Source organism: Balaenoptera physalus, assembly GCF_965194825.1.
Source record: "Balaenoptera physalus genome assembly, chromosome: 3".
Lineage (NCBI taxonomy): Eukaryota > Metazoa > Chordata > Mammalia > Artiodactyla > Balaenopteridae > Balaenoptera > Balaenoptera physalus.
In genome coordinates, this window is record NC_138890.1 from 60,441,156 (window position 1) to 61,016,352 (window position 575,197).

At 47.9% G+C, this 575,197-nt stretch overlaps 10 protein-coding genes and 3 long non-coding RNA genes across 46 annotated transcripts in view; 8 read left to right on the forward strand and 5 right to left on the reverse strand.

Moving 5' to 3' along the window:
- Positions 1 to 7,169: 7,169 nt before the first annotated feature.
- Positions 7,170 to 15,989, reverse strand: PURA (purine rich element binding protein A). Of its 6 annotated transcripts, none has more exons than XM_082454273.1 (2): positions 15,778 to 15,989; positions 7,170 to 9,130 (listed from the first exon to the last, which is right to left on the reverse strand). In XM_082454273.1, the coding sequence occupies exon 2, from the start codon at positions 8,984 to 8,986 to the stop codon at positions 8,015 to 8,017; it is 972 nt and encodes a 323-aa protein (XP_082310399.1). In that variant the 5' UTR covers positions 8,987 to 9,130; positions 15,778 to 15,989; the 3' UTR covers positions 7,170 to 8,014. The 6 variants fall into 6 exon arrangements, with proteins under 6 accessions (XP_082310399.1, XP_082310398.1, XP_082310397.1 ...); XM_082454272.1 differs by lacking the exon at positions 15,778 to 15,989 and adding an exon at positions 14,976 to 15,286; XM_082454271.1 differs by lacking the exon at positions 15,778 to 15,989 and adding an exon at positions 14,842 to 15,286.
- LOC309657212 lies at positions 10,360 to 31,211 on the forward strand. Its single transcript, XR_014261708.1, has 2 exons — positions 10,360 to 14,586; positions 17,412 to 31,211. It is a non-coding gene; the product is annotated as an uncharacterized lncRNA (long non-coding RNA).
- Positions 31,212 to 68,511: 37,300 nt separating this feature from the next.
- Positions 68,512 to 248,571, forward strand: NRG2 (neuregulin 2). Of its 7 annotated transcripts, none has more exons than XM_082454116.1 (12): positions 68,512 to 69,553; positions 207,836 to 208,007; positions 214,972 to 215,090; positions 223,567 to 223,687; positions 229,621 to 229,701; positions 230,058 to 230,116; positions 235,876 to 235,899; positions 239,730 to 239,832; positions 242,001 to 242,124; positions 242,487 to 242,614; positions 243,477 to 243,704; positions 246,607 to 248,571. In XM_082454116.1, exons 1-12 carry the CDS (start codon positions 68,860 to 68,862, stop codon positions 247,373 to 247,375), a joined length of 2,622 nt encoding a protein of 873 aa, XP_082310242.1. In that variant the 5' UTR covers positions 68,512 to 68,859; the 3' UTR covers positions 247,376 to 248,571. The 7 variants fall into 7 exon arrangements, 6 of the variants coding, with proteins under 6 accessions (XP_082310242.1, XP_082310237.1, XP_082310239.1 ...); XR_014261656.1 differs by lacking the exon at positions 229,621 to 229,701 and having other exon boundaries at positions 68,513 to 69,553; positions 246,607 to 247,502; positions 248,247 to 248,571; XM_082454111.1 differs by lacking the exon at positions 229,621 to 229,701 and having other exon boundaries at positions 68,513 to 69,553.
- Positions 248,572 to 252,164: 3,593 nt separating this feature from the next.
- PSD2 (pleckstrin and Sec7 domain containing 2) lies at positions 252,165 to 321,238 on the reverse strand. Of its 3 annotated transcripts, none has more exons than XM_082454108.1 (16): positions 316,271 to 321,238; positions 300,019 to 300,157; positions 285,667 to 286,091; positions 282,059 to 282,499; positions 281,483 to 281,677; positions 278,590 to 278,670; positions 275,076 to 275,188; positions 274,290 to 274,348; positions 261,679 to 261,768; positions 260,512 to 260,555; positions 259,242 to 259,432; positions 259,001 to 259,071; positions 258,414 to 258,571; positions 257,363 to 257,507; positions 255,984 to 256,127; positions 252,165 to 253,298 (listed from the first exon to the last, which is right to left on the reverse strand). In XM_082454108.1, exons 1-16 carry the CDS (start codon positions 316,324 to 316,326, stop codon positions 253,089 to 253,091), a joined length of 2,562 nt encoding a protein of 853 aa, XP_082310234.1. In that variant the 5' UTR covers positions 316,327 to 321,238; the 3' UTR covers positions 252,165 to 253,088. The 3 variants fall into 3 exon arrangements, with proteins under 3 accessions (XP_082310234.1, XP_082310235.1, XP_082310236.1); XM_082454109.1 differs by lacking the exon at positions 316,271 to 321,238 and adding an exon at positions 300,335 to 300,550 and having other exon boundaries at positions 261,679 to 261,767; positions 274,286 to 274,348; XM_082454110.1 differs by lacking the exon at positions 316,271 to 321,238 and having other exon boundaries at positions 261,679 to 261,767; positions 274,286 to 274,348; positions 300,019 to 300,230.
- Positions 321,239 to 362,437: 41,199 nt separating this feature from the next.
- LOC309657209 lies at positions 362,438 to 363,467 on the forward strand. 3 transcript variants are annotated; one of them, XR_014261702.1, is made up of 2 exons: positions 362,438 to 362,785; positions 362,912 to 363,467. It is a non-coding gene; the product is annotated as an uncharacterized lncRNA (long non-coding RNA). The 3 variants fall into 3 exon arrangements; XR_014261703.1 differs by having other exon boundaries at positions 362,438 to 362,640; XR_014261704.1 differs by having other exon boundaries at positions 362,438 to 362,618.
- A 23,008-nt stretch (positions 363,468 to 386,475) lies between these two features.
- CXXC5 (CXXC finger protein 5) lies at positions 386,476 to 420,396 on the reverse strand. 3 transcript variants are annotated; one of them, XM_082454282.1, is made up of 3 exons: positions 420,166 to 420,396; positions 388,979 to 390,057; positions 386,476 to 387,524 (listed from the first exon to the last, which is right to left on the reverse strand). In XM_082454282.1, exons 2-3 carry the CDS (start codon positions 389,894 to 389,896, stop codon positions 387,480 to 387,482), a joined length of 963 nt encoding a protein of 320 aa, XP_082310408.1. In that variant the 5' UTR covers positions 389,897 to 390,057; positions 420,166 to 420,396; the 3' UTR covers positions 386,476 to 387,479. The 3 variants fall into 3 exon arrangements, with proteins under 3 accessions (XP_082310408.1, XP_082310406.1, XP_082310407.1); XM_082454280.1 differs by having other exon boundaries at positions 419,900 to 420,396; XM_082454281.1 differs by lacking the exon at positions 420,166 to 420,396 and adding an exon at positions 419,732 to 419,853.
- On the forward strand, positions 417,654 to 437,894 carry LOC309657206. Its single transcript, XR_014261697.1, has 3 exons — positions 417,654 to 418,933; positions 419,560 to 419,827; positions 437,686 to 437,894. It is a non-coding gene; the product is annotated as an uncharacterized lncRNA (long non-coding RNA).
- A 2,436-nt stretch (positions 437,895 to 440,330) lies between these two features.
- Positions 440,331 to 504,127, reverse strand: UBE2D2 (ubiquitin conjugating enzyme E2 D2). 2 transcript variants are annotated; one of them, XM_082454326.1, is made up of 8 exons: positions 503,695 to 504,127; positions 457,561 to 457,624; positions 451,352 to 451,383; positions 451,195 to 451,272; positions 451,005 to 451,110; positions 443,425 to 443,518; positions 443,133 to 443,196; positions 440,331 to 442,002 (listed from the first exon to the last, which is right to left on the reverse strand). In XM_082454326.1, the coding sequence occupies exons 1-7, from the start codon at positions 503,716 to 503,718 to the stop codon at positions 443,133 to 443,135; spliced, it is 462 nt and encodes a 153-aa protein (XP_082310452.1). In that variant the 5' UTR covers positions 503,719 to 504,127; the 3' UTR covers positions 440,331 to 442,002. The 2 variants fall into 2 exon arrangements, with proteins under 2 accessions (XP_082310452.1, XP_082310453.1); XM_082454327.1 differs by lacking the exon at positions 443,133 to 443,196 and having other exon boundaries at positions 503,695 to 504,118.
- Positions 495,251 to 506,858, forward strand: LOC309657183 (uncharacterized protein; the record flags this gene model as incomplete). 7 transcript variants are annotated; one of them, XR_014261685.1, is made up of 3 exons in its annotated part: positions 503,831 to 504,359; positions 504,468 to 505,448; positions 506,021 to 506,858. XR_014261685.1 is itself a non-coding variant. In XM_082454324.1 (2 exons), the coding sequence occupies 2 exons, from the start codon at positions 503,831 to 503,833 to the stop codon at positions 505,194 to 505,196; spliced, it is 552 nt and encodes a 183-aa protein (XP_082310450.1). In that variant the 3' UTR covers positions 505,197 to 506,858. The 7 variants fall into 7 exon arrangements, 1 of the variants encoding a protein (XP_082310450.1); XR_014261686.1 differs by having other exon boundaries at positions 504,468 to 505,327; XR_014261687.1 differs by having other exon boundaries at positions 504,468 to 504,780; positions 505,174 to 506,858.
- Positions 506,859 to 524,814: 17,956 nt separating this feature from the next.
- STING1 (stimulator of interferon response cGAMP interactor 1) lies at positions 524,815 to 536,356 on the forward strand. 6 transcript variants are annotated; one of them, XM_082454633.1, is made up of 8 exons: positions 529,076 to 531,354; positions 531,695 to 531,795; positions 532,325 to 532,551; positions 532,682 to 532,865; positions 533,112 to 533,220; positions 534,102 to 534,340; positions 535,075 to 535,261; positions 535,854 to 536,356. In XM_082454633.1, the coding sequence occupies exons 3-8, from the start codon at positions 532,325 to 532,327 to the stop codon at positions 536,042 to 536,044; spliced, it is 1,137 nt and encodes a 378-aa protein (XP_082310759.1). In that variant the 5' UTR covers positions 529,076 to 531,354; positions 531,695 to 531,795; the 3' UTR covers positions 536,045 to 536,356. The 6 variants fall into 6 exon arrangements, with proteins under 6 accessions (XP_082310761.1, XP_082310758.1, XP_082310760.1 ...); XM_082454634.1 differs by having other exon boundaries at positions 529,075 to 531,856; XM_082454631.1 differs by having other exon boundaries at positions 529,076 to 531,795.
- A 125-nt stretch (positions 536,357 to 536,481) lies between these two features.
- SMIM33 (small integral membrane protein 33) lies at positions 536,482 to 542,637 on the reverse strand. The gene is made up of 2 exons (XM_082454673.1): positions 541,028 to 542,637; positions 536,482 to 539,609 (listed from the first exon to the last, which is right to left on the reverse strand). The coding sequence occupies exons 1-2, from the start codon at positions 541,034 to 541,036 to the stop codon at positions 539,220 to 539,222; spliced, it is 399 nt and encodes a 132-aa protein (XP_082310799.1). The 5' UTR covers positions 541,037 to 542,637; the 3' UTR covers positions 536,482 to 539,219.
- A 34-nt stretch (positions 542,638 to 542,671) lies between these two features.
- On the forward strand, positions 542,672 to 550,418 carry ECSCR (endothelial cell surface expressed chemotaxis and apoptosis regulator). Of its 5 annotated transcripts, XM_082454689.1 has the most exons (10): positions 542,673 to 542,824; positions 546,111 to 546,146; positions 546,387 to 546,437; positions 546,599 to 546,658; positions 547,640 to 547,687; positions 548,317 to 548,430; positions 548,822 to 548,920; positions 549,130 to 549,166; positions 549,806 to 549,902; positions 550,073 to 550,418. In XM_082454689.1, the coding sequence occupies exons 1-10, from the start codon at positions 542,764 to 542,766 to the stop codon at positions 550,079 to 550,081; spliced, it is 612 nt and encodes a 203-aa protein (XP_082310815.1). In that variant the 5' UTR covers positions 542,673 to 542,763; the 3' UTR covers positions 550,082 to 550,418. The 5 variants fall into 5 exon arrangements, with proteins under 5 accessions (XP_082310817.1, XP_082310815.1, XP_082310818.1 ...); XM_082454691.1 differs by lacking the exon at positions 547,640 to 547,687 and having other exon boundaries at positions 542,672 to 542,824; XM_082454690.1 differs by lacking the exon at positions 546,111 to 546,146 and having other exon boundaries at positions 542,690 to 542,824.
- A 125-nt stretch (positions 550,419 to 550,543) lies between these two features.
- DNAJC18 (DnaJ heat shock protein family (Hsp40) member C18) overlaps positions 550,544 to 575,197 on the forward strand; it is a 27,722-nt gene continuing 3,068 nt past the window's right edge. The window contains exons 1-8 of the mRNA XM_082454662.1: positions 550,544 to 555,279; positions 556,958 to 557,144; positions 562,622 to 562,767; positions 565,504 to 565,689; positions 566,552 to 566,661; positions 567,677 to 567,786; positions 570,282 to 570,454; positions 574,909 to 575,197. The exon at positions 574,909 to 575,197 is cut by the window's right edge and continues 3,068 nt beyond it. Of these exons, the coding sequence (XP_082310788.1) occupies positions 555,240 to 555,279; positions 556,958 to 557,144; positions 562,622 to 562,767; positions 565,504 to 565,689; positions 566,552 to 566,661; positions 567,677 to 567,786; positions 570,282 to 570,454; positions 574,909 to 575,033 (1,077 nt within the window). The 5' untranslated portion in view covers positions 550,544 to 555,239 and the 3' untranslated portion in view covers positions 575,034 to 575,197. The remainder of the gene's footprint in view (positions 555,280 to 556,957; positions 557,145 to 562,621; positions 562,768 to 565,503; positions 565,690 to 566,551; positions 566,662 to 567,676; positions 567,787 to 570,281; positions 570,455 to 574,908) is intronic.

The following is a 575,197-nucleotide window of genomic DNA, read 5'->3' on the forward strand; positions in this document are numbered from 1 at the left end:
AAACCCCACTACATTCCAAATACAAAATCAGAATCTCTTTTTTTTAGTTATCTTTAAAGAGGTTTTATCACTAACGTATACAGATTTGGGTAAAATGAAACTTGAAAGTAATCTGTCAAAATCACTGAGAATAAGTCCATACTAAACTAGAAAACAGAGTTAATCCAAATATACTTGAATTATATAACTTTAAAAACAAGTATGATAGCAACTCTTTATCTTAAATAATTTAAAATGCTCCTGGGATACTGGGAACAGAAATCTAAACAGAATCACTTCACCCTACAAAGGACGCAAGAACTTCCAAGATGTACTAAACTATATTATTAACATTTGCCACCAACGAACTCTTGAGAATTCTACAATTTTAAAGTAACATAGAAAGTGGGAGAACAAACAGAAACTTGAGTTCGGGGGTGGGAGGGGTGTATGTTGTTCTAATTTCAGAAATATAGTATTATTGAGGATCTCATAAGGTCTACAATGTTAAATGGTTGCTAGGATTGTAAATATAAAAGAAATAGAAAGGATACCTAAAATTGCAATTCAGTGTTTTTACCCGGTTTATTGTCCTCTTCTAGAAATTCATGTGGAACAAAGGCTCAAGGTTCTATAAATGCAAGGCATAATATGGATCTTTGTGGACTATAAAATCAAATAATTTGCTCTAAAGAACATTTTGAAAAGCAAAGGTAAACTACATTGTAACATGAGCCCAGGAGAATGTAAGATACATATTTCTGATAGTTTAAAAATGGTAAAGGTGAAAAAGTTTGGAACTTTCTTATTTCTTCCCCTCAAAATAAGTCTCCAGCAGCAACTTGCCTTGACCAGAAAAGTTGCCATTCCACAATTGTGCTATTTAATTTGTCCAGAAAAGCAAACATCCTATACCTGAAAACAGATTTGTATATTGCATCGCCACTATAACATCTAGTTACAGACCAATAGCTTTCCCATAACCAACAAGGGACCCATTTTCTGATTTTACTGAAACTTCCTTAGTGAATATCAACTTCATTGTCCTTAGCAAACAAACTCTCATTTAAGACTCCATCTCAGTGTCTTTTCCTACCTCCAGTAAAAATTTCTCCCACTTTACCTTGAAACCATTCCCTTGTATACCTCTCACACTCCACTCATAAACACATTAAACAGCTCTCCCCTTTCTGCTCTCCAATTTCCAAACCAGTAAGTCTCAGCTTCCAGGAACTTACCCAAAATACACATACTTCTTACTTTCTTAAATTCACAAATTTCTTAACAATTTCGATGCTCTTCAAACTGCCAACTTAAGACTATGGGGAAAACAGCAGTCAGAAAAAACTGCCCAATTACCTCATAATACAGAAATCTTTCTGGGATCAGTTAGCTATGTTCTTTTCTAAGGCAGGAGTCAGCAATTTCTTTACTTCCTTCCTAAGGAGGTAAACTGGAGTGCCACTGGTAGGCCTATGGCAAGGAGAAGGATAAAGGAGACAAAAACAAGGGAAAAGGAGGATGGGAAAAAGAAAATTCCAGTGTTTATGGTAGGGAGGTAGGTCAAGTGTCACCAACAACTACCTGCACTGGAAACTGCCCACCCACTCTAGCTCAAAGGGAGTTTGACCCATTCCCCAACATATGTCTATTAATTCATCAGTGGATGGCCATCACTGAGCTGGTCAATGTGAATACATAAGTCACCTGTCCCATAAATTTGACTGCCACTTCATAATAAGAACATCTTAAGTCCTCCTAGGATCCTTCTGCGTTAATCCAGTTTAGAGCAAAACACATGCTAACAAGAGTATTTCCACGTTTCTCAAAATTCTAGAATATAAAGGTTTGGTCCTTGAACTTGGAGGCTTCTAGACTTATTAAAGTGCATCCTAAATCAAGAAAATTAGACTCTTTAGCTTAAATTTTTTCCAGGAAATACTACAAAAATTTAATTAATAAGCAAATTACTAATAATCACCAAAACAAAGTATGTATTCATGAAAATGCAAAAATCTTATAATTCCAAAATGAGTAAAATATTTCTGGTCCATAAGAAGTAACCTTATTTTACACAGAGGCTCACCACCATGTTTATACCTATCAAACAAGACAATTTTCCACAAAAGCAAAGCACATCAGGAAAAAAAAAAAGAAAGGGAGGAAGGAAGGGAGGGAGGGAGGGAGGGAAGGAGGAAGGTAGGGAGGAAGGAAATGCCAAACACAATATGGGGACAAAATAAAAATAAATGAATAGCTATGAAATTCTTTTCAAGAAAAATGTTTCTAGCAAGTGACGTTTGCCATACTCAACTTTCCTAAAGGCATATATGAATGAATAGCTATGAAATTCTTTTCAAGAAAAATGTTTCTAACAAGTGACGTTTGCCATACTCAACTTTGCTAAAGGCGTATGTTGCCTAGGACCATTCAACATCAAAACTTGGTAGTCAGTTTAGCAGCTGAAAGATGACAAACTGTTGGCTTGAAACCAATCATGTATTTCACTTTTCACCTGGTTGTCTTGCATTATGAAATTCTATCTGACTCATGCTAATGCTAGTTTAGATGATCTTCATTTAGCCCATAATAATGAAATTTCTGCTCAAAAAGAGTCTATCAAATGGCCTAGGCCTTAAATTCAGGTTTTGTTTTAGGATCAAATAACTCTTCAAATATTAAAATCAGCTTTTCTTAAAAATTTATTGCAAATTCTTCATAGTAAGTAATGTTGCTGAGTGAAAACAGTAATTTTAATAGAAGTGAACGCTTAAGCTTTACATAATTTCACTATGAATGGCCTAAATTTGGTTAATTTTCAATGAAAATAAACAGAAATATGATTTAAAAGTGGATAAACTTCAACAGACAACTTTGCACAAATAACTTTAGTGAATTTATTCACTTAAGGAATTCTAATAAATTCTCTTTCCTATTCATTCCACTCTCATGGGGAAGTGTGTATATATATATATATCATTAAGATATTCAGATTTAGGGATCATCAACTCTAAATGTTATACTCAGAGTTATTACCAATTTTTCCAAACCTAAGTTGCTAAAGATTCTCGTTTTAGCATCCTTTTACATAGAAAGCTGGATCTCATTCTGATACTGAAAATGAAAAAAGTCATCAGATTTGGTATCTCATTTTTTATGGGGGAAAAAAATCTTAAAAGTATGTTCACATGTATAACAAAACAAATCGTGGAGCTATGAAAGCCACCAGAACAACAATTTCAGAAATCCCCGTTCTGAAATCATATGGAAATGTGTGTATGTGTAACATGAAAAAAATGAATGGGAATATTGAAGAGAGGGTGAACCATGTGTGGGAGATAAAAATAATCATGCCCATGGTGGGGTCAACCATGGCTGGCAGATAATCCAAAATATCATAAAAGAAAAATGTGTTAGTTTAGAAAGTTTCAACATTGCCAAATGCAAAATGTTAAAGCACAGAAAGAATGAATGAGACAACCCCCACAAACATCATTTCATAAGGAAAAAAAGTAGAAAAAAGTGACCTATACATCTTTTTCAATATACCAAATCTTAACTGACTTAAAGATTATATAAAGTACTTGGGCCATGGTACCCACCCAGATTCTCATTATCAACAGACTTATCTTTTCCCCTCCCTTCCACCCAAATTTAGTTGTTTTCCTGCAGAAAAAGCACAGCATTCCTATATTAATAAGTATAAGAAATGAAAACAGTGAGTACAACTGATATAGATCCATTGACTTTTATTACAAATGTACTTGATCACTTGGCTTCAAAAAGTTTTTAAAATCAATACCCTATTTTCTGTATGCCAGTACAAAGCAAACTGTTTTACAAATTAAATACCTAAAAATTTGACAAAAATATTAAAATTTGATGAAAAACAATTATAAAAATCCTTAATCTCTCTCTTCAAAAAAGGAGGCAGTCTTCCCAGTCCTATTGTACAATATTAATAATATTCACCATTTTTAGAATAGGTAGCTAAATTATATTCTTCTGTTAGCATACAAAACTCTTAGACTAATAGATTTTATTTGTATATGCTCCAGTTAAGTTTGTGAATGCCATCTGATTGCAATATAATCAACTATCTTTGAGTCCTAATTTACACTTATTTAATAATTTGCATAGTTTAAAAGGGATAAAGGTTATTCTATAACTAATTATCATAGGCTATTACAGTGCTATTTTTCAAGGCAACAAGTATTTGCTCCCAAATGAAATTATCTTCTTTAGGCAGGGGTTAAAATTACTAGCAGCTTTCTCCATTACCTGAAAAATCAAACTGGAATAGTTATCCATCTCTAGATGTGAAGACCTAAAAAACACATTGATACATTTTTCACTTTGAGTCAAATTTCAACCCCTGAATGGGACAACTAGAAAGTGAGACTTTCAAGGTTTTTTATTTCCCTGTTGGTTTTGGTTTCTACTCTCCATGGCTTTTGAGAAGCTGGAAAAGTTTGTCTTTCCTGACTCACATTGTCTTTTTTTCCATTTGGCAAATATTCATCTACCTCCAATCCGTATCTAGTGGAGGAAAAGCCAACATGGCTTTTCTTATGAACTTCCTTTGTTGTCAAAGCCATGTATAATGATTTCTACAGTTCTGGTTAGTTAACTTTAGCTCCCTCTGTGGCTGGATGACTGCTGTTTCCAACATCAGCATGATAAATAGGAGGCACAAATAAAAAGTAGCTTAAAAAAAGATCTGGTGACTTAAAAGAAAAAACAAAAAAACCCCAAAAAACGAACAACACTAAGCACACACACTTACATGGGCATTTCAAATCTGGTGGCTGATCTCTGGATTAAATTACTTGACAATGTCTCTCATTTTAAAGAACGCAATGCATTTCAAGTGTTCTTTTATACTTAGGCAAATAATATAGTTTAACCAAGCTCTTGGACCTTAATTGTAAGACAAAGCAGATCATTAAAAATAAGGCATACTTGTCATGAATTAAGTTTTGTTTACTTGTTTTTGGCACATTTGATCATACTGTCTTCTATGAATAAAACATATGGTCAAATATACCATTTCCTTTTTTGTTTCAGCACAAACAGGGTTTACCAACTAGTAAAATAAAAACAAGGAAAAACTCCAACATAAAACACTGAGATATAGAACCTTGGTAAAGTACCGAGCACCTGGGGGGAAGGGTGGGAAAAGGATGAAACAGGCGAGGGGAGAAGGAAAGGTTGGGGGGGGACTTGGGGAGGTAAAGTGAGATGCAAAAAAAGAGCATCTTTACAGTCATTTGTCTTTTCTATGATCACGTCTTAAGAAGTCTTAAAAGATCTGCATGTGGATTTCTTTTTAAAACCACTGACCATAATTCAGACACTGGTTTCAAAATCTGAGTAAGATTGTGTTTAACTGTTAAGTGTAAAGACAATTGCACAATACATGTGCTTCTTGATCCGGTAGGATTCCAAGCAGAATCTGAAGTCTATAGCTAAGAAAGGCTTCACTTTAGGTAACTCGGACCCTAAAGAAAACCTCATGAAAGAACTCGCATCTCAAAGAAAGGACACTTTGCCTAAGTTTGCTGTGTTTTTTGTTGACTTGCACTACTTATTGCTGGCTACTATGAAACACTGATCTAGGAGTACTCCAACAACCTGTAGTACAAGGCTTAACTTTAAGAAGCTATAGTAAACAAGAGACAAAATCAAAGCAATTCTCTTTCCTAACTAGTAACAGCACAGAGAATGCAGTCTTTTCCATATCACAGTTAAAGTACAGTGAACAAAACAGCTCAACAAACCTTAAGACAAAAAAGTGCAGGTTATTAATGTTTACATGCAGTTGATAAGCATTCCAAATGTCACATTATGCACTGTAAAAGCTCAACTTTACTATATGGAAATAAGAAAAATGCACCTTGGGGGAAGGGGAAAAGCAATTTAATCATTTCCAGTGATTTTGTAAGTAAAGAAACTCCTAACTATTGTACGGTCACCTCATATTAAACATTGTATGAATATTAAAAGCAAACAATTTAATGGGAAAATGCACAGTACAATGGAAATAGCTTGTTATTCAACACATACAGTAGATCTCAAAGACAACACACTCAACCAGGGAGCTTAAAAATACCAAATCAAAACCCAAAGAACCAGCAGAAAAAAAAATCCTTCAAAGACAACTGTTTCACCTTCCTAGGCCAATGCTTTACAATGTGAGAAGCACTGATACCTTCCAGCTCCTACAGGTGGTGTCTTCTACATACAGCAGTTAGATCTATATGGCTGGATTTGCCAAGAAAACAATTCCATCCCCAGAACTCTTTATGTCAGACAAGATCCATTTTTTTTTAAACCAAAATACTTTCTACAGAATTCCAAACCAAAATGTACTGTTTAAGGCATCTTTTTTTTATAACATTTTCTCTTCACTCAAAGATGATAGTCATGCAGCAGTTTAATGATAAAAATATATTAATATTTTACTATACAGCAGCAAGAAGTTAGTTGTCAATTAAAAGCACACGAACATCTTTAAATGAAAACCTGTAAAAGACTATCGTTACAAACAATTTCAGTTGGGAGGACACCAGCTTAGTAAAGTGCTCTCCTAAGCTTTGCATTTTCATACCCTACACCTTGAATATATGAGTTATAGAACATACTTTTGATAGAAGGCTTGTACACTTGGGGAACACAAATACACTTAGCATATAATGTAGCCAGTAATAACTAGCACCACAGCTACATGGAAATCCTTTACATACACCAACTTGGCTTTCACTTTTAAAATGAAGCTCAGAATCCATGGCTCAGTAGGATAACTATAATTGTGTTGCTCTGCTTTTTAACGGGTCTACATAAGTTAATAGCACTGGCAAAAATCAAAGGATAGCTTCAGACCTCTTATAAGTTTAGGAGACAGTGCTAGTGACCACAAATAGACTCACTACCTGATGTCCAAGTACAGGTTCACTGGAAATTGCTGCACGTTAGTTAAGTTTTTAAAATCTTTCTACACATAATAAAAAAAATATATTATGAACGATACAAGTACATCTCATATACACAATAATGACAAAACGCCTACTCCGTCAAAGCAAACAGATGCAGAAAAATATTATGGGAGATTTCCTTTTCTTTCTTTCTCTTTTTTCTTTTACTACTTGAATAACTTTGGTTCCAACCGTAAAAATCACAACTTAGCAAAATTCATTTAAATGCCTTTTTTAATAATTTCTTCATGTTCACAGAAGTTTCACTGACCATTTTTAAATGTTTAAGGTCCAGATGCAATGCATATTGTATAAAAGAGAGCACTTATTGTTTACCTTGCATGAATTAACCTACGTACCTTTAACTCTACAAACTTCTGCATAACATTTAGACAAAGCTCAGACACACAGCATGCCTAGCCCTCATATATATACACATCTCTAATCACAGGTATATAGGGTGTCAAATATACTATAATAACCTCCATGTAAGGTTTGAAATTTGGTAACAAAATGAGAAAAAACTAAAAATATTATTTTACGTGTTCTAAAATATCTCTTTTTTGTGCTAAAGTCAAATGTTAGCTCAACATGAAAAGGACTTTTATAGAATTCAGCAATATTATAATCTTGACCATTTTGCAAACACTTTTAATAATAATAGCTTAAACGTGTACAAAAGTTCTTGGTTAATTAGGGAAATAAACACTCAGTTCTTTATATTTTTTAATCAAGTAGGAAACACAGTTCATATAATGTTATTACTTTTTGTATTTTTTTTTTGTTTTTTGTTTTTAGCAGCTGCTTACTGTTTTATATGGTGGATAAAGTGGACAACATCCAGCGATGGGTGGCAAGTCAAGAAGAGAAACTGTCAGTTGGTGGAGGTTCTGTGGGTGGTGCTCCCTTGGAGTTAAGTTCTTTTTTTTTTTTTTTTTAACTTTTTAACTTTTTATTTTCTCTCTTTCTTTACAGTATATTTTCTCTGTGTGTGGCTGTGTGTGTGTGTGTGTGTGTGTGTGTGTATGTATGCATGTGGGGGGGGGTTCCATTCAGTTTGATCAATCTTCTTCCCCTTCTTCCTCACCCTGCAGTAGCAGGGTGGCAGCGGCGGTCTCCTCCTGCTGCTGCTGCTGCTGCTGGTGGAGCTGCTCACAGGCAGCTCGCTTCTCCCTCTGCTTCTCTTGAATCTTCTTCATCTCCTCCGAGTACTTGCAGAAGGTGTGTCCGAACTTGGCCCACACCTTGTAGGGCACGGTGATGGAGTTGCGGTAGGTGGGCTTCACCTCGCTCACTCGCATAAACACGCCGTACTTGTTGGAGCCCACATCGAAGAAGAAGCGCTTGTTGTCCACAGTCAAGGAGGTGCCCTCGGGCAGCTCGGCCGGCTCCTCCTCCACTCCGTAGTCGTCGATGAGCTTGGCCAGAGCGTCGCGGAACTCGATGAGCCCCTGTGCGGGCAGTGCAATCGTCTGGCCCTGCGTGGAGCCCAGGCCGGGCCCCCGGTTGACCGTCTGGCGGATGCGCAGGAAGCGGCCGCGCTGGTTCTCCTTGAGATCCATGTAGTACTTGCGGTTCTCGCGCACCAGGAACTCGCTCTTGAGCGCCCGGCGCGGCTCGTCCTGCGCCTGGGCCAGGTCGGGCGGCTGGCTGGGGCCCAGCTGCGCGTAGTGCTCGATGAAGTCGCCCAGGTAGTCGCGGAACTCCACGGCCACTGACATGGAGAGAGTGAGGCGGCTCTTGTTGCCGCCCGCGCCCACCTCAGCGATCTTCAGGAAGCGGCCCTTGGCGTTCTGCTTCACGTCCAGGTAGAAGCGCTTGTTCTGGATGTCCACCCGCTTGGAGGCCAGCTCCTGCGTCTCGTGCTGCAGCCCCCCCGGGGCCCCGCCGCCGCCGCCGCCACTGCCGCCGCCGCCGCCCCCGCCGCCACCACCGCCCCCGCCGGAGCCCGAGCCCGAGCCCGGGTGCCCCAGGGAGCCGCCCGAGCCCAGCGCCGCACCACCCTGCTCGCTGCCGCTGTCTCGGTCCGCCATGATGCTGCGCTCCGCCGCCGCGCTGCCGCCGCCTGCCGCTCCGCCCGCCGCCGCCTCAGTCGCCTCAGCCGCCGCTGCTTTCCCTCCCCGGCTCCGCCTGCTGCCGCCGCAACCCCCACAGCCAGTCAGCCACTCTCGCGAGATCTGCGGGAGAGACGAGACAGACGAGACCCGGTAACAGGGCACTGACTCCCCAGTACAGTAGCCGGGCGCCCTACTGTACGCGCCCACCCGACCGCCAGCACGTGACCCGCACCCCCTCCCCGTTGCCAGTCCCCCATCCGCCCGCCCGCCAGGCGGCGCCCACCCACCGGCCCTCACCCCACACTCCTGGTTGGGGTGGGGGGGGACCAGAACGCGCCGCGTCGCAGCTGCTGCCGCCACTGCCGCCACCACTGTGGCTGTCGCTGTTGGCCAGACCCTGAGTGGCCTCGGCCCGGGGAGTTGGGGGACTGGCGTGAGAAGGGGACTGCCATACTAAGCACAGGGAGTGGGCCTGAGCTCTGCTTTCCAGTGACCCCAAAGAAGATGTGGGGGGAGGGGCCCGCGCAGCGCAGTTGAGCCCGCTGCAGAGAGGGGACACCGAGTCACGGCCACCCCCTCCCCAGCGGGCCCCATCCAGACCCAGATCCAAACCCAGACAGGCCCACCCGTCACTTGACTGGACTGTCTCCTACCGCAGAGCCCTGGCCGCAGAGGCGGGCGAGGAAGAGGAGAGGTGGTGCGGCGGTAAACCTTAGCTGCAGAAGGGGCTGCCAGGGATGAGGACGGGGCGCCGGCAGCAGTGGCGCGGAGCACCAGACACCTAGCCCTTCCCTCCCCTCGCTCCCGCCGCTCCCCCTCCCCGCGCACGGCAGCGGCTCTGGCCTCAGATGATCCCGCTCCCCCCTCCCCCCAACCGCAGCCCCGCACAGTCGGGCGGGCGGGCGGGCGCACTCACCGGCAGGGGGGAGCCGAGCAGAGGACGGCAGCCGCACCAGGGCCGGGGTGCCCGCAGTGCCTTTTCCCGTTGGCTCTGCCCTTCTCCCCAAGCAACAATCAAAAAGAAACCCCACACTCACCCCAAAACCTTCAACCAGCCCCCTGTGGGACAACGACTGCCCGCCTGCCTCCCCCTCCTCCTTCTGAGATTTGGGGAAGGGGGGCACCCTGTTCAGGGCTGAGCCCAGCCTGGGTTGCCGGCCAGCTCTGCGGATAAACCAGGCCCTGCCGAGCCTTCAGCCCCTAGCCCACTCTTCCTCTCTGGAAGGACCCAGATGGAAGAGAAAACCAAGCAGGCTTTAGGAAATTCACGAGCTAAAAATGTCAGGAATTTCCTGGGAAACGCAGTTCCTTACGGGATTCATTAACGCAGGTTCGCTCGCCCCTTTTACTCCTCCTCCTAGAAACTCCTAAGTGTCAAGGAGAGCCCCCATCTCTCAAAAAGTAAAGCATTAAATGATCGCTGGTTTTTAGGCAGACAGCTAGGTTACCGACCGTTACCAATGACAGCTAAACCAGTGACAGCTAAAGAGGGTCTTCTCTGGTCTCAGGAAGGGGCTCAGAAATAATAGATTTCTCTCTTCCTAGATCTGAGGCATAAACTAGGGCCTATTTTCCTTCTTCCAGATAGACAGCAAATGCTCACACTCCCTCACTGCAGTCTGAAGTCCTAGCAGCTGTGGGAAAGCTAAGGCCTGTCTCCAGGGCACCTCCTGCCTATGCCCCTACATGCTCCCCATCACCTTATGCAAGGGGCTTAGGGGATACAGACCTCACAGCCCTATTCCTGGCTTTCTCAAGCATGGATTGTTGCCTCCACCCTAAGAAGCATATACCTATCTCATCTGTAGGCTCCATTCCCATTTAACACTCCCCAACCCCTGCCCCCAAAAGTAAGGAGACTTGCCTCCCTCACTCTTAGCTCCCAAGACATCTGAGTACCTGGCTGCCCAAGCTTCCTGGAAATGAGAGGGGTAAAGAGAGAACTAATGATAAAGAAACCCAGACCAGCCCAGGGCGTAAGCTTTGTCAGTGCTTGAGACCTTAAAGCCCCCGGATATATCCCTTCATCTCCTGGGCAAACCTGCCTGCTAAGTATTCACAGCTACCTTTTTCTCTTAGCAAGGGCCCCATTCAACCCAGCATTAGCTACTTCAGCTCTGGGCTGACGTTCGCTACCTCCCGCTAAAGAGGAAGAAACAGGGCAGAGCACCCTGGCTCCCAAGAAGAAAACTGGGATAGTCCTGTGAACCAGCCTCAGAACCACCCACCTGTCCAGCTGTCCCTGAAATGGCTCCCTGAAGAGGAGGCCCACTGTGAGAGATAGAAATCCAGATTTTGGGCCCCATAAAGAACTTCCCCTTAGTTTAGGGTCATCCTCTAGCACCGCGTATTACCCTTTCAGTGCTGATTTTTCTGCACTCCCTCCCCTGTCCCCAAGTCTGTCGGGAAGGAGACGTAGGAACTGTTGGTGCACTTCCCACCACACAGAAATACATGTGTAAGAAGCGGCGGCTCCTCTAGGTTTGCACGGTAGCGATCAGGACCCTGGATAGACCCCGGCCCCAAACAGGGTCTCAAAGGCTGAGTGGCAGGGTCTCCGCACAGAACTGGGCGGGGCATTACGCTTCCACCTGTAAGCTGAGACTACTAAGACCTGGTTAAGACCGCTCTAGAAGAGCCGCTATTCTTCCTCAAGGGTTTACTTCGCGCTGAACCAAGCCCTTGACCCCTCAGGAGAACTCAAAGCAGCAAGGCCAGTGGGGCTGCGATAAGGGGGCACGCGCCTGCCGGTCCCTGTCACTCTTCCATGCTAATGATCGCTTCCCCCAGGACAAAAAAGTAGGGCTCGAAACTGCCCGCCTTCTTGAACCAACTTTGGAGTCTAAATTTCTTGCCCTCTGTCCCAAACGTTTATGTCCAGGGGCTCTGAATTGGTTTGAGTTTGGGAATGCCCTGATTTTCTGAAAAAGTGACTGTCACCAGGAACTGAGTTCTTAGTTCCTCAGCGCAGAGGCAATTGATGAAGTTTCTAGACAAAACACAAGTTAAATATCATTTGCACGCATAAACTGGGAATTTTAAGCTCAAATCAGTAAACAACTGAGACCTGGATCTCTCCACATAAATATGTTCTTACTTATTTCATGCTTTTTATTATATATGTATAAAATTTTGCCTTTATCTATTAGCTTCTTGCCTACTTTATAAATGTATCTAAAAGCAAACAAGGTTAATAATGCCTTTCCCAAAATAATACAATGATAAATAGGATATTTAACACATTTTCACTACTCAAACAAGAGAGTTTATTTCAGGATAAGCCTGTAAGTGTGGGCTTTTGGTCAGAATGGAGGGGGTGGTGAAAGGCGGCTTTCCGTAGGCTACAGAATATAGTACCCTTAAAAGGCAGTCTGAGAGAAAAGTCTTAAAACAAAGAGTTTAACCTTAAACAGAACTTCAAAGTTAAATTTGCATCCTAACATTGAAAATCCATTAGCAAAGTTGTGGATTTAAAAACATACCTAGCTATTTGTTAATTACCAAAACAATATGCTAACTTGGTAAATGAAAAGCCAGTTCTAGTGTCTAGATATTTGCATTGTCATTTTAAACCAAATAGTTGTAAAATTAAAATTATAATTTCAATACAATGTAGGAAAGACAAAGGGAAAACGAAATATATTAATATGCACAGAATATCTGTGTTAATGAAAGAACTATCAAAAAATATTTCCTTCCTCCTCAAAGTTTGCTTATATTTTTAAAACCTAATAAACGTCTCTAGATTTAGTGTGCTCTCTTATTAACACTACACACACATTTCAAGGAAAATAGAGATTGCTTTATTTTTAATCCCTCTATCTCTACATCTTTAACAAACTCTTACCAACAAAAAACTGTTCACAAGAGAAACAGATACTAGGCTGAACAAGAAGGAAAAAACCTCATTTTCCTCAGCCTGAAATACGGTTGAGTCTGAAATAATCTAATTCTAAAAGTAAAAATTAACACACACATTTACCAAATAAACTTGGAGAGAGGAGATCTACCTCTGGGTAATAAACCCTTTTGATTACGGAGTTCCCAACAGAAACAATACGCTCATTAATATTTCACAGAATCACAGATTTCCCAAATAAAAGAGAAGCAAAAACATTAGAACTTGTGTTTTCAAGTGCTACTTAGGTTAAATGCCTGTCTTAAACCAGACAATTATCTTCAATACCCAAATCATTAAAACTAACTGGAATGTTGTACTGTAACTGTTCAAAGTGGAGGAATTACCCATTTCTCCTCATGGCTAGCTACCAGGAAAATTAAGGGAAACTCTCAAGTAAATCTTAACATTTAACAACAACGACTAATAGTATTTCACCGACCATTTTTTAAAAGTCTATTCCCTTTCTATAGCTCATCTAATCTTTAAAATTATGCCTCTCCAATGCTATTTCAATGTTTAGGGTTAAAGATATGAATTAAACATTTAAAATCTGAAGAGAACAATCCATGTGACAGAATCCTCACATTTCCCCAAATGTTATTTTCAGCATTTGCAGAAGAATTAAATAAATGTAGCACACATTCTAAATTCGATAAAAGATTCAGAGAACCCGACATTTTATGTACCCAAAAGGTCCAAACAGAACCGATGCAAATGTCAACAGCTCTCTCTCTTTCGGCTGATTCTTAAATGGTTTTACTAGTACCCAAAGGAATGAAATCAGCAACTCTCTCCACACTCTAGTCAACACTCCAATTTTCAAAGCCGCAATTCGAAAACGTCAGTTTGGGCGGGGAACAGTGAGGGTCTTGAAGTAATCAAAAAATTCCTTTTCTCCTCTGACAATCTACCAAAAGATGTCAAACCAAATTCAGCCTATTATAAAGCACTGGGGCTTCCTTCCAAGGACACGGGACACCAGCAGAGACACCGCTGCAAAAAGCTGTCCAAAAGCGCCTGGCCCGACAGAAACGTAAAGGGGCCCAGATAAGAACGAATTAGAAGCCTCAAGAGGGTCCCGCAGAGACAACGTAAATTAAAGTAGCATTTATTCAGGGGTAGACAGCAACGAACCAAAGAAAGTTTTCCCAGCCGGACTCTTGGGCCTTTCTCTATCCAAGTTCAGGCTCAAGACAGATATATTTGTTGGGGCCCCTTCCCCTATAGACATAGCCGCTGCCGGGGCCTACCGTCGCTCAAAGGGAAGACCCTCTAACTTCACATCCGTCCGTTTTGCCCTCGGACAAAGCCAGAGGAGACTATGGAGCTGACTTAGCTCTGTGGGGCAGCAAAAATGCCTTGTTCGGGCCACCCATCTTTGGGCCTGGCTTCGCCTGCGCTGTCAGCACCAGTGTATTCTTTTTTATTTTTACAACGCATACTGGGAGGGTGTATGCATTGCGGGGGTGGGGCGGGGGTTGAACAGAGGAAAGGAGGGGTTGGTAGTGGAGCCTAGAAGCCTCCTTCCTCTCCCCTCCTGCCAGGGTTGCTGTGCAGGGAGTGTCGGCCAGGTTTGGCGAACTGTCCCAGGCCCCAGGCAAAGGTGGTCAGGGGGAATGGGGCTCAAGCATTGCTAAGCAAACGGCACCACTGGTGGTCTCCAGCGCCTGAGGAGGTAGGATTGCTTTTTTTTTTAAAGGGGCGTGTGATTTTCTTCTTTTTTGGAGGTGGGAAGGAGTTCGTTCGTTCGTGCGCTCCGGAGGGAGGGGGGCGCGTTGCTGCACTACCAGGGTCCCCGGAGGAAGGGTGCGGGGATGTCTACAATGCTACAGTAATTATTCCTGGGGCATAAGAGGGCAATTAGAAGGGACAAGGTGGGCGGCACCTCAAGCTGTGGCAGTGGCAGCAGAGAAGGTCGCGAGGGGCTTACCCGGGCGGGCGGGCGGGCGCTGTCCTGCCGCAGGTGAGGGAGGGCGCGGGCTGGAGGGAGGGAGGGCGCGCGCGAGGCAGGCGCTAGGCGGGCGCGAGGAAAGGGGGAGGGGAGGAGGGCGCGCGCGCGCACACCTGTCCTGGACAGCGGCGCGAGCCGAGCTGCGCCTCACTCGGGCTATGCCGGCTGAGGAGGGAGAAGGGCGGGCTGGCAGGCGGGGGCGGGACGCCGAGGGGAGGAGGAGGAGGCGGCTCGGATGGCTGGCTCGGCTCTCACTCGTTCTCCCTCCCGCTGGCAAGTCCGGCTCACACCCTGCTTCTCCCGCTCACTCACAGCCCCCTTGGCTCTCCCTCCTCCTCCTTCCCCTGCGGGATCCGCTCGCTGCCGCCGCCGCCGCAGACGGCAAGTCGTGGCAGCCAGACGTCGGCGCGTAACCCGGCGCTCCGTGCGTGACTCCGGGCGACGTCAGCGCGCGCTCCCCGCTACCCACCATCTCCCCCCCACACTCCTCCCGTGGCTCGCGCCCTCCGCCCTCGCGTTCCTCCGTTTCAGTTGCCGCGGCGGCGGCCGCCGAGCGCGCTCCCTCCGCCCCCCATCTCGCGCGTGCGCGCGCCCTCCCCGCCGTTGGCGCGTCAACAGCCCACGGCCCAGGCCTTGAGGCGCGTCTGAGGAGGGGGCTGCCTGCGGCCTCTTTGCCCGCCCTTCCTCCGCCCACCGCCGGTAGCGCCCCCGGGAGGACTTCTCCCTTGTTGGGCTCTGAGGGCGGAAGCCAGGCTCAGGCGGGGAGGGAACCCTGTAGGGCCTGCGTCAGCTCCAACTTAGGGCCCTCAGCGTCGTTGTCAGTGTCGCTACCACCCTGTCACCCTGCCCCGCGCCCCCGTTCCGCCCACATCTCTTAGGAGGCGATAGGCCTTTCATCTCCCGGGAGGGTCTCACCTTGGCCTTCAGACGCCCGCCGAGAGGGGCTAGAAGGGCAAAATTAGCATAAAGAAGAAACGGGCTAGACCACGTTCAGGCTGTAGCCCCAGGAATCCTTGACAGGAAGCGTGGGGTTGCTGCCCAGCCTCCCACGCAGTGTAGGTGAAACTGGGCCCCTTTGAGGGACTGTGACTAAGGACAAAACCCTGATAAATATTATTTATGCGTCCTTGGGCCGAGAGGGAGAGAGTAAAAGGGACGAGTTAATTTTCATAAATTGCTATGCTAGGGCGAAATGCAGAACTATAAAATGTCCTTTAGGAGTTTTCTTGAAATCTTTGACCAGGTTTGACAAGATTTTTGGTACACGTTAACTTTTTCCCTCATTTTGTATGCTGTCACATCTCCATCCTGCAACACTGCATACATAGAAGATGGATCAGTTAAAAATATCGGCTGCAAAATAAGCAAAAAACAGCCTTACCATCTTTATCATTATTTAAATAGCTCTCAGAGAAGTCAATCTGTGATTTAAGGAAACTTAGTCAATGTTTTAACTTATTTAACTGAGTGTATTTTATTTTGAGGTAACTTTGCAATACACTGTGAGATACTCTTTTATTAGGCAATAGTAGACTTCTTTTTTTTTATGTTTTATTTTTAATAGTAGACTTTTCAACTCACTTATTATAGGACCTTTTCCAAGAAGCTTACCTAGCTAAGCCTTAGAGGCAAGTAGGAGAGAGGTGAAATTAACCCCATTTTATAGACGAGAAAATTGAGTTACAAAAGTATGTCAGTTGAGAGTTGCAAGCAGTCTGTCACCGATAGAGGGAAACACCATAGGTCTATTATTACCTGCTTTATCCACTAAACCAGAGATTCCTCAATAGTTTACTTCCGGGTATCTTTTGATTCCCCCCTCCCCCAACCCCACACTTGTGTACTGTAGGCAGTGCCTAATGTCTGAGAGAAACAAATCTGGGGAGTTTCCTGGAGACCCCAAATCACAGATTACTCTAAAAAGTTTGAATTTGAAAATTTCTGCCATAGAAAATTACAGCTCAGCAATAATTTACTGTGAAACAAACTTCCATATTAACAAAACAGCAAAATGTTTATTAATCCCTAGTTAGAAATGAGAAAATTTTGAGACAGCCTTAAGAATGATGGGTCATTTCCTTTGAATTGCTTCTTTATTCGCCTCATCTTTAGGTGGCAGCACTACTATATAAGTATCTTTAAAACTACAGTCTTCTGCAACTTGATATCCTAAAGAGTGTTTTGTCCTAAATGCTTCCAACTATATTGTGGAGATTAGAAGCTAGTGAAAATATGAAATCATAGCTGAGAATTAGAATACTTAGGAGGTTCTAAAGGAGGAAAAACAGGCTTTCAGAGGAATGAATAAAATACATGGAGCTACTGAGGGAAAAGATTAGAAAGGGTTTTTTTTAAGCTTTTTAATTTATCTTTATTTTTTAGCTATATGAGGAGCAAGTAGCATCTTTAAAGATCTCTTATTGAAAAAGCACAAGATAACCTTCCCAAGCAAACCATAGTTTCTCAGTACTGCATGTTTTTCAAGTGTTTACAAATTTAAAGTTGTTAGTTGTATAGTTGCAAGTATTCACTACAATTTTTAAATTCAGGTGCAGTTTTCGTCATTAAACTGCATCAAACTTATGAAGATTCCAAATAGGACCTTATTGTTGACCCTTGTGGAAGAGAAGAACTCATCTTGGCTCCTTTCCTGGCTTCCTACATTTTTCATGTAAAAAATAAAACACCATTACTCAAACTCAGAGATGTGAGAAGATGAACTAAAACAAATGTAAAGTGATAAAAATTTACAGATATTCTATATCTTAATTTCTGCCCCATTTTTCAAGGGTAATGAATTGGGATATATGGGGGTTATTTGGATCAAGTGTTTTCTAAGCAGAACTTTGTTGTAATTAATCTTGTATATTTACAGTCATTCTTCCTGTACTTCTATATCCAAGCAACCAAGCAAAACTGAATTTACATGCATTTCAAAATAGACTGCTTTAGATTTACAATATAAATACAACCACCAAGGAATATAGAGGTATGACCATCAGGAGTGGGGAATTAAATCACTTCTGAGTAGATGATGAAGTGTTAGTAAAGTCTTTCTTGATGGCAGCTTCCATTTTTCTTAAGTCAAACTTGGGGAAGGAGTCTTAAGCAAATTGGTAGAACTCAAACTCAGCAGTATTATGTTAAGATTTTTAAGCTCTCTTGCGCCAGCAAATCATGCAGCCTGTGGGCCTTAGCTCCAAACTTCTGCCAGCTCCGTTTTGGCAGTAAAGTGTTCTGTTGAACAAAGTTTGCACGTGTTTGGGGTGTGAAGTGGCTCCTCAGGCATTTATTGGTTTTATTCCAGTTTAGGGACTTGAAGACAAGGGTCAGAAGCATGAAGCTTGTATAGGTCATATGTGCCCTGAAACAGACTATGCTAGTGATCTTGAATTTTCACTTAAACAAGGGTAACTTTTTCTTTGTTGGTGTCTGAGTTATTGAAGTGGACCCTTTAGTTTACTCCTTAAGTACTCACATGATATTCAACCAGTTCTCAGAAGCAGGTAAGCAGGATCCTCTCTGTTGAGGGAATAGAGCTGTGGAAAAATCACTCCTCATCCTCTTACCCACAATACCAGCAAAATGTGTTTATCCAGATGAAACCCACTAAGTAATAATATGCAACTTGAGAGCAAAGGGACCAGTAATTACTTAAACTCAATCTCATTGTCAAATTATATATAACTATGAGCTTCTGATCTTCTTTTGTATCAATTGTCTGACTTCAACTATTTTACCTACCTCTTCCCATCCTGGAGTCATTGGTTAACAATACCTGGTCCAGATATATGTGCTAATTTGTCTTATTTCAGAGGTCCCTTGTCCTGTTGGAAATATATATAAACAGTCTGTTTCCATTATTTTTTTCAAGCAATTCTAATAGAAAATCCTTGCATAATCCGGGGTAACACAATTTGAAAGCCATTAGAGTGCTGTTGGAACATTTTTTTTTTCCCTTCCTGATTTAAGAGTAATGGGGGGGAAAAGACAAAAGTAAAAGTAACATGTTGAAATGAAACTGTCTTACCTTTAACCATGATCAATGGAATGTCAATTTGTAGACTACAAGTATGGTCATTTGAAAAAGGTAGTTACTCTGGATACTTTTGCCAAGGGACTGTGGCCTAACTCCTTATTTTCACCTTTCCCTTCTCTTTCCTTCTCTTTAAAAGTAATTCCCAAGTCAGAACTAACATATGAATGTTAGAGATGGAGAGGAAAGCTGGGCTTTTCCAAAGAGTGGATCTATCTGGACTGGAAAGTGCCATTGAACTTTGTTGCACATTTTATGGTGACCCCAGAACCCTTTGCTTGCATACTATAGGATATCAATGTGTTGCCATTTTATTACCTGGAGCAAGACTAAATACATTCATGAGTAGGTATGTACATGCAACCAGATACCACTGCCCTCTGAGGCTAATTTAGGCCATTTTTACAACCCAGTGCAGTAGCACTTGGCAATTAGATGAAGAAGGTCAGTTGCGTTTCTTCCTGTTGTGAGTAAAATGTGTGAAGGGAAGAATCAAAATATACCATGGGAAAAATACAAAGGGAGTTCTTTAATATTTTGTGCTATAGAATTTTTGTCTTTCAAGTATAATTTTTCTTCTTGTCTACTTAAATACTCAAAATTAATTATTAAATGTAAATATAATGTAATGATTAGTTTTTACTTTCTAGATAGTAAATCAATATTTACTTGATAAGTATGTGTATAAAGAAGAAATGTTTTTTAATTACTATTTTGGAATCCCACAATATACATATTTCATAAACATATTACAACTGATGCTTACTCTAGATGGCTTTTTTTTTCTCTTATTTTCCCCCTTGAACTTCCTTTTGGAAAGTAAATATTACCTGCTATTTTAGAACTGGTCCTTGGAACCCACCACTGTTTATCAATCAGCCTTATTTTCTTGAGTCATTTATTGAACAGTATCTATCTGTTCTAACAGTATCTATCTGACAATGCCAGACATTGTCTTAGGTGCTTGAACAAAACAAAGTCCTTGCTCTCACAGAGTTTCCAGTCTAGTAAGACAGATAATATAATAAACACATATATAATATAGTGCTGTATAGTGACAAGTGTTAAAAAGAAAAAAATAGCAGGTAAGGGGAGAAAGTTTTCTGTGTGATTGTGTGTGAATGTGTATATGCATGTCTCCCACCTGATATTTTAAATAGAGTGATCAAAGAAGCCTCTCTGAAGAGGTAGCATTTGATCAGAGACCTGAAATAGTCATGGGAAGATCTGGGGAGATGTTCCAGGTGTTTATATATGCCACATAAAATCAGTCACTCAAGTACAATCCAGGTAACATCCCATGTATAATCTAGATATACATCACACTATGTATACATTTTTTTTTCTTAAGAGAAAAAAGAAATTCATTAGGTTTTCAGAAAAGTTTTTCATTTAATATCAGCATTGCTCTATATTTCCCATGATTATTATTCCATTATTTAATACAATAAGATTTATGGCTCTACAGACAAAGCTTCACAGTCCCTTATCTGCAATTCCAAAATCCAAAAACTTTTAAAATTCATTTTGTGGCAAAAATGGATCTGAACTGACATGACTCTGTTTAAAGTCTTCATTTGGTCCATTTGGTGTGACTATTGATGCATTTCATTGTGGAAATATGTGTTTGATTAAGGTATGCTGCCCCAGGCAACACAAGTTAAGTAAAACATAGGTAGCATAATATCTTACATTCCTAAAATATGAAACGAATATTAATTCAGAAACACATCTGACCCTAAGGATTTGGGATAAAAGATTGCAGACCTGTATCAGATTACTTCTTGGTTCTCTGATTAAATATCATCACTGATGTTAATCTTTAGATATCTTTTATTCAAAAGTATAATGTTTATATAATGCTCGTATTATGTACCTGGCACTGTGTAAATACTCTTTATTTATTACCTCATAAAATCCTTACAGCAACCTTATGAGTAAGTTCTATTATACTCGTTTTACAGATGAGAAAAATGAGCCACAGAGAGATTAAGAAAGCTGCTAAAAATCACACAGTTACTAAGTGACAAAGGCAAGAATTAAACCTAGACAATTTTCCTTCATAGTTTGCACCCTTTGCCACTAAACTAACTCTCCCTCTCCCCATCCCTCTCACCCTCCCTTCTTCTTTGGAGAAGTTTTGAATATAAGCCCTTTCCAAGAGCATAGTTTTTTTCCTTCTACTCTGAAGTATCAGACATCAAAACTTTACATTTTATTTACAAACAAATATCTGTCCATTTTTTTCATTTTATTGGCTCCTGCTATGATTTCAGCCATTTCTATTTCAAACTGACATTAGAGATTTACTTATTCTCATTCTCAGTCTAACAAGTTTCCAGTTTAACTTCATCTTTCACCATCCTTTTCATTTGAATATCTTTGGATAATTATGAGACACCTCCCTTATTATTGTGGTCTTGTCAAATGTCAGATCATATTAAAAGTTTAGATCTAGTTTATTGAGCAGTAGCATCTGCCAAATAAACCTCTGTCACTGCTTTGTAAGTTTCTCTCAATGAATTACATAGCTTACTTCAGATCACTTTATTCTAGGCATATTAAATTTGTGTTATTGAGTTGGAATTGATTATGTTTTCATTAGTTTGTCCTCAGGTAAGAGTTCTTCCATAAGTAATTACAAACTGAGATAATTTCTGCTTTTATTTATTTACTTGTTATTTATTGGCTACCTAAAATCAAGATTGATTGAGTATATGTCATGAGGTTGTGCAAAGACTTTATTATGACCGTATAACATAGGTAGGGTCAATTTGAGTAAGTGTATTACGTTGAACTTTCCAAGAATCTATTCTTGATTGTCCCAGAGATCCATTGTGAGACATTAAACAAATCACTTTATTTGTTCTCTGTGAAAATTAATGTGCTGTCCTTGAATACAAACATGAAGGTTCTGACACATACTCAGTAAAGCATTTTCTTTTGTGTAACGTTGATAGACTTGTTCTGAGCCAAACAGTTTCTCTGGGGTCACTCGACAGCTCATGTATGCTAAGTTTAGGGGTGCAGTTCATGGCCACTAGAGCTGAAAAGGAATTAAACCCATCAATTTTACCTCATTAGCATAGTGCTGAAGCAAATGAGCCAACAAGTCAGTTATTAAATTGCTGAGAAAGCAAAGAGAGACTGAATAAATATGTATGTGGGTTGAGATTGGCTATAAAGTACATCAGTTTATTACATGAGAAATTGAGGTCTTTGCCAAGGCTTACCTTGAGTAACTTTCTGTCTCCTGAGGGATCCAAAAGATGAGATTCTTCTCCTAAGACCATGCCCTGGAGACACAGCTTTTCTCCACTAGTTCTGCAATATTCCATGTTCCTAGAGCCCAGTACAAAAGTTTTGAGGCAAACGTAAAATAGATAGCTAGTGGGAAGCAGCCGCATAGCACAGGGAGATCAGCTTGGTGCTTTGTGACCACCTAGAGGGGTGGGATAGGGAGGGTGGGAGGGAGGGAGATGCAAGAGGGAAGAGATATAGGGATATATGTACATGTATAACTGATTCACTTTGTTATAAAGCAGACACTAACACACCATTGTAAAGCAATTATACTCCAATAAAGATGTTAAAAATAAATAAATAAATATAGATGGCTTCACTCACCTGGAAAAAAAAAATGTTTTGAGGCACACCATTAATATTTACCAAGATGTAATAAGGTCTTGGGGTAAAAATCTTAATATTTACAGTTTACCTCAACTGTATATAAACATTAATGAATTCATATGATGAAATACTTTTTTGGTCTTCTGTTTTCCCTAATTTTTATATAGGCAAAACATCGTCTCTTCAGTGTGGTGGTCAAGAACGTGGGCTGGGTAATCAGATCTCCTAGGTTCAAAACTCTGCTTTCAAATTCCTAACTTTGTGACTTTGGCAAATTATTCAACATCTATAGGCCCCAGTTTCCTCATTTATCAAATGAGGGTAATAATACCAAGTGCCTCATAGGTATGCTATAAGGGTTAAATTAGTTAATTCATAAAAAGCATTTAGAAGAGGATCTGGCACACACAGTAAGTATTCCATAAATGTGAACTCCCACCCACTGTGGCACCAACTTTTCCTGCCCTTCACTCAAGGCCCAAGCCAAGTTCTCTTTCTTTTTTTTTTCCTTCCGATTTCAGGCTCACCGGCGTTGGCCTGAGATTAAAACTGTCCTCTTCCTCACTACTAGATTCGCCACCTGCATTGTTCTTGAAAACCTCCAAGTATTCTTCCCTTTTCTAGGTTTTGGGCCATTTTACTCCATCTGAAAAACTGTTTATGGGTTCTGTAGAGAAGTATATCTTCCATTTACACATTGAAAGGTTTTTCTCTGATTACTAGAATATGAGTTCCTTGAGAGCTGGGACTGTGTCTTAATTATCTCTATTACCTCTGTCCCTTCCCCGTCCCTGCTGCACAGTCTAAGTTAAAGAAAAGTGAAAAAAAGAATTAATCCATTTAGCCTTTGTATTTTTTGCTCATTTTATCCTGGGTATTCTGTTCCGAACCTCCCGTTTCCCTGAAATTTTTCTTGCTCCTTTTATCTCTGGAAGTTTTTACTTCACCTAGTGATGCTGAGATTCCCATCTTGGATCATCACTATTTCCTGGCAGGTAAGAGGTTCAGTTTATCACACAATCCATTCACATGTTAGAAAAAAAATTCCCATTTAATTCACTTGGATTTTATTTCACTTGTATTTTCTTGGCTCCAGCTAGACAGACCATTCTCTTTTAAAAAATCTATCAGTAGCTTTGAGAGGGTTTCTATTTTGCAGAACTCTTTGTCTTATTCCTTATTTGAAGATAGGGTCATACCACCCTAAATTTCTTTCTTTTTCTTTTTCTTTTTTTGAAGAAATTTGACATGTAACATTGTGTAAGTTTAAGATGTGCAGTGTGTTACTTTGATACATTTATATATTGTAATATGATTGCCAATGTAGCAGTATTTATCTCATTACATAATTGTAATACAATAGTACTGTCTATATTCATTATACTATGCATTAGACTCTATGGCTTATTTACTACTCATTCAAGTTTGTACCCTTAAACACCATCACCCTTATCCCCCCACCCCCACCCCTGATAACCACTATTTTAACTCTCTCTCTGTTTTTTTTTTTTTTTTTTTTTTACAGGTTTAACGTTTTTAGATTCTACGTGTAAGTGATATCATTACCCTCGGTTTCTTTACATGCAGAATAAGAATCAGCTCTCACTTGGAGAAGATGAGGATAAATTATATCAATCTCTTAATTTTTTTTCTTTTTAATACATGCAAAAGATATATGGAACACATATATTGGTTATAAAACTTAATCATGTAATGAACTACCCAACCCAAGAACTAGAATATTTACCAGTAAATTACATCTACAATCGTGTTGCTCCTCTGTCTCTTCCTCCTGCCCTCGGAGGTAACAGTATCCCAAATTTTGTGCTGTTTTTTTTTGAATTTAGTTTTATCACAAATGTATATGTGCTAAAATAATATATTGTTTAATTTGTTTGTTTCTGAGCTTTATAAAAAATGCTTTCACTCAATATATAGTTTTCTGGGATTTGCTCTTTTAACTCAGTATTATGTTTCCAAGATTCATTCATGTTGTTGTATATAATGATTGTTGATTTTCAGTACCATATAACATTCTATTGTGTGAATATATCACAATTTATTCTTCTGTTGATACATAATTGGCTTGTTTCTAGCCTTTTAAATAATTATAATCATTGTTGCTATAAAATTTTTATGCATGCCTCCTGGACACACATGCAAGGGTTTCTCTTGGTCATATACGTAGGAGTAGAGTTGTTGGTTGTAGAGTATGCAAATATTCATCTTTGTGAGATAATTAATGCCAAACAGTTTTCTACTATTCCCACAGTGTATAAGAATTCCACTTACTCTTCAATATTTGGTATTGTTACACTTAAATTTTTGCTGGTCTAGAGGGGATAAAGTGGTATATATATACTTTTTATAGGATGGAAGAAAGTCATCTTTACCTAAAGCTTTTTCAACTTCCTCTTCCTTTCTATATTAAGAGTTTACAGCCTCATTTGACATTACTGTGCCTGGGAGTTCCTTTGAGGGAAAGTCATCTATTTGTGTGTTAGTTTCTAAGGGTATAAAAACTGAGATAGGGTGGAGGCTGCTAACTGGGTAGTGTGAATATTGCTTTTAAGTTGATTTTGCATAAATACCAAATTATACACAAACTAAAATTTCTTGTTAATGCTCTGCAGAAATGGAAATATGCAAAATTGTATTCTTTACTATTGACCCATCATAAATCAATCGAGTCTTGAGTTAAACCTATCTGTAAAACTATTTTAAGTAAAAAGCTCCTACAGTCTGTTGATCTGAAATATTTTCACTGAATCAAGTTTAGTAAAGATATCTTTGTATATTTCCTTGTATTTTAATTGACCAGAGATTCAACTTGCCCTCTTTTGACATGGTTACGTGATTCAATGTAAATTAATCTCTCAAAGAAATTTCAAAACTCCAGATGTTCATCTTACTACTGTTACCCACTGAATTGACCCACACACAATAACCAGGAAAATAAGCCCAAACAGATGGTACCCTAAAATGTGTTTGTGTGTTTTTTAACTGAAAAAAAATTCATCTTGTATATAAACAGTTTTCATCAATAACTAAAAACACATGGAGACGGAAAAAGAATTTACAAGTGGCAATATATGTATATTTTTAAGCAGAACATTTAAAACTCCTTGTGTTTATTGTCTTTAAAAACAAATATCAAATAAAACATAACAATAAAAATAAACAAATATCAGTTTGTCATTTGTCTTTTTTTTTTTTGCCTTTGAATGAAAGATTTTTGAAGGCAGGGACCGTGTATTTGGTTTATGTTTCTTTATTATATTATTAAATACAGTGTCATATCCCAAAGGGAAACTCAGAGAATATTAATTGAGTGCAAAAGTCCCCTCTGTATCATTAATACTTGTTGACTGACAAAATGACTGAGTGAATATTCATGACCAAACCATAAGAAAGCTGCAGTTACTTTCTTCTTTATTGTACTACAGCTATTTTTGGAGATAATCATTCATCACGGTGAATACATTTATGCCAGGTGAGTGTTTTTCAACTTTATTTATATAGCTAATACTGTGTTTAGTCAAGTTGCTATCAGCCATTGGTTTCTTCAACGTTCTCTTTTAAAATCAAGTGTTATGCCTCCTTTCCTCATTCCCATAATACCAGATATTCACTTCTATACTAATCAAGGGACATCAGGTCCTGCTGAAGTAAGACTGACTCCTGCCAAAGCTCCCTCTAAGTGGGGGCTTTTCCTTTATACCATGCAGTGTAAGTGAGCTTTTTGTTTGTTTGCTTTTGTGATCTTGTAAGTGGTGATCTATAAGATGAGGCAAAGCTAGAGGTTTAAGCCTTTACTTCTAACATGCATTGCAACATGACAACATCCTCACTGTAGTAGGCAGCCTTCAAGAAGGCCCTGATTCCTGCCTTCTGGTATTCACACCCTTGTGTTGTCCTCTCCCCCACTGTATGAGAATTGGTTTGTCTGACCAACAGAATATGGCAGAAGTAGTGGTATGTCGCTTGCAAGATTAGGTTATAAAAGACTTTAAGGACCCAAGGACCATGGACCAAACTAGAACCTCAGTTCTAAAGGGAACTGTTTCTGAGGTTGGGAAGTGTTAACCCAGATCCTGAGCCAAGAAGGCCCAGGTCTTTCTTGTACCTAAAAAAGTGAGAGAGAGAAAAACCTGGATATGTAAATATAAATAAGTAGGAATTTCACTGAAAGATAGTGAAAAAAGAGAGCACATAATAAAAAGAAATGAAATACTGATATATGCTACAACATGGTTCAACCTTAGTGAAAGAAGCCAGTCACAAGATTCCACATATTGTATGATTCCATTTATACGTAATGTCCAGAATCAGCAAATCTATAGAGACAGAAAGTAGATTGATAGTTGCCTAGGCTGGAAGGTTGGGGTGGGGGAATTTGGGGTGCAATAGCTTAGTTCAGGGTTTCTTTTGGCAGTACTGAAAATGCTTTAACTGATTGTGGTGATGGTTGCGAAACTCTGTAAATGTACAAGCCATTGAATTGTACACTTTGAATGTGTGAATTGTATGGTATATGAATTACAGTTGACCCTCGAACAATGCAGGGGGTTAGGGGTCCTGACCCCCGCCACTTCCCACACCCCTGCCCCCACCCCACACAGTCAAAAACCTGTGTGTAACTTTATGTATATCTCAATAAAGTTGTTGTTTTAAAAAAACCCCGTAGCTTCTATCTTGGGCTTTCTCTCTCTTCTATCACTTGTTCTAGAGGAAGCCTGTTGCTATGTCTTGAAGACACTCAGACAATCTACCTATGGAAAGGCTTATGAGGTTTCCAGCCAACAGCCAGTGAGAAACTGAGGCCTGCCAATAACTTTGCAAATAATCTTTGCTAATCCTATAGATGGAAAGGGGTATCTTGTTGAAGTTTTAATTTGCAGTTTTCTATGAGTGATATTAGGCATATTTAATATGTTTAAAGGCATTTGTAGGAGGAGAACAAGAAATAAAAACATGAACTCCATATTCAATGACATTAAGAAACATCTTTAACCCCAAGGCACAGTATGTGAAGGCTAAAAGTGGGTGGACAAAAGAAATATGGCTTAAGTCAGAGAAAGGTAAAACTTAGGTACTGCAGATGAAGCAGACACCAGCAATAGGCACACAGACTTGTCCCAAGGATCCTCAGAAAGCCACAGGAATTGGAGGGGCAAAGAATATGTGCAAGGAGGGAAGGGGCTAGAAGGGGGTGGATTATTTACAAGTCTGTGTAGGGATCATGTAGAACCTCGATCCTCATTCCCTACACCTACCCCAAGTAGCCAGATGTGTTTCTCTCCTTCCATGCAGGAGACAGAAGGTGTCATCCTCTGGAGAAACTGAACTAGAGAGGCTCTGGATTTGGACATACCAGGCTCTGAGGAATGGGTATGAAAACATGAAAGTCTGCATTCTAAACAGGACACTCTGCTCTTTTCCCTACCCAGCTCTAGAAAGCTAGCAGCCAGACTATTACTATCACCAGGCAGGAGATAGGGGGAGATCTTTCTCTGGAAAACTGAACTGATAGAAAATATTTACATGTATTGAGGATTGCTAATTAAAAAAAAAAAAAAAGCCAGCTTCATAGTGTAATATAATTCCTAACATATCCAGAATGTAACCACCTCTCCCCACTTTCACATACTACCATCCTGGTGCTCACCTTCCATGAGTTTAAAAAATATCAACACACTTTTAAAAATTGTGCCTAAGATGAAAGTCAATAGGCCTTGAGCCTGAGGGAATCCCTTATGACAGAATGAAAGACATTAAAAACTTGTGACATCGCTTTTGCCTGTTCAGAATTTTTTCCTTTACGTTTATTATTCCTTTTATAGATTATCTACTGCAGTATTAGATAAGTAGAAAGACAGTATACAGTTGCCTAGGTTCAAATCTTGGCTAGCTTTGGGCTTTGGGGCAAGAATCGTAACTCTTCTGAGCCTCAGCAAAATGGGGATAATAATGATATTTACCTCATAGGGCTGTTGTAAGGCATAAATAGTTTAATACATGTAAAACATTTAGAATGGTGCCTAGAACATAGTAAGTACTCAATTTTAACTTTTATTATTATTTCTATATTCCTAGAGTACCTTTCCCTGATGTTCTTCAAGTGTCTGATGAACATAGATGAAGATGGTTAAGGCCATATTTAAATCTTCTTGTATTTTAAGTTCAGTATTATCATTTTTCTATCTTTGAAGTAGGAAAATTGAATCATAAAGAAGGAAACATGATTTACTCAATCATACAGAACTGTTAAGGAATCATGAATAGGACCCTACTCTCTTAGTTTTCCCTTTTGAACTTTTTTTTTAACAAATCAGTTATTGATATAATTATTGATGTACATTGAAAACATGGATTTCATATTCAGGGGAGTGGTTTTAGATGCATTCTTTGTATGGCACTATATTTCTGCTACATTTCATTGGCTGTTAAGGTATAGACAACATTATCACTACCATATTCATTGAAAACCCATATTATTTTGAACATATTAAGATGGATCATACTTTAAGAAATTCACTTGCTCAAAGCCTAATTGACCTCTGTGTCTAACTTGAACTAAGTAAAAGATAGGATTACACATTTGAAAAGTACTAAGTTCTAGCTACAACAGAATGACATAGAGGGCAAGCAGTTTAGGTCCACAGTCTAGGAAGTCTGAGATGTAATCTCATTTCTACTCCTGTATGCGCATCTCAAAATAAATTACTCTTGGTGGTAATTTGCTTCCTTGATAATGAAAAAAATGATGTTCATTCTGTCCCACATCTGCTTTAAAAACTATTTTTTTTCCAGTGGCCCCCTCATAGGGTCAAGTCTTAATTTCTAACCTTGTCCCATAGGATCATTAATAACTGGCCAACAGACCCAAATAATTTAGAATTCTTTTGTTATGTATGACAGAAAATCTAACTTAAAATGGCTTAAGTAAATATGGAAATCTACTGGCTAGCATAGGACTTCCCTGGTGGCGCAGTGGTTAAGAATCTGCTTCCCAATGCAGGGGACACGGGTTCTATCCCTGGTCCAGGAAGATCCCACATGCCACAGAGCAACTAAGCCCGTGCGCCCCAACTACTAAGCCTGCACTCTAGAGCCCGCAAGCCACAACTACTGAGCCTGTGTGCCACAACTACTGAAGCCCACACACCTAGAGCCCGTGCACCGCAACAAAGAGTAGCCTCCGCTCACTGCAACTAGAGAAAGCCTGTGCACAGCAACGAAGACCGAAAGCAGCCAAAAATAAATTAAAAATAAAATAAATTTATTAAAATTATATATATATATATATCGGCTAACATAGCTGCAAAGTCTAGGGGTTACTGGTTTCAGTCATGCTTTGATCCAGGAGCTGGATGGTATCACTGGGACTTACTCCCTCTCTTCATCTCTCAGTTCTTTCTTCTGCTATATTGAATCATTTCCTGGCACAAAGTGCTCACCTGCCAGCAGCTCCAAGCTCACAGCATTGTTACTATTAGCAATTTCAGAAGATAAGACCATGTGGCTCTCTTAGTAAAAGTCTCATTGCGTCTTATTGCCCATTCCTGAATCATCTCTACAAATTGAGGACTATGACATTGATTCACCAGGTCTGAGTCACATATTCACTCCTGGACTGTGGTTAGAGTCAATTCTACCCAAAGTTCATCTAGTCAGAAAAGAGGGAGAGGGTGATTTGCAAGACGAAATTAGGGTCATATTACCAGAAGAAGGTTAAAGGGATGCAGAGCAGCAAAAACAATTGTCTACTATAAGACTTCCTAACTTATTTGTTGCTATACTTCCCTCTGTAAACCGCTGCTCATGTAGGTCAGTCTATTTATTTCTCCTGATACATCATGCACATTCTCATCTTTCCCACATAGAGGGTTGTGACCTTCTCCAATTTATCTCTAAGTCCTACCCATTTTTTGAATTCCTCATGGAGTTTCTTGTGGATACATCGATCTTTCCCCCTTGAGAATTCATTAGTTAGACCACTCAAGTAAGTATACTAGGATGCAAATAAATGAGAATGATGTTATCATAAGAATAACTTTCAATTCTGTGTGTGTGTGTGTGCGTGTGTGTGAAATAAAGTGCAAACTCTGATAATGGTTACGTTATGGAACTTAATTATGGACACACATTACTGTGACATGCTGCACAATTTATAGTAACATATCGCTGTACTGAGGCATCATGGTTGAGAACTGCTAATTTATACTGCTCACCTAGTTCTTCCTCTTAGGTCAGAGCTATTCACTCATACTATATTATTTTTTTCTAACGTATTAATTTTATATGATTTTTAAACATATCACAAAATTGGAAAATGTTGGGTCTTCCCTGATGGTCCAGTGGTTAAGAATCCGCCTTCCAGGTTTCCCTGGTGGCGTAGTGGTTGTGAATCTGCCTGCTAATGCAGGGGACACGGGTTCGCGCCCTGGTCTGGGAAGATCCTACATGCCGCGGAGCAACTAGGCCCGTGAGCCACAACTACTGAGCCTGCGCGTCTGGAGCCTGTGCTCCGCAACAAGAGAGGCCACGATAGTGAGAGGCCCGCGCACTGCGATGAAGAGTGGCCCCCGCTTGCCGCAACTAGAGAAAGCCCTAGCGCAGAAACGAAGACCAAACATAGCAATCAATCAATAAATCATTAAAAAAAAAAAAAAAAAAAGAATCCGCCTTCCAATGCAGGGGATGTGGGTTTGATACCTGGTCAGGGAATTAAGATCCCATATGCCGCGGGGCAACTAAACCCGTGCGCTGCAACTAGAGAGAAGCTTGAGCACCGCACCTAGTGATCCTGTGCGCTCTGGAACACTGGGCGCCACAACTAGAGAGCCCCCGCACTGCAACTAGAGAAGCCCGCACACTGCAACTAGAGAGAGGCCCTCAATGAAGAGCCCACATGCTGCAACAAAGACCCAGTGCAGCCAAACAAAAAAAAAAAAAAGTTACTGAAAACTTCACAGCTATATTACTTTTTAGCTTTTCATATATCATACTTCAATCCCAACCAGATTAGAAATTTCTTTGTGCTTTTGTCTGCATTGAGTAGCCAATTAATAAATATTTGTAAATGAATGAATTAAAAGATAAACTGGTGATGGGAAATACTACAAAAAATAGTTCTAGGTAATTATAGTGGCAATTTAACAGATCTATTAAGGAAAAAGGAAATATTCCTATTATTAAACTTGCTGCACTTTGGTGTTTCCACAATGTTTTATTCACACTTTCATTATTGCACTTACAATGTTAGATTATAATTTATCTTTTTAAATAACTGTCTCCTCTTCTAAACTCTGTGCAATTAGAGCACAGCATTTGCATCTTCTTCCTTCTTGTAACCCTGAGATGTAGTAGGTGTCCAGTTAATGCTTATGGAAAGAATAAATGACAGATAATTTTGAGCTCAAAATACTATTTTTACATGCTGTTAAAAAGGATATATCTCCTTATTCCTTCAGTCTTGAATATATTTTAACTCAATTTTCCTTCAGATCCATTTATAGTAGAAACAATGGGTAAGGCTGGCTGGTTATTTTAGGCTAAGAGGTACAGTTGACTGTACTTTGGTGAGGTAACTATGCTCTGAAGTCTAGTCACCAATTAATATTTAGACAGTAGCAACCTGACCCACTCTTGAGTAAGGAAATAACATGGTAGTAGTAAAGAGATATTACTCTGTCACTGATAAGCAGGGTAATTAGAAGGCTATTGTATTAATCTGAGTATGAGGGCATAAAAACATGATGAAAGGTAATAGAAGTAATAGAGAAGAAAAGAAGAGACACATTCTACATATACATATTTATTTGATTTTGTTTTCTGATCTCAAAGTAATACTTTGATTTTAAACAAGGGTTCCAAGACTATTCGATGGGGGAAAAAATAATCTTTTTAGCAAATTGTGCTGGAACAACTGGATATCCACATGCAAAGGAATTAAGTTGGATCCTGACCTCACACCATATACAAAAATTAATTTAAAATGGATCAAAGATAGGGATCATTATATTTAATAAGAGTTAAAACTATAAAACCTTTTGAAAAAAACTTAGTGTCAAATCTTCATGACTTTAGATTTGGCAGTTGTTTCTTAATTATGACATCAAAAGCACAAGCAATAAAAGAAAAAAAAATAGACAATTAGACTTCATAAAAATTAAAACCTTTTGTGCATCAAAGAACATTATCAACAGAGTGAAAAGACAACCCACAGAATGGGAGAAAATATTTGTAAATCATATATCTGATAAGGATTAGTATCCAGAATATATAAAGAACTCTTACAACTCAACAATAAAAAGACAACTCAATTTAAAAATGGACAAAGGAGACTTCCCCAGTGGTCCAGTGGTAAAGAATTGGCCTTACAATGCAGGGGACGCAGGTTCAACCCCTGGTCAAGGAACTAAGATCCCACATGCCACAGGGCAACTAAGCCCACGTGCCACAACTACTGAGCTTGCGTGCCTCAACAAGAGAGACCGTGTGCTGCAAAACTACAGAGTCCACGCACTCTGGAGCCGGAGCGCTTGCGCCACAACTGGAGAGAGAAAACCTGCATGCCTGCAACTAGAGAGAAGCCCATGTGCCTCAACAAAGAGCCCGCGCACCACAACAAAAAAGATCCTGCATGCCTCAACAAAGATCCCGCATGCCACAACTAAGGCCTGATGCAGCCAAAAAAATAATAATAATTAAAAAAAATGGACAAAGAATTTGAATAGACATTTCTCCAAAGAATATACACAAATGGCCAACAAGAACATGACAAGATGCTCAACATCATTAGTCTTTAGGGAAATGCAAATCAAAACCAAAATGAGATACCACTTCTTACCCACTAGGATGGTCATTTTAAAAAACAACAAAAACAACAGAAAATAACAAGTGTTGACAAGGATGTGGAGAAATTCGAACGCTATACATTGCTGATGGGAATGTAAAAGGGTGCAGCCCACTGTGGAAAACAGTTTGGCAGTTCCTCAAGAAGTTAAATATAGAATTGTCACATGATCTGGTAATTCTACTCCTGGGTATACAGATGACCCTTGAACAATACGGGTTTAAATTGCCAGGAATCACTTATACGTGGATTTTTTTCAATAAATATGTATCACAGTACTACAAGATCTGAGATTGGTTGAATCTGAGGGTGCGTAACCAAGGATATGGAGGGACTGTAAAGTTATATGTGGATTTTCGGCTGCCCGGAGTGTCAGCACCCCTAACCCCTGTGTTATTCAAGGGTCAATTGTATATTCAAAAGAATTAAAAACAGATATTCAAACAAAAACTTGCACACAAATGTTCAGAGCAGCCAAAAAGTAGAAACAACCCAAATACCCACAGATGACTGGATAAACAAAATGTGGTATATCTATAGAAAGGAATATTATTCAGTCATATAAAGGAATGAAGTACTAATACATGCTACAACATAGATAAAGCTTAAGAACATTATGCTAAGTGAAAGAAGCCAAGCACAAAGGACCAAATGTTGTAGGTTTCTATTTATATGAAATATCCAGAATAGGCAAATCTAGATACTGAGGCAAATCAGTCTCTATGGCCCAATAGAGATAGAAAGCAGATTAGTGGTTGTCAGGGGCTAGGGGAAGGAGAGGCTAGGAAATTACCGCTAAAGGGGTATGAGATTTTTGTTTGGGATAATGAAAAAGTTCTGAAACTAGTCGGTCGTGATGTTTGCACAACATTGTAAATGTACTTGATGCCATTAAATTGTACACTTTATATGGTTAAAATTGTAAATTGAATGTTATATGCATTTTACCACAATAAAAAATTTATGCCTTACCCTTTGGCCCAGAAATTTCAACTTTAGGAATCTACCCAGAGGAAATAATGGGATGGATGTGAAGATATAGTCAAAAGAATGTTCATTGATGGGTTATTTAGAATGTTAAAAAAAAATTGGGACAGTCCAGAAGTAGAGTTGGCTTAGTAAATTATAATATCTCCTATTATGGAATATTATGCAGTTATAAAAATCATATTGGAGAATACTTTATGGACATGGAGAAATATTCTGGATAATATGTCAAACAAACAAAAACATAGATCACAGAGCAGATATGATCATATTTTTAATAAGAAAAACACTACAAAAGGACCAGAAGGATATTAACCAAGAGGTTAACAATGGTTATCTTTGGATGTTGAAGTTATAGGTGAATTTTGATAGTGTTCCTTTAAATTTTTACGTATTTTCTAAGTTTTCTACTCTGAAAACGAATAATTTTTATAACTTGGAAAGAATAAACAGGGAGTTCTCTGGTGGTCCAGTGGTTAAGATTCCATGCTCCCACTGGAGGGGACCCGGGTTTGATCCCTGATCAGGGAACTAAGATCCCGCATACCGAAACTGAGCCCTTACACCACAATTACTGAGCCCTCGCGCTCTAGAGCCCTCACGCTGCAACTAGAGAAGTCTGTGCACTGCAGTGAAGAGCCCTCACGCTGCAACTAGAGAAGTCTGCGCACTGCAGTGAAGAGCCCACACACTGCAACGAAGACCCAGCACAACCTAAATAAATAAATAAATAATTTTTTTTAAAAAAGGAGGAAAGGATAAACAATGAGTGCTATTTGCAGCAGAGAAAACTGTACCAGGATCCTTATAAAAATCTAGAAAAATAATTTTAAAGGAGAAAATAAAAATCATCTAGTATCCCACTACTTAATGAGAAATTCTGTAATTGTTTGACATGTTTTCTCTTGCATGTGTTAGTGCTTACTTTTACACTCACTTTGTGTGTGTGTATGTAATAGATTTGAATTAATAAATCCACATAGAATATATGCATTGCTTCAGTTACTACATTATCAATCACTATAAATTAATGTTTAATATAAAATAACTACATGACCATTGTAAAAATTTAAATGGTTATAGAAGTATTTTATAAAAATCTACTGTTCCCAAAGAAGCAAGAAGAACTACAATCCTGCAGCCTGTGGAATGAAAACCACATTCTCAAAAAGATAGACAAAATGAAAAGGCAGAAGACTATGTACCAGATGAAGAAACAAGATAAAACCCCAGAAAAACAACTAAATGAAGTGGAGATAGACAACCTTCCAGAAAAAGAATTCAGAATAATGATAGTGAAGATGATCCAGGACCTCAGAAAAAGAATGGAGGCAAAGATCGAGAAGATGCAAGAAATGTTTAACAAAGACTTAGAAGAATTAAAGAACAAACAGAGATGAACTATACAATAACTGAAATGAAAAATACACTAGAAGAAATCGATAGCAGAATAACTGAGGCTGAAGAACGGATAAGTGACCTGGAAGACAAAATGGTGGAATTCACCATTCCCATGCAGGGAAGTCCTGCATATGACATTTTGAAGGCAGAAATGATAAGACTTGTTGACAGGTTGGTCAGAAGCTTGATTTTATCAGTTCAACCAGGAGTTGAATTAGGCATCAATTAAACCAAATGTATAAAACTCTGAATTAGGGGCTTCCCTGGTGGTGCAGTGGTTTGAATCCACCTGCCAATGCAGGGGACACGGGTTCGAGCCCTGGTCCGGGAAGATCCCACATGCCTGCCGCGGAGCAACTAAGCCCGTGAGCCACAACTACTGAGCCTGTGCTCTAGAGCCGGCAAGCCACAACTACTGAGCCCACGTGCCACAACTACTGAAGCCCGTGTGCCTAGAGCCCATGCTCCACAACAAGAGAAGCCTGTGCACCACAATGAAGAGTAGCCCCCACTCGTCGCAACTAGAGAAAGCCCGCACACAGCAACAAAGACCCAATGCAGCCAAAAATAAATAAATAAATAAAAATTTAAAAACACAAAAAAACAAACAAACAAAAACTCTGAATTATAAACCAGGATGTCACTTCGGTAGTTATAGTAAGAGGTGTATCTGTTTGAAAAGAGAAATCCATTCTCTAGAGCACCCCTTTTCTTGGTTACAAATCATCCGATAACCAGAAAGTTGCTTCAAGAACTGGGTATTATAAGATAAGGAGGTTAAATGCACTAAGGGGATTTTTCTCAAGCTGTGAAGGTTTGAGACATCCTTATTTACTGAACTATCTACCTGTCACACAGATTGTAAGGATCCCACACTCTGGCTAGGTACTTTTTCTCTTAGTGCTGGAAGCACGTTGACATATTCTTACTTAACAGTTCTACTTTTAAAAAAAACTCTAATATGAACTTGCCCTTGTTATTTATTGTATCAGTTTTCATCATTTTGGGTTCCCTCCCATTTTGAGACCAGTAGTCCACTGTTCACTTTGTTTCTTTAGATGAAATTCTGTGCAGTGTTCATACCAGACTACTCTTTTCCTTCCCGTAGTTCTTTTAGCTTCCAAAGGGCTGAGGGAGAATGAGGGGCATCACTCCTTCTTCCTTTTCTCCTTTTTAGTTGGTTCTTCATGCATTTCATCTCAAATGAAGAAATCAATTAACTGGAACCATCAGGCTTCCCACCCTTTAAGTGGTGACCAGGGGGAGGAAAAGAGGGCAGTTTCAGCTTTTAGGGGCCCTTGGCTCAAATTTCTACAAGAATGGTAGAGGAAGGGGGTAGCCATTTCAGTCACGAATGATTACGTTCTTCTAGGCTAAACCTATAAACACCAATTCTGTGGTGGTAAATGCCACCAAATTGGATTGCTTTTAAAACTACACATAACCATGGCAAATATAATTTCAGCTCTTTTCTTACACTGCGGTATCCTTTTACTTGCACCATACTTTGACAGAGAAAGAATGGAACAAGCTTCATTTTGATTCATGAATGTTGTTTTTATTCTAAATGCCCCATGTGAGGAGAATGCAAATGGACACAAGATATATGCAAATTCACTTGCATACCCAGAGAAGGCAAATGAGGCTTAGTTCTTAGATTCCTTGATCAGGCTCCCTGGGTGAGAAGGCTAAGGAAAGAGGTGTCTGTAAGTGAATTACAGAGAATGTCATGTTTGAGAAGGGAGAGGAGAGACGTTGGCTGCCATACAGCTCCCAGCATTCCAGAACCTGCATATAAAAGTGAGTGCAGCTGCCAAAGCAAGAGAAGGAGCTCAATGAAAGAACAGCCTTCATTGGCATGAGGGCGCCCAGGGCACAGAATGCACACAGCAGGATAAAATGGAATCTCCAACTTTTCTGCTTTAGGTCTTGACCCCAAATCCCTGCATAAGTCTTTAAACCACTGACTATCTCTTTCTGCCTTCTCCCTCTCTCTTTTACAACCCAGGTCAGGACTAGTGTGCAGTGAATAAGGCAAAACATTTAAGGGGAGCCTCAGAAATCAGCAATCAAGATAAATAATGTTTTAGTGTAGTATTTTTTAAATTCAAAATTAGAGCAAAAAAATCTATGTTGAACAAAAACCAAATTTGAAATGAAGACAGAATGCTATTGTGCACTTTTATGACCCTGCATCAATCGCCCTGAGCCTGACCTTGGTTCCAATAAACTTTATTTGCAAAGCAGGTGTCTGGCTGTAGCTTGCCAATTTGATTTTTTAAACTATTGCAGTAAAATATTATTTATCTTGATGATTGAGTTTTTGGTTCCTCTTAAATTTGGTACCCAAGGGGAGTGTGTCACTCACCCTACCCTAGTTCTAGCCCTTTTTCAATTCCTCCTTTTTTTCTTTTTTAACCTTATGACAGTTCTGTTTGTGAATAAGCTCCCTCCTGGACTTGGCTCAATATAATGAGACCTGGGAATATGCAGGATGTACTGGATTTTGCAGAGAGCTTTTTCTCTTTCCACCTTCCTTCTTTGCCTTCTTTCTCTGAAATCAGTTCTCTGGCAGAGCATTCTTAATTGTCCTTTCCTGTCCTCCTATTTGCTTGACTTTTCTTTTTCTAAGCAGCATCTCCTAAATTTCTTGATCCCGGTTACCCAAGTTCTGTCATCTGTCATCTCAAAAAGCCCCTCGGGCTTCCCTGGTAGCGCAGTGGTTAAGAATCCGCCTGCCAGTGCAGGGGACACGGGTTCGAACCCTGGTCCGGGAAGATCCCACATGTCTGCCGCCGAGCAACTAAGCCCGTGAGCCACAACTACTGAACCCGGGAGCCACAACTACTGAAGTCTGCGCTCCTAGAGCCCGTGCTCCGCAACAAGAGAAGCCACTGCAATGAGAAGCCCGCGCACCGCAAGGAAGAGTAGCCCCCGCTCGCCGCAACTAGAGAAAGCCCGCACGCAGCAACAAAGACCCAACACAGACAAAAATAAATAAATAAAATAAATTAATAAAATAAATTAATAAAATAAATAAATAAACTACATTGTTGGTGTGAACAGTTTAAAAAAAAAAAAGTCCCTCAATTCTATTTTTGTTTTTTGTATCATCTTTAATTTCTTTCATCAGTGTCTTATAGTTTTCTGCATACAGGTCTTTTGTCTCCATAGGTAGGTTTATTCCTAGATATTTTATTCTTTTTGTTGCAATGGTAAATGGAAGTGTTTCTTTAATTTCTCTTTCAGATTTTTCACCATTAGTGTATAGGAATGCAAGAGATTTCTGTGCATTAATTTTGTATCCTGCAACTTTACCAAAGTCATTGATTAGCTCTAGTAGTTTTCTGGTGGCATCTTTAGGATTCTCTATGTATAGTATCATGTCATCTGCAAACAGTGACAGTTTTACTTCTTCTTTTGCAATTTGTATTCCTTTTATTTCTTTTTCTTCTCTGATTGCCATGGCTAGGACTTCCTTGTACTGATTTTAGACAACTAGGAGGGAAGAGAAATTTGCTCTGCTTGTGACAGAGGCTCTTATGCTTGAATCATGTCCGTGCACAGGGTAGGCTAGGATGGTTTGCTTAGGAGAATGGACAATGTGTATATGCCATGACAGACACATGTCAGACTAATCCCTGAGGTACTTATTCCTGTGCTGTGTTTATAAAAGAAAAATTATTACTTTTCTTTACTTTGGTGCCCTCACATTTATATTCCATTCTAGGTTCGTATGACAATGGAGTAACATCATAAGTATTTTAAAATTATGTACATTCAAATATACACAACAAGAGAGGGAAGAAAGGAGAGAAAGAGAGAAGGAGAGAAAGAGAGAAGGAGAGAGAATTCACATTTTGAAGGTACAGCTCAGCCATTACCCTAAATTTGGATATATCCCAGGGTGAGCATGAGAAGGGAGATGTGAATCTGTTGTTTCCTTACAAAGCTATGTCTATGGAACAGTAGTTTATGAGCAATTTAAAGAAATTTTAGAGTAATTTGTCTATGTTCAGTTTTTTTCCTTACATGATGATTTGGGAACCAACCCCCCATTAGAGGCTATTCTACTAGATAGCAATGAATGATTGATACTATTGTGTTTTGTAAGAGTGTTTTCCAGTTGTTTAATGCATTTGAATTCTCTTCACCCAACTAAATTTACTGTCTTTGGAAGAAAATGTAAGGTCATCGCTACCACACAATGTTGCACTTAAACTTTTCTCCTCAGGGTCTGCAGTAGGTATAGGTCAAGACTGTGGGCTCCATATGTTGACTTCCCAGGTTCAAATTTTAGCTCCGCCCCTTATTACCTGAGTGACTTTGAATAAGTTACTGAGTCTCAGTTTTTTTCTCATCTGTAAGGTGAAGATAATGCTACTACTGACCTCATAGGGTTATTGGAAGGATAAAATGAAATAATGCATGTAATGTGTTTTGCCCAGCACCTGGTGTTTAGTAGGCATTCAGTAAATCTTAGCTGTGATTGTAACAGGTCAGGGTTGCATGGCTGCATGGTGAGTCTGCAATTTGAGGAGTTGCCACTAAAAATAGTGACTTCTCACTATGGTGGTAAGATCCAGTCAGGCTTCCTTCTAACAGACATCTGGTCAGCATGTTATTCCCATTAGTTATGAGTTTTTTCCATAATAATACGTTTAGTAAGTTTACAGATCTGAACAATTACTAAGTTCTAAGGACCACAAAGAAAATGTGATACACTTAGAGCAAAATGGTATGAAATAGACTTAAGTAAAGTTTGGGTCCCTTTTTAGTTTCCACTAACAGTTATCAACTACTTTTTAGTTCCTTGTCCTATTTCCAGGTGTTAATGGAAGATAATCTTCCTCCTATTATTAACAAACTTGCTTTGCATGTTTAAAACACCAGCTTTGGCACTGGTGCTCAAAGGTCTTAGCAGCTTGGTGAAAAGACCATAAGAACAGTTTTCTCCTATTTTCAGTTTTCTCATTCTCTTGCCTCGTGGGTTCTCAGTCCTCATTCTAGCATTTCTTAAGGGGAAAAAATTCTCATCACCCTTCCAATTATTTTATTTCTCTTCTCTGGGCAAAAAACTTACAGGGAAAGTTAAAAAAAGAACTGTGACCATATTGTGCACATACCCTTTTCTAATCAGGAGTTTCCTTGGTAGTTGGCTTTGCAGCCTTTAGCTGGGAAATCCCCCATCTCCTATTACTCCTTTCTAATCATTACTTAATATCATTAAAATTGGTTTCTCTAGAGCAGAGGCTGGCAAACTATGGCCCACAGGCTTGCTGCTTGTGTTTGTAAATAAAGCTTTATTGGAACACAGCCATGCCCATTTGTTTACCTATTGTGTGTGGCTGCTCTCCTGCTGCGACAGCAGAGTTGGGTAGTTGCCACAGAGACCATATGGTCCAAAAGCCTAAAATATTGACTGTCTGGCCCTTCTAGAGAAAGTTTACAGACCCACTGCTCTAGAGCATCTATAGCTTTCAGCTTTGTATTAGTTATCTATTGCTGAGTAACAAATTACCCCAAAATTTAGCAGCTTAAGGCAAGACATATTGTTTCCCAGTTTCTGTGGGTCAAGAATTCAGGAGTGGTTTAAATGGGTGGTTCTGATTCAGGGTTTCTTATGAAGCTGCAGTCAAGACATCAGCCAGGACTCCAGCTGTCTGAAGCCTTACCTGGAGCTGAAGCCTCCCCTTCCAAGATGGTTCCCTCACATGGCTGTTAGTAGAAGGCCTGGTTCCTTGCTAGCTGTTGGCAGGAGGTCTCAGTTCCTTGACACATGGACCTCTCCACAGGGCTACTTGAGTGTCCTCACAACATAGCAATCGGCTTTCCTCCAGCAAGTGATCTGAGGGCAAGGAGAAGTCTGTAACATCTTTTATGATCTAGTGTCAGAAGTCACACACTCTTATTTGCACATTACTCTATTTTATTTTACTTTTGGGCCGCGCTGTGCGGCATGAGGGATCCTAGTTCCCCGACCAGGGATCGAACCTGTGCCCCCTGCAGTGGAAGCATGGAGTCTTAACCACTGGACCGCCAGGGAAGTCCCTGAACATTACTCTATTTATTAGAAGGAAGTTACTGAGTTCAGTCCACACTCACAGAGAGGAGAATTAAGCTTCATCTTTTATTTTTAATTATTTATTTATTATTTATTGAGGTATTTTATGATAAAAGCTGGTACTCATATACATCAATGAAAAAGAACTTAAAATTCATCATACATATACTTCATTTTCTAGCTTGAACTTCTAGTAAATCTTTAGCTTCATTGATTTTTGACTGTTATCTAAGGAGATCCTGCCTTGTCTGGGTGATTTAAATGCATAATACGTCCATGAGCATCTCTGTTGGCTGTAGGGCTTACTCCTAGTATTTTTTTTTTAAATTATTAATTAATTAATTAATTAATTTATGGCTGTGTTGGGTCCTCGTTTCTGTGCGAGGGCTTTCTCTAGTTGCGGCAAGTGGGGGCCGCTCTTCATCGCGGTGCGCGGGCCTCTCACTATCGCGGCCTCTCTTGTTGCGGAGCACAGGCTCCAGACGCGCAGGCTCAGCAATTGTGGCTCATGTGGCCCTAGTCGCTCCGCGGCATGTGGGATCTTCCCAGACCAGGGCTCGAACCCGTGTCCCCTGCATTGGCAGGCAGATTCTCAACCACTGCACCACTAGGGAAGCCCCCTACTCCTAGTATTAATGCTGCTTCCCATTTTGTCATTTTGGGTTCACACTCACCTCTGTAATAGCCACTGGTGAGGGCAGATTTTGATAGACTGTGAAACATGTTTTACTTGAGGCTCCATATGCTTCATGGCTTGCAAAACATAACAGCCTGCACATCCTGCAGCAGCAGTGGTCTGTCCAACGACTACCAGTGTATTGGCCGTAGTTCTGGCTCAGCTCCTCTGCCTCCAGGGAGAGCACAGTTGATTCCAGCCCAGAAGCCACAGGCACCGACTTCATTCCTCCATCAGAAAGCAACGTGGCTGCCACCAGCAAGCACAAACCGCCCAGACACGGGGGCCCCAGCACTTCAGCTTCATCTTTTAAAGGAAAGTGTATCAAAGAATTTATGGACATATTTTAAAACCACCATCCTTAACTCCAAAGCTTTTGTTAAAAAATAAATTTATTTATTTGTTTTTGTTTTTGGCTGCGTTGGGTTTTTGTTGCTGCACGCGGGCTTTCTCTAGTTGCGGCAAGCGGGGGCTACTCTTCGTTGTGGTGCACGGGCTTCTCATTGCGGTGGCTTTTCTTGTTGCGGAGCACAGGCTCTAGGCACGCGGGCTTCAGTAGATGCGGTATGTGGGCTCAGTAGTTGCGGCACATGGGCTCTAGAGCGCAGGCTCAGCAGTTGTGGCGCACGGGCTTAGTTGCTCCGTGGCATGTGGGATCTTCCCGGACCAGGGCTCAAACCCGTGTCCCATGCATTGGCAGGCGGATTTTTAACCACTGCACCACCAGGGAAGTCCCCAAACCATTTTTAAAGGTTTTTTTTTTTTTTAATCTTTTTAAAGGCTTACAAGAGAAGTTAAACTTTTTCCATAAAGGACCAGTTAGTAAATATTTTTGGCTTTGTGGGCCATATGATCTCTGTTGCAACTACTCAACTCTGTATCAGGAAAGTAGCTTAGACAATAGGTAAATGAATGGGCATGGCTGTGTTCCAATTAAATTTTATTTACAAAAAATAGGCAAGGAGTTGGATTTGGCCCATGGGCTGTAGTTTGCCATCCTCTAGTCCAGAAGATTCTTCTTCAAGAACACAAACCAGGGACTTCCCTGGTGGTCCAGTGGCTAAGACTCCGTGCTCCCAATGCAGGGGGCCCGGTTTTGATCTCTGGTCAGGGACTAGATCCCACATGCTGCAACTAAGAGGTCTCATGCCGCAACTAAAGATCTCACACACGGCAACGAAGATCCTGCTGCCGCAGCTAAGACCCAGCGCAGCCTAAATAAATAAATAAATAAACATTTAAAAGAACACAAACCAAAAAGTTGACTCACATAGAAGACATAAAATTTAAAGCCAGGGATCTGTGCATCTTTGACCCTTCTCAACCAAGTCATAAGCTCCTCCAGGATAAGAACCATGGCTTATAGTTCTTTTTATTCTCCTTCAGCATTTAATAAGGTTCTGAGCATGTAGTTGCTATTTAATTAATAATTGTTTATTATTTAATGGGTTCATAGTATTCTGTTGTATGACTATTCTATAATACTTAAGCAATTGTTTCTAGTCTTTGTTGGTACAAATAAGCTGCAATAAATACGGTTCTACATACATATTTGTACACAAGTATGAGTGTATTCTAGGAGAGATTCCTAGAAGTATAATTATTGAGTCAAATATCATGCGTACTCTTGGGACTTCCCAGGCAGTCCAGTGGTTAAGACTCTGTGCTTCCACTGCAGGGGGCACGGCCAAAAAAAAAAAAAAAGATCATGTGTACTCTTAATCTGACAAAAAGAATTTCAAATTAATGTTAATGTGTAATTTATTTCATATAATAAATGTACAATATTTCAGGACAAAATAAAGATATAAAAGGTGCCTTGAACTTTATTTATAGACTTGTATTTCCTGTGTGATCTTCATAGAACACTGTAAGCCCTTTATATGCAAAGTAGTACAATTGAATGCTGATGACCAATGTACCTATTGTCAAGGTGGTGTATGTAGGTCACAGAGCAGGCAGAAATGAAATAAGTCTCTTGTTACCATGTTTTCAGAAACTTCTTGAGATGCCTCATAGAACTTTTAGATTTCCCAGAACATAATACACAAATCACCACTAGCACTGCCCTTGCCACATCAAAAACTCCTATCCTGAGAGTCCTTGTTAAAACACAAATATGTTCAGGAGGCAGTATATCCCCTTATCTCACTATTATGTCAGTGTATACTATGGAAAGTACCAAAGGATTGGCCTTGCATCAGTGGACCAAGAAAGGGCGACATTTTAAAAAGTCATTTTTGGGACTTCCCTGGTGGTCCAGTGGTTAAGAATCCGCCTTCTAATTCAGGGGACGTGGGTTCGATCCCTGGTCGGGGAATTAGGATCCCATATGCCGTGGGGCTACTGAGCCTGCATGCCACAACTAGAGAAGTCCGTGTGCCACAACAAATATCCCCGTGTGCCACAACTAAGACCCGAAGCAGCCAAGTAAATAAATAAATGAATAAAAAGTTATTCTCGATTAAAAGAATTTGCTGGAGAGGGGAGGAAAGGACCAAATTGTATTGAGTACTTACTAAGTATCAGATTCTTTACTCATGTTTCCGGTTAAAGTAGATATTATTTATCTTTCTTTCGCAGATGAGGAAACATGCTCAGAGGATTTATTGACTTTATTTACCTGTCAGTCAAGTTTGATTTGAATTGGGGTCTAACTCCTAAGCTGTTTCTACTATATTATGCTTCCTCCCAATATGCTCAGAATGTACTGATATTCTCATGCTAGAGACATACAAGACCTCAGAGCACTGATTCCCCTAGCCTGGCCTTATGACACTAATGAACTTCAGGAAAATTTCAGCCTTTGCTCTGTCCAAGAACAAAGCAGGAGCTGTCCATCTGAAAGCAGACTTTTCAGCAGGTAAAGGGAAGCCAGCAGAAGAGATAGGGTAACCAGAAGTAATTACCTTGACCTAGAGTTGAGAGAAATGGAATGATTTAATTTAGTCATATTGTCTGGTCATTATGCTTATTAGAGGAAATAAAAAAGAAAGGGAAGGCAAATGGAAAGGAAAAGAGTGGTGGTTAGGGGAATACCTGAGAGAAATAAACTGTTTGCTATTTATGGTCCCAATGAGGCAAAATCAAAACTGAAACTTCTTTGCTCTGCCTCTTTATGATTTTACTTTAGGGGGAAAATCTATTTCACTGTATTTCAGTTTCTCTACCTAATAAATATTGGAAACAAACTTTGCTATTTTAATAACTACTTCTGTCCCTGTGCTTGGAGATTGTTCCTGGATTGTATTTCTTCCAAATATATAATATATATGAACATATATATTATAATGAAAAAGCTAGAGTAAAATTTCACTCATTTGGACTCTAGTAATTCAGAATTTAAAAAATCAGTTGTGGGTTGTGCTGAAATTTATGCTATTGGGGGTATAGATTTTTTAAAAAAGACAACGAAGTCATTGAAAAAACAAATGGTGATATTCAAGTCATTTAAGGGAATTAATAACCTGTAAATAATTTAACACCTATTTCATATTTATTGCTTCTGTCTGAATTCAGACCCAAAAAAATGTTGAATTTATTCAGTAAAGAAACTCTTGTTTACATGGCATTCAACAACTGAATTAATCCCTAAGGGGCTATTATACACCTTAGATCTGCATTTTGGGAACGCTGAAAGTAAGAGGTTAAAAAATAATTTTTGGAAGGAAGGGTTATGCTAAAAGGAAGTAGAGAATTAGGGTCTAGAAACTATTATTGGAATCGACACGTAAGAGGTTTTTTGGTGACATCCAGAGGTTAGTTTTGGTAGTGTGGTGTGAATGGAAGCAAATTTTCAGGGATTTCAGGAATGACTAAGTAGTAAGGAACATTCATTCCAAATATTTGTCAGGGAAATGAAGGAGAAAAAGGACAGTGACAATGGGGGGTGGGAAATAACTGCAAGTGAAGATTTTTGCAAAAAATGGGAGACTTCTGCATGATGGGAGGCAGAAAAAGAAGATTATTCTAGAAAGAAATGGAAAGCAATGGGATTAAAACATTGGGTAGAAATGAGGAAATTAATAAATTAGACCTTACAAAATAGAAAAAAATTCTGGTCTTTGAAAGGCAGTCTAAGAAAATGAGAAGACAAGGCACACACTGGGAAGAAACATTTGCAAAACACATATCTGATAAAGTATTGGTAACCTGAATATGTAAAAGACTCACTAAACTCAATAATAAGAAAACAATCAAAGAAAGAAAAAGAAAAAATGGGCAAAATATTTGAACAAACATTTTACAGAAGAAGATATATGGATGGCAAATAAGTACATGAAAAGATGCTTGACACTATTAGTCATTAGGAAAATGCAAATTAAAATGACAATGAGGCATCACTACATACCTAGTAGAATGACTTAAAAATAAATAAATAAAACAAAACCAACAACTGATAATGTCAAATGCTGCTGAGGATGCAGAAAAACTGGAACTCTCATACATTGGTGGTGGGAATGCAAAATGGTACAGCCACATTGGAGAACAGTTTGGTAATTTCCTATAAAGTTAAACATGCATTTATTCTATGACCTAACAAACCCACTCCTAGGTATTTACTCAAGAGAAATGAAGACTTATACCTACGCAAAAACCTCTATGGGAATCTGAAAAAATATATATATATAGTTTATATATATATACATATATATATATATATGTATATATATATAACTGGATCACTTTGCTGTACACCTGAAACTAACACAATATTGTAAATCAACTGTACTTCAATAAAAAAATCAAAAATTAAAAAAAAACCTCTATGGGGATATTTATAGCAGCTTTGTCCATATTTTTAAAAAACCAGAAACATGCCAAATGTCCATCAACATGAAACAGACTGTGGTACACCTGTACAATGGAATTCTGTTCAGCAGTAAAAAGGAACAAACTACTAATACATGCAACACCATAAATGACTCTCAAAAGCATTACGCTCAGCGAAAGAAGCCAGATTCGAAAGTCTACATGCTGTATGGTTCCATTTATACATTTGGAAAAAGGAAAACTATAGGGACAGAAATCCAATCAGCAGTTGTGAGGGGGCTGAGGGTAGGGGAGGTACAAAGAGGTGTGACAGAACTTTTTAGGGTGATAGAAATACTACATACCTTGATTGTTGTAATTGTTACATGACAGCGTAAGTTTGTCAAAATTCACAGAAACTTACACCATAAAAGGATGAATTTTACTATATGTAAATTATACCTCAATCAACTTGAAAAACAATTTTATTTTTTTAAATAATAGTTCTCATATTTATTTATTTATTTTTGGCTGTGTTGGGTCTTACTAGAGGCACACAGGCTTTCTAGTTGAGGCGCACAATCTCAGTATTGTGGCTCGCAGGCTTAGTCGTGTCCCCCGTCATGTGGGATCTTAGTTCCCGGACCAGGGATTGAACCCGTGTCCCCTGCATTGTAAGGCAGATTCTTTACCACTGGACCACCAGGGAAGTCCAAAAAAACAATTTTAAACAGCTGGGTAGAGAATAGTTTCTGGGAAAAAGTATTGGTAGGAACATTTGAGCACGCACGTTTTTTCTTGCTTTAAAGCTTTTGCATACATGTGTCCTTCACTTAAGGAGTCTCTCCTTTTCCTTTTTTCCTGAATAACTCCTTATTCTCCTTTGCGTTTCAGTAAAGCATTACTCCCCCCCCCCCAAGAAACACTTCCCTGACCGATAGACTAGGTTAACTTTTCCTGTTGTGTGTTCCTAATAGCATGCTTATCTAATCCCTATGGCAGAGTGTATCATACTCTATTCCAACTGCTTATTCGTTTCTCCTCTTTTGTGCTGTAAGCTCCCTGAGAGCAGGAATGGCATCCATCTTAGTTAATTATTGTATCCTTGTATTTAGCACAGAGCCAGGAAGAACATTTGTTGACTATATAAAGCAGAAGGTTTGGAACAGCTAAATGAGAAATAGAATATTAAATTGGTAAGGGTTGAAAAATATGTAAGTTATTCCCAAAACTACATCTCCAGTTCTGACCTCATACCTATGTTCTACATACCATAATTCAGATTGTCTATGTGATATCTTCACATAAATGTCCCACTGTTACTTAAGGCTTAATACTTCTAAGCAGAAGTAATTTTCTCCCTCCTCAATTTCATTCAAATTGAATTATTTTCCCAATTATTCTATTTCTGTCAAGTGGTATCTCTATCCTTATAGTCTTCCAAAAGAGAAACTTAATTACATTTAACTTTTCCTTCTACTTGCCCTCTCATCTAATTTGATATAAAAAATTTTAAGCCCTTCTTTTAAAATGTTTCTCATTCACATTTGCTTTCTTTTTACTCCCACTGCTGTTCTTATAGAGCCAAATATGGTCAGAGAGGCAGACACCAAGCAAGGAATCACATATTCAAATATGTAATTATGACTTGCAATCAGTACATAGAGTAAATAAACAGAGGGCTGTTATATGGGATGGGGAGGACATAATCTATATAGAGTGGCAAAAGAACACTTTGAGAAGGTTACATTTAAGCTGAGAAGAATGAGAGAGAGCCAGCAATAAGGGAGAATAGAAAGAAGACCATACTGAACTGAAGGAAAAGAACGTGCATAGTACTTGAGGTGGGGAAAAAAATTGGTGTTCAGTTATAGCATGTTCCAGAAACTAAAAAAAGATGATTATAGCTGGAGGGCAGTGAGCAATGGGGAAGAGTGATAGAGAGGAGGCTGGGGAAACAGGCAGGGACCAGGTCATGCGAAGTGTTGTATATTATGGCAAAGGGTTTGGATATTATTGTTTCTAATGTGAAGCTACTGAAGAATTTTAATCAAGGGAATAACATAATGCAAGAAGTGGTAAGCAAGAAAATTGCTAAACATGTGAACATATCTAAATAAGCATTTATTGTAAACAACATTAACAATGATTTTAAAGTCTAGATTGAGAAGATATTAAAACTAAAATATTAGATAATGACAGTGAGCGAGATGGGAGGGAAAGTGATTGGAGATAAAGTTTTACAAAGCCCTTGATTATTCGGGAAGAGAATAGGTAAACTAACTTTAGACTTTCTAATGTGCATGTTAAGAAGGTGAGAATAATTATCAAAAGGATAGAAACATAAAGGCTCTAAATCAATAAAGGTAAAGAAAGAGGAATAAATAAAACCAGAACCATCCAATAAAAGGCATGCAAGGAGGAAAAAAAGAGTTTAAAAAATGCATTATAAATTGAAAAAAAACCCACATCATGGAATTGTAGAAATAAGTCGAAATATGTCAATAATTTAAATATATAAATATATTAACCTTGTCAGTTAAAATCAGAACTGCTTATATTAGATAACAAGGAAAAAATCTAGCTATATGTGTTTGCCATAGACATAGCTAAAACATAAAGGCATAGAAATTTGAAAGCAAATGAATGGAAAAAATATATGATGGGCAAATATTACCCAAAAAGAATGCTAATGTAGTGATATTAATACCAGACAAAATAGACTTTAAGGTGGAAAGCACTGTTAGGAAAAAATTTATTTTTAAGATAAATAATAAAGGAATAATTTACCAAGGAGATATAGCAATTCTGAATCTATATGTAACTTACAATATATCTTCAACAGACATAAAGTAAAAACATCATTGACAGAATTGCAAGAAATAAACACATTTTAAATTACAGTGGGAGAGGTTTTTTTTTTAACCACATTTCCTACAGAAACAGAAAAAGCAGACAAAATATTAATAAGGATATAGAAGATATGAACAACACAGTTAGCAAGATTGATTTCATGGATATAGCCAGAATCCTTCACCTAACAGAGATTACATGTTCTTCTTAAGTACACACGGAAAACTTACAACATCTTACTGCAAAGCCATTCTCAAGAAATAGCAAAAGAATTGATATCATATGGACTACATCTTTTTTTTACAAGAGTATAACAAAACTAGAAATCAAAAACAAAAAGCCCCACACCCCCCAATAGAGTGACTTTTAGTTTCTGCCTTAAACACATAGGTGGATGGTAATAGTGCCATTTACTGAGATAGGAAAGTCTGAAAGAGGAAAGGGTTTCTAAGCTGGATGGAAATGGGGTCAGAGGAAAGATGAATCAGTTCAGAGACGTCTGGGCAACCTAACACCTAGTGAGGTATTGGGACAGATGTACCTCAGCTTAGTCACCAGCCGTAGATTTAATATGTCTGCTGTGACCACACTTCTTTTCAAAGAACCCTCTTTCTATTTTGGGATTTTGTAAATTTGAGTTTGAAATTTACCTAAATTAATATTGTCAATTAATTGGTTATACCGCCACCTAGTGGTGTACTTTAAGATAGCAGGAGATGTGTTTTTGTTTATTAGATGAATTCCTATATACTTTTTTAAAAAATTAAAGAAAGCAAGGATTATAAAACCATTGGTTTCATTGTTCAAAATATTGCCATTATTATATCTATATTATGAACTTTTTTCCATATCTCAAACTATCAGTATTGCTTTTATTTTAAACTATTAATATTGCAAAAGGTTAGATCTCCCCAAATGAAAAAAGCTGAATGCACAAAAAATTACACAAATAGCTAATATTTGTTGAATGCTGACTACGTGCTAGGCACCACTGTAAGTTCTTTACATGAGCACCTCGTTTAATGTTCACAACATTTCTATAAACACTATATATTATGTCTGACTTGAGTAAATTGAGGCATAGAGAGATAAGTAATTTAATCAAAGCTACAGGGCTAGTAAACCACAGAGCTGAGATTTGAATATAGGTAGTATGGTCCTATAGCTCTTTTTTTTTAATAGCTCTTAAGCTTAACCATTGTGAACATTGTTTAAATCAGGAAAAAATGAATATAGTCTAAATGTTTAACAATAAAGAAAATGGCCCAGTAAACTCTAGAGTGTCAGTTTGTTAGAATGCTATGCAGACATTTAAAATGATAGATTCAAAGATTATGTAATAACATGGGAAACTATTTATAATGTGAAAAATCTAGCCAATGTTATGCATACAGTATTAGTTATACATCTGTATGTGACAGTCTAATATGTTTTTTTATTTTTTGTTTTTAAAAACTTATTTGGAAATAATTTCAAACTTATAAGAAGTTGCAAAAATAAAAATAGTACAAAGAACAGTCATATACCTTTTACAAAGATTCACCTATTGTTATTTTATCACCTTTGCTTTGTCATTTATTCTCTCTCTCCATACACACACATAATAGATGCCAATTTTTTCCTGAACCACTTGAGATAAGTTACATACATGATAGTTCTTACCCCTAAATACTACAGCATATATTTCTGAAGAAAAGGGCTTTGCCCTATAGCTATTAACTTCATAAATTTACATTGGTAGAATACTTTTATCTAATTCACTGTCTATATTCCAAATTTTTAAGTTGACCTAATAATGTCCCTTATAGGCTTTTCTCTTTCCAGGACAGGTTCAATTTTAGGGTCAGGTACAGTATTTAGTTGCCATGTCTCTTCAGCTGCCTTAAATCTTGAACATTTCCCAGCTTTTCTTTGCCTTTTTTTGACATAGACATTTTTGAAGAATGTAACTCTGCCCCACCTCCACCTTTTTAAAAAAATAGAACATTTTTCATTTTCTGTTTGTCTGATGTTTCCTCGTGATTATATCATCATACACTTTTAGTAGGGATACTGCATAGATGATGTCGTAACCTTCTCAGGATATTACATCTGAAGGCACATGATGTCTATCTGTCCCTCACAGGTAATACAGTATTAATTTTCATCATGCAGTCAAGGTGGTATCCACTTCCTCCACTGTATAATCATCTTATAATTTTTTTCCTTGCAACTAATAAGAAGTGGGGGGGATAATTTAAGACCATTCATATATTCTATTCTTCCCCCGAAATTTCTCTTACATTTAGCATCTATTGGATGACTCTTGATCCTATCTTTACCATGAATGTTGCCAAATGATGATTTTCCATCTAGCACCCTGTCCATATTTACCACTAGTCCCTCACAGGGCTGCATTATGACTTTCATGAGCCCTATGATATTTTGCCTTCCTGGGCCCTTTACTCCATAAAAATTTTTTTAAATTATATTTATGACTACGTTGGTATAAAGATTAATATGATCCAAGCTAGATTTATTGTTATTACATTTATTTTTCTTTTGGTTTCTTTTAAAAGAAATAAAAATTAAAACATTTTCATTGGCCTTTAAAAGTATCATGGGATTTTGGGACTTCCCTGGTGGCTCAGTGGTTAAAAATCCGCCTGCCAATGCAGGGGACACGGGTTTGAGCCCTGGTCCAGGAAGATCCCACATGCCATGGAGCAACTAAGCCTGTGCGCCACAACTACTGAGCCTGCGCTCTAGAGCCCTCAAGCCACAACTACTGAAGCCTGTGCGCCTAGAGCCCGTGCTCTACAACAAGAGAAGCCACCGCAATGAGAAGCCTGTGCACCACAACAAAGAGTAGCCCCTGCTTGCTGCAACTAGAGAAAGCCCGCGTGCAGCAACGAAAACCCAATGCAGCCAAAAATAAATAAATAAATTTAATTAATTACTTAATTAATTATTTAAAAAGTATCATGGTATTTAGACACTGTGCCTAATGGGTAAGTTGACTCTAGGCCCTCAGTATTCTGCACTAAGCAGGAGGCCTCCCTTCTCCCCCATTTATCTATCTATCTGACTATCTATCTACCTGTCTGTCTATCTATCTATCTAAGATTACAGACTCATGGATTGCTATTTTTCTCAATGGTGTATAATTCATTATTGTTTTTACTTAGTTTGGTGCTCAGATTGTCCCAGATTTGGCCAGTGGGAGCCTCTTCAAGCTGGCCCCCATGTAATATGCTCCTGTTATCTCCTAGCACTTACTATCTGGCATAACAAGATGTTCCAGGCTCCAATTGTACCTACATTGCCCCAGCCCTGGTATCAGCCATTTCTCAAAGGAGCCCAGGTTCCTTTTAGTGGGGCATGGTATTAGAAACCAAGATCTGGACACCAGATATGCTCATTGCTATTGGGTTATATTTGCTACTTTGGCTATTCTTTCCTTTGAATAGCCAGAGCTAGGAAATATAGGCATATATGTACATATACATGGGCACAGACATAAACATGTATATACACACATATTCATATTTTAGAAATCATGAGTTCACACCAGTTTCTCTAATTCCAACCTATCTCTACAGGATTCTTTCTTGTCCTCCCTATTCTATACCTACGTATCCCTTCTTCCACAGTGAGAAACTTGGTTCCCAGCAATTTCCTCAATCTTAGATTACATATAAAATTGTTTCAGAATTGCTTTGCCCATACCATTATAATTAACAATCATGCTAAAAAGAGTTTAGGATTTGTTCGCACTTTTCTCTCTCTACACTCTCCAAAACTTAGGATATAATGTGTCCATAAATTCCTTGGATTAGTTCCCTCTTTAGATTTTATTCCCATTTAGTGTGGTCATGGTATTCATTTGAAATAAAGTGTGTTCATTGGTTTGATTGGATTTTGGTTTTAGTTTTTCCTCCCTTCTTATTATTTTTCAGTATGTAAGATATTAACATGCTTTCAAAAGTCAAAACTATATAAAAATTTACATTCAGAGAAGGGTCACTCCCTTCTGTTTACTCCTTCCACCCCTTCTCCTTGTAGGAAACACATTTTGTTGTTTTCTGGTTTATCCTTCATGTTTCTTTCTGTAATGATAATGCATGTTTTCTTGTTTTTCCCTTTTTTCTTACACAAAAGGTAGCATATTATATATGCTCTTTTGCACTTTGCTTTTTTCATTTAATATCTCCTGGAAATCATTTCATATCAGTTCATTGAGATCTTCCTCATTCTTCTTTACAGCTGCATAGTACTCCATTGTATGAGTGCATTATTCAAACAACCTCCTTCAGTTAGATATTTAGGGGGGTTCCAATATCTTGAAATTACAAATAATGCTACAATGTATAATCTTGTTCATGTGTATTTTTATGTTATTAAAGGTATAACTTCAGGATAAATTTCTGCAAATGGGATTACTGTGCTGAAGGGTAAATTTGTATGTAGTTTTGCCATATTCCCTCCAGCAATGTATGAGAGTATCTGTTTTCTTATATCCTTATCAACAAAGTGTACTGTCAAGTTTTTGATTATTTTGTGAATCTAATGAGTGAAAAATGATATCTCAATATGCTTTAATAATGTCCATTGTTCTTATTATGAATGAAGTCGATATGTTTTTATATATTTAAAAACTATCTTTATATATCTCTTTGTGAATCGTCTGTTCATGCCTTTTGCCTATTTTTCTACAGGAAATCTTCTGCATTTTTACTGTTTGATACAGTAGCCTCTTGTCATATATGGTACTTGAGCACTTGAAATGTGGCAAGTACAAATGAAGGACAGAATTTTAAATTTATTTAGTTTTAATTGCTTACAATTAAAATGTAAATAGCCACATGTGGGTAGTGGCTACCCTATTGGACAGCACAGCCTTATGTCTCACTCGTAGCTCGCAGAAACCCGCTTAACTCCTTTTCTTTAGAATCTGAAAAAACTGAGCTGTAATATCATGATTCACTAACGATCCTATCATTGCCCTATCATACAGTGTTTATTTGTAGTAATTTGATTAGTGTCTGTATACCTCATTGGATCACAAGCTCCTCAGGTAAGGGCTGTGTTTTTTTTCCTCAGTTTTATATTGTGCTCAGCACCTAATCCAGTATCTAGAACATAACAGGTGCTCAATAAATATGTGAGCACATGAATGAATTTAAAAGTATATGAACACCGGGGCGCCGCGCTGCGCGCCAGTGGTCCCGCCACCCCACCCCGCCGCGGCCGTCGGGAGGGGGCTACCCGGCGGCCGTCGTGTGGGCTGGGGCCGTGTGTGCGCCCGCGCGCGCGCCCCGCGTCCCTGGGGGAGGTGGGAACCCGCTGGGGGAAAAAAAAAGTATATGAATATACCTTTGCTATAAATGTGGACTCCACTATCTACTGCGTGTGTGTGTGTGTGTGCGCGCGCACGCGCGCGCACGCTTGGGGGGGGGAGCGGTTTCCAGACAAATCTAAAGATGTGGAGATGATACCAAGACCAAGAGATTCAAGAGAAATGGAGTTGGTTGCAGAATACTTTGGAATCAGGAAATCGGCTTTATTAATAATAAGATTCTTAAGCACTCACTATATGCCAGACAGTATCCTAAGTACTTTATGTGAAGTGTCTTACATTATCCTCATAAAATGACCCTGTGGAATAAGTATTATTATTATCCCCATTTTACAGATGGCATGGAGGAAAAGAGGAGTAACTTGCCCAAGGTCATACAGCTAGTAAGTAGTAGAGCAAGCGTTTAAATCTAAGCAATCTGACTTCAGAGCCTACCTTCTTAACCACAATGCAGCATTACTTTCTATTTGATTGTGTCCATATGGTGACAGAAGCTTAGTAACCTCAAATGTCTGCATCAAGCTTTTGTCTAAATTTAAGCTTCAGTAAGCCACTGTCTCCTGGAGGTTTAGACCTCTTTCCAGTGGTGCAGGTGGAGGGAGACTGGGATAAGAGGATATGAAAATCTACAGAGGATCCCTTTTCTCCAAAAGTCAAACAAATATTTTTGCCTCTAGGATTTTCTGCCTTGTACATAATAAAGGGAAAATAAAGCCTTTTCTTTGATAAAACAAGACACAAAATAATCAATCCCCCCTTCTCCAAACAGCTGGTCTAGTAAGAAAACTTAAAGAAAGCTACGAGTTACGATAGTCTTATGAATTAGCTAGTTTTATTCAGCTTTCCCTCTTTCCTCCCTTCATCTCTGTCACATATTTAGTGCTCCATACATAGTCCTATTTAGTTGATATTCCTAATATTGGTAGTTCTTTCATTAGTTGTTTCTTTAAATGTTTCATGTAAGGATATCTTATCTTCCTGTGCTAATTATACTCTGCTTGCCCCCGACCCATCCCCATTCCTAGATTCACTCTCCATCCTTCCCTATCCTGCTTTGAACCATGGAGCACTGACCTCTATGTGTTACATCACCTGGGTTCCCCTGCCCTCTGGCTTCCAATGGGTTGAGCAGAAGCTTGGCACAGGGGTGGAAAGAAGAGCAGGAAGAAAGAGAGATCAGGGTATTTCTTTTCCCCTCTTTCTCCCTACTTTGCTACCATGTTCTCAAAGTAGCTGCCTGACAGCCCCTCCTGCAGGGCTCCAGCATTCACTGGGCTCCCATAGCACTTTCTTCACCTTGCCCCTGCAGGTCTGGGGAAGGGAAGGTTTTAGCAAACTCTTGCTCATTGCTGGGTGACTCTACATACCTGCTATTTCCTGAACTGCACACATCTTTGTAAACAGGCCCTTTAATAAATTATTCTCTGTGAAATTTTTTGAGTAGAATATTATTTCCTGCTTGGGACCCTGCCCAGTACATTTCCCCTTTAGAAGTCTTTCAAAATTCTTAAAAGCATGGAGGAGGCCTAGACTTTCAACTAGGGATAAGATTAAATAGGTCTCAGGTAGATTGTCCCACAAATTGGATCAGGAGATTTTATCACTCTATTTCAAAGATTATTCTGGGGAGAGAGACTCTGAATGTGACAAACGTGTGTACCCTGTTATATGCATCAGAGATAGTTCCGCAGGCTCTTTTTACAGCTTGAATGAAATGACCTCAAGATTATTCATTCCCTTTGTCCTGGGACTCTGATCATCAAGAAACCTTGTGAGGGCTTCCCTGGTGGTGCAGTGGTTAAGAATCCGCCTGCCTAGAGAACAAACATATGGACACCAAGGGGGGAAAGCGGCGGGGTAGGGGTTGTGGTGTGATGAATTGGGAGATTGGGATTGACATATATACACTAATATGTATAAAATGGATAACTAATAAGAACCTGCTGTATAAAAGAATAAATAAAATAAAATTCAAAAATTCAAAAAAAAAACACTAAAAAAAAAAAAAAAAAAGAATCCTCCTGCCAATGCAGGGGACACGGGTTCAAGCCCTGGTCCAGGAAGATCCCACATGCCACGGAGCAACTAAGCCCATGCGCCACAACTACTGAGCCCACGTGCCACAACTACTGAAGCCCGTGCGCCTAGAGCCCGTGCTCCACAACAAGAGAAGCCACTGCAGTGAGAAGCCCGTGCACCGCATCAATCAAAGAGTAGCCCCTGCTCGCTGCAACTAGAGAAAGCCCGCATGCAGCAACGAAGACCTAATGCAGCCAAAATAAATGAATTAATTAATTAACTAAAAAAAAAAAAACCCTTGTGATTACTAAACTGGTTCCCAGGTAACTTGATCCAGAGAAAGGGGTACCCTGGAGGGTAGTAGACACCAATAATCCAGACCCTGAAAAAAGTATAGTCTTCACTTAACATTAACCATGAAAAGAAAAAGAATGCAATTCCCCATCTTTCCCCTTCCACAAGCACACTATGTTTTGCGTGGTTTTTTTTTTTTTTTGCTATGGCTTCAGCCCTGTAGTAAAATGAAGATTACTGTTACCCAGATCTATAAACAAGTCTGTATCTCTACTTGGATATGGTATCCATATTCTATCATCCTTCCTATTATAATAGAAGAATCATTTTTTCTGTCCAAGAGCAGCCCCTCTCCTTGTGCTATTGTGCTCATCCTCTTTTGTCTTCTGAAGGGCTTCCCTCTTCAATTATCCCCTTTTTTCCCCACAACTATTTCTTCCTTCTTATTGGAACATTCTCATTAGCTTACAAGCATGCTCTAGCATCTCCTGGTTTGGTAAAAACCCTCCCTCAACTCTACATCCTCTTCCAACTAGTGCTTCATTTCTCTGCTTGTCTGAACAGCAGAACTTTTTGAAAAAGTTGTTTATACTGGCTGTCACCACTTCCTTACCTTTCATTGACTCCATTCTGGCTTCCTTCCAGGAAACCCATCACTCCATTGAAACAGCTTCAGTCAAGGTCATCAGTGACCTCCATGTTGTTGAATTCTATTGCTCTTTCTCATCTTACTCAGCCTCTTATAAACATTGGACACAGTTAATCAGTCTCTTTTAAAAAATACTTTCTTCTCTTGACTTCCATGGCACCATTCTCTCAGTCTCCTTTCCTGACTACTCCTCCTCCTCTGTTCAACCTCTAAATGTTGAGGTGTCCCAGGGCTAAGTTCTAAACTTGCACTATGCACACGTGGCTATTGAGTACTTGAAATGTGGCTAGTGTGAAATGAGACATGCTGTAGGCATAAAATACTCTCTAAGTTTAAAAGAATTGGCATGGGGACTTCTGTGGTGGCACAGTGGTTAAGAATCCGCCTGCCAATGCAGGGGACATGGGTTTGAGCCCTGGTCCGGGAAGATCCCACATGCCGTGAAGCAACTAAGCCCGTGTGCCACAACTACTGAGCCTGTGCACTAGAGCCCGCGAGGCACAACTACTGAGCCCACGTGCCACAACTGCTGAAGCCGGCATGCCTAGAGCCCATGCTCTGCAACAAGAGAAGCCACCGCAATGAGAAGCCCGCGCACCGCAACGAAGAGTAGCCCCCACTCGCCGCAGCTAGAGAAAGCCCGCGTGCAGCAATGAAGACCCAGCACAGCCAAAAATAAGTTAATTAATTAATTAATTAATTAATTTAAAAAGGACTTGGCATGAAAATATATGTAAAGTATCTCATTAATAGTTTTTATATGAATACATATTGAAATAATATTTTAGATATACTGGACTATTAAAATTAATTTCAGTGGGGCTTCCCTGGTGGCACAGTGGTTGAGAATCTGCCTGCTAATGCAGGGGACACGGGTTCGAGCCCTGGTCTGCGAAGATCCCACATGCTGCGGAGCAACTGGGCCCGTGAGCCACAATTACTGAGCCTGCACATCTGGAGCCCATGCTCCGCAACAAGAGAGGCCGCGATAGTGAGAGGCCTGCGCACCGCGATGAAGAGTGGCCCGCACTTGCCGCAACTGGAGAAAGCCCTTGCACAGAAACGAAGACCCAACACAGCCAAAAATAAATAAATAAATAAATAAAATAAATGTATTAAAAAAAATTAATTTCATCTGTTTCTTTTTACTTTTTTACTGTGGCTACTAGAAAACTCAAAATTACATATGTGGCTCACATATATCTTATTGGGCTGTGCTCTTCTATATCATCTTCCCTATCAACTTTCTCTTTTCATCATCTCATCTAGTGCCATAGCTTTAAATGCCATCTATATGTTGACTCCCAAATTTAAACTTCTAACTCTGACCTCTCATTTGAAGTCCAGACTTACATATCAGCTGGTAATTGAATTTCCATTTGAATGTCTAAAGGTATCTCGGTATCCATATGTCAAAAATGGAATTTTCTCTTTTCTCCAGCCCTATTATGTCCCCTGCTAGTTTCCCATCTCAATCAATGGTGCCATTATCTGTCCAGTTGTTCAAACCAAAATTGAGTCATCTTTGATCACTCTATTTTCCTTACCCATTTCATCCAATCTTCCAACAAGTCTTGTTGGTTCCACCTTCAAATATATTTTGAATTCCATCCATTTTTCTTCATCTCCACTGCTACTACCCCAGTGTAAGCCACTGTCACCTCCCAGACCACTGTAACAGCTTCCTAACTGCTCTCTTTGCTTCCACTCTTTTCCCAATACAGTCTCTGCTCTATATCTCAGAATGATCTCTTTTAAATATAAACCAGATCATGACAGACCTCTACTTAAGCTGTTCATGACTTCTCATTGTACTTAGAATAAAATCCATACCTACCATAGCTTGCAAGGCCCAGCATAAGTCTGATCCCTACTTATCTTCCTAACCTCATTCGATGCCACCCTTTCCCCTTCTTATAATGATCTCCAACTTCATTGGCCTTCCTTCCATACTTTGAATCATGTCAAGTTTGCTATTGCCTCAGGCCCTTCCTATGGTATTCTTCTCTCTGCCTCAAATGCTCTGCTCCCAGAGTTTTGCAGGGCTGATACCTCTCCATCCTTCAGATCTCAGCTCAAATGTAGCCTACTTAGAAAGGCCATCCTTGCAAGTGGTATTCTGTCCTAGTCGCTTTCAATCTAATCATATCACACACTCTCTCTTTCTTCCTTCTCCTTTTCTTTCTCTTACAGAAATGTTTTATGTATTTGTTTCCTTTTTAGTGTCTGTCTCCCTTGAAGAGTATAAGTTCTTCAAGAGCAGGGACCTCGTGTGTCTTATTTGCGCCTGCATTCTCAGCATCTGGTATGAAGCTTGGTCCAGAGTAGACACTAAAAATAGTTTTGAGTGATACATTGCAAAATTAATATTAATCAAATGGATTTTTGAAAAGAATGAATAAAGCTATTTGGGAAATAAATAAATTCACTTTGGGATGAATAATATAAAATGTCTTAGAAACTAAGGCGTAACTTAAGGAGATATGCATTGGGCCTTAGTAGATATTAATCCCTTAGTGTGATTGAGTTTGTCATGTTCAGCAAATATTTAGGACCTAGCATTTGCAGAGCATACTCTCTCTGCCCTCAGAATTGGGAGAGCTGAGAGAACAGTGGGACACTGAGCCTGAGAGGCACAGGGGAGGGATGACATTAAAGAAGAAAAGTGGGGAGGTGGGGTAGGGGAGAGGCCCAGGGCAGGTGCTAGCTCAACAGATAATAGATCCTGACTCTAATATTGCCTAGATTTTAGCTCTAGCAGCAACCATGGCTATTATTTCTTTGCATCTAGGTCAGTATGCATAGTAGGTGTTCCATAAATGCTTTTTGGTAGAATAAATAAATTTGTGAATTTTAAAGAAAACTCAGGAAAAGTGAAGTCTTCAAATTTCTGACCTTGGATGATATTGGAAGTGTCTAGGAAGTAAATGAAAAAAAATGCACATGAACTGGAAATTATGAGGTAGAAACAAGGGTTGAATTGGACACTCAAAGGTACACTAGCCTGAGGATTTGGGAGTAAGGGACTAATTTCTTCTCCTCATCCTGCTTCACGCCCCCAGAGTTGAATCAACCTCAGAGTTCCTGTTGACCTCAGGAGAGGATTCCAAATACACAAATCAGGAAAACAGAGAGAGGAAAATCTTTGAATGTTAAACAGCAAAAACATTCAGCTTGAAAGACATCTAATTTTTTCTCAGTCCAAATTAGACAGGCTATGATGCTTAAAAGAAAACGAATGCTGGTGCGAAGCACGAATGTATTATCTGATCGAAATAACACAGGACAGATACATCTGTGTCCAGATTGTACTTCTGCTGTGGTCTATTTTAGGGAGCTTCTGGATTTGAATCTAAAACTGATAATCTGGAAAAGAGATAATAATTTGTGCTCACATAGCACTTTTCATTCAAAGGTCTCAAAGCACTTTACAAAGAAATAAGTATTATTATCCCAGATGGAACAATTCAGACAGAGAGGCTGCTGCCCTCTTCAGCAAATTGGTGAGTGTAAGCCCTTGGACTCTTGATGCAGCCCTAGGCTATAAATTATTGAATCATGTCCTCTATTGATTGGGAGCTGGGACTACCAATGATGTGACTTTTAAAAATATACATATAAAGTAGAACATCAGGCTCTATGCTTAAGAATTTTAGCATGTGTTCAAAAAATATGAAAATGGGTGGTTTTAAAACTGCTGAATTTGGGGTAAAGTATGTCTACTTAAAGTAAGAAAATGGTTATTCTAGTCAGACTAATACTAGTTAACATGTGCTAAGCATTATTCTAAGTGTGCTATATATATTCTTTTATTTAATACTCACAACAATTTTTTAATTGAAGTATAATCGACACGTGATGTTATATTAGTTTCAGGTGTATAATATTATAATTCGGTATTTGTATACATTGGGAAATGATCACCACAATAAGTCTAGTTACCATCTGTCACCATACAAAGCTACAAAAAATTTTTTCTTGTGATGAGGACTGTTCAGATTTACTTTCTTAGCAACGTTCAAATTTGCAATATAATATTTTTGACTATAAGACTCACGGCAATTTTAATGAGGTTAAGAACTATTATCACTTTACACATTTACCATTGAGGAAACTGAGACCCAGAGAAGTTAAGTAACTAGGCCAAATGTCAGCTAAGTAATTGGCAGAGCTGGGACTTGGATGTAGGCAGCCTGAGTCCATTACCCATGCTCTTAGCCAGTTACTCCGTGCCAGGTACTGTGAAGCATTTTGCATGCGTTATGTCACTGAATCCTCACAAAACTTCTAGAGGTAGGTATATTATTATCCCGATTTTATTTGGGAAGGACAGTAAGGATTAGAAAGGTGAAGTGACTTGCCCAAGCTCCCATTCCAGTATGTGGGGAGCCAGGATTTTGCAACATAAACAAAAGAACACTAGGCAGGAAGTCAGGGTTTTAGTGCTGTTTCTGCCACTAACTAGGCTGTGTGACCTTGAGCAAATCCAACAGTCTCCATGGTCTCTACATCTTCCTCTGTGACAGGAGGCCATCGGGCTACATTGACGCTGATTCCTTCCCAATGCTAATATCCTCAGAGTCTCAATGTCTGTTTTCTATCTGGTCCCTTGTTTAAAAATCCTTGGAGGAAAAGAAATTAACCACACAGAACCTGAGAGTGACTCTGGAAGCCAAATTTAGAAAACAGATCTCAAAAGGAGAAAAAAAAGAAGTTTACAAAATATCTTTATTTAGAAAATGAGACTGTCCTGCAAAGTGTTTGGCTTGATTTGTGAGACCCAGTGACCACATAAAGGCCATACACATCACCTTGATGGACCAGTTCTCCTGGATGTAATAAGCCATGTAACCTGGTTCTGTGGCCATTTCTGGCCACTGAATCGGCTAAAGCTGGAAGAAGTCCATCCTCGTGTGGGAGGGATCTGGGAGAAGAAGCCAAGCTTTTCATGTGGGTGTTCTATCTTGAATTCAGTATGTCTATACCATTCTGTCTACTTCTGTTTTTGTTCTCAGTGATTATTATGTAGTGACACAGCCCACTGCTACCGTGAACAAGTTTTATCACAAGCATGTGGGGAGACTGTATAGTGAATAGGTCTGCCTTCCATTTCTCTGTCTGGTTCTGTTCAAAAGTATTAGCTTGATCCACAGGAAACAAAATCATTATCTTGAAGAGATATCTGTACTCCCATGTTCATTGCAGCATTATTCATAGTAGCCAAGTTACAGAAACAACAAGATCAATGGATGAATGGATAAATGTGGTATATATATATAATGGAATATTAGTCAGCCTGAAAAAAGAAGGAAATCCTGCCATTTGTGACAACATGGATGAACACGGAGGGTATTAAGCTAAGTGAAATAAGCCAGCCAGAGAAAGACAGATACTGCATAGTATCATTTATGTGTGAAATCAAAAAAAAAAAAGAAAAACCAAAGTCATAGAAACAGAGAATAAAATGGTGGGTGCTGGGGACTGGGGAGTTGGGGAAGGGGGAGAGGTTGGTGAAGGGGTATAAGTTTTCAGTTATAAAATGAATATGCTCTTAGGATATAATGTATAGCATGGTGACTGTAGTTGATAACTATTGTATAGTTGAAATTTGCTAAGAGAGTAGAACTTAAGTGTTCTCATAAAAAAAGGGGGGGCAGAATATAGAAGGTAGTAGATAATGTTAATGAGTTAATCGTAGGAATCCTTTCACAATGTATACATGTATCCGATTATCATCCTGTACACTTTGAATATATGACAATTTCATCAATTATACATCAATAAAATGAAAATAAATAAAAGACAGAAAAAAAAAAAAGAAAACCAAAAAACCCCCCAAAATGTGAGCTTGAGTTTGTGAGAAACCTTGGTCCTATCAGTAGCTCTGTGATCTTGCGAAAGTCAAATTCTCTCAGAGTCTCAGTTTTCCTCACCTTCTTGTAAAATGATGCTTATACCATTTGCTTGCCAGTGTTGTACATTTCAAATAGTCTGACATTGGTGGAAGTATTTTGGAGAGATTGGAGACCTCTCAGACGACAGTGAAAGTGAGGTTGCAAGACGCCTTCCCTCAGAGAGACACGGTGCTGTGCATAAAGCAAGCCTGAATGGAAATCCCAACGCTGCCTGCCACTTGGGCAAGTTACTAAACCTCTATAAGTCTCTTCGGTTTGTAAAATGCAAAGTTGTTGAGGCATGGAAATATAAACATGAAGCTCCTGACACACAAGAGGCCATTTAAATACGGTAGCTATTATTATTTTGACTATCAATTATTGAACTACACTGAAGAGTTAGCAGGTTCAGAATATCAAGCTTTATTTTCTGAGACTGTGTACCAATTCACTTTGATCCCTAAGGAAAAGCCAGAAGAGAATTGGGCTGTCTTCTCTACTAAATGGCTGATGTTAATTCTGTAAAGCTTATCTTCATACACACCACACCTTGGGGAAATCTGGACAAGGACCTCTCTTCCTTTTAGACATCTCTGCTTAAGTTTCCACCCTCTGTGGCCGCACGAATTCTAGTGGACAATTGGGATCTCAAAACTTATCTTTGCATTCTAAAGAAGATAAAGTTATAGTGCAATAATTCCCAACCCTTTTTTTAGCACCAGAATCTCATTTTAAAGTTAAAAAAATTTTCAAGGAATCCCATATAATAATAGTTCTACTTTAGGTCGCTTCTGATTGAGAAAATACATGGTAAAAAAAATCAGCATCAGTAAAAAAATTAAAGGATCCTCTCTCAAACATTGTTGGGAATAGGTAGTATATGAACTTGATAAAAAAATCCACAAGGTACAAAAGGGAACAGCATGAAAAGCATTCTTCTTGCACATTCCTCCGCCAACCAGTGCCCTTCCCCAGAGCCTACTATTGTTTCCATGTCTGCTGTGTCCTTTCAAAGGTAATATACGATCTATGAATATTTATGTATTTATCCTTTAAAAAAAGACAAAATGGTAGCATACCTTGCCACTCTTCTTCACCTTGTTGCACTCTTCTGCATACTTAACAATGTCTTGTTATACTTTAAAATGGATATGTGAAAAAAAGAGATGGAATATGTATTTTTATTCACCACACTGGCATCTAGTATTGAAAAATTGCATTGCATTTTTTTTTTTTTACATTTTTAAAAACTTTTTATTTTATATTGGAGTATAGCCGATTAACCATGTTGCGAGTTTCAGGTGCACAGCAAAGCAACTCAGCCATGCATATACACGTATCCATTCTCCCCCAAACTCCCCTCCCATCCAGTCTGCCATATAACATTGAGCAGAGTTCCCTGTGCTATACAGTAGGTCCTTGTTGGTTATCCATTTTAAATATGGCAGTGTGTACATGTCGATCCCCAACTCCCTGAATGCATTGCATTTTTAATATACAGAAAATCCTAGTGTGCAATAACTACATACCACATAGAGAGTCTCAGCTCTTAGATTAGGAACCACTGGTATAAGTAAAATATCAATAACATTCAACATTAATTTTGGCCCTTACTCTACACCAGGCATTGTTCTAAGCACTTTACACTTGTTATCTCACATAATCCACATCCTTCAAATCCTTCTAATCCCACTTTAAATGTTATCTCCTCAGAGAAACCCTCCCTTATCCAAGTAGACCTACCTTCTCCCCTTTCCATTATTTCCTATCATTTCATCCTGTTTATTTCCTTCAGGACAGTTACCTATTCGTCCTATTTTACCTATTTGTTTACTGTTGTCTCCCGAATGGAGTAAGAGCTTTGGGAGCGGGGACAGTGTCAGTTTGGTTCACTGCAGTATATCCAGTGACCAGTCCCATGCCTCGGTGCTGGGCACAGAGGAGCCATTCCATCAGATGTTTATTGAATTAAGTACACAATGAGCAAAAAACAATTTTATGAGGTAGACCCTAGTATAATCTCCATTATACGAATGAGAAAGCTAAGCCATAGAGAGGGAAATAGAGTCAAGTCAAAATTAGTAACTTACAAAATTGGTTTGAAACCCAGTACTGCTTGACCCTAGAGCACAAGCTCTTCGCCACTACCCTGGTCTCAGAAACAGAAGACTGAGTACAATCTTGGCTGTGTATGATCTTGAGTAATTCGCTTTTCCTCCCTGGGATTGTTTCTTCCATTGAAAAATGCGAGAGTGGAGTTAGTAATCTTCCTTATAGCTATGATCGATGAAAATGGAACAGGAGACACTGAAGGGGCCAACAAGATTGGCTGGATGCCTTTAAGAGAGCTGATTTCCATTCTTTAATTCCTACCCTCTTTCCTTCTCTAAGGATTTGCTGATCCTTATTTTATGCCAGGCACTGTGTTGGTTGTTCCTTTGGATAGGTATCTAAAGACTAATAGGACATAGTCCCTGCCATTAAGGTGCTTAGTCTGATGGGTCTAATGCAGACCCATTAATAGCTGCTTGAAGTACAGTATAGGTCTTTGCCATAACAGTGATATGTATGAGGCACAAGGTAACACAGAAGAGGAAGGAATTAATTCCATCTTGTATGCGTATGGTGGTGAGGATGGTGGTGCATACGTAGGGAGGGAGAGATGAGGTTTACTGCTGAGCTAGGCCTTGGGGATAGAATAGTTTTCCAGGTGGACAAGGCGGAGGTGAGGCTTCCTGGACACAAGAGACATCACGTGCAGAAGCACACCAAGAAACAGTATGATGTGCTGAGGACTGCTAGGGTAGGGGCTTGGCTCCCAGACGATGGAGTTGGCTAAGTAGAGGGGGCCCGTGAAGAGCCATGCTGAAGAGTTTGGACTTTACTCCTGAGAGCAGTGGCATGGCCAAATCATATTTATATTTTATTTTTAGAAAGATCACTCTGGCAGTGGTAGGACTGGAGGAGGGTGATGAGGTGAAAGGTGTGGAGACTAGTGAGAAGGCTTTGTGGTGGTCCAGGTGAGAGGTGAGGAGCACTTGGACCTCAGGTATTCACACAGAGTTGGAGAGGAGCTAGATAAATCGGGGATTTTTTTAAAAAAAGAAGTGGCAAAGGACTTGGTGGTTGGTTGGATGAGGGAGAATAAAATGAGACTGAGGGACTTGCTCGAACGGGTTGGGTGGCCAAGTATAAAACGGTTCCATTAATGATTATATGGAATTTGGAGTTGGGTGGGAGAAATAATGCTGTTGGCTTTGAATATGTTACGTTTGGGGGGTCTCTTAGCCAGGAGGAAAGCTCTAGCTCCCTCCTTCCTTTCCAGAATAGCATTCCTAGCCAAAGTCAGACATCCTCGGGCCAGTTTCCTGCAGTCCCCAGTCAGGGATAAGATTCTCCAAGACCTTACTGGAATTCCTGAGCTCCATATCTTTCAGGGATATAAGCTGGGTCTTAAAAACTCCCTGTATCCTTATTGATAGAAGGAGAATGGATCCCTAACTCGCTTTTTAAAAATCAGATGCTGGCTGCAGTGGAGCAAACTCTCCTGCCTCTTTGCAAGCAGCACACTTTTAAAAAGAAACCATTTCCTGTGGGGCAGCTCTGGCCCTGACCGGCTCTGGCTCTCAGGTTGGCTCCCAAGAAGCCCCCATCTCCTTCAGGAAGAGGCTTTTTAAAAAGAAGATGAGGTTGTATACCGTGTAACCTGGTCCCGCCTGGCTGCTGGAGAAAGCCCAGAGACCTGGGGACTGGACCCTCTCTCAACCACCACCCGGGGTTAGGTGTCCTCATCGCCGAGGCAAGACTCCATGTAGCCCCAACTCTCCCCCAAAAGACGGGGCTGGGATCCTCCCCCACCTTAACTCGAATCTCCAGCGCTCACCTGGCGGTGGCAGGGCCAAACACGTGGGCCCGATTAGGGGCTGGCCTCTAGGGTCCTCCCAGGGAAGGGGATATACAACCCCAGGAGGCAGGAGGCTGGCCAGTCACCCGGGCCGTGACAATCTCCTTGGCTCCTACAGCCGATGTCCAAAGGCAGGGCACAGCCTGTGTCCCACTCCCCCCTTCATAGGACGGTGCCAGAATCTGTTATCTCTACTCCGCCCTCTGCTCACGCACTACCCCACTGTCGTGCCCATAAATCCCAAGAGCAAAGGGTAGCACGATTCCTCCCGCCTCCCTGCGGGCCCTGAAGCCGGGCACTAAAGCAGCGCAGTCCCAAGCTTCCCCTGCAGAAGCCGCGCTCCCCACTCGGTTCGGGGATAGAGGGGGCGCGAGAGAGCAAGTGGGCGGACGTCCCATCCTCCGCATCCACCTCCAGGTCCTGGCGCGCAGGGTGGGAGCGCTGCGCGCCTCCGCGCTGCGCATCGCGGCCCGCTTGCCGCCTGCCCCCTGCCCTAGCTGGGCCGCCTCCCCGGGCTGCCGGTGGAGGGCTACAAGGCGCTAACGTTACGCTGTTTCCGGTTTTCCAGAGGGCTCTGGTTTCCCCTCCCAAGGCGGCGGCGGCGGCGGAGCGGCGGAGCCCCCCAAATGGCCTGGCCAGATGCGGCAGGTTTGCTGCTCAGCGCTGCCGCCGCCGCCACTGGAGAAGGCTCGGTGCAGCAGCTACAGCGACAGCAGCAGCAGCGAGAGGAGCAGCAGCGGCAGCAGCGGCGGCGAGAGCAGCAGCAGCAGGAGCAGCAGCAGCGACAGCAACAGCGGCATCTCTCGTCCCGCTGCGCCCCCAGAGCCGCGGCCGTCGCAACAGCCGCAGCCCCGCAGCCCCGCAGCCCGGAGAGCCGCCGCCCGCTCGCGAGCCGCAGCCGCCGGCGGCATGAGGCGCGACCCGGCCCCCGGCTTCTCTATGCTGCTCTTCGGTGTGTCGCTCGCCTGCTACTCGCCTAGCCTCAAGTCGGTGCAGGACCAGGCGTACAAGGCACCCGTGGTGGTGGAGGGCAAGGTACAGGGGCTGGCCCCGGCCGGCGGCTCCAGCTCCAACAGCACCCGTGAGCCACCCGCCTCGGGTCGGGTGGCACTGGTGAAGGTGCTGGACAAGTGGCCGCTCCGGAGCGGGGGACTGCAGCGCGAGCAGGTGATCAGCGTGGGCTCCTGTGCGCCGCTCGAAAGGAACCAGCGCTACATCTTTTTCCTGGAGCCCACGGAGCAGCCCTTAGTCTTTAAGACAGCCTTTGCCCCTCTTGACACCAACGGCAAAAACCTCAAGAAAGAGGTGGGCAAGATCCTGTGCACTGACTGCGGTGAGTCGCCCCCTCCCTCTGCTAGAGAAAGGGGGGAGGGGCGAAGCGGTGGAGAATGGGGGTGGGGCGGGAGGTGCTGCAGGTGCCCAGGCCTGGCAGCGCCCCGGCCGGCCGCTGGGGGGTGGGGCCGCCCCTGTGCAGGGCGTTTGGCATGGTGGGTGAGGGTGTTGGGCTGGGGAGAAGGAGGATCAGGCTCAAAGTGTGCCAGGGGTGGGGGCGGGGGGACGCGCTGGCCTGTGCCAGCAGGGATCTGCGGCTGATGTATGGCATGTGGGGCTGGAAAGCTGCCATCATAGCCCAGTAGCGGCAGGAAAAACGGAGAGGTCCTGGTGTTGCTGGCCTGAGGCTCAGTGAGTCAGGAGTGACCCTCGGAGGCCTTGCCCGCTCTGCTCCCACGGGCCTGCCTTGCCCAGGCTGGCAGGGTCTGCAGGAGCAGCTGGGCAGATTCCCAGGCTGTGAAGGCCTCCGCTTACAAGTTCTCCTAGGGAATCATGGCCCCCGCCCCCTCCTTCCTCTCCTGGGCTCCCGGCTCAGCTCATCCACACCGCTGGCGGAGGCAGAGTTGGGACTTTTTCTGCTACTGTTTTCTGTCCCCCATGTGGCTCAGGGTTTTTTTCTGCATCGTGATTGCCTGTCTTTGCTAAGCTGGTAGCACAGTCCTCTCTTAACCTCCACGACTAGTGAGCAGACACCTCTTTTGGCTGTTTCTGGGAGATCTTCCTAGGTCTGTTTATTGTTATGACGGTGAAATAGAGTAACTTCTGCTGAATGCTGTAAGTTCAGCTCTGACATCTCACCAGCAGGATGTGTTGACTGCACATCTCATCTTCATGATGTTGGGTGCTGAACAGGAATGCAGGTGATTAGAAACAAAACACTGAAATCTGTAGATCTGTGCAGCTGGGAATGGAGGTCTCCAATATCAAAAGTCAAAGAAATGTCAGTTTAAGATCTTTTTTTTCTTGTCCCTGAATCCAGTACTTACTTCTCAGTAAGATATTTCGAACCAAATTGTCCCCAGACTGGAGTGTTTGGTGTTAGCTTGTCTTGTGCTTATTCATATTGGGGTTTCATTTTATCCCCAAAGGCTGGATTTGGTGTTTGCAGTGTGACTCTGAGCTGTGTAATCACTGAATTGTGACAGATGTCCTGGTCTGTCATAGAAGTTGGTGTGTTTACTAGTTTACCAACAGATTCTGGGTAGTATAAATAGGCTTTGAGTAGCAAAGAATGTGTACAGCCTGTAGGAAGTTTTGCTGCCCTCATCTTTCTAGATCAATGCCTTTGACTTTTGGAAGCTTCCCTTCTACCCCACGTCCCCCGCCCCCTCCCCACCCCTGTCCTTCAGGAGACGAATTTTAGTTTAGTGGTGGGAGTATATCTAGGTATTATGTTAAACTGTGATCACTTTAATCAGAAGACTCTTGCAGTGTCTTAATAAGAAGAAAGAAACTTTGGTGATAACAGCAGTTTATCTCTCTGACATTGTTCTGAGGAATATTGTTGACTACTCTTTAATGTTGGTTTTATGCTCTGAAATGTTTGATGATGACAAATTGAGACCAGTTAAGAATTTCTAATTTTTTATTGTGTTAAGCATTTTGTCTGAGATCCCTTGGGGAGCTGTGGAACTGTATTGTGCACTGGGAAATAGATAGTAAAAACATTTATTGAACCTTATCCAAGGACAGCTTCTGTTTTGGTTTTCAGTGAGTTGTTCCTGAATGTGCATCGTGCACATTGCCACATAATCCCTAGTCTGGTCCACTGAGCCCCAATGGTCATCGTCCCCTGTCTTCCTCCTCCTTTCCTCCTTCCTCCATCAATTCTACCTTGTTTGTTTTAGTGAGTGTTTAATAGCTTAATAGCTGAATGTGGAGATCATGAAAGATCTGGGGTTCAGAAATATAGTCTGCTTTTAGGTTGTGGTCATCTCATATTATGAACATGGCATGTGCAATATAGTTCTCAAAAAGATAAATTTAGGACTGCAATCACTGCTAACGAGAAGGCCCTCATACATCACAAATTATCAGGGGGCAGGAAAGTATATGGGAGTAAACATTTTAGAGTGCAAAAATTTTTGCTTTGAATTGATAGTATATAGATACAGGTCAGTTTGGGGGCTTTATCTAAGGGGATTAGAAATTAAAGGACATTTTTGTGAGAGGAAACTTGTGGAACTGGTGATAATATGACAGAAGAGCATAAACTGCATTTTCTTATTTTCTACAATGTGGTTGAAGAAAACATGCACTAGTAATGGTATATTAAATAAGGAAACAAATCTTCCTAACTAACCACGACACCTTCCTTGTGCTCAGCAGGAAATAACTAACAAATTTATTTTCTGTTTTCTATCTCTAAAAAGAGCCCTCTGGGCCACAGGGTCATTGGGAACATTTTCTCCTTGGAGCAGATCTGCCCATTGCAAAATAGGGAAACTGGCACCTGGAAACTGTCATCATGGCCTTTATATTGAGCAACTGTGGTTAAATTGTTACTTTATTTAGCCATTTTCAGCTCTGAGCCTGTCTGGGTTCTGAGAGGTATGGTTCCTAGGGAGATTGTCCAGAAAGCTGTGTTTTGGTGGGCCAGGACTTTGGGATAAGGTACCATACAGAGAGATAAAGGTCTTCATAAATGGCTAATTTTACCACAACTATGAAATGTTGACTTGTAGCCTGTTAAGTCCTTCTGGAATAGCAATATCTGCCAGAGGGGCATTTTTATAGATCTAATGTGTATCATTCATGCCAAATTACTACCTCTGGTGGTAAAGAGTGGAGTAAAATCTTTGCATTTCTCAGAAGATTACATACTTGGAGGTGTTTTCTGTGCCTTCTGAGGAAAGAACAGGAAAAAGATTTGAAAAGGACTCTCAGGGACTAGCAACTCTGTACAATGCTATAAAAGCATCCTGTTCTGCAAATAGTCCTACATTTTTAATGATGGTTGCATATATTTTGGTTTAATCACACTCTATCATTTGCTTTCCTATATGTGTATGGTTTTTAAATTGTTTCCTTATTGAATAGACACAATATATATCTTTTTTTTTTTAAAGAAAGATCATTCTTCCTTTGGGACTTTATGATTTGCCTTTTTCTTCCAGCGTATAGTGTACTTTGTTGTTAAAGCTAGAAAAGGTGTATTCCTGGGGGACTTTATGTTCTTTAGGATAGTTTTAAATTAATGTGGCACCCAGATTCACATATTAGAGCAAGGTGGTTCACAAAATTCAGTATAGCAAAAGCCACTGCATATTTTTAAAGTGCTGTTTATTTAAAGAATCTTTTCTTCCCCAGCCAGCTGGAAACCCAGCTGTGCTGCAGCTTGAAGATGGGAAAGTGAAACTAGATTAGAAACTGACCAGTCCTAGTGGTGAGGACAGGCTTGATTATAGATTTAGGGGTAGAATTACCATCACAATGTCATTATTTCTTTCAGTGGCTGCTTTCCTCAGCAGACTGGGATTCTTGGGGGCAGGAACCATATCTTATCTTTGAGGTCTTTCTCCTAGCTCTCCTGCCCTTCAATGTTTGGTACTGCCCGTGGCTTACAGAGGGATTCTCATAAGTGTCTTTTGAATGTATGAAGTCAAGTGAAGTTCAAAAAGCAAGCCTCCAGATTAATACTAAAACAATCTTAACTCTCCTATCTGTGACACCAAGTCCTGTGCTGAAAAGCTGAGTTCGATGATAGCCCTTACCTGTCGCTATGGGAACCTTTTTTTCTGAAGGAGTTGTAATCAACTAGAGTACTTAACCACAATGTGCTTAATCATTGTGCTGATTAGTGTTAATGGGATTTGAGCAGTGGAGAATCTAGGTCTTGTTGGAGAAGACCCTCTTTTTTTTTTTGGAAGGCAGGTTATCACACCCCCCCCCCCATGTTTAAACAAAATAAGATAACTATCAACTTGAATTAACAAAAGGTTTGGGAGCTAGAGAGGGTGTTATATTAACTAGCTAGGTGACTAACTTCTTCTTGGTCCCAAGGCTCTTAACCATCTTCTATTATCTAGGACTTTTTGTTTGTTTGTTTGTTTGGCTACGTTGGGTCTCTGTTGCTGCGCGGGCTTTCTCTAGTTGCGGCGAGCGAGGGCTACTCTACGTTGTGGTGCTCGGGCTTCTCGTTGCGGTGGCTTCTCTTGTTGTGGAGCATGGATTCCACGCGCGCGGGCTTCGGTAGTTGTGGCTCGTGGGCTCTAGAGCGCAGGCTCAGTAGTTGCGGCGCATGGGCTTAGTTCCTCCGCGGCATGTGGGATCTTTCCCGCACCAGGGCTCGAACCCGTGTCCCCTGCATTGGTAGGCGGATTCTTAACCACTGCGCCACCAGGGAAGTCCCTATCTAGGACATTTTAATTTCATTTCCTAATAGCAAATATGTCATTAATTTTTTCCTTTATAAAGTTGTATTTATATTTTTGAATACGTAACACTTTCATATGGTTCAAAACTTAGAAAGTACATGAGAATAAACGGTGGAAAGTCTTCTTCTTACCCCTGTCCTCAGCTACCCAGCTCTTAGGCAATTATAACATATTCTTGAAATGTGTATTTCTCTAAAAGCAAAATGTTTTTCAAAGTAGTCATTTTTTTTTTCTTAACAGATGGAGAACGTTAATTTTGCCATTAAGCCAATATTATGGTAAATTCTTCCCGAGTAGTGTGTGTGTGTATATATATATATATATATATATATTTAAACCTAATCCAAGATCTTAACCAGTATCCTACCTTACAAATATAACCCTAGAGTGAGGAATAAAAATACCAACTTATTTTTCAGATACTTTGCCATTAAGAAGTTTTCTGACAGTGAATTTTGTGAGTCTTAATTGGGATGCTCAAAGGAGAGACCGAAGGTTTGTCACTGAGCTTTAGGGCTGCAGTTCTGCCCATACAGCAGTTCCCACTGCTTACACTCTTGGTAGGTAATCTCACAATAGCATCCATGTGGGAAATCACATGATCCCATATATGGGAAGAGAAAACTCCACAGTGCATGATTGCTTTGATTCTCATTTAGAAACCAAAGACCCCAGTTGCTGATGAAGAGGTTGATTTTGATCATATTCACGTATAGCTGGTATGACTCCAGGGGGAATTAACCACTTGAATACTATTTTGAAGTACGTTTAAGGTAACTGATTTGAACATAGTGTTAAAATTTCAGAGGGTCAAGGAATTGCCATTTGGACAAGTAGGGGAAAGCAAATACACAAATCTAAACAGTGGGACGTCTTAACCCTCTAAAGCCTGTTGGTTTAGCGGCATATGGCAATTTTGAACATTGATTTGGAAAAGGAATGATCTCACTATCAATGAAGTTTCCCCTGTGCAGTCTTTGACACTCGTTCTTGGGTCTTTCTTTTCAGGGTCTGAAGTGTTGTTAGTATAATTTACATCAAAGGTAAAAGAAATTTCCCTCCAAATTTTGAGTTTGGATGGATGTGTGTGAAATGGGGATTTTTGTCTTACTTGTTTCCCGTGAGTTAACCCTCCCCACTTACTTATTGGAATTTGTACATAGAGATAAACCCAGTTTGTGAATTTCAAGAGATGATATATCTTTAGAAAACTGAGAAAAGTAGATGAATTGAGCAGTGGATGTGCTAAATTATGACGTTTGAAAAAATGACTGTCTTATGTGAAATTCAAGTAGATTCCTTTAAAAACAACAGTACACACAAATGAATCTTGGTGAGTGATGTTTCAAGCAAGCCTGTAGGAACTGAAGCAAACCTGGAGGATGATTAAAAGGCTTTAGGATGACATGAAAGAGGACATGCTGTACCCAGGCAAAGAGCTGGGAAGCTTTTGCCAATCTGGGGTCAAAAGACAGAGATTCCACCCTTGACTGAGATCATTTGCTGCTAATCAGCTGTGATGTTTTTGATAATTATGAAATGAGGTTGAGTTAAGGAGCCTTCTTGCTCTGGCTAGTTGCTGCTGGCAGAGTGTGGCATGCAAGCTCCATTCTACAGTAACATTCCCTTCCTGCTTTGTACATGCAGTGAGATCCAAATAGCCTCTCCAGGGACCTTCTCTGGGACAGAGCCTGTAGCTCTTCTCTGTGCCTCAGCTCAGAACCTGATTGTGCTGCTTGCCTCCTGGGGTGGGGCTGGAGGTAGTTAACATTCCATTTGCCCTTGCAGATGTTTCCAGAGTAGCAGAGGCACAGGTATCCTAGAGAGTTTCCTTATTCTACTAGCAACACAGACCCCCAAGATGTGATGTTCAGGTTACTTTTTATTCTCTCTTAGGAAGCAGAATCTTTAATGGTTCTTTTTTTCCTTCAGTGATTTCCTGCTTTGTGCTTAGGACATTGGCTTCCCTCTCCTCCTTCCCTCCCTCGTCTGTTTATACAGACTGAGGATCTGTCTTTGTCCTTTAGGCTGGGATGTTTTACTTGGTCTTGATCTTGATATTGGTCCAACTAACAGAAGCCAAGCTGAACTAACATTCCTCAGAATTAAATAAAAGGAAGGTTACCACATGGCTAAATACCTGGTCCGACCATGGGAAAGTCAGGACATCATTAATTTGATTGGGACAGTGATGCAATTTGGTATCCCAGAGGTTGTATTACTAAAAGAGCTTTCTTTCATTTCCATCTTTCAAATGTTTGCTTCAACAAATGTGCTCTGTGTAAAGAACTAGGTACTTTAGGAGAATTGCATCAGACAGTCCCTGTCACCAAGGAGCTTACAATCTAGAAGTACAAAGATATAACAGAATTCAATCTAGAGTATGACAAATGCCATAAGATATACCAACATAGTGCTTTTGGGAGGAGGGGAAGAGTCATAAAAGAAAGAAAGATCTAGTTAGAGGATTAAAGAAAGTTTCTTGGAGAAGCAGTTTGAGATGGGATTCTAATAGTCAGAGATAGACGAGGTAAAGGTGGTTTAGGGATAGAGATGAACTGATTGATTAAATCAATTCCATGCAGACAGAGCAGCATTCTCAGTAGCCGAGGAACATGTTTGTAGTATACAAAATAACCAGGATGAAAGGAGCAAATGGGCAAAGGTCCTAGAGGGGTAAATTAGGATGATATTCCCACCCATCTTGAGTGCTAGACTGATGAGTTTATTTGTAATTATGTAAGTAGTATTTGAAGGCTTCAGTTAAAAGCAGCTCAATAACGTGTTGTAGTTTTCAGTGAATGGGTCACATATTTTGTTAAATTTATTCCTTAGTACTTCTTGTTTTCTGGATGCTTTTGTAAATGGTATTTTTATTTAATTTTGTTTTCCACTTATTCATTGCTAGTATATAGAAAGATAATTGTTAAAATATTGGCTTTGTATCCTGTATTTGTTATTCACTTATTCATTTCAGTAACATTTTTGGGGTAGATTTCTTAAGGATTTTTTTTCTATGTACATGACTGTATTGTCAGTGAAAAAAAAGACAGTTTTACTTTTTCCTTTCTAATCTGTTTGCCTTTATTGCCTTTATTTTTTTCTTGCCTTATTCCACTGGCTGGAACTGCCCAGTACAATGTTGAATAAGAGTAGTGAAAATGAGCATCCTTGGGGGAAAGAATTTAGACTTTCACTATTAAGTATGATGTTAGCTGAAGGTTTTTCATAGATGCTCTTCCTTTAAAAAAAAAAAAAAAGTCTGCTAAATATAGTATAATGACTAAGAGTTTGTGCTCTACAGCCAGATGAACCTGGGTTTGGAAACCATGTTCTAACTGGGTGATGTTGGGCAAATTACTTTCTGTATCTTCGTTTCCTACAAATGGGGATAGTTATAGCACTTAATAGGATTGCTATGAGTATTAAATGAGATAATGCATGTAAAATAATTAATACAGCACCTGCTCAATAAGTGTTATTAACAAAATCTTATTAACTTAGACCAATGTGAGCAGGAAGACTAGTAAGTGAAAATATTAAGTTCTGGAGGACTGGAGGCAGACAAGGGGAGAAATTTTTACTGAAAACTGTATTATGTGTGTGGTATAATTGTAGGGAAGCCCATGTGAGTCCAGGGTATGAATGCTGGTCCTATGGAGGTCCCAAGTAGGCTACAAATCTTGATGTGTCCATGAGTCTGTGTTAGTCAATTTTTTGAGAAGCCCACAGATAGAAACTGCTTTTTTCTGTTTCACAAATGGGAGGACTAAGGCTCAAACTTCAAAATGACCATTTCAAAATTTCATCATGCTTGTGGGGTCAACCAAGGGTCCACATTCTGGAGTCCTGCCAGGTCTGCTTTTTTACTTCGGCAGGTCTTATCTTACATTGTATTGTTGTTAGGAGGAGTTGCTGAAAGTCACTGGAAAATGGCTGAAAGCATCCTTTCTTCTTTCAAAGAAAGAAGGTCCCTGACTCATCCTGCTTTGATTTGGGGGTTTCCAGAGTTGGGGGTGGATTCACACTGAATTATTCATACTCTTTCCTTGTTTGTGCACTGGGTTAGGATGGGTCTGGTGGCTGCCCAGGGTCAGAGGGGTACAGGTATGGGCATGTAACAGGTGGCATTTTGGGAATTTGTGGGGTTTAATTTTAATTAATTAATTGATGTGTGGTACCCATTGGAAGTATGAAACTTTGCTCCTTAAATGTTTATAGGACAAAGACTCTGCTTTGAGTCCTTCCTCTAAATATTTGTTGGGTATTATTACGCCTCAGATCCTGGACTGGTCACACATCCCTGACCTTAGGAAGTATTGTTTTTTCTTATTCTTAGACTTTTAGTATTTATGGCCTGTATCACTTATATGACACATCATTTAATGCCATGCACTGTTAATTGTCTTTTGATGGGTCAGTGTCTTAGCTCCTTCACCTGATTGTAAGATCTTTGGGGCCTGAAACTTAAAATATGTTTCAGTAAATATTTGACTACTGGCTATTGCCAAGTAAGGGAAAAGTGAGACCTTTGCTTTCTCTAAAGACCATTTTGTCCTAGACAAATTTCGAGATTCCTCAAATGACAGCTCAGGCTTAAGGACTAGACCAACCATGGAAAATGTCTTCAGACATTTAGATAAAGGGCAGAATTTTGCTTCTCAGTTATGTTTCAGGTTTTTTTTTTTTTTTCTTGATAGTCCATAGTTTCTTCATTTTCTTGCAAGTAATTTTCTGTTCTTGAGTTTTAGAATTATCTCTAGGTGGTTTTCCTCATACATGTCAATATTTTGGCTTGTGTTTCATTCCTGTCTTTTAGTTAGTTCGCATTCTGCAAAATTCTCCATTTTCACTTGCCATACAAGCTTTTTGGTTATTCCCCATTCTGGTTTCTCACTGGAATGGTCAGTTGGACTCTCTTACTCTGGCCTGTTCATGCTTCAGGCTGAATACCTTAAAGAGGTAAGAGGTATGACCAGGCATCTTCTGTAGTAAGCTGAGATCACAGATAAGGAGTGGTTGTACCTTTTTGCCTATAGGCAGCTTGGGGGCTTCTGGAAGCCAGTACTGGTTCTTAGATCATTCTTTTCTTCTGAAAGGGTAGGGAGTAGAAACCTAATATTTCTTCACATCTCTCTTTTAGTATGTTCATTCTTTTGTCATTGCCTTGAAATGAGGCATTTTTCTGCTATGTCTCCGTGGCTGAATTATTGGGTGGGGATGGGAGGGGCCTCTCCAGAGGAAGTTCTCTTCTAGCCCAGGGCTCCTAAGGGCCCCTAGTCATAACCTTGCAGAAGGTTGTGGCCCTCAGCTTCAGCGAGTCAGGGTTCCTTTCACTGGTGCCTGTGGCCATACATGAAATCTCAGTACAGCACTTCACCATGTTGCTTAGGCCAGTAATGAATTTCACAAGCACAACCCAATTGATGGCTCTCCTCTGGAGTAAATTTATATGACTTTAGAGAAGAGAGTTTATTTACCAGTCAGGACGGAACAGGTAGATTAAGTAGGTGATCTGTTGTGTCTGAATTCCTGTCTCTGAGTGAGAAATAAAATAACAGCAGGGCTGCATATAGTGCAACTTTCCCGACATTGTCATTGGTTGATTGAATTTCAGAGAAGAAGAATAACAGAAAGAAGAAGAATGTTTTTAAAAGGAAGAAAGAAGACTCAGACCACGACATGACTTATTTGTCACAGAATGAAGCCAAGGCCCACAAGTGAAGATTTTTTTTTCAAAGGACACTGGGGTTTCCAAAGGCAGCCTGTCTGACTGCTCACTCTTAGATGGTTTCCTTTTCACAGTCTGTTCAGGTGGGTTTCTCTTCTGAGACCCTCTTACCTGGGGCTCCACCCCTCCCACCTTATCCCATCTAGCTCCTACCTTTCTACTTAGGCCTGCTGTCATACTTGCTTACATCATAAATGTAACAGCCATCCCTCAGCCCCTGTTCCCAAGAACCAGAGAAGTTTCCAGAAATTTCTAGTACAAAGTTCCCAATCCTTCCTTGGACTTTAGGTCTGATGGACCTAGTGGGAAAATAGGAACAAGGCAAGAGATAGGTACCTACGTGGGTGGGACTATAGCCAACAAATTGGGCTAAATTTTTCTCAGGTCTGGTTCTTTTAGACAAAATATGGGGTTTTCCCAAGAACACTTCTCCTATATTTCTAGGTTTCATTTTCAAGAGGAAATGCTTTCTCCAAAAAGGCTAGTAACATTCACTGGCCTTTTAGTAACACGTACATTAAATTGTCTTGGCCAAGTACTGACAGTAATCCCTTTCAGATGGCACCTCTGGGGCTCGGCCCAAGTGATTCTGGCCAATACTGGGCCAGGCTCCACTGGATGTGGAGCCAGGTAGTATACTCTGGGCAGAACAAGACATCACCACCTCTGAGAGAAACTCCTTGCTGCTGGGAAAGAATCTAATTTGTAGGTTGAAGGGAGGCACATGGGTGGCCCCCAGTTTGGGACTTGGCTGTCTTTGTTTCTCAGTATGTAAATCATCTGAGTAAGTTTCCACTGTGCGTGGTATGCACTCAGCTAACTGAGAGGGCAAATGGGAGCTGGAGCTGAGACTGGTTCCCTTGGGAATACTGTTGTCACCTCTGCCGATTTTACCCCAGCTTCTACCTTTGCCCACACATAATGTGAGCTTTGTGCTTCTTCTGTGTGGTGTCACAGCCTCAGGGCCTCTGGTGAAGGGTCTGCACTAGGCCCAGAGCTTGTTGTACAGAAGTACGAATTAAAGGCATTGGTTTAAGATTAGTTCTGTGAAGGGATCACTTGAAACTTTAGTGCTGTATCTGAAAGAAAACATCAAATTGATAAAGGGTCCCAGTGGGTTTGATGGTCTTCATTGGGCCAAGGTCACGAACCATATATATATTTTTAAAATTTATTTATTTTTGGCTGTGTTGGGTCTTCGTTGCTGCTCCACGGGCTTTCTCTAGTTGTGGGGAGCAGGGGCTACTCTTCGTTGCGGTGCACGGGCCTCTCATTGTGGTGGCTTCTCTTGTTGCAGAGCACAGGCTCTAGGTGCACGGGCTTCAGTAGGTGTGGCACTCAGGCTCAGTAATTGTGGCTCATGGGCTCTAGAGCACAGGCTCAGTAGTTGTGGTGCACAGGCTTCGTTGCTCCACGGCATGTGGGATCTTCCCGGATAGGGCTCGAACCCGTGTCCCCTGAATCGGCAGGAGGATTCTTAACCACTGCGCCACCAGGGAAGTCCCACGAACCATATATATATATTTTTTTAAAATAAATTTATTTATTTATTTTTGGCTGTATTGGGTCTTTGTTTCTGTGCGAGGGCTTTCTCTAGTTGTGGCGTGCAGGGGCCACTCCTCATCGCGGTGCGCGGGCCTCTCACTGTCGCGGCCTCTCTTGCTGCGGAGCACAAGCTCCAGACGCACAGGCTCAGTAGTTGTGGCTCACGGGCCTAGTTGCTCCGCGGCATGTGGGATCCTCCCAGACCAGGGCTCGAACCCGTGTCCCCTGCATTAGCAGGCAGATTCTCAACCACTGTGCCACCAGGGAAGCCCAACCATATTTTTTAAAGGAAGTATAAGAGTTTAGTTTTCTCATCTCTGAAGTTAAGTAGCAGCTTCATAATTCCAGAGTAGGGGTGAGCGTTGCACTTGAAAGAGGAAGAGTAGAAAAGGCCAGTAGTGCTGCTCTGTCTACGTGAGTCGGGGGTAATCCAGTGGATGTTACTCTCCATTCTATGGTTCAAAGATTCCTTTCTTTGAAAGAGTTTGTTACTGACAACTGTGAGTTTGGGGCAGAGGTCATGGTTGGCTTGCAGTTGACCTGTTCAACCTTAAAGACTGAAGCTGGTTCGTGGATCCTGCCATGAGTTCCTCCAGTATGTTGTAGTGTTTGGTTCTTTCCCCTCCCGCTTCCTTCTCAGGTCCTTCCATCACTGGCTCTTCTTTTCAGCCTCTTGTAAAGGGTACAATTTTTAATGGATTGTCCTTGGTTCTCTTCTCAACTTACATAATCTGTTTTGAATTTTCAACTCTACATAGCATAGTGGTTAAGGCTGCATGCTCTGGAGCCAACTTTGAAGAGTGAATCTTGGTTCTATGGCTTATTAGCTGTATAACCTTGGGCAGATTGACCATTTTGTGTCTCAGGTTCCTCAACTGTAAAATGGGGCTAATTATAATACCTACCTCATAGCATTGTGATAAGGATTCAGTGAGTTACTCCTTGTAAAGTGCTTAGAACAGTGCCTGCTTGTAGAAAACATTCAATGAAGACTAGCTGCAATTACTATTATTGTCACGTCTATTGTTAGTTGAAAGAGAATGGCTTTGGATTCAGACTGATATTAAAATCCTGACTCTTCCTTACTAGCTATGTGAACTTGGGAAAAGTCCCTTAATTTTTCCAAGTCCCGGTTTCCAACTGCCCATGGCACATTGTTTCAGTTATCCATTGCAGCATAACAAACCACCCCAAAATATAGTGGCTTCAAATAGCAATCATTGTATGTTATTATCGCTCACAGTTTGGAGATTGACTGGGCTCAGCTAGGAGGTTTAGTATCTCTCATGTAGTTTTTGGCCAGATGGTAGCTGAGCAGTCAAACAGTAGATGAGACTGGGTTATTTCTAAGTTTCCTCTCTGACGTGTCTGGCATTTGATGCTGGCTGGTTCTCATCTGGGAGCTTAGCTGGGACTGAGGGCCAGAGACCAACCTTGCCTGGGTTTCCTCACAACATGGTGGCAAGGTCCATGTGTGAGCATAAGAGAGCTCCAGGCAAAAGCTGTATTGTCTTTTATGATCTAACCTCAGAAGTCACTAGCATCACTTCCACCGCGTTCTGTTTCTCAGAAGAGAGTTACTAAGGCTTGACTGGATGCAAATGGAGCAGAATTAGACCCTACCTCTCAATGGACAGATTGTCAAAGAATTTGTAGACATGTTTTGAAACAATTACAGTCTGCCCTCTGGTCACAAATTATTTATATTCCTTGCACATGAAAAATACACTCATCCTGGTCATTGCATTCAAATTCCAATGTATACTTACTTATTAAAAAAAAAAAATATACTCATCCTCACCCAAGACCCTCCTCCCTCCAAAAAGTCTCATCTATATGGCCTCAGGCTCAGGCTCAAGAGCCAGGGATTCATCATCTAAATTAGGTCTGGGTACAGATGAGGCTCCTCTCATGCGGTTCCTTGGGGACAGCAACTCAAATGCTGTTCCTCTTGACCTGAAGGCTGTCAACGAAAGAGACAAGTCATCTACCCTCCACCTCCCCCACCCCCCAACCCCCATACAATGCTGGAATAGACATAGGATAACTGCTACAGATGCCCCCTTTTAAAAACTGGTAATGCTTGAACATTGTAAAATGACTTTATTATTTTTTACTTAAAATTTTGAAATTTAAAATAAGTTGATCTATAAGAAAGTCGCAAAAATAGTACAAAGAATCCTCTTTCCCCAGCTTCCCCAAATTATACAACTATGTAAAAGTATCAAAACCAGGAAATTAATAGTATTGATACAATAGTATTAACTGATCTATAGACCTTATTCAAAATTTGCCAATTGTCTTATTAATGGCCTTTTCCTGGTCCAGGATCCAGTCTAGGATCCCACATCACATTGGTTTGTTTTTTTTTTTTCTTTTTTTGGCCGCACTGAGCGGCTTATGGGATCTTAGTTCGCCAACCAGGGATTGAACCTGGGCCCACGGCAGTGAAAGCACCAAGTCCTAACCACTGGACCGCCAGGAAATACCCCCACATCACATTTAGTTTTTACGTCTTCTTAGTCTTCTATCTGGGGTAGATGTTCCGATTTAGAAAGAGGGGAACCAGCAGTCCTAGTGCATAGCAGTTCTGAAATCTGGCCTGGCATATGAGTAGGGCTCAGTCCTATTGCCTGGGAATGATTCTCCACTGCTCTTGGTTTTACCCTATGGGCTCATGGTTTTGCCTTCTAATTATCCTTCCTTTTCCAAAACATGTAGCCTGTGTTTGCAGCTAGGTAGTGTTCTCAGTTCTGTATTCTTTTAGGTGATGTCTAGTCAAGTGTGGCCACAAGAGAAGGAGATACAGGAGAGGCACACAAAAAAATGAGCTAACTATATTCATTGGTCCTAGAGATGGGGGGTCACTGCCTGCCACACAGGAACACAGGGGAAGTACCAGGTTTTGGTCAGGTGGCAGAAGACTGGAAAGAGGGGAAACATAAGGTGGAAACCTTTATTGGGGTGTCCTTGGGGAGGGGAAGGCAGGGCAGGGTGAACAGTTTAGGGTTGGCTAGTTTGAATAATTTTGATGGGCTCTAAGTTATAGGGGTGGTTCCTGGTTGCCTGGTACCTGGCCCTGGGATGATTAAAGGGCAGACAGAGGAGACATGGCTCTGGATTGGTTAGTTTGCACATCAAAGGCCTTCTCCTGGCTGAATCCTTTGCTGTTTCTAAGAATTGAGTAGCCCTGGGAGAGGCAGTCCCTCCCCAGCCAGAAATGGTTTTTTAAGATGTCAAAACATCATAGTATATAAAAAGTAAAAATTTTGTACAGTACACTCAGCCTGATTCCTACTTGTAGATGTTTGGGGGCCCAAAAGCTTCTTTTCATTTTGCACTGTTTGGTCCCTCTTAGTCCAAACTGATGGTGTTCCTGCTACTATATTTCTTTTTAAAAATCTGTGGTTTGCCTATGAATCTTATCAAGGTTCCCTACATTAGACAAAAGCCATACCTACAAATCTTATCAAGATAAGCTGTTCTCTACGTGAGCTCCCTGTAGGGCTGCTGTGGACACTATTTTTCAGGCTAAAGGAGTCACTATTCTTTAATGGAAAGGGCCTGGAGGCAAGTCAAAGGCATTGCCTTTGATCTTTCTGAGGTCTTAACAAAGGATACAATTCACAATGTCTCAAATTAAGCTCATTATAGTCTCCTTACCATATCCTGTTCTGTCTAGGACACTCCCATCCTAGATAACAACAATCCAGCTACTCTTCCAAGCCATTAGAAACCGCAAAACCATCTTTGGTTCCTTTCTCACCTACGTCCCCTGTATATAGTACATTGTGAAGTGATGACAATTTTGACTATTGCAAGTACCTTCAATCTAACTCTTTTCATGCGTGAGGCGCTAGTTGGGTACTTATATCTCACTTAGGCTGCCACCGTGGCTGCTAAATGGAATCCCCAGTTTTCAGAGTCTCTGCTCTCTTCCATCTGTTGTCTATTGATGGCATCAGCTTTCTAAAAGTAATTCTCTCTGCCCAACCCAGAAATCTTCAATAGGTTTTTATTATCTATAGAATAGAGTGAAAACTCCTTCACATAACATGCGAGGCCTTCCACAACCGACACCCACCTGCCGTTAAGCCTTTAGCCTGCTTTTCCACACTTACTGTTTGCTATAGCCAAAATGTAGTGTTTTGAACATTTCAAACATGTTTTACATTTTTCTTCCATAGCACTTTTGCACATTCTGTTTTCTGGTGTGTTTTCATTTCCTTCTCTGTCAGTTGCTAACCTCCTGATCCTTCAAGGCTCAACTCAGATCTCACTTCTCCTCAGTGCTTTTTCTGATCCCCTCAGTCCAAATGGACCATGGCATGTTTCTGTAGCAGTTCATAGCTCTTCTGTAATCATAATGGCCTATCCTACCACTTAGCGTAATTGGTTGGGGAAGCAGGGTATGTGTGTATGGTCCTACAGACGGAGAGCTTCTTGAGTGCAAGATGGAACTGTAGCAAAGGATGTATCTCACTTATTTTTTGGTGCCTTATGTAAGTTAATGACTAATAGCTGCTTGGTGACTTGAGAGAATGGATTTTACCTTGGGATTAGAACTGGAAATTGGGAGTAAACATCTGGTGCATGAAAGGAGATTGGCCTAGGTATGCAATATGCTGGTAGAGGTATGAAAGTGGTAAATTGAGGCTGCCACTTTAGATGAAAATGGGAAGCCTGGTTTAGTTACAAAGTGCTACATTGGACTCTTTTTTTTTTTAATAGATCTTTATCGGAGTATAATTGCTTCACAATACTGTGTTAGTTTCTGTTGTACACCAAAGTGAATCAGCCATATGCATACACATGTCCCCGTATCCCCTCCCTCTTGAGCCTCCCTCCCACCCTCCCTATTCCACCCCTCTAGGTGGTCACAAAGCATCGAGCTGATCTCCCTGTGCTATGCTGCTGCTTCCCACTAGCTAACTATTTTACATCCAGTAGTGTATATATGTCCATGCTACTCTCACTTCGCCCCAGCTTCCCCCTCTCACCCTGTGTCCTCAAGTCCATTCTCTATGTCTACATCTTTATTCCTGCCCTGCAACTAGGTTCATCAGTACCATTTTTTGTCTTTTTTTAGATTCCATATATATGCGTTAGCATACGGTATTTGTTTTTCTCTTTCTGAGTTACTTCACTCTGTATGACAGACTCTAGGTCCATCCACCTCACTACAAATAACTCAGTTTCATTTCTTTTTATGGCTGAGTAATATTCCATTGTATATATGTGCCACAACTTCTTTATCCATTCATCTGTCGATGGACATTTAGGTTGGTTCAATGTCCTGGCTATTGTAAATAGTGCTGCATACATTGGACTCTTTTTTTTTTTAATAAGTTCATTTATTTATTTACTTATGGCTGCGTTGGGTCTTCGTTGCTGCATGCGGGCTTTTCTCTAGTTGTGGCAAGTGGGGTCTACTTTTTGTTGCGGTGCACGGGCTTCTCATCGCGGTGGCTTCTCTTGTTGCAGAGCACGAGCTCTAGGCACATGGGCTTCAGTAGTTGTGGCTCATGGGCTTAGTTGCTCCGCAGCATGTGGGATCTTCCCAGACCAGGGCTTGAACCCGTGTTCCCCCTGCATTGGCAGGTGGCTTCTCAACCACTGCGCCACCAGGGAAGCCCTGGACTCTTACACTGTCATTGTTGCTGCTATTTATAGCAAAAAAATACCAAATCTCCGATATGTGGATTGGAGTCTGTGTTTTATTAGCCTCTATGGGAAGTATCTTAGAAAGATTATTCAGGGATAGGAGAATTTGGCTGTTTTGTGTACCACTGTATCCCTATCACCTTCATGGTTCTTGGCATGTTATAGGAGCTCAATAAATATTAATTGAGGGGGAAATGAGTGAAGAAATGATTTTTTCTCCTGTGTGATTCTAGGTACCTACATGTGCCATACCCAAGGAGCATGGCCAGGAGAGCTGGTTCAAAATCAGCTCAAGTTAAGAGAAGGCTTATTCATCACAAGTGATTTATCCAGGGTCCTCTTGGTACCCAGAGCTTTCTGCTTTAACACAGACAAGTAGGAGATATTAGGGCCTTAAGATGTAGACAGGGTGATTGGGGGCAAGTGGATGGCAGAATTGCAATCTGAATCAAGCAGTCAGAAGTGACAGGAGCTTCTTTTAGGTGGCCGGGAGGGGAGTCTGAGCAGTGTCCTTAGTTAAGGAAGAGGAGACTGTGCAGGCTTTGTGAGCTTTTTTGTTGTTTTGTTTTCAAATGATGAGAGCCCTTCCTGGAAATCAGCCTCCCTGGTCCAGTCTCAGCCCACAGCTTTCTGTATGACCTTGTGCAGGCTGTCCTTATACCCTGGGCTTTGTTTTGAGCTGACAAGGGGCTTTCTTCAGCTGTGAGAAGTGGGGTGGAGAGAGTTTCAAGCCAATTGGGTAAGTGGCATGCCATCAAAGTAGAGCCTGCATGGGTTTATAGTTGTACTTTGAAAATTTTAGCAAAATCCTGGGCTGAGGGACAGTCTGGATGCCTAGAATGCTGAATTTCTTTCTGGAAGCTAGACTTCCCCTGTATTCCATTTTGAGTATCAAATGTGAACAGCCTCCCCAAGTCTGTGATTGTGATAATTAGATGGGAGGGCTTGGGGCAATTTAGGAAGATGATGGGGGCCTGACCTCTTCCTGCCTTTGAAATTCACAAAGGAGAGAGAATGGGGAAAATGATGAATAATTGATCAAAAAATGGGGAGTGTCCCTCCTAATTTAGAACAGCTGGCTCAGGGATGAAATTGTCTTACTCTGTTAATGGCCCTCAGGACCAGATGCTATGAAAACAGAAATTCAACTACGACTTTGGGCAGCTCTCTCCACACAGTGAGAGCAGGGCCACCTCTTCTCTCTGCCCTTGCCCACCTGTGGATTCCTCTAGGGGAGTCTCAAGAGTCTTGAGGGAGGGGGCTTGTTGGGCCCATGGTAAGGATTCCAGGCAAGGGGTAGGTGGAGTTGACAGGAACCTCAGGGTATGTGGGTTTTGCATCCCCTTGGGTGTTGGCTTGTCCTGGACACTCTGTGCCTTCCTGTTTGTCGTGGGGCTAGCTCAAGGCGATCTCCCTCGATTCCATATATCGGAGGGTTGGCCTGCTTGGTCTCTTTATATCCCCAAGGAACCGATTTTACAACAGGGCTGGGTGAACCATATGGCAGCCTAGATTACAGTGATTGTTGGCGTTTGTCAACAGAGAGAACAGGCTTTTTGGCTGTAGCAAATCCCCCAGGTAGGGCTACCCACACCATCTGTGAACACAGCATATAGGGTCAGCTAGGTGAGTAAGCAGTCCCATTCTTATCCACTCCCTGCCTCCCAAAGAAACTGAGAGGCAAGCTCATCATCAAGTGTTGGCTAATAGATGTATATTTTTAGCTCCTTTATTGTTCTTTTCTTTGAAGGATACTGGGGACGTCTAGTAGTCATGTATCTTGTTCTGGAGAGGTTTACAGTCTAGTTGGGGATATCAGATTAACATGAATCAATAACAAGTGACGTAAAGCAAAAAGTTTATAATAATTGCAAAAGAGAGAATAGATTGTAGAATTCAGAGATGGGGAAGATCAATTAGGGTGGAAATTTTCTAGGACAGAGTTAGGGCTAAAGGTTAGTTTTGAAGAATGAATAGGTTTTGGGGATTTAGGAGGATAAGGGAAAGGTTTCTAGGCCAAAAGAACAGTATGAACAGAGGCAGAGACAAGGAAGATGTCTTTCCAGAACCATGAGGAGATTAGTGTGCTTGGGGTAGAGATATAGGGGAGATAAGATTAGGAAAGGAGGGCAGGACTGGATTAAGGAGGGTCTCCAGAGACAGGCAGAGGAGTTTGGACTTGGTTCTGGAGGTGATATGGCGCCATTGTAAGTACTGGTGCAGAGATAGGATATGAAGAGAGGAATGTTTGCAAATACTTGTATACACAATTCAGAGTGGACTGGATTTGGGGAGAGATAGATGTTTGAGAGATCAAGGAGGGAATCATAAAGTCTCTGAAGCCATGGAAACTGGGAGAAGAGGCAGGTAAACTTTCCTGTTTCTTCCCAGAATCTGTGAGACGTGGTGATGAACTGGGAAGCAGGCATAAAAGGGGTCAAAGTTTAATCTTGGAAAGCTGGGGAAAATAATAGTGCCATTAGCAAAAATGGAGAAGTTGTGAGGAAAAGTAATTTTAAGGAGGAAAATGAAGAGTTTGGCAGTGATTTTATTTACTTAACAAACACTTATTTGACACTTATGTACTTGGCACAGTGCTAACCACTTTATAAGTGTTAACTCATTTAGTTCTCATAATAACTGTATGAAATAAATACTGTTATTTTCCTCTTTATTACAAAGGGGAAAACTCAAACATAGAGAGAGGTGAGCTAACTTGCTCAAGGTCATGAAGCTATAAATAAATGGCAGAGCCAGGATTCTGAACCCAGACCATTTATTCTAGGCTTCCTCTGGTTGATGGGAGACCCAGCTAGAAAATACAATAGACAATAGAAAACCAGATATTTGTTGGGTGCATCTTTTGTGCAGAACTCTGCAGGAAATTTAAAATGAGTATGACATGGACATACCATCAAGGAGCTTGTAAGGTTCTAGTGAGGGAATGGCAGATGGTCAAATCGTTGTTAAGGGTAATATATTTTGTGCTACAAGAGAGGGCAGCACATAACTAAGAAAGGAGGGAGGATAAATACATGTATAATAAATACATATTTATTAGAGACATGTCTAGTTAGAGACATCAGAAAAGACTCAAAGGAGAAGGAGCTTGGAAGATGGGTCAAGTTGGACTTTGGTTGCTGGTGGTAGGGGAAGGAAGGTTATTCCTGGTAGAGGTAAAAGGTAAAATCATGGAAGAAAGAAAATTCAAAACATATTTTGGGATCAGCACACGGCATAGTACCTAGCTCAGTAAATGTTTGACCTGAACTAGGATGGGAAGTGGTTCGTTAAGCTGCAACCTAAAGCGTGGGTTGGAGAAGCAGTAGGAGAGAAGGCTGAGATTCCCTTGATAGAGGGCTGGAGCCTAAGTGAGTGGATCGGACTGGAGAGGTCAAATCCCTGGTCCATGGCTGAGGAATGATAGCTGATGCTGGAAGAGCAGAGGACTCTTGGAGGGAAGACTATAGGAAGGGAAGAGTAGAGAGCTGAGGATGGAGCCTTTTTGTTTTATGCATGCAAATATCTAGGCTACTCTTACTTTGGGATGAGCCTGAATGTTTCCTAAAATAAGGCCTGTTGGCTTGTGGGATATGGTTGTTCCTCTTCTAGATGGGGAGACCATTCTGGCTCTCTGCCTTTGCTCCTCAATCATCTCCCAGCCTTCCATTCCAGCCCCAGCCCCTGTACCAACCCCCACCCAGGGGTAAATAAAGTTCTTATTGTCTTTGTTCCCTAAGTAGATGTAGACAGGAGTCCTAGGACCCTTCTGCCTGGACTGAAGGAGAAATTAAAGAGACATGAGACCATGCTCATGTTATGGATGCAGAGGTGATATTTCAGGGAATCCCTGTGTGGTGCAACACTTGAGTGGTTGAGATTGCTCTCTTAGGTCATGGGTGGTGACCTCCAGAGAAGCAAAGCATGGTCCATTCTAGTATTCCATACCCACTTAGGCTTTTAAGGATCATTCTTAGGGCAAGTGTTGAGTAGAGACGGAACTTAAAAATACAGAGATCCGACATTACTCTTGAACTTCTTCAGTGGACATGCTGGAATGGTCCTAACCTCAGACTCCGTCTCATAAAACAAAGAACACAGTCTTAGGAGAGAGATGTCACTTTAAACTCCAACTTGCCACTTACTAGCTCTGTGATCTTAGGACAACTGACATTTGGGAGCCTGTTTTATCTGTTTGTTTTGTTTTTTAACTGAAAAAGAAGGTTAGTGATATTTGCTTTTCTTACCTAGCAGGGATATTGTGAGGATTAGAGGAAATAATGTCTGTGAAAGTGCTCTGAGATTGCAAAGTGCTGTATCAGAGTGTGCTGTTATTATTACAACAACTAACCAGGTTGCTTACTCTTAAAGATTAATGCTTGGAGAGTGCCTTTTGCACAACCTCTTCACGGTCCCTCTGCCAAGGACTTACAGGGCAAGGCTACAGAGTGGGAGTTTGATTTGCAGCATAGAATATTTCCTCGGGCAGGTATATCCTATTTCATTGGCTCTCCGATGCCCCTCCCCCCACTCTGTACATTAACATCTCTGAAATTTGGCTGGGCCTTACAATGGATGGCGTAGTAGATGCAACGAAGCCAGCTAGTTCTTTTTTTGGAGCTAGGTGGGCCACATACACAAACTTTCTTTTTTTCTACATGAAAAACTATTTTCTCTCAACCTTTACTAGAAAAGATCTTGCTAAAATGCATGGGGGCATTTTGCTGCCTCAGTACTTGTAGAATTCAGTCTGTCCTTGAGTATCTTGTCATGTGTCATCGTCATCTTTTCTCATTGCACAGATCTCTGCAAACAGAAGTTTGATTTGACTATGTATGTCCTGATCTTGGGACATATCCTGCCTGTTGATTAAAGAAAAAATCGCTAGTGACAATTTTGTCATCATTTCCTGCTTCTACCTAAAAGTGGAAGGCGAGATGCATTTTGGTTCATGCATAGTTTATTTTACCCTGGATTTGACTGTCTTGGGCCCTGGGGTGTTAGAAGGTGGGGGCTAGGTCTCCTATCCCTGTCCTATAAACCCCTAATTTAAACTCTCCAAGGACAATCAATACACTGTCTGTGAGGCTTCTCTTTAGAATGAATCCTGTTCTTGTTTTCTTTTACCTTTTGAAAGCTCTTCAGATTCAACTGCAAATTCTGAGCTTCTTTCTTAGTACCAATTCTTGAGTCTTCAGTCTTTTTTTGAGTATATGGGTGTGTTCTTTCCACCTTTGTTTTTGGCTGCACCGCCTGGCATACAGGATCTTAGATCCCCAACCAGGGATCGAAACTGCACCCCCTGCAGTGGAAGCTTGGAGTCGTAATCACTGGACCGCCAGGGAAGTCCCTGGACTTTCCATCTTTTAAGTTGAATGGCAGGGAGCCTACTGAGCCACTCCCCCCCCCCACCCCCCACCCCGCCACCCGCCTTGTCCTCTCCTGTAGGTTCAGGGAATGTAGACTAAGAACTTGTAGTTATGAATGTAAATCCTCAGGTAAAGAGGGGTAAGGAAGAGGCACTAACATTTCCCAAGCAGGTACTTTTTACAGACATTACTTCATTTGATTCTCAGAACAACCTACGAAGGTGGGCCTTCCCTTCCCTACGTTACATCTAGGAACGAAACAATGAGGTGAGTTCCAAGCTGGCCACACTGGTTATAAGTGATGGAGCTCATCTGAACCCATGCTTTCTAGGCAGAGCCAGTCTGAAAACAAAGAGAAGCGATAAGGGGATTACTTGCTCTTACTGATTATGCAGGCATTCTTTCCTGGCTAATGCAGGGACTCGAAATGACTGGATGGGGTTCTTTGAAGAGTTCTGTGGGTTTTTTTCCTGCCCAACCTTGGAAGTAGGCCGGTGACCAAGGCCCCTGGCTGGAGCTGTGCTGTATTTCTCGGCCTCTGATTGGTCCTCTGGCCCCTGCTTCCAGAGGCTCCTGATTCAGGGCAGATGCTGCTTTGTGCCCTAGAAATAACCGGGTTTCTAGCCCAGCATGACTCCCTGGATCCCCTGGGCCTGCTTGGGGCTGTGCTTGCAGCACCTCTCCCCAAAGCTGTGTTTATTTCTATGATGTCATTTGCTTATTATAGACAGTGCTAAGTGTCAGTTATCACCTCCCTGTGATTCCCTGCCTTTTCTTCTCCTTCTGTCTTTCCCAGTGCTTTGGAGACTCTGGGTGACAGGGACTCAGGAGGCTGCCTTCTTAAATAAGTTCCTTCTACAGTTCTTCATGTGGAATAAAGCGTTTCTGCTGATTTTCCCTCAGGGATGAGCTTTTGTTAGAAGCACTGGCACCATAAACAAGTGTCCTCTCTATGGTGCAAGGAAGGAGTGCCCAAAGGGTTGAAAAGACAGCAAACTGGGGGAGCAGGGCCAGGATTGTGGGGGGTGGGAGGTGTTGGTTTGGATCTGTAGGGGTCAAGTGCTCACCCGGGATTTGGCAGGCTCTGTGTTTTGGTTTTCTCCCTCCCATGACCTTGGCAAGCACTTGTCCTCTTAAATCTTTGTGTCCTAATGCTGTTTCCGCGCTTTGGACTAAAAGATGCTGATTGAATTCTGGTCCTAGAGTTACAGTCATGGTAATGATACAGTGAGCTGGAGAAATTGCTCCAGATTCCAGGTTTGGGGAGCTGTAGGTTAGGTGCCTGGGCAATGACATGGGAGGCATCTCACTAAGGACTATAGTGTGTAAAATAAGAGCTTAGTCTGTTAGGCAGCTAGGCAGCCTCTTCCCCCTTCCAGAGTTACTGCATGAAGGAGTGGGGCTGTTTTTCCCTCAACACACCCATCTGATTCCTTGTCGACATGCTGGCACTTTGTGACGTCTCTTCTCCTTCATTGCTGTTTTCAGTCATGTCCCCAGATTTGACCTGCTTACACCTGGGCCTTCTTGCAGAGATCCTATCACATCACCTGTGGACAGCAGGGCTAGAAGCAGCTCCCATTTGGCCTTGTTCTGACTCAAGAGAAGGGCAGAGGAGGCAATGTGATTTGTACTAGGTGTCAAGATGGGGCCCACATGGGCTGTTTTCTTCCTGGGATCCACACCTCTCACCGAGAGTACACGGGCCTGTAGACTTTGAGGTTTTCTTTGGAAAACATTAGCAGAGCTGACTTTATGACTGTGTGTTTGCAGGGGTGAATATACACTGACCTTCATACTCACTCGTCCTCTCCCCCTCCCTTCTTCTTCTTTTCTTTTTTTAATTGAATGAAAGATTATTTAAATTCTATAGTGCTTTACAATTTTCAAAAGTTTCACACACATGATTTCATATAATCCCATAATAACCCTTTCCCCCCTACCCTTCTACTGCCCCTCCCCCCTTCCCTCTCCCCACTGGAAACCACTAGTTTGTTCTCTATATCTGTGAGTCTGCTTCTTTTTTGTTTTATTTTTTAGATTCCACATCTAAGTGATATCATGGAGTATTTGTCTTTCTCTGTCTGACTTATTTCACTTAGCATAATGCCCTCCAAGTCCATCCATGTTGCTGCAAATGGCAAAATTTCATTCTTTTTTATGGCTGAGTAGTATTCCATTTATATATATATATACATATATATATGTATATATATATATATATATATATATATGGATACCACATCTTCTTTATCTGTTCATCTGTTGATGGACACTTAGGTTGCTTCATACCTTGGCTATTGTAAGTAATGCTGCTATGAACATTATCCCCCTCCCTTCTGATGCACAGAGGAGCTGTCTTGTCGTCTGAGACCAGTTCTCCAGCTCTGCCCTGTAGTCCAGCCCTTCCCACCTTCTCAGGATCCTGATACTGTCCACTTTTCTTTTTCTCCACTGTGCCTCCTCTGTCTTTATCTCTGCTGAATCCTTTCTATCCATTTCTCAACATTCTCAAGTCTCTTCCATCTTGAATCACTGCCTACCTATCCCTCCTCTTTCACAGCCGTAAGAACAGTCTATACACCCTGTCTCTATTTCACGACCTCTCCTCTCACACCCCTTTGGCTTCTTCCCCAATTCACCCTCCATCAAAACTGCTCTAAGCAAGCGCCAAGCCCCTAACCCTAATGCACATCTTTCATTCCCCATCTTATTTCATCTCTCAGCACTTTAATACAATTAACTAATCCTGGCTTCTTGAAATATGTTGTTCCCTTGGCTACCATGATGTCAAACCCTTGGTTTTCCTCCTATCTCTGACTATTCCTTTACATTCTCTCTTTTTTAGTTCTTTCCTCTCTACTCAATTTTTAAATGTGGGATTTCCTCAAGTCTCCATCCTCGGTTCTCTTTATTTCTCTTATATTCTCTCCATATGCACTTTTCACGGCTTCACTTATTGTGTCTATGGGGACTCTCAAATTCATACCTTCAATTCTTTAGTTGGAGACCTTTGAGCTCCAGATTTATACATTCACCTTCTTTCTCATCTTCTCTACTTGGTATCTCACAGCATGTCCCAAATTGAACTAATAATATCACCCCCTTTCCAAACTTGGTCCTCTGATAGTGTTTCCTAATTTACCACTTAGGTTGCATTTTGGTACTTTCTTCTTTATTACCTGCCCCTTGCAACTCTCCCTCATCTTATCACTTTTACCTCCTAAATCTCTCTTGAATTTATCTGTTTTTCCACTGATATCACCCATATCAAATACTGATCATTTTTCACCTGTTTCGCTGTAGTTGCTTCATTACTGGCCTTTTCATATTGACTTGTGTCCCTTAGAGTTCATTCTCCACATAGTGAGCTTTTAAAAACACATGTCCAATCACGCCACCCCTACTCTGCTCTGATCTCTTTCACTGTCTTTAACGTATATTAAGACCACATCCCTCTTGTAAGGCTCTGTGTGGGCTCACCTGTGCCTGTGTGGCCTTACCTCTCTGCCCACCTGGTCTTCACTCTGCACTTGGGCCACACTGGCCTTGACAAGATATGACTCCTGCCTCAGGGCATCTGTATGTGCTCTTTTCTGTCTCTCAAATGCCCTTTCTTCTCCCCTAGTTCATTCCTATCTGTCCTTCTGAGCTCAGCTCAGATGTTATTTCCTTCAGGAAGACTTTCTGAAACCCCAGACTAGGCCATGACTATGCTCCATCCACTTGCACCAGCACTGCCATGATCACTTCCACTCTCAAATTGATTCGTGGTAGTGGCTGAAACATCGTTGGACATCAGATGTCTGTCTCCCTGCTAGACCATAGGCTCTGGAGGGCAGAGACTGTGCCTGCCATATTCACAGCTGTACGCCCAGACCTGGCACAATGCCTGGCACATAGTTGGCACCAGGATTGTTTACTTTTATGAATAAATGACAGCTGAACCAGGGACGAGGGGGTTAAGATGAATTTGCTGGGAGCTATTTGCAGACAATGCGGTCCTCTCAAACTGTCAAGTTAGAGTAGTTAATAATAGTTTAATTTTTCTTTTTTTACTTTATTTATTTAGTTTTGTCTGTGTTGGGTCTTCGTTGCGCGCGGGCTTTCTCTAGTTGTGGCGAGCGGGGGCTACTCTTCGTTGCGGTGCGCAGGCTCCTCAGCGCGGTGGCTTCTCTTGTTGCAGAGCACGGGCTCTAGGCTCGTGGACTTAAGTAGTTGTGGCTCGCAGGCTCTAGAGCGCAGGCTCAGTAGTTGTGGCGCACGGGCTTAGTTGCTCCATGGCATGTGGGATCTTCCCGGACCAGGGATCGAACCCGTGTTCCCTGCATTGGCAGGCGGATTCTTAACCACTGTGCCACCAGGGAAGCCCCGAGTTTAATTTTTATAACAAGCACATAGTTAAATTATCCGGTTCAAAATTTTAGTTTTAAATATGAGAATTCCCAGAGAGTGAATTCACTTGCCCAAGGTCATAGAATGAGATAGTAGCAGAATTCTCACTCCTCCTGCCTGACTTCCAGGTTGGCACCAGCTCTCCTTCGGTACCTCCCCCTTCCTGGCTCTCTTGCCTCTACGTTCTCCAGAGCAAGCAGGGCTCTGGAGTCAGGAAGGCTTATTGTTTTCTCCTTGACGTGAGGGTGTAGCAGGTAGGAGCAGCCAACCCCACGAAGCATATAAGGAGCCATTTCACCCCCTTCCTCCCCGTGTTAGAAATGAATGATGGGCTGCAAAGGTATCTGAGCCAATGCCAGCCTTACCCATTGAGATGTGAGCCCTGAAAGGAGGAACACAAGGCACGTGTGTGTTGAAGTAACTTGATTTTCCAGTTTCAGAATTTGGAGTGTGGAAGCCTGACATTGGATCTAAAGCCTACGGGAGCCTGGTTTGCATCTATTACTTATGGACTCACGGTGCGCCCACCTGCAAACCCTACCTGTGCGGTCTGATGGTGCTGCCTTAGTTAAGGGCTGCAGGGAAGCCCTTCTTCAGTAAAGTGGCCCTTCCTCCATCACATTTACCTGACCTCATCATTCTAGTCATTGAGAATTACATCCTGAAAGATCCAGAAATGGAAAGTTCCAAGCTGGGAGTGGCCATGGAAGAAACAGGATACTTAGCATATGAACCTTAGCATGCTGGCACCTCACATTTCCAGTCTCACCTCACTCATGTTCAGGTTTTTTTAGTTTAACCTACATTTATTGAATCTCCATTACTGTCCTGGTTACTGAGGAAACAAAGATGAATAAGTTACATCTCTGCCCATGGAAGGCTTACAGCTTGGTGACAGATGGACCATTCATTTATTCATTCATTCATTTATTAAATATTTGGTAGGCATCTATTATGCACTAGGTATTGTGCTGGGCTTATTCATTCATTCCTTCAACAATATTGGAGTTCCTCCTGTATATCAAGACTTCTTCTAGGTGCTTAGAATATTGTACAAACAAAGATCTCTGCCCTTGTGGAATTTGCTTTCTAGTGGGTGAGACTAATAATATGGAATGTACATAATAAGTAAATTAAATAGTGTTTAGAAGTGTTAAATACTATGAAAAGTAAAAAAACAATGGGAAGGGGTGAAGGGGGTGCAGGAGGGGTGGTTTGCAATTTATATAGGGTGGTTATGAAGGACCTAATTTACAAAGTGTTGTAAGAGCAGAGACTTGAAGGAGGTGAGGAAGTTAGACATATGGATAGCCTGGAGAGAGGAATTTCACACAGAGGGAATTCACCTAAGGTGGAGGCATGTCTGGCATGTTTGGGGAACAGCAAAAAGGCCCATATGTCTGGCGTGGAATGAGCTGAGGTTAGAGAAGCAATGGGTGCCAGATCATGTAGGGCCTTGTAGGCCATTGTGAAGATTTGGCTTTTTCTTTTTGTGAAAAAAAAGGATCCACTGGAGGGTTTTGAGTAGAGGAGTGTTATGATCTGACTTATATTTGAAAGGGATCACAAAGTCTGCTGTGATGAGAATAGACTTTCAGGAGCAAGGGTGAAAACAGAGAAACAGGCCACTGCAGACTAGGTGAGAGATGGTGGTGGTTTGAAGTATTGCGGTGGCAGAGGAGGGGTTGGGAAGAGGTTGGATTCTGGATAATTTACAAAGGTAGAGCCCAAAGGATTTCCTGAAGGATAACATATAGGGTGGGAAAGAAAAAGAGGAGTAGAAAATGATTCCAAGCTTTTTAACCAGAGTGACTGGAAATGTGATATTGCCATTGAGATGGAGAAGACTGTGGATGAATCAACTTTTAGGGGGAGATAAGGAGTTTGGTTTTAGATCGTTTGGATGTGTTAAGTGGAGAGTTAGATCGGGGCTGAAGATATAAATACGGGAATCATCTAAGTATATAGGTGATATTACTTACATGACCATAACTGAGATCACAGAGGAGCGAATATGGGTAGAGCAGAAAGGCAGAGCGAGGACCTGAGTGAGCGCTGGACACTGCAACGGTAAGAGGTTGGGGGGAGGGAGGAGTCAGCAAAGAAGAAGTGACCGGTGAGGCAGGAAGAAAACCAAATGAGTGTGGTGATCCTGAAGCCAAGCGAGGGAAGTGCACCAAGTAGGTGGGGAGAGACCGGTTGGTTCCAATACTGCTGAAGAATCAAGAAAGATGAGGAGTGAGAATTCATCACTGGATTTGGCAATGTGGATGTCAGTGGGGATCTTGACAAGAGCAGTTTCAGTGTAGTAATGGAGGTTAAAACTTTATTTGAGTGGATTTAACAGAAAATGAAAGAAGGAATTTATTGCAAGTTCGCTGCAGAGGGAAATAGTAATGGGGTGGTAGCTGGTAAGGGAAGTGGAATCAGGAGGAGGGTTTTTATCTTTTATTTTTTATTGTACTAAAACCTACATAAAATTTACCATTTTAACCATTTTTAAGAGTACAGTTTAGTGGCGTTAAGTATATTCACATGCAACTATCACCACCATCCATCTCCAGAACTTCTTCATCTTCCCAAACGGAAACTCTATTGTTATTTATTTATTTATTTTTAATATGAGAGAAGTAACAGCATGTTTATTTGCTGGTGGGAACAATCTGGGTGAGGGGGGAAATTAATGATGTAGGAGGGTGAGGGGAGATTGTTGGAATGATTTTCTAGAGTAGGGGAGGGGTGAGGTCTGGTTCACAAGCAGAGGGATTGGCTCCGGGACCATGGATAATTCATCTTTAGTAACAGGAGGAAAGGCAAAGTTATGTGGATGGATGCTGGTAGGTGCATAAATGTGGTGGGAGTCTGTGGAAATCCTCTTCTGATTGTTTGTCTTCTCAGTGAAGTAAAAAACAAAGTCATCAGCTGAGAGTATGGGGGTGGAGTGTGAGAGGTTTAAGAAGAAAGAAGGTGTGAAATAGTCATCAAGGAGAGTAGGTGAGTGAATAGAATAAACTAGGGAGATGCAGTATTATCAGGCATCTTTAAGGGCCCATCTTTGGTTCGTGGTCATGAATTAAAGTGAGACCAGTCTATGTGGCTGTGTGCTTTTCTCCAGCTGCATTCAGTTGCACAGGTGCAAGTACCAGGTTGTATTTAAACTAAAAGTTAAGATAGGACTAGTATACATATGTAAATGAATGACAGACATGTGCCCTTCCCTCAAAGAGCTTGCAGTCCAGTCCAGGAGATAAGCAAGTCAAAGGCACTGACAGCACAAAGTGATAAATGCTCTAAGTAGAAAAGTACAGGGAAAGGGGTTGGCACAAATGGAAGACACCTAAACCCAGCCTTGGGAGTTGAGCTTCTTCCTGGAGGAAAGAGATTTGAGTTGGGACTTTGAAGAACAAATGGAAGTGAACTAGGTAAAGAGAGAGGGAAGAAGTATTCCAGAAAGTGGGAACAGTATGTGTAAAGGGATAAAGGTGAGACTGGGACAAGTTGGAGCAGTTGAAAGAAGATCAGTAACCCCAGGTGCCATGTGCAGTGATGAAAGATGAGTTTGGGAAGGTGGGTTGAGTTGAATCATCATGTAGGGCCTTGAGGGCTATGTTAAGAAGTTTGGATCGATCCCATGAGCAATGGGAGAGGTGGAGACGGACTGGGCGATAGAAGAGGGTGTTGGGGAATGCTTAACGGATGAGTGACATTTGAGTTGGGTCCTTGTATAAGCTACCTATGGCTGCATAACAAATTACTCCAAAACTTAGTGACTTAAAACAACAAACTTCTATTTTCTCACAACAAACTTTCTATTTTTGTGGGTTAGGAATCCAGGTGGGACTTGATGGAGTCCTTAGGCCTAGGGACTTTCACAAGGTTACAACTAAGTGTCAGCCAGGGCTGCAGTCATCTCAAGACTCAGTAGGGGGTTTTCGAGCTCACTCACATGGTCACTGGTAGGCTTCAGGTCCTCACTGGCTGTTGGCCAGAGACATCCATTCCTTGCCACTTGGATATCACCATAGGGTGGTTCATGATATGGCAGCTGACTCACCCTCAAGCAAGCAAGGGAGAGAGTGAGAGAGAGCAGGCAAGATTGAAGACACAGTCTTTTTTATAACTCAACCACAGAAGTGACATCTCATCTCTTTTGCTATATTATATTTATCAGAAGTGGGTCTCTAGTTCCAGCCCACACTCAAGGGGAAGATATTGCTTAGGAGCAGGGATTTTAGGAGGCAGGATCATTGGGGGCCAACTCAGATGCTGCTTCCCGCAGTCCTAAAGGAGGCTAAGGAGTTTGCCAGAGAAAAATGAGGAACAACTAGGAGAAGATGGCACAGAAGAACTTTAAGGAAGAGAGAATAACATGGGCAATGATGGGGAGGCATGCAATGCACTATGTGTCCAAAGTGGTAGAAGATACTGCTGCTAAGATAGACTGTGGCCCATTGGAAAGGGTCTTGTGTGCTATGCTGAGAAGTTTGGTCTTTGCTCTTTGTCCCAAGAGAAAATCCCTTGAAGTCTTTTGTATAGGAAAGTGACCTGATTAGTTTTTGGTCTCTTTCTTTTTAAGATTTTTTTTTTTTTTTGATGTGGACCATTTTTAAAGTCTTTTTTTTTCTTAATTAATTTATTATTTATTTATTTATTTTTGGCTGTGTTGGGTCTTCATTGCTGCACGCGGGCTTTCTCTAATTGTGGTGCATGGGCTTCTCATTGCTGTGGCTTCTCTTGTTGTGGAACACGGGCTCTAGAGTGCAGGCTCAGTAGTTGTGGCCCACAGGCTTAGTTGCTTTGCAGCATGTGGGATCTTTCCGGACCTGGGCTTGAACCCGTGTCCCCTGCATTGGCAGGCGGATTCTTAATCACTGCGCCACCAGGGAAGTGCCCAGAGCATCTTTTAAGTGCCTCCTGTGCATAGAATCCCATTCAGAGTGTTATGGGGAATACAGAGGACAAAACCCTACTCTTTTTTTTTTTTTAATTTATTTATTTTATTTATTTATTTATGGCTGCATTGAGTCTTCGTTGCTGAGCGTGGGCTTTCTCTAGTTGCAGCGAGCAGGGGCTACACTTCGTTGCAGTGCGCGGGCTTCTCATTAGAGTGGCTTCTCTTGTTACGGAGCAGGGGCTCTAGGCTCACGGGCTTCAGTAGTTGTGGCACACAGGCTCAGTAGTTGTGGCTCGTGGGCTCTAGAGTGCAGGCTCAGTAGTTGTGGCGCACGGGCTTAGTTGCTCTGCGGCATGTGGGATCTTCCTGGGCCAGGGATCGAACCTGTGTCCCCTGCATTGGCAGGCAGATTCTTAACCATTGCGCCACCAGGGAAGTCCCCAAAACCCTACTCTTGAAGAGCCTTCAGCCTAGTTCTAGGAAAGAAGAGATCTGATTTAGATTTGGGACACTTGCTCTCTGAGGCAGGGCAGGCAAGAGACTCCATGTGCCCCAATTCTGCAGTAGCAGCAACACTCTAAGATGCTGCTGATTTTTCCATGTGTCTTTGACTAGTGGTGGATCCTCACAGTGTGGTTGGGCCACTGAGCTTCCACTTGTGTTGGTGAGGCAAGGGCTTTCGTCCTCCCCTTACCACATTCCAGACTGGCCTCCCAGGATTTCTGAGTCAGTCAGTTTCACCCCAAGATGGTTCTGGGCTCTAACCTGCCATTTGGCTCGTGCAGGTTGCTTGTGCCTGAGAGGGCAGAGAGACATGGTGGCATTAATCCATAGGGCAGTGAACCATGAAGCCCAGGGAGGTTTGTGGTGCCATCTTGGTAGTATCTTCTGGAGGGTGAGTGCTAATTTGCTCCTAAGTGCCAGAAATAATGGCTCCTGAATAGGTACCAGTGTTATGTAATCGTTTGGCATACGTTATCTCATTTAGTCCTCACAACAAGCCTAGGAAGGTGGTACTATTGCTGTTATCACATTTTCATATGGGGAAGTAAGACTCAGAGAGGTTAAGTAACATGCTCAAGGCCACACAGTTAGTTAGAAGTAGAGGCAGGCCTGTCTGACTTTAGAGCCCATATTCTAACCATGTTACCACCCGTCCCCTGTCTTTATGCTTTTATTTATTTGAGCCCATCACTCTTGTCTCTAATCATATTCATTTATCAGAAGATTATTTTCCCTCCACTGCTGGGGTAAATAGGCTATTTTTCCTTCTAGATTTTAAGTTGGCATTTAAGTGCTGACCCACATGGGATTCATTGCGGTATATACATATTTCATTTGGTTAGTTGTGCTCTTTTGGTCACAAGCCAAAGTTAGATTCTCCTAAGCTAGCTCAGGTAAAGATGTACGTACTCTGGGGAAACTTGGAGTGGTGAGAAGTTTGGGATCTCAAAGCAATCCATGAATAGGGCCTAACCAGGGCTGGACCTTAGAGAGACTAGATCAGACTCAAATGGCTTGGTTTCCAGCATATAATAGGTGCTCAATAAATATTTGTTGAATAGATGAAGCCAACAGTTGTGTAGTAAATTATCAAGTGAAGGGGGCCAGCGGCAACCCCAGTGGGAACAGAGCCCTTTTGTTTTGGCTAAAATCAAGCTACTTGAAGGGTTTGGCAGTAGCAACACTGAAGATTCACACCTGTTATGGGACCGCTCTGATTTTCCCACACGTCTTCTGCACAGATACTGCACTTGCCCTCAGTGGCTGCAGCCAAGTGGGATACACAGATGACAGTCTACCCGCTGTGTACACATTCCTGTGTGAGAACAGGGGGCACACCTGTTCTCATGTGAAATGCCAGTAGAGAGTGATGCTTCCTCTGACAGGGCTGGTGTCTGTGGTCCTACAGCACTGGACTCCCTGGTGGCTGAGATGCTGTGAAGGAAGAGAGAGAATGGAAGGTCTGGGATCAGGGGTTGACTCTGTTATAGCTGTGTGGCTTGGGCTTGATCCTTAGATCCTCTGGGGCTTGGTTGCCTGATCTGTAAAGGGAGGGGGAGTTGGCCAACGTTTTTTCCAGCTCTTTTTTTTTTTTGTTAATTTTTATTGGGAGTATAGTTGATTTACAATGTTGTGTTAGTTTCAGGTGTACAGCAAAGTGAATCAGTTGTACAGATACATATATCCACTCTTTTTTTAGACTCTTTCCCATATAGGCCTTTACAGAGTATTGAGTGGAGTTCCCTGTGCTATACAGTAGGTCCTTGTTAGTTATCTATTTTATGTATAGTAGTGTGTATATGTCAATCCCAATCTCCCAATTTATCCCTCCCCCCCTTTACCCCCTGGTAACCATAAGTTTGTTTTCTGCATCTGTGATCTTTCCAGCTCTTGAGTCCTGGGAGTTGTAAGTTGGGCCCAAGGGCACAGGAAATGCTGGCATGACATCTTTGTCCCCTTGAAACTCGTGGAGAAGTCCAAGCAGGTGGGCCCTTTGATAGAGGAGAGAGTTTCCTGAGAGTGGAAAGAATCTGTCTCAGGGTTTGGTTGGGGCTCTTTCCTTTTCTCCTAAAGATACTTAGAAGGCAGCTAAGTCTGGCATGGTTCCCCAGGACTCTTGAGGTGCCAGAAGTGAAAATGCAGTGGAAAGACATGAAAACAGGCCTCCTGCCCCTCATTCTGGCCGTCAGGATACCACTCCCTCTCCCCGCATTGGCCCATCTCCCATATTTGAACTCTTGATCTTAAGCTGTGGTCTGTGTGTGTCTGTTATGGCTCTTGTGTGAAATGAACAATTTATTTTTCTCCAGTTGGAAGAGGAAGGTTGCTTAATAGGAGTAATAAAGTCCTTGGTGCTTACACCCCGGGGCCCGTTAACTGCCAAGTCAGATCCTATTTGAAACAGAAGGCACTACAGCTCGCACAGGATGTGAAGCAGGTTGGAGGTTCCCAATGTACTTTTGAGCCACCTGAGCTCTTTCAAAGTCCAGTGTGGGGGAATACATTTGTGGCTCCCTTCTCCTAGAGCAGGGCTTCTAACAGTAGCCCTCTCGGCATTTTGAGCAAAGCAATGCTTTGTTGCAGGGGTGCTGTCCTGTGCAATGTAAGATGTTTAGCAGCAGTAACACCCCTTCCCCCAGTTACAACAGACGAAAATGTCTCTAGACATGCCAGCTGTCCCCTAGGGGGCAAAATCGTCCCAGTTAAGAACACTGTCCTCGAACTACCACTGCACACATGCTGGCAGCTTGTGAGATGAGCGAGGCTGTTGAGAACCAGGGTCTTTGTTTTTGGTTTCAGTTCTGACTCACTGAAGAACCCAGGGCAAGTTAATGAGGCTCTCTATAACTCTGTTTATTCACCTGCAAGATGGGGCGAGGGGAGTGTATTTTCCTTATTAAAATAGTAATATATGTTTGTTGGAGAAAATTTAGAAGCAACAGAAAAGTATAAAGAAGAAAATTTAAAGCTTTGTCAGCATCTCAACCACCCAGAGATAACTACTATAAGGCATATTTTTTTCCCCTGCATTTTAAATTTGCATATCTCTCCTCTCCCACACTAAATCAGGATCATATATATAGCAAACTGTTCTTGAAATATGTGATGTTAATGGACACATAGAAGGCCATCTTATGAATGTCCTATATTTTATTTGATCAACTTTGGGTTGTATAATGTTTATGGCAGCCAATTTCTTACTACTAGAGTTTATACTGGGATGGCAAACCTTGGGCATTCATCTTTGGGTGCAACTTTGATTTCCTTAAGATAATTCCTAGAAGTAGAATTGCTGGGTCAAAGGGTGGGAACATTTTTAAGGCTTTTGATACATATTGCCAAGTTACCTTCCAGAATGGTTGTGCCATTTCATAACAGCAGTGTATGACACAGGCAAATTGGGGCAGTGTCGGCCCTGCCGTGCTACTGGGGTGACTGCGTCTGCGGGAACACCAGCTTCTATTCCCTGACCACCTTTCTCTGGACAGTGGAATTTAGGGTGGAGGTCTCTGGTGAGCTGCTAACTGGTGCTTGTTAATGGCAATTTCAGATCTGTCATCAGTCCTTTGATGTTCACAGGAGGAATTCTTATACATGGAAAGAGAGGTATTTAAAACTTTGGGGGGGACTTCCCTGGTGGTCCAGTGGCTAAGACTCCGCGCTCCCAATGCAGGGGGCCTGGGTTCGATCCCTGGTCAGGGAACTAGATCCCACATGCTGCAACTAAGAGTTCGCATGCCGCAACTAAGACCCGGCACAGCCAAATAAATACATAAATAAAAATATTTAAAACTTTGGGGATCTTTCCTTTCAAATCCTCGTGTTTGACCCTAGGGAGCTCAAGGTCTAATAGATATTTTTTGGGGAGACCCACGCAATGGTACATTTCCTAGAGGATAGCAGGTTCATCTTACTTTACAGGTAGAATTGAGGGAAAGATGCCTGGAGTTGTGGGGTAATGTTTAATCTAGAGACATAATCTTTCTTTTTAAATTTTGAACTAATTTTAGACTCAGAAAATTTGCAAAAATAGGACAGAGTTTCTGCACCCCCCTCACCCAACTTCCTCTAATATTAACATCTTACATAACCATAGTAAGATTATCAAAACTGGGAAATTAACATTGGCGCAATACGATTAACTAAACTATAGACTTTATAGGAATTTCAGCAGTTTTCCACTCATGTCCCTTTTCTGATCCACCAGCTTACCTAGGATCCCACATTGCAGTTAGTTGTTATTCCTCTTTCATTCCCTCTATAATCTGTAACAGTTTTTTAGTCTTTCCTTGTCTTTCATGATTTTGACACTTTTGAAGAGTGTTGCTCAGTTGTTTTGAAAAATGAACCTCAGTTTGGATTTGTCTAATGTTTTCTCATTATTGAAGTGAGGTTATGCCTTTTTGACAAAATTGCCACAGTAACGAGGTTGTCTCCTTCTCAGTGCGTCTTACTGATGATAACCTCGATCACTTGGGTAGGTGGTGTCTGTCGAATTGCTCCATTGTAAAGTTACTATCCCTCCCTTTATAATTAACAAATATCTTGGAAGACATACTTTGAAACTGTGTAAATCATTTTTCTCTTCTGAATTTTGACCACTAGTTCTAGCATCCATCGGTGGATTCTGTTTGCAACAATTGTTTGCAGTGTTTGCCTGATGATGTCTATTTCTTCTGTGCCTTCTGTATTTACTAATTGTAGAATACTATATTGTGTCTACTGTAAGGTAGAGCTAGAGACATAATCTTGATAAAATATATTATTCCTTAATCAAGTCTTTATTTGAGAGCAGTAGCTCTTTCCAAATATGATATATTTATCTCCTTAGACCTCTATTAGTTTCCTATTTGTGCTCACAGAAAACTTGCAAATATAGTACAGGTTTCCATACACCCCCCCACCCAACTTCCCCTAATATTAACATGTTATATGTTATTAACATTAATATGTTATCAAAAGTAGGAAATTACCTAGCTTATTTGAAGGCTATTAAAACAATTAGGTGGACTTCCCTGGTGGTGCAGTGGTTAAGAATGTTCCTGCCAATGCAGGGCACATGGGTTCGAGCCCTGGTCCAGGAAGATCCCACATGCCGCAGAGCAACTAAGCCCGTGTGCCGCAACTACCGAGCCTGTGCTCTAGAGCCCACGAGCCACAACTACTGAGCCTGTGTGCCACAACTACTGAAGCCCGTGCACCTAGAGCCCGTGCTCTGCAACAAGAGAAGCCACCGCAGTGAGAAGCCTGCGCACCACAGCGAAGAGTAGCCCCCACTCGCCGCAACTAGAGATAGGTCTTCCTGGCTGCGCGCGGGCTAACACAGCCATAAATAAATAAATAAATTAAATAAATTTATTAAAAGAAAACTAGGCAAGAGATAATGGTGGCTTGGGTCACCTGGATAATTGGGGAAGTGATGAGAAGTGGTTGGGTTCTGGATATATTTTGAAGGTAGCATGTACAGAATTTGTGAAAGGATTGGATGTGGAGTGAGAGAGGAGAGGAGGACTGTAGGATGGCTCCAAGATTTTTGACCCAAACAACGGGCCTTGCCATTTTTTGAGTTGAGGATAATTACAAGAGATATCCAGGCAGTTTTGTCCATTAACTGACAAACTCCTCTTTTCTCATCACCTTCCCAATTATCCACTTGATCCAAGCCACCACTATCTCTTGCCTAGTTGTTTTAATAACCTTCAAATTGGTCTCTCTGCTTCCACTCTTACCCCTCTTCAGTCTATTCTGAACACAGCAGTCAGATTAACCAAAAAATGAAAAATAAGTCAGCTCATGTGGTTCTTCTGCACAAAGCCTCATGTGGCTTTCTTCCTCACCCAGAATAACATGACTAAAGGCCCACTTGTATGTTCTGCTCTGTTACCTCTCTGACTTCAGCTCCTACCTTCCCCCCTCATTTCTCCCATTTTACCCTACATGGCCCTCCTTGCCATTTTCTGAACCTGCCAGATGTGTTCCTGCCTCCGGTCCTTTGTACGTGTTGTTTGTTCTCTTTGGAATATGCTTCACCTGGAACTCTGCATGGCTTGTTCGCTTGCTGCCTTTACCTCTTCAAATGTTCCCTCCTCAACGTGACATCAGTGAGGACTTCCCGGGCCAGCCTATCTAAAATCGCAACTCCCATTACTTCTTACCCCTCTTGCTGTTTTATTTTTCACCTTAGCTCTTACTATTATCTAACAATACTATATATTTGACTGATTTATCTTCTCTAAAATTGATTAATTAATTAATTAATTAATTTTGGCTGCTCCGGGTCTTCAGTTGCAGCACGTGGGCTCTCAGTTGCAGCATGCAAACTCTTAGTTGCAGCATGCGTGCGGGATCTAGTTCCCCGACCAGGGATTAAACCCTGGCCCCCTGCATTGGGAGTGCAGAGCCCTACCCACTGGACCACCAGGGAAGTCCCTGACTGATTTATCTTATACATGTTGTCTGTCTTCTTCCACTAGAATTATGGACTCCAAGAGGACAAGGATTTTTGTCTTTTTTTGTTCTGTCACATCTCTTGTATTTAAGATAGTGCCTGGCAAATAGCAGGTGCTCAATAAATATTTGTGAAATGAATGAATATGTGCTTTTATAATTGGGTTGTATATTTATCAATTGCTTGATGAGGTATACAAGGCCTGCTTAGGCCTGTATCTTCAAGTTGCTTATAATTTGGTTGGGATAACAAGATACCCATGTGAGAAGATAACTAATGGTATCATCACCATAAACTGCAAGTGTATATTAAATTCTGTAAAGTAGAGAAAATTCTGCACAGTGGCAGGTATTAGGGACAAATGAATATGAAATCACAGTTTCTTCTTTCAAGCTCTTCTAGGCTAATTGTGATGATGCAAAGGAAAACAAGCTCGACCCGACTGGATGAGCAAGTGCCATATGATTGGTATGGATGCTGACAGGAAATCAGGAGGGAGTGGTTCATCAGAGGAGCTGGGAGCAGCAGGGTTCATGTAAAAGGTCTCACCTTAACACCTGGGGCCTGGAAAATCCAGGGAACTCTGAGAGGTCTGATGGGGCTAGAACATGGGATGTGAGGGTAGGCAAGAGACAAAAGATGAGGCTAGCAAAGTAGGTCACAGAGAGCTGGTGAAGGGCCTTGGGTCCTATGTTGAAGAGTTTGGACTTCATTCTGTAGGTGGTGAGGAGCCCCCGAAAAGCTTTTGAAGAGAGGATTGAAGTGATCACATGTGATGTTGGATCAGATCCAATGATAGATTAGAAGGGATTGAAGTTACAGAGAGCAGTTCAGAAGTTCCTACAGCAATTGAGGAGAAAGAGGACAAAGGCCTGAAGTACAACAGGAGCTGTGAAAAGGAACGAAGGTGATGGACTGGAGAGAGCGTGAAGGGAGAGTGAGTACATGGAGTGAATTATTCCTCTGGGGGTAGGAGAGAAGGATTTAGTGAAGATAATGCGGAGGTTTGGGCTGGTTCATAGCATGTGGAAAGAAGCGTGAGGCTGGAAGTAGGGGTGGCAGGAGTGGGGAGGGTGGAGGTGATGGTAGAGATAGGCGGTCTGTGCTATCACCCTGGTAGATGTGCCTTCGACCTCACTGAGTTCCCTGAGGTCTGGCTATAGAATATGAATGGGCGCTGGGCCAGGAAGGACTGAGCCTGTCCCCAGGGCTGACTCCTGGAGCTCCAGGTCAGAGCTGCTCTTCTGCCCACAACCTCCAGCGTCGGGAGCAGTGCAGACCAAGCCAATCCTGGCAGCAGGGAGGAGGAGATGTGGTGCCTGGGGAGCATCTCCGAGGGCCCGGAAGGAGGCTTGCAGTGCCTGGGAGCCGAGTTCAGCTCAGCTCTATTTTGGGTGACAACATTTACAATGTTCCTTCACCCAGAATCATTCCGCCTGCCTGCCCGCCTTCGGTGTTTCCAGCTGATGGGTTCTCACGCCTACTTAACAACTGGCTTGGTTCAGGGGCTCCCTAGCTCACTGACTGGTGCCTTTCAGTCCCCTCACTGTTTGGCAGGGTGGCCAGGAGGCTAGGCTATCTGCCCCTAAGGCTCTTCAGCAGGGGACGCTGAAAGGGTGGCGCAGAAGCTGGAAGCAAAGAGTGGTGGTGACGGGAAATGTCAGAGTTCAGGCACAGAGGTGTGTAGGCAATTGACTTGTATTTCTGTGCTTCACTTCCTCTGAAAGACCAAGTTACTGAGGGAGAAAACGCTTGCTAATGATAATATTTTGTGTTTCCACTTCGTGTCTAAGAACCTCCCGACACAAGACCTGCCATTGTCCCAGCTAAATCTGTGGGCATTTATAGGTCATGTTCAGGGCTCTGCAGATATCATGTGGAAGGAACAAGTGTCACTCTTTTATAATTAAAAACTTAAGAGTATTATACATTCATTGTAGAAAATACACAAGAGTATAATGAAAAGAATAAAAATGACCCATAATCCCATTACTCAGAGGGAACTCTGGCTAACACTTTGATATTGCTTTTTTCCTACATTTGTGTACGTGTGTATTTTCCTGGGTGTGTGTAGGCTTGTGTGTGGCGCACACGCATGTCATCTTTGCCCAGGCTCCCTCCCTCCAGGTGGGTTTAGAGCAGCGCTACACACACCCTCCGCTCCCAAGTGTTCTCGCTCAGTGTATTTCCCATGTAGTCTGGGTGGTTTCCCTCCTACGACTCTCCTCATTTTTAAAACATGAAATCGTGCTCCTTTAAAAGACTGTTGGTTCTTTCAGGATGGGGTGATGTTTGCAGGAGCTCAGCATGGGACGGTGTACAGTGGGGACGATGAAATTGCGGTGGTATAATAATTTTGCCCAGAGAGCCACAGAGCACCAGGAGAGAACTTTCAGTCCCTTCCCTCTTTCCATGAGCCTTGCTGGATGGGGCAGTGACAAGCTAGATTTGCCCTCGAGCTGAGTAACCAGCCCTGGTGGGTGCACAGAGAGCCATGAGCGTTACCAAGGAAGCTTTTCAGAGTAACGTGGCATCTCTTGAAAAAGGATGCCAAGGTGCCATCGACCTCTCTAACCAGCTTGTAGACTCCAGATTCTCTACTGATGTTTTTGGTTTGGGTTCACTTGAAAACGGAACCTGATATGAGGACGCGGGGACGGTGTATTTGAGAGGAAATCCCAGGAAGTGGGAATGAGGGAGCAGCACGAGTGGGAATGAGGCAGGGAGGAGGGGAAGCCAATATGAGGGGGTGGCATTAAGGTTCCCACTGTGGGCAATGGGGACTCACTTCTACCAGGACTTCCTGAGAATCGCACAGAGTGCTCTGTGGAGGTGTCTGCTGGCAGGTTGCGAGCCTGGAGCATTTATCCACCAGCTCCCATTTCCCACTGGCTGAGCGTGTCAGAAAAAGCCCCATGGGGTTGTGTGCTTGAGGTGGGACCCTGTCGGCAGGAGATGGGTCTGAGCTCATACAGAACAGCTGTGTGGAAATGGAAGGTGGGCCAGGGGGATGTGGTGTGGAGCCTCAGAGGTCCTGCCAGGACCCTTCTTGGTGTTGCTGACCGGAGCCAGTTCCTTCCCCTGCCTTAACTCCTTTTCCTATCTTCCCCCATTCCTACAATTCTCTGCTCTTATCCCATATTTCAAGTGACAGTATGTTTCTTTGACTTCTGGTAGATGGTGCTTGTTTGTTTGTTTTCAGCCAACTCCCCAATTCCGAAATCCTTAGCTCATAATTCTGATTTCAGCCTTGTCAGGAGCAAGCATCGGGCCTCTGAGACTTGAGCTTGTCCACCGCAGGTGACTTTGAGTCCTGCACTCCTTGCTGCATCACCAGTAGAGACAGACCTGGAGATGACGGCATGAGAAGAGGAGAAAGGAGAGGCAGGTTGTCTTGAGCTGCAGCCCCCTGGCTGGGCAGGGCTCCGATTCTGATGTGGAGCCGATCCAGTGTGGCTCTGGTGTGGGGCTGGTCTGCCGGGAGGCCCCAGCACAGGCTCACCTGCGCATGCCTGAGATGGAGCTGTAGCCAGCCCGCCAGGGCTTTCTTGGCTTCTGGTTTGGTGTAAATATATAGGTACCGACCACAATAAAGCCATTTTTGCAGCTCTCTGAGGTTTTTTCAGAACCATATTCTGACCTGTAAGCTCTTTTGTGGGCAGCATTAGGATCGGTCTCTCATTTTTCTAGTGTAGAAACTAGAGGCCCAAAGAGGTTAAGTGATTTATCCAAAGCTGTGTCATTTGTCACTGGTGGCAGAGGGTGCTGAACCCCGGCCTCTGGACTTCTGACCTGAAGTTCCTGACTTTCCACTCCCCATCCCCCCACCCCCACCCCAGCTGCCAACACAGAAACAGTATTTTTTTTTTTCCCTTGTTCTATCTCTAACTTCAGACCTCTAGCCAGATTATAGCTCTATACAGAGAGGGCCCAGGCTTTTTTTCCCCACATACCTCACCACTCTTAGCCCAGGTCTAGGCAGAGCAGGTGTTTAACAAAAGCGTCCTGGTTTCCCTGGAGGGACAATGCTCAGAGCAGCAGAGTGCCCGGAAGGATTAACTTCGGCCCCTCCCCAGGTAGGACCCTGGCCCATTTAGAGGGAGCCCATGTCCCTGTGCGACAGACCTTGGCCTGTGGGCGGCAGGCTTGGAAGTTTTGCCTTCTTGATAAGCAGAATTTACCTGCTCACTTTTCCTGGAAATTTGCTCCATTCTAGGGTCTGTTTCGGGCTGAGGGAGGGTATCCTTCTTTAGGACTACTGAGCCCTTGCTCTGGGGGCTGCTTTCATCTATTTCTGCTCTTTGGCAGATGACGCCTCATATGGCAGAGTAGTTCTGCTGTTTCTGTCCTTCACGAGGGATTAGGCAGTGGTATCTTCCCTTAACCTTTAGGGCGGGTCTGTTTTGTTGACCTTTGCTCTAACCCCTCCTTCACTAAGGAGCATGGGAAGTACACTTTGGAGACAGAGGCAACTCACTGCGTAACCCTTTAGAGCAGTGTTGCCAGACCATGTGTCCGATGGTCTTTATAAGATCATTCCATCTATTTCTATTCTTTGAGCTGTCAGAGATTTGAATGTTTAGGGCCAAGAAAGTGAGGCAGGTCAAAAGCGGGGGACTGCGCTCTAGCAGTGCCTTTGGAGGGGCAAAGGAAGGGGGGGCTTTTTTTTTTTTTTTTAGTTCTTTCTTCCCAGTGACTACTCATAAGCCCTAATTAAAATTTGAGGGTTTTCCTACAGATTCCCCTCAGGCTTTTAAATGAAATAATTTAACAAATATTTATTGGGTGCTAATCACATGTGCCATTATTTCAAGACTTCAGAGAAGTACTCGGTGTGATCTCTGTCTTCAAGCAGCTTCTGGTATAATTGGAAAGACAAGGGACACGTGGCAAAGGCCAGGCCAGGCAGGTTTTAAGTGCCAGAGGAAGGGCACGCCTGCTAAGCAGCAGATCAGAGTTCTGGGGAGGGAGAGAAACACTTTGGATAGATCTGGTCAAGAGAAGCCTTCCTGGAAGAAATGAGATTTGAGTCAGGTCCCTGAAGGACATGAGCTTTTCTTACAGTAGGTGTTACAGCAGTCTCCCGTTGGAAAAGGTCTGTATTGCACATTTTTAACACATTCACCACCAACAATGTTAGGATCCTGGGGATGAGGTTATTTAGTTCCTAGATGTTCATCAGAGCATTGTTTATAATACCAAGGATTGGGAACAACCTAAATATCCAATGATGAGACATTGGTTGACTAGCCTATGACCTCCCATATTCCCCATATTATGGAATAACCATGCAACCATCACACATCATTTTTGCAGAAATTCACTAATTGACATAAAAAATATTATCTATCACAATAGATTGGTCCGTGAAAAAAAGTCAGGTTCCAAAATAGTATGTCCAATAGGAGTTGATTCGTATTTGTTAACATAGTAACATGCTAGAACGTGACGGTTTTATTAATTTTTTGGCTTATCCATTTTCTGATTTTTTGCTACATGTCCATTAAGTACTCAGTAAGATAACTTCTGATGTTTTCCCTCTTTTTTCAATAAAAGAACTGGAATGTCCCATAACAATTGTGGGTGGACTGGTCCAGTGGAGTCATCTGTCCCTTATTCTGTGGTGATGATTGCCCTTGGTTCACACTGGTGTTCGGTTCCTGAAAAGACCAAGTTATCTGGCAGGGACGGGAGGTACTGGGGAGCCTGCTCATTTCTGGTCCAGAGAGCAATGCCTGAGAGGAAGCCTCCAAGTGCTCCTTGTAGTTGTGGGAACCTGCGTATTTCCTAGGCATGCGGCAGCTGGAGCTGAATTGCTCCTGTTGGCATATGTGGGAGCTCTATTTTTTAAATCCAGCCTTCTTCATACTTTGCATTCTAGTCAGGGAATCACTGCTGCCCACTGTCTAGCTAATTACAGTGCTGGGAAGAAAAAGGTGTTTGAGATTCCAAGCCGCTGAGAAGAGCTTACAAGACAAGAGTGATAGAATGCATCTTTTGACAGTAGTGGTGGGGGACAGCGTCTCTGTTCCCCGAAAAGCTCATTCTGATGACCTATTTGGTCTGGATGCTGTCTGTCTCAACAATAGCTGTCATCTGAATGTCACTTTAGGAGGTTCGGGTGCTTGCTTTTTCTTCCCTTCTAGCAGGTTTGAGATTAATGTGTACAGTATTCTAATTTGAATGCTAATTAGTATTTTTAAAATACCCCTTTTATCACATCATTTCCCAAATCTAAAACCTTCCGTCTCTCATTGCCTCTAGGCTCAAGTCCAGACTCCTCAGCCTGGCCTTCCACGTTCTAACCGAACCCCCCTTCACACCCTTATTCCCACTACTGGCCTTCTGTAACCCTTTGCAGTTCGTCGGAGCCCATCCATTTATTCGCTGGCCCCAAATATATTTGCATACTGGCTCCCATATGCCCCCACTCTGAATTGCCCTCCCTTGTGTTCCAAGTCAGTTCTACTCTTCTTTCCCAGGCTGGCTCAAGTCTTTCCTCCTGAAGTCTTCCCAGACCCCTTGAGTGCACAGTGATCCCTCCTGTGCTAAAAGCTATTAGCACTATGGTCTGTACCAGCCTGTACCATTCTATTTGGCATTTTTAAAAATTGTGGTAAAAAACACATAACATAAAATTTCCCATCTTAACCATTTTTAAGTGTGCAGCTCAGGAGTGTTAAGTCTACTCACATTGTTGTGTCACAGATCTCTAGAACTTTTCATCTTGCAAAACTGAAACTCTACACCCCACTTCGCTTTTTTTGGCATTTTATCAAGGATCAAGGATCCTGTTGTGATATCATAAATGCTGAACTGTTTATTTCAAGCAGCATTCAGTGAGTTCCAGTGTTCCAGGAAGTCCTCGGTAGGTTCTAGGGGAATACGGAGCTAGACGAGACGCAGCCACCAGACACAAAGTGTTCGCAGTTGTTATTGAACAAGAGTTTGCCGTGTCATTTGTGTATGTCTCATCTCCCTAAATAGGTGCTATGGGAGGGATCTTGCTATGAGCCACAACAATTCCTGTTTTGGAACAAGGGAGAATGCTAAATAAATGGAGATTTAGTCCCTGGATCCCCTATGACACCCAGAATAGGGCTAGGCATCCACTTACTTGTGCTGTTTGGTAATTGCATGTGCTGATGTAAATGTGTTCTTGAGCTATTTGAGGGGTCTCTATGTGCTCCTAACTAGACTGTGAATTTTTTTAAAAGAAAGAATCTTGCCTGTTCTTTCATCATAACAAGGTTACTCTTATTATTTTGTTTTATAATAAACACAATATGTACTTGTCAAAGAAGTAAAAAAGCAGAAAATACAGACAAGCAAAAGAACATAAATATCAGTAATCGATGTAGTCTCACTCATCCAGAGGTAACTGCTGTTAACTCTGTGCTCTGTCCTTCCAGATATTTGACTCTTCAGATTCGGACACACATACAGATGCATTTTTTAAAATTAATTAATTAATTAATTAATTAATTAAATTTATTTATGGCTGCGTTGGGTCTTTGTTGCTGTGCGCAGGCTTTCTCTAGTTGCAGCGAGCAAAGATTACTCTTTGCTGTGGTGCACAGGCTTCTCATTGCGGTGCTTTCTCTAGTTGCGGAGCACAGGCTCTAGGCGCGTGGGCTTCAGTAGTTGTGGTGCGGAGGCTCAGTAGTTGTGGCTCACGAGCTCTAGAGAGCAGGCTCAGTAGTTGTGGCGCATGGGCTTAGTTGCTCTGCGGCATGTGGGATCTTCCCAGACTAGGGCTCGAACCCATGTCGCCTGCATTGGCAGGCAGATTCCTAAGCACTGTGCCACCAGGGAAGTCCCTGGATGCATTTTTAAACAAAAATAAAATTCTATCATGGATACATACTCCTTTTATCAGTTTAGTATATCTTTACCTGTCATTAGACAAATTTCTATAATATAATTTTGATACAATAAATGTTTATTAAAGACCTACACTGTGCCAGGCACCAATTTAAATGTTAGGAATAAAACAATGAACAAAACTTGCTTAAAGTTTACATTAAGGGTTGGGATGAGGGGAGATGATAATAAATTAAATGAACAGAACAATTCCAGATTCTGATAAGGGTTATTAAAAACAGGTGATGTGAGGGTGTCTGGGGAACTACTTTAGATCAGATGGTCCAGGAAAGTCTCTTTGAAGAAGGAAATGGTGAATTAAGACCTTAATGATGCTGGAAAGTTACCATGTAGAGATCAGGGAGAAAAACATCCCAGAAAGAAAGAGCAGCTAATTAAGGACCAAAGCTTGAGAATAAGCATGGCATGTTTGAGGAACTATAAGAAAGCCACTGTGCCTAAAAGAGAGTGAGGAAGAGGGAAACTGTGTATTAAGTCAGAGGGAGGTGTAGATGGGACTTTTTGTAGGGCCCTATTGGGCCTTGTAAGCCCTGGTCAAGACTTTGGATTTTATCCTAAGGTCAGTGAGAAGCTGTTGGAGGAAAGTGGGATGATTGGATTTGTTTTTGGAAGATTGCTCTCCGTAAATGTAATTCACCTCATTAACAGATTAAAAGAGACAAAATCCCCACTTCATTATCTCATTAGATTCAAAGAAAACTCTGATGAAAATCAACATCCAAAAGAGGAAAACACCGTACAACAAGTGAGCTGGTGTCCTCACCAAATAGATTACAAGAGGGGGGAAAAAAGAGATTCGAACGACATATTTAAAAATTAGGTAAATGCTTATTACTAAGTGAAAGAAGCCAATCTGAAAAGACTACATATTGCATGAATCCACCTATGTGACATTCTGGAAAAAGCAAAACAATGGAGACAGTAGAAAGATCATTGGTTGCCAGGGGTTGGAGCAGGGGGAAGAATGAATAGGCAGAGCACGGAGGATTTTTAGGGCAATAAAAATACTCCGTATGATACCACAGCGATGGATACTGTCATTATACATTTGTCCAAACCCATAGAATGTACAATACCAAGAGTGAACTATAATGTAAACTGTGGACTTTGGGTGGTTATGATGTGTCAATATAGGTCCATCAGTTGTAACAAATGTACTACTCTTGTGGGGGATGATGATAATGGGGGATGCTTTACATGTGTGTGGGCAGAGTATATGGGAAATCTCTGTGCCTTCCCCTCAGTTTTGCTGTGAACCTAAAAACTGCTCTTAAAAAAGGAGTCTTTTCTTTTTTAATACTTCTATTAAACTTTTTAAAAAACTTTTATTTTATATTGGAGTATAGTTGATTAACAACACTGTGTTAGTTTCAGGTGTACAGCAAAGTGATTCAGTTATGCATATACATGTATCTATTGTTTCAAATTCTTTTCCCATTTAGGTTGTTACATAATATTGAACAGAGTTCTTTCCCTGTGCTATACAGTAGGTCTCTGCTGGTTATCCATTTTAAATACAGCAGTGTGTACATGTCAATCCCAAACTCCCTAACTATCCCTCCTCCCCACCCTTCCCCTGCCCCGCCACTGGGCAACCACAAGTTCATTCTCTAAGTCCATGAGTCTGTTTCTGATTTGTAAATAAGTTCATTTGTATCATTTTAAAAAAAGGAGTCTTAATAAAAAATAAAAGGTAAATTAGGCAAAACTAAACCATAGTGTTTAGGGATTCATTTTGGGGTGATAAAACTACCCAAACAAGTAAGGAGGTGATTACCGAAAAGTCAAGAGAACAGTTACTCTTCGGTAGGAGGAGGGAGGGGCTTATATGGGAAGGGACACAAGTGGGGCTTCTGGGGTGGCTGGTTTTATCTTCATTCATGGATGGTAGTTACAAAGGTGTTAGTGTCTTTCTCTCTCCCTCCGTCTCTCTCTCTCTCTCTCTCTCTGTTTCAGGACCAAGGAAAGACTTACCTGAAGTGTTAGTCTTATAATAATTAAGCTGTACATTTCTTTTCTGCTGTTTTCTACCTTTGTGTTAGTTTAGCTGTAAAAAAAAGTTTTTAAAAATCAGCAACCATTCGTGATAAAATGGAATGAAAGGGAACTTCCTCACCAGATAAGAGTGACTATAAAAATACTACAGCAAACAAATTCTTAAATGGGGAAATGTCGGAAGTATTCACTTTAAAATCAGGAATGAAACAAAAGTGCCCATTATCACCAGTGCAAAAAAACAAGAAAAAGAAATGAGAGGCATACAAATTAGAAAGGAGGAAATAAAATAGTCACTATTTGCATTATGTGTCATTATTTGTATAGAAAACCCCAAACAATATACAAATTACTAGAAATAATAGGATTTAACCAGTTAGCTTGATATAAGATTAATATGTAAAAGCAATTTTATTCTATACACCAACAGCAAGCTAGAAAACATAAAGAGAAGAATTAAAAACATGATCAGACAAAATGAAATACTTAAGAATAAATCTAACAAAAGGTGTACAAGTCTTCTACAGAAAAAAGTGTGCAATTTCATTGAGGTATTAAAAGGAGAACTAAATAACTTCAGGGAGATACCACACTCATAGATAGGAAATTTTTATATCATAAAGATGTCAGTTCTCCAGTTCTTCCCTATTTGTCCTACAGGTTTCAATTAAAACCCCAACAGCGTTTTTCATATTACTTGATAGGGTTTCTGAAATTCTGAAAAAGAAAAGTATGAGGGAAGACTTGTCCTACCAGATATCAGGATTTATTATGAAACTAAGATACTTAAGACAGTGTGTGGTATTGGCACAAGGATAAATAAATTGACCAATAGAGAGTTCAGAAACAGACTCACATAAATATGGAACTTTGGTATGTGGCAGAAGTAGAGTGCTAAATCAGTAGGGAAATAAAGAATTGTATAATAACTGTAACTTGAAAAAAAATCATATGTAAAAAGATGAAATTGCATCCCTCCCTCACACCGTATACAAAATATCAACTCCAGATGGTTTAAGAATTGAAATGTAAAAAAACCCCACAACTCTAAAACTCTTAGTAGAAAATATAGGTGATTCTCTTTTAGAATTTGAGTAGGGAAAGATTTTAAAATAAGTCACAAAAATGTTGACTACAAAAGAAAAATAGATACATTTGACCATATTAAGAATTTTTATATATCAAAAGACACCTTAAAGAAAGTGAAAAGACAGTTTACAGACTGGGAATAGGTCTTTGCAACACACACAACCAGGGAAGGATTAGTGTTAGAAATACATAAAAATAACTCCCACAAATTAAGAAAAGTACTAACAACCCAATTGGAAAAAAAAAAAAAGGGTGAATGGCGTAAGAAGCATTTCACAGAACAGGAAACACTTAAGATCAATAGATATATGAAGAGATGTTCAACGTTGTCAGTGATCAGGGAAGTGCAAATTAAGACTGAAATTAAATAACTTTTAGCACCCATTTGATTGGTAAAAATTTTTAAGTTTTGTAATATTAAGTGTCGGAAAGGAGGTAGATCCCCAGGCTCTTCAATATTGCTGATGGGAGTGTAAATTAATGAACAATTTGGAAAACAGTTAAACATTCACATACCCTAAAATGCAGACATTCTGCTCCTAGGTACATATCCAAGAGAAACTCTTGCATATATATAATAAGTGGACCAAAGATAGTGCATGTCACATGTTTTTTTCATTAAATTAAAAATAACTTTAATAAAATATGCATATTTAGGAATTTTTATAGATGCAATAACACTATATAAAAAATTTAAAAAGGGAATGAGGATTCAGGATGACAGCTGCCTGGCATGGGAGAAGGTAAGGAGATAGGATGGGTGGGAGCCAAATGGTTAGATGCAAGTGATTGTCAAGATCCTAGCTTTTACATTAGGTGGTGGGTTTACAAGTGCTTATTACGTTGAAACAAAAACAGTTACCTAGGTAGCCAATCAGCAAGCTCGCCAGCCCTGGCTGCTATGTGGACAATGTGTTGAAGGGGGTAAAAGTAGAAGCAGGGTGACGAGTTAGGAGGCTAAAGAGTAGTGCAGGGGAAAGGTGGTGCTTTGTACTCAGATGGTGGCAGGTGTGTTGGAGAGTAGTAGAATCAGAATACATTTGGGAGGCAAGGGAGGACTTGCTCTGATGGCTTAGATGTGGGAGGTAAGGCATATTCTATTCCACAAAGCTACCATAATTTATTTAACAATCTGCTCATGTAGTCCAGATTGTTTACAATATCTTTTTGCTTCATAAAAAGTCTAAAATGAACATCCTTGTAGCTTAATCTTCATACATCTTGAATTAATTTGTCTTTTTATCTTGAATTAATTTCTTAAATTCAACTTCCAGAAGTGAAACTGTTATACCAAAGGATATGTGCATTTAATAAGGCTTTTGATACCTGTTACCAAGTTACCTTCCTGAAAGGCTGTACTGTTTCAGCTCCCACTAGCTGTATGAGGCATGACCCACCAGGGAGGCTTGTTCCATCCTTCTATTCTCCATCAAGAGCTCTGAGTTCAGAACGGTCTCACTGCAGCTGAAGGAATGTGTATCTTCCTAGTAATTTCCCCAGGAATGATTTTTTGTGTTTGCTTAGTCTCCCTCTGGCCAGGATCCTTACCATTCAGAGAATATTCCCTGCTTCCTGCAGTGGGCATCCTTAGAGCTTTGGACTCCTGCATGGGGTCCTTCTCTGGAGCATGCAGTCCAGGATGTGAGATGGAATAATCTCCCTCTCCTTGGGAAAGACTCATAATACATGTATCAAAGAGATCCCTTCCCTTCTTTTCTGCACGAGTCTTCCACTCAGAGTCTGCCCAGCCCCAGCCCTTAAAGACCCTTGGGAATTTCTAACAAGTCTGGGAGTTTTTCTGAATCACTTGGGTAAAGGTTAAGCAGGCATATATAAAAGAATTAATCAATTAATTAGTAAAATTCATGTCCTCACAGAGCCTCTAGAGCTGCACTGTCCAATACAGTAGCCACTAGAGGCGATTTAAATTGGAATTTAAAGTAATTAAAAATAAATAAAACTTTAAAATTCAGAGTCTCAGTTACACTAATTACATTTCAAGTGCTCAATAGCCACATGTGTCTGTGGTCACCATATTGGACAAGACAAACATGGAACATTTCCCTCGCCACAGTAAGTTATATTGGACAGCACTGCTGAAGTTGGGTTGCTCAGGAAATATTCCCAGCAGTCCTTTTAGGTGTCGGGTTGGGATGGTCAGTGAGGGTGGGTGAAAGTTATTGGTATCAACCAATATGACTTGCTAGATTTCTCCTTGTTGATCCAGAAATCAGTTCTCATCAAATCTAGGTTCTTTTTACCTTTTCTTCACTGGCCCTGAGCAGGGGACTCCAGTTCTGTCACAGTTATGTCTTAAGAACTGTGTGTAGTGTGTTTTATAAGAGAAATCTGATGGCTAGTTCATGACATTGACCAAACTAGGCCAAAGCCCTTTTCCTCCAGTGCATGGTCCTGGAAGGGAAATTCCGGGGGCCACACCTGATGTGCAAACAGCCCGAGGTTTTGCCAGGGTTTGCAGTGGTCCTAAGGAAGAATGCTAGACTGGAGCCAGAAATTCCTTCCTTCCTGTTACCTCAGTTTCTTCTTGTGCAGGATGAGGATGGAGCTGCATCCTAAGACACAAGAAAAGAGTGCTTAGGGGTGATGATGCCCCAGGTTCTGTCTTTCTGCTACCCTAGAGCTGTGCTCAGCATCTGCCCATGTCCAGACCCTACGTATGTCCAGACCCTGCTGTGAGAAGCAGCTCTTCCCAGTGGCCTAAATATAGCCCTGGGAGCCCCAAATGCCACATTCGAGTCTTGGCTTGTGCACTGACTCACGGTATGACTATGTAAGTCTCTTCACCTCTCCTCTCCTCCTAATGGGTCATCAGGTGTGGAGGAAGGGTACTGGCCCTGAGTCACCTCCCAGAGAGGAGCTAATTAGGGCTCATTGAGGCAGAGAGGTGGCAGGCTGAAAGGACAACGGAGCATCTCTAGATAGGGCTGAGGAGGGGCCTGGCTTTCACGCTGCCCGGGCAAGCTGTCTGCTGAGACCTGGAAGCCTGGGATCCGTTAGCTTCAGAAGGTCTGTAAATGAGAATTATGAATGAGAGTATGTGGGTACAAGCCTGCGTGCATTTTTCTGCGGAGGGTCCATATCTTTCATCAGGTTCTTAGAGAGTTAAGTAACCATCAAGACATCAAGAGGTTCTGAATCATTACCTTTGGAGGTCTGACTGCCTGGCCCTGTGGGTGCTGAGGAGAGGAGCTGCCATTCCTGCTTAGAGAGGGGCAGTGAAGACCAGGCTTCCCCGGGAGATCAGAGGGCAGCTGTTTTGAGTGAAGCTCTTAGAACCACCCCTGCAGAAGGGCCCAGCCAGCAAGTATTTAATGAGCCCTTACCAAGGCCCAGCACTGTCAGGCCCCTGGGGTGGAACTGAAATGCTCTTTGGCTCATTTTTGTCTCCCATCCGCTACCCCTGAAGTCTGATGTTTGGTCCCAAGTGAGGTTTTTTATCTTTGTGGGCACAACCTAGAATACAAGGCTGGAGTGCATGTACCTGTGAAAATAGTCATGTGAGGAGGCCATCTGGGGAAGCAGAAGGGATCTTAGGCTGGGTCTGAGGGCACCTGGGTCCTGATTCTGATATCGACCTTAAATCAATCACTTTGTGACATTGGTTGTCACTTAGCTTCTCTGTGCTTATTATGCCATCTGTAAAATGGACTAACTTCCCCTGTCCTAATACTGACGGTGGCTGTTTTGAAAAATAAAAAGGAATTTGACAGAAATTAGCATTTTTTATGTCTTCTTATTTTAAAGTTAATAAATGCTCATTGTAGGAAAAATGGAAGACCCAGAAACATATCACGAAAAAAGAAAAATCATTCACAATTTCACCATGCCGAAATACATCCTCTTATGAAGTCTTGGTAATTTTCCTTCCAAGTCATTTTTCCATGTATACATTTTTTCTTCCTTACTAGATCTTAATGTTCATATAATTTTATATACTGCTTTTCTCCTCCATTATTATAAAGTATTATAAATTACCCAAGCCATTAATTGTTCTTCAGAAACCTGATTTTTAATGGCTGATGTTCCATCATTTGAAAGAACCAAACTTTTTATTTAACAAATCCCCAAGTGTAGGCTGCTTATAAATTATTAAATATTTCATTATTGTAAAGAATGCTATGTTGAACAACCTTGTATTTAAACCTCTGTACTCATCTCTCTTTCCTTACAGTAAATTCTTAGAAATGGACCAAGCATAAAGCTGATACAATCATAAATCTTCATAAAAGCAATAGATAGAAGTCATAAATATTAGTTAACATGGTTGAAATAAAGACATATGCACAGATATCCAAGAAAAGTATAGGTAACCCTTCCCTGTGAGATCATAAAATTAATGTACATCCAAGTTTACTAAATAATTATCCCATGTTATGTTAACCATAAAAATCACAGTTCTCAGATCATTATATCATAAGAACAAGAAACTTTCTGACTTCTTGTCATCTGAAGTTTCAATGAGGATCATACGATGGATTGTGAAAGCCTTTATTTAGACTATATGTGAACTTAACATGTGAATTAATAAAACTGAATGGTTTTTAATGTGTTAAACTTGATGTATAATAAATGAAATGTTAGCCTGCCACCAAAAAAAGAGAGCTGATACTATATATATAATATGTGATACAACTGCACAGCATTGATGAGAATGATGATGAATACCAGTTTATTCATCATGAATTTATATCCTTATACACCCATTGCAATAGGCATTTCTGTGTATGTGAGGTGAATGTCTCCATGATCCTGGTGGGGAGGTAGGAGTAAGGGTAGGGGTAGAATTTTGCAATAGAATTTGTGCCTATTTCTCTTTTTTAGAATTGCCTTATGCCAGGAAAACAAATCATTTATGGTAAGAAAGTTTTCAGTATGACAGGGCAGGGAGTTTAGGCAAAGCATCATTAAAAAAGAACAAACAAGTTCTCGCCTAAGTGTTTGAAACTCTGGGTTCCAGCCCACACCTTACATAAATTGTTAATAACGCGAGCAAGTCACATTATCTCCTGGGCTTGCAGAGACGACATGAAGGAATGTTGTTGTGAAGATGACATGAAATTGTGTGTGTGTGAACTCACTAAAAATGTAACAGTGCAGGAAAGGTTGTTCTTTTGCCTTCTCTCGTAATGAGATTGCGGGCTGGTGGGAGGAGGAGGAACAAGAGAGAAACAGAGGAAATGAAGGCCAGCGTCTGAGAGACTGAGGGAGAAGTGAGGCTGGGAAACCTCACGAGGAGCGTGATCGAGGCCTGGCATAGAATCGCCCTGAGGAGGAGCAGCCCCAGGGTGGGCCAGGCCACCCTTTAGACTGGGTCTTGCCTTGGGTCAGCTCTGTCCCGGGGACCACTCCCAGCCTAAAGCCCTGATGCATCCCAAGAAACAGAGACCTTTCTCATTTGTTCCTGGGTGCCTTGGGATTCCGCCCTCTGGAAGGCAGTTTTAGTGGCTTGTCTGGTCAAACTCACAGCCACCTTCTCTTTCAAGTCTTAAGATAGGCTGCGTCCTGGACTGTGGGAACAGGGCAGGGAGGCCACTCTGATCTGTCTGCTTACCTCCCGCTCAGCAACTGGGAAACTCCTCACGGAATATCTTGTATGACATGGTTCTTGCCTGTCCATAGGAATGTGCAGCACTCTCCACCCGCGGTGGCCAGATACCGAGAGTCATAAACAGAGGTCGTGGTACTGAGCAGTTGGGCCAGTTAATCCCCCAGACGTCAGGGCTCGGCCTGGCAGAGATGGGAGTGGGGCTGATAAAGCCTGATGAAGGGGAGCCGCGGGAGGACACAAATGCAGAGGGGGTGGTATGTACCCCTGTTAAGGCAGCTCATAAAAGTTACCCTTTGCATCTCAGCCAGCTGAGAGTCTGTAGACAGAAAGGCTGGTCTTCAAAGCCTGTCCTGGGGAAAAGCAGGCACCTTGCAGGGGGATGGGAGGAGGATAGAACCTAAAAACTGAAAAGAATTACTGGGGTTCACTGAGCCCATCCTGAGCCAGGAGAGACACAAAGAACATGGTCCCGACCCTCAAAGAACTTAAACCTGGCTGTACAGTCCTGACAGGCACTCTGCTGGTCGTCGTGCCGCTCCTCTGTTCTGGTTGACTACGACTTCAAGAAAAGCATCTAATGAGCAACAGGAGATGCTATAAACGGGCTCGGTCATGTGGTGCAGGCTAGGAGTGCTGTAGGAGTTCAGAAAAGGCAGAGATCCATGTGGGCTGAGGGATCAGAAGAGGCTTCAGAGAGAACAGGGCCAGGGCCCAGTGCTTGAAGGTTCGGATCTGTTGTAAAGAGGGAGGAAGAAGGGAGCGGTGTTAGTGAAGATGGGCATCTGCCCGGACAGTGATGAGGCTGGTCCACCCGGTACCCAGGATTGTGTGGGGATGCTGGGGGGTGGGGGAGCAGTGGGAGGGCGGGGAGGCAGCCAGACTGTAGATTGCTTTGAATTCTAGGCAGAGGAGTTTAGTCTTGACTCTATAGCAAATACAGCGTAGAAGGTATCCCTGGTGTGAGGAAGTGTAGAAAGCCATGCCTTGCTGATAACTCCCACGGAATTAATTCCTTTTGCCCTCAGTGAGGCTTCGCAACCCCCTGAGCCATAGAAGCATCTTCTGAGAGCCAAGCTGTACTGTGGCTGGCACAGCCTTGGGGATGGCCGCAAGCCCCTCCTTCTCCAGCAGGACCTCTACATATGGCTTCATCTCCATTCTCCCCTGCACTCCTGTCTCGAGGTTGGCAGGCTAGGGCTTGTCAGCATCAGGGGCGGAAGGGAGGGCAGATATATTCGGGGCTTGCTCGGAGCTCGGCTCTGTGCTAGAACACAGACATGAACAGGACCCAGCCTCTGTCTTTGGGGCTTACAGCCTGGTAGCACCAGATTCAGTACCACATGCTGAGCTTGACAGGTGGCTCCCTTTAGGCTTCCTAGAGCCTGCAATGCTGAATGGGGTCTTCCTCACAGCACCCTGGAACCAGGGCGCCCTAGATGACGTTCTGGGACCTGCCCCTTTGCTACTTCCTTATTCTTGAGGGACCTGGGTTAGAAGGAGAACTTCAGCTGGGTTCTGCCAGCCCCCTGGACTCTCTCTGGCTTAGCACGCCTGTGTTCAGAGAACGGGGAAGGCCGCAGAGGCATGGCTGACGCTGGCCAGCATGGTGGGTAACGGCCCTGTAAGAGTGCCACACGAGGGAGAGCCAGAGCAGGGAGGGAAGTGGCTGCTAGAGAGGCTGGCCCCCTCCCCCATGGCTGCGTAGTGTGGATAGGCTACATTTTCCTGCCTTGAACTCCAGCCCTCCGTGTGGGAAGAATGATTCAGACCGCCTCTGGGAAAAGGGGCTATCGGAAGAACACGAGGATAGCCAGGGGGCAGGACCCAGGCCGAGATAAGCAGCCCTCTCAGGCTGGGGCTAGGTGCGAGCAGTGGCCTGCGCTCAGAGGCAGCGCTGTCTACCCGGCCACAGAGCCTGTACAGGGAACGCCACCTGAATCCTGCCAGCTCTATTCTGGACCCTTGTTTCTAGATCAGTCACACCCCGGGAAGCCCTTCTGTGCCCCACAGAGGGGAACCACTGTTGATGCTTTGGCCAGCTCTTCGGAGCCACAGCTGCACCCCAGGAGCTGTGACTTAGTCTCCGTGCCTCTCCTGCCCCCACGGAGAAGCCTCTACAGAAACCTCTTCTCTGCACAACCAGGCTCCTTGTAGGGGGTAATCAAGTCGAGAGATGCACAGATTTCAGCCATTTGGGAAAGGAAAGTAGGAGGGAGATTCCCCAGGGAAAAAAGAGCTGCCTGGCGAGCTCAGAAAAGTTTGGGGTTGGGGGAGGATTTGTAGTGCTAGGAGGGAGGGACAGGGAAAGTGACTGGGGGTGGATTTTGTATTGGAGCCAAATGATTGTGGAGAGTGGGGTTGGTGTCAGGTGGAGTCCGTCATGTCTGAACAGATGGCTCGCTCTCTAGAGATGCCCCATCCTTCCGAGGCCGTTCTTTCCCCAGAGCTCAGTGGAGTTGGGGTGCTAAAGAGCCCCTGGAGGACTTGGTCTCTTCTTGGAAGGCAGATGATCTTCCTCTTCCTCACCCTTCAAGGACATCTGCCTGGGAAGAGTGGGCATGGGAATAGTGTGTCTGTCCTGGAGGAGACACCCTGGGACCAGATTTGCACTGGGAGCAGAGCTCATCTGCCTGGACATTCCCGTGTGTCTAAGGATTGAGCTGTTTTTTCCAGAGTGTCTCTTTATCCTGAGGACAGCCTCAAAGGGAGCAAAACAAGGTAGAAGGAAAATAGAATTTTGTTTTTTTGGTGATGCAGTGAACATCCTATGAATTAGAGAGAGAAATCTACCTGCCCCCCCCACCCCCACCCCAAAGAGCTGGGGCTGAATAACTTTGGGAAAACTGTTTGGCTTGATCTGAGGCAGGGCCCCTGCCTCGAGTCAGGGGAGCGTTGGGCTGCCTCACCTGAGCGTTCCTGGCTCCCAGAATGGCTGAGTCCTCCCCATTCTGTGGGGAAAGAATCTCATGGGCTGTCATCACCAAATTCATCTGCCTCCAGATGTTCAGGGAGGGAGGGGAAGGAAGAGGCGGTGATCAGCAGAAATGCCGCGGAGGTGAAAATGTGGAGGGAACTTCCATGGAATCTGATGGACCTTAGGGTTTTGTTTTGTCTTGTTTCCGGCTTTACCAAATTTCTTAGTTTCCAACAAAATATCTTCACAGATAGTCCTTCTATTAGTTATCTATTACTCCATTAAAAAATGACCTCAAAACTTAGTGGCTTAAAACAACAAACATTTGTTATCTCATAGTTTCTGTGTATTGAGAATCCAGGTGTGACTTAGCTGGGTGCTTCTGGCTCAAGGCGTCTCCTGAGATTGCAGTGCAGCTGTCATCCAGGACTGCTTTCATCTCAGGGTCCAACTGGGGCTGAAGGATCTGCTTCTCAACTCATTCATGTGTTATTGGCAGGCTTCAGAAGATCTGCTTCCTAACTCCCTCACAGGAACCTCTTCACAGGGCTCCCTTACAACATGGCAGCTCGCTTTCCCCAGGACAAGCAATCCAAGAGGGAAGCCACAGTGTTTTTATACCCTAATCTCAGATACAACATCCTGCAATTTACCAATGTCTGTTTGTTAGAAGCAAGTCAGTAAGTTCAGCCCACACCCAAGGGGAGAATATTACACAAGGGCATGAATACCAGGAGGCAGGGATTATCGGGGGCCATCTTAGGGGCTGGCTGCCCCAACTCTCATTTCAGCCTTACAACAACTCCATGCTGTAGACAAGGAGAAATAGTCCACCAGTAAAGAGGAAAAGGAGCTCTAGCGAGGGGAGGGTATCTGCCCAGGATCACAGAGAACCAAGTGGTAGATTAGAATTTGAACCTCTATGTCTGTCTGACTTCAGATCTAGTGGTCTTTCTCATCAAGATGCCTTGACGCCTGTCAAATCCACTGCCCCCGGTTAGGAGTTGGAGCAGATTTGAGTTGACTGAGCATTAGGGACTTTGATACTGGCTGATTTGCTGCTTGATTCTTTCTGGCTGTTTCCAGATTCTCAGGGACATAGCTCATAATCATTCTCTTCTATAACAATCACAACTTCTACTATACTCCTTTTTATTTTTTTTAAATAAACCTTTAATTTAGAAGGTTTATTTAAAACCTTCTAAAGAGGTTTTAGAAGGCCAGAGAGTTCCCATATATCCTAACCCAGTTTTCCCTATTATTAAGATCTCACATTAGTATGGTACATTTGTTACAATTAATGAACCAATGTTGACACATTATCATTAACTAAAGCCTATCTTTTATTCAGATTTCCTTATTACTCCTGTGTAATTGAGCCAGGCACTGGGCTATACTTTATTTTATAAATCTCGGACCAATCCTATGATGTTGGCACTATTAATATCTCTTTTTTACAGAAGAGGAAAGTGAGGCACGGAGATTAAGTAATCTGTCAAGATCACAGAGCTGTGCAGAAGCCAAGTGAGCATTTGAACTGTGGTCTCCCTCACCCCCATGTAGTGCCCTCAACTATTTATGCATCTCTTCCTCTCTCCCATCCCCTGACTCCTGCTTCTAGGAAGGGAATTATACACGTAAGCACGAACATCTGGCCCTGCTCGTAAGGCTTAAGTTTATGTGAAAGATAAGAGGATGCCAGGAGACTGTGTTTCAGTTGCTCCTCCTTTAGCCTCAGCTTTCTCATCTGTGGGCTGATAGGATCAGACTAATGACCCTGGGTCTCCTCTGCATCTGACTTTCTGCAACCCTGTGGGTCTATCCCAGAGCCCTGTCCAAAGGATCTGGGGGCTGCTGGTGGGAAAGTTGGGAAGGAGGTGGGTTCTGCTTCCCAAGCACAGAGTGTCACTGGCATCTGGGAAATGAGCCTGCAGATGGGTGTGATAGATCTGTCATTGTATAAGACTGAACCACCTGGCTGTCCATGAAGTCAAGACCCCAAGGCTGTCGGCTCTGTATTTGAGCTTATTGCCCTTAACTAGTCCAGGAGCCTTCGGGAATAAGGCCTCTAGGGAAGCCACTCTGAACAATATTTTTCCTGAAACATAAAAGAAACCCACTCTTTGAGGAGGACAAGCACTGCGCAAAGAATTTGTTCCTATAAAGGGTGACTTGTCAGGATCCCAGAGGTAGTGTCTCCAAGTGGGGAAGAACATGGGCTTGATAGTCATATAGACCTGGCCTGCCTCTTGCAAATTGGTGACCTTGGACAAGTCTCAATCTCTCTGTGTCTCCATTTCCACATTTGTAATATAGGGAAAATATAAGGATAGCAACCTCATGGAGCTGTTCTTAGGATTAAATGTAATAATTTATGTAAACATTAAACCCAAAATAAATACTTAACAAACGGTAGTTATTTTTAGGATTTGTTTGAATAGTAGACTGATTTTAATTCCAGCTCTAAAAATGATTCTTTTTTTGACTCTGAGGTCTGTTGCCCTATTGGAGTGCCAAGTAGTCAGAAAGTACCAGTTGCTGAGAAGCAGTGCAGCTCTAGGAGACAGGGGGCTTTGCTCTCACATACTGAGGTGGAGGGGGGAGTGTGTTGAGCTTCTCCATTTAGCTCTTTCTCTACCAGCTGCAAAGGAAGCCTGTAGCTTTGGCAGGACAGACCCAGCCCAGCCCTGACTACCCCAGCCAGCCTGCCTTGGTGCTGTCTGATATTCCCCAGATGGCCCTTGGGCTCTTGAGGGCCACCTCCCCTGTGTAGTGAGGAGGACCATCCAGGGGGTTCCCCTGCAGGGCACCTCCCAGACCTGGCAAGTGGCTCTGTGTTGGCCTCTTTGGCTCTCCACAGAGAGGCTTGAGTGCTGTGTACCAGCCTGGAGTCCTGGATACTAGGCTCAGTGGGGGTGGTGAGAGCAGGCCCTCCATGACAGCAGGACCGGGGCCGAAGGCGAGGCCTGGCTGCGCCACACAGATGGGTCAACTCCTCTAGCAGGAGGCTCCCATCTGTGCCTCTGAGGCCCCAGGCACTAGCAGAATAGAGACAAAGGGAGCTCACTGTGAGCTCTTGCAGTGTTGGGAAAGGTGTTTAGACCAGGTCCTTTTTTTTGTTTTTTCACTGGAAGGCACAGCACCAGAGAGGCTGGACTTGATTTTGATTCCAAGTCCTCTGTTGCCTGGGGTTAGAATTGGCCGAGTGATTCCAAGAGATTTAAGAATGGGGAGGTTCAGGGACATTAGTATATATTAGTATATACTGAGGGTGGCCTGGACATCCATACCTAGGTGGTGCACGTGATAAATAGACATTTGTAACACACCCATGAGACGCTTGTGTATCTGTGTTCAAGAAACCTCTTTTCCAGAGGGAGGTTGGCTGCCAGCCCACTTAGGAGGCTCTTAGCTCACATACAGACCAGGAAATGGGTTTTCCGCATCCAAGGGACACTAACCGCGCCTAAGGAGTCATTCCGTGGGCCTGTCCCCCTCTGGATTTAGGAAGGAAGAGGCCTAGACCTGTGGCCTGGCAGCCAAGGCCCCCTAAGGGGAGGAGCCCCCAGTGAGGGCCCATTTAGAGAGCCGCTGTCCCAGGCCTTGGTGCTGAGAACGGTTGGTCCTGAGGATTAGGCCATTTCTGAGGCTGGTGTGGAGAAGAGAAGTTGAGGGTGGTGACAGCTGGGGAAGAAGAGGAGGCTGGATTGTGAAATGTTTAATTTAGTCTCTGACTGACAGGAAAAAGCTATTGGTAAATTATTCTATTAAAAAATATATAATTATGACCCTAGCTGACCGTGCGTTTGCCTTGCTTCTGCCCCCAGCCCTTCAGGGAGCCCCGATCTCTGCTACCTCCCCCATTGCTGTTTTACTGTCGAGGTGGCAGCTCATGACACTCAGATTCATGTGCTGCCGACCCAACCCAGATCCCTTCTTTGCTGGCCCAGGGTCTTCTCCCCTTCCCCTGGCTCAGAGCGACCCATGTGGTTCATGCCTTTTGGAGTACCGTGTTGCCTGTGGTGTGTCCTCACTTTGGGAATGGAGGGAGGGGAAGAGGAAAGGGGGGAAGGCTGAGTCCTTGCCACGTTATAGACTTTGTGGCAGTTCTTCTGATGAGGAGGAGGAACCCAAGTGAAGAACTGGAATGAAGCGATTCGGGATGGGAGGTATATATTTCTGAGCCATGGGATCATTTCTCCTTAATGAAGCCTTTTTATCTCCCAGATCAAACAGGGCCAGAGAGCGCTGGATATCTAGGAATTGCTGGGGGCTCCTAATTTTTCTTTTTTTAAAATTTAAAAATTACACAAGAAGAGTTTAGTATAGGAAAGTCAGAAAATACGGATGACCAAAAAGAAGAAAATAATAACAAACACTTAAAATCTTACCAACATCAACAAAACTAAACATTTTGGAGTAAATTTCTCCAGGCCTTCTGCTATGTATAAAAAATTGTTTAAACAATTTTTTTAAAAAACGGGACCATACAGTACCTATTGTTTCATAATTTGCCCCTTTTTTCATTTAGAAGTATATTAGAAACATCTTTCTATGGCAATAGTTGTATTTTCGTGCCATCATTTTAAAAGGTCACATGATATTTCATTTTATAAATACAACTATAATTTATTTTATCAATTATTTATAATTGGAAATTAAGTTTGTTTTCAATTTTTTGTTATGCCAGTTGTGCTTCTAGATAAAGTTTTCCTTAGGATGAATTCCCAGATGGAACAGTAGGGACTAAAGTTATGTACATTTTAAGGCTTTTGATACCTCTTGCTAAATTATCATTCAGAAAGATTATACCAATTTACCTCCACCGCCAGTATTTGAGTGCCCATTTCTGCATGCCCTTGCCAATGTGCTTTTTCCACCTTTACAAATCTGATATGTAGAATGTTATTTTATTTTAATTTACTTTGCTTACTATGTAGGCTGAACATTTTAATATGTTTATTAACATTTTGTATTTCATTTATGTCTTTACCCAGTCTTTTATTGAGGTATTTACCTTCTCATTGTTTTACAAGGTTCTTTTTATCTCAAGAGTATTAACCTTTATTTTGTTTGATATATAGTTTTCCACTTTATTATTTGCCTTTAGTTTTGTGACATTCTTTGACACAGAAGATTTACATTTTTTAATGTAGTAAGCATCAGTAAGCATCAATATTTATCTTTGGACTGCCTTTTGATGAAGCTTAGAAAGTCTTTTCTATGCCTATGTTACATAAACATCCACATAAATGTTCTAGTGTTTTATTTAACATTTAAATCTTTTAACCATCCACAAGTTATTTTTGTGTATAATAAGTATGGTATTTAAAAAATTTAGTTAACTTGTTATCCCAGCAGTGTTATTGGACAATATGAAATGTCACTTTCATCCTGTGTGTATTTATAATATTACATTTTATATAAGCACTGGCACCCTTAATGAAGCCTCTGTTAGACATTGCAGTTGTTTCTTGCCATTATAATATGTTCTATCGATCAGTCTATTCTGAAGCCTGACCCACACTTTTAAATTATTGTAGCTTTATAGTACATTTTGACATCTGACAGTGCAAGTTCCCTTTTTTTTGTTGTTTTTTTGTATTGATGTTTTTCTTGGCTATGCTCATATATTTATTCTTTCAGATGAATTTGAGAATCATTATGCTCTTGGGATTTTGATTGGAATGGTGTTAAATTTAGAGATTAACTTGGGAAGATTTACATTGTGAAGTACTGCATTTTTCTATCAATTCATATCTTTCAGTTTGTTTGTTTCCTTTAGTAGAACTAGAGCATAGTTTTCTATTGGTAGATCTTGTACGTTTTTACTAACTTTATTCCTATCATTTTATGTTTTTATTGACATTGTTAATGGGATTTTTTTTCATCGTATTTTCTAATTGTATATTGTCATATACAGGAAAGCACTTGATTTTTATACATTGGTTTTGTAACTGGAAGGGAAACATGCTGTCTTCCAGTTTTTCCTTTGGTGCCAAAGGTGTGTTTGACCTAATTTGAGGCGATTTAATTTCCTTCTGGATCGGGGCCATAGCTCCTCCCTGCCGTCCCCTGTGGCCGTAGCATAGAGTTTGGGGAAAGAATGGCAGGCACAGTCTGCTCCCTGTCAGCTGCCTCCTAAGGACGGACGTGTTGTGAAACAGATGCCCACCTAGTTCTTTTCCTACTCCAATCCCAGCGATTTGGATGCTGAGAAACAGAGACTTACCAGCCAGTGAAAAATAGGTGCCACATCAAAGCTGAGGCAGGTGGAGAGATCACGAGGGATGTAGCGTGTTTAGATTAAATTTGGTGCCACCCCTGGGAGCTCTTAGGAAACTGTATAAGTGCCATAACGCTTGGCGTCCGGGGTGGCTGAAGGCGTGTGAGGTTATCCTCACTGTGGCCCAAAGGCAGGGCTGGATCAACTTCCTTTCTCCCCATGTTAGAGAAACCAGGGTCAGGAAAACTCCAGGATGGTGGTATTGCAGCCATGTGCTCCTTCTAAGAAGGATGGAGATACATTAACCTTCAAAACTTCGGGGCCAAAAAAGAAAAACTGGTTATGGAGACTGTCTTCATTGTTAAGTCTGAAGCAAACACGTTTGGAAAGATGTTGTGGAGAGTGCAGACTAAGGAGTCCCCATCAGGTTTTACACAGTCTACTTTGGTTGAATGAACAGATTCGCTCCGCCGTTTCTCTCTGCGTTTTAGCACTTGGGGTTGCCTCCCGGGGATGCACACCCTCTCAACCCTCCCACCGCTCCCTGCCATGGCCACCCCCACTCTTCCTTGCTCCCGGCAGGGGTTGAAAGCTGGAGGAGAAGATGGCCCCAGAGGTACCGCAGAGAGGATCAGACCAGCAGAGGGACACAGGGCTGGAATAGTTAGGGAGAGACATGGAGGCATAGGCGGAAGCAGGGGGCCCATGGACGTGGACATGAACATGGAGGGTTGGAGTGGGGCATGGAGCTTAGAACTCTGTGGTGGCTCTTATTCAGGGCAGGACCCAAATAAGCCTTGCCTGCATTTTCTGGTGCCTCTCTCTGAGTGTCCTTCCAGTCAAGGTAGGGACATTGCTCTAGTCCTGGTGGTCCTATGAAGGCCACCTCCTTATTCTGTAGACTTTTATCAACCAAGTCTTAAAGGTCTGGCCATGTGCCCAGACCTTATCCAAACCAGGTCATCCCCTCTATTCCCTTCCTCTTACCACTAGAACCAAATGGAAATCCATGTCCTTTTACGTCTTCCAAAGAAGGAGACAGCACAGCCTTGGTTGGTATTTTATTCCAGCGTTTTGGACCATCTTGTTCCCAGAATGTTCTATTTTATGGCTAGGCCAATCTTATAATATCAAACCATTATCCCATGGCATGACTTAGAGAATGTGGAGAACATGCAGACACCCTTTTTTGGTAGAGCCCTTTAGGACCTTGAAGGATTATTAAGTTTGCCTTTGAACTTTTGCCAGCACAACCAAGTAAAAATCATACTTGTTAGGTGTGGTGTACACTGCCTTTTACACAGTAAAATGATGTTAGTTGTTTTTATGTTATTATTTATATTGCCATTCTTAGGTCATGATAGCATAACTGGTTTTCAGTATTAAGTTCAAATATTAACTGGAGGTATAGAACTGTTCCAATAAAGATAGAAAGGGCACATATGGCCCTCTCCCTTCCTGTTTGAGAGGTCAATGCGGTAAGCCAAAGGTCATCATATGTCATTTGGGATTGGTCTAAAGGCTCACTACCCCCACTGAACTCTAAAATCTTTGAAGGCCCGTGTTGTGTCTTAGTCACCTCTGAAATCTCTGTTTTCTAGCATAAGGTTGACTCAATGCATGTTTGTAAAGAAAGGGAGGAAGCAAGGGAGAAGCCTGTGTGGCATCTCAGCATTGGAAGGGACACTAAGATCCTTGTATAGAAACTGCCCTTCTAGCACCTCCACCAACTAGTGATCGTGCCTTGCCTGCTTCCCCTGAACTTCCACCCCCTGGTCTTAATGTCTTTCCTTTTGAAGATAGCTCTCATTCCTTACTTCCTTCTGCCAGATCTAGAACTCACTTCAGAACATCTGTAGGAGACTATTCAGAGTCATCACGGGTCATTAAAAGTCAAGCATGTTGGCCCTAATCTTGGAGGGTTAAATCAGAATGGTCCTTTCCCAGCACTGCCTCAGGGCCAGAGTCTGCTTCCTGGGTCTGAAGCCTGACACAGCCTCTGAGCCTCTGTTCCAGCAGGTTCTCCTCATTCTCCCCCAGATCAGTCCAGGGGCACATGCTAATCATTTGCCATTACCTCGGGGCCGTAGAGTATAATGGTCAAGGGTGCAGGCTCTGGAGCCAGAATGCCTGGGCTGGTTTGCATCTTGGCCCTGTCCGTTAGTTATTTAACCTTTCTTTCTTTCAGTTTCCTCATTTGCAAAGTAGGATTAACACTGCCTCTCTCCCACCTGCAGGGGCTTAAATGAGTTACTTCATATAAAGCACTGACCACAGTGCCTTGCACATAGTAATCACTAAATAAATGGTAGCTATTATTATCCTTATTAAAGTTGTAACTGTTCTTGCTCATGCTGTAGAGAGAATTTTGTATAAAATTCTGCCTTAACCCTGCCCAATATCCTGTGTATATTTCTTGGTGTCTTTGTTTGTCACTCACTAGACTGTGAGCACCCCTTGGGGAAGGGTCATTTCTCAGTCATTTTTGTTGCCACAGTGCCTGGCATACATCAGGCACTGGAGGAATGTTTGTTTAATAAATGAAAAACCCTGGGTTTCTATTTAGGCTCTGCCACCTACCAGCTGTGAAACTTTGGACAAATCATTTAACTCCTTGGAGCTTGAGTGTTTTCATGTGTAAGATGGGAATAAAAATATGTATCTCTCTGGGTTTTACAAAGATTAAGGGAGATGATATATGTGAAAGTCTTTGGGAAAAAAGTCCTAGGGGGGAAAAAAGCCTTGTTTGGATAAGGATAATAGAGCTTAAGCTCCCTGAGGGCTGGGATCAAGCCTTGTAATTTATTCCCCTGCATAATCTCCACAGCACCTTACATCCAGTAAGAGATTCTGAAGTATTTGACTCCTTAGATAGACGAATGGGTGGTTGGATGGGTGAATGAGCTGAACTGAATGATTGAGCATGTATAATTGTATTGTCTAATCTTTCATGTAAATGAGCTCTGTCTCTTCCCAAATGACGTAAGGACCGGGGTCACGCCCCAGAAGGCTGCACCCTTCCTACTGTAGCCTGGGACAGCAGGCTGCCTCGGGGCTGAGTGATTCCGGGTGGTCGGCCGCTGGGGCTGATTTCGGGAGCTCCGGAACCCTCCGCCCCAGCTTTCCACCAGGTGGCAGGGCACTACCTGGCTGAGCACCGTCTCCAGCATCTTCCTCTTTTCTCCACCAGGTGGCGGGGCAGGCTGTGTCTCAGATGCTGCCCTGCCCTCTGGAAGGGGGCCCCCTCCTCCTGGGCCAAGGCCTCCTGGAAAGCCTAACCTGGCTGGAGGTGCCCCTAGAGGTCTCCTGCTTCCCTCCCAGTTTAGGGCCTGCCAATGCCCCTGCTGCCTTGTGGAGGCGGTGGAGGCAGGCTCTTGGTGGCCCTGCTGTCTGAGTCCTGGCCTGTCAGGGAATTTACCTTGTTGCTCATCAGGGTGTTATCTAGGATACAGCCTGGGGGAGCAGGCCCTCACTGCACGTTAGTGGGATGGAGATTCCCATGTGGACGGCTGATGGATGCTCCAGCTTGGGAACCACCCCTCCTGCCCTTTCCAGCCTTCCTTCCTCTTTCCAAATCCCTGCAGGTCTTGGAGGGAAGCTGCTACTGTCTTGCTGGCCCTCCTCCCCCTTCTGCGTTGATCTACCACATTCTTCCCTTCACACAACTAGGAGAACGGCCCGGAGCTGGCTTGCAGAGCCGTATAAATGATGAGTTCTACAGGCCTCTTCTCTGTGGGGAGGTTGTTCAAATCCTGGGCTGCTCCTAGACTCCTGGGGCTCTAGGCCTTAGCTCCCACTCACCCAGGCCCTCTCAGCCCAGGGCCCAGACCAATGGAGTCCCTTTCTTTTTGTATTCTGTCAACAGCTGCTTCTAGCTTCTTGATTCCACGTGCTCCCTTCTAACCCCTCCTCACACAGTCTAGTAGACATGGTGATCATGGACCCTGGCTTGGTATTTTGTCGAGGTGGTAAGGCCTGACAGGAGGGTGCCGGTGCCCACCAGGAAACCACAAGACGTTTCCCTTAGACGCCTTGGGGGTCCACACAGCCTCCTCTCCCCTCGATCAAAGCACTGGAAGGACTTGAGAGATCACATGGTCCAGCTCTCCTTCTATAGGTAAGAAAATCGAGGCTCACGGTTGAAAAAGTTTCCAAAGTTACACGACAGGTTGGTGACTGATCTCTGACTAAAAGCTCAGGTCTTCTACGTCTCTGATGAGGCCTTGAGTTACCAGCCTCTCCTTACACGTGTCTCTGCTTCTCTTCACACTGGGTCACTGACTGTTTTCTTTCAGGCCCACTGCATACACGGCAGCAGCATCTTTGCCTGCTTTTGTTCTGAGCTGGTGGGAGGGCGCATTTGGCCACCTGTGGCCTTTGTGGGCTGTGGGATGTGGAAGGAGGGGTAGGGGACTTGTTCTTCAGGAGGGGGACTCTTGGGGGAGGGGAGTGATCTGTATCCTGAGAGCGCTTGAGGGGGTTTTCTATTTCTCTGCCCAGGAGGAACACTTCTTGGGCCTCTGCCTCAAGCCCAGGGCTGAGCAGGATGTGAGATCAGTGGCAATGGTCTCTGAAGGTACTTGGAATCTGGAGAGGAGATTGACTCTAAATAGCTCCCATGACTGCACGGTCACTCTGCGCCTCCTCTTCCTGTCACCCTGTCCCCATGGGCCATGCAGAAGGGGGCCTCTCACACACGGTTCCCACGTGACTGGCATCTCAGGTCTCCTGCTATCCCCCAAGGGGTTACCTCTTGAAGCAGGGGGCAAAGGAGGATCTACTGACTGAGCCACTGGGGGAGGCTGGGTGCCCTGCACGACCCTGTCTCCTCCCAGGCTTCTTTTTGAGCAGCTCCCATACCCTGCCCATGCATTAGGGACAGAGGGAGGACCATTCGCCCTCTGCCTGAGCTGGCATGCTCTGAGCGTCCTTTTCTGAGGACTTAGGGAATTTTCTAAATTGCAAGCTTAGATTCTTTTCCTTTTCTGCTTACAGCCCTTCAGTGGTTCTCCTCACCATTTTCCAGGCGCTCCAGGGCCTCCATCCAGGGCCTTTCCAGCCCCTCTCTTGGCATTTCCTCACCATCACCGGACACACAGAACTCCCTTCTCTCCCTGTTTAAGCCACATTCTCTCTCACTTCTGGACTCTTGCACATACTGATCCCTTTTTATGAACTCCTCTTCCTCCCCCACCCCAACGTTGCTGGCTAACTCACACCACTCCTTAGAGCTCATCTTAGATGTCCCTCCTCTGGGAAACCTTCCAGCTCCCAAAGAACAGGGTAGGGCCTCTGTTCTTACCTCTCTGATGGCCCTTGTCAGACTGAGTTGTAGTAGCTTGTTTCCTGATAGGCCTCCCTGACCAAAGTGGCATCATCTCCTTAAGGAAAGGGGCCAGTTTGGGGGCGCGGGGGGCAGTGTTTCTGTTTTTTAATTACATGGAGGTGTCCTCAGCTCCCACTGCCACATAATAGGTGCTCAGGATAGATTTGTGGAGTGTGGTACAAGCTGACAGGTGGATGAGGAGCAAGCAGGCCTCCCTTGCAGCACTTCCTGCCATTTCTGATCTGGATCCTTTGAGTCTTTAGGGACCTTACTCCTGTGTTTCTGGGCGATGGAGCTCAGTGTGCAGAGGTTCTGTGGGCAGAGACCACTCGTTCATTCAATAACTATTACTGAGTCCCTCCTGTGTGCCCAGCACCGTGCTGACACTGGAACACAACAGTAAATAAGACAGACATGGTCCCTAACCCCATGGAGCTTATATCCTAGTGGAGGAAACCAAATATGAAGCAAATATGAAAATAACACAGTTACATATTGTGACATGTCCTAGAAAGGAAGTGAATGGGCTGATTTGGGTGCTATGACAGAATAAGAGGAGGGGCTGTGCCCACAATACTCTCTCCCCCTGTGGCCAGCACACCTCTTTCTCTGCAGAGGCCTTAAACCCCACATTCCCACCTCTGCTGGGTTTACTTTGGAGTTACGTTCTGGCCTCTGTAAAAGTTGTACTAATGAGTCCTCCTAGGAACTTTCCTTTTTAGCACTGAGTGCATCTGGGATGGAGGGCTCTCCAGGGTGGGAAGGAGATGTGTCTGGGCAGAAAGAGGGGCGCCTTGCTTTGCTGCAGCTGGGGAGGCCTTCAGGAGGGCCCAGATTCATCACCAGAAGTGTCGGAGTCCTTCTATCTGAGGTCTGGAGATGTTTGCTTCCTGGTGACATAGTGGAGCATCAGCAGGACCGGTGTGGATGGCATGAAAGCCATCGCCTCCTGTGGCAGGTGCCAGCTCTGTCCAGGAGGACCGTATCACTCTGCTCCTTGGCCTGGTCTGGGCAACGCGGTGCCCTCCAGCTCTGCTGGCAGCTGTGCTGGCCTGGGGTGCTTTCTTCTCTGAACGGTTGTTTGCCTTCTTGGAAGGCTTTGTTTTGGGTGAACTCATGTTGAAAAAGTTGGGGTGTCCCTCCGGGGTGCTCTCCCCTGACCCAACCTGGAACATAGGGAGCTGTCTAGCTGCTCCTGTCTCCCCAACCCAGTTCCCCTCCGGGTCACTCATACTGGCTCTTGGAGGTCTTAGAGGGGAGCATTGCCAACTGGTGTCCAGAGCAAGCGGGGTTGGCTTTGTGGAGCTGGGTGGGGAGGCTGGATGGCCAGCCTGACCCTGTGGGGTTAACAGGGTGGTGGCAGGTTCCTGCCCCGGGCAGTATAGTGTCTAGTGTTGTAACTCCCTTGCATCAAGACACCTTTGTTTCTCCTTCAGCTGGGACAGTGGATTCCAGCTGCAGGTTAGGGGCTCCTGCTGGCCTGAGACTAGAAGCTCCACTCTGTCCCAGGGAGACACAGTGGCATCTCCTGACATTCAGCCACAAACCATCCCTCCTGGCATAAGCTTGGTCTCTATTGGCTCAGGGTGGATGGGCTATGCTTTGGGGTGGGGGCCACGGGTAGCGTTGGGAAAGGCCCAGCCCCCTCCCTGGACTGGAGGGGACCCAGCCAATTCATGAACTTCAGAGATGAATGGAGTGGGGGGCTGAGAAAAAGAGGCCCATGAACTTTAAGAACCCATCTGATTCAAGGGTCTAGCTCGAGCCTCCTTTGTTCTTTGGGCCCGTCCACAAAGGCCTGTGCCGACAGACCTGGTCTGCACTCCCCGAGCGTGCATGTGACAATGTTTGTGCTTAAGAGAAAGGGCATGTTTATGGCAGTGTTGGAAACATGTGATTGGGAGCGCATGTGCTCATAATTATGTGTCTTAGCCTCAGGGGGGTTTGTGTCTCTTGAGGCTCCGACTGCCTCTGTGAATAAGACCCAGGCTGGGATGTGTGTTTATAATAGTCTGCCATTCTGGTGTGGGCACCCACGTGTGTGCGTGTGTATGTGTTTCTGTGTGTGACTAACCACACGTTCTCTCTAGAGCTACTTCTCTAGGCCAGGAAGGGGATACACAGTAGAGTCCCAAGAGAGTAGGGTACACATCGGAGGGCTAGGCTGGGAGCTAGAACTTCTTACTTTCCATTGCCTTTCCTTGCTCTGCTTTTCTCCCCTCCTTCCTGTTCTCTCACCCCAGTCTTGTCCTGGAGGTATATGGGGGAAGAGAAGACCCTAAAAAGGCTTTGTGACCAATGGTCCTGCCAAATTTGGGGGCCAGGCTGGCTGGGCTTGTCCGAGAATCAGAGAAGTGAGAAACTGGGCAGCACGGAGAGAGAGATGTTACAGTTCCTGGAACAGAGCTCCCTTTTTTTTTCTCCTGTTCTTTTTTCCTGGCTTGGAAATAATAGGTCTTCAATCTGAGATTAGGAGAAAAGGAAACATCCAGAAAAGGAACCAGTTTGAACAAAGACAAGTTGCTGGACGTGAACAATGCCCCACGCCCCACTGATCATTCCGACGCAGTGTTCTTACCTAGATGTGGTTCTGCATGCTGGGGTGGGGGTGGGGCAGGGTGCAGTGGGGAGAGCCAAGTTCACCTTCACCACCAGGCCTAGGTGGGGGCAGGACAGCAGCCAAGGTATAAGGGGGCTCTGGAGTCAGGCCGACCAGGGTCCAAGCCTGCCTCTGTTATTTATCATTCAAACTTCACCTGAGTCTCGGTTTCCTCTTCTATAATCTATACGGTGGTCTGGGGACCAAGTGAGAAAATACGTATACAGTGTTGGGCACGGTGCCTGGCAATGGTGAACATAAATGGCACCTGTACGTAGGGCTCAGATCTTTCTGTGTATCAGCATCGTGGGGGTGAAGATAAGGAGGATTTGTAAGGACATAGGTCTTAGCTGTCTGCAGAAGTAACCCTCTTCATCAAAAGAGCCCAGCAGAAATGCCAACCTGGTTAAGACGGGGATGGGTTTGCCCACGGGGGCGGTGCCCATACTTTACTTGTACACACAAGCACCTGTGTGTGCGCATGTCATGTGCAAGTGCATTGTGGGGCTTAGGAGGCAATGAGAAAACATGTTGCCCCAGCCCAGCAAAGGCTCTGAAGGTGGAAAAGCACTACAGTCGTTAAGGAGGGAAGGTACCCATGTTTTTATTTATTTTTTTAACTTAATTTAAAAAAATTTTTTTTTACTGAGGCATAGTTAATTTACAATACTGTGTTCATTTCTGGTGTATAACCAAGTGATTCAGTTATATATATATATATATATATATATACTTTTTCAGATTCTTTTCCATTACAGGTTACTACAAGATATTGAGTAGAGTTCCCTGTGCTATACAGTAGGCCCTTGTTGTTTACCTAATATATATATAGTAGTGTGTATCTGTTAATCCCAAATTCCTAGTTTATCTCCCCCCTCCCCACCATGTTTTTAAAGTAAGAATATGGCCTAAGAATATCTCCAGACTACCCTGGGCAGCGGCTGTATGTGTATCATGCCAGGTTTAGGGGTGTTGAGGGGTCTAATTCATGGAGGACTTTGTGCTTATCTAGAAACCATTGGCTCTTTTGTTCATTTATTCACCATTCATTCAATCATTTGATAGTTACTGAGCACATAGTGTACGTGTCACGTCAATCACAGGAGGCTTGGGCCTAGAGAGAAAGAAACTGTTGAGACTGAACCCGGAGAAGAGAAAACTGAGGTAGAGCCCAAACACACCCTTCAAGTCTACAGAGGGCCCCATCTTGCCTGTGAACCAGAGAAGTTGTACGTTTAAACCGCAGCAGGAAGGATTCGGGCTAGATTTGAATTCAACAAATACTTGGCACTGATGATAAAAAAAAAAAAATTAAAAAGGCTTCCGGACATGGTTAAGCATGGTCAGAAGCCCCATTTTTTGGGATCCGGCCTGCCTGGGGCAAGCGGTGGAGTAGGTGACCTCTTGAGGACCCCTCCACCGCCGGGCATCTAGAATATTCCAATGGCTTGGATGCTGACTTACTCTAAGACCTTGGGCAGATGACTAAGCACTAATGAGCCTCAGTTTCCCTCTCTGTTAAATCGTGACAAGAGTGTTTCCTTTTAGTTCCTTCCCTGCCTTCAGGGGCTTGGGAAGGGCGAGGAGCCCATCTCTACAAGGTTGCTTTGATTTCTGAAGAAGAGGTCCCTATCTTTTACCTCCAGGGAGTTCCTGTGAAGATCATCTGTGCTGACTTCCCTGGCTGCACCCTCACCCCACCCCCAGTCTATGCGCTTCCTTCACTGCTCAGGATCCCCAAAGCATAATCTGGGGGTCACTCTCCATTTCCCCCCAAACTGTGTGCCCTGTAGGAGCTGATTCTCCTGGAGATCCCAAGTGACTTCCCTCCCGCATTTCTTGCTGGTGCCATTACCCCTGCCTAGAATGCTCTCCCCAACCTTCTCCCAGTGTATCTCATTCTGTCCTGACTGGTTCAAGCCTGCTGGTTTCTGGCCAGCCCATCTCCCATTGGAGGCTCAGTTTCCTCCCCACTCTGTCCTCCGTATCTTGCCTCCAGCATCATGTTCCTCTTTCTATGCTCGCTTTAGCTTATCCCTAACTCAGTGTCTGCCACGTGGTCTGCCATAGGGGCTTAGTAGCATTGGTGGAAGGAAGGACTATCAGGGGCTAGTCTTGGGAGTAACAGGAGCTTGAGGGAACGTGGAGGGGGGAAAGGATGCTGGGGGGTCAAGGACTAGTTCTTGGGGCCAGAGAGACAGCTAGATTGGGAGAGGCGTGCTGGTGGCCCTTGTTGCCAGTACCCCCTGCCATCTGGCCATCCGTCTGTCCAGTGACTTGTTTTTTGGATTGGTCAGGAAAGCGAGAGCTTTGGTGAGGAGCACGCACTTTGGGAGGCCAAGGGATGTTTGCTTAGGGCTGCCTTGGCCCCCAGTCATCCTGGGGTCCAGGTTGGACGGGTTTGCATGTTCCCAGGCCAGTGCTAAGTTTAGGACAGAGGCTATTGCACAGGTTTCCTGGAACTGGACTGAACTGCCAAGAAAAGAGCTCTTCTTTTAGGGGGCTGGAGATGGCCTGGCATCAGATCCTTTTTGGCTTTACCAACCCCCCCCCTTCACTTCCAGTTCTCATTCTCAGAAGGAACCAGGGGGCCGTCCTCAGTCTAGAAACTGAGCTGGTGATACATAACAGGAATGGCTCGGCAGGGCCTTCTGGAGGGGGTCTTATTCACAAAAACCTCCCTTCCCTGGTCAGCCTCCCATTAGGAGCTCCCCAAAGGAGGGAGGGACCTGCAGCATCTGACCAGATGTTGAGGTCACAGAGGGAGTCCAGCCCCATGCTGATCATCCCCTTCTGGGTCACTGTCCCTGGGCTGGTGGGAGAGGGAGGGCCTGGCCTTGGGGAGAGTCTTATTCTTCTGGCTGCAGCAGCCTAAGACCATGGCTTCCACATGTGTCTAAACAGGCTTCATTGTCCTTTGGAGCGATGTGTCACACGCAGGGCTGGAGCCTGCATCCTGGTAGGAGGGGAGGGGGCAGACGTTGGGGTGAGGAGTGCTGGGATTCTCAGGGAGACCGGGCAGGAGGGGTTCAACCCAGGGAGAGGAAGCCTGCAGGAAGCTAGGTTACAGCAGATGCACTAATACAGTAGGACAGGTGAGGGCACCGGCCAGGGCTCCCCCGTCCCCCAACCACAGACCCACCCGGGCCTCCCCACAAGCAAGGCCTAGAACTGTAAACAGCCTGAGTCAGAGCCGGGCAGCAGTTTATGAGCACGTTGGTTCCGTCATTAGCTGTAATAGTAGCATCTCACCCCGATGCTGGTGTCTTTCATCCAAGCCTCTCAAAGAACTTGAGAGAACAGCAAAGGGTTCTATTATCCCCATACTAATAATGGAGAAACCAAGGCCCAGATGAGCCTAGCAACTTGTTCCAGGTTCGTGGAGGAGCTGGGAAGGGGCAGGTTCTGTCCAACTTAGGAAGTACGTTCTGGGTTCTTAGGTATCCACTTGTTTATTCTCTCTTCCATAAGTTGCCAACACTGAGCAGATAACAACAGTAACAATAGTCATAACTTACCTAACGCACTGTGAACCAGAGGATGTAGGTGCTAGTATTATTTCTGTTTACAGATGAGGAAACTGAGTCTCAGAGAAGTTAGGTAACTTTCAGGTCAGACAGCTGGGAAGTGATAGCATCAGAATTCAAACCCCAGCAGTCTGGTGCCAGAGCTTTAACCTCAAAATTATATTACCATTCTGGACCACACCTAAGACACACGCTTTGTGCCAAGGCAGAACTCCAACCTAAGCCCTGAGGAGAGGGGAGCCCCCGTCCCCTCTCTTCCTCCTTGGGGGAAATAGGTCTGGAGAATGACGTCCCAAAAGCCTTGGCCTGGATCTTGGTTAGAGGGGTGCCGTGGAGAGATTCCTGATTTGGCGTAATTTCTGGTATATCGGAGCCTGGGATCCAGGGAGAGGGGTGCAGCGTCACCATCCCCTACTCACTTTTTCCTCTATGCCGGCTGTCCAGGAGCTTGGGTGGGGTGGGGGTTTCTGGAGCTACCTGGGGCAGTGGCCAGCATAGTCAGTGTGTTCTTCATGAGAGCCTGCCACCCCCATTTCCAAGACAGGGAAGAAGTCTTTGTCTCTGTCCCCAAGCCCACACCCTCTCCTCTACAATGCCCACCTTACTCTCAGTGACGTGCATGGCCCAAGCGTAGCCACAGATGGTTTCTTGTCCTGGCTTCCCAAAGGCCCAGAGACCCTGCCCTGGTCTGCCCTGCAACATTTCTGGGCATGGGATGACAGCCAGGTAAAAGCCAGCCTGGGGATCTGGTTCTGCCGTAGCTTGCTCTGGGGCCTGGGCCAAGTCACTATGCCCTCTGATGGGCCTCGGTTTCCTCACCTGTGAAATGAGAATGATAAACCAGTGCTGAGATCTTCCCCAGCACTCAGTTCTGTGCCTGGCTCCATGGTTCTTGGATGCCTAGAAGGGAGAGATGCCTGGGTATCGCAGACTTGAGTGGTGGGTGGGTGGCCAGGAAATACTGGGAAATTGTGCTAGGCAAAGCCATTGGCCGTTTCTATTACATGCTTCTATTTCAGCTATTTGTAACTTTCTGAAAAGTTCATGGTTTGGGGATTTTTTTTTTTTTTTTTGGTCACTTTTTCCATGTTTGGTCATGGCCTGGAGCAACGATTTTTGGAAAGATAGAGTAAAAACCCCTTCAGCTGTTGGTAAGCATTGCAGACACCCACAAAAGATATTCTTTTTCCATTTAGAAGAAACAACAACATCGTTATGTTTTCTGTTTCAGCTCAAATAACTCCCAAACAACTCTAAAGACTTCAGACTTGGCTAGTAATTAATCCTTAATGAAGGGGACTGTACAGTATGTGCTCTGCAAAGTTTGGAAAAAAGAGGTTTCAAATTCAGAAAATCATTGCCGCTTGAAAAAGCTCTGCATTCTTTCCCTGCGTGCTGGACCTACCTCTCAACAGCAGCCCCTCCTAAGAAAGCCAGGGTAGACCCCCAGTCTCAAATTGTAGCTCACATGCGGTGATTCAGGAGCGAGGTGGCCACGCCTTCTGCCTAAAGATGCTGTTTCCTTTGCCACCCTGGGTGGCCTTTGCCTGTTTCTCGCAGCCTGAGGGGCTGAGCCTGAGCAAAGTTGGAGTCAGGCCTTACACTGCTTTGTAAGGTGAAGTGAACCTGTCTTTGGAAAGCTTATGTTTGAGGTCCTTGTCCCAGGAAACCTCCAGGAGACACTTTATAGTTTTGAGCAGCCACTGATTCTGGAGTCCCAGGACCCACCAGGGATCTGAATAGAGGGCTGTGTCCTGAGGCATGAAGTGGTGATGGCTCAAGTGTCCAGAGGAAATGAGGGGCTCTCCCTTGGCTGAGCAAGGGAACCCTCCCCCATCAGGCCACACTCCCTGGGCTACACCCCTCAGAACCCATTGTCTGGGGGCTCTCTTCTCTCATCTTCCCCCTCTCCCAAATCCCTCTTGGCTTCTTCAAGCTCTTCTTAATCCTGCTTGCTTCAACCTGGAAGAGGACATTCCATCCTTCAATTGCTTCTCCTCCCTCTGACATCTGCATATCAACACTGGCAGCTCTGGACAGTGAGAGCCTCAATGCCAGGAAACAGGCCCTCTTCACTCTGCAGATCAAGACAGCATTGGAGCTGGGCGTGTTGGGCGGGGCTGGAGTGGGGTGGGGGAAATGTGCCAGTGCGGAGAGCCCTTTGGAAGCCTGATGCCCCAGATCTAAGTCAACCTGATCCACTCCCTGCTTCCTACATGGCAGACCTCCCTTCTTCTTCGTGTCCTTACCTGAATAGCAAGTGAACAGGGCTACATCCTCTCCAACCCCCCTTTCAGGGCCAGGGATCTGACTTGACCTTGTGTTCTCAGGACTCTTTATGTGAATGTGCACATATATACACACATATTTACACACACACATGCACACACACAATGGTGACCAGCTAGTTCCCATCACCACGGAACAAGAGAATAAACTGATTCTGGGGTGGACCAAAGCCAGACATCAGGAGTCACTTGGACAACCATGAGACTCTTGCAGCTGGGGATAGGAGACCAAGAGAGATATGCAGGCAGGGGCATGGACAGAAAGACCTTGAGAAGGCCCTGCCAGCTGGAAGGGTGGAGGATGGACCCTGAACTTGCCTACCAGTCAATGCCAGGATGTCATTTTCTCCCATCTGGTTCCACATCTGAAACCAGCCAGATGCTCATTTCAAAGTGCTGATGAGGCCTGCCTTAATTGCCTCAAGGAGAAGGCCTTTGGTGGCACTGTCTTCCAGACCCTGTCATCTTCTCCAGATGGTAGCCCATTTTTCAGCTGTGCTTCCCTGGGCACACCCACTATACCATGAAGCTGGGGAGGGGTTGGGGGCAGCTGCGTGGAGTGGGCCTTTCCTTAGACCCATTGTCCGGCAATGGAATCTGCAGTGCATTTAAATTTCTTCCTGGGCAGCTGGTGACCTCCCCGCCTTGCCTCGTCACCTCGTCTTCTGTAACTTCCACACCCTGCCGATTGGGATTTCGACACTTACTGCCCAGCTGCTTTAGCTTTTCCATCTGACAGTCACATAACCACTGCTCCCAGTTTATGGCCCTCGCCTGGTGAAAGCGGAGTGCGTGTACGTCAGGAGAGGTCACTCTTCTCTCCTTCTCCATCCCTGGGACCCAGCTCTGGACCATCCAGACCCCCAGATCTTTTTCCTCAGCTTCAAAGAGGAAGAAACAGGAACCAGCAACCCAGCACCTTTGGGAAGCCCATGATGAGGACCATGGAGGATGCTGGAGAGGCAACAGCTGGGTCCTGCCCTCAAGGAGCTTAGAATCTTGAGGGTGGGAGGGGCCCTGTGAGGTCTGAGAGCCCTTAGAGGGAAGTCACAGTCATGTACTTCACGAATGGTGCTACCTGGAAGTGCAGAAAGTCAGAGAAGGGAGAGAGCACTGTGAGTTGGGTGTCAGGAAAGGCTTCCTGGAGGAGGTGCTAACTGGTCAGGACAAGGACCGCCCAGAGCCAGTAACCTGACTTCTTCAGGTCCCCAGTCACTGCAGTATGTGTTGGGGGAAGGACGACTAGGCAGCTTCCAGGGTCGACTGTGATTCCCACAAGCTGGAGAGAGAGAAATGGACAGAGAGGGCGCCGTGGATGGGGTGGGGGGTTGCTGAGAGGCACACATTTGTTTCTTGCTCTTCTTGGTTCGGGCTCCCTTCCTCAGCCTCCAGAGCCAGCCCCGCAGTGGGGTCCAGCCTTCCTCTGTCTCAACATCTGCTTCCTCCTTCGGTGCACCTTTGCAGAGCTTTCACCTGCATGCTCACGTGTGATAGGCAGGTAGGCAGGCGGCAGAGACAGAGAAACCGTGTGTTGGGGCATTTGAGTGGCTTGTCCCCAGGCTGCCTGTGGCTGGGTGCTGACCCACGGTACACCCCCCCGTGAGCTGCAGAGCACCCCTGCTACGCCACCTGGTCCCAGACATGCGCTGAGCTCCTGCTCTGTGCACAGCCCGGCGCAGTCCTTGCTGCCCTCAAGGAGCATCTAGTAGGTATCCACTTGCTTATATTCTATTTCATTGAAAAAAGGCATGTGAGAAGGTGCCAGGTTGTAAATCTCCTAAGAGACAATTCTGACAGACATGAAACAGTTAAAAATAGTTGCAGGCACATATGGTAAGGGCCAAAGTGAGCAGCACAGCCCCTCCCATGACTCCCCATTACCCACAGGCCTCGGCCCCAGCGTCCTAGTTCAGCTCATGCAGCCTTTCCAGATCTTGCTCCTGCCAAACCTCTCTAGCCTCAGCTTTCACCGTTCCTCCTCACGGTCCATGCTTAACCCTACTGAGCTCACTGCACTTTCCAAATCCATCGCCCTCTTCCTCGCCTCATGCTGTTCCTACTGTTTGCAACACCTCTCCCTCCCTTCACCGTGCTAACTCCTATTCAGCTTTCAGATGCCAATTTGTTTATCACCTCCTCTGAGAAGCCTTCCCTGATCTTCAGTGCTAGTCTTGCCTCTGGGCTCCCATGGTGCCCTGTGAGTAGGTAGTCTGAGACCAGCACTTGCACACCCTCTTGTAACTGCCTTTTGCTTATTTGGTTCCCTCCAGGCTGTAAGCTCTTTGAGGGCAGGAGAACTGCCTTCTTCCCCATTTCCTCCCTGCTGCCCAGAATGGTGCCTAGCATTGTGTAGGGCGTCAAACACATCGTTTGAACAGAAGTGAGTTGAGCTGGTGAATGCAAGAAGGAGGGTGATGACAGTCATGGGTGGGCAAGTCAGGGAGATGGCGCTTTGTAGAGAAGGTAGAACTTGGGCTTGGACTAGAAGGGGAATGAATAGGATAATACGAATAGCTAATGTTTACTCAGTGCCAGGCTCCGTTCCAAGCGCTTTCTAATTTTATCCTTACAAAAACCCTATGAGGTGGGCATTATCACTCTCCCAATTTTGCAGATGAGTGGAATGTAAAAGGAGAATAATAATGAGTTGGTAGAGACGAAAAGACATTTAGTGCTAAGAAAACTGCGAGAGTAAAGATACAGAGGGACTTGGCAGGATACACGTGGGGACCTTTTCGGAGAGTAGCTGGAGTGGAGGGCTTGGTTCAGGAGCCATGGGAGTGAGGATTGATGAGGTCCAGGGGAGCTAAATCACAGAGAATCTTTACATCTGGGCTCAGAAGTTTGTCTTGATTTAGGCGTTGGGAAGCCATTGCCGCTTTCTCAGCAGGAGATTGGTGGGGTCGGATTTGGCCATGATGTTGATGAATGAATTAGGAGGAAGAAAACAGGCAAGACGGCCAGAAGGAGGGTGTTGGCATAACTCCCCTCCCTCCCTGTTCCTCCAGCCATTTTCATCCTTCCCTATCATCACTGCCCACGACAGCGCTGACATGGTGGCCCAGGGACCCCAGGGCTGGACAGCAGCTGCAGGTCTCCTGGGGCCCCAGCCAGCTCCTCTCTGGCTTGGCTGAGGCTGGCTGCTCAGGGCTGTGACCGTGACCTGGGCTGGGCTGGATTTCTCCTCCACGGTCACTTTTGCTAATGAGAAGCAGTTGTGCTTGCCTCGAACACGTAGGAGGTGGACAGAGAGAACCCTGGGCGGCCCCTTCCTTGCTTCTGCGTGCCTCCCAGCCTCCCTGGGTCTCCTTCCTCATCAGCTTCCAGCCACCACCTCCCCTTCTCTCCTGCTGGACGACTGTCCAGCTAGACTTACCTGACCTCAACTCTGCCCATTCTTGCTGGCTCCCTTTGCATTTCCAGGGCAGGAAAGCTGCCTGGGGTGGGTTGGGGGGTCGCCAAGTGCCTGCAAACCCATTGCTGGGGTCCCTCTCACAGCCTCCTCCTGCTCTCTACACCTTTTTCTTCTCTTTCTCCCTACTGTCAGGTAAAGGGCTGGGGCCACAGGGGCGCTGAGGTCCTGGTTCTCATGTGATTTTTCTCTTTCACTCTTCCTTTCTCTGTGCTTCCCTCTCCACCTCAGCTTCTCAGGGGCCCAAGGCCCTCCTTAGCTGAATAGGACAGGTCCTGTCCTCTTCTCATCATGTAGCCAAATCCCTCTTATCTTCTGAGACCCCGTATCCTCCAGAAAGCCTGCTGTGACCACCGCACCTTGTCATTGTTCCAGAAAAGCTGGTTGGGCCCAGGCCCAATGCCCCCAGGTAGCAAGGCAGCCCAGCCCTGATATCCTGGCTTTGAGACTTTGTGGCTTGTCTGGCTGGTTCTCTCAGGATAGGGGGTTGGGGGCGGAGTGCAGATGGGAGTGGGGACAGTGGAGAGGGGAGGAGTAGACATTCATTCTAGTGTTCTCTCGGCTGGAAGCATCCAGAATACCTAGTTTCAGGAAGGCCAGGGAAAGAGGCCCAGAGTTGTTCTCTGGCTCACTTCTTCTAGCGCTTCCCAGACTCAGGCACCCCCTTCCCCCAGATCCATTAACCCTTAAACCTCAGTCACAAAGGCTCTTTGTGGCCACATCCAGGGCTTTGAGCTTTCAGCAGCTCTCTCTGCAGGGTGGGGGATACACCTCCCGGCTCAGCTCTCTGCTCTCCCCGAGCTCAGGCGCTGCTAGGGCCCAGGGGTAAGTGCTGGTCCAGACTCTCTCCCCACTTGTCCCCTCCCCCAGAAAGTGTGTCAGAGGCCGCTGGGACTCTCAAGGACTTGCTCTTTCTTCTTCTCTTTATTGAGGCCTTTTTTTTTTTTTTTTTTTTTAATGGCGATACCGTTGATGGCGCACATATTCCAGAGTAGTATGTTCGGGATTAGGCCGTACAATGAGGTTATGACCCCCTCCTGTGCGGCCCCCACCCAGGGGAGCTTGCCCTACATCTGGCCGGCGTGCGTCTGGCTCAGGCTCACAGCTGGCCAGATGTTGCATCCCTGTCAACCCAGGCCTGCAGCCTCGTCTGCTAGGGGCTGGAGCTGCATGCACACATGCACGCTCACACACAGACACACGCACGCACACACGCACGCTCACACACAGACACATGCACGCATAGCCCACCCCACCCCCTCCGTTTGGAGCACTGAAGCACTGAGGTCATCTGGCTCTCCCCGGGGAGCTCGGCCTTGGTGCGATTATTCCTCCCCTCCAGCACCGTGGTAGGGCAGGCAGGCTGTTGGGACACATCTGCAGAAGTATGTAAATATCAGGTTCCCTGCTTCTAGCCCAGACAGGCTGGTGGGAAGGACCCACTTGAAACCAGGCTCTGAGTCTGGAGCCTACCCCCCGCCCCACCCAGGGGCCAGCTGTTCTTAACAAGTTTCTTGTGCACTTGTTTTGAGATGCTCCGGGCCTTAAGCTCTCCCGTCTCATGCTGAGACTCCCCTCTGTACCCTTCGGCTGCCCACCCACCCCCATCCGACCTTGTCTCATCTTCCTCCTTCCTGTCTTTTGTAATCCACAGCGTGTGCAGTTTAAAGGTGCAGAGGCTGAGCTCTGGACCCTCAGATAATTGAGAGGTGACCTGCCAAATTTGTTTGCCCATTGGTGTTGGCAGAGGCCGGGCAGGGGGATCGGGGAGGGAAAGGAAACTGGTATTTATTGGGTGCCAGCTATGTGTCAGGCACTGAGCTAGGTGCTTCAAATATATTATCTTGGTTAATCCTTGCAACCACCCTGCAAGGTAGCTATTATTATCTTTGTTTTACACATGAGGAAAGCGTGGCTCAGAAAGGTTAAATCTCTTGCCCAAGGTCACATGGCCGGGAAGAGGCAGAGCCAGAATTCTAAACCTAGTCCATTTGACTACAGATCTTATGCCCTTATACTGTGCTGTCTCCCCGACAGCTTTGCTGGTGAGTGAATGCCTGTACGCATCTGCAGGTCCTCCTTCCTGGCCACTGTATTCTCTGGATCTTCCAGAGCTGGGACCCTGAGGCTGTGAGCTTTGGCCTTCCTGCCAGGCTAGGCAGGACTGCTGGGGTAAGCCGGGGGGACGGTGTGCACAAAGGGGATGCTGGGCTGAGGTCGCAGTGTTGTAACCAGTGGAGTTTCTGCATGGTTGGTCAAGGGCATGGTGACTGAGGTCTCCGAAACAGAATTAAGAGTTGAGAAAACTGGGTGGTGTAGGATAAAAGGCAGGCTGATTGGCCAAGGAGTCATCTGTGGGGAACTTGGGAGCTTTCCACGGCTATGGGGCAGAGGGAACCTCATGAAAGGGAAAGGAGGGAGCCACAGAGCCCAGGCTGCTATTGTCACCTTATCATCCATCAGCCGTCCGAGGGGCTCCCAGCAGATGGCACATTCCAGTGGCACTCCCGGGACCCCTCTTCCTGACCACAGAATGTGACATCCTAGACAGGCAGCAAGGGGTGGACAGGCGCCCTCCAGCCTGACCATGACTGACTAGGTCCCCATGGCAGCTCTAGTACTTGGCCCCTCCCTAGGCTTAGAGAGCAGGAACATGGCCTCATCCCTACCTCACCTGATCCCAATACACAGCCGTAGGCACACACATGCAAACTCCTTCCCTACCCAGAGACACACACAAATACTGTTCTGTATCTTTGCCTCATGCAAAACTGTCATTGTGGAGATGAAACTGAAGCACAAAGAAGGTAAGTGACTTGTCCAAGGTCACATAGCCGGCAAATGTGTATTTTATCCTTCTCAGTCTGCATCCAGAGCTCAGCCCACCATAGGGAGGGAGCATGGGACAGTGGGAACAGCACCGGTTGGGGGAGTCATCCAGACTAGATTGAAAGCCCAGCTCTACCTCTTCTCTGTGCTGTGACTCAACATCTTGAACCCGCCATTTCTGCTTCAGTGAACTTCCAAGTTTCCAGTGAGGATTAGAGACAATGTAGCAGGTGCTCAATAAATAGGAGCTGTGGCTGGCAGCTGCAGCCAGGACACTGGCTATGCTAGTAGTTGGAGCGCAGCTAGGATGCTGGCTGGGATAGGCGCTGAGATCCTGGGCTGGAATGGTGGCAGTGATCAAAGTGATGGTAACAATGATTTGGGAAGTGAACCTCTGTTTGGGGGACAAAAGTGGTCCATTCAGGTTAGTTCTCTCAGGAAGTTCAGAGAGGAACTTCTTTCCCACCACTGGAAAAAAGGGCTCCATATGTGAGAGCCCTGACGTTGGATGTGATCAGATGTCAGGTGCAGTGAGACTGTGTGGACCCTGGTTCAGTTCTGTCTGTGGAGAGTTTTTCCCCAGGAAGGGAGGCAGCTGTGAGTCTAGGCATCTGCAGGAGGAATGGTCAGCCTGGGGATGGCCAAGACTACCCCTTTCTTGGTTCCCTGGGAAAGAGCAGGTCACAACACAGCCTTAGGACCGGCAACTTTTTAAAGAGGTGGGACTGGGAAGGTGCTCTTAGGTTTCAGTTCAAGGAGAGACTTCAGCTCTCTCAGCATCAGGAATTGTCTACTTTGGAAGAAGCTAAATGTTTTCTAGACGGCACATCATACTCCTGGGTGTGGGGGAAGTCTTAGAGCCTCTAGTGCTGCATTTCAGTTTCCCAGGGATGGGCAAACCGTCCAGCTCTCCCCTGGGGTGGATAAGGAAGGCCCAGCCAGTCAGGGATGGGCCAGTGTTGACCATCTGTGTCCCTGGCATTGGGAGTTTGTTCTCTGCTGTGTGTCTCACTCCAGCTGACCTTTTGGGGGGCAAGTTAGAAGTGTTGTAACAGCCTGGCTCAAAGGTGGCTCTATCCTGGGGAGCCAGAAATTCTTTTTCTACTAATACTCCTTTGAAATAATCCTTTTAATCAGGTTTCCCCTAGGAAGAGTCTGAGACACCACTCTCAACACATTTGCACTGGTCTCTTTGTCACAGATGGGCCAGTCCTAGCAGCAATTTGCGATTTAGACAGAGGCCGGAGCCATGCAGAGAATATAGCAATTCTAGCTGTCCTTTGGGAGACCTTACCCCCTGACCAGCCCCCTGCCCTGGCTTTGAAGGTGTCTGTTAACTTCCTTTTTCTTAGTCTCCAAAACCAAGGTGGGCAGGGCTTGTGTAGAGGAAGCTGGTGAATGTGAACACTTACCCGTGGCCAGATACCCAGCAGGGTCTCACGTGGAAGCAGCCACCTATGTGAAAACCTGAGAGATGTGACTTTTGAGGCCTTGAGGAAAGCTCTTTGCACTAAATAGCAGCCACACTGGGGTCATTCCTTAGCCTAAGATGTTCTTCTTATGTAACATGTCAATTCCCTACTTAAAATAAAACAAAGAGAGAAATATCATAGTAGTCTGGTAAGACATAGGCTAACATGTTTATAATAATGATCTTTAGGTGGTACGAGTTCTAGTGATTGCCTTATTTGTATTTATCTATGAATTCTCTTTTATAAAAGAAGAAATGTAATGTGGGAATTTGCATTAAGGGGATGCAAAGGGAAATTTGCATTAAGACATCAGTCAATTGTGCTTCAATAAAAATTAGCTCTGGGTCTTTTCCTAAGAACAGGATGTGCTAGAGGGAGGGAGATCACCTCTGAATCCTTAAGCCTAATATAGCGTATCACGCCTGGTACATAGCAGGACCATCAGATGTCTGTGGAATTAATTTATTGATTGATTTTTAAGAACTGATAGGTGGAAATGATAGAAATTTGGTAGAAGAAAGACTGGGACTCCTGAAGATCTTTTGATATGCAGAGTAAACAGCTTCTTTTTCTCTTAAAGGGAAAAGAGAGAAAGGAGACCATTTCTATGATGGTCAAATTAGTCCTGTCAGTTTGGTTCCTCACTGAGATGCCTACAGTATGGATCTTTGGGGAACCCTATTGATAGAGACTTGAGAGATCTGGCCTTGGGAGCCTCTGGGTCATCAAGACTCAAAGACCTTCATAGTTAACGGCAAATTGCTGCCCTTGGCTGTTGAGCTTACCTGTGCTGAGGGAATCTTGACTCTAGCCTCTTGTCTTATCCTCCATGTCCAATCTGCAATCAAGTTCTAGAAATTTTCTCTCCTAAATATCTCTCAATCCTACCAGTTCTCTTCATCCTCACTGTCACCACCCTTATCTCACCTGGAATTACTGCAACAGTCTTTCTTCTATTCTCCAGGTTTCGGCCAGAGTAAATCTTAATATGCAGATATAACCTTATCATTCATTATACTGCTTAAAACCATTCAGTAGCTTTCCATAGCACTCAGGATAAAGTCCAGGCTTCTTGGTATGCAGGTTTGCAATGAAGATTAGAGACAACATAGCAGGTACTCAAAAAATGGGAGCTACTACTGGCAGCAGTGGCCGGGATATTGGCTATGGTAGTAGTTGCAATGTAGCTAGGATGCTGGCTGGCATAGGGGCTGAGATGCTGGACTAGAATGGTGGCAGTGATAATCAAAGTGATGATAACAATGATTTGTGAAGTGGACCTGTTTTGGAGACAAGAATGTTCCATTCAGGTTAGTTCTCTCAGGAAGTCCAGAGCTGAACTTCTTTCTCACCACTGGAATGAAGGGGCTCTGTATGCAGGAGCCCTGAGGTTGGATGTGACCAGATGTCAGGTGTAATGAGATTGTGTGGACCCTGGTTCAATTCTGACTGTTCATTTTCCCCAGGAAAGGAGCCTGCTGCCTGGTCTGGTATGGTCCAGTAAGCTAGATTTTGTACATTGGGTGGGGTGAGGGGGTGGGGAACAGTTTTATCGAGATATAATTCACATACCACACAATTCACTCATGTAAAGTGTACAGTTCAGTGGTCTTTAATATATTCATGGAGTGGTGCAACCATCACTACAATCAATTTTAGAGCATTTTCATCACTTCAAAAAGAAACCCCATACTCTTTAGCCTCCTATCACCCCTAGCTATAGACAACTACTAATCAGCTTTCTGTCGCTATAGATTTGCCTATTCTGGACATTTCATATACATGGTATACATGGAAGTATACAATATGTGGTCTTTTATGACTGGTTTTTTTCACTTAGCATAACGTTTTCGAAGTTCATGTTGTAAGTGTATAGGTACTACATTCCTTTTTATTGCCAAATAATATTCCAGTGTATGTAAATATGTGTGTGTGTATATATATATATATATATATATATATATATATATATATATACACCACATTTATCCATTCATCAGTTGATGGACATTTGGTTTATTTCTACTTTTGGCTATTACGAATAATACTTCTATGAACATTTGTGTGTAAGTTTTTGTATGGACAGATGTTTTTATTTCTCTTGGGTGTATATTTACACCTGGGACAGGGATTGCTGGGCCATATGTTAACTCTGAGTTTAACCTTTTGAGGAACTGCCAGACTGTTTTCCAAAGCAGCTGTACCATTTTACTTCCCTAGCAGCAGTGTATGAGAGTTCCAGTTTGTCTACATTTTCACCAACACCTGTTATTACCTGTCTTTTATTCTAGCCATCCTAGTGGATGTGAAGTGATGTTTTATGTTTGTTTTTTAATGTAGAGCTCTTTATTAGATTAACTTGATATGACTATTAACACAAATTATAACTCATTACATTTAAATTCGTGGTCTGTAATAGTGCTAGATTTAAAGAAATAAACACGTGGATATGGGGCATTACCTTTTTCATTAATTCCTGACTGGTATCAATCTCTGCTTAATTTAAACTTTAACATTGAGCCTCTTAGCATGAAAAGTCCTTCCTGGAACATACACTTTATTACCTTGGGACTTTAGACTTAGGCATCAGAAGTCCTCAGGGGCAGCAGAGATTGTCACACATAAATAAAGGGTTGGTATTGATATTCCAAAAGTCTCCTTTTGGAGACTTTCACTGATATACTTGTAGCTGGGTTCTGCTTCTTTGAAACCCAAATTCCCATTCATCCTTCCCCATTTTAGGCTGTCCTGCCACTTGTCAGTGATGGCTTTTAAAAATAGATCTCCAGAACATTTTCATCTTGCAGACCTGAAACTCTGTACACATTAAACAACTTCCATTCTCCCCTCCCCACCAGCCCCTGGTAACCACTGTTCCACTTTCTGTTTATATGAATTAGACTACTCTAGGTACCTCTTAAGTGGAATCATACAGTATTAGTCTTTTTATGACTGGCTTATTTCGCTTAGCATAATGTCCTCAAGGTATCCATGTTATAGCATGTGTCAGAATTTCCTTCCTTTTTAAGGCTGAATAATATTCCATTGTGTGTATATACCACATTTTTATTTATCGATTCATCCACTGATGGACATTTGGGTTGCTTCCACCTCTTGGCTATTGTGAATAGTGCTGCTGTGAACATGGGTGTGAAAATATCACCAGCAGTGAGAGTGTTGGATCATATGGTAGTTCTAGTTTTAATTTTTTGAGGAACCTTCATACTGTCTTACACAGTGGTTGCACCTTTTCACCAACACTTGTTATTCTCTGGTTTTTTTGGAAAGTAACCATCCTAATGGGTGTGAGGTGACATGTCATTGTGATTTTGATTTGCATTTCTCTGATGTTTAGTGATGTTGGGAATCTTTTCATATGTTTGTTGCCCATTTGCATATCATCTTTAGAGAAATGCCTATTCAAGTTCTTTGTCCATTTTTTAATCAGGTTATTTAATTTTTTTTGTTGTTGAGTTGTAGGAGTTCTTTGAATATTCTGGGTATTAATTCTTTATCAGATATACGATTTGCAAGTATTTTCTCCCATTCCATATTTTGCCTTTTTATTCCATTAATTGTGTCCTTCAATGATCAGAAATTTTAAAGTTTGGTGTAGTCCCATTTGTCTATTTTTGCTTTTGTTGCCTGTGCTTTTGTTGCCTATGTCATACCCAAGTATCTCATGGTTTTGATTTGCATTTCCTTAATGGCTAATGATGTTGAACATCTTTTCATGTACTTACTGGCTATTGGTATATCTTCTTTGGCAAAATGGCTATTCAAGTCTTTTGCCCATTTTTTAATCAGGTTGTTTTTTGTTGTTGTTGAGTTGTCCTTTGCCCATTAAAAGTTTTTTTTTTTATTATTGAACTGTAAGCATTCTTTATATATTTGGGGAGTATTGCCATCTTGACAATGTTAAGTCTTCTGAATTATGAGCATAAGATGTATTTCATTTTATTTATTAGATCTTCTTTACTTTATTTCAACAATGTATTTTGTAATTTTGAGAGTTTGTTTTGTACTTCATTTGTTAAATTTATTCCTACATATTTTATTCTTTTTGATGCTATTATAAATGAAATTTTCTTAATTTCATTTTTTGATTGTTCATTCAAGTGTATAGAAATACTATATATTTTTATAATATTATAATATGATATGATATATATTTTATTATTCTTACAAATATAAGGTATATATTTCTTGTATCATGTAACCTTGCTGAACGCATTTATTCTAATAGTTCTTTTTTTTTTTTTTAGTGGATTCCTTAGGATTTTCTATATACAAGATAATCTGTAAATATAGTTTTACTATTTCCTTTCCAATCTGGATGCCTTTTATTTAATTTTCTTATCTATACATTTGTTGAAAAAATCAAAGAACAATATTTGTGACATGTGAAAATTTTATGAAATTCAAATTTTAGTGCCAATAAATAAAATGTCTTTGGAATGTATAGCCATGCCCATTTGTTTACATATTGTCTATGGCTGTTTTTACACTTCAATAGCAGAGTTGAGTAGCTGCAATGAAGACCACATATGATGCTGTCATCACTTTGCTCCGTTATAAATTACAGTGATTCACTTATAACTTGACAGTGTTTCAAGTGACATGTGTGTCACTGTTCTGTGGCATTTTACTTTTTATTATCAGTTCACACTCAGGTCAAAACGAGAAAAGAAAAGTAGACTTTGAATGTCATAATTTTGAGGCCACGGTGAACTGTGGATTATTTTATCAAATTAAATGACAAAGAATTATTTATTGTGCAACGACATTATAGCTATGCTAAAAGAATACAATATACGTCAACATTACCAAACAAATTTTCATCACAATAGTCCCAATTCACAGGAAAGCAATGGTTTGAAAAATTAGGAAATTTAAAGTGGAATATCTCATTATAGCAGAATTCCTCACAAAAATAAAAAATGAAAATCAGGCTACAACCAAAGTAAGTTTCCAAGTGGCTCATTTGTTAGCAAAGCAAGGAAAACTGTTTACAAATGGTGAGTTAATTAAATCGTGGTTGATTGTAGCAACTGAAGAATGTGTCCAGAGCAAATAAACTCAAAGACTATTAGTCTTTCAGCAAAAACAGTCATTCAAAGAGCTGAGGACATTAGGAGCAATGTAAATAGTAAACTAAAAGACAAGGCAAATGATTTCAAGTGGTTTTCCTTGGCTCTGGATGAGTTGACAGATGTTAATGATACTGGCCAGTTATTGTTTATTCAAGGAATGGATGCCAAGTGTGAAGTGACTGAAGAATTAGCCTCTAAGTATAGTCTGCATAGAGCAACTATAGGTTAGAATAGTTGAGAAGACACTAATTCAGTACAACCTGAAGTGGAATCCGCTAAGATGTGTTATAACTAATGATGGCAAAAAATATGTGTAAAACAGAAAAAGCCTTACTTAGGCAAATTTACAAAACTTGTTAAAATGTAAAAGGTGTTTAAAGCATATCATTTTTCATTGCATTATTCATTGGCAGGTACTTTGAGGAAAACATTTTAATCTATCATGTGCTGTTCAGTCAGTAGTGACAACAGTGAGCTTTATATCTCTATATACATAGATATAGATCTAGATATAATATATACACTCTTGGGAACTTAACTATTGATATTTCTGTGAATTTCTATCAGAAATAAGAGCTGAATATGTTAACTTCTCCTACTATACAGCATTTTGATGGCTTAAGAGTAGTAAAGTTTTACTGTGATTTTTTTGAGCTCAGAGCTGAGATAGAAATTTTTCTGAATAAGAAAAACTGCCCTCTACCACTCAAACCCTGAATGGCTTTGGAATTTAACTTTTGCTGCAGACTTGATATTTATTAATGAATAAAACCTAAAATTACAAGGCAAAATAATGCTTATTTGTAAAATTTATATTGTGGTAAAATAATCTCAACTACAACTTATGTTGTTTGAATCACATGTAATGTCAAGCTGCTTTATATACTTCCCACGCTGTCAGAAGTTGAAACAAGAAGCAGGAGCTCCATTCCCACAGACATTTGCAGTGAAGTATTTTCTGAGCTCAAACTATAGTTCCATCTGTGTTTTTTCCAACGTTGATGCAAGTGCAAAGGAAATTTCCATATTTCAAAATTAATTTAAATGTGCAATTGAGGAGCTTCCACTTAACTTTCAATTGGAAGTGATTAATCTGCAATGTAATGATAGGCTAAAAGGCAAATATCAAGAGAAGAATCTGATAGAATTCTATAAATACCTTCCAAGTGATGAATATACTCAATTAAAATCACATGCTCATGGATTGATAGCAATATCTGTTAGTATTTATGTGTGTGAAAAGACATTTTCAAAGCTGAAATACATAAAATTTCATTACAGATCAGCATTAACAGGTGAACATTTGCAATCAATTTTCATGATAGGGGACACTAACTTTGCATCCCAATTAAGTGCCATGTTATTCCTCCCCCCCTAAAATAATTCCATTATTCTCATTAGTAGACCTGTATTACAAAATGTTGCACTCAATTATTATATTTTGAATTTCATCAATAAAATTGCAGAAATTAATTTTTTCTCTTCTCGTATAAGTACCTACAATATATCCTTGATTTTGCCTCTTGGCTCACAAGGTCTAAAATATTTACTATCTGGCCCTTTATGGAAAAAGTTTCCTGACCTCTAGCTTACATGATGAAAACCTGGCTGCTACCTGTTTACCTAATTCACATTTTCTTTCTTTTCTTGGGATCTTTGCACATGTTATTCCCTCTGCCTGGAATGCTTTTCCTCTTCTTCCCCACTTCCATTGGCTGACTCCTTATTGTCCTTCAGGTCTTAGCTTAGGTATAACTTTTTCAAGGAAGTATTTTCCAACACTGCCGCCGCCCCACCAATGTGAGATAGATATCCCTTCTGTGAAATTCCACGGCATCCTGTACCTCTCCTGCATCAGTAATCTTTTTAAAAATGTACATGGCAGAAAGTCCAAGAATGTATGATAAACAATAAAGTCTCCTGCCTATCTCAGACTCAGGCACTGATTCTTCTTCCTAGAGGCTATCACTATTACATTTTCCTGAGTATCTTCTAGAGATATTTTCTGCCTGTATGAGACATACATATATGTTTGCTATCATTTGTGGGGAAAAAATGAATACTATATACATAGTTCTGCACCTAGCTGTTTTTTTTTCCCACCTACATTGGAGTGGAAACTTTGGAGTTCATTCCACATGTATTAGGTAGAGTTACCTCATCCTTTTTTAAAAGTTGACATAGAATTAACATACAATAAATTTCACTAATTTTAAGGGTACAAGTCTATGAGTTTGACAAATGTATACAGCCACGTAAAACACTGCCACTATCATCTTATAGAACATTTCCATTACCCCAAAAAGTTTCCTCATGCCCCTGGCAATCACTGACTTGCTTCCTGTCACTGCAGTTTTTGGTTTCTTTTTTCTCTTGTAATTGATTTCTAGTCTCATACTGTTGTGGTCAGAAAAGATGCTTGATATAATTTTAATCTTCTTAAATGTATTGAGACTTGTTTTGTGGCCTAGTATGTGATCTGTTGCTGTTCAGTGGAATGTTCCATGAATGTTAATTAGGATTGTTGGGGTTTTGTTCTAGTGGATAGTTATTTCCAATGTTTTGCTGTTAAGATTATCAATGAACATTATTAATTCCTATAAATGAAAATTGCTTCAAAGGTTATGTGCATTTAAATTTTTGATAGCTTTAACCAATGTCCCTCCATATAGGTTATACCAATTTACATCCCACTAGCAATGTATGAGAGCTATCATAGCACCTGTTACATGGCTTGCTTCACACACAAGAATCATCATTCATCACTGTACTCCCAGCACCTGATACAAGGCCTACAAACTTTGTCTCCCCCTACCTTGCTGACCTTCAAAATGACTTAACTGTACTTGGCCCATTGGACTTTTTTTTTTTTTTGGCCTCGTTGGGTCTTCGTTGCTGCGCGTGGGCTTTTTCTAGTTGCGGCAAGCGGGGGCTATTCTTCCTTGCAGTGTGTGGGCTTCTCATTGCGGTGGCATCTCTTTTGCAGAGCACGGGCTCTAGGCTCATGGGCTTCAGTAGTTGTGGCACTCGGGCTCAGTAGTTGTGGCTCGCGGGCTCTAGAGTGCAGGCTCAGTAGTTGTGGCACATGGGCTTAGTTGCTCCGCGGCATGTGGGATCTTCCCGGACCAGGGCTCGAACCCATGTCCCCTGCATTGGCAGGCGGATTCATAACCACTGTGCCACCAGGGAAGCCCCTGGACTTCATTCTTGAAACTTGGCTCCAGTATTTCCCCTATGGCATGGTAATAGGGAAAGACCCCTTCTCTACTTCTCTCTTTCATACCCTGCTCTCAAGGACCTACTCTTATCCCACCTTCTCCAGATTGACTTCCCTGATGACTGTGACCCTCACAGATCTTCTTAATCTCTGAACTGCTACATTTAAAGTTATACCCCACAATCTAAGGCTTGATCATATCCTGTTTGTTTACTAATGTTCATATAATTTGTATTACTAACTAGATAAAAACTCCTTCAGGATTGGGTTATTTTTTTTTTCCCTTCTATAATATCAGCAAATTGAGTTCCTTCTCCATGTCAGGTCTTGTCCTGGGCACTTTATATTATCATTTCATTTCATCTTCACAACAGCATTGTAAAGTAGGTATCATTTTCCTCATTTTACATATGAGGAAACGAGGCTCAGCAAGGTTAGATGGTGAATCCAAAGGCACCAGCTAATGAGACTGAATCACTAGGCTGGCATTCAAACTTGGATCCATCTGACTCAAAGCCCATGTACCCTTGGCTTTTTAATTCTAGTTGGACTTGTAACCTCTTGCTCTTTGCTGGCCACTAGTCCAACTGTCACCATGTGAAACAGACCCAGATAAATCTGTTTGTTCTTTGGATGATATCTGGTGGCTTATCGTTCTCTGTAAACCTCTTGTTACTGTAAATAGAAGCCTGCTTGTCTGCTCTAGCATAGGCTACCCTTTTTATCAGGATCCACCCATGGCCTGCCACTCCCTGAACCCCTACTTGGTAGCCCACATGGCCTTCGTTGTCCCCTAATGGGTTTTCCCTAGCCATTTTTGCCAAGTGGGGCCCTGAGCAAGGCTAGCAGTCGACAGTGAGCATATGGAAGCCAGTGAGGCACGCACTTTATCATCAGAAGCAGAAGTGTGTTCTGGTAGAGATGGAAAGCAGACCTCCTGCCAGGAGAAGAAACACAAACCAACAGGAACCTGTGTAAAAGTTTGAATTGAGCTCTGCTCCTTTTCTGTCTCTGAGACCTGGAGGAGTTTGGTCCTCTTTGTTGAAACCTTTTTCAAACATACCCTACACATGGCTAAAACAGATCATACATAAACTATCTCTTTGCAGGGAATCATTAGGAATCATCTTGCTTTCAGTGCCTTATAGACATGGTCACCTCTGCGCTGCTGAGTCAAGTCCTTTGGTTTACCCCAGAATCAGCAAACTGGAAGAGAAAACTTCTTTTTTAATTCATTTACATCCCTTCCCCCAAGGAAGGCATGAAACTTCAAATTTGTAGAAAGAAGGCAATTTTGCTTTAAGCTGGTTCTCTGGTTAGGTCTGAGAGGGAATAAATCTAGTCCTGACTCGGAGTGGGAAAAATTTAGGAAAGGGGAGAGTGTGCTATGGGAAAACACTCTAATCCTGGTTTGTCCCACAAATAACCATGTTAATATGTCAGTACAGAAGCCCTCTCTGAAGCTGAAGGGGGTGTCTTGGGTTAAGAACTATGTTGAAATGGCTCATGCTAAGTGCCGTCACGTATTCAAACAAATGAACGGTAAATGTCCCCGTTGGTGATTTTCTCCCTTTGTCCTCAAGGTAGAGTCATAATTGACTGGAATATGGAGGTGATTCTTCTCACTAACAGAATGACCCAGCAGCTGATAGCAGGGTTGATGTGTGAGGGGCTTGTGAGGTGCCAAGCCCCATTGGAAGAAGGAGTCTGAGAGCCAGAGGGGTCCTTGAGAAGTTTTGGTAAAGGGGAGAAGCCATCCTGCAGTTAAAAACATTTCAAGAAAGACCTACAAGTAGCCTCCTGGGGGTACCATTTCCTTGGTACTTAGATGGAAGTGTGGCTTCTCTACTTGGTAGACATTTCCATACAACTGTGACCACTATTCACACCTTCCTTCTGAGGAACTCCTAGCCCACACCTGATCTCATGTATTCTCCTGCCTTCCCCAGGAAGCAAGAATTATATTTTCATTCACCTGACAAGCACTAGGAACACCCACTGTGTTAGGTGCTGGGAGAGCAGTGAGGAAGGAGAAAATGTCCCTGTGAGTTAAAGATGACGGTCTAGTCAGGCCAATGAGGCCACAGGAATCATTGTGGTAGAAGGCATGGCATGTTTCATTGGAGGGAAGCAACATCTGGTCCTGTTCTTTAGGGACAGGTAGTTTTAGAAATAAAAGAGATGGCATAAAGAGCCTAGGAGCCAGCATAAGCATTCTTGGGAAGGAGCAGGGTGTGTTTGAGAACCAGGTGGCCAGAACAATGAGAAAAGACACAATATGGATGCCTTGAGCGGCAGGCCAGAGGATTTGGACACTACCTGAGAGTTGATAGAGAACTTAAAGGCCTTTGAGCAGAGGAGTGACAAGATAAAAGCTCTTTGGAAGGATTCATCCAGCAACTTTGTGTGGGACTTTTTTTGGGGAGGGCGGGGGACTAGAGAGCCAGGATGAAGGGGGGAAGCTGGGAGACTGTGGAAGGCTTGAGTGTGGTGGTAACGATGAGAATGAGTAGATAGGAAGGGGCAGAGGTGTTAGATGAACATCGTGCTGGTAGAATTAGCCAGACACAGCCAGTGACTGAATGCAAGTCAGAGACAACTCCTGATTGTCAGCTCCAGTGGCCAAGAAAATGCGGAGGCAGGTAATAGAAGTCAGAGAGTCAGAGGCAGAAGGCTGAGGGGAGGAGATGTTAAGTTCCATTTGTAGTGTCTGGGCTTCACTTTCCAGTATCCAGCTGGAGTTAAGAACACAGGATTGACCATCAGAAGAGCCAGGGTTGGAAACACACTTGGGGTGTCCTCGAGAAGCCATGGTTGTTGCTGTGAGGGTTGGGGAAGTCCTTGGGAGGGAAATGAGAAATAAATGGCCCATGCCAAGCCCAGTACCTGGCCCAGAGCAGCTCTCATATCCTTGTGGAAGAGAGAAGTAAATGAACGGATGAATGAGCCAAGGGCAGAATCCTGAGAAGCACTTACACATACAGAGTGAGACAAAAAGGAATAGCCTATCATTGAAGGAGGGGGAGAAATAGCCTTCAGAAAGGTGGGAGAACCAGGAGAAAGAGGAGCCCTGGCAGAAGAAGAAGAAACAGGAGGGGAGACTTTCAGGAAGGAGGTGGCCCACAGTGTTCACTGTTGCGAAAAAGTGGAGATCCCTGGAAGGCTGTCAGGACAGCTGGCTTCATTGCTATGAACTGGGCAAGTCCCATAGCTCGCGCCAGTGATGGGACTCAGGGCCCAGGCATTCATGCCCATCTTGTTGTCTCTCCTGTTTTGTCATGATGCCTGCTCCAGTCATGAGAGTACTGGGGGCTGACTGATGGAGAGGGGGTTCCTTTTTGTCTCTTGCCTCTGACCAGTGGTGGAGACTACAGGGCATGCAGTGAGCTGACAATATGAGGGTTGAGATGGTTCTGTTTTCTAAGACAAAGAGGCTTTTCCCAGGGCAAGGGGCAGAGCAGGGACATAGCACCCCATCTCTGTAAAGACTGCCTCTTGGCCTCCCAGGGAGAGGGTAGACAAAGCTGTGAGCTGGTGGCCATCCCATCCAAGGGCAGTGGAGTAACTCTGGGGATGGTTTTCTTTGGACATGAGATTAGGGGAGAGTAGGGCCAGAGACTATTCAAAACTTGTCCTGTAGGCCGTGCCAGGTTTCTTTTCTATAATTTTCATTTTCGTGTCTGCTGTATTCTTTGAGGAGCAATCCCACAGCCTCTAAGCAGGGAACTGGAGGGCTTCAGGTACAAGAGGCAGAGTGAAAGTGGGATGAGGGGAGGGGGGGATGTAGCTGCCTGGAACTCCCTGCAGTGAAGGTTCCAAATAGGATGGGGCAACAGGGCAGGGGTGAGGCATCTGGGCCCAGAGTGAGCCAAGAATAACCACAGTGGGGAGGGGGCGGGAAGAGAGACTGCTACTCCCACTTGCATGCTCTCCCAGTACGGTCTCCTGGCGAGGCAGCTGTGACCCTTGCCAGGTACCACATCCTTTTATTAGATCTTAGAATCTTGACTCTGCGGAAGACACTAAGGTTAGGGGTATCCTAACGTGGAGTCCTGGTAGAGGGTGGCCAGCACAGACCCTGAGCTCCATCCCCTCAGGAGCCAGGAAGATTTTCTTCCTTCCATGGTCACAGAGGGTGCTGTGTCCAACTGTCTGGTGGAAGGTCTGGATGCAATGTGCTTGGAAGGTGAGCTCAGGTGATGTCACAGATGGGGCTCACTGCTTCCACTTTGATCAGACCTCCCAAAGAAGAGGGAACAGGGGTTCTATCCCTGGAGGAGTTTACTGAGCATTCATTTATCACCTTTGGGCTGGAGGCAGCCTTGCCTGAGCCCGGAGCCTGGAGGCTGACCACTTCTAGACTAATGAAGTAAGGAAGAAAACAGCACAGTTAGACTATTTTCCTGCCCAGGCGTACCTCTGTACAGGAGCCCTGCTCATTCCCACTCGGCAGTACACTTGATGGAAGCCATGGCCCTGATCTCTGGACAGACTGAGCAACCAGGGGCCAGGCTACCGAGGCCGTAAGCACAGCACCATCACTCGCTGCAGCCAGCCTGGGGTCTGGGAAGCAGGGAGAATCAGGAAGGGGTAGCTAGTTCGGAGGGCCATTGAGAGCCAGGCTTATATGATCATATGTGACTGAGCACGACCACACCTGCCCTGTGTGCACTGCTCCCTGCAAAGGACTCAAGCACTAGTGCTGCCTCTGTAGTGTCATCCTTCCCTGGTGGGTACCTATGCCCATCTCAGAAAGTGCAGAGGCAACTGTTAAACACGTGGAGCCAAGATGCCCACACCCATGCATTCTGACCCCAGCAGGGCAACCAGAGCACGTGTGACATGGCACACTATCTCTTGGGACCCGAAGAAGTCAATCTGTTGTGGATGGTCAAGGTTCTTCTCTACCCTCTTCCTGTGTCAGAAGAAGACTCTGGGCTCTCCCCCACCCTGCTCCTGTGTTAGGGGCAATGGGATGACTCAGAGGCTGCGATGGCCACATTTGCTGCACCTGCTGGGTGCGTGTGGCAGGGGCGAGGTGGAAGGAAACAAGGTGAAGGCACCCTGGGCAGCGAGGATGGGCCCTGCCAGCTGGTGGGTGCAGCCTCGCTATATCCATGGATGGCTGCTTGGAAGACCCGTGGAGTGGACGCAGTGCTGGGGCCTCCTGGGCTGTGGGAGCCAGACAGTTGAGGATAGATGGACCAGAATAGTGCCCTGCATCGTCCCTCAAGCTCTCGGCAGCTGCAGAGTCCTCTACAGACCTCAGGAGCTTCACTGTAGGCGTCTGCCCGCAGCCTCTGCCAGTGCGGTTCCTCCCCCAGCTTGGTTTGGCTGCAGGGCCTTTGCTTTTCCCCTCAATGGTGTGGCTCAAGGGCCTGAACTGCTCTGCTCTCAGCAGTGCTCCCCACTCCAGGGGTCTAGATCATCCACAGGATAGAAGGATCTCTGGAGAGACTTCTAGTCTACATGGTAGTAGCATCAAAGAAATAGTCGCCAGGAAAGAGGGGCAGCCTTTCCTGGCCACTTGGTTGCAAGTTTCCCTTCCTATGACCTTCAGGGGGGCACATTCAGCAGGCCCAGCCCCCAGGATCTGGGGTTGCTTGTGCTTTGGGGAGCATCATCTCAGTTTCCCACCAGCGTAGAAACTTCTAGAGGGTTGTGGTGGGTTCCCCTGACCCAGCACAGTGGCAAGAGTAGTAGAAGACCGCATACAAAGAAGTGCCGAGTTTGTGCGGTGCAGGTGCACACCCCAGTAGATTCTTTGGTGCAGCATAATGAACCCAGGACTTTCACTCCATAGGAATTTTTCTACCTTGACACTGGTCGGTAGTCAGGATTTAGCTCCTGACCAAGAAAACAAGAAAGAAGACAGACAGCCAGACAGCGGAAGTCACTGATGAACCAACAGACTGCACCAGTCCCTCCTTTATCCCAATACCTTGGTTAACCTCACACCTTCCTTGACCTCAGGCTCTCCTCTTGTTCCTGCCTCCCAGTGTCCTCCCCATGGGCTGTTCCTGGTCTTGACATCTCCTGCTGTCCCAAGACCCGAGACTCAGGCAAGCCCTGGGGCAGCGGTCACCGCCTCTTCTCCAGATCCCCATATCAGTGTCATTTTCACTCTTTTACCTCGACCCTGCCCCAAAGGTGTTAGCAACTTAGTGCCCTTGCCTTCCTCCGAGGACGAGGCTCTAAGTGAGCCATGGACTTTGTCCCAGAAGCAACAGCGAAGAGACATCAGTGAGGCCCTGGAAAGGGAGTGGCTGATGGACCGTGTGCCAAGCCCCATCGGCCTGGGGAAGCCTTAGGGAAAGATTCTTTCTGGAATAGAGGAGATTAGCTGAGCCTCCCCAAAGAAGACAAGTAAAGAGAACACAGAAATACTTCCTTTAAAAGGGAGCAAGAGCAGATGGAAAGAGGGTTTATATTAATGAAATCTCCGGATATTAAGGATGAAATGAATGCCAGGGAAGGTTATTATCATTTCATTAGAACACAAAGGAAGAAACAAACACGTTATTATGTGAAACCAAGAAGTTATGAACAAGGGAATCCAGCAGGGAAATTATTAGCTGGGTTAATTAAAACAGAACAAGCCGGTTGAGTAATTCCGTCTGTAGGACACGACAAGGAAGGCATAATTCATTGCCCTTAAGAAAAAATATTCAGGGTTTTTTTCTTTTTCTCGTTTACCAGAAATTCTGCACTTTTCATATTGTCTTGCAAACCAAAAACATGTATTCTTGTTAAAACCTAATTAATTTAGCACTAGAATGTTTTATTAAAGAGAGTTCAGTTCTGATCAGAAGAAATGGAAATCCACAAGAGATGCTTGAGCCCAGACAGCCAGGGTCATTCGCCTGTCCAGGACCAGGGGCCCCTCGAAGATGCTTTCGGTGCCTAACCTGCGGGGTTGTGGGAGATGGCAGCAGAAGGTGGGACAAGGCTCACTCATCCTTCCCAGTGACCCTGGGCAGGGCTGGGCCAGGCCTGGGGTGCTATCTTCTCTTCTTTGCTTCCTCCTGCCATCCTGAAGTTGGGAGTCCTTGGCCCAGGGCCTGCTCCCTGGAGCTGTCGGTGCCCATCTTTCTAGTGAGCCCTGTTGGCAGCCAGCACAAGGGGAAATGATCAACAGGACTGCCATTGCAGCACAGAGACATCTGGTCATAGGGGCCTGGGAACCACTTGTTTGGGTGGCGCTCACATATCTGAGCTGGTGCCCCCTTTCAGGGAGCTTAGAGGTCCCACGCGTGGCCAAACGGATCCCATCAGCCCTCAGAATTTTGCTGGTCTCTTGTTTGTCAGGCCTTGTGAATTACAACTGGGGCTCTGGGTTTGGCTGAGCCCTTGGAGGTTGATTCCCAAGGGCTTTTTCTCCAGTTAAGTACCAGAGAGCCAGAGCTCCCAAGTTCTTTGGTACAGGCACAGGACACGAGAGCTGGAAGAGGCCTCGCTGAGGGGGGTAGTCCATCTAAACTCTTTGTTGGAGAGGAGGAAACTGGATGCCAGAGAGAGAGAGAGAGAGAGCCTGAGACCCATCTGAGGTCACAGAGCTAATTAGTGGCTGAGCAGGACAGGAACCAAGGTTTCTTAGCAAGTCCTGGGAGCTCACTTCTGCCCTGTGCTCACTGTTCTCTGTCTTTCTATTTCAGGGCTGTCTGCCACAGACATGCCTAGGAGACCTCTGGAGAACACAAGATACATTTTAATGACCGATCATGTGGCACGAACAGTGTTTCATAATTGTCATTTGCTTTGTTGTTGCCGTTAATAAACTTTATTTTTTAGAGCGGTTTTAGGTGCCCAGGAAAATTAAGCAGAAAGTATAGAGCTCCATATATCCCTTACCCACACATTCACAGCCTCCCTCGCTATCAGCGTGAACATGGCCCACCACAGTGGTCCACTTGTTGCAATCAGTGAACCTACATTGACACACCACTATCACCCAAAGTCCATAGTTTACATCGGGGTTCACTCTTGGTGTGCATTCTATGGGTTTTGACAAATGTGTAATGACATGTATCCCTCATTGCGGCATCATAAAGAATAGCTTCACTTCCCTAAAAATCCTGTGTAGTCTGCCTATTCATCCCTCCCTTCCCCGTATCCCTTGGCAACCACTGATCTTTTTACTGTCTCCATAGTTTTGCCTTTTCAGAATGTCATATAGTTGGAGTCGTACAGTAAGTAGCCTTTTCAGATTGGCTTCTTTCATTTAGTAATATGCATTTAAGGTTCCTCTGTGTCTTTTCATGGCTTGATAGGTCATTTCTTTTTAACACTGAATAATATTCCATTGTCTATATGTACCACAGTTTATTTATCCATTCGCCAAACTGAAGGACATCTTGGTTGCTTCCAAGTTTTGGCAATTATGAATAAAACTGCTGTAAATATCCCTGTGCAGGTTTTTGTGTGGACATAAGTATTCAACTCACTTGGATAAGGAACATAATTGCTGGGTCGTACGGTAAGAGTATGTTTCATTTCGTAAGAAACTGCCAAACTGTCTTCCAAAGTGGCTGTACCATTTTATATTCCCATCAGCAATGAATGAGAGAGTTCCTGTTACTCCACATCCTCACCAGCATTTGGTGTTGTCAGGTTCTGGATTTTAGCCGTTTGAATAGGTGTGTAGAGGTATCTCATTGTTTTAATTTGCAATTCCCTAATGGCATGTGATATTGAATATCTTTCCACATGCCTGTTTGCCATCTGTATAACTTCTTTGGTGAAGTATCTGTTCATGTCCTTTGCCCATTTTTAAATCAGGTTGATTGTTTTCTTATTGTTGAGTTTTAATTGTTCTTTGTTTATTTTGGATAACAGTACTTTATCAGATGTGTCTCTTGCAAATATTTTCTCCCAGTCTATGGCTTGTCTTCTCATTGTCTTGACATTGTCTTTCACAGAGCAGAAGTTCTTTGTTTTTTTAATTGAAATATAATTGACATACATTGTGTAAGTTTAAGAAGTTCAGCAGTGTTGGGCTTCCCTGGTGGCACAGTAGTTAAGAATCCACCTGCCAATGCAGGGGACACAGGTTCGAGCCCTGATCTGGGAAGATCCCACATGCTGCAGAGCAACTAAGCCCATGCGCCACAACTACTGAGGCTGCACTCTAGAGCCCAAGAGCCACAACTACTGAGCCCATGCGCCGCATCCACTGAAGGCCCTGCATTCTAGAGCACGTGCTCCGCAGCAAGAGAAGCCACCACAATGAGAAGCCTGCACACTGCATCGAAGAGTAGCCCCCGCTCGCCACAACTAGAGAAAGCCCACACGCAGCAAAGAAGATGCAACACAGCAAAAAAATAATAAAAATAAATAAAATTTTTTTAGAAGTTCAGCAGTGTTGATTTGATACATTTATGTATTGTGATATAATTACCACCATAGTTTTAGCTAATACCTCTATCACATCACATAAGTATCATTTCTTTTTTGTGGTGAGAACATTCAGAAATTTTAAATTTTAATGGAAGTCCAGCTTATCGATTATTTATTTCAAGGCTTGTACCTTTGGTGTCGTATCTTGAAAGTCATCACCAAACCCAAGGTCATCTGGACTTTCTCCTACATTATCTTCTAGGAGTTCTACAGTTTTGCATTTTACATTTAGATCTATCATTCATTTTGAGTTAATTGTTGTGAAGGGTGTAATGACTATATACCTAGACTGATTTTTTTGCATGTGGATGTTCAATTATTCCAGCACCATTTATTGAGGAAAACATCTCTGCTCCACTGTATTGCCTTTGTTCCTTTGTCAAAGACCAGTTGATTATATTTATGTGGGCTCTGTTCCATTGATCTATTTGTCTATTCTTTTGCAATACCACACTGTCTTTTTTTTTTTTAAAGCGGGGTTTCCTTTTTTTTTTTTTTGGCTGTACTGTGCAGCATATGGGATCTTAGTTCCCTGACCAGGGATCGAACCCTCGCCCCCTGCATGGGAGTGTGGAGTCTTAACCACTGAACCACCAGGGAAGTCCCCCACACTGTCTTGATTACTGTAAGCTTTACAGTAAGTCTTGAAGTTGAGTAATGTCGGTCCTCTGACTTTGTTCTTTTCTTTCAATGTTGAGTTGGCTATTCTGGGTCTTTTGCGTCTCCATATAAACTTTAGAATCAGTCTGTCAGTATCCACAAAATAACTTGCTGGGATTCTGATTAGAAGAACTGACATCCTGACAACATTGAGTCCTTCCTGTTCATGAACATGGAATCTCTCTCCATTAGCTCTTTGATATCTTTCATCAGAGTTTTATACACATTTTGTACACATTTTGTTAAATTTATCTCTACGTATTTCGTTTGAGGGGAATGCCAATGTAAATGGTAATGTATTTTTAATTTCAAATTCCACTTGTTAATTGCTGGTACATAGGAAAGTGACTGATTCTTGTATATTAACCTTGTATCCTGCAACAATGCTATGACCATTTTGTCATTTGCTTTTAAAACAGAAAACTTCTCAGAGGATAGTAGCTAAACTTTTCTTTAGTTTCATGTACTTTCCCTCCTTTGGGCTTTCCTATACACTGTTTTCTCGTCTGGAATAATCTCCTTTCTCACCCCTCAATCTCCACTCCAGATATGCCTTTCGTCATGCCTGATTAATGTCTTCAAGGTCTCAGAGAAGCCATGTTTTATGCTGGGATGCCTTCTCTGACCCTGTGAGTCTGGGTTAGATGATTACCCCCCTCACATACACACTTCCCTCCTTCCCTGGAAGATAGAATCCCTGCCCTCAAGAAACTTATGGTTTATTTGGAAGACAAGCCACAAAGGTTATAATAATAATACTAATAATAAACATTTAGCTCTGATCTAAGGACTTTACCTGGATTAACTCATTTAATCCTCACAAATGTAAAGATTGAGAATTGCTGCCCAATACCCTTAGGAATCCTCCTCAGCCTATAAAATAGAATCCAGATACCTTAGATTGGCATGTAAGCTTTCAACATCAGGGTCTACATCTACTTTTCCAAGCTAAGCTGGTTTGCTCATTATGCCTTGTTATAGTCTACACATTCCTGCCTCTGAACCCTTGTGTATGTTATTCTCCCTGTTTAGAATGTTCCCTACCCCCTTTGGCTCGGGAGAATTTTACCCATCCATCAAGGCCCAGCTGCAGTCTCATTCTTCCATGACCACTCCATCTTCCACAGTTCTATAACACCTGTTTTCTAGACCACTCATTTTAATTATGAACCTAAGCCAGTTTACAGGAAGAAAACTTATGGAACACTAGACAGGTAAATCCCTACTGCCCTCCGTAGTCTCTCTGATTTTGGTTGAGAGCCTTACACAGCTGTCTGTGGTGTGGTCTCTGCCTTGTTCAATTGCTGTATTTTATTTACAGTCTTCATACATTGACATAGCCAACATATTTGTCATTGAAGTGGTTACCTAGTATTCCATGTACATTCATTGCTTCTCTTTTAGAGCCCTGTGTTGTATATTTTAATTCAATTTTGTTTTCACAAATATTTGCATGCCAAATATGTGCAAGAGACCACATCTCTTGTCTGTTAGTATGGCAGCTGTGAGCTCCTTGAGACCAGATTGTCTTCAGCATCACTGTCTCCCCCACCGTGCTTAGCTTGCTTGGACTAGATGCTCAGAGAGCTCTGCTCAGTTGAATCAAACTATCACAAAGCCAGGCATTTAGCCATGTAACTCACCCCCCACCTCTACCCTGATACAAACTAAACCCATAAGGGCTAAGATGTGGAACAAGAGAGTATCCAGTACCCTTCTCCAGATGCTTGATCGCTCTAACATTTCGTCTCTCATCTTGTTGCCTCCCATGGTCCCTCCTCTCTCCAGACTGTCATTTAGCTACAGAGATTCAGGGAACCTTGAAGATCGTTTTCTCGGGCAGCTAATGCATACAAGCTAAACATAATGACCAGGTCCTGGCAAGGGCTTCTTGCTGTTAGTAACACAGGGCCATATGATGCCCAGGGGGCATGGGGAAGGGAGGGTTAGTGGCCCCATACCTGCCATTTCCCTTCCCCATACATGACTTTGAATACAAGCTCGAAACTCACAGAACTGCTTGCTTAATCTGTACTCATACTGCAGAAACCTGGTCTGACTCCTCTGCCCCTGGAAAGGTAATCATTTAAGAAGCACATTGTGATCCCTTCCATAGGCAGCCATAGCTAACTTTAAGCAAAACCTTTATGTGAAAATTCTCTAAGATAGATAGATAGACAGACAGACATTGATTGGTTAGAGAGTGATTATTTGCTTTACAAGATGATCACGAAGCGTTTCCTTCAAGTAACACAGTTCCATCAAGCAGTGAAGTGTGATTCATTGGCCAACTCTTCAAAACAATGATCTGTGACATTTCCCCTAGCCCCTTCCATCCCCCACCTTGCCTTTTGGAAGTTTTCTCCCTCCTGGCTATTTATTCAGTGTTTGCTACTGGTTGACCCACCCTATTATTCTCAGAAAATTCTTCTCCTAGCTCTTTTCCCAACCACAGTTGGGAAAAGGCCCAACCCTTCCTGGCCTCTTACACTGGTGATTTCTTCCTGGCCTCTAAATATAGGTCTCTTCCCACAAGGAACTGCTTCTGCCTTCCTCTTTTCTGTCTACGCTTTCTCCCTGGCAGGCCTGCTTGCGCCGATTACTTTAACGATGCTTTTCAACAGTGACTCCTCAAACCTCATCTTCAACTCCGACCTCTTGAGCCCACTCTGGTGCTGCGTTTTCAGATGTCCGCTAGTCATGTCCAGCTGGCAGCCCAAATCCAATCTGTCTAAACAACTCAAGCAGCTCTTGCCCCCATTTTGCCAACTCCCGTCAGTGTTCTAGTCACTGATGTTCAGAATCTCGGGGCTTGTCTTGGCTGCTTACTAACCACATCTTGGACAATCAGTTTCCTCACCTGTTGTACGGAGATGGTAACCCTCTCTATCTCATTAAGAGGATGGAATAAAACAAGGTTTGTGGGAACATGTTTTAAGCTGTAAAAGGGTACAAAGAAAAGGTGTAATCGTAGTATTGTCATCTTCGGCTTTTTATGGGTCACTACAACCACTCTGTCACCTTGTGTTACCATTTCCTTCATCCCTATATCTCTCATCTGTCCTTTTATCTCAATTCTTAATATGACCACCAAAGTTTAAACCCTTTCACTCATTGCCTAGCCTAGTTCTGTATCCTTTAATTCAGTGGTTCTCAGACTGTAGTCCACATAAGAATCACTGAGATGAACTGATGAAAAATGCAGTTATAGTCTGTATAACAAGGGTGCTGGGACAACTGGATATCCACATGGGAAAGAATACCTCACACCATACACAAAAATTAACTCAACATGGATCAAACATAAAAATGTAAGAGCTAAAAATACAAAACTCTAAGAAAAAACAGGTGTAAATCTTTGTGACCTTGGATTAAGTAATGGTTCTGAAAAAAAAAAAAAAAGACACCCAAAGTACAAGCAACCAAAGAAAAAATAAATTGGAATTCATCAAAATTACAAATTTTTATGCTTCAAAGGACACCATCAAGACAGTGAAAGACAACCCACGATTGGGCGAAAATTTTTGCAAATCACATATCTGATAAGGGATGTGTATCTGTAATATATAAAGAACTCTTACAACTCAATTATAAAAAGATAAATGACCCAATTAAAAATGAGCAAAGGATCTGAATAGACATTTCTCGAAAGATAAACAAATGGCCAATATGCACCAGAAAAGATGCTCAATGTCATTATTCATCAGGGAAATGTAAATCAAAACCACAATGAAATAATGTAATATTCCTATTGAAATGTATCAGTGGGCGAATTGTACAGTATGTGAATTATATCTCAATAAATCTACTTTAAAAAAACACATAGTGAGATACCACTTCACACCTACTAGGATAGCTAAACTCAAAAAGTCAGATAATAACAAGTGTTGTCAAAGATATAGAGAAATTGGAAACTTCATAAATGCTGGTGAGAATGTACAAGGGTACAGCTGCTTTGGAAAACAGTCTGGTACTTCCTCAAAAGGTTAAACAGAGTTACCATATGACACAGCAATCCTACTCCCAGATAGGTATATACCCAAGAGGAATTAAAACATACATCCACACAAAAACTTACACACAAATGTTCATAGAAACGCCATTCATAATAGCCAGAAAGTAGAAACAACCCAAATGTCCATCATTCCATCATTGAAGAATATATAAATAATGTGGTATATTCATACAATGGAATATTATTCAGTCATAAAAAAGAATGAAGCACTGATACATGCTACAAGATGTATGAACCTTGAAAAACAATATACTAGGTGAAAGAAGATAGTCACAAAAGACCACATGTTGTATGATTCCATTTATATGAAATGTCTAGAATAGGTAAACCTATAGAGACAGAAAGTTGATCAGTGGTTGCCTAAGGCTGCAGGGGATGGGGGAAGAGGGGTGCTAAAGAGTACAGGGTTTCTTTGGGGGGTAATGAAAATGTTCTAATACTAGTTGTAATGATGGTTGCATAACTCTGTGAATATACCCGCCCAAAACAGTGAATTTTGTACTTTAAATGGGTCACTTATATGGTATGTAAATTGTCTCAATTAACTTTTAAAAATATAATTGTAAGGAAAAAAATTGATAGTGGGGACAGGTTACAACAAACTCTAAATGCCAAGCTGAGCAATGGGGACTGGATTCTCTAGGGCCAATTTTCTCCAAGTGTGTTTCAGATGCCATCTGCATCAGGATAGCTACAAATACCAAGTCTGGCCGCACCCCTGAGACTGTAACTCGGAATGTTTTGGAGGGGATCAGTACTCCACATTGCTGCCAGATGAGCCTCCAAAGGGAGAACGGGGGTTGGGTCACCCCCTTGCTCAGAAACCTTCTATGTCCTCTCATTTCCTTGGCATGAGCTCCAAGAGCTCTGAGCTGCCTTGTTCCCACCCAATTTTCCCAGCCTTCTCTCTTATGACTCCCTATCTGTGTCTTTGATGTCAGTCAAAGTGAAATAGTCATCCCTCTCTGAACCCTTTCTGCCAGTTCCCACTCTGTGCCTTTGTCTAGGCAGTCCCGTGTTCCAGGAAAGTCTTTCCTATATTCCCATCGCATCTTCGCAGTACAAATGTTACCATGATCCTTTCATTTTAACTAGATGATCATCTAAAATTCACAGAGCCTTTCATAAACTTTTAGGCTATGTCATTCTGCTGCTTGTAAATCAGATAACAATACTCAGAGTGTTATGAGAGACACGTGCAGATCCATCGGCACAGTCTGGCACGTGGTAGGAGCAAAATAACTGCGAAGGGAGCCTTGGGACAGAGCCTTCAGGCACAGGTTACAGGTGTGGTGGTGGTGGTGCTGGCCTGCGAGGAGCAAAATTCGGGTGGCAGTCTGTCCCGAGGAGCTCAGTGTCCTCCCTGGTGACCCAGTAGTCAGGGGCCTGCATGAGACACAGTAATGTGGGCAGGACCTGCGGGTCCTGGCCACCACCGAGCCCGGCGAGCCTTGGCAGCTCAGCTGGCACCGGCTGCTCGCAGTAGTTGGAAACTGCTGGGTTGAATCCTCATTTCAACTGGTGACCTTGAGCAAAAAGGCTCCCCATCTTATTGTCCACCAAATCACCCCATCCCGCAGCAGGAGAGAAGGCTGGAGAGTGACTTCCAGTCTATTTGGTAATGAGCTCTTAAAAATAAAATGATTGTCAGATAATGTTTTACAATGCAACAAGAGCCCCCTTGTAACCATTTCAGTAATTACATTAAGCCATTCTATTTGTGAGAAGCTAATAGGAAATAAACCATTAATTAGCATTTTGTCTTTCCTCCCACTGTTCCTTCCCCCTTGAATCATCGGGGCCTCACCCTGGGGCCATAGAGTTGGAGTGCAACCCCTGCAGGTGGAAAAGACTAGGAGATACAAGGGCCAAGGCTTGCTGGGAGGGAGGAATGGAGAACAATGAAAGGCATCAGAGTCTTTGTGACTCTGGTGTAACAAGGCCCGGGGCCTACCCTGGCCTGGGGCCCACCTGAGCGGTACCCGCATGGCTCTGTGTCTGCTCTCTTGGGCCCGGAGTGGAGCAGCCGATTAGCTGTGAGGCAGGCTGAGCCCGATGTGGGCATGTTCCCAGGGGCCTTGGAGCCTGTGGGCGGGGCGGGCACCCTGGGCAAACAGAACTAAGAAATGGGCAGGAATGAATCAAGGACAGCTTAAATATGCAGAAATGCAGCTCACACCTCTGGGCAAAAATAATCCCAAACAGAGTTATGTAATGGATTGGAGGACTACAATAGGAGGGATGAGGTATAGACAGGTATGAGTGAACGAGGGAGGGACAGAGAGAATATATGTAGTGGGAGGATCCTAGGGGATTTGACAGAAAAGCTCATGAAGCTGCTGTCTTTAGGGTGGGTGTGCATGTGTATACATGTGCATTTTGGGGAGAGGGTGTCATTCTTCTTTGTGGAGCCCTGGAAAGCAGCTAGAGGAAGGTAGCTCTAAGTGAGGCTGAATTCCAGGCCAATGGTGGCCTTAAGGCCACTCCAAATGTGCGGGCTCCCTGGTCCTGAGGTGGTAGGGACAGGGAAATTGCCAGAGGGCCCAGGTGTAGGATGTGAAGCATCCTGATTTCCCTTATAAGTCAGTGTACCTCCCTCTGACATCCATCCTCCCATTCCCAGTTCGCATCTCACCTCCAACCCCTTCTGCTAATTGGAATCTTCCCGTTCCTTTATAGGAAGCCCACCTTGACTGACCACCACGGGTCACACTAACTCTTCCCAAGGAACTTCCAGGATATTTAGAATGATCCTCTCATAGGAAACTATCCATAAATTGCTGCTGCTGTCTTACACTGTGATTTTTGTCCATCTGTGAAAGTGTTATCCTCCTTCTAGACCGTGAGCGCCTGAGGGCAGGGCCTTTGTGTCCCTGCAGTGCCCAGCACTGCGTCTGTCACAGAGCAGGTGCTGAGGGTGTAATGTCTGACTCCAAGGAGCAAAAAAAAAAAAAAGCAAAGCAGAAGAGACACAAAGTCTCTGGTGGAGATCCCCTCAGGCAGCCGAACTTTTGAAGCCGTTGGCCAAGAGGTGAGCCTCAGGGACTATGGGGTGGGTTGGTGGTGTTGGACTGATTTGGGGTGGAAGACTGTATATAAAATGACATAAAGGAAGCAGTTGGCTGGACATCATTTAGAACCCAGAACAATGTGGGTAATTAGACAAAGCCTTGTGGTAGGCACTTCGCTGACCACAGTTTTCAGAAGCCACTGCTTCAGAGAGGGTGGGAGAGAGAGTCAGATTCACCAGAAGCCTGGGTGTGACCGCGACAGGGTGTCAGAAGTGGATTCAGGGGTGAGTATGGGTGCAAGAGGGTTATCGAAGTCACCATCATTGACATCCTCCTCCTCATTGTTGCCATTGTCGTGATGGTGGGAGGATGGTGGATGATTCTATGCTGTGGTCTGCAGCCCTCGGAAGACTGAACGGAATTCTGCAGCATCCAATGGCCAGGGGCAGGTGCTCAGAGCTCCTGAGGCCATGGAGGTGCTTGCTGGTTCCCATACGCATCCCCATACACACCCACAGGCTGGGCTCACAAGAGCAGAGTTTTCCAGCAATGAATGGTTGACCTTCCAAAGGTAGGAGGGAGGCTGCTAGAGAGCCAGCTGTATGGGCAACAGCTGATGGCCAGGGATGAAGTTCCTAGAGATGGGAACACATTTGGAGACTCAGAGCTCTTCTCTGAAGGTTCATGGCTAGAGTGGCCTTTGGCTAGCATTTCGGCTTCCCTTGGTTCACAGGCAAGCAGACATCGAGGCCCAAAGGGAAAATATGACTTCAGGAACCACCAGGAAAAAACTGGCCAAGCTGAAAAGAGAACTCAGGTTTCCTGGCCCTGTCTTGGTATCGTATCTACTTGGAATTTGTAGACCTTTTGCTCCTGAGTGAATTATGATACTCCCACTCCAGGGTGCTCCAAGAGCCAAGAGCCTAGAAGTTTTCATGGTTTTTGCTTTGTGGTTAGTGCTGGGACTTCCATCAGCTGTAAGCAGGGGCTCTGAGGAGAAGGAAAGTGGTGATTGGGGGCAGGAAGAAGAAAGAGGACAGGGCCAGAGTTGGGTCTTCAGGGTCCTTGAGGGCTGCCAGAGCTACGATGAAATTAGCATCTGTGAAGTTGTCCTTTGGGAATTTCTAAGAGGTCCAAGTCTGGCATGTGAACCAGCACCCAGACCAGGCCAGGGAAGCTGGGCTGTGGTCCCTGCAGCAGCCAAGCCTGGGGTGGCAGGGCAAGGCTGGGCTGGGTAGGGCTAGGCTGGGCAGGGCTGAGAGAGAGAAGAGAATTTTTTGCCTCCAGGCTCATAAATGCCTATATTGGGCAAGGCCTCTTGTTCCGTTGGGCGGTGACCAGGAGTCTCTCCAAATTTGCCAGTCTGGATTGAATTGTTTCCCTCTGCCCGGAAAGGGACTGCAACCTTCTAGACGAGCCCCCTCAGTCCTCAAGGGGGTGGGGATGGACACTGGCCCCTCCAGCCTGACCTCCCAGAGTGGATGGAGAGATGTGAGCCGATTCCATATAAGAGGGCTGGCCCCTCACTATCCCTGCTACACTCAGACGGGACCTGCAGAGTGGGCACAATTACTTCTGGGAGCACTGGCTTTCATGGGTTGCTGATGCACGCAGTCACTGTGTCCCCGGGATGGTGTAGACAGTAGCTCAGCCCTTGTGCATGGTCCCCACAGCCCCCAGGCCAGCAAACAAGTCATTATGTCGTTATAAATTATGTACGTTCACAGGCCTCGGTGTGTAAGTGCCAGTTATTATTATTGCTGTGTAATTACACAGTTAGCTTAAAGAAGAAGGCAGGCAGAAGGACTGAATCACACCCCTTTCCCTGTCTACTGGGAAAGGTAAACAGGCTCCCACCTCTCACCCCAGGGAGAAGTGTGGCTCTGGGTCGCACAAGATGGAGCGCCAGAGTCTCCCAGGTGTTTCCATGCAGACGGGGCAGTTTGCCCCCAGGCTGTGCCTTGGAAGAGGCTGGCAGCAGGAATCCAGGGCAGCCCGGCCCCCCGCGGCGGGGACTGATACCCATGCCCCAGGCTTTGTGCCAGCCCCTGATTCCCTCCCTGCAGCCTAACAGAGGGCCTACAGACAACAACTCAGGGCTTCTGCCAGGCCAAGTGGCCACAGAAGGAAAGAGCTAAGGGAGAGCGTGCGGCTGGGAGAAGGGCCTGTGGACCAGTTCCCTTCCCCATCTGTCAGACTGGGGCCACTCACTTGTCTGCTCCCAGCCCCCTCCCCTCTTGCTGGTAAGCATGGAACCCTTAGGTTCCTCACACGGGAGGACCTCTCAAGATCATCTAGTCCAATCTCATTTTCAAGATGGGAAGGCAGGCCAGAGAGGGAAAGAGACCTGCCCAAGGGCACCCAGCAGGTGTCTGAGGACACTGAAAGTGGCGCCTAGTCCGCCTCCCTCCGGGCCCACATTTCTTTGTCATCTTCGTCACACTCCCCCCACCCCCCTTCATCACCGGGGCTGCTCCAGTTTCTCACTTCCTCTCTCCATCCTGCTTCCAGCCCTGCCCAGGCCTGCCTGTCGCCTCACCTCTCCCCTGGTTTGCTCTCCCACTGCTGCCTCGGCTTTCTTCTCCCGGCCCCTGGAGCCAGGGGCGTCTCTCCACCCTCTCTTTGGCCAATGCTTTCTTCTCTCTCCTGGGCCCTCCCAGCTTGTCCTGGGGCTCCTCCTGGGATGGGCCTGCCCTTCCCTTCCACCTCCTTCTCTCTCCCAAGAGGGGCTGAAAGGAAGGACAAACTCCTGAGCAGGAGGCATGAATTCTCTCCTGGGTTTGGGATTGGGTGGGCTGGGGCAGGAAGATGCTTCTAAACAATGGGAATGGAAGCAGAGGTGCCCACCCATCAGCCCCCCGAGTCAGGCCCAGCTCAGGCTCTGGGACAGCTAACCTGTGTCCCTGCAGGAGCCAAAGGAAAGGGGATGGGGTCAAAAGGGCATGGCGGGGAGGCATGGCCCTGCACCTTGGCACTGTTGGTGTGGGCCTTTGAGGCTAGGGAGCTGCCCAAGGCTGAGCCCTTTTCAAATGTCCTCATTCTAGAAGATCAGAAATTAATTTCCTCATCTGCTTAGTGGAATCTCTGTGAGAAAGGCCTGTGGGCTCTTTTTTTTTCCCCCCTTGAGGAGAAACCAAGTCTTGCTCAGAGCATCAGAGTCTTAAGAGGACTGGTTTGGAGCCTGGGTGGGATGGATGACTGATGTCAATCTCTCTGCGTTGCCAGGGCTTAGGGGAGTTCATGCACCTAGATGTGGGTGCCAATGTGCGTGCTGAGCGGGCCGGCACAATTCGGAGGGGAATAGCCAGGGCTTACAGGGCTGTGTGTGGCTCCAGAGGCATTCTCACCCGGCAGTCGAGTGTTTCTGCAATGATCTCGAGCCCCTTACTCCCTTGATCACCCAGGTTCTAGTGGCCTTCCCAGGCTGGGGGGGCAGGGAGATCTGGGGGCACTTCTCCCCATTTTGTAGCCTGAGTCCCTGGTGACCTGGAAACTGACCTGCTCAGATGAACCTAATCTCAGGGGCAAAACTGGGCCCAAGCCCAGGTGTCCTAGCACCTAACTCAGCCCCTCCTTTTTGTCCAAACTATGCAGCTCCCTTCTCTTTGGCTGCCCGGTTCTCTGCAGGCTGTCAGGGAGAGGTGGAAGCATGAGCGAGCTTGTATGTAGGAGAAGAAATCTGTCGTGGTTTATAGGGATGCTGAAGCTGCAGGCCGGGTGCAGCTTCTGGGAGAGTCTCTCTCTGGGCCTGGTGGTCTGGGACTGACTCTCAGGCACTCCTCAGGGCACACCTGGCTCCAGCCAGGATCCCACTGTCTCCTAGAGTCATGGGGTACGGGGCTTCCCAGGCCCTTCCTTGCATAATCCTCCAGGGTGACTGGGAAGTTCTCCGGTCCTACAGGGAGTGGCATATTGATCTATTTCCTCCTCTGGCAGCTTCACTGGGTGGGGAGTGAGGGAGAGGAGCCTCGTGACTTTGAGGCACTAAAACGGGGGTGGCTGAGAGTGAGAGTAGCTTCATCTTCTCCAGGGACTTTTAATTCCCCGGGCGAACATGCAGGGGCTCAGGGCTGGCTCAGGGGTGCCCTTTCTTGGGCTGGAGGTGGCCCTAAGGAAGGGCATCAGGCTCTCCCTGGCCTGAGGTCACTGACACTCTCCTGGAGAACCCCACCAAGCAGTGAGTCCACGGGGAGGGGGCTCGGTCCCTGAGACCCCTTTGCAGGAGAACTTTACAGGTAATCCTCTCGGAGCCCCAAAGTCTCAGGTGGAGAAAGGGATAGTATTTTTTTTCCCTTTTCACTCAAAGGCATTTTTGCACATGACTCAAACAAGTCTAAACTTTGCTAAACTTCAAAGTTGGCCGGTGGTACAGCCTCAAAGTGGAGGGGAAAATGTTAAAAAAGGAAAAAAAAAAAGTTTGTAAGCCCGTTAAACATTGTGTTATTGCTCCTTAAAGGAATTGAATTAACTTGTTACGTTACTGTTAGTGTCCCATTGTGAAACCAGGGTTGGGGAGAGGCTTCTTCTCTGGGTGATGTGGTCTCTGGGCCCATCCCCAGGTTTGGCTCGCTCCCACATGAGGTTGTACAGGGCATTGCACAACCTGTGGTAAGGAGGAGTTCCCATGGCAACAGGTCTGGCTTCCAGGGTCATTTTCAGGCTCATGGCAGGAGCCCTGGTCCAGGCTGGGGGTGCTCCAAGTGCCTGCTGTCCTTCCCGCCAGGAAGCCTTTGCTCCAGGAACTGGGGGGCGGGGCCGTGGGAGCCCTGCCAGCACACCTCGTGGTGCCCTGTGACTCTCCACCTGCCTGCGACCGAGGCATCAAGTAGCCATCACAGGGCTACGGGGACTGTGCAGGGCCCGAGGCCAGTGGGTGGCCTTGAGGAGGCCGTTTCTCTACTCTCTCCTTTTCCACATCTTCTTGAGCCACACCGTGGAGCTGTGCTAAAGAGTCTGTGCTCTGGGTACCCAACCGCATAGGTGCCTCACCCTGCTCTGCCACTTACTAGTCGTTTGACGTGGACAAATAAAAATAACTTCACCTCTCTGTGCCCCAGTTTCCCATTTTCCTCTGCAAAATGGGGATAATGATACTTATTTATAGTGTTGTTGTAAAGAATTAAGTGAATTAATACTATAATGTTAGCTATTCTTAATACTACTGCTTCCGTCGCCTTTGCCCCCTGGTTCAAGCTCTTACCTGACCCTCACAATGTTCAGAGCCTGTCCCCTAGTAGGCTCTATTTAATAAAGATAGTTAATGGTTGACCTGCTGAGCGCTGTGAGCTCTGGCTTACACTAGGTGCCCAGTAAGTGTTTGCCATATTAATTATTAGTAACTCCCATAGCCTCCTCATAGCAACCTGGTCTGCTCATGGTCTCCTGAGCCAGTGCCCAGCGACTGCTTCCCCTAGGTCTTTGCCATATCTCACCCACTGGAACCCTTCCCCTGCCCCCTATCGAAATCCTCCCCACCTTGGAAGCCCTTCTTCAAGCCCCACCTCCCTCAGGAGTATGTGTGGATATCCCAGCCCATGGAGAGTGCTCATGCCCCCGTGCAGTTGCCGTGGCATTTCTGACTCGTATCATGCATCGAGACTGAGCCATGAGAGCTCTGGCTGCAGGCTCCTACTTGGAGCCATGCTGTCTTGCTGCTGCCCTTGGGCCTTTCTTCACTAGTGGGAGGGGGTCACTCGTCTGACCCACAGGGAGGTACAGGCCACCTCCCATGTGCCAGGTGCTGGGCTCCCAGCCCTAAAGGGGCCTGACTCTAGCGGTGGAGACAGAGGTAGAAACTAAAAACAGGGACTCCCCTGGCGGTCCAGTGGTTATGACTGCGCGCTCCCACTGCAGGGGGCGCAGGTTCAATCCCTAGTCGGGGAACTAAGATCCCCTGCGTGGTGTGGCCAAAAAAAAAGGGAGGGGGGACTAAAAACAATACACAGTGATGTATTCTTATAGAGATACATAAAAAGTACTAGGAAGCAGAGGATCGGGTGATTGCCCTCTCCCACCCCTCACAAACGCTGCTTAAAAGCTTTTGGAAGCAGACCATTGCTCTTGGGATAAACCCCAATACCATTACTGCACCTACAGTATCCTGCTTGATCTGACTGCTGCTTGCCTTCTCTCCAGGCTCCTTCCACACGTGTGTGCCACTCCACATCCCCCCACACCCCAGGTGCACACACACTTACCTTACATGCAGATACACATACCCCATACACACACTTACATACACTCAAACGCATACACCCGTATACACACGCATACACACCCCTCAGCACACTGACTGTTTTTTGGTTTTGCAAAGGCACAAAAGCTCCTTCCTGCCCCATAGCCACTGGAGGTACTGTTGCTTCTGCCAGGAATGCTCTTTCCCACCTCCCTTTAGTCCAGCCAACTCCAGCTCATTCTTTGAATCCCAGTTTAAATATTTCCTAGGGAATGACTTCCCTCACTACAATCTGTTTCCTCTATCAACCTGTATGTCAACATATAGAAACATTTGTTTGAGCGAGCATCTCTTCAGTATTTAACACAAATTTTAATTAATTCATTATTTGTGTAATTAGTTGTTTGTCCATCCCCACCAAGACTGTAATCTTCATGTAAGTAGGCCCATGTTTGTCTTGCTCACAGCCAATCCCCAGCACATAGCACTGGGCCTGAAACACAATAAGCCTTACTACATATTGGCTAAACGATTGAACAGAGAGGGTAGCCAGGCCAGGCCAGGGAGGCAGGAAGGGGGGAAGGCCATTCTGGGAAGAGAGATTAGTCTGTGCAAAGATACGGAGAGGAGACAATATGGTGTGTTTGGCTTGTAAGTAAATGTGGCTAAGGCACAGGATTAGAGGCTAGAAGGCTTTGAGCTGGGGCCCAATGGAACAGGGCTTTGGATATCAATGAGGAGCTTAGGTTTAACCTGTAGGCAATAGTAAGTGATCTGGTTTGTGTTTTAGCAAGCTCACTCTGATGGCCTTGAGGAGGTCAGAACTGAGAGGGCAAGACTTCAAGCAAGGAGACCAGAGTCTGTGGGACAGGAGGAGAGAGTAAACTGAGGCAGTGACCGGGTGGCTGGGGAGGGATGGATGTGAATGCCAACTTGGAAGCTGAATGAATAGGGGATGAGTGAGACCTGGACTCTGGCTCTGCCCAGGACCCCTCGCTGCCCACCTCACAGAGAACAGTGCTACCTGAATTGAAGTGAGTGCTCACTGTACCCCAGTTGGGATGTGGGAGGAGGGATATCTCTTACACTTGGTCTTCCCAGAGCTGGCCCCTGATGGGACAGGCTTGAGGCCCCAAGAGCACTAGAGTTCAGCCGTCTGCGTGGGCATTGCCTGCATCTTTTCTCTTTCTGTGTCCACCCCCCCCATCCCCCCACCCCCGCCCCTCCCCATTTGGCCTCAAGGTTGGCCAGGCCCCCAGGCAGCCCTGGAGCCTCAGAGTCTCTGGCCTTGACCCAGAGCCTTAACCTGCTCCAGGCTCTCCTAAGGAGGACACTGTCCAGAGTAGCCTTGGGACCCTCTCCTGAGGAGGCAGAGGACTGGCTAAGATGATCTTTGACTCTGATTCCAGTTGGGATGGCTGTAAGGGGACACCTCAGGCAGAGCGAGGCAGGCAAACCGCAGGCTCAGGCTTTCTGGGAGCCAGAAGAGGGAGAGCCTCTTCTATGTAACCCTTTCAGCACCACACCCAGGCAGGAGGCAGGACGCTGTCCTTTCTGACAGCCCTCGTCCATTGGCTTGTGCGAGGTGTGCTGGCGGGCAGGGGGGTTCCAGTGTCTGAATTCACCATCACAGGCCTTGAAGAGAAGAGCCAGCTGGTGCTGGCAGCCTGGGCTGTCAGTGTGTGTGGGAGGGGGCGCTACTAGCCACCTGGGGCACCCAGGTTTCTCTCTGGCTGCAGCCTGCGCTGGCTGGGAGGGGGTCCTGGGCCACAGACCCCTGCAGCCAGGCACAAATGGTGGCTCCATAAAAGGTATTGCCCCGGTTGGTGGGATCCCAGGGGGTTGCAGCCAGACCTTCAGGGATGAGGAGGCACAGGCACACTGCCCCTGAGGTCGGGGTGGGCGGGCAGGCTGGTAGGCACACGAAGCAGTGGAGACAGACTGCAAAAAGCAAGAGTGCTTCCCATTCCGCTGGGCTGGTCAGTGGGCTTCATTTCGGTCCCTCCCTAGGCTGTACTCTCGCTGTCTCCCCACCCCCATGCTGTCCTCAGCCTGGCCCTCGCTGGGGGATCTCTACTCCCCCTCCTCAGTCACGGCTCAGGCCCCCAGCCCAGCTCCAGCCCTCTCTCCGGGCGAGGAGGTCGTGGCGCTCTGTTTGGGCGCCGGTCCTGCCTCCCTCGGTGGGCCCCGGGAGGGGTCCAAGGCCAAACCCGGCCGCGCGCGCAGCCCCGGCAGCCGGGGCGGGTGGGGGGGTGAGTGGTGAGGGCGTTGGGCGCGGGAGGGGAAGAGTTAAGGCTTGGCGCTCCCCTCCCCCGGAGGGTGTGACCGCCTATAAGAAAGGCTGCCGCGCTCCGGCACTGGGGCTGCAGGCGGCGGGGGCGCAGCGCGGCTGCGGAGAGCTCAGGCCGTCCCCCTGCCTCCCGTGCCTCGCGCCTCGCATCTCGCATCGGTCCCATCACCCGGGACCCGGGGCAGAATGTCGGAGTCCAGGAGGAGGGGCCGAGGCCGCACCAAGAAGCACCGAGAGGGGAGGAAGCTGGAGCTCGAACCCGGGGAGAAAGGTAGGGCACCTCGGCGCACCCAGACACCCCGTTTCCCTGGGAGAAACCTGCCGCCCTCTCACCCGCCCCCAGCGCCTCGCGGCTGAGTCCGGGACTGTGCGAGCGGCCACCGAGGTAACAGGCACCGAGGGGCGCGGGTGCCTGCGTGCAAGCGGGTCTCCGCGGCTGGGCAGGCAAAGGACTGCGCACTCGGAGCCGGTCGGTGGCTGTGCGCGCCTGTTCCCGGGCCGCCGCCTCCCGACGGAGTGGGCGGGAAAGAGGCGCGACCCGAGCGGACCGGCCTGCCGGCGAGGACCCCACAGCTAGTAGCAAAGTGGGGCCGGGGCGATGACCAAAAGACAGCGGACAGGCAGACGCGGGGCCTGGCCTGGCCGCAGCGCTCAGGGAGCTGTCACTGTCTTCCCGTCCTCAGAGTGTGTTCTGGGCTCGCTGCCACCCATGTGCCACACCTCCATGAGTTCTGCTCAGCCATTGGAGCAAGGGCAGCATTGCCTGCCACCTCCCGAGAAGGGATGCCCTGTCCTGGAGAGCCCCAGGGAGTAGGGAGCCCCTGCTTCTGTGACAGGTATTTCCCTTAGAACTGGACCAGGCATCAGGCAGTTGTCCCCTTTGGTCTTCAGGAGTGACTCCCTTGGGTTCTGGGAGGTGAGAAGTTGCTCTGAGTGAGCAGAGCCTGTGCTGAGACCCACTTTGGTGCCCTCCCTGTGCAGCTGCAGGGGGGAAGGAGGAGGGGTCTCCATTCAGTGCACTGGTCTTGGGCTTCTCAGGGATGGGCCTAAGGTGTGCAGGTCCTCCCCTCCAGAACTAGGCTTGCATTATTGGGATGCAGTTGGGAAACCTCGGGTTCTCACTTTTTTCTTTTTCAGGCAAGCATTTCGTTAATGCCTATTTTGTACTTGTCAGCAGGCCAGGCATGTTCAAATGGTTCATCTCCATTTAATCCTCATAATAATCCTGGGGGTAGGTGGTCCTAGCCCCATTTTACAGAGGGAGCAACTGAGGCTTATTGAGGTTAGAGTCACAAAGTAAGTTCCAGAGATAGGTCTTGGGGCTTCCAATCAGCATTCCTGGACAATGATGCCTATTTTACAGGGTCTCTGTCTCTCACTAGAGTTCCTGCCAGAGCTGCAACATAAAAATGTCTTCAGAAGAGCACTGGACTGGGAGTTGGGAAGCTTCAACTGTGGTTGAGAATTTGGCCAAATCCCTTTCCTTTCCTGAATTTCTGTGTAATGCAGGAGAAAGGGTAGCAAGGTAGCCGGTGAGGTCTCTTTATTGGGAAAAGCCTAGGAGTTAAACACTGCCTACAGCCCAGTAGAGAGAAGAAACTAAGGGAATTTTAAAGGCCAGGCTATGTTCTCTTCTTCATAAAGAAAGCCTCTTTGCCCATTTCTGCTGGATGAATGTGTCTAGGAGTCCTCTGTAAGGTAATGGACACTGTGGGTCTGCCCTGACCATACTAATGTGAGGCAGCTTAGTCTAGGTTCGTGTAGTGTGGATGACCTCCAATCTGAGATCTGAAGGAATTCAGGGTGCCTATTTTCAGGATCAGAATTCATGGCTTTGGCTCAGTGAGCCACCCTCTTCTCCCACCCCACCATACACATCCTCGTGTGGGCACCTTGGAAGGCTGGCTAGTTAAGGGCACCCTTCCAATGTCAAGGTTGCAGGAGCTGAGCTGGTAGCAAGCCACATGGGCTTCAGCTGGTGAGAATCAATAGTGCCGGGAAACAAGCAGCTGCAGAGGGTAGAGTATGCGTTGGGGCAGAGGTGGGAGAGGGCTATGAGTAGAAGATGCCACGGGCCTCTCAGTGATCTCTTCCAGCATCTTCTACCCCTGTGAGAAAGTCCTTCTTGATGTCTAACTATAATCTTTCCTGCTGTCTTTTCTTCCCTGCTTTCTCTTGTTTCCTGCTTCCCAGTGGGCAGCTCTTCAGAATGCTTCTTTCAGGGAGTTGGCTGATCAGTAGATACCAAACAGACCAAAGGCCTAAGCTAGAGGACTTTTGGAGACCTGGGACACTGTGGAATGGGGGAATCATGGGGGATGATCATGCTCTGAAACAAGATATCAGGAGAAACCATGTCAGTGAGAAGCAACAGTCTTAAATCCCTGCTATGTAACTGGGTGGGTCTGATTTCAAACCTGGTAGGATGAGTGCTTAAGCCAACAGTGGCCTACAGAGTGGGAGGCCTCCCTTACAACTGCCCTCCAGGCCCATCTGAGGCTGCAGGGTCCTCCTCTTTTATGCTCAGAGTGCCCCTGCCAGGGAGAACACGGACACTGGGCAGCTGGAGAGGGGTCTTAGCCAGGGCGGAGCCACATTTGGTTGAAAGATTGGGAGGTGCAGACATGGAGAGTGTGAGCAAGTTATCCATTAAAATCTTCAGCTTAGACGGGGGAGGGAATCTGGAAAGTGGGAGGGAGAAAGGAGGGAACATTAATTATTGGCTCCCCTGTCCCTGACCACACATCCAGCAGCCCTATCTCCTCCTTGGCAAATAGCAGAAAGGGTACCGCTATACTCAAACCCAGGCCAGCGTGGGGAAACGGGCACAGGGGTGCCGGGTGGGACTGAACTGCAGGTGTGCACTCTGCCCCATGACTCACTGAGAATTCGTGGGGCCAATGCCTGGTATCCCTACCTGGGGCTGGGTTCCCCTCACCCCCCATTTTCCCTTATCCCAGGGGACTGGGGTAGGGGTGGCTGGTTAGCCTTGCCAGCCTTAGCAGCAGTGTTTGGGGGGAGGGGTGGAAAATAAGCTCTCTCACATACCTGGGGTCCAGCCTCTGTGTGGCCCCGGGCACTGCCCTCCCTCTCTCTGGGCCTCAGGAAATGTGCTCTGCTCTCAGCTCTCACCTTCTCCACAGCAACGGCAGAGCCTCAGCCCTCAGGCCCTGTGTCTCTGAGAATCCTGAGAGGAGGAGAGCTATGGGATTAGGGTGGGAGGAGGGGGGAAAGCTGGCCCCAAAGAAACTGATAACCCCTGAAAGTGCTGTGTTGTTTTGAAGAACGACTTTGGAATTTGATTCTAAGTAACTGGCCTTTTCCATGTGCCCCCTGAAAGTCCGGTCAGGGTTTGATGGAAAGTGTCCCTCTGTTGGAGCTCCCGTGTGAAGTGGACTCTGTGTCTGCCCACAGTAGGGCAGGGGACAGGCTTTGGTCTTCACGGGGATATGAAGGGGGATTAGCATCACTAGCTGAGCGCTCTGGACACATCTCATTTGAATGGGTGCAAAAAATCCTTGCAAGGTCTTTCTCTTTCATCTTTCCCATCTCCTGCCTTTGGTGAAGATAGCGCCCAGACTTCTAGGATCAACTCCTGTCTTTAGGCTGTCCGGGGTCAGGTCAGAGGTGGTCACGCGCCTGCCTACATGTACGTGGCTGAGCCACATCTGGCAGTTGTTTTTGGCAGCCTCTGCCTCTGGCCTTGGCCCCTGGATGACCCTGCTGAGCCGGGCACCTGGAGTGGTCCTCCTGGCCCTCTGGGGCTCAGCCTGTGTCTCACACTCCGCTCCGGCTCCCTGGCACCCCAGGGTTCATTAGGAGCAAGAACAACAAGCAGAGAGTGACTTTGTACTGCCCAGCAGGCTTTCATCCTGAGAGCTCAAAGCAGTTCACACCCCAGGACTTATAGGTCCTCAGCCCAGGTCCCAGACACTCAGCGGTGGGGACGAGGGGACAGAGAGCCCTGGTCTTTCCAGATTGGCCCAGCAGTGGGGCTGGGGGCACACAGTGAGTCACCCACTGTGGGGGAATCAAGTGGCCAGTAAGTCTGGGATAGAAGTAAAATTGGACCGAGGGCTTCAGGCTGCAAGCAAAGGGGATAGTCTCCTTTAAAAGAGTATGAGCTGGTGGGACTTCCCTGGTGGCACAGTGGTTAAGAATCCGCCTGCCAATGCAGGGGACATGGGTTCAATCTCTGGTCCGGGAAGATCCCACATGCCGCGGAGCAGCTATGCCCGTGCACCACAGCTACTGAGCCTGCACTCTAGAACCCGCAAGCCACAACTACTAAGCCCATGTGCCACAACTATTGAAGCCCGCACGCCTAGAGCCCGTGCTCTGCAACAAGAGAAGCCACCGCAGTGAGAAGCCCGCGCACCGAAAAGAAGAGTAACTCCCACTCTCTGCAACTAGAGAAAGCCCACATGCAGCAACGAAGACCCAACGCAACCAAGAAATAAGTAAATAAATTGATAAAAGAAAAAAAGAGTATGAGCTGGGCCCTTCCTTCCCTCAGGCCCTCTGGCCCCTGTGGGTTCTATGAGCCGCTGGAGGAAGAAGCAGCAGCTTCTTGGGAAGCAGAAGCCCTTGGACTCGGATATTGACTAGAATGCCTAAGTGATCCCCACTTCTGCCCTCTGCCCTTGGTGCTGGGAGCTTCAGGGCCAAGTCAGGCCAGCCCTGACCTTAGGGTGGTGCCAGAGTGAGGAGTGTATGGAGGAAAAGGTGCTAGCCCAGCACTGGCAGGCCCTAGCCCTGGCCTCGGGTGGGCTTCCCAGCGTGGCTACCCATGCCTGGTTGTCAGCCCCACTCCCCCTTCTAAGTCTCCTCTGCATTCAAGCACACAAGGCTGGCCTGACGAACAGTTGGCATAGGGAAGAGAAGGGTTTTTTTAAAATACTGGCAAAGCGCTGCCAGAACTTGAGCCTGGGGTCCATCAGAACCATGTGCCCACTGTGTTTTCCCACCATGCCTGAGCCTGTAGCACACCATTTATAACTTAGCAGGGGACAGTGCAGCCTATGCTTTCTGTCTTCCTCCAGCCCAGCCCTGGCCTAGCCATCCATCCATTCACCAAGACTTCCAGGTCGTGGCCACATGGGAACTATACACATTGCCTGTGCTCTCATTCACTACAGTGTATTCAGTTCTGCAAACATTCACTGAGCTCCTCCTATGCAAATAAGTATGCAAACATTCATCGAGCTCCTCCTGTGCAAATAAATCGCAGCTCCTGACCTCAAGAAGCTCAAGACAGATCCTTACAAAATACCTGTGATTGCAACCAAGTGTAAAGTCAGAGATCTGTATGTGATGAGGTATATGATGAGGAAAGGAATGATTTGTTCTCCTGGGAGGGTGTAGAGGAGGCTTCTCAGAGGGGTGACAATTGAGCTGAGCCTGGATGGTGAGGAGGAATTCACCAGGGTGAGAAAGGGCCTTCCAAGAGGTAGGAACGTTCCATACCCAACCTGCTTGGGGCTGGGGGGTGGGAGAGGAGCAGGGAGAAAGGAGGCAGCTATCATTTACTGAGCACTTAACTACGTGTCAGTCCTGGTTCTATAGAGATACTATTTTATCATCCCCACTTTACAGATGAGAAAACTGAGGCAGGGAGAGAGTCCACGACTGGCCTGTGATCCAGCATGACTTAATGGTAGCATGGGATCTTAGGCTCAGGTCTGCCCCCTCCACCCTGCCTCGCCATGCACAGTCCACCTGGCTCCGGGCTCTTCCATAGTCCGTGCCTCTCAAGACAAACCAGTGAAGGGCATAGGATGCTCTGTTGGTCCACTTGTTGGAGCAGGTCCTTCCCATCACACAACTGGTCAGATATTTACTTCCTGGGCTCTTGGGCAGGGTTTAAGGGTACAGAGATGGGCAGGTTGTGTCCCGGCCCTCACAAGGAGCTTGCAGTGTGACTGTGGCAGTAAGGTGTGAATAGGAACCGTGGATCACTGACAGAGGGGCAGCCCAAGGCCCTGAGGCTGTACCGACAGGCAGGAGCTCCTGGGAAGCCTGAGGTTATTATGGTCAAGTCGTCTAAGCAGAAACCAAGCTCGGGATCCAGAGTCCAGTGAGATCTAGCACCAGTCTGGGTAGTTTTCTGGTCCTATGGAACCCCTTGTGCAAAAGGTGAATGTTTCAATCAGTGGGAACCCGGTTTAAAGCATAAACTTGGAACTTGCTAGTAATGCAAATTCTTGGGCCCCACCCCTGACCTTCTAAATCAGAAACCATGGGGATGGGGGCCAGCAGTTTTAGCAAGCCCTCTGGTTGACTGTGATGTGTGCTGAAGCATGAGAACCACTGGTTAAGCTGTGGTCCAGCCTCCCAGGGCAGAGCCCTGCAGAGGGCATGCCAGCCCCACGGCACCTGTGCCAGGCACCATGCTTGGGGGCTGTCAGGGGAATGGGGTTGCCACCTTGTGGGCTGAGAGAGATGGGGACAGACCTAGAGCTGCAAGGTCGAGCCTGCCAAGGGCTGACACAGAGTGGCAAGAAGAGAGACTCATTCCCATCAGAGGAATCTGGGCAGGCTTTCTGGAGGAGATGGGGTTGAGGTAGACCTTGGTGAAAGGAAGCACTGTGCTGGAGAGATCTAAAGAGGCTTGGCGTTCCAGCTGAGGAAACCACGTGAGCAAAAGGGGGCAACAGAGGGTGTTTGGGAAATAAAGTGCAATCCCAAAGATATGCTGCTGAACGTGGTGTGTAGGAGGGAAAGATCAACAGGGCCAAACGGGTTTTCTGAGTGTCAGGCTGGTGAGTTCAGACTTCTCTGAAACAGCACGGAGTGAAGTGTTCTGAGCAGGAGGCTGACCTGGTCTCCCAGAGCCACTCCTGAGGCATCGTCAGCCACCACCAGTTTGTGGCAGGATGCGCAAGGGGAGGACACGGCCAGGGCTCCTTCGACGGTCCCAGCCGATTAGTCAGGATGTGTGTATGGTGATGGGTGCGTACAGGGGGCATGAGCTTTGCCTTGGGATAGCTCACCAGCTGGCAACACTTTAGAAGGATTCTGGAGGTTTGGGCCTGGCCAAAGGTCTGTGACTTCTGGCCCAGTCAGGCAAGGCTGGATCTGAGCTCATGGGCCAGTCCCTTCACTGTACAGATGGGGAAACTGAGGCCCAGAGAAGTTCACACGCCACAAGGTAAAGGGTTTGGCAGCTACCGGGCAAGAAAGAGAGCAACAGCTTCCTGAGACACTGCCCCCTCCCGCCGACCACGGAGCCTTGGGTCTCAGTTCCCTGAGTGCACTGTGGTCTCCTGCCCTGGTCCTTTGAACCCTTTGCCTGGAACACTGTCTCCCTCCTCTTGGCCAACTCCTGTCACCCTTCAGGCCCAGCACAGGCTTTGTTCCCTCTGCAGAGCCCTCCCTGGCCCTCAGGGTGAGGAGGGAGGCTGAGGTGTATGGTCTGTGCCCTCACATCACCCAGCACCTCCCCATCACAGTACCAACCCCACTGTGTGGGCAATACCCGCTCAGCTGGAATCCCCACCAGGGAGACCGTGTCACGTGACCCCCAGCACCTGACATGTCCTGAGTGCCCGGTACATGCTTGAGCAAAAGAATGACGGAGGCCGTTATCAAGCTCTTTCAACCCTGTACCCAGACACCTGTGGCCCGTTCTCCTATTTGAAGAAGAGCAGTCTCATGGGAAGAGGCTGCCCTGGCTGAGCTTCCTGCCCACGGCCGGGGGCCCCTCAGCTGGCGAGCAGCCCGGTGGGCTGAGCAAGAGTAGTCCTCCAGGGAGGCCCCGATTGCACCATGTGCTCTACTGTCCTGGGGCAGATGTTTTGGCTGAGGGGGAAGGAAGGGACTGAGTTGCGGAGGAGTGCTGGGTGGGAAAGGGCCCTGGGATTAGCCGTCAAGGGAGCCCACCCTTCCTTGAGCGCTCACAGCAGTCTTGACCTGGGCCACAGTGAGGCACCCATCAGTCACAGCCCAGCTTTACATCACTAATTCATTTGTTCAGCCAGTGATCAGTGAGCGCCTACTCAGTGCCAGACGCCAGGAGTATGGCTGTGCTCCCACACATCCCCTCCCTGAGGGTCCCACAGTCTAGAAAGATAAGAACCCACTTTGCTCTGAGGTAGAAAGCCCAAAGTAGGGCAGGTGAAATGCTCAGGGAGTCTGTGCAAGGCAGAGGTTGCTCCTGGCTCGGTGGTTTAGAGAAGGCCATGCCATCTGAGGTGATCTCGAGGGACTTAGATGAATAAGAAGGGCCAGTTCTTGAGCTATCTCTCTGTTCCAGGCACTGTGCTAAGTTCTTGACATACATTATCCCCATTTAATTCTCACCACAATCTTAAGAGGCGGGTGAGATTGTTCCTGTTTTACAGACAAGGGACTAAAGGCTCAGAGAGGTTAAGTAACTTGTCTAGTTATACAAGACACTGGGCAGAGCCAGAATGCAAGCCGAGACTGGTCTGACCCCCAGCCTGTGTGTCTGACACTCTCAACTGTGTTTCTGTGGGGAAAGACATGGCGGCGGAGCATGAGCACAGGGATGGAGGCAGGCAGAGGACAGAACAGGCACGCTTGGGGATCAGCCTGTGATTTGGTTTGCCTGGAATATATAATTCCTGAAGGGAACCGGTAGGGGAAAAGGCAGAGAGCTGTGTTTGGGAAGGGGCCATTCACTGACCAAGCAAGCGTCCCCTGAGGACCCTGGCTGCCAGCCAAGGAAGGCCCGTAGCCTTCCTTCTACAGACATCATGGAGCCAAGGAGGGTTTCAGAATGTCGGAGAGGCACACAGAGGTGAATCTTCCCAGAGTGGTGGTACTCTGGGCTGGGGGAGCAATATAGCCTGAACCAGGGCCTGGCAGACGATGGAGGCTTAGGAGGGTGAGGCGTGGTGGAAGGTGATTGGTCTCCACCTTTGGGGAGAGACACAGAGTTGTCACAGATGACAAGGTGACTGAAAGCGGGAACTCAGGAGAAGGAGCAGTCTTGGGAGAGAAGATGGAGAAACTGGTTTTCCCCGTGCTGTTCGTGAGCTACTGACTGCAGATCCAGACAGTGATTTGTTTTAGGGTGAGTTCTTTCCAGCCCCCTGTGTCACTAGCCGGGACCACAAAGACCACAGCTCAGCCCTCCCAGACTCCAGATTGCTTAGGCCAGGACTCTCCAAGGATAACTTGTGGGGCGGGTGGCCAGGCCTCTGGCAACGTGGGGGACCCCAGAACCCACTGTGGTATCTGCATTTGGTGAGCACGTGGGCCTGTATCCCTACCTGTATCAGGCCTGCTAAGACTTTTTCCCCTGAAACCCAACATTTCTTTGAATTCTTGTATTTTTATTTTATGTTAAAAATCCACATGAACTTGCAAGTGTACTCCATCATAGATCTGTTTGTTTTAATACAAAGGTGCTGCTTTTCCTTACTAATGAGCTTGGCAAACCCTTCAGAAAGAGGCCCTGAGGTCATCCTGTGGTTTTGCATGCATCCCAGGTTGAGAAGCCAGTCTTGTCTGGTGTATAAGGTGCCTCCCCTTTCCCCACCCCCACTTCATTTTCCCCTGACCTAGAGCTTCAGGAACAACTTTCTCCAGCCAGGCTGATGAGGTGGGAAGTGCAGACCTGTCCCAAAGGGGAAAGGGGCTCTGGGATTCCCCTCTGCGGCTCTCTTTCTCTCTGGGTTCCTCGAACAAGGGGTAGCCTAGTCCATCAGCAGCAGGCCTCCTCCAGAGGGTTCTCCGAGGCCAGGGCCCATCCTTGCCCAATGAGGAGCTTAAACAGAGTTGGGCAAATGGTAATGGCCTTGCAGGACTGTCATCTCTGTTGTCTCTACCTCTACCTGCAGCAGCCAAAGAGATGATAATCTCTTCCATCCCTCCATAGCTTTCTCTTGCCCCATTCCTCTAAAATAGGCAGAGTGTGGTTAATAGATGAGTCATCTGAGGCCCAGAAAGGCTAAACTACTTACTTAAGGGCGGACAGTTGGAAAATTGGGAGACCAGGACAAAGACCTGAACTACTGTGTCCTCGGTTACCACTCTTTCCTCTGTTATGCACGGCTTCCTCTGTGCCAACTCTAGTTGTCTGTGGTCTGTGCCCCGAGCACTGGTAAGAACCAGGGAGCCGTATGCCACCCCAGCAACTGGTGCCTCTGCTCTGTGAACCTGTGCAGTCTCCCCAGACATAGGTGACATCCCCCGCAGTCCCCCATCTCTGCTGCTCCTGACCCAATGTCTCAGCCCTGAACCTAGGTGAGGAACCGTGGCGTAGACCTGCCCGACTCCCGGGGCTGGGCATCTCTGTCTTGGGAGGGTCCCGAGGCGGCAGTGTTTCTGTCAGGCCGCCGGGCTCCTGGCAGAGGGGGCTGGGGGAAGGGAGGGGCATAGTGTTGGCCCTGGTGGTCAAGACAGGCCTGTTCTTGCCCTGCCCTCGCACTGTAGGGTTGGGTGTCGGTGGATGGGTGCTTCTGGATGGGCAGGCGAGGCTTTAAGGCAGGAACCATCTCAGTTGGTCTTGGAGCTGCCAAGCTTTGTGTCCTCCTCCTTCCTCCCTTCCCCTCTCCTTACCCACCCCCCTGGACCAGCGTCTGCTCTCTCTAGCTCCCATCCCCAGCCAGCCCTGGCCCCTCTTCTCTACCTTGTAGCTGAGGTGTCAGGCACCTGGCCTGTTGAGCTAAGGGCCCATTAGGTCTGGGCTGGCTTTCACTCCACTCCCAGCCTCAGTGGAGCCCATGGCAGCGGCCACGTTTTCTTGCTTAGCACCATATCCCTGATGGCTGGTAGGTGGCTGGTACATCATAGGGACTGAGGTGGATATTTGTTGGATGGTGTGAGAAGCGGGCAAGGCAAGCCCAGGAACCAGGCTGGGCCTGGTTGGCTGAGGAAAGGTGGCTCAGGGAAAGCCAAGAGGCCCAGCAGGGACACACTCCCTTTGGGAGGCCTGGCCTGTGGGTATCAAATGGCTTTTCCGCAGGCTCCGGGGAGGATACCTGATGGCCGGTTTCAGAGTAGGCCCTCTGTGCTCACTTAAACCAGCTGTGTTTTTAGTTGTTGTTGTTTCTTCTTTCTTTCTCATTTGAACTTGGAGTCTGTAATTAACCTCCCATAGGTCACGGTCACTTTCTGGGTGGGGGAGGGGTAGGGAGGGGGCTGGCCCACAGCCCATCAGCAGCAGGACAGTGGGAGACTTTGATGCCAGGCAGGCTGGCCGCATTGTCTCCAGGTGTTGCCCTGCAAAGGGGACTGCTCAGCCTTAGTCATGAGGTGAGGACCATTAACCCTTTTAGGAGTCCGCTGCCCCTGCGCCCTGGTTGTCGGGAGGGAGGCCGGGCCTGGTCCGCCTGGCTGGGCTGCCTGGCCCTGTCCCAGGCGTCTGTCTTGCTCTCAGATCTCTGCAGGCTCCGCACCCACCGCCCACTGCCGAGAGGAATGAGGTCAAGCTGCTGGCAGCAGCGGTACTGCCTGGCCTCGGGGCTGGGATGTGGGAAAGGAACAGCCCTGGTTGTTCTTACTGTTGTTGTTCTCTTCAGTGAGGTGCTTTCTGGGGATTCCCTGCCACACAGATGCGGGCCAGATGCCCTGGCTTGGCATCGGGTGATGAGAAAGCAGAAGCCCCCAGATTAACCATGGCCCAATTCATGACAACTGAGATGTGTCTTAAGGTTTTACGGGATCCCTTATCAAGGGAGATCTTTTTGCAGAGACCTGGGTCATCCCTGAGAGACTTTCCTCTTGTTGTTAGAAAGCTGCCAAAAGAGCTCTCCCCACACGCCCACACCCCTACTCCAGAGAGCCGTAGTCCTGCTGCTTAGGTGGGCCCTAAGCAGCAGGACTGGGAAGGGAACAGGACGAAGTGACCTCTCAAGGAGGATGGGAGCTCAGTAGACAGGGCTTGGTCTGAGGAGACACTAGGGGCGGTGAAGGGCGGGCTGACCAACACCCTAGGGGCACCTAGGCCATCAACTTGCTGTCTGACCCCGCCCCTGGGGGGCAGCAGCAGCCCCGGGGAAGCAGGGTATTGGGAATCTCCACCCACTTCTTTTGAGCACAGATCTTCCTCTTGCTTCTACCTGATGCCTCTCGTCTGTCCGCTCTCCTGTGTGCTGGGCCTTTAGGGTCCCCTCTCTGTGTGGGGAAATAAGCACAGACCCTCAGGACTGAGAGCTCTCCCTTTGGCGGCAAAGCTGAATTTATAGAGAAGTTTATGGCCGTATTGTTAACATTAGCAGAAGGTTGGAGATAACCGAACAAATTCCTCTGAACAACGGAATATTATGCAGCCTTTAAAATGATTTAGATCTGTATTTCTAGATTTGGGGAAATGTCTTTATAATATGTTAACCAAGAAAAGTAGGCTATAAAACGTTTTCAAGAGAAAAGTCTTGCAGGAAGTATTTGAAAATGTTGACAGTAGTTTTCTCTCTGGTGGTAATTGAATGGATTTAAATGTGCTTTTCTTTTTCCTTACTTGAACTGTGCAATTTTTTTTTAATAAATTTATTTATTTATTTATTTAATCTTTGGCTGAGTTGGGTCTTCGTTGCTGTGCACAGGCTTTTTCTAGTTGTGGCGAGCCAGGGCTACTCTCCATTGCGGTGCGTGGGCTTCTCATCGCGGTGGCTTCTCTTGTTGCTGAGCACGGGCTCTAGACACGCGGGCTTCAGTAGTTGTGGCACGTGGGCTCAGTAGTTGTGGCTCACGGGCTCTAGAGCACAGGCTTAGCAGTTGTGGCGCACGGGCTTAGTTGCTCCGCGGTTTGTGGGATCTTCCCGGACCAGGGCTCGAACCCGTGTCCCCTGCATTGGCAGACAGATTCTTAACCATTGAGCCACCAGGGAAGCCCACAATGTGCAATTTTTCTACAACAAAAATGTATTTCTTATGTAACAAAACAATAACAGAGAGGCACAAGCTAAGCTCCTTGGTTGGTAGGAGTGGTTGCTCCATACGGGGCTAGATCATTTCTGTCTGGGACAGCACAGGACCTGGCACATAGTAACACTCAGTGAACACAGGTTGACTGACTACGGGGTGAGACCCTACCCACTGGGTTGCTTCAGCTCTTGTCCTGAGAGATCCCATCCACCCCAGGAAGACTGTTTCTCTGCTTGGTTCAGCTCTGACCCCAAGACACTCTAGGGACACGGTACAGTGGTCTCCATACCTCACACTAGCATTGCATTCTGGGCCCTGGGCTATAAAAGGGACCCAGACAATACCGGACCCGGCTCAGAGATGGTGCCCAGGCTGGGGCTAGAGCTGGCCCACTCATGTCTGAGGCCTGGTAAGCTCTATCTTCAGCTCCTCAAAGGTCTGCTGTGTCAGCAGCCTCTTAGCCTTGTCCCAGGTGTCCCCAGGGTCTGGTACTGAATCCAATGGGATGCAGTGGGAGAAGCAATGGTGGCTCAGGATAAGAACGAGCTTAAAACGCAGAAAGTAAAGTAAGATCAAGTCATTCCCCGACTTATAAGCCTCTGATACCTCCCATCACATCTATAAAACTCCAGGGCTGTCTTGTGCAGGTTGCCCACGCTCCTCACTGCAGAAAGCCTGACAGGGCTCCAGGCCCAGGAGTGAGGGTACAGAGGTCCTCTGGGCAATGTTCCCAGTGCCACCTGCGGGGTGTTCTTCCTGGGCTGCCGCCCCTCTCTCCAAGGGACTTGCTTGAAGTGAAAAATGCAGCCTGTTCGCAGGGTCCCATTCCTTTTCAAAACACACATCCTTGGCTTTCAAAGAGCCGTGAACTAAGATATCTGTGAACAGGGACCAGGACTGGATGCTGCTAGAGCAGGAGACATAGGCTTTCAGTATCTCAGATGATGCTTGTGAGGAAATGTTAAGAGACAGAAAAGAAGACTCTTCGTAACGAACACAGCATGATTGAAATGTATGGTTGTTTTTATTGCCATCCTTTAGTGCTGTCTAACAGGAATATAATGCGATCCACATATGTAATATAAAATTTTCTAGTAAGCACATCAAAAGTGGCGGGGGGAGGCAAAACAAACCCAGACTTTTCGTCCTAGCTCACACAGCCTCATGTCAGTCACCTGGCCCTACTTCTCCAGGCTCCCCTGCCTTCCAGAATCTTCTAGCCACCTGGGTCTTTTTTTATCCCTTGAACTCACCAAGCTCATTCACCCCTCAAGGCCTTTATCCAGGAGCTTATTACTGCCTCATATTTCCTGAGATTGTTTGCTATTATCTACTCTCCTCACTCTAATGCAGGCTCCCAAGAGCAGGAAGTTTATCTGCCTTGCTCACCACTGTACACTCAGGGCCTGGAACAGTGCCTGGCATATCGTAGGGTGAATGAATGGGGAAAAAGTGAACTGGATGGGGTTGTTCTGAAGTGAGTGGACTGTCACTCGGGTCAGGTCACACAAGGTTCTCACTAGATGGGGTGGCTCCTTGTGATCTGAAATGCTGTCCTGGGTTTCCCATTGGTGGCAGGGAACGACCTTGAAGCCCCCAGTTCCTCGGGCCCTCTGAACTGGGGTCGTGCCTGCTGTTTCTGGGTCAGTCTCTGTGTAACCATTACCACCACCATTAAAAAGTGGCCTCGGGCTCAGGGCACAGGGCGCCAGGACTTGTCAGGAAGCACCATCTCCTCCCACCAGGTATTCCGCCACTCCCGCTCTGGCTCATTGGGAGGAAGGGGGCCTGGGTTGGGGAGGGTGGGGTCAGGGGGCTCCCTCACCTCAGAACTTCAGGAAAGGTCAACACTCTCCAAGCAGGGGAAGGAGGCACCTTAGAACTTGAGAAGAGCTCTCTGTGTCCCCAGTTCACGAGGAGGGGGAGGAGCCTAGTGGCAGGTCACCAGGTGACCAAGAGGTTAGCTCACTGGGTGTCAACCCAACCTTGGAGCAAAGCCACCTGTGAAGATGTGTTCAGCTTGCAGCCAGCTGTCAAGCTCTACACTTACAATACGTGCTCTTGCCTAGAGTATGTTACATATTTATTATATATTTTTAAAACCCACATACCTGGACCCATCCTCACAGGTCCTGCTTCAGAATGTCCAGAACAATGTCCCTGGCACTGACACACTTTTTAAAGCTTCCCATATGGTTCTCATTAGCATCTAGGGTTGATAACTATCGATAAGGAGTGACTGGGGCCCCGAGAGCAAGCAGACGGAGGACGGTGGGGTGTAGGTAAGGGGGAAGGATGCTGAGGCAGGGCTTCAATCACACTAGAATAACGAAGTTCCAGAAAGTCCCAAAGATTGATAGGTTGATACACATAAAATCTCCGAGTGTCAAAAAAAAAAAAAAAACCCCAAAACAATAAACCAGCATTTAAAAATGTAAGAAGCAGGTAATTGGGGAAAAACATTGTAGCAAAAGGTGAATAGCCTTACTATTTATAAAGAACTCTTACAGATCAGTAAGATGAGCACCCAATAGAAAAACAAGAGTACAGACAAGAACAGGCAATTCAAAAAGAAGAAATACAATGAGCCAATACACTTATGAAAAGCAGTCAGCCTCACCAGGAATCAAATAAGTGCAAATGAAAACAACAAAGAGGCGTTATCTTTTGCCTAGCTAATTGGCAGAGATTAAATACATGATAATACCTCATGTTGGTGAGGGTGTGGAAAAAACAGGCACCATCGTTCAGTGGTGGGAGTGCAAATTGGTGCAACCTTTCCAGAACCCAGTTTGGCAACGTGTAAAGCTGAAGAAGACTATACACTTCCTGGCGCAGCAATTCCACTTTTAGGAAGATTGCCTTAGGAAATAATTGTGGATAATGATAACAGTAATAGCTAACCTTTATTAAATGCTCTGTGCGTGCCAGGCTCTACATCCCTTATCTCATATAATCCTCAGTCATCATCCCATGAGGTAGGAGCTATTTTTATCACCTGTGTTTTACAGATGAGGAAACTGAGGCACAGAAGGATTAAGGCAATAGCCTGAGGACACAGAACTAACAAATAGCAAAGCCTGGGTTTGAATACAGGCAGTCTGAGTCAGGAGCCTCACTGCCCGTGCAGCAGTATACACTGGATATGTGCAAAGGTTAATGTGCACTGGATATATACACTGGATGAAGCTGCAAGGGTGTTCCTCTGGGCTTGTCTGTGATGGGGTGTGGTGAGGCAGGGGAGAATGTATGCTGAATGCTCCACAATAGGAATTGGTTACATAAGTTCTGATTCACCCATTCAGGAATATTATGCAACCCAGAAAATGGTGCTATAGGGAAAAAATGTGTGTGTAAATACTAGGGGTTTTTGTTTATGCTTAAAAGGTCTCTGAAAGGATGTAAAAGGAACTGATAAAATTGATTGCCTTCTAGAAAGGCAACTGTGTGGCCTTGGTCCAAAGTTAGAGGGAGATCTGTTTTTTAAGCCACATACCCCTTTTCACTTCTTGAATTTTGAATCATGTGAATATATTCTCTATTAAAATATTTATATATCTATGAATATATACACACATAAGTTGTTATGTTATAGAACTTATTCCAGATAATAGCATTTCAAGGAAATAAAGTCAAGGGTTTCCCAAAAAAGCTCCAAGACCCTTACTTGGGGAATCATACTGAAGTCAATGAAGATACATCTTTAATGTTTACCCACATATTTCCCAAACTGATTTGCTCATGGAACCGTTTTCTTAAGTAGTATCTATTATCCTCTTTCTGGATATGCCTGTCCTATAGAAGTCAGTTTGCAAAATGTTATTAATACTTAATGCCAAGGTGAAAGGCTTACAGTGTTTCATTACATGAAAGAAACATGTTACTGGCACTGATCCCACTTTGTGTAAAAATAGATGTGTAGGTGCGTGTGTGTGTTTTAAATACTTGTAAGTACTAGGATAATGGATGATTTTATTTTCTTTTATCCATTTGTATTTTCGCATTTTCTAAAATGAACAAAATCATTTCACAAGCACCATTTTTTTGAATCTATGTACTATATTTTTTAAGGCTTTGGGAGCATTTTCTCTCCATGCTCCCTCTGCCCCTGTACCCCATGCTCATCTACTCCCTACTAAAAGCAGCAGCCCACGGTTAGGTTCAGTGAGGGGCCCCTGTAGCCAGGCCCTCTCACCTGTCTTCATCCAGAGCCAGCTCGAGCTGTGACTCTGAACTCGTGGGGGAAGAACCAATGGCCTAGACAGGGTCAGTCAGTCCCCAAACAACTCTCTACCCCCAGCAGACCCTTCCCTTCAACCAGTTTCTCTGTTCCTCAAAGAGAGCCATTGAGGCTGCAAAAGCAGACACCGGCCTGCTACAAGCCTGACACATTGCAAATCCAGATACCTGGGCTCTGTGGCTGCCTGGCTGGGTGACCTTGGCCAAGTTTCTTAACCTGAGTCTCATCTTCACCCTTTATGTCAGCATGACACTTGCCTTACAGAGCTCGGTGGCCAAATGAGAGCACACACAAAGGCACTGGGTATCCTTTACAGGGCTGTCCAGTGGAAATTATCACACACCCCAGCAGGGAGCATGGACTTGCCATCACTGTCCTAAGAACAGAGTACTTTTTCCTTTTCTTTTTTTAGGTTGTTAGAGGGAGGGGGGCAAGGAGATGAAACATGGGAGACTGGGGCAGGCGGAAATAGAATGGTGTTCAAGAAAAATGAGAGAAGCCTCTTAGCTTGGCATTTGCAGCCCTGCAGCCCTGTGCCCAGCAGTGTAGCCCCAGGCCCCATCCCGCACACAGCCACACCACTTCACCCATTCAGGGCAGCTCACCTTGCTGCCCACCTGCGATTCTGATAAACCACAGCCAGGACCCACCTCCCTCCCTTCTAGCTCCCCCATCCTTTAGCTCTCAGCTGAGTTAGCTCCTCCCCCAGCCTGGGTTGGGGACACGCCTCTGGGCTTCAGCACCCCCAGGCCTCCATAAACCACGCTGTGATGTCAATGCCAGGTTCCAGCTCCTCTGCCAGACTGAACTTCCTGAGGGCAGGAGCTGTGTCTGTCATTTTGGTCCACTTGTGTCCTCTGGGCCCAGCATAGGCCTGGGGGTCTGCGACAGGAATTAGATCATGAGCACTGAAGTCAAGGAGACCGGGGTTTGAATTCCAGTTCCAGCCCCTTGGGGAGGTGACTTCACCACTCTGAGCCTCAGTTTTCCCCATCTGTAAATGGGTTTAATCACTGCAATGAACTCACAGGGTGATTTTCATCAGCTAATGTGTATCAAGCTCTGAGTACCATTCCAGGCATGAAGGAAAACTCTCCATAGGCGGTACCCACACTGACATCATCGCAGACCCTCTGTGAAGGCTTGTTGATTTGAACTAGGAAACGACACCAGGAGGGGTGGCTCCCCGGGCTCACCCTCTACCCCACCCCCCAGGACAGTGGCCCTTCCTCTGCTGCGCGTGCTTGGCGCTGCCCCACCACCAACACGCTCACCTCCTGCCTTGTATCCCCACAGCCACCCGGCCCAAGCTGAAGAAGATGAAGAGCCAGACGGGACAGGTGGGTGAGAAGCAATCACTGAAGTGTGAGACAGCAGCCGGTAACCCCCAGCCCTCCTACCGCTGGTTCAAGGACGGCAAGGAGCTCAACCGCAGCCGCGACATTCGCATCAAGTACGGCAATGGCAGGTGAGCGACATCCCTCCCTCCATCCACCCAGCCGCCCCCCATCCTTCCTCAGAAGGAGGGGTCTGAGCCGGGAAGAGCCCAGGGCTGTGCCCCCAGATCCACCCGTGGAACCAGTTCCAGTCCCCCCTCTTTTGTGGCGCCCAGTTTCTCCTTGCAGCTCCAGCCCCTCTGGTGATGCTGCCCCAGCGTCTTGCAGACGGTACCTGCTTAATTAATGTGCCTGGATGGTTGAAGGCAATTTGATTGTCCAAGTTAGCTTTAACTGTGGAGTCCCATCTTGTGCATAAAACTTCTCAAAGGACCTGCCACAGGGTCGGAAAGCCCACCACTGGGCAGTCTTCGGTGAAGGACCCTGCCTCTAGAATGTGCCTGGGAGGGCACGTGTGCTGATGGGCTGTTTCCTCAGCTCAGCAAGCTGTCACTGGGCAGACAGCCAGGTGAGGGAAAGGCACATGGCTTTGACTGGTGTCGGAGGAGTCTATCTCAGGCAGTTCCCCCGTGACGTGGAAATTGACTTTAGTCTTTGAGTCAGTGCTCCAGGGAAGAGAATCTGAAGCTCTAGGGTCTCTGGGCTGTGGAAGGTGGCCTCTCTTCCATCTTGGATTGGCCAGACAGGGGGCTCCAGGCACCAGAGAAGCCAAGAGTCCAAGGGCAGCCCCTCACCTCTCTCCTGAGGGGCTGTGAGAAGGCAGGACAAGCCTGACCTCTGTTCTGCGGGCCCTGAGGGCCCTGTGGACTTCCCTCTCTGGCTGAGGCACACCCCAGCCTTTCCTGCCCCTCCAGAGGAGCTATCATTTCCTCCTCACCCCTGAAAAATGCAAATGAAGATGATTTTAGAGGACCCTCCAACCTGTCCGACAACAGAAAGTGATGGAAAAAGGGTCTGGGCTCAGGCTGCTCCTGGTTCGCCGGCTGACCCCGGATGTACACATCCTGCCCTCAGGCCTTAGTCTCTGAAACCTGTGAAAGAGGAGGTGGGGGTCAGGGGTCTGGGCAGGGCTTCCAGTTTTCTGACTCTCTTTCTAAGAACGGGGAGCAAAGACAGGACTGGTCACCCTGGAAACTGGTCCAGGCAGAAAACAGAAAGTAATTTAAGAGGATTTGGTACAGATCAAAGGTTTATGGCTGAAAGAACACTGCTTCCTAAGGGAACTTGGGAGGGGGGGTCTGGGGTGTCACCAGTCTACAGAGTTAGCAAGAAATTCAGGTTGCCCATCAAGCTCACCTTCTGAGGCCACCTCACCCCTTCCCCGCCAAGCCTGGCTCTGAGCTGGAGAGAGGAGTGGACAGGCTTCTACAGCTTTGGGGGCCCCGTCTCCCCTTCCCCCTACTTCACTGAGACAGCAGAAGTCAGGAGACGGGGTGCTCCTTGCCGGCCGCATTACTCTCGAACAGTCCACAACATGGCCCATCCTCATCCCCATTCCTGATCCGCACGTGGCCCTCACACTCACCCACATCCTCCTGCACACACAGAGCCCTTGTGCCACCAACAAAGTCCTTTCTTTGGTGACTTCAGCCTCTCTCTCTCTCTCCCCCAACAAACCACTAACATCGCCTCTCTTCTAAAAGCTTTCCCTCGACGTTGCCGCCTCCCGTTCCTCCTCTGGTTGTTGCACCATCTTGCTCCTTCCCTAGATCACCACGTGGAGGGAGTTTCACGCCCACTGACTCCACACAGCTCAGCCTCCACTCCTCTTTGCTCTGCAGGAATCTGCCCTGTAAATACAACCCCAACTCTCTCTGCAGCTGTGGCTCTTGACAGACCCTGTGACCTCAGAGTTTCCCGGCCGCCAGGCCTCTCAGCAGCCTTTGGCATGGGTGCCACCTGCTTCCTTGCCCCTGTGGTCCTCCTGCTGGTCCTCTTGTGCCTCTGAGCACCCTCTCTCAGGCGTCATGAATGCTGGGACTTTGCTGTGTTTGGGGCTTCACTCTTCTCCCCTCTCCACCGGTAGGTGATTTCACCCTCTTATACTTGATGACCCCAAGCCTCCATCTCTAGTTTGATGGCCTTTCTTTTTCCAGACCCATGCTGCCAGGTGAACACTTAGTTACCACCCCTGAGATACCCCACAGATCTTTTTTTTTTCTTGGCACATTTTTTTTTTTTTGCAGCATTTATTCCCAGGCCATAAATTTTTGTTTCTTCAGTTTCTTCTGGATATCCTTTTCTTCTGTGCAACCTCCTCTTCCGGTTTAGGAACAATCTGTTCTTTTTCGGTAAGAATCATCTCAATGTGGCAGGGAGAGCTCCTGTATGGGTTGATCCGACCATGAGTTCTGTAAGTCCTGCGCCGCATCTTGGGGACTTCATTCACCTGGATGTACTCAATGACCAGAGAATCTACATCTAAGCCCTTAAGTTCAGCATTACTCTCTGCACTTTTGAGCGGGTGCAGTAAAAATTCAGCACTCTTCTTGGGCCACCAACCCTGCTTCCAGCCCCCCTGTTTGGCCTGGGCACACCTACCAGCTTCACCATTGTAATGATGGAATAGCACAGGTTACTTTTGTAAAGTGACATCCTTCAGATACTTGGTGGCTTTTTGGATATGCATACCCTTAATGGCCTGGGCAGTTTCACGAGTGTTCTTAAAGTGAACACGAAGATTTGAACCTCTATGATTTGCATGATTTTTGTGGGCTTTTCTGGGTCAATAGTGAATTTTTAGAAGTCACCTCAGGCTGCTTACCGGAAGAGTTCCACAGACATCTCTAACCCAGAATGGCCCAGTCTAGCCTCTCCGCCTTGCCCCTTGTGCTCTCCTCTCAGCTGTGGCAGAAGCAGACTGCCCGCTGGCCGGCACCTGCCCCCATGCCGTCCCCTCCAGGTGGATACCCCGTCTCTGGAAGGAGGCACCCTGCTCCCTGCTCACTTCTGCTCTCCCTGCCTCTAGCCTCTTTTCCTCCACGGTCTCACTCTTGACCACGCCCCACCTTTTCTGGGCCACAGGCCCCTTTGTGAATTCATTTCTGTATCTCACATACGTGTGCTGAGCAACAGTTGTATGCCAGGCACTCTATCAGAGGCTGAAGATGCACCAAGGATTGGAGCAGACATGGTCCCCACCTTCACGGAGTTTCTAGTCTAGCTTCTAGTGGAGAATCTGGTAAAGGCCTTGACCCTTACTTCAGAAAATATGCGCCTTATACACCTGGTTTTGCTTGCAATTCGAGGGGTCCACAGAGTCACTTATCCCTGTGACTCTGACAGGGGATGATCTTTCTAACAGGGCACATATCTGATCATTCATTCATTTGCTTGACAGGTCTTGAGAGCCTGCAGTATGCCAGGACAGCCTAGGTCTTGGGGCCCTTCTGACGCTCCCCTTCCTGGCCTGTAACTCACTGCCTCGCTGTTCCCCTACACCTCGGTGCTCCTGACCCCTGGACTTGGGCCCAGACTGTTCGCTGTGCGGGCAGCGCCCACCCCCCCCTCCTCTCACCTTGTCCTCTGCAAAATTCTCCAAGGCCCGGCTTAAATGTCACATCCTCTGGGTCACCCTCCTGAGCCCTCCAGCAAGCTCTCACCATCTCCTCCCACAGTGCCTTAGACACGGCTTCATGGCATGGTTGGGGGGCTGTCTCTCCCAGCATGAGAGCCTCCAAGACCACCCCCCAGACACACCCTCTCTCCTGTGTGGCCTGGCAGAGGAGGTCTACTTCCGGTGTGAATTGATGAGGATCTTGCAGGACTAGCTCTCCTCTCCTGGGTGCAGGGTGACACTAGGACTGGGCAGGACACCCTTTGGGTTGGCCTTTGAGCAAGTTACTATCCTGGTCAAGCCTCAGTGTCATCAGACAAATGGGTCACACAGTACTGAAACGGCCTGGTCATATCATCTGGGTCTCCTCCTGGGTACTAAGGACCCCTGAGAGCCTGAAGTGTGCCTCTGCCCCCTTCCTGTCAGGACCTTGTCCCATCTGCTGCATTTCTGAAACTGCCTTGCTCCACCCATCATGCCCCTGGGCTCCCTGCAGTGTGGCGATGGGTTGGAGGAGGGGCCATGATGGAGAACTTCTGATTCCCATGTTGTGACTCAGAGAGCTGCCACCTCTAGACACGTACTTCACCTGGCATGGGGGCTAGGGGTTAGGGGCGGGTGTCTTCTTTCTGGCAAAATCTTCTCTTTCCTTCTGCCCACACTGCAGCTTGCACTCTGGCCCTCCCAGTGCTCCGTTCTGCCCAGGCCACACTCTGTCTTGACATCACTCTTGGTCTACGGAGACCCCTTCCCAGTGGGTGCCGCCTGTCTCTGGGGCTGCCCCACTGAGGTGTCTCACCCAAGGCTTCCTGTGCCAGGAGAAAACTGCCCCCCTCCCCAGCCCTGGGCATGGAGCCCACCCATGCAGAACCGAGTGTTCCCGTATTTATGAGGGGCAGGCTGGAACTGGCCCCTCGGGCAGGCAGCAGGAGGTAGGCACTGAGGAAAACGGGCGGACGGGTGGAGGAAGCAGCCGCCCAGATCCCTAGGCCCTGCCAGCAGAAAACTGGCTGAGGAAGGAGAGGAGGGGCGTCCATCACAGGGGCAGACCTGGGTCAGCCCAGCGAGCGGGCACCAGGCCTGCCAGAAGGTGGGAGGGAGTCCTGAGTCCTTGGGGCTTCGGACTGGAGCTAGGAGTGAGGAGAAGAGAAATGTAGTTGCCCGCACTCCTTAGGGGCCTGAGAGCCCCACAGAGCCCCCCTTCAGCCCTGACCCCAGAGCCTCTTGTGCAAGGCTGGGGCCACCTTCCTGGAACTGGGGAGATCATCACACACCTGGTAACCCAAGATGCCTGCAGCCAGCACACCTAGGGGTCATTGTTTCTGTCCCCTTGCCTCTTTCTGGTACCTCAAAGGAGAAGGGCTCTCCCTGCACACCCACGTTTCCACACATCTCACACCCCTCCATACGGGAAGCCCTTCCTTCTGGTTTTAGCTTTCATTCCTCCAGATAACTGTGAGCCTAGCTCCACCTTGTCCTGCTGCATGTCATGTCGTGTGAGGGAAGCTCCTTTGAATTCAGCTGTGGGTGGGTGACAAGGAAGTTCTGAGTCTGTGTCCCCTATACCTTCTTGACCCGGAGACCCTCAGGTGATCCCCTACTCTGCTCATCTAATGTCAGGGAAGAGCTGGTGGTCAGGAAGCAGAAGCCTGGTTCTGGGACAGCTGAGATCTGTGGCATCTAATTAGGCTGGAGCCAGGAAGGAAATGCTGTCTTAGCCGGAGGGGCCTCCAGGGCTCTGTTTAATGAAGAGAACAAACTTGAATTGACAGAAGAGGGTTGTAGGCAGACACCGGGCCAAGGAGACAGAGAACGGCGTGAGCCGGGAGGGGTGGAACGGAGTCAGGCAGCTGTCACTGTAATGTCGGCAAGGACATCACCACAGCAACAGGGCCTTTTTGACAAGACAAGCTCATGGAGGCTGGTTTGGGGGATCTTGGAATGAGGAGGTCTGGGAAGAGCCCAGCATCAGAGGCTGAGGTGGAGCTCAGGAGACAGGTAGGTCCCCAAAGCACAGCCCGGGGAGGGATGTGGGTCATTTTGCCATCTCCTCCATCCCTGGTGCAGCCTCTCCGCTCACCATCCACACCTTCTCCCATCAGCTTCATGGCTCTGTCTTTCCATCCCTAGGCCCAGGGCAGGACAGCTCGGCTACCCTACCTCCCATGCCACCACTCCTCCAACCCACTGTGCATATTCTGGGAATCTGATTTTTTAACTCAGGACTAAAAGAGGAGGAGGTTACATCATGTTAAGAAATTTTCATGCTACTTTTTGTTTCCCCCGGGGACCAGGCGGGGGGTCCCAGGGTTTAATCCGGAGCTCAGACTGGCCCTAAAGAGCACTGGGGCAGAGGGAGGGATGGGAGGTTTGAACAGATCCTACGGAGCCCAGGCACCCGCGGGCAAGTGCAGGGAGGCCCACGGAAGGAAGGAGAGGTTTGGCAGGGTCTTCAGAAAGAAGAGGGGAAGCAGGGCCAGGTGCCCTGGAGTCACACACAGCACTGAAGTCTCTGCCCAGGCCTCGCCCCACAACTCGTGGCACGCAGGGCTGGGTGCAAAGCCCTGCACAGAGGGCTTAGCCTCAGCATCAGGCTCCAGGAGACAGCCCACGAGCTGCTTGGGGCCCAAGTCCTCACCAACTCCAGCTCCTCATCCACCTCTGCCTTTGCCTTGCCGGGTACCCTTGGACAAGTCCGGAAACCCCTCTGGGACTCAGTTTTCCCATCTGTCCTGCCCTGTCCTCCTCCAGATTAGCCACGAGGGTCAAGTCAGGCCTTGAGGATAGGATCTTTTTGTTCCCTGAGGTATCCAAGCTCCCAGCACACAGAAGGCACTCAGTGAACATTTGTTGAATGAATGAAGCGAAACCCCTTGGGGAGGCCACAGAGTGCCCCTTAGTGGCAGGGCCGACACAAAGGCAGGAGGGAGCTACAGGTTTGGACTGGGAGGCTGGGCACAGTTGCCATGGGAACCTGTTAGATCGGTGGCCCTGCCGGGTATCTGGAAATAGGCCTGGCTTATCTAGAGTGACGGGGCTGCCGCTTCTAAGGGAAGGCTGAGGTAGCTGTGAGCCAGCAGCTGCTCTACTGGAAGGAGGTGGGCGGAGACGCAGCGGGCCTGAGAGAAGGGCACTAAAGGAGAAGGAGGGAGGTGGCCATGCGACTTCCTAAGGACTCCACTTTCCTCCCCTAGAAAAATGGTTACAGAGAAGGCCCAGCCCTGGAAAAGTGAATGTGAGGATTCATTGACTTAGAATCCCATGTTCTCCTGAGTGCCCAGGTCTCCCTCCAGCCCTGGGGACTCTGCACTCCACCTGGACCCCAGCAATGGCTGGTCAGAGGGAATCTACTTCCCGTCCACGCTGCGTAGACGCTGTGGCTGTGCAGGGAGAGGTGACCTCTGGGTGACTGCTGGGGAGCCACGGCCAACCTAAGCCCTGGCTCACGCCTCCCCCCCTCTTATCCCCTCCCTAACCAGAAAGAACTCACGACTACAGTTCAACAAGGTGAAGGTGGAGGACGCTGGGGAGTACGTCTGCGAGGCTGAGAACATCCTGGGGAAGGACACCGTCAGGGGCCGGCTCTTCGTCAACAGCGGTAGGTGGTCCCCCAACGAAGGGAGGGGTCCTAGAGGGGTTCTGTGGGGTGGGCCAGTTGCCCCCCAGCCCTAGGGAGGCCCGCACATGATCCGTCTTGCACTTGACTCCTCTCCCTCCTGCCACTGCCATATCAAGCCCCAAGATCTGAGCCGATTCAGAGAAATGCAGTCGAAGCATAAATGTTTAGCTTTGTTATCTGGACCTGGAAGAGCCGCCAGCTCTCGTTTTAAATACCCTGAAAACTAAATATTTTGAAATCAAGAGGTGGGGGTGGGGGGAAGGATATTTTTAGAAGGCAATTATGGGAGGCTGGGCTGCCAAAAGCGGGGCTCCGGGGAGAGGCAGACCCAGGGTGCGCGTGAGCTGCCTGCCCGCTGCTTTGCTGGGCGCCCGAGTGCAGGCAGCCGGCTCCGCAGGGCCACGCGTGGGAGGCTTGGGTGCCCCGGGCCCCTGGGGGCAGCCTCAGTTCAGAGATGGCAGGGCCCTCTCCCACAGGTCATCCCCTCCCTGGGAAACGTGCAAGGTCAGGAGCCCATGGCACCCTTCGTTTCCCCCCTCCGCAGAGGCAGCTCCAGCTTTGGCATGGAGGCAGCCTCCCTGCTGGGCTGTCCTCTGGTTATCGCCCTTGACTGGAAAGTCACCAAGGCTGCCGTCCTCAGGCCGCGCCCCCTCCACTCTAGCCTGAGTCCTCAGAACCCCACAGCTCTCGTTCCTCCTCCTGACACCCAGCCTCCGCGTACCACTTGGCCACCTGGTTGTTGGGTTCGCTTCCAGTCTTGCTCCCAGCAGAGTCCAGTCCTGCATCTCCCTTCATCCCCTGTTTCCACCAGACAGCCCTCCAGTACCCCCTACACCCAGCGCAGTCTAACGAGAACCCTGCCCTCTGACCCTCAGAGGAGAGCCTGGCTCAGACCCGGTCTGCCGTGTTGTAAGGGACCTCCCTTGTCCTCCCAGCCTCTCAGCTCCTCCATCTCCCTTACCACTGGATCTACCAGGTCTGAGTCTGCGAGTCCTGGTCCGTCTTCTTTCTGGATCTTTCACTCACGTCTGTCCTTTTCATTCCAACCCCACCTCAGGGGCAATCCTGGCCCAGGTTTCATCCCTGCTGAACCTGGACCAGAGCAGCAGCCTCAAGATGCTTTCGCCCTGTCACTCCCCGACCCATGCAGCCAAGGAACAAGGACTCGGTCCCACAGCCCAGCTCTCACAAATCCGACCCAAATGACCTTTCCGACCCTAACTGTAGTCGGCCTCTCCTTCCCATTTTTATTCTTCCTCCTGCGCCATCTCTCCCAGGCAGCTATCCTCCTGACCAGTCCAGCCCACCGCAGTGGCACTCCCAGTGCAGGCCCAACTCCTGGGCCACTCCTCGGCCCTCTGTGGTCTTGTGTATCTCTCTCTCCAATTCTATCAGATCGTTCTTCAGCTCTCATCCTGTTGCCGAACTTTCTTTGCGGGTGTGACCTTCCAGGTGGAATTGTGAGCCCAGGAGTGAGGCAAGCAGGGAGGATGCCTTCTCCCCAGGAGTTCCAGTAATCACTACCATTTCCTGAGAGCATGCTCAGTGCCAGGCCCCATGTTCCCTCTGGAACCCTGACTCAACCCCACGGAGTACTTCATGCATTAGGAGACTGAAGCTGAGAGAGGTTAAATATTCTGCCCAGAGTCAAACAGCATAGAGCTACACAATGAAAAAGTAGTTGGCAAACACTGAGCCCCTCTAAGCTCTACGTGGCCATGTCTAGCCCGTTTACCCCTCCAGCCCCGGGGCCTTCCACAGTGCCAGGCTCTAGTCAGCACCTGGTAAACATCACAGAAAAGACCACAGACCCTGCTCCAGGGCCTCTCCTGACTCCACGTGGCCCAGCCTGGGCAGGGCTGCAGTGGGGGTACCTCCTGCTCCTCCCAGCCTGTCTCAAGCCTGGGAAAGTGGACCACGCTGGGGCCCAGCATCTGCCACCCCCAGCCAGAGTGGGCAGACATTCTCAGATCCACTTTGGATTTGAGGTTACCTGTTTTATATTTTAAGACTTTCTTGGTTAGAACTGATAAGAACCCAACATAAAAGTACCTTGAGGAATTTATTGGTTTTTAAAGCTGAGAAGTCCAGAGGTAGAACTGGCCCTAGACACACAGAGTCCAGGACCTCAGAGCAGGGGTCAGGACGCCCCCCTCCCATGGCACGCTGGCCTCTTTCTCTCCTCTTGTGAAGTGGGCTTCTCCCACGTTTAGGGAAGGGATTGGGAAGAGGAGGCCGTGGCCTCAGCTCCAGGTTTCCATCATCCCAGCACCACCCAGGGAAAAGAGATAGCTTTGTCTCTGTTTCCACTTATACAATCACAAGGATGGAGTCTGGTCCTGTACCCACTCGGCCCGGTCATGTGCTCAGGGGGATGGGGTGCCATCGTCCTCGTCAGGCCCGTGTGTGTGCAGAGGGGACACTGAGAGGCAGAGTACTGTGAGTGATGGCCCTGCCAAAACTGCACGGGGGCACTTCCCTAGAGCGGTGCTGGGGGCAGAGGAAGAAGAAAGGGCCGCCATGCCATGAAGGAAACCACAGTAGTGTCCACCATCATGAGCCCTTCAGATAAGTCACAGCCCCACCCCACATGTGGGCTCCTGTCAGCCCTCAGTAGCCCCTATTCTGATCAGTTAGGGATCAGACAGTAGAGCTTTGGGCTGGGCCCTGAGGGCTCCGTGTCTCTCGTCCCTCCAGCAGACAGGAGAGCGGCATGGCAGAGCTGTGGACAGAGTCAAGAGCTCTGGGCTCATTCCAGCTCTGTCGTGCACCCCTGAGCGAGTTACTCCACTTCCCTAGTCTTCTGTTTTCCCATCTGTGGCTGAGCTAGGTGATCTCTCAGCCCTGTCTCCGACAGTTCTGGGATGCGCAGGTTTTTTGCGTTGAGCCTGACCTCCTGTGCACCTATTGCCGCTGCCACACGTGTACACACTCACACCACACCTCTTCAGCTGCTCTTCAGTCCACGCAGGCAAGAGCCTACCCTTGACGTGGGGAGGTGAACAGGGCCACTGGAGGGGACCAGGAGGTCCCACTGGGAACGTTTTCCCAGGTAGAGATGCTCAGGCTCCTTGTTTACCCGTGGAACCCGGAAGACTGGCAGCAACCCCACCCTGGGGAGGGGGTGGATGGCAGGTGGCGGGCAGCTGTGCCTGCCCCCCTCTGACTCATTCCAAGGTGGGTTGGCTTGGCCCGCCTGGGCCCCAGGGAAGGCAGGGCTACAGGGGTGGGGCGGCCGGAAGAGGGCATGGGAGGGCTGGCAAGGAGCAGTGGCTGCCCAAGGGGCATCACCGCAGCCCTGAAATATGAGCAGAGGTTTTGTCCAGGAGCAAGGGTGCAGGGGGCGCAGTTGCTGGAGCTGGCGGCAGGGGGAGCATCTCCGCAGCACCAGCTCCGTCCCGGCCCCTTGTCTCCTCAGGGCCCCAATACACTCACTCACACCAAGACACTAAGGACTGATAGAGACCTCCTGGGTTTACCCTTCCCAAGTGTTTTTAATCAATTTTTGGAGGTGTGATTTACATACCATAAAATTCACTCTTTTTAAAGTATACAGTTCAGTGGGTTGAAGTATATTCAGTTGAATAATCCTTGCCACTAATTCCAAAACATTTTCATCACCTCGGAAAGAAACCCCATGCCCATTAGCAGTCACTCCCCGTTTCTCCAGATCAGAGCTGACCCTTCCTGCAGCCACAGCTCTGCCAGCTCACAAGAGACGGCTTTCCCGAGTCGGGTGAGAGGAGGAAGAGTCAGCAAGAAGTTCGTGGTGCTTTTAACAAAACAATCAGCCTGATGTAACCCACTTCTGTGAAACTGGCTTTCTCATCCCCAGGTGAAAGGACTTGGGACTGTCTCGGGGTGGCTGTACCAAGTCCTGGGATATCGGGCTGGGCCTGGCTTTGCCCCAGAGGGCAGGCAGGTGTGACCTGGGGTGTCACAGGATCGTGGAAGCCCTGGAGAGGCTTCTGGGCCTGCCCCTTACCTGGGGGCTTAGAAAGGCTAGCTGTTTAATCACAGGCGCACCCATGTGTACGTACTGTCAACTCAAGCCTTCAGCGAGGCCTAACTCAGCAAGACGCTGTTCTGAGTGCTGAGGGGTCACAGTCTTGGCTCCCAGAGTCCCCTCAAATGGCAGGAAGCTAAAACCTGAACTCAAAGCGTCTGCCTGTTCTAACACACTGAAGAGGAAAGGCAGGCAACTTAACAACGGGAGAGGGGGCATCCCAGGCAGGCAGGAGGGGAGCCTTACAGGATGAAGAGACACTAGATCTGGGCCTTGAAAGACGAGCAGAGATTTTCTCCAAGAGCAAGGGAGGAAAGCAGTTGCAGTAGCTGGCAGCAGGCAGAGCATCTCTGCAGCATCAGCTCCTTCCCGGCCCATTTTCTCTTCAGAGACCCAATAAACTCACTCACACCAAGACACTAATGGCTGATAGAGGCTTCCTGGGTTTATCCTTCCCAGGTGTTTTCTTTAAATCCCCCCAGCCCTTGGCAACCAGAATCTCCTTTCTGCCGCTATGGATTTACCTATCCTGGACATTTCATATAAATAGAATCACGGAATATGTGGCCTTTCAAGACTGGTTTCTTCAACTTAAAATAATGTTTTCAAGGTTCATCCATGTTGTAGTAGTATCAGTACTTCTCTCCTTTTCGCGGCTGAATAATAATTCCATTGCCTGGGTCTACCACATTGTTTATATATTCATCAACTGAGGTTGTTGCGTCATTCTAGTTGTTTCCGCATTTGGACTATTATGAATAATGCTGCTATAACATTTGTGTCCAAGTTTTTGTGTGGACATATGTTTTCAGTTCTCTTGGGTATACACCTAGGAGTTGAATTGCTGGGTCATATAGTAAATATGTTTAATTTTTTGAGGAATGACCAGCTGTGTTTCAAAATGGCTGCACCATTTTACATTCTCACCAGCAAAGTATGGGGGGGGGGTTCCCATTTCTCCACATCTTCACCACCACTTGTTATTATCCATCTTTTTTTTTTTTTTTTTTTTAAATACAGCCACCTGAGGGGGTGTGAAGTGCTATCTCACGGTGGTTTTGATTTTCATTTCCCTAATGACCTTCCAGGAGTATTTGCATTTAGTAAGAGACAATGCTTTAACCTACAGAAAAGATATCATCATCAGCCAAGGAGACCAGACTAGACCCTGGGATGGTAGAAGAAGGTACCTTTCTCTCAAGAATCAGATGTCCATTTGCTCATTAGAAATATTTGTAAATATTCGTTAAGCACCTATTACATGTCAAGCACTGTGCTCGACATTGGGGTTCGTTCACCAGTGAAGCAGACAGACATGGCCTCTGCCCAGATGGAGCTTACATTCTAGTGGAGGAGCTAAGCTTTGGACAGCTAGTAATTGCACAACTAGTCCTTTAATTGTTAGAATAAGCACTACAAGGAGAAGTTACAAAGCTAAGGGAAGGAGTAAAGGAGGAGCCTGAGCAGCCTCTCTGAGACACTGATGTTTTGAAAGTCCTGGATAAGAAGGCACGTGGCCTCTTAGAGGAGCTGGACTAAGCCAGTGGAGTCTGAATATACTGCAAGACAGGGACAGGACATGAAGCAGGAGAGGTGGTTAGGCCCAGATTAGACTTGAGGAGGGGTGGGGGGACTTTATTATGAGTATGAATGGAAGCCATTGGAGGGTTTTGATAATGGAAGCGATTGATCAATTTACATATTTTAAAGACCACTTTGGTAGCAGCTGCGAAGCAAAAAGGTTAGAGATCAAGGCAAGAGTGAGGGCAGAAAGACCAGTGAGGAGGTGATCGTGGCCATCCAAGAAAGAGACCACGGAGGCAGTAGTGAGACATGGACAGAGCCTGAGGAGGAGGTAGGAAGGCAGCCCTCGGTGATGGACGGCTAGGGGGACAGAGAAGGACCAGAAATCAAAGATGCCCTCTAGGCCTTTGGTTTGTGCTGTCTAGTCATTGAGATGAGCAAGGCTAGAGTGGCTGGGGCACAAGTGGCTGGGGCAGATGAGTGGGAGCTGAGTTTGGGGTGGCCAGGTGCCATCCCCACGGTGGTATCCAGGGAGCAGCCAAATTCTCCCACTTGGAGGTCATCTGTCATCTTCACATCCTCAAACACGGGAGAACACAGTGAAGAAATACGAATAGGCTGACAAGGGAGCGTGACACATTGCCTTAGGAGCCCATGTATGCTGGAATAGCACGAATGCACCTCTTCAGTGTGGAAATCTTCTGGCGTGAGCCTTCACCACCAGCAGAGTTGGCTGCCGTGAGCTGGGAGGGCCCTGCCGTCACAGGGGTGGCCTCAAGGTACTTCTTTTTGAGGTGGAAAGGCCTATGGTCACTTCCCTCCACACCTTCTACAACCAGCTCCCCCATTGCCCTCCCTTTGTACCTTTCTGGGGCCCCAGCCTAGTCCCCGTCATGACATGGTTCTGGCAGCCCTAGGCCATGGATCCCAGATGGGGCCCTGTCTTCCCTCAGGAGTCGTCCTCTGCCTCCCAAGGCCTCAGTGAGCACAGACGTGCATGCAGACAGGCCCAAGCTTGCGGCTGTGGTCCTGCCAACCATCCTCGCTTCTGCCCGCTGCGCATGCAGCCCAGCGTTGGGCAGGTTCCTCCACCCCTGGCTGCAGAGGGCATCAAGCTGCCCTGAGATTTCTCTGGCTTGGCCAAGGCCCATGAGAGGACTCAGGCCCGTGGTCCACATCGTGTTTGCATTCGTCTTCCCATCAAGCCTTGGTGCTAACGTGTTCTTACATGAGGGACCAGGTGCCTGGTGAGAATGCTCAGCCAGACATTAGGAGCCCTGAGGCCTTGTTACAACACATACTGGACTCTGGAAGGCCCTTCCCTGCTCTCTTTCCTCACTCCTCCTTGGCAATGTAACCGAAGGGCAGGACAACCTCTAGGGTCCTCCCGGCAATGAGATTTTATAACTCATAGGCGTGGTCACCTCAGCTGTTTGTCTTCTCTGTCCTTTTCTTAGTTCCCTGGGTCTCACTGACCCAGAAGCATGTGGGTCCCAGCCTTGTGTGGGGTTGAGCAGAGGTGGGAGACGTCAGCAGGGGTGGGGCTCGAGGATGCCAGACTAGCAGCAGGCATGATGTGGAGGGAAGGTGGGAGCTGGCCCTACCCGCTGGGTTTTATCAGCGAGCTCCTCAGACATATACAGAGGCAGAGCTGTGTATACACTCCCAGTCCCGTGCTCCAATCTGTCTCCCCACACGTCTAAACACTCAGGGCGCCAAGTGCCTGCCCTCCTCCTCCTCCTCTCATCCCCCCACTTACTTCGGGGGATGGTGGAGACTCAGTACCCCTGAGGAGACAGGACCGGCCAAGGTAGGATGGGCCACCTCAGTCAGGAGGCCTCTGCTGGGTGGGCATGAGAGGCCCTCAGAGCCACAGAAGCTGAGGGGGGAGCAGGAACCGGTTTCTAGCTGCCCAGTATGGATACACAGCCTAAGAGGTTAGCTAACAGATAAAGACTGAAATTTGGGGCAAGAATTTTCACTTGAAACCAGGCTTCTGGATGCCATCCCATAGGGGAGCAGTGCTTTTGTGATTTTCGCTTATCAAATGAATGTGATCCATCAGGTGTGCAGTCTGGGTCAGCAGCCTTGAAGCCCAGTCTTGCTGTCACCTAGTTTCCACACCCCAGCTGTCCCCCAGCCCTCTCCCCAGCAACGTGAAGCCCCGGATTTATGGCCTGGGCTGTCCAAGGCCTGGAGGCTCCCTCCAGAGGCAACAGCTGACCGGGTGGGGGAGGTGGAGGCTGCCTGGTGAGGGAGGACATGAAGGCGGCCCTGGATGCTTACGGAGACGCGCATAGCGGCCTTTGTAGCATTTCTGGGCGGCTTGGCCCAACTCTGGGACAAAGAGGGGAGAGACGGAAGCTAGGGTTCTCCCCACATGTCCCTAGATTGCAGAAAATTACAGTGTCCAAAAAGGTGCCATCTCCCTCAAAGCCCAGCTCCCTGTAATCACGCCCTGGTCCATGAGAGCCCCAGCAGGGCAGACAGATATAAATGTCTCCTCCCTGAACCCCTGTGACTTGCCCCCCACATAAGACATGGTGCCTCATCCACCTGCAGCGGAGCCCCCAGAAAGGCAGGCAGGCAGGCAGGCAGGCAAGCAGCAGAGGTGGGCCCTTATGCCAGAAGATGGAGCAGTTTCTGCTAGCCTCTCATGCCCTCCAAAAAAAGAAAATCTTCCCAGCCTTTGAAGGTTTGCCTGGAGCGAGGGTGCAAGGTGGTGCTGGGCAGATGGTCCAAGCTCACGGTGGCCTCCCCTTGGCCTTGTTGGTGACCTGGGAGGGACCACCAGACCTTCCCCCCACCCCAGCCATTCCTACAGTCTCTGATCGTCCAGCTTTGAGATGGGCCATGAAGGAGGTGATTCCTGGGGCCCAGAGGTGGTCTCAGTGGGTCACCGGCACGTGTCTCTCGTACCTCCAGTGAGCACTACCCTATCATCCTGGTCGGGGCACGCCCGCAAGTGCAATGAGACAGCCAAGTCCTATTGTGTCAACGGAGGCGTCTGCTACTACATCGAGGGCATCAACCAGCTCTCCTGCAAGTAAGTCACCAGTGGGGGCAGCCATGGGGGCAAGGGCAGGGGGAGAGAGGCTGGGGCAGAAGTGGAGGGCTCTAGGAAAAGTGAGCTTCAAGATACTAATAAGGGGTCTCCAAGGGGTGTAGACAGGGAGGTTTGCCCCACTTCCTAGCCCTTTCCTGGAATACAGGGAGATGTAAGCTCTAAAGGGCTCAGGGCTTCTGCAGTCCCAGTTTCCCAGGTCCCTACCCACCCCATCTTCCAATGTCCACCCTTTCACCAACACCTTCTAGGGAGATGGCGAGACCAGTCTATGCCCGGGGCACTGGATTCTCTCTCTCTCTCTCTCTTCCCCTCCCCATCTCTCAGCAACTTTCCAAACTTTGTTCTGATGAACATTGCCCAGGGTGCATCTTCCCCAGCAGTGAGGAGCCTGGCAGGGTCAGGAAGGGCACACGTCCCAGAGCCCTTGCTAGCTGAGCTCTGCTCTTATAGCCTTGAGGGAAGAAGAGGGCTCTGCCCCCAGTGCTCGCCTCAGGACCTGGCTCTTCTCCCTGCCCAGCAGGACCCCAGTGCCCAGATATGCCCTGGCTGCTGCCTGTGCCACTTCAGTCCCTAGCCCCTCTCTGGGGAGTGAAGGGCCACCAGCAAGGACATCACTCTGGGTGTGGCTGAGTGGGGGAGGTCAGGGTTGAGGAAAAGCTCATGTTGGGACTCTGCCTCCCCCCAAGAGCTGCCCCGAAGGAACTCCCAGGATCTGAGGACCCCCTGCTCCCCACCCTTAGCAAACAGGATAGGTGGGAGCACAGTGATCAGGGAGGGCTTGTTCAGGCCCAGCCACATCTTCTGGGAGCCAGGCCCCCACTGCCCCCTTGACAGATTCTCTGGTGGGTGAGCAAGGAACGGGTAGGGGAGCTTGGTGAGGGCAGCACAGGTTCTGGCCGGATCCTGAGTAGAGGGAGGGAGGCCTAGTTCACAACTTTGGGTTTCAAAGCAGCCCAAGCCTAGGGCACTGGCGATGTGCCAAAGCTGCCCCACTGCCGTGGCATCTGGGCAAGGGCCAACAGAGTACTGATGAAGAGTCACAGAGAGAGGCGTTTGCCCTCCCCACAGATAAGGTCAGATTCAGCGCTCCTCAGCTTTCCTGCCTTTGGCCTCCAGCTCCAGAGCTGCATCTCCCTCCTGACTACAGCCTTGGCCAAAGACCCCTCCACCTCACAGCATGATAACGAGGGGCCACACCTCCTTCACGCCCTCCCCTCAGTGCTGGGTGAGCTGAGCCTGGACTGCCAGGCACACCTGTGCCTCTTGCTCCAGCTGGCCTCCTTTGCCAGCATCCACCTCGGCTCCACCTTTCACCTGCTGCCATCCGCCTTCCAGCCTCCCCCATCCTGAATCTCAAGGGACAGTCCCAAAAGCAACAGCAGGTCCCCCAGGGAAGTTCTCAGTCCAGACTCAGCCCCTCATCCTTCCTCTCTCTTTCTGCCTCTAGGAAGCTGCCACATTAGTGCCACAGACCCTGGGGAACATTCTAGCCTTGAAAATGCTCTGAGCACTTTGGAACAGATCTATAGAAATGCATAAGCGTTCTGGAATACCTCACAGAGATGGGCCAGCCCTGGACCCCTTCTTCTTGTCCCCCACAACAAACACATACACACCAGGCCTCTCTTCTTCCCTAGCCCCTTGGATCCCAGAACCTTGAAGGGATCCAGCATTGTCACTGGCTCCAGACAGAAAAGGTTTCAGCCACCCGGGACAGGTGTCGGGGCTGAGGAGGGCCATGGGACCCAGGACTCCAGTGCCAGAGTTTAGTGTGGGAAAGAGTAGTGAGCTATAGGATTCCCAGGGGGCCCTGCCGCAAGGCTGTACCCCTAGGACTTTCTGGGTCCCGCCCAGCTAAGTCTGAGAGGAGCAGAAGGCAGGAGCCTGAGCCACTGTGAAGATGCTGTCCTGTTTCCCCTTCCCACCAGGGCAACTGGGGTTCACTGCTTAGAACCTGAGCTTGGTACCCAGAACCACCACCTCCCCATCTCAGCCTGTCCTGGGTCAGCCCCAGCCAGGGCTCCTGGAACCAACTTCCCTGATGCCCTGAGCCCTCAGGGGAGAGGGGCATCCCTGGCGGGGATTGCAATCAGGAGGGCAGGTCCTCACAGCTGTGCTGGAGAAGGGCAGGGGGGAGGGGGGCAGGGCAGAACCCAGAGGCCATTCTGGGGGTGGGTGAGCTGGGAGGGAAGGGGGGTAGGCCTCTTGGGGTTCCTGATGACACCCTGAATGGAATGCATGGAATAAAAAGGAAAGAACTTAGGAAACGGAACTCACGTCGTACCATTTGTGCTGTTTGTTTACTTTTTATTTTGATTTTTTTGCATTTCCGCTTAGCTTGGATAATGAAACTAGACTGGTCAGTTTCATTCCAGTTTCTACAAAAATCAGTTTTCCTTCCTGGTTTTCTGACACTTGTTGTTGTGTATTGGTTCAGAGCCCTGCGGGGAGTGTTGGAAAGCAGGCACACTCCGTCCCAACTGTTTTACTGTTTTTCTAGAATTCAGAGCCAAAAGAAACAGTGTCACTGATACTGAATTTTGTTTTAAAAAAGGAAAGCTTAGGGGGATTTGAAAACGGGGGTCCAAATCAAGGTGACCGCCTCCTGTCTGGGCCAGACAGGGGCCTCTGCACTTCCTCTTGCTGCTTTCTCCTCTTCTCTCCGTGTTTTTATAGAGCACGGTTGGTGCGTGACTCTTGGGGACTGGTTCAGGGGATGATGACAGAACAAGACTCTCTTTCCAGCCCTGTGCACATACCAGTGGCATGCCTCCCTTTCCCATCAGCTCACCCCCCATCCCCTCTGCTCCCATGTCCAGGTGATTTCCCCCATCCCATGCCCATCTGCCTGCTCATCCTCTCCACCCACACCCCTCATGAGGCCAGAGACCCTTCACTCCCTCCAGTGCCCGGGGCACACCCTCATCCTTCCATCCTCCCTCTCCCCTGGGTGAGGGCAGCACACATGGCATTATCCCCAGGCTACCAAAAGAAGAAACTGAGGCCCGGGGGGTGGGGTGGGAAAACGGGGAGGCAGAGTCCCAGCCTGTCACCCCAGATGCAGCCCGTGGGCTCTCCTCTCTGCCCCTCTCTCACCCCTGCTCTTCTCCAGCCCTGAGCACAGACCTTCCCGTAGTCAAGGATAACAGCTTGGGGGGAAGGGCTGGGCAGCCTGTTACCTGCCACTCCTAATCTGTCCTGTGTCCCTGAAACTCAGGGGGTCAATCCCTGTTTGAGTGGGAACTCACTACCAGCCAGCCACCCACACCAAGTTCAGGCCCTGCTCCTGGTTGATAGGCTAATGTAGCCTGTACCCTGTTACCAGGTCCTGGCAGCAGGGTAGAGAGGCTGTAGGCCCACCCCCAGAGCCTTCCGTAGGGAAGCCCCAGCCTCCTGGACGTGGCTCATTCTCAATAAGCAGGGCTAACGAGAGAACAGGAGTGTCCAAAAGCCCCGTGAAAGGAGCCAGTGCCTGAGGAGCAGCACAGGTGTTAGTCCTCCCAGCCCCGTGCAGTGCCCATCCCCCCCACCTTCTCCTTTGTTCAGCCAGTGGGCACTTTCCCAGGGCAGGAAGGTTAGGACTATATCGCACAACTCCAGGAGGCTTGTTCGTGTTGTACACGGTGTCCACAGCACCACCTGGAGCTGTGCAACTCTGTGGCCACGAATAATACGAGGACAGAGTCGGGGTAGTCCAGGCTGGGTGTGGGGCCAGGAACGCAGGGATGTGCTCAGTTACCCTCCGTCTCCAAGAGCCACGGGAAAGCATCCTCTCAGCAGTGGGAATAAATTCCCCTCTGTCCCCTCCTGCCCCCGCACTCCCCCATTTTCTCTTACACACACACAGGTTCTTCCTGTCTCCAGGAGCCAGGCTAATCTCAGACACTGGACACAGTCAAGCCTATCTCTTTCTTATTCCTGATTGCAAGAGTCATTTTGGCAACGTCCTGGGTCTTTATCGTCCACCCCCAACGATGCTGCTGCTTGAAAAGCCACTCCTGCGCCTCTAGTCCCATCCCAAGTGGAATCAGTTTCCGAGAGCTGAGGAGGAAGGGCTGAGCCTGAGTGGAGCTGGTCGGAAAGCCTTAGCCACTGCCTCCATTTTCCTGGGCTGGGATGACTGGGGACGAGGGCGAGGGGTCAGAAAAGGACGTATTGACAAAGTTGTAGCCTCCTCCTCCGAGCCACCCTGTTCAACAGGATGAGCGTGCATCAGCTTCACGTGCAGGCTCTCCCGCTTCTCCAGACACACTTCCCCCCCTCCACTGCCATTCATTAGCCAGGCATACCTGCACACACACTGCCCCGGCTACAAGGACCAGCCTCCTGCCTCCCCTGAGGGAGACACAGTAAGGCCCAGAGAGACTCCAGCTATCTGCTCATCAACCACTCCCAATCCTCCAGGCTAGATTGGAGGCCACAGGGTTTTTGTGAGGGTCTATCACAGTCAATCGCCATCACCCCCTGTAAGTTCAAGGGGCTACTGATGGTTGGTATACACTAGAATGCTAGGGTACATTCACCTCTTGGGGAAGTTTACTGATTAAGGTCATTGACCTGTTATTGAGGGGACGCTGGTAATGGGCTTACCTAATTTCCTAATTTAGAAGAGGCAGAAGAGCATAGACCCATCTTTGAGTAGGGGGCAGTGCGGGAGGGTCAGTCTGGCCCTATCTGTAAGCTTCCCTTAAGTATCTGGCCTTGCTGGGGTTCAGAAGAGAGTACAAGGGCTGGGCATGTCTCCCAGAAATCTACAAGACAGGGACTCGAGGGGAGAGTGGCAGCCAGGGAGCAGAAGGAAGTGGACCTTGGGGGTTAAGGACAAGGTCAGGGAGATGGGAGTGGGTGGTTCTCTGCAGGAGGCAACGTGGGAGAATGAACTCCCGCTCGAGCCAGGCAGTGATGGAGGAGCAGGTCGTGGGGAAAGGGCAGGTGTCCCAGGCAGCCAGTTGGCCCCCTGATGCGGAACAGGCTTCAGCCCCGACCCCACCCCACCACCGTGATTCTTGCCACCTGAGGCCAGATGCCCCACACCTGCCCTCAGCCCACCAGCTTTGGGATGCTGGTAATTCAGGCTTCTCTCCGCCCTCACCTGTTCCCCATAAGCTTTTCCTGTGTATATTGCTCTAGGGCAGCCTTCCCCAAACCGTATGTTCACAAGGATTCCTCAAAAAACAACGTCCAAGGTCAAATAAATTTGGAACATAGTGGAAAGTTCAGCTCTTTCCTCCTACAGAACTTTTCATAGCCTTTCATGTGCTAGCGTGCACTGCAACTCTACAAGGAAGCCTGGGAATGGATTTCCTAAACTTACTTGGCCACAGAACCCTCTTTGAAAGAACAGATGAGACATCTCCAAGGCCCCTTTTGCTGTAGGCACACAGTCTGGGAACAGCATTCCCAAGTTCTCCTTTGAGCTTTCTGGGGTCTGTTTCATGGATGAGAAAACCTGCCCAGGGCCCTGGAGAGAACCCTTTGGTACGGCTTGGAAGGAATGGCTCCCCAGAACTTGGTATTCCAGAAGACTCCCAGCCCCCCAGCCTACTGACTGCCTGGCACCAAGGGTCTACAATTCTGGCTTCACGGGGCCCCAGGCAGGTCAGAAGGGAAGTCTCAATGACCATTAGGACCTTTAGGCAGTAAGTTCCCAATTTCCCCACCCTGCTTCCCCAAATCATCTTCTTCCCTCCCACTCCCCCGCTTCCCCACCACCTGGAGCCACATCTATTAGAGAGATTTTTAAGGAGATTTCCGAGCCCTCCACCCAGCCCCGACTCCAGCCCCTTCAGCAACGAGTGTGCCCCAGCGCTCGACTTGGTTTTCTCATTCATCACTGTGCACTTTGATTTCTAACCTAAGCCTCGCGGATGATGCCAGTTTGTTCTGTGATTTTTCCCCTTTTCCTTCTCCAGATGTCCAAACGGATTCTTCGGACAGAGATGTTTGGAGAAACTGCCTTTGCGATTGTACATGCCAGATCCTAAGCAAAGTATGTTTGAAGATACAAACACGAGTCCCTGCTCCTTAGAAAGCTTCCGGGTGCAGTCCCCCCCCACTCCTCACCCCGTTGTAGGACATAGGGCCAGGGGTGTTGGTTGTTTTGATCTTTGGCTGTTTTGTTTTTTTGTATTTTGGCTTGTTAGTTCTTTTGTTTTGCTTTTTCATTTTTGGCCTAATCCTTGGGTTGAAAGTTCAGGGCTGCAGGTAAGGGGCAGAGTGGCAAGGCCGGTACAAATGGTAACAGTGGCAAGGAACCCAGCTGGCATTGGCAGGAGCCCGTGCCGGGGTGTTGCAATGCCTATGTCTTGCTATCCTGGCTCTCTCTTTCTGGTTTTCTTTCTTTTGGTAGGTGTCCTGTGGGATACACCGGGGACAGGTGTCAGCAGTTCGCAATGGTCAACTTCTCCAGTATGTCTCTTTCTTCTATTTCTTTCCTTCCCTGGTAACTGACAGTTCTTCCCCCACCCTACCCCCAACCCCTTGGGAAGGATGGGGCCTTGCTTAGAGAGATTGGGGTGGGCCGGGAAACGCGGTGGGATGTCCTAGGCTCCTCTCAGTCCTCATCAGAAGCCTGTGCGTGTTACTGAACCAAACTTGGGTCCCCTACGCCAAACACACAGCAAAGCTAACCTACTAAACCGGATAGAGGTGAAAGAAAGAACAGCACTAGTTGTAAGGTGTGAAGCAAAGAATACGAGGGGCTCATGGGAAGGGTTTTTAAAGACTGGGGGAGGGAGGGGTCACGAGGTGCGTGATCAGCTCATGCTCAGTCCTCTGATTGGTTGATGGTGAGGTAACAGGGTGATGTTTCAGGAATCTCAATCATCAACCTTCTGGTTCCAATCAGCCTAGGGCTGGGGGTGGTCATCATGCAGTTAACTTCTAACACCTGGTGGGATTTTAGTATCTGCAAAACAACTCAAGGATATACCAAAGGTCCTTGACTTTGTTTTATGGCTAAACTCTTATTATTTTGTCTCGTTTGTTTTCCTTTGTTTCTGCATTTTCTCACTTCTCTGATTAAATCTGCTCTTTGGAACTCCAGGAGAAAGGCCTAGGAGGCTAAAGCTTTTCTACAAACAAGAGGCAGGGGTCACTGGGGGGGGTCTTTCCTGGGGAAGCACCTGCAGGGTCCTGCTCGGTTTCACACAGAGGAGACTGATACACCCCCTGCCTCATGGTGCTGTACTGCCTGGTCGCAGTAACACTGAATTCTCTCTGCAGCTGCTCAGAGCCAGGCTCAGGCCTCTTCACCACTGGGGTCAGGCAGCCTGGCCAGGATGGGAAGAAGCATTTGCAGAGCCCTCACCTGCCTCTCAGAGCCTGTCTGAGGATGTCAGGCTGTTGGTGGGGCCAGGCAATGAGTGTGTGCACATGTGTGCTCGTGTGTTTGAGAGAAACAAGTTCTCAGAAAGCCTGCCTTTCCATCTGGCCAGAGTTTGTTTTGGTTTGATTTGGGGTGATGGGGGAGAGTGGGGAAGGGGGATTGAGGGAAAATAGGTTCCAGGGCAGTGGAGTCTTTCCATGAAGACCAGAGACATCTGTGCAACTAGATGTTGGAGTAGGGGTGAGGGTTGCCGCAAATACTAAGGCATAGAGGGAAGAAGGAATCAAGGGGTAACTGGTGACTCTCTCCAGGCCCTCTCTGGTCTCAGTCCCCATCCAGGACTTCATTCCCTTCCTTTCTTCCATCTCTGAAGTTGGAGCTTTCTGGTTTGCACAGTCTGCCGAGAAAAGTGTGACCCCTGGAGCTGAAAGATGAGGCCCTAACTGTGGCGTGTTTTATTGGGGGCTGGGAGCAGTGCCTTCAAGTGCCATCAGGTGGAGGTGGAGCAGAGCAGAAAGCCACAGGCTGGCCATGGACTGCATTTGGTGCCCAGCAGTCCACTGGCCTGCAAGGCGGGACCGTGTCCCCCATCCTCCAGAGCACGCTAGGCCCCTGCTCGCCCCACCACCCACCTCCTCCTCTCCAGGGAGGACAGATGGGTCCCATGAGGAATTAGAACTAGATTGATGGTGCCTGGGCATGAAGAGGCCGAGGGAGGGACCCAGGGGGCCATTTAGGTAGCCCTTAGAGAAAAGGGGTTTGGGGCTCAGGGTAGAGAAAGGAGCCTTCCGATCCTTCTCAGACCACAGCACAAAAGCCTAGACATTCCCTGCACAGGAACCTGGAAGCCAAGATTCGAAGAGGAGAGGCGCCAGGGAGGTCGGGGCTGGTCAGCCCAGGTGGTCAACTCTCTTAATAGAGTGTTGGGGGCAGCGCTGTCCTCAGGCCCCTCCCATTGGAGGCCAGGGAGGAAGGCCATGGGGATAAGAACAGAGCCTGTGGGCACGTGGCCCAACAGAATTCTCCAGAGCCCAGGCTCCAGGAAGAATTGCAGAGTCAGATCCAGCCCCATTGGAGGACCGTAGGTCAGGAGGGCAGAGCAGCCAGGTGGGGCTGAGGACCTGGGGAGAGAGGCAATGGAGGGCCTATTCCTTTTCACCCTTAGGCCCAGAGCCCTCCTAGCTTATGGGACTGTTCTGAACAGGGATTCCCAGCCCATCCTGAATCTGAGCAGCAGAGCCTCCAAAACTCGGCCACTGTCCAAGCTTTTCTGCCAGCTGGGCTGCTTCAGCTTGCAGCTCAGATCTTCTGGGAGGGTCAGCAGGGCCCCGGGAGCCCAGAAAAGAGCCTGGAAATGCAGCCTTTCTGCCTAGTGTTACTGGGATCCTTGCTGGTACCTTTTGGTAAAGGATTTATACTCTTCAAGCACTTTGCCCAGAGCACTTCATGCACTGCTCTATCAGATAATTATTGAAAAAGGAGTGAAAAATGCTAACTTAAGTGTTCAGGCTTCGATTCAGATGGACCTGAATAAAATTGCCAGCAGCTGAGCTTACTGTTCTGGGGCCTCATTTAACCTCTCTGATTTTGTTTTCTCATCTGTAAAATGGGGATAGTGGCATTTATGCCTTTAGGGTTGCTGTGAGGATGAAGTGAAGTGATGCACACCAAGGGCTTAGTCAAGGGCCTGCTGTTGTTTGAACACAGCTGAGCTCCTCTTCCAGCTACTGCTGGCGTGGGAGTGGAGGCCAGAGGGGCAGCATCAGTCCCCTGGAGGCTGACTCCCAGCACATCCTGAGCAAAGTGTCTGACCTTCCCCCTCTGCCCGGACAGCCTCTAGACCAGGTTACCTTTTGCGGAGCCCACGGAAACAGAGCCTGCAGCCGCAGTAGCCCTTTAAAGCTTCTCCTTCTTCCCTTGACAGCCCCTCTACTTCCCAAGAGTCAAAACTTGTACACCTGGATACCCACCATATACAAAAGCACGCACATCTGCACACACACACACAAACACATGCCTGCACTTGCACACAAACACACATGTGCTGACACCTGCTCACACACACACAAGCACACAAGCACATGCTCCGGGGTCAACATCAGGGCCTCCTTGTCCAGGTGCCTGTGACCAGGTGTCGTAGGACATGTCCAGGATGAAGACTTTGCCTGTTGTCTGATAAGCCTGGCCCTGCTGGGAGTCCAGCCAGCATCAGGCTGCCATGGTTACTGGTCAGTATGCAAATTTCTGTTCAGTAGGACCCATCTGTGACTCGGTGGTATCACTCCATCCTGGCTGAGTGGCAGTCAGTGAATATGATGAGCGGGAGACTGTTTTTTTGATTTTGGGTTTTTGGGGTGTTTTTGTTTTTGTTTTTTGCTGGGCTGACATGGCTGCAGGCCCCTCAGAATCCATCCCCGGGGAGAGGGAAGCAGGGCTGCCTTTTAGTGACTTCTCAGTGACATCACCAGTCCTGCCAGCCACCACTGTCTACCCAAAACAGTACTGGCCTTTGACTCAAAGGGGAGGCCAGGCAGGAGTCCCAAAAGCTGCTGCTGCTACTACTTGGTTCCCAGAGGAGTGATGCAGGAGAAAACTCTTAAATGGCTTTGGGAGCCCTGCTCACTTCTCCAGATGGTCATTGTCCTGAGGACTAGCCAGTCAGGTCTGCCCAGGGACTCAATGGGCAGGAATAGCCATGGCTTAGCCCCAAGAGACCAGAGACCTGGCCTCCAGTCTCCCTTCCGCCTTCTAATTGGCTATGTGACCTTGGGAAAGTGTCCTAGCACTACTGGGCCCTAGCTGCCTCATCTAATACAAACACCACCAAAAGTGGAGCCCAGACCAGCTCTGTGAACCACAGTTCTCTTAGTGTCTGGGGTGCTGTGGTCAAGCTGGGCTGTTCTCTGTGGGGAACCTGGCTGGATATCCAAACATTGTGAGTTCTTTCGAGCTGCCTGGAGGGTCCCTGGGGCTACAGGATTAACTGCTCAGTGAGAGTTGCCCCCGAGGACCCTTTCAGTTTGTCAAGTTTGTACTGCCTGCTTAGCACAGCTGGCCAGCCCTGGGAGGCCCTGGGAGAGGAGTGGACTTGCTATGCTTATGGTGACTCCTACCTCCAAGCAGTAAGCGTAAGACTGCAAAGAAACCACATTCAAGATCACCCGCAACCTCAGATTTAACAGGAGTGCACAGAAGGGCTCATGTTTAGAAGAGCTGGGGTCCGTGCTTCAAGGGTGTGGTCTCTGCATGGAACTGGGGGTCAGAGCCCCAGGATCTTCCTCAAGGCTCTTTCAGTCAGAGCCATCCTACTCTCTTGCCCTTTTCCAACTGCATAACCCTCTGGAATCCCTATCAGGAAGCAGGGGAGAGATCCAGAGCTAGACAGCGCACAGGACTTCCTGCTCATGTCCCCGTGCTCCCCTTCCTCTGCAGGAGATGAGAACATCAGACCACAATTCCACCTCCTGCCTGGGTCTAGCGGAACTTGCTGTGCACGTGCGGAGGCAGTGAAGCAAGCCCTTGCACACTGCCTCGCCTGTCTTTTTTTTTTTTAATTTTTATTGGAGTCTAGTTGATTTAAAATGTGTTAGTTTCTGCTCTCACTGTGTACAGGCACTTTTGACAGATGAGGAAACAGAGACTATGTATGACTTGCCCACATGCACACAGCACTAGGGACAAAACTGAGACTCGAGGCCTGCAATCAGGTGCTGGCTGTTACCTTAGAATGGTAGGTGAGCTTTTCAAAAGCACTGGGGAGATTTCTGGGCTCCCACCCCAGAGCCTGGTTCCATTGGTCTGGATGATTCTGAAGGACAGCCGAGTTGCAGACCTCAGAGATCCCATGGCCAGGCCTGATCCCCATTTAACTGATGAAAGACTGAGAGCCAGATAGGCGGGGTACCATGGGGTCGCACAGCGGGTCAGTGACAGAGCTGACCCTTGGGCAGGGCCCTTATATCCAACCCTTCGATGGCCTGGGTGTCTACCTCGAAGACCCGTGAATTTGCACATTTACAACATGATCCAGCTTCAAAGAGTGCAATTGGCTGCCATTTAGGGGGCACAGGTGTTCTACAGGTGAACCCACCCGTCTCTTTCTCCAAGTTGCAGTTTGCTTTCCTAAGTCGTGTGATCAGGCTGGGACCTGAGGCCTAGCCCCTGCAGGTTTCTAGGGTGTTGGGGGTGTCAAGTGGAGAAGTGACCTGCTGCCTGGGGCCTCTTCCCCTCCCCAGTCCTGCTCCACACAAACTCTGAGCCTCCATGCCTGGCTCCTAGGAGATGGGCAGGCCAGTGAGGCCCATGGGGGCAGGACAGGGACAAGGGGCCGGTCTGGGTACCCCAAGCCCTAGTTCTGAACAGAAAGAAGGGCCCCATGAATGAGCTCAGGCTGAGCAAGCTGTCTCCAGGACGGGCTTGAAAGGGTCAAAGGCCTGGCACTGGAGCTGGGAGGGGGAGGATGGGGACTCCTCCGCCCCCTGCCCCCACTCACCTTTCCTCCCTGGGGACATCTGCCAACTGACTCTTGCGCCTCTGCCTCCCCACCAGGTACTAACCCCACAGCTCATCTCTAAAGAACCTGCCCTGCCTGCTGATCCTAACATTGCCTCTCTCTACCCCAATCAAGGGCTCCTGGGGACTGGGTGCCAGGGAAGGGGCTCAGGAGGCTGGGAGGGGACACCACTAACCTGCTTTCACCTCACAGGCTGGCTGCTGGTGTCTGAAGAGTCCTGACCAACGTTTCTCTCTCTCTCTCCCGCCCCCTCCCCCATCTCTCTCTATCTGTATCTCTCCCTCCATCCCTTCCCCTCTCTGACCCTCCTTTCTTCTGCACTGCCAGAGCACCTTGGATTTGAACTAAAGGGTACGGAGCCTCTATGTATCGGTCAGCGCCATCCACACAGCCCCTCTCCACAGCCTCACCATGCGTGCTGGATGTCTGGTTTCCTTTCCCCCCAGATGGAAAAGGGATGATTTCAAAAATCCCCCTGTCCCCATCAGGATGTCCTGTAATAAACTACATTGATCTGGGGGAGACAAGAAAAGCTCATGAACAGCAGAGTACCCTGGCGTTCAGACTGCGCCCCCGTGTACAGTAGTGCCCCCTTGCCTGGGGCCAGTCGCCAGGGTTCTCTGAGGGGAGCGGGACCCCTGAGCTGTGTGCAACCCAGTGGGTTGGCCAGACAAGAGCCCTCGGAGAGCAGGTGTCTGAAAGCCACAGAATCCTGGTTTGGAGAACTGTGCAGAGAGGCATCCCTTTCAATTTGACCTTAATCCTCCTTCCTTTTCCCATTTCCATTTCCATTGCTTTTCATTCTTCACCAGGCTGGCAGCTGATAACACCCATTTGTCTCTGCCGCCTGCCCCGTGTTTGTCTGCCAGGCTTTGCCATCTGCTTGAGGCTGTTACTCCCTTCATGATCCGTCCCCACAGTGGCACATGTGTTTGTGGGCAACACCAGCAAGGGTCCACGGTGGGCTGGCTTCTGGTGCCTGCCTTCCTGCCTCCCAGCTCAGAACCTCACGTCCCACTCGTGACTGTCCTCTGGCCCCTGGAAGATGCCTTGGGCAGGAAGGGACTTTGAGGGGTCAGTCTTCCCAGCTCTCTGGCTTTGTGCTGGGAGGCTCCACCCTGGTCCACACATATAGCAGGAGAGAGGCAGGGGCTCAGAGGGGTTGAGCCTTGGGCGGGGTCAGACCCCAGATGTGTGCAGAGCCTGCAGTTATGAAAAGACTATTCTCGTGGCAGATTTGGGGAGGCCCTAGTTCCCCGGCCACCTAGCCACCATCAGCTATTCTCAGAAGATGGAGCTGAAAGTCTATGTGTAAGAGTATGTCTGTCTCTCTGCTGTGACAGGGTGGGGAGGAGAGGGGCCGAGTCTGTGGTGTCTGTGTGATCATGGCAGGGGGTGCAGGGGGGGAATCTGTAGGTGTGCGTGTCTATGTTGTTCTGGGGGGCTGACATGTTTACACCTTGTTGGGTCTGTCAGTGCAGGGTGTGAGCGCACGGAGGGGTGCAGTGGAACATCTTTGTTGTTAAGGGTTGAGCATGAGCAGCGGGTGCGGAGGCAAGTGTGAGCGTACGTAAATATGTGACTGTCTGTAAAGGTGGTCTGTATATTCATTCACACACCAACTCAACAAACCTCTACTGAACCCCCGAGTTGGCCAGACCCTGGCGATCTAGCACGCAGAGTCCCTGCCCTCCTGGTGCTCAGATTCACAGGGTGAGACAGACAACAAACAGGAAAGATACCAGGTGGGGGTAAGTGCTACACAGAAAATAAAATGGGATGGCGCCTAGCCGGGGTGGGGAGCTACTCTAGCTAAGTGGCCAGGGAAGGCTTGTCCAATGAGGTGACATTTGAGCTAAAACCTGACGAGAAGTAGCCAGCCCTGCAAACAATTGGGGGAGAGTGTTTGAGGCAGGGGGCACAGCAAGTTAAGGATGATGTGGATGGGCCTGCCTTGTTCGATGGATGGAAAGACTGCCAGTGCCTCTGGAGCACAGCAGACATGGGGAAGAAGACTACAGGTGGGATCTAGAGGAAGGGACCAGGTGACCCAGGGCCTCGTGGACCATGGTAAGGCTTTGGGTTGTATTCAAATTGCAGGGGGATGCCATTGTGGGTTTTTAAGCAGAGGAGTAAAATGATCTGCTTTATGGTTGGAAATCAATGTGGCTTCGGGGCAGAGGATAGACTGGGTGAGGGGACAGGGTGTGGAGGAACAGAAGCAGAGAAACCAGTCAGAAGCGGGCAGCTGTCGAGTGAGAGATGGCATCATCTTGGATGAAGCTGGAAGCAGTGGAAATGGGAAGAAGTGGTCAGATCCAGGATCTACTTGGGAGGGAGAGCTGAGACGACTTGCTGATGGATCAGGTATCAGAGTGGGTGGGAAGATCAGGAATGATTCTAAGGTCTGGGGCCGGTATAACAGGAAAGGTGGTGTCGCCACTGAAGAGATGGGAAGAGCAGGGAACGAGGGTGGGGAATCAGTGCTTCTGCTTGGCCATGACCCTTGGATGTAGGAATCTGGAGCTCGGGAAGAGGTCAGGGCAGGAGAGAGAAAAGTGAGATTCAGCTGCATACAGATGGTATTTCAAGTCTGAGTCTGGGTGAGATGACGGAGGGAGAAAGGGCAGGTGGAGAGAGGAAGAAGCCTGAGAGCTCTGGGCCTGGACCCTGCAGCCCACATGGAAGAGGGGGAAGTAGCAACTGAGACAGAGAGATGAGCCAGTGCAGGGGGAGGAAACCCAGGAGGGAAGACCATCCCGGGAAGTGGGTCCAGCAGGGGGAGTCTGCTGAGAGGGAAGCGAATGACCACAGACTTGGCAGCGGGGGGTTGTTGGTGACCATGACCAGAGCGGGCTGAGAGGAGTGATGGAGACAGAGGCCTGAGTGGAGGACTGAGGCGTGGCTGGGGATGAGAACCGGAGGCAGGACGAGGACCACAGAGCCTGGAGGTGGGGATCTGGGGTGGAGGGCTGTTTGTTCAAGACTCTGCATGACTGTGTCAGTGGGTGTGATTGCATGCGTGGCGGCCGTGTGTATTGTTGTGAAGGGTCTGTCTGTGTGTCAGACGGGCACAGTCCTCCAGGTATGTGTGCCTGGGGCTTTGTACCCAGTGTTTGCTGCTGGGCATACCTTTGCCACAGGAGACCCTGCAAGCCTGGGGGCTTAGGGACACTGCCCAGGGCTCCACCAAGGCTTTGGGTCCCGCCCCCACTTATCCCTGTGCTGGTGGGAGGGGAGCGATGGGGAGGGGCCGGCCAGCAGATGGGAGTGGGAGCAAGGGTGGGGTGTCTAGGCTGTAGGCCTTGACCATGTCTGGTGCTGTCACCTTTTTCCTTTGCTTCCTCCAGGCTTTCTCTGTTCTAGAAGGGTAAGGGTTGCCCCGCCAAAAAGTGGGAGGTAGAGGGGATAGTTGGGTCTTTTTGAGGGCTTTGAGGCCCAGCCTAGCTCAGCTCCTTCAGAAGGGTGGAGGCTGCTCCTTGAGCACAAGGGCTGTCCTAGGCGCCACGGGGCTGTGCTGCCACTTGTGGGTCTCTGACAAGCAGAGACGGGGAGAGCTGGAGTGGGCCAGGGCCACAACCCTGACCAAGCTGCAGGGATAAACCAAGGCCTTTCTCCCCTCTCCCGCCTCTGTGGGCCTGGTCTGCTCTGTCCCTGCTTCTGGTCCTGGCATCCCTCCTAAGTCCAGCCTCTGGGCCTCATGTCCTGTCTCCAGCCCAGAACAAGCCACTCTCCACCTTCTTAAGGAAGCCAAAGAGGCCAGCCAGGCCTTTGCCCGGGGTCTGCATGTTCACCACCATGAAGACCAGCTTCCCCCAGCCCATCAAGGCTCTTTGCAGCCACCAGGCCATAGTGGGTTGCCCTCCCCTATGACCTTGGGAACTTCACCTCCATCCCACCTCCTCCAGCCATCCCCCTGCATTTTCCACTCACATGCTCCAGGCAGAGCACGGGCTTGGGAAGGTGAACTCAGGGGTAGTCACTTGTGATGAGATCCACGGGTGGTGGAGTTCAGGAAAGCAGGAGGGAGGGGACGGGCTGGGGAGCGGTGAGATGGATGGGAGCCGGGCAGCACCTGAGCTGGAGAGAGCCCGGGGTTTGCAGGGCAGGGGGACGGTCTGCAGCACTGTCTCTACGGGTCTGCCTCCCACCCTGCCCCCTCACGCCCTCTACCTCTGCAGAAGCCGAGGAGCTGTACCAGAAAAGGGTCCTGACTATCACCGGCATTTGCGTGGCTCTGCTGGTCGTGGGCATCGTCTGCGTGGTCGCCTACTGCAAGACCAAGTGAGTTGTCGGGCACTCAGAGCAACCAGGGACTGCTTTTGTGGGGACAGGCTCTCCTCTCCACCCCACCATGCCTGGCCGAGCCTCCCCCATTCCTATGCCCCTCTGCCCCCTTCTGCAGCTGGTGAGGGGCCAAAGGGCTGGGCCAAGAAGCAGGAGCAGAGGGAGGGGAAGACAGGTCCCAGAGAACTGCGCAAGAACGGTCATAAGCCCAGGCAGTGGAAGAAGATAGATCTGCGTTCTAATTCAGCTCGGCCATTTCCTGTGACCCTGAGGAAACGGACGAGCTTCTCTGAGTCCTCGTCTGTAAAATGAGTGTGATAATGAGTGTGATCCTCTAGTACCTCAGAGGATCCTGGAGGGAGGATCTGCCCTGTCAAGTAGGCAGGCACTGGGGCAGTGTTGGGGGTGGGCAAGCACAGAGAGGGAGGCACCTTCTCAGGGGAAAAAGAGACCTCACAGGGCACTGCCTAATCCCACCTAGGAGCAGTCCAAGCAGGAATACAGAGAAGACGGGGTTGGGCCACCCCTGGGCAAAGAAAAGGTGGCATCAGAACCCTGGAGCAAGGAAAGGGGCTGGACAGTTCCAGTAGAAGAGTGCAAGCTAAAGGACAAATGCAGGAGAGGGTCAGCTGTGTTCATGGAGCTTGAGCAGCCCAGGCTAGCTGGAGCAAAGGGCTGGGGTCAATTTTAAAAAGGTGCACAAGTCTAAAAGAACAGCTGGAACCTGCATGGCACCACAGGGCCTTGAATGTCAAGCTTGGGGACCTGGGTTTATCCTACAGATGATAGGGAGCCATTGCAGGTTGTAGAGTGATGTGGTACAGAAAGAGTTTGTCATATCTGTTCTTATGTGGAAAGCAAGAGTCTGGGCATAGCCACCATTTGGGGGACTGAGCCCCCGGGTCTCGACTACTGCTGCCCCTATCTATGAGATCTAAGGCCCTGCCAGCCTTGGGGTTTAGGGTTCAGGGAGCTCACAGGAGGAGACTGGGCCCATGTAGGAAAATTGAGGCCAAGAACTGGGGGGAGAAGCAAGCCCCATGTTCTAACCCCTACCACATTTACTTATTTCTTCAACAAACTTTCATTCAGTGCCTGCTGGACACCAGGCCCTGCACCAGGCACATGGCACATGCTCTAAGCAAGAGGTCCGGTGTTACAGGATGTATTTCAGGGGTGCCTAACCTCAGCTAGAGGGCAGGGAGGGTTGCCCCGAGAAAGGTGCATTTAGGCTGGGCCTGAGAGATGAGCAGGAGTTAGCAGGTGAAGAGGCTGAGAATGTGCTGCAATTGGATGCAAAGGCCCAGAGGCCAGAGAGGCACAGTGTAGGATCAGAAACAAGCCCTCCAAGGATGCAGCAAGCTGGGGTGGGGGAAAGGGCAGTGAGAGACAGGGCTGGGGAGAGGAAACAGGATTCTGAAACCCAATGAAGGGGCTTTAACAGGAGAGTGACATGATTAAACTTGTTGATTACAAAACAAGTGTATTGAGCACTTAATCGGTGCCGAAGTGAAGTAGCCCCACAGGTCTTGACTCCCTGACCACAGCATCCTGTTTTATTTTCTCCATAGCACTTTGCTGAAAGTATCTTGTTTGTTTATTTGTTTATGTGTTTATCATCTGCCTCCCCTACTGGCCTGCAGGCTCCATGAGGGCAGGAACCAGATCTGTCTCCTCTGCTCCAAAACAGCATCTGGCACATAGTAAAAACCCAATAGATACCAAATAAATGAATGAATGAAGTGGGCCAGCACTGTGCTTGAATATTTTATCTACTCTTAATCCTCAATGGTCTTTGGAATGCATAGATGATCAGTCCGTTTCACAGATGAGGAAAGTGAAACATGGAGAGTTTAAGTAACTTGCCCAGAGTTACACAGCTAGAAAGTAGTAGAGTTCTGCTCTCTCAGCAGAGCCAAAGCTCATTACCACTACGCTCAGGTCCTGCTGAATTCCGGCTGGCAGTGATGATGTAGCGGGTTGATTGAAGGGGTCCTGGCTGAAGGCAGCCTGAGCACAGCAAAGAGCAGTAGCAGGAGACTGCCACGGCAGTCCCGGCACAGGTAGACTAGTTCCCTGGAGTAACAGCTAGGGAAGCTCATACTTTGTGTATGTCAGGGGAGGGGGGGAGGGGGTGTCAGGCTAATGCACCTTCCCCTGTGCAGAAAACAGCGGAAGCAGATGCATAACCACCTTCGACAGAACATGTGTCCAGCCCACCAGAACCGGAGCTTGGCCAATGGGCCCAGCCACCCCCGGCTGGACCCTGAGGAGATCCAGATGGCAGACGTGAGTGGTGTTCCCAGGCCCCACTCTGACCCCTTGCTGTGTAGCCCGCCTTCTTATGCCCCCTGCAAGAATGGGCCAGGGACGCGGCCGGCCCATTCTGTGCTCAGCCTTGCCTGCTAGCCTAGCCTTGCCTCAACAGGATGACTTAGCCTCGCTTGGCCCACTTCCTTAAGGGAGGTCGGGGGATTGATTTCCAGGGGCCATTGCTGCCCTAACACCGAGTCCGCTTATCCAGTGGACCACCACCACCCCTGCAACCTGGAGCTTACTGCCTCACTTCCGCTGCCCACCAGGAAGGAGGGCCAACTTGGTCATCTGTCACTAACTGCCCCCCGCCCAAAAAAACCCTCTGTCTGTTCCAGTATATCTCCAAGAATGTGCCAGCCACAGACCATGTCATCCGGAGGGAAACGGAGACCACCTTCTCCGGGAGCCACTCCTGTTCTCCTTCTCACCACTGCTCCACAGCCACGCCCACCTCCAGCCACAGGTGGGCACCACCAAGGCCCATGCAGCCTTGCAGACTCCTGTATGCACACCCTCAGGGCGTGCGCATGCGCACCACACACCTGCCTGGGGACACACACCAAACTCCCCAGCCAGGCTGGGCTCTGTATTGAGGGTCCCTGTGAGCAGGAGGGTGGAGGTGGGGGGCTTCAAACCAGAACTCACCACCAAACGTACATCCAGATCCTCAAGAGACCGGATTCCTTTTTCTAGTCTAAACCAGCCCCAGAGGAACAACAGCATCACTGTGCTCCCACCTAACCTTTGGTTTTGTTTGGACCTCATCAGCACCACTTCATCTGGCATAAAGTGCCTGCTCACTCAAATACCCACAGCTATTTGATGCCCTCTCCTGAGTTTTCCACATGAACCTCGTCCACCTTAGCCTCCTCTCCAGAGGTAGGGAGGCCTGTCCACACAAGCACAAAGGCTCAGACAGCTCAAGAAAGAACATGGTTGGCCCCTTTCTTCCCTGGGGAGCAGCACAGAATAGGCAGGGTCCCCATATATTGGCCACTGGGGCTGGGCTCTTGAGGCAAGTGGCTAAGGACCATGGGAGTGGAAGGGTCCCAGACACGGAGGCTAAGGAGAGGTTGGTTGCAGAGAGGAAAGGAAGAGGCCTCTGCACATTGCAGCTCACCCATCCACGGGCCTCCAGCTCTCCTCCTCCCAAAATCGGGGTTTGACATTTATGATGTTACACATCAGCCCAGAGTGAAGGGCAGTGAGCTGAGGGAGCCTGAGATGGAATGAAGAACCAGGGAAGGGGCGGGCCTGGGACCACACGAGCTGGGCTGCCCAGCCCCTTCCTGACCCCTCACCTAACTCCCACCTGGCTTCTCCAGGCATGAGAGCCACACGTGGAGCCTGGAACATTCTGAGAGCCTGACCTCCGACTCCCAATCGGGCATCATGCTGTCATCAGTGGGCACCAGCAAGTGCAACAGCCCAGCATGTGTGGAGGCGCGGGCACGGCGGGCGGCAGCCTACAGCCTAGAGGAGCAGCGCAGGGCTGCTGTGCCACCTTACCACGACTCCATAGACTCCCTGCGTGACTCCCCACACAGCGAGAGGTCAGTTCCTACCCCGTGACCTGTGCCCCACCGTAGCCAGAGAGCTGGCACCACTGACCCAGGGCTGACCCTTAGGTCACCTCAGAAACACTCCAAAGAGCCTCATCCCCGTTTTCCAGATGGGCAAGCAAGGTCCCTGAAAAGTTAAATGGTCTGCTCAGGGTCATCAACATGTTAATGACAGGCTGGGACTACAGCCAGTAGACCCTGGTGTGTTATGACCATTTAACTTAATTTTTCTACTAGGACACTTTTCAGAGTAGAAGGGGATGTTATTAATAATTGCAGTGGAACATCAGGAACAAACAGGGTCTGGCCTGGACAAACCAGAACATACAGTTGCCCTACCCTGGTGTCACCTAGAGGCCCCATGTCCCAGGAGAAACAGACACCAAGATTAAGCAGACTGAAGAGTGGGAGGGGAGGCTGTCTGTGAGTAAACTGATGAGTGCCGATGGGAATGAGCCAAGAATGCCTGAAGGCCCTGGAAGTATCAGCAACTAGGCCCCCATGGATTAAGATGCCATTGGGTTCCTGAGCAATGAATGCAGTGAGAACCAGGAACCTTCCCTTCTTCCCTGACTCCAAGCCAGGAGTTGCAGGGGGCCAGCCTCCATCTTGCTCTCCCCTTGGCAAGTGGGATCTGTGGGAGGAGAGCAGAAAAAGGGGCATGGTACTAGGAACTCCAGGCTGGGGTGGAGAAGGCTTCAACTCAGCCTACTCCATGCCAGTCATGGACACAAAACCACTGAAGCTCACAGCTGCCTATGGAAAGTGCTAAGCATAGGACACCCCACCAGGGCAGAGAAACCCAGTCTGACGGCAGGCTCTGGGAAGCAGCTAGGTTTTCCAAGACCAACCTTTCCAAGCTCAGCTCCACCACCTGTGTGACTTGGGGCAGGTTGATCACCTCTGTGCCTGTTTCCTCAGCTATAGAACAGGGAGCGTTACACCTATCGTGCATGGTTCTTATGAAGGCCACCCTAAGATCATGCGCAAAGCTCTTCGCCTTTTACCTGACATGGCGCTGGTGCTCACTAGGTGGAGCTATGGTTATCAGTAGTAACAAGAGCAATAGGACTTCTTAATGCAGCGGTCCCCAACCTTTTTGGCACCAGGGACCGGTTTTGTGGAAGACAATTTTTCCACAGACGGGGGCGGAGGGATGGTTTCGGGATGATTCATTTATTGTGCACTTTATTTCTATTATTATTACATTGTAATATATAATGAAATAATTATACAACTCACCATAATGCTGACAGGAGGCGGCGCTCAGGTGGTAATGGAAGCCATGGGGAGTGGCTGTAAATACAGATGAAGCTTCAGTCGCTCCGGCCACACACCTCCTGCTGTGCGGCCTGGTTCCTAACAGGCCACAGACGGGTACTGGTCCGCGGCCTGGGGGTTGGGGACCCCTGCCTTAATGGATGGGAGGTAGAGAGGCAAGGCGGGGAAAGACTTCCAGGCAAGGGGAACAACTTGAGCTGTTCCAGCAAAGGCACTAAGGACATGGCTGGTGAGGCGCCTAGAGCAGGGTGGGCTGTGAGGAGACTGGAGCTGGGCCTGAACAGGCAGGCTGGGGCCAGATAGATGGCCAGTGGCCCTGGGTGGGTAAGTAGGAAGGGCCTCCTAAAGCAGAGCTATGACTTTAAAAGATTGCTCTGGGAGGGAATTCCCCGGCAGTCCAGTGGTTGAGGCTCCACGCTTCCACTGCAGGGGCGCAGGTTCAATCCCTGGTCGGGGGACTAAGATCCCACATGCCACGTGGCCAAAAAAAGATTGTTCTGGGAACTGCATAGGCTGAAGGAGGAAAGACCCTGAGGTGGGGTAATGACCAGAGTGAACATCTAGTCCGAGGATGGAGTGGAGCAGGGTGGAGGGTATTCCAGGAGAAAGGGAATGGGTAGGACGTGATGGATGTGCATGTGGGAGAGGGAAGAGAGGGGAGTCAGATGATTCTGAAAAACAGTAATGGGGACTCCGGAGAGCAATGAGGTGCCCAGCTTTACAGTTTGGAAGAGAGGCAGGGAGGTGGGTGGTCCCTGTCCTGAGGTGGATAATGGTTGGGCAAGAGGGTGGTTGACTCAGAAAGGGAAATGTGGAGAAAGAAAAGGGACAGGTGCCTGGGACCCAGAGTGGGAGATATTAGCAAGGGCAAACTTTTGAAGGAACTGGTGGTCTTTAGCCCCAAGCAGAGACACTTCAGTGGGGTCTTGGTAACTATGAGCTCTGGGCTGAGGACCCTACCTGAGGTGGGAGCAGTCACTTCCCTGAGGCAGCTTTTAGCTTCAACTTAAAAAGGAAAATATTTCCCCACTGTAGCCATCAGCCATGGGATGAACTGTCCTGGAGGGGAGGTAAGTCCAAGTCACAGGGGTGGCTGAATGCAGGGACTAGAATGAGGAATTGGGCAGTATGAGTTCTGGTTCCTGCCTGGCCTGGGTTCAAATCACAGCTCAACCACTTCCTGGCTGTGTGAACCTTGAGTAAGTCAATTAAATGTTCTGAGTCTCAGTTTCCTCACGTGTAGTACGGGACTAACAAAAGCCTCTTATAGAATTACTGTATTAGATGAGATCGCACATGTAAAATGCCCCAGCCTTAGTTAGCCTCACCCAAAGTAACCATTCAGGAACACCGGTGACTGTGAGCATCCCCACAGCCAAGGACCACTGATAAGTTTATGGAATCATCCAACAATGCTACGGAATGAGCACTGTGGTTACTCCCGTTTCACAGATTAGCAAACTGAGGCTCAGAGAAATTAAGGAAATTGCTTACGGTCACTGAGGAATACCAGCATGGTTCTTGCAAGAGGGATCCTGGGCAAGACCACTGCTTTGCATCAGGTCCGCCCCATCCCCTGGCCACCGGCCCACGTCTCTGCCTCTCCCCGCAGGTATGTGTCGGCCCTGACCACGCCCGCGCGCCTCTCTCCCGTGGACTTCCATTACTCGCTGGCCACGCAGGTGCCGACTTTCGAGATCACGTCCCCCAACTCGGCGCACGCCGTGTCGCTGCCGCCCGCCGCGCCCATCAGCTACCGCCTGGCGGAGCAGCAGCCGCTCCTGCGGCACCCGGCGCCCCCCGGCCCCGGTCCAGGGCCCGGGACCGATGCGGACATGCAGCGCAGCTACGACAGCTACTACTACCCCGCGGCGGGACCGGGGCCGCGGCGCGGGGCCTGCGCCCTAGGCGGCAGCCTGGGCAGTCTGCCCGCCAGCCCTTTCCGCATCCCCGAGGACGACGAGTACGAGACCACACAGGAGTGCGCGCCCCCACCGCCGCCGCGGCCGCGCGCCCGCGGCGCGTCCCGTAGGACGTCGGCTGGGCCCCGGCGCTGGCGCCGCTCGCGCCTCAACGGCCTGGCGGCGCAACGCGCACGCGCGGCGCGGGACTCGCTGTCGCTGAGCAGCGGCTCGGGAGGCGGCTCGGCTTCCGCCTCGGACGACGAAGCGGACGACGCGGACGGGGCGCTAGCGGCCGAGAGTACGCCTTTCCTCGGCCTGCGTGCGGCGCACGACGCGCTGCGCTCGGACTCGCCGCCGCTCTGCCCGGCGACCGACAGCAGGACTTACTACTCCCTGGACAGCCACAGCACGCGGGCCAGCAGCAGACACAGCCGCGGGCCGCCCCCGCGGGCCAAGCAGGACTCGGGGCCCCTCTAGGGCCCCTGCCGCCCCCTCCGCCTCGCCCGCCCCACTGTCTTTAAGGAGAACAGAGACCGCCGACTGGAGAGAGAAAGGAGGAAAAAAAAGAAATAAAAATATTTTTATTTTCTATAAAAGGAAAAAGGTATAACAAAATGTTTTATTTTCATTTTAGCAAAAATTGTCTTATAATACTAGCTAACGGCAAAGACGTTTTTATAGGGAAACTATTTATATGTGACATCCTGATTTACAGCTTCGGAAAAAAAAAAAAGAAACAACAAAAAAAAAAGAGAGATGGGCCAATTTTTTGACTCTTTAATAGAAACCTATATTGTGGTGCCTTTTGCTGTACGCTAATCTGGAGCTCCTGGAGAGAAGTCTGGGTTGCGGGGTGGGGGAATGTAGGATCCCAAGCTGGCGGGGGTCGTGGGAGGTGGTGGTGGCGAGAGAAAGCAGGAGAGAAGAGGCTGCCGGATTGTGTTCAGGTGGGCGCAAGGCTGGGGGCCCCAAGGAACGACATGAGGTCCGGAGTAGCTTTGCCCCAGTGCAAGATCTGGAGTCCTGGGCCCCCTGAGGAGAGGGCGGGGATCCTAGGTTTGGAGCTAGAGTTGGGGTCAGGTAACGTCCAGGGGGAGACTAAGGCCCAGCGACAGCAACCAGAATGGGGAGGGGGCCTCCCCGCTCCTCACAGCTGCTAAGGGAGGGGGACACTGAGAAAGAGGTCTTCCCAACAGCCTCGGCCCGGGGAGGGGGCAGCTCTGCCAGGACCCCAATGTTCGTGGTTCCTCCTCCCCTATGGCCTCCAGGACGCCCCTCCGTCCTCTGCAGCACCTTCGTTTACAGGTCGTCTTTTCTATTTTACGCCTGCATGTCCTTTGCATTTCAGATTCTTTAGATTGGATGCATGGTCACGCTGGGACCGAGAAGAGCCACTCGACAGTGTATTTGATTCCCCACTTAGCAATAAAGTAACACCATTTTCTTCTCACAGCCCAACTCCCAGCCCCTAGCCCACCTATGACCTCCACTCCCTCTCCAGCCCTGACCTCCCCACCCCCCAAAACTGGGTCCACTGCTAATCTGTCAAAAAAGTAATTGTTTAAAAAAAAATAATCCTAAACAAATGGGAAACCTGCCCCTTGAAATGTCCAAACACCTGACTGTTGACACTTGAACATTTTTATATTATAAATAAAATCAGAAATAACTCATGTTTGACTGCGTGTGCCTAGCCCCCAGGTGAGGAGGGAAGACAGAGGATGAAGACCTGTGATAGAGATGGATGGATGTTGGTGTGGAGGTTGGAGAGGGCCAGAGCAGTCCCTGGGAGAAGAGACCCTCCCTTCAATCTCCCTGCCTTCGACTCCCAGGACAGGCTCCAGCCCTCCTCCCTGTTCTAAGAACGTTCACAAGGTGTCCCCCAGCTCCCACCACCACCCCGCCCCGGCTGCTGGGGAACCTGGCCAAGGGTCTGACACAGATTACTCTGCTTCGAGCTCAGCCTCAGAGCCCTGGCCCAGTTCCTGCCCTGGAGCTACAGGGGCCAGAATAAGGCAAGAGTTTCCGGGCCTAGGTGGGTGAGGAGGGAAGGGTTGTGAGGTTGGCACTGAAGCAGCTGAGGCAAGATGACCCTTGGGGTCTCAGGCATGTCACAGGCAAAGTGTGGACATGAAAAGTGGCATAATGGGTACCCTCAGCTGCCAGGAGGACCACAGCTGCTGCAGCTTGTAAGCCCACAGGGTGTTGGGTTTTTTAATACCCACTTAAAGCCAGGGCCTGTCTAAACTTGCAGTCCCTGACGAAGCGTACATGATTTCAGGCATGGAGGAGGCAGATGGTAGTCCAGGGTAAGCCTTTCCCCTCATTAATTAATGTCACTAAGCCAATGCCCAGCACCAGGAACCATTAGGTTCCAACCAGACACAAAGGAGTCAGCTATCCAAAGAGCTCCGGTGGTTGACGTGTGGGCGTGTGCGCAAATGAGCCCGGAATGTGTGTAGTCAGCTCAAAGACCTACACATGTGAAGGACAGAGAGGCTTAGGGTTGAAAGCGCTTAGGTATCAACAGGGCCTGAGTTCAAATTCCAGCTCTGCCCCTCACTAGCTGTGTGACTTCTCTAGGCTGTACTTGCCTCATCTGGGAAATGGTGATGCTAACACCTACCTCAAAGTTGCTGTGGAGATTATATAGAGAGCCCAGGATGGCTTCTGGCACATGATAGATGTCTATTAATGGCTAATTTGATGATGATGATGACCATATCCTGTGCCTTGCATTCTTGAGTCACACAGAGAGTGGCAAAAACTGGATGAAAGGGAAGTGATGGAGAAAAGTAAAGAACTAGACATGTATTCATGTGGGGATGCTGGGGAAAAAAGTACCTGTTACAAAGAAAAAAAGGAAATTAATGAACTAAATGCTACACAAACCTGCAAATCACTGACTTCTCTAGCCCCTATCTGATGATCTCATCCAGATCCCTGTGCCGGCTCTGAGTTTGCTATTGGCTCTAAAATTTTCTGAGAGCCAGTAATTCCTCTATGTGATTTATGATCTCTGTATGACCCTGAGTAATTCTGAATGACCTCTTGGTGAACCCATCGACCTTTTCATGACCCAGTTTATTGTCCTCATTTGACCCTTCTGAGGGCGTGAGTTGCTATTACCTTCTAAATTTTCACTCAGAAACCACTTCCATGACTCCAATGAGCACACCGACCTCTATGTAACCCAAAGTAATTCTGGATGACCTCTTGGTGAACCTATTGACCTCTATGTGACCCCAAGTAATTCTGAATGACCTCTTGGTGAACCCACTGACCTCTTCATGACCCAGTTTAGTATCCTCATTTGACCCTTCTGAGGGCCCTAAGTTTTTAACCTTCTAAATTTTTAGTCAGAAACCACCTCCATGACCCCAATGAACCCATCTACCTCTATGTAACCCCAAGTAATTCTGAATGGCCCCTTGATTAACTCATTGACTTTCACATGACCCCATTTGGTACCTTCATTATCTGCTCTGGATTCTAAGTTACCTGCTGAGAGTCTAAGGCCAGAACCTAATCAGTTTCCTTGACTTCTTCTCATATCAGCCACCTATTCATTCGCAGGTGTGAACAGAACCTAGGAGCAGGTGTGGCCAGAGAGGCCCCTTTTCTACTCACCTCTCAAATTCTGCCTTGGGGCATCTTTAGTATGGCCTGTCCGGAAGAGGTATAGCCCTGTTAAGTGACTTTCCTACTACTACCCTGTCCCCCAGGAGCACTTAGGACATTCGGGTGGCTTCCTGAGTCAGTTTCCCCACTTCTCCAATTCTTTTTTCTTCTCCCTGCCAGGTCATTTTTGGCTTGTCTCCCCAGCCCTTCCAGAGTCCCAAATGGAAATGGTGACTGTCTGTTCCCCTCCCCACTAGACTGTGAGCCCCGTGTGGACAGGGATCTGGTCAATCTTTTTCTCACCACAGTATCCCCAGCACCCAGCACAGCGTGCAGCACTGTTCACCTTCACTGAATGAGAGGATGGAGGCTCAAGAGACGCCGTCCTCAAGGGTCAGCCCCCAGGAGTCCCTGAGCCCACGGACACTTCCCAGGACCACCAGGTGGCGCAAACCACTTATCGCATCTCACCTGCAGTCCTCCAAGTCTGGATTTGGACAGTCCTGGAAAATGGACATATTAGGGGTAGAGGTTGTGGAGGGAATATGATGGTCCATTAGAATGCAGAAAAAAAATATTAGAACTTTGCTTTAGATTTATTTTCATCTCATCTTTTTAAAATTTCTATTTTTGTGTATGTTTTATAATGTACATATTTTAGTACAGTAGTACATGTATATAATTTACAATAAATAACTATACAATTAAGAAAGTGAACTAAAAATTTTTTTACTGATGGGAGGCACAGCTAGTGCTCAGGGAAGCACACGTGTCTGCAGCGGATGGAGCCTGCTCCTCTGCTTTCACTCACCCACCCTCATGAGGTAGAGGGTGGGAAGCTGACCCCAAACTCAAAGGACCTTTGAGACAGTGTGGAGAAAAAAGTACAGAGAGCTTTTTTATGTTGCCACATTGCTCTTTCAATTTCACTTAAATGAACATTTACTTCCACTCAGCAAAATGAAGGTGCCAGATGGTTTGGTTATAAAATACACTCAGCTGATCCAAATTAAATAACCTGGATTTAAATCACTACATCTCTCCGCAGACTCACAGGTCCCTTGTATCAAATGTGAGTGGGCTTGTAAATGTTGGCTGCTTAGTTGCAAGGTTGGCTTATTAACTAAATATGTTACCACTGAGGTCAAATTGCTGGCCAAACTACAGTAATCTATTTTAAAAATAGAAAGGATTTGCTCATCACAGCTGTATTGAGGGTGCTATCACCCCCACCACTGTCAGTCTGAGGATTGCAGGGTTTAAAGGATGCTTGTCTGTGATCATCACGTGGAAAATTATTCTTCCCAGACATGTCCTTAACTAGCGTTTCTGAGTCACTAGAAGAGTACAAGAAATAGCAACCTAAAAAACAATCAACAACTTGTCATTCCACCTTCTCCCAAGACCAAGAATTAATGGCTTCCATAACCTTCCCCCACCAAACATCTTTGGGCTTGTTGACAAATGGCTATTTGCAAGGCAGAGTGTCTTTTATTCCTGTAGCAGTAGATCTGTACAAGAGGCCACCTCTGGAGCTCAGAGACCCGGCAGCACCAACATAAAGACCAAAATATAAACAGGGCCATGGTCCCATCCCACTCACACCCCAGGATGCCTGTGGGACAGACGGGGCAGCACACACACACACACACACACACACTATTTATTCCAAAGCATTAACTGTAAGAGCAGTTTAAGTCACAGGTCAGCCGGAAGAGGGGGAAATAGGGTGAGAGGAGGTCATACTATCTCTACCTTCCCTCCCAGAGTGTCAGGGCCTCCAGGGGCCAGAGAGCAGCCCTCCTTGCTAACAAGTGCATTCTGAAATAGGCTTTTCCTACCTATTATTTCATCCTCTAACTGATAATCAGTTCCAAAACCATCTCTAAAGGGGTTCCTTATATATATATATAATTCTTATATATATACATTTATGTCCATATAAAAGAAAGCAGTAGTGGCCTCGATGGATGGAAGATGAGGTGGACACACACTTGAGTGGAGAGAGCTTGGCACTGAGGGACAGGCCTGGGTCCTGGGTTATTGCCGGGTGAGGCAGGAGAATGGGGTGTGGTTCCCAAGGCTGCTGAGTGGAGGAGGAGAGGATAGTGCTGGTGGTCTGCAGACCTGCTGCTGGTCAACTCAGAGGAAGGAGGAGGAGAAAGGGTGGGAGTCCAAGCTGAGACCTGGGGTCAAGACCTGCCCTCGGAAACAAGGGAGATGAGGGGAGGAACTTGTGAGAAGAGGAGAGCCTGGGAAGTCAACCACCCTTCCCATTTCTCCAGTGAGATGGCGTCTAGAGCATGCACACAACTGGCCTAGAAAATGAGGCTCTGGGGTGAAGAGGGATGTGAGAGCTGGGGAGAGGGTCGGAGGCCCAGAGCAGCCCCAGGATGCAAGATCGACACCATGAATAGCATCTCCATCTCCTTGGCCCACAGGGCTCTCCACACCCCCCTGGCTGCCCAACAACTGCCTGGAGCTGATCCGAGTGGCCCCTGGCTGGAATTGTGCTCACTGAGCCCTCTGGGGGCATTGCCTGCCTCTGGGACCTGCCCATCCATGCCAGCTAAGTATCAGGCCCAGTGTTATCCCTCGTGGCTTTGCTGCCGGTCACAGTTCCATGGCCCTGGCTGAGGGCAGGGCTCGAGTGTGTCTTGCGGAGAGAAGGGTCATCCCCCTCCAGGGTGGCCAGCCGGGCCTCAATCCACTCCAGGTCATCTGAGCCCACTTTGATTTTCACAGCCAGGAGGTGGATGTAGGTCTCATAACGGCTTTTCTGGGGAAAGGGCAGAGAAAGGCCAAAAACAAAGTCAAAAGACAAACAACAAAATGAGAAAAAAATGTATCTTATATGACAAAAGACTAATTTCCTTAATATTTAGAGAGCTCTCACAAATCAATAAAAAGGAGATAAACAACCCAATAAAAAAAAATTAGGCAAGGGACATGCACAGAAATTTCACTCATAATTTTTAAAAATCCAAATTAATTGGCAATGACTTATTGGATATGATACCAAAAGCACAGACAAGAGTGAAAATAGACAAATGGGATTTTATCAAAATTTAAAACTTCTCTGTATCAAAGGACACAGTCAATAGAGTGAGAAGGCAATCTACAGAATGGGAAAAAAATATTTGCAAATCATAAATCTGGTAAGGGTCTAGTATCCAGAATATTAAAGGGATAAAAAACCTCCTACAACTCAACAACAAAAACACAGCCCAATTTCAGGATGGGCAAAGGACTCCAATAGACATTTCTCCACAGAAGATATACTAATGACCAATAAGCACACCAAAGGATGCTCAACATCACCATTCATCAGGAAAATGCAGATCAAAACCACAATGAGATATCACCTCAAACACATTAAGATAACTACTATCAAAACAAAAACAAAACAGAAAGTAACAAGTGTGTTGGTAAGGATGTGGAAGAACCGGAACCCAAGTACACTATTGGTGGAAATGTAAAATGGTACAGCTACCGTGGAAAACAGTGCGGCTATTCCTCAAAAAGTGAAAAATAATATTACCATACAATTCAGCAATTCCACTTCTGGATATAAAAGCAGGACTGAAAGCAGGATCTCAAAGAAACATTTGCACACCCATGTTCATGGCAGCATTATTCACAGTAGCCAAAAGATGGAAGCAACCCAAATGTCCATCAGTCGATGAAAGAATAGCCAAAACGTGGTATACAAATACAACAGAATAGTATTCAGCCTTAAAAAGGAAGGAAATTCTAATGCATGCTACAACAGGGATGAACCTTGAGGACACTGTGCTGAGTGACACAGGCCAGTCACAAAAACATAAATTCTGTATGATTCTATTTATATGAAGTACCTAGAGAGTAGTCACACTCATAAAGACAGAAAGTAGAACTTTGGTTGTCAGGGGCTGAGGCTGGGAGGAGGGTGCTGAGGAGTCTTTGTTTAATAGTTACAGAGTTTCAGTTTGGGAAGGTGAAAAGGTTCTGGAGATTGGTTGCCCAAGAATATGAACAGGCTGAACACTAGTGAACCATGTACTTAAAAATGGTTAAGATGACCAATTTTATGCTATGCTTTTTAACCACAATTTTTTTTAAAAAAATTTAATCCAAATTAAAACAGCAATAAGACACCACTTGTTAAACCTATCAGATTAATGAAGATTATGTCCAGTGTTGGTGAGGGCCTGGAGAGAGAGGCACATTCATGAGCTATTAAAGGGGCTATAAATTGGTAAACATTTAGGAGGGAGATGTGGCAGTGTCTGAGGCCTTGACTCTGAGCTTCAGGCCCTCACCGCAGTCCCAGGGGAGGCAGGGACTAAGGGTCACGAGACCCTGTTCTCACCCAGCTCTGTCACAGGAGCTGAAAGACCCTTCATTTTGGGCTTCACCTCCCCTACCCTTCATTCACCCCACCACTCCCCCCACCCCCAGTTAAGCCAGGCAGGGGGTAAGAAAGACCAGGGCTCTGGAGCCACAATCAATTGCCTGGGTTAGGATCCTGGCTCCTGCACTTCCTGTGTCACCTCAAGCACGTGATCCAACCTCTCCAAGCTTCAATTTCCCCATCTGTAAAATGGGGACAATAACAAAACCCACGTCACAGAGTTCATATGAGGATTAAATCAATCAATACAAGGGAAGTGAAGAGAATCACACCTGCCAATCAGTGTGGCTTTTTTTACATCACAGAGAGAGTAAAATTGAGAAGACTTCCGAAAGCTATAAAGTGTTATGCTTTTCAAAAGGTCAGGATCTATCCTGGGAGCTCTCCTCTCTCCTCTATGCTGCAGTAGAAAATCAGAGTGGAAATCTAGAGACTGAGAGGGGCGACTTCCCACTCTTCCTGCTCCAAGGGCTTCCAGACTTGGTCTCAGCCTCTCTTGTGTCTGTCCACCCCCCTGATGCAGGTAGGTCCAAAATGGACAAGTGGTTCCTGCCTTCCTCCCCCAAGTCCACCCCGCCATCCTTCACCCAACTGTGGGGCAGAACCAGGGGAGGGGGCAGAGACAAGATGGAAAGGAGGGAGAGCTCAGAAGGAAAGACCAAGGTGCTCTGCTTGATAAACCTATGTGAAAGAGGCACATGAGACACAAGGGGGGAAAGTCACGTGGAGAGGGCTTATGAGTTCTGTGGTTTGGTCATAAAAACCTCCCGAGAAGCTGGGCCTATGGGGAAAGGGGAGGTGAGGATGGGGCTTGGAGAAAGATGCAGAGGGGTGACAGGGGTCTCTGGTAGAGCCCTTCTGGTGCTCTTTGAGAGACATAAGTGAGGGCACAATTGTTTGTACAGCTGGACTGTGCAGAGATTGGCCCACAGGAGACCACCGTCCACGACTGCCTCAGGGGAGCCCCCCACAGCAGGAGCCCCTGGTCAGGGAATGATGTGGAAGGCAGGAGCTGGCCTCTTCCTCCTGCTCCAGCCCTGTCCTTCAAAACCCCTCCTTTGAAGGGCCCACCTCAAACGTGAGATAATGCTCCTTCAGCCGGTTCTCCTCAGCCTCCTTGGACTTGATGCCCCGCTCGACCGGGTGACACCTGTGCTCAGCCAGCTCTGCAGTCACCTGCCTCAACTTATTCTCATGAGAACGCAGCTGCTCCTCCTGCAAAGACAAGTCATGGACTGTGAGGTCCCACTCTCAGGAGGTCATAGGGCTGTCCCACCAGGAGCTGCTTCACCAAAGGGAAACTGAGGCCTGGCCAGGGTCGTCAAATACACAGGGGCAGAGCCGGGTCTAGGCCCAAGGGAGCGTTCCGCCGCTGCCTTCCTTCCTCCCCTCCTGCCATTGGCATCAGCTCTCCTAGAGCCTCCCCCGCAGGCTCAGGAGGTGAGAGACCCTCACACTGTGTGTGGACGCAGAAACTCCCTTACACAAACACACAGTCACCCAGACACAGCCCCTGGCTCCTATGAACCCTCAGATGCACACAAACCCACTGGACCAAGGGGCAGCCCGGCCTCGGCACCCCCTGGCTTCATACGATGCACACAGTCTCTCACATTCATGCCCGGACACGTCTGATGGCCACAGACCCAGGATCACCCAAAGACACTCACTCACAGACAAGTGCACAGTACACCCCAGCCATCACAGCACAGCCAGACCCCTCTGTGCCATGCAGGCACTGGGCTGCATGCATTTGTGTGGGGGGGTGTGTGTGTGTGTGCAGACACAAGTATGGTGTAGGTGTGGGTGCACAGCACGTGTGTATACACATAAACATGCGTGTGCTTGAATGGTATGTGTGCACGTGGGGGGAGTGTGCACCGCTTGCACAGCCCCAGGGGCTCTGTGGAGAAGATCCCGGACAACGGCCCTGACAGGAAGGGAAGTATGGCGCTGCCCCTGCCCTCTACCTCACAAGTAGTGGCCCACCATTTATCCTCTCCTCTCAAAAAAAAACTCTGAAAAAATGGAGTATTAATGAGTAGGAGTTTTTTAAGGACTACAAATAAAATATTTAAGGGTAGGTGAGGGCAGCAAAAGAGCCCTGGATGAAGGGACAGCCAAGTCTCACCTGTCGCTCGCTCCCTGTGACACACACATTCCGTCCCATTCGTCCCAGACACACATTATGCCCACAGACCACAACCACATCCGCAGGACACACTGCCACTGGCACACCCAGGCCACCGTGCGGTGTGTGGCCTCGGTCTCCCCATCTGTAAACGGGGGTGGGGTGCGGTGGAGATGGAGGAGAATATCTGCCCCTTCGGCTTGTCTCTTAGCCCAGGACCAGGCGCCGGATAGGCGCTGAGGTGAGGGCTGTTGAATGGGGGACCTGGCACGGCAGAGGCAGCTTGGGGAGGTGGTGCTGTGATCCCAGGAGCTTGTACCTGGCAGAGGCGAGTGGTGCAGGAGGGCAGCAGGGGCCGACAGAACTTCTTCATGGAGCTGACAGCAGCTGGGAAGGCGGGCGCCGAGAAGATGGCAGCCACCAGGTTGATCCTAAGGATCCAGGACAGCATTTCTTCCTTGCTCCTGGGGACAGGAGGGAGGGGAGAGCGCACTGGCTTCTCACAATAGGACTCCCTATCCCACACCCAGCACCCAGTACCCAGCACCAGCCTGGCACAGAGAGGGCATGAAGACCTCCGTGTAAGTGGGCAAAGGAGTGAGGGAGGATGGCAGGATGGGGGCTGGATGGGCCTGGCCACATCTGTGTAGGGAGCTCCCCTTCTGTCCCAGCTCCCAGGCAAGACCTGGATTTTCATGTGAAAATAAAGCTGCCCAGCCGGGTTCAGAGCTAACGGCCTGGAGCTAATGAGTGTGAGACCAGCAGGGGATGGTTAGAGGCAGCTGGGCAACTGGTCACCCCCACTCGGCCATCTCGTCCCTGCCCCACTACCTGGCCCGGCACGTCCACTCCTGTCCTGAGAGCTCACTTACCAGCCTCCCCCATTTTAAGCTCATCTGACACATGAAACCCCAATCTCAAGTCACAGGAGGATGGAGTGCAGGGGAGTGGAAAGAAGGTCTTACGGAGAAACTGTAGGGTGAGTCTTTTGCACCCATCCCCCTGACTTTAAGTGGAGGATGATAAAGATCCCATCTGCCCTGTATTTAGGGACTTCAGTGCACATCAGAATCACCTAGAGGGCTTGTTAAAACACAACTGCTGGCCCATCCCCAGCGTTTTTGATTCCGGAGGTCTAAGGTGGGACCAGAGAAACTGCATTTCTAACAGGTTGTTCAGGAGACGCTGAGGGGACCACACCGGAGAACCACTGTTGCTGGGGAGGGACCCAAGCTGTTTACGGATACACTCACTCTCATGGCTGCTGTGCAGGGGAAGCTAAGGGCGCCTCCCCCGAGGTGGACGAGGCGAGGGGATGGGGCAGGTCCTGAGCCCAGGGTGGGAGCGAGGGTGCTCCCACTCCTACTTACGGCGCCTGGAAGAGGAAGACCCTCCAGTCGGCTGTCTTCAGCTTCAGCACATTGGACTTCTTGCTGTAGTCGGAGGCCCTGGTGGCCAGAGCATGGTGCACACGAATGGCGTTCTTCAAGTCGCCCTCAGACAGGGCTTTGTCAGGCCTGTACTCATCCTGGACAGGCCAGGGAGGGGGTGGGCAAGCCTCTGTCATCACCAGGCTCTGGCTTACTGACCCGTACTTCCTCCACCCTCACTGTCCCTCCCTTTTGCTCTCCTTCTCTCTGTCCCTATACATCCCACCATTATTCAGCTGCTGCCACTCTGATGCCATGCCCACCCCAACAAGACTCACCAGGCACTCCTCCCCAGTTGGTCTCAGAAGCCTGAACAGGCCTTACACTGGGTGTCCTCTGAACCCCTGAACATTCAAAAGACCCCTCCCTGAAACCACCAAAGCCCTTCGTGAGCCCAAGTAAGGGCTTTGATGGGGGAGGACCCAGAATCTGCCTAAGCCCTAGGTCCTGCCCGGGACCCTCTGGACACCATAAGGCAGGGGCTGAGCTGGCCCTTTCTGGGTAAGGACTCTGGGGTAATCTCTCACCTTCTGCAGGTACAGAATGGTCCCTTTGAGCACCGCGTAGAATTTCTTCCAGCCACGCCTCCCACGGGGTGCTGGGGAGGGGGGCACGGGTAGTGTGGCCACAACCACCCACCCCGATATCTCTTCCCTTGTGTCCCCTACATATCTGCCTGCATGGGTATTACCAGAGGAGTGGCCAAGGGGGTGCGGACCCCTCTGGACTAGCATCCCTCCCCATGCCCCTTCCCCGCCTGACACCCACTCCTCTTGCCATCCATGTCGGCGTGAGTCTTCCGGGTCAGCACACCATGCTTGTAGGTGGTGGCGCTGAGAGCCTGTGGGACATCCAGGAAGGGGTTGCTACCATCCAGGATCCGTGTCACCTTCTTTGTGCCTGTCCCAAACTTGTCATCCACCAGCTCAGACAGTGATTTCCTCAGCTCATCTTCATCACTAGGAAAGTACTAGACCTGAGTACCACCTCCACGGAGGCCTCATCCCCACGTCAACATGCCCTCTCCCCAAAAAACACTCCTTTGGAAGCCAGTTAGAGGTAAAGAGCAGAGATAAGGAGGTTCCAGTTCCAGACCATAGGTCCAGACCTTTGTCCCCTCCCCTGAGTCTTCAATTCTGACATCTCTCCTCTGAGCTTTGATTTTTGGCCTCCAAGCTCCAATCTTCACCCTTGATCACAAAGCTGGAGACCTTACTACCTTCAGGCTTCCTTCCTTGTCTTCCTTCTCCTCTCTGAAAGCGCAGCCCCAGGGAGCTGTAACCCATGGCCAGACTGCCCAAGCCCCAGGGACATGGTGAGGGAGGGAAGGTCAGTAGATGAGGCCCGTAAAGTCTAGGTTCCCCAGCCTAGGAGCCCTGGTATAAGAATGCCAGCTCTCCCCAGTTGGGTTGGGGTTCCTAACAATCCCTGCCTGGGACCTCTTCATGGACCCAAAGACCCAGGCTGCCCTGGGGAGTACAGCAACTCCCCAGTGGAGTGGCAACTTTCCTCAGGAGGCTGTTAGTCTCCCCAGTCAGCAAGGTCACCACACCTCTTTCCAGATGGCTGGGCACCTCCAGGTCTCACTGCCCTCACAGGGGAAGAAGTTAGGGGGCAGTCATCTCTCTCCATTGCCAACAGCATCACCACCTCAACATGGTCAGATTACTGGAGTTGTAAATGGACTCATAGCTCATGCCTGCCTACCTCCCCGAGGGGAAAGAGCTATCATCATTGGGAATAGTGGCAACATCCCCTGAACAGAAAACCTGTTGTGAACATCATGAAACTAAACTCACAGTTCAATCTATTCCATAGCTGTAAACATTGCACACTTTTTATCAAGACAGAAAACAAACCCAAAGGGGAACTCAACACCAGGAGCTGGCCAGCTGGCCAGGGGTCACCAGGGCACTGGGTGGGAGAAATCAGCACCATGGAGAGTAACTGGCGTGACTTCCCAGTACCCCCAGCCACTCCCCCTCCCCCCTCCCCGTAATTCAGTCTCCCCATACCTGTGCCCATGGGCACTACTCACATGGCCCATTCCAGCTTTTCATTCTTGATGGAGTTGTAAAGGGTCTGGGAGAGGGGGAAAAAGAGAGAGAGGAGTTCAATGAACAGTCAAAGAAATCTCCATCTAGCAATGTGGATGCAGTGAGGGAGCATCTTTTCAGCCAGTGGGGCAAAGTAGGTGTTTGATTCACACTTATTTATTGGATGGGTGAATAAATGGGGGATGGGTGGGTGGATTCGTTTTTAGATGATTGGATAGACTTGAGGATGAGTGGGTGGATGGGTTGGTAGGTAGGTGAGTGGGCAGGGAAATGGGTGAGTGGATGGGTGGGTGAGTGGATGTGGAGTGTATATAGGGGACTGTGTAGGAGTGTATGTGTGGGTGATGGGTGAATGGGTGGGTGTATGGGCAGGTGAATGATTGAGTTGCCAGGTGGGTGGGTGGATGGAAGGATGGGTATATGGGAGGATGGGTAGATGGGTGGATGAGTAGACAGGGAGTAGGTGGGTGAAGGGACTAGGATTATTTGATCTTACTTACAAAAACACTCTTAAGTGCTTCCTGACAGTGAAGAACATAATTATGGTAAGAACAGCGATGGAGGCAATGTTTATTTTTTGACCTCCGGACTCACTATTCAACTGCCCACCTGATATCATCAGGTCCCTCTAACTCACTATCTAAAACTGAACTCATCATCTACCCCCCAGAAACCTGCTCCTCTTCCTCCAAGGTGGAGAACTGACCAGGCTTGAAAGGCCAGAGTTCCACCTTGGGCTTCAGCCTCAAAAGAAAATTAGATTCCTGGTGATGTTGAAAGAATGAGTGGGCTTTTCCCTGTGGTAATGATAATGATGGTAGTGGTGAAGGTGGTAGTGGTGATAAAGGTGGTGGTGATGGTGGCGGCAGCTGTGACAATGGGTGGCAAGTTTGAGGATTACCATGACAGCAATAATGATAGTGGAGCACTAAAAACAAATCTCACAGAGCCCACCCTTCTGCCTAACTCAGGGAACACATAACAGTCACATGTTGAGCTGGATAGTCTCTACCTCTGTCCCAAAGTCATCACGACCCTGACCCCAGAATTAGGAATCTGGACCATCAGGATTTAGTGGGCAGAAACCTCTCTCCTCTTCACCCACCCTGGACACAGCTGGGGCCATGGGGACCCTTAGCAATTTATACCTTCAGCAGGTCTTTGGCAAAGTCTTGTCCGTCATTCAACTGGTCCAAGTTGGCAATGAATTGCTGGCAGGACATCTTCTTGCCAATGTTCTGTAATGGAGAAATGGTTCTGCCTGAGAGTAGGGATGGAGGTTGGTGTGGTCCCCACACCCTGCCCTGCCCGGCCAGAAGGGATGAGGCAGCATCAAGGGCAGTAATGAAAAAAGACTGCCTGGATTTCCCTTTGTCTCCCAAGAGTTTACAAAACTCTTTTTCACATTCAAGATTCTATTTGATCCTCAAGCATCATGAGAGGTTGGGGTTCTCCTCAAACCCAGATGAAGGAGTCAGGTTAGATGATGTATTGTAATAGCTGACATTTGCCAGGTGCCTAGCATGTTCCAGGTATTGTATTCAACATGCATTATCTTATTTCCTTCTCACAACAAAGAGAAGGTGAGGTGGGTGTTATTATTATCCCCACTTGACAGGTAAGGAAACTGAGGTGCAGGAAGGTGAAGTGACGTGCCCATGATCACACAGCAAGGAAGTAGAAGGGCTGAGTGTGTCTGACACCAAAGCCCGTGCTCTCACCCGCTACTCCATGATTAACTCTCCCAAGGTCACACAGCACCAGGACTTGAACCCAGGCCTCTTGGCTCCTGAGCAGAAGCTCTGTGTATTCCGTCACAACTGTCTCACCCTCTCACCTGTACAGAGGGGCGGCAAGACCTCCAAGAGGTAGGTGAAGTGAGGGAGAGTTTGGTCTTAAGAGAATCAAAAATCAATTTCCACCAACACACATGGGTACCCCATGCTGAGCTGCACTGGGACCAAGGGAGCCCAAGCAGATGGTTTCACTCCAGGAGGCACAAACAGACAAAGAGCTGGTAATGACTGTACCCCAAAGTTCTGCCTTCGTTTTTTAACCAATGATTAGAAGAGGGGCTCCAGCCCTCCAAACCCAACATCTGATGTGCATACTTTCAGACTTGCAGTGTCCACGTTTGACGAAAGACTGGTGGCACTTCACCTTTGAGAAGACGAAGACCCTTGAACACTAGATATTTACTGGTGTAGGATTTTGTGGATTTAGGTTTGCTATAAGGCAGTGTTTCCCAAGATTCACCTACAGATGGGAATAGGAATTCCCCTCAGAAAAGGATTTCATAATCAAATAAGTTTGTATGTTTCAGAGTTTTTAAGGTGCTTCTGTGTGTTAAGAGTCTCCAGGGAGAGGATTCCATGTACAGTGTCTCAAATTTATTGACCTTGGCACCATTTTAGCAAAGATTCTATTAACATCATGTGGGACATTCACACACCACAGAAAATAATTCAGAAAACAATGATAGAAAGCTTTATAAGTAGCTGACAAGCAAGAATTTTCTATACCTTTCCCAAAGGGTTAAGGAGAAATGACATATGTGTGCCTTAATATAGTATGTTTCATAAGTCTATGTGTATATTTTACATGTACATATATGTATTATATATACATGTATATAGTCATTTATGTGTACATTTGTAATTGAGGAGTATGAGGGTAATTTTGATAATATTGCCTGAGTTCCACACACACTGAACATTCCCCAGCCATCAGTCAGGGGTGCAAAATCAAAAAATAACCAGGCAAGATTTCCAATCCTAGTAATGACAGACTATCTTATTGCAGATAAACCTTCCCATCAGAAACAATTGCTGGGCAAAGAAGGGAAACATGGAGGTGGTGAGGCTGACTAGGAGCAGCTTTCCTCTCTGAAGCATTTGTCAATTCTCAAGCAGTGGCCAAAAGGGTGAGCAACTGAGTGGTCAATAGGACTAGAGAACAAAAATTGGAATTCAGGGCCCACCAAGGACAAGGGGCCCTGGGAAACACTCTGGGCATACTTCAGCAAAACACCTGAAATTAAGAAAGGAAGGAAATTCTTCAGACAGAAGGAAAGCTATCTCAGATGGAAGCATGGAGAAGCAGAAAGGAATGAAGAGCAACAAAAAGGGTGGCTAAGTCTAAATGAATATTGACTGTGCAAAATAACAATAATAAAGTTTTCTGGGGAATAAAATATAGAAAGAGATATACTATTTAAAAGGATGACAACAGTAGTATGTAAGTTGAGAAGACAAATAAATGAAGTTGAGGCATTTTAAGGTTATTTCATTTCCCAGGATGTGGTAAAAAGTACTTTAATAAGTCAGGGATGCATATGGCAAACCACAAAAAGAATTCTAAAAGAATTCACAAATAACAAGCTAACAGGGGAAAATGGAATTCTAAAAAACACTTAAATAATCCAAAAGTAGGCAAGAAAGGAGAAAAAAAAAAAAAAGCAATATAGACCAGATGAGTCAAAGAGAAAACAAAGAGTAACCTGGTATGTTTGAACTCAAATATATTAATAATTCATTAAATGGTACAATTAAAAGGCAAAGATTAATAAACACCTCTTAAATATAAAGGGACAGAAATCTTGGAAAAAGGATAGAAAAAAGATATACATGCAAACACTAGCAAAAGAACTCCAGTATAACTACATTAATAACTGACAAAATAGACTTAAAGGCAAGAAGCATTACTAGAAATAGAGACATCTCATAATGATAAAAGGGTCAATATACCAGAAGATATAAGCATCCTAAATTTGTATACACCTAATAACACAGTCTCAAAAGATAAAAGACAAAAATTGACAGAAGTAAAAAGAGAAAGACATTCACAATCTTGGTTGAAGATTTTAACACTGCTTTCTCAGTAACAAGAAGAACAAAAATACTAAGCAATTAATTTGTTAATAGCAATCAATTAATTAATGCCAACAAATTAGAAAACCTAGATAAAATAAACAAATTCCTAGAAACACACAAACTACCAAAACTGGCTCAAGCAAAAATAGGAAATCTGAATAGACCTAAAAAGAAGTAGAGATTCAATCAGTAATCAAAATCCACACAAAAGAAAAGTCTAAGACCAGATGGCTTCACCAGTGAAGTTTACCAAACATTTAAAGAAAAATTAACACCAATACTTCTTAAGCTCTACCCAAAAATTGAAAAAGAGGGAACACTTCCTAACTCATTCTATAAGGCCAGCATTACCTTGATACCAAAACCAGACAAAGAAATCACAAGAAAATAAAACTATAGAACAGTATCCCCTATAAACATAAATGTAAAAACCCTCAACAAAATACTAGCAAACAGCAGCATATTAAAAGGATTATGGACTTTCCTAGTGGCCCAGTGGTTAAGAATCCGCCTGCCAATGCAGGGGACACGGGTTCGAGCCCTGTTCCAGGAAGATCCCACATACCGCGGAGCAACTAAGCCTGTGCACCACAACTACTGAGCCTGCACTCTAGAGCTCGCAAGGCACAACTGAGCCCACGTGCCGAGAGCGCATGCTCTGCAACAAGAGACGCCACCACAATGAGAAGCCTGCACACCACAACGAAGAGCAGCCCCCACTCGCCACAACTAGAGAAAGCCCGTGCGCAGCAACGAAGACCCAATGCAGACAAATAAATAAATAAGTTTCTTTTTTTAAAAGGATTATATATCATGACCAAGTGGAATGCATCCCAGGAATGCAAGGGTAGTTCAACATATAAAAATCTATTAATGTAATACAGCACATTAATAGAAAGAAGGGAGGGAAAACACATGATCATTTCAATTGGTACAGAAAAAGCATTTGGCAATATTCAACACTTCTTTCATGGAAAAAAAAGAAAAAAACACTCAACAAACTAGGAATAGAAGAGAACTTCCTCAATGTGATAAGAGGCATTTATGAAAAACCCACAGCTAACATCACACGCTCTAGTGAAAGACTGAAAGCTTTCCCCCTAAGGTCAGGAGAAGGCAAGAATACCCATTTCCCCCATTTCTATTCAACATTGTACTAGAAATTCCAGCCAGAGCAATTAGACAAGAAAAATAAATAAAAGTCCCCCAAATCAGAAAGAAGTTAAATTATCCCTATTCACAGATGAAATTATCTTATATACAGAAAATCCTAAAAAACCCATCAAAAAACTATTAGAGCTAATACACAATTCAGTAAAGTTGCAAGATATAAGATCAACACACAAAATCAATTACATTTCTGTATGTTAGTGATGAACAATCATAAAATGAAATTAAGAAAACAATTCCATTTACAATAGCATCAAAAGGAATAAAGTACTTAGAAACAAATTTAACCAAGGAGGTGAAAGCCTTGTACATTGAGAACTAAAAAAGGTTGCTGAAAGAAATTAATGACATAAATAAATATAAGGACATCCTGTGTTCATGGACTGGAAGACTTAGTATAGTTAAGATGGTAATACTTCGCAAACTGATCTACAGATTCAATACAATTTCTATCAAAATCCCAATGGCCTTTTTTGCAGAAATGTAAAAGCTTATCCTCAAATTCATATGGAATTGTAAGGGATCCCAATAGCCAAAACAATCTTGGAAAAGAACACTTTCTGATTTCAAAACTTACTACAGAGCTAGACTAATCAAAACAGTGGGACACTGGCATAAGAATAGATATATAAATCAGTGGCATAGAATTAAGACTCCAGAAATAAACCCATACATCTATGGTCAATTGATTTTTTTAATTGAGTAAATTTGACATGTAACATTGTGTAAGTTTAAGGTGTACACTGTGTTACTTTGTTTTTCTGTTGTTGGTGTTTTTTGTGGGGGGGGGGGCCACACCATGCAGCACGTGGGATCTTAGTTCCCCGACCAAGGATCAAACCCATGTCCCCTGCATTGGGAGCATGGAGTCTTAATCACTGGACCACAGGGGAAGTCCCTACACTGTGTTACTTTGATACATTTATAAACTGTAATGCTATGATCAATTGATTTTTGACAAGTGTACCAAGACCATCCAATGGGGAAAGAATAGTCTCTTCAACAAATGGTGCTGGGACAAATGTGCTGGGAAATTTGAATATCCACAGCAAAAGAATGAAGTTGGACCCTTACCTCACACCAATACAAAAAGTAACTCAAAATGGATCAAAGATCTAAACATAAGAGCCAACACCATAAAACTCTTAGAAGAAAACATAGGGCTAAATCTTCATGACCTTGTATTTAGCGATGGTTTCTTAGATATGGCAACAAAAGAAAAAATAGATAAACTGGATTGCATCAAAATTTAAAACTTTTGTGCCCCAAAAGACACCACTGAGAGAATGAAAAGACAATCTATAAAAAGGGAAAATTTTTTCTAACCATATATCTGATGAGTATAGTATCTAGAATAAATAAAGAACTCTTACAACTCAACAACAAAAACACAAGCAACCCAATTAAAGAAAAGCAAAAGATTTAAATAGACATTTCTCCAAAGAAGATATACAAATGATCAATAAGCATATGAAAAGATGCTCAAGATTACTAATCATTAGGTAAATGCAGATTAAAACTATAATAAGATATAACTTGGCTATTATCAAAAAGCAGAAAACAACAAACGTTGGTAAGGAGGAGAGAAACTGGAAACTTTGTGTACTGCTGGTGTGAATGTAAAACGGTGCAATCATTATGGAAAACAGCATGGTTGTTCCTCAAAAAGTGAAAAATAACATCACCATATGATCCAGCAATACTGCTTCTGGGTATATACTCAAAAGAATTAAAAGTAGAGTCTCAAAGAAATATTTGCACACCCATGTTCATAGCAGCATTATTCACAGTAGCCAAAAGATGGAAGCAACCCAAATGTCCATGAGCAGATGAAAGGATACACAACATGTGGTATATACATACAGTGTAATAGTATTCAGCCTTAAAAAGGAAGGAAATTCTGATACATGCTACAACATGGATGAACCTTGGGGATATTATGCTAAGTGACATAAGCCAGCCACAGAAACAAATTCTGTGTGATTCCACTTATATGAGGTATGTAGAGTAGTAAAATTCACAAAGACAAAAAGTAGAATGGTGGTTGCCAAGGGCTGGGGGGCAGGGAATGGGGAGTTGTTCAATGGATAGAGTTTCAGTTTGAGAAGATGAAAAAGTTCTGAAGACTGGTTGCACAACAATGTGAATAGACTTAATACTACTGACCTGTACATATACAAATGGTGAGGATGGTAAATTTTATGTAATGCATATTTTACCACAATTTTTTATTTCTTTTTACAACTTTAAATAAAAATTATAAAACCCCCCAAAATGGGCAAAGTATCAATACCTGAATAGACATTTCACCAGAAAAGATATACAAATAGCCACAAGCACATGAAAATATGCTCACTATCATTAGTCACTAGGGAGATGCAGATTAAAACCAAAATGAAATACCACTTCATACCCACTAGAACAGCTATCATTAAAAAAGAAAAGAAAGAAAGAAAAGAAAAGAAGTGTTGGCAAGGAGGTAAAGAAATTGAAACCCTTACACATTACTAGTGGGAATTTTAAATGGTTCAGCCACTATGGAAAATAGTTTCACAGTTTCTCAAAAAGTTAAACATAGAATTACCATAAGATGCAGCTGGTCTACTCCTAGGAACTGAAAACAGGTGTTCAAACAAAAACTTGTACACAAATGTTCAGAGTAACACTATTCACAATATCGAAAAGGTGGAAACAATCCAAACATTCACTAAAAGACAAATGGATACACAAAATGTGGCATATCCATTCAATGGAATATTATTCGGCCATAAAAACAAATGAAATTATGACACATGCTATGACATGGATGAACCTTGGAAACATTACACTAAGTGAAAGAAGCCAGATACAAAAGGCTACATACTATATGATTCCATTCACATTAAATATCCAGAATAGGCAAATCCATAGAGACAGAAAACAAATTAGTGGTTGCCAGGGGCTGGAGGAAGGAGAGAATGGGGAAATACTGTGAATGGGTACAGGGTTTCCTTTTGGGGTGATGAAAAAGTTCTGGAACAAGAGAGTGGTGATGGTTGCACACCGTGTGAATGTACTTAATTGCACTGAGTTGTACACCTTAAGCTAGTTAAAATGGTAAATTTATGTCTTGTATATTTTACCATAATAAAAAAATCATTAAGGATATACAAGATTTTTACAACACAGTTAAAAGACTTGACCTTATCAACACATAGAACATTACAACCAACAACTCCAGAATACACTTTCATCTGCTAAAATCAATCTCTCTCTGGATGGGAAAGTAAGATAATCAACTGCAAAAAAGTGAAATCATATTGGGTAAATTATCTGATTTAAAATATAATAACAACAACAGCCAGGCAAAAAGACATGTACCAGAAAAGAAAAAGAAAGAGAGAAGGGAAGGGAAAGGAAGGGAAGGAAAGGGAAGGGAAGGAAGGGAAGGAAAGGAAAGGAAGAAAGGGAGAGAGAAAGGGAAAGAAAGAAAGAAAGGAAGAAAGGAAGAAAAGAAAGAAAGAAAGAAAGAAAGAAAGAAAGAAAGAAAGAAAGAAAGAAAGAAAGAAAGAAAGAAAGAGAAAGAAAGGAAGGAAGGAAGGAAGGAAGGAAGAAAGAAAGAAAGAAAGAAAGGAAGAAAGAAAAAGGAAGAAAGGAAGGGAGGGAGGGAGGGAGAGAAAGAGGGAAAGAGAGAAGGAAAAGACGTGTGTCCAGAAACTCCAAAGGTGAACTGACATGGATGATTTGGGGCCTCCAAGTTTGCAGTTCCTCCTTTCCTCCCACCACCATTTGGATCAAAAGGGCCTCCCTGCTGCCTTGACCCTCAAAACTGTTCCCACAGCTTCTGTCTCCAATCAGAAAAGAGTTATGGTTGGCCTGGCCACAGCCCCATTCCAAGGCCTTTTCCACAGGTCTGGCGTGACCTGCCTGCGCAGCCCTGGGGTCCGAACAATCCCAGCCTGTCTTTAAGTCTCCCCCCAAGAGCAGAATGAGACAGGCCAAGAAGAAAGAAAGTAGATGTCATCCTTCAGGGCAAGGAGAGGGGCCAATTGAAAGTCCCATGGGCAGGGAAACCCTCATCACTATTTGCAAATCTAGACTAAACCTGAGCTGTACTCAGTGTTCCTTTAAAGTTCCTGTATGACGCTCAGATGGCTCTCAGACGCCATCTGAGAATGGGCAGGACCCCCCGCCCCCAGTCTTCAGAATAGTATCCCAACCCCTGCATCTGTCCAGTCCTCCACCATCTAGCACCAACCCACCTCCCCAGCACTCCCACTGCTAACTTTCAGGCAACCCAAGTCTGAGAGAAATTAAGCTTTTCTTGAAAAACAACTTATCTTTGTTTCAGCTTGAAAGCTCATGGCACAGCTTCTCCCATCCATCTCCTCTCCCCTCTACTGGCCTCAGCCTAGACGCTTCTCCCTCCCTCACCCCAGCGTTCACTCCATTAACCAGTGCTAGTGACTGCACATCCAAAATACATTTTTAATACCTCTCTTTGTCTCCATCTCCAATTCTAACCCAAGCTCCCATCTTCTCTTGTCTGGAGGTTAAAATCGCCCTCCTCTGACATCCTCCCCTTCTAGCTCACTCTGTCATGGGGAATGAGCTTTCCCTATTCCCAGCTAAGGCCACTCTCCACTTATGCTCTGTTGCTCATCTCAAGGAAAGCTTTGATGTTCCCTTCTCTCTCTTGCATCATCAGTTTCTCCTTGCCTGCTTAGTGGATACTACTGACATACACACATGCCCTAGTCAGATTTGAAAGAGTCCCTCCTAGACCTCTCCAGCCAGTGGCTCATTTCAGGAGCCCACTCAAAGCCAAATATCGCAAAAGAATTCTCCACATCCTCCACTTCCTCCCCTCCTATCCTCATCTCCACCCACTCCAGCCTGGCATTTGTCCTCTCCACTCCACCTAAAGTGCTGTTGTGAAGGTCTCCAATGACCTTGACCATCCAGTGATAATGACCCACCGATAGGCATTCCAACCTCAATGGTCATTTTTCTGTTGACATCTTTCTTGACCTCATGGCAGCCTTTTATACAGTTGGCCACTCCTTTCTCCTTGAAACACTTTCTTCTCTTGGCCTCTGAGACACTGCACGTTCCTGGTTTTCCTCCAATCTCCATGTCTGCTTCAAAGCCTCTCCTGCTGCTCTGCTTGACCTTTAAATAATGCCATGCCCTGGGACGAGGTCACCAGCCTGCCTCTCTCCCTGAGGCACTCAGCCAGTCCCATGGCTTTCATTCCACCAGGATGACAATGACCTCCTCACCCCATCTCTCTCTTGCATCCCAGATTCGTTTATCCCACCAGCTCCTTGGCATCCCCATGTTCATGTCCAGTAGGCATCTCAAACACAGTATGTCACAAATGGGACTTGAGCCCCAGCTCTCCCACTCACCACGCCCTCCACCCACCCACGGAAGTTCCTTTGACATCTCAGGAAACCGCACCCCCATCCAGCCAGATGCTGATGCCATCCTTACTCCTCTCTTTCCCTGAACAGCCCCATCAGCATGTCCTGTCAGGCTCACCCTCAACTGGCCTCCCTCATCCGTCCCTTCTCTCCATGTTCACTGCCCTGTCTGCCCCAGCCACCATCATCTCCCACCTGGACTCCAAAAACAGCCACTATGGACAGTTTTACTGTCCACCAAAAGTTAAACATAGAATTACCATCAGACCCAGCAATCCACTACTTAGGTATACACTCAAAAGAATTGAAAACAGGTGCTCAAACAAAAACTTACGCTAAGTAAAATCAGTCAGACAGAGAAAGACAAATGCTATATAATATCACTTATATGTGGAATCTAAACAATACAACAAATCAGTGAATAAAACAAAAAATAAGCAGACTCACAGATATGGAGAACAAACCAGTGGTTACCAGGAAGGGCGAGGGGCAATATAGGGTAGGAAGAAAAAGGGTTATTATGAGATTATATGAAATAATGTGTGTGAAACTTTTGAAAATTGTAAAGTACTATAGAACTTAAAGAATTTTTCATTCAATTAAAAAATAAAAATAAATTTAAAAAATTTTAAAAACCCGTACACGTATGTTCATAGCACTGTTCACAATAGCCAAAAGGTGGAAACCAGCCCCACTGGTCCTTCTGCCTGGAAGGCTTTGTCCCTGGTCTTTCCATGGCTGGCTCCTGCTGATCCTCCAGGTCTCTGCCCCAACCGTGCCTCCTCTGAGACACCTTCCCTGACCCCCAGTCCAGCCCCATCACACCCTCCTGTTTATTCCCTTCACAGACCTATCACTGCTTTAATCACTTGTTTACTTCTTTATTTTCTATCTCCTCTAACTAGAAGGTAGGCACCCTGAGGCAGGGGTTCTCTTTCCTTCTTTTTATGGAACACAGAAGGTGCTCAGCCCCTAGAGTCCAAACGCCCCTCCTACAGAAAGTCCTCCAGATTCCTCCACCAGGCTGTGCCCATCTGAAGAGGGTGCACCTACTCCGTCTGCCAGCCCCTGTACTGCCTCCTGCTCTGACCAGAGCTATTTCTGGGGGCCCTAGCAGGTCCCACATTCCTGAGATCCCCACCCTTCCACCAGACACTCAGTCTCTGTCAAAGGGCAGAAGAATGAGAGCAGGAAGGGAGGGGGAAAAGAACAAAGCAGGGGATGCCACTTCCGTTGGGAAGCTCACAGTAACTGCAACAAGCCGGCCCTGGGCTAAGCACTTTACAAGTGCTGTCTCCTCAAGTCTCACAGGGACTTTCTGACGGGGAAACTGAGGTTTAGGGAAGTAAATAACTCGCTCCAGGTCACAAGCTATTGTGTGGAGAAATGCAGAGGACTCCAACCCAGAACGCTTGCTTTTGATGTGTTGCAATCCTGCCTCAAGAAAGAGGTGGGATCCTCAATGTCTGTTGGCTGCAAGTATGAACAATCCTGCCCCACCCGCTTCTGATCTATGAAGGTGGTGATGCTTCTCTTCAGCTGCGAGCATTAAGGTGGTGCCATGGGCAGCTAAGTCCCACCAAGCTCGAGAGTATTCTCGACCCAGGGTTCACTGACTGCTGCCCTTGTTAGCAGCTCTCAACCAGGGGGAGAGGCACCCAGGGCTGGCACAGGAGTGACTGGGTCCTGAGATGGCCCTTGGCCCTGCCAAGGGTGGGGATGGGGAGAGGAGGAGTGTGCTTAAAGCTCCTTTTAAGGTAAGCCAGCAACACCTGCTCTCCGTAAACAAACAGTAAGCAGTCTTGGGGGAACGTCAGCCCGTTAAAGGGCATTTGCTCTGGTGATATTCCCATGGAATACACATGTCTTCTCTCCTGTTCCACACCCAGGCTGACAGCCCAGGCTGACATAACCAAAGTTGTCACACAACTACTCTTCGTGCCAAGGTCAGCGAGGCTCTCACCCTCCCCAGGCCAGGTACCCCAGTGTGCCCACGCTTGCTCAGGCTGCCATCAGGCGGGGCACTTCACCTTCTTGATCTTCCAGGGATCTGCAGGCTGGGGCTTTGGACTCTCCATTATTTAAAATTTAATATTAATAATGAATACGATTATTATTATTATTGTGCAATAATATTATAATATTATTGTAATATATTGCTACAATATATTGTATAAAATAATACATTATAATATTATTATAATATATTGTTATAATGTATAATATAATATCATAATATTATTCATAATAATATTAAATAATAAATCCTTACTAAGTGCCAGACCCTGACACTTGGTGATACCTCTCTCGGGCCTCCCCAGGACGCTATGGGGGAAATCATTATTTCCACCTCACAGATGTAGAACCTGAGACGCAGAGAGGGCTAGTGTCTTGCCCAGGGTCACAGAGGTACCACCTGGAGGCAAGAGTAGGATCTGAAGTTGGACCTATCCCAGGTCTTTCTTCCACCCTACATGTCCTGGACTTTCCTGGTTAACTTCGGAACCAGATGTGCTGGCCTGTTGTCCCCATGAGTCACTGAAATATCCCCAACCCAACAGAGGGACTCTGACCACCCCGGGGTGAGCAATGACGGGGCAGTGATCAGTGGGCCAGATGGGGTGATGGGGGACACAGAAGGGGAACATGGAGATGGGGTCTAGGCTCACAGGGCATGCAGACCACCAGCTACACTTACCACCTGAGAGAGGGCAAGAGAGCCCAAAGGGGGGGTCCCCGGAGCAGACAGAGGAAAGAAGAAGGAATTATTGAGCCACGAGTAGTACTGAGATGCCCAGATCCCAGACCAGACACAGGCTCACAGCCCGGGGCACCCACCTATCACTTCTCTGTTTGCCTAGTTGGGGCGGGGGGGTGAGGGGTTCGTGATGAGAATGCCTCTTGAGGGCAACCTACCATTTGACCGGAAGGGGCTGCCTGGGGCGTGGCACTTCAACAGGGCTGTACTCAGGCTTAAAGCACAAGGGGTAGGAAGAACATGTGATCTTTTAGCAACGTCTGGCATGGACACGGCTAGGGGCACACGTCTTATTTAGCACATCCTAAATTCCCGTGTGCCTCAGCTGTTCTTACTGCCCTGCTTGGGGGCGGGGACCCAGGCAGATCTCAAGTGGATAAAACTAGGGCAGAGCCAAGTCTAGAAGCCAAGTTGCCCAACTCCCAGGTCTGCTAAAGAAACACGGGCCAGCGAGCAGGAGGTCTCGGGAAGGGGGCTGGAGAAAGGACCGGCCCTTGGACAACTCGGGATGAATCAGTGAGAGGACACACCCGCTCCCTGCCTCCCCAACTCACATGTCCATGCAGGTCCGTGTTGAGAAGCATCAGGGCACAGGTGAGCGTGTGGATCCCATCTAAATCAGAGACGGTGGCACCCTCAGCGTGAGCACGCAGCTCTTTCCCAACCCCAGGCTCCCACCTGCCTCCTGTCAGAGGCAGCCTGGAGGCCTTGGAGACAAGAAGAGGCCAGCCACCTGCCAACCACACGTCAGGGCCCAGGGCCTGCGTGATGCTCCGTGTCCCACCCCCATTACAGCATCGGAGTCACTCGCTCGCCCCAGGTCAGGACCAACCCCTCCCTCAGAGGTCACCAGACCACCCTGGGCCTGTTCTAGCCCAGATTCCTGCCTGCTGTGGCCAAACTCACCTTGAATCTCAGACCCAGGAATAGCTCTGGGTCCCGGGCTATATCCCTTCCATGGCCCGTGTCTCCTTTAATAACCAGCCTAGTCCCCCAGTTCCTGGGACTCAGGTCCATCCACAGGACAAGTCCTGCACTTAAGAGGACCCCAACCCAGACTTCCACACCAGGACTCCCACCACACCAACAATCAGCACTGCGACAGGGCACCACAGAGAATGAGGACCCAAAGGACTGACTCCAGGACGGAGGACTTTCAGGCACAGGGAATGACAACGGGCAGGGCAGTTGGGAGGTTCCTTTTCCAGCAGACAGTCCCCATGCCACCTGCCATCATTCATTCACTGATGTTTCTTGAGCAGGACAGAAGTGGCAGGTGGACCAGAGGTAGGAAGAAGCCAGGGCCCGGCCGGGGGGCAGGGCAGTGGGGTGCGGCGTACCTTCCGAAGTGCTGTCGTCAGGGTTGCACTGGCAGTACCGGCGGGAGAAGTGCGTAAGGACCCGCTCACGCTCCTGTGTCTCCCCCATCAGCGGAAAGGCCTTCAGGAAGGTTCTGGAGGGTAATGCAAGGATGCTGAGGGCCTCCCAGAGCCCCTGAGTCAGTCTGAATCCTCACTCAGGGTAGGACCCCCTCACACACACACCACCCAAACCTGCCCAAGGGGGCTGAGGCCCCAGAGCCCCAGCATCTGGGCCCAGGGAGGCACCCTGACCCCCACGATGGCCTCTGGAGTGTGGAGTTTCAGCCCTCATCACCCTCCAGGGCCCTTCTGGAAGGAGGCAGGGGACAGACTGTGAAGAACAAAGGCAGACGAACACCTCAGTGCCAGCATCCGCCCCACTCCTCGCTCCCTCCTCCATGGCTGGGCCATCCACACCGCTCCTCAGACCGCTCTCCCTCAGCCATTCCCCCTCCTCACTTGAGGCTCTACCAGCTGAGCCCCAGGCCCAACCTTGGCCTCCCTCACTCCCCCCTCCCCAAGTCTGAGCCTCCTCTGCTGGGCAGCTCTGAGTCCCTCTCAAGGCCAAATTCAAAGGTCACCAGCTCTCAGGGGTCCCTGGCAGAGGATGCCAAAACCAGAGGGGCTGGGAGATGGGGCTGGGGTCCCTCACCTGGGGCATAGGTACACCCCTTCTTGGGAAGGGAAACAGCAAGCTGAGACAGTGTGGGCCTCTATCCATCCTGGGTTCATGAGGACTAGTTTGTTCCTGATTTTGCCATGGTTCACTTGGCTTCTGTAATGCTCACTTTGCTTTATCCTCTCTCAAGCTACTTCTAAGGCACCCTGGGACCTGTGAGCCCCATTCTGGCCAGTCTTTACCTTTGGAGGCTTCCCAAGGCATCCAAAACTGCAGACCACTCTCTAATTCAATCCCAATCAATCAACTGCTATATAATAACACTCCATCCGCCATCTAGTCTTCCTCCTTTCCCTGTCTCTCCTGTTCCCCGTTCTCTTCTCTGCATCTGGCCCCTGCCTCTTCTCCTCATACTCCACTAGGACATTCTAAAACCCATCCCCCATCCCAACCATAGCCTATCCTACCTGGGAGTCATCCATCCCAGCTCCAGCTCCCCAGCCCAAACACCCCTTTCTCAGGGGTCTTCACCAAGCTCCAGTTAAACTCAGGCTGCCCCCGGGATCAGCCTCATTACTGCCCACCCTCTCCCCTGCATCTTGGAACCACCGGCCCGTCTGCTGTATCCTCTGCGCTTCTCACACCAATCATTCCTCTGCCCCACAGCCCAACTTCAGGCCTCGTCCTCTCCCACCTGACCCTCTTCAGAAGCCTCTGGATCAAAGGCCGCCAGCACACTGCTGCCAGCACTGCCTCCCAAAACACTGCTTCACACCCAGCACCTTCTGGGGCTCCCCAGGGCCTGCAGAGTCGAGCCTCAATCTATTGGGCTGGATATACAAGGTCCTCCCACCCGGCACTCATGCCTCTGATTGCCAGCCCAACCCACCGAACACCTTTCCCACCCGATCATCCAGTGTGAAAATTCAGACTCAGCTCAGGATAGAGTAGCTTGCAGCCGACCAACACTTCCACTGAGAACAATGAGAAAAGCCAGACAAAATACATCTCTCTTAAGCTATCAGAAAACTGCTGACGCAACAAACACCAATAGGACCAAGATTCTGGAGAGGAGAGAACTGGGGAGAGGTGGGCTGATCTGCAGCTGCTTTCCCCCCGGGGACACTGCCAATCACGGGCACAGGCAAGAGGCAGAACAATTAGTGGCTTCACGGAGCTGGAGAGACAAACCAGGAGACTTGAGGGGCTGTAAACATGTGGCCAGTTCTCCCTGTGAGATATCTACCAAAACCTAAAGATGTAATGGGTAGGAAAGCCTCTCTGAGAAGTACAGAGATTTGGTTTTTTGACAGTCTCGCCACAACGAGGAGACAAAATTAGGATTTAGGACCCACCAAAGGGAGAGGCCCCAGTGAACACCCCATGCTCTCAGTGGAAAGCCCTGCGGCCTTCACCCTGTGATCGGGGTGAACCCTGAGCCTTACCAAACTTCAGGGCTGCCTCTCCTCAGCTCAGCCCTGGACGGATTAGGACTGTGCCTCCCTGCCCTCCTCTAACTGCCTAGCAAGGGACAAGGTAAACCCTTTCTGGAGGAACGCATAATGATCTAGAGCCGCTGTAATTCTATACAAAACGTACAGCATCTAATAAAAAAATTACTAAGCACACAGAGAAATAGGATATAAGATGGAAAACCAAGAGAGAAACAATAGAAACAGATAACAGATGATGCAGATGTCGGGGTAAAAGCAGACAAGGACTTTCAAATAAATGCGACTAATATGTTCAAAGAAAGAGAGGGAAAGATGGGGAAAGTAAGTAGAAAATAAATCAAAAGATGAAGAATTCCCCCCAGAGAATTAAAACCTACCCAAAAAAATGTTTAATAAAATGAAATTTCCAGAACTGAAAAATAAAACAATAGAAAGTGAAAACTCAATAAATGGGGTTAACAGCATATGAGACACAGAGAAAGGGTAAGTGAACTTATCAATAAGAAAATAATAAATACTTATCAATAAGAAAATTATTAGCCCTGTGCAACACTTATAGATTTAAATAATGATCACTGTATTTAATAAATGTAAACTGTTCCCATAATATTGTGCCTCCAAAATGCAATAGCTCATTCCCTCAACTGCTATCAGTAGGGCAGATGCTTTGATTTTTTGGGGTTTTTTGCAGGTCAATAGAAAACATCCCAAATGAAACAGAGAAAAAAGAAGGGAAAATACAGTTTTTAAAAGTGTGAGAGGCACGTAGGAGTTGAACAGATCTAACATACATAGGACCACCCACCCCTCAGCTCAGAGACCGCCGCCCATCCCCAAGAGGGCTCTGGCCTGGGGTCTCCCTGCTGGCCCTGCCGCCGGGTCTGCTGGACACTGGGCTGCATCTTCCCATTCCCCGCCCTCCGCTCCCTGGGGCCTGCACCTGCCCCTCCTGAGGGCCACTCCCCGGGTCCAAACACCAACAGGACCTGAGGGCAAATTCCATTTTGGCTATCTCCTCCCTCAGTGACTGTGGGGAACTGGCCCACAGTTTCTCCACAAGTAAATGGGACGATACCGCCTACCTTACAGGGGTGTTGCTAAGATGCAGCCAGCAGGGTGTGTAAAGGGTACATCTTGCAGACAGGAAATGCTCAGTACAGGCAAGCCTTTTGGCCCTTTCCCCTCCTGAAGAGTCACGACTGCATTCCCACCTTCATATTTTCAGCGCCCACCGCAGAGCCAGCACTCACTGAGTCTCTGCATTGCTGCTGCTCTCATGACCCCTTCCCCTCAGCCTCCCCAGAGGGGTCAAGAGACTTGTCCAAGGTCTTGCACAGCAAGTTTACAGTAGAGCTGGCAGGAGAATCCAGATGTGTGGCTGTATCGCCTGTGGGCACTATCCCATCCCAGCCCCACTGACCTGAGTGCTCGGTCCAGAGTCAGGCCCGAGAAGTCAAAGAAGCTGAGGTACTCCCCGGCCACCAGCCTGCTGAACTCATTGCTGCCAGGAGAGCAGGAGGTTATCCATTAGAAGCAGGGCACAGCAAACAGCGGGGGTTCGTGGCAGTGGGCCCCTGGGGACCCTGACCCACCCACCCAGACCTGCCCGTTCCTCTGCTGTCTCCCTTGCTGGCCAGTTGGGTTCTGACAGTTCAACCTTGGGCCAGGAGGTGGGGGAGTCAGGAAGGCTTCCTAGAGGAGGTGATGTCTCATCCAATACCTTCAGGAAAGGAAGAGCCACCCACGTGAGGGGAGTAGGAGGTAAGATGATGCAAAGTGTCCCCAGTAGAGGAAACTGTCCAAGAAGCTACCAGCAGGGCCATGTGGCCGGGGCTGGAGAGCAGGAATGGGGGCAGGAAGAGATAAGGCAGGGAACCGGGCCTGAAGGCAAGGACTGGGACTTGATCTGGAAGAGTTTGAAGCAGGGAGGGGGTGAGTGAGATGGTCAGATCTGTATTTGGAACACTGCCTGTGGAGTGGAGACCCACGGGGGCGGTAGGAGCTGTCCACGAGAGAGATGGAAGGGGTGGGGAGGAGGGATGTTTGGGAGGCAGAATCCACAGGACGTGGAGACGGATGGAGTGGGTGTGGGGCACGACAGAGAGGGTGGCCCCTGGGGTGATGCCCAGAGCCCAGGACAACAGGAAGAGCTAGAAGCACCCATGTGACAGTCATCAGCCCTTAACTGGTGACTAACAACTCAGTAGGAAGGGGGACGAGCCCATGTGAGAGGAGGGGGCACAGACAGACCAGCAGATCCAGCTCAGAGATCTGAGGAGAACCCCTCTCAGGGCGAGCTGAGGGAAGAGACAGCGAGAAGGAGACAGACAAACAGCAGCCAGAGGGGTAGGGGTATGCTGTCCTGGAGGCCAAGGAAGGGAGTGTTTCAAGACTGGAGTGATGAGTTCTTGCCAAAAAACAGAGCATATTTCCACCTGAATCCAGTCAAGCCCCGAGCTCTCCCTCCTGTTTACAGAAACGTGTGAAATAACACCATGAGGACACCAAATCCAAAACGTGGAAAGTTCTTCCGGACAAATGACTCCGTTTCTTCAACAAATACATGGCATTACAAAAAAGGAGGGGGACTGGCAACTGCTGTTGGCTACAAGAGGCCTAAGAGACATATTGGCCAAATGTAATGCATGTACCTTATTTGCGTCCTGATTTGAACAAACATTTTTGAGACAACCAGAGAAAATTAAACATAGACCGAATGTTAGAGATACTAAGGAATTTTTGTTAACTTTGTCAGAAATTATAATGGAATTATGACTGTCTAAAAAAATCCTAGTCAGTTAGAGACACATACTAAATATTTATGGATCATATGATAGAGAGTCTGAAATATGCTTTAAAATATTCTAGCAAATGTGAGGGGAAGCTGTGGGGGGAATAGATCAAACAAGAATAGAAAAGTATTGATAACTTTGAAGCTGAGTAATGGGTACATGGAAGTTTAAGATGTTACTTTCTCTGCCTTTGTGTATGCTTGAAATTTTCATAATAAAAAGTTTAATTAAAGAAAAAGAAAGGAGTGACCGGTGTGTCAAGGCTGTTGAAGCGGAGAAAGTTGAGGCCCGGTAGCAGACACCGGATTCAAAGACACCAGGCCGCCACTGACTCTAGTAAGAGGGGCTTGTGAAGGGCCCCTCCAGGGGAAGAAGCCAACCTGGAGGCACTGAATGTGCAGAAGGGGAGGGGACAGAGGCCATCCAGAGCAGAAAACAGAATTTTGGCTGTGAAGCGGCTGGGGGAGGAAGTACGATTTGAGGAAGGATTTTTGTTTCAGATGGGAAAGAGTTAAGCACAATTAAATGCTGATGGGAAAACTCATGTAGAGGGAGTGGCTGAAAAGACAGGGGAGGGTGGGGATCAACCGTAATGAAGGAAGATGTCATTAGGTTTGGTGACTGTAGCCCAGTGGGAGAGGTGAGGGTGTGGGCCATGTGATTTTGGGGGAGGCCCAGGGCAGGGGTGCCCTGGAGGCAACGGAGGGTGGAGGAGTCGGGAGGGAGGGAGAAGGGGGGATCCTCAGGACTTCCCTGTGGCCTAAGCCCAAGTCAGCTCTGACTTGGGGTCTAGAGTCTGGGCTGCCTCTCTTAGCCTGGGAGCAGCTCTCTCCAGAGGCCCAGCCTGCTTCTCTGCATCTTGAAGGCTATGTGGCTGTTGGGGGTCCTCTGGATGGCCAGGCAAGAAGGACAAGGCAGGTGGACATGCTGCTGGCCGGACCTGCTCAGGACACGCCGGCTGACTTCACAGCTGACTGTCCCCTACCCCTCAGGACTTCAACCTGGCTCGTTCCCTTCCCCCAAGTCCAAAGACCGGGGCTTGTGCTTTGGCGGCTCCCGCACCTTCAGCTGGTCCCAACAGACACACAGTGAGTGGGGCTTAATGAGGGCCAGGATCCCCTTCCCCGGCTCCTGGGTCCCCCAAGGTCCCAGCCAGGCCCAGCTTCCCCTCCCTCCTTGGCCCCATTAGGTGGCCCACCAGCCCCTGCCCGGCTGCTCCGTCCTCACTACCGTCCACCACGGCCCCATAACCACATGTCACATACCACTCCCCCAGCCCCGAGGGGCCGCCTGCCACCACCCCTCCTCCCTCAGAGCCGGGGGCGCCCTCCCCCAGGCAGCCCAGAAAGGAAACAGATTTAGGGCAAGGCCGGGAATGAGGTCAGTGGCAAGAGGAGAAGTTCTTGGGGACTGTTGGGAGCCCCCAGAACCAGGCCCCCCTGACAGAAGCCACCCACACCCCGCCTTGGGCCGAGGAAGACACCGGGTTTGCCTGGGGTGGGGGTGCGGAGACGAGCTCACTTCTTGCCCAGCTGCCGGGCAACATCACAACGCTGGAAGCCCTCCAGGTGGTAGAGGCGGCGTGCCAGCCGGCGGGCAGCTTCACCGACGCCCTGGCCCCCGTTGGCCAGTGGGTCTGCACTGCCAGGCTCCAGCCCCTCCGAGCTGCTCAGCTCTGAGTCTGAGTCCGACAGGCCGTCCTTCAGGCTGGGGTCGCTGCAGAGGGAAGGTGGGGTTGGGGAGGAGGGGGTCAGAAGCCCTGGTTGGGGGCTGGAAGGCCTCCCCAGGCCTCTGAAAATCCAGGGGCCAGACCAGGGAAAGAAGCTCCACTGCATCGGGACAGAATCAAGTCAGACTTTTAGAAAAGCCCTCAGAGGACATCATTAGATGATCAGCTCCCTGACCCCACCTTGGCTAGAAAGGCCTGGAAGGGCAGAATGGAACCTCAGGCTGGGGGTGCAGAGGCTGGGCACGATGACCTTGCAGAGGGCTGTTCACTCCAGACCCCCGGATGTCCTAACTTGCTTTGCCTCCTCTGGGTCTGTTTCCCCATCTGCTCAATGGTTCTCTCGGCTCCCAGCCTGGGCCCTGCCTCACCTGGCCGAGTTCAGCAACTTGTCCATGTCTTCCTCCTCGTCTTCCTCGTCCCCACCTGGGCCCGGGGGTCCATCTTCATGGAAGCCATTGGGCACGGCCGTGAGAGACAGGCGGCTCAGGACATTCTCAGAGCGGCTGCCGGAGATGGAGCGCCGCAGGGGGTTGCCCAGCTCCCCATCACCGCCAGCTGCTCCCATGTCCCCCTCGGACCCCATGTCCCCAGTGCCCAAGCCAGCCCCTGGCTCAGGGCTATCCCGGGCCCGCTGCTGGATGAGGGGCGTGAGGGGGGCCTCGAAGCTGACGCAGCTGTCGCTCTCATCCGTGAGGCTGAGCACATCGAGGGAGTCCAGGCTGCTGTACTGTGTGCTCCGCAGCAGCTCCGACTCCACAATCTTCTCAAATGTGGCGCTGAAGCCGTCCCGCACGTCTGGTTCTCCTGGCCTGTGGGATGCGAGGACCAGTCACCATCCTGCCAGGTGGACCCCCTTACAGGTGCTAGGATGGCACCGATCCATGTCTGGGAGCTCCCTGGGGGCAGGGGGTGGGCATGGACCGTGTCCTGTGTGTTCGTTCAGCCAACCCTTGCTGAGCACTAGGTGCCAGATGCTGGACTGGGTACCGGGGCACAGCAGTGAAAGGACAGGCGTGGTCCTGCCCCCCCTACCCACTGTGCCTGGCCCACAGTGGGCATCACTGAGCTAAATGAATGAATGTGAGACTCTCCCTCAGCCTGGCCTGGGAAGGGGGTTGGGGGCTGCTTCCTCCAGGCTCCCCATCACAGCTAGTGTCACACAGGGTCATAATTTTGCTGTCCCCACAACCTGGGTGGTTCTTAGCCTGACTGCCACATTCCAGCTCTCAGGCCTTGCCTTAATGTCACCTCCTCAGAGAGACTGAGGGAGGCAGGCCCACACCACCCAACACACTGGCCCCTCAGTAGTGTCCATCCTCAGGGTACGTCTTCATTTCCTCCCAGCCCCTCTCAGCATGTAGTATTCTGTTTGTTCCCCTGTTTACACCTGTTTCCCCCCACCCACACACAAGGCCAGGGAGCACCCAGCACGCAGTAGGTCCTCTAAACCCTGCTGAGTGGTGCACTGGGTGAATGGACAGACGCCTATCAGCCCCACGGCCCACTACACTGCCTAAGCCCTTGCAGAGCCCTGTGCTGCCCCCGAAAGAGGGCTTTGCACCAGCGGTTCCCTCTGCCCAGAGTGCTCTTTCCTCAAGCTGAAGCCTTCCTTTCACATCCCTTTCTCACCCTGACTGCCCTATTTATAACTAGGACCTGCCCCCAAACACCCCAGCCCCATTTTCTTGCTTTATTTTTTCCAGGGCACTTGTCCCCTTCTGACATACTATGTAATTATCTATTATTTTTATGATATATTATCTGTCTCCTCACTAGACCATAAGCTCCGTGAAAGTAGGAATTTTTGTATATTCTGTTCACTGATGTAGCCCCAGCACCTAAAATCGAGCATCACACATAGATGAACTGAGGCCTCTTATCCACTGGGGAGATGCACGAGTAAGCAGGGAAAACAGGCAAGGAAGAGGACTAAAAGAGATAAAAATAGAGACAAAGAGAGAGAAGAAGAGAAATAAGAGAGAGATAAGAAAGAAACAGAGAAAAGAGATACAGAGAGCATGAAAAACAAAGACAGAGAGACAGAATAAGAGAGACAGAAAGTAACAGAGATAAAGAGAGACAAAGAGAGAGAGAGAGAAACAGAGAGACAGCAAAAGCAAGAGACACAGAAAAAGAAAGAAGCAGGCTGAGCCCAACCCATTTCAGATAAACCAAGGCCCACCATTTGCAAAGAAGCACACCCCTGGTAACCTTGAGGATCTGGCTATGCCCTGCTTAGCCCCTAGTCCCTGGGGCTTAGCAGAGACCGAGCCATATTTGGAGGACTGGGAAGTGCCCCACCCCCTCAAACCCCTCCTTGGACCCCCAGTGCCTAAGTTTGATCCCTGAGTGCTTCCTGGAGAAATACTGACCTGAGAGAGAAAAGCTGAGGCCACAGCCATCGGCCACCCCTGTCCCACCAGGAGTTGAGACGGCAGCCTCATTTGGAGAAGGAAGTGGGGAAAGGGCAGAAACCGAAAAGGCGGTAGGATGCCCAGCAGGGGGCTGGGATGGAAGTTGCCTTTACTGACCTCCAGGAGGAGGGGAGGGAAGAGAAGGGCCACTGCCCTGGCTGCCAGAGCAGACACCCAAAATCTGCCCAGCCGCTCTCTCTGCCAGGCCCATGCTGGGTCCTGGAACAACAAGACAGAGTCCTGCCCTTGGGGGCTCTCATTTCGTGTCAGAGGCAAGAACGGTCCCCATATCTACTACCCTCTCATGCACCTGAGCAAACCTGAAGGGTAGTTTTGACAGGGGCTTGAAGACCATCAGCTTAATCTCCAAACTTCCATCTGCCTCCACCTTCAGCCATCCTCCAAAATTATACCAACCTAAGTACAAACAGTGTGCTCCAAGAAGCCCCAGCCTCCTGCCCGCCCCCATAGGCCCCGCCCCCCATAGGCCCTGCCCAGATGGAAACCCTCTCTTGGCACACCCGGCACACACTCGCGTCTGACCCCACGTACTCACATTCCTGCCCTTGGAGAGCTAGGCACACTCAGCCCCACACATCCACGTGCAGACCCAAATGTGCAACTCAAATGCACAGGCCAGGCACACTGACATGCTCACACATCCCAATGCACACACCAGTACACACACACATGCATGCCCCACAAACACATGCTCGCACACCTCCTACACCCTTGTCTGCCTGGGCCAGTGCCTGCAGCGGTACACAGTAAGCCTTCTATATGCTTTCTTTTCTCAGCCCACACTGGGGGTTTCTAGACATTCCCCTGCCCCATCCTCGCCTCCTTGTCCAACTGGCACCTCTAAGACGCCGGGCCTCTCCACCTCCAGCTGAGGATAATAGAAATGGGGCTGTAACTCCAGGAAGTAGGACTTACTCCAATAAGTAGGAGTTCCTGGTCGAACTCCCAGATGGCACTCAGGGAGGAGTAGCTGACAAAGATTAATCCACATAAGCCTACTCTCTTGAGGTCAGTTGCGGAATTGGGACATTCTCATCTCCAGGAAGCAGAGGGATAGGCCAGATGACCTCCCACATCAAGGCATTTTGGAACTCTGATGTCCAGCCTGGGATGGAGGGAGTGTGGCCCTCCAACCCCACATAGAAACAGCCCACGGTGGAAGGGGAGGCGGGGGAGGGATGGATTGGGAGTTTGGGATTAGCAGATGCAAACTATTATATATAGAATGGATAAACAACAAGGTCCTATTGTATAGCACAGGGAACTATATTCAATATCCTGTAATAAACCACAATGGAAAAGAAAAAAATTTTTTAAAAAGAAACAGCCCATGGTGAATAGGGGGGCTGAGGGGGGGTGGCACAACAGGACTGCTGGCCTTTGAAATCTCTCTTATGGCCCTATCCTCCCAAAACAGGGACATAAAATTCCCATTTCATGTATGAGGAAAAACAAGAACCAGAAAGGCTAAGTGGCTAGGCCCAGGCCATGCAGCATTGGAGCAAATGCGGTGAGCCCCCCATCCCGAGACACCCACTTACCCCAGTGGAGGATCCTCAGCGTCTGGACCGAGGCTCCTGGAGGCATCGTCCCCCTCCGCCAGCACACCAGCCCTCCAGGGCCTGGACTCTGTAGAGTCTTCCAGAATGTTTGAGTCTGGCCCCAGGGCTAGGCCGTTGGTGAGGGAGAGGCCAAGGCTGAGGCCGTGGAGGGCCATGTCCAGGCCCTTTGTATGTCCCTCAGTGTCCACCAGGGTGCCCCTCATCTCATGCCCTGGGCTGGTGTGGCTACTGTTCAGGTCCTCACTGGACGCCATTCCATTCTGGACCCCAGGCTCCTCCTCAGGCTCCAGGCTGGGGTCGCAGGTGGCACCATCTTCCCCAGGCAGTGCAGATAGAAGCTTATCCTCATCCATGGCAGCCACTGCTTCTACCCCGTGCTGGCTGCTTTTGGGACCCAACTTGACCTGGCAGTGGATGGAGAGAGAAAGGGGTGGATCAGAAAGAGCAGGTGCTGGGGGTCCAGAGCCCAGCAGAACCAGCACCAGGCAGCCTGCCTGAGGACAGAGGATGGCCCAGATGATCTTCTCAGGACCTCTCAGCTGGAGTCTGGGTTCAGGCTGTGGCCTCCTCACTGCCTTGCTCAGGCCAGCCCCACTCACCTCTCCCCGGACCCCCAGCCACTGATGTGCCCCAGTCCTACCTTCCCTGTTAACTCTTATATATCTCTGTTGTGCCCTTCAGAATTCATCAAAACCCTCCGAGGAAGATCCAGTTTGGCAGGTACTAGGGAAGGGTCCAGGACTCCTCCAAGGCCACTTCCTCTCCCGCTGGTGAGTGAAGGGAACAGAACCCCAGGCCTACAGCAGCCAGCCACCTTGCCTCTTTCCATGTTCCCTTGCCCTGGCTCCAGGAGCGAGACAAGTGGTGACTGAAAAGATCTGGACTGGGGGCTGCCTTTAGAGGGAGAGTTAAGAAGGGAGGCAAGGAAGTCAACAGAAGTGCAGCTTTATTAACAGAGGCCACCCCAGAGAAGCCAAAGTGAGGCCCCGAGGAGGCGCTGTCCAGGGTGCTGAGTGGGGAGGCGCCACCCGGGAGACTGGCCGAGAGCGGGGCTTCCTCCACCGCTGAGCGCACAAAGCCCAGGCTGCGGGGGAGGAAGGAGGAAGGGGCCTGGGGTTCCCCTCCACACCCGGTCCCGGCCCCAGCGCTCACCCATCCTTGAGGAGGGACTCGTGAGGAGGCTGCAACGGGGCCCTCCAGGGGAGAGCACTGGAAGGGGAGCCCAACTCACCATGCGCCCTCGTGGGGTCCACGTTGGGACTCCTCACTACACCACCCAGGCCCGCCCCCTCCCCTCTGCCCTGCCCGGGGTCTGTTTCTCCTCTGTAAAATGAGGAGACCCATTTTCCCTGCCATCTCCACACACACCCCCTTTTTTAAACGGATCAGAACAAGCTCAATTTCCCAGAAGCTTCCTGTCCAATCTCAGGAGGATGGGCAGATGTGACGGGCTGTGCTCTGGCTCTCCCCTCAGCCCTCTCTGCCCCACCTCACCCCTAGTGGCCTCTGCCACCAAGCACACAGAACGGTCCCTCCAAAGAACTTCCTTCCTCCCCTCCTTGGACCTCAGCTTCCCCCAGTAACCCCACTCTCCTCTGGAGAAAGGGTGCTGGGGGTTCAGGAGAGGCGGGAGGAGGAGAGGCACGCAGGTACAGCAACAGGGATTTAAGTGAGGCCCATACTTCCCATACTCACCTGGTCATAAGTGTCACCTGAGGAACTTGTTAAAATACAGATAGGCCCTCCCTCAGGCCTCCTGAACCAGAATCTATAGGGAACGGGTATAGTAATCTGTTATTCTTATAATAAGGCAAGTTTGGGAAACACTGGGTTAGACTCCAGGAGAAACTTCCCACTTAGAGATGAGCCTGGAGAGGAAGATGAGTCTACTTCTCTGGGGGCTTCTGGGCCCTTGGGGGGGGGCGCTCTACCACCACAGGACCACTTAAGATTCATGTACCCCTTGGTTTTCAAACATGGAGTGGAAGAGAGCAGGCGGGACCGATGGTGATCTGGGGTCCCAGCCCACCCACCCTGACTGTCAGCTCCTAGAGTTTTGAAGACTGTATGAGCATAAGATTTTACTCTAAAAAACAAAACAAAAAACTTCCACAGACTAAAAAAAAAAAATCTGAAAAGCTAGGCTCTAGAATATCTGGGCCCTGATCCTAGGACACTGGAGACCCCAAGGGGCTCGGCACTGAGTGAGGGATTCTTTCTGGTCTGCCCTAAATCCCTGCTGCTGCAGTTGCTATTTCAATCCATTCCCTGGGGTTGTGTACTCAGAGCAAGGAGAACAGGAAGTAATCTCCTCAGCTGAGACTCCCTGGGGGTGAGGGGAGCATTTAGAAAGGAAAGAGGAGGGACAGTGGGGCCTTTGGGCCTGCTGCCTGAGTTCTAGTCCTCTGGCCTGCTTTCTAGCCCACAGGCCTGGGTGAGCACTGGATCTGTGGCACAGGGTTTCAACCTAATTCCACCAGGATTCCTCAAGCTCCCACACCCACACATGGATGCTTAGCCCCCCTTTGGCCAGGGCTCTGCCTGAGCTCCCAGTGAGGCCTGAGATTTGAGAGCATAAGCGGCTTCACCCAGTGCTCAGTCTACACCAGCCCCAAAGCCAGGGTTATGGACAAATCAAGGACCTCTTGGGAGGCCCCTACGTCACCTCCAACTTCCAGCAGCTGCCTCAGGCTGGCTCTAGCCCTACCTGCCCTGCCATGTCCTCCTGCAGCTGAGAGCAAGATGGAGGTTCTGCCAACACCGGGCAAGGGGCCGGGTCCTCAGCTTCTGGGGGTGGACAGACAAGGGGCACATTGAGCTCCACTCTGGGCAGGGGCCCAGAGTCCCTGTCTGGGCTGAAGGCCAGCTGAGCCCAGAAAGAGCTGAGCCAGGACCCCCCCTCTCTTGCTGGACCCAAGGGAGGGGTGCCCTTCAGGGCAGAGGTGTGAAACAACGCCCCAAGTCCTCACTCTGAATCACCATGTGACCTGGGACTCATCATTGTCCCCTCTGCCCTTTGTGAACCCATCTGCAGAATGGGGGCATCACCTCTGCTCTCCTTCCCCAGGGCTGGTGGGAGAACTTAAGGTCATGAATGATGAGAGGGCTGAGATCCAAGGAAAAACAAACTCACTACAGAGGTCAAGGAGAAAGGCAGCTATGGCCCACTCTCTCCACTACCACATTTGACATACGGGGAGACTGAGGCACAGAACCAGGAAAGGCTTTGCCCCAGGTCACACAGTGAGTAGCTACCTCTAGACTCAGGAGTAGCCTCCCTCTGCACCTGGATGGGCTGGAAGTACAGGATGAGCCCCAGTTTCTCAGACCCTCCCTCAAGATCACGGCTCAAATCCTCAACCAGAAGAGTCTACACAAAGCAGTGACTCTGCCCACTTCCAGCCCTGCTGGCAAGAGCAGGGGAGGGGGTACAGCTGGGCCACAGGGCACTCATGAGAAGGAGATGCCTACAAATGACAGCCCAGCAGTGGCTAGATCCACTGCATCCTCCCTCAGCCAGAACCAGGCCCCTCTCTCAGCAGGGGCTCCTGTGATTGCCCTTGGGATAACCTTGGGCATAGCAGCCTCTTTTTCAGCACCAAGCAAAATGGGGTCCATGACGGTAATGGAACCCTGGCTGGGCCAGGGCTGAATGCCAAGGCAGCCACTTTCTGGGTCTCAGCTGTTCCTGCAACAACCCTATCCCCCTCCCCACTCTCCCATGGCAGCTGGAGTGAGTTGTGAAAACACAAATTATATCACACCCCTCCCTCACTGGCAACCCTCCATCAGCTCCCATCGCCAATCTGGCCTCCTCAGCATGGCCTAAAAAGGCTCTGCCTGAGCTGGTTCACTGCCCTCGGCCCATCCCCCACCCCAGCAGCCACACTGGCCTTCTTTCTGCTCCCTGAGCTCATTCCCACCTCAGGGCCTTTGCACCAGCTGTACCCTTGGCCTAGAATGCTCTTTCCCTAGATCTTTTTTTTTTTTTTTATGGTTCTAGCCTGAACCAGTTTTTACTATGATGCTTTTATTTTATTTATTTATTTTTTTTATTTTTGGCTGCATTGGGTCTTCATTGCTGTGCACAGGCCTTCTCTGGTTGCGGCGAGCGGGGTCTACTCTTCGTTGTGGTGCGCGGGCTTCTCATTGCAGTGGCTTCTCTTGTTGTGGAGCACGGGCTCTAGGCGCGTGGGCTTCAGTAGTTGTGGCATGTGGGCTCAGTAGTTGTGGCACGCAGGCTCAGTAGTTGTGGCATGCGAGCTCTAGAGCGCAGGCTCAGTAGTTGTGGCGCACGGGCTTAGTTGCTCCGCGGAATGTGGGATCTTCCCGTGTCCCCTGCATTGGCAGGCGGATTCTTAACCACTGCACCACCAGGGAAGCCCTCCCTAGATCTTTAAATGACTGCCTCTTCTGTCACTCAGGGCTCAACTCCAGTGCTGCCTCCTCAGAGAGGCCTTCTCTGACTACACAGCACTCTTCTACACTCCTTCACGGAGCAACATATCTGCTAAGCATCGTTTAGCAGACCTGAAACTCCCTTTTCTATTTGTTTCCTTATTTTCTGCCCATCCCGCTCACTAGGTGGTAAGTTCAGTGAGGGTGGGGACTATGTCATGTTCACTGCTGTCTCTCCCAGAGCCTAGCACAGTGCCTGGCAAACAGTGGACCCTTTTTAAATATTTGGTGAATGATAACCTAGAGATTACCATCATCCCCATTGTAGGCAGAGGCTGAGAGAGGTTGAGGACCATGCTCAGGGTCACGAAGGTGGAAAGTGACAAGGCTGGCTTCTGCGTGGAACGACACGGGACTGTCATAGGGATAACCTCGTAAAGTGCCTTCCATGCTGGGATCCAAGCCAGGGATTGTGGGAAGCCCAAGGAAAGGGCTGGAGGGCCCAACATGTTCTATAAGACAGAGGGCAGATGCACGGGTGCAGGCGCCTGCGTGCACATCTGTGAGCAAACATACGGTACAGGCATTTGTGGACACACACACACACATCCCACATATATTCAGACCCATAAACACACATGAAAGGAGCTGGACAGCTACTCGTGAGGTAGGCTCCTGAGGTGGTGAGGAGCCTACAGGCCTAGGGGCAAGGTCCGGGGCAGCTAGACCTACATCACTGGGCAGCTGGGTGATTGGTTGAAACCATTCTGCTCTGGGAGAAGCTGGGGCAGGGGAGGGACAACCCAGTGCTTCAGGCTAAGGCAGGTGGTGGGGAAGACAGGCACCCACACTGACCACAACAACACCCATGGCATCAGGCAGCTGTGTGGGTTTGGGAGGAGATGGGGGAGTACAGGCCCACCTGGTAGAAATGGGGGCACAGGAGGCAGAGCTGGGATAGGGGACCCGTGGCACTGAGCACTACCCAGGACAGGCAAAATCTAAGAGCCTGTGGGATGTCCGAGAGTGCCTACAGCCCAGGCAGGGTATGTAGAGGGGATGGGGAGCAGAGAAAATCATTCTGGAATGTCAGTGTACAGGCAAAACTGAGACTACAGCTGTCCCAGGCAGCAGGGCTGAGAGCCAGGCACTCAGGTGTTGCCTCCAATGTGCTAGGGGAGTTTGGGCAAATGAAACCCTTCTCTGGCCTCATTTCCTGTGTACATCAGGGATTCCTAACCACTTCTAAGCCTTAGACCTCTCTGAGCATCTGATGGAACTCTGGATCTTGCTCCAGATAGACTCACACAGGTGCACAATATTTTGAGTATTTTTTGAGAGGCTCATGGACCCCTACAGCCCATCCATAGGAACTGGGCATGAACCCCAACCTGGACAATCCCCAAGGACCTTCCACCTCTGACACTGTACACTCAGAGTTCCATGAATGCTACTTGGGAAAAAAAAAAAAGCTGGAAACCTTTCATTCTCAGACCTATTCTCTGCCCCCTGGGAACCTACCTTGAACACCCCCATTGATTCCACTGCCCTTTCCCAAAATTTCTACTACACTAATTGACTCCCTAGCTCACCCAGATTTTAGCACATGGGCTGGGATCTTCACACACACACGAACACACAACTGTACCCACGTGGACAGTTAAATTAGACAATCAGCAAAAAGGGCTGGTGTGCTGTAAGTGCTCAGAACAGACCTTGGCCAGCTGTGCCCCACACCATTCATGGGGCCCAGGCTGGCCCAGACCTGTCCACTCCAACCCTCCACAAGAACCTGCTGAGCCACTGACAGCACGAGCAACAGGGAGGTGACGGGAAGACCTCTCAGCGGGGCCCCTGGATCACACAGCTCACCATGCCCCCCCACAATCTCTGCCAGCCAACGAGTCTGGAGGTCAGGACCTTCCTGTCATCCCAGAGCTGTGAGCACACTCCGAGGCACAGATCAGCCTGGGCGTGTACCTCCTCCATGTCCCACCTGCCCGGGGCAGGGAGATGCCCCGGATAATATGGAGGGATGTCTATCCAGGAGCCTTGGGAACTGCCCTGCCTCCATTCCCCAAAGTGACCCTAATCCTTCTACCCACTTGGTCTTCTCAGCTTGGACCACCTAGTGCCTCTGATGGGACAGTCCAGGACAGTGGGTCAGCGCCCTAACTGTGCAGTCAGAAAGACCTGGCTTCAAATCCCACAAGCTGTGTGACCTCAGGAAAGTTGCCTACCTCTCTGAGCCTCAGCACCTTCCTCAGCAAAATGGGGGTGGTGGTGCTAACAGCATCTGCCCCGCAGGACTGCAGGGAGGACAAAGGAGATGGCTTGGCTGCGATGCTCAGCTCAGAGTCAGGCACAAGTGCTCAGGGAAGGGTGGCAGCTACTGCTTTTCCAGAACCATCTCTCAGGTCTGCAGGGGCGGGAGCTGGCTGCCCACATTGGGGGCAGAATGCACAGTAGAGCAGCACAGGACACCCAGTGGGCCCCAGCAGACATTTGCCCCGGGCAGCCTGTCAGAGCAGGTTCTGAGGCAGCGGCTTCAGAGGCCCAGCCTGAGGGTGGAGGCAGGAGAAAGGCTCCTGTGGGGACGAGGAGGGTGGGCCAGAGAGGGTGCCCCACCCTTTCCTGAGTCAGGTGAAGACCCTACAGTCCTGGCCCCACTAACACTCCCGTCCCAGACCAGGCTCCCTCCTAGCTTTCCATCTCAAGGCACAAGAGCCACACCAGGTGCAGGGCAAGGGCCAGGAGTCTGGGCCTCCCTTAAAAGGCTCCCATTCCCTTCAGGTGATGTTAATCTGGGATTAACCGGGAGCCCAGCACCAACCTGCTTTCTTCCTCTCAGCCTGGCCTTGGGTTGTGGGTGTCTGGAAGGCCTCCTTTCTCATGGTTGGGCAGACAGAGGTTCCTGGGATTGGGTGTACATTTGCATCTTATCTGCATGTGCCCTGCAGCCTGTTGGGACTTTCAGGGGCCCCTGGGCCCAGCTCTGCAAAGGTCATTCTTTTACATCTCCCAGCTTACTTCACTCCCTGCCCCTCAGCCACTTGGCACCTTCATTTGCTTAGCATTTGCATACATCTGCATGCTGGTCTGGAGAGCCCTCAACACTGATGAAATTCATAGTGTCTGCTGTCAAACCCCAAATCATGTTTATAGCTGGTGACTCTACCCCCAGTCAACTTCCCTGCAGGGTGAGCCCTCAGTTATTTGGGACCACAAAGGGCTACGCTGTTCTGGTTAAGTTGGCTGCTGCCTGTCTTCCTGGAACTTAGCTGGCACCTGGGACTCACTCTGCTTCTTGAGCTACATTTGAGCCATGAGCCTGCAGATTGAGAGCTTAACCCCAAAAGCTACAAAGAACTGACCAAGGGCAAGTCCTCCCAGCAAGTCCTGCCTTGGCTAAAAAGCCTGGGGAGGGGAAGGCTTCAGGGGCTCAAACTCTGAGCAGCCTCCCCCCAGTCTGGTTCAACAGCCAAGAGAGATGAACCAAGAAATTTCATCCTCCCTGCTCCCTGCCCAATTTTCATTTACCCCATACTCTCCAGATCCTCACATTCTCTGTCTACCCTGCCTCTTCCTCTCTGCCTCCTGCCCTGAGACCTTCCTCCCCACCCTCTCCCCAACCTCTTGATTATGTCACTCCACTTAACCCCTCCCTTGCTGAGTCCCCTCTTCCCCTCCCTCCCTCCTCTTACCCTGTCCTCTCCTGTCTCTGTTTTAGGGCTTCAGCACAGGGTCTGACAAAGGTTGTGGTCTCCTTGGGCCCGGTTGAAGGTGAGCAGCACGTGGTGCAAAGTAAGCAGGTGTGAAAGGGTCTGTACTGGGCCGTTCCACCATCACCTCCCTGTCCCCATCTTTGAAACTGGCCCTCCTATTCAGCCATAGCCCACTGATGGGAGATCTGGGGGCTGGTAAAAGTCTCACGCCTTCATGGACTGTCCATGGGATAGGAGAGAAAGAGAGGAGTCAGGAGTGACACCAGTATTTCGACCCTGAGCACCTAGAAGGATGGAGTTGCAATTCCTGAGATGGGGGAAGACTGGGTGGAGCAAGTTTGGGAAGGAAGATCAGGAAGAAAGGAGCTCAGCTTTGGACAAGTTGAGTTTGAGGTGTCCAGTAGACATGGCAGTCGAGATGCTGAGTGGGCTTTTGGAGCTCAGGAGAGAAGTCAAAATTTGGGATATAAATTTGGGAGCCGGCAGCACATAGGTGGTGCGTAAAGCCATAGGACGGGATGAGATCGGCTCAGGAGTGAATGCAGATGAGGAAGAGCAGCCATGCAAGGGATGAGTCCTGAGCACTCCAAAATTGTGAGCTGGGGGTCGGGGAGAAGGAGCACCCACGAGGTCAGAGGAAAACAGGACAATGGATGTCCTGGAGATCAAGGAATGTATTTCAAGGAAGAGGGAGAGACTGAAGGTGCCAAATGAGGCAGATGAGGACTGAGAATGGCTGTTGGGTGTAGCAACATGGAGGTCATTGGTGACCTTGAGAAGAGCAGTCAGTGGACAACCCTTCTGGGGAGGTTTGCTGTAAAGAGGAGCACAGAGATGCAGTGGTAGCTGGCTGGAGAAAATGAGAGAGCCATCTTTTAAGACAGGAGAAACAATAACAAGATATCTGCTGAAAGGTACTTCCCTGGTAGCGCAGTGGTTAAGAACCCGCCTGCCAACGCAGGGGACACGGGTTTGATCCCTAGTCCGGGAAGATCCCACATGCCTCGGAGCCATTAAGTCCGTGCGCCACAACTACTGAGCCTGCACTCTAGCGCCCGCGAGCCACAACTACTGAGCCCGCGCACCACGACTACTGAAGCCCGTGCAACTAGAGCCCATGCTCCACAACAAGAGAAGCCACGACCATGAGAAGCCCATGCACTGCAACGAAGAGTAGCCCCCACTCACCGCAACTAGAGAAAGCCCACGCACAGCAAGGAAGATCCCGTGCAGCCAAAAATAAAATAAATAAATAAATTTATTACCAAAAAAAAAAAAAAAAGATATCTGCTGATGGAATGATCCACTGGGGGGGAGCCTATAATGCAGGAGGGAGCATTTGCTGGAACAGTGTGCCCTCCACCACCCACATTATAGGTTCCCCTCTACTGCACAAGGGGACAGGATCTATTTGCACAAATTGAGGGCTGGCCTAAACCAGGAGCAGGGACACTTCACCCGCAGCAACTGGGGAAGGCAGAGCAGTGGGTGCAGATGCTAGTGGATGGGTGAACGTAGCACTGGGAGTCTGAGGAAGTTCTAACTGCTTCTGTTTTCTCAAAGAAGTAGGAAGCAAAGTCATCAGCTTTGAGGGAGGATTGCAGAAGAGGGGCTAGGGTTGAAGACAGAACAGAAAGAGTGAAATAGTCATCAGGTAGGGGGAAAGGGGATGGATTTAGGACCCATGTGGGACTGCGGGACAGCACTAAGGACACACCCGAAGTTCATGGTTTTGAACTAAAAGTGAGACCAGTCAGGTCAGTGGATTTTCTCAGCCTCATTCAGCTGCACAGAGGGAGCAGACCAGGCACTGCATTTAACCAGGGCTGGGGTTTTGCCAAGCAAGTATGAAGAAGTGAAATGAGGTAAGGGAGTTGGGGGTCTTCAAGGGAGAGATTATCCTGACTTTTATAGTGGCAGCTGCCTCTGAGCCGGCCCCTGCCCCCACTCAAAGTCCCTCCGCTGCTGGTACCTGAAAGCCCACCATCCGCTCCCTGCTGTGGGTTGTGTGTGGCCTTCCCTCTGCCCTCATCCCACCAAGACCTGGGGAAGTGAACTTCCCATACGCTGTTCCTTTGACCTGGAAAGTACCTCAGACCTCACACGCTCAAACCAGCATTCTCCACATCCTCCCCAAGCCATCGCATGACAGCTCTCCCCACCACTAGTCGGATACCAGTGCTCATCATTCTGCCTCCTAATCTCTCCTTACTCCACCCCTTCTCTCCACCCCCCACCTGCCATACCCCAGTCCCAGCAGGGCCACCACACCAACTCCATTCCCCCTGTGCATTCCCTCTGTGCGCCGTACGCAGCAGCCTAGAATCCAGTGCACCAGCATCCTGTGCTGGACCATGTCACGGCCTCCTGACCGTCCCTTTCACCCCGTTCGCCCCGCCAGTCCATGCCATCCTCCTCAGAGCAGCCTTCCCAGCACTCACATCTGCCTCATCGCTCCCCTCTTTAAAACCCTTCAGTAGCTCCCCGTGCCCTTGGGGAAAGGGCCAGCTGTCAGCCCACATTCTAGGCCAGCTGTGGTCCAGGCCCCACCCCCTTTCTTCCTGTCTTGCCCCCAACTCCCTCTCCTCCCCCCCCAACCCTGTGCCCCTCACTGCTTTCTCGGGGCTTCTTCCCCACACTGACAGCACCTGCCCTTCCCCACACTGACAGCACCTGCCCTGAGTTGTGGCTCATCCCATCCACACCCCTGAGGCTGTGAACTCCTTGAAGGCCCCATCAGTGTCTGCTTAATCACCCTTCTCTGGCGTATGTTCTGAACGGGGGGGTTCAGTCAGTTTTGCTGACCTGGAGTGCGGGTGACCAGGTGGATGAAGCTTCTGGAGGTAGGGAAGAGGGAGGAACAGGGTTGAAACAAAGGGACTCCTTAGCCAAGTGACCTAACTTAGCACCATCTATTATAGCACAGGCTAATGACATGCGCCTGCTGATGGACACAACATCGCCTATGGGATATTCTTGCCCAAAAATGTTTAACCTGACTCTACTCATGAGGAAGCAATAAGACAAACCCAGAATGTGGGGCATTCTACATGAACACTGACCAGGGCTCTTTAAAACTGACAATGTCATAAGAGACTTCAAAAAAAAAAAGCAGAGAATTGTTCTAGATTAAAGGAGACTAAAGAGACATAACTAAATGCAATGTGTGATCCTTTATCAAAAAAAATTTTTTTTTAAGCTATAAAGAACATTACCGGGACAACTAGAGAGATTTCAATATGGATTACATGAGATTAGATTGCATCATTAAATTTCTTGGCTATGATTAACAGTACAGTTATTATGTAGAAAAATGTCCTTGTCTCAGGAAATTCATGCTGAAGTATTTAGAGCTGAAGTGCTATGATGTCTGCAACTTACTTTCAGAAGTTTCAGAAAGACAGAGAAAAACAAATGTGGGCAAAATGTCAACAATTGGTAAATCTAGGTCTCTAGGTGAAGGGTATATAGGCGGGTGTTCATTGTTCGATCAGATGTAACAAGACAAAAAGTTAGGGGGGAGGGAAGGGAGTGGAGGGAGACATTCTAAAGAGGGGAGCTCAGGGCCCCTGATGGCGCAGGAGTCAGGAGAGGGCAGTCCTTACTGCAGCAGACGGCACGCTGGGCTGTGGGCCTGGCCTGGATGCCGGAGTCCTCCGGGGCCAAGTAGACACAGCCCTGGAGCAGCTCACCACATAAACAGGGTCAGGCTTACCTGCAAGCAAACCAACTTAGGAGGACAGGGCCCTGCAGGAAACAGCCAGGTCCCAGGGAGACCAGCAGGGCAGCCCTCAGCCGGGACAGGACTGGCAGGAACAGGGGCCCTAACCCACCTCTGCCTGAACCGTAGCAAGGAGCTGGGTCTGGCCCAGGCCCACCCCCCCACCAAACACCCCTCAAGGGGTGACAGCCTGAGTGTATCCTCCCGTGTGAGGAGCCAGGCTAAATATGGAGCCCCAGACATAAGATGCCTCTCAAAACAGATTTTCCTGGAAAAGACCATCTGGCAAAGAATGTCTAGAGCATCATCTGTCGCGAGAGGCAGTGTTGTTCTCCTTCAGGCCAACGTCCGGAACGGGAATGCCTTGATCCCAGCTCTCTAGAATATGCCAGCTTAGTGCCTCAGTTTTCCCCAAGTTCACTCTCTTGCTCCAGATGAAAAGGTGCTCAGTCCCACCTCCCTCCTAACTTGCACCTCCAAGGAAGAAGAGAATGAGATTGGGGACAGAAGTCCAAGCTTCAAGCAGTTCTGCCCATGTGCAAATCCTGATTCTGCCACTTACTAACCAGGTGACTCTGAACAAGCAACTTTTCCCTGAGCCTCAGTATCCACAAAAAGGAAATAATGGGCATACCTCCCTCTAAAGGCTGGTCTGTGTAGGAGAGTACTTAGCACAGTGGCAGTGCACGATTCTGGAAGCTGGGCGAAGCAATGTCCCCCCACCCCTCTCTCAGTCCTGTCAAGAGCAGCAAGTCCTTTCCAGGTAACTTTGCTCTCCGGCGTCAGGAAACACTGCGGGTCAGGCCGGCTCGGGGAGTGCACACCCATAGCTGTCAGACCAGCAGCAGGAGGGAAGCCTCTCAGGCTGGCACAGGGCACTCCTGGGACTACAGGGTACAAGTCACCTAAGCATTGAGGTTTCAGCCCCTGCAAAAGGCACCAGCAGGGGAGGCCTTCAAAGGGCATTCCAGTCAACCTTCTACCTTTAGTTGGGCCACCACCCATCTACTCATCCCAATGTGTGGGAATCCTCTGGTTCAGGCCACAACCTAGGGACCTGCCATGTTTCCACTAGGACCAAACTTTGCAGTAGCCTCATTCAAAAGCCACTGACTCTTACCATATGCTGGGGAAAAGGGGCTCTTGAGAGGGAAGGTGGGTATGATGTAAAAGAGGTAAGGTGGGTAAGGGAGGGCAGCTGGCCCATTTTGCTGATTCAGAGATCATAGGTCATAGAACTTGCAGCATCCCTGTGAGGTAGGTTTCCTAACCTCCCAAGGAAGGAGTGGAAAAATGACTATATCTGCCGGGTCCAGAGCTTGGACTTGGAGATGGTCCCAATGCCCCTTCCCCACTCTCCCTCGAGCTGCCTGAGTATCCCCCATTAAGCAGCTTTTGTTTCCAGGGTCTGGAAGAAGGAGCTGGAGAACCCAGGAAAGTCCAAATGCCTCTCGCCAAACCCAGGCTGCCCATCTGTCCTGGCTAAACCCTGAGCCCTCTCCCTGCTCCCCATTCACCCACCCATCAAGTTCAGCCTGGCTTATCCTGAGCCTTCCAGGAATTCTCAGACCCACTTCCATTGTGGCTGGTGCCCCCAGTTCTCTCCAAGGGCACCCCAAGATGGCCCTAAGGATGGGCTGAGGCAGTGGCTCCCTGGGCCTGTGCAGAGACAATGCCCCCAGTTCTGACTCAGGGAATCCCCAGGTCCTCCAGGGACAGCAAGAGTTGGAATACCTCCTCCTAGGAGGGGGGCCAGCTGAGCAGGTGGTCCCCACATCTGGACACCCTGCCCCACCCCAGCCCTAGCAGTAATTACACGGATCCCTGCCTCCCTGTGGCTGCCACAGCCATTATGTGCCTCCTGGCCTTGCCTGATGCCTGCCACGCCCCCATGCAAGCCCTGCTCCAGCGGCAGAGCTCAGAGCCGCTGAGGCCTGGCGGCTAAGCCAGGCTGTCAAAGTTGGGAAACTGGAAACAGAAATAAATCTTCAAAGCTGCTCCGTGGTAAAGGTGGTGGCCAGCAGGCCTGGCACCCAACACCCCAGGTCCCTGGCCACCAAGCTCCCACTGGCACCCCATCAACGTACACACATACACTCAGATTAGACAAACGGCGGGGGTGGGGGGGGGCGGAGATCAGGAGACAACTGGGCTGCCGGCCCCAACCCTCCCTGCAGGCTAGCCTGGGCCTCTCTAGCGGTGCCCTCTCTCCCTGGCCCAGACTCTGCCATCCCGGGCTTCCTCTTTCGGCCCCATCTCCATGACAACCGTATCCTTCAGATGCTCCAGCCGCCACGGAATTGATCTCGAAATGTAGCTTTGTTAGCAGACCCGGGTGGGCACGGAGGGCGGAGGGCGGCGCCGCCACCCAGCATGCTCCCCCCAACCCCAGCAGCCCCTCCCGGCCCCCAGCCCAGCTTCGGGAGGGGCGGGGTCCCGGAGCACGCTGACCCTGGGGACAAGGTGTTCCCGCACGGCCCGACTCACCGCTCCTGCTCCCAGTCGCTGGGTCCAGCCTCTCACGGTGGGGCCATGAGGAGGCCCCCGCTGGACCGACCGTCCCACTCCGCCACCGCCTGTCGGGGCTCCCGCGCTCGCTGCTATCCCTTCAGGTGTCGGAGCGCGGCTGTGGAGAAGCAGAGCAGAGGTGGGGGGGACGGACGGTAGGAGGGAGGGAAGGAAGTAGAGGAGGGAGGGAGGAGCGGGAAGGGCGGGGAAGGGCGGGGGGACTGCGGGCGAGGGGCGGGGGGAATGGAGCCGGGAGGCGACAGCGGCCACGCAGTCCGCCCGCCCGCCTGCCCACCTGCCCCAGCTCTGCACTGAGGGCCGGATCGCGCGCCCGGACCCGGCCGAGAAGGGCGGCCAGCCCCGTCCCGCACCAGCCCGCGCCGGCCCTTTAAGAAAGTGGGGGAGGGGAGCGCTGCGAGGTTCCGCCCCCGCTCCTAGCCCAGCCGAGCTCCAGCTGTCCTCTAACCCCGGGCCAGCCGGCCGGACCCAACACCGCCCCCTCGGCGGGACCTTCGGGCCCCAGACCCTGAGCCCTCAGGAACCACCCTCCTCGAGGTGAAGGAGGGAGCGGGTCCCCTGGTCTGTTCGTGGTCTGACTCCTTGCCCTCCACACCCCCGCCAGCGCGCGCGCGCGCACACACACACACACACACACACACACACCACACACACACACACCGCTACACACACACACCACACACACACACACACACACCACACACACAGACCCCGCCCAGGGGAGACCCAACCGACTGAGAGGAGCGAGGAGTGCCGGGATCAAGGTGGATGATCCCAGAGAGAGGGAGGCTGAGCCCAACCTACTTACCTACCTACTGAGACAGACAGAGGGACAGACAGACCTGGGGTGTGGGGTGAGAAGGGGGGCTTGGGACAGAGCTGGAAGGAGTGCAGTGAGGAGGGGTGCAGGAGAGAGGGACAAAGGGGAGAGACCCTGAGGGAGGGGAAGGGGAGAATACAGAGTCCCAGTACCAGGTCAGGAGCCCAGTACTCTGGGCTGTGGAAACTCTCTCCCAAGGAACCTGGCCCACAGACCCTGCTAGTCACCACCTGGAGCCTCCCCCCACCCCAGGACCCTAGCTCTGAAGAGAAGGTTGACAGTATTGTATCTGGGCTAAACACTAAAAAGAACATCCTGGCTGTGAGGCTCCTACAGGGCAAGATTCCACCCCTCAGAGAGGTAATAAAGGGCCCCCACCCACAGGGATCTAGGGAGACCGGGAGCTGTGGGGAGGCAGGGCAGGTGAGCAGGCCCCATGCCATGGACAAGGGAGATCAGGTTAGGGTCAGGCCCTACCACAGGAAGCCACTTTCCACCTTTCTCCTTCCACTCCAGCCCCCAAGCGCTGTTCACTTCACCCAGCTCCTTCCCACCTCCACACTTTTGCAAGTATTCCACCCTCTGCCTTGTCGGGCCTTGATCCTGCTGTGCTCAATGAACTCCTACCCAATCCTCAAATCCCTCCTTAAATGCCTCTTCCTCCATGAAGCTTTCTGCGTCCTTCCTCCCATCCATAGACACACATACAGTTAGGGACCCTCTTCTTAAGGAGGAGAGGATGACAGAAGAGAGGATTTGCTGACCTATGAGGGGTGCCTAAGCTGTGCAGAGTGGCAGTAATTGGAGGTACAGGGTCTGAGCTGTGATCAGTCTCCTCCCTCTTCAAGCTGGGCTACAGCTGGAGCTGGGGTTTCATCAACCACAGTGACATTTCTGCTATTAACTGTGCATCTACTGTGTGCCCGAGTCCACACTAAATGCTTTCTATGTGTTATATTTAACCCTCAAAACAATCCTACGACCTGTTTTACAGATGAGAAAACAAACTCCAAAAGCATAAGCCAGGAGGTCTGATCCTGTAGACACAGCTGAGCAGTTGAGAGGGCACTCTGGCCACAGCCCTTCATGGCCCATCAGACCCTAGGACATTCCCAAGGACCCAGTCTACTGCAGGGGCCCAGGATCTTCTTGAAGGACACAGAGGGATCATGGCTTCCCTGCTGTCCTGCCCTCTACCTTCTGCCCTCTGCTACCTGCAGGCAGGGCTGGGCGGCAGGTGGCAACCAGCAAGGGCGGTGGGAGGAAGTGGTGGTGACAGGGCTTTGCTCCTTATCCTCAGGACCCATGACCTCAAGTCACAGCTGGACCACATTTCTGAGCTTCCACTTCCTCATCTACCCAATGAGGATGGTCACAGCCCCTCTTATGGGGCAGGGATGAAAGGAGTTAATGTGCTCGGTGCCCACCCACCCAAGACCCGGCTCACAGATGCACCCAACAGGCCACGGCTCTTCCGATTGTAATGAGTGACTTACTCATGGAATGGGTTATTTAATCCCTGTCCACCTAGATAGACTATGAGCCCCCTGAAGACAAGGTCTGCCTTGTTTGCAATGTACCCTCAGCACCTAATACACGGTATGGCTTGATAACTGTATGTGAAAAGAAAAAACGGAAGGAAGGAGGGTCCAGCTGTCTCTCCACTTAACTGGGCCAGACTGGTACGTAAAACCTAGTCCCTGGGCTGGATCTGCTCCCCAACCTTCAAAACTCTGGAGCCTGCTTCAGTGGGCATGAGCTGGCCAGCGCCAGGAGACAGGAGTTCTAGTGTGGCCACTGCTGCTTCCTGGCTGTGTGGCCGCGGGCAGCTATATCCCCTCCCTGAGCCTCATTTTCCCATGTTCAAAGTGGAACTAGCTCAAAGGGCTCAAAGGACTGTCACAAGGCCACAGGTGGGCTCTGTGTGAGAGAGCACTTTGGGTGCCATGCACATGGGAGAGAGGGTTATTGTTATTAGTCCTTGTAGCTACTTTTACCTCGAAAGAAAACAAGGTCAGCATCCCCCCAACCAGCAACCAAAATGCTCTGTATTCCCCAGCATTCCTCCAGGGAAAGAAGAATCAGCAGCTTCTCCCGTTCCTCATGAGGGTGAGTCTCAGGAAGGCAGATGCTAGAGGCTAGACAGGGCAGGAGACACAGTTCCCAGCCCACCCACCCCACCACAGCCTCTGCCATGCCGAGGCCTCTGCCTGACGTCCAGCCTCCTCAGGCCCAGGCAGGGCCTCCTGCTCTTCCTCAGCCTGAACAGGTTGGGGCATCCAGGGAGGAGAAGAGGCCAGGACCTGAGACCTGCCAACTGGGGGAGGCATTTGGGTCCAGCCCTGGCTCAGGGAACACTTGAAACACCCAATTCTCCCATCTGCCAGCTGGGAGACAGGCCTGGGGAGGAGAGGCTGGGAAGGGACTCCCCAGGCAATCCCAGGGCGCTCAGTGAGCACCTACTGTATGCCCAGCCATGCTCCAACCCCACCCCCAAGATAGAGGCTTCAGCCCACCTGTCCAGTATCCTCTCCTGACACCTCCCACCTACCATGTGACATTCTAGGAACTTCCTACATCCCAACCACTCCTAATGACCTTTGCTTACGCTGGTCGCCTGGCTGGGATGCCGTCCCCTTCACCCCCCCTCACTTGGCTAATTCCTCTCAACCCTACAGCCCCTTCCAGCTACTGTCCCTTTCTTTTCCCCACTACAGCAAAGCTCCTTGAAAAAGTTGTCCATGCTCTCCAATTCCTCTCCCATCCTGTCTTTTTTTTAATAAATTTATTTATTTTTGGCTGTGTTGGGTCTTCATTGCTGCGTGCGGGCTTTCTGTAGTTGCGGCGAGCGGGGGCTACTCTTCATTGCAGTGCGTGGGCTTCTTATTGTGGTGGCTTCTCTTGTTGCAGAGCATGGGCTCTAAGCGTGCAGGCTTCAGTAGTTGTGGCTCGCAGGCTCTAGATCGCAGGCTCAGTAGTTGTGGTGCATGGGCTTTGTTGCTCCGTGGCATGTGGGATCTTCCCGGACCAGGGCTCGAACCCGTGTCCCCTGCATTGGCAGGCGGATTCTTAACCACTGCGCCACCAGGGAAGCCCTCCCACCCCTCTTAAACGCACTCCAATCCAACTGTCATCTTCTCATCCACACTCATTTCACTGACAGCACTCATCAAGGTCACCAACACAGCTGCTGAGTACAGATGTACGGGTTGGGCACTGCACAAGTCCCCCAGGGTGCTTAGGGGTAGAGTGAGAGCTGAAATCCAGCCTGCTGTCCCCTCACCATGCTGTGTGTCTGGTACAGGCTACATTTGGCTGAGAGAGGGACACCTTTTCCTTTACACTGAGGTGTCTCGCTTTTGTGTGCCTGCACAGCCGGGTCTACCTGGAGGGGCCACCTCTTTCCAGTATTTGTACGAAGGGACTAGATAGTGGTCCTTAGTGGCCACTATGATGCCGAATCCAAAAGTCAATTCTCAGACCTCATCTCATCTTATCTTATCAGCAGCATTTGACATAGTTGATCACCCCCTCCTCCCAGAAATATGTTCTCCTCTTGTCTTCCAGGACCCATACTGCCCTGGTTTTCCTCCATCCTGGCTCTGCCTTCTCATTTTCCTTTGCTGGTTCCTCCTCCCCTCCCTACCTCCGAATGCCGATGTGCCCCAGGGCTCAGTCCTGTCTTTTCCCCCTTGCTCTCCCATGCTGAGCCCACCTTGGCTTCAAACCCTGATGATTCTCAGCGCATGACTCTCCCACCTCAACCTTTTCCCCCTGAGGTCAGACCCTCACACCCAACCGCTGGTCTGAAGGTCCACTAGGATCTCCAAAGGGCAGCTCCAACTTATCCCAACCAAAATTTCCTCATTGCAGTACTTGTCACCACCATCCTTCCATCAGCTCAGGCGGAAAACCTAGGAGTTATCCTTGCCTCTCCTTCTCTCACCCCCACATCCAATCCCTCAACAAATCCTATGGGATTTACTTTCAAAGCATGTCTCAAATTGGCCACTTCTCATCAGCTCCACTGCCACCACCTGCCTCAAGCCGCCATCCTCTCTCACCAGGGTTATTACTGTAGCCTCCTAACTGGTCCCCCTGCTTCCACACAGCCCCAGAACCAACATTCCTAACACTGTAGCCGAAGGGATCCTGTTCAGTGTAAGTCAGATCATGTCATTCCTCTGCTCAAAATAATCAAATGGCTCCCTTGTCACTAAGACTCAAGCCAAGTCTTACAATGGCTACAAGGTCCTACTGTGATCTGGCCCCAGTCACCTCTCTAACCTCACACCTCTCCAGCCACACTGGCCTCCTCGCTGTTCCTCTAACACACCAGGTACACTCCCCATCTCAGGGCCTTTGCACTTGCTATTCCCTGTGCCTGAAACACTCCTTCCCCAGGTAGCTGCATGACTCACTCCTTACTCCCTTCAGCTCTCTGCTCAAATGTCACCTTCTCTGACCACCCTACCTAAAATACTACCCCTCCCTCACCTATGTCTCCCCTTCACCTGATCTCTTTTCCTCCATAACACATATTTGTATACTACATGTTTACTCGCTTATTCCGGTTACTGTCTGTCTCCCTCCCACCACTACCATCACTGGGCCATAAGCTCCAGGAGGGCAGGAAATTTGTTGCATCACTACTGTAGCAGTGCAGTGCCATCGTCTTCCACCATCACGGCACATACCACACTGTGCCATTACTCTCTGGACTGGATGGTCCCAGAGGGCAAGGGCCCGAGGTAGGGAAGCTGTGCAGTGAGGAGCAGGTGGGGAGTCAGAGTGGCCAGAGGTGGAATCCTGGGAGCCTCAAGGTCTTGGCTTTACATCCCCAACATTACCTGTGACTCCTGTGTTAACTGGGAGGAAGTGTAAGGTGCAAAGACCATGCTCACTGGCAGCCCGTGGCTGTGAGGATAATGATTCATCCATTCATTCAACAAACATTTACTGAGCACCTACTGTGTGCCAGTGTGCCAGGCCCTGGTGGGGGGGGGGAGCAGAGCCCAGACAAAATCCCTCCCTCCACAGCTCACAGCCTGTGAGATGATTTCCCAGGGGAAATATCTCTGTAGGTGGAGCTTCCTGGGGCAGGCAGCTTATCTACTTCACCCCACTTATCACAAGGTGAAGTCAAATTTTAGGTATGGCTTTTACTAGTCTCCTGCCTCACCCAGACTGTGAACTCCAAAAAGGGGCACGGACTGTGTATCTAGTTATTACTGGATCCCCAGCATCTAGTAAGGGCCTGGAGAGTAGCTGGAGCTCAGTAAGTATCGAATGGATGAATGAATAAATGAGTAGTAAAATAGGAGCAGGCCCCTGAAGAAGGTGAAGATTTGGGCTTGCAGCCAAGAGGAGAAGGCAGGGCACTGCCTGAGCACGGTGAGGTAGAGGAAAGGTCCCCTGGAGGGGAGCAAGCCCATGGGCAGGAGGGAAGGGGAACTGCTCAGGCTCTGAGAGCTGCCTGTCCCACCCCCTCCCCCAGCAAGTGTGGCCCTGCCAGTACTGGTCCAGGGCTGGTGGACAAAGCCCCACAAGGAGTGCCAGGGACTTGCAGTGCCTAGAGCCAGCCGGCTGCGGGCCCAGGGCACAGGCAAAGCCTGGCCCAGAACTTTGAGGGCCTTTGTGGGCCGCTGGGAGCCGGTCCAGGAGAATGCCAGGAACTGGCCAGGGTGGGATGGGATGCACTCCCATGCTTCCGGAGGTCCAGCTGGCCATCCAGGCCTGGATTAATGGGGGGTTAGGAAAAGGATCTCCTTCTGCCCTCCAAATCCTTACCCTTGGAGAGCTGCTAGAATTGGAGTGTCCAGTAGATCCCATCCAGGTTACTGAGGCCCAGGGGATGGGCTCAGCTAGGGCTCACAGACTTAGGGTTGAAGCTGACACTCCCCCTCACCCCACGCTTTGACCCAGGAAGCCCAGCCAGAGAGAGGAGGAGAAGCCTTTCTCAAAGCAAAGGGACACGGGACATGTCGACTCCTGCCCCAGGAAGCGCGGCCAAACGGGAACGTCCAGGGAGGGCGGGCGCGGGGCTTAGAAGCGGAGCCATCCGGGGCCACGAGGCTCTCCGCCTCCCTCTGCTGGCCAGACTCAGAATTACCAGAGCGTCTCGCGTCACAGGGCCACGCACGGTCCTGGGTCCTCCGTGCCGCGCAGCCCGGCTCTCTCTCTCTCTCACTCATCCAGAAAGGAAACGAATAGAGGTCATATGGATCGTCCCCCTGCCTCAGCACCAGGCCCAGCCGCGCCCCAAGGTCCAGTCGCAGGCCGTCTGTAACCAGCCTCCTTGCTGGGATGCTCGCTCTTTCTGCAAGTCCTTTACCTGCACCAACCTAAGCATTTCCTTAACTTGGCTCAGGTTGTCTCCGAAATCCATGCTCTTCCACAATACAGACGGAAAACTGAGGCTCCACTGACTATCCTATGGTGACCCAGGCCCCGCTTCCTTGGAACTGAGGGGAGTGCAGGTACTTCTCCCCAGAGCAGCCGGGAAGACAGGGCTCTAACTGGCTGAGAAGCAAGAGGCCGCCCCGCCCAACCCCTTCCGGAGTACTTCAGAAAGCAGTCAGTCCAGGAATGGGTTCTTTTGAGGTCGGGGCGCCACCTGCTGGTATCTACAAGAATTGCACCTGCACCACCAGGCACAGCCGCGGGCTAGGAGAGACCGCGGGGAACAATTAGAGCAGCTGACACTTATTAAAACTGTTTTGTGAGGAACTTCCCTGGTGGCACGGTGGTTAAGAGTTCTCCTGTCAGTGCAGGGACCATGGGTTCGAGACCTAGTCTAGAAAGATCGCAGATGCCGCGGAGCAACTAAGCCCACAAGCCACAACTACTGAAGTCCGCACACCTAGAGCCGGTGCTCCACAAGAGAAGCCACCGCAACGCGAAGCCGGCGCACTGCAACGAAGAGTAGCCCCCGCTCTCTGGGACTAGAGAAAACTCCCGCGCAGACCCAACGCAGCCAAAAATAAATAAATAAATTTGTAAGTAATAAATATTTAAAAAAAAAAAAAAAGACTGTTATATGTGAGCCAGGTTCATCCTAAGTTCTTGGCATTATCTCATTTCACACACTATCTTATCTCATCCTCACAGAAACCCTAGGTGAACATCATTCAGCCCATTTTACCCATGAGGACACTGAAGCTAGGAAAGTTAAGGGACCTACCCCAGAACACACCCTGGTGTGTACTTTAACTGGGCTCTTCCACCTGCACTGGAGGTGATGGGGGAAGTGGCAGCTTGGGAATGAGCTCTACAGGGGACACCTCCCGCTTCCCGCTTCCCTCCCCAATCTTGGGTGCTATCCATCTCAGCTTAGCTTGCAGCTGGTGTGGAAGGATCCCTCAGTCTGTCTTGCCCCATCAGTGCCCATGTCCTTCTCTCCCTCAACAGTTTGAGAGCTCCTCTATGGCAGGACCAAGGCAAATCTGTTCCCATTCCCCTACCATTCAGCACTGATAACTGAATGCCTTCCATATACTAAACACTTCTCACCTGGGACTGTCACCTGCTGACCCTGCTCCGCCCCTTCCTCACTTCCCAGTTCAGGAGCTCAGGCAGGTACAGTTTAAGTGGCTGCAAGTGACAGAAACTGGCCTCAGTGAAAGGGGGCTCAAGTAAATGAAAAGTCCAGGAGTAGATCCAGCTGCAGGAAGTACCAAATCCAGGCTCCCAAAAGTGGTCTTTCTCCACATCTGTAGCCCACTATTCCTCTGTGTGGGCTTCATTTCCAGGTAACTTCTTCCAACAAAGTGTGGCTAAGGCAGCTCTGAGCTTCTGTCTAGCTTTGAGGGAAGAAAACTTCCCCATCCCAAGAATGTAAGCAAAAGTCTTAGGATGCAGTCTCATTGGCCCAGCTAGCGAAATATGCCCAGCCCTGAACCAGTCACTGTGGCCTAAGGAGTCACTGCCCCCCTTGGAGTGAGGAGTGGAGTCAGCCCCAGGTAATCTGTATGGACCAATAGTGGGAGGGGAAGTTGTTCCAAAGGAAAACAGGAAGAGGAATCACCAGGAGGAGGAAGACGGCTGCTGCACAGCAAACAGCACTGACATGCACGACACCTGGCCATGCCAGAAGCCCATATTTTCTTGGCTCCAACCTATTTTTAGACTGCAGACCCCTTCCCAAATTATCCTACTTTCTTTTTTCTTTCCTTCATTCATTCATCGAATTGTCATTGAGGCGTTACATATTCACGCTTCTGGGTGAATCATAGCAGTAAACAAAAGAGGCGAAAATCCTTGCCCTCCTAAAGCCTTTCCAGTGGGGTTGGGGGAAGAAACAAAACAATAAACACAATAAATAAGTAAAATTTATAAAATTATAGACAATGATGAGTACTACAGGGGGAAATAGGGCAGTGTAGAAGGGCCCAGGCGGTGGACAGGGTGAGGGGTATTGCAACTTTAAATAGAGTGCTACTCCTCTTCAATAAGTGGTGCTGGGAAAACTGGACAGCTACATGTAAAAGAATGAAATTAATTAGAACACTCCCTAACACCATACACAAAAATAAACTCAAAATGGATTAAAGACCTAAATGTAAGGCCAGACACTATCAAACTCTTAAAGGAAAACACAGGCAGAACACTCTATGACATAAATCACAGCAAGATCCTTTTTGACCCACCTCCTAGAGAAATGGAAATAAAAACAAAAATAAACAAATGGGACCTAATGAAACTTCAAAGCTTTGGCACAGCAAAGGAAACCATAAACAAGACAAAAAGACAACCCTCAGAATGGGAGAAAATATTTGCAAACAAAGCAACTGACAAAGGATTAATCTGAAAAATATACAAGCAGCTCATACAGCTCAATATCAAAAAAACAAACAACCCAATCCAAAAATGGGCAGAAGACCTAAATAGACATTTCTCCAGAGAAGATATACAGATTGCCAACAAACACGTGAAAGGATGCTCAACATCACTAATCATTAGAGAAATGCAAATCAAAACTACAATGAGGTATCACCTCACACCGGTCAGAATGGCCATCATCAAAAAATCTACAAACAATAAATGCTGGAGAGGGTATGGAGAAAAGGGAACGCTCTTGCACTGTTGGTGGGAATGTAAATTGATACAGCCACTATGGAGAACAGTATGGAGGTTCTTTAAAAAACTAAAAATAGAACTACCATACGACCCAGCAATCCCACTACTGGGCATATACCCTGAGAAAACCATAATTCAAAAAGGGTCATGTACCACAATGTTCATTGCAGCTCTATTTACAATAGCCAGGACATGGAAGCAACCTAAGTGTCCATTGACAGATGAATGGATAAAGAAGATGTGGCACATATATACAATGGAATATTACTCAGCCATAAAAAGAAATGAAATGGAGGTATTTGTAGTGAGGTGGATAGACCTACAGTCTGTCATACAGAGTGAAGTAAGTCAGAAAGAGAAAAACAAATACTGTATGCTAACACATATATATGGAATCTAAAAAAAAAACAAAATGGTTCTGAAGAACCTAGGGGCAGGACAGGAATAAAGACGGAGATGTAGAATATGGACTTGAGGACACGGGGAGGGGGAAGGGTAAGCTGGGACAAAGTGAGAGAGTGGCATTGACATATATACACTACCCAATGTAAAACAGATAGCTAGTGTGAAGCAACTGCATAGCACAGGGAGACTGGCTCGGTGCTTTGTGACCACCTAGAGGGGTGGAATAGGGAGGGTGGGAGGGAGGGAGACGAAAGAGGGAGGGGATATGGGGATATATGTATACGTATAGCTGATTCACTTTGTTATACAGCAGAAACTAACACAACAATGTAAAGCAATTATACTCCAAAAAAGATGTTAAAAAATAAATAGAGTGCTACTGCTAGACACCTTGAGAAGGTGAATTCAAGCAAAGACAAGAAAGAGGTAAAAAGAATTTCTCATGTAGCTATCTGGGGAAGGAGATTTCCAAGGAACAAGAACAGCCAGTGCAAAGGCCCTGAGGTAGGAGTGTGCCCCGTGTGTCCTTTGAACAGCAAGGAACAAAGGGAACAAGGGGAGAGTGGAGGAGATGAGGCGGAGAGGAAGGGACCAGGTGACATAGGGCCTTGAAGGTCATTGTAAGGTCTTTGGCTTTGATGCTGAGTGACATGAGGAGCCACCCAAGCTTTAGGACAAAGAACTGACCTGATTTGACTTATATGTTTAAAGGATTCTTCTGGCTGTTGGGGATAGATAGGAGGGGTCAGGGATAAGCCTGGAGACCAGTGAGGCTACTGCAGAATTCCAGGGGAGAGTTGATGGGAACTCAGACCAGGGTGGTAGCAGCAGAGCTGGTGAGAAGTGGCCAGATTCTGGATGTATTTTGAAGTTAAAGCCAATAAGATGAGTTGAGGGATTGCGTGTGGGGTGTCAGAGAAAAAGGAGTCAAGAGTAAAGCAAAATATGAGAACCCAAACAATAGGAAGGATGGAGTTGCTGGGAACTAAGGTGGGGAAGTATGTGCTTGAGGAGGACAGGCGGAGACTGAGACATCAGTTGGCCACCCACGTGGAGATGTCAGATAGACAGATGGATACTTGAGGAAGGTCCAGGCTAGAGATGGGCATTTGGGAGAAGTCATGAGGCCACCTAGGAGTGGGGGCGGGGTATGTCAGAAGCCCTGAGGGCTTCCCATATGAAGAGGTAGGTGGGGGAAAGGGGAGCACAAGATGGGGGACTGAGAAGGAGCATCCAGAGAGGCAGGGGAAATGCAGGAGAATGTGGGATCCCATAACCAAATGAAGAAAACATATCAAGAAGGACAGAGATGAACCAAGTCAAACGCTCCTGATGGATCACATGAGATGAGAGCTGAAAACTGATCATTGGATTTAGTAACATGGACGTCCCTGGGGACATTGACAAGAGCCATCGTAGCGGGAATGGTTGAGGAGAACCTGATGAGAAAGGGATTATGAAATAGCAATTAACAAACTTGATAGCAGTATTATTCACAATAGCCAAAAGGTGGAAAAAACCTAAGAGTCTAACAGATGAAGGGATAAACAAAATGTGGTAGAGGAGATCTTTAGAGGCATGCCACCAAGTTCTGTCCTTGGCCCTGGACGTATCTGGTCCATAGATTTTTTTTTTTTTTTTTTTTTTTTTGGCTGCATTGCGTGGCTTGTGGGATCTAAGTTCCCTGACCAGGGATCGAACCCAAGCCCTCGGCAGTGAAAGCACAGAGTCCTAACCACTGGACCACCAGGGAACTCCCTGGTTTTGCTTTTTAACCAGTAATCTGGATGAAGACCCAGAGGCATACTCAGTGTGCTTGCAGAAAGTGGAAGATGGAGGGAGATGACATCTGAAGCCAAAAAGAGGCAGTAGAGTGAGTGGTTAAGATCACGATGTCTGGATCCAGACTACCTGGTTCTATTCCCAGCTCATTTGTGATTGGGTCAACTTGGGCAAATTACTTAACCTGTGCCTCAATTTCCTCATCTCTAAAATGGGGATAATAGTAGTTCCTCAGTAGGGTTGTTCTGAAGCCTGAATGAGTTAGCTCAGTGTCTGGCACATGGTAAGTGTATGCGAGTTTGCTACTCTCATCACTATCAGGACTGACTGGAGGGTTAAGTCAAAACCAACAAAATGGAATTTAATGAGGACAAATGGAAAAGCCATTCAAATTCCAACAAAGTACGAGTTCAAGGTCAGGAAGACCTAGCTGGGCAGCCATCCATTCGTCTGTACATGAGAAACAGCCAAAGGTGTCCATCTGATTGCCAGGGCAACTGCAGCCAACCCTGTCATTACAACCTTCAGTGGTATTCAGGTGTCCATCAAGAGGCAAATGGATTAACAAACTGCTATACATCCGTACAAGAGAATTCTACTCAACAAAAAAAAGGAACAAACTACTGATATACACAATAACGTGAATGAATCTCCAAACTTTATGCTGAATGCAATAAGCCAGACACAAAAAAGAGTATATACTATATGATTCCATTTTATGACGGTCCAGAATGGGCAGAACTAAGCTACTATAGAAAGAAACCAGAACAGTGGGGTCATGGAGTGACTAAGAAACTTTCTGGACTGATGGAAATATTCTATATCTTGATAGGAGTTGGGGTATACAAGTATATGCATTTGTCAAAACTCAACCAATTATATACTTAAGATTTGTGCTTTTCATTATATATGTTTCGTCTAAAAAAGCAAAGAACCATACACAAATATTGAACTCTAGTTAGTGATATGCATGTTGAAATGTCAGGGGGTGAAATGTACTGATACCTGTAACTTACTTTGAAATACGTCCAAAAACGCAGATGAACTGATGGAGGGAGGAGACATGCATAGATGATGAGAGAGCAAATATAATATAATGTAAATTGTCAAATCTGAGTGGTGGCTATATGGGTGTTCGCTGTAAAATTTGTTCAACTTTTCTATAAGTCTAAAATTTGAGTAACAAAATATTGTGAAAAGAAGACAACTGATGGTCAAGGTGTGGGGAAATAGGCACATTCACACAGCTGTTACCCATTAGGAGCCAAAAGTGCTGCCACCTTCTGGGAAGAAATTTTTCAACATGTATCAAAAGCCTTAAAAATTGTTCCTGCTCTTCAACCCAGCAGTTCCATTGCTAGGAATTTATCTTAAGAAAATAAAGATGGATGGGGGCAAAGTTGTAGCTACAAGGTTATTCACTGCAACATTAATTATGATGGCAAAAAGTCCTAAATATCCTAAAATAGGGCATGGGTTAGAGAAATCGCAGCATCTTTAAGCACTGGAGTATTATGCAGCAATGAAAATGGTGCATGACAAATATTTGCTGAAATGGAAAGACATTCTCTCTACATACACACTAGTTGAGAAGGAAAAGCAGCTCTCTGGGGTTACCCTTCCCCTCACTAGAGACCCCATCCCGTGACACCGGTTACTCCATGCACCATCCCTGCTCCCGTCCCAATCCCTGGAGTTCTTGGGGAGTTTCCATTTCTTCTTATCACAGCTGGCTCTGTTTTCCTTTTTCCAGGAAATTCTCCATTTCCCACCTGCCTCTTGCCTCCTGAACGCATTGTCCTATTTCCCCTGCACTATCTCTTGGGAACCCCCGTAATTCCTTCACACCGCCAGCGCCACCAGCTGGACTCACAGCTTGACTTGGGCAAGGGGAGAGTTTACCGTGTGACTGGATCTTGCAGGAGGCTTTCCCCAGGAGTTCAGGATTGCAGGCTTCACTCCCCCATTCTAAAGGGGGCCACTGCCGTTGGAACCTGGGTTTGCGATGCCTGCCCCAGGCTCGGCTCAGGAAGGAGGAAGGTGATGGAGAGTGGGAGCAAATGGTGGTTGGGAGCTTGTGGGGAGGACAGTGCTCCAGAAACATTTCCCCACGTCTCTAGCATGGCCCTCGGAAACTGGAAATTCTTCTTTCTTTATTATCAGGATCCTTTCCTTCTCTTTGTCCCTTTCCTCAATCTTCCAGAGCAGACCTGTCTTCACAACCAAATGATCCTTCAAGGTGTTAAGTTGAACAAAACCTGCCTTTCTTCCCTAAAAGGCCTCCTACAACCAGTTTTTACCCCTCACTTCATTAACACACGCACTGGCGTCAGTCTGGAAGGAAAGTCCTAAGGAGCTAAAAGGGGTTGTCTTTGTGTGAAGGCATTGCAGATGTTTTTCCCTCATGTGTATTTTCTAATTTCCCTATAACAAACACATATTTTCTTCTGTATTGAGAAAAAAGTAGTCACCACAGAAGGAGCCATTCCCACCCAGAGTATACCCAGTGGAGAGCTGCTCAGGAGATGAAGGGCTGGAAAGGTTGTTTACGGGGTACTGAGACCACTTAAGCTGCAGAGAAGGCTGGCATGGGGGTGGGAGGGCACAGACCTCTCTGCAGCCAGCTGGGGCCTGTGTGCACAGACAGAGGCACATGTTCAGTGCTCCACAGGGTGAGCTAGTTCCAGCCAAGGGAACAGCACAGGAAGTCCAGTTTGGTCTCACTAGAAGGAGCTGTCCTACAATGAAACAGGCTGCCTTTTAAGGCAGTGAGCTCCCTGTCACATGAGGTGTGCAAGCAAGATGGGCAGATGTCAGGAGAGTTAGAGAGGAGATTTCTAGACAGACTAAGAGAATGGACTGAGGGTCTCTGAGGTCCCTGAAAGCAACTCAGAGTGAGTTTTTAGTCTCCCTGACCAGACAAAGTATCAAGGGAGCGCTGAGACCATTTCTGAGATTGCTGGCAGAGGGGATGGTCAGGGGGGACTTTCTGGAGGAGGAGGCCAGATCACTGCCATTCTGGCTCCTCAATCTCCACCCTGTGGGTATATATCTTCCTGACTCCCCTGTCTGGGGCTCTCTAGCCCTTTCCAGATAAAAATGCACAGGGCCTCAGCCGCTGCCTCACTGATGACCCTCGATGACTCCATTTCTCTCTGAGCCTCAGTCTGCCCCTCTGTTCAATGGTCTCAGCTAAAACCATCCATGTTTTTTTCTCCAAGGATGGACAAACCGCTTCAGTCACACACTTATATGCAGGGAAGAGTCATTGGTGGGTTTTCTTGAGGAGGACCCTGGTTGTTTCCCAGTTTACAGTCCTTGGGACTTGGGCCTGATGCTTGGGTGAGATTCAGCAGAGGGGGTAGGGGCTCCAGAGGCAGGCCAGGGGCTCAGCCCCTAGTTTCCCACCATCCCCACGCCCCCACCACCCCAGCCCTCAGCCAAGGGGAAGGTCAGAAAGGGAACTGATGTTACTATACGTTGTTTTTCCCATGGTGATGGGGGCATACATCTGAGCTCACCCCAGGGCCCCTGAACCCCTCCTCTCCAGGGGCCTCAGGGAGGGGTCTCAAGTCCTAGCCTCCCTTCCCAGACTGTCCTGGTCCTGCCCAAGAGGGAGCATGCTCTGATGATACAGGGAATGTTGGGGTCAGATAAGGCCAAGAGATAGATCAACAAACCAGCACTCATCTGCAGATGAACTCATTCAAGGTAGGCAGTGGTTAGAAAACAGGCCGAGAGGTCAGGCAGGCCTGCTCTGAATGCCCAGCTGAGTGACCTTCGGCAAGTGCCTCCACTTCTCTGGGCCTGTGAGTCTGTTGCTGAGGATGAAATGAGACACCACTGGGGTGGCAAGGAGCTCATGGCTTCCTTTTATTCTCACACACACAGCCACTTGGAGGCGGAAGCAAACCTCAGAGCCCCACAGAGGTTCACCCCAGACTTGTCCGCCCCTCTGTACCCCTAGCACACAACATTCCCCTCCCACCCCTTACCCCCTCCCCCTCCCCTCCTCCCCTCCTCCTCCTCCCCTCCCCCTCCCCGCCCCGCCCCGCCCCGCCTCCTCTCCGCGTCTTCGGCTGCCCCCATGTGGCCCTTCTCGGTACTGCAGCAGCCGGCCCTGCTCACCCAGTCTGTGGCCCCCGCGTCCCTTGCTGCCTTGCAAAGGTGAGGCTTGGAGTCATCTCCTGGTCTCAGGCGGGCAAGCCCTTGTCTCCAAACCTTCAAAGACTGGTCGTCATACTTGGAGACCAGCCTCAACCGGATCCTTCTTGCTGGTTCCAGGCCGGTGGTAGGAGCCCAGGAAGCAACACCACGCCCTGCTGGCTGGGGCGGCTACTGTGGGCATGAGGTAGGTGGGCACAGCACGCTCCTGAGAGAGACGATCACATGATGATCTGGGGCCTCTGGAGGTGTACACACACACATAAGCACCCACATGTCCCAGGCCTCCAGGTGCACACACGCACATAGGCACACACCAGCAAGCACCACGTGTCCTGTGCATGCACACTGTCGCGCTCACAACAGCGACATCACTGCCCAATCAGCCCCCTTTTCCATCCATCCATCCCTCTGTCCCCGTGTTCCCCCTCGGCCCCCCTTCTGCCTATGACCTGAGGAAACCAGTGCTTACCGTAAACTGCAAATACAAACTCCTTTCCATGGCCTAAAGTCCTGGATCACCTAACCCACCCGTCAGACCACATCTTCCACGTCCACCCCCTTGCCCATTACTCACTATTTCTCCAGCAAAAACATGCAGCGCTCACTCACACTTCAGGTCCTGTTCACTTACTGTTTTCTCTCCTCTAAATGTTCTTCCCCCAGATCCTCCACTGGCTGCCTCCTTCCCTTCTGCCTCAATTTAAACACCACCTCCTTCCAGACCACCAGAGCTAAAAGGCTCCCTACCCTCCATTCTCTCCAAACATTTCTTTCAAAATGTGCATCCTAATCATTAGAGAAATGCGAATCAAAACCACAATAGGAGGGACTTCCCTGGTGGTGCAGTAGTGAAGAATCCACCTGCCAATGCAGGGGACACGGGATCGAGCCCTGGTCGGGGAAGATCCCACATGCCGTGGAGCCACTAAGCCCGTGCACCACAACTACTGAGCCTGAGTGCCACAACTACTGAAGCCCGTGCGCCTAGAGCCCGTGCTCTGCAAAAAGAGAAGCCACTGCGATGAGAAGCCCGCACACAACAGAGTAGCCCCAGCTCGCGCAACTAGAGAAAGCCCGCGTGCAGCAACGAAGACCCAACACAGCCAAAAATAAATAATAAATTAATTAATTTTAAAAAAAAAACTACAATGAGATACCACCTCACATCCATTAGGATGACTACTAAAAAAAAAAAAAAAAGCATATCCTGTGAGGATATGCAGAAATTGGAACTCTTTTGCACTATTAGTGGGAATGTAAAAGGGTGCAGCCACTGAAGTAAACAATATGATGGTTCCTCAAAAAATTAAAAATAGAGACTTCCCTGGCAGGTTAAGGCTCCACACTTCCAATGCAGGGGACATGGGTTTGATCCCTGGTCTGGGAACTAAGATCCCATATGCTGTGCGGCGGTGCAGCCAAAAAAAAATTTTTTTAATTAAAAAAATTTTTTTTAAAGTTCAATTAAAAATAGAATTACCATATGATCCAACAATTCCACTTCTGGGTATATACACTAAAGAATTGAAAGCAGGGTCTTGAAGAGATATTTGTACACCCATGTTCACAGCAGCATTATTTACAATGGCCAAGAGGTGGAAGCAACCCAAGTGTCCATCAACAGAAGAATGGATAAATGAAATGTGGTATATACATACAATGGAATATTTTTTAAAAAGGAAGTGAATTCTGACACATGCTACAACATGGATGAAACCTGAGGACATTATGCTAAGCAAAATAAGCCAGTCACAAGAAGACAAATACTGCATGATTCCACTTATTTGAGCTATGTAGAGTAGTCAAATTCATAGAGACAAAAAGTAAAATGGTGGTTGCCAGGGGCTGGAAGGAGTGCAGGAAATGGGGAGTTATTGTTTAATGGGTACAGAGTTTCAGTTTTGCAAGACGAAAAGAGTTCTGGAGATGGATGGTGGTGACAGTTGCACAACAATGTGAATGGACTCAATGCTACTGAACTGTATACTTTAAAATGGTTAAGATCCTGATTTTTATGTTATATATATCTTACCACAATGAAAATAATAAATAGGGACTTCCCTGGCAGTCCAGTGGTTAAGACTCCACACTTCCACTTCAGGGGGCACGGGTTTGATCCCTGCTGGGGGAACTAAGATCCCACATGCTGCACGGCATGGCCAAAAAATAAAATAAAGGCGTATTTTTAAAATAATAATAATAATAATAAATATGTATCAAAACATTTGTTTGCTTGTTCAATCCTGCCTCACTCATTAAACTATGAACTTCAGAAAAGCAGGGCTCTGTCTGTGTGGTGCACTTATTATGCGCTGCCAGTCACTGAGGACATGGGAAACAAGATGACAAGGTGCCCACCTACGTGAAGTTCACAGCCTGGGGGGCAAGGGAGAAAGATGCTGAACAAACAAGTAAACAAAATTATCACCTATCAAGTGAAATGTAAGAGTGGCTTCACCAGGAAGACATCAACTGGAGCAATCAGGCACACCATCCCGGAGGAGGTGGCATTTATGCTATGACCCAAGAAATGAGAGAGTCAATCATCAAGCATCTGGGAGACCGGAGCTGCAGAGAGAGGGAACAGCAAGTGCAAAGGCCCTGAGGTGAGCACAAGCCTAGTATGCTAGAGGAACAGCAGAGAGAGGAAGTGGGGAAGCAGGGTAGAGGAAAGGAGGAGGACCCGGGAGAGGGAAAGGGGATGGAGGACATTTCTGGTGGCAGAGGAGGGAGGCCCCACCAAGTCACCAACCTCCTCTTCCACAACAAATGAGCTTCTGTGAATGGTGGCTCCTAAGTGCCAAGCTCCACACTAAATGCTGTTTGTGCATTAGCTCAGAGAATGTTCACAGCGGTCCTTGGGGCAGGTGCAGTCATTATCCTGAGATTTCAAGGAGGAAATAGGGTCAGAGAGCTTGGATGAGTTGGTGGGACTAGAGCCAGAGGCAAACAGTGGGGAGGGAGTCTTAACCACCCCAGGCAGCCTGCCCTTCCCCCAGCCCCGCGGAGACCCAGTCTCAGGAGGCTCTTTCCTCTCACCTAACTGCACTCCCACTCACCCTCCCTCTGCCTCAACAGCGAGGGCCTCCTACCGGCAGCCCGCCAGGTTGCTGGCTGATCACTGCCAAAGGGTTTCGGTCCCTCCCTTCACTGTCCCCCAAAAGCAAGCCAAGGAGAGAGAACCCACCCCTCTCCTTCACCCAGCTGGGGGCAGTGCTGAGAGAGGGGAGACAGAAGCCCTCTCCAGCTTCACAACAGCCTGCTTCTGAGGCCTCTCTGCAGGTCCCTCCCTTGGGGAGCCCCGTCTTAAGGGGAGGGAACCAGGAAGCCCCTGGAGCTCAAAGGCTGGATGGCAGCCTGGTAGTCAGTGAAGAGGTCCTCCAAGGCCAGGGACAGCATCATCTTCAGGCCTGAAGGGGCTGGCTTCCCCCAGATGCCCTGCCCTAAACCCTGGACTGTGGCACATGGGGAGAGAGCAGGACCCCCAGGGAGGGCTAGGTCTTCCCCCAGCTGGGAGGGATACAATAGAAAAGGAGGCGGTTCCATCTTCTGCCGGCACCCCTGGGCTCAGGGAACTGTAAGCCTCACTCACCACACTGGCTGCAGCACAGAAGGAATGCCCAGGGTGGGGGCAGCCCTGGGTCCTCCCCCTCACAGCTCCCACCCTAAAACAGACATGGAGGGGTCTTCCACCCAGAGCAGGACCCATCAGAAAATGGAAAGGCAGGGCCCCTTCCTCGTCCAAAAAGCAAGGAGAAAATGCCTAATAGTAATATATATGAAGCTTTTTCCTTTCCTAGGTGGTCTCTCAACTTGTCATGATGTTTTTGTATTTGCTATTTAATATCATTCTAAGTAAAGAAAAATTAAAAATTTTAATGACTAGCATGACTTCTACTGTTCATCTTTACATTATGCAATGCCAGTTTTAAATGCAAATATAAGGACATTTCACTCATATGCAGAATCATCAAAATTATACAGTTTGTATTTTGTAGCTTGTGCATGCACATGTATTTCATTCTTACCTGAGTGGTGGAAAGACTGCACAAATTAAGTCAACTGTTTTTATTTCACTTGGTTCGCACACATTCTACCAATACTCTCTCCCTTTGGCTTACTGATGAGTAAGGAAGGACAGAAAGGAAAAGGGACTGAGGGCTGCTCCATCCTTCCTTGTGTTGTGTTTTCATGGTCAGGGGAAGATGTTGGCTTCTCCAAGGAAATAATATCCAGATAGGGAAGAAGACTTGACAAAGAAATGGGGTGGGAAAACCTGAGAAGTTACTAGGGGGCTATGAGGCTCTGGCCGGGCTGCTCCTCACCGAGGACCGGTGAGAGATGAGGGCACGGAGGTGGAGGCCCTGAGTGCCCTCCACTGGGCCTTATTCTGCTCTGATCATGCCACCCCTGCCTATAACTTTCTGTGGCTCCCCAGTGCCCTCAGGATAAAATCCACAGCCCTATCCCTGAGCCCCAAGGCCCTGCCTCCCCTCCTGCCACGGCTCATTGCCACACATTCTGCTGCGGCCATAGTCGTGCTCTCCCTGAACCCTGGGCTTGGGACCTGCTTTTCTTTCCCTCCACCTAGAATGCTCTTCCCCACCACGCCCCTTCTTCTGGCTAATGCATACTCATCCTTTGAGTCCTGACGTAAATATCACCTCCTCCAAGAAACCTTCCCTCACCTCCCAGGCTGGGTCAGGCATCTCGCTTGGACTGTCACAGGCCCTGTGCTCTTCCCTCACTGCCTAGCGACTCATCCTCCTCTCTCACTACAGACCGGCTCTGTGAGAGCAGGACTGGCTCCTGTGCACGCCAATAGCCCCAGGCCCCAACACACAGTAGGTGCTCAATAAGGCTTGTTGAATGAATGCCTGAGTTCATAGGCCCTTGCCGAGGTCTGAGCTGTGTATTGTCTCACAGGTCAGGCCTCGGGGGGGGGGGGGGGGGGGGGGGGGGGGGGGGGAAGAGGGACTAACTCAAGCACTCAAGCATGACGCACCTACCAGGCCCCTGTGGCGCTTTGCATTTTTGACCTCATTCTTTACTCCCATCCTGCCCAGGAAGGGGGTGTTCTTGTACGTGCTACACAGATGAGGAGACGGAGGGTGGGACTCATCCTCTTTTCTTGCCCCCCACCACCTCACCCACATCCAGGCCCCAGCCAGGGCCACCAGACCCACGGCCTCTCAGCCAGGCTAATCCAGATGTCCTCTTTTCTGGGCCAGTCCCAGAGAAAACTCACTCCCAGCTGGGGCCTGTCCCATCCTTTCTCTCTCCCCCTCTTCCTCCCCCTCCCCACTTCCTTCCTTCCTGCTCTTGGACATTCCCTTTGCAGGAAAGGCCCCAGGATCCGGGGCAAGGCCCCCAGGTCCAGCTGCCCGGGCCAGGACACATACTTCCTCCATCCACCAGCCCCCTCTGCCCTCCCCTGGGGCCGGAAATCGGATCCAGGCCTCGGGAACGTGGAGCCGCTGCACAGGGGACAGCTTAAGGTCATCTCGTCCCTCCCTCTGCCTCCAGCCAGAGCACCGGCAGAGGAGCGCTGGAGCTCATCCTGGAGGCCTGGAGTCGGGCACCAGGCCTGGTAGGGGCTTCGTCACTCTGCCTGTGAGCTGCTCTCGTTACCAAGGCCTCTTCAGGAAGGCTCAGAGCCTTTGTCAACCTAGTATAATCACTTCTAGGATCTCATGTGCTGAGTCACTTGACACAGCACCTGGCACAAAGTGAGCGCTCGGCTGACAATGCCTCTAATCATTATTATTCTCCCCAACACCATCACCGTCCGATTTAATCCTCACAGCTATCCTGGGAAGTAGACAGAGTTTTTAATCCTCATTTTATAAATGAGGAAACTGAGGCTTAGAAAGAAGGAAATGACTTGCCCAAGCTCCTTCAGTAAGTATAAGAACTGAGCCCAAACCCAGACCAGACCAGTGGTCATCACTTCACTGCTCTGCGGCCCACCCGTCCATTCTTGGTGATTCTGGAATAATTCTTTACCTGCTGTGTGCCTCAGTTTCCCCACCCACACAATGAGGAGGAAGATGGAGGAGGCATCTCTAAGGACCTATAAGTCTAAGGGAACTCACTCACTACTCCATTGAGCAGAGGCTAGCTGAGTGCTGTCCTGATGCCAGACCAGAGGTAGGCACAAGATAACAGATCTGACCCTGGCTGGTCCTACAGGCCAAGGTCACCCAAATCAAGGACAGACTGCAGGAATCTAACCTGGATCCTTCCTGCTGTAGCTCCATCTATTTCCCCCAATACACAGAAGAGAGAATACACACTGTGGGAGAGAGAAAGGGCACCGCAGGACTGCTGAAGATTGGGGAACTGGTCCAGGCTGGCGGGCAGAGGACTGAGGGCTGGCAGGTGGGCAGAGGCAGTAATGGCATCATTCAGGAGTAGGCCGATCGATGGGGATCCCATTGCTAAGGGCTTGGGGCCAGGCAGGAGCTGCCAGGCCTGGAATAGAGCTGCCTCACCCTACCACCCAACTCCGGCCCCATCCACCCATGCCCCAGCCCTTCTTCAGGCAGCACACCCCGGATAAAAACCCTAATTGCTGAATCCTTTTTTTTTTTTGGAATTTATTTAATTTATTTTTTTTATACAGCAGGTTCTTACTAGTTACCCATTTTATACATATTAGTGTATATATGTCAATCCCAATCTCCCAGTTCATCCCACCACTGAATCCTTGAGTAGAGATCCATTTCTTAGCGGATTTAGCACTCTCCCCACCACCAGTCCCAAGCTCCCTAACCAATCTTCTCCCTCAGCCCAGGCTCCAGTCCCTCTGCCTTGCCATCAGAGAGGGGCCTGGATTGCCAACAACTCCACCGCACCCCACTCCCACCCCCAGCCCCAACCCTCCGCGAGCCAGCACTAGGACAGGCCCAACAAACTAGGACGCTGGAAGAGGAAGGGAAGGAACGCACCACCTTGTCCCCGTGCTGCAGCCCAGGGAGCTGTGCAGCTCTATGGCCACCAGAGGGCGCGCGCCCCCTCCCAGAGCCGAAGCCGCGGCCGGCGGCGGGCCCGGCGGGGCTAACAGAGGATAAGGGTGGGGGTGCGGTCACTCCCGGCAGAATTCCCCGAAATGCAGCCCCATCCTGGGCGCGGACTCAGACTCGTAAGACAAAGGCCTCGGACGCGGCCCCTCGACCTCCTCCCGGGCCGCGCCCCGCGCTTCTGTCTTCGGTTGGCCGCTCGCGCGCCCCCTCCTGGCCATCTGGAGCACTGCGGTCTGGCGGAGCTCGGGCTGGGGGGATGGAGTGGGGAGGGGCGCAGATCAGGAGGATAAGGGAGATTTACCAGAAAGTAGAGAGTGGGGCAGGGGGTGCATAGTGGGAGTATACTGGGTTGTAGTGATTAGCACTGGGTGAACAGGAGTACTGGGTAGGTACTGATTGTAGGGTACTGGGTGGATAAGAGGAGGGCACTAGGGGCCACCAGGCAGGTACCCGGCAAAGTGGGTCGTCCCTGGGGGATATTAAGGGGCACCAAGCCTAAACTGAAAGGAGGGCGCCAGATACTTACTGGGTATGAACTGCGGGGTGGGGTGCTGAGTGGATATTTGAAAATACTGAGTAAGCATAGGGGGCTAGTGGATAACAACTGGAGGTGCCAAGTGGGTACTTGGAAGTACTGGCAGGCCCTGGGAAGATACTGGGCGAGTACCAGAGGCACTAGGTGGGAACTGAGCCCACACTGGGAAGCACTGAGTTTGTTTCAGGGTACTGGGGACATGGGCAATAGTGGTGAGAAGTGGGGATACTGGTGGACATTGGGTGAGTACTGGAAGTCACTGGGCTTGCACTCATACCCTGGACAGGATGGCACTTCCCCAGCAGTACCTCAGCGCCCCCTCCCAACAGCCCCTCGAGGCTGGATCATTGTGCCATTTTCACAGCGTGGACTTAGATTAGAGATGTCCCTTGGCCAGTGAGGGTCTCCTGCCCTGACCAGAACCTGTTCCTGATTTCCTGGACAGAAGTTGGAGGGGGGGAGTGCTGCACATGGACAGAGGACAGAGCCCTCATATTGTCCACCTCCTCCAGATGGAGAGGGAAGTAAAGACAGGTCAGCCCCTCATCTCTAGAAAAATAAGGAGCCCCCTCCTCAGTCCCTCCCACCAGGCTTCGGCCTCCTGGCCCAGCTTGCTGGCTGCTGGGCCGGGAGGGGCTGCCAGGCTCGGCCTCCTGCCCACTGCGGGGCGCCGGGGGAGGGCGGCGCGCGGCTCGAGATGCCGCGTTGCCATGGAGACGCTGCCGCATCCTGACTGCTCCTGGCAACGGGGTCCCGCAGCCAGGCAGGCGCTCGGCGGGGACCCCAGGGAGCGGGCGCGCCAGGCTGCCCACGGCGCCGCCAGACCCCCGGGACACGGATACGAATCCCCCACCCACAGATACCCCTCAGTCATACTCCCACGGCTCACACAAGTACACAGGCGGCCCAGCTGCAGCAGCCCAGGCGGAACTGCAGCCCAAACCCGCCCTGCAGCCCCTACTCATTAATTCAGCAAACATTTGCCGACCGTCTCAGTGCCAGGCGCGAGATGGCCACTGCGGCTGCGGCGACGAGTCACACGGGGACGCAGCGCCGCCGCCGCCACCCCCACCCCCCATCTCACAGCCCACAGAGGAAGCAGACAGAAACAGTGCGATCGATACTGTGACCCCAAGAACTGCCACCCGCCGACTGTGCTAAGCCCTCCTCAGGCAGCGTCTCACCCAAACTGTACCACCCTTGGGAAGCACTGTGAGAACCCCTTTTTATGAGGGGTTGAGGAAACCGAGGCATGGAGAGCTTATTTATTCACCAGAGGGCATATCGCATGGATCTTAACCACTTCCCCACACTACCCCTGCTAGAAGGGTTTCCAGAGCATAGATGAGGGAGGACCCAACTCAGCTGGGGAGGTGGCCGGGAGAATCTCAGACTTGGAGGCCTGGGAGAAAATGAAAATCTGCCAGCCAGAGCAAGAGGAAGCATCCTTGGCTAAAATGACAACCAGAGCAAAGACCTGGAGAATTTAGAGTGTGGGGGAGAGCAAGGGCAGAATATGTGGTTAGAAAGCTGCTTGGAGACAGATCTGGGAGGCTCCGTATGCCAGGCCAAGGGGCCTGACTCCATCCCTAGAGGAGTAGGAAGGTACAAGTAAGGGAGGGGTGCACTGACTGTTGCTCTGGCAACCATGGGGAGGGGGGTGGGCCCAGAGCGGGGTGAAGCTGGGAGACTGGGGGGCAGGCCGTGGTCATCATCCTGGTGAGGGACAAATGGATCCAACCCCCTGGCAGTGGGGTCCAGAGAGGAAGCAGGACACCTCCTTCTTGACTTCCCAAGCAGATTCTTTGCCTGAACCAGGAACCCAGGGAATGACCGCAGAGCTGAATGCATGATAACATGGGGGCTTCAGGAAGAGCGAGAGCTTCAGGAGGGCAGCAAATGGGAACGTGCTTCACAGTGACATGAGGAAAGACCAGGGCTAGACCTCTGGAAAGACTTCCACGAGGAACTGGTCTGAGTTTCTGAGAGAGGCGAGGGAATCCCTGAGCAGAAAAGAGACCCTCACACATATGGGCATGGAGCAGACAAGCCATCCCTCCCAGACCCTTCCTGCCACAGTTGCTCCTCCCTGGCCTGTCCAGCAGATCGCGTCCAGGGCACCTCCCTGAGGAGGCACAGTATCCAGCCCTAACCAGCCCCCACCAAGGTTAGCCTAATTTTTTCCCTTCCGTGGATTCAGGTCATTGCTCCCTGTCCTCTCTCCGAGGCGCCGCGGAATGTGACTAATTCCCTCCCTTCATTTACAGGTCCTGTTACCTGGGAGGTATTTATAGCGACAGCCTCCCTCCCTCCCCAGCGACTCAGCTGCTCTCCCCCCAGGCCATCTCTCCCCCACTCGGCCAGCCTTTGCCTCCCTTCTCTTCTGCCACCGCTCCACCACCTCCCTGCCATCTTCCCCCCACCCTGCCATTCCCCTCGCAGGAAGAGAGGCAGCTCAGGTGGGAGGGGCCTGACCCAGCAGCCTGGCCTTTCTGACTGGAGTGCTGTCGGCAGGGGGGGATGCCCATCCCCTCTTGAACACCCCAAATAGGCAACTTAAGGGTCAGGCCAGGGGCGGGTGATCTGTGATCTCACCATGCGGTCTGATAATTATACTAACAATAGGTAAGAATTATTAAGTGCTTATTATTATTACCTCTGGTTTGCAGATAAGGAAATTGAGGCTCAGAAAGACCAAATGACCAACCCAGGGCTGAGCATGGCGGCACCAGAAGCCAGAGTTGTGGTTGGGGGGGTGGAAGTAGGAAATGCAGGGCCCTAGTAGTTGGGCCCTGACAGAACAAGAAGTAGCAGTGGGAGGTATCTGTGAACACCCTTGTAGATCCGGCACCCGGCCAGGTCTCCTCCACCCTGGAAGAGAGGGAGCCTCACCCAATTTACAGATAAAGGCTACAGATTCAGGGAGGTCCTGTCAACTGCCAGCAATCACACAGCACCTGGTAGGCAGGAGTAGGCCATGCCTACTCAGATGCCCACAACCCCTGATCCTCATTTCCTGAGTGGACAGCCAGGCCCAGGGCTTAGGTAAGGAGAGGGGAAGCAGCCAGCAACCCTGTCCATGCTGGCAGATAGAGAGTGGGACCAGGCATCCCAGGTGATTGGGGCTAGAGGTCAGGGAGCTCGGCAGTGGAAGTGAGGCGCTCTGGACCAATTCTTCAGCAGGGCGGTGCAGCGGGTGCCGCCTAGGAATGAACATCATAGGCTTTAGTCTTCAGCCTGGCTCACCCCAAGCTTGACGTGGGACCTTGGGCAAGGTCTGGCCTTTCTCTGCGTCTCAGTTTCCCCAGTCATGCTATCGCAACTCTGAGCGCCAACGTACCCCCAAGCAGTTCTGAATCAGGTCTTCCCAGGCTCACCCACAGCGCCGAGAGGCTGAGGGGGCCAGAGAGGGGTCTGTGCCCAGGTGGCCATCTCTTCCCCACCCACGGCCACACAGGGTCCTCGATGAAGAAACACGGTGTATACAAATAATTAAACGGAAGAACTGGAGTGATTAGGGCAGATGATTATTGTCAAATTATGATTTATCTTGTAGTGGAAGTAGTATTCCCCCAAAGGGCCCGGCGTGGCATGGCGCCCGCCACGGCCCGTGATTAATCGCCGTCTCCAGAAGGTCACCTCCAGCCACTGCAGATTAACTCAGTGGGGAAACTTCTTTCCGTAATTCAAGCTGTTGTTCCCACAACCTGTCATCCGCTGCAGAAAAGGACGATTTCGTCAGGGAGCCCAAGGCGGGGGCCGTCCACTCCCTGAGCCCCTCCCGGCTGCAGACATGATATATGGTGCGTCCCGTCACGGGTGACCACGGTGGGGGTGGGCAGCGTCCGCCGTGGGGTGGGCAGGAGGAGGCAGGAGTAGGGGGAGCGTGGGGGGAACGAGGCACCGCCAAGCAGAAGTAGACTGAGAGGGGAGAGAGCGCGCGCGGGCGGTGGCAATTAGGAAGAAAATTGGATTTTTCAGCGTCCAGAGGCAGCTGGGATCTGCGGTGTGCAGCGCTGCCACCCCCTTCCCCAACGCACACAGGCACCCAGCTCCAGCCAGGCAGGGACTCCCCAGGAGAGATGGAGCATGGGGGACAACGGACCTCCTTCGGGAGGGTAGGAGGTATAGAACCAACAGACAGCAAAAAAGAAGCTGGTCAGGCCTGAGGCCAGGCCCTGCAGAGCCATCCAGCGGAGAGCAGCCTTCCTGACCAGAGAGCTAGAACCAAGATCCCATTTCCCCAGCAGGAGACACTGCCAAAGCCACAGGCTCACGTCACCTGGGGCTGCAAATCATGGCCACCTCCATCTGGCACCCCAGACCAGGTCTGGGAGGGGGCTCCGGATCTGTTTCCATGTGCATGGAGAACAGTGGGGACAGAGCCCTGCATCCCTGCCCCTCACCCCAGCCTCTGCCCATGACTTAGTTCCCTGAGGGGTGGTGGGGGGGCGGTGGCGGCGGTGTGAAAGCACAAGTGCCTTCCCTTCCCTTCCACCGAGGCCTGTCTGGCTTGGGAGGGGTGGGGTGGTGTCTTGTGCCCATGGTACAGATGAGAAGGCTGAGGTACGATGACTTTCTGCTGTGAAGCCACCCTGGGTCCCCAGCACCCTCACCTCCACGCTCCTTCAGGCTCTGCCCTTTCAGAGCCCCCCTGCTCACCCCATCTCCAGAAACATTCACTGTGCACTATTCTTTCAGGCCTCCAGGCTTTGCATGTTCCTGAAATGTGCTTCCTGTCCCCAGCCCTCATCTGGTAAACTTCTCTTCATTCTTCTCAATCCAACCCATTTGTCCCTCCAGGAAGAGAGGGCACCCCCAGCCCACTAGAAGCCCGGCCCACATGAGCACAAATCCCCTTGTGCAGGAACTGTGCTCTCTCACTGGCCACCCGCACCAGAATGCGCACTCTCTGTGGGCCTCCTACATCTATCTCCCCAGTGCCAGCACAGACCCAGCCCAAGCAGGTACTCAGGAAACCATGTGGAAGATGCCAAGCACTCAGGGGCCTCTACTCCCCACTCCCCCCAGTCCCCAACCCCTGCTTACTAGAGCCCAGATCTGAGGGTTGAGGGTAGAGGACAAAGGCAGGGCCCCTTGCTGGCTGGCGCCCTCAAGGTCCAGAGGCCTGTTTTTAGCTGAGAACAGAAACATGTATTATGTATACCGTGGTTTGCTCAGAACATTCTCTGGTCTGAGATATTTAGAGTTGTGAAGACCCAGCACTATTTGGGAGAGAAAATCTATTCTCTCCTTCTCAGGAGTTGGGGGTAGGGGAACAGCTCTCCCCAAAATCACTGGGACTAAACACTGATATTTTCTTTGGGGAGAAAGGGACTTTCTATCCTCTGCTGGGACTGTCTGGCAGACAACCCTGCTCCCCCACACACACACACCAGTCTTTGGCTGATGGCGGTAATAAAAACTACCATTTCTATTACACCTTACATTTAAAATACCCTTTGCTGCATTCACTCACTGGCTCTTCAGGGACAAGCCAAAGAAACTTGTTAACCCCATTTTACAGAGGAAGAAGCAGACTGGGTGGAGGTAGCAGGTGACATATCCAAGGCCGAGGGTTGTAAGCAATGGAGGTGGCTGTGAGTCTGGGGAGGATGATGCTGGCCCCACTCCCCACCCATCCTACTCTGTGGAGTCATCACCTCCCCACACAGGCAGCTTCAAAACCTTTACCCCCATCCCTCCCCAAGGCCCAGGTGGGGTGGGAGAGGATAGAGAGCTGGGGCAGGGGCTCTCCCAGGGGAGGACCCTCTTCCTGTGAGCTCTGGATCTGTAAGCCTGGTTTAAATCCCAACCATGGCCCTCACCAGCTGCAGATCCTTGGGCAGGTCACTTTACCTCTCTGTGCCTCTATTTGCTCATCTGTAAAATGAGTTTCAACCGTGTAGGGCTGTTGTGAGGATGAAACAAGACTGGGGCCTAGCCTGGCAAACAGCAAGGGCTCAATAAATGTGAGTTGTGCTTGTCTTTGCTTGCTGTATCATGTTCACCATCTTACTAATGTCTCCTGGAGCAGGTGGAGAGAGCTGATAGGGTCCCCATTTCCCAGAGACGGAAACTGAGTCAGCAGGGTTTCCAGCAGGCAGAGGACACCATCAGATAAATGGTCCTAAAGGCAGGCTGAGATACTGTCCCTCCCCTCCCAAGAACCCTCCACTGCTCCGTGCCCGTGGGAACACAGCACAACCACCCAGCCAGAACAATCTGCCAGCTTCTTCTCTATTCCTAAAACACTGCTGGTCCGTGCCTCCCAGCCTTTGCCCAAGCTGGTCCCTCTACCTATAATGCCATTTCTCAGCTAGCTCCACTTTTGTTACCAAAACCTTTCAAGGCTCCGCCTAAAGGCCAGGCCCTCCCAGGAAACCACCCGCGAGCTCCAGCCCACGAGGGGCGCCGGTGCCGCTGACCACCTCGTCCCCCCAAGTGGTTTTCTGAACCCCTTCCCAAGTCGGGCGGGGCCTCCCAGTCTGACCCTGGGCGTTTGGTAGGCACATACGGTGGGTGCCCCGACGTCGGGGATGGGGGGGACACAGCCTCTCCCCCACCCAACTCCCTCCAGCGCCGCGGCCCGGTCTTTGATCCGGCTGCCTCAGCGCCCCAAACCTGATTGGCATCGAATTACGCTGCGCGGCGGAGGGAGATAATGGCGGGAGGCGCGGCAGACATGAAAGGGGGGGGCGGGGGCGCAGCGGCAGTCCGGGCCGTTGTTAATGACCCAATAAAAAGGAAGAGGGGGGAGAAATAACCCTCCCTTCCATCCCCGCCCCCAAGACAGCGGCCGGTGCACACAAAGCCGCCGCCGACTCGGAAATTACCGCGGCTCAGCCCAGCGCAGCGTGACTGGAGTGGGGTGGGCTCACCTGGCGGGCGCGGGAGGACGCACGGGCACCGCGACATACACAGTCACGCAGACGTGCACACATACTCATCCTGTCTTTACTATTTTTATATTTTTCCATCATGCCGTTTTTGCATTAATTGCGATTTTTGAAAAAATATTACACTAAAAGAATTTTCCTGATTACTGAGAAATGTTGTGCCCACAGTAGTCCCAGCCCTGAAACACTGTCACAGACAGCACCATTCAGTGACACGCACACATGATGTCTCACATGCCCACAGACACAGTTAAGACAGCTTCACCCGCAGTCACACACACAGATACTGACACACGGACGGACCGACACACCATCACGCATGCTGTCACACCTAAAGTCACTTGCAGAAACAGAGCTACAGGGGTACACACACCCAGCAGGGCATGCAGAGATGCTCACACAGAGACACACCCAGAAGCTGGGAAAGAGACAGACATACAAAAATACACACACACTGAGACAAATGAGGAGGAAACTCAGAGACGAACAAACACATCACACAGGCCATGCAGAGAGAGACAGGTAGATTGATACATACTGAGATCTATAGACAAACACAAACCCACACAGACTCCCAAAGATACCTCCACACACAAACAGACCTGGGTCACAAAATCACACACACTGACACATGCATCCACACACAAATCCCTACCCCAACGGAGTCTGGGACACACCCCATGCCCTCGAGGCCACCCACTTCACACCCTCACTCACATGTGCTCAAGTGTGTTCAAGAAAATTAGAGAGGGCCAAGAGCCAGGTTGACCCAAGCAAAGATGAAGTGGGGTCACTGAGCCACAGAGGCCAGAGAACATGGCAGGGGGGAAGGAATGGGGGTGCAGCTGCATTGAATCCATGAGGCTGGGGCAGATGGTTTTAAATTGTCAGAATATCAGTTGTATTTATCTCTAAAATAGGGTTCATCTCCTCTCCTATGGGATTATGTGAGTCAATAGGCAATAAGCAGGTACTAAATGTTGGCTGCCATTACCATGTGGACTCCCTTAGGGGCAGCCCAGACCCTCCACTGCACCTCTCTCCAACGCGCGCGCATGCACACACACACACACACACACACACACACACACACACACACACACACACTTCTCTTGGCTCTCGATCTTTTTACTGCCAGGAAGGTCCCTCTTAAATCTAATCTGAGTCCCTCATGCTGTAAACTAAGCCCATTCTGGGAATAGAGAGGGCTAGCCCCTCCAAGGAACCTCTCCTGCTCCAAAACACAGCACCCTGAGCACCAGGAGTTCTGGGGACCAGATGGGACTCCATGATGGGGTCAGGCTCTGGGTTAGGCGTGCTTTGCTCTGCTATCTGATTTCAAATCCCAGCTCCACCATGAACCAAGTGTATAACTTGGGCAATGACTTGGCCTCTCTGGGCCTGGGTTGCCTTCACTGTGAAATGGGTTAACAGCATCCGTATCTGACACTGGGAGGACGAAATAGCTCTCAGGCTGAGCTCATGGACCATGGCTGAAGCTGCTAGTCCGCGTCAGGGTCAGAGGTGAGGGGTCAGGGTGCATACTCCCCCCACACACACACCAGGACAAAGGCCCTCACTGCAGCTCCTTCTTAGGTGGACAAGAGGACTTTATGAGCCAAACCTCCAGGCCTAATGAATGTGATTAATCACAGGCCCAGGCACACAGGCCATGGGGACAGCTGGGAGGGAGGGTCACAGTCAGCTCAGTTACCCAAAGGAGTGAAGGCGGAGGAAACGAGATTCCCAGTGGCCTCCCCCTCTCCCATCACGCTGAACCCAGGCTCTCCTAGTCCCTGCTGACCAGAACGCACCCCTCAGCCCCAACACACTGAGAAAGTCGCTTCTCATGTCTAAATTCATTTCTCCTGCTGCAGGTCGGGAAGCACACGAGGTTTGCAGTCAAAGTCTTGGCTGTCCCTAGACAGGCAGGTTAGAAAGGCTGTGACTGGTCTCCGGGAGGCTGAGCTGTGTAGTGTTGGGTTTGATGGTAGTGAGTGGGTTGAGGCAAAAACTCTCAGCACCCAGCCTCTGGCCCTGGAGAAAGGCAAGAATAAAGAAAGGAGCTGGTGGCAAGGAGGGAAAGGTCCCCTTCTCCCTCTTAAGGGCCTGTGTGTGTGACCCGGTGTGAGGAGAATGGGGCAGAGGTGGTCGAAGGCTCTGGCCAGGGCTGCAGTAGGAGGGGGCAGCCCACTCAGGCAGGGGCGCCGCCGAGTTATAAATCACCCTCGACTCAATTAGAGCCTGTGAAAGGTTGTGCACACCCAGCAGAAAGCACCGCGCTTGGCGGGCAGCCAGCTCCCTGAAGGGGGGTGGGGGCGAGCGATCTGGTGTGTGCCTACGTGTGTGCACATGTGTGCGTCTGCCTCACTGTGCAAATGTGCTTGCGTGTCTTTGTGCATGTGTTTGTATGTACCTGTTTGTGCCTGTCTGTTCTCCATAAGCATGTGTATGGGGGTGAGCACATAGGCCTGTGGATTCTTGTGTGTGCAATCTGCTTGCATATCCTGTGTGTTTGTCACAGAGCGTGTCTGTATGTACCTGTTTGTACGTATTTGTGCTGTGTGTACCCCTGTGTGTGTGTGAATGTCTTCTTGCCCGTGTGTACCCAGGTGTGAGTGCTTATGTTTGTGACTGTTACATGCAGGGGCCTGACGAGTAGGGGTTGAGGGTTTACCAGAGCCAGGCTGGGCCCTGCCTCATCTTCACCCACATCCAGAGGTGGGACTACCTCGATGTGTCTCTAGACCAATACAATGTCTCACCTGTCCCTTTTCTACCCAAGCCACAGACAAAAGCTTTCAGATCCACCCATGTCCCCAGAAACACATGAGGCCCTGAATCAGGATCCCCATGGGAGAGGTCTGCACAGGTACCATTAGCCAGGAGTCAGTTTGGGACCTGTGACTCAGTTTCCCCCATCTACAATGGCATTTTTCTGTGGCGGTGTGGGGGGATCTAAACCACTAAGTCCTGGGCCTCCTTGCACAGCCCAGAGAACCCAGCCGTGGGTATAGCCCTCAGGCCCCAGATCCCACAGCCTGCTCCCCATGGAGGGTAGGAGGCAAACCCACACTGGGTTCAGCTTCTCTCCTGCCCCAGATACCCAGGCTCCACAAGGGGTCCTCCTCCCTCAGCCTCTGGGGAGACCCCCTCCCTGAACCATGTTCTGCTCGCATTTACTGACCAGGTGCCAGGGGTGGGAGGTGGATGGGTCTCCCTCAGGGCAGCCTCCAGGAGGAAACCTATCCATGTGCCAAACATCACCCTATGTTTTCCGCAGGCCCCTGCAGGTCCCACATCTGGAACCATTTCAGGCAGGAGAAGCATAGGACTGAGCTGCCCCTCCTTTGATGCCGGGGCTGTGGGGAAGGGTCGTGCCCTTTAGGGGGTTGAGGGTCACCATGCATGGATGGCACACCTCCTGAGGATAGGAAAACGGAGGTGGGGGAGGTGGAAAGAGCAGGAATGGGCTGAGACCTGGGGGAGGAACAGCTCCTCCAACCTGTAGGATGCAGTGCAGGGGGGACTCCAGAAGATGACCAGCATTTTAATCCTGGAGGGATGGCCAGAGCCAAACTTCACTCTCGCTAAGCCTCAGTTTCCCCATTAGTAAAATGAGAATATTACTTCCCAAGCAGGATTCTGGGGAGGATCCATGTGAGAGGATATCTTAGCATGGGGCCAGCGCATCAGTAATGCTCAGGATGGGGTAAGCGCTGTTATTGTTGTTATAATCATTATTTTCCTTAGAACAAAGCTGTTTCCCACCAAAGCTCTCCATCCAGCTGAGGAGACCAGGTGAGCATCCCCAAATCAGTCAGGCTATGTGGAATCAGACACTGGACTATTGGGAGGGGAGGATCCTGGAAGGCTGGACAGTCAGGAAGAACCTCCCAAAGGAAGTAGCCTGGGGTTCGTCCTTCAGAGATGGGAGAGTCAGGCAAGCTGGAGAGGAAGGGAGAGGGCATCCCAGGGGGCAGATGGGCTTGAACCAAGGACTGGAGACAGGAGGGAGCTCTACAGGACAGGTGGGCCTGACTGTGTGAGAAGCAGTGACAGGCCAGCTGGGGTGGAATGGGTATGGGAGCTGGCCTGACTTAACCTGGGGAGATGAATGAAGAGAGAGGACCAGATCATAATTACACCTCTCTGGAAGGACTCTCAGCCCTGAGGCCCACCCCACCCCCACCTGCACTGCATCCCAAAGAAGCCCTTAGGATCTGCAGGAGACCACTGACACCCACCCCAATGTATTCTCCCCACCCAGGGCTGCGAGAAATCGGGTGGCTGCTCTCTCCTCTGTTTATTTATTCCCCTGTTTTTTTCTCTTTTCAGGAGACGATAATTATTCAGATCATCGCTGTGATTTACTCGGCAATCAGAGCCGCTCGATGCGGTGGCCGTGGAGCCGAGACAGACGAGCATCGCCAAGGAGGATGAGGCCGGGGGCTCAGCCCCCCTCCCTCCATCCGCTCGGCCTTTGTTCTCTTTGAGGTCTGCACCCGCTCTGCCTGGAGGGCAGTGGAGGCGCCCACCCTGCGGACACAGCAGCAGCTCAGAGTCTTGGGAGGCAGTGTGCACATGTGTGTGCGTCCTGGAGAAGGGGGTGTGGAGGCTCTCTGTTCCTCGGTGCTGGGCTGAGAATGGTGGAGCTACTGTGTGCATGTTTGTGGGGGTGTGTTGGTGGTGACTGGGAGTATACCCATGCATGAGCATTGAGGTCAAGTGTGTAATCAAGTTGTGCACACCTGTGTGATTACCCGGGGCCCAGGGTACATCTGCCTCTGCAAGCTTGTTCAGAAGTGCAAGGGGCAGGTGCCCAAACGTTTGCATTTTAGGCACATAGGGGGAGGGGAGGAAGGTTGGGCTTCCTGTGCTGAAGCTGTCTAAGGTGATCATTGTTAGGACAGGGGCGGAATTCTAGCTAGGTCTCTCAGACAGCGCTAGGGGTTGGGGGATGGGGGTTGGGGAACAGTGATGGGCTCACATCCAAATGCCGAGTTCTGGTCAGTGCTGGGGCCCCGGGGGTCACGTGGATACAGGTGTGGCTGTATACAGGCGTGTGTACACACGTGTACCCGCAGGCCTTCGCCCCCTCTTGCCCGCCGGCTGGCGCGGTGACGGTGACCTCTTTACCGCCTCCGCAAAGGCCCCTTGAAATCCCTGCGCCGTCGCATTTGGCTGCTCTAAGTGATGGGAACGGCCTGCGCTTCCTGATCAATCGCTTAAAATTCAGGGTCGGCTCGCTCGCGGGAGAGGGCTGCCTGCCAGCCCCACGCACCGCGCTCTGCCGCCTCCCCCTCCTCCTTGCTTTGAGGTGGGGGGGCTGCAATACTGCCGTATTGGAAAACATCCCCGCGCTGGCTGGGGGGCCCGGTGGGGCCAGCGCTGGAAGCCGTTCCACTCGAGCAGATGGCTGTGAAACTTTGGCGGCGAGATAAATTGGGTCTGACGGCGTGAGGCCGGCTCACAGATGGGCGGGATTCTCACGCCGGCCCCCACGTCCGGCCCGGCCGCGGGCAGAGCCGGCGCCGCTCAGAGCCCCCTTTGGGCAGCCGCCCGGCCAGCCAAAGCCTTCGGGGGGCCAATAGCCTCTCTCCGCCGGAGGCGCCCTCCATCACATTCCTTCCGGCCCCAGATCTCCCCCGAGACAAGCCCAGAGGGAGGGGCAGCCCCAGTCCCCGCCTGGTCACCTCCGCCAAGCTGGCAGCTGGGCTTTCCCCCTCCTCTGCCATCCGCAGAGGCCTGAAGCGTGAAGGTTAACAGCTGGGGGGGAGGCTGCATCTCCCTCCCTACACCGTCTCTACTGCAGCCCCGCCCACCTGCCAGCCCTGGGGACATCGTAAACAGGGCTGTGAGGTGGGGGGGGGGGGGGGGAACGGCTGAAGGGAGGGAGAGAAGAGAGAGCCAGACAAAGAGAGGAAGTGAAAATGAGCAAGAGGCGAGGAGAGACCTAAGCAGAGACCGAGGGACAGCTAGAGACAGAGTCAGGCAGAGAAAGAAATGGAGACGGAGATGTAGAGATAGACACCCACAGAGAGAGGAGAAGTAAGGGAGGGACCTCAGAGCCAGGGACGAGACACACAAAGAGAGTGGGAGGAAGGCGACGGATAGGACGAGGGGACGAGATACAGGCGGGGAAGACCTCGAGCTTCGGGCAGTCGTTGGGGGTGGGGATGAGCGTAGGTTGGGGAGCAGGAAGCGGCCTCGGGCTACCCCCGCCCCCACCGTGAGGGCCTTGGCCCAGAACGAGAGAGTGTCGCCTGCCCCACGCCGCGCCCTCGATCCCGACACCACTCCCCCGTCTCGGTTTCCCGGGGAGTGCCGCTGAAGGGGGTGGGGCGGGGAGCTGCACGGCCATCACTCTGCCGCTGAGCCCCTGTCGAGCCGACTCCCTGGCGCATCAGTCCAGTGGGCAGATATCGATCCGGCCCAGCCAAGCTCGATACCCGCGGTCTGCAGCCCGCTCTGCAGCGGTCCTGCAAAGAAGAGGAGGGGGCTCACTCCTCGGGCCGCCCCCGCCGGGATTCTGAGCCAGAATAAACCCCCAGAGTCCGGCGCACTCGCCCCCGCATGTCCCTAAGTGGCCCGACTCGGCGGGCCAGGCACCAATCGGCAGGGGGATGGCCCGGGTGACCCCCAGCCCCGCCTCCTGCAGGGCGCGAGAGGCCAGAGCGAAAAATCTTTGCTGAGTTGATGAAGTTGAAGTTTCGTAAAGGGCGTGAAAGAGACAGCCAATCAGCGACTTCTCATTTACATGGGCTCTCTGATTGGCTCTCACTGTGCCTCTTTAGAATGTTACTTTGAAACCTTAAGAAAACGACCAGAAAAGTCTCGCTGATGAGCGAGAGCGGGGAGCTCAGACCCCTCAAGTTCATGTAGGACCTCCCCAGGTCAAGCTCTGAGGGGAGGTGGGGAGCTTATACATGGTCTCGCCCAACCCTCACGATGCAGGATACAGACCACCAGCTTGAGGCCAGAGGGTCAGAGAGATAGAGATTGACCAGGACTCAGGTTCTAGGTTCCGCCCAGCACCCTGCCAGGTGCCAACCTTCAGAGAGCCAGATGTGTAGTCAGGGGTCATTTCAGACTGGAGGCCGAGAGGAGAGAGAGGGGCTAGCCTGGCTTACAAATGAGGAGCTTGTGGTGCAGAGAGTCTTGTCCGTGACAGAAGCAGTGGGGTGGTATCACCAAGTTCTGCAAGCCCACAAATAATGCAGCTTCAAAGGTAGGCCCAATTGGCTCCCCGGCTGACCCTCAGGCTAACCTGACCTTGAGTCCTAGACAGCCCACACATGAACCCTTAGGAGCATACTGGCAGGCTGAAGCCTCAGGGGCCTAGAGGAGTGGGTTTGCTCTGGGCAGAGACTGGCACCAGGCTACCCGAGCAGCCTAGCACTGCCCCTAGTCCACACTCCTGGGCCCAGCAGGCCAAGTCACTCTTGGGGAGGGAGGAGAGGTCTGGACATTGGTAGCTGTGAGTAGAGAAACAGTTTCTGTCTTGAGGCTTCCACCCTGCCCTCCCCTTCCTGACTCCCACCCCCTGCTGGGAAAAGGGTCCCCTGGGGTGGCCATTTGCAAATCTGGCCCAGCTTCCTAGCCCACACCCCTCCCTGGGGCCCAGCACTGATGACTCAGGCCTGGGGAGAGGGAAGGGTGTCTAAGAGAGGATGGGGACAAGTGCTGAGTCTCTAGCTGAAGCTGAAGAGAAAGCCCCTCCGCTGTCTGCCTATGGCACATTAGGGGACAGTTGGGAGAATTCACTCAGTGGGGCTCTAACCCCACCCCAATTCTTTCCCAGTGACCGAGCCTGGAGACAGAGCTCTGTCATTCAACTCCAGACAGCCTGCATGCAGAACCCAAAGTATATGTGAAAGGGAGGCTGTGACTGAGTCCTTGTGTGCATGCAGCTGCTCCTGTAACAGGTTATACACACACCCCTGTGGGATCTTGGGCAGCAGCATCAAGTGCTGGGGCAAACACACCTTGTTTGCAGAAGATTCAGGAGCCCCACCATCGGTGCCCTCCACCACCTGCCAAGCCCCAGAGCTCAGCCGGCTCGTGTGCCAAACTTGCTTTGGGCACAGCTCACACATCTCTGAGCCTCAGGCTTCTCTGTAAGTCCATGCTCTCCTGAACACACCATTCCCAGTGGAGGCAGCTGCCGAGAAACCCTGGAAGCGGAGGCAGAGGGAGGGCCTTCTCAGAAGCCCAGCTGGTTCAGCCTGTGGTCCAGGAGTCCAGTGGGACAGGGACAAGATTGCCAAGTCCCGCGGTTCTCAACAATTCTCAGAATCTCCTCTCTCCTCCTGCCTTCCTGCCCACCTCATAAATATCATGAGCCTGGGTTGCGTCTGGGGCAGGAGTGGGGAGCTGCATGTACATTTGTGTGTGTGTATGGATACACACATGGGGAGGGTGTGAGAGCCCCCTCCGCCTCCCTCCAACCGCTGCCGCCATTGCACTCTGAGAAGCTGAGATAATCCCTCACCATCTGTCTTGTGTTGCTAACCCGCTCAGCCGGACAGCTGCCTGGGCCACAGCTCTGCAGGCTAGCGGGTGCGGGGCACTGAGGGAGCTAGCCAGCTCTGAGGACCTAGCAGCAGGGACACTCAAGCCTCCCACCCCAGTACACCCCACCTGCCTGGCTCTACAGAGGGAGAAAGTGAGGCCAGAGAGGGAATGGGCAGGACTTGCTCCATTCCTGCTTCTGACCATGGGAAGGAGTAGAGGACTGGAAAATGCTCGCTGGTCTGGGGGCTGGGAGCTGACCCTCCCAGAATGGAGGGGGATGGACAGAATGACCTGCTGACTTATACTCCTCTGAGCCCTCCACACATATCCCTCTGATGAGAGAGGTACAGTAGGGACAAATCAGGCCTTCTGGGCCCAGGGAAGGGGAGGAGGTGCCATCTCCCCTGCCTCTGGAGGCCAGTGTCCAGGCCTCCAACTGGCCAACTTCCCAGAGTCTGGAGGAAAACAGTCTCATAGGATATTTGGTGGGTAACACTTAGTGTGCAGGCCCTATACACCAAGGTCCCCTGACCATCATAATCCCCACTGTTCTGATGAGGAAACTGAGGCTCAGAGAGGGAAACGACTCACCCAGCTCACTCCAGTGAATGGAGGAACTGGGACTTGGACCCAGGCATCAGACTCCAGCAGCTCTGGCTCTGTACCCAGTTCTATCTGTCTCCCACAAAAATCAAGTCTCTCATACACACACACAAAAAACAAGTCTCTCACCCTGCCTCGCCTCTCCTACCTGTAGCTCCCCTCCCATGGGGCTATGAGGTTCTGTCAGCCAAAGCCAGGCACTCACACTCCCAGCAGCATGGTCCCAGCACAGTCAGACAGGATATCAGGCCATGCCAAGCGAGGCCTGAGGAAGGCTGAAGCCATAGAGCTGAGGGTGGCCCCCCCACCCCCTCCCTGTCAATCATCTCTCACCTGCTCACACAAACAGACACTTCCACAAACACACACTCTCCAATATAGATCGCACACACTCATCTGGTCACACCAACAGGTACTCACACACAACTTGCAGATAAACACAAGCACAGTCACACGTACGTTGCTTGCACACATACAAACTAACAGATACAAATGCAAACTCAGTCACCCATATCCTCACACCAATACATAGACCTCTCTCATGCTAAAGACCTCTGTCACACAGCCCACCCCCAACCTCCACACACGGCAGGCTCCCAGTTCCTAAAGCCCACCCCACCCCACGCCGGCACTCCAAATTCCCACACACTGGACGGTAAGCCTCCAGGCAGGACCAGGGTGTAGGTAGGAGTGGGTCAAGAAGAGGGAGGTCTGCTCTGCCCTTCCTGCCTGTGGGTGGGGGCCCTCCAGCAAGCCTACCGGTGGATTCCTGCCCCCTTCCTCAGCACCACCTTAAGACCTTGGGGGGGCTGCCACCTGGCTACAGTACAGATGCAAGGGAACAGTCCCCCACCTCTCACCCACTGGGGCTTTCAGCTCTCCCAGGCTCAGGGAAAAGAAGGGGACCAGTGGGAAGGAACTGCCTCTCCTCTGAGGGTCTCAGTTTGTCAGGAAATGAGACATACCAGGAATAGTCTGGCAGCGGTCTAAGCCACCACAGGGGCGTGGACTCCAGGTCCTGTCCATGATCTAACCACTACATGCCCTTCTTCCCAAACCTCTGCCTCTTCCCGCCTCTCCCTGCTGCTCGCAATTAAGAAGGGACTATGGAAACAGAGGTGAGCTGACCCCTCCTTCTCCAGGCTGGAATCTGACTCCCAGATCACTGTGAACTCTTGAGCCAGAGGGACACCCCTGTCTGAGCCTGGCTTCCCTGCACCTAAGGAGGACCCAGCCTCCATCCTCACTCACACACAGTATAGCACACTCACACATACGCTCACACTCACACACTCATCCTCATACTAACTCACACACATTCACACACAAGCTCTCCTCACCCTCACACGTCCACACACACTCACACTCACTCTCACACTTTGCACACTCAGTTACCCTCGCACATGCACATGCTTGCACACACTGTCACACACACTCTCATGCTCTCATACACTCCCTGTCACTCTCTCAAACTCACACACAATCACCTCATCACACTCACGGCCCACCTGAACAGGCTGAAGTGCGGGGGCCCTGAGGTGGGCAAAACCCTGGCAGAGGCTCGGAGGTGGGTGCTGACAGCCTGGCGTGCAGGGGAGCGGAAGGGTGGCCACAGAGGCCTGGAGCGTCCTGAATAATTCAGGGTGGTGGCTGCTGGTGGGGGGTGTGGGGGCTGTCAGCTGCAGGGAAAGCTTGCTGGCTGGATTGTTCTGGGAAGATCACTCCTCATGTTTTGAGGAGAATCAGCCCTGATCAGAGACTCATTGAATTCACAGAGGGCTTCTCACACCTGCTTTCACTCTTAATCCTTACAAGGAGACTTTACACAGGTACTGTAGCCCCATTTTATAGACGGGGAAACTGAGGCTCAGAAGAGAAATTTACTCAAGGTTGTAAAGTGGGGTTCCCCAGGCTGCTGCATGCAGGCTCCTGCATCTCTCTCCCCCATATACACACACTCACACACCCTGGAGAGAGGTTCCTCTGGTTTCTGTGCCCAGATGGAAATGAGAGACCTCAGCCATACAACACTCTGGAGTGTGCTACTGGGTCTGATTTCAGGAAGCACCCTGACTCAGCGCTTGCGCATAGCAGGACCTCAGCTGCTGCCTGCCGAATGAGGGCATTGTGCAGGGGTAGCACACAGGACAAGTTACTAGACATCTCTGAGCCTCAGTTTCCTCATCTGTAAGATGGACGCTAAGTGTACCAACCTCTTGGGGGGTTGGTAAGGAGCGACCAGAAAAACTCATGTAAGCAGTAAGCATGAGGTCCGGCCTACTAGAAGGGCTCCACAGTGCAGCTAAGATTGTGATGAGTATACCTTTGCCACAAAGAGGCAGCCACAGAGTCGTGGTCAGTGTACATGCCGTTCCCTCTGCCTGGAGCATCCTCCCCACTCTCCCTTGCTGATGCCACATGTCTCCGTGTCTCCTCTTCAAGGCTGAGTGCATCTGCCACCTCCTTCAGGACAACAGCTGTGGTCTCCTGCCATATCCAGCACCCTCCCTGGCACCCAGGTGGCTGGCCTTGTATGCTGAGAGTGGGCCCAGCCTGCCCAGCTCAGGGCCTGCACACAGTAGGCACTCATGTGTTGCCTGCTGAACCGATAGCACTGTACCATGTCAGCACATAGCAATCAACAGTTAGGGTGCTTCTGCAGTTAAAATAAACCGCTGAGGTCATGGGTCTGTTCTCTCTGCAAAAACAAAAATACCCAACTGCTCATGTCTGGTGAGACCCACAGCAAAAGACCAGACGTGACTGCTTCACCGCCCAGAGGCCAAGCATCAGGCTCCCAGCCAGGTCCCCATCTGAAGGGGTACCTGCCCAGGCCCAGGGGTACCAACACTTGGAGGCAGCTGGGATGTGACTACTGTACCCAATGAGAAAGGTGGGCACTCCATCCCCAGAGCCCTGAGCTGTGAGATTATGCATTATCCTCCATATTTGATTCAAAATAAAAACCACAGTAAACCATACACCCAAAACTTATACGTTGGCTGAAATTGAAATAGCTTCTTGCTACGTTTCCTGGTTTCAATATTCTGGATCAGCTCATGGAAGCTGAATCAGGCAATTTGTCTGTCCCCCTTATTTTGTTTCTGTTGTAGCCTCTGCTTTACTGGGATCTCAGCACATGCTTGGTCTCCCCTCTGGGGCGGACCCCAGGCAGGTCTGGAGGGTCCCCTTGCCCTGCACTCATGAGACTGATCCCCCCACGAGCCTTGCCGAACCCCCTGGCCCCTCCCTCTTCCGGGGAACCTTGCGGCTGGGCCCGTGCCGGCGGCGAGTCTCACCCCAGTATTATTTTAGTCGCAGACAGACACGAGGCAGATGGTGACAACATCCCTTCCCCACTCCCCACTGACGAGCTGTTGCCGCCCTGAAGCCTCAGGGTTCTTCTCCCTCAGGAATATTTCAATCCCGACTCGGTGGCTAAATGCGGCTGCTCTTGTGAGACGCGGGCACATCTGCTCCTCCTCCTCCCTACCCTCTACCCATTTCCTGGGGCTGAACAGAGAGCCCTGGGGAGGCCCTGCCTACTTCCACTTCTGCCCCATCCCCCCAGCTGCCCTACTGTGCACCAGGCACTATGCCCTGAGCATTGTACCACTGAGGGTGGGAGGGACAATTATTGTGCCCACTTTACAGATGAGGAAGCTGAGGCTCAGAGTGAAGCAGGGCCCCATCCCAGGTCACATAACCAGAAAGGAAGTGTTCCCTTGGGTCCCACTGCACCCTGGAGACACAAGGTACACCCTCCACACCCTTCCCACACCTGAATCTCCACCTGACCACTTCTATGCACAGCCTTTGGGGACCACCCCAGGCACCCCCACCTTCCCTGCAGAGCAAATAGGAGCTCACTATTTAGCTGCTGTACCCACTCTCCAGCATCAGACAATAGCCCAGGGCACAAGGCTAGCCAAGCGTTGTCTGCCCATCCCCTCACCCTGCCGGTCCTAGCTCAGTGAGCATGTAGGCTGCAATTGTGAGCAGCAAGAGCAGGCGGAGGGCAGCTCTGGTACGAGACAGGCCTGGTTTCCAATCTCAGCTTTGCCGTGACTTTGGGAAAATCACTTAACCCCTCAGGATCTGGCTCTTCATCTGTAAAATGCACAGCAGCAGGCCCCTCTCCCCTTCCCCCAATTCAGTGAGGTTAACTGCTATATTCCTCGCACCTAAAGCAGGGCCTGGAACAGAGCATATGCTCAATAAATATTTGTTGAATGAGTGACACATGTAATGAACTCAGCATCAGTCCTGACTCAGCAGGGCTGGTCCTACCTGCAGCCCTGACCCAACAAGGTGTGGGCCCAGCTCTGCCTCCGTGATCCACTACGAGCTGAAGTTGACCACAAGAGCCACACTGAGCTGTGCCTGTGGTCCCTGCCCAACCCCACAATAAAAAGTGCTTGGAGCCTTAGGAGGATGGGCCCAGGACCCTGGCCTACTACCACTAGGCTCAAGCGCCAGCAAGGTGTGGGAGGTGGGCCGAGGTTGTTTTGGTTCCCTCATGCCTCCTTTCCAGCCAGCCACCCTGACTGGCCAGGGGTGGCGAAGCTGGACAGGGGCCCTTTGAGGGTTTGCGATGCTCTCTGGGCCAGTGAGGACATGTCTGTTCCCAGTCGGACCGCCTGGCTGTGGGCTCCCTAGCCCAGCATGGGCCCCACCAGCAACACCTCAGCAGGTCTTCTTCTGGGCCTGGGCCAAGATATACACTGACAAACCATCACACAAAAACACACACCCACCGCAGTGACACTCACACCCCCAAAAGATATACAAAACTATATACTAAAATATACACCAACCAACTAAAGGTACAAAAACATACACACAACTCAGTGTACATGGCAGGGTACACAAGCTCACAAACATCTGTGCTGCAGAGCACATCATGTGCCCCAGTCATGATCACACGTAGCATAGGACGTACCCACACAGTCACACGGCACAGCCACGAACACCCATATAGGCCCAGTACCCAGACCGGGAGCACAGCAGGATCTAGAGGCCTGTCTTGCACAGAAACTGAAGTCTGTCTCCCCATATCAGACCTGGCCAGGAGCCGAGCCCCAGTAGCTCAGAGGGACAAGCTGGAGCAGGAACACGGAGCCACTGGAGGAGGGGAGGGCAGGCCAGGCCAGGTCCGGGGTGGAGATGGGAGGCAGTCCCTGCTCAGGGTCAGTGCTGCAGCCCCTACTTTCACAGCACTCAGGCCCAGGCCCTTATCACACGCTGATATGGCACCATGACCAACCTCTCCCTTCAGCTGCCGCCTCTGCCCAAGTCCCCTCACGTGCATGCATGACACAAGAAGCTGGGTGAGGCTAGTCGCTGTCACCACAAAAGTCGATACAAAGGAAAAGAGAAGCTGACTGTCAGTGCAGAAACCTGTGGAGACACTTTTCACTAGGGGATTCTGGGCAACAGACCACACACTGCCAATCATGGTCATGAAGGATGAGTCCATGTAAGTAGCCACATGTCACCCCACCCTAAGGACACAGCCCTGAGGTCAGCCAGCATGGGAAGGCCTCCTGGTGAAGGACCAGGGCCCCATCTCTGGCTCTCTCTGTCTCTGGGTTCATCTCATCCATCGCTTCCCCTGTCAACACCACTCTCTGTTGCCCATTGCCTTGGGGCTGGCATTTGAGACCCTTAGTTATCTGGCCTCATCATGTGTTCTTTTCCCTAGGTCTTTGCTAATGCTGTTCCTTCCACTAAGAATGTACTCCCAGGCCCCCGCCTTTGGCATTCTGCCCATCCATCAAATCAATGCCACCTCCCCTAAGAAGCCTCCCCAATCCTTGCAGGAAAAAAATTCTCATTTCAGTGCTGGAATGAGAGATGAGGGCCCATGTGAGGCTCCACCGCACCTCAGTGTCCTAATCAGTGAAATACGTAAAACACAGCCCGTCACCACAGAATGAGAACAGAATGAGAGGCAGACTAGCTTAGTGCAGTGGTTCTCAAAGCAGGGTCCATAGAACCCTGGGAGTATCCAAGACTTTCTCAGGGCTAGGCGAAGTCAAAATTATTTTACTAATAATACTAAAACTTTTTACTGTGTTGAGATTTGCAATGACGGTACAAAAGCAATAGTGGTTAAAATTGTTTGTGCCTTAGCACAAATCAAGGCAGTGACACCAAACTGTACTAGAAGTCATTGTATACATCACTGTCAGGAGAGTCCATTAAAAAAAAAAAAAAAAAAAGAAGCTAGTTTCACTTAAGAATGTCCTTGTTGAAGTGAAGCAGTAAAATTAGTAATTTTATTAAATCTCAACCTTGGGGACTTCTCTGGTGGCACAGTGGTTAAGAATCCACATGCCAATGCAGGGGACACGTGTTCGAGCCCTGGTCCAGGAAGATCCCACATGCCGTGGAGCAACTAAGCCCATGCGCCACAACTACTGAGACTGCGTACCACAACTACTGAAGCCCATGAGCCTAGAGCTCGTGCTCCGCAACAAGAGAAGCCACCGCAATGAGAAGCCCACACACCGCAATGAAGAGTAGCCCCTGCTCCCCGCAACTAGAGGAAGCCCACATGCAGCATCGAAGACCCAATGCAGTCAAAAATAAAATTAATAAAATAATAAAATAAATTTTAAAAAAAATCTCAACCTTGCATACACATCTACTTAACATTGTGTGTGATGATATGGGAAATTCACACAAAACAGTCTGTAACATACCAAATTATGATTTCTGCCTCAAGGGAAAGCACTTCTGCAGTTGTTTGAGTTACAAGCTGAACTAGTTGCTTTTTTATGGAGCACCATTTTTACTCGACAAGAAAGACAGACAAATTTTAGACTTGGATATTTGGCAGCTATGCTCTCAGAAACAATCAAGTGAGCCTGTCACTTCAAGGAAAACAACTACAGTATTTATCGCCAATGATAAAATTCTATTTTTTAAGTGAAAATTTGAATTTGGGAATACTTGTATAGGTCACCATAAGCTTGAAAGCTCCCTGGTACATTTCTTTTTTTTTTTAATGTTTACAAATCATCTTATTTTTATTATTTATTTATTTATTTTTGGCTGCATTGGTTCTTCGCTGCTGTGCACAGGCTTTCTCTAGTGGTGGCGAGCAGGGACTACTCTTCGTTGCGGTGCGTGGGCTTCTCATTCCAGTGGCTTCTCTTGTGGAGCACTAGCTCTAGGTGCGCGGGCTTCAGTAGTTGTGGCGCATGGGCTTAGTTGCTCCGCGGCATGTGGGATCTTCCCAGACCAGGGATCGAACCCATGTCCTCTGAATCGGCAGGCGGATTCTTAGCCACTGCGCCATCAGGGAACTCCCTCCCTGGTACATTTCTGATGAAACTGATGGTGATATCAGTGTGATTATTTAATATTATATAATGAAACGTGTTAACATTTGAGAGATCTGCATAACTCAGTGAACTAATGTTTTCTAAATTATCAATGCATAATGTTATAAAATTATGCATGGGCAAAAGATCTATTCAAAGGGCAAGATAGACAAATGGACTTTAATGTAACAGAATATAAAAGGCTCACTGATAGCATTTCAGATTCTTCATGGCAACTAACCTTTAAGAAATTACCACTTGTCAAGTTTTGGTGTAGTATCAAATTATCTGGAAAGGCTATGAAAACACTACTCACTTTCCAAACAGAAATCTGTGTGAGGCCAAGTTTTCCTCATATACTGCAATAACAACAACAAAAACATACCACAACAGACTGAAAGCAAAAGCAGATGTGAGAATCCAATCCCAAGGGGGCCTTCTGCTCTATTAAGCCAGATATTAATGAGATTTGCAAAAATGTACAGACAATACCACTCCTCTTGCTAATTTTACTTTGTTCCGGAAAATAAAGTTATTTTTCATAAAAGTATATTATCTATGTTAACTTGTAATGGAATTATTACTGGTTTGTTTTTTTTTTTGGCTGCGTCAGGTCTTTGTTGCTGTACACCTGGGTTACTCTTTGTTACCGTGCGGGGGCTACTCTTCGTTATGGTCCGTGGGCTTCTCATTGTGGTGGCTTCTCTTGTTGCAGAGCACAGGCTCTAGGCACGCGGGCTTCAGTAGTTGTGGCACATGGGCTCAGTAGTTGTGGCGCACGGGCTTAGTTGCTCCACGGCATGTGGGATCTTCCTGGACCAGGGCTCTAACCCGTGTCCCCTGCATTGGCAGGCGGATTCTTAACCACTGTGTCACCAGGGAAGTCCCCATTACTGTTATTTTTTAAATGAATATTCAAATTCAAAAAACAAATACATGTTTTTAAATTTTGTTTCAATTTCTAATATGGTAAGTCTTGATGGATATAACCCACATAAACAAAAGCTCTTCAAGGTCCTCAATAATTATCAAGCCTGTAAAGGAGTTCTGAGAGCAAAAAGGTTCACAACTGCTGGTCTAGTGCTTCCACAGCAGGAAAGACTAGGGGTAAACGTGAAGAAACATCTAGATCAGCAGAGATAGGCACTGACTAAAAGGGGTTAAGAGAGCTGGTTCCTTTGAAGAGGTCTCAGCCCCCAGGCCTTGAAGTCTAAGTGGGGGAGGGCTTGGAGCTGGGCGGGGCCACGTGACTTGGGAGGGGGGTAGGGGAGGGGTCCCGCAGAGGCTTCTGGGAGTACCTGACTTCCCTCTGCTCTCCCTGGGAGGGTGGTAAGTGTGTAGGGGGAGACCCCAAGCACACAACAGACCTCCCCTGAAAACAGGCGGAAACCCAGCCCGGGAGCACTGGCCCTCCCCAGACGGCCTCCATCCTTCCCCCCAGCACCCGCGAAAAGGATTTGAGCCTTAAAATTATCGTCACCACTGAGCAGCAGACAATACAGAGGGGACATTATGTGCCAAGAGAGAGGCCTCGTTGTTGGCGGTAAGGGGAGAGACAGCAGTGCTCTGTTCTGAGCAGGCTGGGGGCTGCTCATGTGCTCCACCCCAAACCCTCACACCCCGAAGCATGTCCTCACCCCAATGCACACTCACAGACTCACCCAGGAGTACCCCTCAGGCACATGCTGCGGCACACAGGAGGCTTGGGATGTGCCCGGCTCCCATCCCCCACCGCCCTGCACACCTCCGCCCGCCCTCTACCTGCTCTATATCCTCACTGCCAGCCCCACACGTGGCCATGTACTCCGTGGCATAGGCATCCTCACCTGGGGAGCCCTGGTGGAGGTGCTGGGGACGCCAGGAAGCCACATTGTGTGGACCCTGAGGATGCCTTGCCCCACCCCGCGTGGCTGGGATCACAGGGCACTGAAACCAGCAGCCGCCTAGGCTGGGCCAGACGTGCCTAGACCCACAGAGACACACAAAGGCTGCCTTGTTGCTTTGCCAAACCCTCCCGGCTCTGGAGTGGGAGGGAGGCACAGGGCAAGTGGCGCCCCTACCCCCAGCTCCTGGGCTGGCCCTGGAGCAGGACGGGACTTTAACCTCTTAGGCCACCACCCTGCTGGGGCTAGAGGGCAAAGGGAGGACAATCCAAACCTCCTGATAAAACCGACCCAAAGTGGGGCTCCCCAGGCCCCACACTTAAACTCCACCCAAGGTCTTTTTGTTTCTCCTGAGTTGGGATCTCTCCAACCTTTGCACAGGTTGTGCCCTCTACCTGGAACTCCCTGCTCCCCTTGTCTGGGAAAGTGTTCATTTTCCTTTAGGACACTGTTCAGAGAGCACCTCTTTCAAGAAGCCCTCCTGACCCCTGGGCTTCCCACCAAACGGGGAGCTCCAGTTGCCCACATGAGAATGCCCAGCACTGCCCAGCCAGGGCTGGGCTCACAAACACTGGCAGGACCAGCAGAGGACTGGGTGACTGGGTACATCACAGCCCACGGACTCAGTCGCATCTCAGGCCCCAAGATCACACTGTGGTGGTGGAGGGGAGGGGGGTGAAGTTACCAGCCCAAATCATAGACCAGGACAGCCACTGTCACCCCCACCAGGTGACACAGAAGGGAGACCCTTGGAGGAACCTGCTTCCCCACATCCAAGCCCTTGTTCTATTTGCCGAGGACACTCTTTCCTATCCATATGCTTGCCAAGTCCTACTCATCCAAGCGGTAGTGTTTTTTTTTATTTCTTTGGCCACATGGCTTGTGGGATCTTAGTTCTCTGACCAGGGATCGAACCCGAGCCCTCGGCAGTGAAAGCGCAGAGTCTTAACCACTGGACCGCCAGGGAATTCCCTGTTTTTATTCTTTATTTAAAATTTACAGAGGGCTTCCCTGGTGGCGCAGTGGTTGAGAATCCGTCTGCCAATGCAGGGGACACGGGTTCGAGCCCTGGTCCAGGATGATCCCACATGTCGTGGAGCAACTAAGCCCGTGCGCCACAACTACTGAGCCTGCGCTCTAGAGCCCACACGCCTAGAGCCTGTGCTCCACAACAAGAGAAGCCACCACAATGAGAAGTCTGCGCACCGAAATGAAGAGTAGCCCCCGCTCGCCTCAACTAGAGAAAAGCCCACGCACAGCAACAAAGACCCAACACGGCACAAATAAATAAATAAATTTATTTAAAAAAAAAAATTTAGGGGCTTCCCTGGTGGCGCAGTGGTTGAGAATCTGCCTGCCAATGCAGGGGACACGGGTTCAAGCCCTGGTCTGGGAAGATCCCACATGCCGCAGAGCAACTGGGCCCGTGAGCCACAACTACTGAGCCTGGGCGTCTGGAGCCTGTGCTCCGCAGCAAAAGAGGCCGTGACAGTGAGAGGCCCGCGCACCGCGATGAAGAGTGACCCCCACTCGCCGCAACTAGAGAAAGCCCTCGCACAGAAACGAAGACCCAACACAGCCAAAAATTAATTAATTAAATAAATTTTTAAAAAAAATTTACAGAATACTTACTGTGTGGCAGGCACTGTTTTCAGGGATATTTACATGTATTAATTCACTGAATCCTCACAACAGTCTTTTGAAGTAGGTGTTATTATTCCCATTTTAAAGATGAGGAAAGTAAAGCAGAGCAAGGTAAAAAAAAACTCTTCCAAGGTCACACAGCTAGCAAGAGGTGGAGCTATAATTGGAATCCAACAAGTTACTTCCACGCAGCCCTCCCTGGCCTCTCAGACCAGATTAAGGGCCTTTGCTATGAGCATCCCCAAGCTCAGATGTCTGGGATGGAATGAGCTGTCCACTGGTTTGGCCCCCCTCTCTTGATGGTGAGTCCCTTGAGGGGACACACTTTTGGGGCACTCAGGGGCCCAGCTCCTAACACAAACCCGGGCCTTGGGGACTCTCAAGAAACACTTGACTGAATAACCTCAAGCTCAATAAAGATGGCTAGACTCCCAATACCCAAGGGGAGAGGAGGTAGGGGCTGCCCAGACAGGCCCTAGGAGCTCTCTCCCCTCCCAAGGCCACACACCATCTACTTTGTCACTCACAGCAAGGCCTCTGCTGTCCCTGAGTATATGGCACTGTGGAAAACTGAGGAGGATAGAGGGGCCACCAGGCCCCACAGGAACACCCAGAGGCCCAGCTGCTCCCAGGTCTCTTTGTCTCTCCAGGCAAAGGTCTCTTGAAATCCTCAGGTACCATGAACTAAAAAGATACAGCCTTCTCACGGTCTGCTGCCCCATTTCTCTCTTCTTATATCCAGTTTTCCAAACTATTGGATAATTTCTCCAGCTCTCATTCAATGTTGCCAAACTGATGCTCAGACCCCAACCAGTGGAGAGGGATACCTGGGTACCCAGTAGACAAGCCAGACTGCAGGCACGTCACACTTCAGGGTTGCCCTCTGGAAAGAGCCTCTTCCTCTGAGAAGCTCCATTTCCATCAGCTGTGGCCCCAAAAGGACACACAACCAAGCCCCCACCTCCCGTTGGCTGTCTCTGTACTTTGAAAGTGGGATCAACTCCCCAGAGAAATAGCCCCAAGATGGGTGCCACTGGAATGTCAGTCTCAGTCTTCCCAGCTCTGAAATCAGCCTGAAGAGTGGGTGGGAAAGGTTACAGGTCTTTAGGGACAGAGACCCCATTGGTTTCTGGGCACAGCCCCTCCCCCACCTGAAAGCAGAATTCCTGCCTGCCCCTGGGTCAGCTCATCTTTCTCTCTTTTTTTTTTTAAATGATTTTATTGTGTCATATGCTTTTTTTTTTTTTAATATTTATTTATTTTCTTTATTTTCTTGGCTGTGTCAGGTCTTCGTTGCGTGTGTAGGCTTGGCATGCGGGCTTCGAAGGCTTCTCTCTAGTTGTGGTGTGCGGGGTTTTCTCTCTCTATTTGTGGCACGCAGGCTTCAGGGCACATGGGCTCTGTAGTTGTGGTTCACGGACTCAGTTGCCCCGTGGCATATGGGATCTTAGTTCCCCGACCAGGGATCGTACCCACTTCCCCTGCATTGGAAGGCGGATTCTTTACCACTGGACCAACAGAGAAGTCCCCAGCCCATCTTTCTGTTAATGCTGTTCAGATCTCTTACCCCCTGTGAAGGTAACTGAAGACAATGCCTCCCTCTGTAAAAGGAGCTGGGGGTCTTCACCTACCCCCACCCCACCCCCAGCCACTAAAGGGCAGAGTTTCCAGAGAATTTGCTTCATAACCAAGGGAGGGTGGGAGTGGGGGGGTGGCTGAATAGAGGGAGCTCCCAAATTTCTCCTCAGGAAGGACTTCAGGCAGCAGTCTGTTTGCAAGGGAGCTGAGTGCTTTGCTTAAAGCTGCCTGTGCAGCCGCTGTTTGTACTTAAATAATACGTTACAGATCAGTAAAAACAGCAAAATTTTCCAAAAGTGCTTTACATAAAATGAAAATGCCAACTGCCCATATCAAAAAATTAATTGCTGTTATGATCATGATGGAGACTTTGTGGGAGCCATTTCAACCTCTTGGCTGGGTGTGAGGGCTGCCTGGACTGAATGAGCCCACATCATTTGGAAATGTAAATCCACCTCAACTTCAACTGAAAAAAATATGCTCCGAGCCACAAAGCCCTGGGCTGGACCCGTGAGGAAGACAGATGTGGTGAATCCCTAGATCTGCCCTCTCTGGCTGAACACCAACTCACTGTGTGCCAGACACATCGGACACCCTTTCCATCTTTTATGACCACCTACAAGGGAACACTGAATTACTGTATTTCCCCCGTTTTACTCAGATGAAGAAACTGAGGCTAGAAGAGGCTCTGTAACAACTGTTGCCATTTTTTCAGTGCTACCTAGACCCTATACCGAGTGTTTCTAATTCATCATCTATTGACTCCCTGGTGTAGGCCCACTTTACTAATGAAGAAACTGAGACAAAGTTGTTGCCCTCCCAAGATCACAGAGCCAATATGCGACAGAAATGAGACATGGGGACTTCCCTGGCAGTCCAGTGGTTAAGACTCAGTGCTTTCACTGCTGTGGACCTGGGTTCGATCCCTGGTCGGGGAACTAAGATGCTGCATGCCACATGGCACAACAAAAATAAAAAGAAGAAATGAGACGTGAACCTAAATCCTGGTCTGTGACACTCCAGTCTCTGGGCACACAAAATATGTGTGATAAGGGCTCAGAGAGTAGGGCAAATAGAACTATGATGCATAAGAGATAAAGGGCAGCCCCCTTGCTTGTGGGAAAAAGCACATGACTTCACAGAAGAGGAAGAAGCTGAACAAAACCATGAAAAATGGTTAGGGTTTCAACAGAGACGGGGAGGCAGGGGACTCCAGGTGGAGGGAACCACACATGCAAAGGTTCTGAGGTAGGAACCTGTGCGGCATGCAGTGTGTGGAACACAGGATTATGGGAAGTGGGTCAAGAGCAGGTAAGTGTGACGATGTGGCCATAGGGAAGGCAGTGAAGATTAATGGCTCAGGCTGTGAGTTTGAATACTGGCTTTGCCACTGATCAGGTGTAAGACCTTGGAAAATTCTCTTCCCCTCTCCAAGTCTCAGTTTCCTTATCTGTAACATGTAAATAACAATAGTTGTTTAACAGTGTTGTTCTGAGGATTCAGACAGGCACTATGCCCAGCCTGAGGTTCTTGTGACTGGGCAATGGGGAGCCACAGAGGAACTCCTGGCAGAGAGATTCAAGCTGGGCTGGGAAAAGACTGACCCCCAGCCACCCCTGCCTAACCACAAAGGAGCCCTAGGGTTCAAAAAGAGAGAAAGCAGATCCTTGACTCAGGGCCAGCTGCCCCACCCAAGGTTTCCTTGACATCTCCTGTTTTATTTTTAAAGAAGAGTCTTGTGGGGGACTTCCCTGGTGGCGCAGTGGATAAGAATCCGCCTGCCAATGCAGGGGACACGGGTTCGAGCCCTGGTCCAGGATGATCCCACATGCCACAACTACTGAGCCTGTGCTCTAGAGCCCACATGCCACAACTACTGAACCTGCGCCACAACTACTGAAGCCCACGCGCCTAGAGCCCGTGCTCCGCAACAAGAGAAGCCACTGCAAGGAGAAGCCCGTGCACCGCAACGAAGAGTAGCCCCTGCTCGCGACAACTAGAGAAAGTCCGCGCACAGCAACCAAGACCCAACGCAGCCAAAAATAAATAAAATTAAAAATAAAAAGAGTCTTGTGAATTCCCCTATAAGCAATCCAGGCTTGTTTCTAACGTATTAAATTGTAATATTAAATTACTAAACTCTCTAAACTCTCCCCCTAGTAAGAGAGACAGTCCAGGCAACAGAGCCATTTACTGAGCCTGCCCCCCCAGCCACCCACATAGCCAGGCCCAGGCTGAGCTGCTCAGGTGGCAGCAGTCAGCAGCCCAGCCTCATGAGGGGAGTGCTTGGCTGGGGGTTGCCTGCCTTTACATCTGCTGGTTCCTTCCCCTTAAATGCACTCTTCCTACCCCAGCCCCCAACAGCACTAGATTTTCAGAAAATTTGCTTCACAACTGATGGGTTATCCTCTTCTGACACTCAAGTGTCAGCTTAACTGTCTCCTCTTCAGAGAGGTCTTCCCTGACCATGCTGGGTAAGTTGGCCATATCACCCTATCTTAATAGGCACCTAGTATTCTTGCCGTCTAGTAATTTCTTATTTACCTATTACCAGTCTGTCTGTCTTACCCGACCAGAATGTCTGTTCTGTGAAAGCAGGATTTTTGTCTTGTGCACTATTGTGTCCCCACCTTGGAACAGTGCCTGGCACATAGCAGGTGCTCAATAAATACATACAGAAATAGGGAGGGGGGGAGAAAAAATTAATAAAGAACAAAACCTGGGTTCTTCTCCCCAAGATTAGGAGACTCCTTTGAAGCCTCAGTCATCCCCTCTGTGGAAGTGGGCAGGGTCCCTAGCCAAGGACCACCATGGCCACACTGTAGGATCCCTCCCCTCCTGCAGTGTTGTCACTGGCCTGCCTCTGGAGCTGCCCTTCCCGTCCCCACACCCCAACTCAGAGAGACAGAAATTAATTTCCCTTTGGCATAAACTGATTTTGATGAGCCCAGTCCCCGGCGATTCATCACAGACCTCTCGGGGAGCACTGCAGGGAACAGCGGGTGGTGGCACGAGTTATGGGCCTCGCAGCCCCAGACACCCAGCTGCTTCTGACGGCTCCGGACACCTCCAGCCCCCCTAAATCAGCTGCGACGCAAAGACCTGGAGAGCTGCCCAGACCGTCCTCCTGCTCGGCTGGTGCCCCTGGCAGGCGCCTCCCAGGTCAGGGGGCACAGGCTGCACGGAAGTAGGTGACTTCATCCAGGCTGACTCAGCCCCAGCCAGCCACTGGGGACTGCAAAAGGGAGGCGGCAGCAGTCCTCTCCAGCTTGGAGCTTTGGGGAGGGGGAATCCTCACCCTCCCTCCATCCCCAGGGCTTCCCCAAACCGGACTGTGCCCCTACCCCACACCACACCACCATCCCAATCCACACTGACATCCTGCAAATAGTCCAGGTCGTTGGCTGAGTGCTGGGCTGAAGAGGTCTGGGGCCCAGGCCCAATCCCCCTCTCACCAGCCAGGTAAAATGGGCCAACGCAATAATCTCTGAGATTCAGTTTCTTCATCTGTAAGATGGGTATGGTGACCCTTGCTCCACCTACTGCTCAGAGGTATTGGACGAATCCAATTGATGCAAAAGGGTCTTAAAGATAGGAGAGTACCACGTGGCAGAGGGGACAGGAAGCAGGATAAGTGGGCCCCTATGCCACAGGGTCAAGACCAGACCTCTTATCCTGGCCTGAAGTGTCCTTAAGCAATGATCTGCCCTCCCTCTGCCCCCTCTCCCCCTCCACCCTCTGCCACCTTTAGCATCCTTAAGTTCCTCAGATAGGCTGTTCTCCTTCTACCTTCAGGCCTCTGTGGTTCTAGGCTATACTCAAAGCCTAGAACTCTTCCCTGACACCTTTTCTTCTTTGTCTGGCTAAATCCTACTGAACTCTAAGTCCTTGGCTTAGACATTACTTACTCGGAGAAATCTTTCCTAGCGCCTCAGTTAGACACTAGGGGCCCCGTGCCTGTGTCCCCACAGTCTAGCCATTCCTGTACGTTATCAGTTATCGCCATTATCTCACACCTGCCTCTCAGTTATTGCCCTTGTTCTCACCTGCATCGCTCTGTCCCAGCCCAGTGCCTGGCGCATGGCAGGTGCTCACTAATACAGGCTTATGTGGACTGAATTCCTGTGCCTATTCGTGCTGGCTGGCAGTGGCTGCCTGAAGCACTGGCTACACAAACACACATAAGCACCACGCCTACCACAAAGTGAGGGTCCAGTACATGTCAACTGTTAACACTGCTGTTGCTATTGGGAGTTGGTTCTTGGGAATCTGCACCCTCTCCTTACCTGCCCCTGCCCTCAGTCACAGTGCCAGCAACCCAGGGGTGGGGAAGGTAACCAGGGAGGGCTTTTGTTCTTCTGAAGTGACCTGAAGACACTTACCTGCCTCTAGCAGAAAGAATATGCCCATGGGTATTCTCACCTGAGCGAGACCTCACTACCTACTGACTTGCTTAGGATACTGACTCCAACACTCTTGAGTCTCAGTATCCTCATCTGTAAAATGAGAATAATTCCCACCCTGCTGACCTCACAGGACTGCTGTGAGGACCAAATTCAAAAGTGTGGAGACAGGTGCTTGATTCACCTTGACAAAGGATACACTTCATCATCCTCATCATGGACACGCCTCAGCCACTGTCACCAAGGCCAGCGTAGGGTCAGAGTGTGGGGACCCCAGAATCAGTGCCATTACCAGCCATGGTAGAGTCTTACCCCTAGGCCTCCACCCTGAGACCCCAACCTCATATACTTCAGGGCCTGCTGGGAAACCTTAAGAGCAGCATCAAACCTCCATGCCCTCACTCTCTAGCTGTGTGACCTCGGGCAAGTCGACCTCACTGAACCTCGGTTTCTTCATTTAAAAATGGCAATGATGGGAAACTTCCCTGGTGGTGCAGTGGTTAAGAATCCGCCTGCCAATGCAGGGGACACGGGTTTGAGCCCTGGTTCGGGAAGATCCCACATGTCATGGTGCAACTAAGCCCCTGCGCTGCAACTACTGAGCCTGTGCCCTAGAGCCCACGAGCCACAACCACTGAAGCCTGCAGGCCTAGAGCCCGTGCTCCGCAACAAGAGAAGCCACCACAATGAGAAGCCCGCGCACTGCAACGAAGAGTAGCCCCGGCTCGCTGCAACTAGAGAAAGCCCACACGCAGCAAGGAAGACCCAATGCAGCCAAAAATAAATAAATAAATTTATTAAAAAAACAAAAAAGGCAATGATGGGACTTCCCTGGCAGTCCAGTGGTTAAGACTCTGAGCTTCCACTGCAGGGGGCACATGTTCGATCCCTGGTTGGGGAACTAAGATCCTACATGCCCCATGGCGTGGCCAAATAAATAAGTAAATGAATAAACTGTTGAAAAAAAAATGGCAATGATGATGGTAGCTGCCTCCAGACGTCTCAGAAGGATTAAATGGGATAACTGGGTAAAGAATGCACTTGAGGGCTAGTAAGTGCTCAGTAACTGTTGCCTGTCACCATCACCATCACCATCATCATCATCATCCCCATAAATGCTATAGCTACTCATGGGGTATGATGCCCATGTTAATCCTGGTCCTCCTCCACCACAGTAACTTCCAGAACCTTCACAACAAACTAAACTGCCATCCCCACTTCCTGGATGGACGAAGTGAGGCTCAGAAAAGCTAGGACTTTTCAGACTGAAAACTCCCTGAAGGCAGAGGCCATGTCTCCAAAGTCTGGGCTCCGTATAGAATTGAGGTTGTGCCTCTCCCTTCAGACTTTGTCTCTCTCATTGGCCCCGGGGGCCAGGTCTCTTTTTTAGCCCCCACCCTAGCCAAGCTCAGAGGAGCAGGAAGGGGTGAGGTCCAGCCCCCCTGCCTCCTTGCAGCAAGGAGAGGTTCAGGCTGTGGACAAAGGTCGGCACGGGGCCTGCCTGGTCCTAGCTGCCCCAGCTGATGCAGGGAAGCCTCGTGACTGCCCCCCCTTCCCCCATGCCGGCTCCAGCTTCCCGCCTGACTGGGCTGAGCGCTTCAAAGCCAGCAGCCTCTGAAATGAGGCTGCAGCATCTTAGATGGCAGCTGGTGGGGGGGGAGTCAGGCAGCCCCCCCGGTCCCCTGTGTGTATCTCCAGGCACTCCTGTCAATGGTGACTTGTCGGGCAGCGTTGGCCACGAGGGTCCTGGGGGATGGCTTTGGGTGCTCATATCATGGCCGAAGGAGCATTAAAGCTACCAACATGCCAGTAAGCCAGGGCTGTAAAAGGCCAACTCCTTCATGCAAGCAGGCACTGGACACCCAGGTGCTGATGGGAGAGAGGGAGCCATGGGGAGTGACCACTAGGACACACACACGTACACACACTCTGTACCACATAGTAGGATGATACTGTGGCCTCTGACATTCCAGATCCGGGATCAAATCCTGCTTCCCCTATTTCCTAGATGTGTAAACTTGGGTAGCACTATGGGTTGAATTATGTTCCACCCAAAATTCATATGTTGACTCCTTAACCCCCAGTATCTGAGAATGCAACCTTATTTGGAGATAGGGGCTTTACAGAGATAATCAAGTTAAAATGAGGTCATTAGGGTGGGCCCTAATCCAATATGACTGGTGTCCTTACAAGAAGGGGGAATATGGATACAGACACACATAGAAGGAAGATGATGTAAAGAGACACAGAGAAGACTGTCACCTACAAGTCAAGGAGAGAGGGCTAGAACAGTTCCTTCCCTCACAGCCCTCAAAAGGAGGCTGCCGGTACCTTGATTTTAGACTTCTCGTCTCCAGAACTGTGAGACACTAAACTTTTGTTTAATCCACCCAGTCTGTGGCACTTTGTTAGGGCAGCCCTAGGAAACTAATACAAGTAGTGACTGTTTCTCAGAGTCTCCGTTCTCACAGTCCTAAACAGGTGTTATAATAGTACTTGTGTCATAGGTTGCTACGAGGCTTAGATGAGATGCTACTTCTAAAGACAGCACTTAGCACCGGATTAGACACTCAGCATGTACTCAATAAATGGTAGTTGCTTTACTATTATAGTTATTGCTCACTCATACATTCCTGTATACGCTTACACATTTACTCATCTATTCCACATAATACTGTATTGTACACCTTCCAAATACCAGGCATGTGGGCCCTGAAGTCGAACAAATCTCTGTTCTCCGGGTACTTGGCAATGACCAAAGATAGACTTATCCTCAGGGAAAACAGAAAATCCACATACACACAAATTAGGTGATGGGAGAGCAAATGCTTAGGGGTTTGCCCAGGTGTGCGTACATGAGTGTTAATGTGTACATATGTGTGTACACAGGTGTTAATGTGTGCGTGAGTGCATCAGGATATTGTGTGCACATGCATGTGCATCTGGGAGCACAAGCACATACTAGTGTGAATTCATGCAGAAGTGTACATATGTGTGTTGCACATGTGTTTTAGCATGTGTGTACACAAATGTTCATGGGTACATGAATGTACATGTGGGAGCATGAGAACATATGGGTCAGTGTGAGTCCGGATGAGTGTGGCTGAGCAAGGGTAGATGTGTAGACAAGTGTGTGTGTGAGAACAGTAGGGCCCAAAGCTGATGCCCTCTAATGCCTACAGGCCAAGAAGGAGCTCTGAGAGGTCCTCTCAGCCATCTGCCAGCCAGCCTCAAGTAGACACATACCCCTACCCCACGTCAGACTTGAATGCTCTTGTGCCAAGGGACCACCCCGGAAGCCTCCCCCGTGCTTAGCCCTGGTTTTCAGGAAGTCCTTTCAGCATACTAACCACAATCCCTGAGTGACACTTCTGAAACCAGTAGTCCCAAAGCCACGGAATGAAACAGACATCAGCCATGTATTCCAGGCACATGTTGGTCGTATGTCCTCATTCAGCTCCAACCTGCCTTTCCAAAGAGGGAGGTGGGCTCCCCCATCCTCAAAGATCTCTCCAATTTGGGTATCCTATTCCAATCCTATTTCTGCCCCCAGAATGCCCAAGGTCAATACCGCCTGTCCCACCACCATCCCCTGGCAGGGAAGAGGTGCTAAGTTACCTGGCCTCTTTCCCACCATCACAAGATCTGATGCTTGACAAAGAAGCATGGGTGGACATGGGTCTAGGGCGGGGATAGCCCTCAAACACTAACCAGGCCAGTGCCCAATGGGCATCTGGAACTGTTGGAGCTGTGAGAGGGGCGATATTTCCCAAGGTTGAAAAAGGGCCAAAGCGCCAGGGCCTGTGGTGGGGAGACCCACAGATGAGACCACCCCCAGGGGACTGACTCCTACTCCATACCCACTCTTCCCTGCCCAAGACTTGGTGAGGCCCTGAAGGACCAAACTTGGGGAACCAACAACAGCTGGGGCAGACTCTCTGCCCCCAAAACTAGTGTCTGAACCCCAGACCTGAGTTCCAGTTCTGGTTCTAATAGTGATAACAGCAATAATAAAGGTTCACATTTATCACGCACTAAGTACCTGGACCTGCACTCTCACTTTCCACACACTGTCCCATTGAGGCCACACATTGTTTCAGTGAGGTTAGGGACTATCAGTGTTACCCCATTTTACAATTGAGGAAAGCAAGGTATAGTTTAGCTCACCTGCCCTATGCCAAGGCATGGTTTAGCTCAGCATGCAGCTGATTCGTAGCAGAGCCAAGAGAGCCCACACTCTTAACCACAAAACCCCTACCTTAGAGAGTGACCCTAGACAGTCCCTTCTCCTCTCTCCATCTCCCAGTCTGTGCAGTGCGGGTGCTAATTGCCATGACCACCGAGCTCTGTGGAACTCCCAGTTCTGACTCCTGGGTGGGAGCCAGGGCGTCGACCCCTAGGGTCTTGTGAAGCATGCAGATGACAGGACCACCCTAGACCCACTGAATCAGACTCTCCAGATACCGCACCCCCTCCTTCCCCACATCTGCAAGCTCACAGGGCCAAATGGTCTGCAGTGCACCAAGGTTTGAGAACTCCTGGGGTGGTGGGATCCCTTGGCAGGAAGGAAGGTAGGGGAAAGTGGAAAGCTCCCCCAACTCAAGCCCTGCTAGGGGAACTTCAGGGGCTGGGGATGCTCTGAGGTCTGGCTACCATTCCTTTCTCATCCAAAGGGCAACTCCTCATCTAACGGGGAGAAGATTAGTAAATTCTAGAGGTGCTACCCGTCATGGGGGTGGGGAGAAGGAAGAGGTGGATTCTGCCCCCTAATCATCTCTCCTTGCCATCCTTGAGCCAGACAGGCACAAGGGTCTGAATAGATGCCCCCGTAAAAAACTTGAGTGGGGTGGGAACAACCAGCATAGCTGAGGGAGGGGGAGCCTGGGGGTGCTGGAGAGGCAGGCAGTTAAGGTGGGAACCGCACAGACAAAGGCTGACCCCAGCCAGGCCTACTGGCCAGCCAGCTCATCCCCACCCCCCTGCGGCAGGCAGCTTGGCAGAGCTGAGCACCAGCTTCTCATCCAAACCGAGTTCCCACCAAGCGTGCTTAATGCAGCGGCGGTGACATTTCTGCCGTCAGAGGCAAAAACAGGAACTCGGCCATTTTGTTGAAGGGCGCCCAGAGTGCGGGGCGGGAGATGAAGGAGGGGGGGGTTTCAACTCCTGCATCCACCGCCCTAACCACCCACTCCTGCCTCTGCCTAGTGCTCCAGCCAAAAGGTCACAAAACTAGGGTCACCAGACAGACAAGGAAGCTGCTGCAGAACTCTCACCCTCTTGCACAGGTGGGGAAACTGAGGCCATAACGCTGACACTAGCCAGATCTGGAGAAGGTAAAAGGAGGGATGGAGAGAAGCCCCGAGGAGGGTGCCTTAAGGAATGCTCAGGTGGGAGCGCCAGTCTGAGGAGCCAGAGAGCTGAACCCAGCGGGCCGCAATGACCAGTCTCAAAGGAGCCTACACACCTGGCCCCCCAACACTGGCGCGCCCTCAGGAGGGCGCTCGCGGCATCTCTAACCGTCCAAGCAGTGAGAGGGTTAAGCTTCCTCGCGGTACTTGCCGCAGTAAGTGGAAAGGAAAGAAGTGTCAACTCTGTTCTCACCACAGCGGGGCTGTCGGATGGCACCTCCCCCCGCCCCGCGCACCCCGCCCCGCCGGCTCCCCCGCCCTCCCCTCGGAGCGCGCGCGCACACACACCTCCCACCGCTTTGCCCAAATTATTTTCGATCCCGGGAGACTCCGGATGCCAGACGCGCTCCGCAGCGGCGGCGGCGGCGGCCGCGCCTGATTCATTGCGCCAAAGCTGCAGATGCGACCTCCCGCCTGCGCCCTGTGCCCCGGCCCGCGCCGGGCTGCGTGCGCGCCTGGAGAGATGGGGGGGAGCGGCAATTTGTAGGCGCTCCCCCCTCAAGAGGCGGGCCCCGGTCCCCCGGGGCCGGGTCCCCAGTCCCCAGCTCCCCGGGCTGCGCTAATTAGCTTCCTCCGGGGGCGCCACGCGGCGTGAGGGGCGGCAATTTCCCGGCTGGGCTGCGGGGGAAGCACTCCCACCGCCTGGGAAGGTGAAATGGGAAACTCGATTCAAAGAGAGCTTTCCTCCCCCCCCACCCCCCCGCTCCCGCCTAGCGCGGTAGAAAACGGGTTTGAAATTCCTCCTCTCTCTCCTTTTTTTTTTTTTTTATTTATAGTGCACCGTCTCCATGGAAACCGCGGAGGAGGTCACGGTAGCTGGGCCCCCGCGCGTCACCCCGCGCCTCGCCGGCTGCAGGCGCCGGGATTGCTGCCTCCCAGGCGCCGCGGCCCGCGTGGACTCTACTCCGAGTTCCCCGCCCCCGCTCCACTCTGCCCGCGGCTCAAGCCATATGACTGCCGGGTCCCAACCTGGAAGGGCGAACCTGGGCACCAGTGCGCTAGGCTATACCTCTGTCCCCGGGCTCTGGCACGCGGGAATGCTCCAAGATACACGTGCCCAGCTCCAAGACGAGAACACGTGCGGCGAGACGCCGCCAAGGGGCTCACTGCACTAGTGAATGCCCTGCAGGATCGACCTATATAGGCGCACAACTCCAGAGCTCTCTGCTAAAGCAAGACCACCCATAGTTAAGAACCCTGGAGTCCCGCCTGGGTATCTTACTAGCTATGTGACTTCGGGCAAGTCACAACCTCTCTGCGTCTCGGCTTGCTCATCAGCAAAATGGAATTGTCGTGTGGCTTGAGACAAAGTACGTAAAACGTTTAACACTATGTTTGGCACGTGGTTCTGAAAAATGGTAGCTGTCATTGGGGTTATTTTTTACGGACTGGGAAAGCCAAGGCCCAAAAGGCATTGCTCAAGGGCGCGGTCAGCCTGAAGGCTGAGAGTTGCACCTTGAGAGCTTCCCAGCACCTCAGCCTAGACTCAGGCAGGAGGTTGAGGGGACACGTGCCGGCTTTGCTGGGCCTGGGCCTGCCTCGGGCGCGACGGGCGGGACCTCCTGAGCTAGCCACATCCGCACCCGGAACCCTGGAAACGGGACTCCCCGCGGTGTGCGCCCCACCCCCCTCCTGCCCCAGCACCATTAGCAACGGGCCTGCCTGTCCTCCCTCCCAGGGCTGAGGCCGCACCTGCCCCACCGGATGGCCGCCCCGGGGCCAGGCCGTGCCCCCCACCGCGCACACTTCCTCCCTGACCCCCAGCGCCCCGTCGAGCGCGCAGGGGGAGGGGACCCGGCCGCCCCGGCCCCGCCAGCTTCCCACAGCCTGAGCAGCCCGGAGCCGGGGAGGCAGGAAGTCTCAGAGCCGGGGCGTGGAGGCGGAGTAGGGGCAGGAAGTTGGGGGTGACTCTCCCAGAGACCCCAGACAGGGCCCCGGCGTGGGAGCGGGGTGGGCGGGCGCGTAGGGATTAAGGGCTCCCCCCCCACCCCCCCCCTTTTAGCCTTAGGCCACGTGACCCCGGCCGGAGCGCCCTGCTGGGTGAGGGCGAAGGCCGCTACCTCTGCCGACCCCCAGCAGCGCGCACTAGGAGGGAGGGGCAGCCTTTGTCTACTTTGCCGCAGAGGCAGCCCCCCACAACCCCTCCCCCACGCGCCCCGCCGGGCCCTGCACAGCCCGGGTTTTCCATCCGGCCCGGCTCGGCTCGGCAGCTGTCAGGGGACCGAGCTGACCTTCGCGAGCAGGGAGTTTCAATTAGCCGCAGATCAGATAAGCGGGCGGGCCAGCCTCTCCGGGCACCGCGGGGGCGCAGCCCCGCCCCCGCCACGCCGCGCCAAACGCGCTCCAGATGGGAACAAAGATGAGGACGCAGCTCCACCTGCCTCCCCGGGGAGGGGGGAACTGGAGGCCCCGCCGGGAGGAGCTTGCCACCGGAGGAAGGGGTTGCGCACACTCCCCTGCCCGTCTAGGATCTCATTCCGGGGCAGTGGTCTAGTCAAAACGATCTTTGCAACTCGCCTTGCCTCCTGCACAGCGGAGAGGTGCCTGCCACGCTGACCTCATCTCCAGGCGGGCATCGTGCCCTCCCTCCCCTGGAGGGAGTCTTTTGCCATCGCTGATCTCATCCAGAGCACTCCCTGGGAGGCTGAGAGAAGGAGACAGAGCCCAACAGAGAAAGGAAACTGAGGTAGAGACGGACTGCACTTCTTGATTCAGGTCACACCAACCACAACATTCTTTCAGATGTTTATCGAGTGCCTACTAAGTACCAGGCGCTGTTTAGACTATGGGGACATCAGCCTCATAGAGCTTACATTCTAATTCAGGGAGACAGACCATAATCAAGTAAACAAATAGGTGAACAAGATCATTTCAGAGAGTCTGAAGAGCCATGAAGATATTAAAATAGGTCATGTGAGACCGATTTCAGGGAGGGGACCATGTTAGCTATGGTAGTCAGGGAGGGCCTCTCTGAGGAGGTAACATCTGAACTGAAGCCTGAAAGACCAGGAGGAACCAGTCAAGCAAAGGAGAGGGTGTGGAGCATGCCACTGTGGACATGACCTTAGGCCCAAAGAGGAAGCAGATAGAACAGGGCTTTGCAGACCAGGTGAGGGGTCAGGGTTTATGAAAAGTGCAGTGGGAGCCTTTGGTGGGTTCTAAACTGGGAGTGACATGGTCTGACTTAAATTTTTAAAGATCCCTCTGGCTATTATATAGATCAGAGAAAGGCAAAGGTACAAGAGAGAGACCAGGGAGGAGGGGAGAGGATGGGGGTGGAGAGGAGAGGGGGGTGCTTTCTGCAGTAGTGATATATTTGGGCTGATGAAGTGGATGTGGAGGTGAGGTGAAGCAACAGAAGCTTGGTGAGAGAGGCAGGACTTGAACCTAGGTCAGCCTTTGGGAGCATGGAGGGGCTGCTTAGAGGTGAAGGGTAAAGTTGTGGAGCAGGAATGCCAGGGTTCAAATGCCAGTACAGATATTTTCCAGCTGAGTGACCTTGGACAGGCATCTCTATCAATATTGTCAAGTATTTTAAAAGGAAAAGGAGATTGCCATTGTAAGGTTTGAATATGACATCTGAAAAGTGTTTATCACAGAGCCTGGTAAAGAGTAGGTGCTCAATAAATTTGGGCTATTATTATGGGCACTGTGGTTACTACCCCCCCCCCGCCCCTGCCCCCATCACCACCACCTGCCTCTTTGTATCAGGACCATCCCCTGGCCTTCCTACCCCACCTCTGGCCTTGTTTTCATTTGCTGAGGGTAGAAACTCTTCCTCCTCTCCCCTCTGCCCCACACCTTTGTTTGGAGGGGAGTTGGGTGGGGATCATAGGGAAGGGACTAACCCAGTCCTTGTTCACTAAACTGACTGCTGGGATCACTCCTCATCCAGGACCCCAGCTCACCATCCTGGGGTAACCCTCTGAGCCCCTCAGTGGTCTCCATAGGGGCCTGCCCTCCGTGCCTGCCAGAGGAGTTGAGAGCATTCAGTTATCATTCATTCAATCGGTTGAGTGACCCTCCAGGCAAGGCTGAGGTGGGGACAGAGAAAAGCACACCCAGGCCCTGCCCTCAGGCAGATGCTTGGAAGAGTCCATTGTGGTTAGTTAGGGAATGTTGTGCCCTAGGAGCTTAGAGCAGGGCCAGAGAGGCTGGAGGGGCCCCTTTGGGGCAGCAGTTACTACAGTCACAACTCCCATCTATGGAGCCTTTACCCAGGGCCGGTCACCATGCCCTGGTACATACATGTCATTGAGTCCTTACAACCACCCAATGAGGTCCATACTATTACAATCCTTAATTTATGAGCAAATAAACAGAAACTTCCAGAGGTGAAGTGCCTTTCCCAAGATCACATGGCAATTAAGTGGTGGAACTGAGAATAAAACCCAGGTCTGGCTGAGGCCAGAACAGGAGAATTTAAACATTCTACTATCTGGTCTCATATTCTATTAAATGCAAGGATGTCTCTGAAAGGCCTTCAGCCAAATCCCTGTGGTGATGGATCTTGCCCTTACTTCACTCAACTTCCCTATGCCTGAGTCTTTATCTAAACTCTCAGGAGCCCAGCCTGGTGCTAGGTATACAATAGATACTCAGGTACTGCTTGGATGTAGCTTCCTCTTGACAAAGTAGTGTTGATGCCTGCCCTCACCTCCACACCTCCCCTTGGGTTCTTGGGCCCCTATATCCCACTTCAGAGCCTGTCCGTGCTGTTGACTAGAAAAAGAAAAGTTCTAGTTTGCATAATATTTGCATCTGCTTTGCATGCTGTTCACATAACATCAAAATACACAAAGGTCTGGTCCTGGTACCCTATTCCTCCTCTTGGCATTCCCCCCCAAGCCCCTGCAACCTGCTGACCCAGAACAGGGGGTGAGGGTTTTGGGTAGTACTCACTTAGGGTCCACCTAACCTTATCTATTTCCAACATTATAGGGACAGAGATGGGAAGATTCCTGTCTACCCTCACCCCCCACCCTCCCCTCCATCCCTTCCTGGGGGAATTCTGGGTCAGGGCAGGGGCTGGTCTTCAAAGGTTGGGTAGAGAAAATGATAAGACATGTGACTGAAGGCACTGTGAGCAGGGACCACTTCAGGGTGTCAGGTACAGCAAGGGGAGAGGAGAAGAGGGAGGCAGACGAGGGCTGGATAGTGTCAGGCCTAAAATGCCAGGCTGGGTAGCCAGCACCTTGACAGGCAGGAGAGGACATGAAAGGTGGATGCACACTGGAGGAAGAGGTTGCCACCCTGGCTTATAGCTCACATCTTAGCCCTGCCCTGGGGTATGCAAAGTGCCAGGCCTGTGTGAAGGCCCCCAGTGCAACATCAATTCCATGCACCCACTTCCCTGCACAGTATGTTGGGTTCTGCCTCTGTGATAGACTGAATGTTTGTGTCCCCCCAAAATTCATATGTTGAAATCCTAACCCCCAATATGATAGTATAAGGAGGTGGGGGCTTTGGGAGGTGATTAAGTCCTGAGGGTGGAGCCTTCGTCAATGGGATTTGTGCCCTTATGAAAGGGAGCCCAGAGAGATCCCTTGCCCTGTCCACCATGTGATGACACAGTGAGAAGATGGTGTCTATGAACTAGGAAGCCGGTCTTCACTGGACACTGAATTTGCCAGTGCCTTGATCTTGGACTTCCCAGTCTCCAGAACTGTGAGAAATAGATGTTTGTGGTTTAAGCCACCCAGCCTATGGGATTTTGTTACAGCAGCCCAAATGGAGTCACAGCCCCCATACCCAGGAGAGGCTCCATAGAGTGCTCTCAGCTGAGCTCCCAGAGGAAGCTTCCACCTGGTGTGGCCTCTCGCAACCCCTGGCCTCTTCTTGTGCGTGCCCCTGTCACTGGCCTATGCTCTGCTGAGACCTTCACGTTCATCCCCACATCCCTTACACTTCTGATGTCACACAGTCCTGGGTGTAATTCCAGCTATCATAACTTAGTCACACAATCTCCTTGAGCCTCAGTTTCCTCATCTCAAATGGAGATAATACCAACTTTCAAAGATTCTTGTAAGAATTAAGTTGGGTGAAGTCCCTAACAGAATACCTGAATTTCATTTATTTAATCATTCTCTATTTGAGTGCCTTCCATGTGTCAGGCATTGTTTTAGATACTGGGGTTTCAGCAGTAAATCACAGAGACGAGGTCCCCAGTTCTCAGGGGTTTCCATTCTAGAGAGGGAGAATGAATATAAACCACAAATATGTATTTCACATTGTGACAAATGCTGTGAAAGTATAAATAGGATAATGTAATAGGGTGACATAACAGCACCGCAGCAGGTAGCAGTGGGTGGTTTTCGATAAGGTGGTCAAGGACTTTATCTCTGAGGTGTCATTTGAGCTGAGACCTGAATAATGAGGAGTCAGTCATGCTAAAAGGCAGAGGAAGGGTGTTCCAAGGAGCAGAAACAGCAAGTGCAAAGGCCCTGAGGCAGGAAGAGCTTGCCCTATGGGGAGGCTGGTGTGGTGAGAGCAAGGGGAGCAGGTAGGGCAGAGGTGTGGGTACTGGGGGCCCTCGAGGACCTTGGAAGGAGTCTGGCTTGAATTCCAAGGGCCTTAGAAAATCACTGGAGGTTTTCAGCAGGCATGTGCTAGGAAGTGATTTACACAGTAATTGCTCAATAAAGGCTGGCTGTTGTCATTATGAATAATAATAATAATATAAAGCCCAGAGAGGAATAGCAATATGCCCAAGGTCACAGAGTCCCCATCCCACAGCCCCTTCCTCCTTTGATTGGCCTTCACCCTCCCCTAAGGAGCCCTGTGGATCAGCCCCAAGCCTGGTGGGAAGGAGGTGAGGGCAGCCTCCCTCCCCTCATTCCCGCTCCTTCCCTCCGGCCATTTCCCGTGCTCCCGGCGCCTGCGCCCCAATTAGCCAGCGAGGCTGACGGCCTCGGCTCCGAATGACAGACACCTCCTGTCACCCCCTGACGGGCGAGGAGATTAACTCTGAGCGGCACCGGCTCTAAGGGACGACGACGACGACAGGGAGGGGAGAGGAAGGGGGAGGGGATGACCAAGCCTACCCCCACCAAGAGTCCCCAGTGCCTTGGAAGGAAGGGGGGCTAGAGGGGGCCCCTGCTCTCAGAGAAGAGCGCTAGCAGGCTGTGGAGGACCGCACCACTCTGCTGATTGGCTGCTCCAGCTGGGGCCACTGCCCCAACAGCCAGCCTCAGCTGCTCTGAGGGCAGGGACCTTGCCATGCCTGTGGGGCTTCACAGCTGAACCCTCAGTTCTGGGCACAGAGTGGGTGCCCAGTAAACATTTATGGACTGACTGTACATTTTTTTCATGCAGACTCATTCAATCCTCACAACATCCCCATTTTAAAGAACAAGAAACTAAGGCTCAGAGGTGGAGGGACTGGGTCACACAGATGGCCTAAAATTTGAACTGAGGCTGCCTGATGCCAAAGCTAGTGTCTAACCACTGGAGAATATCACTCCTCTCCCTAGGAAAAGACAGCTCTTTTTTTTTTTTTTTTTTTTTTTTTTTTAAGACAGCTCTTAACACTTAGGAATTTACAATCCACTATGGGGCAATGAGACACAAGCCCTGGAAAAGGGAATTAACACAGCAGTTCTAGGCATAGATGCTGAGTGCCAGGCTGGGGGTCAGAAGTTCCAGGTAACATTCCCAGGGGAGTGGAGCCAGGAGACATGGGTGCAGAATGGAAGTGAATTTCCTAGAGGAGAAAAGGTGAGCTGGACCTCTAACACAGGTATGACTAGTCAGAAAAGGACAAGAGGAAGGTATTCCAGGCAGAGCATTGCACAGGCAAAGTCTTGAAGGCAGAACTGGGCAAGGCAGGCATTAACTGGTCAGGACTTCAGGTTGCAAGTGACAGAAACCCAACACACACTGGCTGAAGCAAAATTAGAACCTATTGGTTCATTCTGAGGCTCGAGTAGAAGAGCATGTGGCTTCAAGAGCAAGGATCAGTTTCCCTTTCTGAGCTTCATTCACGGATAGCTGTCCCCAAGTGGTAGCAGCCTCAAATTCCCACAACATATTAGACAACCGCCACCCCATAATTCTAACCAAAGCCCTGGGATTCAACCTGATTGGCCAGGCTCATCCCTGAACTAATCACTGTGGTCAGGGAAGAGGAGTCTGCTGATTGGCCAGGTCCTCCAGCACCAGGGGTGGGTGGAGTCCCTCTAGAGCCCTAAGGGTGGTGGGGGGAGGATAAAGGTGGTCCCTGGAGTGGGGAGGCACCTGGGGCCAGTCAACACCAGGGCTCCCCATTTCCAGGGCTAGATTCTGGGTCATGGATGACTCCTCCATGGGCAGCCTGAGGACCTCCACTCTCCCCAGTTCCAAGAGTTCCTACCTGTATAGATGACATCTACCAGCCCAGCTCTGGCCAGGTGAGAGTGGGCTCCAGGAAGCCTCTTGATGTAGGACTGGAGGGGCCTTGAGGGTTCCCCCTGCCCAAGCTTGTTCCGATGGCTTGGATGTCTCCATGGGCCTGCCTGATCTCTCCACCCATCCTTCACCCTTAGTCCGGCTGTTTCCCCTAGAGTTTGTTTCATTATCAGGGTCTACAAAGTCACCAGCTCTGACTGCCAAGAAGAGCAGCCTTGCAACAGGAAAGGCTATGGCCAAGTTCCAGGAAGGACTTCTAGGGAGAGAGTGTTCCACCCTGTAGCAAGGGATGGGCATGACTGTCAGAGTTAGGAAGGAAGAGAACAGGCAACAGCTGGGCCAGCCCCCCAGGTTAGAGTGATAGCTGTAATAGCTCATCCTAGAGCTAATGACTCTGGAGGTAATGAGCTCCTTTCACCAGGAGGAGTGGGGGAGGCATTGTACTTTTGGCAGTCATGCTTGGTGTTTGGAGCATGGACTTGGAAGTCATTCTGACAGAGATTTGAATTCTGGGTCAGCTGAGTGACTTTGAGCTTGCGCTCTCCAGTCTTGGTTTTCTCATCTGTAAAATGGGGATAATGCAAGGCCTACCCTCAAGAGGTAGCTAAGTTCAAATGAGATATTGCATCCAGGTGCTGCCACCACTCCTCGCACAGAGACTCTTCCATAAAGGGGCAGCTGTTACTACTAATATTATAGCTCTGTCCAAGACTGGCCCTTAGCCTAGAGCCACTGGCAACTCTTTCTGGACCTCAGTTTCTCCATTTGTACTTCCAGCCCTCTCACTCCTAGGGTGGGTGACTTGGATGATCTCACTGAGGAGAGGACCCCTCCCACATCAGTCAATCCCTGTGTGTTAGGGTGGGGGGGTGGAGGAGGGAAGGCGGCAGGCAATGCCCAACCAACGATTTCACCAGGCTGGGCAGGCAGCGCCAGGCAGGCGGGAGCTGGTCAGGTTTTTAATTGAACGCGATGCAAATGAAATGTAAATACCATGCAAATAAGCTCTTGCCAGGAGGCGCTGGGCTGGGAGCGGAGGGAGCAGGGAGGGGACTGCTGAGCAGGGGCCCTCCCCTGTCCCCCTTTCTCTCTCTCCGTGGCTACCCACGCCCCTGCCCACCCCCTGGTGCCGCCCACCCAACCAGGCCATTACATTCTGGGAACAGTGGGCACTGCATTCCCCCCAGAGCCCCCTTCCAGATCTACTTCCCTAACCCTGTGGCTCCTGGTGGTGGTGATAGGGTGTTCAAGGAGGAGCCAGGGAACCTGTGGATGGGGCTAGGCTGACACAGACACAGTCACACAGAAAGATCCATGAAGACATAGCTGGGACACACAGATATAGACATGCAGGAACCCACCTTTCCCTCCCAAGTTCCCTGCAACACTGAGACCCACACAGACAGCCAATCACACATAAATATACACAATTGCACATTCAGTCACAAATACACACAGTGACACAAACAGACCCGGTCATAGGGGCGCACGCGCGCGCACACACACACACACACACACACACACACACACAGTCTGCCTTGCCATGAATACTGCAGACTGAAGTCCCTGTGCTGGCCTGAGGTCAGGGCTGGGAGTGGGGGGACAGGCACCCTGTGTGGTCAGAGCCTGGTGGTCTGAATGAGACCAGATGGGCTGTACGGGGTGAGGGAATCCTTCCCGGTGGCCTGGGCCCTTTGCCCACCCCCTATCCCAAAACACATCACCATACCCCAGGACTCATAACCACTAGACAACCCCAGGTGTTGGTCTATCCACAAGTCCTGAGGACCTGAGCCCCATCCTGGGATTTGGAATCCTCCTGTGATTCCATAGCCCCCCTCCCCTTGAGGCAGCCAGCCATTTGGGGGAGGTTGGCCCAGGTGACAGGGCCTGATCTGCTAGGGCAGAAATCCATCCCCACCTTGCCAAGGGGTAGGGGATGAAGCACAGAGGACTGGGGGAAAGGCTGAGCTGTCTGTACAAACCTCCATTCCACCCAGGATCCACATCTGGAGGTGGTTCCAGCCCCCCCCGCTGAAGTGACTCACGCCCCACATTTAACTCTCATTAGCGCCTCTGAGCCCAGCTGGGAGGGACAACAGCCAGCTTCCCCCAGCAGACAGGGAGCTCCGGGTGGGCCGCCCTCGCAGCCTCAGTTTCCCCCCAGGGGTCTGGCCCAGCGACAGGGGCTGCGTGGGAGAGCAGTGGCTCATAGTCACCTTAGTCTGAGCTGGGCCTGTCCTCCACCCCACGGAATGGGGGACTGGGTGTGGCCTCTTCCAGGAACCCCAGCCCCAGTCCCCTGCCCAAGCCCCACCCCAACCAGGGCCCAAGGGTCAGGAAGGAGCAGGAAGGAGGGGAGGGGGCAGATGGCTCTGGATCTGAGGCCACAGAAGTTGCGACGATCCTGCCGCCAATCCGGCCCAGGCGCTCCAAAAAACAAAAACAAAAACAAAACAAAAAAAGCAAAGCTCCCCCTCTGCCAGGGCCTTACACAGGGCGGGGGTGGATGAATGGGGCCGGAGAAGCAGAGGGACGCGGCCAAGGACCCATGGCCCTTTAGGGCCTCCTTCCTTCCTTCCTCCGCTTCACAGGCTGGACCTTGCTCTTTAACACTGCTGCGTTACTCCGTCAAGGTGCACTGGGCGCCGTGGGCGCGGGCCTCCGGGAAGCCATGCCTAAGACCCCCACCCCGCCCCGGGAGGGGCCGTTCCGCGTGCCTCCACCACACTCCCTCCCCCTCTTCCCCTCTCCGTGGGAAGGAGGCAGCTGGGGCGGGGGTGGCCGCTGGAGCGTCTTGCCCGTGTGATCGTGCCGAGCCGGGAATTCGGGGCCATGTGGGAAAGACATTAGTGCCGGCCGCCCTGCCAGCCAGGAATGCGCCCCCCGCTCTGCAGCCGCCGCCTGCCTGGCCCAGAAATGGTGACTCACCCGCTCCGTGTTCGTGTTCCCACCCCCTCATCGCGCACCCTCCACAGCCCTCCACAGCCCACCAAAGGCCTGGCCGCGGGCTTTCCAGCCTCCCTGCCTTTCCTCCAACTGGTCCCGCTACCTGCCTAGCGTGTGCTCCAGTCTCTACCAATCTCATAACACTGAACCAGATCGCACCTCCTGGGGAGACCTCAGACCCCCTCCTCAGGCCTGTCTATTCTCTAGAGTCTTGCTCTGGTTAAACAATTTTTGGGGACTTAGCCCCTCAGGCTGTCTCCCTCGCTCCAGAATGACTCACCTCTGGGCCTCTACACCCATCACAGAGCCTGAAGCACACAGCAGGTGCAGAAAAAAGAAAGGAGTCAATGTAACCTGTTAAGTTTGGGAAGCAGAGCACTGAGAGGGGAGTGGTGTTCCTCCAGCTTCCCCTCTGTGACCTTGGAATAGTAAACAGTACCACCTACCTCATAGGATATGTGACCCTGGACCCCTTATTCCTCTTGTCTGAGCCTTGCTTTCCTCCATCTAATACAATAAGGATAATAATACCCATCCTGCTTGCTAGCAGGGGTGGCCTGTGCAGAAGCTTTTGTCTGTAATGTCCTCAGCTCAGGGTCTGCCGCTGGGAGGGACCCAATAACGATGATGGTAGTTACGACATTACTAGTAATCACAGTTATTTAATGAACACCTACTATGTGCCAGACCTAGGCTAGGTACTTTCTAGAAATTATCTCACATCACCCCTGCCTCAGTCCTGAGGGTAGGTCCTGTTATTCTTCTTTTACAAATAAGGAAACATTGAGGTTTGGTGAGGGGAAGGCACTGACTCAGGAATCCCACACCCAGGGCTCTGGTTCCAGCACCCTCAGAGCTCTCGAGAGCCCATGCAGGAGCATCCCCTAGGTCCGACTCTTCTGAACACCAAACTGAGCTCCAGTAGGTAATCCCTTGCAGCACCCACCCCCGTTGGAACCCGATAACCAGCCTCCCACCTCCCCCAGGTCCACCTCTCATAACTTTTAATAAGAAGTAATAGCACCAAGCAGCAGGCATCAGCTTCATTTCTTTTTAATTAATTAATTTTTTTTTAAAGTTTTTTTTTTTTGGCTGCGTTGGGTCTTCGTTGCTGCACGCGGGCTTTCTCTAGTTGTGGCAAGAAGTAGCTTCTCTTGTTGCAGAGCACAGGCTCTAGGTGCACTGGCTTCAGTAGTTGCGGTGCATGGGCTCAGTAGTTGTGGCACACGGGCTCTAGAGCACAGGCTTAGTAGTTGTGGCTCTTGGCCTTAGTTGCTTCACAGCATGTGGGATCTTCCCGGACCAGGGCTCAAACCCGTGTCCCCTGCATTGGCGGCGGATTCTTAACCACGGCGCCACCAGGGAAGTCCCATCAGCTTCATTTTTAATTATCTAATTTACATTTAATTTTCCCCACCAACGTGATGCAGTTTATAATGTTTTACCTAAGAGCATCTATTTATGGGCTAAAAATATGTTCACAAAACTAAGGGGCAACGCTTCCCTTTTGGAGGCCCCTAGTTCAGAGTCAGGGACCCCAGCTAGGGCCTTAGGTCCTATGACCCAGCAACCAACATAGTTCTTGACACTGGAATAATTAATAAACGGATGTCCCAGAAGCCTTTCAGAGTATGCCCCTTCCCTTCCAGCCTCCAGAAAAAATGATTATTGAGTGCTTACTCTGCCAGGCACTTTATGGGAATATCTCATCTAACCCTTGCACCAACCCTTGCAGACTGGTGCTATTAAACACCTGTTCTACAGATGGACAAACCCAGGAAGATGAAGTTTCCTACCCCAGGTCACACAGGAAGAGCCAGCATTGCAAACTTAGGGTCTATGACTTGAAGCCTACTCTCTGCACTGCAGGATTGGGTGGCCCACTCAGAAAATCCATGCCCTGGTCCTACAGACACCAGCTCCAACCTTTGAGACCTTAGATCCATGGTGAAGTGTGCCCTGTGGTTCTCAGGATGTCAGTGGAATTGGGTGACAGGATGAGTGGGGAGGAGTGGGACTCAATGACATAGGTCTCACAGCAGTGGACCCCCAGGGGTCCCTGAGATCTGGGGATGGTTTTCCATACCTCTCAGTGCCCAATGGCTGTGACTTCCACGGAGGGTCCTGGAAATAGCAGGGGCACCCATCTTTCTTTTCCCCTTTGCTCCATATGAAACTGGGCCTCCTCTAAAGCACAGTGGATGAGCAAAAATTTTGGTTTCCAGGAGAGAAGAGAGAGTATGAAACTCAAAATGAAACCTGAGTCCAAGGCTGGTGGAAAGAAGACATAGGCCCAGGGCAAAAGGGCAAGGTGGATACTCACTTTTTTATTTATTTATTTATTTATTTATTTATTTATTTATTTAGGCTGTGTTGGGTCTTCGTTGCTGCGCGCAGGCTTTCTCTAGTTTCGGCAAGCGGGGGCTACCCTTAATTGCGGTGCTCGGGCTTCTCATTGTGGTGGCTTCTCTTGTTGCGTAGCGCGGGCTCTAGGTGCCTGGGCTTCAGTAGTTGTGGCACATGGGCTCACTAGTTGTGGCTCGAGGGCTCTAGAGCGCATGCTCAGTAGTTGTGGCACACAGGCTTAGTTGCTCTGCAGCATGTGGGATCTTCCCAGACCAGGGCTCAAACCCATGGTCCCTTGCATTGGCAGGTGGATTCTTAACCACTGCGCCACCAGGGAAGTCCCATGGATACTCACTTTGACTTCAGCTCGTTGTGGGCAGTGTGGACCCTCGACTTGGCTCAGCCAGGACTGCAGACAGGCAGCGTGGATGCTCACTCCATCCTTGGACTGGCCTAAGTGGGTGAGCAGGGGGGACAGTGAGCCCATGTCTTGGACAGGCCTTGGGCAAACGGGTAGCATGGACCCTCACCTGAACTTCAGCCACACCTTGGGTGGGGAGCATGGACCTTCGCCTCAAGCCTTAGCCAGACGCTGGGTGGAGAGCAGTGTGGACTCCTCCTCAGTCCCAGTCATGCTCACAGAACCAGGAATTCCTCTGAGATTTGAGGGAGCTAACCCCTCCCCTACTATACAGGTGCAGACCTATTTTTCAACAAATGCCTGGGGTCCCAGAAGCTCCCCTTACCACTGCAGGACAAGAGGGGGCCACCCTGGAACCCAAAGCCCTGATTAGCACCCTTGAGCCACACTTACCTTCCAGCCTCAGTGTGCTCATCCAGAAAACGGAGATTATGACCCAGTGCGCAGTTGAGGGTGCTGCCAGGACCTCCTTGGTAATTAAATGAATTGGGGCAGCCAGGGCTTGACCATCTACTCCATTCCCAAGTCTCTCCTCTTATAGCTCCTTCATTACATGAAAAGGGAAAGCAAGGCCCAGAGAAGCCAAAGGTCTACCCCAAGATCACACAGCAAGTTGGGAAGTGGAACCCAGATTTGAGTCTCACACAGGGGTGGGACTTTAGGAAACTCCAAGGATCATAGTGAGTTAAGCTGCACCTTGGTGCCTGGTCCAGGCTGGGCGTGTGTGTGTGTGTGTGTGTGTGTGTGTGTGTGTGTGTGTGTTGCTGGTGGGGGGGTGTGGCGGACAGGGTGTCAGGGGAGCTGCCGCTGCCGCCTCCCTGGTATTTTTAGCCTCGAGAATGAGCTGAGCTCAGGGCTCTGAGCAGCCATCGGCAGTGAGGGAAATGGGAAGGTCCTGGCCACCCCTCCCTACCACCGCCAGAGTGGAGCTGGGTTTGGGTAGGGGGGCCAGCCTGGGAAAGGGCACAGACCTCAGGGACTGGGAGCAGTCAGGTCCTGGAACCCTGCACCCCAGCCCATCCCCATCTGGGTGATTTTTCCAGTGCCCCCTTCCTGTGGGGTGCATCAGCACTCAGCCAAGCTGGCAGAAATAGGCACCCCCATCTCACCCCCTGCTACCCTCGGCTTCCCCTGCTAGGAGCTCTGGGCAAGCTCTTGCCTGTGCGGCCAGGTCAGAACTGTGAGGTTCCCATGACAACGGATGACAGCAGCAGAGGCTGCTGGCCACAGGGTCAGGGGTGAGGGGGGTGTGGGTGTCGGAGCAGGAGAAGGGAGGAAGCCCAGCACAGAGGTGGGGGAGGGGGCTGGAGTGAAGGACCCCCAAATTACAGCTCCTTCTTGAGGTCTGAACCTCTAGGGAAGGCCTAGAACTTTGGCTGACTGATGCTGGAAGGGACTCCTTTGCACTCTAGATTGGGAAGGCTAGACAGGAAGGGCTGGCTATACCTTTGGTCATGTGATCACAAAGCCAGCTACCAGGTTACAGCTTGGATGCAAATCCTAGTCTCTTGCCTCTTAGCCCAGGACTCTGCTGCCTCTAGGCTAAGGTCTTAGGGGATAAGAGGTGGGACCCAGCTGTCCCCTTGTCCCCATCTCCAGGAGGTGAACAGGTCCTGAAGCTCTCCAGCCTGGCCATTCTGTAACTTGGGTTCCCCACCCTGTAATGAGTGGTCAAGGCCCCAGAACTGATAGGTCACTTCTGGCCAAGGCTAGCCACCTCCTTCCTAATAAAGGGTATGTTTTGTTTCGCTTGGAAGGGGACATGGAAGGGAGCATGATCATGGTCTCCTGCTGACTCCCCAGCCCAGCCCCAGGGGCCCAGAGTGGAGTTGGGAATTTGGCCCACAAACCCCAGTTGACTGAAGGCTTCACTCCAGACTTAAGTCCCGCCAAAGGCTGCCCAGTTTCCAGAACCATCATTGGCTCCCACTGTGCCCAAGACAAAATACATTCACTCATCCTGGAGCTTGAGGTTGACACCACAGTCTCATGGGCTCCCTCCAGTATGGTGTCCTCACTGCTCCAATCTCTAAGTCTCCTAGGTAAGCAGCACGGTCCTTCGAGGCTCAGCTCTACTCACACCTCCTCCAAGAAGGCTTCTTGGCTCTTCCCATCCACATAGATCTCTTGTTCACCAAGGGGTACAAGGCTTGAGAGTTGACAAGGACCTTTCACACAGGACTTCTCATTCCACCCTCATAGTACCTCTGAGAAGCAAAGCCCAGAGAGGAAAGCTTCTAGTAGAAGGTCATGCAGCCTGTGAGTGTCACCCTGGCACCCAGCTGCAAGTCCCCTTTTCTCTTGGGGCCCCCTCTTGGCAGTCACCGGCCTGTGACCCTGCAGTTGGGATCCTCGAGCTCAGATCCAAGTTTCTTTCTCCAGCTCCTTATATACAGAGGGCCACCCCATGTCCTCTACCTCCAATTCATCCATTTATCCAACATTATTGAGTACCTAACATGTGCCAGTAGACAAGCCCCGCCCCCTTGGAGCTCACTTTCTAGCTGGGGAGACCAGCAAGTGAACGGAGAGTTCACCCCGTCTGATGCCAGCACGGCTGTGATGGGTGCACCGGGGGCAGTGGGTGCACAGAAGAGAGTTCTCCAGCCAGACTTACAGAATCAAGGTAGACTCCAACCACAGCTCAGCCTCCCTTAGGTCCTGCCTGCCTAGGGAACTTTACTCCCATATCTAACCTGAGTCCCACTAGCTGCAACCCCTAAAGAACAACTGGCTGAGAAAGGCCAAAACCCAGGTCCCTGGCCCCAGTGCTTTATCAATCAGCAATCCAACTCTGTTTCTGCCCGGGATCCCCTCCCTCCGCTGTCTCCACAGACCCACCGAGATGGTTAGAGGGGCTGGCTGGACAGCAGGAGCATCCGGCCTCGAGCCCATAAATCCACTGCACCCCTCTTCCAGCCCCCACCGCCCCAGCTCTGTTTTGGGGGACTAGCAGGCCAGTGGGGTCTGTGGGGCTGGCAGGTGGTAGGTAGACAGGCAAGGGTCAGAACCTATCCCTCCCTGGGTGGCTGAGCCACACTGGGAACAGGGGAGGGAACGAGGCCCCAGGATTGCTGCTTGGTCCTCAGGGTCCCCGAAGGCCACCAGGAAGGGAAGAGAAAATGAGAAAGGAACTCAGCCTTGGCTTCCAAAATCCTCCCACTCATCGGAGCCATGGGGGCTGCAGGAGGCAGGGCAGGCTCCTGACACAGGACCCAACGCCCCTCCTGGGGGTGGGGGTTAGAGCACCGGGCACCCTCGTGATGAGGCCGGCTGCAGGGCGATTAATCTTGTGAGGCCTGTGCGTCAGCCCCCCGCTCCTCAGCCGCCCATGGTCAACCCCGCCCGCGCTGCCCCGGGAGTTAATCTCCGCTGCTCGGGGGACTTCTCAGCCGCTGTCACGGCTGCATTAATTCTGAAGCAGAGGGAGGCAGGCAAGGACTGGGGGGCAGTGCATAGACTCCTTGGGAAGGTTTTGTGGTCAGCAGCTGGTGAGGAGGGGCTCCAAATGATGGGGCCCGGGTCCCCCTCAAGGCCCAGCCCTAGTTGAGAGGTGGGGGGCGTCTATATTATCCCCTCTCAGGCCATCAGAGCCCTTGCACCCCCCAGCCTCTAGCCCTCAGCCGCCAGCTGTACCCCAAATGCAGTTTGCAGTTTTGACAGCAGATGTCTCTCCTATTATGATTTATCAAAATGCTTAAGGTAAATAATGCACACATATTTATAGGAAAGGAGGGGAGCGGTAGAAGGTAGGAGGGACTGAAGGGGTCAGGGGGGTTTGAAGCACCCTCGCCCCTGTCCCCAGCCCTCCCAGCTCAGGCCCAAGGCTTGACCCCAGCCAGGCCCTGGGGAAAGTTGGCTGGGGTGACATCAAGCCTACCCAGCTGCCCACCCAAGCCTGGCCCCCAGGTCAGGGAGTGGGTGGACCTGCCTTGCTGGGCCCCCGCCAGGCCTGGGAGGCGGCCACCTGGGGGAAGCGGCTGAGCCAGCCTCACACCTCGGACTCGTTTCCATGGCTTCGCTGCGTCCTGACTCCCGAGGGCTCCGTCGCCTTATCAACGGCGGCGGGCACTGCCCTTGCCCTCACCCTCGCAGCCACTCCCCCCGGACCCCAGCAGCTGCCTGTGGATCCCACTGGGGCAGAGCCAACAGAGCCACAGGTGGTGCCCCTTCCTGGGCTGGCCTCAGAGCTGGGTGAGCAGCTGGGAGGGTGGTGGGAAGATGCCAGGGAGGTGCCAGGGAGGTGGAGGGGCGGAGGCCTTTGTAGATTCAGGCTGCACCCACTTTGGGCCCCCCAAATACCCAAATCCTGTCATTTCAGGGGAGGGGGCAGTGATCCTGGGCTACCTTCTCATCCCCCACCCTCACTCCACACTATGCTCTTTGTTTCCAAACCTTCTTGGGCTTAAGAACATTTGGTTAAAGAACTTTCCTGGGTTTTCTGATTTGAAAAGCAATATGTATTTACTGCAAAAATAAAAGTAAAGAAAAACAGTAGTCAAAAAGTGCAGAAAAGTTTAAGTAAGTAATGCTTGACCCTAATCCTGCATCTGGGCAGGATCACAGGCAGCATGTGGGGTGGGGGGTTTGGTTTCTTCCAGCCAAAGCCTGAAGCATGACCAGGTGTTTAAGGGCCAGCTTCTGAAACCAGAGGAACTTGGCTTTGTGACCTTATATATGTTTCTCTACCTCTACCTCTCTGAACCTCAACTTTCTGATCTGGAAAATGGGATCACTGATCATCGCCCTCCTCACGGGGTTGTGGTGAGGATTAAGTGAGCTAGTAAGCGCAATGGACTAGCCCAATGCCTGGCACGCAGGCAACAAGCTCTACCACTTGTGGGGCGGTGATATCATCAGCACCTCTAACCAAGGGCAGAGATGCAGAATATGCAGCTTCCAGGGGGCTGGGGAAAGGGGGCTCTTTCTAGTAAGTTTACCCTCACCTGTGGACAGCACTCCAATTAGAGTTGGAAACACACGAGAGGAAAAAATTGCCCAGAAAGAGGAGATAATGTGTTTATTCAGCCCACAGAGGTTTTCTGGTGCCTGTGCTGTCCTCACTGAGCTGCAGACCGCAGCCCTGAAGTCAGGCGATGTCAGCCAGAGTGATCAGCAGTGATGGGGGTGGCACGGGGACACTAGACCTGTCCTGCAGGGGTTAAGAAAGCTCCTGAGGAGGTAGCACCTGAAAGGGGAGGAAGGTATCAGTCAGGAGGGAGAAGGCTGCAGGAAACAGACCTGCATCTGGACAGCGGCTGGGGTAGCTGGCCACCAGAGCCCCCAGCCCAAGCCCTACCCCCAGCCCAGGCCTGAAGCCCTAGAGGACCTGGCTCTCCTCCCCTGGGCCCACCCCATCTTCACGCCCTGCTGCCTGGAATCTGAGGCAGCCCTTGTTCTCTGGCAGGAGGGGAATTTAATGCCGCTGAGGGATGGCAGGTCGACAGGCGAAGAGAGATGAAAGTGTCCACTCTGGCAGCCGGGTCGGTGGCCTCGGGGGACCCTCCCATACCCCCTCTATCTTCCCCAGCCATTCTCCACTCGGTGTGGCAGGAAGAGCCCTCAAGGGGCCCTCAGGAGAAATGTGGACCTCTCGGGACAGGACTCCCTGCGGGGCTGTGTGAGCTTGGGGGGCAGCTGGGCCTCTCTGTGCCAATTACCTGCCTGCAGGGTGCCTAGGCCAAGGTCTGTATTGTTAACATGCTGGTGGCTGCCTGTCCTTCCCCCACCTTGGCTGTCGTCAGCAGTGCCTGTCAGCACAGGGTCGCGGGTGGGCAGTGGGGAGCCAGGGCCGGGTGCACAGTGACCTCCATCCATCCATCTCCAGTACCTGGGAGGGAGTGGGAGCTGGCGCTGCAATCAGGTCAAGCCTAAGCGGCCTTGAATGCAGCAGAGCCATGTGGCCATCACCATCTCCTTCTTTGTGACAGCACAGAGCTGGGCTGAATCTGGGAATAGAGGCTGGGCCCCCAAGCCAGACTCTGCCCCCTGGGCCAGCAGCCCCATGTCCTTATTGGAGGTGCCGTGGGTTTTGGCACTGTGAGGTGACCTTGTTGCTCTGCAAAGCACCATGCCAAGTGCCCCACCCTACGGTCCCTGGTTATGTTGCCCTTTTTTCCTGGGAACAGAGGCAAGGGCATTTGGCCAAGGTCATCCACAAGGGCACACACACGCGCACACACACACACACACACACACACACATGCAGAACGTGGCTTTGACACATGGTGACCAAGAAGAGGGGAGGACTAATGTGTCTAGACTCAGACTCCCAGGCTCTGCCCTCTTTCCTGTCCATGGAGGCAACTGGTCCTCCCAAAGCAGCCTGGTGCAGGGGTCTGACAGCCAGGAGCCCGAGTTCTAATCAGTTCCCCTTACCATCTTGCTCTGTGACTTGGCATGTCCCCTACTCTCTCTGGGCTTCAGTTTCTCATCTGTAAAATAGATAATAATCCCTAAACTGATGACTTCCTGGAATCAAAGAAGCAAATTTATTCAACAAATTGAAACCATCCCAGACTGAAGACAGCCTCCAACTAGCCTTGGGCCAAGGAGAAGTACCAATACAGAGAGCCTAGTACCTGGCCCACAATCACCCAGTACACTACAGGAGCTGTCCTGCTTCCTTCTTCCTGCACAACACGATGACAGTAAGCTCATAGCAGAGGGTCAGAGGCCCAGTCTGGTGTGCTGAGTCAGGGTCAGGGCATGAAACAGGGGCCCCAGTTCGAGTGGAGGATAAGGGCAGCAAGGGACTAGGTCAGGCCAAACCCTGCTGCTTTGGGGGGGAGGGGGCGCCTGGCAGGCGCTGGGCAGGCCGGGGTGGGGAGAGGCCTTTGGCGGCCACAGAGAACAAAGAAGCTGGGGTTGCCAGGATATTCTGCGGAGCTGAAGCCGGCGGTGGTGGGGCTGGGAGAGAGGCCGTGGTGGCCGTGGGAACCGTGCCTGCTGCCCCCATGCCAGCTCCCCCACCCAGACTGGGCCTCAGGGCCAGGCTGGGGGTAAGAGGGGCTGCCAGGGCCCTCATTCTGTCCCCAGAGTTGCATGGCTGTCGGGGCAGAGACCCAGGAAATGCTGTAGACAAAGACCACGGTGCATAATGTCAGCATCACTGAGGGGATCACAGGTGCACAGTGACACACAATGTCATAAGCACACACCCAGGCAGTGTCACAAGGTCACAGCATGATCACAAGCCAGCATCACACACTCACATAGAACCCCTGATATCAGTCCCAGGGCCACACCCACGATGGTCACACAGACACATCACAAACCACAGAGGACCACCAGTGTCTTGTCACAGGGTCATGCATGCCATACAGCATCAGTGTTACACATCCAGTGTCACACATTCAGCTGTACAACCTCGTATCACACTGGGTCTGTTACAGGATTGAACAATGTCACAGGATTATACATGCAATGTCACAGAACACCCCAAAGTGTGGGGCTGCTGACATCACATAACCCATGGCTACACAAGGTCTCACATCAGTCTACCACACACTGCCACCGACCCATTTTCAAAATGTCACAGTCAGTGTCACACATAGCCACGCTGCTGCACAAGGCCTCACGTGGTTGTCAGGGCCTTGAAGCATCTCTCTCTCTCTCACACACACACACACACACACACACACACAGAGGCACACAAAGCTACATGGACGCTGGGTTTGTCTCCAGCTCCACAGCCCCAGGTGCACTCACTCCCAGCCTCTCCAACCACCCACTGCCACCCAAGCCGGGGTGTGGGGTGCTTGAGGTGAAGACTCCCAGGTCACCAGGAGGTCAGGCTCCCAACTGTAGCATAGGGGAGCTGAGGGCACCCCCAGGGAGGGGAATTGGACATTCAGCTCCACAGGGGAGCCCGCCTCTAAGTACTTCTCTGTCAGACGGGAGAGCAGCAGGGGTGAGCCCGAAACAGAAAGACACAGAGGTGAGAGATACAGGGAGATAGTGATGTAGAGACACAAGAGGCACACAGAAACTGAGATACACGGAAAGGTGACGAAACACAGAAGAGAGAGAAACACAGAAGAGAGAGTCGGAGACCAGCAGGGACGGTCAAGACAGAGCGACAGATAGAAACAGGCAGAGACAGGGAATTCCCTGGCGCTCCAGTGGTTAGGACTCAGCCCTTTCACTGCTGGGCCCTTGGATCGATCCCTGGTTGGGGAACTAAGATCCCCACAAGCTGCGCAGTGCAGCCAAAAATAAATTAATTAATTAAAAAAAAAAAAAAAGAAGAAGAAGAAAGAAGCAGTAAGAGACAGACATGCCAGATCAGGGCCCAGCCCAGGGCTAGGGCAGCAGCTAGGCCACTCTGTGGAGAGACGGGGTGGCTGGGGCTTCAGGGAGGATGCACACCCTGGGCGGAAGGTGGGAGATATCTTGGTGAGATTTTGGTGAATAATAGTTTTAAAATAGCAGCGCCAGCTGCCATTGACTGAGTGCTTACAATGAGCCAGGCCCTTCCCTAGAGTGATCTCATTTCATCATCAGGCAACTTTATAGAGGAGAGAATATCACTGTCCCCATTTCCCAGATGAGGTAACTGAGGTCTCATCATGGTTCAACCTCACAGTTATCCCCACTCCTACCTGGGCCTCCTCCAGACAGAGGGGCTGGCCTACCCTTTCCACAAAGCACAGCACAAGAGGCCAAAACTGGAAGAGGTGAGGGGCCTCAAACTCAGGGCTTCTCTGTGTTGGGGGGTGAGCCCAGGAGCCATGGCCAGGCTGTGGGTTGGCACACTGAAGGGTACAGGCTGACTGAGTCACAGCATCCCCCACTCGGGGCTGGCACCGGAGCCGTCCACCCCACACCTGTAGGCATGCCAATGAGGGCTGGCCCAGGCCATCTGCGGCCTGTGTGCTGCCAGCAGCCAGGCGGGGGCAGGCAGGGGCCTCCTGCCCAGGTGCCCCTGCTGGCCAGGCTTCCCACCCCCACTCCTCCAAGGAAGACCCTCCCCGCCCCTAAGAGGTTCTGGAGTTTGCCTTGTGCTGGCGGGGGCGAGGGTGCCCCAGGCTGCAACACCTCCCCCTACTCCCCGCTGGACCGCCCCCCCCTTCGGCAGAGCCGCCCGGAGAGATCACAGGCAGCCACATGAAAGGGAATTTTTCCCAGGCAGAGATGAAGTTGAAAGCTGCCTCCCACCACCCCCGCCTGCCCCTGCTGTGCCAGGCCAGGCTGCTGAGCTCCTGGTGCTCGAAGGGAGCTTGTGACACCCGGGAAGGGGTTGGGGTCAGAACCCTCACCCAACATGGCTGCTTTCTTTCCTCCCAGGAACAATGGCAGAGACATTTCCCCCACCTGACCGCCTACTCAGCTTTAGAAGTTGCCCCTTTGTCATCCCGAAAGCCCTCACCCACCTGAAGCCAGGCCCCAACATGGTCAGGAAGTCCTTCCTCAAGTCGAGCTTCATCTCAGTCAGGCTCAGAGCAGCTGGGTGGGGAGAACTCCTCCTGGTCAAGTGGATGAGAGGCCGCATCCTGCATACGTCCAGCCTCTGTGATGTCCAGGGCTGGGGCGTGCAGCTGCCACCCCTTCCTGTTCAGGTTGCCCTGGCCTAGACCACGCGGCTGTGTGGTGACTTCCCCAGACATGTGGTCTTGGAGGTCCCAGACGACCTTGTGCCAACAACCTTTTGGTGGGGGCGGGGGGTGTGTGTGTGGGGTGGATGCCAAGAGCCAAAGCCAGGGACACGTCCAGGCCTGAAGGGGGGTACGTGGGGGTGACTGTGTGTGTGTGTGTGTGCCAGGCACAGCCAGGTCCCCATGAACCTGGGCTAAAACTGATCCCTGGAGATTCACCTTACTAGATCCCTGCAAGGAAGAACAAATAAGAACCTGAACAGGTAGCTCAGTCCCCACCCCCAGCCAGTACTGCTGGCTCCTTTGCACTGATCGGACCTGATGACTTCAGGTGAACAGAGAAGGTGGCCCCAGGTAAGTGAAGGTCCCTGGAGGTCCAGATCCTGAGGTAGGGGGTACAATCAGGCAGGTGAGGTGCTCCAGTACCGGCCACTTCCAGATGAAGAGCATTTCCATCTCGTCAGCCAGGGCTGCTCCTACTTGCCCCCCTTCTGGATCCAGACGGCCTCACTTCCCAGGAGATCCCTACTCTAAATGTCCCTGGGCCATCCTTCCTCCTTCCCAAGATAGTCCCAGACAACCGCTGTCCAGCAACAGCCCCCAAGCCGGGCCCCAAAACCGGAGAGCAAGAAGCCAGTGGTGCTTCGTGACACAAACATGCATTCGTTTTATTCACAAAACAGCCTGGTTTCCTAAAACAATACAAACAGCATGTTCATCAGCAGGAAGCTGGCCATGGGCAAGGGGGCCCAGGCCACCGGGGGACCCTGGGCACCCACCCCCACCAGCAGGGGGCCACGCAAAGAGGCCCTTTCTTCTGTTGCCATTAGTGAGGCCAGAAAAAAAGGGCTTATTTTCTCTAAGGGAAGTAGCCAGGATCAGAAATATCGAGACATGAGCTTCCCAGATCTCAATGGATAAACGAACAGAACTTTCGTTTTTGCAAAATCATCACTGTTAGGGTTGGGGGTGTCCCATTCTGGGGACCGCGGGTACAACGAGGCTGGCCTGGGCCCGGGGGGTGGGTGGGCTGCTCCCTCCCGCTCTGTGAGCTCCTTGCGGCAGCTCCGCACGCGTGGATGGATACAGAGGGGCTTCGACACGGCGCCATCAACATTCTCTTTATAAACGTGAGTGGATTCTCCAGGCAAACTATGCACTATTTCATGGTTGGAAAGAATCAAAGGAAGTTTAAATGAGGGTGGAGTTAAACTGTGCTAAATTACAGTAGTGCTTATTAGTAACTAGATTTCAAAAGGTTACAGAAAATTTACATTCTCTACACAAAAACTGCATCTCCTGCACAGACAACATCGACATCGACACAGGAAGGAAACTGATTGTCCATTCTCTGCCCAGGAAGTCTCGGTACTTTACAGATTCATCTTTACCTCTTTTTGTTGTTGTTGTTTTTCTTCCGAAAAAGCAGTTAAATTTTTTTCTTTTCTTTTTCTTTTTATACTAGGGACGTGGAGATGTTAAAACGACAACAAAAAATATATATATAAAAACAGGAATGAAATCTGTGAGAGAATATTTTTGGTTCTAAAGACGGGTGCATCCGTTTGTCTTCGCCCGAATCCCTTGCCGGAGACCACACGAGCAGTGACATTGCACGGAGAGGGCAGCTTTGGGTTCCCGCCGCCGTCACTGAAACCACCGGAAGGCGGCTCCCGTCGGAAGCATCACCTTCTGGCGGGGGCGGGAGACAAAAACAAGGAGAGAGTTCAGTCAGGGTCCGGCTGGGCCTGGTGCAAAGACGTTCCCCCGTGGATGGCCTCATGACGGAGGAATGGGCATGGAGTAAAAGCAGCCACCCCTTGGAGTTCCTGCCATCCTGGCCAGGCCAGAGAAGCCTGACCCGCTGGGCCACCGGAGAGCCTGGAGCACCGTGAGGCCTCCTGAGCCACTGTGCCCAGGAACCCTCCTTCCAGACGGCAAGACCCCTTTCCCTGGTCCAAAGGCTACAAGCGGCAGGTGGCCATGATGCATCTGGGAGTTGTGTTCACGTTTCTGTCGAATGAGTGTGTATGCGTGTGCACTGGACGCATACAAGGATGTGTGCCTTGAGCTATGCTACAGTGTGTGTGTGTGTGTGTGTGTGTGTGTATCTGTCTGTCTCTACATGAGAGGCGAGCGGGTGCCTTCGTGTGCATACAGGTGTGTTTTCTGGGCAGGAGAACAGATACGAGGTTTGGGGCTGCGGTGAGTTGGGGGGGATAGCCATTGCTGGGATGCCATTATTGTTTTCCAACCATTCTGGACATTTGCGTCAAGCCCACTCGTGGAGGGGCAGGGACAGGGCAGGGACAGCAGGCTGAAAAGATGCTTTTGTACCCAGGCCTAGCACCACAGCTAGGCTCTCATGGCTGGGGGCATGGGGACAGGCCCTGCCATGGGGGTGGAGAGAAAGCAGCATGGGAACCCTTCTGCCTTCTCAAAGCCAATCCCATAGCAGACAGGCTTTACCCACATCCCAGGCTCAAGCCACCCTCTAACTCCAGGCCCATAGGAACCCTGGCCATCAACTATGCAGCCAGACTCAACTTGGGGCCTCCAGGCACCCCAAATCGGTCAGCTAGGTACCTAGCGCTAGGGTCTTCCAGGCCTCAGAGCACAGCAGTCAGCACTGGAGCTGCTCTATCCTTGGGTGGCCTTGGGGGAAAGGCTGGGCTCTGAAGGGGCAAATGAAGGACTTATCCCTCAAAGCCAGAGGGTCTACAGGACAGAACCCCTCATATGGAGCAGGGGAGAGTCCCAAAATCTTAGGTCACAGACTGGAAGCTTTAGGACACGTTTGAAAGTCAGAGACTTAAGACCTGTGTGGGAATCTCAATACCTGACCCAGAACTCCAGGAGGGGTTCAGAATCCCGGGGCCTGGTGGGATTCTGCTAGGTCCCTGCCTGGAATTACATGCTTGCCTAGGTTGCAGACTACAACCTAAGGGCATCTCGGGATGTGGCTCTGACTCTTGGGGCAGTGAACTGGTGTCTCGGAGCCTGGCCTAGGACCCCAGAGCCCAGGGACAGGCCGGGCATCCCCCAGACACTTGCCCAGGCAGGAAAGGTGGGGATGGGGGTGGGGGTGGGTTTGGACTGCCAGACAGACCCAAGAGCCCACACACCTCCCTCTAAGGCGCCGTTACCTCCAGAGCAGCGGAAGGCTTCTTTTTGAGTTCCTCACATTTTCTGAATTTGCAAATCTGATGGCCAGTCTTTCGGTTCCTACAACTGCTGCACTGCTCGCAGTTGATGCGCCGCCGGCAGGGCGCACACATGCCGCAGCGTTTCCTTTTCTTCTTGCCCGAGCTGATGGCGGACGCCAGCTCTCCCTGCATGGGGTACTCGGCCAGGCCGGCCATGTGCAGCGCGCTCTCAGCCAGGAACACGCCCGCCGGGGTCATGATGAAGAGGCCCGGGTTGATGGGAAAGGCGCCCAGGTAGGGGAAGTCGGACTGGCCGTTGAGGGCTTCGGCGCCCGCCACGGCCTCCATGTCGGGCAGGCCAGCGCCCGCCTCGCTCATCAGCGGTAGGTGCTCCTGCACCACGCGCTTCAGCATCTCCGTGGACTGCGCGAACTGCTGCAGCGTCAGCTGTCCCTCAGCTGCCAGCTCCGTGGCCCGCTCTGCCTTGCTCAGCAGGCTGGCCACAGCACCACTTTTGTGCTTTGAGGTAGGGTTGCTTTTGTCCACAGCCATGGCCGCCGCCAGGTCGTGCCCATTGGCCAACAGGGAGGCAGCGGCTGCGGCCGCGGCAGCCTTTTCGGCAGACTCCCCGCCCATCATGCTGCCACCGCCACTGCCACCGCTGCCCCCAAAGGAGGAGTAGTGGGAGAGAGGGCGGGAGCGACGCAGGCTCTTGTTGAGGGGTTCGCTGATGATGCCGCTCTTGTTCCGGCGCTCAGGGGGTGGTGCGTCATCTGCCACCGAGGCTGGCGCAGCAGCCGCCACCGCTGCACTCTTGTCTGCCACTCCCGCCTTTGGACCGCTGCCACTGCTGCCATTGGCGTTGCTGCCGCTGCTGCTACCGCCAGTGTCCTGGGGGCCACTGCCGAGGCTCGACATGGTGGGGCCGAGGCCCAGACCCCGCTGGTGGGGGAACCTGCCAACTGCGGGGAGTCCACAGATGAGCACCGGGGTCCTGCCGCCCACGACAGAGATGCCTGGTGGGCTTTGCTGCTCAGCGCAGGCACATGGTCAGGCGTCCACGTGGAAGTGTCTTCACTCTGTCGGGACAAGAGGATACAGGGTCAGGGCCTCCTCCAACACCAGCTGTATCGCCACTGTAACCACCACAGCCTGGCTAGGCATTCATTCAGTGCCAGCCACAGTTAGGAATTTCTAATTTGTACTATCTCAGTTAAGACTCACAAGAAACCCACAAGTAGTGGCTAGTAATATCCTATTTCATAGGTGAGGAAGACAAGGTTTGGGAGAAGAACTGACTAGCCCATGGATACACAGCCACCAAGTGGCACGGTGGAGGCTCAGCTGGGTCTCCCTCTGCCCTGCCAGGGTCTGGGAAGACCCGATGGAGGCAGGCAGTCCTTCCTGTGCTGGGGGTAGGAGAGAGCGGGAGAACTTTATTAACCTCAGAGGTTACCCTCTGCTTCCTCATCTTTCACTGATGCTACTATGGAGAAGAGGGGTGGGCACAGTCTCTGAACAGCTTGGAGATGCAGACCAAAAAGTATGGGAAGCTGCCCATGGATGCTCATTAGAGATTGCTAATACACATTAATTATCTCAAGGCCCTGGCAAGTTCTGCAGGTAAAGGAAACTGACTTTGTTTAACAGAGTTTGCCAAATAGAGCACAGAACCCTTATTTCAAGGAGCACGTACCCTCCTGCTAGAGGGCAGGCAGCAGTGTGCCAGGGGACAAGCCTTCTCCCGCAAGAGCAGGGCGGTGGGGTTGGGTGGGGGGCTTGTGCACACATCAGCACACACTTCCCTCTCTCTCTCTAACCTCGGGACCCACTCTTGTCTCTACTCAGGCCTCACTGCTATGTGCCGGCCTGGCTCCCAGATGGGTCTGGATGGAGGTCCCAGTGAGAGCAGAGAGGACTGTGGGCCCGAGGGACCTCTGGCTGCTGCAAGCTGGGACCGAGAGTAGGTGCAACCCTCTAGGGAATGGAGCCTGTTCTTCAGCCACGCCCATGTGTCTGAGGTGCCCCTTCCCAGGACAGAGCCTGTTCTGCTCAGGCCCCAAGACTAAGGCATGTGAGCAGCCAGGCTCCTTGGCCAGGAGCTCTAGAAGGAACTGTTCCAGATGGAGCCGAGTGGTAGTTTCCTCATCAGCCCTGGCTCTCTAGCGTCTGCCTGCCACGGCCCAGCAACCCCCAGGAGAGGGGTGGGAGGACGGGGCCCAGCCCCGAGCAGCTGGCGACTCAAGGGGGAGGCGCACATCTGGCTGGGCCTGTCCGGCCCTGGGCTTAGGGGCGGCACACACTGCATCTTTGTCCCCAGGCAACCCCACCATCCCCCAGTCACAGGACTCAGCCTGGCCCGGGAGGTCATCTAGTCCAACCCTGCACACTTACAGAAGGGGAAATCGAGGGCGCGAGCAGGCAGGGTCCCTGGCCCAGGACTGCTCAGGAGTGGCCACGAGGAGGAGTGAGTGCAGGCGAGGGAAAAGCTCTGTCTCCAGGGTTAGGTGAACGGCAGGCATCAGCAGCCAGCCAGCCACTCCCTGCCTCTCCCCAGCAGGCACTGGCCCACCTAAGCTCCTTCCTAGTGAAGGTGGATGGGTGGTGAGGAAGAGCTGGGCCAGCTGGCAGATTCCACCAGGACAAACCCAGGAGGGTCAGGCAGAGTGTCCAGACTGGGCTGGGGGTGTCACAGAGGTCAGATCGTAGTAAGAGGAAGGGGGTCACCCATACCCCAGGATTGCTGTGCTCCGTTCTACCTCCTAAGGGCCAAGCCCAGGCTGGCTGTTGGGCCCCTGTCCTCAGAGATCAGTACCCCTCCAGGCATCAGTGACCCTGGCTAGGTGTTGGGGACGAGGGCCAGTGAGATCAGGGCCAGAGACTGTCATGCCAAGTCACCTAGCCCTTGCCCATCCGAGCTCAGCTGCTCTGCCCTGGACCACAGCCCCAGGAGCCCCAGACACAGGCTGAGGGGAGAAGACAGAAGAAGGCAGACGCCCACGGGCTGGAGATGTGGGGAGGGAAGCCGTCTGCGCCCTAGCCCCTCTGTGTGTCCCCCGCCTCTGCGGCCTGCTGGCTGGTGGCAGAAATCGATAGCTGCATTAACGCTGCTCTTGCTCTACTCCCTCCCTCCTCCCAGTTCCAGGATCTGGCTCTGCGTGTGGGGCGGGCAGGTCAATTAGAAGTCAGCTCCCTCTGACACAGACACAGCCGGGCCTGCTTTCAGGGCTGGCACTCTGGCTAAGTCTCTCTGCTTCTGTCTCCATCCCGAGTCTCTCTTGGTGGGGACCTAATCTCATGTTCTGTTCATCTCTGGCCTCCTCTTCGAATCTCTCTGATCTTTCATTTTTCTGTCCTTCCTCAGGGACAACTCCCCCCAGCCACGCCCCACTCCCCCCAACCCCAGGTCCTGGGACATGCTGACTTTGGGCCCAGAGGACGTGATATGTCATTGAACAGGTACTGCAGGCAGAACACTGGTTTGTCAGCCTCAGAAAGTGAAGGCGGGGAGGGTACACGAGGGGGACTGGCACACAGGGCAACTCAAACCCCAGAGTGGACAGATACCAACGTCTAGTCCCCAAAGCCTGGTCCCCAACCAAGCCTGTTCCAGATCTGTCCCTGTACCTGGCTCATCTCCTTCAGATCCTGGGAAAAGCTGATGCCCTTGTCCCAGTGGACCACTGACCACAGGGCTCACGTGCCCTACTCATGGAAGGGGAGGACATAAGAGAAGACCTTCTCCCAGGCCCCGGCCTCTACTGCAGGGCACACAGCAACCCCCTCCCAGGCCAGGAAGGGCCTGGCAGTGCCCAGGCGGCAGGGGAGGAGCTGGGGCTGCGTTGAAGCGGAGCGGGAATGAGCGGGAGGGAAAGCTGGCGGGCAGGCGGGCGGCGGCGGGCGCATCCATCATCGGCCCTGCCAGGAACGCATCCAGCCCCCAAAAAGAAATACTGCGCCTGAGGAGGGACAACAAAGGGCTCCGTTTCATCAGTAATGCGGAGCCAGCGCCCCGCCGCCCCGCCAGCCGCGGTCAGCCCACAAAGGACCCCTTTGTCCATGCAGGAGCCGGGCCGGCCGGGAGCTGGGACCAGGGGCTGACGGGCGGGGACAGAGCCCAGGGGGCGGGGGTGAGGGGGGGAACCCAGGCATAGAGAGCTGGGGGGCAGAGGGGGACATGGGGCCAGAAGAATAGAGACAGGTGGTGGGGACAGAGGATCACGAGACAAGAGGACTCGAGGAGTGGGGTCAGAGAAAGGGACTGAGAGAGGACAGGGCAAAGGGTCAAGGTTAGAGGACAGAGCATCATAGGGAACACAGACTGAGGCAACTGGGCTCAGAGACTAGAGGATCTGAGAGACATGGAAACAGAGCCCTGAGGAGACAGTCCCAGATGCAAGGACCTGGGGACCAAGAGAAGGCAGGTGGACATGCCTACAGGAGAGGCAGGCAGAGGCAGAGGTCGGGGGAGCCCAGATGAGACCCAGCTTGTCTCGAGCCCCAGCCCACTCTGGCCCAAAGCCTGGGAGGAGAAAGGAAGGAGGGCTGGGGGTCAGTGGGTTCCTGGTCTCAGGGCCAGGCTGTGGGCCCTACCTCCTATGGGCTGGAGCTCACTTGGCTGAGCTGGGAAGTGAGGGACAGTCAAAGCTGGGGCCCCTCTCCTGACAGTGGAACCACCTCTGCCTCTACCCCCAGGCCCTGGTCAGCCCCAAAAGACATGGGACACCGTCCCTCCCTAACCAGCTCTCACCGACTCTCAGGCTCCCTTAACTAACCGACCCTATCCGCTAGCATTTATTGAGCACCTACTGTGTCCCAGGCCCTGTACTCTTATGCTTTACCTGTCTTCTCTCCCTCCTTGACTCCTCCCCAGTACTCAGGGAAAAAGGAACTATTAACCAATTTCAGAGATGAGGAAACTGAGGCTCAGGGAGGTTCAAGCTGTCAGGCCAAGGTCAAACAGCCGGTGCCCAGTAGGGCTAGAACTTGAACCCAGAGCCAAAGTGTTAGTCACCCTGCTCTGTGACTGCCTTTGTTCTGCCAGGGAAAGGTGACCCAGCTACCCCGAGGCTGCCCCCACCCCCACAGGTTGTTACCATGCCCGTCACCTTTACATGGTCAGGGGGATGAGCTGTCACAGACCCCAGGGGAGTGTCCCCACCTGCGGGGCTCGGAGATACCCAAGCAGGAACCCGGAATGCTGGGCCAGTGACATCATAATGCCAGCTGGCAATGAGGTCACCAGAGGTGGTGGCAGAGCTCTCACTCCACCCTCAGTGCCAGGGGAGCCAGGATTCATCCCCAGCAGGGCTCTGTCCTGAGCCCTTCAGGCCACACAGCAATGGTGGAGGGAGGCAGGACAGGCAGGCACTGTGGGGTGGGATAGTGCTGTCTGCATGGAGACATGCACACAGGTGGCCACAGTGAGATGTTCTAGATGTTCAGTTGCACACAGCCTGCACTACCTACCTGATAGCGGCCCCATGCTCTGTGCTCCTGGGGGGACAGTGCAGGATACAGACGCACAGCTCTGGAGGGGTATGCAGGAGCTGGGCTGATGGTCACATGAACTGATGTGAAAAGAGAGAGCGGGAAGGGGACTGAGTGGGGCAAGGGGACCTTTCTGGAGGAAGGGGCTGCTTAGCCTGTGAGTTAAGGATACGGAGAGGTTACCAAAGGAGACATGAACCTGAAAGCGTTCCTAAGAAATGGGGAAGTGGGTGTGAGGTGTGGCTATGAGGTTGGCAGGGTCCCAACGGGGTGGGGCTTGAGGTCAAGGGCAGGATTTTTTTTAACAGATTTGCTGAGGTACAATTTTTACTTACTATAAAATTCACCCATTCAATGGTTTTTAGTAAATTTACAGAGTTGTGCAACTATCACCAATACCAACGGCAGAGTTTGCACAAGGCACCATCCCTCCCCTACTCCTCTGCTGGCTGGAATAGCCTCCCAGCTGTCCTGCCTGCTGAAGGAAGGCTTCCTGGAAGAGGTGGCATTTCATCAGGGCCTTCAGGACGCCAGGCACTGGCCCAGCAGAGCCCGCCATCGTCTATGTAGGCCCGGGTTGCAGACTCACACACCCTGGCTCATCGCACCCTTCCCCACACTTCCGTGCCCACTCCTGACATCCCTGCTACACCCCTTCACGCCCCTCCAGCCACCTTGATGGGCTGGTGGTGTCCTTGTTCTCCAACGGAGGCAAGATGGACAGACTGACTGATGGTGGGCAGGCCAGTGGTGGCGGGGAGGGCAGACCACAGGCTACGGTGGTTGAACTGAGCTGAGCAATTGGGTGTGTGTGTGGGGGGGTTTCCATCTCTGATTTCCATGATTCAGCCTGGGGAGTTTCCAGAGGGAAAAAAAAGCCCTACTCAGGCCCAGGGAGACACACATAGGGACACTGGTCTTGGAGGCCAGGAGAAATGCAGGCCCCACTGGAGAGGACAGGGCACATATCCAGCTACGGATGGACACACACATACAAGGACACATTGACCACTGTTAGCACCCAGCAGATGGCCTGGGGTGGGACACGCCCTCAATACCACTAGGGCCTCCCTAAGACTAACACCCCAAGACCAACTGCCAAGGACAGAATGGGGGTGAGGGCTGCAATCCTATTTCCCTGACTCCATACCCCCTGGCCTTTTATGCCCCTCTTCTCAAGGCAGGCTCAACCCCCTTGCCTGAGAACTGAAACATGCTGCTGAGAAAACCCAGGAGTATAGGGGGCTCTGTTCGCCCTTACAGAGCTCCCAAAAGCAGCCGGAGGAGGGGATAAACCCATTTCATGGACAAAAAACACTGAGGTCCCGGGCAGGAGGTATTCCCTGACCTGGGGCTCTGGGGAACAAGACAGGGGTCCTGGGACACCTCTGATAAAGACAAGGCCTGCCTCAACAGGTACCTCCTTTGGGCCAGGTTCCTTCTCTGGAAGAGTCAAAGGACCCGGAGGGCCCTCCTTGCTGTGTGACCGTGGCATATGGCCTCTGAGCCAGTTTCCCCATCTGTAACATGGCACCACGAGGATAACAGCTAACATGTATGGAGACCTTCCTATGTGCCAGACAATGGACATAGCTTGTCTCATCGAACCCTCATACCCACTTTCTGAAGGAAGTACTATGATTGCCCCATTTAGAACAGGCAGTTTGATAAGCAACTGTGATCTGGAGAAAATGATGGCCTCCCTGTTTGGGAGCTCCTGGGTCTTAGACTAAGGTTTCCTAAAGTGGAGATGTCTGAGCTGACACTAGCCTGGGATCAGAGCCCACACACTTACTTAGGACCTCCCTCCTGGTGGGCCTCACCACTGGACAAGCCAGGGAAAGCCAGCTCAGAGATATGTGGGCCAAGGAATTGGTGGGGACAGGGCACATATCCATAGGGCTGGCCAGGGGACTGAGTCTGCAGGCCCAGGTCTGTGGCTCCATCCTGTCCCTTCCTGTTGACTTTGACACCCTGCCCCACACTGAGCCTCAGTTTCCATCTGTAAAATGGAGAAGAATGGTTCTTGTTCCTCACCCCAAACTGCAGGAGCCATGAGCCCAGAGGGCCCCATGCGGAAGGAGGTGGAGAGATACAGAAAAAAGACTCCGGATAGTGAACACCCCCCACCCGCCCCCATCAGAGAGGCCAGAACTGGCTCTTGATGTGATTTTCAGATGGGGAAACTGAGGCCTGGAGAGAAGGGTTTTGAGCAGGCCACAGGGTTGGGACCAAGCCCCAGATGATGTGAGGCTTATTGGGGTGAGCGTTCAGACCCCTCCCTTTCCTATCTTCCCAGAGGACACGATAACAGCAGACCCTAATGATGAGCACTCACTCTCTGCCACGTATTGTGCTAAGCATCTCACATGCATTTTCCCACTGAATTCTCTCTGTAACTTGTTAACTAGTATTAGCCCCATTTACAGATGAGGCTCACCTGCCTAAGGTCACAAGGTCAATAAACGGCAGAGTCAGGATTTGAAACCAGGTCTCTATGACTCCAGGGCCTGGCTCTCCAACACTGGCCAAGGGCTCCGAGGCACGTTTTGGCTGGAGGGTGAGGTCCAGTTCAGCTCTCAGCCTAGGGGAACCCTCTAGGTTTCTCAAGGGTCCTGGGGGGTGGTTCTCAGGCTCTGGGCAAAACACGTCGGGATGCTGTTGCAGAGAAGTCTGCAGCTGTACCTTAGGGCCCAGGAAGACAGGGGAAGGGGCTGCGGGTGGGCCGGACGGGCCAGGCTGGGCCAGAGCTCCGGGCATTCCGGTGGCCTCCGCAGGAAGCAGAATGGGACGGAAACCGGCTCCTGCTCCTCCCCCAGAATCCTGCGGGCAGCCCAGCCGGCCTGCACAGAGGCCCTCTTTGTGCCGGCCCCAACCCGCCACCCGCGGCTGGCCCAGGGTTTTGAGTTTCCTGGGGGGTGGAGGCCCCCACCACTGCTAAACCTCCAGCTACCTCCCCCTCTCAGGGGCGGTCACAGCAGTCCGCAGCTGGAGGAGGAAGTGAGTGACGGCCAGGGCTACCCCAGAGACCCCGGTGGGCCTGAAGTCTGTCCACATCTCACTCCCCCAACACTTACACACCCTAATCAGGGGCTGGAGGTGGGCAGAGGGACCCAGAGACAGAGCCTGAGAGACTCCCCTGAGCCTGACCTCCCAGCCAGCGCCATCAAGCCCATCCTGACCCACACAGAACCCTCCCATTCCACTCCATCTCAGTGCTCTTGTGCCCAAGGTGGTGGACATCCATGGAGGCCGGCCAGGTGGGTAGGGTGGCCCATCTGTCAACCACCATTTCCTACTTTTCAGGGGCTCCCTGGACACACAGGGTGCATCAGAGGGGAAGCCTCAAGCTCACTTCAGCATCTCAGGGGACAAAAGCTCCTTGGGTGTTGTAACTGCTCAAGGAACACCAGGCCCCAAGGATTGGAGTGTGTATGGTGAAAGCAGCACTAGGGACAAGTATATCTGTGTGTGTCCACCTGGGAGGTGTGTCAGAAACCTGTGCACGCTGCATGCACGAGAGTGTGGGTGTGTGTGTGTACAGTCTCAGCTGTCACTCTGTGGGTTTGAGCACTGATGAACACATGGGGCTTAGATACCAGTGGAGGTGGAGGTCTCTGTGTGACTCCCCTGTGTGTATGAGTGGAATGTAGCTATCTGCATCTGTGGATGTATGCGTACGACCGAGTGTGCGTGTGTCCAAGTAGAGTGGTTTACGTGGTGGCTGGATGTTTGTGGGTTCTTCTGGCCTGTGAGGGTGTGCGCGCGCGCGTGCAGGCGTGCATGCGCTCACTGTGAATTGTCTCAGGGCCTCTGAAGGGTTCTGGGATGTGAGTCTGGGGCCCACCTGGCGTGGGGATGGTGCAGACAGGAACTGACGCCAGGTGCTGGGGCCCCTGTGGAAACAGGAAGTTGCCCACAGGTACGCCTGGGCTGTGGTGGAGGCTGGGCTCCGCCCAGGTTCAGTTTGTCCCCCTGAGAAACCAACCCAGGGTTCCAATGGCCAAGAACCTGTCCCAGCCCCAAGGGAGGCACCTGCCTTGTCTGCCGTTCAAGACCTGATGGCTCTGGCCAGCATCTGCCTGGCCTGAGCATGGAAAAAACTGGAAAACAAAAGCCCCCAGACCGCAGGCCCTCCCTGCAGAGGCGTGGGGGAGGCAGGCAAGAGGAGGGAGGCTGAGGAGGAGGGAGGGAGGTGGCGCTGCAGCCCCGGAACACAAAAATAATGAGGCGAGAGGGGCCATGGGGCCGAGCTGGCTGGTTCCGGAGTCGCTATCTGACCTTGACAGATGCCACAGCTGGGCGCCTGGAGAGGAGCCGCCGCCACAGTGCTGCCGAACAGCCCCCCCAACCCAACCCGCCACCTCCCCCAGGCTGGGCCGACGGAGGTTCAGGCAGGCCCCAGCCACAGGCAGCCACCCCACCAGGTGGGTGCAGGGAGACCTCAGGGTGCAACCCAGTCAGGCAGGGGGGTGGGGGGGGTATGGAGGCAAGAGAGTGGGGGCAGGGCTGCTGCAGGGCACGGAGGCGGCAACCGGGGTCTCCTGAGGGCACCCTGGCCCTCAGGTGCGGCTATGTGTGTGAGAGACACACAGAGCATGCTACTGTGCTTGTGTAGCTATGAGGCTGAGGGTGTGTGTGCAAGAGAAGCCAAGTGTGAGTGTGGGTGTGACAGAGATGAAGCTTGTACTTGGGTGCACGTGTCCTTGGGGTCACTGATCACTCCCCTGCCCCCTTCCAGAGCCACAGCTATGCTGGTGGGAGCGAGCCATGCTGGGGCCAGGGGTGGCGGGGTGCGAAGAAAGCCACAGGCGCCCCGCACCACCAGGTTCTGTCACTTGCAGATGGAGGAGAGGTGGCCCTGTGGCCTTCCCGGGCCTCCCCTTTCTCACACCATGGTGGTGCTCCCGGGCACAGTGATGGGCTCGGGCTTGGACACCACCACTCTGGGGACACCAGTGAGGGGCTGGGGTATGAGCTGCTGGAGGGGATGCTGGGCTGGAGGCGGATTAACAATTCTGAGCACTGGCTGCATAATTAAAAAATCATTACGGCAGGCGGGCGGGCAGAGCCGAGTGTGAGCTCGCGCTCAGAGCGGGTGGGGACACTGCCATGGCGCTCCCCCTCCCACCGCTTCCCCGAGGAAAAATCCCACCTGCTAATATAATTATGGAAAAACACAAGCACAGAAATTCGGTTTCAGCAAACAACGTGCGTTGAGTGCCCAGGGCCTGCCTGGCCCTCAGCACAGCGAGCAGGCTGGTCACCAGTGCCCAAGGCTCCTGGCAGTGAGGCAGGCCCTGCTGGGTCCATACTCCAGACCCCCACCTCCACCCCGTCAGCAGCCCCCAAGAGGGCGGGCGGGGGACATGTAAAGCCCAGCTCCTCAAATTACAAATCCAAGAGAAAACTGGCCTGTCCTGATAGTGGACAAATGGGGAAATTGAGGCTAAGGAATCTGTATACGCTTATTGTGTTTGTGGCAACGCTGAGAGGAAGTGTCGGTCCCGCTTCACCAACGCAACAGCTAAGGAACTCAACCCCATCCCCATCCCCATCCCCATCCCTTCCCCTGTATCCCTCCAGCTTCCCTATCTCATCAGTCATCCCCCAGCCCCTTCCACTCCCGCTGGGAGGAGCAGATCTCTCCCCGAGACTGAACGGAACTGTTCAAGCCAGGTGACCCAGCCCCTCCCAGCGCTTACCCACGCCGGGACCCCCAGCCTCCCAGTTCAGAGACAGGGTGTCCTGGGCTTGTCTGGGTTAAGCTAGGCCAGCAGGGCTGGCTCCCGCCACGGGCAAGGCAGCCAGGTCTGGGGCACAGGCCCCAGGACGGCAGGAACAGCAGCCATCACCTCCGGCCTGGAGTGGGCGGCGGGTGGCGCGGGGAGGGGAGCCGGCCCTAATTAGTCGGCCAGGGACCCGGGCGGGCGCCGGGGCAGCAGACGCAGAAGCCGGAGCCGCGCAGGCACGTCCGCGGCCAGGAGGCGGCGGGGAGCAGGGAGGCCGCGGCGCCCTAGGACGCGGTGGGACAGGCGGCCTGGGAAGGCCCGGGCGGAGGAGATTCCGCACCGAACAGGCCTGGCTTCCCTCATTCCTCGGTGCCACCAGGCACAGCAATTAGAGGTTTTCAAAGTTTGTTCTTAATTGGTTTCATTTTTGCCTCATAAATGATTCATGGCCCTGGAGGTCTGGGAGGCAGAGAGAGTGGCAGGGGAAATTTGGGGAGGCTTTCGCTGGGAGCCAGGCCCCCTACCTGAGGCTGGAGAGGGGGCTGCAGCCTTAGCCCAGTTGATGACAGGGCCTGGGGAAGCCTTGGGCAGGTGGGATCCTCCAGCAAAAATAAAAACCCAGGCCCTCTCCTTGGGGCACTGACTTAATTAGGAACTGCAACTTCTCTGTAGACCAGAGCTCTGCATCCAGGCCCAGAGCCACCGCAGCTGCTGGGGCCCTGGGAGGGTGAATAATAATGTAATGATAACAAAATAACAGTGTCAATAGTAATAATAAAGATGGTGAACACTTAAGAAGGAGTTCTCACAAAGTTTCAGACATGAAGCTAAGAACATCTCTTTTAACCACTCACCCTACACCTCCCAAGCACTACCAGGAAGAGGTACCAGTATCCCCATTTTACAGATAAAGAAACTGAGGCTTGGAGAGATTAAGGTCTCTCCTCTGACCCTCTGATGCCAGAACTCCTCACTCCCCAAGGTCTCAGGAGCCTGGGGCTCAAGGCTGGACACTGGGAACACTGCCTGCCAGGTGAGTTAGGAGTTGCAGGTCCCAAGGAAGCCTGCAGAAGACCCCACACCCATCTGGGCCAGGTTAGCTCTGCCCCTCACAAGGCTGAGCAATGTCCTCACAGGGCGTCAATTGGCCCAGCTGTCAAATAGGCAAGCAGGAGCCCTATGACCCCCACCCAGTGCTAACTCTGTGGTGGCCTTGGGATTAGAGAGATGTCATGGACCCCACCCTCAGGAAGCTCCCAGTCTAGGGGAACATGGATGGACACACACAGAGAAGGGTTTAATAAGAGTCTGTGCAGAGAACTCCGAGCACTTAGCCAGTCGCCTGCTGGGAGCTTCTTGGAGGTAAGGTGGGCAGAGGACGTTTCTCCCCTTTAAGCCCATACCCAGCCCACACAGGATGCTCAGGGAATGGGTGTGGTCCATTTAAACCTTAGGCTAGAGGTCAGACCTTGAAGAAACCCAGAACTACAGACTACATCAGAGGGCTATGGGATGCAAAATGCCTAGCTCAGCCTGCCCATGACAGTCACTTTTATTCTGAACCACTATGACAGGTGAGGCCTACACAATTAACTGCAGGGCCCACTTGGTCCCTGGGGACATCCTGGAGGTAAGGAAACGCACTAAACAAATCCAAGAGTAGATGCTGTATGGACTCCCCCTAGAGGCCCCAGGGCTCTGGGCCACTAGCTGTTGGCTCTTGGGTGCTTCACAAGTATCACCTCCTCGTATGTCCTCCAGCTCCAGTCCCAACCACATGCACCAGATTCCCCTCCAAAATCTTGGCCTTCTCAGGCTCTGGCACCTGCACAGTTCCATTGGCTCCCTGCTCTCCCACCCATCCGGCCTCACCAGGCAGTGAAATAGTCTGGTGCCAAAGTCAGACGCTTCAAGTGGTTGTACCTCCCTGTGCCTCACCACAGCCCTCTGCGTGGCATATATGATCACACCTGTTTCCCAGATGAAGAAAATGAGGCTCTGAGAAGCTAAGGGACTTACTCAAGGCCACACAGCTTAGGGGAACCCAGACCCAAACCTCTTAAAAGCCCATGTGCCTCACCTTGCTGGCCTCCTACAGGTCATATCCCTGACCTGTCCCAGGTCTGGCCACCTCTTGCCCCAGCCCCAACCTATCCTCCGTCTAGACAAAGACTAGGTACTGAGGTACTGTGTACCGAGTCCACACTCCTCCAGACACTAGAACCTGGTCAGGCTGTTGTGGTCTGGGGCCCTGCAGGGGACCCAGGAGGCAGTAGGGTTCCCTACATAACCCAGGGAGCCCTAGGGTATGGGGCCTCCTGCCTCAGCCCAGCTGGGTCATCCTGAGGGTGGGGTGGTGGGAGAAGTCCCCATATGCACATACAGGATAACACAAATGTCTGAGGAAGGGGAAGGAGGCGGCACAATGATGCCAGGGAGGAAGGGGTTGGCCATGTTCTCTGGCCCTCTCTTTGGGGTACAGTCAACTTTAAGGCTCCTATCACACACACTTGGGAGGGGGCTGCCTGTGGAAGTGTTCATACCTTGCGAAGAAGCTTAACTTTTATACACCCACTACTCCATCCTGCTGGAGAATATAGCTGAATGCCTTGTCACATCCTCTGAGCCTCAGTTGCTTCATCTGTACAATGGGCCCAATAATGTCCCTTGAGCTCTATGGAAAAGACTTTGGGAATAGGTTTAGAGGTTTCCCTTGAGAAAAGGGATTCGGAAGAACTGGACAAAACGCTCAGTAGTCTATGTTGGCTGGGGGCACTTGAGACACTGTGGTCAGTGTATAGTAGAAGCTTGACAATGGCCTGGTGAACACACAAACAAGTGGCTGAGTTCAGAGTTCAGAGTTCAGCTTAGCCAGTCCAGGTGACACACCCTTCCCAGGTGTCCCCTCTGGGCCAGGACACTGGTCTGCCCAGCCAGGTCACCGGGGTCTCCCTCCCCAGCCTGCCCAGGAAGCTGCACGTCTCAGGTGGGTCAGCACTGACGTCAGTAGGACCAGGTGGGCGTGCAGCCTGCCACCTCCGGAACCACCAATTAATTAACTTTTTCAAATTAATTTCCCAAGCAAAATTCCATAATTACATCTGTCTCCATCACCCTGAGCTGGGCAGGCAAGAAGACCCCGCAATGAGATGGAACATGACCATACTAGGGGGTGACCATCCTAGCCCCAGGAAGAGGTCAGAGAGGCACTGGGGGTTGGGTTTCATCCTGGCAGGGTGATTGTCTGGCCTCCTTATGGATGCTGAATGAGAGGGGAGGGGGCCGAGAAGCCAGAGCCCCCCAGCCAGGAAGTGGAGGGCTCAGGGACACCCATGCCTTCCCAGCTCATCCTGCTGCCCCCACCCCCCACCCGGTGCCCCCAAACTACAGTGGGTCTTAGCAGGGCCCAGTAGCAGCACCAGCACTGCAAGGCTGAGGAGGCCGCGACTGCAGCGTTCTAATTTCCCAAAGGGGTTGAGATTAATTAGCTCACACACACGTGCAGAGAGGAGAGGAGAGTGGGAGCTGGGGCGGGTAGCGTCAGGCGAGGAGCTGGCTGGCGCTCCCCCCACCCGCCCGACAGGCAGTCAGGTGGCCTTGACAGCCTGGGTGCTCTGAAGGTCAGTGGCCAAGCCGGCTGAGCCAGCAGACTGGCACTGTCTCCTTCCCAGAAGCCCTGAGACCAAGACGGGGGGTGGGGGGTGGGGCGGTGGTGGTGCAGCAACCAAGAGGACAGCTGGTGGGTGTGGTAGGTCACCAGGGATCGAGTCTGTGCCAGGAGCTCTGTCCACACCATCTTGTTTTATTCTCCCAGCAGCCAAAAGAGGTAGGCACCATGGTCTTCCCATTTCACAGATGAGAACACTGAGGCTCAGAGCTGAGTTAAAGTCACCCAAGTTGTTGATGGTGAGACTAAAATCCAAGTTGGCCCATCTCTAGAGCCCACCTTGCTCCCCCTGGATCCCATGCTGACATGAGGTCTGCAGGAGCCCTAAGCCTAGGGCTTAGGTGACCTGGTGACCAGTTGCAGTTGCAGGGCCTGTGAGTGCGTCTGTCTTGACTGTGACCTACCTCCATCTCAGAGAATGTGCAGGGCAGACTCTCAGTCATTTTACAGATGCAGAAACTGAGACCAGAAAGGGGAAGTAACTTGCCACACAGCACAGGGCCCCAAACCCAGACTTTCTGCCCCTCCGTTTAAGGCCAGCACCAACTTCCAGCAATATAAACCCGACTCAGTGACCTTTAGTGAGCCCTGACCCAGGGCCACGCTGTGCCTGGTGCTCTCTTTAGCTAACCAGCACACACTGATTGCGGCGGTGGGGGGTGTCACTGTGGCCCCTGTGTACAGAAGAGGAAGATAGCTCCAGCTCAAGGGCACTTTCTTAACTACTCCCTGCAGGGCTCTCCAGAGAGAGGAAAAGAGTCCCCAGGAAGGTGGGGGGTGGGGATGGGAGAGGTGTGTGACACTGACCAGGCCCCTAAGCAGCTCTCACAAGACTAGCAATTGACCTTCCCAGAACTTGTCTGCAAGGAGATCCCTGCAACCCTAAGGAGCATCAATCTGCTCCCTGGGGCATGCCCTGACTCCTACCCCACTCCCAGTGAATCATGTCTGCAGCAGACAAGGGCAACAGGGCTCACCCTCCCCAGGCTTAAGGGGTCAGCAGTCCCAAGGTTCTTGGGTCCAAGATAACAGAGGGCCCTAGGAGAGTCATGGGGCGGGGCATAGGTGGGGAAGGGGATGGCCCAACTAAGAACATTACTCATCATGTGGATTATGGGAGATGGGTAGGTGTCCCCCAGAGGCACAGGTTCAGGCCATGAAAGGGTCCAAGTGGGGTTTGGAGTCAGGGTTCCTCTCCCACTCTGCAGCCTCCAGCTAGGTGACCTCAGACAAGGGGCTTGATCTTGCTGAGCCCATTCCCTGATCTGTGAAATGCCCACCATGACAGCCCCACCCCCACCAGGGTCTTAGAGAGGATGTATGTGAGGTTCTCAGCGCGGGGCCAGCATGCACAGGCGCTCAATAAGTGAGAGCTGTGTTGTTATTTTTACTGTCATCATCAGCCAACACGGGAGTGAGTGTCAAGGACAGCTCAAGCCAGGAGTGCTGGGTAATCCAGGTTGCAGCCCCAGTTCTGCCACTGTTTGCCTTTGAGTCTGAGCCAATCCCTTATGCCTCAGTTTCCCCAGCCTGAAACAGAACATTCCCTGCCCTGTCCTCTTACCTGCAGGAACACGGGGAGGTGAGCATACCGTAGGGGTCTGAAGGCTACAAAGAGGGCAGCACTCAGCTGTCCTTTTCTGGCCACAGGAATAACCCACCTCTACTTCCTGCCAACCTTTCCTCCTACCTCCCTGGCCCCCCAGCCCTGCCTGCTCTATGTCAGCACTTCTTCAAGCTCCCACAGTCCCAACAGCCCTTCCACAGGTGTATACTAAGCCCCTCACCGCCCTGCAAAGGCCACATTTGCCACCTGGAAGTCCCTGCTTGAGTCTAACTTGTGGCCTTGCTACCTGTTGGGGGTTAAGGGACAGAAAAAGTCTTGGAACCATGGTTGGCTCTCTGTTTCCACCAATACTGTGAAGCCCCCAGAAATGTCCACCCAAGGACCCCAGGTTCCTCTGCCCTGGGTCCAATCTATTCCCAACCCTCCCCTTCTCTGTGGCCCCAAGCCCAGCCTCTCCACTCCCACACCCCAGCATTGTCATCTAAGAACAGTCCTAGAGAAGGGTAAATCCAAGACATTCTAATTAAGGAGTCCTTGCTGTGGGGTACTACTCCCAGAAAAATGCCAGCTTTGGTGGAGCAGACAGGTGGAGGGGAGGGCTGGACTCACCTGGAGATCCAACTGTGACGTGGTGAGAACCACACCCCACCACCTACTTCAGCTCTTGCAGTTTTAAGACACAGAGATAAGGGTCATACCCATTTTATAGGTGGCAAAAGTGAGGTCAGAGAGGTTGGCACACTGGGCCATGATTTACACAGCAGGCAGTAATCAAGCTCCAAGTAACCAAGCCAGGTTTGGAGCCCAGGCCTGCCCAACTCCAGAGTCAATGGCTCAGGAGACATCCAGTCCTCCTTACTGGCCACTGTTGTTTGTTTTCTTCAGGATGCCTAGGCCCCTCTCTTCTCCTCGACCACTGACCAGGCCTTTATGGGGGAGACCTATGTGGCCAGGAGATGGGAGCCAACATGGGCCCGACCTGCCCCTTGACCTCTGCTAGGCTGTCTCAATCCTGTGGGCCCAGAATGATCTGCAGTCTGAGTGTTAGGTGACTGTGTCCAAAGCCCTTCATGACCATGAAGCCATCCCCATCAGACTCAATTCTCTCATCTGAAAAATGATGTACTTTTCAGTGTATGAAAAATGGGTATGCCCCCAGTCCTGCTCACTCCAGGGAAGGCCGGCACCAGCCCCAACAGGCAGCAGAAACATAGAGACTCCCTGAGGGCATCCCTCTAACGCAGCAGCCCAGCCCTTCCTTGTACTCAGGCCAGATCTGTATCCATTTTGCAGGCCAGGGACTAAGAACCAGGGGCTAAGTCCGAATTCTAAGTCTCAGGGTGCTGGCTGCAGGGCAGGAGGGGATGATGAGGAGCTTGGGAACCAAGAGGACAGAGGAAAGCGGGTGCCAGGGTGAGCAGGGAGTGTGAGCTGACAGACTCCTGAGGCGCAGCCCCCTAGATCAAGGGAGTCTCGTTCCTCCCCAGTCTCTGGCACCCCCAATCTCCCAAGGACCCAGCTCCCTGAGTGGGGGGAGCAGCTGGCCACTTGGCGCTCCCAGGAAAATCGATTCTCCACGGCTTTCCTTCTCCAGCCTTTCCTCTTCCTAGCTCCTCTGCATCCCTCCCCCATCGACCCCCAACCGGCTCTGCCTGGACCAGAGATCCCCATACTGGAGGGCAAGTGGGTTTAACACTTCCACGCCCGAGACTTGGGCCTCCTCCCCCAGAGAGCCAGCCTGCGGGGTGGGAAAACGCCTCCCTTCCCGTGCCCACCTTGTAGAATTCAGCTGACTCTACATGGCCGAGGGCTGGGCCTCTTTTGTGTGAGCCTACACAGGGGCCTTTGAGTGAATGGAGCCTCAACCACGCTGCGAGTGCGCGTGTGTGTGCCAGGCTTGGTGCGGTCAGCGGCACTGGCCCAACTCTCCGCACCATCTGGGTGAGCTGTGGCCGGAGGACGATGGCCTGAGGCCGTGACAGGATGGAGCAGACATACAATTGCCTTAATGGAGCTGTTTCCCAGGGGCCCAGCACGCCCACGTGTGACTCTGTTTATCCATTCGCCTCTGCGCATGCCAGTGTGCGGGTGCGCCAGAGGCTGGGGCCGTGAGTGTGACAGAGAGCGTGCTTCTGGAGTGTGCACAGTGAATGTGACTGGGCCGTGCCCGTGGGGGTCAGCCGTGTGTGCTGGGTCGTGTGAAACGACGTGTGCTGAGTGACCGTCTGTCCCAAGCGTGCACCCCCAGGGGTGCCGCGCGGGGCGTGCGTGAGTACGCGCTGCCTGCCAGGCCGCAGGGCCTCGTGGGGCTGCTGGGGACGGGGTGACTCACGTCTCCTGAGCTCATCCCGCCGCCAGCCCGCCTAGCTCACCCTGCTCTGCTGGGCTCATGCCGCCAGCGCAAGGGAGGGGGTGGGGGGGAGGCTCAGGCAGACGCGGCAGGGAGGCCAGCTTGATAAATAACCTGCTGCTTCCCCAGGCCTCTGAGAAGGGGAGGCTGCATCATGGGGAGAAGGGGAGAAGCGGGGGGGGGGGAGGCAGCCCTGGCCCCCACAGCCCAGGCTACGGCTCCGGTTCCTGTTTCATCGAAACCTGAGCTGGGAAAAGCCTATCGGGTCATCTTGCTGTCCTGCCGGCCGCCAGGCCCAGGCAAGCTGCCCCTCAGGGGACAAGCCCGCAGCCTGGCCGCCCAGCCGGTGGGTGGGTGGGTGGGGGGAGGATATTTCTGTCCAGACTAAATGCAGCTCTAGGCCTCTGTCTGCCCCCCCACCAACAGCTGCTCCCAGGGGCCCCCTGGCTCTGCAGGACTGACTAAATATAGCCCCCCACCCTAGCAACCCCCAATGTTCACCTCTTCCCAATGACCCCACCCTCACGAGGGTAGGGGGAAGGCCAGGGAGCCCACTGTGTGACCCTGGGCCAGTGTATGTCCCTCTCTGGGCTCTCAGCTAGGAAACATCAAGTATTACTCAGCTCTAGGCCCTGATCTGCCTAACAGGAACTATCGGAGAGAAGACAAAGGTGACTAAATTGGGGTCTTTGTCCAGGGAGGCAGGGGCTGAGGTCCCCTCCTTCAAAATGACTCCAGCCTGCTTCAGCAAAAGAAAGCCTGGGGGAGCCCTCCCCAGCACCCCAAGTACCTTCAGGCTTATAAACATGGCCCCCTTCACCCTGCCTATTCCTTGCCCAGGCTGGGCAATACCAGGCTCCTCCGACCTGCCTCAGCCGGACCCTGGCCAGGAAACAAGTCGTGCCAGGCTGTGGGTGGGGGGAGACGCAGGAGCATGACAGCTGCTATTTCCTGCAGGCCACAGTTGGGCACAACCCGGATTCCTGCCTGGCTCCACACTCCACCAGACAGCCTCTCCCAGGCTCCGGCCCTCAACAGGGCACCCCTTCCCCAGTGTCAGCACCGTCATCAGCCGGGGTCCCGGTCCCACTCCTCCCACTCTACTGATTCAGGCAGGAAGAAGGTGCCGGATGCACCTTCTGGCCCGGGCTGGGGAGAATGGTGGTCTCTGCAGGGTTCAACAGGCGGGGGAGGCAGCCCCAGCTTCCCTCCTCCTGCCTGCCTGCCCACCCGGCTGCTTCCCCCAGCCCCACACGCACCAAATTCCCCACATGCCTGTCTGTCTCTGACAGCTCGCGCAAATACTTGGCTGCACGGGCACCCGCTGTTCTGAGCCCGCTGCGCCTCCTCCCCTGCCTTCCCCCGGGGGCTCTGCAGACGCAGCCAGGAATGGGAGGGGGGCCAGAGCCAAGAAGCTTGGTGGGCAGTAGGGGGAGTGAAGGCGGGAGGAACCGGTCTCAATTCCGAAGCACCAGCCCCGGCCCCCAGGCCTGGGGGAACTGAGGGACTTGGGAGGCCACCATGAGCCAGCCCTGGCTGGGCGGCAGCTGCTGACGCCCCCGCTGCCCCCCGGAACCTCCCAGGAGGACCTTCCGGAGGCCTCCCACTCGCCTCAGCCGATGAAACAGCATCTGCCGCTCCTGCGGTGGCAGCTCAGGACAGGGCGGAGGGCACCGTGAGGCCCCCCGGGAAGGCTTTGAAATCTGGACTATGGCCCGGCCCCTCCTCGCAGCCCGGCCCGCCACCACAGGCCCAGCCCCAGAGCGTGGGGGGGCTGTGTTCCAGCCCTCCTGCAGTGTGAGGGGCACACCTGCCCAGCTGCCAGGCCTGGGACGTCTCCATCCGACTGGCTGGGGGCCTTGTTTGCCCCAACTATCCTCCTTCCTGCTTGCCTCGCCTCCCTCCCCGGGGACCAGTGGAGGAAACACTTCCTGAGAACAGCTGGGATTTTCCGCTGGACATTGTGCCTCGCTGGCCAGCCCCTTATCTCCCCCCACCGGCACCACACTCATTCCTTCTCCCAGAGTCACCCCTTTAGCCAAATCATACGCCAAGGACACCCCTCCTCTCCCCACTACTTGCCTCAGCATCCCCAGTACCCAGCACATATCCAGGCACAGAGCAGACAATGAATGAATGACCTCATGGAATGACACACTCCATTTTGCAGATGGGTGTACCGAGGCCAGGAGAGAGCCCAGTGAGCTAGGTCTCCCATCCAGGGTTCTTCCTGAAGGAGACTCTGTCTGCAGGGCCCTTCTCTATCATTTCCCACCTGCCACACTTTCTGCCCCAGGAACCCATTCAGCCTCCCAGGCTACTGGAGGCATTAGGACGACTCCAAGCAGAACTTCTCAGTGCTCTGGGTCCAAATGCCCAGCTGGCTATTCAGTACTCCTCGCCCAACTCTCCCACAGCGTAAGGGTGGTCTTAAAAAGAATCCCAACCGTATTGTCCTTGTGACGCTAGACTGTGGGGTAAAGCCTCCTCTCCCCATTGCACAGATGGGGCTGCTGAGGCCCCCAGGGGAGGGGGGAGCTGCAGGCAGCCGTGAATCAGAGGGGGAGCTGGGAAGCCGCCCGGCCCTGCCGGCTGTCGCTGGAAGCAACAGCCTGCATTTCCTCCTCACACTGGTGCCTTGGGGAAGCGTGGGCAGCGGGCGGGCAGGCACTGCCGTGAGGACCCCTCCTGCGCCTGCAGGCCAGCCGCATCCCCGTGCTGCCTGACTGGGCCCACACAGCCCACTCCCCGAGCCGGCTTCATCTACAAAGAGGGGTAGACCAGAGGCAGAACTGGGTTTCTGTCTAAGGTATGTACTCATGTCACTTGAGGGCACCACAGGGAAGCCCCTCCCCTCAGATCCTCAATGTTCCTAGCATCAAACAAGATTGAAACATGACCATTCATGCATCCTTCCAGCAGTAAAGCCCGTGGTTCTGTGATTCTGGAATCCCAACACGACAAGAATCCTGACAAGAATCCCTCAGCTCCAAGTATTCCATGATTTTAGACTCCTGTGACTTAAAATTCTAGGCCACCAAGAACGGACGCTGCCTGGAAGAAGGGGGGCCAAGCCCGCTCCTACCTGCTGCTATGCGCCCAGCTAACCAATTTCCTATCTAGCTTTGGGGGAGGTGGGTCAGGCAGGAGAGGGGCTGGGCTCTCCCATCAGGGTCAACAGGAAATGGACGTGAGGCTGTGGGGCGGGCGTGGGGGTCATAAGCCTGGGGATACAGCTGGTCTAGTCCTGGAGGACAGGCCACCACCTCGTGGCACACGCAGCCACTGATGCTGCAGCTGTCAGGAAGCCCAGCCCTTGCCAGAGCAAAAGTGGGTGGGTAGGGGTTTGTGAGCCTGCACCCTCACCCTGTAGCTCAGAGGGAGGACGGGCGTCAGGTCAGGGCTGGTCTCCCTGCTTCTCAGGTTCCAAGCCAAGCTCCACGCTTCATCTTCCTGTCTTCACCACCCACTGCTTCCTCCTTCCCACCACAGTCCCTTCACCTCTCAGGCTCCCAGGCCAGCTGGCAGCCAGCCAGGGCAAGGTTCCCAAGCCCATTTGATGGATGGAATAACTGAGGTCCAGGGAGAAGACATGACCTGCCCCAAGGGCTCAGCCTCAGCAGCCTACGGGTCTCTGGCTGCATCTCTCAGCCCTGCCCCCCAAGCTCACTTTCCAGAATCCTCTACAGGGCCAGTGGGTTTCCACAGACCATTCTGATCACCAGCATAAGCACATCTCCCATTCTGGTGTCCCTTGAGAACACTCAATTCCACAGCCAATCACCTGGTCATTCATTAATTCATTCTTTCATTCACCCAACTAGCCAATCAGCCCATCTTCCCACCAGATGCCAGGCCCCTTGCCAGGAGTCTGGGGGCCTCAAGAAGGAAAGAGAGCACGGCCTGTATTCAGTAGGCATTTACGGAGTGCCTGCTGTGTGCCAGGCAGTGTGGACCACCACACAGAGACCAACCCTGGCTGTCCTCTTGGTGTTTATAGCCAGTCAAGGGCTCAGCCAGGACCCAATCCCACTCGTCAGCAGCAAGTCCTGAGGCAAGTCATAAACTCTCCAGCCTCAGTTTCCTCATTTGTATATGGGAATGCTAACAGCACCCAAATCACTGGCCTACTGTGAGGATTCAAGGAAGTGAAGGCTAGAAAGCTGTTCACACAGTGCCTGCCCACAGGAAGGGCTTAGGATGGGTTAGCCATTGTCATCACCATTGTTACGACCTATTATGATCATTACAGTAATAATTGGGGGACAGCAGTTGATTAGAGCAGCAGCTAAAGCTCTTCAAACACTTAGCTGGTGCCAGGCACTGGGGGTACAGGAAGGAATCACTGCCACATCCCATTGCAAGGCTGGCAAGGAGCGGGCTCAGTAAATCCCATAAGCATCTGATGAATGAGAGACTCAATGACAAGAGGCATGGCCCTGCCTCCAAGGAAGGTACACTCCATCATGTGTTCATGTGTGCTGCACATGTATGTGCAAGAACTTAGTTATGCATATGAATGCGTCTACATGGGAAACCTGGGAGGTCCAGCAGGTTACGTGGGAAGCGGGGTAGCAGTGAACAGAACGCAGCTGCTGACGCCGGCTCAGGCCCCCCACCCTACCCTACCCAGCCCCTGGCAGTGATCATAGCAGAGCCGAGGGGATCATGGCAAAAGCAAGGACCAGGCCCGGTAGGGAGAGGCCCGGGAAGATGCTTTGCATAGTTCTGACCACCAGATTACAGGCCTAGGCTAGGCCCCTAGGTGGAGGTGTGGAGGCTGCCAGGTGCTGTCCCACACGAATCAGGCCCCAGCGCCCGCACTTCATGCCTGTCCTGGCACAGCACGTGAGAGTTCCTGCTGGCAGACGGGGCAAGTCCAAGGAGGTCAAGGGAGGTCATGGGGAAGAGAGAGAACAGTGGGCCCAAGGGCCATGTGGGGTCTGCTGGACAGGGGAGGGTGGGTACAGGGCTCCCCCGGGGCCACCGGGCAGGCCTGGCTCTGCCCTGCTGGGGCCAGCAGCTGGAGAGAAGTAAATATAGCGCGGGGCGTCCCGGCCACATTCCTGGGAGGCCAGTACAGCCCGCCTGCCCGCTGCTCTAGGCAGAGCGCAGCAGCCAGGGCCCAGAACTGCCACTGCCCTCTTCCCAAACAAACAGAAAAATAAATAAAACCAGCTCTCATGGCCAGCACAGCTGGGGGGAGGGGGCAGGAAGGGGTGGACCCAGGAGGGGGGGCAGACAGGCGCACCAGTTGCTGCGGTTTCTGTTCTGCTGGGAAGGAGGAGGCCAACAAAAGAGGAAAATGGAGGGAAAGGGCAGGGAGATAGTCAGAGACGGGAGAGGAGGGGAGAGAATGAGCAGGAGAGATGGAGGGCGTGACAGGCAGAGGTGCAGGGGAGGCAGGTCAGGAGGGACAGGGATGGTGTCAGGGCTGGTTGGGTGAAGGCAGAGGCAGCCTTGGGGTCAGTAATTCAGCAATTCAGCGACACGGATGCCCCGGGCGGGGGGTGGGCAGCAGGCAGACAAAGGGGGCCTGTGCGCTGGGGCAGGGGGCCGGCTCCAAAGGCCATGAAATATTAAAGACCCTAGGCCAATGAGTGACAGAGGTCATAGAAATAAGGAGACTAGCCAGGGAGATAGAGCGACCCTGAAGCAGACCCCCTCCCAAACCCGTGCCTGTCGCCCTCCATCACCTCCTGAGCAGAGCCAGTCTCCCCCAGCTCTCCTCCTGCTGTGGCTGCTTTCTGTCTTTCCATCCAGACGGAGGACAGGCTGAGGGTGGGAGGGACCGTAGGGATTAGTGATGGCAGGGGACCTTTGCGGTTCCCTCTTCCCTCTGGCTGATCTGCACGCAGCCGGCCTTCCAGAGCTGCCAGCCACCCTAGTAAGAGGGCCAGGAGGCCTGTCAGCACAGCCGCTGCCACAGGCGCCTCCTGGGGAAGAAGGGGGTAGACATCCAGCTTCCCCTTTACAGAAAAAAAATCAGCCAAGCCACCACTTTCCACAGAGACAAGCGGGAGGGAAGGCCATGCCTCACAGCTCAGCTGAGCCAGTGAGTAAAGGGGCAAGCAAGCCAGCAGGTCATCCCCTAGCCCTCCTACCCACCCAGGTCCCATTATCAGCCTCATGACCTTGGCCAGTCCCCTTGTCCCTGAGCCTGTGCCTTCACCAGCTGCACCCCACCCAGGCTTGGTGCGAGGAAAGAAATAAGAGGACAAGTAATACTTTGAAAACCTGCAGGGGCAGCTGGGGCCAAGCAACTGCATGCAGATAATCCTGTGAGGTCAGACCCATTATCGGTCCCATTTTACAGATGGGGAAGAGAAATCCAGAGAGGCAAAGTGATGTACCCAAGGTCATACACCTGGTAATTAGCAGAATGGAGACAGAAATGCTAACCATGAGCCACGTGTTCTTTTTTCCTTTTCACTGGGGGATATGAAGTCCTCATCACCATAAAAGCCAACTTTTATTGAATGCTGACTGTGGGTTAGCCACTGGTGCTGGGCACTGCACAGCCATCCCTGTGTTAATCTGAAAATAGCCTTGTGAAGCAGGCACTCTTATTATCCCACTTCAGGGATAAGGAAACTGAGGATCATAGAAAGAACACATACGGACCAAAGGTCATATATCCAGCTAGGCAGTGACATGGCCAGGATTTGGAGCCAGCTCTGACTCCTGAGCCAGTGGTCAAATACACTTGCCCAGGCAAGGTCAAGGCAGGGGGTTAGGAGGACCCAGTAGGGGGGAGCTCAGTGATCCTACTGGTGCCTGGAACAGCCAACAAGAAAAGGTCAAAAACAAGGTCACAACTGCTATGCCAGGGGTCATCAGCAACTGCTCTGGGAGCAGGAGATGGGCAGAGCCTGTGGGGACCCACAGTGAGGGCACTGCCTAGGGGCCTGGCCAGAGTGATCTGCCTGGTCTACCCAGAGCTCATGTACCAGATTACACAAGCCCCTTCCCCCAGCATGGGGATACTGAGGCTGGTCCAAAAAGCCCTGTCCTGTTGGTCCCCAGGGCTGCAACCAGCACCCCAGGGCCAGTGTGCCAGGAACTAATCACCCCCACCTCCAGAGCCCTCAGTGCTGGCAGAAGAGGGGGCAAGATCCCCTCCCTCCCTCCCAGGCCCTGTGAGCCCAGAGGGAGGCCAGCATCAGAGGCAGGAAATGAAGAAGAATTTGCGATCTAATTGAGCTGGCGGGGGATTAGGCGGCAGAATGCAATTACAGGGGCTGGAGCAGGGCCAGGGGCACTGACACCCCGAGATGTGGCCTGGCCCAGGTGACTGGGCCTAGCCAGTCTCTGGCCAGAGACACCCTATGGGGGGAGTGGGCGGGGAGGGGGAGACAGGTGGGCAAAGATTGAGGCCAGACAGCTCTTCAGCACACACAGGACTACAGGGTTCCAGCTCCATGAAACACCCAGAAACAAGAAGTTTTCCTGAGAATTCTCCCCCAGGGAACAGTCCTGTGGACTCTCCCATGGGGAGCAGGAAAATAGGAACACACGCTCTCACAGGCTCCACTCATGCATGTACACACATGTGTTCATGCTCCCAGGAAAGCCCTGCAGATCCATGTTCACTTGCAGGGGGACAGACTCCCAACCTGCAGACACACAGCAATGGCCCTTTGCTGCCAATGGCTCCAGCAAAGGGGGGAAAAACACAAAACAGAAAAATAAACCCATGACCTTAAAATCCTTTTATTCCCATAATCACAGGCTGCCATCGCCGTGGATACGTGCTGTCACCCCGGCCCCAGCCTGTCTCCCTCCATGGCTTCCAAAACTCCCAGCAGGCAGGCAGATGGGGAGGCTGCCCAGTTACTGCCAGGGAGGGCAGGGGAGGGGAAAGACTGGGTGGGAGAGGTTCAACATTACACACACTCACACACTCAGGGCCTCAATCAGGGAGGGAGAGACTCAGAAAGAAAAAGGAACATAGACACCAGCCACCAAAGACAGACATAGACCATTGTCAGCACAGCTCAGATATGCCACTCCCAGAGGCACACACACTTTCTCAATTCAGATACACCACTCAGGGAGCGAGACACTCCGATATTTACAAGCATATATAAAACACACAGATATACACAAATCATGAACACACCCTCTCCAAAATTCTAAGCACACAGAACTCACAATATACACATTCCTAGATTTACAGGGACAAATCCAACTTTCAGATATAGGCGCTCAGGTTCACAAACACACAGGTATATATGCGATGCATACACAAACTCCTAGATCCACAAACACATGTCCTGATTCACAAATACATATGCTCAGACTCCCACACCCCAAGATAGACAGACACACATTCAACACACAGAGTCACAGATAAACACGTCTTGAGTCATTAGCACACAAACCACCCAGATTCCCACATCTCATACCAACAGACTAGACCCACACAGCCTCATCCAGCAGCTGACACTGCCTTTGACTTTAGGGGGCAGGTAGAATGGTTGGAGATTCCTGGGTCTTTGAGAGGGCAGTCCTTTCTTATTGCCCGCAGCCTGGGAGGTGGGCTCAGAGTTGGGGGGAATAAAGGGGGAAGTAAGAGAAAGCAAAAAAAACTTGAGTGGGATATTCTTGTTGGGCAGTAGCGCGTGAGTAACTGGGGAGGCTTTTTGTGGTCTGGTGAGTTCCAGCTATGAGCGAGAGTTTAACTATTAATACACTTAATCAAGGGCACTTCACACACACACACACACGCACACCCATACAACCACACACACAGGCTAGGATGGGACCAGGTGGTGGGGGGTAAGAGAGGTAGAGCCCCAGGAAAAAAATGGGAAAGCCCCATTCAGGGCCCCAGGGGGCAGGGAAAGAGGGTGGAGTTTCTACCCTGGGCCTGCCTCCAGAGCAGGGGCAGAGTCAGTGATTCACTTCTGCACTCCCAGAAGGGTGGGGCTTGACACACAGTAGGTGCTCAATAAATACACACTAGACCAATAAATGAATAAGTAAATTATATATAAAGAGTGGGCAATAATAATAACAACAGTAATAATAAGTGAGCCCCACCCCATCCTTGGTCAGTTAAGGCATGCTTCAGAACACCGTCCTTGGGGAGCTAGTTCTGGCTTCATGATCACCCCACTAGAGGCTCTAAGAAAGTAGGCCTGGGTCTGGCTCATCAGTATCCCACCATTCCTCCACCCTATCCTGCACCCTGGAAAGTCAGCTGACCTCAGCCCAGCCTACACCCCTCCCTCCCAGAGAGACCCCCATCTCCATTCCACTCTCCCATGAATAACTAGATGAGGTCCTAAAGAAGTTGGGGTATTTAATTCCCAGAGACTTGATCCTTTATCCAGATGCAACCCTGCCCCCCACACTCCCATAAGCCTCAGCTTCACATCTGCCAAATGGGTAGAAGGTAGGCAAGAAGCTGGAAAGAGGCAGCAAGAGTTAGGGGCCACAGTAGGAACCCATAGAACACAGGTTTGAGCTGACCTGGGCCCTGGATGCAGAATCCTCCCCTCCCCTTCCCTTCCCCCACCCAGCCTAGCCCTGCCGGGTGGACATTCCAGGCCTCACGTGATAAAGACGAGGCCGCTGGCCCACGGGTAAGTCAACAGGCTCTGTCGGGGGAGAGATAGGAGGCCCTGGCCAGGGTCACCTGCTGAGCCGGGAAAACAGCCGGGCCCAAATACACACATAAATAAGGCGCCAACGGACAGCCAGTCAGCCAAGGGTCTGTCTTCTGCAGAGGAACCTCTGCCCCCACCTTGGAAAGGGAGGTGGCATGGGAGAGGGAGGTGCAAGGCTAGCTCCTGCTTCCCTGGGAGAGCCCCAGGTCCTGCCAGGATTGGAGGTGGGTATGTGGGGGCGGTGGGCTTCTACCGAGACCCCCAGGGCTGACTGAAAACTCAGAGGCCAACCTCCCTCAGCTGTTCCCACCCCTTCCCAGGGCAAAAATCACCCCCTCTCCCTCCTCCCCAAGGAGAGAGGACAATTTCCGTTCTGGGAAGGGGGTGACAGCTGCAGAGCGGGCCACTACCCACTCCCCCCCCCCCCAAGCTCTTGCTTGAGTCTCATCCAGAGAAACTGCTAAATCAACACTACGCAGTAGTAGGTAGCGCTGGCCTCAGTCTCCCCGCATCGCTCTCAAAAAGGGGTTTGGGAGGAGGCTTCGGGTCTCAGTTCCCGGGTTTCCTAAGACGGTTGGCACCTACGGTACGAGGGTCTTTCGGGAGGGGGTTCAGGGCAAGCTTAGGCCAGCACGCCCCCTAAAAACATCTAATTTAAATGCTCTCAGTTACATGGACAGCCATCCCCCGGCCCCCCCGCCTCCCGCCCCCGCGGGCCAGGGCAGCTGAGGTGGCGCCGGGCGTTCAAATAGCGCTCCAAACAAGTCCGCAGCGACCGCGCACGCAGCCCCCGCCAGGCGGCCTCAGCGGAAAACTTGAAAGGGACTCTGTTTGCCGGCCGCCCTGGGGCGGCTCCGGCGGGGGCGAGGGCCGAACCAACGTACACGCCCCCTCCCCAGCGCTTCCTGCGCAAACGCGGAGAGGCGGGGGGGGGGGGCCGGGCCCACCACAAAACCTAGGACTCCGAACAGCGCCCGCGGCGCAGGCAAAGGCGGAGGTCAAGAGGCTGGCTCGCCAGAACCCCCCCTTCAGCCCCTTCTATCCGAAGACGCGACTCTCAGACCACCCAGGGTCCAGGGGGCAAAGTAGGGCGCGGCTGCCAACCCTTCAGACCCCCGTCGCAGGAGACAAGAGGAGGGAGCAAGTCTTCCCGGATTAGTCGCTACAGAACCCCCCAAATCTGCAAGGTTCCTCCTTGCAGCCCGTGGCACCAGCCCAACTCCGCGCACCCCTTCCGATTCCTGAAGGGGGGGGCGGTGGGAGACCAAAAAGCGATCTTGCTCCCTCATTGGGCGCTTCAGCTCTTCTGACAGGTCCCGGAGGCGGCCCCCCATTTAAAAACTGGGGTCACTCACTTTCTGTTGATCCTACAAATAAACAAAGCCAGGCGCACCCCGCACTCCCCGCCGGAAAGCAGCCCATTACGGGCGAGGACAACTTCCCCCAGCAAGAAAATTAACACATTCTTCTCGCGGCGGTTCGGCCCCTCGCTCTGGGGAAGAAGAGAGGAGGGGGCTCGGGGCCAAACTTCACGGGTAAATTTGGGGCCAGAGCAGCGAAGCAGGCGCCTGGGACACCCGCCTCCCACAGCTCCGCAGCTAGAGGAACACCCCCATTCTCCCTCCCTGGCTTTGCATGCTGCTTGGCCACGCGGGGCTCAGGAGACATCCTGAAAGACTCCCTAAGGCTAGGGAGGAAGGGAGAAAGAGGCCGCGGGGAGCAGTGGTGGTCGGGGGTGATACTTTGACGGAAAAAAAAAAAAAAAAGGTCAAACTTGGTCAGCCCGCCAGGCACCCCGCGGACAGCGGGGGCGAGGAGCCGCAGGGGAAATGTAGAAGTGGCCACCGCCCCCTCCAAGTGGAGGGGGAGACTCAGCCACGCGTCGTCCTGGGCGTTAGAGCAGTAATGCCCCCAAAACACAGGGCTGCGAATGGGGTCTGTTGGGGGGAGTGCGCGCCGGAGATCTCCAATCAGCCGCCCCCGCAGGCGGAGCGCCCGCCCAACACCGAGAGGTGAGGACACGGGCTCCCGCCGCCCCTGTGCCCTCAAGCGCGAGTACTTGGGGAGGGGTCCGTACCCCTCAGGGAGAGCCCCGACCCCAATCCATGGCGCCCAAGCCGCCGTCCCCGACCCTAAAACCCCTCTTTTTGTCTGAACTCAGTGATCTGCGACCGAGCTGACTGCGGCTTGGGGAGGCTTGGGTATAGAAGAGGCCATCGAGCGATCACCGGAGCTAGGGCTCCCAGCGTCCGGGGCTCCAAGGCTCAGACTACGGGCGCCCCCCGCCACACCCAAACACGGACCCCTCTTTTCCCGTCCCAGGCTCTCCGCACCTGAACTTCGGGGGAGCCCGCGCCGCCAAACTTTCCGCAGACTTGCAGCGAACTCCGGCCCCGGCCGCGCACCGGGCCCCGGGGGAGGAGAGGGAGGTAGGCGGGGAAGGGGAGGGGGCCGGCCTCCGGGGGGGGGGGGTCGGGGGAGGGCCGTGGCCCGACACCTACCGGCTCTCAGAGTCGTCCAAGCCGCCACCGCCGCCGCCGCCGCGAGGCCGAGGGGGAGGGGAGGGGCGGGGAGCTGCGCTCCGCTCTGGGCACCGCCGCCGCGGTGCGCTCCGCTCCAGCCGCGCCGCCCGCCGTGCCCGGGTCCGGAGCCGGAGTCACGCCGCCGCGGCTGGTCGGAGGCGGGGAGGGGGGGGAGCCTGCAGCACCTGCCCCTCCTCCCCCTCCCCGCGGCCCAAATTAAAAAACAACAAAAAGCAACTAATCACCCCCAAGCGTAGCGCTGAGCGGCTGGCGGAGGGCGCAGCGTGAGGCGCCCGGACTCAGCAGGCAACGCGCATGGCTGGGCGCTGGGCTGGGCAGGGCAGGGACGCGGGGCCCCGCTTCGGGGAACAAGGTTCGGCCGCTCTTCTCTCTCGGCTCGGGCGCCTGCTCTCGCCGCCGCCGCCGCCGCCTCTGCTGCCGCCTCTACATCCCCGCTCAGGCTCCGCCGCCTCTGCCGCCGCCGTCGCCGCGCGCCCGCCCGGGCAGGAGCTCTGAACGCTGCCCGGGGGCTGCCGGCAAAACCCGGACCGGACTCAAAGCTCCCTCCTCCTTCCTCCCCCCCCCACCTCGGCTCCCCTCCCTCCTCCCTCCGCCTCCCTCCCGACGCAGCTCTGGCCACTTGGACGCCGCAGGCTCTGAGGCCGGAGCCGCAGCCACTGCGCCTCAAGCTCCCCGCGCTCTGACGAGGTCGGCCCAGGCTGAGCTCCCCAGCGCGCCCCGTCTTCACCTCTTTTTCTGTAACTTTACAAAAAATAAGAGGACCTCTCCCGTTTTGTGAGGAGTGCATGGGCTTGGAGACGCACCTTATGGGGAAATCCGCCATCCCTCTGCCCCCTCTCTTCAGCCGGAGGCGAAGCTACAAGGACCAGCAGGAAGGGTTTGGCCGCGCCCCTTAGCTCAGGTGCGCGTAGGGCCGAGAACTCATAGCCGAGCACTCTTGGATCTAGACGCGTGTTCAAAGATTGCACCCTTCCCAGGGCGCGTTCCCGTACTCGGTGGGCTCTAGTTACCCGGGAGAAAGGGGGTGAAGGTTCCTGTCCCCATTACACAGATGAGGAAACTGATCCGACAACGGATATTTTGTTACCTACGCTGGCCCCAACCGAAACCCTGAGTCCTGGAGCCAAAGCGACTACATTGTGGTGCCCTGAGACCGTGGCCTGTGAACTCTGAGCCCGAAACAGTGCCTAGCACAGAGAAACGCTCAATAGACGCTGGTTGAAAGAGAACACAAAAGCCCAGCGGGTACATATTTGGGCCTGCGTATCCTCGCCGTCATTCAGTGCCCCCTCCATCTGCCCAGCTTGGGCTAATCCTAAAGCTGCAGATGTCGTCTTCTCGCCACTTCAGGGACCCACAGAGCGAGCCCCAGGCTCACTCGTATAATCCCAAAGTGGAAAGTTTCTTCAATTCTGTGGAATTCGTGGGGGTGGATTTGTGCTGCCTCCACAAGACAGAGAAAACACAGCCCCCAGACCAGAGACCCTAACAGGAAAGGGGCAGGACGGTTTGCGAAGTCTGCCTAGGGTTAATCATTCTCAGCCTGAGAATGATTGGGACCCAGATAACAGGGAGTTAACTGCGGCAACCCGGTGCCTCCAGTCACTGGAGCAGTCTCAGTGGAAGAAGCAAAACTAGCTCCCACCTCGCTGTTTCCTCCTCTGTGCCACCTGCCTCGGTGTTGGAGGGCCTGGGGCCTGGGTCTCATGGGAGCAGCCGCTGGTGCCCACCCTCCAAGCCTTCTAAATTTGGCTTTGGGACTTTGACCCTGCCAGCAGATAGGGGTGTGAGGGAGGTGTCAGAGGGCAGAGTTCATCTGGAATGTGTTGTCTCTCTACCTGCCCTGACCTTCCAGGCCACAGGGAATGACCCTCTCTTGGACACCCCCTCACTTCCACAAAAGCTGAGAAGTGTCCTCCTTTAACTGTGTGTCAACGAATGGCTCCCTAGGGGAGGCCTTTAGCCTCTCCTCTCCTGTCCAGCAAGCTTCCTCAAAGCCACACCAAACGTACCATGTGAGTAAAGCAAGGTACTTGCTCTGAGAACACAGTTTTAAGACAAACGAACACCTCCAGATTATCACCCCTAAACTGCTTAAAGATAGACATTCTGGGCCCCACCCTGAGTGTCAGGTACGGTACGGTGTTAGGCACTGACCATACAAGGCGAAAGGAAGCAGGGTCCCAGGCCTAGATGCTCAAGGATCTGCAAACACTTAGCCCACCACTATCTACCTTTTCTGGGGAAGCTGAGGCCCAAACTGTGAGGTGGGACCTGTTGCCCAGGAGTCAGCAGCAGGCCTCAGAGGATTAGGACCCAAGAAATGAAACTCAGTCCTCAAGGCTTCTGAAACCTAGGGTGAGGCAGAATCAGGCCCTGCATACCTGAAAAAAGCTTCATGCTGAAATCCATGGTGGGGGGCGGATAGTAGCTCCACCTTAGGGAATTACTATTAATTATCCACTTTTTTCCCCAAGACCTCTGTCCCCTCCCCATCACAGGAGGGCAAAGCCCAAGGGGCTGCAGGCTGCAATGGAGATGAGTCAGGTGATATCAGTGGTGACTTTCTCAGGGAAGGGGTGTTGGCATATGCCTGGCCTAGTCTAGATAGTGGATCTTGGAGTCTTCCCCTTCTCCTGGAAATTAAGAAGTGGAGGGAGACCCAGATCCTCACTTATCCACCCCAGGTAGGAACCAGAGAGGAGAGTGGCAGAACTGTCCACATGGAAAATGCAACATGAACAGGAAATGCCATGTGCAAACCATCCACATAGAACTCTCTACCATAACAAGTAAGACAAGGGGGAGACACCCAGGAAGGACTGGGCGGGAGGTCTCTGGCCTTGGGAGAGACTATCCCCACCCCAGGCCCCTTCCACAAGAAGAAGTAAAGGGATCCTGGTTCACAATCCCTCCAAAAAGGAGTATTGGAGTTTCATATTGCTATTCAATCAATCAGCTTAGAGTCAGGAAGCAAATTCCATAAGTCTCCAGTACCTGTCGGGGAGAGAAGGGCCCTGCACCCACCTGCCCTGTCTTCTGGGTAGGAATGTGTCAGTCCGATACCCTGGATCCTGCTCTCCTGGTCCTGGTTATAATATCCATAGCTAGCATTTACAAAGCCCTTACCCTGAGCAGGGCATTAAGCTAAATAGTTAAGGTAACTTATTTAATCTTTACATCAGCCCCAGTAGTAGTATTGTCCCCATTTTTCAGATGAGGAAACTGACATGAGACTGGCACCAAAGTTGTTTTCCTAACATCAGAGATTTGCTATCCTCGTGAGGCTTCTCACATACAGATCTGCCTGGGGTTCACCTGTTCCTCATCCTGTAGTGACTCCTCAGAGCCCATAGGGCTCAGCTCAAGCCCCTTCCCCAACTTGGCCTGGCTTCCCTAACTGGTCCTATTCTTCCCTGCAATTCCTGAGCCCTGCTGACCAACACCACTCAACACTGGTGGTTCCCTCAGACACCCCAAAACTTCCCTTCAAGTATCTGTGGCTTTGCATGCACTGTTCCCTCTGCCCAGAAGGGCCTTAATCAAGCTCACCTCCTGAAGTCCTCACTGAAGCCCAAGAGCATGTATCACTCCACTGGGAACCTTCTTTGACTTCTACTCCCCGCCTCAGTTTGGCTTATATCTACAGAGCCAGCACTAGCCTTTGTGCAAATTAGAAAAAGCTACCACTTTTTGGCAGATATAGGTACCCCCATTTGGCAGCAGGTCATAAACTGTCTTCCAGTCTTCCTAGACCCCTTGGCCAGGTGCCTTTTTTGCAGTGCATGCACTGAAGAATTGTACTCTGCGGCCTGGCTTTGGGGGCCCTCATCTGTCCCCTCTGTGGCCACAGTGACCACACTGCACAGAAATAGCTTTTATTTGCTCATGGTCTCCCTGTCCCCTCACTACTACCATCCACAAAAATTTGTTGAGGGTAAGGGAGAGTCTCCTACCTGCTTTGGGCCTGAAGCCTGGCACTAAGTAGGTACCAGTAGTAAGGATTGTAGCCAACAGTTTTCTGAGCACTTACTGTGTGTCTCACCACACTAATTGCTTTCTGTGAATATGCTTATTTAATCCCAGGACTCAAGACAACTGCTTAATGGTACAAAGTAGCAAAACCAAGATTTAAACCCATGCCTTGTGTGGGGATCTACCTTTTCCATGACTACCATCTATCAGCTAATGTCAATCATTGATTAAACATCCAGTGACTGGGAATGGCTGCATGGAGAGGAGTGTGGGAGTTAGTCTCCAATAAAGACGGCCAACCCAGAGCTTGGCCTACGCCTCTCCTGAGGCCCCAGTTCCCGCATCTGTATCACAGAAAATGAGAGCCAGGGCATTTGGAGCCCTGCCTCAGGGCAGGGTGCAGGATAATGCTCAGTGGGGTCACACTGGACTGTGACCTTGAACAAAATTCCAGAGCAGAGCTGGGGGTGCAAACATGGGCAGGGGAAGAGAGAAGCTTGACTGCCTAGACATGGGCCCACGCCTCTGGGGTCTCAGCCCTCACATACTGACCACTGGCCCTTCGGCCCCACCCCTGCCCCCATGACCTCCGAAGGGACAAGAGAACCGTGAAACTAGAAGGAAATTTCAGAAAAGCTAGATCTGTTTCTTAGGAGGCCAAGGTCCAGCCATCCCTAAGAAGTCAGTTTGGTGGCCCAGCCTGGCCCTGAGCTGTATAAACAGTGGGGAAGGGAGGCGGGCAGAAGGGGGACTCCAGTCCCAGAATAAAATGACTCTGGGGTGAGGCTGGGAGGGAGCAGAGACCAGGCCAACACATACACTCACACTTTGTATTTCCGCTTGCACCCAGGCACAGCTACACATGTGCCAGACAACCAGCAGTAGCCCCATGCTCTGCCAGGCCTGGGGAACTCAGCCCTTATGTGGTAAGGGAAGGGGAGTAGGGACAGTTGGGGGGCATCCGTCATGCCCCTGACAGTAACTCTTTTTTTCTTAAGATCTTCCTTCCTTCCTTCCTTCCTTCCTTCCTTCCTTCCTTCCTTCCTTCCTTCCTTCCTCCCTCCCTCCCTCCCTCTCTCCCTCCCTCCCTCCCTCTCTCCCTGGCTGTGTTGGGTCTTCGTTGGTGCACTCAGGCTTTGGGCTTTCTGTTGCAGGGAGCAGGGGCTACTCTTGGTTGCGGTGCGCGGGCTTCTCATTGCAGTGGCTTATCTTGTTGCAGAGCACGGGCTCTAGGCACGCAGGCTCAGTAGTTGTGACGCACGGGCTTAGTTGCTCCGCGGCATGTGGGATCTTCCAGGACCTGGTATCAAACCCATGTCCCCTGCATTGGCAGGCGAATTCTTAACCACTGCGCCACCAGGAAGTCCCCTGACAGTAACTCTTGACTTCACTAGGCACAATCATGGTTCAACTGTCTCTCCAACAGGAAGTGGGACTGTGTGCTCCCAGAGGCCAAAGCTGTGGCTCCATGGCCTCAGGGTCAAGAAGAGGGAGGGGCCGCAAGGTAACAGAAAGGGGCCTTGGGGGAGGGGAGGACACAGCATCCCAAACCTGGAGGCCACAGACCAGGCCCAAAGAGGGGGGGCCGGTGGTGGTGTGCCCTGGGCATCCAGAAGCCTGGCCAGAAAGTGCTCTACCCAAGACCTGCAGGCTAGGGTGGGGTGATATGGAGAAAAGTTGCTGGAGGTGGAGAGGTGGGGCTAGGCCTCCCCTCACAGATGTGACTCCAGAAGGCAAAGCAGGGTCTTAAATGCCCCTCACACTGAGACTTTGGAAAACAGGACCCAGCCTCCCTCCTCAGACCAGACCCTACCTACCAACCCCTACTTTGCCTTCCTCTTCCAGAGAATGGGGTACTCAGGCAGTTGCCTGGGGGTAGGCCCAGGATGAACTGCTCTTTGAACTGGCGGGACTGGTTCTGTGTCTAGCCACCTGGGCAGTCACGGGTTGCTTGCCTTGCTGGGCCTGTGAGGAGGGAGGCCTCAGGAAGGGGCCCCTCGTAAATCGTTAACTCCCAGAGCAGCCTCTGCTGCCGGGTCCCCTCAGCCCCACCCCCAGTTGTGACTCTGACGCTTAGAGAGCCCACCAGCCCCCCGGAGGCCAGAGTCAGAGGTTAGAGGTCAGAGCCAGAGGTCGCAGCACCTGGACAAATCCCTCCCCCGACTATCTGGAGGGAGTGGGGGGGGGCAGATGGGGACGGTGTCTATGGGGAAAGCCCTTCTCTCTGAGTTCAGAGCTTCTCACCCTAGTTTGCCCTCCAGCCTTCCTACTGTAGCCCTGACCTTTGCCTCTTAGGAGAGAGTCAGGAGCTCTGGGTGGGCCTCCTGGGGCAGCCCCTGGGCAAGTCCCAACCCCACCAGACCCTTATCCTCAGGGAGATAACTATGCCAGTCCCACCCACTTCACCTCAAGGGGTATCACCAGGACTAGATAATGAATGGGTTGAGGAAAATAATTAGATACTGTTCAGAATTGGGATAGGACCCTCAGCATTGTTCCAACCCTGCTTCCTGGTGCTGGGGTCCCCCAAGGGAAATAATAAAGGCTGCCTTTCTGAAGATATTGTGCTAAACCCTTTACCTCCTTGGTAATCTGTTTAACAATCACATTCTCATTTTGCAAATAAGGAAACTGAGGCTCTGAGAGGAGAGGTGACTTACCTAGGCTATGGCAGCTGTACAGGAGCAGGGCCAGGATTTGAACCCGTTGTGTGCTCTCAAGCTGAACCCTTGAAGTGTTCTCTGTCTCCTTCTTAAATTCTTAAACTACAGGTGAGGAGACACCCTAAAGCCAGAATGGGCAGGACAATCCCCCCAGTGTAACACTGGTTGTAGCAGGGCTGATATGAGGCAGGTAGGGGAGGGTATGTGGGCAGGAGACTGGCAATGCCCCCAACCTCTCTGTAAGCCCCTCCTCCAGGGCGGCTCCCCCTCAGGTCACGTAGCCCCAGGTGCTACCACAGGGGAGGCTTGGCTGCTGCTCCCCCCACACCTCGGGAAGAACTCTCCTGACCCAGACAGGCTAAGGAGGGAGGACTGATGGTGCTACCACCCTTTTCGCTAGGGAGGCGTCTCAGAAGCCGAGGAGACAGAGACCAAAAAAAAGAAAAAAAAAAAATCAACTTTTAATCGAGATTGCAGATTCAGAAAAGATTCATAAATGAAATGATTCCCCGAGGAAATATAAAAAGTTACTTACGGCACAGCTAAATTGAGCATGCTTCAATCAGGGGCTGTTGAGAAATCATTAAGATATACAAGACGCTTTTTTAGATATATGTGGGCTCCGTCAGGAGAGATGGCCATTGCTCCAGTTAGAGAGAGATCTGGCCCTGAGCTGACTTGGCCTGCTGGGTCACCTCCTCGGACTCATGGCTGGGGAAGGAGGGCAAAGTGGGGAGAAACCCTACCTGCCAGGCCTCAAGGGCCACTGCCCAGAGGTTGTTACTGCCCCTAGGGGCCCAGAGACTCTCTGGCAAGGGAGAGTGGAGCAGAAGGGATTATGGTTAGAACTTTTTATTGATTGAAGTAGCTTTTTCCCACTTTCTAACAGCAAAATGGGATGTGGCAGAGCTAGAGCTACTTCCCTCAAAAAACTAAAGAGGGGAACCCCCACCCCCATATCCCCTGGCCCCTTGCCCTATTGCTTGGGTCAGCCTGAGGAAGTGATCACTCTACTTGGACAGAGAAGGACCAGAACGCGCTCTCAGATCTATGTCTGAGGGCTTTGCCTTGGGGGAGGGGCAGGCCAGGGAACACTGGGGGAGGGGACCACCCCGGGGAATTTTCAAGGATGATCACTAGCTTTTGAGAAGACATTCTCCCCTCTCCATTGTAGCCATAATCCATTTCTTCACTGGAAGGCTTATTTGAGGTCTAACCCTCCTCTCTTGCAGCCTGTGGGGGTCTTTCTGCCTCTTCCTTTCCCAATGCCTAGGACTTTCAGGATTGAGGCTAGGACATCAGTGGAGGGTCTCTGCTGAATACTTATCACCTTCCCCCTTCTGTGCGCTCCTGGGGACCAAAACTCCTGGGCTTTAGACAAGGTTAAGGCCTTACTCATCTCCATGCTCTGTCAAGTACCTGGTCCTCAGTTGGTGTCAAATATTTACTGAAGAGGAGGGAGGTCATCAGGATGCAGCTGGGGCAACCTGTCCCGTGGGTGTGGGTGTGGAGGAGAAAGGAGACAGGCAAGAGCCTGCTCAGGGGACTGTAAGTGTCAGTGCCTGGACCCCCTTTCTTAGGGGGTCTTATCTGCCTGGGTAGCCCCCTCCTCCAGTAAATCATCAAGGGTGGCAAGAAACCCGAGCCGGATGGTCGTGGCCACACTGCCTTGTGGGTGACCCGAACCCGATCCTGGCCAGGCCGAGGCGCTATTTTAAACTCCAGCTCCAAGCTGCTGCCTCATACCGCTTGGCCCATCTCTGGTTACAAAGCCACTGCCCACCTCCCAGCCACTTCCTCCTCCCCACCCTAGGACCCCCTAGGCTGGTGCTGGGTTCAGTGTGTCTTGGGGAAACCCTGCTCTCTGTAGGCCCTGGTCTGTCAACTGGCACCAGTGCTCTTCTCCATCCCCTAGCTGAGCCCAGTTAGGCACCCTCATCCCTCTACCCACACAAGGACCCGTTGACCTTTATTTTGACTGAAAATTCCCCCATGGGGTTCTCTTCCCCAGGAATAAGGGCACACCCTGGCCAGAGAACCACACAGCCCAGGATAGGGCAGATGCTACAGGAAGAAAGGAAGTAGGTTAGACATAAGTAGGGACTTCCCAGCAGTGACACTATGCTCTAGAAAACTTTCCCTTACCTCAATGCCTGCCTGCCTGCTTGAGCAGGAAGAGGGAGATGACTCCAGAGGGAGCTCCCTCCCCAGTCCTCAGGCTCAAGGGCTTGTGGGTTGGGGGGGACGCAGGTAGCATTTAGCCAACCCACAGTGTCTTCTTTCCTCCCCTTCCTCGAGGGGAGAGCTCGGCATTCAGGTGGCCCAGCTGTCAGCTGGCTGGGCCCGCTGGACTTGTGTCCACAATCCTCCTGCTCCAGGCAGTAGCCCCCACTGGCTCTCAGTCCTGCCAGACCTACTCCCAACCCAACACTGGCCTAGAGGGAGGCAGCAGAGACATTGCCAGGGCACCAGGGGAAGGCAGGAGGCTGATCATCCATGTTGGCTCCCCTCATCTCAAGCTGGCTGGACAGAAGGTCGCACAGGCAGCCTGAGTACCCCCATGAACGCCCCCGCTCCCCCGCCCCCATGCTCTGTAGTCTCAGCAGTAAGGTGTTGGCACCAAGCCTGGTGCAGCTGAGCAGTGACGCCAAATGCTCTGCCATCTCAGGCAAGCATGGTTCCCTCCAACCTAGCAGGGGCCATGGGGAGGGGGGAGAGTGTCTCCCACCCTCCTGGGCCTGAGACAGCTGGGGACAGAGCCTTTTTGGAAACCTCCCTTTCCACTACTGAAGAGGATATGTGGCATCCCCATGGGGTCAGCCACCCCTTCCAACCCAGGGGGCTGGTCCTGAGGTTAGACCAGTGATTCTCAACTAGAGCTGATTTTGCCTCCCAGGGGGCACTGGGCAATATCTGGAGACATTTTTCGTTGTCACAACTGCTGCTACGCATCTTACAATGCACAGGACAAAGAATTAAATGGCCCAAAATGTCAATAGTGCTGAGGTTGAGAAACCCTGGGAAGAAGTCCCTGACTAATCTGGGAGCCTGGTAGGAGATAGGAGGTATTCTCCACACACACTCACAGGGTCCGAGGCTCATCATTTCCCACCCCCAACAGGCAGAGAAGGTCCTCCTGCCATTCTGGCTTCAAAGGCCCCTTATAGCCTGAGGAATGTGGTAAGCCGCCTGCCTGCCCACCCACCCACCAGCCTCTGGGCTTGTTAGAAAAAGTGCCCATGGGGGGATGGGGACGGCAAAACTTCACCTGCCCATGATGGGAATTCAGACACATCCTACCTACCAAGCGAGCTCTACAGAGCCCTCCCCTCAAGAGGATCTGGGCCTGTGGAAAAGTATAGGGGTTACCCTGCCCCACCAGACCCATCCCCAGAGGGTTGGCCCAGCATGGGGCTGGCTGGAAGCTCTGGCCTCCTCCTCATCTCTCTGCCTCCTCCCATTTCTATTTAGGAGGCAGCCATGGTGGCTCGGCTCTTGTCTCTGGTTTCCTAGGGAGCTCTGCTGAAGCAGCCCAGCCTCCATGGGTCCATCTGTCAGGGAGGCTGTTCCGCCCCATCGATTGCTGTTCCCAGGGGGCTGTGCTGCTCGAGGGACCCAATGTGGCGGCCAGATAGGGAACTACAACGATAAGAGGGGGTGGGGGCAGCTTGGCAGCAGGCAGAGCTGAAGGGAGCTGACACTTCAGTGAGAGGAAACAAAGCTAGACAGGCATGAGAAATGCAGAGGGCCAGGGGCACCAAGGCAGGAGGCTGGCTGGAATGACCTCTAAGCCAGCTGGCACTCTCAGGACTCAGTTTTGCTCCTGGACACACCAAATTCCCACTTGCAAAGACAATAATAATAATTGCTAACACATGTTGAGCAGGAACAGTATGTCCAGCACTGGATTGGGGGCTTTGCACACCTCTGCTTTCATCTGAGGCTCACACTCATCCAAAGCAGGTGCTGTTATATTCCTCCACAGGGGAGGAAGAGAACCAGAGAGGTTACAGCACTTGTCAGCAGGCACACAGAGGAGCTGGGGCTAGAATTGGAGGCGGGTCAGCCTGGGCAGCAGCTATGCCCCAGTCCCAGACACCGCCAGGCCTAGGGGGAGGAGGCGTGTCTCGCCAGGCAAGAGGCCCTGCCCTGCCCGCCCTCCCCATGGAGCCGCCTCCTCCCCTGGGCTCTGTGACATCTGCCCCGCTTCCCGGCCCCAGACAGCTGCCCAAAGCCACGTCAGCACTTCCACCGGGGAGCCTGGAAACTGGCTCTGGCCCCTGGGCAAAGAGGGACCAGGAAGGCTGAGTCCCGGACAGGGTGGCCTTGAGAGAGTGTGATCCACTCAGCCCAGCAGGTGGTGGGTCAGCATGACCTTGGGTTGGGCTTTTCTAAGCCTCAGTTTCCCCTGTTCAGATGGGAGGGGGGGTGCTTTGGGAAGGGTTCAGAGGAGGATGCAGCAGCATCTTGGGTGGACAAGAGCAAACATTCCCTTGCAGCCAGAGTTCTGGGGGCACCCCAGGGAGCCTGCGACCCCCACTGTCCACTCGGGGCCAGGTGGTCATTTGGCGAGGCTCATAGGGGTGAGGGGGAGGGTGGGGAGGTGTCTATGCCCGGCCCAAGCCCGAGCACTGGCTGGCTGGGGCCAGAGATAACCGGCGCCTCCCGGAAAATCATTAGCATCTGTTTGGGCCACGGCAAAGCTGGCCCGCAGGCGCCTCCGCCCGCCGGAAACGGCCCCCCACGCCCCCACCCGAGTGCACTGGCGCACCGACTGTGCCCCCACCCTCCTCGGGGCCAGCTCAAACTGGTGGAGCGACAGCATCCACCCACCCAGGGAGGAAGGTCTGGGTGCAGGGCCGCAGGCCGGGCAGGTGGGGGTCTGGCCTCTCCGTCGGGCGTCCTGGCGCGGCGTGGGCGGTCCGGTCCGCGCTCTGGGCGATCCAGGCCGGCTCTTAGTGGCGCCCGCGCTGGCGGCAGCCCAGGGAGTGTGTGGAAATGACACCGCCAGGGCGGCGGAGATCCCCCCTCCTGACATTGGCTGGAAAGTGGAGCAGCTCGTCAGGGACAATCAATGGCGATCGATCGCTGCGCGGCGGCGGGCGGGCGGCGCGGGGGAGGGGCAGCGGTGCTGGCAGGGGTGGGGGCATACGCGGCTGAGGTCAGACAACACACAGACCCGAAAAGGGGCACAGCGGCACATGGGCTCACACGGACACACAATGTGTACAGGGATGGGCCACTATGGGCCACTGCCCCCACTCACCTCACGGAGTTACAGCACACTACAACAGTCTCTGACACAAGTTAGGACAGGAGGTCAAGGGGTCAAACAAATGGTTCCCCCGACACACACAATAGGGTCACAGACACATAACAATACAGCCAGTCACGCTATCACACAACCAGTTCACACCACCACAACCGATGACCCTACACTAGACACCCACATCACCAAGACACAAAATGTGTCATACATTCTACTAGCTGGTCTCAACTACAGGACAGAAGGGAGTTACATACTCTGGATGCAGGACAAAGCAAAAAAGTCACACAGCCAAATTATACACCATCACCATCACCTCAAAAAACATTGTCAAATTGGGTCTTAAACTATGGAACAACACAGTGGAGCCCCATATTGGCAACACAAAACAGGACAGAGAGCCCAAGTATACAACAGGACCCCACACTGCCACAAGTTGCACTTCAGCAAGTAAGACAGAGATGCAGCTGTATCACATCCGCCAACAAGAATATAACATGGCATAATAAACATTGTGGCACAGGCAAACCAGCATTAACTCTCAGGGTTCTGACAGAACCAAATGAGCTACTGCAGGTTAGGCACTTAGCACAGGGCCAAGCACATGGTAAGCACTCAAAACACAGAGGGTAGTGGGATCATTTTTAATGTCTGTATACTAGTTAAGTCATATCAATATAATGATTGTAACTACTTAATAGCATCACTCTCTCCAGATAGGTCCATTCCTCTCCAGGAACCTGATTCATCCCAACAAAATTAGTTCAGCCATTACACACACCTGGGAAACACAATTCAAGTGTCACAAACCACTCACACTGCTGCACTCACTCACACAGTGGCCACATATATCAATTCCCCTAGTACACTGCCACACTGGCCACACACACTGTGGGACTTCCGTGGGGAAACCACCCCCAATCTCTCATCAGGTGCAACTCAACTAGTACATTGCTACTGGCCCCATTTCCTGCCACTCTCACAAGGCTGTAGAACACAAAGCACCGCCCACCCAGCAGTGATCTGATCTCTCAGTTAAAACAAGGTCCAGAACCTCCCACGCAAGCTCCTTAAGGACCACCCCTAATCAGTCTCTCTCTCCATTCCGCCATTTTTCGTACAGAAACCGAGGCATCAGTTCCAGAGCGCTCCCTATTCCAAATCTAAAGAAGGAAAGAGGGCTGGCCCCTGATCTCAGAAATCCACCCCACCCCTCACCACCATCATTTCCCAGTGGTACATGTGTGTAGGAACAAGGCCAAGATCCCTCATTCCTTCAACACACCCTTACAGGCCACTCCTGTGCTTACAGTTGTAGGGCCAGCTGGGCTCTAGCCCTCACTTCCTCCAGTTAAGGCCTGGGACCTCCCAGGGGCTTCCAGGAATCCCTTGCAGCCAGGGAGCTCCCCCTAAAGGTTCCACCCGGAAAGACTTCAAACATTCCCTAGTTTTGCCTGGCTGTGTAACACTGCCTAATTCCCCAGCCTCTCTGTGCCTGGATCCCAAATCCTGCCTGTTGATCCAAGATTCCAATGGCTGCCCCCCTTCAAGACCTCATGCACGCACACACAGGCACACAGAGGCACTCTTTAAGAGAGCGTAGAACCACTTGGTGGCCTGTGCCCTAGAATGGGGGAAAGCAAGGATTCTGGGCTGTGGGCAGTGCTACAATCACCCATGTCTCATCCCTTACTCTCATCCTTCAGGTAGGGCAGGGAAACAGCTGGGGGAGGTCTGGCCTCCTTCCACAGCATCTCCACTCCCAGATGGCTGGAGGCAGCTCTTCCCAGCATCCCCTTCCAGGCTTTTATTCACCAGAAAGGGTAGCTGAGCTCTCCTTTTGTCCCCCAAAAGAAACAGAGGGACACAAACCCTGTGCAGGGGCACACAGGCTGGCCAGGCATGTCCATCTAAATGCCTACACATTCTGTTTTTAGGCACATTCTTGCAGGCCTTGCTAAGTGGGTATGAAAGGCATAGGCCCCAAAGGGGCCCAGACAGCCTGCCCCAAGTCCCTGGGTGTCCCAGGAGCTGGTCCTGCTCAAAATCAGCTGGCTTTTATAAGAGTCCAGCAAAAATGTCCAACTACCCACGCCTACTTCCCTGAATCCATAAGCACCCACAGCCGCAACCCTTTAATTTGATAAGGCCATTTTCCACCAAGCATTGCCTATGGGCCAGCCTGGGCCAAATGCCCATTTTCCAGATGAGAAAACCAAGCAAAGGAGAGAGAAATTAGTTGCTCAAGAATATACAACTGAAAAGTCATGGGCCTGTGATTCAAATACAGATTCGACTTCTGTTCCTCAAAGGCTACACAGTTTAGGCTCACACCCATATGCATAAACACTAAGGAATGTCCATGCTCACAATTCTCTCACACGTTCCTACACACATGGGCAGCCCCCTCCCGCACATACTCACACATACAAGCAGGCCTACACTCTCCCACGCCTGGGGCCTGTCAGCCACATTCTCCGTGGCTCCCTCCCTCCAACAGGGACAGGGACAGGCAGGGAGTCCACATTCCCAGGTTTCCGCCCTGACCCTGCCCCCCCACCCTTCCCCACTCAAAGCACACATTCCTCCTGCTACAGCCAGATAACCAGCCCCAGGGGGAGGCCTGGGAGAAAGCAAGGCATTCTGGGGGCCAGACTGCTGGGCCTACTCTGGGCTGCCTAAGCCAGCTCTACTGCCTGGATCTGGCATGGTAGGAAGCCAGGAGCTTTCCCTCTAGATAGCCCCCACCCTTCTAGCCACGCTAGACCCAAGGCTTCCCTCCATATTCCAGGGACTTTCTTATGCTCAGAGATTCACACTCCAGGAAGGGCCCCCAAGGGTCTCCCAACTCACCCTTATACAGTGAGTATACACCTTATATGCAAAATCCCTTATACAGTTAGTAACTAGAGCAGGACCTGGGGAGCCCCCAGGACTCCTCTCTCTCCCACTCTTAAAGAGTCTCTCAGCAGGTGAAAGCGCAGGTTCCATGCACCAACAGCCCCTAGCAGTTTTCCCCATCTGGGGGTAGTGGCAGTTAATTCTCACAGCTCTGCCTGGGGTGCAGCCACTTGGCGGGGCTCAGCAAATCTGGAGATATTTGCATACCCAGATGGCCGAGCCTGGAATTTCAAAGAATTCCCCAAGAAGAGGCAGCTGGCTTCCGGGTAGTGGCCCTGGAGGCTCACAGCTGTTGGGCTGGAAGACTGGGGAGTCTGGGGCCCCAACACACAAGATAAGATTGAAAAGGGCAAGGGAAGAACATCTCCCAGGCCCTATCACCAGCCCCCAGCTCTGTTCCTCCTGTCCCCAGCCATCCACCGCTCAGGTATGAAACGTCACGTCCTGGTTGCCCAGAGTAGGTAGGCAGGCAAAGGAGACAGGGCTAGTTGGCTAGAGTCGCAGAGATTGCCTGCCTTTGGGGAAAGGTAACAGTGGGCACCAGACAGAGAAGTGCCAGAAATATGAGATCCCCTTGTTCACATGAAGCAACAAATAGGCCTTTGTCCCCATGCAACCTGCAGCTAGGTGGGCAAAGGCCCTGGCCTGGTCCCTACGAACCTGTCCACACACAGGCATATGGCTACTATACCAATGGTGAGGGGAATGGGGAGCTGGTGGCTTGACACTTCTGGCAGGCCTTGGGCTAGAATACTAATCTGCTCCCTCATTGTGATTAAGGCTATGATGGAGCATAATGAGCTAGACACTGGGCCATCCAGTTCTGGATAAACAGTAAACAAAGCCAAACCCAAACAGGCCTCCCCACCCCAACCAAAGCCCCTCCCAGGTTCTGTCCAAGCCGATTTACTGACCACCTACCTCATGGTTGTTACAGCTATAGGTCACCACTGCCCTCTGCTGGCAACTCAGGCACTAGCATCCACTCAGATACCAGCTCGCTCCCTACCCAAGCAAATGCACTTCAGTCACCTCCTCCATCTGTGGGCATAGAAACTTAAGCCTACCCAACTGTTACTTAAGTCAGAAGGTGGCAGGGGGCAGGATTAGCAGGGAGGAACCCAGGGACAGTGTGTCAGAGGAGAAATCACAAAGGAATTCTGCCCCTCTTCCCAAAATTTACGTCCAAAACTTCAAGTGTCCTTTCTCTCCAGCTTAGAGGTTAAAACCCCACACTCATGGAAACAGTGCCTGCCCCATAACCTGTTGCAATGCACCAGAACCCCCCCTTTACCCCTTGTCTTATGCCTTCTCTTTGTCCCCCCCAAAGGAGGGCCAGGCTTAGATGATCTGGAACCATCCTTTGAAAAAGCTCAACTTCTCTGGCAGGTCTGAGAAAGCCTTTGTTCCCCTGGTTCCTTCTGTTACACTGCAGCAGGTGACTGGAAGTCCTGGGCTCCTCTGAAACAAGGCCAGCTCCCCTCAACTTTTACTGCAACACCCTGCAACCAGCCACACCTTTCAAAGACGGCAGAGATGTGGAATGGAGGTGGGGGGAGACTGCCCAGAAGGACCTAACCAGTATTGCCCCTTAATTAGCTGGGGGAAGCTCCAGATGCCCCTGTCAGGTAGGTAGCCTAGATTTGCCAACTACCTCAAGCATGGAACATTTCTCACCCCTGAGCTGGCTCTGGAGCCCAAATGTCAGGTTGTATTTGTGTACTGTTTCTAGAAACCTCCAAGTCAGAAAAACCTAAGTAGCAGTTTTAGAGCTACTCACTTCCTATGGAAAACTTCAAAGGTGAGAAAGCTGGCCAAACCCTCCCTACTCACTCTCGTTCTCTAGAGGCCCTACAATTTAGGGTAGGGGAGTGTACCCTTTAAGAGTCAAGATTTTTTAAGTACTTAGGAAGAAATTCAAACAGGAGAACAAGTGGCTCAGGGCAAGGAGCGAGGTTCCTGGGAAAATGGCTGCTGTCGCCCCTCATATCCTTAGGAGAAGTCTGAAAAGGAACATGGCACACTGAGGCTGGTGCTGCTCTTCTCTGAACATCAGTCACCAGAGGCCTGGGCACTCAGTAACTTCTTCTTGGCCTTTCCAAAAGTGATCAACCATTTGCTTTCAGTGTATACACTGTAGGGTTATCAGGAACCCCAGCCCTGGAAAAGGCCATTCTATTAATAACAACTCACACAGGAGGTTAAAAGCAAACAAAACCCCCACTCAACTGAAAACTATTAAGTGCTATCCTGGTGCTAAGACATTCATATAGTTCTTCATCCGATAAGAGGCAGGCTACAGTTTGCCTCCAGTTAAGGTGCAGCTCCACAAAAAATTCAAAGATGAAAAGTAATCAATTGTCACAAAAATGTCTGACTGCCTCTTCTTCAATCAGCCCAGGAGCAGGCACTGAGAAAGGGCAAAGCTGGCTGGTGACTGTGTCACACATTCAGCCACTGAGACCAAAGGCCTGAAAGGCTTTACAGTCAGTCCCAAGCTTTGAGCTTTGCCACTTATATTGACTAGGGTAAAATATGGCAACAATGGGGGAATGTATGTGTTTCGGGATCACCCTGAGAAAGTGATCCCATGGCCGGTTTTCATTATTTCTAAGCCCATCCCAGGAATTGTATTCAGGTACCTCTGAATATCCCTGGAAATATTCAGAGGTGCCTGAATACCAACCACTTATACCAGCTGGGGCTAAGGTTAGGAAAAGGCTTTTAAGGAAGGCTTTTGTTTGGTACAGAGAACTCAGAGCCACTTTTCATCTAAGCGCATGCACAACAAAGGAATGATGAAACAGGAAACAGGCTCCAGGAGTGTCCCAAAGGAAGTCTATTTTCTCTTCCTGGATGGATATGAATGTATATTCTGATAGTTTGCTACCTTCATAGTTATTCTCATATTAAAAGTCTGCTTTCTCCACCCTCTCCAGGCTGCTGGCCCCGGCCAGGATCCTGAATGGCTTTTTAGCACGCTCCAAGTTCTACATTTGGGAGCTACCAGATGACAAACCTGACTGGCTGAAAGCTGGACTGGCCTTGGGTACCTCCATCTTCTTGTGGATCTATCTCATCAAACCTAATGAAGATGTTTTAGAATATAAAAGAAGAAATGGGTTGGAATAAACTTTTGAAATACTAATACAGTATGTCTCATATAGTGATTATAACAGTTCCTCTGGATTTACCAATCTGTTGAGTTATAAACATAAGAGAAAAAGTTTTACATGATATTACGTTGAGTCAGCATTTGTGCTTTGCTTAAATGGGAAAAAAAAATCTGCTTTCTCTACCATCACAATCACCAGAATAACCCATCATGTGAAATAAAGGCTGTTTCACAAAGGGAATGAAATGAAGATGGGTTCCTAACATGAGTGACAATTTTCTGCAGGTGTAATAAAGATGCTATTCCTGAGTAGGAAGGAAGGAAAGATGTGCTCATAATTCAGAAGATCTAGGAACTGAAGAAAGTTCTTCTATTAAAACCTAGCCACTGGGTGTTAATGGGTATGGTACAGCAGACTGAGACAAAAGCCACAGTTTCACTCTAATTGCAGACAAGGGGCGGTTTACAGGCATTCCAACTGTAGTTTAGAAATAATTCATTTCTCCTGACAACCTACCTAGGGCTCCAAATTACTTGTTGAGGCAAAGAGGAATGACTGGAAAAGTGGAATACTGTAGCTGTTGGAAGTAGAAAAGGAATGCCTCAATTGCTAGGTCAGTGCAGAGAACATGGGCCCCTCTCTCTGACCACAACATCCTTCTCTCTATAGACCTCCCTGCTGCTCCCCACCCCAAGAGTCCTCTTTCCAAATCTTTATATTACCCAAAGTGTAGAAACTAGCAGGACAACGCTACCTTTGACCACTGGCCAGTAACAGAGCATGCAAGTATCCAAAATCATGTAGCTTTACCAAAAGAGACTGTTTCAACTATAACTTGATCAAGCACTCCATGTTGTTAAGAAGCAAAGCAGGGGCTTCCCTGGTGGCGCGGTGGTTAAGAATCTGCCTGCCAATGCAGTGGACACAGGTTCGAGCCCTGGTCTGGGAAGATCCCACATGCCGCGGAGTAACTAAGCCCGTGCGCCACAACTACTGAGCCTGCACTCTAGAGCCCGCAAGCCACAACTACTGAAGCCCGCGCGTGCCTAGAGCCTGTGCGTGCCTAGAGCCCGTGCTCCGCAACAAGAGAAGCTACTGCCATGAGAAGCCTGCGCACCTCAATGAAGAGTAGCCCCTGCTCGCCACAACTAGAGAAAGCCCGCGCGCAGCAACAAAGACCCAACACAGCCAAAAATAAATAAATAAAATAAATAAACTAAAAAAAAAAAAAGAAGCAAAGCAATTAACATATACACACTACTATATATAAAATAGATAACCAACAAGGACCTACTGTATAGCATGGGGAACTATACTCAATATTTTGTAATAATCTATAAGGGAAAAGAATCTATATATATACACACACACACACACACACATATATACATATATATATATGTAACTGAATCACTTTGCTGTACACCTGAAACTAACACACACTGTAAACCAACTACAATTAAAAACAAAAAAGAAGGGCTTCCCTGGTGGCGCAGTGGTTGAGAATCTGCCTGCCAATGCAGGGGACACGGGTTCGAGCCCTGGTCTGGGAAGATCCCACATGCCGCAGAACAGCTGGGCCCGTGAGCCACAATTACTGAGTCTGCGTGTCTGGAGCCTGTGCTCCGCAACAAGAGAGGCCGCGATAGTGAGAGGCCCGCGCACCACGATGAAGAGTGGCCCCCGCCTGCCACTAGAGAAAGCCCTCGCACAGAAACGAAGACCCAACAAAGCCATAAATAAATAAATTAATTAATTAAACAAAAACAAAAACAAAAAAGAAGCAATGGGAACCCATACACTTGACATTCCTTTGTAACCACTGCCTCACCAAGATAATCAAATCTACTGCAAACAAGCTTTCACATGTGATAAAACTAGAGACACTTCTGTAAAAAGCAATGTGATCCCAGATGAGACCCATCCTGAGTTACACACTTTTTTTGTGAGTGGGGAAGGTGGTCTCCCTCACTGAGCCTTCATTCTGGCCAAGGCATATGTAACCAGACTGGACCAAATACGTTCGAAACTCAAATGAGCAAGACCAAACTGCATTCAAAAGCCAAATGTTTCATGAACACCAGGATGACTTTTACTTCAGCACTTTAAAGTACTCTTGTGAAAATATCTACATTATGACCTAATAAATGGTAATAAGCTGGCTGCTGTCTAAGATGACGAAGAATGGGGCTTTCAGGATCTGTGCAACTAACCCATGGTCAACAGTCAAAAACTGAATTCCCACTTACCCATGATACTGAGAATGAGGGTAATTTTAGGTTAGAGCTCAATTCTAACTCCTTTACCCACAACTATTAATAGTCAAACTTCTTTGCAAGGTCAAGGATGCTAGAAATGCTAATAATAAGTAGCCAGCAGCTAAAATGCAGCACTTTAAAGGTTTCAGGTATCACACCTTAGTTCTGAGATGGAATAGTGACACTGAGAGATAAGACAAGTTAAACAAGTTTAAAACCAAAAGCAGTGGACATTTATTCCTCAATTTTTGTGCAAGAGTGTAAAGATGCATTTGAAAGAACCTGACAGCTAGAGAACATCAGCCATTGCTTTCAGGCTGGCCTGGTTTACAATTAGATTAGGAGAAGTAGGGGGAAAAAAAGTAACTTGCCTAGTTCACAGGAACGATGTTTCTGGCAAATACAGCTGTTTACAAGTTTCAAACTACATTTTACTAGCGTCAAGGGAAGACCAAAAAGCCACATACAGTACAATTTAAAATTGGATGAACATCCTGCAATGTTAGTGCAAAGTAATTATGTAGACTCTCCAATACAAGATTGTGCTCATGTTTCCCAGGTTTGGTCAATGTTGTTTTTACAATCACAGTCACAGAAGCTTAACTTACCAAATAGCAATGCCTTTGTTTTATGTCCTATGTACCAAAGGAATGTCACAAGGTTTTGGTGAAATGCAGCTTAGTCTCAATAATAAAGCAAATTTCTTATTTAGTTTAACAGTCATGTTCCTGGAATACTGCACATACAAGTTTCATGAAAATTCTTTTAAGCTTATGCGTTTATCTTGTTCAGTAAAATTACTTTCAAGATATCCTTTTTACTATGTAAACTGAATTGTTTCATGATTTTGAAATGCAACCAGTATAAATGAAAACATTTCAGGAGTGGGAAAAAATCCACCACTAATCTCAGCTAGACAAAATTCTTAAAATCAGAAAGCCTATTCACACAAAATTATATGTAATGACTGTAGTAATCAGTTTATTACACAGATTAATCATTCTTGAACGTACAGGCTCCAGAGGAGCAATTGGGTCTTTAAATATACACAAGTATTTCCATCGAATGAATTTTCACCCTTACATCCAGATAGACCTAAGCAGTTAAAAACATAAGAAAAATAAGAGCTATTAGCTATGTATTAACTGAGAAACCACATACAAACCAAAGAATATGGAAGAGAGAAAGAGGGGCTGAAGGACGAAGGTTGACGGGTGGGGAGATGTAAAAGAGTTGGAAACAAAGCCCATCACACTTTACTAATAGCTCCAATCCATTTAAATGTTGACCAGTTAAACTTAGACCTTAAAATACAGGATGTAGGTAGAGTTTAATCTGATTGGTCATAACTTTCACCTAAGACGTTAAGTCCTTCGGAATAAAATGAATACAGAAACAGCTTCATGTTCTTCGCCTTGCTTTTCATAACTGTTTTGAGTTTAATGGGATTTCACTTAAAAAACAATCTCCTACAGGTCAGTGGAGCTTTTCTTCCCCATCCAAGCACACACCATACCCACCACCCCTCACTCTGCCGTTATCCAAATTTAAGTCAATAAGGAAAGCTTTTAGTCTCACACCTAGGTTATGCCTGGAGAACTGGCTTGTCACACACACACTTCTCTGCTAGGAGGCAATGTTGGTACAGAAGTACAGTATTTCTAGTTTGTTGTTCCAAGTATGTACAACACGCAGCACTGCTGTATCAGGTAAACATGTGCACAGGGGAAGATGAGGCGTGGGCTCATAGAAAGCAGTCAAATGGAAATCAAAAGGACTTTCTCTTTCAGAGTTCCCCTATCTTTATTTGTAGAGGTTATCCAATAATTTCTTTAATTACATCGCATACTTCTGAGTCCATTCCCGAGCTATTCTGTTGTACCTGTACACACAAAGAGAAGCTTAGCTTAACATAGGTGAGGAGTCAGTTAGAAAGCAACAGAGTTCATTCATTATCCTATCCAGTAACTTGAAGGGAATAACTTATAGTATATTCAAGCTAAGCCATCTTCCTACCCCAAATTTCTAATAAGCATTTATTCAATGATAGTGGGAAATATCCTATAAATGCTACTAATACAGGATTCTAATTGAATTTTAGCACTTGCTGGCATACCCTCAGTCTATACTTGATCGACATATTTCTAACAGACAATCTTCAACCCCTGTTTGACTTATTTGGAGTTCTTGGAACAATATAATTCTACATTATATGGTTCTTGAAATCATATAATGATGATTAAATTGGCATAATACTTTCCCCTGCATCAATAAAACAACCAGTTCTGGCAGGACTTATTTTAACAATTTGGTTGCTAAAATGAATGGGTTTATTGCTCCAGAAGAACATTCTAGTAGTAAAATAAGCAGGACAAAAGGATCTTTAATTCTTTGATTAAAAAAGTTCTGCTGACCATTACCGCCACAATGACTTGGGAAAAATGCCCATAATTCTAAATATTGGACAAAATGGTTCTCTAATCAAAAAATGTATTTCTAAGTAAATTCCCCAATTGAAAAAAGCATGATCTAATTTTATTCTGAATGCAGCCAAGAATACAGTTATAGATACTATTCAGACCTAAATACAGAAAAAAACTAAACTAAGAACCAATTGCTGTTAGAATTCCCCACTCTCAATGCAGCTCCATTTAAAATATCCTATCTATATGCCTCTCTAACCAATAATTCAATTAATCGTTTAATCTTTTATATTTTAACTTTAGAAAATTATCCACTACCTCCCATCTATTTCCTTCATAATCTTATTGAATAATACACAAAACAAACAGACAAAAAAAGATTACAACACTTTCAGTTACTATCTCTTTTGATATCCTGACCAGTCTTCAATAATTCACAATACAATTCTAAAATATGTAAATTCTACAAGTTTTGTTTTAAAGGAAACTTGAGGCTTTCATGTCTTGTAACATTTATTCACTTTCTTTTTTACACTATTCCAAATGGTAGAAAATCAATTCTCTTTCCCATTAATTTATAAATACCTACCTAAGACAAATGGGCTCTTGATGCAAAATCTTTACACGTCAAAAGCCAAGCAGAAGACCTAAAGCTGTTGGAAAATATACTATAGAAAAGTTTTTCTAGGCAGTAGGAGTCATGAAACAATCAGATATAAAATCATTTACTTATAATGATACTCGATGCAAATACTCCTCTTTCCTGTCCCCAGGTGAGTATATTAGGACTTCATTTTAAGTATCTGACCCATACTCAGCCCTTAAGACAAAAACATCTCCACCCTACCACAGATACTCTGCTGTCTGGAGACCATACTTACTTTTCTCTATCTGTTTTGTAGATCCGAGCAATCTCAGGCACTAAAGGATCATCTGGATTGGGATCACACAACAGAGAACAGATGGACAAAAGTACTAGAATGAAAAAAACATACAAATTAGTAGAGGAACAAAAGCAAAAAGGTTGAAAGAAACATGAGATGCCAACACAAGAGAAAATTCTAAGACCCTATTTATATTGTAGTGCCTAACAGCTTTGTAAGCTCTACCTAAGTTTACAGTAACAGTAATCAACAAAGATTCTAAGAAGATTTCTCTATGCTTGAACCCCTGAGGAAGCTGGCCCAGGCTGGTGAAGTGTCTTGCTTGCCTCATGTCCCTGGTTAGTGAGTAAAATTAGAGTGGAATTAGAATCCAGATCTTCCAAATCCTAGACCAATAACACTTTTCCCAGCTTATGAAGTTCAATTTTTAGAAGCCCATGTTCAGGGATAAATGGCTTTCAAAATTCCAAAGACAACCACACTACTGAATGCTCTTAGTAAGAAATGACAACTATGAAATCCAACAATCACTGCTTTCTCCATGGCAGGTACTATATATTCAGATGCAATGGATTTGTTTCATTTTTAGTTGAAAACGATTTAGTCTAAGAACATAAAGGCCAGTACTTGCTCCCAAATGGGGCTGGCCACACGTATTATAGAGGATACAACATATCTCAAACTAAAGTCTCAAATTATTTTCAGTAATGATTTAGAATCTCATCTAAGCCATTTCCTCAGTGACAACCTGGAATGTAGCAGACAGATCTCAACAGTACAACTTCCTCTGTTCAAATTCATTAACTTATGTATTCCTTATTGAAAGCAAAGAGGAGGCTAAGGCCACTAATTACATTAAATCCAGTGGTCTCTGACATACTGAAATAAATTCCAATCCTTCTATTTTGATGCTACCAGAACTCAGCTACCTTATTTCTCTCTAATGTTCTGTAGCAAGAGACAATGATTCAGAGTCCACGTTACTCCCCAAACATCAAATTCATCAGGAAAAGGAATATTCCTTTTCCTATCAAATCTGTTCTATGGAGATCAAGGGCTTCTGAGAGATGAGAAAGTTTACACGCCCTTTATCATTCAGTTGTTAACAAAAAAAGCTATTTCCTTGCCTTAAGAGTATATGGAAAACAAAAAACATCAGGCAAGATGTTTTCTGACTCTTCATTCTTGCTGCCCACAAATGGCAGATGGCATTCCCAAAATATCTTCTTTTCCCATTGTCAGGTGTATCACCTGATGCCCTCTTCAAGCACAGAACATTCTAACAGCAATTAGGAAAGATTTCATGTATTTCCTGGAAATGACAACAGGGAGTTACAGATCTTTGAATGTTCATGAAATTACTGACTATAGAAGAAGAAACTTATCTGGCCTATCAAGCTGGCAAGAATACAACTGATTCTTCACCTAAAATTAGATATAACGACCAAATTAGTATTTGTTATAAACTCCCTTTATTTACTCTTCCAACTATTTCAATAAGGCAACTTTAAAAAGACAAATTTTTTAAAAAATTGAAGTATAGTTGATTTGCAATGTTGTGTTAGTTTCAGGTATACAGCAAAGTGATTCAGTTATACATATACATATACATATATACTCTTTTTCAGATTCTTGTGCATTATAGGTTATTACAAGATACTGAATATAGTTTCCTGTGCTATACAGTAGGTCCTTGTTTACCTATTTTATATATAGTAGTGTGTAACTATTAGTTCCAAACTCCTAATTTATTCCTCCCCGCCCCATTTCCCCTTTGTCAACCATAAATTTGTCTTCTATGTCTGTGAGTCTGTTGCTGTTTTTTTTTTTTTTAATTTTTTTTTTAATTTATGTATTTATTTATTTATGGTTGTGTTGGGTCTTCGTTTCTGTGCGAGGGCTTTCTCCAGTTGCGGCAAGCGGGGGCCACTCTTCATCGCAGTGCGCGGGCCTCTCACTATCGTGGCCTCTCTTGCTGCGGAGCACAGGCTCCAGACGCGCAGGCTCAGTAGCTGTGGCACACGGGCCCAGCTGCTCCATGGCATGTGGGATCTTCCCAGACCAGGGCTCGAACCCGTGTCCCCTGCATTGGCAGGCAGATTCCCAACCACTGCGCCACCAGGGAAGCCCCTGTTGCTGTTTTATAAATAAGTTCATTTGTATCATTTTAAAAAGATAAGGTTTAAGTAAGTAACTTTTCTCTCTTTCCAGGAAAGGAAGGTAGGATGGTGGTTATCTGGACCTGGTGAAAGGGTTCTTAGTACACTACTTAGATCCTTTAATTTGTAGAAAATTGATTTTGGCTTATAATATACTACACCTTCTTTCTCTATAAAGAGAATAACTTCTATTTCTACAGCGTGTAGAGACTCTTCACTGAAGTAACTAAATTTTCACCAATATATATATTCCTCATCAGTATATACCCATTTTCATTAGTGTCATAACCCACAGTCAGTTCCAATTCTAAAAACATATAATCAAGTGGCTTTATGATGCACTTAATCTGCTTCCTTTAAGTTTTCTGTATATTTAGGTCCCTTACCTATATACTCAAAGTGGAGGGCATTTCGGGTCAAGATTACTGCCCTCAAAAACAGACTATGGCACTTACTAAAGTAAAATAAATCAATATTTAAAAAAAAAAAAAAAAAAAAAAAAACAGACTATGGGGACTTCCCTGGTGGTACAGTGGTTAAGAATCTGCCTGCCAATGCAGGGGACATGGGTTCGAGCCCTGGTCTGGGAAGACCCCACATGCCGCGGAGCAACTAAGCCCATGCGCCACAACTACTGAGCCTGCGTGCCGCAACTACTGAAGCCCGCGTGCCTAGAGACCGTGCTCAGCAACAAGAGAAGCCACCTCAATGAGAAGCCCACGCACCGCAATGAAGAGTAGCCCCCACTTGCCGCAACTAGAGAAAAGCCCACGTGCAGCAACGAAGACCCAATGCAGCCAAAAATTAATTAATTAATTTTAAAAAAGAGAAAAAAACGGACTATGTTAAAGGGATAATTATATCACACATAGGATTCAGGTCTTCTTTGAAACACTAAACCTAGGTATGTTGATATAACCAAATTCAACAAACTGGCACTGCAGTTATTTTAAAAGATAGCTATCTAGACAGAACATATCAAGTCAAATAAACTAACATCCCTTTTGATTTATTACAACTGCAAAAATCAACACCAGGCACAGAAGGGAAAGAAAAAAAACAAAAGCTATGGTAACAATTTCAGGTATCTAGACCGCCCCCCCCCCCCAGCCTCCTCCCAGACACACAGACACAGACACAGACACAGACACACACACACAGTCCCACCTCTCTTGGCCCCATTTATATCTAGATTTCCATCTCTATAGCTACTTGGTAAAAGAAGAGCAACCAGGCCAGGAAATCACAAGAACAACAGGCATATGAACACTTTCACAAGCAGCCCTTGAATTGCAAGGAGGCCTACAAAAAGAAAAGGGGCCACTTATCTGTAAAACTATTTCAGTCACAATTTTGAAAAATGTGGTCCTCTGATTTTTTGTTTGTATTTTTGCCTAGGACCCCAGAAATCTTAATTTAATGCCCCAGAGTTTCTGTTTCCTTCAAAAAATTAACTTTTAAGAGTATGCAAGGGGCTTCCCTGGTGGCGCAGTGGTTGAGAATCTGCCTGCCAATGCAGGGGACACGGGTTCGAGCCCTGGTCTGGGAAGATTCCACATGCCGTGGAGCAACTAGGCCCCTGAGCCACAACTACTGAGCCTGCGCGACTGGAGCCTGTGCTCCGCAACAAGAGAGGCCACGATAATGAGAGGCCCGCGCACCGCGATGAAGAGTGGCCCCCGCTTGCCACAACTAGAGAAAGCCCTTGCACAGAAACGAAGACCCAACACAGCCAAAAATAAATAAATAAATAAAATTTTAAAAAAAAGAGTACGCAAGTCTTACCGTAATTATAACACGACAAATATCCAATAATTTTTTTAAAATTAATTATTTACTTTATTTTTGGCTGCACTGGGTCTTTGTTGCTGCGCGTGAGCTTTCTCTAGTTGTGGCGAGCGGGGGCCATGCTTCGTTGCGGTGTGCGGGCTTCTCACTGCGGTGGCTTCTCTTGTTGTGGAGCACGGGCTCTAGGCTGCAGGCTCAGTAGTTGTGGCGCACAGGCTTAGCTGCTCCGCAGCATGTGGGATCTTCCTGGACCAGGGCTCAAACCAAGTCCCCTGCATTGGCAGGCGGATTCTTAACCACCGCGCCACCAGGGAAGTCCTATCTAGTACTTTTTTTTTTTTCTTTTTCTGGGTTGCGTTGGGTCTTCGTTGCTGCATGTGGGCCTTCTCTAGTTGCGGCAAGTGGGGGGCTATTCTTCATTGTGGTGCACGGGCTTCTCATTGCGGTGGCTTCTCTTGTGGTGGAGTACAGGCTCTAGGCGCATGGGCTTCAGTAGTTGCGGCGTGTGGGCTCTAGAGCGCAGGCTCAGTAGTTGTGGTGCACGGGCTTAGTTGCTCCATGGCATGTTGGATCTTCCCGGACCAGGGATCGAAACCGTGTCCCCTGCATTGGCAGGCAGATTCTTAACCACTGAGCCACCAGGGAAATCCCCTCCAATACTTTTTACAATAGTGCCTTTATCCTTAGGTGCTTACAAGGTACCAGTCAACTATGCATTTTTTGCTTTTTTTTAAAAAAAATAAATTTATTTATTTTGGCTGCGTTGGGTCTTCGTTGCGGTGCGCGGGCTTTCTCTAGTTGCGGCGAGCGGGGGCTACTCTTCATTGCAGTGTGCGGGCTTCTCATTGAGGTGGCTTCTCTTGTTGCGGAGCACGGATTCTAGGCACTTGGGCTTCCGTAGTTGAGGCACGCGGGCTCAGTAGCTGTGGCGCACGGGCTTAGCTGCTCCGCGGCATGTGGGATCTTCCCCGACCAGGGATCAAACCTGTGTCCCCTGCATTGGCAGGAAGATTCGTAACCACTGCGCCACCAGGGAAGTCCCCTCCAATACTTTTTACAATAGTGCCTTTATCCCAGTTATATGGGTGTTTACAAGGAACCAGTTAACTATGCATTTTTGCTTTTTTAATCTTCATAATAACAGTGAAATAGTTTTTATCATCCCTATTCTAAAGATGAAAACTCTGTGGAATACAGAAGCCAATCTGTCTCAAGTCTCATCCAATAAGAGGTAGAGCTGAGATCCTAATACAGGCAGTTGCATCCAGAATCTATGTTTTTTACCATGAAACTATGTTGCCTCTTGTCTAAATGTATGCATTAAAGAAATGATAAAATTTAAGTAGACAGAAAAGAAAAATATTTTCATGTACCAAATTTCATCCCCAAATACCCAATTTCTTTCTAGCTATTTAATATACTTTCTGTACAACACAAGTTACAGTGTGTAACACTTTATCTCTTTTCTGCTTTTTTCAAACATTGTATTTTCCTATTTCCCACAATATTTTCAAGGATCAATACTCTTTTGAATGCATTTGCCAGAACCAATATATTTTCTCCTCTACTGTTGAGTCTATATGTAATTTCTATTTTTCAGAAATAACACTGTTGCAAATGCACTTGCACAGAGAACTTTTTTTAACAGTTGGGCTTATTTTTTTAGTACAAATGAATGAACCTAGAGTTACTGGGTCAAAGGGTATTAATGATTAAATCTCTTATTTCTTAATACATACTGGCAGACTGGACTATACAAATCTATACTTCTATCTGTAGCATATATAAGCACTCATTTCAATGTAGTTCACCAACATTTAGTTTTCTTTTGTAAAGATCTTTGTTAATTAAAAAGGTGAAAAATGGGAACTTATTTTAATGTTTATTTCCTTGATTATTCTGTTCCTTTCTGTCCACTGGGATCTAGGTTTTTCCTTACTGATTTATATATGTTCTTCATATCTGTTAAACATATTGGCCCATTATCATACTTGCAGCCTATTTCTCGTATCTGTATTTTGACAACATTTAATCCACTTGTGATTTCATTTGGGCATGATGTTGAGGGGTTGAACAATCTTAAATCAACAAATAAGATAATATTCAGTTCAGGGATATAAAAAAATCCCCAACCTATTCATATAACTAGGTCTTATTTTAAAGAACTATTGGAGGGGGACTTCCCTGATGGCACAGTGGTTAAGACTCTGCGCTCCCAATGCAGGGGGCCCGGGTTCGCTCCCTGGTCTGGGAACTAGATCCCACATGCATGCCACCACTAAGAGTTCGAGTACCACAACTAAGGACCCTGTGACTTCCCTGGTGGTGCAGTGGTTAAGAATCCGCCTGCCAATGCAGGGGACACGGGTTCGATCTCTGGTCCGGGAAGATCCCACATGCTGTGGAGCAACTAAGCTCGTGTGCCACAACTACTGAGCCTGCGCTCTAGAGCACGCAAGCCACAACTACTGAGCCTGTGTGCCACAGCTACTGAAGCCCGCGCACCTAAAGCCTGTGATCCGCAACAAGAGAAGCCGCCACAACGAGAGGCCAGTGCACTGCAAGGAAGAGTAGCCCCTGCTCACTACAACTAGAGAAAGCCCGCATGCAGCAACGAAGACCCAAAGCAGGCAAATAAGTAAGTAAATAAGTAAGTAAATAAAGAAAGAAAGAACTACTGGATCTTCCATCACAAAGTTGGTAACTAACTTTCTCTATACATTTTCACACACACACACAATATACCAAAGATTAAGATGCTCAAATAAAAATTTTTATTAAATTGATTATCTTAGAGGGTGATTCTGTTCCTGACAGAAACCTAAAGATAAGAGCTGGTAGGGGCTTCCCTGGTGGCGCAGTGATTAAGAATCCGCCTGCCAATGCAGGGGACACAGGTTCGTGCCCTGGTCCGGGAAGATCCCACATGCCGCGGAGCAACTAAGCCCGTGCGCCACAACTACTGAGCCCGCCTGCCACAACTACTGAAGCCCGCGCACCTAGACCCCATGCTCTGCAACAAGGGAAGCCACCGCAATGAGAAGCCCGCACACCGCAATGAAGAGTAGCCCCCGCTCGCCACAACCAGAGAAAAGCGCACGTGCAGCAACAAAGACCCAACACAGCAAAAAATACAATAAATAAAATTAAAAAAAAAAAAAAAAGAGCTGGTAAAGCCTTAAAGAATGTGAATATGAATTCACCTATACTTTGCTCTTCAAGAAACTACTGTCTATGCTTATAGTATACAAGCATTCCTCTACAATGGCTCTTTTTTTCTTATTCTGGAACAATATCTATCCTTTCCATTCATGGATCTCAAGGTTGGAAGAGACACTGTTTGTCTTCTACTTTTACTATGCTCTAAAAAAAATTCATACCAAGTAGCCATATTCCAACCTATGCTTTAATAGCAAGAGCAATGGACAGAGAGCAGTCACGACACCAAGGAATACCTATGCTTGAAAATCCAGCTCTCTCCAGTGGGTCTAAAGGTCTTTTTAAGAATAAGGGGGATTGCTACCTCCTCTTAAAAAAGGAATCTGAGCAATCTTTCCAAGAATAAGTAATCTTAAAAGACAAAAAACACAGTAGGCTTTTTATATTGATATCAAATACTCATTCTATTACCTTTTGAAATAGTTAGTGCTGGAGACCACTGTGACCGTAGAATATCAAGACAAATGCTGCCATTACTGTTAATATTTGGATGATAAATTCTTGTTGTAAACGCAACCTATCAAAAAAGGAGAATTTTTTGTAAACTGTTTCAATAGTATTGTCGAAAGTAGATACAAAACAATTGCCATATCCCAATTACCTTAGGTGGTTTGAAGGGGTAATCTGTTGGGAAATGAATTGTCAAGAAAAATACTCCACCCTGATAGGGACTGTCATTCTGTTGATAACAAGAAAAGGTGGATTAAAATGAGTGAATTACATAAACTATTTATTCTGAAATTAATCTGAATACTTACTGGCCCCATTATTGTAGCTTGCCAATGGAACACTGAAAAAGAACAACAAAAAATCACCATGAAGCAATATCCACAGTATACCTACACCATAATAACATATCATTCCCCATGTAATCTCAGTTCATTTATTAGCAATATGATGAGTCCTGAGCAGGATGAGGAATCTAAATTAAGTTGGAGTCTGAACAGAGAAAACAAAAATGACTAGCATGGTATAGAACACTGATAAGGTGCTCAACAAAGAAGTATTTGGGCTAAAACATCTTGAAAATTCATGTCAGGGAGACAAAATTCTTGACAAGGTCCAAAATTTCACTTTTAAACAGGCATTTCCTTACCTCAAAGGGTAAAAAAGAACCACAATATTCAATTCTTTCATGTGTTGTATCATTTCCCCAACACAAATATATATAATATACTCCTTTTATAATACTGGCATAGAGCAGAACAGTAAACTTAAAGTAGACAATACTCAAATTAGGAAATGCTGGTTTTTTTCCAGCGAGAAAAAAATTTCCAAGAGTTCTCACATGTAGGTCTTTAGAATTGCCGGTACCTCAGTAAATAAAGAAAACATCAGCTGAAAGCCCCAAGCTTGATTACAAACTCGGGATAATCCCAATAAATTATATACTTGTTTAATATGGAAATTTTCTCTTCAAACTGCAAAAAATGGTGCTTGTTCCATTTCCAAGGTGATGCCACTAAGGACAACACAAAGATCAAAAAGCCAGTGTTCACTTCTAAGCAAGCTACTTAGCACTTAACATTCACACTAGGATTTGAGCAAACTAAGGGAAGCTGTCACTGGGATTATACATGAGCAACCCAAACCACCTAACCCTCGACACAAAGAGGAAATGTGAAGACTAAAAAACCGCACGAAAATCCACTGGGATATCAGGCCAAATCCTTAAATTCCTTCTGACCACCTGCATGAGAACTGACCCTATAGTTGGCCTGCCCCTCACTGGGGCCTGAATCTACAAAGAGCAGCCTGTTTATTAGGAATTTTAAAAAAAGGATAGGTACTGCTGAGGCTCTCCTTTTTAGGTTACCCATCATTAGTACTGAGAAAAATTCCTCATAACCTCTGCCAACCAATTTTTTATGGATTAAGCAGCTAAGGAGAAAGTCACTTTGAGTCACTAAGATTAGTCTCAATATCTTTAACAAAGGTCCTATTAAAAGAGCCCTAAGGTCCTGTTTAAAGAAACAAGTCTCATTCTGTTTTTAATCATAAATATACAATTCGAGTAAACAAAACAGACTGATAATTGGAGTAAACGATCCCAATGACAAAGCTGAAAACACTATTAAAAATGACCAAGCTACAGGTCAAGTGAATTGTTTTAAAGCAGATCTTATTCTTCCATTTAATCCTTCTATTTTTAAAATTTGTGGCTGTAAATGGGAAGATATATCTATACCTGCATTCTTGTTAAAGGTTGTTAGAATCAGATAAGGAATAAAAAGAGAGGACTAAAGCACTTAGATGATAAAATATACAAATATCGAGACATGCTAAAAAATTTAGTTAAATTTTTTTTTAAACTACCTAAGTCCTAACTTTTTCTTCTGAGTCTTTTCAAGATCAATCTTTCTCTTGCTAAAAATACTGCCAGACTTAAGAAGTTATTAGGAAAATTTAAACCAGAACAAACTCTTGGCTCAAGGTAAAATATTTATTTTTGGTGATTTCCTATTCTTCCTCTACAGAAAACAAAGACCATTTTATGCTTTATGATTAAAATCGACTAAAAATTAGACAACATAGAAACCCAAAAGGCTTGGAGCAGAAATGCTGACAAGACAAGCTGGCAACTAGAACATTTACAATTACATAAAGGATACCCCTCCTAGAAGAAGATGTGAAAAGATCAATATTTTCAAGTAATAATGCAATCTCTTTCATATCTGGCACTCCGGAAAACTGAAAATATTCTAGTATATTTAAGCAAGAATCTTATATTACTGAGAACTCTTATAAGCAGCATCAACAGGCTATTTCATATGTAATTCATATCCATTTAGCTAGTAAATCATGTTTGTTTAACATTCCCCAACAGAACTAAACTTATATAAACCATTAGTTCTAAATAAAAACCCATTAACACTCAAATGCTAACCTTTATTAACTTGTTTTCGTCTTTATAAAATAAAGGGTCAAATACTGTCACCAGAAAAATGAGCAAAAGCACATACACAAGGCTGTCTTTAAGAGTGAGAGGGGAAAGGAATAAGGAAATTGCTAATGTAGCAACTGAGATCAACGATAATTATGTCTCTTGTTAAAATGATCTAGAATCTACAATACCAACAAAAGGCAGAGAAAAACAAAATAAAAACACATTAATTTAATTAACAAAAGCATTTGAAGACCTACTATTTAAATCTTAATTGAGTATTCTGCCACACTGGTTAAATATAAGAATACCTACTGGAATCATTGACTTAGGTCTCCCTCTGGAGCACATTTGTTTCCATGTCTTGGCTATTGTAAACAGTGCTACTATGAACACTGGGGTGCATGTATCTTTTCCAATTAGTTCTCTCCAGATAAATGCCCAGGAGTGGGATTGCTGGATCATATGGTAACTCTACTTTTAGTTTTTTAAGGAACCTCCATACTGTTCTCCATAGTGGCTGCACCAATTACATTCCCACCAACAGTGTAGGACGGTTCCCTTTTCTCTACACCTCCAGCGTTTACTGTTTGTAGATTTTTTGACGATGGCCATTCTGACTAGTGTGAGGTGATACCTCATTGTAGTTCTGATCTGCTTTTCTCTAATAACTAGCAATATTGAGCATCTTTTCATGTGCCTATTGGCCACCTGTATGTCTTCTTTGGAGAAATGTCTATTTAAGGTCTTCTGCCCATTATTTGATTGGGTTGTTTGTTTTTTATCAAAAAGCTTTTATTAAGCTGTATGAGCTGTTTGTATATTTTGGAAATTAATTCCTTGTTGGTTGCATTGTTTGCAAATATTTTCTCCTATTCCATAGGTTGTCTTTTTTTGTTTACAGTTTCCTTTGCTGTGCAAACGCTTTTAAGTTTAATTATGTCCCATTTGTTTATTGTTTTTATTTCCATTACTCTAGGAGATGGAGCCAAAAAAATACTGCTGCAATTTATGTCAAAAAGTATTCTCCTTATGTTTTCCTCTAGGAGTTTTAGAGTATCTGGTCTTACACTTAGGTGTTTATTTTGAGTTTATTTTTGTATATGGTGTGAGAAGATGTTCTGATTTCATTCTTTTACATGTAGCTGTCCAGTTTCCCCAGGACCACTTACTGAAGAGACTATCTTCTTCTCCACTGAATATTCTTGATTCTTTTGTTGTAGATTAATTGACCATAAGTGCGTAGGTTTATTTCTGGGCTTTCTATCCTGTTCCACTGATCTATAAGCTTGTTTTCCGCACCATACCCCTTTGATTACTGTAGCTTTGTAGTACATTCTGAAGTCAGGAAGCATGATTCCTCTAGCTCCAGTCTTCTTTCTCAAGATTGTTTTGGCTATTCGAGGTCTTCTGTGTTTCCATACAAATTTTAAAATTTTTTGTTCTAGTTCTGTGAAAAATGCCATTGGTAATTTGATAGGGATAGCACTGAATCTGTAGATTGCCTTGGGCAGTATGGCCATTTTAACAATATCTGTCTATGTCGTCTTCAATTTCTTTCACAAGCAACTTATAGTTTTCAGAGTATAGGTCTTTTCAGCATAATGGGTTTTTTTTTAATGTTTATTTATTTATTTTATTTATTTTTTTGGCTGTGTTGGGTCTTTGTTTCTTTGCAAGGGCTTTCTCTAGTTGCGGCGAGCGGGGGCCACTCTTCATCACAGTGCGCGGGCCTCTCACTGTGGCAGGCTCTCTTCTTGCGGAGCACAAGCTCCAGACGTGCAGGCTCAGTAGTTGTGGCTCACAGGCCTAGTTGCTCCGCGGCATGTGGGATCTTCCCAGACCAGGGCTCGAATCCGTGTCCCCTGCATTGGCAGGCAGATTCTCAACCACTGCGCCACCAGGGAAGCCCCAGCATAATGTTTGTAATGCTCATCCATGTTGTAGTATATATCATTTCTTTCCTGTTAATCGTCAAATAATATTCCATTGTATGGATACACCACATTTTATTTACCCCTTCATCAGCTGGTGGACATTTGGGTTGTTTTCACTTTTTGGCTATTATAAATAAAGCTTCTATGAACAATCATGTATGAGTTTTTGTACAGAAATACGTTTTCATTTCTCTTGGACACATACCTAGGAATGAACTCACTGGGTTATATGGTAACTCTATGTTTAACTTTTTGAGGAACTGACAGGCTGTCTTCCAAGCTGGCTATACCATTTTGCATTCTACCAGCAATGTATGAAGGTTCAAATTTCTCCACATCCTCATCAACATTTGTTATTATTTGACTTTTTGATTCTAGCCATCCTAGTGGGTGTAAAGTGACATCTCATTATGGTTCTGACATGTATTTCCCTGATGATTAATGATGCTGAACATCTTTCCATGTGTTTATTGGCCATTTGTATATCTTATTTGGAGAAACAGCTATTCAGATCCTCTGTTCATTTTCAAATTGGGTTATCTATCTTTATATTGCTGAGATATAAAGACTTTTTTTTAATATTTTGGATAAATATGCCTTATTAGATATATATGACCTACAAAATTTTTCTCCCATTCTGTGTGTCTTTTCACTTTCTTAATAGTATCATTTGTTGCACCTAATTTTTAAATTTTGATGAAGTCTAATTTATCTTTTTCTTTTATTGCTTATGCTTTGGGGGAGTTTAACTCTCCAGGGTAACCATTTTTTTCAATCTGAGAAAGGAATGTAATAGTACTAACTATGGTAGAAGCAAAGGCAAATTACTTTAGCACACCACAGAACTTCAAAAATGAAATCTAATCCCCAGACTTCTAATGCTTTTAATTAAAAATCAGCCACTCTCAACTTTGAGGAATTTACCTGAAATAAAAACACTCTTTCAATTGAATGACCACACTGATGCAGATGATATGATAACCGTGGAGTGACAAAAGTAGAATCAGAAAACCTGAGAATGAGTCCACTTCCGGAACCTCCACAAGCCTCTCACCAGATTCTTCTCTAAAATAGTTTACAATTTCTATCCCAATGACCTAAAAGAATTGTGAGGCGTAAATGAGATAATGTGTGTTTAAGTACTTGTCCTGTCCTGTTTGGTATCAAATACTATAGTTACTCATACTGGACAGGTCTAAACATACCATAAATGGGATTTTTCATCACAAGTACTTAGTCTTATAATTTATAACATCTGTTTTATCTATAAAGCAGTCCTTGTACAAGGGCTTTGCTTTGGTTCTTAAGAATTTAGGAGACCAAAACAGCAATCTAAGAAAAACAAGGAAAAAATTAATTTACACACAAGCTAATATAACCTCATTTATTTTTTTGTCTTTATCTATATACTTCTCTTACACAAATGTTTCCAAGTATACTCCAAGTATATTCCATTTTTACCCCTATTTGCTAAATGTTGCATTTTTTGTGTGTGAATTAGTTTTGTGTTACAAGGCACAGCCTCTTCAAATATCCTCCATTTTAAAAAGGATGAAAGATGGTATAAGGGGAAAAAGCTGTGTTGAGACCAAGTGGAACAAAAGCAAAATTATTATCCAACATGGATGATAAGTATAGATTATTTTAGACAGGATTAAGGAGATAAACTGGACATTAAAAATAAATTGTAGCTGTCTTCATGAGTATGAGTCAATAGAAAGACAGACACAGACCCACATACATACATACACATATACATATACACACACATTACCCCCCCATCATCTTTAGTATTATCTTACTGAAAGAACAGTAGCTTGCTATAGGTAAAAGCTCAAATATTTTGACTCAAGTAAATACCCAGAAGGGACAAAGGACAGATAAGGAGAAGCCAGGACAACTACACAGACAATGTCTGGCAGAAGAGGTTCAAAATGTAATAAACAGTACAGAAGATGGTGGGATACACATAAAACTGCACCTTTCATGGGCAAGTAAAGGTAAATACTGCCTCTTCCCTACTGCATAATTATCTCTTCACACAAAATAACCTTAAGAGATGTATATTTATCAGTCCCAGAGTTCCCCAGAGGCAGATTGTTATGCTGTTTTATGTTTCACTCTATCATTCCTTTTACATACTTACTATCATCTCCAACGGGACCTGCTGAACACTGTGCTGGGGGGTCCCGTGCCAGGTCATTCAATTCCTTAAGAAGGAGAGAAAAAAGAAATGTATTCAACATAAATATAACTTTTATCCATTAATAAAATTGTCACTGTTACCAACATTCTCTGTCCCACCAGTAAAGCTCTTTTAGGAGCACTCCTTCTAAAGTCAGAGAAGGGTAGATTAATGAAATCTTTGGGATTTCATTATTTGGGATTCTTGAATGCAAATATATGTTTATAAAATAATCATTTTTGCTTTGTTTGGAGTTTAGTAGGTATTAAATATAAGGAAGGTAAACATGTATCGTACTAAAGAACCACAAAAACTGTTTTTAAGTAAAAACTTATTAGTTTTCAAAAAAGATCAACGGCTTTTTTTTTTTTTAAAAGATTTTATTTTTTTGGCTGCGGTGGGTCTTTGTTGCTGTGCGCGGGCTTTCTCTAGTTGCGGCGAGTGGGGGCTACTCTTCGTTGCAGTGCGTGGGCTTCTCACTGCAGTGGCTTCTCTTGCTGCAGAGCATGGGCTCTAGGCATGCAGGCTTCAATAGTTGTGGCACGCAGGCTCTGGAGCACAGGCTCAGTACTTGTGGCGCACAAGCTTAGTTGCTCCACAGCATGTGGGATCTTCCCGGACCAGGGATGGAACCCGTGTCCCCTGCATTGGCAGGCGGAGTCTTACCCACTGCGCCACCAGGGGAAGTCCCCATAGGCTGGTTTTTGTACCTCAAAACCATTAGGTTATACTTGAGACAAACTCTTTAAGTCATAAATGTTCCAAATTACACGTAACCATCTGACAAGATGCTGATATTTTTTCAGCTCATATCCACTACCAAGGTTTCAAAGATAGTAGAAAAACTTAAAAAAGGATATATTACAAAGGCTGGCTGAATATAATCCATCATAAAGTTTTGTATTCAGAGATGGAACTACTTGTAGTAATGCTCCACAACCAGATGCCAGCTTCTTAGCTATTTTAACATAAGAACCCACAAACTTGAGATTTGTTACTGGGTGGGGATGCCTGAAAAACCACAAAGCAGGAAATCATACTATATTCCCTTTCCCCTTGACTTGGTATTTGAGATAAAAACAAGCTCTGAGGGAGGACTAGTTTTAATTATATGTTAAAACTAGAACAGTAAAAACAGTAAAATCTATTAAAAGTACAATAAAAACGATCTCAAATCTTATTAATGAGTTACATAAGTAAACTTTTTAACTTGCAACACATAGATATTTCTGTAAGTCCCTTCTTCTGAGTTAACTTATTCAGCCAGCCATTTGGGTACATCAGTTATCCTGTTTTATCCTACCTGTAAGCTCGGAGGACAAAGCATAAAGTATAGAAATAAAGTTCTGTTTCGTTTTTTAAAGGGCTGGGGTTGAAATAAAGATTTAACAATATTTACTTTCTTTCGTATCTCAATTTGGTGATTTTGTATTTCTCTACAACAGAGATTCCTTGCCCATCTCAAGGAGGAAAACAAACAAACAAAAAACAACCTACTGTACAGTTCCTATTCCCAAATGTTTGTAATAAAAGTCACTGTTACTAAGAATGCTTGCTTGATTTGAAATAAAAAGTTAATCTACTTCTGACTAACATTTATCTAAGCTGAATATAAGATTCATCAGATGGTGATCACTTTGTAATGTACAGAAATATCAAATCACTATGTTGTGCACCAGAAACTAACATAGTGTTGTGGGTCAACTATACTTCAAAAACAAACAAACAAACTCATAGAAAAAGAGGTAAGATTTGTTTATCAGAGGTGAGGGGAGGTGGCGAGTTAGTCAAAAGGTACAAATTTCCAGTTATAAGATAAATAAGTACTAGGTATGTAAATGTACATCATGATAAATATAATTAACACTGCTGTATTTTAAAAAAATATTTTATTTATCTTATTTATATTTTTGGCTGCGTCGGGTCTTAGTTGCAGCGCTCGGGCTCTTTGTTGTGGTGCGTGGGCTTCTCTCTAGTTGTAACATGCAGGTTTTTTCTCTCTCTAGTTGTGGCACGTGGGTTCCAGAACATGTGGGCTCAGCAGTTGCAGCACACAGGCTTAGTTGTCCCTCGGCATGTGGGATCTTAGTTCCCCAACCAGGGATCGAACCAGCATCCCCTGCATTGGAAGGCAGATTCTTTACCACTGGACCACCAGGGAACTCCCAACACTGCTGTATGTTATACATGAAAGTTCTTAAGAGAATAAATCCTAAGAGTTCTCATTACAAGGAAAAAAAGTTTTTTCTTTACCTTTTATTTTGTATCTGTGAGATGATGGATATTCACTAAACTTACCATGGTGATCATTTCATGATATATGTAAGTCAAATCATTATGCTGAACATCTTAAACTTATATAGTATGTCAATTACATCTCAACAAAACTGAAAGGAAAAAAATTTAAGCCATTAAAAATCCATCAGGACAGAAAGATAGAGAAGATGAAAAGGCAGAGGGCTATGTACCAGATGAAGGAACAAGAAAAACCCCCAGAAAAACAACTAAATGAAGTGGAGATAGGCAACCTTCCAGAGAAAGAATTCAGAATAATGATAGTGAAGATGATCCAGGACCTCGGAATAAGAATGGAGGCAAAGATTGAGAAGATGCAAGAAATGATTAACAAAGACCTAGAAGAATTAAATAACAAACAAACAGAGATGAACAATACAATAACTGAAATGAAAACTACACTAGAAGGAATCAATAGCAGAATAACTGAGGCAGAAGAACGGATAAGTGACCTGGAAGACAGAATGGTGGAATTCACTGCTGCGGAACAGACTAAAGAAAAAAGAATGAAAAGAAATGAAGACAGCCTAAGAGACCTCTGGGACAACATTAAACGCAACAACATTCGCATTATAGGGGTCCCAGAAGGAGAAGAGAGAGAGAAAGGACCAGAGAAAATATTTGAAGAGATTATAGTCGAAAACTTCCCTAACATGGGAAAGGAAATAGCCACCCAAGTCCAGGAAGCGCAGAGAGTCCCATACAGAATAGACCCAAGGAGAAACACGCCGAGACACATAGTAATCAAAGTGGCAAAAATTAAAGACAAAGAAAAATTATTGAAAGCAGCAAGGGAAAAACGACAAATAACATACAAGGGAACTCCCATAAGGTTAACAGCTGATTTCTCAGCAGAAACTCTGCAAGCCAGAAGGGAGTGACATGATATACTTAAAGTGATGAAAGGGAAGAAACTACAACCAAGATTACTCTACCCGGCAAGGATCTCATTTAGATTTGATGGAAAAATCAAAAGCTTTACAGACAAGCAAAAGCTAAGAGAACTCAGCACCACCAAACCAGCTCTACAACAAATGCTAAAGGAACTTCTCTAAGTGGGAAACACAAGAGAAGAAAAGGACTTACAAAAACAAACCCAAAACAATTAAGAAAATGGTCATAGGAACATACATATCGATAATTACCTTAAACGTGAATGGATTAAACGCCCCAACCAAAAGACATAGACTGGCTGAATGGATACAAAAACAAGACTCATATATATGCTGTCTGCAAGAGACCCACTTTAGACCTAGGGACACATACAGACTGAAAGTTAGGGGATGGAAAAAGATATTCCATGCAAATGGAAATCAAAAGAAAGCTGGAGTAGCTATACTCATATCAGATAAAATAGACTTTAAAATAAAGAATGTTACAAGAGACAAGGAAGGACACTACATAATGATCCAGGGATCAATCCAAGAAGAAGATATAACAATTATAAATATATATGCACCCAACATAGGAGCACCTCAATACATAAGGCAACTGCTAACAGCTATAAAAGAGGAAATCGACAGTAACACAATAATAGTGGGGGACTTTAACACTTCACTTACACCAATGGACAGATCATCCAAAATGAAAATAAATAAGGAAACAGAAGCTTTAAATGACACAATAGACCAGATAGATTTAATTGATATATATAGGACATTCCATCCAAAAACAGCAGATTACACGTTCTTCTCAAGTGCGCACGGAACATTCTCCAGGATAGATCACATCTTGGGTCACAAATCAAGCCTCAGTAAATTTAAGAAAATTGAAATCATACCAAGCATCTTTTCTGACCACAACGCTATGAGATTAGAAATGAATTACAGGGAAAAAAACGTAAAAAAGACAAACACATGGAGGCTAAACAATACGTTACTAAATAACCAAGAGATCACTGAAGAAATCAAAGAGGAAATAAAAAAATACCTAGAGACAAATGACAATGAAAACACGACGACCCAAAACCTATGGGATGCAGCAAAAGCGGTTCTAAGAGGGAAGTTTATAGCTATACAAGCCTACCTAAAGAAACAAGAAAAATCTCAAGTAAACAATCTAACCTTACACCTAAAGAAACTAGAGAAAGAAGAACAAACAAAACCCAAAGTTAGCAGAAGGAAAGAAATCATAAAGATCAGAGCAGAAATAAATGAAATAGAAACAAAGAAAACAATAGCAAAGATCAATAAAACTAAAAGTTGGTTCTTTGAGAAGATAAACAAAATTGATAAACCATTAGCCAAACTCATCAAGAAAAAGAGGGAGAGGACTCAAATCAATAAAATTAGAAATGAAAAAGGAGAAGTTACAACAGACACCACAGAAATACAAAGCATCCTAAGAGACTACTACAACCAATTCTATGCCAATAAAATGGACAACCTGGAAGAAATAGACAAATTCTTAGAAAGGTATAACCTTCCAAGACTGAATCAGGAAGAAACAGAAAATATGAACAGACCAATCACAAGTAATGAAATTGAAACTGTGATTAAAAATCTTCCAACAAACAAAGTCCAGGACCAGATGGCTTCACAGGTGAATTCTATCAAACATTTAGAGAAGAGCTAACACCCATCCTTCTCAAACTCTTCCAAAAAATTGCAGAGGAAGGAACACTCCCAAACTCATTCTATGAGGCCACCATCACCCTGATACCAAAACCAGACAAAGACACTACAAAAAAAGAAAATTACAGACCAATATCACTGATGAATATAGATGCAAAAATCCTCAACAAAATACTAGCAAACAGAATCCAACAACACATTAAAAGGATCATACACCACGATCAAGTGGGATTTATCCCAGGGATGCAAGGATTCTTCAATATACGCAAATCAATCAATGTGATACACCATATTAACAAATTGAAGAATAAAAACCATATGATCATCTCAATAGATGCAGAAAAAGCTTTTGACAAAATTCAACACCCATTTCTGATAAAAACTCTCCAGAAAGTGGGCATAGAGGGAACCTACCTCAACATAATAAAGGCCATATATGACAAACCCACAGCAAACATCATTCTCAATGGTGAAAAACTGAAAGCATTTCCTCTAAGATCAGGAACGAGACAAGGATGTCCACTCTCACCACTATTATTCAACATAGTTCTGGAAGTCCTAGCCACGGCAATCAGAGAAGAAAAAGAAATAAAAGGAATACAAATTGGAAAAGAGGAAGTAAAACTGTCACTGTTTGCGGATGACATGATACTATACATAGAGAATCCTAAAACTGCCACCAGAAAACTGCTAGAGCTAATTAATGAATATGGTAAAGTTGCAGGATACAAAATTAATGCACAGAAATCTCTTGCATTCCTATACACTAATGATGAAAAATCTGAAAGAGAAATTATGGAAACACTCCCATTTACCACTGCAACAAAAAGAATAAAATACCTAGGAATAAACCTACCTAGGGAGACAAAAGACCTGTATGCAGAAAACTATAAGACACTGATGAAAGAAATTAAAGATGATACCAACAGATGGAGAGATATACCATGTTCTTGGATTGGAAGAATCAACATTGTGAAAATGAGTATACTACCCAAAGCAATCTACAGATTCAATGCAATCCCTATCAAATTACCAATGGCATTTTTTACGGAGCTAGAACAAATCATCTTAAAATTTGTATGGAGACACAAAAGACCCCGAATAGCCAAAGCAGTCTTGAGGCAAAAAAATGGAGCTGGAGGAATCAGACTCCCTGACTTCAGACTATACTACAAAGCTACAGTAATCAAGACAATATGGTACTGGCACAAAAACAGAAACACAGATCAATGGAACAAGATAGAAAGCCCAGAGATTAACCCACGCACCTATGGTCAACTAATCTATGACAAAGGAGGCAAAGATATACAATGGAGAAAAGACAGTCTCTTCAATAAGTGGTGCTGGGAAAACTGGACAGCTACATGTAAAAGAATGAAATTAGAATACTCCCTAACACCATACACAAAAATAAACTCAAAATGGATTAGAGACCTAAATATAAGACTGGACACTATAAAACTCTTAGAGGAAAACATAGGAAGAACACTCTTTGACATAAATCACAGCAAGATCTTTTTTGATCCACCTCCTAGAGTAATGGAAATAAAAACAAAAATAAACAAGTGGGACCTAATGAAACTTCAAAGCTTTTGCACAGCAAAGGAAACCATAAACAAGACGAAAAGACAACCCTCAGAATGGGAGAAAATATTTGCAAATGAATCAACGGACAAAGGATTAATCTCCAAAATATATATAAACAGCTCATTCAGCTCAATATCAAAGAAACAAACACCCCAATCCAAAAATGGGCAGAAGACCTAAATAGACATTTCTCCAAAGAAGACATACAGACGGTCACGAAGCACATGAAAAGATGCTCAACATCACTAATTATTAGAGAAATGCAAATCAAAACTACAATGAGGTATCACCTCACTCCTGTTAGAATGGGCATCATCAGAAAATCTACAAACAACAAATGCTGGAGAGGGTGTGGAGAAAAGGGAACCCTCTTGCACTGTTGGTGGGAATGTAAATTGATACAGCCACTATGGAGAACAATATGGAGGTTCCTTAAAAAACTAAAAATAGAATTACCATATGACCCAGCAATCCCACTACTGGGCATATACCCAGAGCAAACCGTAATTCAAAAAGACACATGCACCCGAATGTTCATTGCAGCACTATTTACAATAGCCAGGTCATGGAAGCAACCTAAATGCCCATCAACAGACGAATGGATAAAGAAGATGTGGTACATATATACAATGGAATATTACTCAGCCATAAAAAGGAACGAAATTGAGTCATTTGTTGAGAAGTGGATGGATCTAGAGACTGTCATACAGAGTGAAGTAAGTCAGAAAGAGAAAAACAAATATCATATATTAATGCATGTATGTGGAACCTAGAAAAATGGTACAGATGAGCCAGTTTGCAGGGCAGAAGTTGAGACACAGATGCAGAGAATGGACATATGGACACCAAGGGGGGAAAACTGCAGTGAGGTGGGGATGGTGGTGTGCTGAATTGGGCGATTGGGATTGACATGTATACACTGATATGTATAAAATTGATGCCTAATAAGAACCTGCAGTATAAAAAAACAAACAAAACAACTAATACTAAACTTTCATTGGGTTATTTGTATGGAAATATGTTAATATAAATGTTTCAGACATTACATGAAATTTCTAAAAATCTTATATTTGTATTTGTATGGAAATATGTATGGAAATATGTTAATATAAATGTTTCAGACATTACATGAAATTTCTAAAAATCTTATATTTGTATTTGTATGGAAATATGTATGGAAATATGTTAATATAAATGTTTCAGACATTACATGAAATTTCTAAAAATCTTATATGTTCTGGTATAATGTTATAAGTAATAATCCTAGTTATTACTTAAAAAAAAAAAAAAATCCATCAGTCCACTTCATGAGCCAGTATGATATAATTAATTAAAAAAATCTTAACCCAAACTTAAGCTAATAAACAATTAACATACTCATTCACCACTTCCTTGGTTCAAGGCACTCATATGGATGAATCTCAAAGGCATAATGTTAAGTGAAACCAGTCAGACATAAAAAGACTATATTCTGTATGATTCGATTGACATGCATTCTAGAAAAGGTAAATTTATAGTGACAGAAAGCAGACCAATAGTTTCAGGGGCTAGAGAGAGCTGGAGGGGACTGAACTGCAAAGGGACATGAGGAAAATTTGGGGGGTTATGGAAATATTCTATATCATGATTTTCATAGGGACCACAAAACTGTGTATATATTTATTAAAACTCAAACTGTATACTTAAAATTGTCAAATTTTATTGTATATAATATATATCAAAGTTGTTTACTAAAAACGCATATATCCATTCATCTTTGTATATGCATAAAATATCTCTGAAGAATACATAAGAAATTAGTTCACAGTATTTGCCTTCAGAAGGAAAGCCTGTTTTGGGGGTGAGAATAGGAACTATATGTATTCCTTTTATACCTTTTAACAAGTGTATTTATTGCCTATTTGAAAAATAAATTACCAGGGGCTTCCCTGGTGGCGCAGTGGTTAAGAATCCACCTTCCAATGCAGGGGATACAGGTTCGAGCCCTGGTCTGGGAAGATCCCACATGCTGCGGAGCAACTAAGCCTGTGCGTCACAACTACTGAAGACTGTGTGCCTGGAGTCTGTGCTCCTCCACAAGAGAAGGCACTGCAATGAGAAGCCCTCGCACTGCAACAGAGTAGCCCCCACTCGCTGCAACCAGAGAAAGCCCGCGCACAGCAACGGAAGACCCAATGCAGCCAAAAAATTAAAAAATTAAATAAATCTATAAAAATAAATAAAATAACTTACCAGTTCTGACTATAAATTTGGATTAAAATAAAATAGCTATTAAAAGCTGTGACCATCTCATTTCAAAATACTGAAAAGCCAGTTAGACTGAATAAACACAGAAGCTACAAAATTTGATGTGCCTGCATTAAGATGAAAACTGAAGGGAGTTCCCTGGTGGCCTAGTGATTAGGATTCCAGACTTTCACTGCCGTGGCCCAAGGAACTGAGATCCTGCAAGCCGAGTGGCGTGGCCAAAAACAAAACAAAGATGAATCCTGAAATTAAATAAAGGCACTGATCTAGACAGATCACTTGGGCAGAAAGAAATACCCTAACACATCACGCTACTTTTTGTTTAACAGCTGGCTTTATCATATGCCTTTATACCTATACATTAATTTCCTTGACTTATTCCAAAAGAAATAGTATTCAGATTTGTCTTGTATATCATATAGCAAATTATACATTACTGGGATTGAGAGTAGGGCTAAGACAAAACCCAAAACCAAGGAATTTTCCCGTTTATTGAAAAACTTTTCTATAGAAAGAACAATAGAGAAATAAAGTATATATAATTAAATTTAGAAAAAAACAGGGAGGGAACTTTGACAGAATCCTAAATTTCTAAAAAGATTTTATAATCCTTCTTTGAAATCTAAAGAAAATTAAAATAAAGGTCTTATTTTGGGAATAAACTGGATATTACTAAATAGTTCTCAATTAAAATTTTTTTCTTTGACAGTGTACACTCCCCTTGTTTATAGGTATACAGCAGAACTGTTATTTTTAAAGATTAAGGGTTATAAACAATTTTGATTCTCTGCAACTTTCCCAAGTGTTTCTTATCTTACTTCAAACAGCCCCAAAACCTTATACCAATTAATTTAATTATTTTCAAGTAAGGTTTAATTCACTACAAACTTTTTTTTTTTGGCCGTGCCCCACGGCATGCGGGATATTAGTTCCCTGACCAGAGATCAAATGAACCCATGCCCCCTGCAGTGGAAGTGTGGAGTCTTAACCACTGGACCACTAGGGAAGCCCCCAAACTTTTATATTTTATTTATTATTTTTTTTAATTTTTTTTAACATCTTTATTGGAGTATAATTGCTTTACAATGGTGTGTTAGTTTCTGCTTTATAACAAAGTGAATCAGTTATACATACACATATGTCCCCATATCTCTTCCCTCTTGCATCTCCCTCCTTCCCACCCTCCCTTTCCCACCCCTCTAGGTGGTCACAAAGCACCGAGCTGATCTCCCTGTGCTATGCGGCTGCTTCCCACTAGCTATCTATTTTACGTTTGGTAGTGTATGTATGTCCATGCCACTGTCTCATTTTGTCCCAGCTTACCCTTCCCCCACCCCGTATCCTCAAGTCCATTCTCTAGCCAAACTTTTAAATACATTTCCTACTACTACCTTTTTTGGCTCAGGAATATGAAATCCAATGAAGAGATAGACAGGAATGATTATAATGCCTTATATGACTCCTTAAGAATACCTACTTTCCAAAGGATTACCCCTTCTTTAAAAGGGACCACTATTAAAGAAAACAGAACGCTAAAGCCTCTGAGCCTCAGATATTTCTGTATCATAGCACTATAGCAAAAAGAAAGGAAACTTCCTGGGACTTCCCTGGTGCTCCAGTGGTTAAGACTCCACGCTTCCACTGCAGGGAATGCAGGGTGCGGGTTGGGGGGTAAGAAGAAAGAAAGAAAGGAAACTTCCTAGCTCTGTGGGGAGGGGGTCCTGCAAAGGATATGTAGAGTTTCCTTTCACTGTATCCTTAAGTACTCAAATAGGTCATTAGTTGGTAAAAATTAATGCTATTATTAGCTATTTTTAAAAAACCTCTTTCCCCAGTCTTAACAATTATGAAGCAAAATACAGATTGCATGGAATACAGATTTGTTTCACCATTTTGGTCTTTACCCTATGGCATATGGTGAGAGAAACAAGATGGGAAAATGAGAGGTTATAGTTACTTTCACAGAAAATTGGCTTCAAAGTCAATTTTTAATAGTTCTAAATTTTGCTGTACAAATCAAGGATCTTTGGTGGTGATAATCAGGATATGAGAAGATTTAAGCAGAAATTATGATTCAACACCAGAAGAGATCATCTAGACCAATCTCCAATTTTATTTTTTAAAAAAGATACAAAGTATCCAACCCAAGGAAAACATGCAATTAGTAATTAGAGTAAGGACATGGTGTTCTACTGTACATGTTCTACCATATCATGTTTTAGTCTGAATCTAAAAATACTAGAAATGTACAAGTTAGAATGTCTGAGAAACTATGTTGCCCAGGAAATCAAGCTGAACCTCCTTTAAGATGAATGAACTGCAAAGAAAGAACAGCTAGATAAGCAGTAGTTCTCAAAAATGAGGTCCTAGCACAGCAGCACCATTATCACAAGAAAACTTATTAGAAATGCAAATTCTCAGGCTCCAACCAGAACTACTGAATCAGAAACTCTGCAGTGTAGCCTAACAATGTGCATTTTAACAAGTCCCCCAGGAAATTATGATGTACACTAAATCCTGACTCCCTTTATGTTTGACAAATTAAGCATCAGAGACAGAAGACAACGCTAGAAAACTCACTACCAGCAGAACTGAAAGTGAAGGGAAGGTGAAGGACAACATGATAGCACAAAATGAAGAAATCAAGAAAGGGGTGAGACACGTGCCACAACTACTGAAGCCTGCGCGCCTAGAGCCCATGCTCCACAACAAGAGAAGACACAACGAGAAGCCCGCGCACCGCAACGAAGAGTAGCCCCCGCTCACTGCAACTAGAGAAAGCCAGCGCACAGCAACGAAGACCCAACACAGCCAAAAATTCAAAAATTAATTAATTAAAAAAAAGGGGGGGGGGGTGAGACTTAGAAAGATAAGGTGTGTTCCACGTTTTCAAGACACACTGAAGGGAAGCAGTCTGTCATTACGATAGTACTGCATTCTCCCTGCCGCACTCCTATCTTACCAGGGTTGCAACAGAAATGTTAACTTATGTGTCCAGCATAATACTTGAAGCTAGTATTTAAAAACTAACTGCTCGAGTATTTAAAATTACAAAATTTTAAAACTTAGGAAATATTAGTAGTAACTCAGTTATCCTAGATGAGTTTGAAAGAAAATCATTATAATTAATTTCTGAAAATATCAAATTATAGAATCTGGCACTCTAATATTTTCTATTTCCCTCTTAATAATGTTGCCTTCTATTTTAAAGACAGACAAATTGATGGAAACATGTATTAATACCAATCTTTCCCTGAACTCAGTATAAGCAGAAGTGGTAACCTTATTTGAGATTAAAGTCTGTACTCTTTTTAAAAAATTCAAGTCAACTAAAAGTATAGAAAATACCCAGCACAAACCTATGACCCAGCTTTGCCCAATCTAAACATTGTTGTATCAACTCTGGATCTTTAAGAAGTCCCCTTTGTTTTCCTCTCCAAAGTAATGATTACCCTGAATTTAGTGTTTACCATTCTCTTGCATACTTCTATACTTTTCTATGTGTCCATAAACAACGTAGCTTTGTTATCATGTTTTTAAACTTTTATTTAAAACGTGTTACATGGCATGTATTCTTCTATACTTTGCTTTTCCCTCAACATAGTAAGATGTTTTTCCATGAGGATCTAGTTTATAGTTTATTCCTTTTTACTGCTGTTCATTTTGCTAGTGGGTGTCTAAACCATAATGTTTCCTTTCTTTAGGTGATGGACATTTGTTTCCTATTTTTCACTATTACAATGTTTTGGTAAATATTTATACACACATTCTTGTATACACATGAGTTTTTCAAGCTAAACACTTCTTTGACTTAAATAACAAGTACCCCTTCCCCTTTTTAACCATGCACCAATGCCTTTTATTATGTATGGGCTTTAAAAAATTATTTCCTCAATCCATACACACAGGCAAACCTGATCATTGCCTAGAGAAGGGAAAATCATCCCTAGAACATGCTTAACCAGGAGGCCAATTCATCTGCCAACATCCAAGAACATAGAAATGAACGTGATAGACACTATCTTCCATCTAAACCTTCATTCACCACCATTTGACAACCTTTCTATAAATATTGGAAACTAACCATTTCATGTGTAATTATGTTAATGAAAATAAGTTTCCATAAGGATTATAATGGTTATTCTACAACCTGTTTATGTTCTTGCTGATATTAGCAGGGGCAACAGGCAGAATTCAGTTTTTCCAAGTCTTAATATCCTTTGATGGGACTTCCCTGGTAGTCCAGTGGCTAAGACTCCATGCTCCCAATGCAGGGTGGGGGGGGCGGCCTGGGTTCTATTCCCGGTCAGGGAAATAGATCCCATGTGCCGCATTAAGAGTTCACACGCCACAACTAAAGATCCCACGTGCTGCAATTAAGATCCGGTGCAGCCAAATAAATAAATAAATATTAAACAAAACAAAACAACAACAAAAAGAAAACTTGTATTTATGTTTAGAATATATATATATATATATATATATATATATATATCCTTTGACGTTTTCTCATTATTCTGCTCTTAGGTAACTTTAAGCAAGTCATTCAACTTCTCCAGATCAGAACTTTCACATCTATAAAACAAGGAAGTTAAACTAAAATAGCATGGTTTGGTTATAGATTTAGGGGTCAAATAAGTTTGGGAAATCTTATAATCCACATACTTATAAGAATATTCAAGGTTCTAAAGAAGTCCTGCATAAAGAAAACACTATTGTTTGGACACAGAAGCAGGCTTTGCTTCCTTCCTTGGCCCATTCTTCCAATGCCCCGTTCCCTGCCCAAGATTTTATTCTCACAAAATGCCTAACGCCCGTGGGAAAGTCCGACATAAGTCTGAAGGAATCAAGAACACTTTTTATCCCAAAGAAATATTATTGTTGTAGAATAAAAGAATTTTAAGCATGACATAGAGAAATCTACACAACATGGCTAATACTGTCCTAAAGTTATCTACACCTTGTCTCTCACATCTGGACTATAAATTACTTCAGTGTGGTTTTTTTTGTGTGTGGTAAAATACACAAACATAAAATTTACCATCTTACCCATTTTAAAGCATATAGTTCAGTGGTTTTAAATACATTCATAATGTTCTGTTCAAAATGTTTTTTTTTAATAGTAATCTTTTATTTATTTATTTATTATTATTATTTTTTTTGGCAGTGTTGGGTCTTCGTTTCTGTGCGAGGGCTTTCTCTAGTTGCAGCAAGTGGGGGCCACTCTTCATCGCGGTGCGCGGGCCTCTTCACTATCGCGGCCTCTCTTGTTGCAGAGCACAGGCTCCAGACGCGCAGGCTCAGTAGTTATGGCTCATGGGCCTAGTTGCTCCACGGCATGTGGGATCTTTCCCAGACCAGGGCTCGAACCCGTGTCCCCTGCATTAGCAGGCAAGTTCTCAACCACTGCGCCACCAGGGAAGCCCTGTTCAAAATGTTTTAAGAGAATGCTTATAGCAAGAGAAAGCTCATTATGAGTAGCTTTTCAGATATGGTTAATACAACATAAATGCCCTTTCTAAGGCGATTACATGATTCTATTAATTTCTGGAGAAGGGTTTTTTCTGTTGTTTTTTTTAAGTTACTTTTGCCAAGTTCCAGGAAATCCTTACAAGTGCTATTTGTGTGACAATGTCGACAGCTTGATAGCTTCGTAGTGATCAAATAGATAGCTGATGTGTCTCTGGCTTAAAACATTTTTTCTAGATAAAAAGGGGGAAAAGCACTTTTCTCACAAAGAACATATCTTTTAAAAGGGAAATGATATGCTACATAAAGATATTAGCAATATTTGTCATTTATATAATCCTATCTGTTGCACTACAAAATGTTCAAATACTGAAAGCTTATACTACTCATATCACAACCTAGAAAGGAAAGCTAAGCAAGGTAACCTTATTGTACTTATACATATAAAGTCAATATGATCTAAAATTCTATGTAACAAAGGAGATCCTGATTACCCTAAGGTAAAACAAGGAATTAAAAGAATTACAAAATTTTAAAGAAAATTCTTTCTTTAGACTCATTATTGACTTTAATTACGCAACCAGGGCTACACTTGAATAACCAGGGCTACACTTGAAAGGGGCAGGGGTAGGGGAGGAAAGGAGGCTGGAGTCAGGAAGTCAGAGTATAATGAGGTCTATCACTATTCTGCAAGTGGGAAAACTCAACTATAGGAAAGAAGCTGTGAGTTCAGACTTATATGGTATTTCTTTCTTTCTTTCTTTTTTTTGGCCGGGCCCGCTTGTGGGATCTTAGTTCCCCGACCAGGGGATGAACCCCAGCCCGGCAGTGAAAGCACTGCGTCCTAACCACTGTACCGCCAACGAATTCCCTGATATTTCTATAAAATAAATTACAGCTGAGTTATAAGGGATTCATATTTGTTTTGGCACATTTAAAGTTTCACAAAGCAGAAACCAATATGAAATTCTGACAATGGATATAATCAACCTAATTATGAACCTGAAGTTAAAAATTGTCAAGGAAGAAGTCAAGATGGCAGTGTGGGAAGATGTGGAGTTAGCGTCTCCCCACAACTAGGGCATCTACTGGCCGCTGGTGGGGGACTCTGACCCCCAAGGAGATGGGAGGAACCCCGAAGTGAACGGGTAGGACTAGGGGGACCCAGCGGGGAGGAGAAGTGGAGGTCGGACAAGATCAGCGCCCCTGAGGCCAGGGAGATCAGGAGAGGCAGGTGGGAGGGACTCTCTGGGAAGAGCAGGAGAGGAGCAGAGGGCGATCACCTGGCCCACTCGGGCAGGGGAGCCTACTGAGCTCCCAATCTGCTTCCTTCCCTATCTAAAGCCCCACCTAGGCCACGTGGGTCCTGGGGGCATAGGAAGGAGGCCGGGGAGATCAGGAGTGGCAGGCGGGAGGGGCCATCCAGGAGGAGCAGGGAGAGGAACGGAGGGCAATTGCCCCACCCACTCGGGCCAGGGGAGCCTGCTGAGCTCCCAGGCCGATCCCCTGCCCTCCAGGCCACATGGGTCCTTGGGGGCATAGGAGGGAGGCTGGGGAGATCAGTGGAGGCAGGTGGGAGGGGCCCTCCCAGACCCCAGACTGGAGGAGCAGAAGAGGAGAGGAAGGCGTTTGCCCTGCCCTCTTGAGCCCAGGAAGCCTGCTAGCTCCCAGGTGAGGTCCCCTGCCCTCTGAGACTGGGCTGGGGGGCAGGCCTGGGCCCCTTCTGTTCCTTGAGCCTAAGCCCCATCCCCCACAGCCCCCAGCACCTTTTCCAGCCCTGTGGGTCCTGAGCATTGGCCCCGCCCACCACACAAACCTCGCCCTTGCTTAAGCCCCACTCTCCACAGCTAAGGCCCCCCCCCCGCCTTTTTTTCCTTTCCTTCCTCCTCTTTCTTACTATTGTGGTACTGATGTACCTTCCGGTTGTTGATTCATCTATATTTTTATTTTCACATTCTTTCTAACATATCTGTTAGTTTCCTAGTCTAATTTTATTTTTTACTTTGTTATTTTTCTCTTTCTCTTTTTTAAATTTATTTTTGGCTGCATTGGGTCTTTGTTGCTGGATGCAGGCTTTCTCTAGCTGCGGGAGCGGGGGCTGCTCTTCGTCGTGGTGTGCGGGCTTCTCATTGAGGTGGCTTCTCTTGTTGCAGAGCATGGGCTCTAGGCCCGCGGGTTTCACTATTTGTGGCTCACGGGCTCTAGAGCGCAGGCTCAGTAGCTGTGGTGCACGGGCTTTGTTGCTCCGTGGCATGTGGGATCTTCCCAGACCGGGGCTCAAACCCATGTCCCCTGCTTTGGCAAGTGGATTCTTAACCACTGCACCACTAGGGAAGTGTCTCTCTCTCTCTCTCTTTTTTTGCCACCCCACCTGCCTTGTGGGATCTTGATTCGCGACCTTGGGTTCGGGGGAAAGCTCCTGCGGTGGGAGCTCCGAGTCCGAACCACTGGACTAACAGAGAACCTCAAACCCCAGGGAATATTCACTGGAGTGAGGTCTCACAGAGTTCCTCATCTCAGCACCAAGACCCAGCCCTACCCAATAGCCTACAAACTCCAGTGCTGGAAGTCTCAGGTCAAACAACCAGTAAAACAGGAACACAATCCCACTCATTTAAAAAAAAAAAAAATGAGACGGCAAAAAAAATATGTCACAGATGAAAGAGCAAGGCAAAAACCTTCAAGACCAAATAAATGAAAACAAAATAGGAAATCTACCTGAAAAATAATTCAGAGTAATGATAGTAAAAATGATCCAGAATCTCGGAAATAGAATGGAAGCACAGACTGAGAAAATACAAGAAATGTTTAACAAAGATCTAGAAGAACTAAAGAACAAACAAACAGAGATGAACAACACAATAACAAATGAAAAACACACTAGAAGGAATCAATAACAGAATAACTGAGGCAGAAAAACGAATAAGTGAGCTGGAAGACAAAATGGTGGAAATAACTTCCAAGGAGCAAAGTAAAAAAAAAAGAATGAGAAGAATTGAAGACAATCTCAGAGACCTCTGGGACAACACTAAACGCACCAACATTCCAATTATAAGGGTCCCAGAAGAAGAAGAGAAAAAGAAAGGGTCTGAGAAGATATTTGAAGAGATTATAGTGGAAAACTTCCTTAACATGGGAAAGGAAATAGTCACCCAAGTCCAGGAAGCACAGAGAGTCCCATACAGGAAAACCACACCAAGACACATATTAATCAAACTAACAAAAATTAAATTCAAAGAAAAAATATTAAAAGCAGCAAGGGAAAAACAAAAAAATAACATACAAAGGAATCCCCATAAGGTTATCAGCTGATTTTTCAGTGGAAACTCTGCAGGCCAGAAGGGAGTGGCAGGATATACTTAAAGTGATGAAACAGAAAAATCTACAACCAAGATTACTCTACCCAACAAGGATCTCATGCAGATTTGATGGAGAAGTCAAAAGCTTTTCAGACAAACAAAAGCTAAGAGAATTCAGCATCACCAAATCAGCTTTACAACAAATGCTAAAGAAACTTCTCTAAGCGGGAAACAAAAGAGAAGAAAAAGACCCACAAAAACAAACCCAAAACAATTAGAAAATGGTAATAGGAACATACATATCAATAATCACCTTGAATGTAAATGGATTAAATGCCCCAACCAAAAGACACAGACTGGCTGAAAGGATACAAAAACAACACCCATATATATGCTGTCTACAGAGACCCACTTCAGACCTAGGGACACATACAGACTGAAAGTGAAGGGATGGAAAAAGATATTCCACGCAAATGGAAATCAAAAGAAAGCTGGAGTAGCAATACTCGTATCAAATAAAATAGACTTTAAAATAAAGACTGCCACAAGGGATAGGGAGGGACACTACATAATGATCAAAGGATCAATGCAAGAAGAAGATATAACAATTATAAATGTTTATGCACCCAACATAGGAGCACCGCAATACATAAGGCAAACGCTAACAACCATGAAAGGAAAAATCGACAGTAACACAATAATAGTAGGGGACTGTAACACCCCACTTACACCAATGGACAGATCATCCAAACAGAAAATAAATAAGGAAACACAAGCTTTAAATGACACAACAGACCAGATAGATCTAATAGATATTTATAGGACATTCCACCCAAAAGTGGAAGAATACACTTTCTTCTCAAGTGCACATGCAACATTCTCCAAGACAGATCACATTTTGGGTCACAAATCAAGCCTCAGAAACTTTAAGAAAATTGAAATCATATCAAGCATCTTTTCTGACCACAACACTATGAGATTGGAAATCAATTACAGGAAAAAAACTGTAAAAAACACAAATACATGGAGGTTAAACAGTGTGCTACAAAATAACCAAAAGATTACTGAAGAAATCAAAGAAGAAATAAAAAAAAATACATAGAAACAAATGACAACAAAAACATGATGACCCAAAACCTATGGGACACAGCAAAAGCGGTTTAAGAGGGAAGTTTATAGCAATTCAATCTCACCTCAAGAAACAAGAAAAATCTCAGGCTTCCCTGGTGGCGCAGTGGTTGAGAATCTGCCTGCCAATGCAGGGGACACGGGTTCGAGCCCTGGTCTGGGAAGATCCCACATGCCGCAGAGCAACTAGGCCCGTGACCCACAACTACTGAGCCTGCGCGTCTGGAGCCTGTGCTCCGCAACAAGAGAGGCCGCAATAGTGAGAGGCCCGTGCACCGCGATGAAGAGTGGCCCCTGCTTGCCGCAACTAGAGAAAGCCCTCACAGAGAAACGAAGACCCAACACAGCCAAAAATAAATAAATAAAATAAAAAAAGAAACAAGAAAAATCTCAAATAAACAATCTAACCCTACACTTAAAACAACTAGAGAAAGAAGAACAAAGAAAACCCAAAGTCAGTAGAAGGAAAGAAATCAAGATCAGAGCGGAAATAAATGAAATAGAAACAAAGAAAACAATAGCAAAGATCAATAAAACTAATAGCAAAGATCAATAAAACTAAAAGCTGGTTCTTTGAGAAGATAAACAAAATTGATAAACCCTTACCCAGACTCATCAAGAAAAAAAGGGAGAGGATACAAATCAATAAAATTAGAAATGAAAAAGGAGAAATCACAACTGACACTACAGAAATACAAAGGATTATAAGAGACTACTACAAACAACTATATGCCAATAAAATGGACAACCACAAAGAAATGGACAAATTCTTGGAAAGGTACAATTTTCCAAGACTGAACCAGGAAGAATTAGAAAATATAAACAGACCTATCACAAGTAATGAAATTAAAACCGTAATTAAAAATCTTACAACAAACGAAAGTCCAGGACCAGATGGCTTCCCAGGCGAATTCTATCAAACATTTAGAGAAGAGCTTAACACCTATTCTTCTCAAACTCTTCCAAAAAACTGCAGAGGGAGAAACACTCCCAAATTCATTCTACGAAGCCACCGTCACACTGATACCAAAACCAGACAAAGATACCACAAAAAAAGAAAATTATAGACCAATATCACTGATGAATATAGATGCAAAAATCCTCGACAAAATACTAGCAAACAGAATCCAACAACACATTAAAAGGATCATACACCACGATCAAGTGGGATTTATCCCAGGGATGCAAGGATTCTTCAGTATATGCAAATCAATCAATGTGATACACCATATTAACAAATTGAAGAATAAAAATCATATGATCATCTCAATAGATGCAGAAAAACCTTTTGACAAAATTCAAAACCCATTTATGATAAAAACTCTCCAGAAAATGGGCATAGCAGGAACCTACCTTAACATAATAAAGGCCATATATGACAAACCCACAGTGAGCATCATACTCAATGGTGAAAAACTGAAAGCATTTCCACTAGGATCAGGAACAAGACAAGGATGTCCACTCTCACCACTCTTATTCAACACAGTTTTGGAAGTCCTAGCCACAGCAATCAGAGAAGAAAAAGAAATAAAAGGGATACAAATTGGAAAAGAAGAAGTAAAACTGTCACTATTTGCCGATGACATGATACTATACATAGAAAATCCTAAAGATGCCACCAGAAAACTACTAGAACTAATCAATGAATTTGGTAAGGTTGCAGGATACAAAATTAATGCACAGAAATCTCTGGCATTCTTATACACCAACAACGAAAAATCAGAAAGAGAAATTAAGGAAACACTCCCATTTATCACTGCAACAAAAAGAATAAAATACCTAGGAATAAACCTGCCTCAAAAGACTTGTACTCAGAAAACTATAAAACACTGATGAAAAAAATGAAAGATGACATAAACAGATGGAGAAATATACCATGTTCTTGGAATGGAAGAATCAATATTGTGCAAATGACTATTCTACCTAAAGCAACCCACGGATTCAGTGCAATCCCTAGCAAACTACCAATGGCATTCTTCACAGAATTAGAACAAAATCTTACAATTTGTATGGAAACACAAAAGACCCCGAACAGCCAAAGCAATACTGAGAAAGAAAAACAGAGTTGGAGGAATCAGGCTCCCCAACTTCAAACTATACCACAAAGCTACAGTAATCAGCTACAGTGTGGTACTGGCACAAAAACAGAAATATAGATCAATGGTACAGGATAGAATGCCCAGAGATAAACCCACGCACATATGGGCACCTAATTTATGACAAAGGAGGCAAGAACATACAATGGAGAAAGACAGCCTCTTCAATAAGTGGTGTTGGGAAAACTAGACAGCTACATGTAAAAGAATGAAATTAGAACACTACCTAACACCATATACAAAAATAAACTCCAAATGGATTAAACGCTTAAATATAAGACCAGACACTATAAAACCTTTAGAGGAAAACATAGGAAAAACACTCTTTGACATAAACCACAGCAAGGCCTTTTTTGACCCATCTCCTAGAGTAACAAATAAAAACAAAAATAAACGGGACTTAATTAAACTTAAAAGCTTTTGCACAACAAAGGAAACCATAAATAAGACAAAAAGACAACCCTCAGAATGGGAGAAAATATTTGCAAATGAAAGAGACAAAGGATTAATCTCCAAAATATACAAACAGCTCATGGAACTCAATATCAAAAAAAAAACAACCCAGTTAAAAAATGGGCAGGGACTTCCCTGGTGGCACAGTGGTTAAGAATCCGCCTGCCAATGCAGGGGACACAGGTTCGAGCCCTGGTCCGGGAAGATTCCACATGCCGTGGAGCAACTAAGCCCGTGCGCCACAACTACTGAGCCTGAGTGCCACAACTACTGAAGCCCACGCACCTAGAGCCCATGCTCCACAACAAGAGAAGCCACTGCAATGAGAAGCCTGCGCACCGCAACGAAGAGTAGCCCCCGCTCACCACAACTAGAAAAAGCCTGTGCACAGCAACGAAGACCCAACGCAGCCCAAAATAAATAAATAAATAAATATTTAAAAAAAAAAAAAAAAAAATGGGCAGAAGACCTAAATAGACATTTCACCATGGAAGACATACAGATGGCCAAGAGGCACATGAAAAGATGCTCAACATCACTAATTATTAGAGAAATGCAAATCAAAACTACAATGAGGTATCACCTCATGCTGGTCAGAATGGCCATTATCAAAAAAGCTAGAAACAATAAATGCTGGAAAGGGTGTGGTGAAATGGGAACCCTCCTACACTGTTGGTGGGAATGTAAATTGATACAACCACTATGGAAAACAGTATGGAGGTTCCTTAAAAAACTAAAAATAGAACTACCATATGACCCAGCAATCCCACTGCTGGGTATACACCCTGAGAAAACCATAATTCAAAAAGAGTCATGTACCACAATGTTCACTGCAGCTCTCTTTACAATAGCCAGGACATAGAAGCAACCTAAGTGTCCATCGACAGATGAATGGATAAAGAAGATGTGGCACATATATACAATGGAGTATTACTCAGCCATAAAAAGAAACGAAATTGAGTTATTTGTAGTGAGGTGGATGGACCTAGAGTCTGTCATACAGAGTGAAGTAAGTCAGAAAGAGAAAAACAAATACTGCATGCTAATGCATATATATATGGAATCTAAAAAAAAAAAAAAAAAAAAAAAAAAAAGGTACTGATGAACCTAGTTGCAGGGCAGGAATAAAGAGGCAGACATAGAGAATGGACTTGATGACATGGGGTGGGAGGGCAAAGCTGGGGCGAAGTGAGAGTAGCATCAACATATATACACTACCGAATATAAAATGTTGGCTGGTGGGAAGCAGCAGCATGGCACAGGGAGATCAGTTCGGTGCTTTGCGATGACCTAGAGGGGAAGGATAGGGAGGATTGGAGGGAGGCTCAAGAGGGAGGGGATATGGGGACATGTGTATCCATATGGCTGATTCGCTTTGTTGTGCAACAGAAAATAACACAGTATTGTGAAGCAATTATACTCCAATAAAGATCTATTAAAAAAAATGTCTTAAAAAGGCTAGACCCCAGTTCACTGCTATCTATCTTCACAATAGCACAGTTATGGTTTTAAAACACATCAACAGGGGCTTCCCTGGTGGCGCAGTGGTTGAGGGTCCACCTGCCGATGCGGGGGACACGGGTTCGGGCCCTGGTCTGGGGGATCCCACACGCCGCGCAGCGGCTGGGCCCGTGGGCCACAACTACTGAGCCTGCGCGCCTGGAGCTTGTGCTTCACAGCGGGAGGGGCCGTGGCGGTGGGAGGCCCGCGCACTGCGATGAGGCGTGGCCCTCGCTTGCCGCAGCAGGAGGGGGCCCGCGGGCAGCAACGAAGACCCAACACAGCCAAAAATAAATAAATAAATAAATAAATAAATATTTTAAAGGCTTTAAAAAAAAAAAGAAAGGTGTTTACGTACAAAATGGAGAGAATGGTATCTTAGTCCTTAGATAAATGGCAAAACTGTATATTAAAAATAAAATAAAATAAAAAAAATTAAAAAAACACATCAACACTAAACACTTCCAATTAAAAAGATTACTGCTAACACACCATCGTAAAGCAATTATACTCCAATAAAGATGTTTAAAATAAAAAAAAAAAATTACCGTTCACACAGTTTTAGGATTAAAAAAAAAAAAAATCTTTTTTATTCCCCAGGGACTTCCTTCTTTCTCCAAGCGGCTTATTGTTTATTAACTATACTATACAAATCTAGTATCATATATGGTATGGTATAGTAATATCTTGCAATCAATATTTTATCCACAACTACCAAACTTCTGTGTACCCTTGCATCTACCCCTTGAATGCTTAATTCTAAATCCCTTCAGTTAGAGACAAGGTATATCATATTCTTTACTGCATTTCCTAGATTGGAACACAAGAGACACTCTAATGTCTAAATGGGTGGATGAATGAATGCCTAGCATGCGTAGCACAGTAGGTATCAAGCAGAATTGGTGCTCAAACACTTGCAAATGAGATGATAAACAAAAGCACATAAACAACTTGCAAGGGGAAGTCCAGTCCAATTCAGCCTAATCACCTATAGTGTCAGGAAAGAGAAAGTCTATAGTGACAAACAGTATATTAAGATTTAATTACTGAACATGAATGGAATAGGTGTTTTTGAGTGAGACTGGATAACACCAGATAACAAGGAGTTCGTTTTTTTGAGCACTTCAGCAGCAACCACTTAGGTGGAAACGTTCTGTTATAATTAAAGACAATATTCTTTGTTCATTATTGAAGATCAAGAACCTTTCCTACACCTCATTTTACCTATATGAACTACCATTTACTCATTTCAAAACTTTTCTTAATCAATTAGCTTTTAATTTTAATTTTTAAAAGTTAAATTTTTAATTTAACTAGTCCAAGACTCTGGGAACAGTTTGCCCAGAATACTCTGCATGCCCCACCCCAACTCCATGCACCTTTAGTCTTCACGTAAATGTTGTGCTTAGAGACAGGTCTCCTAGAAGCCCTTCTCCCCTATTTCCATTCCATTTCCTGTTAAATACTACGATGGAAAAGTGCAAGTTGCCTTAGCAACTCAGGATGGTTTATATTATATGTGTGATTATTAATGTCTCTCGACCCAATGACAAATAGGGACCTGACCTCCAGCACAGTCCCTGGTCCAGGGGGAGTCCCAGTAAATATCTGTTGAAGAACAGACTGTTACAATTACACACAGTAATTTTAAGTACGTAGAGAAAGATAATACCATCTTTCATTAATTGTAAGATTTTTTTTTTTAATATACTTGAAATCAAACTGCATACTACAATCAATGGTATGTCAGCTTAACTGGCAATACCTTTTCTTTCTTAGTAGTATGTCTTTCAACCAATAGCGTCTTAGATTCAATGAAGTAAGGCACTTGGAAAGGCAGTAATATACTGATATTGCAGCCACGGGATCATATACCTAACAAGGAACAAGTTTAAAATTTTAGCAGTCAGGCCAAAGTAGAAGATAGTTGAGTAAATGACAGAGTTAAGATAGGAAAATCACAATTCTTCCAGAAGACTACTTCTGTAGAAAGTAAGGGGACAAAAATATTAGCATGGTACACATGGTACCAAAAGCAGAACAGGCAAATAGCTGTTTCTTGCTTCTGGAACTGATGATCACTGGTAGCTAAGTTGTCAGGACAGGTTAGACTCCATGCAGGGTCTCTGTCAGGATCTGAAATTACCTCTCCTTTTAGTTACTGAAGCAGTGGTCAGTGCTCTTCAATACTGTTTCCAAAACAAGTGTGGCACATAGCCAGGTAGATGGTAAGAGTCTATGTGCTAATAGATAGATGGTGGAGCATCTATGCCAAAAGATTCCAGCACTCACTAAGCTCCAAAGAAAATACTGGAATGCTAAGAAAAGAGCTCCCTTCCTGGCATTTGAATAACCAGGATCTACACCAGCCAATTCCACCTCAGTTAACAACTACATACCAAACTAGAAACCTAAAGAACTCTTCTATAGCCCTAATCACCATGTACCATAGTCCCAAGCTTGAGAAAATGGGGATATAAACAAACGGTGATATCATTATCTTGGTGTGCTTCTGGGCTACTTAAAGTGGCAGGACAATGAAGACCTTAAAAAGAGGTAAAAAAGACATCCCTTTTCTCATTTTACCCTGTAAACTATGTGCTCCCCCCCTCCCAAATAACTCACATGCACTATTTTTAGTAAGTAGCATATGGTTAAGTTCTAGTACTCTGATGTTTTGAAATATATAAAAACTATTCACCTATAACTGTAAATCCTTGAAATTTAAAAATAACACTTCTCACGGACTTTACTCTTCACTCTTCTAAAGCACAGTCAGTTTCTGTTTCACAAGTTCTCCAACACTAACCTAAGGAGCTCAAGATGATGAATCTACCCACAGTTAAATCAGTCTTCCTATATACTGACAATCTCTATAAGACAGGTGACCAATCATCAAGCAAGCTGTTAAATTTTATTATGCTAAAAGACTTGCTACATACTTGCAAAACTGTCTCATGTGATGAATCAAAGCATAGAAAACACAATTCAAGTTTAAAAAAAAAACCACACACACAGAACCAATTCTTAAGCCTGGGATTACATCTTAGAACAACTATTCAAACACCAACAGATTTTTGCATCTCCCTGGAACAGTCCAACCTCCAAAACAAGACACTAAACAGTATTAACAAAAGTGTGAATAGGTACGTCTGAAGAAATGTCTTTTCAAAGGTACATTTTATGTAAGCCTAGAGATAGGAGCTCTCTGTCCACACTAAAATCACTTGAGATGCCATTTAATCAAGTATCTTCTACACAGTAACAGAAACATTTACTACTGTCTTGGGGGAATATATTACAGCACCATGACAATAAGACAAATGAACAGTTTCTGTTTTGCTATGATGAAGTTCACAGCCTAAAAGGATTTCCATTTTGTCTGCAGCAAAGGTTGGGGAAGGGCCAAACAGAAATTTCAAGTCTGTAGTCAGGCTGGAGAAACGTTTGGTACTGTTACCTGTTTCAAAAACATTTTATATTCCTGATATTAAGAACAAAGCATAGTTCTCGTAAGCAGTTTTTGATATGGCAGATCTGACCAATGAACCTACAGGGAATGTTTAACCCATATAATCATTACAGTGGTGCTACTTGAGGATTCTGAGAGCACTTTTGAGATTAACAAAGAAGAGATGGCAGGCAGAAGCTGTTCTTTGGTATGGCAATAGGAAAAGTATGAAAACATTATGAATCAAGTAAAAAAAAAAATCCCCAGCCTAGTCGGCCTCATGTGTGTTAGTTATCAAGATCATGAGTTATGTGTCTCGGGAAGAACAAGGCTGGTAATACAAAATTATTCCTTCCCATGACTCAATTTTATCCAACACTTTCCAGAATAGACAGGCAACCAAGAAGGCAGCCACCTCCGCGGTCTTTAGACTTTTTTTTTTTTTAAGTTTTCTTTTCTTTTTTTTTTAAATTAATTAATTAATTAATTAATTTTTGGCTGTGTTGGGTCTTCATTTCTGTGCGAGGGCTTTCTCTAGTTGTGGCAAGCGGGGGCCACTCTTCATCGCGGTGTGCGGGCCTCTCACTATCGTGGCCTCTCTTGTTGCGGGGCACAGGCTCCAGACGCGCAGGCTCAGTAGTTGTGGCTCACGGGCCTAGTTGCTCCGCGGCATGTGGGATCCTCCCAGACCAGAGCTCGAACCCGTGTCCCCTGCATTACCAGGCAGACTCTCAACCACTGTGCCACCAGGGAAGCCCCTCTTTATACTTTTAAATCTTATATTATAGGAAAAACTTAAAGAATACCAAGTAAAAACTCAAAAGAGCCTAGTGATTACATTTTAATGCTATGAGAAAGAAATAGTTTAAGCCCAGGACATATATGGATTTTTAGAACACTTACATCCTATCTTTTTAATTCCTTTTCCTTAGTCTCCAGCACTAAGCTAAACAAAGCAGCTTGTGGGTGGGGGGGAGATGGTGGAAATGGGGAGATGTTGGCCAAAGAGTATGAACTTCCAGTTATTTGATAAAGAAGTTCTGGGGATCTAATGTACAACATGGTAATTATAGTTAATAATACGGTATTATATACTTAAAACTTGCTAAGAGAGATCTTAAAATGTTGCCACCACAAAAAAAGAAATAATAATTATGGGACATAGGGACTTCCCTGGTGGTCCAGTGGTAAAGAATCCGCCTTACAACGCAGGGGATGCGGGTTCGATCCCTGGTCAAGGAACTAAGATCCCACATGCCGCGGGGCAACTAAGCCGGCTTGCCACAACTACTGAGCTCATGCGCCTCAACTAGCGAGCCTGCGTGCTGCAAATTAGAGCCCACACGCTCTGGACCCTGTGTGCCACAACTAGAGAGAGAAAAAAACCCCACACGCCATAACTAGAGAGAAGCCCACACGCCACAATGAAAGATCCTGCGTGCCTCAATGAAGATCTCACATGCCACAACTAAGACCTGATGCAGCCAAAAAATAAATAAAAAATAAAATAAAATAAAATAATTATGGGACATGATGGAGGTGTTACCTGACACTATGGTGGTAAACATTTTGCAATATGTAAGTGTCAAATCCACACTGTGTAACAAACTTACACAATGTTATGTGTCAATTATATCTCAATAAATTTGGGGGTAAAAAAGAAAAAAATAAACAAAGCAGCTTATGAAGTTTATTTTGACAGGAAAAGGCAAGGCTCCAAGTAAATGGTTATACTTCTCCTCAAAACAATCACATTTTTAGATTTCACATCCAACAAGCCTTTCCCTTACCCTCTACTCTTCCCTTCTTCCCTCCTCCTGTTGACTAGCCAAACAAATCTTCATAAAAAATTTCTTTGAATTAACATTTGGAAAAAATGTTAACTTAATATTACCCAACCATTTAGAACTGTTTTTAATGAATCCAAAGAAGCAAAATTCTACTACAGAATTAAATTTTTAACAACAGGTGACCTTATCCAAGAAGTATGTTAGTACTAAGACAAAACTTACTACAACTTCCCCTGCAGTAAGTAATCTCCAAAGATGGATGCCAACAATTTCTCCCCTCCCTGTAAGAACATACCACTCCTCTTATCAAGAAGTAGTCTACTTCCCTTCCCCTTGAATCCCAGCTGGCCTGGATCTTGCTTGACCAAAAAAAATTAAATAAACATGACACCATGTCAGTTACAAGTCTAGTGTTTAAGAGGCTTGACAGCTTTTCTTCCTGCTCTTTCATAGCTCTAAGCCACCACATAGGAGGTCCAGGCTATCTTGCTGGAAAGGCCATTTGGAGGGCAGTGGAGCACATTCCAGCCAATAGTCAGCAACAAGGCCCCAGACACGTGAGAGAGGTCTTCTTGGATCTTCTAACGCTGATGCCAGCTGAACACAGCCACAGGGATAACCCTGGCTGATAACACATGAAACAAAACCGCCAAGTCAATCCAGAATCCTGAGAAATAATAAATCACTGTTGTTTTAAGTTTTGGAGTCATTTGTTATACAGCAAAGCTGACTGATAAATACCCCTATGTAGTCTCTAAAGATAATAGGCTCAATAATAGATCCTTCCAACAATTATCACCATACCAGTTTCTCAGCAAAACAATACCAAATTTCTAATTTTGCTAAATACTAAAACAAACAAACAAACACACACACACACAACCTCCCCCCCCAAACTACCCTGCTACTGAAAGCTACTGGCCCAAGAGAAATATTTTTAATATTATAAAATACTGTCAAGGGGTAAAGTCATGATAAAAGTAGTTTATTTCAAGTGATCCATATCCCTTCAGATTTGGCATCCCAGCATTTTGCCCAAGGTCCTTTATAACACCAAATAATATTTAATCTTAGCAGGTATAAATATTTACCTAACACCTCAATAATAAGGTAAATAATCAGCTACCCATCTTAGCTAAATTTAAAGAGAGCAGCCATTTTTAAATGTTACATATTGATCTAGGAGAAAATCACGAACTATTTAAAAAACGCATAGGGACTTCCCTGGTGGTGCAGTGGTTAAGAATCCGCCTGCCAATGCAGGGGACACGGGTTCAAGCCCTGGTCCAGAAAGATCCCACAAGCCGCGGAGCAATGAAGCCCATGCGCCACAACTACTGAGTCTGTGCTCTAGAGCCCGCGAGCCACAACTACTGAGCCCACGTGCCACAACTACTGAAGCCCATGCGCCTAGAGCCCATGCTCCGCAACAAGAGAGGCCACTGCAATGAGAAGCCTGCGCACGGCAACGAAGAGTAGCCCCCACTCACCACAACTAGAGGAAGCCCACGCACAGCTACAAAGACCCAACACAGCCAAAAATAAATAAATAAAATAAAATTTAAAAAATAATAAAAATAAAACATATGTAAATGTCTGATACTTTTATCAGCTACATAAAGATAGTAAGATCCACAGGGGTTTTGTATTTTATGACTTTTCAAGTGCTTGTTCTTTCAGAGTTACAATTCCTAGAAATATAAATTTTGGTGTAATACAATAGCATGTGTTCCAGAAGAACCATTGAAAGTACCTCAGACTTCCTTATCTCAGGGTTTCTCAATCTGGGAAACGACTGACATTTGGGGCAGGATAATTCTTTGCTGTGGGGGGCTGTCCTTTGCATCGTAGGATGTTCAGTAGCTCCCTGGCCTCTATCTATTAGATGCCAGTAGCAGCCAGTAGCCTCCCAGCTGTGACAATTAACAATGTTTACAATGCCAAACATCACCTGGTGGGCAAAACCACCCCCATTGAGAACCACTGCATTATCTCTCAGTAATACATTCTGAATTATTTACAGATAAAATGATATGACATTTGGGATTGGGTTTAAAATAATCCAGTAAGGGTGGAAGAGGTAATCAAGAATAAACACAAAATGATGGGTGATGGGTCACATGGTGATATGTTATAGAATACTCAATGTTTGGATATGTTTGAAAATTTCACTGAAGTTTATCAGACATCTGTTTTGTGTACTTTTATATAGTGTGTTATATTTATAACAATGAAAAATTTTAAAGAAAAAAAGGTAATTAAAAACTCTCATATCCTATAGTTGGGTGTCTAAAAACTTTGCCACACAATTTGGCATTACCTTACAAAAATAAAAAGCCTCAGACTCTATAACCAAACAATTCTACTGACTATTAAGAGAAACTCTCACCTATGTGCACCAAGAGATTTGTATGGGGATATTGATGCTTTGGTATCTGTAGTAGCAAAAACTTGGAAACAAATGTCTATTATAGGGGGAATTAATTTTAAAATATATTGTTGGCATATTTGTATTCATTGAAAATGCATGTTATTTAAAATGTATACATTTCTAAGACGTCTATGTAAATTTTGACAACATCCAAAACAGTATTATATGTTGTTTATGGGTACAAATCTTAAAACTAATAAAAATAAAACTTTAAAACTTAAAACTAAAAGTGGTATCTAGATCACTTCCTTGATTCCACCAGTGAATGTCCTTCGCATCCACGCAAACCAGAGGTCTGTTCTCCAGAAAGGATACAACATAAGTTCTCAGGACTGAGGGACACTAAGCACAGTCAATGGCATGGATGACGTATGGAAATCAGGAAGGTTAAGCGAATGTTTACACACACACTTTGTTCCAAACGGTCCTGAAAACACTGGAAGCTTTGCCTGTACCTTCCAGGCAGGAGATTAAAAGATTCTTCTCGAGAAAAACTGACCAGCACAAGATAAAGATCTATACAATTCATGGACACCAGTGGTTCATCTGGAGAAACAGCCCTGCCAGCAAACCATAAATTAAGTCCCAGAGTTGCCAAACCTCACCCCTACATGCTCAGACCCTTTAATCAGTGTTTTACTCTAAAATAAGGATAAACAACTGACAATGAAGGATACTGGCCATCTTCAACATGATTCATCTTCAACATGAAAGATAAAGACCAAAATAATGTGAAGAAAAAAAGAAGCAGGAGAAGACAAAGACCATGAAGGAAGAAGAAAAAGTCAAAACAAAAGAAAAACTATCATGGATATGCTTAAAGCTAAGAAAAGCTACTACTTCTATGAAACAAGAGCAGAATCCTTAAAACAAACAGGTAAGCAAACATTCTGAGAATGATAAAGTCTTTCAAAAAGTGGATAAAAGAAAAGAAAATATAGGAAGACTAGTCCAGACACTCCCCAAATTTATCTACAGATCCCACGAAATCTCCATCAAAATTCCAAATGCCTTTTTCTTGAAAAAAGAAACAACAAGCAGAACCTAAAATTCATATGGGAATGCAAGGGATCCAAAAAACCAAAACAATCCTGGAAAAGAACAAAGTTGGAGGATTCACACTTTCTGATTTCAAAACAACACAAAGCGACAGTATTCAAGACAGTATGGTACTGGCGTAAGAACAGACATAGGTCAATGGAACAGAATTGAGAGTCCAGAAATAAACCCATACATCTATGGCCAATTGGTTTTTGACACAGCTGCCAAAACAATTCAGTGTGGGAAAGAACAGTCTTTTCAACAAATGGTGCAAGGACAACTGGATACTCACATGAAAAAGATGAACTTAGACTCCTACCTTACACTATATACAAAAATTAACTTAAAAATGGATCAAAGGCCACTATCTCATTCCATCAGGATGGTTACTATTAAAAAAAACAACCAACCAACCAACCAACAAACCAAAAACAAAAACAGAAAATAGTAAATGCTGGTGAGGATGTGGAGAAGTTGGAACCCTTATGCATCACGGTGGTGGGGGAGGGGGAATGTAAAATGGTGTAGCCACTGTGGAAAACAATATGGTAGCTGCTCAAAAACTAAAAATAAAACTACCGGGGACTTCCCTGGTTGCGCAGCGGTTAAGAATCCACCTGCCAACACAGGGGACATGGGTTTGAGCCCTGGTCTGGGAAGATCCCACATGCCACAGAGCAACTAAGCCCGTGCGCCACAACTACTGAGCCTGCGTTCTAGAGCCCGCGAGCCACAACCACTGAAGCCCGCGCACTCTAGAGCCCACGTGCCACAACTACTGAGCCCACGTGCTGAAACTACTGAAGCCCACGTGCCTAGAGCTGGTGCTCTGCAACAAGAGAAGCCACCGCAATGAGAAGCCCGTGCACCGCAATGAAGAGTAGCCCCCACTCATGGCAACTAGAGAGAAGAAGCCCACAGGCAGCAACAAAGACCCAACGCAGCCAATAAATTAATTAATTAATTAAATAAAAATAAATAAATAAATAAAATTACCATATGATCCAGCAATTCCACTTCTAGGTATATACCCAAAATAACTGAAATCAGGGTCTTGAAAAGATACACCAATGCTGACTGCAGAATTATTCAGAATAGCTAAAATGTGTAAACAACCCAAGTGTCCAACAGCAGATGAATGGATAGGCAAATATGGTATATACATACAATGGAATAGTGAATAGCCTTCAAAAAAGAAGGAAACTCTGACAACATAGATGAACCCTGAGGACACTGTGCTAAGTGAAATAAATCAGTCACAAAAAGAGAAATACTGTATGATTCCACTTCTATGAGGAACCCAGTCAAAATCAGAGAGAGAGAAAGTACAATGGTGGGTGCTTAAAGGCTAGGGAGAAATGAGGAGTCATTGTTTAATGGGTACAGACTTTCAGTTTTGAAAAACAAAGAGTTCTGGAGATGGAGTAGTAACGGTTGTACAACAATACAAATATACTTAATACCAATGAACTGTATATTTAAAAACGGTGAAAATGGTAAATCTTATATGTATCTCACAACAATTAAAAAATTGGAAAAAACAGATCAAAGACCTAAATGTAAGAGTTAAAACTATAAAATTCTTAGAAGGAAACAATTAAAAAAATTAAAAATAAATTTACCATATGATCCAGCAATTCCACTCTGGGGTATATATCCAAGAGGAATGAAAACATATGTTCACACAAAAATTTTAAAATAAATGTTCATAGCAGTATCATTCTTAATAGTTAAAAAATGAAAACAACCCAAATGTCCATCAACTGATGAATGGAAAAAGAAAGTGTGGTAAATTCATACAATGGAATATTATTCAGCCATAAAAAGGAATTAACTACTGATACATACAACTTGGCTAAACCTTGAAAACTCTATGCTTAAACGAAAGAAGCCAGACACAAAAGGTCACATATTGTATGATTCTATTTACATGAAATGTCCAGAATAAGCAAATCCATATAGATAGACTCAGGGACTTCCCTGGTGGTCCAGTGGTTAAGAATCGGTCTTGCAATGCAGGGGACGCCAGTTCAATTCCTGGTCAGGGAACTAAGATCCCACATGCCGAGGGGCAACTAAGCCTGTGCACCGCAACTACTGAGCCTGCACGCCACAACTAGAGAGCCCACGTTCCACAACTACAGAGCCAACGCGCTCTGGAGCTGGCACGCCACAACTAGAGAGCCCATGTGCTGCAACTACAAAGCCTGCGCGCTCTGGAGTCTGCGTGCTGCAACTAGAGAGCCCACTTGCCACAACTAATGAGCCTGCATGCCACTACTAGAGAGAAGCCCACACGCTGCAACAAAGAACCCGTGTGCCGCAATGAAAGATCCCGCGTGCTGCAACTAAGACCCGACGCAGCCAATAAATAAATAAATAAATATTAAAAAAAAAAGACTCAAAAAGACCAACTGAATGTTGAGCAAAATAAGTGAAAACTGACCTACACCACCAAACATCATGAAATTTCACAACACTGGGGACAAAGAAAATCTATAAGCTTACAGAAAGGAAGGTGGTCACATATATAGGATCAGGAATCAGAATAGTTTTGGACTTAACAGCAATACTAGAAGCCAGAAGACAATGAAAATACTGACTATAAAAGTAAAAGGAGTGCCACACTGGTGGTCCTACCTCACACTCCCAGATTAGATCAAGTCATGTTCATGATCCAAATGACAATACATTGTTACCTTCAAGTTGTTCCTCAAAGTCTGAACAATCTTCTTAACCTTGTATTAATGTTGCATGTGACCTCATACAATTTAATTTTCATATCAAGTTATAGGTTCAACAATAGAGAAACTGAAATAAGACTTACATATACTGAAAAAAAACACTGCATAAGCATGTTTTGGGATTGTCACTGTAAGTTAAACAAATTTTTATTCATTAGAGATTTGCCCTGTAGTGATAAAAATAAATGGTATAACTATTTCTCTTTGAAAGGAATTCAAATTTCTGTTTAAACCAATTTAATCAGTGTTTTAAATATGTGGGAAATGATTTCAAGTCAACCTTGAAATGGATATAAATATCATGGCAATTCACAATTTTAAAAAGAGCTCACAAGCATGTATGATATACTCCTGGTAAGCTCAATTACTTCAAAGTGGATTTTATTATTTCTAGTCAATAAAACTGAAACACAATGCTTAAAGTATAAATAACCTTTCAATGGACAGGAATCTAGCCTACTACTAAACTCAGTGATGATATAGTATTGCCTTGATGCAATAGGTAAAGTAGGGGAGATTTCACAAGTAATTCCCCATTACTTATAAAAATGTACCCTTATCAAAACATGAATATTTCTAAATATATGCAAAGATCCCAAGCTCATAAATTACCAAGAGAAGCCATGGCTCCTGACTAAACTTTAACACTGAAGCTAAATTAGGTAGGTCTGAATCTTAAACTGGATAGTAAGTACCTAGGTGTTGGTCACATCAGTATCTAAAACTTTCTGTAGACATAAAAATACTTCATAATAAAAGATTAAGTTTCGGGACTTTAAATTATGGTTCTTTCCAACTACTTCTAAGAATGGAGACTAGTTTATACAGGTTACTAGAATTATCAAAATTGTCTCATAATAATAACACTAAACTAAAATTATGGTTTTAGTTTTTTCCAAAAATGGGCTATAGAAAATGCCATATTCCCTAACTGGGAAAAGTGCTATGTGGTCACAATCACTAGATTGATTTTTCCATATGTGTTTTAAGTAACAACTAGCATTATTATTTTAAACAGGTTTTAATCTAAATATTTATGTCAAACAAGTCCTATATTTTAATTTGTTTTTTAAAAATAGTGAGGCTATCCACAGGGGAATGGGCGTGACCCAGTGCAGGATGTCCAAGATAGGACAGAGTTAAGAAGGGCACCCCTAGGAGAGAGGGGGACAAAGAATCGTATCTATGCAGGTGGGCCACAGCAATGGGAAGTTGATTATACACAGGGGAATTGATCAAATGAGTAAATACATTAACAGAAGCCAGGTTTTTCACTGTAAGAAAAGGAATACCAATATTGAAAGGAAAAAATACGGGGTGAACCCTATGGTACTGGACTGGAATTAGAGGGACCGGTGTGAACTCATGGTTTTTGATATATAGAGAGAAAAGTAAATCTATACATACACATATTCCCCTAGCTACATCCACTGATTACACTGAGAAAGTCTGGAAACAGTGAGATTCCAAAAGCAATGAGCATACCTAGCATCGAGATCTTGGTTTCTAAATACCATTCACCACTAAAAAGACCAAGGGATCCTTGGAAAAATAGATGATTACAGAGCTAGAGCAGGGAAAGTAGAAGAAAATGCAGGAAACATCTTTTTGTGCCAGAACTTAAAGAAGTTTTCAAATGATGGGGAAAAAAGCAAATTGGGGACAATTTGAGGATTAAAGTAAATGATAATAAATTATTATAACCCACATGAATAAAACAGGAAATCATGAGTCCATACAAATATAAACTTTAAAATGAATAAGTTAAAATTTTTGAGTAACAGTGTGGCACCCAGACTCCAGGTTGGCTCCCAACGATGCTGAACTCCTAGTATTCACACCTTTGTGCAGTCTTCCCTCCCACACTGTACCAGGGGTAATCTGTGAGGCCAACAGAACATGGCAGAAGTGATGGTACGCCTGTCGATTCTGAGATTAGGTTATAAAAGATACTACAGGCTTTCACTTGGATGCTCTATCTCTCTTAGATCACTCTGAGGGAACCCAGCTGCTATGTCTTAAGCACACTCAGGCAGCTCTGAGTGGGAGAAACCCACGTGGGGAGGAAATGAGTCTGTAAGTCCAGCAACCCACAAGGAACTGAGATCTGCCAACAACCACGGAGTGAGCTTGGAAGGAGATCCTCTAGCCTTCAGAGTACTGCAACCCTCGGCAACGGCTTGGCTGCAACCTCAAAAAAGACCCTGAGCCAGAACCACCCAGCTTTAAGACATTCTTAGATTCGCAATCTTCAGAATCTATGTGATAATAAATGTTTATTGTTCTAAGCAGCTAAGTTTTAGGGTATTTTCTTATGCAGCAATAGATAAAGAGTAAAAACAGAAGAAGTACATATATTCAAAGCATCTCCAGACAAATTATTTACTCATTATAAAAGGAAAAAGAGTAACTTTACAGTATGAAACCTGGTAGACATCACTTTAATCAAGTGATGGAAGTGAAAATTCTCAGTAATGGGTCAAACTGAAATTGTATACCACCTGACAGGATGCAATGAAAAGAATCCAACCAAAATCATGTACCACTTGATAGGATGTAGAGAGAGACACAGCACTGCTTCTGTGACATTCCTACCAAAGATGCATGACCTAAATCTAATCACAAGGAAATATCAGAAAAACACAAACTGAGAGACATTCTGCAAAATAACTGGACCCTTATCTTTAAAAGTGTCAAGGTCATAAAGCAACTACACTTTAATTTAAAAAAAGTGCTGAGGTCCTGAAGCAAAGGAAAGACTAAGGAATTAAAGAAAACTAGAGATAGATAACTAAATGCAACAAGTAACTATGGACTGGATTCTTTCCTATAAAGGACATTATTGGAACAACTGGCAAAACTTAAATGGGGTCTGACGATTAGATAGCAGTAGTATCTCAATGGAAATTTCCTAATTTTGATGGTTATACTGTGATTATGTAGCAGAATGTCCATTTTGTAAGAAATACACAAAGTATTTGGGGTTGATGAGTCATCATGTTGGCACCTTATTCTGAAATGGTTAAAGAAAAAGATGTTCTAGGTATTGTATTTGCAAGTTCCCTGTAGGTTTGAGATTGTTTCAAAATTTCAGAAAGATAAAAACAAAATCAGAAAAGCCCAAACGTAATTACAGCAGTCACTTTATTAGAATTTGTGGATTAGATGGTATACTGCATTGGATGGTCCCTAAAATGGTATATGGCACATCTTAATTCCTTGGACCTATAAATGTTACCTTATTTGGAAAAAGGGTCTTTGTAAACATAATTAAATTAAGGATCTTGAGATAAGATCATCTTGGATTACGTGGGTGGGCCCTAAGTGTAAGATCAAGTGTACTTACAAGAGATAAAACAGAAGACCACACACAGAGAAGGTAGTGTGAAGATGAAGGCAGAGACTGAAGTGATGCGGCCACAAACCAAGGAATGCTTACAGTCACCAGAAGCTGGAAGAGGCAAGGCAGGATCCTCCCACAGAGCTTCCAGAGGGAGTGTGCCCTGCAGGTATGCTGATTTTGGACATTTGGCCTCCAAAACTGTGAGAGAATAGATTTCTGTTGTTTTAAGCCACTCAGTTTTTTGTAATTTATTACAGCAGCCTTACGAAACTAATACAAATGGTATAAATGAGGACGTTTAATCTAAAGAAAATCACTCACTCCCATTAGCATACTATTATTTTAAGAAACCTATTTCTAAACTGTTACCACTGCAGCTTCTGTAAAATTCAGCTTTGATTTCAAATGTTTTATCTGCTATACACGCCCTTAAAGAGTTGGCAAAGGAGTGCTATCACTTATAGAGGCACTGATGTTCTACAAGTGGTGCGGGGACGTGCTCAAAGGACAGCAGCAGATACTTCTATTACAAGATTATGCTAAGAGAATTGTTTTCATGTCTAGGCTTACAAAAATATCACATTTATTGGAAACGTATTAAGATAACAATAGTTAGAACTTTGTTGAAGAAAATATTTGGAACTCAGTCCCTTTTTCCATTTAGAAATATAAAACATCACTTTACAACATCAGGGTATATTTTTTTCCCTTTTCTTTTTTGGTTGGGGTACCAATGAAGTGAAATGCTAAACACTTAACACTGACACCTAAGATTTCAAGATTCTACCAATTTCATGGGTCAACATTACTGGGCAGTTAAGCCAGTGGTAATTAATATTAAAAACTATCTTTTATGTGGTCCATATTTTCTTTCTATTCATCCCCCACAGGCTTGCAGGGTATGTGACACTATCCTCATTCTATAGGCAAGGAAGCTGAGGCCAAAAAAAAATCAGTGAAGTAACTTGCCTAAGGCCACAGGGTTAGAACATGACTCAGTAGGCATGTTGCTCCAAAATCCTACTATTTTTTTCCACCATACCACTTGCTGTTGACATTCATTAAATGTTGCTGGCAAAAACTGAATGCCTACTATGCATTAGGTACTGGGAATATAATGAGTAAGACAGGGACTTTGCCCAGAAGAGCTCAGTCTAGAGGGGGTAATAATCAATCATGTCTACATACTAAGAAACAGTTCTACAGCAGAACCCTACTGCCTGCATGCCTGGGGCATGTTTCACAAAGAAGCGGTCTGTTGGATTTCCAAGGATGAAGAAAGAATTCAGGAGGAGGGGGTGGGTTGAGAAGGCATAAGGAAAAGCACAAAGACTAAAGGAAAATAATTCTGAGAAAGATCAATTAGAACTGTTTCAATGATACTAATATTTCTCATGCGACACTAACATGTATTATAGAAATAAAGATGGCAATATTTTTGTCCTAAATTTTATCTACTTTTAATACGTCTTTAAGAAATACTACATATTTCCACGAATTTAAAGTAGTAATTTGCCTCAAGAAACTTGCACACCACAAAGCAAATTATATCTGTGTTCCGATGCATAAACAGCATTTAACCATGGGTATTACCTGACTTCAGTGATCTATCCTGTTTATTATCATAATTCAATATATATTTGAGAAGTTATTTAATCAAAGCTTATTGAATACTAAATATGTCTACATTCCCCATGGACTTATAGCTAGAATATGGAAGTTTTAAATGAAAAGCAGAGTCCTTTGATTCTTAAGCCCGAGAAACCAGATTATTTTAAAATAAACATGAGCAAAGCATATACTTTTTTTTTTTAATTAGGTGATCTGTCTGTCCATGAGACAATTAATAATGTTGGTAGCAGCCTAATTGCATGAATATTGCAAAACATGCAGTTTTAATTCTTTCTTTTGTTGCAGTGCACCTGCCTGAAACAAATTTTCACATTATACTATAATGAAAACAATACAGAGCAACACATTGTTTTTTTCTTTTGGCCATGCCGCACGGCTTGTGGGATCTTAGTTCCCTAACCAGAGATCAAACCCAGGCCCTCAGCAGTAAAGTGTGGAGTCCTAACCACTGGACCACCAGGGAATTCCCAAGAGTAACACATTTAATGCAGCACCTGATGAGGATCCCTTTCATTTTCTTAAAATACTATTCTTTAGGTGTTTGTTACTTGATAGCAAAATGACAATGAATAATGTTTCATCTTAATATATTTTGTTTTTAAGTAATTTACCTATTTTTGTGCTTGTGATATTATATATTGATTATGTTAATTAGCTTACCTAATTGACAGCCATTTGTGCTGTCAATTTTAATCCAAGTATGCATTAGTTCATGAACTTTTGTTTGTATCCATAAATAATATTAGTTTGAAAAGTGTTCTAATAACATTAGGAAATACTAACTTTATTAGAACACTAGATACGAGAAAGGAGGAGAAAGTTTATCAAAAGTTAAGGGAAATGAGTAATAATGTGAGTAATAATCACACGAAGTGTTACAAAACTGAGGTATCCATTGAATTTGGCAATTAAGTAATCATCAGTGACCTTACTGAACAGTCCCAGAACAGTGAATAGACACTATTCTGTCAAGAATTTTGGCACTGAAATGCCAGAGATGGAAGGGATAAAGAGGAGGAAGGAAAGGAATCAGCTCTAGGGGAAAGGGGAGTTTAAAAGTTTTTTTGTTTTTTGTTTTTTGTTTTTTTTTAGGATGAGGAAAGTCTTAGATAAGTTTGGATGCTTAGGAGAGTCAGAGAAGAGATTAGAACTAGGAGAGCAGGGACAATTACTAGAGAGCAAGGACCTGGCAAAAAGAATAGGATGAAAAGTAAAAGTTAGCTTGCAATGGGTAAAGTATAGCTTCTTCAGAGACAAAAGGGAAGAAGAGCAATGACTAAGGTATACTTGGAGCAATGGTAGTCAAGATCGAATGCGCTTGAATCCTGGCTTTTCCTATCATAGCCATGTAATCACAGGCAAGTTTGTTTACTTCTCCAAATCTCCATTTTCTCTTCTAAACTGGGGAGAACAGAATTTTCATAGGGTTGTTCAGAAGATTCAGTCATTCTGATACAGAGTGAGTACTCTAAAGATGGTAGCTGTGGGGTTTGGTTTTTCTTTTTCTTTTTAAAGGCCTCAAAGGAAATTTGAAAGAATTCACACAGATTTCTATTTCCTCTACAGAATAGGTAATTGGGTCACCTACTGAGATTAAAACAGAATGTTTAAGGAGAGGGGACAGTGATTCTTAGTCTTTTGGAGAGATTAAAAAACCCATTTGACTGTGATGAAAGATATATGGAGGACAGAACATCCAAAATTTGCATAGTTTCTTATTTTTCTGCGTTTTGGAATTAAAACATTGAAACCCGCCCCCTCCCCCCAAAAAATCTACATAGTTTTAAGGGAATTCATAGACACCTCTCCAACAATAAGAAGAGATGTTGAGGAAAAAAATCTTCTGGTTCCAGGGCATAGTTTAAATATCCAATTGTTCAAACAAAAGAAAAAGATTGCATCCTCTGGATTTACATAACTAACGACTAGGTACAAGTATAGGGCCTGCCAGAAAAGACACTGGGCACAGTCAAAAAACCCAGGTTCTTTATCCAGCCCTACTAAGTCACATGGCCTTTTCAGACAGTAGCTCTGAGAGGTGATGCAGTGCTAAAATTTTATGGTTCTATTACTTAAAATCTCACTTGACTGTGCAGACAAAAGAACAAATGGTACTTTATTTCCTATGTCATAGTTTAACATGATTTTGAAGGTTAGTCTGGGAACCTAACAACCAAAATTTTATTTCTACAGAAAAAAACAAGTGTGCGCCTTCATTTCTGGGATGAGGCTGCAGAGGTTGCTGGCAGCATCAGGCATGAGTCAGGTATTCCTATCCTGGGAACTGCCTAGGGTATTTTAGCAGCCCTCTCTCTCTGGACTAAAATATCCAGAATTGGACTTTGTCAAAACTTCCTCCTTGTCAGTCAGCAGTACAGTAATGCACACTGGGAGACTTTAAAAAAAAACAAACCCTAGATTTATTAAGTTAATGACAGCTGTTTAAATTACATTTAAATAGCAACCCAGAAGAGCCAAAGAAAGCTTCTCAATTCAATGAACCTTTGTGAAACAATGAATCCTTTTCTAAACGAAAAAAAAAAAAATCTTCCCTGAGATTTCAAGAAGCTTATCTTTTGGAGTAAGAAGGTATGTCTGGGGCTTCCCTGGTGGCGCAGTGGTTGAGAATCCGCCTGCCAATGCAGGGGACAGGGGTTCCATCCCTGGTCTGGGAAGATCCCACATGTTGTGGAGCAACTAAGCCCATGTACCACAACTACTGAAGCCCGCACGCCTAGAGCCCGTGCTCTGCAACAAGAGAAGCCACCGCAATGAGAAGCCCACACACCACAACGAAGAGCAGCCCCCACTCGCCGCAACTAGAGAAAAGCCCGTGCACAGCAACGAAGACCCAACACAGCCAAATAAGTAAATAAGTAAGTAAATAAATAAATAAATAAAAGAATGGATGTCCGCTTTCCAAGATAAAACTAATTCAAACAGTCATCTTCTGTCAACCATTTATTATACTGAAGTTCCAAATACTCAAGACTGTTTGCTAATTTGTTTCATCATTTTGACTGGAATTCACTGAATCCTTACCTCTGATAAGATTAATGCAATGTATGATATCACACTTCTAGTACAGTATTTTAAAATAATCTTAAATTAAAATTAGTACTGTTACAATGTTACAACTCCTTTCCTATTTCCTTAAAAATCACCCTTTGGTAACTGGCAATCTTAGACATTTTGAAAGTATGTAGTCTACAGAAAGATGATTCATAACATGAAACAGGATCACAATGAAGTTAAGAGTTAAGATGTAAACTTCTACCATGGGATCAATGCATCTACTCAATTGGCTTTTCCTATGACTATAACCATACAAAACTTCACCAAAGAAGTTAATTAGAAGTTTACAAAAAACTACTGATACTTAATTGTACCCATTTACATAAAACAATACTTTGACACTTTTAAAAAGATAAAGTATGGTTAAATGATTTAATCCTTACACTCCTGGTTACTTGCTGAACCTCAATCTTTGGTTATTTTTAATTCATATATTAAACTGGTGCCTACCAATCTACAAAAAAGTGTGGTGGTGTCTTTTCGTTTTGTTGTTGTTTTTAATTTGAACTGGCTGCCAAAAATCTGGATTTGTGGCCTCCCTTAAAAAAAAAAAAATCTGGCAACTTTGGGCACAGATCCTGGCAATAGCAACATTTGGAGGGAGCTGAATAGCAGCTGCCCTCTTCTAATAGCACATGCAATTTCTAGCTCCCTCCAATTCTCTTTGCTCACTTTGGTTACCTGCCTAGCCATCAGAGTTTGAAATCTTTATTTTATTGGAAAATTAACTGACTGACTGGGCTTTTCAGGGGCCTTAAGACCTTTAATCATAGAAATACAGTAAATCAAGTGATAGTCCTGGCATTAAAGCTATGTATTCCAAATGTTAACTATAACTAGCACGACACCATTAAAATGAACAAGGCACTATCATTGTTAAGAGCTTTTTAGTATCTTAACTTTGGTCTGTCTTCAATTCTTCACAGAATCATGATATTCAGCCTTTTACTCTTCCTCAAAATAAAGAAATTAACCTTGTATTTCAATATTATGGCACGCTAAGAGCAACAAAAAGCTTCCTGCATCTGTATAACAAAGGTAAAGAAGAAAAACAGGAAGCAAGTAAAAAAAGGTCTCTGATCAGTCAGACCACACAGTTCACAGAACACATGAAGCCCTCTTCACTCAGAGCCTACTGGATCTTATTTTAGACATAATTTTAATAAGCTCAGTGATCTGGTTTCCCAGCCCACAACAGATGAGACGCAGCCAACTGGAAAAGGGCTGGGGGTGGTGCTGCTAGAGGCAGACACTCAAAGCATCAAAATCAAAGCTGAAGACCGATAATGTCAGCAGAAAACCTCTAAACGTAGCAGGCTGGGGCCATTTGGTGTAGATACGAACAATCCCAAAGAGTCCCAATCCCTGCACAGAACTACAATGGATGTTCAAAATGAAACCTCTTTGGTAAACTCTGTTAAAGCATAGGTCAGTTGACCTTAAAGTATATATCAAAATAAAGTCCATCAAAAGCTTTTTCCAAAAACGTCACGGCATTTAAAGGACTGTCAGATTCACCGAACACTATTTCCCTCTGTCAATGAAACACAAGATACTGAATTCCTAAAGATGCCACATGTCAAAAGTATTTGTTCTTAACAAAATTTTATTAGAACCCAGATGCAGTAGTTCATGATATCTGAAGTTGAGAGGTATTTAAGCAGAACTATCTTCTCAGAGAATAGTAACTGGGAAGGTTCAAGACCAAGATGAATTATGTAAGCCAATTAGGGGATTCCATCGCAGATACATTACTAGGGCTGAGGGTGAGATAGGACTGGTCTTATCCAAGTCTGCATTCAATTTAAAACTGGTGTCATACAAAAAGTTAGGGGGAAAAAAAATCTCCATTTTGTTTTCACAATCTTATTGACTATGACTAGTATGTACACCAAAAATAAATTTTATATTTCTAATCCCTGGCAGTCTCAGAAGTTGAGCCATACTTTGAGGATGGCTCTAGGTTATAAACCAGGTGAAAAAAGGTTAATACTGAGTTTTAAAAGTTCAAATTATCATTGTCTACACTTGATTTTCCTTATTAAAATTTTAATAAGGGCATCTTTTAGAGAAAATCTAGAGAACATGTAGTATTCAAAAGAAATCATATTATTGGAGGCAAGGATATTAGAAGATTAAAACGCATGTTTTGAGTGCTATTTCCTTCTCTGAAAAAACCTCCATAACATACATATCAGAGTAGAGATTAAAGGCTACATTTCTTGATCTGTAAGTGGTAACACATTATACTCACTCTTCTTCAGGTTTTAAAAGTAAGGCCACAATCTTCTACACGTATAACCTCAAATTGATAACTTCTCAATTAGTCTTTAAAATCTCATAACTCCTTAAAGCCTTAAAAATGCATATGTATTATTTACTTGGAAGACCTGTCCTCAGTGTGCTCCTGCCCCTTAAATGGTTAAGAGATCTTTGCTTAAAGTTCAAGCTTCTTTTAACAAATAACCTGCTTCATTTTAGTAGACTTACTCTGTCTAAAGTCTGCCCTTTTTCATTTGATAGAAATCAAAGTCAAAAGAAGTTGGTGAGGATCTAACCTAATTTACAGTAACCACTGGGATTAATTCCACATTAAAGGTCTTTGATCAAGAATGCAACGAAGACAAGCTGCTGAGCTGAGGTGTTTAAATTGACCAAACCTGCATTTTCACTGAGTTTAAGGCAAGGTGAAAATTGGTTCTCTTCCCCTTGCATCTCTATCCCATCCTTTAGGATGGATAATCCCAGGATCTACTTCTTACTGGCTAGAGGTTTAATACAGCCTCTCCAAGTAGCCAAGTGAAACACCAAACAAAAATCACCAGTGCCGCTTCCCCACTTCTGAGAAGAAGAAAAAAAAGATAGTGAGAGGTAATAGGAGGTTACAATATTAGAGGGAAGGAAAAAAACCCTAAACTTTAAGCTAAGCCCATACTCCAGAAGCAATATTAGAACAACCTCCGTAGAGGCAACTACAAATAAATACCCCTTCATCTTAAAGGGCAAAGAAATCCTTTCTAATGAAAAAAGCTAGCAAAATACCTTCTACATTAAAAGGATATCCCTGAACATATCACTTAATTTAAGCGTTAAAATCCATTTTGCGAAGAGAATGTAAAAGGAAACTTTATGAAATTCTCTCCAGTGGTTTTCAATGTTCAGGTTTCTACCTCTACCCTTGACAATTCAACAGCTTTTCTATTAAATCCATTCTTGCAAACTGAAGTGTCAGTTTCTGACTACATTTGGCAACCTCAAGGAATAAAGCGCTTCTCCCTCTACTTCCCTCCTGCCTCATAAAAGTCATGTTTATTTCCTCCTGAACTTCTTACTCTTAACAGTTTCAGGACGAGTTAAGTGGACCGAAGCGTGCGGCCGCTAAAAGGCAAGTGAACTCCAGAAATATTTGTGGATCGGACAAAAAGGCCTCCTCAGTCGGCCTGAGGTAAGGGCCCCAAGCTCAAGCGGTTCTGTGGAGGGAGCCTAGGCAGGTGGGGGTAGGGGGTTTATGGGCAGAGAGCATAGAGCTCTCATAGAGCCTTTGCATAGAGCCTTTTCGACCTCCGTCGATGCGGCCGCCCAACGCCCCAGTCCCAGCACCCCCTCCCGGCACGGCCGGACAATGGCCCTCTGGCACAGCAGTCCCAGGCCGGGGAGAGGCCCTGGGACTCCATACCACGCGGGGCCTAGAGAGGAGACCGGGAAGGAACGCTGAGCCGGCGAACATACCTCCGGCCTAAGCGCGGGCAGCGCGCCCGGGCCTCCGTGGGCGCCATCACTGGGAGTGGGGTGTGAAGGCTGCCCGGCCGGGGCATCGCCGGCAGCCGGGTCCAAAGAAGCTGCGAGCCCGGCGGAGGCGACGGCGGGAAGTGCAGGCCGCAGCCTGCTCAGCCGACCCGCCCGGCAGCCCGACCCGCCACAGCCGACCTCTGGCCGCTTACCTTATGGATTCTCTTCAGAGCCATCGTGGGAGGCGGGTGGAGGCGGCCCCCGGGGCGGGAACAGGGGCAGGGGAGGGACGGGGAAGGGGCGAGGGGGCGCGAGGCCGCCTCGGTGATCGCGGGTCGGCCGGAGAAGATGGGGAGTTCCGGAGGGCGGGTCCGGCGGGACAGACTTGGGGCCGTGGCCCACTCGGCTCCTGAGCCTGCCGCAGGGTTCACCGCATCACCCGGCGGCGGCCCCTTTATGAGCTGCCGCCCGAGCCGCCGCCGCCGCCACCGCGGTAGCTGCCTCTTCCTTCTAGGCTCAGCGCCGCCTCCTCAGCCGCCGCGGATCCCTCCGCCAGGGAGCAAGAGCCCAGGCCTCGGGCTCGGCCGGCGCCTCTGGGTCGGACGGTCGGAGGGACTGCTTGCTGCAGGTGGACCGATGGACGCGCGGGCGGGCGGCGCCGCCGGGGTGGGGCAGGCGGAGCGCGGGGTGGGCCCAGGCCGAGGGGCAGGTCGGGAGAGCAGGGATTGGCGGGCCGGGGAGGGAGGGCTGGGCCGCGCCGGCGGCGGAGGGATACGGGCCGCCCCTGTGAGTACCTTACGTGCTGTCGCCGTCGCCGCCACGGCCGCCGAGACGATGACGCCGCGAAGCGCAAGGAGGAGGTCTCGCGAGACCTGTGGTGATGGTCGCAGAAGCTCCCTCGCTACGACCCTTGAGTCCCTTACCTGTGGTCCCTCATTCGCGTGACATCTGAGATCAATAAAAGTTAAAAGCGAATGTTTTTCAGATCACTCGACCATCCCCAGAGCATAGACGGACCCGAGAAGAGCACTTAGGTCCATTGCAATGTTCCTGAAGGAGGAAGGGACTTGTCCAAGGTCACACAGCTCCACAGTGGCAAAGCTGGGACTTCCCTTAAGTCGAGAGGTTCGTCAAATCCCTCTCTGGAAGCCGCGTGGCAACAGCCTGGGCACCTGCGGGAATGTGGTTGTACAAGCACGCCGCAGGCAGCCCTGAGATGGTGTTTTCGACGAAGGCCCCAGCTGAGAGACAGTTTGAATGTCTCAGCCACTGGCATGTCAGGAGAAGTGCTCTGCTTGGTAAATTGTTACAAATAAGCACTGTAGCTGTTACCTCAGGGGGAAAAAAAAAAACTTGCAAAACGTGTGCTCCAGTAATTAAAACCAACCTTGCGTTCAAATCACCATCAAAAGCAAGCTTAGAAAACCTATTCTGGGGTTGTTTTTAGAAGATGGAGGCAAAAAGCTAGTTCAGTGAGCAACTACTCTGTGTCGAGCCCTGCACCAGGACCAGTGAAATATAAGGCTCACTGATTTTATAAGGCCTGGGCTGGGAGGTGCTTTTTACCTGTCTGGAGACACTGGAAACACGGAAGAATAGTAAGGAATATTTTCCTGGGAGGTGATGCCCACATTCTCAAGTCTCCCCCAAGGTTTTCTGATTCTAAATCTGTTCTTTCCTCTGTCTGGAAGGGACCTTGAAGATCATCGATTAACAGAGGAGAAACTGGAGCCCCTAAGGGAAAGGATCTTGCCAAAAGTCACGCAATAGATCATCAGCAAAACTTGTACTGCCTCATCTACTGAGTAGAGGCTGGACCCCTAGGGCAGGGCCACCATGGACCCAGTGAGTCAAAGGAGGGAAAAGCTGTGTCCAGTCGCCCAAGATGCATAGGTTTTAGGTTGAAGGTGAAGGGGAAGAGCCCAAAGTCCTAAATCTTTTCTTCCTGAGAACTGTGATGGGAGAGGTACAAAAATGCCCATTGGTCAGATTTTTAAAAAATTTTCTTCAGCAATAACTTTTTTGTATTAAAAAGTAATATATATTTGTTGCAAGAAATACAGATAAGCAAAAGGAAGGAAATAAAAGTCAACCGTACTCCCATCATCCAATGATTAACCATTTTTGGCATTTGGCTTATGTCCTTTCAGTGTTTTTCCATTATATATATATATACATATTTTTCTTTGAAAATGTAGGGTCATGCCATTATACTATTTGGTAATCTACCTTTTTAAAAAAAATTTATATACTTAAGGTGTACAGCATGTTGATTTGATATACATAAACATAGTGATATGATTACTACATCTCTATTGCCTCATTTTTTGTGTGTGTGGTGAAAGCACCTGAAAGTTTTGGTAATTTACTTTTAAGATAAACAACATATGGTGAATTTTCCTGTGTCAAGACATATTTCTACTATATTTTAATCGCTACATATTCAATCATATAAATGTACCATATTTAATTAACTTGTCACATTTTGGGGGATATGTAAGTTGTTTCCAATTTTTACCATTAAAAATATTGCTACAGGGCTTCCCTGGTGGTGAAGAATCTGCCTGCCAATGCAGGGAACACGGGTTTGAGCCCTGGGCCGGGAAGATCACACGTGCCGCAGAGCAACTAAGCCCGTGTGCCACAACTACTGAGCCTGCGCTCCAGATCCCACGAGCCACAACTACTGAGCCCACGTGCTACAACTACGGAAGCCCGCACGCCTAGAGCCTGTGCTCCACAACAAGAGAAGCCACCGCAATGAGAAGCCCGTGCACCACAATGACGAGCAGACCCCGCTCGCCGCAACTAGAGAAAGCCCGGGCGCAGCAATGAAGATCCAATGCAGCCATAAATAAATAAATAAAATTAATAAATTTAAAAAAATATATTGCTATAGTGAAAAAAATATACTGCTATAGTGGATATTCTGTAGTTGATCTTTGTACAACTCTAAGAGGGCTTTTTGGTATAAATTCCTAGGAATGAAATTGCTATATCAAAGACTGATCAGATTTTTGCATCTATGTTCATGAGGGATAAGGGTTTATAATTTTCTTTTCTTGTAATATCTTTGTCAACTTTTCATATCAACGTTATTCTGGCCTCATAAAATAAATCGGAAAGTGTTCCTCCTCTATGTTCTGAATGAGTTTGTGTAGGATTGTTTTTTTTCTTCATTAAATAAATATTTGATAGAATTCACCAGTGAAGCCATCTGACCCTGGAGTTTTCTTTGCAGAAAGAGTTTGATAATAAATTTAATTTATTTCATATGTATGTGTCCATTATGATAAGTTGTGTTTTTCAAGGAATTTGTACATTTCATTTAGGTCGTCCAATTTATTAGAATAAAGTTACTCATAATATCTTATTTTTCCTCTACTATATGTAGCATCTATAATGGGGTCCCCAGGGACTTCCCTGGTGGTCCAGTGGTTAAGAATCTCCCTTCCAATGTAGGGGACGCAGGTTCCATCCCTGGTTGCAGAACCAAGATCCCACATGCCCTGGGGCCACAATGAGAGAGAAGACCGCGTGCCACAACAAAAGATCCCGCATGCCATAATGAAGATCCCGCGTGCTGCAACTAAGACCCGATGCAGCCAAATTAATTAATTAATTAAATTTAAAAAAATATATATATATATAATGGTGTTCCTTTTTGTATGCCTGATGTTGGTTATTTGTGTTTTCTCTATTTTTTTCTTGCTAAATCTTGCTAGGGATTTATCAATTTTTAAAAAATATATGCCTATTTTAGTCTTACATTTTTATTCTGTTTAAATGCTGTTTGAGGCATTTAATCTTTTTTTTTTTTTTTTTTTGGTGGCGCGGCATGTGGGGATCTTAATTCCCCTGCCAGGGATCGAACCCCTGCCCCCCTGCAGTGGAAACATGGAGTCTTAACCACTGGACCATCAGGGAAGTCCCAGGGATTTATCAATTTTATTAATCCTTCCAAAGAATCAACTTTTGACCTTACATTTTCTCTATCATTTGTCCATTTTCTATTTTATTGATTTATATTCATTATTTTTTTCTATTTATTTTGGATATAATTTGTTCTTTTCTAGCTTCTTAAAGTAAGAGCTTAGATCACCAATTTTACACTTTTCCTTTTTTTCCCAATATAAGCACTTTGTAATAAAGCATTTAAAACACACTGTTTTTGCTGTATCTTACAACTTAGTTATGTTTTGTTTTTCATTTTCCTTCAGTTTAAAATAGTTTCTAATTTCCCCTGTGATACATTCTTTGACCAAGGGTTATTTTCAAATACTTTGGAATTTATAGGTCATCAGGGAGATGCAAGTTAAAATCATAACAAGATACCATTTCACACCCACTGGAATGGCTAAAATCAAAAACATTGACAACCATAAGTGATGACAAGGAAGTACAGCAATTGTCACTCTCATTGCAGGTGAGAGTGTAAAATGATACAACCAGATTGGAGAACTGTTTGGTAATTTGTTATAAAATTAAACGTACATCTACCATATGACCCAGCAATTCTACTCTTAAGTATTTACTCAAGAAAAATGAAAAGATATGTCCACAAAAAGACTTGTACACAAATGTTCATAACAGCCTTATTTGTATATAGCCCAAAAGTGGAGACAGCCCAAATGTCCACCAACAGGCGACTGGGATAACAAATTATGAGAAGTCATACAATGGAGTTCTACAATAACAAAAAAAGGATGAACTACTGACACAGTTAACAACATGGATGAATCTCAAAACGATTATGTTAAGCAAAAGAAGAAAGATGCAAAAGAATATGAACCGTACAATTCCATTTATATGAAGTCCAGAAACAGACAAACTGATTTTTGGTGTTTGAAGTCAAAAAAGTGCTCTTGTTGAGGAGGTGATTTGCCAAGAAAGGGATCGAGGAAATTTTCTGGGGTAATGGAAATGTTCTATATATTGTTTTGGGTGGCAGTTACAGAGGTACATATATTCAATTGTCAAAACTCATGGAACTGAACATAAAAGAACATTAAAGATCTGAGCATTTTATTATAGGCAAATGTATACATAAAATAAAACAATATTAAAAAAGTTAAGAGTATGCAGAATTTTTAGATCTTCTTATATAATAGATTTCTCCTTGGGGTGATTTGTCCTCCCACTTACCCTACATGGATCTTAGAGCCCACAGTTTACCTTCCATTGTCCTACTGAAACTGTGAGCACACTGCACATTCTTGGTTGTCAACCCAATACTACAAGCTTTACAGTATTTAAAGGCTTTCCCTTAGTAAAGGTGTTTCCAGAGCTGACAGCTGTGATTAAATGATAAGGAGGGGCTTCCCTGGTGGCGCAGTGGTTAAGAATCCACCTGCCAATCCAGGGGACATGGGTTCAAGCCCTGGTCCGGGAAGATCCCACATGCCACGGAGCAACTAAGCCCGTGTGCCATAACTACTGAGCCTGCACTCTAGAGCCCACGAGCCACAACTGCTGAGCCCACGCGCCACAACTACTGAAGCCCACGCGCCTAGAGCCTGTGCTCCGCAACAAGAGAAGTCACCCCAATGAGAAGCCTGCACACCACAACAAAGAATAGCCCCCGCTCACCACAACTAGAGAAAGCCCGCGGGCAGCAACGAAAACCCAACGCAGCCAAAAATAAATAAATAAATTTATAAAGAAATAAAATAAAATAAATGATAAGGAGTATACTCATTAATATAAATAGATGATTGCTGTGGGCTGAGTAAAGAGTACAGTGCAAATAATTTGGGAACTCCCTATTTTTGGATCTCAGCAACCCTATAGGAGAGTTCATTGTGTCTTATTAGAATAACTGAATAAGAAGTATTAGGTAAACCAGGAATTGATTTTCTAGCTGCATCAGTATAATCCCTTTTTGTGATTTTTTTTTTTTTTTTTTTTTGGCCGGGCCCCGCTTGTGGGATCTTAGTTCCCCAGCCAGGGATTGAACCCAGGCTATGGCAATGAAAGTGCTGAGTCCTAACCACTGGATGGCCAGGGAATTCCCTGTGATACTTTCTAAGGTGTAGATTTAAAACACAAGAATGTCCCCAAACATCCCAGACTCTTTAAGATAGTACCACCATTAGAGGCTATCAGAGGTAAACTATTTCCTAGGAAAATTAGGCTTTGTGAGTTTGAAGTAGCTCATTTTTTCATGGTCAAAAATCAGAACAGTGGCTTACCAAAAGAATTGTATTCAATTTTACATTCTTTTTGAACAGTCTCTGTCTCTTGTTATATATGATTTGGAGTGTGTTCTGCCTACCAGCATTAATTATATTTTAGGGGTCTGGTGCTATACCCATGCCCTACTTCGTAAGAATTGCTAACTGAAGAAATGACACTAACTTTGCCACCTGCCTCCTATAACACTTTCTTATGTTTTTTGGCAGACTGGTTTTAGCCTAAAAGTCATCTTTCAGGAAGCTTTCCTGACCAGTCACCCAGACTAGTTTAGGTGCTCTTAGAGTCCTGCCCAGAGATTGATCACACTTTATTTTAATCGTTGGACAGCAGTCTCATTCAATAGATTGTCAGTTTCTGGAGAGCAGAGATGTTGTCTCTTTTGTTCCACTTTTAATCCCCAGTGCCTGGCATATCAAAGACAGATGTTGAATGAATTTAGGAGCAGCTCAAGAAAACTTTCTTTATACTCACAAGTTGTTGGGTAAGATTGCAGATCCCTTAAAAAACCAACCAAACAAAAACACTCTGTAGTATTCCAAGAATTTATGCACAGAACACAGTCTAAACCCAGTGTAAAGGGTTCAAAATCTAGTAGGAAGGAAAAATACTGTCCCTACTCTCTCTTTGGAGAAGATATCATTGTGCACATGTGGACTTCCTCCTGGTGAAATAGTCTGAAAGGAGGAGATGGTTATGGGCCCTTGTGCTGCTTCCCTTACTGAGGTCAGGGGTGTTGAGAGGTAGTGTGATCCAGTGACACAGTGGTTTAGAACCAGGGCTTTGCAGTCAGTGGGTTTGAGCCTTACTCTGCTATTTGCTCCTAGTGTGAAGTTTATGCAAGTTTACTTGACCTCTTGAAACTTGGTTTTTCTCATCAGTAAAATGGAGATAATGGTAGCATCTTCATAGAATTATGAGATTAAATAACAAAAGGTATGTATAGGGACTTCCCTGGTGGCACAGTGGTTAAGAATCCGCCTGCCGGTGCAGGGCACATGGGTTCGATTCTTGGTCCAGGAAGATCTCACAGGCCGCAGAGCAACTAAGCCCATGTGCCACAACTACTGAGCCTGTGCTCTAGACCCCTTGCTCCACAACTACTGAAGCCCACATGCCCAGAGCACGTGCTCCGCAACAAGAGAAGCCACCACAATGAGAAGCCTGCGCATAGCAACAAAGAGCAGCCCCTGCTCTCCGCAGCTAGAGAAAGCCCGTGTGCAGCAACAAAGACCCAAAACAGCCAAAAAAATTTTTTAAAGTATGTATAAAGTTTCTGGCCTGAAGGAAGTGCTTATAAATATTAGCTATGATGATAATGATCCTTTTTCTGAGAAAAGCAGTATTATAAAAGTCTGGTCCTAGGCAGCCTTTTTCCCTTGAAAGAAGTCTACAAACTCAGCCCCTGTGAAGCTGAGATTGGTTTCCAGAGCCCTCAACCACTGCTCTTTCTGTGAACCTTGTGGTGGGGATGAGAGTATAGCAGCAAAGGGTGGATGGCTTCCTGCAGGCTCAACCCATACCATTGCCCTGGAAAGGTAGGGGAGGGTCTAAGGACTAAGAGACAGAAGAGGTGGCAGAGCTCCTAGACAGCTAAGTAAAGCCCCAATTTCTGAGGACTTGGTGGTTCTCGTAGTCTATAGCTTAAAAGGACCCAGCTGCTTCACTGCTGGGAATGAGATAAGGACCCCGTATTCAAATGCCAATGGCTTCAGCAGCAAACAAGATATATAGTTCAGCCTTATTTGTTTTTCCAATAGTGTATAGAGACTGCACAATATAGATGATGTACATGCTATATGCAGAGAATAACATCTGTATTTGGTGGTTTCTGAGAGGGGATTATGAAGGACTTTTGCTTTCTAAGACAAACATTTCTGAAATGTTGAATGTTTCATACTGAGCATGTATTATTCTTATATAAAGAAAAAAAAAGTTTTTAAAGTTTTAAAATCTGGGTTTCCCTAGTGGTGCAGGGGTTAAGAATCTGCCTGCCAATGCAGGGGACATGGGTTCGAGCCCTGGTCCGGGAAGATCCCACATGCTGAGGAGCAACTAAGCCTGTGCGCCACAACTACTGAGCCTGTGCTCTAGGGCCCATGCTCCGCAATAAGAGAAGCCACTGCAGTGAGAAGCCCGTGCACTGCAACGCAGAGTAGCCCCAGCTCACAACTAGAGAAAACCCGCGCGCAGCAACAAAGACCCAACGCAGCCAAAAATAAATAAATAAAATAAAAAATAAATAAAATTTTTAAAAAGTTTTAAAATCTAATAACATGTTATAGCAAAAAATTGGACACAGTCTAATTATTCATCAATTGGAAAAGGTTAGAGTGCTGTAATTCATACTACAGAAAAATATGCCACCATGAAAAGAATGAGTTAAATCCATATGTCCCACTGTGGAAGAACTATCACAATATTGTTGAGGTAAAAAACAAAAAACAAAAACTGCAGCAAAATGCGGTTGATATAATTCCATTTTTGTGGGTTAAAAAAATGTCTAATAAAAACTCATGGAGCTGTTTACACTTGAGATTTGCACAATTTATTCTAAGTAATATCTCAATAAAAGTTTTTTTTCCATCTTCATGAAATTCTGGTTGCATGTGTATGTGTTGGAATGTGCATGGAAAAAGATCTGAACAGATGAAAACCAAATTTTTAACAGTGATTGTTACTTAATTACCCCTGGGGAATTACGTGAGGAAAGTGAGGGAAGACACTTGCACTTTTTGTTTTACATACTCCTCTATATTATTTACATTTTAAAATAAAATAATAAACATGGGAATTCTCTGGCAGTCCAGTGGTTAGGACTCCTCAGCTTCCACGGCAGAGGGCACTGGGTTCCACCCCTGGTCAGGGGAACTAAGATCCTGCAAGCCTCGTGGCCTGGCCAAAATAATAATAACAACAACAACATGATTTTCTTTTGTTGTTAAAAACAAAAGCAAATAGAAAAAAATTATTTGTTTTCTATGGGGTCCCTTAAATCACTCCATCGATTTCAAGAACATTAAAAAAAAATACTTATTTGCTTGCACCGGGTCTTACTTGCGGCATGTGGGATCTAGTTCCCGCACCAGGGATTGAACCCTGGCCCGCTGCATTGGGAGCACGGAGTCTTAACCACTGCACCACCAGGGTGGTTACCTCAAGGACATTTTTGCTGCCTTCCCTCCCTCTCAGTGGGTAAAGAAAATGCAGTTAAGAACAGTCCAAAGGCTTCAGGCAAATTGTGTCCAGTCCACATCACAGTATTACTGATTTCCCTGTAATTTACATTAGAGAAATTGAACTTCTGGTTGAAGTCGCTCGTGTTTCAAGGAGAAAGCAGACGAACTTTAATGCTACGAACGGTCTCACGACCTTTTAACATTAACACTGCTCTCAGGAAAGAATTGGGATTTGGCGGCGAAGCTCTGCGTGAACATTATCACTTTTAAAATATCTATTTTTACCTATGCCCTAGAAGCATTCTTTTGGAAACCTTCTTGTTCCAGTAAAAGTTAGCCAATGGGAAACAGGCATGCGGGACCTGAGAGGAGGGACTGGTTTTGAGAATCCTCCGCCGCGAGTAGAAAGCGGCACCTACAGCCAGGCCCCTCCCTACAGCCTGCGGCTCCGTCCTGTCCCCAGTGCCGCCTTGGGGGCAGCTGCAGCCCTCCCGCCAGGTGGGCCCGGGGACCAACCGGAACGGTGACCTTCCTCTGCATCCAGCCCCATGTACAATCCAGGATCCACACAGATTTAGAGGGATGGTTGAGCCCAAAGGAGGCAGAACGATCAAAGAGATGAACACCAAATAGGGCGAGGAAAGGGGGACGTCCTAACAGAGGCTGGGGGCCCACCTGCCAAGCTTTGTCTTTCAGAATAATTTTGTGACTATTGTAGAGTAAGCCAGATCCATCATTAGGACATGGAAGAGGGGGTGCCACAGTAGATTTACCTTTTTACCTTTTAATATTTTTGTCTGATTAAAAAAGTCATGTTTATTGTCAAACAATACAGAAACCTATAGAGCTGAAAATTAAAGCCCCCTTCCCTAATTCTACCTTCCCAGAAATAACTACCATAACTAATGCTGCGTGTCTGTCCAAACTTTTTAATATAAATATTGTATATATAAATATACATATGGTATGATGTAGTGGTCAAGAATACAGGCTGACTTTGACAATCGAGCCTTATCCTGGACATCAGTTTTCTCAAATATATATTTTCTCAAATATTATTTCTCAAATAATAGCTGCTTTTAAATTTTTTTACAGAAGTGGACTCATACTACATATGAGGCTCTATAAGTGTAGTTTCAAAGTTATTTTTGAAATACTTATAGGTTCACAGGAAGTAGCAAAGATAGTACAGAAAGTTCCAGTGTGCCCTTCATTCAGTTTCCCCCAGTAGTTACAAATTACTTATTTATAGTACAATATCAAAACCAGGAAACTCATGTTGGTACAATGTGTGTATATAGTTTAATGTCATTTTATCACATGTGCAGATTTCTGTAACTACCACTGGAATTGAGATGCAGAACTATTCCAATACTGTAGAAATCTCCTTCATAGTACCTATTTACAGCCACATCCACCAACACCGACTCTCTAACTCCTGGCAATTACTAACTTACTTTTCATTTCTGTAATTTTGTCATTTTGAGAATAATATATAAATGGACTAATACAGTACGCATGAGTCATTTGAGACTGGCTTTTTTCGCTCAGCAAAATACCCTTGAGATCCATTTACATGTATCAACATTTGTTCTTTTTTATTGCTGTGTAGTATTCCATTCTGCAATGTACCTTAAAACTTCTTTTTTTTTAAAAATTATTTATTTATTTATTTATGGCTGTGTTGGGTCTTGGTTGCTACACATGGGCTTTTCTAGTTGTGGTGAGCAGGGGCTTCTCCTGTTGAGGAGCACGGGCTCTAGGCGCAAGGGCTTCAGTAGTTGTGGCTCGCGGGCTGTAGAGCGCAGGCTCAGTAGTTGTGATGCACGGGCTTAGTTGCTCTGCGGCATGTGGGATCTTCCCGGACCAGGGCTCGAACCCGTGTTCCCTGAATTGGCAGGCGGATTCTTAACCACTGCGCTACCAGGGAAGTCCTACATCTAGGGATTTACCCTACAAATGTGTTTAAAAAATTAAACTTGGGCTTCCCTGGTGGTGCAGTGGTTAAGAATCTGCCTGCCAATGCAGGGGACACAGGTTCGAGCCCTGGTCCGGGAAGATCCCACATGCTGCAGAGCAACTAAGCCCGTGCATCACATCTACTGAGCCTGCGCTCTAGAGCCCATGAGCCACAAACACTGAGCCCGTGGGCCACGACTACTGTAGCCCGCGCGTCTAGAACCCGTGCTCCGCAACAAGAGAAGCCACCGCAATGAGAAGCCTGCGCACGGCAACGAAGAGTGGCCCCCGCTCGCCACAACTAGAGAGAGCCCACGCACAGCAACGAAGACCCAACGCAGCCAAAAATAAATAAATAAATAAATAAATATTTTTTAAAAAGAAAAGAAAATCCTTGTTTAAAAAAAAAAAATCCCCGGGCTTCCCTGGTGGAGCAGTGGTTGAGAATCTGCCTGCTAATGCAGGGGACACGGGTTCGAGCCCTGGTCTGGGAAGATCCCACATGCCGCGGAGCAACTAGGCCCGTGAGCCACAACTACTGAGCCTGCGCGTCTGGAGCCTGTGCTCTGCAACGAGAGGCCGCGATAGTGAGAGGCCCGCGCACCGCGATGAAGAGTGGCCCCCGCTTGCCGCAACTAGAGAAAGCCCTCGCACAGAAACGAAGACCCAACACAGATAAAAATAAATAAAAAATTTAAAAAAAAAAAAAAAAAAAAAAAAAAAAAAAATCCCGTATGGACACCAATGGGGGAAAACTGCGGTGGGGTGGGGATGGTGGTATGCTGAATTGGGCGATTGGGATTGACATGTATACACTGTTGTGTATAAAATTGATGACTGATTAAAAAAAAATATATATATATATATATATAAGCATTTCTAATAAAGGTAACATTAAAAAAAAAATCCCTAGATGTATTATTGCTGGATGAAAGGATATGCAAATTTAAATTTTCAGTAGATATTGCCAGATTATTTGCTAAGGAGGTCATAAGATTTACACCCCCTATCAATAGTATACGAGACCACCTGTTTCCCCACACCCAAAGACATCCCTCATCACAAATGAAGTTAGGGATACCTTTTCATATGCTTTTTGGCCACTTGTGTTTCTTGCTCAGAGACCTGCATGCCTATATCTTTCAAGCTTTGTGTCTTCATTTTTTAAAATGGGGATGTAGACTGCTGGGAATCCCAAGCATGAGAATTACAAAGTCAAGAATGAGGGACTTCCCTGGCGGTCCAGTGGTTAAGACTCTGTGCTTCCACTGCAGGGGCCATGGGTTCAATTTCTGGTCAGGCAACAAAGATCCCGCATGCTGCAAGGTGTGGCCAGAAAAAAAAAAAAAAAAGAATGAATGGTCCCTCCTACACTGTTGGTGGTAATGTAAATTGGTACAACCACTATGGAAACCAGTGTAGAGGTTCCTTAAAAAGCTAAAAATAGAGTTACCATATGACCCAACAATCCCACTCCTGGGCATATATCCAGAAAAGACAAAAACTCTAATTTGAAAAGATACACGCACCCCAATGTTCATAGCAGCACTATTTACAATAGCCAAGACACAGAAGCAACCTAAATGCCCATCAATAGATGAATGGATAAAGGAGATGTGCTATATATGCAATGGAATATTACTCAGCCATAAAAAAGAATGAAATAATGCCATTTGCAGCAACATGGATGGACCAGAGATTATCATACTAAGTGAAGTAAGTGAGACAGAGAAAAACAAACATCATAGAATATCACATGTGGAATCAAAAAATGATACAAGTGAACTTATTTACAAAACAGATTACAAAACAGAAATAGACTCACAGACATAGAAAACAAACTTATGGTTACCAAAGGGGAAAGGGGGGGAGGGATAAACTAGGAATTTGGGATTAACAGATACACACTACTATGTGTAAAATAGATAAACAACAAGTACCTACTGTACAGCACAGGGAACTATATCTTGTAATAAGCTATAATGGAAAAGAATCTGAAAAAGAGTATATATATATACATATATAAAATATACGTAACTGAATCACTTTGCTATATACCTGAAACACTGTCAATTAAAGAAAGAAGAATGAAGGGCGATGCTTGTGCAGTTCCTACCTCCTTACCCCCTGCCCGCAGATGAGCACCCCACACAAGTTGGCACCCTTCTTGAAAAAAGCCCCTGGCCCTGAAGGGAGCACGCTAGGGACTTCTGCTGAGTGGCTTTTGAGCCCTATTTGACTATTGACCCCTTGCAGAGAAGGAAGGGGTGGGTGATTGGGCCAAGTTTGGGATTGGGCCCCTGCCTATTGTTTAATAATCATCATAAAGGCCTTCCTGGCTAGGGAGCCTTGGAGCCTCCTGAGGGGCTTTCACATTTAGGATCCTCAGGCCTCCTTTGATCCCTCACCCTCCAGTGGTGGCCTAGTAATACGTAACAATGGCCTCTTGTTACTGAGCACAGTAGCACACAAAGGACCATATCTTTAGCACTTGGTAATAATAATAGCTAGCATTTATTGAGTGCTTAATAGATACCAAACCCCTCACAACTCTTCTGGGAAGAAGATACTGTGACAGTCAAGGAAAAGAAGGAGGAAGGTCCTTAACTGCTCAAAGTTATGGCAACAAAAGGGCCAGGTTGGCACCTAAAGTCCTGCTAGGACTCTGAAACCAGTATGCTCTACCTCCAGGCCGGCTGCACTTCCAAACCTGTCCGTCCTCTTCCTCCTGCTGGTGCTTCAGCTTCCCCTGACCTCCCCTTACCAGGAGTTTTTTCCAGGTCCCTTTCTCACCTCCAGGTCATTCACTGGTATTTTCAATACCCTCCATCATCAATCATTGTCCCTCCAATTATTTAAGAATCTCCTGGGGTCACAAAAGGATTAGCTCCCCAATCCCTCCCAGTCCAGCCACCCCTCCATCCTTTCTGGGGTGCGTGCACGCACGCACACACACCCTCCCCCATCTCCAACAAAACAGTCTACAACCATTACAAATTGTGCAGCAGCAGGTTTTAGTGACAGAAGCAAATATTTAGAATGTATTTTATTTACCTTTTCATATTTTTGAGGAAAATGATAAAACATTATATCAAATATTTCTTCTTGTTGCTTATCTGTGGTTTCTAATTTATTTGCAAGTGATCATGTATTAATTCTGTAATGAAGGGAGAAAAGTCTCTACTTGGAAAAACTTGGGTACAGATGGGAATTGATGGCCTTTGCCTTTATATTTAGCCTCTGGATAGATTCCTGTCTCCCCGTGGCCCAATAAACTCCAGAGTAAGAAGCCCCAGTAGATCTAACCACTTGGGTCAAAAGAAAAGCAGTAGAAAGAAAGAAGACCCAAGAACTTTATCGGTCTTTTTTCTGATACCCCGTGGTAATAACAGTTGTGTCTCTGATGATCTGGAGGGTCAGGGACATGATCCTGGCAGTGCCAAGGGGGGCTGGGAGTCCCCTCTCTTTCTTTGATATGGATAATTGATGCCTTTTAAAAAAATAGATGCCTTTCAATTCTTATGCAGATAGACCTCCAAGACAAGTTTCCCAGAAGCCCTCTTCCACAAAATGCATCCCTTGGCGTTCCCTGGTACCCCAAGGGCCTGAGGTACCTCCTCCCGAGGTTCCAGCCCCTCCCCCAGTCTTTCTCCCATTATCCTCCTGCCATTTCCCCTGCCCTCCCCCTTCACTGTCCTTTGTTCAGGAGGCGGACTCAGTTGATCTGTGAGCTGAGGAGGGTGCTCTGTGAACAATAGCTACAGAGATTTAACAGGGGTAGCTCGCATTTGTTAGGGAGACCACAGAAGTCTTAGAGGATGAGCTGGATGCTAGACCTTTGCATCTGCAATAGCCTCTTGGGTGAATAGCATCAGGTAAATATTTTTTGATCACTTCATACATGCCATGTATGGCACTAAGCACTTTTACAGCATCATCTGATGCCAGTCTAGGTCTCTAACCACTACACGACATTGCCTGCCCCTAGTTCACTTAATCCTCTCACAGCTCTTGTCACATCTTGTCCTCATGATTTACTCATCTCCCCCACTAGACCGTGAGTCCCAAGAGAACAAGAATGACATTCTTCTATCTGTCCCATCTATCCAGCATTGCCCAGCGCAAGGTCTGGCACACAAATTGGTAAGTTCTGGGGAAGGAATGATATGGTGGGATGGGGTTTTACATTCTGTGCTTGCCTCTGTGGGTTGCCCAGTTGAGTGGAGGCTTTGGATTGGATGACCTGGTTGGGGGACTGAAGCACATTGGGCATAGGCATGGGCATACCAGGTTATTTATCTGCTGGGGTCTAGATTCCCCATGAAGGCTACCAGCTCAGACCCTCCATCAGCTTGCATTGCCCCAGATCTGGCTGGCCTCCTCACATGTGCTTGCCTCTAGTTTTCAGAGTACCAGATGCCAGTGGGCAGGTGATTCAGTGGCACCCATTCCTACAGCTGGAAAAGCTGCTCAAAGGAGTGTGCAGTACCTGCCTCCAAGAATCTATAAATCAGTTCTGTTCAAAGACCTGAACTGGCTCCTGGAGGGTGAGGTAGCCTCCTCAGGGCCTGGGCACCTGGTGGGGTAAGGGATGAGGGACGCTCTTTATCTTTTCTGCTCCTCATCTTCTTCTCTTCTAATTTCCCAGCTCAGTCACCTCCCCAGCCATTTTTGTCCCTAAAACTAAGCACAGAGTGTTCAAACATATTTATAATCATGACATATTGTTCCTTAGTTTTTCCATTTTGTTTCTAATAACGTCAGTTCTAGGCAAGTTAAAACTTTGGGATCATTGTAGGGTATGTGACAGGAAGGCTTTTGAGATGGGTCCTAAGCGGTGAGGAGAGTCTTAGAAGGTAGGGAAAATGGGAAAAGGGCGTATAGGCCAAGGCACAGAGGAGTCTATGATAAAGCCAAAGGATGTGAGGAAGGAAGAGATGGGAAGTGTCAGGAAGTGACACTGAAAGGGCATTGCAGGCCAAGCTAAAGGTTTGCACTGTATCCTGAGTGCAGTCAGAAGCCATTGAAGAGTTTGGGCCAGTGAGTATATTCCAGCAACACAAAGAGAAGTGTTAAATAGCTGATATTTATTGACCACTTGCTTTGTAATGAAAAAGATTATTTCATTTAGTCCTACCAACAATCTTATGAGCTAGTATTATTTCCATCTAATTTTAAGGGAAACTAGAGCATGGGAAGACTGTTTCCTCAAGTCACAGCTAGGAGCTGATCCTGTAATCTATTCCTTTAATTGTCATGCTAGCAGGTCTGAGAAAGGGCTGGGGTCAGGGAAGGGTCCTGGAGACGGTTAGGGGACAGAATGGGCCACCAGACTCCATGACCACCTGGATGTGGGTGTGAGGCTGAAAGCCTTCTCAAGAATGATGTCCAGTTCTCTGATCTGTGCACCTGGGAGAAGCATGCAGAAACACAGACTCTCTGGGCCAAAGCACGGAGACGGGAGCCAGCGCCAGCCAGCCAGTGGCTCCAGCTGCGATGGGCTGACCGTACCCGCGCTGCAGGCCCGAATCTGCCAGACAAGCGGCACTATAGCAGGAGAAGGCGGCCCGGAGTGCCTTCCCGGTCCTTTCCTGGCGGCAGCCAAGCGGCAGGAGGGGCCGAGGGGGATGCCCGGAGCAGTGCCATGTAGCGGAGGCCAGACCCTTGGCAACCGAGCCCCATGAGGTGACCGCCCAGAAGCAAGCCGGGAATGGCAGCTGCTGGTGCGTGTCACCAGAGGGACAGAGGACGGGTACGGACCCAGCTGCCGGCTAGGCCTCTCTGGTGGTCTCTGTCCTACTGTGGACACAGGATACACCAGTTTTTGGGTCTCCCGACTCTGGGGTCCCTGAGGTGCAGTGCCTTCCCTACTCCCAGCCAGCCTGTGTCCTCAGGCAACAGGCATGGACACTATGGTCCAACCTCTCAGACCCCTCAGATTCCACATTGAATCCCTTTGTTACCCAGTTTGGGTCTGTTTGCTTGAAATGCAGCCAAGCCAATCTACCGATACTGGATTGTGGTGACGGAAATTACAGTGTTTACTGCGGGGCACCAAGCAAGGAGAACTGGGCAGCTAGTAATCAAAAGGCTCGAACTCCCAGATGGCTTTCAGGCAAGGGTTTTAAAAGGCGACATGAGGGGTGAGGGTCACAGGCAGTATGATCAGCTCCTGGACATTTTTTGGACTGGTTGGTGGTGAGATAACAGGGTGATGCTTCAGGAATCTCAATCATCAACCTTCTGGTTCCAGCCAGTCTGGCGTCTACATGCTTGTGGTCAGCATGTAGTCACCATCCTCCACCTGGTGGAGGGTCTGAGTTTCTGCAGAACAACTCACATTGTTATCTATATCCCTTCAGGAGGAACCGTGACTCTATTATTCTAATCATTAACTGCTTGAGTCTGCTCTTTGGAACTCAGGGAAGGCCAAACAAGAAGGGGGGACACAGAGGGGCTTGTACCTGGGAAGGCCTCGCAGGGTCCTGCTCAGGTTCAGTCCCCCCTTTCCTTCGATAGTCCTCAATCCTGAGGGGAACAGCGATGGGACAAGAAAGGGAATAAGGTTTTGGACAGAGAGGTTAATCAGAAACTCAGCATGGGAACTGGGTTTGAGGGGCTCCTCACACTCCTCCGACTTCCCTTACCAGGTTTTGGCTCCTCACCACCCATTCCCTTGCCCTCTGGCTGCCTCCTTTCCCTTATCTCACAGCCAGCACATTACCAGGTCCTGTGAATGCTCCTGTCCCCCCTCTTCTCCCAAATTCAGCCACTTCTCTGGCCCCACTGCCTCTTTCTTAATCCAGGCCAATATTCACTCCAGGCTGGAAGGCCACATCGGCCAGCAGTCCTGTCTTCTTCAACCCACTTCCTACACTGCAGCTAGAGGGGGGATCTTTGCAAAGATTCTGGTTGTTCCCTGGATGAAAGCTCTTCAGGGGCTTTCTGATTCCTTTGGTATAAAGACCAAACTCCTCAGTCTGACCCACCAGCCTTTCACAGCCTGGCCTCTGCGATCTCCAGCCCATCTTTCACAATGCCTCCCTCACATGTTGAGCCACAGTCCCACCTGCAACAAAATCACTGGTGGAGCTTGTTAAATGTGCAGATTCTGGGTCCCCACCCCAGGTCCACCAAATCAGAATCCCTGGGACTGGCACCCATGCTTAACAAGCCTCCCATGACTGAAACCTACTTCTTGCAGCTCCTCAGAAGGGGCTCTCTTTCCTCCTGGGCTGTACACAGGTTCCTCTTGCCTAGTGGCTATACCTCCTCCACTTCCTTCAGACTGAGTTTAAAGGTTACCTCCTTCCTACCCTGGGCTTACTCCTAAAACAGCACTTATTAAGTGGCGATTTGCCTGTCTACTTCTTTGTCTGTCCCCCCAGCCAGAATGTAAGCTCCTATGGCAAGGTGCCTGGCACAGAGAGGGGACTCAATAAATACTTTCTGAGTCCAGAATGAATGAATATCTGGGCATACTCCAAGCTCAAGGACCTGGCATGGTGGCGGGGGAGAGAGAAGAACAACCAAGAATAAGCCAGCCCTGAGGATGGAGGAGAGGACATGACTGGGGGGTGGGGGGTGGTGAGTCTTTTCAGTTCCCCTCAAGCTACCACCCACAGGGGTCTGGTTTAGGGGCACACCCACCTCCCAGGGATGCTAAGGAGAACCTGTGCCAATAGATCAGCTTTCTTCTCTGTCGCCTCAAGGACCCATTCCTGCTCCTCTGCTGGAGGTTTTGAATGCTCCCCGCCAACACCGTGCCATCCAGGGCAGCTGGGGATGGCATCTTGGTACTCCAGCAGCACTTTGTCTCTCTTTGTTTATTGACCCATCAGAAAAATCTCAAGCCCAGTCCAGACAAGTGACTCAGTACAGCCTCAAGGAATGAAAGCTGGAAAACCAGACTCAAACAGCAGGGCCAGTCCCTGCCCGGCCCAAAGAGAAGGCACTAAGGGAAACCAGTCAGCAGATGCCCTCTAGAGCCAACACAGACCACCACTGTGTCCTGGGTCTTCTTTGCATACACAGTCAAGGTATTCTGCCCTCTGCCCTCTGCCCTCAAGGATGTCTCCATCTAGTTGGAAGTTGTGGGAAGGACTTGAATTGGGTCTTAATTACAACAGCAACTGTAATAGCAGCTGTGATTCTTATTGAATGCTTACCATGTGCCAAACATTGTTCTAAGCACTTGACAAGCAGCCTCTCTCACACCTCAAATAATCCCTTTGCAGATTAGGAAACTGAGGCTCAGGGAAGTTAAACCTATCCATGCAGTTGAAGGGATGGGTATAAAGCAGAGTGGTTGAGAGGAGGGCTCTGGGTGAGTTGGAAGGTGATGCACACTCAGTTTGGGCCACATTTCTTCAGTTGGAAGGAAAGGCATGTGCTGGGGAGTGTCACAAGGTGATGGGAAAGCCCTGGTCGCCAGGCTAAGGTGCTTGTAATTGCTCCTCTAGGCTCCATGTCAACGGCTCCTTTCCTCTGTGTTTTTATCTTAGGTGGTCAAATGCTATGATTTTACCTAAGGAACTGGAGCTGGGAGTCCTGGCCCTGCTACAGTCTGGCTGTGGGACCTTAAGTAGGTTCCTGCCCTCTCTGGGCCTCGGTGTCCTCACCCTGAAAGGAGCCTTATTCAGGAACTTCCAACCCAGCCCATGGATCTCTATTCATAGCTTCATAGCTCCAGAGCCCAATTAAGCTTAGATGCAGGAGCAGCTTTTAATTAACTTTAGCCTTTTCCTACAATAGACCCTTCCCCCACCTCACAGGTGCCCCTAGGACACAGGACAGGCACAGAGGAGGAAGGCAAAAGAGAGAGCAGAGATTCTTCTCTCTGTACATCCCTGAGCAGGTGAATTGTCTGGCTCCCTCCTGGAGTCCAGGTTGGTCCACCTAGTTAGATCTCCAGGCCCACAGAGACAGCATCTCTTCTTCCTCTTCCTCTTTACTGTCTGTATGCGTTCATTCACCCATTCATCCATTTCTTCCTCAAAGGGCAGGGCCTCCTCTGTGCCAAGCATTGTACTAGGCCCTGGAATACAGCTATGAACCAGATGCACAGGACAGGCAGATGGTGGGGTTGCCTCTGTCCTAGTCCAACTGGCCACCAGGTGTCACCAGTGCCAGCCACACAGCCTCTCTCAGGTCTGAGAAGGAAAGTGGGGCTGGGATGGGGAAGTGTGAATGGGTGAACCCAACCAGCTCTGCTCAGCCAGCCTGAATCAGACGCAAGTTCCTCTAGTGGAAAAAATAATCTATCTCCTTGCCCCTCCCCGACCAGAAAGACACCCTCATGACTTCCTCAACAGCCCAGCTCACTTGGGATCTTGGGAACTCATACCCCTCTTCAGTCTGGAATTCTCTCTACAGCCCATCCCTCACAGAGAGCCCACCAGTTTCTTGTAAACCCCTTTGGTGACTGCAGCTCACTACCTCACAGGTGAGAGAGGCAGAGACCTGGGACCTTTACTGCAGTGCTTGCCCCTGGACAAACGTTTCCTCAAGCAACAGAATACAAAGAAACTATAAGGGACTAAAAATAACTGCATGCATGTCCAGCTGTGGCAAATTACGAACAAGATACAAAAAGACCAAAACCCAACTGCCATTTCTGAGGTACGGGGAGCAAAAGCAGGGTACTGCACATGATCCCTGCACACAGCACCACCAGGGGGTAGGCAGACCACCCAAGCCACCACTCTGGCCCGACCCACCAATTCGCCCATACCCGCACCCCAATTAAGGGACCAGCTGTCTCCCCACCTCCCACCTCCCCACTCGCTCCTCACCCCACCCCCACCTTGGGGAGCAAGCAAGGGAACCTGTTGCTTGTTTTCTTCCCTCTTGCTGCAGCACCAGTCCCAATAAAGCCTTGCTTGAATTTCTCGTCTGGCTTCTTATCAATTCCTATTGATTAAAGAGTCCAAGAACCTGGGTCAGTAACACAGGCAACCTATATTATTAGAAGACCCTTCCTGACTTAGAACCAAAATTTGACAATCACTTTGATCACCTTCTATAGGCAAAAAGAGGAGGGCTCTTCTGCCCCATACAGCACTTCAGGCATTTAAAGAGATTGTTCAGGTCTCCTGAGTTTGTTTGTTCATTATTCATGTCTGTATACAGAGCGTTTACTATGTGACAGGCCTCGGGGCCACAGCAGAGAACAAGCAAAGTTGAGGCCTGTCCTCCCATGGCTTGTAGTCTGTCCAAGAAACCAACAACCATACCAGCAGTAATGATAAAGTTTGCACAAGGCCAAATAGGAGAGATCTGGTCTGACATGGAGCAGGAGGCAAGGCCCTCAGCCAGCCTGGTGCCTAGGAAGACTTCCTGAGATCTCCCTGTGGTCAGACAAAGGGTGAGCAACTTCAATGCCATTCAATATCAAACTTTTTAAGAAAAACTGGGAGAATTTTGCTGGTACCCTGAGCTTAGAAAATGCAGCATCATGGTGGGGGGAGTGGTTGGTGGGGTGTTTGGGGGACAGAGGTGGGGACAGAAAAGCCATCTAGGCAGTGAGAGAGAGCATGGAGTATCTGGGGGGCTGACAAGGCCCAGTCTTGCTGGAGTACACAACTGAGGAAGGAGCTGTGAGGCAAGAGTCCCCAAAAGAAGGGAGAGACACCTTTAGGCCCTTCAATGGTTTCTGGACACCAGTATCCAATGCCCAGATCTGGTGTGATGTGGGGTCTGGGGAAACCATGAGGTCACCTTCCCTGATGCAGAAACACTACATTCCCATGAACACAGCCCAGGAAAGCAGCAGACTTTCAATGGGGACTCGCAGTGTAATTGTGGTCCTCTAAAGCCCTCAAGGGTTCTTCACTCAAGCTACTAAGAGGCCAGAGAGGTCCCATCTAGGGATCTCACAGCTGAGTTAACGAACCTCAGGCTGAACTGTATTTCCTCTGTTCTCTTGCTTATTTCCTTTTTTCTTAGTTTCATGAACAACATGTGTTCATTTTAATAAAATTTACAAATACGATAAACAAAATAAGAATCTAAAATTACCTTGTATTATTGTATTTATTTCTGTGTAACAAATTACCCCCAAATTTAGTAGCTTCAGACCACAAACATTTATTATCTCCCAGTTTCTCAGATTCAGGTGCTTTGGAGTAGCTTTAGGATTTGGCTCAGGATTTCTCACAAGACTGCAATCAGGATGTCCGCCAGAGCTGCAGTCATCTGAAGGTTTGACCAGGGTTGGGGGTTTTATTTCTAAGGTTACTGATTTGTACACCCAGCAAGATGTTGCTGGTTGTTGGTAGGAGGCCTTGTAGCTCACCACGTGGACCTCTCCATGGTTGCTTGAGTATCTTTTGACCCAGCTGCTGACTGTCCCCAGAGTGAATGATCCAAGAAAGAGAACAAGGAAGAAACCACAATGCCTTTTATGATCTAGTTAATCCTATACTTGGGAGGGGAATTAGGCTCCACCTCTTGAAGGAAGGAGTAAGAAAGAATTTGTGGATATCTTTTTAAACCTCCAGATACCCCACCCTTCCCAAATAACTACTATGAACATTTTACCAGAACTTTTCTCACTCAACTATATACATCAACCTTAAGAAATAAAAATGGTATCATAATGTACACACTGTGGTTAATTACTATTTTATATAATGTTTGAACAGGTGATAACTCACAGTATAAAAATTTAAAGGTACGATAGCACAAAAGCATATGCAGTTAAAAGTGAGTCTCCCTCTCTCACTTGCTTTCAGCCACTTAGCTCCCCTCCCTGAAATATGCCTTCACCTGTTTCTAGCATACCACAAACATATACATATCTACCCTTTTGTTTCCACACTCACTGTTCTGCAATTTACCCTTTGACCTCACTATATAGCTCTCAGATATTTCCATATCGGTACATAGAGAATTGCCTCATTTTTAAAAGAGCTGCAGAGTAGTTTACTGAATGGAGGCAGCCAAGTTTATTTAATATGGACTATTTTGTAACTAGTTCTGTGATTTTAAAATGTACTATAAATGTCTTTCAGCGTCAGTAAATCTAGTGCTACATTATAGTGTGTTGTGGCTGCTCACCATGTACTGTCATTATTTTAACTGATTCCCTGGGGCTGAAAATTTGAGTTGTTTCCTATTTTCTCATGGTGGCTTCCAAAACAAACAGCATACATCTAGTGAGCCTTTTGGTACTATCCATCAGAAGCCTGAAAAATAGGCATAATCTTTGATCCAGCAATCCCACTTCTAAGAATCTCTCCTAATAATCAGAGAAGTGCACAAAGATGCACCTTCTTATGTTTTGTTTGTTTGTTTGTTTTTAATTTATTCATTTATTCACTTATTTATTTTTGGCTGTGTTGGGTCTTCGTTTCTGTGTGAGGGCTTTCTCTAGTTGCGGCAAGCGGGGGCCACTCTTCATCGCGGTGCGCGGGCCTCTCACTGTTGCGGCCTCTCTTGCTGTGGAGCACAAGCTTCAGACGCGCAGGCTCAGTAGTTGTGGCACAGGGGCTTAGTTGCTCTGCGGCATGTGGGATCTTCCCTGACCAGGGCTTGAACCTGTGTCCCCTGCATTGGCAGGCGGATTCTTAACCACTGTGCTGCCAGGGAAGCCCAATAAAAACTACTGAATTGTACATTAAATAAGTGAGTTGTATGGTATGTGAATTATATCTCAATTAGGCTGTTACCAAAAACTAACAAAAAACAACAGTAGATCTCTCCACCCTGAGGAATACCCCCTTCCAGGAGGATGTAGGTCCATTATTTACTCCCTGAAGATACAGAAGCTCAGCCAGCTGTGCTTCCCCAACACCAATCATGCATCATCCAGTCCCCCTTTCTCTATCACATCTACCAGGATATTGTCTTGTCCTGGAAAGCCCATGACACACTAGGCAGCTCCATGATGGGGCAATAAAATTACAACAAGGAGGTGGCTGAGGTCAGACTCAGAGCCACCCATGGATGAGACATCAAGTCTCTGTGTCCGCCGGAGAGGTGACTTGAGCCCAGGGTAGAGGCCAAGATGACAGGGGCTGGCAACTCCAAGAGTGTGATTGTCAATGGTGATGATGATGATGGTGGTGGTGGTGATTAGAGTTAGCAATTACTGAGCACTTACAAGTCAGGCTTACAAACACATTATTTCTTTTCATTCTCATGACAATTTTATGAGAAAAAAGGTATTACCATCCTCACTTTAGGTATGAAGAAACTAACTCTCAAAGAAGTTAAATAACTGGGCCAAGGTCACACAGCAAGGAGAGGCAGAGGCAAGATCCCAGGTATACCATGGTCAGCTGATAATAAAATCCCCCCAATGTCCCTGCGCTAGCAGGATTCAGGAACATTTACACACAAATATCAGGGACTTTTAGCCATGAAAGGCATTGCATGGGCAAAAGAGTGGCTCCTTAGAAGCCAGAGGCCTCCTTATCCCACTCGTGCTCTGTCCCAGAACCGGTGTCCACTGAATGAGTGCTTAGTGTTTTCTTCTCTCCCAGGAACACTGATGACAAGTTTCAGAGAAGACACGTGGGAGCTGTAACTAGGCTGGAAATGGAAATGAAAACCATCCCAGACCAGCACTTCTGGGGTGTCTGGAGGGAAGACGCAACTACCAGGAAGTGAGGCGGGGAGGCCCCAGGAGTGAGCAGGCTGTGCAGCAGAGTGTTGGCACTCAGCAACACTGACCCGAGGGCAGCAGCCTGTGAGCTGGGCAGTCTGGAACTTAGACCTAACTTCCCTCTGTGGTCCTCGGCTTCCTCCTTGGGTGCCAGATGGCCAGTCTGGAAGGGCTTCAAGGTCCCTGGCCATCAGCACAGCTGATGAGGACAATCTCATCCGTGCAGTCATCGTGACACTCCCCATGCCCTGAGGCCCTGGCCACAGCCCACAGGGCTCCAACCAACTCTCCAGTACCCTTTCTTACATCACTGACCTTGTTATGGGTTGAATTGTGTCCCCCCAAAAAAGATATGCTGAAGTCCTAACTCCCTAGTACCTGGGAATGTGACCTTATTTGGAGACAGTGTCTTTGCAGGTGCAATTGAGTTAAGATGAGGTCATTAGGGTGGGCCCTAATCCAATGGGACAATGGCTGGTATCCTTATAAGAAGAGGAAATGCCATGTGAAGACAGAGACGCACAGGGAGAATATCACCCCGTGATGATGGAGGCAGAGGCTGAAGTGCTACAGCTGCAAACCAAGGAACACCTCGGGCTGCCAGAAAGTGAAAGAGGCAAGGAGAGGTCCTCCTCTAGAGGCATCAGAGGAAGCATGGCCCTACTAACACCATGATTTCAGACTTCTAGCCTCCAGAACTGTGTGAGAATAAATTTCTGTTGTATTACACCACCAAGTTTGTGGTACTTTGTTATAGCAGCCCTAAGAAAATAACGCAGACCCCCAACATGCTTACATGCTCCCGCCACACCAGCCATTTCTGTTTCTCCTCAGGCCAAACTCCTTCCCACCCCAGGGCCTTTATGTGTGCTGTTTTTTCTGAATGTTCTAGACTCTCACTCCTCCCCCACATCTCTCTCTTGGTCCTCCAAACTCAGCATAAATGGCACTCCTTCAGGGAAATCTGGACTTGGGATTTTCCAAGTTCCCCTCAGAGAAGCAACAGGAATGCATTCTTCAAAGCCCTCACCATATCTGCAGTGACTCGTTCTGACTTGCACAGTTATGCAAGGCCCATTGCCCCTGCCCAGCTATAGGTGTTGTGACGACAGGGTTCTGGCCTGACACGTTCACAAGCATGTCCCATGCCTAGCACATTCCCTGACACACACAGCAGGAAATCAGGACACACCCGTGTGGACTGCATGGTATGTGGAAACTCCTGGGCTGGTATTTGAGGGCCCAGACGTTGGGGCCTCGGCTGCCTCAGCAGCGTTCTCTCCAGTCAGACTTGGCCCCCAGCCCTCCACACTCCGGATGGCCTCCCTGCCTCCCTGGTCCCCATCATTCCTCACTCCCCCTCAGCCAGGCCACATCTTACTCTTCCTGAATGACCTGGCCCTCATGCCTCCTGCAAGGCTTTCCTCAGAGCAGGTTCAAACTCAGAAAAAAGAGCCCAGAGCAGCGGCAGGCAGCAAAGGGCAGTGAGGACAGAGGGGGGTGGAAGGAGGCCCCAGGACAATGTTGGGATTTTTTTCTCTTTACAGCATACTCCAAGCATCAAACAACTAATACATGTTCAATGTCAGGAAAAGAAACCTTAAAAAACATAATGAGCAAAAAGGGAAAATTATACTAAAAATCACTCACATTCCCGCCACACAGAGTAATCATTGTTAGCATTTTTTGTATATCATGTAGCCTTCCAGACCTTTTCTCGTGCAATGTGTATTTCTTAAAATGCAATTATACTGTTTTGTACTCTGCTTTTTTCCAATAAGAAACAATATACTAAACGTATTTAAGAGTCAACATACAAAATTACATCATCATTTTAGTGGCTACCTAACATTCTATTATAAGATGAACCACAATTTTGTTAATCAGTCCCCTATTGTTGGACATTTAGATAGTTTTTAGTTTTTCTCTGGTATAAACAACACTGGCACAAACATCTGAAAAACTGGCATCTTTGTGCCCTTGTCTGATTATTTCTTGATGAAGGATTCCCAGAAGTGAATTGCAAGGTCTACGATTCTATGTGTATTTTAAGGCTTCTGATGCATAGTGCAAATCTGGCCTATAAAATAGAGAACCATCCTCCAGGAGAAGGGGGCAGAGATGAAGCACAGGTTCAGGGGTGGAACAGTGGAGCTGACAGCAGTGGTAACACCCAGGGGAGGTGGTGCTGGCCGCTGGGCAGGATACTGGAGGCCCAAGGTTGCTTGGCACAGGGAGACTTTGGGACAGCTGTGGACTGCCCACTCTGGGAGGACTCTGCTCAGGCCTTTTCTTTGGCAACCTTGACTTTCTTTGGTTCTGAAGCACTGGAGCCCTTGCCCACTGCAGGGGGCCCCTGTGTGAGCCATTGTAGGGGAGAGAAAGTACAGCGACACCTTCCACCCCTTTCTGGGAAATCAAGGCACAGAACCAGCTGGGTTTTGGAGCCACCTACCTGGTTCACGTCCCCACTCCCTCCTTTACTAGCCAGGGGACGAGGGCAAGTTAATTCACCTCACTGAGCCTCAGATTGTCCATGAGGTTAGTACTATACCTTCCTGACAGGGTGGCTGAGGGGATTAAGTGAAACAATTTATGTAACGCTTGGCATAATGTCTGGAGCACGGTGAGCACTTTATTATTATTACTATTATTATTATTCACGCGACTGCCTTTTTGGCTGGAAGCACCAAGTTCTCTCTGAGAAGTCACAGGCGTTGCCGCTTCCTGTGGAGAGCCGAAACCCCGCTCTTCTGCAGGGCTTCTGCTCCCACTAAGCTTTTTACTAGAAGGCTGTTGTTACAGGAAATAACTCTTCATTTTCCCCGCCTCCGGCCTGATATCACAATCTTCAGAAAAAGAGGATCTGCATCTGGAAATTAGGATAAAACAAGCAGGCAGGGCAGCATGGTGTAGTGTGTGTGCTTGGCTGGGTGTGTGAAGTGCCTCGTGGGTGTTGGTAGAGTGGGCTTGACTGTGGGTGCTTGAGGGGCAGCCGGCGTTCAGGGCTGTGACTGCAGGGAGTTTGAGGGAGTTTCTGAATGCCCTCGGTCTCGGGGATGGGCAGTGGAACGGGGGCCTTCTCAAGCTTTCTCCCTCACCCCAATACTGGGACGTGGCTCACCGGGGCCTTGGTGGGAAGGCTCTTCCTCCCTCCTTGGGTGGCAGGAAATAACCTCCCCAGCGCAGCCCAGTGCAGCTGTGGTTTGGTGAGATGCCAGGGCTGGAGTGCTGTGGAGGAAGCTTCCATTGTTTTTAACCTTTCATTTTCAGGCGACACTCTGAGAGGCCGTCCTTGGTTGCTGGGAGCCCTTGTGCCGGGCCTTCTCTCCTTGTTGCCTTCCAGAAACAAGCTGCCGTCTGGGAGGCAGAAGGTAAGATCAGGAGCAGCCCGGCCAGAGTTCCAAGGCTGAGGCCCCTGCAGAAGCTGCAGAGGTGGGTGGCAACCTTCTGGCTGCCCTGCCCCTACCCTCTGAACTGTGGTTTTCAGCTTTGCTGACTAAGGTCCTCCTTGGGGTAGATTGTGGGGAGAGGGAAGCCCCGGTCCCCAGGGGTCCCCAGGTGGGTGGTACCTCACGGGACACTTTCAGGTCTAGGTCTGGGGTAGTCGCTGTCTTCTTTCTTTGCCACACCTGTGGTCTCACTGGGCTTGGGTGGGGTGTGTATGTGGGGCGCATGCATTTCTTTCTCCACCTGCTCTGTTTTCAACAAATCTCTCTTGGATCGGAGCTCTGGGATGCTGTATGCCCAGCCTGTCCCCTCGAGGTGTCTCCAAGAGCAGCCTCTGCGTATGGCTAGGCACCAGGGAAACATAGAGCTGGGGCAAGTGCCCAGCCAGAGCCTCAGTCCCGGAACAATAGGAGAGTGAGGGGAACACAACCATGGATTTCTTGATATCCACAGATGCCCCACTCCAGCCTGCATCCATCCATCCCACGGCCCAGGGGTCACAGGGCCCAGAAGGCAGCCTTGGTCCTGCTAGGTACCTGCCTGGCGGCCCTTTGGGGGCTGGGGGAGCTGCCAGACTACACTCTCCAGTGGCTGGTGCTCCACCTGGCCTCCCAGCAGATGGGACTGCTGATCAAGGGGGTCTGCAGTCTGGCCGAGGAGCTGTGCCACGTCCACTCCAGGTGACTCCCTGCAGTACCCATGGCGATTAGGCACCCAACATGTCTCACTCCCTTGACCCCCAGCCCTGCCCCTCCTTGAATCTCTCTGGCTGAGCTGGGCTGGGGTCTGGAGCTTGGCTGTCACTTGCAGGTACCAGGGCAACTACTGGAAGGCTGTGCGGGCCTGCCTGGGCTGCCCCATGCGCCGCTGGGCCCTGCTACTGCTGTCCTGCTATTTCTACTGCTCCCTCCCAAACGTGGCTGGCCTGCCCTTCACTTGGATGCTTGCTCTCCTGGGCCTCTCACAGGCACTTGACATCCTCCTGGGCCTCCAGGTACGACACAAAGAGAAGTGGAGGGTCTGCTCAAGAGGAGGTGTGGCAAATGTGACCTGCTCTGAGCTTAGTACTGGGAGTGGGACTAGTTTAGAGGCTGGTCCTTGGATGGAGCCTATAATGGTCTGGGTTCAGCAGTGGCAGAGAACGGAGCCAAATGGCAGCAGGTTGGGTAATCTTGGGGGGAGGAGGAGGGCTCTGGTTGTTCTTCTTGGAGGCCTCACAGCCCCACCCTGCTATCCACAGGGCCTGGCCCCAGCAGAGGTCTCTGCCATCTGTGAAAAAAGGAACTTCAATGTGGCTCATGGGCTGGCCTGGTCATATTATATTGGGTACCTGCGGCTGATCCTGCCAGGTGGGCCATCCTCTCTGCCCCCATTTCCAGATCTACAGGACAGACAGTAAGACACACAACCTTGTGTTTCCAGAACTCAATATATTTTCAAAGCATTTTCATGTCTAACAAACCATTTGATTCCCAAAGCAATCTTGTAGGCATGAAGGCTGTTATTATTATGCCTGGTTGACAGGAAGAAATTTGGAGCTTAGATCCATTAAGCGACTTGTCCCAAATCACCCATGAATTCTTTCAATAAATTTTTGCCGCATGCTGTATGCCCTTCATGCGCACTTTCTCTTTTAATTCACACCCTGTGAGGAAGGGATAATCATCACCCCTGTTTTCACAGCTATTCTGAGAGATAAAGTGACTTGTCCAAAGTCACACAGCTTAGTTAGAGGAGGAGACAGGATTGGAACCCAGGCCTGTCCAGAGCCTGGACCCTTGACTACCCCACTGGGAGCCCATGGGTCGTGTCTCATTCCTCTGACTTGCTGGTTAAGGCCATGGTTCTGCCCTGTCTCATGGCTGCCTTCCCTTGACACCAGGGCTTCCTCTAGAGGCCTGGCTCAGTGCATGTGGGGCTGCTGGCATGTCACCTCCCAGGACTCTGCCTGCCTCTCAGAGCCCTGAAAGCTGTGGTGGGAAGGAGTGGGGCTGACAGAAATCTGGACAAAGGTCAAGTACGGGAGAGAAAGGGGTGGTGGGAGTAGGTGGAGGGGCGGGGAGGATGCTCACATGCTCTTCCCCTCCTGGCCTCCCAGGCAATGTGAGTGGACTGGCCCCTCGGTTCTCTTGCACCCACACATTGAGGGGAACAATGATGTGGGTCTCTGTCCTGAGCTGGGTGGGAGACACAGTTGGTGGAAATGACTTCTTGGGCCTCTCCACCCCAGGGCTCCAGGCCAGGATCCAAATTTACAATCAGTTCCACAATAATGTGCTACGGGGCGCAGGAAGCCACCGGCTGCACATCCTCTTCCCGTTGGACTGTGGGGTGCCTGACGACCTGAGCATGGCTGACCCTAACATTCGCTTCCTACACAAGCTGCCCGAGCAAAGTGCTGACCGTGCTGGCATCAAGGACCGGGTTTACACCAACAGCATCTATGAGCTTCTGGAGAATGGGCAGCCGGTGAGTGTGCAGGGAAGTGGGAATGCTGGGGAGGGGTCAGGCCTAGGGACCCAGAACTCTGGGCCCTGGCCAAGCCCTGATAAAAATTCATTGCCCTTCTCTGAGGCTCAGTTTCTCCAATTGGTCCCAGGGCTGGGCAAAATTGAGCTCTGAATGACGATACTGACAAGTAACATTAATTGAGCACTTACTGCATGCCAGATGCTATTCCAGGTGCTTCATCTGACTACCTCACTGCATCCTCACTACCACCCTGTGGGGTAGGGACTGTTATAGCCCCTACTTTACAGAAGAGGAAACCGAGACTCAGAGAACCAGGGAGAAAGTGGACAATTTCACCCTGAGTATACCACGCTCTTGACCATAAAGCTGCCCTAGATGAAGGCCATGAGAATGTCTGAAGGATTTCACGTGGGTTATGGGGAACCCAGCCAAGGCTGAACCCCAGAGCCCCATCCCCAGACTTGACTTCCAGCTGGAGCAGTTGACAGCCTAGCTCAGTGGGCCTTGCCCTGAGAATCTTAGGAGGAGGATCTGGGAAGGGTAAATTTAATGCAGCCCTGGCCCTGATTTAGGAGTGGAGTGTCAGAGGCAAAGGCCAACCAGACAGTATAGACCCCATGAGGTGGCCACCTCCCCTGACTCCATCCCTACAGATTAAGCAGTGACACTGGGGTCCAGTGTCTGTCTGCCTGGCCCCTGGTTGAGTCTGGGCTTCCTTTTACCTCCTCCAGGCAGGCATCTGTATCCTGGAATATGCCACCCCCTTGCAGACCCTGTTTGCCATGTCACAGGATGGCCAAGCTGGCTTTAGCCGGGAGGACCGGCTTGAGCAGGCCAAACTCTTCTGCCGGACACTTGAAGACATCCTGGCAGCTGCCCCTGAGTCTCAGAACAACTGCCACCTCATTGTCTACCAGGGTGAGGGGTTGATAGGCTTAAGGGCAGGAAAAGCTGGGGGCCCCAGGGGTCTCCCAGGGGGTCAGCAGGAGATATGGCAGCACCGTGCCCGGGTCTTCCCAAGTGGTCAGGGCATTCAAGCCCTGCCCCTTCCTCCCCTGGGAGAGGTCCCATCTCCCCACCGTGGGATACCTGATTGCTTTCTGAGGCCTTTGGCTATGGGTCCCGGGTGGAGTGTGAAGAGGTGGGCTCTAGGGGCCTCTCACTTCATCTAGGGTTGCTAGAAGAAGCAGATAGCCGCAGGCCAGGAGCCAAGAGTCCAGGGCTGCAGCCTCAGCCATGCCACTCCCTTGCTCTGTGACCTTAGGCAGGTATCTGCCCCTCTCTGAGTATCATCTCTAAAAGAAAGAGGGTGGAATTCTCTTGTCTCTAAAACCACTGCTAGCTCTAGGATTTCATGAAACCCTAGCTCCAGTGGCTAGGAGTGGGGACGAGATGCAGGGAGGTGGGGGAGAGGGAGGGTTGGAGGATCTACCCAGCAAGTCCTCTGGGTGTGCTAGAGTGGGAATGTGTGAGGCCCTCACCCCACTCCCCACCCCCACCCTTGTTCCAGAACCCGCAGAGGGAAGCAGCTTCTCCTTGTCACAAGAGATTCTCCAGCACCTTCGGCAGGAGGAAAGGGAGGTTACCATGGGCACCGTGGGGACCTCGGTGATGCCCGTTTCCTCCACACTGTCCCAAGAGCCTGAGCTCCTCATCAGTGGCATGGAACAGCCTCTCCCGCTCCGCTCGGATGTCTTCTGAGGCCCAGGGTCACCTTCCCTGAGCCCCTGGCCATCCCCAAGACTCTGGATTGGAGGATTTCTTTCTTCAGCAGCTAGAGGCCTAGCAGAGCCATTTCCTTCCATAGGGGGCCTCTCAGAGAAGGTCCTTGCACTTGACATCTCAAGATGAATCCTATGACCTTGGGCAAGTTGTTTCACCTCTCTGAGCCTCAGTGTCCTCATCTGTGAAATGGGATTATAATCATTGCCCTACCTACCTCACAGGGTAGTTTTTGTGAGGACTATGGCTGTATGGGTTTTTTGTAAACTCTAAATGCCAGGTAAACTTAAAGGATCTTCCAGGTGTCTTCCATTGGACCCTCAGACCTACTCTCTACCTCTCCTCTGTCCTGGGATGACTTCAACAGGCTCCCTTGCCCTCTGGATTCTGGTCACATTCAGTCAATGGGAAGCCCCAGTGGGAGAAGGAGGGGAAGGGAAGGGTGAGCCTGGGGTATCTATTCCCCCAGGTCCCTCCCTGCAGTATCAAGGTCACTGTGGGCTCTCTCTAGACCTAAAGGACCCTTTCAGTAACCCTGTCTATCTCCAGGTCTCATTAACTTCCTCCTCCTCATGCCCCTTCAGTCCTGGCAGTGGTATTGGAGCCTCACTGATGCTCAGTCTGGAGCACTCACTCTCACTTGTAGTTTCCTTACACCTGCCCTTTCTAAATAGTCCCCTTTTTATTTTTTATTTTTAAATTTTTTTGGCCACACCATGCAGCGTTTGGGATCTTAGTTCCCTGACCAGGGATTGAACCCGCACCCCCTGCAGTGGAAGCTTGGATTCTTAACCACTGAACCACCAGGGAAGTCCCTAAGTAGTCCCCTTTTTAAACGTTCCTCAGATTATTTGAGTATGCCATCTTTTTCTGGCCAGACTCTGACTGACACAGGCAGTTGGCCATTATTATCTGCAATGTCCAAATCTGCTTGCACAGACACATTTCCTTACAACCCCCCTCATTCTAGTACAGGGCCATGGGGTGGTAGCTATCATTTCAGTGTAGACAGAGCCCACCAGTTGGGCTGAGGGCATAGAGCTGGGCAGCACCCCCGCTCCACCTGTCCTTTCAGTGCCCTTGTCTCCAGTGGGAGGCTTGGGGGACAGGGAGGGGCCTGAGCCAGCACACAGATGCCATGAGGGTTACACACATGTGTCCTGGGCAAGGGGCTGCTCAAAGAAGCAGGGGTCACTGAATAAATGTCTCCGGATGAGAGTCCCCTGGATAACGGGGGGAAGAGGGTTTGTGTGAGGTGATGGGATATACGCTGGGGACCTTGGCAGTGGCAGCTGGCCACCTGCCATACTTTGTGCCGTCACTGTTAGACCTGAGCCATTGCAACGACACCGTGGTGGCAAAATTGCCCCCATCTGGGAGGCCGGACAGCCCATTTCTGCCACTTCCATCCATTCCGCCCAAGACTTATTCCCTCCCTCCCACCTTTGTTTTTATCACAAATGCTCAATACGAATTTCTGAGTACAGTATTACTGTGGAGAAAAACTCCACACACAGACACACATCAGCCAGAAGCAACCCACTGCTCCCAAGGATGACAGAGAGTAAAGAGAGAGCCAAGGGAGTGAAGGGGGAGACAGTCTCCTCTCCTCCCCCACTGTGCCAGCCATTCTGCCCCTGAGGATCCCCCAGCTTCACAGCAGTCATTCCAACACCTAAAAACCAGCCCAGAATTAAGGGTATCCCCAACATAACCTTTCCCTATGCATCCGGCCCCCAACATGGTGCTCAGACTATGGTGTCTGACGGCCCCAGGTTCAAATCCTGATTCCACCACTTGGTACTTGTGTCCTCCTGGGTGTCTTGATATCCCCAACTGTAAATGGGGATAACAGTGGCTCCTCCTCCCAGGGCTGTTATGAGGAGTAAACAATATAATATCTGTAGGTCCATGGATGAGCCTGTAGCCCAGCACATAGTGGGCCCACAAGAAGGAGCAGCTATTAACATTAGAGCTGCCTCTTACCAGTCTCAGTGGAGGCAAGCCAGTCCTCTGCACACATTACAATCCCCGTGTCTGTTCCTCTTCATCTTCTGTTATTTCTCAGAGTCCTTGACTGTACTGGGGTCTCACCGAGGACAGTGCCCAGGGTTGACTTGTTGCCCTGAGGTGTCCCCCAGAGTAAAGCACCCAGAAGTTCCTCCATAAATGTCTGTCTGCATGTTCTTGACTGCACATAAGTGAGGCTCAAAGGTGTCAGGGAAAGGGGTACCTTTCCAGAGAGCCACTGGGAGGCTCTGTTCTGCCTTCCTGGCCTCCTGCATCTTCCCAGCCTCCATGTCCCGCCCCCTGCAGGGATCCCCACCCCTTCCTCTCCCCAGACAACCTCCATGGAGCTCCTTTTCCTTTCCTGTTTTCCCACCAGCTGGAAGATTCTGGATCTGGGAAATGTCCTGGGGTAAATGCTAGGCTAGGTCTAACAGGCCAATGTGCACAGAAAGTGGGAGGTATTGAGAGCCCCCCCAGTTTCCTCTATCCCATCCTGGGAAGGCAAGATAGAGTCTTGCTCCAAGATAGTGGGGGCAATTCAAAGACAATTTGGGGAGCTATGATTGGTGCTTGGGGCTTTTAAGGGCCTTGGAAGTTGTTGGCAAGACCTGGGCCCTGACAGCCAAAGGTAAAGGGTAACAGATTTTCCTTCCTTTCCTGAGTCTCAGAGAAGGCAGACCCCTGGGTTCTTTGCCTTGGCTCTCCCTGGCTGGCCCTCACAGGCTGTGGGGACGGGTCCTCTACCAGGAGCCTCTGACATCCCTGCACAGGGGTGGGGTGGGTGGTGGAATCTTCCAAGCTAGACTCACTTTGACACCAAAAGGGGAGGAGATGAGGAGTGGAGGAGGGAGTAGGAACTCAGAGAGGGAGGTTCAGTGGTCTGGTGGTCCCTGAAGAGGAGGGGGTAAGTTTGTAAGGGCAACTTGGACCCTGGGAATGCTCACAGCAGCATTCAAGCTTCTTTTATTTTTTGGTCCACAACAGGGCTTTCTGTATAAATACTCTGCTGAGAGGGCAGCTCCAGCTAAGTCCATGTGTGCCCTTCCGAAGCTCTGATGCCCAGGCCCCAATTTGCTTTTGCCCTAATTCTCTGTCCAGTTTCTTGTTCTGAGCCAGGTCAGGCCAACTTTCCAAAGTCTCCCTCCTACAGAAATGTGACTTCATCAATGCTGAACCTGGGCCCATCTGGCACAGGGCAGGAGTCAGAGCCAGGAGGTTCCTGCTGGGCATCTTCGTGACTGTCCTGACGGCCCAGCACTCGCCAGCGGGTGAGAGAGATGCCTCCCTCTGGCTTTGGGGATGGTGGCTCTGTGGCGAGAGTGGCATGGCCCTTGTGTAGCCTTGGCCCAAAGTGGACGGCCACCACGATGCAGACTGCCAGCAAGACAAAGGCAGTGACAATGACAGTTAGCAGGGGCAGCCCGACCCCTTGAGGTGGTTCCCAGGTCCCGCCCAGCACCTCCGGAAGCTGCCTCTGGGGCACCTGCCCCGCTGAGCCGTTCACAGCTGCAGAAAGCCAGGGATGGTGGCCAGCCTGGGAGGGAAGCAGCAGATGGAGAGGGTGACATGGGCACATACACACAGAAAAAGACCAAAATAGAGAGAGATAGACACCCAAAGGGAACTGAGAGAGAGAGAGAGAGACAAAGAAAGACAGAGAGACAGTAAAGACAGAGAGAGAAGAGAGAGACAGAGAATCACAGAGATAAACACACATAACAATAGAGAAAATGAAAGAAAAAGACAGAGGGCGATACAGAGAGAATGAGAAAGATACAACGAGAGAGACAGAAAGAAAAAGAGAGAGATAAAGAGACAGAAGTGAAGATAGATGCAGAGAGACAGAGACAGAGGGGGAAAAAAAACAGAGATAAGGCAACAAGGTCATTCGGAAAGGGACAAAGAGAGGGGCTTTATTACAGCCTGGCATATAAAGTTTGCCTCCTCCCCCCTCACCCACAACCCCCTGCCAAGTCCCCTCCCACTGCTCTCTCTTCCCAGGTCTTCAGCAAAATTCCTAAATAGATCCTATGTCCTGGGTCAGGAATCTTAGCACACTATGGGCTGCTGTCCCATGCCCTGGCCAGGGGGGCAGTGAACAGCTATTCCTTAAAGTCCCAGGAAAAAGGAGTCATTGTGTCCAGCATCTTACGTTCCCACTACTCTCCACACACACAGTAGGAAGAGGGGTGTACCCCGGGGAGAGGGAGAGAGGAAGAGGAGGCATGAACCCCAGAGACTTGGAGTGAGGCAAGAGCTATACCCCAAAACACCCCGCTCAGAATCAGGTTCAGGGTCCTGGAGGGGAGGGAATGGCCAGTGTTGATTCCTGGCTTTGTCCAAGATGGACTGAGGAGACCCCACGCCAACCTCTGTTCTCTTTCAGGGTCTTCTACCAAAAGCTGGGGGTCATGATCCCTACCTCTGTCTGTCTCTATCCTGCTAAGTATTGAGAGGGGGCTGGGGGGATTATCATCAAGGTAGCAAACCTCCAAATTGTAAGCCCCAGAGCTGGCGAAGTTATCACAGGCTCAAGAAACTATCTCCTTAGTCTTCTCTTCCCCAGCTGGACCTTGAGGAGCAGACTCTTGAGGTGGAGCCCCTCCCCTAACCCTGAACCCTCAGCCTGGCTATCCCCATGGCTAGGCACCTGGGGTCCAGGAAGGGCTGGCCAGGACAAACCCACTCCCTTTAGTTCCTGAGTCACACTGTCCACCCCATCCCTCCCCAATACCTGTCCCTTGGCATCTGGAAAGCTCAATACCTACCTCCCCACCCTGCTTGAAAGTCAGAGCTCTCTGGGGCCCAGGCCACAGAGCTCCCAGGTCAGGGGGTGGGGAAGCAGCTCCGGATGTACGGGGGGGAAAAAGGGAAGCACAGGCTGGTGAAAGGCTTGGGGCCCCTGGGGGGAGTCTCACCAGCCTGGCGGGAGGGGGTGAGCTGAGAATCTACCTGATGCATTGTCCCGCTGTGCAAGGCTCCCTCGGGACTGGCGGCCAGCTGGGCAAAGGAGAGCCTGCCTCCCCAGCTCGGTCCCTACCCGGAGCTGCCACGTCTATGGGGCTTACGGGGCACACACCCTCTGCACACGCAGCCTCAACACTCTCTCCTGCGCTTTTACTTCCTCAAACATCTGGACTACCCTGAGCCCAGCCCTCAACTCTGAGAGTGCTTTGATCTTACTCCTTGGCACCTCCTTTCATGCCCCCTACCAGCTTCAGGAGCCTAGGTCTGCCTGCCTGTCCCTCCTCCACAAGATCCCAGGCACTTGACCAGCGCCTTAATCCTGCCCCGCCCCCCACCAGGACTTGCCTGCTCTCTATCCCAACTGATTCCTTGAAGTCATTATCTTTGATTTTTTTTAAAAAAGCGATTTCTCAAACACACTGGAAAGTGCAGACTATAATATACTAAATCTCTCTGGCCCAACCACTAGTTCTGTTCATCTCAATAGTCTGTCACATTGATTTCAAAAAATTTTAAGGACTAAAACATTACAAATAAAATAGAAGCCCCACTCCCTGACCTCTCCCCTCCTTCTCACCGTAGGGATAAACATCTTGTTGAATTTGACATTTATCATTCCCATGCAAGGCATTCTTTTCTTTTTGGGTTTTTTCTTCTTTGACTTTCACAAATATGAATTCTGGTATGTCTCTTTGCACTTGTCTATAACTTCATTTGTGAATGTGTGTGCTTTAATGCATCCAAGTCACAAAAAGTGCCCACCACTCTCCTCTCCCTGGAGACAGTTTATAAAGGATAATTTTTGGTTCCCAACTAACTCCATGGGACCAGCCATCCCTCAATCTGTCCCTCGCTGTGCATGCACCACCCTCTATTCCAGTCTGGAGACCAAGAGACGCCCCAGGAACTCCCCTCACCCAGTGATTTGATCCCAGGAAGTAAGATGTAGCCTCCTGATTCCTTGTCTCTCAGCCCAGCTGCTACACACCCTAACGTTTAGGGACCCCACTCAGACCTCCAAGCTCGCTTAAGCTGCTGGTCATTGGGCTGCTGACTTGGCCGGCAGAGCGAGTGCAACTGACTGGCTGGATGCTAAGGACAGGGTGCTGCTGGAGCACAGGGAACACCTGACCCCAACGTGAGGGGAGGGCTGAGGGAGGGATGCTTAGAACGTGGTCCTCTTGTTTTTCTATTCAGAATAACAGTAATGTTTGTAAGGTCTCCCTGAAAGATGTAGGGAGTCCCATCTGCATCCAGAGCCCTGAGGAGGGAGAGGCATGTAGAGGTTCAGTCTACAGAGGGTGGGCGGCCGGTGGGCCGAGCTATAGGGCTCAGTGAAACAGAGTTACACTCCAAGAAAGCCTCCAGGTGGTGTACGGAGGGACCGATGGATCCCCACGGAGGGGAAGAGAGGGGGCACGGGGCCAGGTTGCCCTCGCTGGCTTTTGGGCACAGGTCCTGGAGGAGACCACGGTGGCCCTAGCTCAGGCCACGAGGAGCCCGGGCGCAGGCGCGGCTGTTTCAGCCTTACATCCTCAACTGGGCTGCCGGGCTGAGCAGGGCCCCTGGAGCCAGTTCCAATCTGTTTCCTTCTATTCTTTGACAGGAAGCTCTGGAGAGTCAGCCCCCACCCCCATCCCGCCCCAGCACTCCCTCTCTCTTTTCCACTATGGACAGAGCCTCCGCACAGAGGCTGCCTGCCTGCCGCAGACCCAGCTGACATGGGGAGCGTCGGAGAAACGCAGCTGTGCTGGGCCATCCTGGGCTTCCTCCTGCTCCAAGGTAAGAGGCACCTGCCACTGTCCTTCAGCAGCTCCTCTCCTGCGGCCGGCAGTCCTGGGCGCCTGTCTCTCCTTCAGGACACACACCACACAGGCTCTGCATCCAGGGCTTCGCTCACCCGGAGGGAAATTCCAGAGCCTTTTTGTGAAGGGGATCGCTTGGCTTGGGAGCTGGTCATTCCCAGGCAGCGGTAAAATAGAGGTATGGTTAGACTCTTTTGTGGGACATTTTCCAGGGTGAACTGGGGCCCCCGGAGAGGCTGGCCCCCTGAAATGTGGGAGGTGACTGTCTTGGTGTGAGGTTGAGGCTGGAAAGCTCCTTCCAGGGTGTCCTAGCACAAAACTGTCTGTACCTTGGCTTTACAGGTGATCTTTTTTCTTCTTTCATATGAGGAGTAACAACCTGGGATTTCCAAATATTGACTTTATGCTCAAATCACAGGAAGAGGGACTCAGGTTAGATACGAAGAACCATTTGCCAAAGAAGATGTACGCATTTCATCTAGGAGGCCAGATGAAATGACCCCCAGAGGAAATGACTTGGGAACAACACCTCTCAGATAGAGCTCTGCTAGCGGATGAGTGTGAAGCAGCTCATTAGGGGTCCTCTAATTAGGGAGCGGTTTCTGGGAACCATGAGAAATCCAGGAGATTCTGACTCACAGGGCAGAAACTTCCCTTCGGTCATCCCTTCCCCACCCCCACCTCACCCTCCACAGGTCCTCTGTGGAGGATTTATGAGCATGTGCTCAAAGCGGCAGAAGGGGGTTCAAGAGTATCTGGATGGGGAGGGAGGATGGCGGTTTCTTGGCGGTGGGTGAGAGGGCCCGAGTTCCCCAACGCTCTGTCTCCTGGAGAGATTAGACATTTTTCTAAAAGCCCAAGGACTGGGGATAAAACTCTGATCATCCCATTCCTATTCCCCCCACCCCCTCCCGGGAGGATAGAGTCACACATCTGATCTGGGGCTGGGGGACTAGGCTGCCGTAGAAACCTCAGAAATGGCAGAGGAGGAGATTAAAAGGTGAGACCCACGAGGGGACATTTTCACAAACCTAGGCTTCTCCCAGCTTCCCTACCTGCCGTTCTGTCCCAGCCAAGCTCCAGGGTTAGGAATGTCCTGAGTGATTCTTCCTGAGCTACAATCACCCTTGAGTATCCTAGCCGCTCATCCCAGGATCTCATAGCCCTCGCTGTTTCCTTCCTTTGGTGGACTGGGGAATCTTTTTGAGGATATTCAGGCCCACAAAGAGACGTGACTGTGGAGACACAGATTCAGGGCAGACTTGAAACTTGGAGGATTGGAGAGAAGGGGGCAAAAATTTAAATGTTCAGAATTTCTTGAGCATGAACTGTCAGGCCCTGTGTTAAGTGCTTTATGTGCCTTTTCTTATCCTCACAATGACTTTTGGGCTACTAAAATCACTTGCATTTTAAAGAAGAGAAAACTGAGGCCCAGGTCAGACAGTAAGTGACAGAGTCAGGGCTTGAACTCAAGACCTTCAGACTCCAAAATCCATGAGTTTAACTACTAAACTATGCTGCTGAGGAGAACAGTGTGGTGGTGGTGAAGAGGGGGAAGAGAGAGGCTGGCAGGGAGTGAAGCAGGTAGGGATTAGGGAGGGGAGACAGGAAAGTAAGATATCCCTGTGCCTAGTGGTCAGAGGCAGCCCGGCCTATAGAAACAGATGCTCCCCAAGTCCCTCCTCACAGAGGAATCCACTGTTGAGAAACTGTTCCGGTAGTGGGAGGGGAGACAGGAGACAAAGAGAGAGCAGGCCACTGGGACTCAGAGCTTGTGACTTTGGAACTCCTTCTAAGACACTAGTTTTGCTTCTAGATAAATGCAGGAAGGCAGTGAACTGTGCCTTCCCACTAAAAACTAGTTATCATCTTATAGAGCAAAGATGGTACCTTAGATATGCTTGATCAATAACTGATAGATTTTTTTTTTTAAGACATGCCTCAGATTGCCTCAGATTGAAATCACCCAGGGTGATTCCCCAGCTGGGAAGAGTTCTCTCTAGGCTGGGGCACCTAGATGTTTTAACTCCCCTCTTGACTGCCCCACCCGAGGAGGGAATAGGGCTATGAGAGATGGTGACCTGGAAAAACACAGCCCTGGCTTTGGGCAAGCTTGGGCTTGGAAGCAATTATTTCCACACTATCCAAGTGATAGCCCCATGGAGGAAGGCAGTGGCTGAAGAAAATAAACTAGTGGGCTGCCCCAGGCTGGGCAGGTCCCTGGCCCTCAGCAGCCTCTGTTCACCGGGGCCTGGGCTCCCAGGCTTGGTACTTCCCTGATGATGAGGGGCTGAGGGAGCAGGAGGCCAGGCCAGCGGCTGCAGTCCCAGCCCAGCTAGTGGAGGACGGGAACCCAGCTGGGCGGCTCCACTTCCCCACGTTGTTTTCCTTTCACATTGTTCACAGGTTTCAAGAATGATTTCATTGTGGAAAATGAGCAAACACAACCTGACCTTTCAGGTCCCACGCACACAGGGGACACATATATGGACACACAGCACACATGCACATCTGCGTGGAGGTCCGCAGGCACACGCATGCACACACACAAAGGAGAACGAGGCCTTGTGACTGGGGCCTCCTGATAATTGCCTCTTCCCTGGGTTTGGCTAACAGTGACCATTTCTGAAGTAGCCTCTACCTGTTAGAGTAAACTGGTGGCTCGTTCTAGAATTTCCTTGCCTCCTGTATGTACCTCAGAACTTGCTTCCTGTGTAGGCCCTTACCTCCAGCTGGAGGGGTAGAGAGACAGCCCAGGTACCAACCCCAATCCCTCACCTCATCTTATTCACCACATCTTTCCATCCCCTTCCCTTGGGACAAGACCAGGATGACAGTATTCACAGAAAAGGGATGGCTCCATGGTAGTGTAGTGAGAACATTAGCTAGAGACCTGGAGTTCTGGGTCTTTGTCTAGACGTGGCAGTTCACTGGCCCTCTGTCCTTGGACATATCACTACTTTGGAATAACCTTCCCCTGCCCTTGTGTCAGGTCGGTATAGAACCCATGTGGGACTGAAGAGACAGGAAAGGACTCTAGGACACTGAACCATGAGGTGGTGGCGATGGTGTGATTGAGTCACCGTCTCAGAGGAAGCCAGCGCCATGAGCTGGAGTCACATCCTCTAGCCTACTGCCAAGGGTGTCTGCCTTCTAGCGTGGGAGGCTGGAAGCCAAAAGGCCTGGGTTCTTCTCCGGGGCGGGGGTGAAGGCTGGGCAGAAGGCTCACCAAGCTAGTCTACGTGTTCTGCTTTCTCTTGCAGGCCACAACTCCCAGCCCGCGACAACTAGCCCTCAGGGTAAGACCAAAGGCACAGGGCCTACTCCAGCATTCTGGCCTGGGAGCTGAGGAAAAGTGGAAAGAGCTCCAGGCCTGTTTGGCACTAATCTTTCACATGCCTTGAGAGAGGAGAGAGATGACAGGTTGGGGCATGGGGTGGGGGAGGAAGAAAGACTAGAAAACACCAGCTTAGCGAAGGAGAGAGGCAGATGGAGCAATAGGAGGCAGCGGACCCTCAGTCTCAGATGATCTGTTTCAGGAAACTTCAGCAGTCATAGTCCAACCACAGAGCCAACTTCCCCCCAGACAGGTGAGTGAGTGTGGGTGCCTAGGGGCCAAGACCTGCCCCTTGCCCAGCCCTCTCCCCAGCCCTTTAGATCTGCTTGGAGCCCAAGGGTTCTCGGGTGGGCTAGGGAGTGTGGTGTCAGCAAACCTGCCCCACCTCCAGCTGCCCTCCACTTGTACTTGCAGGAGACGGTCCTTCTGCAGAGCCCAACTACTCAAGCCCTCTGTCCAGCACCGGCATCCCAGGTACTCTGCCACTCAGATTACAGATGCCATTCAGGGAGGGTCCAGCGAGGAGGCAGACACAGTCTCTGCTCTAAAGGACAATACAGATAAGTGGAGGGCCAGACAAGCAAATAGGACCTCATATTGACAGTTACAAAGCAGGGTGAGAAGGGCCACGGTGAGCGTAAGCCGAAGGTGCTATGGGAACCAGGGCAACATTAGCCACTTCAGACTTGGGGGCCAGACATCCCAGAGTGAGTGATCTCTGAAGCTGAGGCCCAAGAAGGAGTTAATCCGATGAAGACTGTGGGGTGGAGGGTGGTAGGGCATATCCCAGGGAGAGGGAACTGCAAAGGTAAAGGCCCAGAGGAATTGAAGGCAGATTTGGGGCTAAAGAGCTTCCCTGCGCACATGCTGGTTGAGGCCCTAAGCAGGCCACGCATGCTTCCTAATCTGCAGCAGCTCCACAGAAGCCCTCACGGGTCTCCATGGAAGCCAGTAAACCCATGACTCTGAGTTCAAGCGCCGTGGCTGGTCACCCCTGTCCTTGCTGGGACTGACTTGGTCCCAGCCACAGAAGCACACGTCAGGACTCCATGAGTACCTGGGACTGGGGGTGAAAAACCCTGGGTCGTGTCTGGCTGGGTTCCTTCTTCCCGCCTCGGGAAGCCCAGGTCCTGCCCCACAGTGAGGGTTCTCAAGGCTAGGATCCACACCAGTGGTACCCTGCTTTGGGAGAGAGGTAGAGAGGCCTGAGGTGGGGGGGAAGTGGAGACAGGAACTGGTCTCAGTGAAGGTAAAAGGAGCCTGGACTCAGGACTGATAAAGGCATAGAAGGGGTAAGCTGGGGGTAGGGGAACCCAAAATGTTGGAAAGGGAGACACAAAAGGCGGGAAAGGGCTACACGCTTCTCAGGGCAGGTTGGCCTTCACCCAGCAGCATGGGAGAAAACTAGGAGGGGGTGGATACCCTCCATCTGGGCCCTGCTGTTTCATGGTGCAGGCACAGGTGTCCCAAGCAGCGGCAAGAGCAGTGGCAGTACAAGCAGAGGTATGTCCTGTCTGTGCTCACAGTGAAGAGCACCCTGACCCTTTCTCTCATCCCAGCCCTCGGCTCTGGGGCCTTTCTACACTTCCAGACTTAAACTTAGGAGTTGGGTGAGGATAAGGAAGTGGACTAGCAATCAGGCCTGCAGTAAATGTGTTGAAGTGGGGCAGAGATGGGCGACCATACCATTTTTTAAGAGCACCAGAAACTTGTGCCCATTAACTGGCAGCCTGGCTTGTTAGGTCAGTGCCTGGGGACAAACATCTGATGCCCTTCCTTCCTTCCGCCTCAACCTTTGGCAAAACACAGATGGCTCCCCCTTGCCCGGTCTGGCTCCCTATCTCTGCAGCATAAATCCCTTTCCTCTGGACCCCACGGGTGTGGTGGGAAGAGCATAATGAGAGAAGCATCCTGAATTTTCTGAAGTCCTCTGGAACTAGGAACATGAGCAACCAGCAATGCTCTTCACGTGATCCCACATCACCCAGTTCTGAAGGGTGGGAGGAAGTCTTTTTGGTAGGGCATGAGTTCTCTCTGCAGTCCTCTAACTGGGGGAAGTGGGAGGGGGCCAGCTTTCTCACATAGACTGCATCAGTCCCTTCGCTGATACCCCCATCCCTACTCCCTTTTAGACACCTCTCACAATGTTACATCCAAATTACCCACCATGAGTTTGAGGACAAGAGAAGACTCGACCATCCTGCCCAGCCCCACGTCAGAGACAGTGCTCACTGTGGCTGCATTCGGTGAGAGGGAGGAGAAGGTGGGGAGTGGCAGGGGACCTCACGCCTGAGCTGACTTGGACTCTAGGTCTGGGAACACAAGTTCAAATCTTGTCCATTTGGTTTAGGAGGGTTTGGCTGATGAGGAAGACGCTGGTGGGATGGAGCCTCCGCTGGCCCTCCACTCAGCTCTTCTGGACTCTGATGGGCTCCATGTTCTTAAGGGAGGATGGGGCAGGGCTGTGGAGCCGGGAATAGCAGGCTGAGAGCTCATTCATTCAACAGAGAAGGGGAATTCACTTTACTCCCAGAGCCTGTCTACACAGCACTTAGCTGGGAAGGGAATTTGGACTCCTGTTGCCCTCTTCCGTCCTGTCCTCTGCTTCTCCTTCACCCCATCCTTCTCCCTATTCAGGTGTTATCAGCTTCATTGCCATCCTGGTGGTTGTGGTGATCATCCTGGTCAGTGTGGTCAGTCTAAGGTTTAAGTGTCAGAAGAACAAGGAGTCTGAAGGTACATGCCCTGACCCTCAGGGTCCCCTTTGCCTCTCTTTGATGAGGGACCCAGAGCTAGATTCTGGAACTGACACCCAGCCTGGGGTTGAGGGAAGGAATGGCACCACTAGGGGAAATGGGAGGGTCCACTGGGTGGGCTTTGAGGGGAAGATTGGGCTTCTCAGTTACAGCCTGTGACCTCCAATCCATGCCTTTGGATTTTTACAGATCCCCAGAAACCTGGGAGTTCGGGGCTCTCTGAAAGGTAAGACTGTCAGAGGTGTAAGGGAAGAATCATCTACTGACCTCTTACTCCCCCATTCCAAGAGGGACCAACACTTCCTGCCTTCACACACACACACACACACACACACACACACACACACACACACACACACACAGAATCCTGACAGCCTCACCGAGACCAGGGCTCGGGCAGGTGATGGACTGGAATGCTTCAGCCCCAAGGCTAAGTCTCTATAACCCCTTCGTGAAAAGTGCAGGAATTCAGATTCTAATACACTCCTTAAACAAGAAGGTACTTATTTAAGGAACCACTTGTTGAACACCTTATATGTGCCAAGCACTATGGTAGAAATTTTTGTAATATCTCAGATTCTTAGAGGAGTTCTTCAAGGCAGATATGACTGCATTTTACACATTTAAAAAATTAAGACTTAGGAGAGGTTGTAATTTGGTCAAGATCGCACAAGTAGTAGGTAGCAAAACTAAGATTTAAACACAAGTCTTTGGGGCTTCAAAGCACACACTCATTTCATTATAGTCCACCACCAAAATAAAGGTTTCTCAAAACAAAGGTTAAGTTTCACAACCCCCCAATTCCTTGATCCCCATTGCCCTATGGCTCCTTCTGTCTCTAACCCATGTTCCCTTCCTTCCCCAGCTGCTCCACAGCCAATGGAGAGAAAGACAGCATCACCCTCATCTCCATGAAGAACATCAACATGAATAACAGCAAAGGATGCCCTTCAGCAGAGAAGGTGCATTTTTCCTGGTTCCTTCCTCCCTTCTCCCTCCTCCTCCTCCTTTCAGGCTCCACTTCCTTAACCAGAAAGGAGATACTTTCAAAGATCCAGGCTCTTCTCTCCTCTTCCCTACCCTACCACTCCTGGTTAACTTCATCCATCCTCATTATGTATTTATTTTGCAGGTTCTTTAAAAGCGACCTTGGGTCCCTGTGGATCTGACGATGATGCAGCTTCCCTGTGACTGTAAGAAGGAAGGCGATGGGATGGGTAGAGGCAATAAACTAGATATGTTATTTTATTGTTTCACATCTACTCCCAGATCTAAAGGACATTAGCATTCCTCCAGATCTGGGAGCAAGCTGCCAGCCTGAGAGACTCTTTCCCACGTGGGCAGTCACCCTAGAAACACAGCATGCTCCTCCCACCACCTCAAAGTCACAGGGAGGAGGAGTCTATAGGGCCAGAGCAAGGAAAATGACAGTGAATTGGTCCTTTCTATTTTGCATTAAAATCATTTTCTAGCCTGCAGTCTAATTTCTTTTAAGGTCTATGTTCCCATGGGTATTTCTTAACAGAGTGTTCTAGCAGCTCTGGGGCCTCCTTTTGTAGGTAAGGCACGTGTGCAAGTTTCTACCCCTGTGGGGAGCTCTCTGAGAAACCTGGGAGGTGGAGAGAACTTTTTGTCAGGTCTGCCTTGTTTCACCTGGTTTATTAAGTAGTGATGAGGACTAACCACTCCAATAGAAGGGAGAGAAAAGGAGCTGTAAACAGTGATCACTGTCACCAGTAAAGAAGTTTTAAGTCTGGAGAGTGAGAACATGGGACACACAACGCATTCTGATTAGAAAACTCCGGTGATGAGAGCTGAATAATATAAGGGCAAATGTCCTCTGCCTGCCCTGGTAGACTTGCCTCATTTTGGTCCTAGCTGTGGGAATAGCACTGGGAAGGTTTGGAGCGAGGATAGATCTGTGACTTCGTAAACCCAAATCCACTCCCTTTGCCCCACACAACTATGATTTTTGTGTCCAAGACACAGAATGATGGCTCACAAACACTGTAAAGTTGTTTCAAGAGAATAAGAATGCAGTTATCTTAGTCATCTCTACCATGACACTGGTTTGGAAATGAATCTTGGTTGGGGAGAGTCAATGGAAGAGTCATCTGGGTATGTATGCATGGAGTGCAACAGGCATCTGGTTGATGGCAGTTTAGAGCATAGATTACCCATTCTGAAGGAACCATATGCTATTTTTTTCTGGATTTAGACTCTGCAAGGAGAGAGAACGCTTAGAACAGAAAGTTTCACTCTACTTGTCTCAGTGAAACTATTAAAGTGGCCTGAAGAAAACTACTGGATTCTAAAATCCTCTAGGGCAGAGGATTTTATAACCTGCTCATGTCTGTAGCTCCTATGTGGTACACTGTGCTCAGCACATCAGAGATCATGAAAACTGGATCTTGAGTGCCGGAAATCTAGTCAAAAGGCTGGGCTCTGCCACAGACTTGTAGCTTGATTTTGGCGAAATCATCCCAATCTCTGAGCCTACTTTCTTACTTTTAAAATGAGGTGGGTAGACTACCTGGCCTTCACTATCTTTTTGGGTTCTTATATTTTACAGTTCTATAAACTCTAGATGTAAGAAAAAATAAACACAATCTTTTAAGTAGAGATCGCTCTGGGTGGGAGCCAGAGACAAGTCTTGGGTGACTCTGGGACTTAGATTCTCTGGACTTAGATTTTCCTGCGCGTTCACGTGTATTAACGTGGAAGAATGATCCCGACCTGGCCCTGTCTCTCTCACAGGCTACTTGGTAGGTAAAATGGAATAGTAAATGTGGAGACACTTGGGAAGTAAAAGCACTAGCTGGCAATTGCAGCAGACAACATGGAGTACCACCACCCAGGTTCCACTTCAGGATCAAGACCCTTGATCTTGAATTGCTGGGAGTGTTGGCTGCTGAGGGCTCATAGCTGACTGATGACCAGTTGATGGGGTGGGGAGGTGGAGATGAAGACCTGGACCCCTTGCCTCAATTTCTCCCTCTGCTTAATCCTGCTTCCCTTATTCCTCACAACTGTAGTTCCAGGAGCACTCACCAATAAACCTTCAGCATGTAAATCTCAGAGACTCTATTTCTTGGAGTACCCAACCTATGACAGCAAGACTATAGCATTTTAAAAAATAATTCAGATATATTTTATTTAAGCCACAATGCAAAAAGCATATGACTTCCAAGCCAGTTCCAGTACAAAAATCCATCACTGGGACAGAACTCTGCAGGTGACCTAACAATGTCTAGAAGTACTGGATTCTGTTTGAATTGTTATTGTTATTCTGACTGCCATGGGTACTTAGTTCAGATGCTTATCATGCTGGACTAATTAGGTCAAGGACATGGGCTTCATTCTAGGTAAGCTGACGTCTTCCGTATAAGGCCACAAACTTCCCCCTGACTCTGGATAATGTCCTGTAAATATGAGCTGTTAGTCCTAAGGTATTTATATATGGGAGAGATGGGGTGAACTTGTATTAATATGAGATTGAAAGGCTTTTACCCTGAAACTGACATTGCAATACCACATTAGCCATGTTGATTTTCCTGTTGCCAAATAACTACCCTTTGCGAAGGGGTTGAGGATGAATTCACTTAATGCTGAATTCCGCTCTCTAGCAAATTATATTAGACGGGGTTCTGCTGGAGGATCCTACTACTTATGTAAATACAAGACCCCACCTCTGACAGGAAATCCAAGTATATATAGCCTTTCCCTGCAGCTTCCCTGAGACCATATCTCTTCCTTTATGTCTAGACAACAGGATGGTGGCCATTTAGAAGACGGCTTCCTCCCTATTCTAACACAGGACTAAAGGGCCCCAAAGCAGGAATGGGTGGCAGGGGTGGGGTGGTTGCTGTGTGTTCTTCCCTTGCTTCTCCCCTCATCCTATGGGGGGGCAACCAACAAGCCAGCTCAGGAGCACAGGCCCAGTTGAATAGAGGGATCATTTACTCAGTATCTTTCTTCCAGGGCTGGATGGGGCAGCACCTCAATCATATAGGGCACATGGCAAACCTCAGTATCACCAGCAAAAATTCACTACAGTTCAACAAGTTTTTCTAAAAGTAAGAAGAGAAAACTGATAGAAATTCGAGGCTGGCTCTAGGTAAAATGGTTTAGCAGGTAAAGAGTCACTGCAGGGTCCCCAGCCTAGGTCTAGAACACAGTTTCCCAAAGCCAGGCTAGTACTACTCAATTCTATTTGAATCTGCTGGAAAACATTGTGTGCCTCTGCTCAGCAGTTTCCCCTGGATCTGTGGATGTCCTTTCTTACCTCTTTGAACTTCTTTCTGCACCTACCTTCCTCTCTTTGAGAACTGCCAAGTTCTTGTCCTTTATTTCCTTCCCAGGTGCTCTCACTCTTCCTGCTGATTGCTTTCCCCTGGCACCTCTATCTGGAGGCTGTTGAGCCCACAGCTTCCTCTTTTACCAAACACAGAGATTGAATTTGACAGTGGGAATTATTTTTGTTGCGTGGTTGGCATGCTTAAGCAAAAACTGGCACAGAAGTGTTCTAAGTGTTGAGGTTTGGAGTTCTAAGTTAGTCCTGGTGATATAGTCATAGCAAAATTCATCCAGAGGTGTTCATTGAGGTGTAACTGAGCTCTAGGATATACGTGCATGGCAACACCTGAGAAGGTTGCAAGCTAAACCATTGTTTACTGATCGAGGAGTAAATGAGCCATCTAGAAGAGGAGGAAGTGAGGTTTCAGAGGATAATGGGAAAGGTTGTTGAGGTACCAGACATTTTCAAGAGGCCCCAGCTTCCCAAATCTTGTCCAGCATTCTTGAACCTGGACTCTACTCCTAAGCAGCCCCATAATTTGTAGCACCCCTTCTCAATCCAATTCCCCCTAAAATGCTCTAGTATCCCCACTCTCAACCAGATACCTCTCACTTCATGGTACTCTGACATCTTTGAGTACCTCCAGACCTTAGCCCTGTGCCCCTGGACTTCAAGACATATTCCACCTTCCCCTGTCCATCTTCTAGATCAGTCTGTCTAGCCTCCCTAAACCAAATACACTTCCTTCTTATATTCAACCACCTAAAGGATGTCCCTGATCAGACCCCTTGTCGGAAGAGCACAAGTGGCTTCTTCAGGACCCAGCCTTCTGTGAACACACTGATGCTCATATATCCCAGGGCCATGACTGCAGAGAAGGGATGGAACTGCATACCACTGAAGGCATTTACCCTTTCAGTTTGTGTCTAGGGCTGTACATCTCCCCACTCCAACTACCTAAGTAACTGCTGGTTGATATCATACTTGACATAACTGATTTGGTCTTCCTGAGTAAGATCTCAATGAATTCCAGGTAATTTTTTATTTGGGGATGTACATGATCATTTTTCACTTTTGCAGACCTGATTTTTGGCCATCCCAATTCACCTGCAGGGATGAGTCAGTGACACCGGACCTACCCACCTATGAAGAATTGCTTTTATTCTTTGCTAGGCCCCATACAAACCTGGGTGGGGAAAAGCAGGAATATTTCTTCATTTCCTTTTTACTAATCTCCTAGGGCCCGGTCCTTCAGAAAAGAAGGGAATGGGCCAAGGAAACAAATGGGGTGGAGGAGAGGAGAAAAGTCTCGAAGGGGCCCTGGAGTAGGATGGGATGAATGAAGGATAAGGAACAGCAAAGATAGGGGATCTATATACCAGCTCCAATACCTGCCTTTTTCTTCTTTCTCTACCCCTGACTCCTACCGGTCCCTCTAATGAAGCTATGCCAGAGGAGCCGCCCTCTAACCCCATATATCTCTCACTTTCTTATTTTCTTGGTTCTCCCCAGGGTTAGGTTCGACATCACCAAAACCTGTCCAGGACCGAACATACACTTTGCACAGAACAGGCATCAGCTATATTTAAAAAGGACATCCTGAGGATAAAAATAGTCATAGTGTCACCCTCTAGCCCATAGTTTGCAAAGCCTTTCCCAGGATGGATCTCATCGCGTCTCCTTGAACGTCCGAAGTGTTAGGCGGGGCCAAAGCCACTATCCCCACTCTACAAATGAGGAAAACCGCGGCCCGCCGTAGCCACACTTTCAGGCTGAGAGCCGCTAGCCATAAAGCAGTCAACTGGCAGCAAGGGTCGCGCCCCTTTACACCACTGCATCTGCGACCCCTGGCGCGATCCCTGCCGGGAATTGTAGTCCAATGACCCTCAGCTCCTATGGATTGGACTACAATGACCAGCATGCCCCGCGCTTTTTTGCGCCCCCTTCCCTTTCAGCCTCGGGCGCGGGGGAGGCTCGGCAGACCTGCTGACTGGGAAGCGGTATGGCAGCGACACTGGGCAGCGGGGAGCGCTGGACGGAAGGTATCAGGTCCTGGCCGGAGGGTGGGACAGGGCAGGGTCAGGGAGAAATCAGGAATGGGGCTCCTGACGGCGCCTGAAGGGGCTGAGATCCTGGGCCTGAGATGAAGGATGGAGGGCTATGAGAAGATGCTGGGCCTGAGTAGGGTTCCTGATGAGGAGGGAGACCGCCCAGGGCAAGGGGGCCGGGATCCGGAAACCAGGAGCGCTGGCTCAAGCTGAGGACCCGGCCGGGTACCCAGAGTCACCCGTGACGACTTGTTGCCTCCGGCCCCCAGCCCCGCCCCGGCCCGTGCCCCGCCCAGGGCCTGCAGCTGTCAGGCCCGCCTGCGCCGGGGTCAGCGGGGTGACGCGGTTTCCCGCAGCTTGCTTACCCGGTCCTTATCTTCGCCTCCAAACTGGGCTGCCTGACCCTCGGCCTGGGTTTGGTCTTGTCCCTGCAGCCAGCATCAGGACGGATGGGCCAGCTTTTTCCATCCTACAGTCAGGCAAAGAGTACTGAGCCAGTGCCTATTATGTACTCTGCATTATGCTGATCCTGCAGCGGGATTTGACAGACATGGGCCCCGGAGCCCACAGAACTCTAAGTCTACTGAGGGAGTTTGACAGGTAAACAGTCAGTTACAAAACAGGGCCAGAATGTCCTGGGCTACACAGCAAGGTCGTAGGTTTGGGGGGCATGCTGACTAGGCACTCAGCGTGGCCTGGGTGTCAGAGGCCTCATGAAGAAAGTGTTACATATGATGACATGAAGGATGCGTTGGAGTTAGCCAGACCTACTTAGAGAAGAGTTTTGCAGGCAGAGGGAACAGCATGTGCAAAGGCACAGAGAAAAGAGAAAGCATTGATGATCTGAAGGGAGTTTGGTGTGGCTAGAGCATAGACTACAAAGGAGCTTGTGGTGAGATTTGAGGCTGGAGAGACAGGCTGGGCCCATTATAAGAAATTGGGACACCGAGCAGTGGCTAGTCAGTAAGAGATGTTAAGCAGGAGAAAGGGTTTTTTAAAATCTTACCCAGATCCTCCATACAGGACACGAGTACTCTGCCTTCTTTGACTATATTACTATGGCCCTCTTCGTACTCTGCAGGCATTATGATTAAGTAAATCCTCTCCTTTAAACTATATCCTCCTTGTGGTCAGGAGTAGATCTTATGCATACATGTCCTTGATTTATCTAGCCAAATATCTTGTACATATTAGTTTTATAACTGTCAGTTAAAAAATTGAACTCATTTCTACTTTAAATCTTAGTGGTGGGAGGCATTGCGACAAAAAATAATGTGTTATGAACAATTCACTTCTGACCATGGACCACAGAGAAATAGGCTTCCCCTGTGCTGCCCTAAAGCCAAAGTATTGGGCAGATGCCTCTTGAGCCCCTTTACTGACTCTGAGTGAAGATTATTTGCTGACTGATGACTGTAGGTATGGTGGACATTATTATGCTTCATATTTCTGGCATTAAAAGTTTTTCATGATTGCCTCTGTATTTTCTGTATTGTTTTCTCAAGGAAGATGTTTCTTCAGCTTTATATGGGTGTTTAGAACTCAGCATGATGTCAGTAACCTGGGCCTCACACTCATTTGCCTACAGGCAGCCTCCCAGATAGCTAAGGCCAGTAGCAAAGTTGATTTGCAGGTCAGACTGAAGCCTCATGGAGGTGCTGTTGCTTTGCAGCTTACATTGATGCAGTTAGAAGAAACAAATACCCAGAAGACAGACCTCCTGAAAGTCATGACCCTTGTGGTTGCTGTAACTGCAGGAAGGCACAAAAGGAAAAGAAGTCTGAGCATGAGTGGAATCAAACCCGACAGGGTGAGGGGAATGCCACTTATACTGAGGAGCAGCTGCTTGGAGTACAAAGGTGAGCCTGTGGTGGGATTAAATGAGTGATTTTATGTACAGTGCTTGGAGCAGATGATGTGTTATGTAAGTATTGACTGCTATTATTATTTTTATTACTGTTATTGAAGCACAATAGCTTCTTGGCCTCAGAGGCAAGGCTAGGTGGAAGTGGAGTGTTAGGGTATAATCTGAAGTAACTGCCCTGCTTCAACTGTAAGAGAGACAGGGGAAACGAGCTTGACATAACAGACACCTGTACAACATTCTACCCAAGAACAGCAGAACGCACATTCTTCTCAAGTATACATGGAACATTATCCGGGATAGACCATGTGTTAGGCCATAAAACAAGCCTTCATAAATTTAAAAGGATTAAAATCAAACACTGTATGTTCTTTGAAATTGACAGCAGAAGAAAATTTGGGTAATTCACAAATATGTGAAAATTAAACAACATATTCCTAAATAACAAATAGGTCACAGAAGAAATCACAAGGAAAATTAGAAAATACTTTGAGATGAATGAAGATGAAAACACTTATAAAGCAACTACACTCCAATAAAAATTAATTAAAAAAATGAAAATACAACATACCAAAACATATAGGATGTAGCTAAGGCAATACTTAGAAGGAAATTCATAGCTATAAATGTTTTTTTTTTTTAATCTCAAATCAATAACCTAATCTTCTAAAAAAAGAAGAACAAACTAAATTCAAACAAGCAGAATGAAGGAAATAATATAGAGTGGAATTAAATGAAATAGAGGATAGCAAAACAATAGAGATCTACAAAACCAAAAGTTGGTTTTTTGAAAATATCAACAAAATTGACAAATTTTTAGCTAGACTGACCAAGCAAAAAAAGGGAGAAGACTCAAATAAATAAAATCAGGAGTGAAATAGGGGATATCACTACCAATCTTACAAAATAATGATTATATAAGAGAATACTGTGAACAATTATATGTCAACAAATTAGATAACTTGAATGAAATGGATAAATTCGATTTCCCAAAAGAAAAGCCCAGGCCCAGGTGACTTCACTGGTGAATTCTACCAAATGTCTGAAGACAAATTAACTAATCCTTCATTCACTATTTTAGAAAATATCAAAGAAGGGAATTCTTCCCAAGTCATTCTATGAGACCAGTATTATTACCCTGTAACCAAAAACAGACAAAGTCATCACAAGATGGATACAGATTTCTGCAACATATAAAACATATAAAAAGGATTATATATCTTGACCAAGTGAGATTTATCCTAGGAATGCAAGGTTGTTTAACACATGAAAATCAAATAATGTAATACACCATATTAATAGAATAAAAGACAAAAGTCACATAATTGTTTCGATAGGTGTAGAAAAAGCTTTTGACAAAACCCTGCACTCTTTCATGATAACAGTATTCAACACACCAAGAATAGAAGGGAACTTCCTCAACCTGATAAAGGTCATCTTCCAAAAATCCACAGCTGGGACTTCCCTGGTGGTCCAGTGGTTAAGACTCCACACTCCCAATGCAGGGAGCCAAGTTTGATCCCTGGTCAGGGAACTCGATCCTGCATGCCGCAACTAAAGATCCCGCATACCACAACGAAGATCCTGCATGCCTCAACTAAGACCTGGCACAGCCAAATAAATAATTATTTTTTAAAAAAACCTCCTTAAATTAAAAAAAAAATCCACAGCTAACATCATACTTAATGGTGAATAATTTGATGCTTTCCAAGATCAATAACAGGACAGGAACAAGATTCTAGCCATTTCTATTTAACATTGTGCTAGAAGTTCAAGCCAGCACAGTTAAGCAAGAAAAAGAAGTAGAAGCCATTCAAATTGGAAAGAAGAAGTAAAAGTATATTCACAAATTATATGATCTAGTATAGAAAATTTTAAGGAATACCCCCCCACACACAAACTATTAGAACTACTAAATTACTTCGGCAAAGTTCAGTATAAGATCAATATACAAAACTTATTATTTTTCTATATGCTAACAATGAACAATCTGAAAATGAAAACAATTTCATTTATAACAGCATCAAAAAGAATAAAATGCTTAGGAATAAATTTAATGAGAGAAATGTAAGATTTTACATTGTAAACTACAAACTTCATTAAAGGAAATTAAAGAAGACCTAAATAAATGGGAAGACTGCCTGTATTCATGAATTGGAAGGCTTAATATTGGTAATATGGTAATAGTCCTCAAATTGATCCACAGATTTAACACAATCCCTATCAAATTCCCTGCTACCTTTTTTGCAGAAATTGACAACCTGATCCTAAAATTCATATGAAAATGCAAAGGACCCAGAGTAGCCAAAACAGTCTTGAAAAAGAAGTACAAAGTTGGAAGACTCACACTTCCCAATTTCAAAACCTACTACAAAGCTTCAGTAATGAAGACAGTGTGCACCAGCATAGGATAGGCATGTAGATCAATGGAATAGAATTGAGACTTCAGAGATAAACCCTTATATTTATGGTTAATTGGTTTTTGACAAGAGTGCCAAGACAATTTAATGGGGGAAAGACTAGTCTTCAACAAATGTTGTTGGGACAACTGGATATCCACGTGCAAAAAAATGAACTTGGACCCCTTCCTCACACAAATACAAAAATTAATTCGAAGACCTAAATGTAAGAGCTAAAACCATAAAACTCTTAGAAGAAAACAAATGTAAAGCTTTGTGATATATGGATTAGGCAATGATTTCTTGTTGACACCCAAAGCCCAAGGGATAAAAGAAAAAGTAGGCAAATTGGACTTCATCAAAATTAAAAACTTTTGTACTTCAAAAGATACCATCAAGAAGGTGAAAAATCATCCCACAAAACAGGAAAAAATATTTTCAAATTATATATCTGATAAGGGAGAGAGGGAAAGAGAAAGGCAGGGGAGGATCTGCCATGGAAGGAGGGATCAGAAACTAGGGTGGGGAATCCATAGGATCATCATGGGCAGCTCTTGGGGAAGGGCCCTGACCGACATTCCAGACCCTGCATTATAGTCCCAACTGTGTTACTGACTTACTATGAACTCTTCAACAAGCCTCTGGGTCTCTGCCTGCCTAACTGAATTGTGTGGTAGCAAAAAAATGGAGCTACTTTAAATGCCCATCAGTAGGGAATGTACATACATCCATAAGATGCAAGAATATGCAGCTTTTTAAAAGAATGTGGTAGGTTTTTATTTTAAAGTATATAGTTGATTTACAATGTTGTGTTAGTTTCTGGTGTGCAGCAGTGTTGTGTTATATGTAACTGAATATATATATATTCTTTTCCAGATTCTTTTCCATTATAGGTTATTACAAGATATTGGTATAGTTCCCTGTGCTATACAGTAGGACCTTGTTGTTTATCTATTTTATATAAAGTAGTGTGTATCTGTTAATTATAAACTCCTGATTTAATTTATCCCCCTCCTCTCCACCCCCATCCCCGCTTTCCCCTTTGGTAACCATAAATTTGTTTTCTATGTCTGTGAGTCTGTATCTGTTTGGTAAATAAGTTCCTCTGTGTTATTTTTTTAGATTCCACATATAAGTGATATCATATCATATTTGTCTTTATCTGACTTCACTTAGTATGATAATCTGTATGTCCACCCATGTTGCTGCAAATGGCATTTCATTCCTTTTTAATGGCTGAGTAATATTCCATTGTATATATATATATATATATATATATATATATATATATATATATATATATATATATATATATATATATATATATATATATATATATATATATATATATATACTACATCTTCTCTATCCATTCATCTGTCGATGAACACTTAGGTTGCTTCCATGTCTTGGCTATTGTAAATAGTGCTGCTATGAACATTGGGGTGCATGTGTCTTTTCAAATTAGAGTTTTCGTCTTTTCCAGATGTATGCCCAGGAGTGGGATTGCAGGATCATATGGTAGTTCTATTTTTAGTTTTTTAAGGAACCTCCATACTCTTCTCCATAGTGGCTGCACCAATTTACATTCCCACCAACAGTGTAGGAGGGTTTCTTTTCTCCACGCCCTCGCCAGCATTTACTATTTGTAGACTTTTTGATCATGGCCATTCTGACCAGTGTGAGGTGATACCTAATTGTAGTTTTGATTTGCATTTCTCTAATAATTAGCAATGTTGAACATCTTTTCATGTGCCTGTTGACCATCTGTAGAATGTGGTGGATTTGTAATAATAGCCAATATTTACGTCATGTCAGATGCTATCAAGCATTTTAATGAATACTTAATTTAATTATAACAGCTGTGAAATATAGGTATAATTATCAGCCCATTTCAGAAGATAACAAAGGCACAGAGTTAAGTCCACAGCAAGATCAGATGCCAACCAAGGCATTTTGACTCCAGAGTTCATGCTGTAGTCCACCCGCTCTCAAGGTGTGGTTTGGGAACCCCAAGACCCTTTTGGGGAGGGGTCTGCAAGTTTAAAACTATCTTCATGATAATACAAATGTATTATTTGCCTTTTTCACTCTCATTCCTCCATGATTATACAGTGGAATTTTTGAGAGGCTATATAACATGCCATTATATCATTTTATAAGAGTGTAAAAGACTTCTTAGATCAAAAAGTTCAGAACTGACACTCTGGTGGCCTAAACTGTTATCCCTGTACTTTTCATCTCTATAAGTTATGGATCAATTCCCAAGATAAATTGTTAGTTTAAAAAAAAAAATGAGATACAGAAGGGTGATTATAATATGCTTCCATTTATGTAAAAAAAAAAGGGGGAACTCTCTATACCTGTACTCTCTCTGTACATAGGAATCAGAGAAAACTTTTTTTTTTTTTTTTCCCATGCCACACAGCTTGTAGGATCTCAGTTCCCTGGCCAGTGATTGAACCTGGGCCATGGCAGTGAAAGCCCAGAACCCTAACCATTAGGCCACCAGGGAACTCCCCACAGAAAACTTCTAACTGTGGTTATTCTTAGGGTAGGAGATTGGAGGACAGGGAATGGGGAATTAGGAAGATTTTTCACTGTATATAGTTTAGTACTATTGGATATTTTTCTTCTACTATGTGAATATGTTAACTTTTTAAAACAAAGTTTAAACAGATAGCCATAAGGGGAACAAAAGGTAGATTTAAAAAAAAAAAAAAAAGGATGGTTGGGGTATTTCTTCTGACTTTGCTGTCCAATGGTTCAACTCTGAGGACCTTAGCTTGGGTCTTAATATTATAAGGGTTAGTATACTTGTTCTATCCACTTGCAGGGATATAGAAAGAAAAAAATATTAGATGTAAAAATACTTTGAAAGGAATTAAGCTCTCACTGGGAGGAGGACATTGTTAGTGAATTGTATGTTTCATTAACGTGTTCACCTGTTTTCTTTTAGGTTTGTTTTGGGGCTCACAGATTGGAGAGAGGATTGATTTACTATTTTGCAGTTAATTATACAAAAGGGGCCTTTGTAGACATACCAAAAAATATTTCTGATTTGTGTTTTTAGGATCAAGAAATGCAGAAATTACTATGAAATTCTGGGGGTTTCACGAAATGCCAGTGATGAAGAGCTTAAGAAAGCTTACCGAAAACTCGCCCTGAAATTTCATCCTGACAAGAACTGTGCTCCTGGAGCAACAGATGCTTTCAAAGGTCTGATCCTAAACTAATGCTTAATTCTGCCCTTCTATGTTGTTTGGTCACAGCAAGTTTTCAGCCTCCCCTGTAATTGTTTTATAAGGCCACAAGCAGGGTTTTGTTTTTTCCTGCCACACCTCTTAGATAGTGATTATTAGCATAGCTCTCTCCTGTCCTCATTCACTTACCTTAATTTCTTTTGGAAAAAATATTTGGTTTCTCTGTGACACCTTTTGGAACCTTTCATTCCTTGATTCAGCAAATCTTTATTGAAGATCTATGTGCCAGGTGCCATGGTGAGGAAAACAGATGTGATTCCTCTTGTGGAACTTATAGGTCGGTGGCCACTTGCAAGTAGGGCCTAGAGAGCATTTCCAAACTTCTTTGACCATGAAAATCTTTGTTCATGAAACCTCTGTTATTAACATGTATGAAAAAGCTTTATACAGCTTTGTAAAGAGGAAAAACATGGTTATAGATCGAATCTTTTTTCCATTGATTTCCATGATACTTTCAGTGATATATTCTTAAAAAATATTTTGGATCCAACACATAAATAAAAATCTTACTTAAGAGCTTCACCCTCAGGAATGTCATTGATTAAGGCAAGGATTATCAATGGATGCCGAAACCATTGGGTGATAGGTTGTTGTTGCATATGATATTCACATAATGTCAAATTATCACCCACAGAATACTTATTGACTACACAGGGGAAATTTTCCTTTATAACCGAGATAGCTAGCTGTCACCACTTTAACCAAGTGATCCAACTTATCATCACTAATACTAGAACAACCTAACATTACATGTTGTAATACCATGTGGTATTCTTGCCAAAATGTTTGACCTGAATCTAATAAAGAAGCAATCAAAATATGGGACATTCTACAAAGAACACTGAACTACTCTTCAAAAAATTCAATATAATGAAAAACAAAAAAGGTGGGGAGACTGTTCTGGATTAAAAGTAACTAAAGAGACGTGAAACCAAATGTAATTCATGAACCTTGCATGGATTCACTGGGTGATAATGAATTGATGTTAATTTTCTTAGCTATGATATGATGTTGTGATCATGTAGGAGAATATCTTTCTTCTCCAGAGACATAGCTAAAATATTTAGGGGTGAAGTGTCATAATATCTGCTGCCTACTTTCAAATGGTTCAGCAAAAAAATGAATACATATTATATGTGTATGTGTAGAGAGTTGAGGAAAGCAATGTGGTAAAATGCTAATAATTGATGAATAAATGTAAAGGTTTTTATTGTACTATTTTTTCGTCTTTTCTGGAGATTTGAAATTTTTCAAAAGAAAAAGTAAAAAATGATAGATCTGAGACATTTTTTAAAGTCAGCATTTACCTCAGAGGGCAAGCTACCCTTGCTGATGTGCCATTGTGAATCTAGTTCTCCCCACAGTTTCTACAAGGAAACAGATAACCCACAATTTCCTCACACCTTCATGTAAGGTACCTCACAGACTAATGCCATTTCTCTGAGAAATCTGCCAGATTTCAAGGGATGTGAATGTTTAAGCAACTCTGTTTAGGTTTTTCTGTTTGTTTTTTCTGCTTAGCAGTTTTATTGCTATAAATATTTAATACAATTCCCTAGCTAGAAGAATCATAAGGAAATGCTCTTTCTGACTATGTTTCTGATAGTGTTGACTGAATTAAAGGTAGGCGGGTAGGAATGTCTTAAAAGATTTTTTTTCAAGATTTCTTTGATTGTTGGCACTGATTGTATTTTTAAATGAAATTGGACAAAGTTTGCACATTTGTGCATAGGGAGAAGTGATGGTATGCATATGTAATCTATTCAGTCTTTGGTCCCTCTTTGAGACATTGAAGATACTTTTTTTCTTTTTTTGGCCGCACTGCTCGGCTTGTGGGATCTTAGTTCCCTGACCAGGGATTGAACCCAGGCCCTCAACAGTGAAAGCACAGAGTCCTAACCACTGGACCGCCGGGAATTCCCTGGAGATACATTTGTTAATTTCTAAAGACCATTTTTAAAAGTAGGCTGAGGGATTTCCCTGGAGGCACAGTGGTTAAGAATCCGCCTGCCAATGCAGGGGACAGGGGTTCCATCCCTGGTCCGGGAAGACCCCACATGCTGCGGAGCAAGTAAGCCCGTGTGCCACAACTACTGAGCCTGCGTGCCACAACTACTGAGCCCGCATGCCACAACTACTGAAGCCCACGTGCCTAGAACCTGTGCTCCACAACAAGAGAAGCCACTGCAATGAGAAGCCCGCGCACCCCAACGAAGAATAGCCCCTGCTCGCAGCAACGAAGACCCAACACAGCCAAAAAAAAAAAAGTAAGCTGAAATAAGACTGATGAGTGAGGACTTTGCTTTTAGCCCAGCAGGAGGATTTTTACTGATTATTTTATTCAGGAGATTGTATGTGACTTCATGTTAGAATACCACTACTTATGTAGGAACTGTTTCCAACCATAAACTACTGCTCTCAAGGAAATAACACATTTTTGATGACGGAGAACAGTACTTCTTAGTTCATCTTGAGTCCAGTGTTGTTTCAGGCTTATCAGACTAGATCGTGGAAGATTTCAAGGGCAAGCACTTTGGTGAACTTTCTAGGCCCAAGCACCTTTCCTTGGGTCACTGTGAAGTTGTCCAGCACCAATCAACTCTGGGCTCTTCATTGCTACTACTATAATCACCCTCAGCTACAGCAAAGACTATGTACTCAGGTACTCAGGTGCTTTTTGTTTTTGTTGCAGCAATAGGAAATGCCTTTGCAGTCCTGAGCAACCCTGAGAAGAGACTCCGCTATGATGAATATGGAGATGAACAGGTGACTTTCACTACCCCTCGAGCCAGACCTTATAATTATTACAGGGACTTTGAAGCCGACATCACTCCAGAAGAGCTGTTCAACGTCTTCTTTGGAGGACATTTTCCTACAGGTTAGTATCCCAAAATTATCGTTTAAGAAGTCATAGGGACTTCCCTGGCAGTCCAGTGGTTAAGACTCCACGCTTCCACTGCAGGGGGTGCGGGTTCGATCCCTGGCTGGGGAACTAAGATCCCACATGCCGCTCGGCGCGGCCAAGGAAAAAAAAAATTCATATATATTTTGAGGATCTGTTTGAGGACCTGAATAGAGGGACCATGGTATGGTGGCAACAGCAAACTTTGGAATCAGATAATCTGGGGTTGAAGGCATGTCTCCACCCTCCAACTATGCTTGATTTTGACTTCGTCCGTCTGATCTTGTTTCCTTACCTAAAAATGGGGTTGATAATACCAACCTCACAAGGCTGCTCTGAGGATTGGATATTTTTTTAAGTGTTTTATAAATTAGAAGCAAAATGCCCGTATTATCATTATTGCAAAATAGCATTTATATAAAGGTAAAGGTTAGAAAAGTACCCCCAGAGAGTTGGAAGTTGGGTTAATTAAATGCCTGGGAAGTAAATTGAATTTTGTCAGGTGCTATTAAAGATACTAGTGACATAATCTGATATTGGGCAAGGAGGCAGACGTGAGCATGTCAGACAGGATTCATGGCCCAAGTGCTTTCTTTCTTAGCCTCTTGGGGTTCTCTCACTCACTAGTTACAAAGGATTATTTAAATAAGGGCGAGAGAGCTAAGCATGTCCCATTTCCAGCTGGTTCACTTGACATACCTACTGTTGTATTTTTCTACTGAGTAAAATGGGACAATACTCTACCCTCAGAGAACCTAGTTGGAAGCAAGGACCTTGGAAAAGGCAAGGAAGGGGTGTTTGCCATATTGCATACTAAGTATTTTTCTTTCTTTTCCAGGAAACATTCATATGTTTTCAAACGTGACAGATGACCCCCACTATTACCGCCGGCGGCACCGACATGAGAGGATGCAGACACGGAAGGAAGAGGAAGAAGATAAGCCTCAGGTACCTGGGGAGGACAGGACAACAGCTGCCCATAAACACTTGTACTGAGCTGACCTTTATGTAGTATGATCAGGTTTTCGAAGTTCAACTTGAGATATGTTGCTAAAATGTGCTTTAGGAAAGCAGAAGCCTGGCAAGAGGAGCTGGATAATTGGCCCAAATAAGCCAGAATGGTACCCCCTCCCCCATCCATTCTTTGGTGACTGTCCTGGGAAACCTGTTCACCTATGGGGCTGTCTTGAAAAATGTTTTCTTGACTGCAGAGAATAGGAACCCCCTTCAAAATATTCAATACTAAAGGGGGTTTAAGGTAAGGGATCAAGGGAGTCTCATGAAGCTTAAGGGCAGGAAGGTTGCTGGGCCTTACGTCAGACGGGAACCAGGAACTGGGGTGCTGTCAGGCCCCCATGCAGCTGTGCTCTCCGTGACTCTTGGGGCCAGACTGTCTCCAGTTTTCCTGCCTCCCTGCATCTGTTTTGTTCTCTCTAAGCAGCCTGGCTTTTCTACTTCCCCTTGCAAATGTCCAGTCTACAGTGCCTCAGAGTATGTGTCCTTTCTTCAAGTGACTGCCTAGCAGTGAATGATGATGGATCTCAATCCCAGATGCTTAGGAGGGAGAATGTGATCATCCCTGCTACGGTTTGATGTCCCCCAGATGTCCCACAGTCCATTCAGCTGAGGCCAAGGCAACAAAGTTGCATAATAACATGACCTCATGAGAGTCACAGTCTGGGCAAGCTCCCGCACAGGTGTCTGCTTCATTGGTCTTAGAAAAGGGGGCTGCAGAAGGATTACTGAGTGTCAATCCAGATTGTAGGTGGGCCTCGTTCAGCCTTTTCAGCAGACAGAATGGGGCTGTTTGGTACTTCTCAGCAGAAAGTACAACCTTCCCAGAAAAGCCTTGGGCTATGTGCAGTACATCAGTAATTCATATTTTCTTTGGGAAAACTGTTCTCTTTTCAATAAGCTTTATATTGATGAAGAGCACTTACACCAAATGCTTTTTCTTTTTCAGACTACATATTCTGCATTTATTCAGTTACTTCCAGTTCTGGTGATTGTGATTATATCTGTGATTACTCAGCTGCTAGCTGCTAATCCCCCATATAGTCTATTCTATAAATCGTAAGTCAAATATTTATAAATATTTCTTAACAAGCTGGTAAATTACTAACATTCCATTTCACCTTTTGTTGTAGAAAACACTGATTTTGTGTTTAAAGGAACAGCTGGATAGTAATAATACAGAGACTCAAAAATATTGTTCTTTAGGCAGTTTCCCAGGCACTCAGGACCTGGATTGTTTTGTTCTACAGCGACATCATCTGGTCAGCTGCAGAATAGCAATGGCTGGTTTCTGAAGGATTAATAGACGAACTCCAGGTTCAGATTAAATCTTTAACATTCCACTTTAGAGTTAAAAAGGACCTTACTGAGCTTGTGATAGTGTCGCTGGACCCCTGTGAGTCTGAGAACATAGTAACTAAGGTCTAGTGATTATTTCCAATTTAAGAAATTGGAAGAATAGTACATTTATTCATAAGGCTATACAGTCAAACCATAGTATCTCATTTCTTTGCTTTTGCTGAAAATATAGAAATCATTATAAAGTTTGTATTGCATGGAAAATTTGAGCTCTGATAGGAATTTTTAAATTTCTTCAGTTAATTATTTTAGTTAAATCAGTTCTCAATTTGATCCCTAGACCAGCATCATCTAACTGCCAGCATGTTAGAAATGCAGACTCTTAGGCCTTACTCCATATCTACTGACTCAGAAACTCTAGGGGTGAGAACCAGCAATATGAGTTTTAACAAGCCCTCCAGATAATTCTGGTCATACTAAAGTCTGAGAATCACTGGATTATTTTTTTAATCAATAATGGGAAATACTATTACAGTTTAGCAGACAAAAACCTTTCAAAATGTGGACTCCATGGAACCATACCTAACAGGAAGAGCTCTTGTTGGTGATCACTATAGACTAAAGACTATCATTCTAGATCAATATCTTCATTTTACAGAGAGGAAAGCTGAGACTCAGAGGTTATTGCTGTCGGGACACAATGGCCTGATTCCCTCTTATTTCCTGACTTCCATATTTCTCCATATGCTACTGCTACCTCCTTTCTTGTCAGGCCAGTGGGGCAGACAGGAACCTGCCCTGATAACAGCTTCCCAGAGGGAGGCAAGAGCAGTCATGGCTCTTAGACATCCAGCAAGATCCGTAAGTTGAGAGATCAAAGGAAAAGGCTAGGAAAAGGTCAAATATAACTCCTTTAAGATGGACTTTGTCCAGTTTTAACAAAATCAGCTTGGATTTTGCACATTGCCATCACATTGTTTTAACTTGAATTTGAACTCCCTTCTGTACTTTCTTATGGTTAGACTTCAGTTAACCCAGACCTGTTAAAGTTTCTGAGCACCAGACACCTTTGGATATCTTAGACCCACTGAGAGTTAGCCTGGAGGTATCATTGAAATCTTTTGTCTTAGTTTTTTGCAGTTCTCACCTAATGGCTATGTGTAAAGTACTTTTTATCATGTCCTAAACATTAGAACTAAGTTGGTATAAGCTGTCTGGTTATTTTTAAATAGTTTATAGTAACAGTCATTTCATTCAGCCAACATTTACCAATAGCCACTCTGCACCAGGTGCCATGCTAGGTCCTATACAATATAGAAATTGTTTTTTAAGCATTCAGCATTCTACTTTTAACATAGAAAGCAGTCTAAGAGAGGTCAATCCAGATAGCTGCACCCCCATATTCACAGCAGCATTATTTACAGTAGCCAAGACATGGAAACAACCTGTACACACACACACACACACACTATGGAATATCATTCAGCCATAAAAAATGAAGAAATCCTACCGTTTGTGACAATATTGAGAGACCTTGAAGGCATTATGCTAAGCGAAATAAGTCAGAGAAAGACAAATACTGTATGATCTCACTTATATGTGGAATCTAAAAAAAAAAAAAAAACCAAACTCAGAAAAAGAGATCAGACTTCTGGTTACCGAAGGTGGAGGAGAGAGGGAAGGGGAATTGAAGGAAGATGGTCAAAGGTACAAACTAACAGTTATAAGTTAAATAAGTACGAGGTATGTCACATACAACACAGTGTTACAGTAGTAGCACTGCTGTATGATAGGAAAGTTAAGAAAGTAAATCCTGAGAGTTCTCATCACAAGGAGAAAGGTTTTTTTGCCTTTATTCTTGTCTTCTTTCTTTTCTTTTTATTGTATCTATATGAGAAGATGGATGTTAGCTGAACCTATTGTGGTAATCATTTCATAATTATGTAAGACAAACCTTCATGATGTATGTTTTAAATTTAAAAAGAGAGAGAGAGAGAAGAGAGGGAGGTGAATCCTTTAAGGAAATAAATATGTTGAGACTGAATCCATTTGAACATGCTCACATAATAGCAACAATGATGACATTACACTTACTGCTTTGCTTGGGAAATAATAAATGTTAGATGTATTAGAAAATGATATCTGCATCTGCCCTCTGAAGAGGTGATTGTGTGAATGATCTCTGTGAGGCCAGTGCTAAAAGTGATATTGCCAAGTATGACAGGCATACCTGAGCCTCTCTCTCCTTGTTTCAGGACCTTGGGCTACACCATTTCTAGAGAAACCCAGAACCTACAGGTGCCTTACTTTGTGGATAAAAACTTTGACAAGGCCTACAGAGGAGCATCTCTGCGTGACCTGGAGAAGACGATAGAAAAGGATTACATTGATTACATCCAGACAAGTTGTTGGAAGGAGAAACAACAAAGTAAGATGCTCTAAAAGGGGCTTTAGCTGGTGCCATGCTTCCAACCTGAGGCATCCACAGCTTCCTGATCCCTTCTCTCTCTTTGTTTGAGCTACTGATGTTTACGTGAACAGGCATAGGACAGAGGCCCATTCAGGATATTACAAAAAAAGGGAAGTTTATTGACAGGATACATGTGGCCAGGACTGGGAAATCTTAGGAACTTGGGCAGTACTAGTTGCCTATCTGTCTGTCTGTCTCTGAGTCTCTACATCTCTCTGCCTATCTGCCCTCTCTCCTCTCTCTACCAACTTCTTTTCTTTGCTTTTTCAAGCTCTCCTCCTTCACAGCCTTAATTTGCCATGGTTTATTTTGGTTGCTACCCTCCTATTCACTCTCCCAACTTCCCCAACCCCACAAGTCATTGGCCCCTTTCTACATCACAAGCTTCCTGTTTAAGTAGCTCGCTGGTTTGGTCCATGGTTTCCTGATTTCACATTTCCCAGAGGGAAATCTGATTGATCCAACCTAACCAAAGTTTTATAGGTTGTTGTTATTGAGTTCGGTGCCCCTTCTCTTCCCCTCCAATCAGCTGTGGCCACACAGAACAAAAGCGACTCTCCCAGGAGCAGGCCTTCCACACTGTTTCCCTGGAGACAATGGGGGTGACAGTGTTGGCTTCCAACCCCAGTGAGTGTTCATGGGGAGTGCACACACACACACACACACACACACACACACACACACACACACACACACACACACACACACACACACACATATATCCATTAGTAATTGTATCTTATAAAACTTAGCTTTGGTTAATTTTTAAAAAGCAAACTAACTCATTTTTTAAAACCTTGTCTGTCACTGGGTATTGTTAAACATCTAACAGTGTCTGATAAATTTAGATCCTCAGTCACAGTGCTGCTAAGCCCTCGCTGACCCGTCATGCATCCCAACCCCACCCCAAGTTAGTCTCTCCTTCCTCTGTGTTTTTAAAGCACTTTGCTCATCCTGCCAAGACAGTGCCACCCTCGCCATATTAACGTGTTCTGTAGGTACATGACAGTCTCCCTGCTGGACTCTGGGGTCTCTGAGGGCAAAAACCATGTCTTAACTAATTTTGTGTCCCAGGCCCTTGGCACAGTCTTTGCTTCAGAGCAGATGCTCCACAAATGTCTTTTGAAGAGAGGGTTCTCAGGACTGGAAAACAGTGAAACTGCTGAGGACTAGGAATCACTGAGTAGGGCTAGTGTCCTAACCCTGCCCCTGAGGGACCTTGTCTCTGCTGTCTACTCCTGTAGGGCAGAGCCCACCTGACCTCTCAGGTGCATTAGGAGCTTGGTGGGCAATGACTTGGATGTAAGGGGGAATTCAGCAGGAGGAGGAAGTTGCTTTTTTATTGAAAAAACTGAGGGGTCAGGAAGTACCCCTACCCCACTGTTAAACTAGGTTTTGCAAGTTTCAAAAATCAGGAAAGAATTTTGGAGCAAGATAGAGTCCTTAGACTTAAAGGCATTATAAACGTGGATCCAAATCAGGTGAAGGCCACAGCGTATGTCCTAAGAGTCTCCATTATTTTAGACTCTGAGAGGGTTTTGAAATTATGCAGAGAGCTCATGGTAAGGATTACACCTAAGGTGGCTTCTAGGCTTTTGTCCCCATCCTCATGAGGCCTACTTTCAGGGCTTTGGCACTCTCCAGGTATAAACAGATCCAGTGGGTGAGCATGATGCGTGTACCCACAAGTTCCAAACCGGGGGCTATCAGCACACACCCCTTACAAATCTATTTCTGGCATTTAAGGATGGTGGCTGTCCGGAGCCTCCACACAGCCCAAGTGCCATTTGAGAACAAGCAGCATCTGCCCTCCGGATCCAGCAGCAAGTGCAGCCAGCATGGTTAAATTTAGCACACGGAGGTTGTAAAAATAAACCCGCTTGAGAACAAAGTTCACTCTTGGCAAAATACCGAATGGAAACTGTTTTTAGCAAAGTTAGCCATTGTCTTTTAAAATCTTTTGTTAATTTCTTTTCTCTGCTTTCTTCCTCCCAAGGAGGTTGTATGGATTATAGAAGATGGTATGAGTATAACGCTTAGCATGGTGTCTGGCATATAGTAAGTGTTTGGATCCTGACTGAATCCAGACCTTGCTTGGCCTTGCTCGACTGGATGCAGCACTGTCTTATGAGGCTGGATCATGATGGTCGTTGGGATCTGTCGGGGTCTTCCAGCTGTCAGGACTCTGATCTGGGCTGTCATGCAGAGTGTTTCTGAGAGAGGCTTTGGGACTTGCCTCTCTTGGCAATTTGCTTGAGTCAGCTTACCCTGAAGGTGCAATGCTCTGTCCATCTATTACACTGGCATTCAGGGCAGGGGAAACATTTTGCAGAGAAGAAAAGATGTTCTCTTGATCCTGCCCCTGCCAAAGATTTTGTTTTTTCTTAGAAGTTATTGAATATTAACAGAACTTGTGAAAAGTAACATATTCATTGAGTTGACCTTTTGTTCATTGAAGTGCAAAAGTATTCACTGGCAGTTTGGAGAGAAGTTTCTCCAAGCATGGTCATGGGGGTGTGGGACACAGTTCCTTGAAACACTGCCCTTGTGCAAGGTCATTGCTCTAGAGCAAGGTCATTGCTCTCAATCTCTGGAGCATTGAAAACTGGTTTCAATGAACTTTAAAAAAGCAACGTCATGTTTTGAGAAAAGCATTCATATATGTGCAGTTCTCTTTCATCAGCTCATTACAGTGGTTGTCAGTGTATAAAATAGTAAGAATCACTAGCCCTTAATGTTTTCTGGAATGAGATTTCAGGCAATGAGACATTTGGATAAGGTCAGTAACAAAAAACCTAAGGAAATCGTTTCCAGGAAAAGCAAAGCCACAGGATCTGCTCTATATACTGGTGTAACTGTGACTCAGAGGACCAAAGGCACAGCCTGATTTCACAGAGCCCTCTTGAACAGGTTTCCCACATGCCAAAGAAGCCAGACAGATGGAGTCAGTGCCTAGCTCTGGGCGGAACGAAGGAGCAGAGGGCTTTCATTTGGGTGCGGCGCATGATCCGCATGATCCGCCCTGAAGCCGCATCACTTGCGAGGATGCCTGTGCGGGGGCGGGTGGGGGGGGTGGGGGGTGGGGCAAGCTCTGGCTGGCACGCACTGCAGGCCCCACGCCACGGGGTGAGAGCACATTGTTCTAGAGCCTAGGAGACCCCCTGTTTGCCAAGCAACTGCTGGGCCAGGGCCCAGCCTCTGAACCCACATCGCAGAGGGTGGGTTTTCATGCATACCCACCCCTCACCCTGGAGTCCTGCACTTAATCTGCACTTTGGGCCTTACTTGGTGTAAACGGAACCATTGTGAGCAGAAATGCCTGTATTTTGTGTTGATACAGACTTATTCAGAAACCACTGCGCATTGTTCCCTCTGGCTTGGTATTAAGTCCTGTTTCCAGGCAGTTTGCTGATTAATCAGACAGGTGCCTCTCGTTCCACCAAGAAAAACAAAATCTGTCAGCAAGATGACTAAGAATGGATAGACATATTTCAGAATGATTAAAATAGCATTTTCACAAGTGTGGTCTTTTAAACATTGAGTAGCTGCCTGCTATCTGAGGCTTTCAGAAGCCACGCAGCCCCTCGAAGCATGCCATCCTGTTAATACACAACACGTCTCTGGAGGTGCTTTTCAGGCATTCCTTCCTACGAATGTCTCTGAAACTATACAAAAGAATAAAAAAGAGAGGCAGCCAAACCACTGTTGAGTCCGGGAGGACAGCAGAGATTATATTCTGGTTAAAAATAGAATGACTTTCTCCACCATGAAGAGAAAATGAAATACATTTCGTCAAGGAGACAGAGGTCACCGGATCCAGATGATTTCACTTTTAAAAGAGCCCAGCTGCCTTTGGCCTTTGAGTTAGGGGCCCCACATGTGGTGAGGGAATGAGGAACGCCGCCGGCAACCTGCCCTTCTATAGAAGGCACGCCTGCCGGTGGAGGGCTCTGTGTCGGTCCGCATGTACGAGTTATGATCCGGCAACGCAGAGGGAAGGATGAAGCAGCTGTCTTTGTTTCAGATGACAGGAACAGGCGATTGGACTCCATTCTCTCCCAACTGCCATCTGAATACCACTCGTAGGAAAGCCCTGAAACAGGGTCTCCTTTTACCGCACGCGTGCAGGTTTCCTAAGTCTGGTGCCAAATGTTCTATTGATAAGAACTAAGTCCAGTGCTTTTGTAATAGAGCACAGATACTGTTGGACTCCAGGATCACAGGTGTCCCTTAATCCTCAGCACCTGGTGTAGCGTAGCTGCCTGATACATGTTTCTTGAGTAAATGAGTGTTTCTTAAGTTTAATTGAAAGAAAAAGCATTAAAGTAAAAGGAGCTTTGCTTCCAGAAGTATTGAAGTGAAACAGAGGAGCTCAACTTTCTTGATGAATTGTTACCTCTTTTATCTTTCAGAGTCAGAGTTGACCAATTTGGCAGGATTATACAGAGATGAACGATTGAAACAGAAGGCAGAGTCGCTGAAACTTGAAAACTGTGAAAAACTTTCCAAACTGATTGGCCTACGCAGAGGTGGCTGAGAGGATGGTAGTCCTATGCAGGCTCGGGGTTTTGCTACGTGTTACTGTTTATGTTCCTAATTCCATTGTATAATACAAAATTAGGAAATGATGAACATTTTACAATTTGCTAACTTTGTTTGGTGGGCAGAGTTGGAGGTGCTTCAGCACGGAGCCAGACTTGT

Coding starts and splice junctions, on each gene's coding strand:
- STING1 (XM_082454631.1), top strand. CDS start 531,463: ATGCCCTCGGTCTCGGGGATGGGCAGTGGAACGGGGGCCTTCTCAAGC. Junction 531,796..532,324: donor TGCCGTCTGGGAGGCAGAAG/GTAAGATCAGGA, acceptor TGATATCCACAG/ATGCCCCACTCCAGCCTGCA. Junction 535,262..535,853: donor CCACCTCATTGTCTACCAGG/GTGAGGGGTTGA, acceptor CCCTTGTTCCAG/AACCCGCAGAGGGAAGCAGC.
- UBE2D2 (XM_082454326.1), bottom strand. CDS start 503,718: ATGGCTCTGAAGAGAATCCATAAG. Junction 451,273..451,351: donor AAGCTACAATAATGGGGCCA/GTAAGTATTCAG, acceptor TGTTATCAACAG/AATGACAGTCCCTATCAGGG. Junction 451,111..451,194: donor ACCCCTTCAAACCACCTAAG/GTAATTGGGATA, acceptor CTTTTTTGATAG/GTTGCGTTTACAACAAGAAT.
- NRG2 (XM_082454116.1), top strand. CDS start 68,860: ATGCGGCAGGTTTGCTGCTCAGCGCTGCCGCCGCCGCCACTGGAGAAG. Junction 235,900..239,729: donor CCTTGGATTTGAACTAAAGG/GTACGGAGCCTC, acceptor CTACCTCTGCAG/AAGCCGAGGAGCTGTACCAG. Junction 239,833..242,000: donor GTCGCCTACTGCAAGACCAA/GTGAGTTGTCGG, acceptor TCCCCTGTGCAG/AAAACAGCGGAAGCAGATGC.
- PURA (XM_082454273.1), bottom strand. CDS start 8,986: ATGGCGGACCGAGACAGCGGCAGCGAGCAGGGTGGTGCGGCGCTGGGC.
- CXXC5 (XM_082454282.1), bottom strand. CDS start 389,896: ATGTCGAGCCTCGGCAGTGGCCCCCAGGACACTGGCGGTAGCAGCAGC. Junction 387,525..388,978: donor AGCCTTCCGCTGCTCTGGAG/GTAACGGCGCCT, acceptor CGCCCCCGCCAG/AAGGTGATGCTTCCGACGGG.
- PSD2 (XM_082454108.1), bottom strand. CDS start 316,326: ATGACTCCAAGCCTCACCTTTGCAAGGCAGCAAGGGACGCGGGGGCCA. Junction 261,769..274,289: donor ACACGGACCTGCATGGACAT/GTGAGTTGGGGA, acceptor TCTCCATTACAG/AACATTGGCAAGAAGATGTC. Junction 259,433..260,511: donor GAAAAGCTGGAATGGGCCAT/GTGAGTAGTGCC, acceptor GTACTTTCCTAG/TGATGAAGATGAGCTGAGGA.
- ECSCR (XM_082454689.1), top strand. CDS start 542,764: ATGGGGAGCGTCGGAGAAACGCAGCTGTGCTGGGCCATCCTGGGCTTC. Junction 548,431..548,821: donor GCTCACTGTGGCTGCATTCG/GTGAGAGGGAGG, acceptor CTCCCTATTCAG/GTGTTATCAGCTTCATTGCC. Junction 548,921..549,129: donor GAAGAACAAGGAGTCTGAAG/GTACATGCCCTG, acceptor GGATTTTTACAG/ATCCCCAGAAACCTGGGAGT.